The following is a 576,716-nucleotide window of genomic DNA, read 5'->3' on the forward strand; positions in this document are numbered from 1 at the left end:
AAAGGGACGCTAAACTTAAATCAAACCAACTCAAAATCAATATAAACTGCTATCTCTAAAATTTGCCTGCTATTTTCAGTGTTTTATTTTTATTACAATTGCTAGTCATTAATGACAAATGATGTTTTATAAAGCTACGTGTCGTAGCACTTGTTTCTTGTAGTCCTGAAATAAAGTGGAACAATGGACCGCATTAATAAAATGGAGTCATATGCTTCAAAGCATGAGAATGAAGTAAAAACATGTGCTTCGAAGTAAAAGTTCCAAGCATAAACATTTGGTTCCATCTGTATGAATAAACTTTACCTTTTCCTTAGTACATTTCCCGTTATCTAAACACATCATTCAATGTCTGTGTCGCGTGACTACATACTGCAAGCCTCTTACTTAGTATTAGAAATGCTAAGACTCAAAAATAACTTTTTTTTTTTTTTTTTTTTTTTTAGATGAACAAGTTTCATCCGCGTCATTTTTGCCTGGAAAATTTTGGACTTTTTTTTTTTTTACAATATTTGTATTTTAATAAAAAGATAACAGTACATTTCACCTTTGTTTCCCCATTAATTAAAACACGGGAAGAAAAACATTTATATTGTTGCATTCTCAAGAGAAAATGCTGAAAATTTGCAAGAATCAAAGAAAATTAGTCATTCGATAGGAAAGGAAATGCGGAAATCAGTATATGCAGTTAGTTTTCTAGTTCCGACGAATTGTTTAAAGAACTAATAGATTAACGTTCAACGACAAGACTGTTTTTAGTAAAAAGTTAGCAATAGCTTTTCTGAAAATTTAGTAAATTTGGTGGAACAAAATTATTATTTAAAATTGATGCATAAACTAGAACTAAAATTTATGCATAAATCCATTGTTCCCATACGTGATCCCTTACTAGCATCCAACCTTAAAATTCCGGAAGCATTTGCTGCTCGTTTAGGCTATTTACTTTCCTTTCTTCATATCACGGTCGGAGTATATGCTTGCACGTAATAGCACCTGTTTCACTCCCAATTATTGAAAGCATTTGCTCGAATTTTTATTTTCACTTTGCAGTATTTGCTTCAAAAACTTGAAAAATAAGAATTTGTCTTTTTATATTCATTCGGCCCAATGTACTTAGTTATAGAAAAAAGAATGTGTATACGCTTCAAGTAAATATTTGGTTCTAGTAAATGACTTCATTTAATATAGGGATGCACGGGAGACGAGACGAGACGAGAAATGGAAAAGTCTCGTCTCGTCTCGCAGCCTCAAATGTTAGTCTCGTCTCGCGTCTCGTCTCGTCTTGCAAATGTGAAATCTCGTCTCGCATAAAATTTTGAGTCTCATCTCGCGTCTCGCGCGAGACTTTCTCGCATGGTCTCTCAGTCTCGCATATATTCTGTGTCAAAATTTTGCAATGTGTTATTCTATGGCTGTTAATGAATTATAATGTGATATTCTGTCCGAAGGCAGGTATTTGACCTAAAAGTTCCTTGGCAAGGTGAATCCATGGTGGTTTGCTATTGCTTTCCATGGGATGAATGTTCATAACATCCTAAGGGGACGGAACCTAGAGTTCAGCATGGTATCCGAACTTGTGTCTCCTCCGCTCCAAATTAAAAGAAATTGATTGCTGGACCATTAATTTTCGTCAAATTAATAGCATAATTTACAGGAAAACCAGCACAAATAGTTGCTGGATCCAACATTGTTTACCAGCTTAGAGGTCTCCAGCAATATTTGGCTCTTCTAAAATATCGTCGCCACTATCAACATTTACACGTTTTGATCGTTTCCTTGAAGAGTGATTTTCCATTATAAAGATGTTTTTATACCATCAAAAGTGCTTGTAGACAACAAAAGAACTCCTCACAACACAATACGACCCAATTCCTTAGGTTCATTCGCACTTGTAGCAATGTTGCATTATCGCATTTTATCAACTTTCGCTTTCAACTTATATAGTGTTGCCAGATCTAGAAAATAAAATTACTGACAGATATAGGGCCATTCCTACCATCTCCCACCAAACTTATAGGGCCATCCTACCAAACCAGTGTTTGAATTAAACTTCCGAACTAGAGGGGGATGTTTTTGATAAATATATAGAAAGAAAATATTCCATGTAAAAATATCATGTTATGTCTGCGAGCCGAGCCGGGGATAAACTTTGACGAGAGGGGATTTCCCCGCCATCCCTAACATTAATCGCTAGTAGTAATGTGAAAAAGACAGAAACAACAAAAATATCACATTTCGCAGCAATAGGGAGTCTTATTCGCTTTTAAGACCAAAAACAGAAGTTCATGTATTCGTGCGCGCCCGCGTTTATGTGTTTGTGTCGCAAAATAAAATCCTAAATCGATGCTGAAATTTCCAATTTACAAAGCTACACTTGGTCAAAAAAGTGTAAAACGCTTTTTCAGGCCAGCCACCCTGAATGTGGTTTTCCTAGGTTTTCCTCATTCACGCCAGGCAAATGCCGGGGTAGTACCTAACTTATAGGTCCCAGGCCGCTTCCTTCCTTCCCCCATCCTTTCTTCCTTCCCTTTCCCCGGATTGTGTGCTCGCCGAGGGAAGGTCATCCCTCAAACGTGACGGGCTAAATGGCCTTAGATGCCGAAAGCCCAGAAATCTAAATCCTAACTCCTAAATCCAATTTACAAAGCTTTTCTTTTATAATGATGTTTAGAAACTAAAGAAGGCTTTAATTCTGAATATCAACCTTGAATAATAATAAATTTCATAAAATGTCTATTGCCCCAAACATTTTTTTTTCCTGGAGGCATTAACGCTCAACTTAGAAGACTCAATAAATGTAAAATCACTAAATATACAATTAAATGTAATTCATAAATGTTGCGAGACTGCGAGAAGTCTCGCGAGACTTCTCGTGCAAGACTTAACCGAGTCTCGTCTAGCGTCTCGTCTCGCGTCTCGCATAAAATTTTCACCCTCGCCTCGTGTCTCGTCTCGCAAATGCGAGACGAGACGAGACTTCTCGCGTCTCGCGTGCATCCCTAATTTAATATATATTATCAAACTGTTTGCTTGTTCAGTTTTGACGAGCAATGACACATAAGCAAATACGTGCAGTATAGTATGTAAGATTCAGAAAAGAAAACCTATTCCAAATAAATAATTACTCATTTATCTTAATATGTCTCCCCACCGTAGCATGCACCTAACTGTTCATCCTATGCCGATATATTCATCCAGGCAGAACTTGGTTTCGTATGAAGTGAAAAAATGAAAAAGAAGAAGAAGAGGTTATTCTATGTTTTTTTTTAAGAGGACAAATATTGGCGAACGCGAACGCATGACGACAAAATACACCTCACGTCGCTGGTGCTCACTCACGACTGGCTCGTATTGACATTTTACGCGCTGCGCGATAGTCAGTTGTTCGGCGTTCACCATGACAGCCTCGTCTAGACCACATAGTGGCTATGTTTTCAAACGCTTCTAGTAGTACGGAAGAAGTGTCAGGTATGTGCATTAGGTTCTAAGTAGTCTCTCCGTATAGTAGAAGTACTCTTTGCACCTGTCAGACGCTAATATTATCGTGCTATTGGTGAAACGAACAACTTGCTTTTTATCAGATGAAAGAGTTGTATTGTGTGGAGCCTGAAATCAATACTGCCCGAGCAATTTGAAAATTTTGCTGAATACTGGACTTAGAAAGTAAACGCTTTGATATTATTGTTTACAATATTCATCTTTGTTTATGTTGACATGTTTTGTTTCGAACACGGATTTTTTTTTACAAGCGATGCTAGTTATTCATCTCCTTTTCAATGACTATTTCAAAAATATTTTAACATATCATTTTAGCTTTAAAAATAAGAAAAAAGTAAAATCGTTTTTTATTGCCACTTTTATGCAGCATTTTACGACTTGTGCTACATGTGTTGCGTGCGAATGTTAACTTTTAATAGTTCTTCTGATGCAAACCAAGTGCAATTTAACGCGGAACAACAATTTGTTGCGCTGTTGCAAAGCAAAGAACTTTGAATTTTATTTTTATGTTTATTTAATATTAGACACCTATAAAAGTTAGGTTGAATTTTAAAGAAAGTTAATCAATCAACAAGTTATGTCATAGGAACAACTCGATACAACGTAAGAAAATATAATTTCAATTCAAGGTTGTGATTGCTTTGTTAGCTTGAATAATTCCCTCAACTAGGCCCTGGGTATTGATTTTTGCCGAAAAACTTAACACAAGCAAGTCAAAGGTCAATAGGTCAGTCGGCACGCGTAGACGAGCGGTATAGATGCACCCAGACGGTCCTTCAAGTTTGTGCATTGTCAAATTATAGTATAGCGCGCTCAAAATAAATCTGTGTATCCAAATGTCTGCTCAAACTGACTAGCATGTTTCTTTGATGTTATTTGTGTGTTTGATGTTGTAAATATTTCGTGTTCTAGATGTTGTGTCATAATTTTAACTGAATGTTCTTTACTGCTATAGCTTGTTTTTTTTTTTTTTTTTTTTTTTTTTTTTTTTTTTTTTTTTTTAAAGAATTCATTAGATGAAATGTTTCCAATTAACATTCCATCAAGATAATATTAAAATAAAATTTCCACAGTTTTTATGAAGTAGACACAGAAGTGTACAGTGACTTCTAATTATATAGAAGCCACCGACTAATGTTGACTAGACAATACTCCGAGTTGCGGCCTGGTATTTGATGTAAAACACTTAGTAATATAGACAATGTTTGCCATAACTTGTTTCTTGAACACAGTTTAAATATTTCGTAAAACTATGACTAAAGTCCTATTGTTTTGATTTAAAATTTTAAGAAGACATATTAATTTGGAATTTCAACACATTAAAGTTGGAGAGTGTTACCAAACATTATATATATATATATATATATATATATATATATATATATATATATATATATATATATATATATATATATATATATATAGAGAGAGAGAGAGAGAGAGAGAGAGAGAGTAAATTTACCGTCTAGTCTGTTCTAAGGGGCATCATAACTAATGATAAATTCATTGAAATATCAATAGAATTTGAGGTTTCTCTTCGGCTTGGTTACTTTCACTACAGTTTTGGTATTTTCTTCGAGAAACACTAGGCGAATGTTCGATAATATATTAAGTAGATAATTGCAGTCAATTCCCTAACTGTTTCTTTAACACAAACATTATTAGGGAGAGTTGAACGTACATTTACCATTAAGGATAAACATAGAAAGTAAGATGAACTCTGAAATAAAGAATATTACTGTTTACCTAGGTAGATGTATTCGAGGTTTTTAGTCTTTTTTTCGTCGGACACTTCATTAGCACGTGTAAATCCATTCAATCTTCCCTAAAATACTTATTATTAATTCGTTTATTTTTGTAGTTCTTTTTCGATCTATTCATCGCTGCGTAGTGCAATAGGCAATAGTATAAATTAATTGAAATAAATTGGGTAGACTAGACCCTTCATTTCCAACTTCTATAAAAGTTGTTTTCCGATTTTATGCAACGTGAACTTATAGTTTGGATCGAAAAAAAATATTAAAATTTGCTTTCACAATACTCTAATACATAAAAAAAATTAAATACTGTATATTTTCAAATTTTAAGTGTCAAATTAGAATAATTTTGAACAAAAATATTTCATAAGTGATACTTTTTTTTGTCCCTTTATGCTTTTGAGTTGCTCACTGTAAACTAACATTCTTGAAATTAGGATTTAGATTTCTGGGCTTTCGGCATCTAACAAGTAAACCTTACGTTTGGGTGAATTGAGTTGCTGACTGAGACACATATGAGAAAGTAGTACTAAATGTGGCCAGTATTTCAGTGAAGTTGTAGGTGCGAAGCTCCAGGGGTTTAGGAGATACAGCTACCCGAACATCACAAGGAAGTACAGAATAGTCTTCATACAGTTGGAGGTAAAAGCCCTGTAAGGCATCTTGTAACGACAAAAGGTGAATAACAAATATATGGGTACATATTAGGACTAGAGGGAAGTCATATAGTAAGGGTATACCTGACGGCGGCCACGTTGAAATCCGCCATTTTGAATTAAGGTTAAGTTTTTAAAATAGGAATAGGGTCATGTGATACATGATTTAAGGCGCAAATTTAATCAGAAGAACAATGGTGACATTAATTTTGATTTACGCGAAATTGGTAAAAAGTTACAGGGAATTTAAATATTGTTGCAGCATATGTATTAGTCCTTTACCCACCTTGTAAATTTTGTGTTAATGATAATAATTAAATAAAAAGCAGGTGGATAAATATTAGGTCTATGGTAAGAGTTACCTTGATGGCAGCCATGTTCAAATCCGCCATTTTGAATCAGACAAACGTTTTAAACAAAACGCATAACAGTGAAACCTTATTAATAGCAAATTTTACCATAAATCCAACGGTATAACCATTTTTGCTTTATCATTAACCAGCACAAAATTAAATGGGAATAGAGTAATGCAATAGATGACTTCGGGCTAGAAGTTAATCAGAAATACAATGGTGGCGTTAAAATGTTAGTTGTTTGATGCTGTATTTGCACGCCATTTCGTTGTTTTTCCTGGATCCTGTTCACATCTATTTCTCGGTCGCTCTTGTCCGTTGCTATTAATAAGGTGTCAATGTTATGTGTTTTGTTTAAACCTTTTGTCTGATTCAAAATGGCGGATTTGAACATGGCCGCCATCAAGGTAACTCTTACCATAGACCTAATATTTATCCACCTGCTTTTTATTTAATTATTATCATTAACACAAAATTTACAAGGTGGGTAAAGGACTAATACATATGCTGCAACAATATTTAATTTCCCATTAACTTTTTACCAATTGCGCGTAAATCAAAATTAACGTCACCATTGTTCTTCTGATTAAATTTGCGCCTTAAATCATGTATCACATGACCCTATTCCTATTTTAAAAACTTAACCTTAATTCAAAATGGCGGATTTCAACATGGCCGCCGTCAGGTATACCCTTACTATATGACTTCCCCCTAGTCCTAATATATACCCATATATTTGTTATTCACCTCTTGTCGTTACAAGATGCCTTACAGGGCTTTTACCTCCAACTGTATGAAGACTATTCTGTACTTCCATGTGATGTTCTAGTAGCTGTATCTCCTAAACCCCTGGAGCTTCGCACCTACAACTTCACTGAAATACTGACCACATTTAGTACTACTTTCTCATATGCGTCTCAGTCAGCAACTCGATTCACCCAAACGTAAGGTTTACTTGTAAGGTTATTTAGCCCTTCACGTTTTAAGGGATGACGTCCCTCGGCGAGCACACAATCCGGGAAAAGGGAAGGAAGAAAGGGTGGGGGAAGGAAGGAAGCGGTCTGGGACCTATAAGTTAGGTACCACCCCGGCATTTGCCTGGTGTGAATGAGGAAAACCCAGGAAAACCTCATTCAGGGTGGCTGGCCTGAAAAAGCGTTTATACATTTTTTCGAGCGAGTGCCCCCACCGGGAATCGAACCCGGTACCGCTATTCTTGAAATAGTTTTTAAATAGCTACATATGTTCGATCTCAAGAAATTACAGTCAATATTACATCCGCTTCCAGAGTTTTTAGAAGCTAAGACAAAATTTGAAACCTATGAGCAAATGGTTGATTGGATTTCAGTTCATTACATCTTTCAGCGGCATGGCTAAGTGAGACATGAACGTATAGCCTAGCGTGGGATCCAAACCATGTGAATTCTCGCCAAGAATCGATCCCAGGTCTCCTGCACCAAAGGCAAGTACTCTAACCATATAGCCATGAGGGAGCTTTTATTATGAATAAATGGATTAAGGTATATTTTTCAAGATCCACTTTCTTACCTTCGCCAATGCAAGCACGCTTCACTAATTTCCGGATTTGTAAACAGGCACATTAACGGCAAGTGCGCTAATTAGTGGCTACTGGGAATCTACAAGAGTACTCAATATTAATTACGATTCTCATTCACTATTAGAAATAAGTGCTATCCCTTATCATATACCATAGTGTTACTGCACAAGCACTACTCGAGGAACACATGAAAAATATAAATTTGAGTCCATCAACTGGATAATTCTTCGGACTGTGAAACGTTCTAGTAGCTATCATGTGAATTTTCTGTTTGCCAACCCCAAAGCTCTCCCTACTGTTCCAGTGGCGTCTGATGCACAACCTTTAGTGCACGGAGTTCCGGGTTCGATTTTGGGGTGAAAGAATCTTGAAACTTGAACCCGTTACGGTGGTTCGGATTTCAATTTTAAACTGTAAGTTCACGCCCCATATACCCTTGGTGCTGAAAAGAACGCCAAATTCCAACTAAGCGAGTTATATTCTCGATGGAGATTATCACAGTGATTCTTATATTAAACTGTAAGTCTCGACTTTCATTGCTTGAAAGCATGCAAGTAGCCAGGATTTCGTAATAGGGGAGTTCCGTGACGAAGTACTATGGTTATTAGGGACTCGATCGCTCATTTACTGGCAACATATATTGGTCCGTTTAACGAGAATTTCGTAATTGGGAGGGGGGGCATGACATGAAATACTATAGTTACACACCAGGGGCTCAATCAGTCTAAACTATTTTACTGGCAATGGTTTGTCAAGACAATAAAATAAGGATATGTTAGTAAGTATTTTAATAACTATAAAGAAATCTTGAGTAAAAGAATAAAAAAAATATTGAAAAAGATATATAGTCTTCCGAAGTTATTCGCACTCGGTTCTTCTTGTTCTCTTTCTTCTTCTCTTTCTTATCTTCGTTTAATGCCGTCAAGAGTAGCAACGAGATCTCTTTCGGCAGGAAAGGTATCCTGTAAAATGGATTAGTGTTGCCACGAATTTGAGAATATCTTTAAGAAGTGTAACTAGAACCTATGTTGCCAGGTTCATATTATTAGTAATTGTGGGCATTTCTTAAGTTTTACCTGAGAGTGTATCTGATCGAACCGGTTTATCGAACCAGTAGTCCATAGGATTAGCATGGAGATAGAATCGAATGCGGAATGCTTCGTTACAATAATGTCCATTTTAAACTTGACCCACCCGTTCGTTTCCTCCATACAAAACTCCTCATAAGAGAGAGTAACGAAAAACTTGCTGTAGGTTTTTTTAAATTTTTAACGCTGATTTTTTCTTTTTCTCGTTTCTTTTTGTTTCATCGCTCCTTAATATTTTTACATTTCTGGTTTCGAAGGGGGTCCGGACTCCCCGGACCCACCCCTTCGCTACGTGCCTGCTTGAAAGTAACAAATTAAAGCGATTAGAGAGTAGGAAGTTCTGATCACTTTCGTAATGAATATTTTTACTTTCGAACGACGATAGAAGAGAAGAAAGTCTGGAGATCATATATAAAATCGAAGTAGAAATTTCAACAGATTTATACGTTTTCCATGGTCCTTGCGTGCCGAAAGAGGGGATTTTGATGTTTGTTCATTCTTTCGCTCGTCTTAAGAATATACAGTGTAAATTATACACTCATTTAGAGGCTAAATCCTTCAACGTTTCGAGATCAAATTTTAAACTTAAGGTTTTTGTAACATAATCTATAGGAGATTTTCAAATTTTCTTACTATTAAAGTTTATAGGGCGGTTTACTGAATGGTAAAAAAGAAAAAATTAATTAAAATTCGGAATTTTCTCGAAAACGATTTTGTTCATATTGCATAAAACAATTTTCATTTCATTTAGGAATTGGTCCTTTCTGGGTAAGTCGCTCAGGGTATTTTGTTCATATTTCATTAATAAACAGCTCTTAACAACAGTGTCATATGGATTATGTCACTTGAGAAAAAGAAATCACAAGGCTTAGTTAGTTCTCGGGTGACTTGTTTTCGGAAGATTTTTCAAAAACATTTCAGGCGCTTTTCTTCATATTTCATAAACGTACATTTTTATTAATAACACTACACTGTAGCGTAAGTGGTTTCTCATTTTAAAATTCATAAATGGTAGTTTATTCTTGGGGAATAAGTTATATTTTTTTTTTTCAATAGTCACTACTGATTGTTTTTCAACAACTTTTTATGTTATCTGTAATCTTATCAGTGCGAGAGCTTGAATGTGATAAGGAAATTATAACACAATTATTACACTTTTATTGTTCTCAGTTCCGGAATAACTAATTTGTCTCCTCTGATTTGGAATTTTTCTACAATTAAAGCACTCAACCGAGTAACGCTGCATGGCACAGTTTGGAATTTACTGAATTATTAGTGGAATCATGCTCTGCAAAACATGACTATCATATACTGAAAGACTTGTGTTCCATTGTCCAAGATATGGCACGACTATACTGGCAAACTCTCCACGAAGCATTACTGTATATTCAAGCATACTAAATTTTTCTTGGTTTCTCTTGGTTTCGATGAAATGTGTCATACAGCATTATTCGGAGGAACCCTTCAATTCTTAAAATAGAAGACAAGCTAAAAATTGAAGGGTTATAGTGGTTTAGAAAATAGATAATTCAACAAAATATGTAGTGATAATGTTTGAAAGGTCATTTATTGCTGTTTAATTTGACCGGGTACTTTCTCAACTCTTACTGCTATGAACCTGAGACCTTTTGTTTTTCAGCTATCTTAAACATTGTGGAGCATACGAATCTACAGGCATTTCCTCTTAATCGTTCACTTTAATTTTTCGTAATTTCAAACACTTCTGTAATCAATGTTATATATTAGCTAGACCTTCCTCGCAAGATAATAGTTTTGTTCTTTAATACAGGGTTTTCATAAAGTCTGGACGGATTTAATTTGCTTATAATTTTCATAAAAATGCTCATAATGAAATCAAATAAAGTGCAAACGGTAGCGGAAGGATTAAATTTTTACCTGTAATCTGCACCAGCTCAGTTCATTCACCGCCACACCTCCAACTGGGCGCCATTTACGTCCACACATTCGCGTAGGCGGCGCTGGAATCCACTCACAGCGTTCCTCCGTGTTTGATCCGAAATGCCAGCCACAGACGCCCTAATTTTGTCCTTTAAGTTCTCCAAACCACTTGGCTTCTTTGCATAAACTTCCGTTTTCACATGACCCCAAAGCCAGAAGTCGCAGGGGGTAAGGTCGGGTGATCTTGGCGGCCAAGCGGTCGGGCCTACGCGAATGTGTGGACGTAAATGGCGCCTAGTTGGAGGTGTGGCGGTAAATGAACTGAGCTGGTGCAGATTACAGGTAAAAATTTAATCCTTCCGCTACCGTTTGCATTTTATTTGATTTCATTATGAGCATTTTTATGAAAATTATAAGCAAATTAAATCCGTCCAGACTTTATGTAAACCCTGTATAGGAGACACAGGTTCGATCCCCAGCGAAACTAATTGCAAAAGAATCATATCATATAAGTTTCTAGACTTGCCTGCAACTTAGTATGTCTGGAGCGCTCATTTGCAGTGCTCCTATTTGCAGATTTAAACATTTTCTTGAGCGCAAAACCTCAGACAAAACTCAACTAGTTTCCACCTCAACTTTAATATCAGGAGCATCATAATCTTTGTATTATGCAGAGACGTAAAGCAAAGACTAAAGTAGAATTTCTATCTTTAATTTAACCTTCGTACTAAAAATGATTTTTCAATAACCAAACTTATAGAAATATTTGTAGATGATGGATCAAACTTATGCTGCTCATGTGTTTGAGAATTTATATTTTTACCTTGTATGCATCTTTAGATATTTTAGAAGCAAATTAACAATTTAAATTTCGAAACTATCTGATTCAATAATACAATAAATGGATTTTCTAGCTTTAAGTCCCATGATTGTGCACCGGGCTAAGGGAGACGGAGATTAAGGAAATAGTGGAATGAAGAAAAGGGGTGGGGGAACGGGAGAACCCCGAGAAAACTCACGCACATGGTGCTTGTCTGTCACAAAGCCCACTTGGAGCATGTTGGTATCGAACCAGGAATCGCATGCACCACAAATGACTACTCTACCACTGAGCCACCTTGGCCCCCATAATAATATAAATGGATATGTATATTAGAACTGGATTCTTCATTGATAAATTATGTAATAAAAGCTTGTAGTTCCTAAAGAAATTTTCATATTGTCTTGCTTTAGTCTTATTTAGCTATTCATTTTTGCTTGCGTCCAATGCTATTTATTAGCAGTTCTTATATGGGAAAGAATAGTGAGGAAGAGAAAATGTTAGGGGTAGAAGGGTCATGTGTTAAAAAGGTCTATTATTATTATTATTATTATTATTATTATTATTATTATTATTATTATTATTATTATTATTATTATTATTATTATTATTATTATTATTATTATTATTATTATATTAAGTAACAGAGAAATCTCATAAATAATATGGTATGAAAGTAGTAAAAACTCAAAAGATGACAATTATTGTGATAATCAAGGGGGTTCAGTCACTAATCTCATATCCTTTCAGAGCACGCGTGATTTTCGTAGATACATCTTAATATAGTTAATTTTTATTTTTCCGTAACATCTTGTTTAAGGGCTGTTAAAATCCCGAAATCCTCCTTGTATATGCCACTGGTGATATCTATAGAAGTTATGAGAATGAAAGTTGAATAACTTTTCAGTTTCGGATAGTTAAAAGAAAGACTGAATTGTGAAGGAGAAATAAAACCATATAGCAAATGAAACATTTTTAGGAAGAGGAAAAGCTTATTTTTGTGGATCACAGACCAAGGAGCTATTTTGACTTAAGACGGTAATGTATGGTAATTGTTGCAAGTGACGTGCGAGTAATGCCATCATGAAAATTGCAACGCCAAGAAAGACATGTGTCAGTGGAATGCAATTTAAACTATAGATTCGTTACATGACTATATAGATATTAGTACAATCTCTGAATTCCACAACACATCCAACTTTGCAGGATAAAGCCTCACAGAGCCTCTATACATCTGGCACCGAACCAAACAGGCAAGTGGCTTGAATGCGAATCCGCACGACATCCGTACTGTTTTCCGGAGGACGATGACAAACAAATTACGGTTCAACTATGTCAAGCAACTGTGCAGGCCTAAGGAGCAGCAATATCCGTCGCTCCTCGAACAAGGTTTGCGCTTTTGGCCACACATCGTCCTGCTGAAATTTGTCTTCCAGAGTTGTCTGAAGGATGAGTATTACCTTGATCTCTAGAACTTCTCTAATACGGCAGGTGTTGGTAAGGTTTCCCTAAATGAGTAGAATCCGGATCGTATGTTGTAAGCGTAGAGCCGAACACAATCACACCTACCATTCGGCCGCACAATGTTTGACATTTTCTACTGACAGACTGTGTTAAATACAATTGCGTATAAGGCATGTAAAGGTAATCATCGTAGAACAGGTTGAAGTAAGGCCCCTCCGGAGGCACAAACGCTTTTTACTCAGCACATCAGCTCAGTGTTGTCAAAATGCTAACATAAAACGTCGCTAAATGAAAGATGAAAATACTCCAATTTTGGGTGAAAAGTTGCTAATAATTATTCACGAAGTTTCTTATGTAAATGCACTATTTTAAACTTTCAGACGTGATTTATTAGCATATTTTCTCAATAAGGTCAAAGTTTTCTGTTACCACCACCACTACTGTTATTATGCACAAACAAACAATATGCTCTAATTACGTGATTGGCTACAAGATGCAACCAATCCTGGATTTCGGGATCACGTCCCATTGTTTTCTGCACTTTTGTTCACATTTTGAGCCAATACAGTCATTTTACGTTTTACTGGAAGCAGGATGGGAGGACTTCACCAATATAAGTAGACTTTTGCATTTATCATTAAATTATTGTACTAACATACACTTTACTTTAACATGCCGGTGGAGGCACTCGGTCGAAAAGGTGTAACTGCTTTCTCAGGTCAGTCATCCTGTATGGTATTTTTCCTGGTTTTTTCTCATTAACACTGGACAAATGCCGGGATGGTACCTTACAGGTCCCAGGCCGCTTCCTTTCTTCCCTATTCCCTTCTTTCTTTGGGGGCGCGGTAGCTCAGTGGTAGATTGTTCACCTCTAGTCCTTGGGGTCCTTGGTTCGATTCCAGCTCGCACCGTGTGGACTTTGTGGTGGATAAACACCGTGCTCGTGGGTTTTCTCAGGTTGCTCCCGTTTCCTCCCACTTTCTTCATTCCACCATTTCATTCATTTCTCATCATCACCGTCTCTTTTAGTCTAACCGGCATAACCGTGGGACGTAAAACTTAAAGATTTCATTTCATTTTCCTTCTTTCTTCCTCCTTCCCCGGATAGCGTGCTCCCCGAGGGATGTCATCTCTCGTACGTGGCAGGTACAGGGCCATAGATACCCGTAATATCCAGAAATATGTTTCAATGTATCAATCAACTTTAACTCACACGTGCACCATTAAGCGGCTTGATATCATTAATGCTATATCACTTAAGTCTCTCGAGGGAATGTTGGCAAATTAAAGGACACTGAAGGTTCAAATTGTTCTTCTTTAGAGGGCAAAGGGTAATAGAAAACAAAAATGGGATTGTGGAGGGGTGGTCAAGTTGTGTATATTTGCCCATCTTTTCGTCAGTTCCTCTGATTGTAAGAAACAAAAGTAAAGAAATGAAACACATTAAAACTGCTCGGAACTAATAATGGTTGATTACAGAAGGACAAATTCTTAATACTCATTTTAAAAATCTCCAATTGAAAAAAAAAAGTCGCTATTTTGAAAGTCGGATCCCCTAGATTTAGCGACTTTTCGCTCAAATTGGTAACACTGCACCAGCTCTCGTGTTCAACGTGACGCTTTTATGATTCGAAGCGAATGGATTGGACTAGAAAACGTGTATCACCAACGTTCAGCGGACAGCGTCGAACCGTCGACGTAAATGATTCCATACCCATTACCGTACTCAAATGTCGACTTATGTTTTGGATGACCCTGTATAGTCCGTCACGGTCAGGAAGACAAGGTATCTTATCCTTTGATGTAGTTACGTTGCGCATCCCGCTGTGCAAGCGTCGTTGAGTACGGCATTCTTTTCTCCATTTCTCCAGTACTGCTGTATTGGCATGTGATATACAACGAGAGGACGCTTGGCCGTAAGATGACAATGTAAACTCGTTCGAACACAATCGTTTGTGTAATTTCCGCCTTTTAATGTCGATGAGTCATAGTGACGTTTGTCCACACGTTTCATATTCGCGTGGTCACATTTCACTACTTGAGTGATGCATATGATGCATAAATCACCTTCAGTCCGTAGTACTATACGCACCGACTGCATACGTTATATAACTTAAGTTCTAATCGTCTGCCGACAAAACCTATAAGTTTAGATATGTTCTCGTTGTTTCTTTTTTCTCACAGACAGCAGTATGCTGTGATGCTGCTGCTATGAGAACGGAAACTTCAGCTGAAATTAAGTTGTGAACTATTCCAATATGTCTTCTTGCCAGAAATCCTATCATAAACTACGTATATTTTAGGTACTTAAACAATTGAAATTCTTTCAAAGTTTGTGACAAAGTTGAAAAATGAAGTTAGTTTCCAATCATATGTTCTCATAATTGAAATATTAGTTCGAATTTATCTTTATTCACACGTCAATCTTGTTGCTTCATGCTTTTAGGGAAGAGTACGGGTTTGATATTATAATGCTGCCAAAATGTCTTGAGCCGTGGCAAAAATGTGAACTAAAGCTCACATCTGCTACACACTCATGCGTTGAACCAATAAGAGTTCAGCTGTTGCTAAGCGAGAGAGCCTTAGCGAAAGGGAGTTGAATTCCTTCAGCCGATAGCAGCGCTTGGAATAGAAGACTTAGGTATCAAGTCAGTGCGGTATATCTTTAACAATACATTTCGTAACATTATATAGTAAAGTACAGTAGAGTTCCTAAAACTTGGCACTCGATATCCCGACTGAGTCCTGATAACTCGGCCACACTCTGCCAGGGCGAAAAAACTCTCGCAGTCACGTTCAAAGTCATTGCCGGATGTTTTTCTGAGGTCTGTCTTATCAGGTAAATTACTGTACAGTGTGTATTCATGAATTTTCATTTTCATGTATAGTAAAGGCTCTATGCCTATGGCTCTATTCTCTGTTGTATTCTCAAGCGAAAAATATATACAAGTACAGAACTGTATTTTCTGAGGAAATACTCATACTTATTCTTTTTTAACCCGATTCCCGATAACCCGGCATCTTCATAAACTCTGCCACCCTTCGGTCCACATTAGCCCGTTTTTAGGTCTCTAGTGTATAAGACAAACCTACGTATATTTTAATGGAACTTAATAGGTCCCATTGTTCATAACCTCGATGTTGCATTAGGTCGAAAAACACAAAAACGCACATCTCAATAGTTATTGTTGCTTTTAAATAGGATACAAAAGCATATCTGTGGCTTCACTCAATTATTATTCATTTCGAAAACAGCCTAAAGACTGCTTTGCACTAGAAACAGAAGCAACGAATCAGCTTTACGAAGAACTCATCCTGAATATGTTAAACACCACCTGGAAACTCAATGAGGGTGCCTAGCGGAGTTTGTATCCCGAACCTTTTTATTCAAGAGCGAAAAGTCTGCGTTCACCTATGTCGATTTGGTACATTGTTGTATCAGCAAAATCTTGTTGTTCAATTAAGTTTGGCTTTAATCAACATCCAATTGATGACAACACAATTCTAATACTAGGTGTTAGTCCAGCAGAAATGTCGATTAAGTCTCTGTGTCTCATAGGATTTGAATAATGCTCGCAACAGCGAAGCAAATTGTTTCCGTAAATCCTACGAACTGATTGCCAGATGCTATCTTAATATTATCTTGGATCACTGTTTATATTTCAATTACACATATAAGTGGACTAATTAATTACATACTCGTGTATATGGGACTAGCCAATTGGAAACATTGCTCAATTCAGCTTGTAACGTACAATTGTGTGTTTAATACAGTATATACTAATGTTTACAGACAGCGTGTTTTTACGACGTTCAGAGAGTTCTGCCGTTAAGCAACAAGATCAGGAGCGTCACTTGAGATCAGGGGAAGCAACTGCCCCATGAGTTTGAGATATACAAGGGCGTACTGAAAAGTCCCTGGCTTTGCTTCCCTCCCGTCTGCATAAAACCTTGAAAGTAGATTCTGTGGAAACTTAGTATCTTAGCGTGTAATGGGGAAATATAAGTTTCTTGTCATTAATGAAACTATTTTTTATGACATGACGCAACAATGATTCGAGTTTCACAGCTTTGGAGTTCGATTCAGATGGTCATGAATTTTTGTTTCTCCAAAGTATACAAAAGGTATTTACTCTGAGATATCACATACATTGAAGTAGCAGTGTCCTTCCTACAGTACCATCAAAACCAGGACAGCTTGTTTGAGGATTGGTCACTTCGTCGTTAAAGATGAGTCCCGCAGTAAGCGCCCACAAATCTCAATGGACCGCAGCAAGTGAAGCTGTCCATAAACTGATTCTTGATGACAGGGAAATATCAGCTATAAATGAGCTCAGATAATAAACGTCTTACGGATTCCTTTTGGGTTTATTATCAGCAGTATACTGGGCATGAGGAAGCCTTCAGCAAAAATGAATGCAGAAGTGTTTGATTAGTGATCAGAAGAAGGAACGAGTTGAAGCATCCAAGGCAGTTTCGACCAGCTTGGGAACTACTTTGATTTTTTTCGGGGGTAATAGTGACTGAGGATGAAACCTCGCTGTGTATCTATAATTTTGAGAAAAATGATCAGTCATTACCGTGGTAAAGCTCCAGGCATCCGTGGCCAAAGAAATTCCGCGCCCAGAAATCAGCAAAGGCGGTATTTTGTTGTTGGACGACTTGTGCCGGAACTCTAGTACCATTGGCAAATATTATGCTGATCTATTGGACCAACTGACGGGACAATTAAGACAAAACGCCGTGAAAAGTTGTCCAAACGGATTCGTATTTTGCACGACAATTGCCTAGGTGCCCATATTGTAACTTCCAAATTGAACACTCTGGTATTACAATTCATCCACTATCCACAATGTTCACCTCGCCTGGCTTCGTGTGATTATCATTTGTTCCCAAACTTGACAAAACATCTCAAGGGAGACTTTTTTTTTTTTTTTTTTTTTTTTTTTTTACTATTTAATACATGCGTAACGTCCAACATGCTATGGAAACCTGGTTTCGGGCGCAACCAAATGAATTTTATTTGTAAGAACTACAAATACTGCTACTTTGCTGTACAAGTGCGTCATTCTAAAGGGAAAATATAGTATATAATTGTGTAATTTCATCTCTCTAGCTCTAATCTTTCTAAGTAAAGCCAGGAGTTTCTCAGCACCTCCTCGTACCGTATATATAGTTAAGTAATAGACTAATGGAAAATGTGCTTATATTAGAGATTCTATTCGCCACATTTCCAAGCAAAACATGAAATGACTCGACTGAACCACAACTTCTGTTTCTCAATTCAGCGGTTAATTAAAATCGAGGATGTGGCTCGTATCTTATATTGACATTTACAATTGACCTTTCCCACTGTTAGATAGTCGCGAAGTAAGTGTATTGTTTTCTGAAGTAATGAAGGAAATGCGTTGAGTTCCAGAACAGTAATTTTTCACACTCAATATATCGCGCTTACCTCTCACGTATTTGTGCGGCAGTTTTAAATCTAAGTACATTATTCACTGCGCGAAAAGGAACCCTACAAAGCAACTTACTTTGTGTGGGTGGGAAAAGATCGAGGTTAAAACATACTGAGTATAGATTTTTTTTGGAGGGGGGCATTGACCACTGGAGTTATTCGCTAGTCAACCTTGATAGCCATTATTATCTGTTTCTGATATACTAGCTAGAGATGCAAAAAAGCCGGCTTTTTTGAATCGATGTTTTTTTTTTACATAAAAAGCCGGCTTTTTTGGGAAGAAAACGAGAATTTTGGAAATTTTGGCTTTTTTTCATTTTCATGATTTTTCTGTCTAAATAGCTTTCTATAATTAGATAAGAATTCCATGACCTAAATGTCATATTTCGCTCTGAAATTCACCATCAAGATGGATGGAGCACATGTTTTACGAATTAAAGCTAACATGAAGAATGTAGTATTTGAGGGCAATTTTAGAGGCTATTTAACTTTATTTTAACTTTTGAGTTATCGACATTTTTTCCTTCTCTAGATCATTTTAGTTTGTCATCCGTGTTTAATTTCTAAGAGCTTGCTACTCTAGCTTCTAGCGCAAAAGTTAGACTTATGTTTTTCTATATATCCGTCAAAGCGTACGTTTTTCAATATATCCGTCAAACCATACTTCCACATTTCTGTTATACTGTAGCTGTGCAATGATTTAGCAATAATTTTCCGGATACAACCTTCAATACCAATTTATACAAATAATCAGTAGCGGATTTAGAAAAGTACTTTGGGAGGGGTTTCTCTGATTGTTTCGTTTTCTAAAAAGTCCTAATTTATTTGGGAGGTGCTTGAAGTTTATGAGTACAGGCATAACTAATATTTCGTTTCGTTTATATGTTTAGCAATAATCTTCCGGATACAACCTTGAAGATCATTTTATACTGAGAATCAGTGGCGGATTTAGAAAAGTATTTTGGGAGGGGTTTTTCTTACTACTGTTTAGTTTTTCTAAACATTCGTAATTTTTGTTTGACGGGAGCTTAAAGTTTATGAGTAAAAGCATAACTAATAGATATTTCGTTTGTTTTAGACATTCCGTAAATTTGGGGAACAGGCTTCAATCAGAAAGACCGCCCCCTAACCTTCTCAAAACCGTCACTGCTGGTAATTAGTAATAATAACGATTTATAAACAATAAGAAAGGAAGTCGGCCAACTCACAGTACACGCATTATTTCTACATTGTCAGGATGGTCAAATGCTGGATTGAATCCCGGATTTCCCAATAGCGCAAAAGCTAACCACTCAGTCGCGTTTGTTGTGCAGTTGTATTTAGCTTAACTTAAATATATTCCGTATTCCTTTTCTTTGGGGGGAGTGGGGGAGTTCCTTAATGATATGTTGAATCCCTCTTGTTAAAAATTCAGAAAACTTGAGGATGGGGTAAACCGTGATGGTGGTTATATAAAACTTAACTGTAGATTTTCAAGAATATACAGAACCAAAAGCTCTAGATATGCAGCCTTTAAATGTATCATATAAATCTAAGTATTTCTCTTATGTTTTATTTTAATTTTATTTTGTTTCAAAAAGAGGGTATGAAATATTTTGAAGTAAAAGTACTACATACAATTTTGCTAGTTATTTGTGTATTTTTTTAAAGAAGTGTTTACTTTTAGGATTGGCTGGTTTACACCAGCTGTTTCTCTTTCTTTTTTTTTTTAAATAACTGGTTTAAACCAAAAAAAATAAAAAGAACGAAAAATGCGAATCGTGTGAACTTCATGGTGACGTTTCCACATATCAAACAATCTGCATTAATTTTATTTCCTTTTCATCTTTTAATTAAGGTGTTCCATGTTCAGTTCTCACTCGAACCACAACCTTCTTTCATACGTAAGCCAAGTAGCGGTTCGGGTGTCACTTTAAGCGAAAGTCTTCTCCTTGAACATCGGTATTACGTAAGGATGTTGAAACTAAAGTGTATATTTCTGCTTGCCTGAATGCGTGTTTTATAAAGAAGCCAGGGTTGCTTAAATATATTGATAGAAATTGGCAAAATTTATCGACTGCCTACGTAGCTTCCAACATTAGCTTGGATTGGATTTTCAATGATATCTACACATTAAATTTGTAATTTAATACCTCAGTTTTAGCGTACTGATTATGATACATTGGCCTTAAATTTTACACGCAAATCAATAACAGGATTTTTCCGTTATTGTTTTACATTTAAAGTAATGACGGAATTTTCCCGATGGCTAGGGCGGGAGTTTCTCAATTTAAGAAATTTACTGACCGGACTTCTTTAAGCTTATAGGACCTCTTCTAGCATAACCACGTTGTTGCATAATAACACCAAGACGAAACAAACTTATTTCTGTGAATATGTAATATAAATACACAAAGCAAAATATCTAAATCAAAAAACCTGGTTTAAACTTCCACCAAAAAACGGGTTTTTGGCATTTTCAAAAACAACCATGGTTCTTGCCAACCCTGCTTACTTTTGCATATAAGAGGTTAAGAAAATTCTTATTATATACATAGGTTAATCCTTTGGAATTCATAATGTAAATATGTTGAAGTAAAATTGTTTGAAATATCTTTTCGAAATTCATGTTTTATTTTCGAAGTTTTATATTATTATCAGCATCAGCCACTAATTAAATGACTTTTTGTGTTATAGAGAAGCGAAACAAAGTCTGCTTTATCAATTTAAAGCAGAATTTTGAAAAAAGCCCAAAATTTCCCAAGCAAAAAAGCGAAGCAGAAAAAACCGAGTTTTTCCCAAAAAGTCGTTTTTTTTCCGAGCCCTTGCATCTCTAATACTAGCACAACTAAATGAATAAATATACTTATTTTAGTATGTATTTTTTCTAAGGTATGATCATTGATGTTTATTAGTATGTATTTCCTTTCTATTGTAAATGTTTTTATTTTTTCAGTTCTTTTTTTGAATATTCTTGTCTTACTTCGATATAATGTTATTTCTTTCTTTTGTATTTTTCTTGTTGTTTATTAGCTGTAAGCACCCGTCGTTGTTAAATCTTAATTGAAAACATCAGTGGCGTATTTAAGATCTTGTTTCGAGGGGAGGGGGCTTGACAACCAGTAAGAAGCATTTGTACTTATAATGCGAAAAAATAACAATCAAATTATTTCAGAAAGGGCTTGATCCAGATAGCCACCCCCTAAATAGGCCAATGGAGAACATAGATTAAAAGGGAGATAATAAACGTTGTTACCTCATTCTTCAGTGTTTATCCTATGGTGTTATGTATTAATAAGCCCGCATAATCATGAAGTAATTGGGTTTCATACACGCAAGGCGTTCTTAGAAACCGCAAGAAATATACGTACATTTTTACTGCCCTTAAGTCCTACTCTCTGAGCTAAAAATCATAAAAAGAGCTTCGTACAAAATTAGATCTGGTAAAAGTGGTGACTCCAGGTCACTCCTTTTTATGCGAAAACCTGATGACACAGGCATACGCAGGCACACACATTATTTTATATAGAAGTATACATAGATTGTAAACGATGTATCCGTATTTGATCGAGCGGAAGATAAGGCAAAAGCCTTAACTCAGTTAAGTAAATCGGCATTGACATGATAATTCTGCAAACATAATTACTTGTATTACAGTACATTATAGCAGAGCTGTCATGAGATATCTGTGCACGTTTCATTTAAATCACCCAGGCTGGAAGTTACTGAAATTCATTCCTGGCGGTAATTAATTTATAATAAATACAGACAAAACAATAACTGATATCAATATCAGTAGCATCTTTTAACAGCATTGTGGGCTCCTGGGCAAGCCAGTGCACTGGGCACTTTACAAAAAATTTTTACACGTAACACATTTAATTCTGCTCGTAGGGCCCTCGAACAACTGAACAGCAGGCCCATGTACACGAATATTACAGTTTCGAGGGTTTCATATCTCAACCTTCTATAAACTCCCGTACTTAAGGTTAGAGGGTGCTTTTGATATTTTTTTCTGTGTCAACAGGAAAACACTTTTCCCAGATGAAGTAATTTATGTTTAAGCAGAGAACAATCCAAAACATTCCATGTCAAAAACAAGCGAAATTGCGAACGACTCCAAAATAAAATAAAATAAAATAAAATAAAATAAAATATAAAAAATAAAAATTAAAATAATACTAATATAGTCGAATTCTTCAGCCAAGGAAAGCTGTAATGTCGATTCTGTCACATTCTTGAAATAAATTTTATCATTGTGAAATTATTTTAAGAACTTGACCAATTGTTACAACAGATCATAACTTTCCTTGGCTATAATGTAACCAGTTAGCCAAGTTCTTCAAATAATTTTAGAATGAAGAAATACATTTCAAGAACTTGGCGGAATCGATATCATAACTTACTTTGGCTGTATTTATGACATAGGCCTAACTGTTGGATAACTTCTTACAATACTTTTAGAATGAAGAAATTTATTTAAAGAACTTGGCAGAGTGGATATATAGCTTTTCGTGGCTGAAGAATTTGGCTGTATTGGTAACTGTACTTTTTTGTAGTCGTTCAGAACTTGGTTCCCTTTTGACACGGAATGTTTTGGATTGAGATACCACAATTCTTTGTAGATTTAATTTGACTAGTTGATGCACTCCATATAGCCTACTCTAGTATTATTTGCAGTAAATCGTTTAAGATAAGGTAAGATTCCAAGAAACCAACATCAGATTCGCGTTCAGCATGATACTCCCTGTAATTTGATATTCCACACAATATTTTTATGTTTTTTTTTTAAATGTTAGTACCATTTCTTCAAGATGGCATTCGAAAAATATATTTCAGATGACTATATTTATGTATATTTTTAATATGTTGCTTGGAAGAGTATTAGGTTTACTTTAAAACAAAAGTCGTTTTTGTGGGAATTAATTCCATCTTTTTTTTCTATTTCGACTCTGTTACGAGGGATTTAAATCTCAATCTCCTATGAACTCCCGCAATTACGGTTGAGTTGTTTTGAAGAACATGCCATTACTAATTAGGAGAGGTGCCACGGGGACTCACTGGTAGAGTGCTTACTTCTCGTACGTGAGGTCTCCTATTCAATCCTGGCTCGTGCCAATTGAGCTTTGTGGTGGACAAACACTGTGTACGTGGAGTTTCAAAACATGATTTCAATAACTTTTAAAAAAATATTCTCTTCGGCCCCGCCTTAGTTACGGCCCTACAGCGATTGCTTTGACCTTTAATATGAGCATGCCAGAAACTGTAATTTGGCATTCTGACCTAATTAGTTATGGTCGGCAGTCGTGTCTTCTTCAATTGTTGAAAATGATTACTTTGGCTTATACAAGGGATAATCTAGAGGGTTGATAGCGCTATTTAGCCTCCTTAGTTGTGGCACCCAAAATGTTGGAATTTTCCGAAGATACATATGTTACTACGTATCAATGTGTAAAATTTTGTATTTCTTACGTATATTTATGTTAATGAGTGAGTCAGAGAGCGCGTGAGTCAGCTATGAAAGTGCAGTTTGTGCGGTTCATATCTCAACTCCCCCCACACTTAAGAATTGATACTTTCCTTCAACATGTGATTACTAGCAATTGGGTATAATTTGACGTTACAGACATTATTAGTTACTCAGCAGTGATGTCTTGAAAATGGCCATTTCGGTGTATGAAGTTCGTGTAAAGATAGCTTGCAGCGCGGACGGAATATGGCAGTCTGCGCTACTGCATACGCTGATAATATTAAAGAAGTTTTCATAGGAGTTCAGTCATGTTCAAAAATTTTTTTACCATGGAGATTTCAGTGACTGGCCCAATCAATTGAATTCTTAAGAACTGAGACTGAGATAGTAACTAAAAGATCAAGAGCAGAACATTTTCAAACACGTTTGGATTCCAATGAAAGCTTCTATTGTTTCTTCGGCTGAGTTATATATTGAACTTTTATAGTCCACAAATTCAAGCCTGATTACATATTCCTGACAAGCCATATGTGGAAGAAAAAGTTTATGGAAGTTGAAGAATTGAAAACCAAATCGACTTCGCAGATACTTGCTTCTGGTAATTATATTTATTTTCAGTCTAATCTTCCTCTTTGTGCTTCGCAGAAATCGATATTTTATATATTTTTTGTTGAATGTTTAATAAATGATATTCTTTTGTTTGGACTTGTAGTCATAGTGACAATGTTGCCAGAAGCAAGGATTTGTTTTTTTTTTTTTTTTTTTTTTTAAAAGTTGATTTTAGTATTATTTCATCATCTATCGTACTTATCTGTTTTATAAGCGCGTGAGAAAAACACATGTAACACATATTTTTATATTTATTGGTGATGAGGATTATTTCAATGTGAGAATTCCGAGGTGTAGTCATCATTACATAATTAATCTACTACCACTGGTAAGGGTACAAGTCGCTACTAAGGAGTCGTCCTTTGTAATGAAGGAAATATTGCTCTTTTTAATATTGTTCATTAATTATATCCTTGTTCTTTGTCTCTTTTCTTTACTTTCTACGAAATATTTTATATTGAGAAACACGGTAGCTGGGGGTAGAGCACTCCTCTCTAGTTCCATCGCAGACCAAATGTATTTGTGGTGGACAACATCGGGTTTGTGGTGGTATCGAGGTACTCCCGTTTCCTTCCACATTTTCAATCTACCAATTTGTTTTATAATAATTCATTTTTGTTTTTCATCACTCTCCATTAGTTTAAAGAGCATAATCGTGGGACATAAAACAAAAATTTCATTTTACTTCATTTTTAATATTTTATTAGCCGGAACAATACGTTATTAAATTCATTTTTTCAAGGAACATTACAATCCACGAGTATCCGGGACGTACGCAGGAATTTATTTCGGGAGGGGTCTAAAGCGTTTTGGGGGGGGAGTCCAAATACAATTTGAGGCTAAATTATATGAACATTTCTAAAATTGCCCCTAAAAGTAGACTACATTTACAAAAAAGTCGGGATTTCGGGGGGGGGGGGTCCAGACCTCCAGGACCCACCCCCTGCGTACGCCCCTGACAAGTATATCCACAAGTATATCTTATAATTTAAACTTACACAAAACAAACTTTTGGGAAGCACAGTGGCTCAATACTACAGCGCTTACCTCTACTGCGTGGGGTCCCCTGGTTCAATTCCCGGCCAAGTAAGTTTGTGGTGGACAACATCGTGTCCGTGGGTTTTCTCGGGGTACTCCCGTTCCCTCTCTCAATCTTACTGCATCAATTCTTCCATTATCATTCACATACCTTAATCATCGTCTCCGTTAGCCTAAAGGGCATAATCATGGGACGTTAAACTGAAAAATTTCTTTTCTCAATAAAGTTTTTTTTTTTAATACATCTTTCAGTTTAACATCTCACAATCATGCCCTTCAGGCTAAGGGAGAGGCATGCTTAGGACAAGTAGATGGTGATGGAAGGATCGGTGAAATGAAAATGTGGGAGAGAACGGAAGCACCCCAAGAAAACTCATGGACACGATTTGTGCACCAGAAACTTTCTTGGCCGGGGATCGAACTAGGGACTCACCACAAGAGGTAAGCGCTCTGCCACTGAGCCAACTGTTCTCAGCTTAAAAAGAAAAAGTAAAATACAAAAAGAAAGAAAATACCACCAAACGACAAGTTTTAGAATGTAAATCTGAAGACTGCAACTTGGTATAATTGTCCTTGGAATACTAACAATTACAGATACCAAAACATCGAAGATTAAAAACATCATGACAGTCTACAGTCAAAGCTTCTGAATCTCCCTTTTCCTAATGTTAACTGTAAACTAAATGTTATGGTATTAATTCACATGCGTAAGATTCATTTAAGCATTCTTCCTTAGGTATTAGTCAATTATCTTATTAATACTCAAGTATACTAAGTAGTTCTGACAACAGTTAGTTATTTCAAGTATTTCTATTTTATCCTCAATTGTCGCTAGCGACATCTTTTGTCGTTAAGTAGGAGGCAGCGCAATTAGTGACAACTTTTAGAAATTAGTGAACTATTAGGAATTAGTGTTTCAGACAGAGTAAAGATCTTGCTTTTATAATAAGAGGCGTCTATAAGTTTATGCAACCCGTAATTCTTAAATGTTTTGCAGTTTGCACATTAACGTTACTTACGGACTGAGATGGTTTTGTATTATAAGTTAGATTACAGCGATACATTCCTATTATAATTAATCTGTACCCATTTTACCAACACTGATCAGAGGCGCAATAATTAAGCATATAGCTTAGATGTAATTAAAAGAAAGAACGCTGTTATTGACAGGACATGTTGTCATGGGAAAAGACTATGACAAAAACTATCAGTTTGTTATTGACAAGATTATTAGTTGTTATGGGAAAGATTATTACTGGGTTATACACACGAAATTGGAAGATATGTACAAAAGCTATGGTTGCTGTTGATATTTCATGTACGTATAAAACAGAAGAATAAATCGACGATATCTGGACACAATTCATGTTTATGGTTAGTAATTAGTAGTTGATATATTTATTATAATAACGTAGTGATTTAAAGGTACATAAACGAATCAGGGCTAAAGCGAAGTGTTTTTATAATATATTTCGTTTTATCTGGTGCCGAAGACACGGGACTATACTATACTATTTAGTTCCGAAGAATAGTAAGAACTGAGTTTATGTGTATACGTATTTTATGAGTTTCACTACTTTGAGAAGTGGGAAGAGAATCCAAAGAATTAGCAATATGCAGGATTCCGAGATTGAAGAAGTACCCAGTATTTCAAATGAAACCATATCTGGAAATGCCGTAACTGTGTCTGAACATTTCTATTCTAATCTTGTTGATACGATTAGTCAATTACTAGATGCTAAATTTGATCAACAACAAAAATTGTACGAAGAAAAGCTAGATAAAAAGCTAGAACAGATACTAGATGCTAAATTCGAACAATACAATAAAAAGCTAGAACAGATACTAGATGCTAAATTCGAACAACACAATGAAAAGCTAAAACAGAAATTTGATCGACAACAAAAATTGTACGATGAAAAGCTAGATGAAAAGCTAGATGAAGATGGACGAAACGAAAATAGTGAAGAACAAGATGGTAATGAAACCATAGAACCTGTGACGAATGATGATACGGAAGATGCTACAATTGAAGAAGAACCGTCATCTCCGGTCAAGAAAACCTTCACTACTACTACAGGCGTATTCAAAATTGAAGTGAAAGGTCTGCCGAGATTATACCGGTTAGGGAAATTGAAGAAATTGTTGACTGATAATTTGAAGTTGGGAAGCCATACTATTAAGTCGCCGAAAAGAGCGAGTTCTTGGATTTATTTGATCTTCAAAACTGAAGAAGACCAACAGATGGCAGTAAAGATTTTGAATGGATACAGTTGGAAGAAGCGAGTTCTTTCAGCCGAAGTTGTCGAAGCTGATCAACGTAAGCGAAAATTGGAAAACTCTGTTGATAAGGATTATAAAAAGGCGAAAGTTCAGTTATCCGTAGAAGACAGAATAAAACAGGCTACAATACCTTTGTGGGATGTTAATTATAGAGAACAGTTGAAGAAGAATACTGAAGAAATAAAATCTTCACTCACGCGACTAATGGATTTGTTGCCGAGAAGGAATTTAGATTTAACAAATTGGGCAGAAGAAAGAAAAGAGAAGAATGAAGGACTTGCTGACTTTCTGAAGCATTCGTCTATAGAGAAGATTACGGATGATTTGAAAGATTATGTCCAAAACAGAGAAAGAAACTGCTTGAACGTAACATCGCTCTATTTCCAGATCTTCAATGAAAAGGAAGAAGGTGAGAAACCTCCACCACTACAGCTGTTGTCCAAGAAAGAATATGTGAAAGAAACTATATGTGACATGAATTTTCGAGTATCTCCAGATTATTATTTTCAAGTGAATACTTTGATGCTGTATACTTCCATCGCAGAAATGGTTGAAGTTGACGAAGAAACTTCCTTGGTAGATGTGTGTTGTGCCATTGGAGGAATTGGATTTATTTTTGCTAAGAGTTGTGCTCAAATTCTTAGCATAGATGTAGTTGAAGATGGCTGTATTCCCGTTTGTGACTTATCGTTTAGCTTGATTGAATCTTTTGGCCATGTAACTTAGATTTGAGTTACGGATGGATAACAATTCTTAATTTATTCTCTCAGATGTTATGAGTTGTGTTATGAATACTTCATTTGGACTTTATATTTGAGCAACATGTTATGATGTGATTAATTTATCTTATCTGTGTATTAACTTTGAATGTTATGTTTACCTTTATTTTACTTTACATGTTCAAAAGAGATTTGATTGTGTTAACTTGAAATCCATGACAGTGAACTTAAATTGAAGCTTTTAAATGTAATTATTACCTTCTGATCTTGTTGTTGACGTGTGATATGATGACAATCTTAATTGTAAATAATGTTGTTTGTATATGAATGTTATCGCTCAATGTAAAAGAGGAACAATTAACTAGTAACTCTGTGTAAGTCATCAGTTACTTATAATTTTGAATAGACCCACAAATAATATTTTTTAATGAATCGACGCTTTATGATATGTGATTAGTAATAAAAGAAAAATGTTGTTATAAATGAATTGATATATATATGGAGAAAGAAGAGAAGAGAAAACTACTTATATTGATGTAATAATAATAATTAATAGGAGAGTTGATTTAGTAATAATTAGTACGAGGGCTATTCAAAAAGTGAATGTTTTGAAAATATACAGGGTTCTTTCCTTCACTATAATACTGTTACGGAATTCCCGTTCTGGGCGACATTCATACAGCGATACATTCCTATTATAATTAATCTGTACCCATTTTACCAACACTGATCAGAGGCGCAATAATTAAGCATATAGCTTAGATGTAATTAAAAGAAAGAACGCTGTTATTGACAGGACATGTTGTCATGGGAAAAGACTATGACAAAAACTATCAGTTTGTTATTGACAAGATTATTAGTTGTTATGGGAAAGATTATTACTGGGTTATACACACGAAATTGGAAGATATGTACAAAAGCTATGGTTGCTGTTGATATTTCATGTACGTATAAAACAGAAGAATAAATCGACGATATCTGGACACAATTCATGTTTATGGTTAGTAATTAGTAGTTGATATATTTATTATAATAACGTAGTGATTTAAAGGTACATAAACGAATCAGGGCTAAAGCGAAGTGTTTTTATAATATATTTCGTTTTAAGATTAACAATTTCCCTATCACTCTCGCCAAATATCATTTCCCCGATACGACATGCCCCTCTCTTAGATCCAAATATATATATATTATACATTGTAAAGGTCTGCTTATGCAGTATAGATACAGCATAGATAGAGCTAAATTATACACGGGAACGTTTCTCTCACTACCGTATTTTATTATAATTTATTAAATTATAAATAGTGTAATACAAAACTACTGTCTAATATAAATAGTTCACTAATACTGGATAAAGAGAGATATCCCAAGGCCCAAGCAAGCTAGGGAGAGATCTTCACTGAGCTCCAAGCAAGCTAGGTCGAGTGGATTAGGATCCCAATGCTCCACGCAAGCGGATGGGGCTTTAATGTTACAAAACCCTACGCAAGCTGGGTGGCTAAGGTTAGGAATCCCACAGAGTTCTGAGTAAACTAAGTAGGCAGAAAAGGAGGCCTAAAGCTCCGAGCAAGTTAAAAGCTTTAGGTTAGATATAATAATATGGAATATTTTGCCTTTAGAACCAAAGCACTAAATATATTAACAACACTTCTGTAACAGTTTCGATAATGTAACATTGCCTTTATCAGACACGCTATGGAAGATTAATCTAAGAGTAAGGGGGCGCGGTGGCTCAGTGGTAGAGCGTTCACCTCTGGTGCTTGGGGTCCCGGGTTCGATCCCAGCCCCAGCCAAGTGAAGTTTGTGGTGGACGAACACCGTGCTCGTGGGTTTTCTCGGGGTTCTCCCGTTTCCTCCCACTTTCTTCATTCCACCATTTTCACTCATCTCTCATAATCACCGTCTCCTTTAGCCTAACCGGCATAACCGTGGGACGTAAAACTCACAGATTTCATTTCAATCTAAGAGTAACATCTTAAATATAAACAGAAAGTAAAAGGAGGTCACGCTCATCTCCTAGAGCCAATCAGGATTTTCGTTTCACTTCTTACATCCATCTGCACAAATTTAATTTTTAATTGGATGCTTATTACATACTTTCCCCGATCATTTTGCACACTTGATCTGGATTTTAGGTACCTTCTGCACACGTTTTCAGTTCGTTCCTTTAAACTCTTTCTATTCTATTTTGTCCATGATTGTACTTCGTAACTCATGAATTATAAACCCGCTTGTCCAATTTATCAAGTACGTTCTTCCCGTGTTTCTTAATCCATTGACCTTCTTTTCACTTACGTATCATATTTCTCTTTTCCCCTATATTCTTTTCCAATCTGCTTCGTGTTCTATTTCTTTAACGTGCTTATATACTGCGTTGTTCTCTTTTCTTAATATTAATTCGTCTTTATGTTGCCTTATTCTTCTAATTTCTTTCTTTTATCTTCTGTGTTTCATGTTATAATCTTCACAATTGATTCTATACATATATATTACTCCATCCTCTTCTGCTTTTATTTCTTTTTCTTTCCTGTTTTCCTTCTCTATAATTAAGTCTAAAATCCTATTCTCTATTTTTCTACAGTATATGTTCTGACTTCTTTCCTCAACAGCATCTTAGAAACCTTTGTCTTATCGCCTAGCTCTTAATTCCAAATCACTTTCTTCTTTCTTCTTCTGTTTTTCTTCGTTCCTATTTCTTCTCTCCTGAAATCTCTTCTGTATCTATTTCCTGTTAGGTTCCGTGAAATTTTTTATATCTTGTCTGTTCTTCTTCCGTCACCACTAGTTATAATTTCTATTCTTCTCTGTGGAATCCGTAGTTTTTAGGATCCCTGAGATGAACAGTGTTCCTTATAAAGTTCCTTTTGGTCCCTACATCCACGTCACTCCTCCTATGGCAGTATATCCTCGCAGAAAATTATTTTCTGTGCCATCTAGCTCTGGGCTTTATACCATTGTTATTCTTAGATTGGTCTTGCGTAACGTGTCTGATAACGGAGATATTACATTGCTGAATTGCTACACAAGTATTATTATTAGATTTAGTGCTTTGCTCACTTTTGTGTTGGTAATATATGTTGAATATTTCCCAAGCTATGATAAAGTATATACAATTTGGGAACTAACATTGTATCGGTAAATGATTTTTCCACTTTTTGTTTTCTACGATTTTTGGAAAAAAATAGTATGGTAAAGGATTGGCTAGGAGTAAGTAACACGGCTATGTTTTACCATATTTAAGTTCATTACTCATTACTTGCTCCCTGACAATTTATTTTATACTCATTGGTATATTCATATCGCAGACGAGAATAATTTGATCCCACAACTTTCTTAAAGAAATGAAATGAAATTAAGTCTTTCAGTTTTATGTCCAACCATTATGTCCTCTAGATTAAAGGAAACGGTGATGATGAGAAATGAATGAAATGGTGGAATGAAGAAAATGGGAGGAAACAGGACAACTCCGAGAAAACCCAGGTACAAGGTATTTGTTCAACTCAAAGTCCACTTGGGATCGAACCAATGATCCCACACACCAGAGGTGAATGCGGTACCACAGGGCCATCACTGCCCCCACCTTCTTTAAGAGAACTGAAGCAATATTATTTAATTTACATATTATACGTATATATCAAGTAATATAACATTACAAAATTCTCTCAGAAAATCCAGTAAAGGTGTTTCTTTTTCTAAAAGGAGTGAATTTCGATCTCAAGATTTTATAAATATAAAAAAACTGTAACATTATTCATATTTCAGAAATAAATCTATCACTAGCGACAATACAAGATTGTAGGTATATCATTCATTCATTTTTTTTATTTTATTTTATTTTTTTTTTTTTTTTGCAAAATTATAAGAAACAATAAGTACAGATGAAATGTTTTAAAGGTATATCATTATGATTTGTAATTATTCATTTCCAAAATATAGTAATCGGACTCTATAGGTTTGAATAGTAAGAGTTTGATCTAGACCTGCGGTCTCAGTGATAAGATGAACCGGAAATAAAATACTTAAACCAGATTGGACTTATAGTAGATAAGTACACATTACATTATCTTAATATGCATAGCATTTTTAGTTAATAGTCTAAGTGTGCGCGATGGGACCTTTCAAGTAAGGCTTCGTGTAATATTACTGAAAAATGTGGCGGGTATGAAAAAGCTAATTGCTTTTCTTAACAATAACACAAATCTAAAATTACCCAAATGGGAAGCGAAGTGGTCTTAATATTCAGTACTATTTTATCGACTAATAGAGCCTAGATTACTTACGTGTGAGTCCTTGTTAACGACGAAAAATGTAGTCTGTGTGAAACTACAGCCACCGTGAAGCCACAAACACTGAATTGATGTTGAGCTGCTGCAATTCGAGTCTCGGCGAGAACAGACGGTAAATATTTTTTGAAATGCTTGTTTTACTATAAAATATCTTTAACTAAGGTTGTGTGGGTCGTTGTATGGTTTATCTTTTATAATCTGTGAGTTCACGATATTTTCTTAAAACCGGAGAAGATGGTAGTCCATTGTGTCTACTATCAGAATTGAACACAAAACTGTTTTTTTTCCTTTTACTGTACTACATAAACGAATCTTTACTCAGAGGAAGTTAGTTTTTAATATATGAGTTAAATGTACGCAAAATAGATTATTCCGTTGATCTTGTCTGTCTGAGGTTTCTTTCAGAAAAATCTTTCTGGGGTGTATTTTCAGATGCGGGTGGGTAATGATCGGAATTACTCTCAGACATATTTACAAAGCCCTATAGTGCTGGAGATCTTCCCCCCAGAAAAACAAGCCAAACTTTTTTCTATTCAATGTGTGATACTTGTAAATACATACTGTTAAAATAAAATCAGGTTTATTGCTATTTTGAATTTATTCATCATCGCCGAAACAAAATCTTAAATACACCAATGGTAAACTGAAGTTAACGGGACAATTTTATTCTACCAATACTTTATAAGATGATACAAGATAGAAAAATTACATTTTTACTGTTTTGTTTTCCATTACCTTAAAAAAGGATGAAAACAAATGTGTAAGTAGTAGATAATAAATTTTATTATAATGCAAACACACGTAAGCTAAGCTTATATTTACCATGACTTTAAAACTACACTCTTTTTCTTAATTCACGCGAGATTTCTCTAAATGAATAATAGACATTAAAGAAATCTTAGTTTAAACTGGGCCTAAAATGATTTCTATAAGGTATTTTTTACACTTCCTTACAGAAATTCGAATTTGAGTAATTAATCACGGAACTATTATATATGGAACTTATATGATTATCTACGTTTTATTGAAAGTGTCTAATCATGCTAAATTCAATATCAGACGATTTATATACCAGAAAACTAAGTGTAGTAAAAAAAATATTTATTATTCCGCAGGAAATATCAACAGTACATTGGGTCCGGAAGGCGAGTAAACGCAAGAACGTGAAAGCATTTTTTAAAACCCTTTTTGAAATGAACATAGCAGAAAAATGAAATGAAATCTGTCAGTTGACGTCACACGGTTATGCCAGTTAGGCTAAAGGAAACGGTGATGATGAGAAATGAATGAAATGGTGGAATGAAGAAAGTGGTAGGAAAGGGAGAAGCCCGAGAAAACCCACGAGCACGGTGTTTGCCCACCACAAAGTCCACACGGCGCGAGCTGTGCTCGAACCAGGGACCCCAAGCATCGTAGGTGAACACTCTACCACTGAGCCACCACACATAGCAGAAAAAATGTTCCCAAATAAATGTATAGGAACAATTACTATATCAGATCCAAACACAAATGTGCAGTTACAGATTTCAGAATTTATATGCAAATTATTCACTTTTACTTTGGAACGTATACATACTTCTATCCTAGGCTTTAACAATTTTCTAGTAATGGGTAAATCTCGATGTCTTGTAAGAGTAATACCTTCCCGGCCATCCCTCTAAAAGAAACACTGATCTGTCTATAGCAGCCTGAAGTTATAGATCTATTGCATCCGATTTCAATATTGAGTATGCATAGTTTGGTGGTAATTTCACAAAATGAAACGAAACTCACTATAGAAGCTATGACGTTTAAGTTCTTCAGGCCGAGAGGCAAAAAAAAAAAAAAAAAAAATCTTAAGAACTAATTGATGATTCATCACCAAATTTGGTCAGAATAATAGAGAGTAAAAGTTAGGAACCAAGTTCTTTAACGGAGACGGTGTCAAAACCGGAAGTGGTACTGGTTTTTACCTTGACCACTATAAAACAAAAACGGTAATCAAAAGCGAGAAACTGTTTTCCGCAATTGATAAAGGGTCCCAAGAATACTTTTCATGTCTCTCTAGTAAAACCGGGAGTGTGTGAGAAATCTACCATTTCCGGTTTTAACGTTGATCGTTATAAAGTAAAATGGTATTTCTTTTAAAACCGGAACGGGTAGAAAATCAATAACTTCCGGTTTTAATTATGATCACCATAGATTAAAAACCGTAATAGGTAGCGAGAAGAGGTTTCTCCGTAATCAATTAAGTCACAAGAATATATTGCATTTCCACTCTAATCTTCTATTAAAACCGGAATTTACTGCCAGTTCCGGTTACAGTATTAATTAAGAAACTATTATAACACACAAACCAAATTGTTTCACGTAGTGTATACTATGTGAATAGTGTACTGTGTGAATTAAGTGTATAGTGTGACACTGCTACTTCTTTTGTAAATATACTTATAAAAAGCTTTTTTTTTTTTTTTTTTTTTTTTTTAAAGTAATATATAGTGATTCTTACAGTAGCGTTTAGCTTGATCTCCTTGAAGTTGAGTAACCCCTGATCTAGCCCAATATACTATACGTGTTGCTGGTATTGAACGTTATGCGAGCAGTAGGTTATTTGCTTGAAGAAAAGTTCAACTTCCTGAATTCGATCGCTACAGGTGGTACACTGAGTATTTCTAGTGTAACGGAAATAGCACAAAAAGAGGAAGAACAGAGAGAACAAGAGTCTTCTTCATTTGTCAAGGTCGGACGAGTTCCTTGCAGCTGAATCGTCACATCGATTTGTTAATTTTCTTTAAAGATCATTAATTTTCATTGAATAAGCAATGTGTACTGAGTTGTGACACATTTTCTTTTCATTATTTAGATGCCCCAGAAACTTCTGTTATATATAAAAAAAATCCATGACGTGTAATAACAATAGCAAGAGATACATGATGTACGGGTAACTTGAATTGGGAATTATGGGAATTGGAAAATCATTACAATGGATGAATGAAAAAGAACGTAGAACAATAGATAGTATACCAATATTGAACTAACAAAAGGATCAGGAACAAATACAATACTAACTATGTACATTCCTAAATGAAATTTACATGACAGGAAAAGTCCCAACATATTTTAAGACGAACATCATAATCTCAAATCCAAAGATGCGAATCCCATAAAGCGATATGTTTACTATTACATGCGCAAAAATATTTATTCACAGTGTTTGAAGTGGAAAAAGGCAGAGACGGTATGTTTTATTACGATTTTGACTCGATATACCGTCTATCTAAATGTTGAAATACAGTGAAGGTATGTGGCCTAAAATATTGCATTTCTGTTTACATAATGACTGAAAACCACTGGAGAGCTTTTCTATAGATATGAGGGGGGGGGGGGGCATAGAGAGACTTTGATCCGTCGGCAACAGCTTTCTGAAAAAAGTTAAAGTATCTTCTTATGTTGTATTGTAGAGAAATATACACGAAAATGCTCAAAGCCGAGTTTTTATATTAACAATTTCCTGCGGGGAAGTCTCCGGACCCTCACTCGATTAAGAGGTATTCCAAACTCCCGGATGAATCGTCCCCACACCAGACAAATCCGCTCATGCTCAAAACACGACATTTATATGAATTAAGACAAGAAGACCACACACATACATACGAAAGAAACAATTCAATATGGCACATCAAAATATAAACTAAATTAACTTCTTTGAAGACACCTCATTTTAAAAACAAAAGGTAGGAAAAAGATAACAAAAATGTCGGTGTTGTCAACTTAGAAGTTATTTCTACATAAGAAATAAAATCCTTTTACGTGCAAAGTTATTTGTCAATTACTGTGTATAAAAATGGATTTATTATAGGTATTTAGCATCTACTCTCCCGTAACGCTATGTCTTGGTCACTAAAAACCAGAGGCGGTATGCCTTAATCACTGAAAAACCAGAGGCGGTATGGCATACCACCGCATACCGTCTCACTTCCATCACTGTTTATTCATAGTTATAGACAAGTTTAAGGAAAATTAGGCTGGACCTGTCAGAGAGTTCAGTATATGGCTATTCGAGGATGGGTTACCCCTCGCAGCGAACGCGACCTAGGTGGCTATTCGGTAATTTTACTTTCGCCAGAGTTATAAATCATACTGTAAGCTAGTCAGGGTTTCCAGGCCTTACTGCCGTACCCTTATTCTCATTCATACGAATCACGAGAAATAACCCTATTGTATTACATAGATAGCTAATTTTTCGGAATTTCCTTGTATTTTTGTGAATTTTCTTTTGTTATACTCTTACATACTTTATAATAGCAGAGTTCCAATACTCTGCACAAAGCATCTTCCAAGCAGTTGTTTCTTGCTAAAATCCCCTTGTGTGGCAACGCGTCTTTCATTTCTTCCTTTCTTTACACATCTTTTACTGATTCCGAAGCAGCAGGCGATCTATTGTTCCGAAACACACCAAATCGCTCGAGCCAACGTATTCTGCGCGTCTCTATTGCTTTCGCATTTGCAGCGCATTGTGATTAGCCATCCACATTTAAATACATGGTCAGTGTATTCCAAGCGTACTCATGAGTCATAAAAACGCGTTGTGAATACATCGATTAGCCGTGTACTTAACTGAATTCAGAAGACAAATATGAGAGACAATTCTAAGTCTACGATTGCTTTATAAAGAAACTTGCATTAATAAAGATATAATAGTTTTCATAGATTAGAAAAAATATTAGTCAATAAGCAGAAAGATAATGACACGAGCCTGAGGGTCAATAACAGAGACAAAAGAATGATATAAGAACTGTGCAAAAACCAAGCAAATCAAGAGGTATCGAGTATAGGAAAAATGTTAGACAAGGAATTTAACTTTCACACTTGTTTAAGATTTAGGTTTCTAAGCTTTCGGCATCTATGGTCCTTTAGTCCATCACGTTTGAAGGATAACGTCCCTCGGCAAGCAACTTTTCGAGGAAAGGGAAAAAGGAAGCAACCTGGTAGCTATAAGTTAGGTACTACACTGGCATTTGCCTGGCGTGAATGAGGAAAACCCAGGTAAACCTCATTCAGGGTGGCTGGTCTGAGAAAGCGTTTTACACTTTTTTGACCGAGCGCTCCCACCAGGAAACGAACCCGGGACTGCTCGCACCGAAGGCGAGAGTGTTAGCGAATACACTACTTTCACACTTATGTTCTTGAAGACAGAAACATAAAGAAATAAAATTGTGAGTAAAATAAAATTTGTACAGCAGATTTGTTATGTAACTATACAGAAATTAATACAATTTCAAAGCTGTTCAACACATCAAACTTTGCAAATTCGGTATGTCTTCAAGCCTTCACACACTACAATCAAAGTCTCTATACGTCACTGTATCTTTTCAAACACACAAGCTGGCTTTGGATATGTGTCTAAGGAATCATCTACTATGCTATTTGTGTGCAGGTCCACAAGATGTTGATACTGTTTGCTGAAGACGAGCAAGGTGCAGATTAACCATTCAATACACTTTTGACGATTCGTTAGGTGACTGTATACGTCAGTGAAGCAGTGGTATTCGACATTCATCGAGGAATGCTTATACGTTCTTGGGACATGTGACCGGACATTGTGCTCCTGAAACATGGAGTCCTGAGTTGTCAGAAGCTATGACCTCGATTTTTAGAACTGACCTTGTGTAGTGATCACTAAAGAGGTTATCTTCGATACGTAGTGACCGAAAGCAGGTGTTGTATCTAATTGTTCTCAACACCATCTCACCCGACGTTCACAGTGCATGCTAGCAAATTGTGTACTATTGTGTTCGGTCAGTGTCAACAATTAGACTTTGGTGAAGGTCATTTATTTAAGGTTCACTTAATGCATTCTGTGAAATTTACAAATTCTTGGTATGCATATCATCTAGTTAAATGGCTTGTTATCAATATAGTTTGTCGAATCGAAAAAAATCATTTTGACCACGAAATCTGGCGTTTTTCGTGTAATTGACTAATTTTCTTCGAATTTCATTAATATAGACAGAAAAGTTTCCATAAATAACTATAGATATACTCTTAGCCATGAATGCTTTCTTAGGACTTCAATTTTTCTTTATAGAAAAAAAATCACTAACATCGGATTACCTTTTCTTCTCGTTAGTGTGTGTGTGCCCTTTGGACGTCTAGTGATTCTAGATGTATTTATGACTGGTCAGCAATGAATTTACGAACATTATTTTCATTCTTTTCACGTTTCATTGGCTTTCTCACATATATTTTTAAATATAAGTTCGAAAATCAATCGAGGAGAAACAATCTTATCAATAAATTGCCTGTTTAATAAAACTTCCTTCTAGAGTCTTTTGTTTTCGTTTCGAACTTTACTTAACTCAATAACCACACTTTGCTCTTACTTAAGGAAGTCATCGTTCGCTGTGCACAGCTCCGTTATTATCTTTCCAATCTGTTCTAGTTTCACAAAATCATTATCCACGGACCGCGGACCAGGATTCAGTTCCACATCTCCTATCACAAGCATTATGGATACAACATATCCAAAGAAAAACAACTGTAACTTCGAGTTTGTAACTTCAGATAAAACTTTGTAACACTAAACACAGGGGCGGGCATTTAATAGACCGATTCATGTCCTCAAACTTCAACGGAGACACATGATTTGTGGTTCACTGAATTCACGGCACACAAAAAAATACACGTAAATCTACAGCTTAACATGGGATCTGATTCGCATGAGCTTCAATCGGGAATCAAACCTGGATTTCCCAGTCCGAAAGCGCATTTGCTATCCATTTAACCACGAGGAAGCTCACATCAGTCTAGATGGGCAAGCACCATGTTGTTTATTTGTAATTCAGTTATTCACCTGTTTCTTTTTATAAACAATTAATGCACAAATTACTTTACTGAACGTAATTGGTTTATAATGAACAAACTCCATGGCTCTGGATAAGTAGAGTAACAAATAAAACACAGTTCTGACCAGAGCAGAATGAAATATATTAAAAGCTATACTTACAATGTTACAGTTTCAAGGACCTAACGTCCTCTTCATCAGACATCTTTTCTCAGTGTTTGTGTCTGATGAAGAGGACGTTAGGTCCTTGAAACTGTAACATTGTAAGTATAGCTTTTAATATATTTCATTCTGCTCTGGTCAGAACTGTGTTTTATTTGTAATTGGTTTACTTTTGAAGTTTAACATCCGTTTCCATCGTCGAGACTATTTTGAGAAATGAACCATAATTTAACTCCTCAGCCGAGTTATCTACGTGATAGGACCTCTTATTTCGATCTACTTACATGACATCTCCATCTTCAAATGCTTCCCATCTACCTACGTAGTAGTGACCTTCCCTTCTTCACATACTTCTGACCCACCTGGTGGTAATGGTCTCCCCTTCCTCACATGTTTCTGACCTACCTGCGTGGTAATGGCCTCCTCTTCTTCACCTACTTCTGATCTACCTACATTGTAGTGATCTTTCTTTCTTCACATATATCCGATGTATCTACCTATAAAGATAACCAAGAAAGTTCTGTCGCTTTTCCCCCACCACCTTCGAACATCGATGTCACCTGAGACGGTACCTGGAAGATAAAAACTATTCCCCATCAGCATCGACAACCTTCTGCCAGCGTTTTGGAAGGCCATGAATTTCATCGCGGTAGAACTTGGTGGGCCGTGAAGTGAAGAAGTATTAAGTGCATTTTGCACCTTTACTAGGCGTCCTAAGGTAATTGTCCAAGGAATGGAACAGGTGATAATCGGACGGTGTAATGTCCGGGAGTATGGCGGATGCAATAATGCTTCTGATCCAAGGCGTAGAATGGTGTTCCGAATATCCTAGCTATGTGGGGCTTAGCGTTGTCCTGTAACAGAAGGACCCTTTGTGATTCAGAAGTGCTGGTTCCAGAGTTTTGAGTTTTTCTTGAACACAGCTCAGATGGTGACAGTACACAGTTGCATTGATTCTCTAACCAGCTGGTAGCAGTTCCTGATGAACGATGCCGCGAGCAGTCCACCAAACACACAGGAGGATCTTCTTCTGGTGCAGTGCTGGTTTCGACTTTTTGGAACCGGTTCATGAGATGCCGTGGAGCATCGTACAGGACCCACTTCTCACATGTCAACATCCTGTCCAGAAATGGATCCTTCTTATGACGAAAGAGAAAAGAAACGCAGGTGCTCGCGTTGGCTTCTGGCCCGGAGTCAAATCCTGTGGGACCCATCTATCCAACTTGTAGTGTTTCCCATGTGGATGGAGATGCTACCGAATGGTTTCTCCACTCACTCTGAATTGTAGTCTCAGTTCTTCACATGTCTGTCCACTGTTCGTCTCAATAGCTGCCTGAAGATCTTCATTTTGTACATGTGTTGGTCTTCTGGCACGTGATACGTCTTCGAGTGTTTCATCACCGTTCTCTAAACTTCTTAAACCATCGCTGCACTGTCTGCGTAGTCACAACACCCTCACCAAATGCTTGGCATATCTTCCGCCCCGCTACCGCTCTGTTTGACCCCAATTTGAGCTCGTACAGCATACACACCATTATGACGCTCTGTGGAGGTCCCATGTTCACTCTATTCTTACGCAAGTTTACGTTGCAACTGAACTGCCACAACCAGGTAGTATGTTGGATATACTCACACTGACAAATGGCCTTCGCCGTATCTCCATACACATTCAATTCACGGAGTGAGAGCCGATTGAACACATATCTTCACAAGAAGCAATAGAGCTTCCTTGGTTACCTTTATAGTAGTGGCCACAATGAAAAGTAAGGAGTTCTTTGCCAATTATTTTAATAATTCGTGAAAAATACTATTACATATGTAATGAACTGTATTGAATACACAAACTGTATTGATACTGGAACAAAACCAAATGCTTTCCAGAATGTCCTAAATCTCAAAAACACAAAACAATGAATAAATAAATGTTGAATGTTCAGGTGTATGAATCCAACTACAATCATTTTGCACTGCATATTGTCTTCGTTCTCTTTTTCTACTAGTGTTGCCATTCTTCAAATGTTTACAGTCGTTGCACAATTAAAGAAACAAATTCCCAGCACTCCTTCCTCACATGCTTCTGACCTACCTTCGTGGTAGTGATTTTTCCTTCTTTGCATATTTCCGACCTACCTACAGAGTCTTATCTTTAAAGTTCTTATCTTCGCATATTTCTTATCTACTTACAGGTAGAGATGTAAATGAGCGAACTTTTCAGGCGAACTTTCATTTTCGAAAGTTCGTTTCCGAACTTTTCATAAGCAACTTTTCTCGAACTTTCGCTTCTTTTATTTACTAATTAGCGACACTCATTTTTATAGTAACTTATTTTGAACATAGTGTGATGACTGTGAGCTAGCTATGTGTTATACAGTATAGTTATTTGCACCATAAGATACAAGATGGATTGACACACATTGACATTATATATGATATGGATAAACACGTAAAGCACATTACTGTAGGGAAATTAGTGCTTTCCACAAAGAAAAAAAATATTAAATAAAATGATTAATTTTCTATTGGTAATGCTGATGTAAACTTGTTTGTGCAAGTCAAATTTAAGTTTTCGGTTGTCAGCATCATGTAAAATTAAAGGTTTCTGCCGAAAACATGCTGTTTTTATGATATAGGCTTGGAATTTGAAATACATGCTTGTAACGCTCCGTAACGTCTTTTGAAAAACTGTGAAAATTATGTATTATTAGAAAGAGAAAAAAACTAAAATAAATTTACTTCGATTTTTAATATAGCCATGTTATATACCAAAATGTTTGTAATTTTACAGGGATTATTAATGGACATTTTTTTAAAAATGAGCCGAGCTTTCAACGAACTTTCGCGCGAACTTTTCATGTTTAAACTTTTCATGAAATTTTCCAACACTACTTACGGAGTAATGACTTTCCATTCTTCGCATACTTCCAATATTCCTTGATTTTGCAGTGCAATGTTTGAAAGAACATAACTTCTACATTATTTAGCACATTTGGGTCCGGGTTTCTCCATGTTAAAGATGGTGTTTTGAGAATGTGAATTAAGGGTAGAAAATTAAACCTTCTGTTCGTACTGTCAAGTGACGATTTAAACCCTTGCATTACTGAGGGTTAACATTGAATCCAATTTACAATATTGCCAGCTAAAATTAAACTCGGGTCTTCTGTGTAACGCTGATAGAAGATGGGAAACTATAAGTATAGTTACACGAAATTAATTACCAACGTTATTAATAGAGTAGATATCTTGGATGGCGTTATTTTCTCTAAACTTAGTTGTAGAAACGGCAATGTTACGTTACTACGGCGTAATGGTGTATCTTACCTGTTTTTAGTGATTTTCTGGTCACATTGTCGAATTTAAGGCCTGGATACAATAAGTCAATACTTCTATACCAATGCTTATGTTGACGTTTTGTCTGTTACTAACTGTTCCCTTATGGATAACTGTTGTTGGTAGGTACATAATATTACCTCTTCCCCTAAAAATAGGAATGAAAATGAAATATCTAATTTTATGTCGCACGATTATGTCCTATAGGCTAGAGAAGACAAATGGAAGTTATCTTCATGAAATCACTTGTGGAATGATAATGTGGGAGGAAATAGAACTTCGAGAAAATCAACGGACTTGATGTTGCTCATCACAAACTCATGTGGCCGGGGGTCGAATCAGGGACCCTTGTACGAGAGATGAACATTCTACCAATAAGTTACCATGCTCCTCCGAGAATAGAAAGTGGCTTATTTTTAGAAATTGTAATTTATTTTCTGAATTGTATTATAGACTTCTGAAAAGAAAAAACTGTTTCGATTTTTATTTTCGAAAGAAAAATAAGTAATGAGTTAAACTATATTCATTAGTCACGTATAAAAGCAAGCTAACTCTATGGGCTATGAAACCCGAAGTTCAATACAGCATTCACAAACACTCTCCATTTGAATTCTTGACAAACACCGTGTGCGTGGGTTTTCTCGGGGTTCTCCCGTTTCCTCCCACTTTCTTCATTCCACCATTTTCATTCATTACTCATCATCACCGTCTCCTTTAGCCTAACCGGCATAACCGTGGGACGTAAAACATAAAGATTTCATTTCATTTTTCCATTTGAATTCTGTCCTTAGCCTTTTGGGATCCAATTTCTACTTTGTATTCTTATTTCTGCGAGATACATCTTAATACTGTCTTGGTCTTCCCATCTGCGTCTAGGTCTCACTAATAGTCCTTTTTTCGATTGAGTTTCCAAATAAAATATTGAAAGCATTTCTACTCTCTTCCATTCTGGCTACATGAGCTGCCCACATGAGCCTTCTAGACTTGATAACTCTATCAATGTTTGGTAAACGGTACAAATTATGCAGTTGCTCGTTATGAAGTTCCTGCTATTCCCACTTTTGGGTCCGAATACTCGCTTTAGGATTTTATATTGAAACACTTTCACTCTACGTTCTATCCTTAAAGTAAGCGACCGTCTTTTGCAACCATACACAAGGCATAATTATCGTTTTATATATTTTAAGCCTCAAATTCTTTGACAAATCTTGAAGACAAAAGAGTTTGGTCTGAATGATAACACGAATTCCATGCTTTCAGTTGACATTTAATTTCTTCATGGATGCGGTTTTGGACTGTAATATTGATCCTAGACATGGCATATTTACGATTTTGTTTCGCGGGGGAGGCTTTGCTAACTTTCGGGGAAGGCTTTACCTGAAAATGTGAAAATTCTGCAAGATATTTAATATACTTTACTATAATAAGTAAGATTTCGGGGGGGGGGGGCTTAAGCCCGGAAGCCCCCCTAAATGCGCCACTGATCCTAGGGTATTTGTCAAAAGCATTATTTATTATTTTAAATTATCCATAATTTGCATTATTATGGCCAGAGCGAATTTTCGTATATTCAGTTTTTTCTGCATTTACTTGTAAACCAATACGTCTACAGACGTGTAATAAAAGCTCTGCACTTTTCACCGTATTATCTTCTATTATATTTATATCATCAGCATACACCATTACCTGTTTGTTTTTTTCCTATAGCATATTGCAGAACAAAATTGAATAATAATAGTGACAACGCATCTCCTTGTTTCAGGCCACTCTGGACATGAAAGTTGGTGGACAGGTATTTTACTAGTTGAATTTCGCTTTGGAATTCACTTAAACATATCTTAATACTAACTTGCTTACTCGGTATACCAAATTTGGTAGAAAAGTTGTACAATGTTTTTCTCCTAATAGGGCTTTTTGAAATCCATAAATAATTGATATACCATGGTATTTCATTCCCATGTCTTTTCGAGTATTTGAGGAATGGGAAATATCTTGTCGATAGTTGATCGATTTCACCGAAATTAGCACTGGTTGTCTTCAGTAATTTCAACTGTGCATTGAATCAATCTTCCAAACATTATATTTTATAAAAAGCTGACAATAGAGAGATACCTTGGTAATTATTACAATAAGTTTTTCGCCTTTCTTATGAATTGAAACGTTGATTACTTCCTTCCAATTTTGTGTCAATTCTTCATTGTATCAGATGATTAGAATGAGTTTGTAAATCTCGCTCTACAGTTTTATCCCTCCTGCTAAAATTAACTCAGCAGAAATTTGTATACACTCAGAGATTTCTGTTTTTTTTTTTTTTTAATTTCTTTATAGCAATTTTAGTTCTTATTTGCTTTGCCCTGGAATATGCGGTTGTGCTGTATGTATTTCACTTTCTCCACGAAGATTAGTTTTCGGTTGCGTGTTAACCAAATTGTTAAAGAAATCTTTCTATCAGCGCCGTAACTTAGAATTTTTTCTGGGAGGCAAGCATTAATACTCGTATTTGGGGTCCTAGAAAAAGTTGTTTTTCTAACTCTTGGGCCCCCTAGAAAAAGTTGCTTTTCTAATTCTTGGGCCCCCTCTTTCCATCTTTCTCTTACTCTTGATGAGCCCACGGAGCTTGTGGGCTCTCCCGCACGGCAAGGTCTGCGGGGCCGTTAGTTACGCCCCTGGGTCCTTTCTACACATGACAAATTAATTAAGGGGACAACATTGACAAATCTCAAAGCCATACGAACAAATATTATTTCTAGAGTTCCTAATAGTAGACATTTTTTACTGAAATGAGCCCACGACTCATTTTTGTTTTATTTACCTTTTGTGTGCTATTTTGTTTATGTAATGATTTGAACATATTTGATGCTTCATTTATAATTTCATATTCGTATCGTATATGGAGTAAGAAAATTTTGTCTCAAAATGGGCCTCCTCGAACAGCGGGGAGCTTCTCTAGGGGCAGTTGCTCCGTGGCTCCCACAAGTTACGGCCCTGCTTTCTATATATTCAAAATCCTATCCGCACCCGTGAGAATTGTTTCGTCCGCTTCCTTTAATATACAGGTACAAGGTAACTTTTTTGAAACTTGAGACTGAAAAATATCTGGAGAAATAAACATCGGTCGAAAAAATATTTTGGAAACAAAAAGTTGTCGTTTTGGAGGGAGAAATTCATTTGTGATGAAATTAGCTCTCCCTCATAGGGGCAGGGTGTGGGTTCCACTTTCAAAATGTACATGGATGCTACGATTTCTTATTGCAGATGTGGATTCTACAGGAAAAAATAAGTAAATTTCATTCCAAACATTGGAAGGAAACGCGGTGGCTTCCAGTTGAAGAGACCCTAGTGAAATTTGTTTGCACTGATTACAACGCCATCTATCATGAATCGAAAAAAGTGTTTCCAACAAAATTTACTTAATTTCCTCCGTAGAATACGAATCTTCAATAACACGTAGATGCCCCTGTTTAAGGTTTAAAAGTTAGCTCTCACTCCACCTCCCAGAGGGCAGGCCGAGTTTATTACAGCTGAATGTATTCCTTGAAAGTAATAACTTTTCATTTCGAACAATTTTTTTGCGGCAGATGGTTTATTTCTACTTGAGATTGATTTCCTTTGTTTAATTGTTGATACCCTTATTCATGTCTTTAATGTTTTTGATTTTACTATTATCTTCAAATTCAGTGATTTTAGCTTTCAAAAAGTCACTTTTCTTTGTTCTGAAAATTTTAAGAGTTTTCCACCTGATGTCAACAAACTGTGCAGTTACTCGTTCGAAAACTGGTATGAGAGTAGGAACAGAGCGTATGGCCTAGATGTTGAAGTAAATTAATGAACCATACGAAGAAAATAAAGGATTTAATATTCTTCACGACGAGATTGAAATAGCTGTATCCGAGAAATAAACGCAAAATGAAGATAATAAACGCAGAAAAATCGTACGAGAAGATGAAGACGTTAGTTGAAGATAGTAGAGCATGGAAGTTTCTCTGTTGCAGCAGGTAACCTTCTCATAAGAGAATACCTTTGATTGTGATATGATATCATTCGGCTTTTGTAGGAAACGCAGTTTTGGCAATTTCTCTTTCATAGTAATTTAGTGCATATCTGGATGAACCATGATCTGTGGCTATGTATTTCCACGTACCAAAATTTGTCTATTCCTGAAGTTTTCACGTAAGTATCTTCAAAAATGCATTCGGAAGCTTCTGAAACCGACACTCTATTAGGCACTTCAATTTATTTATATTTCCCTCTCACATGACTCTCCTCTAATTTCTGTAAGTTAAACTTATCCGTTTTTAGCGATAATCTGTCTCTTTTTGTATAATCGTTCCTACCAGGTGGTGGTCAGTATCATTTTAAGCTTATCTAAACAGTATGCTAGACTTTCTTCTTCTATCTACTGAAACGTGATCAATTTGGTTATGTATTTTTCCATCTATTGAGTTCCAAGTATATTTATGAATTTCGATATGTGAGAATTTTGTACTTTTCATTATAAGCTTGTAGATGTTGTAAAGTACACAATCTAATGCCATTGCCTTTACTTTCCGTATACAGACTTTCGTTCCCTACAATCGGTTTGAAGATACTCTCTCGTTCTATCCTCGAATTGGAATTTCTTAATCGAATTTTCTTATGGTGTCGCACAAGTTGAGCAAATACACGTTCTACTTCTTAAAAACTAACTTTTATATCGTCATTATTATTGTCCACAGTGTCGTTCCGTGGAAAATCAACGCCCAGGGCGAAAGTATACGGTGGCGCCCCCGTGCATAATTTTTCCTCTCTTTTCTTTCCTTTTTTCTTTTTCCTCTTGAATTTTGCGCCCCCTTACTTCGGCGCCCAAGGCCGTCGCCCCGCTCGACCCCCTCACGGCACGGTACTGATTGTCTATTGGGACATGTACATTTAGAACAATAATATCGCACCACCAACTCTTAAGAATAATTAAAGAAAATCTATCGTTAACAAATTCAACAAGTTTAATTACTGATATTACTCGTTCCTGTTCCTAATTGGTGATTTTTATTTCCTTCCCGATAAAAAACTCCTACTTTCCTTCCCATCTAACTTCCTGAACTCCTAGCAGGTCCATCTTATATTTCTCTAATTCACTTGTTATGAATTTTATTACACATGTCCTATAAATACTTCTTATATTCCATGTTCCAATCATATTTCCATTTTACTTCGCTGAGGTTATGCCAAGTTAATAGTCCTGGTCAGAGGCTTCTGTGAATTTTTCTGAACAAATGCCGTTTTCACAGGATAATGATGTTAGCCTCGCAGCAGACCACCAAGCTGCAGGATCATCCTTTGTCATCTGTCCGCGACTGCTTATTCAACATATTCGCAGCTAACCTCTATATCTAAAGGCCTTCTCCTCGATCCGCAACCTGAGGACGCGCTACCCTGTGGTGACAGTAATCCATGTTACATGGATTAGCCCCTTTGAAATGGAAATAAACTTTGTACACTGAGTCCCGGATTTGATTCCCGGTGGGAGATCATTGAATTTTTTAAAAATTATTGCAGTGTCTCTAATTCCACCTTAAATCGTATGTTCGCGTTTTACAAGTTTGTTACTGAAAAGGGACGCTAAAACTTCAACAAACAAACAAACAAAAATAAATTTTCACTCAAACAAAAATCCTCAAAAGTAATTTATTTGTTTATTTTTTAAATAGAAGCAGGTTTGATCAATGGGATACAGTAACTCAGTGGTAGAGCGCTTATCTAGTGCTAGAGACCCCTGGTTCAATTCAGACGAAGTGATTTTATGGTGTACAACTTCGTGTCAATGGGTTTTCTTGGGATTCTCCCATATTCTCATAACACCAATTCTTTCTGTGTCATTTGTTCCCATTAATCGTCCATCTTTCTTAGTCGAAAGGGCATAACCGTGCGACGTAAACTTAAGGATTTGTTCCCACAACAGCAGAAGGAAAATATTTTCTCACAATTTCAGTTATACGATATTTGCTTGTGTATGAAATGCTTGTGATATGTCCAATAGTGAACTGAAATCCACACTGAAACGAAACACATTTAATTTATTTCTACTCCACTACAATATTTTAAGATGACAGATGTCTGAATTAGTAACAAAATGGTATCAAATGTTTATCGTTGCACAAATAATCGGTCTGATAAGCCAAGTTGAAATTGCTGCTCGTGTTGATGCTTCAGCACTCTCACTCACTACTGTTTGTCACTGTTGCCAGATCATTCACTACTGTTTAACATTGTTGCCAGATCAATGTAAAAAAATATTAACTGAAATTGCAAAAATCCCCAACAGTATTAGTATTATAATGTGCAATTACTCATCTGAAAAACAAGGAAACAAATAATTTGTAATTCAGTTCTTTGCTTAAACATATCTTTTTTTCTTTCTAAAAAGCAAACACCTTTGAATATTTCATAACATTCGAGAACACACTTTCATTGAATTTACACTTCAGTGAACTCGGATTAGAATGTCACCGTAGCGAATGCATTCAGTGTAACAAAACATGATTAGCTTAGAAATTTTTGCTTGTGCATGATGTATATACGTACGTATAATTCAAAGCTTTCTGGCTTGCGAGCTTTTAACCAACGATAAAAGCTGTCTACCCTTGCTGACATCCACTAACAAAGAAGCTTCAGGCAGAAATATTTTTTGTTTCACTTCAAGAGCAGAAAGCAAGTGAAAGATTGTGTCGCTTTAATGTTGTGAATTTTCAGAGAATCTGTGATCTTGGTTTTTCAACAGAATAGGAGAAACAACTTTCAGTTAGTCAGTTCCTTTTGTCGTGTTTTTGTAAAGGTTTTTATCTCGAAAATACTTGTTTGTTTACAGACTTTACTCATGGTCATAAAGAGAAGTTTTCATTTAGAGTATTAAAGTACCTTAGTTCATAATTGTATATGTATAACATAATATAATATTTATTGACATTGCACAAACACATGACGAGGATTGTTACAAAATTTCTAACTATGAAAGCTCTGTAGTAGTTATGTATAGTGTTGTTTTTTTCAATACAGTTTGACAATTCAAAGCACTTTGTGTATCGAAGTGCAAGTGCGTTTATGCTGCTGATAACACATGTCGACATCGTCGAAATGGAAATGAATATCTTCCAACTATTTTTTAAAGTTTTGGAACAGATTAGAAACAAACAAATGCCAAATCGGGCCAATAAGATGGATGTGGACAATTTCGTAGCCGCTTCGTGAATTACTGCAATGGAAACGACCGGCTTGTGGATGGGGCATTGTAGTGATAGAAAGAGATGATTTTTCTTACTTTCCTATTATGCCTGGGTCGAATATAATCACGAACCTTCTGTAGAAGGTTTCTATGCTAATCCTCAGTAATTATTTTGTCACTTTGGAAGATAATCTACCATCACCACCCGCTCCAAATCCCAGCAAACAATAGTCACTACTCTTCCACCGAGGGCATTGTCTTAGCCTTGTTTGAAAGGGAATGAATGGTATTACACTGATATCACTTGTGTTGGTAATAGTGGAATCACATCTCATCTGCTGTTATGAATTGAGTCAAAAAGAATCTGGACTCTGCTTTCGTTTCTCTAGCATTGAAGGAGAAACCTGATCACTAGAGCAACCCACATTATGCTTTATTTTTTTGTTTAATTATGCTTTATTTTTTCCAAATTATGCTTTATTGTTAATTGCAATCATTGTTTTATATTAATCGTGTATAATGTATAATATTTACTATACATTAAATATTCTAAATATCTTGATCTATTTATTAATATTTTATGCAACCAATTTATTTCATATTTAATGAACTTTCTAGTTAATGCACTTTAAAGAGAGGCTTTACTCGAGTCAGTTTATTTTAATCACTTGTGTGCGCCTTAGAAGTGTATATATACAGAAAGGGAAAGTAAAAGATGCCACCAAAAGGTACAGATAGTGCTCAAGTTCAAGAGTTACACATAACAATAAAGTGTGGAGTTCTTGTATGCTATTCATTGTTGGCGGAAAGTTTTCTTCTTTTACTTTTTTTCCTCCACATCAAAGAATTACACCGAAAAGAAGTTTACAGGAGTAAAAATAAGCTTTCCATTGTTGCATCGTTATGTTCTCAATGATTTTGCGTTGTAAATATTGATTTTAAAAAATATTAATACAGTATGTTAAACTTGCAGTTAAACAGAATTTTTCAAGAATTGTGCTATATATTTTAAATTATGCTTTTATTTTCTAAAATTAGGTTTTATTATGCTTTTAAAATTAGTTTCTTCTGGACCCTTAGACAATCACAACCATGTTTAAGGTACCAACCATATGTGTAAATTGCTTAATGCTCTTTATGCTTTTTATGCTTTTGGGTTGCTCTACTGATCACGATATTCTTCCAAATGGACAGAAATTGGAATGGTAACGCCTAGTAGTTTATGCAACCCACTTTACTATCGTGGAGAATGGGTGGTTTCATTACTGCATTGGAACCACAATATCTGGGAAACTGAAAAGAGTCAGTTATCGAGCATAAAAATATTTCCTCCAGTACACTTATAAATAAATAAATAAATAAAAAGAAAGAGATTGTGTTTTGCAGTCTACAATCATGGTTTCTTTACGTGTAACAACTTTTTGCTAGTTCTGAAATACAGCCATTTTTGTTTGTTATGATCTTCGATAGAATTAACAAAAATGTATTGTTGTTACTATCGCCTTATAACCGCACGGTACGGTTCTATTATTATCATTCGAATTGTGAGAAAGAATGCTTAGGCTCATAAGAAATGCAACGTCTGGATTTTTCCTAGCTGCAAACAAACGCACCCAGTTTGTAAAATGCCGGAAAAGTGCAGGTTAACAGAGCGATATCTTTTTTTTTTTTAAATTTTTTTTTAGACAAATGATAAAGACCTACTTACTAAAATAACAACTAGAAGCATAATTGGCGCCACTGTCTATGTGATTTCACCTACTAGCGCGTTGCAAATTGAGTAGTTATTTGTTTTCCAGTTTTATGACAAAGCAGCTACCTGTTATTTGATTCAATGTGTAAGCAATGTTATCAAGTGAAGATCCAAACAAAATTTCTGACCAGAATTCAGCTAAAATGTCTCAATTATTTAAAAATGCATGGATTAAAAGAGCATCATATTTTCGGAGCGTGAAATAATGCAGTATTTTTATTGTTTTTAAAATTCACTTGGACAGTTATCTGAAAGTGAAGTAAGAAAGGCTATGTACATAAACACAGAGTACTAATAATATAAGGGAATAAATATTTCAGGATCTGTACACTTCGTACGATACACGTTGCTACCTATGAAATAATTAAATAAAATACGTACTTCTATTAAACAAGAGAGAAATATCTATTAAAGAAGCAACATTTATCATATGTTTTAACTGTCTGTAATGTTTAGAATACTGTATTCTAAGCTTAATGTGCAAATTACCAGGAGAATGAGTCGTAATCTCCCTTTATAATTAATAATAATGATTCCTATTATTCTGTAGGCTACAGTATAGTTCCCAATAGAGTTATACAAATTAACAATGTTTTCGATCCTAAATAGAAAATGAGTTACATCGTTGAAATAAGCGGAAGTAACATATAAATATCTTAATGTACTTACTAGTAATTAAATTATTACGGATATCGAGGAGAATATCCTGATCTTAACCAAATCAAATCAATATTTTAGTATATGGGCTGTCGTAAAAAATGAAGTTGAGACGAGAGTTCATGAAGGATTAACCGAGGAAGGCTCTTCCGGTTTGATTGATTGGAAGGATTAATGACAAATTTGATTAGGAAATATGAATGATCCTTAACTACAAGTTTGATTCATGAATATACATGGTTTTCAGGAAACACTATCAACTGTATCGTTATTTAGAGTACAAAAATGAGATGTTTCTCAAAATATTCCACTAATTTGAACTTCAAATTCTTGATCGGAGGAGAATTACAATATAATTTGCCTGTTTTTCTTTCTTTAGTATATGGATTTAAAGATGTTTTCAGAAGGTTTGAGCCGGAGAGGAACTTGAAATAAGCAATGGATGAACCTAGTACTGCAAAGTTCAGCCTGAACTGAGAAATACCCTGGAAAATGTCTTTGCTCCGTGTGCAAAATTTACCTCGAGGTCAACTTCTGAAATCATCACTGTTTAGGATTATTCCTTTATACGAAATAGTTGCAATAAAATGAGTGATTCGTAATCGTAATTGTACATTAGGTTCCAAAGTTACACTTTCATTTGAAGGAAAATTAATGTCGAGATAAATATTGTTAATAGAATCTAACCCATTTATAAATAGACTTTTGATTTTAGTGGTAGATGACTTAAGTAAAATCAAGAATTAATATCCTGTAAATGTTTGACAAGATGTAGCAACGCATTAAAGCACTCATGATGTATAGATATATTTAACTTATATTTGATCCAGACCCCCAGAATCTTCCCGTGCTTAAATCCCTGACTCACTAATCCTCAGTAGACCTCTCCTCATATATGACTATAAACCTCTCCTCATAGATGATTAAAATAATACGAATTTAGCTTTTAAGACAATTGAGCAAAATCACTGCAGTTCGAGGAACAAGTAAGGAGGCCATGACAATAGCCTAGATTTTATACATTAAAATACCTTTGCACATAAATCATTTCCCGATATCTAAGGATATATGTAACTTAAGTGCAAAACGGTGTATTATTTTCTCCTTTAAGTTTCTATGTACAGTAATAACCCATACAAGAAATTTGATATTTTCTCCCTCGAAACACACGTCATTCATAGCACACAATACCATAGAAGCGCTCTTTTGCCACACAGCAGTGTTGTTGAAAGGGTAACGCGTTTGCAGCGCCAATTGTGCCTCTAGTGGTTGTTTGAGCAACTGTATGGTTTCACTACATTTTGAAACCTATGGCTTTATATTGACGAAAATTAGACTGCATGTTGTTAGTTTTCTATACCTGTAATTATCAAAGGAGTTTCCTGTAACCTTAACTTCGCGTCCCTCGAAATCAACCTAGCAGGGTTTTTTTCCCGAATCGAGGGTCTCTTGACATTCTCTGCTAATTCATCTACTTTACAAAAGAGAAAAATAAATAAATAAAAGGATGAAAAAACTATAAAATAAAATTCAAAGGAAAAGTGTTGACAAATGCAAGGTTTTTTTTAAAAAAGACTGAATTTAGAGGTAACATTGACTGATTGATTATTTTGTATTTATACCAGGCACGTAGCCAGGATTTCGTAAAGGAGAGGGGTCCGTACATGAAATACTGTGCTCATCAGACCAGGGGATACGTGCCTGTTTATACCCTTTGTCACTAGCAAGGCTATATATACGAGGAGAACTACAATTTAAAGTAGGAACTGAACCAATCAACTGTAGTATTTTTGATGATCTCCAACCAGGAGTGAACCCGCGACCTCATGCATCAAAGAAAGGCACACACGCTAGCCACTAGGTGAGAGGTAAATAACTTTGAACACATTCGTCATTAGAAATAACTTGACAGCCTATAATGACAAAGTCTGTATTAATTCTGCATCACTCACTGTGAATATCACTCATCAGAAATGGCAGTACTCAAATACGAGAACATAATAGATAATTTTACTCTCTCCCACAATCTAGTAGCTATTGCGCACGCCTTTGGTGCACGGGATCTCTGATTCAATTCCTGTTGAATCATGTAGTGTTACGGTAGTTCGAATTCCACCTTAAACTGTAAACTTACGTCTTATATAACATTGTTGCTGAAAACGGAAGCAAAACTTCAGCAAACAAATAAATAGTCAAGCTAAAGGAGTTTATGATAAGGAGGAGTTGGAATTTTAAAAAGTGACCAGAAATAGACATTTTCACAAAGGTATTGGACTTCACCCCACTTGTATTTATGGTGAGAATTAGTTAGATTGATGTGTCAATTTAGGTTATCTGAGATTGATATTGACTGAAATTCATGACCTATAAATGCTAAGGCATTTAAGGGACATGCTAAAGAGGATTTAAATGGAAAGATTTATAGGCAGTACAAGGCTACGGCATCAAGCACAGCGTACGATTAATATTAAAGCGACCATATGTGGTATTAACTTGAGATTTAAAAATGTCAGAGGAAACGACAGCCTTTGGAAATTTTGTTTTATTTCTGCACAATAACTTTAAGAGATAAAGAACGAGGTCATAAATAAAAGTAAATGACAATGGACATACACAGTATACATCAGTGGTGTCCAATTATAATGAGCCTGAGGGCCATAACCGTCTTTACTAGTAAGGTGGAAGGCGACAAATAATAATAATAATAATAATAATAATAATAATAATAATAATAATAATAATAATAATAATAATAATAATAATAATAATAATAATATTATTATTATTATTATTATTATTATTATTATTATTATTATTATTATTATTATTATTATTATTATTATTATTATTATTATTATTATTATTATAGGCACAGAGACACAATCTGCATGTAGGCCCGTATCCACACGGGCTAGGGGGCCGCTCTCCCCCCAAAATGTTTGGTACAATTCTTTTTTTGTCATATCAGGGGCGAAATTGACGCCTCTTTCCTGTAACCAACGCTGCATATCTTTTTTCAATGAATCTTGAGTAGGGGCAGGATTTATTTTAGCGTTATGATATGATGCATTGTCAAGAACGATCACATGAAATTCTCCGTCCCCTCCAATCTCGCTCCGGTTTGCTTGCTAGCCTGGTGTTACTCTGGTTGTGACACAGTCAGGCGAACTTCATCCGAAGATAATTTGAAATTTTGTTGACTGCATACTTAGCATACTCACAAGCAAATTCCTTGAGAATGGAGGTGGTTTCAAAAAGGAAAGTAGGTATAAAAAAGAAAATAGGAGAGGGGAAAAGATTACACTAGCAGAATCTAATAGTAAATTATAAAGAGAGGTAGAAAGCAAGAAAGATGGAGAAAAAAGGGGGAAAAGATGAAGGAAAGCGAGGAAGATTAGGATAAGGCATGAAGGAAAGGATAGTTGGAGGGGAAGGGAAAGATCCCTGAAAGTACGTCGAAATCTTTAAACTTACATTTACTTGCTTAATTACTGAATATGTAGTTTTCGGCCACCTTAAAGAGTCTTGTTCACTCTCTAACTTGAGAGAACGTTATTTACTATGTCGATATTAATTATTTCTTACTAGCATTTTATCTTTTGTATCAACATCACATCTGTCGTCAATTATTTATAAACACACATGTTCGAGGTTACTTTAATAAAAAGAACAATTATCATTTACGCAAACGTGTACGATTGAGAAAATAAATATCATTTCTTCAAATATACCTGAAAATAATGTTATATTATTATCTTATGTTTACGTAATTACATGAAGTTTTATTCTCTAAGCTTATTCTGTTGATTCTTAACCTTATATTAGAAAATATTCATATATGTACCCTTATTCTAATTATAATTTTTTTTAAAAATTCAATGAGATACGAATTAAATACATGAATACCATCTTTCCTTTTATTTCTATTATAAGCATACTACGCTACTGTATTCCAATACAAAAAATGTATATAAACAAAAAATTCTTGAAGTCGATATATATTTGCAATATCACAACACAATAATAGAATATGCGTATATTTGAATATCGCAGCAAAAATTCAAATTATTCACAGTTCGTACTAATATATTGATCAGTATTAGCTTTGTCTGCGAACGCAGTTGTTCAAACCTTTTTTTATCATTCAGTTATATATTATTACATATGCACAAGTTATAATATGAGAGAATAAAAATCTTCTGTATTCAGTCTTGAGTGGTATGAATATTGAGTATGGTGAAATATATATGTAACTTCTTGACATGGTTACAAATATTACGATAAACAATAGTAAAAGTAGCATCATTTATGTTACACGCTAGATATTAGATATTTGAGTAGTTATGGAATATAAAGCACTTGACACACCAGACACCATGTTTAGAATGCTTAATGATTCATGGTTATAATTTATACTAATGTATAGACAATATAGAACAGTCTTTAAATGAACAATTATTTAGGTCCGAGTCTAGTATTTAAAAAGGTGAAAACAAAAATAAGAAAAAAAATTAAATTTCAATAAATGCACATAACATGAATGTTAGTCTTTGATATTAGCTCGTGTAATATCACAGTCATTTAGTACCTCACGAAGAATCTTTCCAGTTCGTTAGTCAATATTGTACCCAATATATCTATGTGCAGTAATACTGGTTAGTTATTATTTGTACCTGAAGAAATTAATCCACATTAAGTTTTTCCTTTGTGAATTACTTCGATGTGAAGTAATATTTCTTCGAAACTAATTGTTTGCACAGTTTAAATCTCCTTATCATAAATCGGTCAAATGATTGTAGTTAGATTGAGTTACTATCCTTTGAATCGGGGAACAAACACCGTTAGCTGAATAGTTCGGGTTCTTAAATGTATTGATGTTTTGATGAACATGGTTGTTCGATGAATATAATGCATTATTTGTAAATAATCTTATGAGCTGCTGTTACACATTAGTCGATATAAAGACCTACGTGGCAGAAGGCGGTTTAACACGCACTTGCACTAAATTCATAAGGTAGACCTGATTTAATAAATTCATTGATAAATTTACTATTTGGTACTGGATTCACTTGCACTTGGATTCAGCTTGCACTCAATGCTAACAGAACTGACGGTTTACAGATCTTTACTATGCACTGATATTAAATTAACGAGGATTGCCTGACGACTCGTATTACATCTCACCAATAATATAACTTTTAATAACAATTATAATACAATTTATGGCAACAAACAAAATTTGTCGAACAAACAGTTCACATTATTTTTATTTATCATAGATGGCAGTTACGACGACGCATCGAAGTTCCATGTATGGAAGTTAATGATAACTTTCATTTATTTCCTTTAAATACTCGAGCGCATCCGGATACAAGTGAAAATTAGTATATTTTAAACACGTTGGTAAATGAGGCAACTTTAATCAGAGGCAACGAACTCTCCTCGATTTACTTGAATGACTAAATTGTTTTACATTGAAACATGTCTCACTGTAGAATATAGTATAATAAGCAAATATATATATATATATATTTATGTACATAAAAATTCAGGCATAATCATTTGCAGTTTAACTAAGGGTCTGAATCTTTCATCTCAGAGATACTAATTGTTCATAAAGATTGAATAAAACATGTCGGTTACTCAATTCTAAGCAATACGTCACGTAGTAACAAGTACTCTAATCTACGTTAGGTTACGTTGATAAATACGTGCATTAGAGTTAGTATTCACGAGGTTCCATACGATCAAACATACGGGATAGCACTTAAAAAAAATCCCGACAAGGAAGATTAAGTAAAAGAAATATGCCTCATAAACTAAAATGCTGGTAGTAAACCGCAAAAGTGGTGAAAATTGATGAAAGTTTCATTAAGAAACTTTTTATATCAAACAATATATATATTCAAAAGAGCAAAATAACACTGAAATTATTATCTGGATAAGTTACACTAACTCTTCAGCAGAAGTAGTCCGGCTTCAAGCCCAATGATTATTATATAACTAGTTTTACAAATATCAATAAAATCGTTAAAGAAAAAAAAGATTTATCCGGCTTATCTGATCATTTACCTTAATAAGTGAACTGAGAACTATTATCAATATTATCGGTTGGATTACATAAGCTGATGGCAACTTATGGTCAATAATACCGAGCATTCACCATCGTTACTTCACTTGTACAGTTTCATCTCTTAATATTATTAGAAAGGACTCAAAGATTATTGACTTTGGTGAAAAATTTCTATTCGATTTACTATTTGCTTTTGTCAATTTACTGTCATTATTTTCCAAGTGGGCAGTTTGATACTGGCATTCAATGAAAATTATCGGCTATTTATACAAAGGACGAAGATACATTATGTCTCAACTTTAAATAACAAAATCCTACATAAATATGCGAACTAAAATCTTGAGTTATGATAACTTACTAGTGGCAACAATGTAACATGTTTCGTATGTTCTGGGCTTACGAAACTAGTACTATCTTAAAGTATTCAATGTTTCTATAATTTAAACAGGGATCTCATTCCTAAATAGTCATACAGACTTACAAAACTACCAATCTCAAGTGGGCAAGAGGATAGCTGCACTGCACTTCCCGAAAATAACCTTGAATTTTAAGATTGCCCTCTTCAATGAGCGCAGAAATCAAAAATAGCTACTAAATAGCGAAATATCTTAAAACTTTATTCACACTCACGCAGTATAAATGAAATATTATGAATATATAACATTAATCCTTCAATTGTTACTCAACTGTCCCTAACACGAAGGCGGAAAAAAAATGGGTTCAACTACAACTGTAGACATTAATTTTGTTTTCATAAACGGCTCATGAGAAATAAGTTACTTCATATGTATTTAGCGTATAAACTATTTTGGACCACTAACGTTGTTAGTTTCTAAAACTTCTGTTGTATTGATAGGACTTATCAAATGTCAAGCAAGCAAATCACTATAATTTCTACTATCTAATATGCACTCGACTTCTGACCAGTTACGGATTTTTTTTTTTTTTTTTTTTTTTGGACAAATATATGGAGGCAAAATGTTGAAATCCAGAGGAAGTATAGTTACGTAGCCTATCTATTTGAAAAGATGGCCTATCACTCGCTAAGACATACTCAGCAGATATTACATGACACATTTATTTCATTTTAGATAGACTACCCCTTGATATGAATTTATTTGAGCCTATCTCAATTATTTAGATGAAAATCAACCTGTCAGATCATATACTCTTACGATGTATACTCTCATGATGGTATTGAGTGAAGCATATAAAAAAAACAAGGCACCATATCCAAATAAACCATAAAATTCTGTATTCCTTGCATCTTTGAAGCGAAGAGCCCCAAACTCAATATATTTTAAACGAAGTACTTCACAATTACCATGAATTATAACAAAGAGGCGCATACAGCTGCGCTCTAACTCACTCAGGGACCAAACATCATATACAAGATTCGTAGTATTTCTAATACGTCGACGTAAACTTACAATGGGGCTACACAAACAAAGTAACAGTCACAACGTAAATAAAGGGAGTAACTGGTGCCTACACATAAAAAGCTTATTTCACTCAATTATTAAACCACACTGTCCTTTATTAGAGAACACTCACTACTATCATTTGAACCCATGCATAATTATACTAGCAACTTACCTATCCATCATTCTAAAAAGGCTTTTTTTTTGGGGGGGTAGGGATAGCTACACTTCAATATGCTTAACTAGCGTAAAGTAAATAATGGCATATACATTACAAGATTGGCACAACAAATTTTACTTTCTCTGCATAGCCATTGGCTAGTGTTTATTGAGGACGCCAAAATTTGATGTAATATCATTAATAACAGCTAACAGGAATGCTGGTTCTGATCAATGAAGGTTGAAACATTTCCACTGTAATTATTAGTATCGGCGATGAAACAGTAAACTCGAAGCGACAAGGATTGTACTTCACATTTCAATTGTTAGGTGTCTATATTATTATCCTATATTTCAATTTATAAGGTGTTATTGGCAGGTCTTACCACGTCATTACTTTATTACTCTAAGACAACACAACTATCTGTTCTCTAAGGAAAACAAAATTTCTAGAACAGCTCTCTCTTAGGGGAAGGGAATGTGAGTCGAATATCTTGTGAAGAGAGTATAACTGCGCATTAATTATCGGTCAATATAGTATAACATCTGATTTCAGATATGGGATACATTTCAGAATATAAACATGAGAATTTACTAAATAAACACGATAACACAAGAAGAAATGACACTTATATACTAACTTAACACATGCATATAAATATTGAAGACACTCAAATGGCGTTGGTTACTATTTAATTCAGCTTAGAGAACAAAACTTAATTTTTATGATTTCGGAATTCTACTTACAAGAGCGCATTGTTGACATATCGTGGGAGCACTAGAGGCAATTCAAGATGTTAAGGCATTTTGATTAATTTTGGTTTCCCTATCAAGGAGCGACCCCTGACAGCAACTTCCTACATGACTAGCAGTTCGGCAATTAAACTTACTCGCACATGGTAACACTTATCATTACGCCTATTAATATAAACAATATAACTGCCATGTTTCAATACGTAAAATCTGCAAAACACGAATTCTTAACTTACATTATTAATTTGTTGTCAGGCATTTATACGATATATATATATATCTTTGTGATATGGTGCATTGATATGTCAATTGAAGATAAATCAGATATGTACAATTCCTAGCTGTTTCACCGATTCACAAAATAAATGACAATCCCGTCATGGCCTACCTGGACTGATTTTCACAAACATGCACTAGACCAGATGAAGAATGGATGCACTAGACCAGATCTAGTTCACATCGATCATGTAGATCAACATTGGTAACTTCTTGACAATAATCCTGTATACAACCTTTTTTATATACGTTTCAGAGGCATGGAACGTCTAATTTTATTTTATATTTGCTTAAAATTGAACAGTTGGAGAAAAGCACCTCCACTTATAAAAACCAGTTGTTCAGTACAAAGAGGATGGTGCGTTATTTTCACCTTTTCGAGAAAATTACGAAAAACACAATTCGCTTCCCCACGTTTTTAATAAAAAAAAAACAAAAAACAAAAAAACAAATGCATAGCTTACAACCCACTCTCTATTGCTTCATGCAGCGATTGAGCAACCCTAAAGAAAGAGACTAGAGAAATTAGAAGGCCCGCAAAAGTTAAACCGAACGCAAAAAAAATTAAATATAGAATTTCTATTAAAGTTTATGAATGCAAAAAAGAAACGGCGGGGTATAGATTTCTCGCTAATATGTGACGGTACGTCACACACAGAACTCGGGAGGAGATTTGGAATTAATTTTTCGCGAAGTCATTTCATAAAATTATTTGTGTTCATTTCATCATGATAGTCTCCCGATTTGGTGCTAGATTTGAACATGAGCAAAGCGTTTGGAACGAAACCATCCTTGTTTCCTGCATGCACTATTATAACACACCGTCCTTTAGACAAAGGCATTCGAAGACCTTTCCCGAAATCGTCCGACCAAGAATACGTCGCGGTGTCGCTACTATGCAAATAAGTTTCGTCAATATATATTATTGGTCATTTTTTTGCCTATAATGAAATATTTGTCTTAAAAATCTAGTTCTTTAAAGACGGATATCTTGCCTCTCTGTTAAAAGTGTTCTATTATTCTCAGTTTTCCTCCACCTAAATCCAATGTTTCGTAGTAACCGTCGTAGACTAGCTTTACTTTCGGCAAAATGTATCTCTTCCTGCAATTTTGCATGCAGTTTCTTCAGTGTAGGCACTTGTTTTTCTTGTAGAGCATAATCATATATACACCTACGGATAACATTTTCATCGAAACTGTCTACTGTTGATTTAGTCGTTGGTCTTGGTCTTTTCTTTCCAGGAGTAGCGAATGATGTGGAAGGTTCTTCTGATGATTCGAGAACGTGTCTTTCTTTCACTATTGCTCTAATTGTTCGTTCTGAAACTCCCGTCGCGGCTGCCGCTCTTTTCCTGAAGTTTTTGATTGGAATTCCCACCCCACTACTAACTTCATTCTTCATAAATTCGTGTACATTACTTAATATTTCTCTATCTTGACTGTGCAAGGTTTTTGTTTTTAGTTTAGGTAGTACCGGTGGCATTATGAAATTTACACTAACTACGCTCTAACTACAATCACACACGCAATAATTACTCTCACACAAACACACACGTACACAATATAAAACAGATTCCGCAGTTAGCACAAGTATAGATATCCTGAGAAAAATGCGATGTATCCAGAAGACAGCTTGTTCACTTTTGAACCTTATTAGCAGCTCTTACGTGAAGCAACAGAAAAAGTTGTCAGCTTCATAACACGGGGTTTTGTTTAGGTTCCAGCAAGAATTATCACGTTAGTGCTAAAAGGTTAGACAGTTGTCTACTTCAGCGAACATAGAAAGGCAAACATGAAAGCTGTTTTTTTTTTTTCAGTTTCTGGCATTCGAAGGGTTCATATTCTGTGCTTTCGTGGATTATAAATATTCCCTGTTCTCTCTCTGTCTCTGTCTCTCTCTCTTACGAGGGAACCTATCCAAGTGTAACTTTGACTTCGAGTTGAAACTATGGCCATTGGATACCGTGTCCCAAAAGAACATAACACGAAAAGGGATACATCCTCGATCGCAACCGTTTCGGAGATATAAGCGTGAAAAGTTAGAAATTGAGCTCCATACTATACATTACAAAGTCAGATTTCGGATCAGAATTTTCGGAAACTGTCAGGTCAAGGAAACTCAGCGAATACATATCAAATTAATGTGGGGAGCACAGCACCTTTTGAATGAAAACATTGATCCCCGTGGCACCCGCAGAATCCCAGGCGGGGTCCAACTCAAAATTTGCAAATAGAACCGGGGTCAAGTAGCATATTGTATGAAAGCTATTGTTAAATAAAAGAAGATAGAATAAATCTCAAATCTCAACTCCCTACGATAACCCTGTGCAAACGGGCAACTGGTCAAAATGTTAATACAACCTACATCAGAAATTCTACAGCCACCCTTCTAAATCCGTTAATTTGCGACAATAACAAAACAAAAAAACACGTTTGAAAGTGCAAGGTATTGAAGTAAAGCAAATTGCTGCAGAGTTTCTCTCTCTCAAAAGCACCCTCCGATATATTTTATTTCTGCACCATTATTCCAGTTTTCTCCAACCCCACTCCTCTGCAAGTTGCCTCACAGTTTCAAGATTACTCCTTTTCGTCTTTACCATCATGTTTCTCGTTCAGCAAGTCCCCCGATAGAAATTTCACAGTGCAATCTGTGAATTTGGGGTCTCGATGCGCGAAGCATATATCGTTGCCTTTTGACCTTCTCACTCTCCACGACGATTGCGATTGACAATGTATCCTTTCTCTTCTAAGACACGAAATCCAATGTTCATGGTTATTCTATGGTCCATTGGTCATTCGAAGTCACACTTATACTTGGATAAGATCCGTTGTGCGACTCTGTGAGAAACTCTGAAGCAATTTGCTTTACTTCAATACCTTGCACTTTCAAACGTGTTTTTCTGTTTTGTTATTATCGTAAATTAACGGATTTAGAAGCGTGGCCATAGAATTTCTGATGTAGGTTGTATTGACATTTTGACCAGTTTGCCCGTTTGCACAGGGTTATCGTAGAGAGTTGAGATTTGAGATTTATTCTATCTTCTTTTATTTAACAATAACTTTCATACAATATGCTACTTGACCTCCGGTTCTATTTGTAAATTTTGAGTTGGACCCCGCCTGGGACCCTGCGGGTGCCCCGGGGACACAATTTTTTCATTCAAAAGGTGCTGTGCTTCCCACATTAATTTGATATGTATTTGCTGAGTTTTCTTACTCGACCGTTTCCGAAAAATCTGACCCGGAATCTGACTTTGTAATGTATAGTATGGAGCTCAATTTCTAACTTTTCACGCTTATATCTCCGCAACGGTTGCGATCGAGGATGTATCACTTTTGTGTTATGTTCTTTTGGGACACGGTATCCAACGGCCATAGTTTCAACTCGAAATCAGAGTTACACTTGGATAGGTTCCCTCGTTAGAGAGAGAGAGAGAGAGATGCATATGTATGTGTATATATGTGCTCCATAGGTCCCGGAGCGATGTATCAACTGCACTCCTCTCTTCTTGGGTCTATATATATATATAATATATAGGGCCGGATCCAGGATTTTCTGACGGGGCTGCACCAGTGCTACCTCCTCATTTTATATAGTCTATATTTACTAGTCTATATTTACAATAGAGGAAGGCGCACCAACGACTACCAGTACATTTGAATGACTAGAAGTACTACATCCTCATTATATCTAGTGTATATTCCCAACAGAGGGAGGTGCATATGAACCGGTGCACCCCCTGGATCGTATATGGCTAGCGTGTTTGCCTGCGGGATGTTTGATCTTGGTTCGATTCCGTGTCAGAGAGCATTGAACGAATTACAGTAGTTCAGGAAGCCTCGTTGCTGAAACGGGACGTTAACTCCAAACTAGCTAGCCTTATTGCGTCTAGTATGAATTGAAATTAAGAAATTTTAATATAAGACAATATAATATTCAAAAAACAACTTTATAAACTTTTGAAATGTTTCAACATGTGTCATTTTGTCAACCATTTTTAGTTTTATAATTTAAAAATTCATCACTAATAACATTTATCAATATAAAAATATTACTGTTATAGGAAATATATCTATAGGTTATTGTTAATTGTCATAAGAATTGAATTATGTGTTCTAAAATTTCAATTTGTACATTCTGTTATATGTAATTATTTGTAATGAGTAATAGTTTTGATATATTTTTAATACTGAAAATGTTTGACTGAGTAAGGACAAAGATATTGAGTAGATACGTTTCCAAAGTTTATACATATATTTTTAAGTAACTTGCCTTTTCTCAAAAGGTTTTTAGCTTTATATTAAACTTGATTGGCACTTATATTGAAAATGGAATTGTCACCTCCCTTTCCCCGTATTGGATATAGTAATTTGTGCTTTAAGTTGGCAACAACATCTTAACAATCACAATGTTCATTGGAGATTGTGACACAATCATTCCACGAGTCCTGCTACGTTGCCACAACTATATGCATGTGACTGTGGGCGCGAGAGTGCTGTGGCTGTCACTCTGCATATTTAAACTATGATTTCACCAGCGTGTCGCGGATTCAAATGAATATTGTGGCAACAGGAGAAAAGAGGCCAGAACAGAGAAGTGCGGGAGGCTAGAAATATTAAAAAAAGAGGCGTGACAAAACAAAATCTGTTCTCTACAGCGCGGCAGAGACTCGCGAAACGGGCTCTACATTACCGATTCCAGTGTTGTCGTGGATGCCCGCGCTTCTTTTTTGTACAAAAGCGCTAAATGGATGCCTTATTTCGAAAGAAGAGTGGAGACATTCAAAGAACGAATAAATAAGTATAAATGGAAATATTATCAGTAATAACAATCATAAATCGTGAGAGTTTTGTGGGTGCAGATGCCAACTCTGAATAATAATAATAATAATAATAATAATAATAATAATAATAATAATAATAATAATAATAATAATAATAATAATAATAATAATAATAATAATAATAAACGGCACCCCATCAAAATTCCCTATGATAAAGTTCTAGGCGTGAAATATCTCTGTTCGGACCCATCCATCGGAAGGAAATGTATTATCGTGAACAAAAGTGCATTAGCACCTGTATTCTGCATATCCTTAGTACATTCACTAATAAGCCTAAGATATACAATGTGCTATAAATGAGAAATTGAAATCGGCATTGATCATTTTATGGTATTTACCGGTAACTGCCACTTGGTCAATCCATCTGAAGTGGTCCAAAGATGGGGAAAATGGTTGCTCGACCATCTCCGAAAATTATATAAATTGGAGTGTGATGAACCTTGTGTCAGAGAAGGTCAATAACACTATCCACGTTGTCGTATGTACAAGTGTTCCTGAATGGTGGCCATCTTTATTGTCGATGGAGTGCCAATTTTTGCATTTGCAAGCGTTTACGAAAACTACAGTTGCCGAGGACGTACGAATCGGATGAACACCAAACAAAAACGAATGTTTAGAGGAGAGACTGAGGTACACGGAGAATATATAATCTTGCTTCTAAATAAATATGCAGTGTTGCAAACCAATACATGAAATTACTAGAAGAAGTACAGAAAATTACAATTTTAAAGGAGCTTTAATTTCAAATGGCATAAAGTGGGGGGTTCATAAGTTTTGTGCTGAACATTATTGACTGTAAACAATCTGCAAAAATATCCACACCTGTGATATTACTGGTACTGTAGATTTATGGGGGTCCGAAAATTAAAGTTTGTGATTTTGATGCTATGTTTGGGGCGTAATATCTCAGGAGGGCAAACTGCTAAAAATTGCTGCTTAGGCCACAAAGTAATTCTGTATGTGAATAAACTATTGCAAAAAAATCATGACTGATATTACATGTAGAAAATGTAAGGACATGGTAAAAACGCGAAGAAAGCACGCGCGTGACAATGGTCGTAGCCAGGAAAAATTTAAATGTTTCGATATCTTTCATGCTAGATCTCAAAAACTACGCATGGTTCAGCAATTAGGTCCATTTTGTTTGTGTTTAGTTGTGCAAAGGCTTGCGAGTGGCCTTTGTTCCGTCTTTCTAGTTCCATGTGCCTTTGTTCATCATTACCACGTCCATGTGGTAAGGGGGTTAGCTCCCCCTTGCACCCACGACATCCATCGTCACAGCAGCAAAGTATCATTGAAATCCAATCCCAGTTACGGAAGTTCTGGGATTCACAAGATTGCGTTACACCTATCTATCCTATCCTGCTGAAAATGGCGTACTTGTGGAAAATATTTAAAATGATTGTTCTTTCCCTTATAGCATTACAACAATAACTTTTAGTAGCTGTAATTATAAGAGGTTCTCGCAATTACGCGATTTAAGCAGTGCTGCAAACTTCAGCAATGTTTATCATATCTCCGAAATGGTTTGAGATATCGAAGTGTTGTAAACGTCAAAATAATTTACACATCCATTACAAACCATACAAGTAACTAGATATGATACTTATCTCAGCATTTTTTCGAAATAAAGGCAATCAAAAAATAATATTGTCAAGCCCTGGTAACTTTGTTCCTATTCATTCGAAACAAATCATAACATGATCATGGTATCCAACATTAAAGTACTTTCAATGTGCATTATTCTGTGTATCTCCGTTATGCTGTATTTGCGTTACAGGCTTCCAAACTTTAGATGTTTGTGATACTATAACATCCTTAGTTTGCAACACTGAATAATAAAAGTAATATTTTAAGTTTACGTTTGACACGTTGATTTGAAATATGTAATAATCTGACGTTGTGTCATTTGAAAAAAATATAACTTTACATTAGGTTGGCAGCACTGTTTGTTGTATCTGTTTAATACATACATAGATGTCCCCCTCCTTATACTTGGTTCGTGCAAAGGTGCGGTTTTTTCTCTCTTTTGGTTTGTCCGTTATAGTGAATGGCCAAGATAAATTGTCCATTCTATAGACATGGCAATGATCATGGAGCTAGAAAGATGGAACAAAGGCCACTCGCAACTGAACACAAATAAAAGCGGGCCTATTTGGTGAAACATTCGTAGTTTTTGAGACCTAGTATCAAACATATCAAAACATTTAACTTTTGCCTAGCTACGACCATTGTCACGCACGTGCTTTCTTCGCATTTTTACCATGTCCTTACATTTTTTCCATGTAATATCAGTCATGATGTTTTTTGCAATAGTTTATTCACATACGGAATTACTTTGTGCCTAAGCAGCAATTTTTAGCACTTTGCCCTCCTGAGATATTACACCCCATAAATGGTAACAAAATCACTAACTTCAACTTACGGAACCCCATAAATCTACAGTACCAATAGTATCATAGGTGTGGATATTTCTGCAGGCTCTTTACATGCAATAATGTTCAGCACAAAACTTATGAACCTCCCACTTTATGCCATTCCAAAATACAGCCCCTTTAAAAGTGTAATTTTCTGTACTTTTTCTAGTGATTTGGTTTGCAACCCTGTATATTTATTTAGAAGCAAGATTATATATTCTCCGTGTACCTCAGTCTCTCCTCTAAACATTCGTTTTTGTTTGGTATTCGTCTCATACGTACGTCCTGAGCAACTGTAGTTTTCGTAAACGCTTGTAAATGCAAAAATTGGCACTCCACCGACAATAAAGATGGCCACCATTCAGGAACACTTGTACATACAACAACGTAAATAGTATTTTTCACCTTCTCATACACAAGGTTCGTCACACTCGTATTTTGATAATTTTCGGAGATGGTCGAGCAACTACCTCTGGACCACTTCGTATGGATTGACCTCACCTATTTAAAATTATCGAAACAGATGAACAAAAGTATATTAATCTTTACGTGACAATTTTGGATTTGGATTTATTCTTTATTCTTTACGTGACAATTTTGGATTTATTCTTTAAACTTACGAGGTGTGATTGGAAAGTTTTAAGACTGGGTTTGTAATTTAAAATAGGCAGTACTTATAGCCTGTGTAATAGATCTCCTTCAAAGTAGTCCCCTGCTGAATGAACACATCGATTACAACGGTGTTTCCACTTCTGGAAGCATTCCTAAAAATTATTTTCCGTGATGGTGTGAGCAGTCTCTCCGTATTTGCTTGAATGTCCTCAATTAAGTGAAATCTCTTCCCTTTCAATGACAATTTTAATTTACGAAACAAGTAGAAGTCGGCTGGGGGCAAATCTGGGGAATACAGGAGTTGTAGAAGCACAGGAAAGTTGAATTTAGCCAAAAATTCCTGGATCGAGAACGCACAATGCGCTGGTGCATTGTCGTGGTAGAGAATCCAATTCTTTTCTTTGCAGAGGACAGGCCTTTACCGCCGCATATTTTCGCGCAGACGCTGAAGGACACTTTTGTAGTATTCCTGGTTGACTGTCTGCCTCCTAGGGGCAAATCCATGATGCAGGATACCCTTAGAATCGAAGAAAACCACCAACATTGTCTTCACATTTGACCGATTTTGTCGTGCTTTCTTTGGTCTTGGTGAATCTGGGCTCTTCCAATGAGAAGATTGGGCCTTTGTTTTTGCGTCATACCCACAAACCCATGATTAATCACCTGTTATTACCCTATTCCAGAAATCTGAGTCAATTTCGGCTCGATTAAACAGTTCTTGGGACACTTCAAGTCTGTGTTGTTTCTGCTCGTGTGACAAAACTTTTGGAATGAATTTCGGAATGACACTCGACGCATGTTCAAATCATCAGTTAAAATTGACTGAACCGCACAGAAACTTAAATTCAGGTCTTCAGTCATCTCCCTAATTGTAAGTCTACGCTTTGAGCGCACTAAATCGCCAACTTTCACAATGTGTTCGTTAGTTTTTGATGTTGAAGTCCGGTCAGACCGGGAGTCATCCTCTACTGACTCGCGGCCATCTTTGAATCTGTGAAACCAGATAAACACGTTTGACTGGCTCAGACATTTGTCTCCAAAAGCTGTTTTTAAGAGTTCGTAAGTCTCCGAAGCAGATTTCCAAGCTTTAAAACAATCGCGTTGTTCCAATTTTTCATCCATTTTGCGCACTTAAAAATCCGCCAAGACGTACACACACACGCCCGCACTCAACTGGTTGCTACGCCGTACTGAATAAAGATATCTCGGTGTATGTTTCAATATGTCTCAAGGACACACCAAGCCACTGCTTCCATGCTAACGGGCGATTATATCTACTCCTCCTGAGTAGTGTTGCCAACTGTCTTTAAACTTTCCAATGACACCACGTATAGTTCAACTGCAGGAAATTGCTTTAAGAAGTCCTTTTTCACTCTCAATAAATGTATAAAATTACTTACAAGTAACTTCCAAATTTTCCCTGATACAGTCCCTGCTATCTCTTTAAAATTTTATAAACAGATGTACAAAATATATTAATCGTTGATAGATCGTGAAAGGTGACAGTTTTAGATTTACAGAATGAAAGTTACATTTAAAATCTACCTGGTATATTCGAACTAGATGAAATTACTTCAAACTAGATACAAATTGGGTTAACTGCTGTATCGCCGGACCAAAATTAGAAAATTTACCAGATGAATTGGAGAATTTATTTTGGTTTGTGAAGAAGAGTGAGTGAAAGTCAGGTGAGGAGAATAGTTGAAGTTACGAAAATACTTGTTGTTAGTTGTTTCTGATGTTGTAAGCTCCACTATATATGGAGGTGGAAGGGACTATGGTAGTGAGGTACACGTATTATGTTTTATGAGAAAGGCATCGTGGAAATGGTGCATAAATGACAAGATATCGTGTTTGATTTTTATCGAGTTATACAAAAGTATGGATTATTAAGGGCGATCGATGAAAAATTTATAGAAAAAAGGGAAAGAGGTGTATGTTGTATTTATTGATCTAGAATGCTTTTGACCTCGTGAACTGGAAGTTGTTGTTAGGAGTTCTAAAGAAGATAAGGTTGGAATGGAAAGATTGAAGATTCATAAGAAACTTATACCGTACATGAACTAACAAGTAAGTGTTAGGATAGGGGAAGAACTGACGGAAGAGAGTGCAATTGGAAGGAGAGTTCGACAAGGATGCTGCCTCTCGCCAACACTATTTAATGTCTTCTAGAATAGATAGTAAAAAAGAGTTTACATGATGATGAAGGCATTTTGGTAGGAGGTAGAATGCTTAGATGCATACAATTTGCAGACGACATGGCGTTTGTTGCAGAATCTGAAAAGGAAATCAATAACATGTTAGAAAACCTGAAGATGGGGTTTGAAAAAAATGGGATAAAAATAAATGTTAGAAAGACAAAAGCCATAGTGATTGGAACGAAAACGGTCTGTGTCAAATATAAAAGTGGGAGGAAAGAAAATAGATCAAGTGGATAGTTTTCGATATCTGGGTAGTATTCTTAGTAATGACATGAAGTGCGAAAGTGAAATAAAATCAAGGATAGGAATGGCGAAAGAAGCCTTTAGGAGGAAGAAAAGTCTATTTTGTGAGACCTTGAATAAAGAGTTGAGAAAAAGAATCATAAAATGTTTCGTGTGGAATGTTGTACGTATGGGGCGGAAACGTTGACATTACGTAAAGGTGATGAAAATCGACTGGAAGCCTTCGAAATGTGGGTGTGGAGAAGAATGGAAAGAATTAGTTGGGTTGAGCGGAAAACGAATGAGCGGGTGTTAGAAATGGTGGGGGAGAAAAGAACACTTTTAGATATTATTAGGAAGAGGAAGAGAAACTGGTTGGGACATTGCCTAAGAAGAAATTGTATTATGAGGGACGTCCTAGAGGGTATGGTGGCGGAAAAGAGAGGGAGGGGGCGAAAGAGACTACAATTACTGAGTGATATAGATATAGAAACAGAAAGATCATACGTGAAGACGAAGAGATTAGCGGAGGACTGTGGAGCCTGAAAGTTTCTCAGCTGCGACAAGTTACCTGCCAATCATGGCAGAATACCTATGTGTGAAAGGCATGAACTCCTAAACAAGAGAATAGTTTATCGTAAGTGTGGAAACGTATTAAAACTACAGGAAAGAAGAGTAAACTCTAACTGAACCTAATCGAATCTAACCTAATTTAACACATTTTGGTACTTTTTAGGATGGCATTTAGTATCTCCTCAAAGCTATGCAACATATAAGCCATGCTCTTCATAACATGTAGTGTTTTTCCACTATCCTTGTGTACAGGGCCGCCCACAAGGGGGATGTATGGCGCAAGCTGCGCCATTGAGAAAAATTTTGGGGGTGATTTTACTCTACTTTCGAACTAGCAATTTTACTGTCGGAATAGCATTAAAACACGATTTTGGGAAGCTAATTTTAAAAAAATTTCCGGGGTGAACCCCCGTACCCCCTGCTTCGATACTCGACGAATGAAATACCGCGCAAGTAGCCGTATGAAAGGAAAGGTTGGTTCGTTTTAAGAGAGAAGGGCCGCCCACAGGAGGGATGAATGGCGCAAGTTGTGCCATCGAGAAAAAAATTTGGGGGGAATAAAAAAATTGGGAAAGAATTTCCTCTAATGTCGAATAAGTAATTTTGCTGTCGTCAGAATAACATTGGAACACGATGCGATTTTTTTTTTAATCTCGAGAATGAATCCCCCTACCCCCTGCTTAGAAACTCTATGAATGAAGTACCACGCAAGTTGCTATATGAAAGAATGGCGCCAAGTTGTGGTGAACAACAGTTACAAACACTCAAGGAATCACTTTCAAATTTAGATTTGAAACTTGCCTATGTTGTCTGTTGAAAGTTATAAAGTAGTTTGACATAATTGTGAGCTAGTGGTAACCATACAGACAACAGCAAGTTTCAAATCTAAATTTGAAGTGAGCCAGTGAGTGTTTGTAACTGTTGTCCAACAGAACTTGGCGCCTATTTTTGTGATTTCAATTCTTTTTAAGGCCACTCGTACTTGACTCTTTTACAAGAATGTTTTTTGTTCGATATCACTTCTTTTTGTAGGCTAATTTCGAGGATAACATTTTCTTTTGGTATCAAACTCAATAACTTGTAACTTGCGTCTTACTTTTCATGCACAAGGGAATTATATCAATATTTTATAAAGAAAAAAATAATACTACTAATTGTAAAAAAAGAATACCTGTGCCATACACAGTGTGTAGAAGTTTTTATACCCTTCAATATCCTTATAGAACATATTTAGTATTGTACACTACCAAGACTACTAATAAAAGTAATGCCATTTTTATAATTACTACTGCCCCTACTACTACTACAAGCATACTATAATACTACTACAAGAAATAAAAACAACAATTACTAGTACTATAAAAACTACTGCTACACTGGGCAATTGTTTTTAGAGGACTTGAGTTTTGAGGAGGGAAGAGATTATTAGTTTTGGGGGGGAGTGCGCCATCAGCTTTGGGGGGATGGGCACCCCTGCTTGTGTATGCGTATATCCACCGGCGCTGACGCTCCTGCTCATTACGGAAGCACCCTCTTTCTGCCCTGCTCTGCCACCTGCTGCGCCCAGGCCCTGACTCGGTTAGATAGCATTAGTGCCCTTTAGTGGGCACTAGCACAAGTTGGTTCGTGTCATACGTGCATACTGTATTTCGAACAATAATCACTACCAAGTGAGCCAGGGTAGCAGTATTACGGAGAAGAAAATAAATAATGTTCCTAGTATTTTGCAGTAGAAAATAAATAATGTTCCTTCTTTTTTATTTTCGTGTGGTTCGTTATGCCTACACATTTGTAAAAACTGGCTATAAAGGGGCTGGTAAGAAGTTTGTACCGGGCATCGGCTTTAATCAAAATAACAGCAATATTTCCGGCCAGGCCGGTGAAAAACCGGCCAGTTGGCAACTCTATTTGTGAGCTGCAGAGAATGATTTGGAGGCCGCCATTTGGACAGCTCTGGTATACATCATGAGGTGACAGTGGGTCCGATTACTATAGTTTGCCCGAAAACATACTGATTTAATATTCATTTGACCCTAATTGCATATAATCCATCAAAATATCATATTCTTCCGTTTACAAACAGCATTTCCCCCAAATCATCGTGAAAATTTAAGAGTATAGGCTACACACGATATATTGAAATATCCAGCAATGCGTGCATTACTAAGCTACGCGTCATTATTGTTGGGTTTACATTATTTCATTCAATTAAAGGGCAATCGGTTAGATTAGGTACGATTCGTTGTACAGTAGAGCGTCGATTATCCGAACGTCGGTCAACCGAACGACCGCTTAACCGAACTGTGTACTCGCTCGCACCTGTTACTCTCCCACCCTACCGTCCATCATCCCCCTCACTCCCAAACCAAGTTTCCCACAGTAGTCGCCGCACTGAGCCACCGCTGGCGGAACATTGCTTCTAATTGGGTCTTCATAAGGCGCTGCTGACCGGCCAAGCCGCCAGTCGCTGTGTTTCAACAATCAGCACACTTCTTTTTATGAATAAATTTACTGTACAGTACTTCTTTTTGGCAAATAAACATGTACAGTTCGATTATCCGAACAAACCAGTTTTCCGAACACCCATGTACCCCAATTACTTCGGATAATCGACGCTCTACTGTATTTTTAAGAAGAACCCATTTGTATTTAAAATGAAGTTCTGTGTAAGAATAGAAGTGAAACTTCAATTTCACTCTGAGCTTTAACTGCTAAATACCCTCAATCCTAGATACGTCTGTTTTGAATATTGGGCATCTTATTTCTGAGAAAATTACACCGATGATGGTAGAAGCTATATCAACAATTATCTGGAAAATATTGTCAACCGTTCATAGCTTATCTTTTAATGGCTCACAAAACGGATATTTGTAACTGAATAGTCTTCGTCTCAGCTGTTTTATCAGAGTCAACACAAAATTATGAGTAAAAATGTTTACTCAAGCTACTGCGTTGAACATTTAGTAAGAGTTAAGATAACGAATAATATGACGAGAAGCATTCTTACAAGCAGGTGTGCCGAAGTACATCAAAGAAACAAGTTAAATTGGAAGAAGACAGCAACAATTCTATTTGAAGATTACCTATGTATTTGTAAATGCACAACATTCATTCCTTATATCGGTATCCCTCTTATACACATAGAGGTATGGCATTTGTTTTTGTTTGTTGCAGATTAGAACTTCATTTTTCAGCTCTGAGACTATAGGAGACGTGGACCTACTACGTATAATTTAAGGTGGAATCTGAACCTTCCATCGGAAGTCGAACTGGAAGCCCTGTACACCAAAAGGCACATGCACTAGCTCTAGACTAGTGGTGATGACTCATATGCCATTTGCTTTAATGTGAAAAATATTTCAAACACCTATATTTTGTCACATTGTATTGCAGTACTTACAGGTAGTAGTGTCAACAACAAAAATGTATTCCAGTTGAACATAAACCATCAACAAATGACTATACTTTTAGTACTATAGAAACGCATTTTACTCAATTTTCTCGATACCTACACATGGAGAAGAATCTCCACATGACTTCAGGCTTCGACGAAGTGTTACAGTGCAACTGTCTTATTTAGTACAAGTTTTACTTTGGATTCATTTTATTTTGTACTACTTGTTTCTAATAATGTGTGGACATACCTCGCATCAACATATCTATTGTTTTTGTTAATTTACCTTGTAACAATTTATCCATTAAATGTAATCGGGTTCGGACATACATATGTCCGCGCCATTTGGACGGCAGTTTAAGCTGTAACTTTTTTAAAAAAATGTTATTTAGTATAATATAATTTAATACAAACTTCAACTTTACACTAAATTTACTGCAATAGTCGTAAAATTTTCCATTGTAAAAGCTTTGGTTTTTATAGACTTACACTTGATTTAAACAACTCGCTGAACAAAACAACACGTTTATTGTAATATATATATTAATGTGTAATAGTTTCGCCAACTGATGAAGCTAAGTTGATATTTGGCGAAACTGTTGTTACACCTTAATAATTTTTATAATAAGCATATTGTTTTGTTCAGCGAGTAGTTTAAATCAAATTTAAATGCAATAGTCGACTTGGCTCAAATGCTGCGAACAATACTTATTGTTGACGAATAAACTAGAACCTATGTACGGTATTTCTATCCTGAAGCATTCTATTTTGTTAAGTTTGATGAGACCTATCGACTGATACAATATTTATCTTTGGACAGCATTTTATAATAGTTCAATTAAAATCCAAGTTTAAGCTTTAATTATTATACTTTGGAGTATTTATGTCAATAATCATGATCTACTGTTGTCTTGCTAGTGTCACAATGAAGAGATTGATATTTTACGTTTATAGTGGTTCCTATACAACATTAATTTTTAGGTTTACTAAAAGTCGTTTATCTCGATTTTTCGAACACTACACATGAGACTATGTACTGATATATATCATTATGTCTAATTCAATTATATTTATTGGTTCGTTTATGACTTGGCTTTTTCCGGCTAATATTATAGAATTACTGATTCGGATGTACTAGCAACAAGCCCATTTTCCAAAAGATTTTAAACTATTTTAATTGTGCTAGAAGTGATTCTGTTGTGCGACACCCTATATTCGTTTTCCAGTGTAAATTGGATTTGCACTAAAGTATTTTATTTATTTTATATCTATCTGAAACATTACGTTGCATTGTTTTTGAATTACAGCCCTCTGAAGTTCATTTTCCCACGCTTTCGGCACCTTATATTGCCGAAACTATCCCTCACTGACCAAAGTTCCAAAGAAATGTTTTGCTGGTTTCGGTGTCGGGAATCAGCTCCCGAAGTTTTTTTACCATCCTGTATATATATATATATATATATATATATATATATATATATATATATATATATATATATATATATATATATATATATATATATATATATATATACATGAAAGTGACTATGTGACTTAATAACTCTTGAACCACCCAACCAATCTCGATAAAATTTTTATCGTGGATGAGGTTTGAAACTGAGATGGCTTTTTATCATTTCACATTGACGGTGCAACTTAGGAGAAAGGGAGCGGAGGATATGTAAAAATGATCGAAAATTACCGTTATTGTGTTGAATCCATAGTTTTCAGGGTCGCTGAGACGGACAGTGACACTTCCGATGTAGTTTAAATACAAATTCAGCCCCGCACTTTGAGAAGTGGGGTATATATATGATCGAAAATGACCGATATTAGTTTACCGAAAAAAAAATGTCTAAAAATGACCATGTACTATTTGATAGATTTTCTTAAGCTGAGCAAAATTATATGGGCTAGTTTAAATCCTGATGTGTAGTTTGTGAGAAAATCGAGAAAAACGATTTTGTCCCTAAATATATAGATTGGACGATAAGCACAGCACCTATATGATAAAACTATTCGGGAAGTTCTGTATATCCTCATTAAGGTCTCAATCATGACATTAACAAGATAATGATACGTAATATGACTAATGACATATTGCCCAAATTATGATTAACTTTAAAACTTTAAAAAATTTTGTTAACTGTAATATTGTCAAAAGATGAGTCAGAGATTAATCGATAGATAACATCAAGCTGATCAATATGAAGTACTTGAAGTTAAATTCTTATGCGTAATTTTCGAGATAAACGAGAGAAACGAATGTTTCAATAAAACTAGTATTTTTCTATCCTTCCGGTCGTTTTTTTTGAAAACTAAACATATTGTTAAATAGTAGATTGTGTCTATTCTTGTGTGTCTTCTATTAAAGGGTGTTACACATGGTCGTAACAGTGATGTAAATATTCCTTGTAACAATTATGGGGAACAGTTCCCTCGTCTTGACGAAAGAAGGCAACCGCAACCAGAGTTGGTCAACTCCGGTACATGGTACTTAATACATTTTCCAGGAGGGAGTTGTTTCCATCGTTTGTAAACATGCAACATAAATATCAATCAACTCGACTTGATAAAAGAGACTATTCGGTATCGGAACACCTCAACCTTGAAAAATGTAGTAAGTACCGTGTGCCGGATATGGTTGACTGGTACCCAGATCCAAAACTGCGCGTTTTCTTTCCTCAAAACGAGTTGATATAATGTATGAATAATTTCATGATTTTTTTTTTTAAATTGAAATATTTCGTTGAAGGCCTGGCATATCTTCCGTCGCGCTGCAGCGGCGTTTGACCCCAGTTTGAACTCGTACAGCATACACACCCTTATGACACTCTGTAGAAGTTCCATGTTCACTCTGTCCTTATGCAAGTTCACGGTATAACTGAACTACCACAACCAGATAGTATGTTAGATATACCCACACCAACAACTAGGGATGCGCACGAGACAAGATTTGAGGCTGTTTCATCTCGAAAATGTGCTGTAAAAGTGATGTCTCGACTCGAAAAATGTATATTTCTATATTGGAAGAGACGTGTCTCGACTCGAATGTTGTCAGGAAAATCCTATCTCGACTCGTCTCGTGCGCATCCCTACCAACAACTGACCTTCGCCTTATCTCCATTCGCATTCAACTCACGGCGTAAGGGTCAATTGAACACAGACCTCTAGAAAAAACGATAGAACTTTTTTGGTTGCCTTTATAGGTACGGTGTACTAGAAGTGACCAATTCCGGTACCGGTCACTTTGTTTCGTGAAGAGGAGTTGATTACTATATATGTATGATGCAATCACTTGAAATACTCCAGCTCTGGAAACTGTATTATTCCCAATTATGGCATTCGTTATCAAATTTACGATGAATAGTTAATTAGAGGTGTCTGTTAATTAGAGGTTTGTGAGAAAATTGAGGCACGTCACTCAGAAAATAAACACGTGAGGGCTGCATAGAGTGTTAGCTGGAAGTCTTTCCAGAAAAAAAGATCTTTTGAATGGGCCAAGGTGAGAATGAAAGAATAATAAAATTAGACCTTACGAGAGTAAGAATTAATAGATCTGATTGAATTGTTTCATTTTACGATAAGATCAGATCATGAGGAATTGGACAATGATAATCTGATTATTTTTTCAGCTTCTGAGTTTATTTGTAATTAGTATACGTAGACGTATACTTTTTAAGAACGTTAATAACGTACTTTTTAATCACAACGGAAAACACACTATGTAGTACAGTACTATGTGAATTCGTAATGTCAATATTAAATAGATGAAAGCTTCTTCCCTCAGTAATCTTTCCTCTTATGTTCATAAAAGGATAACATACAGATGTTGACAGTACGAGAAACATTCTCTCTAAACGAACAGGGAACATAATTATATAGGAGAAGCAGAACATACGTTCCTGTGTATATAATTACCTGCTTCTCATTTTCTTTAGGTGCCATATGCATATGACATCTAAATAAAATGCATATGCTAATCTACACAGTCACAAAGGAGAACAGCTTTGAATTTTTGGTAAGCATGCAACGGAAACAACTACTTACGTTGCAAGGTTATGGTTATAGACTTCACTGAGGAAAACTGTATATGTGCAAATTAAAACAAATTTTATGTTCTCGTCATCAAATTGAAAAGGAGGAAGTTATGATTGAATTAAAACAGATACGCTGAAGTGAAAATCAATATATTCTATTTGCATCGTTAGATTCAATGGGAAGTCCTCTAGTTTGCGTTCCTCTTTCTACAGAATTCGTCTAAACTCTAATATGTATAGAATTCGTCTAAACTCTAATACGTATAGAATTCTTCTAAACTTTAATACGTATAGAATTCGTCTAAACTCTAATACGTATAGAATTCTTCTAAACTTTAATACGTATAGAATTCGTCTAAACTCTAATACGTATAGAATTCGTCTAAACTCTAATACGTATAGAATTCGTCTAAACTCTAACACGTATACAATTCGTCTAAACTCTAATGAGTATTGAATTCGTATACTCGAACGAAATTCGAGTATCTCATATGCGCATCTTAGGGAACGACCCTAACTTTTTTTTTTTTTTTTAATGTAAGTCAAGTACCAAAAAAGCTAAAATACACTTCTAATTTATTCAAATGAGAATTCCAAATATCAAATTTCATAGTCTCTAACCTTAAGAGATTTCGAGATATGGATATCATATTATAATAATTGTAACTCTCATCTTATCTTTCCATGTTAAATTACCAAAAATGGATAGTTGTAGCTCACGTTACAAATCCGATGTACTGTCTAAATTTTAAGTTTCTAGCCTTAAGCAGTTTAGCCTAGACTTTTATTTAGTCAGTCAGTTCTTTTATGTATAGAGATTTTGTAAAGGAATAGGAAAAAGACGTTTAAATCCAATTTGAAAAGTTGATCTGTAGATTATTTCTATCTATATCTATCTATTTTTAGATAATTTGGAAGAATCCAACATTATTAAGTTGGCAAAGCTTAATTTTAAGACACTGAATTTTTATATCAAGAATTCTGAAGAACTCGTTTCCAGTTATTTTCTTAAATTTTGTTATTATATAACAAAAATATGTATATTTCGAAAATGCTGTTAATTAATACAAATCTTTCTTTAAGAATTCAATGAAGATAATGAAAATGATTTTTTTTAATGAGATATGACAAATTCTTCAGCAATGTTATGTATTTATTTATTGAAGTTTTGCGTCTCTTTTCAATGCCGAGGCTATGTAAGACATGGACCTATTGTACAGTTTAATGTGTAACCTGAGTCGCCGAAATAAATTCAATGTTATCCCTTTGGGAATCGAAGCCAGACACAGTGGCGCTTAGTTGAGCGCTTACCCGTGGCGCTACGCATCCCTCATTCGACCCTATTTTATGTCTATACTGGACAACATTGTGTCCGTAGGTTCTTTCAGGGTTGTCCCGTTTATTCCCACATTCTCATTTAGCAATTATTTTCATAATTATTCAGATTCATTAAGCATCTGTCTTCTTTAGCCTACAAGGTATAATCGTGAGACATAAGCTAGAAATATCATTTCATTTTCCACTTTTGATTTCAGCTGAGACCAAAAAATATTCAATTTTGCTTACCAGAATTAAACTTATTGTATTTTTTGTAAAAAGTAATTGTTGATTGCTATTATTTAATTAATAAATAGTTTGAGCAATTATATTGGTCAAACTATCTTCTATATACAGACTGTTCCATAATTCGTGTTATTTTCTACAGCGCTGGGAGAAGATGAAGTTTATACACTATTAATGTAAAATTTGGCACTCTTATTGAGAAATATCTGAATTTTTCGAATTTCTAAAGAAAATAAGAGAAAATTGCTGTTTAGGTCCCCTTTTAGGGGTGTAAACACGAAAGTTCATTTTCCTTATGGGAGATTCAATGTTAAATTTTAGAAGCAGTTTCCTCCAATAATTATTCGTGAAGATTTTGGAGCAAATGAGTTGTATTTGTTGCAAAATGCAAAAACACTCATTCACAAAGCTAGTAAAGCCGTCTCAAACATTATTTTGTGAAGGTCCCCCTTTTGGGGGGGCAAGGGGCGTAAAAAGGTGGTGGGTGATATGTTACCAAAATCCCAAAATTTATTTTCGGAATGCCAGTAAGCGTGAGATTAATCACAAATGTCACAGAATTAATGCTCCAATGTCCTTACATGTAAGAGGGACTGATAATGGGGCTACAGCCCCCTTTCAAAAATAAAAAAAAATCACCATAAATATCCTTAGTAGGGACATACGAGAAGATGGTATTTTTGTTTAATTAATGTGAAATTTGGCGTCATTGTATCAAATGAGTATGCGTTTTTCAAATCTGGAATGTTATTTTGATAACGCACCGCCTTAGGGGGACACAGGGGGCGAAGCACTCAATGATGGATATTTATAAAAATTCAAAATTTTGTTCCGGAAATACCAGTGAGCGTCATATTTTTCACCACTGTCACAGAATTAATATTCTAATGCTCCTTGCATGTGCCAGTGACTTATATGGGGCTATAGCCCCCTCTCAAAAAAAATCACCATAAATATCCTTAGTAGTAACATACGAAAAGAAGGTACTTTTTGTCAATTAATGTGTAATTTGGCGTCGTTGTAGCACAAAGGTATGAGTTTTTCACATCTGAAATGTTATTTTAGTAACCACTGCCTTAGGAGTGCACAGGGGGCGAAGCATCAGATGATAGACCTTTATGAAAATTCCAAATTTTATTCCGGAAATGCCAGTGAGGGTCAGATTAATCACGAATGTCACAGAATTAATATTCCATGCTCCTTGCATGTGTCAGTGACTGATATGGGGCTACAGCCTCCCTTCCAAAAATCATATTAAAAATTCACCATAAATATCCTTAGCAGGAACATACCGGAAGAAACTATTTTTTTAAAATCAATTAAGTTAAATTTAGTGTTATTGTGCTAAAAAGGTATGGGTCTTTTAATATGGGGTGTTACTTTGGTACCGCACCTTAGAGGGCACAGGGGGCGAAACATAAAATGATGGATGTTTATAAAAATTCCAAATTTTATTTTGGAAATGCCAGCGAGCATCAGATTAATCATAAATTTCGCAGAATTAATATTCCGATGTTTTTTGCATGTGCCAGTGACTGATATGGGGCTACAGCCCCCTTCCAAAAAATAACATAAAAAATTAGCCATAAATATTTTAGCAGGGACATCCGAGAAACCATTATTTCTTGTCAAATTAATGTTAGTAAAAAGGTACCGGTACGCGTTTTTGAAATATAGAATGTTATTTTGGTGACACCGGATTAGGAGGGCACAGGGCGCGCAGCATAAGCATTTGAATCTTTATTTTAAAAAAATCCAAATTTTGTTCTGGAAGTGTGAATGAGTATCAGATTAATCACAAATGACACAGAATTAAGATTCCGATGCTCCTTGCATGTGCCAGTGATTGATGTGGGGCTACAGCCCCCTTCCACAAATCACGATAAATGTCCTTAACAGGGGCACACCAAAAGAAGCTATTTTTTAAAATCAAGTAATGTGAAATTTGGTGCTGGCGTTCTTTTTTTTTTTTTTTCAATTCGGTATAATTTTGATAACGCACCACCTTTAGCGGCAAAGGGGGCGATGCATAAGATTTTGGATCTTTATGAAAATTCCAAATTTTATTTTGAAAATGCTAATGAGCGTGAGATTAGTCACAAATGTCACATAATTAATATTCCGATGCTGTTTGCATGTCCCAGTGACTTCTATGAACTACAACCCCCTTCCAAAAATCACAAAAATTCAAAATAAATATGTCATAATTAATATGTAAGTTGTCATTATTGCAAAAGAAAAAAATATATATACAATAAACCTGGAAATTACTGTAAATGAATAACTTCTGTCAGTGTAACTGATTATGCATATAGCTTTGTTGTTATGGTGTCACTGGAATAAGAATTTTATATTTTTAAAAATCAATTAGGGCTCTTATTATAGCAGAAAATCTCACACACAAATCACCTACGTATTTTCTACACACTTAAGCAGAACCATCTAGAAATAGAACACAAAATGACAATGGAAAACGTAGCAGGAACCAAAAAAAAGAAAGAAAAATCTTAATGAAAAGTAAGATCTTAAAAATTAAAAGTGAGCTTTAAGTTTCAATATTGTTTGCTTTATTCGTAAAAAGAAAAAGCATGTATTTTCATTACTTCTTACACAATAACCGTATTATCCAACTTTCCATATAACAACTTACTCGTATGTACTGCAGACATAATACACACGGACACACGGTTGTAATAGAAACAAATGTTTCCCGAGAAATAAGAACCAGTTGCTGGAAATTATCCTTTGTTAAAAACTACTCTTTTTGGCTCTACTATCACTAATTGTTTAAAAAGATCATTAACCTAAGTGTAAAACCCATAAAATCAACTTACTTTTATTCGGCATGCCCTCCTGAACGAGCAAGACATAAATTAATGCGATTTACTAAAAGAACTGTGAACACCTTCTCCAACATATCTGGAGTGATCATCTCTATACTGTGGACAATCCTCTGTTTCAAGTCCTCTACACTGTTACATGATTTTTGGTAGACAATTTGTTTTAGGAATCCCCATAAGAAAAAATCGCATGGTGTAAGATCCGGACTTCTTGGTGGCCATTCGACACTTGACCCCATAGAAATAATCCTAAGCCTAAGCTTCGACGAGCAAGGGATTTCCACGGTGAACTAGTAACAGATAACGACACCTGTCTTTTTGTTTCTTCTGTAGATACACTTGGAGATCTTCCTGCACTTTTTCTAGATGCAAGATGGGCAGTGTGAAAACAATTGCTGCGGAACTGTTTGTACAAACGGTGAATTTGCATATCGTGTACTTTTAATCAGAGTTCTTTAACTATACGGGATCTTGTTGCTCTTGCAGATTTTTCTGATAAAATGTACCATTCAATTACATTAGCACGCTGATCCTGAGTTAAAGACTGCATGATCGAAGGACACTACAGTATGACTGCACTCTTAAAGTATACTGAAAACGACAAGTAATTATCAAATGATTAAGCCAGTCTATCCCCGAGATTCACCTACTATGTAATGTCCATTTCCGAAGAAGTCAATCTAACCAAGGTGTTGATTACAGACACGAAATCCTATTGAACTGTCAACACGTTAACTCGTAAATCGTTGGTGTATTGCGATAAGAAAAGGTCTGAAACTGTTGTCAGCACACATGAAGAAGAATTTGAGTCAGGAATTAGAGGGTGTTGTATAAACAAAAGTTTGTTGACATTGCTTAAAATCAGCTTACAGTGGGACGCCAACAAATGATTCGGACGTGTTCCAGTGCTTCTTAAACACACATCTCTTAGCATGCATTCTGAATAGGCCAGAGAGAAGCATGGAAGATAATAAAACAAAGTGGTGTGGTTCTTTAAATGATTTTGGGACTGGGAAGGGGGAATTGAATCACTAAAGTGGTCGCTGGCACATGGAGGTAGCTTCTAAGCGTTAATTTTGGTATATTTCCAAATATTTTGACTCTCACGGGAAATAACGAAAAGTTTGAATTTTTCTTACTGCCTATTTTCCCCAATTTGGAAGTTTGGCGTAATGAAATTAGAAACGCATGTACCATCATAGATGAAAGGGGAGGAAGAAGAGGAATGATATCGTATTTTCTACCTAAAACTGCTAATTTACAGCAAAATTCGTATAAATATAGAGCAAACTGCTTTCCGCATTTTACATTGAAACTCCAGTTAGGCCAATCAAATTTTGAGTTGACACCATTAAAAGAGATCAACCCATGACCATTATCATATTGTCGCTTTAGCTCTTTTTCTAAACAAACATTTTTCAACAATAATGCCAAATTTCACTTTAATAATGAAAAATATTTACCTTCTGCCAGTAGGTCCTTGCATATAAGGACATTCATCATGAATTTCTATTGTTTTATGAAAGGGGATTGTAACCTAATATCAGTCACTGGTACAGTACATGGAAATAGCATAGGAGCATTAATTCTGTGCGCCTTGCAATTAATTTCATGCTCATTGGCACTTCCAAAATAAAATTTGGAATTTTTATACTTCGGCCCCTGTGCCCTCCAAAGCCAAAAATTACCAATCCCTTTGTCCCCTGTTACCAAAATAACATTTCAGATTTGGAAAATACATAACTTTTTATTACAATAACGCCAAATTTCACATTAATCGACCAATAGAAAAAAAAAGCTTCTTCTGGTATGTCCCTCTTAAGGATATTTATCGTGATTTTTGGTGATTTGTGGAAGGTGGCACATGGAAGGAGCATCGGAATATTAATTCTGTGTCATTTGTGATTAATCTAATACTCATTCACACTTCCAGAATAAAATTTGGAATTTTTATAAACATCCATCATTTTATGTTTCGCCCCCTGTGCCCCCCTAAGGCGGTGCGTTATCAAAATAACATTCCAGATTTGAAAAACGCATACTCTTTTGATACAATGACCCTAATTTTACATTAATTAAAGAAAATACCTTCTTCTAGTATGTCCCTACTAGGGATATTTATGGTGATTTTTTTTATTTTTGAAAGGGGGCTATAGCCCCATATAAGTCACTGGCACATGCAAGGAGCATCGGAATATTAATTCTGTGTCATTTGTGATTAATCTAATACTCATTCACACTTCCAGAATAAAATTTCGAATTTTTATAAACATCCATCATTTTATGTTTCGCCCCCTGTGTCCCCCTAAGGCGGTGCGTTATCAAAATAACATTCCAGATTTGAAAAACGCATACTCTTTTGATACAATGACCCTAATTTTACATTAACTAAAGAAAATACCTTCTTCTAGTATGTCCCTACTAGGGATATTTATGGTGATTTTTTTATTTTTGAAAGGGGGCTATAGCCCCATATAAGTCTCTGGCACATGCAAGGAGCATCGGAATATTAATTCTGTGTCGTTTGTGATTAATCTAATACTCATTCACACTTCCAGAATAAAATTTCGAATTTTTATAAACATCCATCATTTTATGTTTCACCCCCAGTGTCCCCCTAAGGCGGTGCGTTATCAAAATAACATTCCAGATTTGAAAAACGCATACTCATTTGATACAATGACGCCAAATTTCACATTAATTAAACAAAAATACCTTCTTCTCGTATGTCCCTACTAAGGATATTTATGGTGTTTTTTTTTATTTTTGAAAGGGGGCTGTAGCCCCATTATCAGTCCCTCTTACATGTAAGAACATTGGAGCATTAATTCTGTGACATTTGTGATTAATCTCACCCTTACTGGCATTCCGAAAATAAATTTTGGGATTTTGGTAACATATCACCCACCACCTTTTTACGCCCCTTGCCCCCCCAAAAGGGGGACCTTCACAAAATAATGTTTGAGACGGCTTTACTAGCTTTGTGAATGAGTGTTTTTGCATTTTGCAACAAATACAACTCATTTGCTCCAAAATCTTCACGAATAATTATTGGAGGAAACTGCTTCTAAAATTTAACATTGAATCTCCCATAAGGAAAATGAACTTTCGTGTTTACACCCCTGAAAGGGGGGCTAAACAGCAATTTTCTCTTATTTTCTTTAGAAATTCGAAAAATTCAGATATTTCTCAATAAGAGTGCCAAATTTTACATTAATAGTGTATAAACTTCATCTTCTCCCAGCGCTGTAGAAAATAACACGAATTATGGAACAGTCTGTATATTAAAATGAAAGTCGTTTAAATCCAATACCTCTTGAACCACGACACCTATTTCGATCTAAGTTTCAACATAGATGGAGTTCGGGCCTATGATGGATTTTGTCATTTTACTTTGACGGTGAAACTTAGGGGAGGCAAAGATATATATATATATATATATATATATATATATATATATATATATATATATATATATATATATATATATATGTGTGTGTGTGTGTGTGTGTGTGTGTGTGTGTGTATGTGTGTGTGTAATCGAAAATGACCGATATTAATGTCGAATCCACAGTTTTCGGAGTCGCTGAGATGTACAGTGACATTTCCGATGCCGCTTAATTCCAAATTCAGGCCACAATAGTAATATTTAATTTTTGTTTATATTGATTACTTATTTTCTGAGTTTTTATTATATTTTCTTTGTTTCTATCTTTTGAGAGCGCTTTAGTAATAGTAAAAAATGACTGACTAACAGAATATAGAATATATTACTAATATTTCTAATTCTAACCCAGCGAAGAAGGTAATTAACGCAAGAAATATTTAAATTCGATAATCCTAATTAAATAACAAAATATACTACAACAAGATCGAATTACTTTACAACAAGTATCACCTTGCAAGCAATGTATCATTAATTGCAGTGACAAATTTTGTTAACAATCTAGATAAAATCATGAAAAATTTATACCAGTAGAAAATGTATCATTTCTGTTAGCGCATATTACTTTACGTATAATTTGAAAAGTTACTTCCTTTGACCAATTCACACACACAAATTCACCTACATCGATTTTACACATATAAGAATGAAGCCAAAACGAATGTGTCAATGTATTTGCTTTACTCAGTAAAGTATATCATATCTATAAAGCATATAAATACGTACTTGAAGGGTTAGTTCCGATTATTATTTATTAGACATAATAATTTTGGAAGAAAAATAAATAAATTAAATGAATATTTCGCAAATTTTACACTCTGCTTTTCTTTGAATCCGGTCCTAATATTATGTTCTTAAGTAATGACCACATTTGGAGTAGATACTAATCAAAAGTTTCTTAATTACGATTAGAATTTACATAGCTTTTAGCAGGTACGTGTGCAGGGGCTGGTCCTGGAAGTCCGGCACCCCAAAATTCTCCGATTTTCAAAAATTTAATCTAATTTTAGTTACGATTTAACAAATTTTAATATAATTTATCCTCATATTGAATTTGAACCCCCTTTAAAGCTTTGATCCCCTCCCGAAATAAATTTCTGCATATATGTCTGACTATTAGAAGTATATCTGTAACTGCTACCAGTACGTGTGCCACTGTTAGAACAATGTAGATCACTATTAAGTGTGTGTGCGTGTTCACAGAAGAAGATAATTAACAATACATACAAATCTGCTACTTACTTAACAATGTATTTGCACATTCACAGTAAATAAAGAAGCAATATATTCTTGAAGAAAGGATACTATTAACTATATTTAGCAATGAATGACATACTTCTTGGCACCACACAATTAGTTTTCTCAGAATTTACCTTGAAGCATTATGTCATTTTGTTCAGTCCGATATGATCTATCAAAATGTGATAGATTGATCATCATGAGAACAATCTTACAAAACACTGACAACAATTGAAATTTTAGGAGTTAATCATAATTTTAGACAAGATCTCATTAACTACTCTGACCACTGTAAAATAGATTTGTCACAGTAAAAAAAATCTTATTAAAAGTATACTTCTGTATGAGTTTCATGTAGATTGATTGCTTGGATATCTTATAGGATTAATTTTTAGATTCACAAAAAGCTATAATTTTCTCGACTTTTTCGGAAACTGCAGATGAGGATTTACAACAGGGGTGCACTCACAGAGGGATCCACCTGGTCTGAACAAAACTCCTCAAAACTTCCTAACTCAATATACTCGTACATTTCTACACTTTCTCAATAAAACTATACTCGGTCAACAGGGAAATGATTGATGTAGCATGGACATTTGATTTTACACTTCATCTGTACTCTTTCTTTTATAAAAACGATCTAGTTCTATCATTTTTGTCTGAAAATATAGGTGGAAGTATTTTACAATTCCTTATTGTCTTTTCGAATACAAAATAATACCCGTTCAATATAGACGTAGTGGCTTCTAGTATTGGACCTCCCCCCTTCCCCGAAAGCTTGGATTCCTCCCAACAACAACAACAACAACAACAAAAATCTGGGTGCGGGTCTCCGGATGAGGACTTACACTCACATACATAAATTTCTTTAGCTCAACTGAGATTTATGTTTGGTATAGTCTCATCTTTGAATATATATATATATACTGTATACACTACATTTACAATATATATATATATACTGTATATATTTGTCAAACGGTAATATTATTGCAGAATATCTATACCTATAGCATTCAAAACCACTAGAAGACAGCAAATGACTCTGTTTTGCCCTTAAGTTGGAAAAGAAAGTATTCTTTCATTGAAATCCTAAAGGTACTTAGAATCTCATACGTAATAGCCCCAGGTGTAACTCTAGTGGTAATTCTGTTGGTAATCCTAGACTGTATTTATCTTTTTTCCCTCATGCTCTCTGCTTATGTAAAGTGTTCCTATTTTATATTCGTGCTTCATAATTTTGTTCATGGTTGGAGTCCTCGCCTTTTGTACATTAACCATGTGTTTTTATTATTAATGGAAGTTTATGCAGTTCAGATGCATAAAGTCTAATACAGTTTTGGTGCTGGAAAGTTACTTTGACACCATATAATTAAATACATTTATATATAAAAAATTAAAGTCCTGCTTTTATCAACGCCTAGAGCAAACTGCTGAAGCTAGAAATTTGAAATCAGGACAGTATTTGTAACGGAAGTTACTACTAAAAAGAGTATTTTTTTTTCTTTTGGAAATTCGACGTGGAAAGCAGCAAATCGATATGCTCATATCTAGGAATTTCTTAAGGCTAGATATGACATTTGGTATTTGAATTTTTCACTTAAAATAATTAAACACGTGTTTCAGCTTTTCTTTGACACCCACAAAGGAAACAAAGAGGCAGGAAGAAAAAGAATTGGAATTGCAATTATTATATTAAGATATCCATATCTCGTAAACCCTTAAGTTTACGGTCATGCAATTCGGTATTGATTCTTTTCATGTAAAATTATTAAAAACTTATTTAAGATTTTTTAAATATTTGACGAAGAGGGAAAAAACAAGTGGGAAGAAAATGGAATGGGGTTCGAATCCCTGGTTGCAATTATTATAATAATATGTTCATATCTTCGAATCCCTTAAGGTATTAAAAATTAAAGTTTTACAATATGACTTTCATTTAAAATAATTAACACTTATTTCAGGTTTTTCTTTAATATTTGACCTAGAACCGTATTCCAGGTCCATAACCTTTGCAAAAATTACGGAGCACAACGCAATGCAAAACACGTAAAAATCTATTATAACTTCTATGCCGATTATTGCAAATGAAAACGAAAAATTTTGCATTGCATTCACGCAAGCCGTGATGGAATGGACCCCTAGAAGGGAAGAAAAAAGAATTGAAATGATTTACTAAAATATGCATCCAAGATGTTTGAAATGCATATTTTTTTTAAAAAACGCTCGAGCCTAGCCATAAGAGCTAAATATGCATTTCTGATTGGTTGAAGCTATCCGTTTCTCGCCACGTAGCATACATATAGTAGAAATCAAACGTCTGCTGCTGTTGGCCCTTGTGATCGAGTGTGCTAGTAATAATAATAATAATAATAATAATAATAATAATAATAATAATAATAATAATAATAATAATAATAATAATAATAATAATAGTAATAGTAGTAGTACGAACGGGTTAGAAGCCCTGCAGGGCTCGTTTTGTTCCACCTTGACCCTATGATATAACTTTAACCTCAGCTGCTTCTTTAATTCCAACAAAGTGACAATTTTCTTCTATTATTATAATACACAATACATGCACTAGAAGGTTTGGACAATCGCAAACTACAACCAATCAGAAACGTATTTAGTGCCTATGGCTAGAGCGGAGCGTGATAAAAATATGCGTTTGAAATTCGTGCAAAACTTAGAGCTTAGACAAATTCTGTATGGAAGACACAGAAGAAGCGAAATTTATCCTGAGGAATTTGCCAGTTTCTGACAAGGATCTTATAAAATAGAGGATCTGCCCTAACAACAAAATCTTGAAGCCATACGTCACAGTTTCGCCACCCCTACTCTGTCCACTCCGCCCAATAGAATCACAATGTTTTGAGCCAACAATCATGGCGGAAACGAAAGTAGCCAATGAGACGATGGCAGAAACGAGAGTAGCCAATCAGATGCTCGGTTATTTTTTGGCTTCATCTATTTAATAGGATGAAGATACATATGGGGAGATCCTCTATTTATAACATCCTTGGTTTCTGATCATTTCCCTTGAGTCAGTGTTTACTATTTTAGTGACCAATAGAAGAATAAAGGAACTTGGCAGACTTCGGAAACGGAAAATGTTTGTAGTATTACAGCCAAGGATGTGAAATAGCAGTTAATGGTTACATAAGGATAACAATATAATTTATATCATTTTTCGTGGAAACGTTTTCTAAAAAATACAGGAAAAGGAAACATTTTATGTCAGAGATAATTATGTTGTTTCCTCCTTTGAGAAAATATTTTAGTAAATTTAAGAAAACAATTAGAAGTTTCCTTACTGGAAATCCAAGCAAAGGTTTTTATGCTCAGCTTGTTTGTGATCATTAAAAAGGTTTTACGATACAATTTCTTCTAATGTGGGTGAGGATTAAATTCTTACTAAGAAGCTGCTTTGGATTGAGAAGATAAAAAACCAACAGAAAGCATTTTAGATTAATAAAAGTGTATATAGATTTTATGTTATTTGTAGGAAACAGTAAAATTGTGTATAAAATAGAGAAATGTCAGTGTAAAAAGTGGAATCCTATTCTTACATTTTATTTTCTTTGGCTTTGTTAATAACTAGCAAAATGTTTAAACGAAACATGAGTAAACTAAAGTTTTCCTATTATTCTTCAACAAACAAAGTCGAATTTAGGTTTGGTGGGACCCTAAGCTATTGAAGGTAATAGAGCTCTTTAAGTATCAAGATGAACGTAGGCACCCTATATACAGAAATGAAGGAACGTGATGCTTTAGGAAGCAGGCTAGCACAAGGGGCCCTTATATCATATGAGTCTACAAAACACGAAGCACTGTTGCTATATTTAGATTTTATTTTATTTATTATTTTTGTTATATTTTGGAAATGTATAGCCAGTTGTTTCCTTTAATTTTTGGGGCCGCCAATAGATCGGGGCCCTAAGCTATATCTTGTTTAGCTTATACGTAAATCCGACACTGTCAACAAAACACCAAGCAAAATGGGATCTCATGTGGTTTGGATCCCTCGTTAACATGTAGGTCCACGTCTCATAATAGCCCCGCTGCTGAAAGGGATGCTAAACTCTAATCGGATCCAAAAACACTAAGGAAGGTTACTTTACAGACAAAGTTGGGCGGTGGTGTTTGGAGATGGGCAGCAGAGTCACAATTTGGACAATAGCTCAAGAGAAACAAATTCTTCTTATACAATTGTTTTTTTTTTTTTTTAATTCTCACTGTCATTCTAAAACATCTCTTATCGAAGCCAGCAAAATAAATTCAAGGGTACACCAGAGACAGACAGATGATAACCAATAGCACAATACTAGGTTTCATAACAAGTAAGCACAGTAGAAGCCCTTTTTCTTAACCTTGTTAAACCGAAATCATTAGAGTTAGAATGGCTGATATCTGCAAAGATTTCAACGATTCTTGCGATAGTAAATGATTGAAGTTTTATGATTTTTTCTATTCTTTAGTACTGTTCCTTCATGTATGGATAAATATCTAGTGTATACTGGTTTTAAATTGTCCCATTGCATCAAGTATGCCATCACTACCGAGTCATTTCTCCAAATATCTCCCTGCCAGCTTGTTTCAGTGAGAAAGAAGTTCTCAAACTTTGGCACACGTTCCTTTCAAACGGGCAATTCACTGATTTCTTTCAAGCACGTTCTCTACAGGAGATATGACGTTACTTTCTTCTTTAATTTTGAAAAATGAAATTATTTATAGATATAAAATACTATTATTATTGTTATTTATCAAACATAATTATGTTTTTATTTTTCTGCAATTTAACGTAAAAGCATATTGAAAATACAGAAACTATATTCTCCTAATTTGAAACGATAGTAATGTTTGAATGTCTCATTGAATAATAATAAAAATATTGAAGGTGTTTAAGTCCTTTTGACCATAAGTTCTATTTCGTTTTCGTGATGTAGAACAAGATCATTCCCAAAGTAGATTCCTGGTGATGCCACTGATATAGATGTCAAATCTTTGGAAAAGGTTGAATAAATGGACGGTGTTGATTCCGAACCAGAAGAAAATTTTACAATAGCTTTTCGTTCTTGAGGTACAGGACATTACAGTTATTGCAAGTTTCGATTTAACGTTTCAATGATATCAGATATAACAAATATAGAACCGACTTCTTCCTTGTGGAGTCTTTAAAAAATACAATTTATTTGGTAACTCATTATTACCAACTTTTCTAAATATTGACAACGCTGAAATTAATTTCGTACTGTATCGTATCTAAGGTTACAAACGTTACCTTTGTAACACTTTTTTACTTGGTCCGTATATGAAATGTAGAAAAAAAAAGAAATTCTAATTCGTAAAGAGTTAAAATTTCCACATGTTATTTATTTGATCTTGAGTGAATGTTCCATTATGTAGGATTTCTTTTTTCATCTAAGGTTAAAACATTTCTTTCTGCAATATTGTTCTCAAATATTTTCTGGCCCTTAGTAAGGGTAACATTACAATGCAATTAGTTCCATTTACGATTAGAAATTAGCGTCTGTGTAGGTTCGTTAGTTTTGTTTTTATAAAACTCAAAACCTGAATCAGTTACACCAGTGACTGTCAAATTCATAACGCAGTACGGTCCCGGGCAAAATAAAGATCATACTCGGAGTCCATTTCCAATTCTTCTATCTCTCCTGAGGCAACGGTTCGCTAAATTGGTGTAAATCGTATATTTACTGAATCTTTGTTTAATTCTGGATACTTCTTCTTGTTCCACATGTTTTTGGCCAAATAAGGCCTTAGCTACAAACATATTAAGATAAATGTATGAAATCTGATTTACCTGAAAATGGTCGAGGAATCAACGTGTTGTCTTGGTAACCGAAAATATTTTTACAAATTAAAAATTCTATCTTCATTTCAGGTATATTATGATGGCCAGCTAAACTCTCTCCTATTATGGATGGAATTTTGAAAAGGGACAAATTATACACTTTTTTTCATTTTTATTGATAATTCGGATGAAACATTTTCTCGGGCCGCAATTTCGCCATCACTGGATTACACCGAAATCTCAACTTAGCTGTTATTTTACTTTAACATAAGGTTTCTTCACCAAACAGTAAGAAAAGAACTTGTAGCTATTTATGCTATTTTTTTCAAATATAGTGTTGTAAACTATTTTATTGGATTGAGGAAGAAACAGGAACACTCCCAATAAAGCTGGGTTGATGGTGTTAGATCTTCTGTTCCCGAGATGGGTCAGGTATCACACACTGGTTGATGATGATGATGGAAAAATTTTGAGGTTTTATGTTGATCTGCTTCTCGAGATCCGAATTCGATTACCGGTCGAAGCTCACATGATTCCGATTTCATGCTTACGTCTCATATAGTCTCGGTATTGAAAAGAAACACGAAACTCCGAATCAACCAAGTAACAAGTAAGCTGCCTCCTCGTTTTTTCAATTTATGAAAATTCTTCCCTTTTACCTTATGTTGATTGGAATGTGTTTAGTTACTTCAGAATGTTTATATTCTCCATATCATTACTTTAGACTGTAGAGATTTAACCATTATGTTAAGCAATTTGTTACGCATTCTACCTAGCGAACGACCTGTATACTTGTACGTTGTTTCATATCTCCTTGATTTGTCAGATGGGCGATAGAATGAACATTTTGTTTGATCAGGATGTACGCTCTGACCAAATTCACCTGATTGTGGTTCCTGTAGTTACTGACGATTTTGTACTCAGCTAAGACTATCAGAGGTAGCGAAATGAAGAAGAAAATGCTAGAATAGTTTCAGAAGTTTCTTTTTTTATTTTCAGCTGAGCCAAGTATTTCGCGGTATATTTCAAATTTATACATTCTAAAGAACAACGTATTCTCCGTAATCTTTCACGAAAATAGTTCTATGAGCATATAAATTTCCTAACATTTATATTAGCGAAAGTGTGGCCATATGTTTTCGATCTAATTATACTTGCTCTTGCTGTATTTAAATTTGTAAAGACTCTTCAAAATGGGGCTAAGCAAAGTACATTTGTCACTGTATTTGACTACTTTGCTGATCATTTTCCGCGCTGTTGCCAAACATCAACATTAGAGTGCACGAAGTTTCTTCTGTATTTCTTTCCTGAATCTACTTATAAATAATTCATCCTACACAGTTTATTATACCTCATATTAGTCCTTTTTCATTCAATAAGAAAGAAAATGTTTTTGTAAACATACGGGAGTTGTTTGATAGCTGTACACAACAAAACTAATGGTGTGCTACTAAAATGTCTCCATATTACCAATTACCATGTCAGGTAGTTGATTGATCCAGTATCATTTTAACAATTTGCTCCGAAAATCGATGGAGTTGAAGTAGCACCAGGTATGTGTGAAAATTTGGAAGGACTGGGTGACTCGTGAACCATTGTGTTAAATTAATTAGCTTTTTTTTTTCGTGTGGTTCTTAATCTGTCCTGCTCCATAGTGAATTATAAGTTGAGCATAACTTCTACACGATCGGATTTAGTAAATTGCTACGTATTTGCCTTGAAGTGATCTTATTATATTTGGAAGATAGTGAAAATATGCAGCCATCTATGTCTAGTGCATTCTTTTACATTCGTCTTAACACCAATAGTGTGAAACAATTGTGCGATATTATTTCAAAATTGCTCTTTTGAATGCAGTATATAATGTTTAAAAGGCCAGAACTGAAAGAAACGAAAGCGTTATATCATAAATATCTGCTCGTTGAATTTACACGTAACCGCGTCGTGAGAGTTATGTTGTGCTGTCTGTAATAAAATGAAATTAGTCCATCCTTTAGCTCGTTCTCCACACACACACACACACATGCACACAGTGCCTTCATCACGATCTGTGACAATTCGCAAGGCAAACATTTACTGTTGGTGGGATGTGTTTGACATATTGACACTGAATAAACTCTCTGACCCATGGTTGGTTTAATCTTGCATGGCGTGTTTACACAATGAGCCTTTTAAAATTGTTTTAATCATCTGTCTATATTTTTTTCTAAAAGGAGGAAAAATGTTTCATTAAGCAGGTGCAGACCTATGTCTCTTTGACACAATGGTTAGTGACAGTGTTACGAGGAAATAATGAACATGGTTATTAAAAAATGAGTAGAAGAATTTGTGTTTAAAATTCAATTTGCAATGTCAACATTTTCTTATCTTAGACTTTTCCTTCTATTTATGTTTCAAAGAGACTGATCGTAATCTTGAAGTGTAATATTAGAGGCGCCCATGAGGGAGAAGAGTGTTTACGGTGGTGCTTGAGCCTTCTTACTTTTACGCTGAAAGAAACTAACCTTGTTCAGTTTTTAAATTTAAAGTGAACATACTTAAATAATTTGGATATTTATTTACTTACTGTCGAAAAGTACTACATACAGGGTGGATATAAAGTCTCTCCCTGATAACAAACATTAATAACAAGAAAACAAAGAATGATAGAACCGTGCGACCTGAAAACATTGCTTGTATGATACTTCAAGATTATGCCACAGCCTGTGCTGCCATCTACTGCAGCTGACCGTAGCGCGACAGTCGTTTGTTTAAAAATGGCGTCAGCACAGCAGAAAGCGAAGAGAGAGAGGATGGACAACAGCTACCAGATGTTAAGAGCATAAAGGAATGGTATAGTAATTTTATTGCAACAGGAAGTGTTTTAGATCGTGACAGAAGCGGTAGACCGAGTGTTAGTGAGGAACGTGTGGAAGCTGTTCGTGTTGCTTCAACCCGAAGTCCACTGAAATTCTTGGTTGCGAACTTCTTCCTGTGGGGTTACGTTAAAGACAAGGTTTACGCAACAGTTGTCCGTAATTTTGCAACACTCAGAAACAGGATAAGGGTCGCAATAGACACATTGACTCCTGAAATGTTGAGTAACACATGGATGGAAGTTGAATATCACATGGATGTCCTGAAGACAACTAATGGAGCAAATGTGCAAATTCTCTAAATCAGGTTAAAAAAAAAAAAACTTTTTGAGTTTTCCTATTATTTGCCCTAAACTACATGCTTTTATCATTCTTAGATTTCTTGTTATTAATCTTTGTTCTCGGGGAGAGAATTTATGTCCACCCTGGATAAGCTACAGACCAATTTACTTTTAATAATCTGTATCATCTAAATACGTATAGTTTGTACTCAAATTTATTATACAGGCAAATAACATATCATGTAAAAGAATACTCTTTAATATAGACGATCTATATGCAATCAGGGTTCAAACATTTGCCGTATTGGACACCAATTTATTTATTTTAGTTTGTTTTAGTGTATTATATGAGAACAAACTTTCATGCCTTTCCGGTTTTGAATGAAAAACTTTAAAATTGATTTTTCTTTACAAATCACAACACTAAATTTTGTTTACTACATTAGGTACCTTTCAAAAATAAGGAATCTTTAAATTTCGGCATTATAGTTTATATTTGTGATATATTTTAGCAGTATATACAGCAAGATCTTTAAAGGTTAGTTTACAATAACTGTTTTTTTTAATTCTTTTACTTTCCATTATAAAATGTTTTCAGATTCAATTAGAAGATGGTTATGGTAGATATCCTAATTAATAAACCTTAGTTATTCGTTTTCCGATCTTCTTTTTAGAGTCTAGCTTCTCTTTATTCGATTTAGGCATTTTTCATTATAAAATGTTTTCAGATTCAATTAGAAGATGGTTATGGTAGATATCCTAATTAATAAACCTTAGTTATTCTTTTTCCGATCTTCTTTTTAGAGTCTAGCTTCTCTTTATTGGATTTAGGCGTTTTTCATTATAAAATGTTTTCAGATTCAATTAGAAGATGGTTATGGTAGATATCCTAATTAATAAACCTTAGTTACTCGTTTTCCGATCTTCTTTTTAGAGTCTAGCTTCTCTTTATTGGATTTAGGCGTTTTTCATTATAAAATGTTTTCAGATTCAATTAGAAGATGGTTATGGTAGATATCCTAATTAATAAACCTTAGTTATTCGTTTTCCGATCTTCTTTTTAGAGTCTAGCTTCTCTTTATTCGATTTAGGCGTTTTTCATTATAAAATGTTTTCAGATTCAATTAGATGGTTATGGTAGATATCCTAATTAATAAACCTTAGTTATTCGTTTTCCGATCTTCTTTTTAGAGTCTAGCTTCTCTTTATTCGATTTAGGCGTTTTTCATTATAAAATGTTTTCAGATTCAATTAGAAGATGGTTATGGTAGATATCCTAATTAATAAACCTTAGTTATTCGTTTTCCGATCTTCTTTTTAGAGTCTAGCTTCTCTTTATTGGATTTAGGCGTTTTTCATTATAAAATGTTTTCAGATTCAATTAGAAGATGGTTATGGTAGATATCCTAATTAATAAACCTTAGTTATTCGTTTTCCGATCTTCTTTTTAGAGTCTAGCTTCTCTTTATTCGATTTAGGCGTTTTTCATTATAAAATGTTTTCAGATTCAATTAGAAGATGGTTATGGTAGATATCCTAATTAATAAACCTTAGTTATTCGTTTTCCGATCTTCTTTTTAGAGCCTAGCTTCTTTTTATTCGATTTAGGCGTTCGTTTATGTAGATACTCCTCCGAGATGTTTGAACTGTTCTTAACGAAATTTGACACGGTAATTTAAGAAGGTACGCTGAGTGTCGTAATGAGTTGCATGCCCCGATCGAACATACCATTGAGGAATAAGCATTGGAAAAGCATTTGGCACACGAATTCTCATTGTAAACAACGGAAGATAGAAATTTCATCGTTAGAAATAGGGCGAATCCCTTTTCGTTTTGTTCTGCGAACGCAATTTTTCAAAGACATTATGCTTTTCGCTAATATGTCAAATTCAACTATCTGCATGTCGTGTTTGTTTACGAAAATAATTGATGCGCTAAAAAAATTCTATGAATAATCAATAAAAATCGATCGCTTTGTCCCAAAATTGCAATTAATGCATACCTAGTTTTAATTAGTACTTGTGGAAAGCAACAGACTTTTCCCTCTTATCACGGAAAGAGATTTTAACGATCTTATTTAGTAAATCTCTTACGAATGCTCAGACTTGTTGATTTGAAGACAGCAGAACATCCAATCCTTATACAACCAACCAAACCTCTGCCAGGGTTTGGATTGTATAAGCAACAAGTGCACAATAATCGTTTCTAAATAATTTATTTTACAGTAAAACGATAAAACTACAACAAAAACTATCTAAAGATGTTGTATTGTCATCTGGTTTACCTATTTGCACCAACTTTCAGAACTCTACTTAGCATGAAAGGGTGTGAAATTTAAGTTCGAACATTTGACTCTAACAAACGAACAGACAGAAAAGTAACCCGATAAAAGTATTCTACAGGGTGGCCCAATGATGTTTGACTGACTGTAGTATATGTAATTCTGGATAAAAAGTTTCGATATGGCAATTCTGTGTAGCCTGAGAATTGGAAAAACAGTCACTGGACTTAGAACCGTTAGTGTGCCATACCAATGCGAGAGTGGCTGAACGAAACATCACCGAACCACTGGATAGGTCGATGTGCGTCTGTGAAATGGCCAGATCGATCTCCCGATTTGAAACCACCTGACTCTTTCCTATGGGATGTTTTAGAGGACAAAGTGAATCAACATCTCTTACGCAATTTGACAGAACTATAGGAAGCTATCACAGAAGAGTTCCAAAGGGTACCAGTACAGCCCATGAAACTGCTTGTGACAACGATCCTCTTCGTCTCTAGGCATGCATCGATTTGGATGGTGCATTAATGGACCAGTTATACAGAACTGACATTAAAATTCTTGTAAATAAAGGTATGAGAGTAATGTATTTAAAATGTTCAATTTTATGTTAAAGTTATGTTGCTACTTTATTACCGGAGTCTTTAAAACATCATATACACAATTATGAGCCACCTTAGACAAAAGAAATTGAAAAAAAAAATCATTCATTCGTTAACTCATATACACTGCCAATGTTATCTTCATTGGAGCAAAATAAGAAGAGAATTTAAAAAGGGTAGGGGAGGGCGGGCCCTAAATCTGTTTGGGTAATAGTATACATGAGAACGTCGTGATCTGCGTTCCTTCTGTGTTCTATTACCACTTCTACATGAAATACCATAAATTTTCTACGTAGTGCAATAGTAAGAAGTATCCATGTGCACAAGACATGCGATATGCGTTAAATTCCCTCCCCCCCACGCACACACATAGTCATAGATAAAGTACAAGGGCACTACACATGCAGATATAAAGTACAGGTACGTTCCTTTTTATTTTCGTATCAGTCGATAAGTAAATCAAAGTCACTTTGTTACCCCCTTGGTAAGTTCGTATACACTCAATGAATAATCCCTAAAAGTATGAGCGTCCAGCTCCTTCGGGAACTGACGCGGCTTTACGTATACTATATCCTCTGTTTGTTCCAACTAGAGCAGGCCTAGTGGTGACAATTTTTACTTACAACCTTGTAACTTCTTAACAAAATTAATTTCTAAAATAGTAACACTGCTTACTAAAGCTTAGAACTTCCGGTATCCTGCAAACATAAAACTCGCGATTGACATAGTCGTTTTACAGTAAATTATTTTCATACACAACCATATAATTTTGCACAATATGCCCCCTCTATGGGACAGGTAGTGACACACCTGGGGCAGGTAGTGACAACATTTATAAAACATTGTCATTAGTGCATATCACTATTTATTGAAAGAAAATCTGTTTGTTCCAAATAACAATGTAAACCAATGAATACTTTCCAAAGAACACCCCAACAAAGTAGATCTTACAGTGTAAACTGACTATTCTTCAAAAGTTGAATATTAACTTTTCAAAGAAAAACTTAATTCAACCACAATTTAGTATACAAGTTAAAATGCAGAATTTATAACAACTCGAGGACATTATTATGAAACCTTACCTTTCAAAAATTCCAAATATACAGGCCGATTTTAGAGGCTAATGAAAACTTAATCTTGATTTAAGCATCAGATAGGCAATTAAGGCAAACTGTAATAGGGATTGTTATTTGTGCAGTTCACATGAGCCTACTTTTTATAATCCAAGCATTGAACCCATTCATCTCCATGTGCTGATTAGCTGAAGGGTTTAAAACACACTAAGTAGGAACAATCATCATCTTCAGAAGACTTGGAGTCATCTAATACAGGATTTCTTCTGCGTTGTTCTTTTCTAGTGCCCGTGGCTTCAAACAGTCTTTTAAAACCTTACTTTAAATTATTTTTTCTTTATTTAATTGCTCTTGTCTAAACTTCTTAGTTTTCGAGAACCAATCCCATAAATTATCTTGGAAGCTGACAGTGCATAATCGCACAGCTCTTTTTCTTTAGATTCTGAGAAAACCATACGTATCCCATAGTGACAGCATCATTTCGGTTCTTCTTCTTCTTCTTCATATATCTAAGCAGGAACATTCTATTCACATGGAAGATTTATTGTTCTTTATGTAAGCTGCATGCACCTGATTCCACTTCCTTCACAGCTTTTCATAATCCTCTGCAGTTGATTTAGCTTTCTTTGTTTTCTGTTTATAATTACGAACCATATCTAAAAATGAAACAAAAAGAGGACATAAGTTCACAGGTGGGGCAAGTTGTGACATGTAACAACATGCCCCATGTCACGTGTTACAACTAGCCCCAATCTTGCCTTTCTTTGTTTCACAGCGTGACGAACTAAACCAACAATGTTTTGCTTCCAACACATCATATGAATTAATATAGGAAACACTATTGCCTAAAGATATAATAACTATTTTTACTTACCTCCCCATAAGCTTCAACTGACATTGTTCCAAAGGATTCTCTAAATTTTACTTTGGTGCACTAAAAACACTAAATTTACTGTAGTGTCAACGCGCGACGATGTGATGCCTCGATTACTGCGCACCAAACTGAAACTTGCAGTGGCGTCACAAACCGTTGCCACCTCATAGAAGAGAATATATCTGCTTTGTCAATACTAGTCCCGCCCTCCCCTATATTTTATGAACAAGAAAGTTGAAGTATTATACAAAGGATAATTAATAACGCTATTACTAAACTTGCAAGATATCAGTCAAGAAATGAATTTATTTCAAAATAACTCCATTCAATCTTTCTTTTAATTGGAAAATAAAGCTTTGACAGATAACAAACAAATTGAAATTTTTAATATCGTTATAGTTTTGGCAGAAGTCACTAACTCCCTGTGTTTGAGTATTCATAATTTAATACCGAAAACTGAAAAGTACCAAAAAAAAAAAAATGTGAAATTAAATGTAGGAGTAAGTACTAACATAGGACTAATATAAGTGTTTGAGTTGGGGAGACAACATGGCGCTGCACCAACATATATCGAAACAATTTCGTTTTTAAAATCAATTTTTACTTAGAAACATTTAGCATTTTGAATCATTTAATTTTGAAGTGATTTTATTTTAGATGTGCTTTTCTATCATGAAATTCAGCACCAGAATATTAGTGTACTAACAATTATTTAGTGAATTGATTACAATTATTTAGAAACTGGTAATTTCAGATTCAGCTTCGCCATTTTGTGATTGAGTGAAACTGCAACTCCTGCAACTTGTATAAACAATTCAATATTTAAAAACAAATGTTGCTGAATAACAATTTCTAGTGATTTGGTCGATAAATCCATAGTGTGGCGACCGTAGTTAGTATTAATTCCTTAAAGTTTTGGAGGTCAGAAACAGACTAGTAAGCAGGGGGGCGCCGCAAACTGAGATTACGAACTATGCCGAACACCGTGTGACGTCATGAGGTAATTAATTCGTAATGCCTTAAAAATTGTTTCTCAGGGTAGGAGTTGCATCACTGTTGCCACACTTGGTACAATTGTACCAAATTCAGCCCTTTTTGTCATTCATTGGCCCGTTGGTACCACGCTGGCATTTTCAGCCCCATTTGTGAAAAAGTTGGTACTATTCTACCCAATTCAACACCATTTAACAAATACCTGTCACATTTTCAAAAGTGTCAATAAGACTTTCCCAACATCTCTTTCTTTTGATGTCTTTCAGGGATGGTTCTAGGACCCTATACGACGGACCGCGGACACCCGTTAGTGACGGTGGGTAACCTGCTTGGAATTCCCATCCGTCGTACCTGGACCGGTTTTACTTTTTTTTTTTTTTTTAACAAATGGCAGTTTACTCACCTTATATTCTTCTTACATTCTATTATTCACCTTCGGTCGTGAAATGAGCAAGAATGAGAAATAATTTATATTTTAATATTTTATTATAACGTACTATTCACACACAAATTCGAAAAAAAAATGTAGGTGGCGTACTTAAAAGGCCAAGTTACATGCGTAGTTTTTAGATTCCTGTAGTTTTTAGATTTAACGTACAGCAGACGTGTAACTGAAAACGTATGTTTTATAATACTTTCCGTATAAATGTTCCATCTATACGTATTTTCCATATGAAATAATATAGGCGGTCAGGATCTCACATACAAGTGGACATATATAACATGTAGCTGGGGAATGTGACATAATTATATGCATGTGATATACGAAAAATTGTTAGATGCCAGGCATCCTGTAACGGCATGATGTAGCATCTAAGGGCAGTGCGTATGTAGCATATGGATAACGTATGCTCCATACTGATTTCGATAGTAAGCGAGAGGATTCCGTATATTTGTACAATACGGAGAATGGATTTTTGTCAGTGTATATGACCATAATACTTTTTTGGTTTATTGGTCTCTTCGAAATAGAGGAGCGTTTGATTTCCTTGCAATACACACCGAAGATGATAACTGTTTTCCCTTTTAATTTGCGGCCTCTGTTAAACTTTCTACGTGCGATGAAAGTTTCATCTACTTCCACTATTGTTCGGGTTACTCCTATTTGGATGTTTTTAAGAAGTAATTTTTAAAAAAGAGTACTTCCTTGGTTTGCACTCTTGAAAGAGGTGGGTGGGAGTGTTCTAGAACTTCACCTCTTTTAGTTTCGTGTTACAGAGCCATGTATTACGCTGGTATAAAATAATGAATTCCGCCCTTTTTCTTTTAATTTGGTACTATTTTTCAGCCCTTTCCAGATATAGTACTGTGGCAACACTGAGTTGCATTCATGAGTGCAGATTTACTTTACGAGGATTTTCTTTAAGGGTCTTCACTTCAGCGAAATTAAACTACCGCTAATTTTAGTTTTTCTATAAGATCTTCAAAACTAATAAAAATATTCGAAAAGCAATGTAGTGAACTAGACAATACAATTGTGCATGTGATACTTTTACTACAATTCTCTATCTGTTTTAGGTATGCCGCTATTTACATAGCCCACAAAAACTGTTAAATCTATCTGCAGTTGCAAATCGAAAGCCGATTGATGAGTTGTGATAACGGTATCACACACAAAATCGTATTGTTTAGTTTACTAAGTTTCTACTTTTCGGGTATTTTTTATTTATTTTGAGGATATTACAGAAAAACTCTAAAATTAGCGGTAGTTTAATTACGCAGTAGTGAAGACCTTTAAGGTGTAACTACGCATCGAACGAATATCATTTAAAAAGAGACTGCAGGAAAAGCATCTTACGATAGGTGGCCATTAAAAGCGAGGATGATATTTAACCGATTCAGAGCAGGAGCACAGCATGGGACCCAGAAGTTAGCACAGGGTTTTGTTCGCAAGAGGCAGAGGCATCAATAGCTGAAGGTGAGAGCCAAAATGAGGGTAGCGAAAAACAGTTGATGTTGCATAAAATCAAAATAGGTTAGAGTGCGTAATATTTTCGCATTTCTAAATATAAATTAGAAGTTTCCTACACTGAAAAATTCCTCGAGAATTTAATATCCTACAGAACCCTCGTTAATATGTACTCTCTCATTTTAACTGTAAAACCTAACATTTGATAACTGTTTAGTGATGGGGGGCCAACACTAATGAAAACAATGTGCCCTGCGAGACACTAACCCGCCTTTACTCGCTAACGCTTGCTCGGAAATACTGTGTGAATTAAATTTTATTAACCTAATCTAACCGAATGTTAATAGAAAATCGCAAAAAAGTCAATTAAAAACCTGCTCCCCCCAAAGCTAAACAATAGCCAAACATTTTTATGACGGACTATTTATTCTTAATCAGTGTCCCAAAGTTACAAAAGTTACTCGAATATTAACTGAATTAGAAGAAATTTAAGCATCGGACTAATAAATGGAATGTAGATTGATACGTATTTACTGAACAAGAAAGGAACCATGAAAATAAGATTTATTTGGGAATAGCAATAAAGGAGGGAAATGAGACAGAAGTAACTGTGAATAGCCATTCCATTCATTTCTACAATCTTATTCATTATAGTTACACCAGCAGGTGCTACCATAAAACTCACATATACGTTCATGTGGCCTAACAACTGAATCAAGAAATATAAACAACTGAGCAATGATATTCACCTTTATATTTGATCGTTTATAATGGGTGCGAAAGTTTTACCCAACTTATTTGACCAAATTATCGTCAAAGAAAAGTTTGATACAATATTTGATGGAAAAGTTTGAAGATGTATAATGGTCTTTAGGTGTAAGACCCTTAACACAGCTCTTTTGTGATACAAATGAACCTCAAAAATACAAAAAGACTTGAAAAATCAAGTTAATGTAAAGCAATTCCAAAATACCCTGCTTTTCGCTGCTTTTTTGGTGATGGAACAGGCAATGTGCTGCAACACAAAAATCGTTAGGTCAAAACAACTGAATTAATTCTGGCTTTCTTGAACATAGCATTCTCTTCCAAACCATACAGAACATCATAGTGTTCGTTACAAAAAAGTGTACACAGTATTTTTTTTAAATTTGTTTTTTTTACCTTATCATGCATAACTATGAATAATACCTTTTTATACTACGAGAATGAATTCCATTGTACATCATAGTCAGTCTAAAGCGGTATTTTTAAAAATTGTTTACTACTAGATGAAAACTATATCTATTTAGGTTAGCGGGAAATTTTGTATCACATCGGGAAATTTTGTGGCTTTGGACGGGAATTTTGCTGTTAAAAGACTGGCATCACTGAGCCAAGAAAATACTCGCGTCTGCTTACCCGATGACGTCACACATCCAACGATTGGGCTGGCGCAACCTGTAGTGTATATACGAACCTTGCTAGTAAGAATATAAAACATGTATTGCCACTTATTAATATTGCAAAATCGTTTTGGAAATGGCTTCAAACCATAAACGGCTGTATCTCAAAACTAACATTTTGGACTTACAAGTTAGTCTCCCAGAACGACAACGATATTTCGTAGCAAGTTATAACTACAATTCGGATGGGAAACGTTTGTGATTAGCTTTCTTATGAATTTGTACTGAAGGATTGATGTATACAACTGAATCAGCAATTATAACCGGATTAAGGTCAGAGGTAAAAATGAGGGGGAACGCGGAGGGACACCTTTCCCCGCTTCCAAAAGTATATACGGCGTCCTTCTACTTCCTAAAAACTTTCAATGGGCAAAGATAAGCATGGGGGCTGCGTGACGTCATGCGTCCCCTAGCTTTTCAGATCCACTTTTACGTCTGATTAAGGTAATAGCGTACCTCACTAAATGTACCACAAATAATAATTAATTTCTCATTTTTAACAAAACTAGGGAGACAGGTATTATAATATTCACTCTATGACAGGTACAGTAAGTCATTCTGTCTCATTGGTAAGTCGACTAACTATTTCTACTATTTTAAACAAGGCAACTTACGAGGATTGTTATCCTAAACCCAGTTAAGTAAAGTTTGACAAAGTTTAGAGGAGAAAAAATAATCAAAATTGCTCAGGGACAGAATAATATTCCTAGACAACAATAATATTGATAAATAAGTTATAAGAGAATTATTAAATGTCACTTTTGTATGTCGTTTGAACTTCAGAGATCTGAGAAAATCGATATATTACGTTGAACTTAAATGTTTTAGCATAGCAATAACCTTTAAAAAAATAAAATTTCTTTACAAATAAACATTTCTCGCTTGTTAACGTTGTGTTTGTTGATGTTATTTTTAAGATACAGTAAATTGGATTTATAAACTGAATCGTGCAGTTACGTAATTCCCTCATCAGCCTCAAAATTAACCCAACAACCCATGAATCAATACTTAATTAATATGAAAATTTAGAAAATGATTTAGAAAACACACAAAATATATAGCGAAAGAGTCCTAGAATGGTTGGAAATTTCTTCCCTGCTTACCCAAGTGTGAAAAACTTTCAAATAATAAGTAATTTTCCCTGGGTCTCTTATTACATTTAAACTATTTACAAATTCACAATTGAAGATTGTGGTATTTGATTTATTAACAAATTTCCCGCTTTACAATGAAGTCAGGAAATTATGCTCATAAGCAGTGATATTGACCTCGAAGGATGATATGAAGAAGAAATTATTTGAAACTTTAAGAATATCACGACTTTAATCCCAAAAAGGAACATTTAAGTTTTTTATATATAGTGCAATCGATGAAGTAAGAATTTCTTTCTCCTTTCTTTCCACATAACCATTGATCTCTGTTTTCTGAAATTTTCACTCAGCTTTTCCACTACCTTAAATATTTATTATACTAGGACGCAATTTCACTAAATCAAATTGGGGGAGGGGGGAGCACGGTGACTCAGTGGAAGAACGCTTACATCTGTTTCATGGGATTCCTGGTTCGATCCTGGCCAAGCAAGTTTATGGTGGACACCATGGTGTTCTGGGTTTTCTGAAGGTATTCTCGTTTTCTCTCCAACTCTCATTTCACTAGTTCTTCCATTATTACTCACTTGCCGTAACAGGTTGACTGCCATGAGCATCATATGTGGTGCTCACTTTATTTTTCTGTAGGGCCATGAGCACCATATATGATGCTCATGCTCGAAATCACAAATTACTAACCTATTCAGGTTCTTGAGCATCATATATGATGCTAATTGTCACAAATTACTGTGAGACCATGAGCATGACATATGGTGCTCGGCTCCCATTGGTACATTTTCGGGAGAAGCAAAATATCGCGACAAAAATGTGACATGACTATCCATAATTGAGCCAAAGGTAAGAAGAAATTTATGGTCTCCTGGGAGCAGTACCCTCAAATCACCTTGGCAGCCAACCTTTAATCATCCGTCTCCCTTAACTTAAAGGGAATAATCATGAGACGGTAAACTGCAGATTTCATTTCATTTTTTTTTTTTTTTTTTTTTTTACTAAATCAAATTTATATCGAGGATTAAAGCAAGATCCCCCTTCATACATGGCTATAAGACGATGAATCTCTTGTGGTGAGGGATTTCAAAACTTGAAACATCACATCTCCAACACTTTTCAGAAAAGAAAAGAATCGGCACAAAACGTGCTTCAATTTTATTCTTTTTTAAAGCAAAAACTTACAATGTTTTTATTGTTCTCAGACTTACAATATTCAAAAAACAGACTTAAATAACAGACTTACAATATTTGGTCGGAGGCGAAGCTAGGTTAAAATGCTTGTTAAGAAGAGAATTAACTACAGACTTAACGAAGTTTAACATAATTGGACAACTTTGACCTATTTTCACCTGTATCAAATTGGTGTTAGATGATAACGTTTTAAACCTAGACAGTAGGCACCTCAGAGTTTATTTTAATGACCAAAAGCATCTTCAAAGAATAATGGACCTAACGAGGTTTAGCATAATAGTCTCATGTCGAACAAGCATAAATAGATACATGCATGAAATATGAAACATTTTCATTGTAGGTGGTGTTTCATTACGAGATACAAACATTCGCAAAAACAGCGAGTTTCTCTCAGAAGTCTCTGCTATTCCAGTCACCGTAATCTGGACTATTGTTACCATGTTTCTCGTTCCCCTAGTTATCAACCCGGAGAAACATATGTTTTAGAATCCGTGGCGTAGTTAATTACTGTTAGACATGAAATTTGAACATTGTAATACAGGTTACTAGCAGCGATTCCGCTTTAATGACTGTAAATAAAATACCAATTTCGCTCACAAAGTGAATTATACGTAGGTTTTCCATTTAGGACGGATATTACATGCGTGTTTTAAGAGGGATCAGGTGTTGATACAGCTCGTATGGATTAAAAGCGTCTATTTAACCTGGACCATAAACATTCTTTCTCGTGTCTATGGAGTTTTTTCTTTTAATAGTACAATACCTCAATGTAAAGGTCAGATAGGTTAATGCAGCTGTACAGATGGGAGCTTCATTGTCATAACAAAGATTGTAATAAAATAATTTATTTTATTATGAAGTTTTCGATTTTTATTAATATTATATGCTTTATTATTTCCATGAAGCTTCCATTGGTACAGATGCCTTTACATTGAACTATTGAGCCATTTTGAAGAAAAGCTTCATAGATTCGAGATATACACTGACCATAGAACATTATGACCAGTTACCTAATATCTCGTCATGTCCGTCTTTGTCTCGCAGGATAGCAGAAATTAGGTTTAGTATGGAAGCAATAAAGCCTTGGTAGGAGGCTGAAGGCATTACGCATCACACTACACGTAATTCACTTTTAAGTCCAGTAAATCGCGGAGGAGGAGGATGAGTTCGTATCTGATTTTCAATGACATCACAAAAGTGTTCAACTGGGTTACGATCAGTTGAGTTTGTTGTTCATTGCAGCAAATCAAATCCACCACTGTGTTCCTCGAACCACTGCACACAGTGTTGACCTTGTGACAAGGAGCATGGGCAACAATTTTTATAGAGGTAGTAGGTGAGTACTTCAAATTCCATGCCCGTAGCCAAACTCCCTCTATAAAAATTGTTGCGTGAGTACTTTAGGATCTGAAACACGGATTTTTGGATAGTGCACATATTAGGTTTTAAGTGAAGTCTTGACCCGACTACGGTAGGTCTCATGGTTTTGGAGCTATAGACCTTTAAAGTTCAATTTTTTCATGTTTTCAGTAGCCTATAACTCCAAAAGGAAGCATTTGTGCACCCAGGTTGGTCTACACTTTTTATCTTATCTTGGTGTCAGGAATCACCTCCCAAACGTTGTCGGTGTTGTTTTCAAACAGTAAAGTGTCTCTTATATAAAGTAATTTCTTGTTACGATACGCACACCGGCGAAATGTACTCTATGAGACCGTAAACACGCATTAATGAAATAACTGCTCCTTACGAGAACGTTAACCCGTGCCGACTTGTCTACAAAGGCATCAAATGACGTTTCCTCATTATGATATAATTTAGAATGTCCAACCATGATAACGGAGAAACCAAAAGAGACAAAGAAACGAAACTTTGCACGAAGCAACTAGAGAAACGAAGATACCAGCTCGTGTAATGATGAACATCACCGAAGGAACAGTGTTGCCAACCCAAGAAAAAGTTATGTTATATATATCATCTTTGGAATGTTTTTTTCCTTTAAACGCTAAATATAATTGCATGAGGAGTGATCAGAAAATAAGGTTACAAAGCCTGCAGGAAACATGTATATATTATGTCATACACCCAATACAGCCAACAGATATTATTTATACATGCATTAGGTTATTTCTCGACATAGTATCCATATCGGTTGTGGAAGTTATCACATCGTGGGATGAGTTTGAAGCTTCCTTCCTGGTAAAAATCCTGTTATTGCGTGTTCAGCCATGTTGTCACGAAGTGCTTTACCTCCTCGTCTGAAGCGAAGCGACAGCCTCCTAGGTGCTCCTTGAACGCGGGAACAGGTGAATGTCGCTTGGAGTGAGGTCCGGGATGTAGGGAGGGTACTCGATGATGTCCCAGCGAAACTGTTTTAACAGCGTGGTAGTCTTCTGGGCTGTATGAAGTGACATTTTCTCTACGAGATGCAAATATTCGACATCATTCTGCTACACGCTAACGAGACATTACAATCTCTCCGTAAACGTCTACCAGCTGTCGTGAATTTCAGACGCGGTTACATGTTTCGCGCACAGAAATCGAATAACTGAGCGAATTTTTTCGCGAGCCTAGTTTTCCAAACGAGTCATCATTTGTGTTTACCTACAAATAACACCGTAGGTGGCAGATGGCTGAAACTCTGCACAGTTGCCAACTCCATGTATTAAAATTACCACACACTCTTCATTCCTCTATAACAGATGAAAGTCCAGAAATATCAGCCTTGTAATCTTAATTTCGTATCCTTCTTCGTAGAATTTTATTTACTTTCAAGAAGGACCTAGTGCAAACAAATAAAAAAGTTATAACTAATTGTGTGAGTTCGCAGTTGAAACTTTCTACTTCTTTTTTTGTAAGTTTAGAAATTGTTTCCAAAATAACTGAATTGAAATACTAACCTTTTGGATTTTAGTTTGGAATACCATGGGGAAGACCTAATTAAAAAAATAAGTAGAGTATTTAATTTAGCACTGAAAGCTTTATATAAGGTTCATCTTTGTGAGAAAGTTCAGTAATCTGAAGAACTTAAAAGGAAAGCTTCCTTCGGACAAGTTGATATATACACGTATATAAAAGAAAATTGAATAAAATTGGAAGAAAGAGAAAAACAAATAAAGTTTTTTTGATTTCTTCTCTATTTTTAGAGAAACAAATAAAAGTCAAAGTTTGTTAAAAAGGTAAAAACAGCATTCCTTTGCTTAGATTGGAATTTCCTTTGCTTCTCTATTGAATCAACTTGGTGAGCCTTCCATCTTTATATGGATGAAAAGCATCGCTGACGTCATACTCGTTCGAGTTTTCTCCCTTTATTTTACTATCTTTCTCTCTATATGAACTCTGTGTGGTAAAGTCTTGAGTGTTTTAGAAACAGCAGGATTTAAGTTTGTAAAAGACTTCTTTTAAAAATGTTTAGAATGTTTTTGACAAGTTAGTTTTAACTATTGACTTTGTGAGTTCTTGTGTGTAAAGATTTACCAATCTCATCATATACTTTTAGATTTTCAAAGAAAACAAGTATTACGCAATGCAAATAATATAATTTAACACTGTGAGTAGACACAATTTCATGAATTTGCACAGTACAAAATTTTGATCACATTAACGCAGCATGGAAACATGAGTTTAGTCCTTTCCTACAGCCGAAAGTTGGTACAATGCTGATACAACAATTCGGAGAATGTTCGATTTAAGAGGTAGCCTACCCTTATTTACAGGGTGAACTGAAAGTCCCATTGTCTTTTATGTTTCTATCGAATATGAATATTATGAATCTGAAGTGATATGAATCTAATAACAGTAGATACATGTTCCGTGAGAAGACTACAGACAACACTTTATTGTAGAGCACTGGTTCTTGACTTCTTTTGGTCATGACGCACCATCTTTCGCTGAGTGTACGCGCGATACACCAATATATGATACATGTTGGCAACACTGCGGCAAATTCTCATTAATAACTAGTGTCGAGTTTCTTCGTGGCTAAGCGGTTAGCGTGGGAGACTCGAGTTCAAATTTCGGTGGAAGCTTATGTGGTTCATATTCCACGTTAATCAGTAGGTCCACGTCTCATTTAGCCTTGCTGCTGAAGGATGACAATATCTACAACGTATCACAGTTTCTGTCATTTCGACCGAAATCCAGAATATCACTATCTTCGGTTCGGCTGCTTTCAAAAAAGTGGCCTCGTAGTGGACAAACTGTCAGTGAGTGGTAGTTGTGCCCATCAAGACTTTTTCTCAGGGTCACAATATCTAAAACATATCACGGTTTCAAGCAATTCCACCGAAAACGAAAATACCGTTATCTTCTGTTCTCAAGAATGCGAACCTGTAGCGGCCGAACGGTCAGTGATTGGTGGTTGTGCCTATTGATACTTTTACTCAGGATCACAACATCTAAAATATATCACAGTTTCAGTCATTTTCATCGAAATCCAGAATATCACTATCTTCGGCTGCTTTCAAAAAAGTGGCCCTGTAGTGGCCAAACGATCAGTGATTGGTGGTTATGCCCGTTAAGACTTTTTCTCAGGATCATAATATCTACAACATATCACGGTTTTAGTCAGTTTTATCGAAATCCAGAATGTCGTTGTCTTCGGCTGTTCTCAAAAAAGTGGCCCTTAATGGCCAAACGGTCAGTGATTTGTGGTTGTACCCATTGAGACTTTTTCTTAGGAACACAATATCAACAACATATCATGGTTTCAAGTAATTCCACCGAAATTCAATTTCCTTTGTCATTTCGAAGGGGGTGTTTGCCCCCTCTTTTTTCGCGAAAACGACAAATCCCGTATTTCCTACTTTGAAGTCATCTTTGCATCGACAGAATTTCGTTTCTTTAAAGTAGCCCTTTTAATCAAGGGGACCCTTCTTTAAAAAGGGGTCCTTTGCCCCACCCTTAACCTATTTTCCGAAGAAACAAAATATACGTGTCGATTTATTTTCGATCTAGTATATGTATGCCAAGTTTGAAGAAAATCGGATGAAGAGAAACCCTTGTGAAGCTATCTCCTTTACACTTTCACTTTTTGGACAGGTTTTTGCCCCAAAGTCTTCAATTGTTTTTCTTTTATTTACTCCTCACTTTCATTGTCACATAACCTCAGAAATTCCACTCATACGCCGAATCTCGCGGCACACTGGTTGAGAATTATTATTGTTCATTGTAGTACACTGCCATCTTCATTTCAGAGAATTATTCGCTTCCAGGTACGGTGTGAAAGTTTCTGTAGCATGGCTTGAGTAATCGTAGCAAATGTATTTACAGAATGTTCTTTAAGCATATCAGCTGTATGATAATGAGTGTTGACAGCTTTCTCTTGATATACCACACAATGAATTACTACACAAAGAGTGGCCCCGCGTAGCGTAGTCGCTAACACTCTCGCCTTCGGTGCGAGAGGTTCCGCGTTCGATTCTCGATAGGGGCACTCGGTCGAACAAATGTAAAAAGCTTTTTCAGTCCAGCCATCCTGAATGAGATTTTCCTGGGTTTTTCTCATTCACGGGGAGGTACCTAACTTACAGGTCCCAGGCTCTTCCCCAATCCTTTCTTTTTCCCTGGATAGTGTGCTCACCGAGGGACGTCATCCCTCATACGTGACGGGTTAAATGGTCATAGATGCCGAAAGCCCAGAAATCTAAATCCTAAATTCTCCTAAACTACACGAAAACATTTGAACTTCTGGTAACTGTGGAGAACCTCACTCAATCCATCTCTTGGGAAGTATTTGATCGAAATATTCTCTCACGGCAAGCCAATAATACATCAGAACTCCATTTTGCTAAATCATACTCAATTGATAAGTTCTTGAATTTAGGGACAAACCAGTCTTGTAAAATACTTAATTAAGTTTGGTTAACACCGTATCATCAAAGAAATATGGACCACACAGGGATGTTGCAAACATTGCTGAGCAAATCATCACATAAGATATTTTCGTTCTAACTTTTTAGAAGTAGGAATTTTCTCTACTCTGTAGTTAAATGTTTCTTGGTTTTGTACTGTAATGGATTGTGCAAAGGTACTTTTCCACATGGCACCAAATACATCTGGAATATATTGAATAATCACTTTCGCGTGGTGTGTAGTTTCATTATGTCGTCATTGCTTAATTCATTTACAAACGATAGTTCTAGCGCTTTCGAACCTCTCGTCTCAGGTGCATTCGTAATGTGTGTAATGTGTGGCAATCCCATTTCCTACGATCGCTTTCGGTCAGATTTTGTGGGTGATCGTTGAACGGACGCAGCAGCCACATGGTAAGTTCCTTCTCTCGTTGATGATATTCCTGAGCGAGGTCTGTCTTTGATGCATCCTGTTTCAAAAAAAGCTTCTGTTCGCATCGCAACGTCGTTTAGGTGGGAGAGGCTCGTTAAATCTTGCAGAAAAATCCTATTAGATGTCCGTCATTGATTTGGCTGTGTGAGATCGCTCATGAGCCCATATGCTCATTACAGAAGTCAATCAACACCCCCCTCACAGATAAACCACCTACTTATCATTTGGTGATGGTGGGGGGTTGTGACTGATTGTGTGGGTGGTGTTTTGATATTCCCTGAGTGTGAAGGTTTTGGCTGTGGGGGTTATGACCGTTCTTGCAATTGACAGCTATATCCATTTGTCTGAGGCTATGACTGTTTTCATGGGCGTCTTTACATTTATTAAATGTAATAGTTAATGTTGCGGAGATTGACCAAGACCTTCATTACATTCTTATCATCCGCACTACGGTTCCCACTATTTGTAATTTATCTGTACTCATCCATACTAATATAACAAAATAATGTGTGTGTGTGTGTGTGTGTTGTTGAGTTGATTTTAGTTTATCGTCCCTTTCAGCAGCGAGGCTATATGAGTCGTGGACCTACTGATTAACATGGAATCCGAACCACATGAGCTCCCGCCGGGAATCGAACCCGGGTCTCTCACGCCAAAGGCGCGTACGCTAACCGCTTAGCCACGAGGGAGCTACGTGTGTGCGTGTGTATGAATATGTCTGTCTTCCGTCACCAGCTTTTCACACAGAAAAAAGTAATCTATAGCCACCAAATTTGGTACGCGAATAGATATTCACCAGATCTAATTCTGTACGGAGCCATTTTCTCGAATTTCGGGTGGGAAAATAATTGGAAGATCAGATTATATGCATAAAGGCAGGTGACAGACGCCCGGGATGATGGGTATTCGTGTCAAATTCAAAGATTTCAGGGTTACTGAGATGAATAGGAACTCTTCCAATGCCGTCGAAGTCCAACTTTAGCCCCCATCGTCCTGAGGGGGGGGTTGAAGTGTTAAAAATATCATGTTGAAAAAGACAGGTACTAGGGTCAAATTCATAGTTTTCGGCGTCGCTGAGATGGATGGTAACACTCTCGATACCGTTCAACTCTGCCCCTATGATCATGGAGATTGGGGGGATTAAATATAATTGTTCAAAATTACCGATATTAGTGTGGAATCGGTTTTCGGGATCGCAAAGCTGAATGGTGACATTTTCAATGACATTTTAGCCCAAACTTAGGCAAGAAGAGACATGGCATCCTGTCCGGGAACTGACAGAGGTAACGTCTATTTTTACCTTCAATACTGATATATTGCATAAACCTTTTCCTTTCTGTGCGTAGAACGGGCACTTCAGCTAGTATATAAAATAATGTATGAATATGTGTGTATGTGGACAGAATTTCACAAAGAAAGGAGCCTCTAAATTTGTTACACAGGTAGACCTTTATCAGATCTAATCGTGTACGAACCTGTTTTTTTGATCTTCGATTCGGAGGAAGGGTCGGAAGGTCAAAAGTCATACATGTTTCTTTTCGGGTTATTTTTAAAACGTCTTGGATGTATGGAACCCACACTACTTCTTTGATTTGCGGGTTTACATATGAACAGAGGATAACTACCAGGCAATGTTCCTCTTTTTTAATCCAGGTTCTATATTATAACAAGAGCACTCGAAAGCACCCATTGTTGGCAGATACTTCAGAATCTGGATATGGATATCTATAGTCGCTTTTGGCCTATAAGGATCAGTATTGAAATAGCAAACTGTTTAATGATTTCAGTAGAGAGTTAAGAACTGAGCTGACATCTGTTCTTGAAATATTGAAACCACATGTACTGTATGTATATACAAATCGATTTTTGCTATTTCGTATTGTGTTTTATCTATAGCGATCAGTGTTCAAACCGAAGTTCCTAGATTTCTACTAGGTCTAGTTACAGAATAGAGGGATTAGAGCCGAAACTCAATCTATTTGTGGAACACTGATTTTGTATCCTTTTAAAAATCCGTTTCTCGCTATTTTTAAGGAATTTGCTTTACAAAAACTCCATTATACTGTGTATTTATTCTGTCCGTGTGTCCGGCCGTAATTTCAAGAACTAGTTGGTGCATTCCCACCAACTTTGGCCAGGATGTAGATAGTGAAAAGTTAGGAATCGACTTAATGGATACAGGTGATATTAAAACCGGAAGTGCCACAAATAAATTATTTCTGGTTTTGACGTTGATCAATATAGAGTAGAAACGGTCAATTAATAGATAACTTGAAAAGCGAGTTCTTGCAATCGATTAAGCTTCCCAAGTATATTTCATTTCTGCTAAAACTGAAAGTAATAGAAATTCACTAATACATCCGGGACCAATTAATCTACATAGAACAAAACGATAAGAGTTAGAAAGAAAGGTTAAAGAAAACGATTTAGAATTCTAAGAAAAGGTACCATCTTCTCTCTCGAGACTCTATTGAAACAGAAAATGTCAAATATCAACCACTTCCGGTTTTAAAGTTGATCACCATAGAGCAGAAAAGATAATAGATAACAAGACGCAGTTTCCTCTGCAATCAAATTAAGCGTCCCAAGAATATATTCCATGTGCACTCTAATCTCTCTAATAAAACTGGAAACTATAGAAATCTATGACTATTTCTGGTTTCATTATCAATTGAGAGTATATCGTTCTATACAAACTAAACTTCTTCACGTGCTGTACACGTGACATTACTTCTTGTTTAGTACTGCTTTTGCTCCGTAAGGATTAATATGGAAACCGGAAGCTGGTGTGAATTTCAACCACTTTTAATTTTAGTGGTGTTATAATGGCTTAAAACTTGTCTGTATTTGATATGCTGAATCCATTCCAAGAAACTGTTTCTAGCTATCCTTTATCGTTTTTGCTCAATTTCGATTAATATTAAAGCCGAAGTGCTAAGGAAGGAGAAAATCTATTCCTGGGACGCTGAATTCATAATCCAAAACCGTTTCTCCCAATCTAATTGTCGCTTTTGTTTTGATACATGTTAACAGACAGACACACATAGCCTTGTATAGCAAGTCCCAATATTCATTCATTATATAGTTTGGAAGTTTAAAAAAATCATAAATTGAACCAAACAAATTACTTAACATCTCTAGAAAAATTCAATCATTTAATTTGTTCATTCTTGTTATTGATAGGTCGTAAGCTTCGAATCTAAAACTACTCTGAGATTTTTCCTCTGAACAGCAGTAAATCCAAAGATACTCATGAAAATAAATCTCAAGTTCACTGCAGATATCTAAATCTATTATAAGTGAGGGATAATATTAGTAAAATAATATATAAAAGAATAGAGTCTTAAGTTTCAGAGTCGAGATTGAAGCATTTGGTATTGGAAAACGATCGCATATACTTGGAAGAATATGTAAGAAATAGTCTTTTTTTATTATTTTTGATAAAAAACAGGGGAATAGAATCGGAATTCAAATTATGAATTTCTGTTGAGTTCCTTTAGTTTCTTTGGTAGGTAAAACACAATTATCCCTCGTTGAACTGGTCTTAGGAATTTGGAGGAATTCATTATTTTTAGCCTATAGAAAATAATTTAGGAGTGTAAAAATCAAAATAGAATGAAAACAACACGTGATTTTTATTTAGATAATTTGGAAATGAGACAGGTACAGAAACAACTAAATTATCTTATTTCTTCATGTAAGTTTTTAGATATATATTTCAATTTGATTCCGGGAATACGTGCTTAAAACAGTCACTTGGAAATATGTATATAACCACAGTCAAAACATTTTCCTTGTTTACGTATAAACTAATCTGTATTGTATTACAATTTCTGGAAAATGGTCTGCAACCATATTTTCCTTGAATTCCATTTTCATTTTACTCTTGTTATCAACTATGTGAAAAAGAATACTTTGCCTCTCTATAACAGTTTGGAAAGTTGAGAAATACTCAGGATTAAGTCAGGGGAATATGATAATCAATTTCGATAATCTTTTAAAGCAAACTATCACACGATGAATGTACTGGTTTGCAGCCGATATACAAACTTTGCACAAACTTCCTCATAACTAATATTTCTGTCAAAACTAGCCTGTTAGTTTCTCAATTCATTGCAGTTCGTGAGTCTTAATTCATTTACTTAACCATCTATCAGATCATTACCAAACATTTATTATTTTTATCAGTGGCGTAGCGTGTCTTTCCACTGAGAGAAAACTGTAATTTTAATACATTATTCTGAATATGCAATACTTTAGACTTCCAAACTACCTATGCACAAGGATCGAAAGTCTTATAGAACAGCTATGTCCGTCTGTCTGTTTATCAACAGGTATCAGAGAAAAAATGATGATAAAAATATATCGATCGAGGAGCGGCTTTTGGGAATTGATTCAGGGTTTCAAGAATAGATGCCATTTCAACCGTTAAATCTCGATTCAAACCGGAAGTAATAGATATTAACTATTTCCGGTTTCAAAGTTGATCGCCATAGAACAAAAACTATAAGATAACAAGCAGTTTTCTGGAATGGATTCAGGGTTTTCAAGAAAGGATACTATCTTCATCCGCATCTACAAAGTTAAAAACAAAAGCACTACCATGTCCTCCAAACACACTTAAAGTAAAATAAAACATTATTGCATAGTTGAATAGAGGAGAATTAAACGAGACCCGGAACATTTTAAACACCATGTTTTTTTTCTCAACCATTTATTGTACTTTTAGTTCCCATTCTTCCATCACGTACCCACAAGGGATAAAGAAGAGCTGAGTGAAGCGCTTTAAGTCGAGAGATTCGTAACTATTATAAAAGCAAACTGGCAATTCTCACACTACTTCTCGACAACACGAGAAGATAGAAGTGTTGTAGGTATAAATATGCTATTCCAGATTTAAAAACGAGAAACTTCTTGCCATATGCTTAATGATACTGGATGTAGTAGCAGTGCTCATTTAACTATAACACTAAATCTATATCTTTCTTTCACGTTATTTCATATGAAGTTTTAAAAGATGCATCAATATTGTCTTGTCTTGAAGAAAAAAAGCTTTGTTTTTAATTCAAATACTACTCTAAAAGGAAAGCTCCAGACGCAATAGCTCTTCAGGGGTAAGAGCCTAATGTTAGTTTGAGGGACTCATGCCTTTTGGGATGATGTATGGTCTACTCATCGGCTTCCTTTGCGGTTAATTCTGTTTTCTAGACCGAAGTTCGCTACTTCTGTCCTTCAAGTATTCCCCAATTTTCCTCACGACCCTGGGTGAATGCCTCAATGACTCAGACCATACCCGTCATTGTTTGACTTTGCTGATCACATGAGTAGCGATATTTCAGTGTGGCTAGAGATTTAGCTCAAATATTAACACTTTTAAGGCTAAAAAGTAGGTGGTTGCGTGACCATGCAACCTAAGATAACATTCACGTCTAGTGTACAGTGTAGTACTTACGCTAATATTTTCGCAGAAAAGTAAATCGAAAGATGAAAGAACAAAATATGCACTCGTATTTCCTGCAGAGATTTAAGAGAAAGCTGGATGCTCAACCATTTTTCGTGTATGACTATATAAATTTGTACTTGTGTATTTGTATTTGTAATGTACTTGTGTTGCAAGTAAATACATTAATTGATATTTGTGTGATAAAAATAGTACAAAATTAATAATTTAATTAAAGGTAAAGATCTTTCTTCCTGTATTTTTGTACGCGTTTATACGTGTTCTTAATCACTGGAATCTCTTAATCAATAGGAAGAATTTTAAAAAAAGAGAGAGATAGAGAGAGAATTAATGAATACCTACTTTTTTAGCTTTTCATCTTTCACAAATCCGATTATATATTGCTGAAACAAAGCGTGGAAGCAGAAAATGAACAGGGAAAAACGTAATGCTGTAGATAATGTAACATTCCAATTAGGCAATCACTAATCAGATTACATAATAACATTTTTAAATACAGTAATTACTATAATTTTTTAATTTGAATATTGTTTCTTTGTATTTATAACACAAAAGGGATCGGCAAAATAATGGAATTCTGCATTATAGAATATAATCCAGTATATACGTAATGAAGATCTTGTTTTGTGCAGATAAAATGTCACGTTTTCACTGCGGTTTTTTTAAACGGAGATCCACCTGTTTCTGAAGTAAAAGTGTTTTATACGTACAGTCGTGTTCAAAATATCTAGCCACCCATTTCTCTTTTAAGATAATATTCTTGCTGGCAATGTTAGAGACGAAATTTTACTTTTGCTTGAAATCAAAATCCTTCATTGAGGAAAATCAGAGCGACGTGGCTCAGTGGTTGAGTCTTAGCCTCTGTCGCAAAAGATTTCTGGTTCGGTCCCATCCTATATAAGTTTGCGGTGAACAACGTAGTGTCCGTGGGATTTCTTGAGGTTCTCCCGTTTCCTTCAGCATTCTCATTCCGCCAATTCTTTCATTTTCATTGATTATTCATTTCCACTAGTCGACAGGGCATAGCCGTGGAGTGTAAAACTAGAGAACATATTTATGTCTATTTCAATTTATGAATTATGAATACGGGACCTCTTATAGTGGGAGTTAGACGGCGTGGAATAGTTGAGCGGTCTGTAGGATGTGATGGTGAGGGAAACTAATCGGAGGTTTGGGATCTTGTGAAGAGCATGGCCGTTTTTAACTATCCTGTATGTCTCTGTATCTGTTCGACCCTGGTAGTAATCTAAAGTTTAAGAGGAAATGAGGGTAAGAAAAAGTGCTAGAACCTCATCTCTGGTACCTGATTCGATCCCAGACCAGGTGAATTTCTGGTGGATAATATTATATCTATGGGTTTTTGTTGAGATTGTCACGTTTCCTTCCACTCTTTCATTTCACCAATTATATTGGAATTATCCGTCTCCTTTAGTCTAAAGGACATAATCGTCAGACGTTAAAATAAAGTTAATTATTTTCAGTGCTTTTCAAAGAACGTTGAAGAAAAAAAAAACAAAGGAGGATTTATATTAGAGCAAATGATAAGTAAAATAAGAATAAGACAAATCTGTAAAATGTCTTAAATTTATTGGAAAATGTACAGTCACTGCCAAAATCCTACACTTTCTTTGATCAGCAACTTCAGGACAAATCAACCATCTTCAACTTATTTTTAGCTTCAGAAAACGTAATTCTCTGTCAATACTTAAAACTGAGTTTTAATTGATTAGTTTCCTCAGAAGTTCTTGAAGGAACAACATGTAGGATGTTTATACCTATTTTTTGAGTGTGACTGTGAAGATTTGAATGCACTTACACGTGATGATTATACTAAGAGTATATTGTGACACATCACGCAGAAATTGTGTTGAGAGGGATGCGAAAATTGTCCTCTAGATTGAGTGGGATGGAAGGTCTATGGAATATATAAATTACGTTGATAATCGAAGCTTAAATTTTTGAATTGTCATACGGCACTATGAAACTCGGTCACTTAATTTTCGTTGTTTAGTTTCCTATCGCAAATTCTATGCCAAATACATGCACTGATACAGATACTTTCGAAAACATACCTAATGGAAATATTCAACTACTTCAACACTTACTATTTGAGTGTTTGCAACACTGAACATTCCTGTAATGTAACTGTGATATGTTAGTGCTGTGTTGGATAATAGGTAGTACGCGAGACAATGTAATAAGGATTGGTATGTGTGTGCAGGCGCTGATGGTAAATTTTAATATATTTTCCGTTGAGTATTTCATACGTTCAAGTGACTATACTAGATTATACAATGGAAATGTAATGAAATGAAATCTGAGTTTTTCGTGCCACGGTTATGCCGGTTAGGCTAAAGGAGACGGTGATGATGAGAAATGAATGAAGTGAAGAAAGTGGGAGGAAACGGGAGAACCCCGGGAAAACCCACGAGCACGGTGTTTGTCCACCACAAAGTCCACACGGCGCGAGCCGGGATCGAACCACGGACCCCAAGCACCGGAGGTGAACGGGCTACCACTAGATTATACAATGGAGTATTAAGCTCTATGAAATACATAGTTGATTTCAATAGCATCCGCCAAATATTAGGAGAACTGAAGAACTTTAATGAATTACGTGTATGCCAAAATACGTATATATTTTAAAATAAAAATGGATTTTCAGCATACACTTTGTTACTTACGGAATAGTAGGATTGAGATAAACACATGCCTTTGATAAGCATGAATTGACAATCTTCCTTCTTAATTTTGACACCTTGGGAGTTAGCTCATTCAGATTTTTCAGGCTTTTTTTTTTAAAAAAAAAAAAGGACACGATGGCTCAAGTTTACAGCGCTTATCTCTGATATATGGAATCCCTAGTTCGATCTCCGGCCAAGTAAGTGTGTGGTGGACAACATCGTATCCGTGGGTTTTCTCGGGATATTTCCGTTTCCTTCCACATTCTCATTCCAGCATTTTTTCCTTCCAGCATTCGCATTCCAGCATCATTTGTCTCCTTTAGCCTAACGAGCATAATTTTGTGACGTTAAACTGAAAGGCGTCACTTCATTTAATTTCTTTTCGAAGTAATTAGAAACAGTCTCATCTCAAGAGTCCCTATCACTGCGAAATTAAAATACCGCTAAATTTACAGTAATTATGTGATATCTTCAAATAGATAAAACATAATCGAAACTTGGATCAAGACCTCCCTAGACGATGTTATTTTGTATGAGGTACCGTTATCACGAGTCACCTAGTAGCTTTCCGTTTGCAGTTATTTAGAAACGCGAAAATAAATGCCGATTTTCTAAATGGCTGGAAATCGAAAGCAGATAAATGAGTTATGATAACGGTATCTCACGCAAAATAATATTGTCTAGGGAGGTCTTGTTCCACTTTTCGATTATCTTTTATCTATTTGAAGATATCACATAATTGCTGTAAAATTAGCGGTAGTTTAATTTCGCAGTGCTGAGGCCTCTTAATAGGTGGCATGGAAATTGTAAAGCAACAATTTTGATGTAAACAAAAAAAATATATAATTTTTTCTCTCACTTTTGTCGAAAAGTACCTGTGAGGATTTAAACTCATGCACATCAATTCGACCAGCACAATCAGTGCAATCCATTGGCACATATTTTATTTTTGGACATTTTCCTCCGTTATAGCTAATACCATTGTGAAATCATTGGAGCATATTGAAATAAAAAAAAAAATGCTGTTCGAGCTCTTAAGGTCTCTTCGATAGCACTTTGTCGCCATGGAGTCTTCAACAAGATTCCTCTTAACCCTGCTTCATTTCTCAATTTCATTTATTAGTTCAAGTTAGGAAAACGTGACATCAAATTTTCCAAAAGAAGTTGGTAAGTTCCAAAAAGTTCCCTTTGTTCTGCTCATTTACAACAACAACAACAACAAAAACAATATTTTTCTATATCATATTTCATAACTGCGTTCTTCTACGTAAATTTGTTACCGCACATTAAATGGAATGCCAATTCATTACGATATTGAAGTTTTGTTTTCTTTTTACTTATTTTTGAGAATTCATTTCTTTAATGGAATTGGAAAAAGAAAAGTTAAGAGCATAAGAGTCTGTTGTGGAGTTCTAAATCAAAGTGCTCAACAAAATTTGTCTCCTTTTCTAAAGTTTCGTGCGTGACTACTTTCTCAACTCATTGATTTCAATTTAGATGTAGTTATGTGATTATATCATTGACGGTGGACAAAACTTTTATTTTTGTTTTACTTTGTTTCTTGGGAACAAAAACCGAACGAAAACAAATGAGGATAAACGGCGAAAGAGAGAGAGAGCAAAAATAAATGAAACAACCCAAATGAGCTGTATGTATTATCTAAGCAATAAAGTTTTAACGAATTTTTCATTAAAACTAAACTCACGTAACTTATCCAGCACCGTCATTTTTAGGTGGGAGGAAGAGAGCGAGGTGCTTTTGTAGAATAGTCTTCGTACATTGCATTTTAAAGCGTTTTTGAATTAAAACCCAAACAAAAACATTTAAAATTTTGTGTGTTATTTTTACCTTTGATAATCTACTATTTTTTTAACGTGGTACTAACACACATTTTGAGGTTTGTTTGTTTATTTAAACAGTAAAATTCAACCTTGTTTTACAGTCTTACTTAAATGATACCAATATAATGACAAAAACAAAATAATAATAGAATGTAGTGTGAAGTGAATACTGAAACATATATATATATATATATATATATATATATATATATATATATATATATATATATATATATATAGTAGATAAGTTTCAGGCAGATTTTTTTAATAGCTAAACTAAACTCGCTTTGCTATTTGCTGTCTAAACAAAAACAGTTTGTTACTATACAGTTTGCTTTCATAGAGCTAAAAACTGCCTGCCTCTTTTTTACGATTGGAAACAAACTTTTGTGCAACTATTTTCATGCTCACTTTGTCTAACATTGTTTTGTGAACGTAGCAAACTACTACATGATTGAGTCCCTTATGGGTCATAGTTGTCCTAGGGTACTTGAAATATTGGGGGAGTGACGAAAATCTTTTTGCAGATATTGGGGGAGACACGTCCTCGGTGGGATTGACGTGGGAGGCATCTATTTAGTCTTACCCAGGAGATGAGATTCGAGGCAAGAAGTACATTTTCAAATTCGACACATGACGAGAAATTTCTCGATTCTCGTGAGCAACACAAATTCACCCTAGTTTTAGATCTCAAGCACTGTTTTAGTGATTCATAGTGTAAAAAAAAAAAAACTGCGTGTATAAAATTATAACGTGATTGTACGAACATAATGAAGAGCATTTATGAAAGCGTAAAGATACGCAAGTTCTTATAAGATATACTCCAATAATAAATATGATTTAAATATAGTTATAGCACCTTTCGTGACTCGGAAGGAAACATCAAAGCATAAATTTTGTGCACAAATATACAAATAGAGACGAGAAAGAATTTTCGAAAACCAAGACAAGACGAGAGCTCTACAAAATATTGTGAAACAAGACAAGAAATTTATAATCTTGTTCGCAACACTACTCTGCCTTAGGTCATTTTACCATTCATTTTCTTTACTTTTGGGCATCGAAACTTGTTGGATGAATATGTATGACCATATTTCACACCAGACATTATCCGTTCGGTGTATTAAAAGCTCTTTCTTGACGCACTAGTCAAATTCTAGTGTCGATAGATGGATTTCAATTTTCTCGCTACATGTTTACAGATACAGATTTGCCACTTTATTGCAGTGAACAGTGAGAATAACAACATGAACATATTTCGTTAAATGTCTGTTGTAAAATGTGCAACAAGCATTGTACCAGACGTTATATTGCCTATGTTACTGGACGCATATCGTCCAACAGTATGGCAGGAAGGTGCGTACTAATCAATCCGACTCAGACACTGGATAGCTAAATACATTTAACGCAACATGTTCAGTTGCCATTGTCATAAGTTTGTCAGGTTTATCTGGAACTGAACAGCAGTTACAATTTTCTCTATGTAAACAAAAATACAATCTGTCAGTTTAACGTCCCTGATTATGCTCTTTAGGCTAAGGGAGACGCATGATTAAAGCAATTGAATGGTGATGAAATAATTGGTGGAATGAAAATGTGAGAGGAACCGGAAGTACTCCAAGAAAACCAGTGGACATGGTATTATCCACTATGAACTTTCTTCGCCGGAATCGAACTAAGGATCTCACACAGAGTTAAGCTCTCTACTAGTGAGTCATCGTGTCCCCCAGAACCCTAAACAGATGAATCATCTAATTTTACGTTCTTTCAGCTGTCAGAAAATCATACATCATAGAGATCAGTCTCACATATCCATTGGAGAAAAATTGTATATATATATTCATCATGGTTATATAGCCGCCACATTCATGATGTTATTTTAGGTCATTGCCTAAATTATATTTTCAGCAAGTTTTTAAAAAGAGTGTCAGGTTGTCCGGAAAAAAATATTAAAATACAAATTAGCTTGCTTTGCAAAAGTTTTTACCGCTTTAAGTTGTCAAAATTCAACACTTTGTGCTACACAAAATGGACTGGGTCCCTCAGTTTTTACGATAAAAAAAAAATAATATTGATATTCGTAGAAAGGTTAGACTCTATACTATAATATCTACTTCGAGGTGTTGTTCCATATACCTGGTAATTTCATAATAATATGTTATGAAAGAGTTATAATAAAACGGAGAAGACTAATTTTTAAGATAATCGTCTCAATATTTAAAGTAGTGGCAACGTATAACACCGTTATTAACTCAAAGTATTATCCTCAATTTGACACCATAACGAAATTTTTATCTCAGTTTTGTGATGAGATATTTCCATTTAAGCATAAATGAACGTTGTCGCGTCGACGCCATATTGATGACGTCATCTCAGATAGTTGCTCAGCTACCATGTTGAGGATTTTTCTCAACAGTCTCTGGGAATTCCAAAGAATGTGCTAAAACAAAAATTAGCTTTCTAGAAGTCTTTTACTTCTCGAGCATCTTAAGGCTTCATTTTCCTGTGCTATATGGGTTTCGTAAAGTGCTGGGCCCCTTTGTCCGAGGTCCCCGACGAACTGCTCCGCTTGCATTGCCGATTGTTAACGTTATGTTCGTAACATTATTCTTTGTGTTTTAAGAAACTGAATAAGAGCCAAGAGAGTGATATCTGAATAGTAACAATGTACATGGAGTTACACCGGATATCTATCACAAAATGTGAAGTTGCTACTTTCGAAAACATTTTTGTTTCTTGTTGGACAGGAGGGGCAGAGAAAACAATGTAAGAGGAGAAACGGAAAGAGGGAGAAAAAGAAGAGAGAATTTCAGAGAAAGGAAACCGGAATACAGGATGTTGTTCCCAGAAACTTCATCTTGAAAAGGAGAGCGAAATGGATTCTCTTTCTCCGAATAGTTGAATTATTTACTGAGATTCAAAGGCTTCTATATTTCCATCACCTGACAGGGTGACAGGTTTTAGGAAAGGAAGAGAACCGTAGGAGGAGTAGGAAATAAGAAGCCTTTCATCCGATCATTTCCTGCTTGAATTATTCTCCTCTCGTCTTAACATTTTCTTTAAGTTCTCTCAGAGCCAGTTACGAAGTGACAAGATCCAGCCGCTTATTAAATTGCTCAAATAAAGTGGTTGAATTGGAGATAACAGAACTTCAACCATCTTGTCGCTTTATTTTGCGTTTAAGACATGTTCGTTTGCTTCAAGTTTAGTGCTGAATTCAGGGTAATTTCATACAAATATCATATTTATAGGGAGGACTATAACGTTATTAAATTTGAAAATCTCCTTATGGATTTAAAAATATATACGATTTAGTTTCATTTATAGCATTATAATTATTCATCAATTTCCTTTGCGTAGAAATAGATTTTCTTTCTCAACACAGTAAATGGTAATTGTAGATAGAAGCGTGGCTACATTTTGTCAATACAAGATTAAACCCACTAATGTGCTTATATCAAATCTCCGAATTAGAAACTTGAAATATTGAATAAAAGGCCCATTCAATTAATAATCGGAAAAAAATATTAAAAAAAAAAACTTCGACAAAGTTTGTGTTCCTTTGTCATTTTTGTTGGTGACCTAGAACTATTATCAGATGGGCCTGGCATGCCTGCCTCGCGAACGGGATGCTGGAAATCAGTGAAACAAGATGGCGGTACCCTAGTGAAGTTCCACCAAAGTGAAGCACCGGAATGTCATTAGATTTCTGTTAGCTGAAGGGTTGAAATGAATCGAAATTTACCGTTGGATGGCAGTGCAATATAGTGGAAGTTGTTTGAGTTGAACAGAAGTGTATAACACGCCTGTTTTTCAGTATCAACTCTCGCAATGTTGTTCTCCGTGACTACACAACCAGAGCGTCCTGGCCGTAGCGAACCTTCAACACTTCTTACACCCCTTTTGAACTTATCTCCCCACTTGTATACTTGTGTTCGACTCAAACAACTTTCACTATATTGCACTGCCATCCGACGATGAATTTCGATTGGTTTCAACTCTTCAGCTAACAGAATCCTAATGACACTCCGCTACTCCCCGTTGGTGCAACCTGTAAGGGTACAGCCATCTTGTTATACTGATTCCCAGTGTCCTGTTCGCGAAGCAGGCCCGCCAGGCTCATCTGATAGTAGTTTTAGGACACCACTAAAAATAACCAAGAAGCACAAACTTTGCCAAAGTTTTGTCATTTTTATACAACTTTTCCGGTTAGTTATTGAATGAATCTTCAATATTTTTCTTAAATCATAGGTTTTGTGAGACGGGCCTTGAAAAGTTTGATCTCTAAGGCAAGAATGACAGCGATTAAATAATATCTTTCTTTTTTAAAAGATATATATCAACTGACCAACAAAAGCGCGAAGAAATAAAATACAATAAAAGTGCTTTAAAAAGTAGAAAATAATAAGAGAGCTAAAAACCAGAAACTATTATTTATAAAAAAAAATTTGAATTGTGCCAAGTTAAATAAATTAATGTCTCATGAAATTATCATTGAAACTAATTTTATATTAGATCTTAATTTGTTTGGCTTGACACCTTGACACAAACTTCGAATTATCAGTAATAGTAATAGTAATCATAATAGTAATCAGTAATAGTAATGAATTATTTTTTGCTTGTTAGCTCTTATTATTTTCTACTTTTTTAAAGCGCTTTTATTGTATTGAAGTCACTTAGTATTGTTTTTGTTTTTAAAATATTTTATTTTCTGGTTGTTGGTGCGATTTTAGTACGTTATTTTATTTTTAAGTTTGTTTAACTTTTCTACCTTTTCCTTACTCCAGTAGTTTAGTTAGGTATCTAAACTAATTCAGTTAAATACTAAACTCGGGCTCGATTCTCGGTTGGAGGTTTGGGAATCCCACGTTAAGCCGAGGTTCACGACTCATATAGCCTCAGTGCTGAAAACGACACTGAACTCTAATACAACCAAGTTATTATTATTGTTTGTATAGCAACAGTAACATCACCACCAATGCTGTTATTCTTGGTTTGTATAACAGTGGTGGCTCAGTGGTAGAGCGTTCACCTCTGGTGCTTGGGGTCCCGGGTTCGATCCCAGCCCCCGCCAAATGAACTTTGTGGTGGACAAACACCGTGTGCGTGGGTTTTCTCGGGGTTCTCCCACTTTCTTCATTCCACCATTTCACTCATCATCTTCTTTAGCCTTACCTATTTCATTTCTATAACGAATCTTTAAGAAATTAGATTTACTAAAACTCTTTCATACATTTATTCCGTTGATCAGTGTGTCCGTCTATCCAGAAGGCAAAAAATCTGAAGACATAGTTGATGGATCACCATCTATTTTGACTATAATATACGTAGAAGATCAAAAGTTAGAAGGTGATGTTCAAACCAGAAGTGGTAAAAATAAACAATTTCCAGTTTTAAATGTTTATTAGTATGGAGGATAAAACAAACAAACAAACAAAAAAAAAAAAACATTACTAGATAATGAGAAACGGTTTCTTCTAATGGATTAAGCATCCTAAGAACACATTTCATCTCCATCCTTAACTCTCTACTGAAACAAAAAGTGATACAGTCCCATCTTCCGTTTTCAATATTAATATACATAGAGCAAAAATGATAAGAGATTTCGAGAATTGTTTTTATAAAATCGATTTACTGTGTTAAGAATAGGAACATCTTCTCTCTTAGCACAATATTGAAAGAGAAATCACCCGCTTCCGGTTTCAACGTTGATCGCTCTAGAGTTAAAAAAAAATCGATAGCGAGAAGCAGTTTTCTGCAATTGAAATGAAATTAAATGAAATGAAATTTTTGAGTTTTACGTTCCATGGTTATGCCGGTTAGGCTAAAGGAGACGGTGATGATGAGTAATGAATGAAATGGTGGAATAAAGAAAGTGGGAGGAAACGGGAGAACCCCGAGAAAACCCACGCACACGGTGTTTGTCCACCACAAAGTTCACTTGGCAGGAGCAGGGATTGAACCCGAGACCCCTAGCACCAGAGGTGAACGCTCTACCACTGAGCCACCGCGGCCCCCTTTTCTGCAATTGATTAGGCATACCAATTATATATATATATATATATATATATATATATATATATATATATATATATATATATATATATATCCACTTGAATCTCTACTAAAACCAGAAATGATATTCGATTTCAATAATAATGGAGAAAATTGTACATCATACAAATCAAACTCTCACACGTGGTGTACACATGATACTGTTACTTGTTTCTTTCTCTAGAGAAAACGTGCCAGTACTTAGCATTATTAGTTAGTTATAACAACAACTTCCATTTTTTTTTTAGCGTACTCGTATATTTCGATAGATGCTTCTTGCTTTCTAGTGTCAACTACCCACGGAGCAGTCGTTGGCTTATGTATTTGCTAGCATTAAACTATGTGTGAGGCCATCCTACTAAGGTTCTGAGATTATCCGCACAAGTAAAGATGACCTAGACGAAGTGACTGTAAGGTTCATTTGAAAAAAAAAAAAATCTTTCCGGGATTTTTACTTTCTTGAAGATACTCACGGAGACCACAAACTGATTCACTTCCACTTAAATGGAATTTTGCGCCTTAACTTTCTAATTTAGATTTCACAAAATGTCAGCCCATGGTTTTCTTGCCATATCTTGGAACATCAGATCTTATCATATGGATGTGCGTGACCCTCAAGCATACTCTTTCAAGAGGTTTTTTCATACTTCCATGATAATTTTTTTTTTAAAAAAAAAGAGCAGAAATAGCTTTTTTTCTTTCTGAAAACTTTAAAAGAAATACACTCGTGCTGCATATCATTGCAAACCGCTACATAAAGGTTCGGTTTATCTCTATACACTCTTATATATTCCATTTTCTCTTTATTAGAAATCATTTTATTCAACTCCCTAACTTCCCACCACTTCAGTTTTCAGTATTCACTGGCCTTGCATTATCAAGTCTGCTCTTAACTAAGTTCCCCAATTCCTTATCGATGCCATTGAACAACCTCGTAAAGACGGGAAGATAACGGTGCATTTTCCCCCCTAACCTATTCCCATGTGTTATCTTCGTCGGAGTAAATTTTTACTATTACCTTCCATTTCACTTACCCTTTCACATTTTTCTTATTTTATCATATCATAGGTTACATAAAAATTTGTAGTTTGTAATCGAATAATAAATAATTAACAATTACTTCTATCATTCTCCCCTCTTTTAGTATCCCGTCTTTAATATGTAATTCCATTTCCAAATAAATAGCGCATCTTTCTACTGGCTTCTATCTATACCAACTTCTGTATTTATATATTATTTCTTAGGGGAAAAAAGAAGTAACCATTGACTATTTTATTCAAAAAATAAAATGAAATAAAATCTTCGAGTTTTACGTCCTACGTTTATACCATGTCGGCTAAAGGAGACAGTGATGATGAGAAATGAATGAAATAATGGAATGAAGAAAGTGTATTGATACGGTGATTCTTAATTATTAAGAAAATATAGAGAGATGTAATACAGAAGAACGAAAATGACAAACTTTGGTCTATAAAGGTAAAAAAGAAAGTTTTGTTCCTTTTTGTGGATATCTGTGTTCAATTGGCCCTCACACCGTGAGTTGAATGCAAATGGAGATAAGGCGAAGGTCAGTTGTTAGTGTGGGAACATCCAATATACTACCTGATTAGGGCAGTTCAGTTACAACGTGAACTTGCATAAGGACAGAGTGGACATGGGACCTCCACAGAGCGTCATAAGGGCGTGTATGCTGTATGAGTTCAAACTGGGGTCAAACACCGTTGCAGCGGGATGGAGGATATGCCAGGCCTTTGACGAGGGTGTCCTGACTACGCGGACAGTGCAGCGGTGATTTAACAAGTTTAAGGACGGTGACGAAACACTTAAAGACACACCACGTTCGGGAAGACCAACACATGTACAAACTGAAGATCTTCAGACAGCAATTGAGGCGAACAGTGGACAGACATGTGAGACCTAGGACTACAATTCAGCGTGAGTGGAGAAACCATTCGGCAGCACCTCCATCAACCTGGAAAGCACTACAAGTTGGGTTGATGTGTCCCACATGATTTGGCTCCGGTCCAGAAGGCAACGTGAGCAGACACTTGTGTTTCTTTGCTATCTCATCTGAGGAAGGAGCCATTTCTGGACAGGATGCTGACTTGTGATGAGAAGAGGGTTTTGTACGAAGCTCCACGGTGCCGTCATCATTGGTTAGCATCCTATGAACCGGTTCCAAAACAACCGAAACCAGCACTGCACCAGAAGAAGGTCCTCCTGTGTGATTTGTGATGGTGGGATTTGTTTGTCTCCGATGATCTTGCACCTATCTTGATCGTGTGTCGAATACCCCTTGTTGTTGTGTCCCTCGTAGTTTTGTTCAACTCAAGAATGATGACCTAAGAGTCCAATGAATCGGGAAGTACCAGGCTATGCTTGAAGGTATGCGGAAAGGAAAGAAAGAAGCTAGTCGAGTTTATTAACAAAAATGTGTTTACAACAGGTGTCTGAGATTGTACAATCCTGATCAAAGTTTTCTTCCAATGAGTTTTCAAAAGTTCATGATTCTTTCGTTAATAGTGTAATTTAATAAAATAATAGAATTTAGTGAATTAAATTAGAGTTTATACAATTATCTCATCGTCACTTCATATTCAATACACAGTTACTTCACAATAGTTTTTGTTCTGCTGGAATAAACTATTTATTTATGTAATTATATGAAAAAAAAATATATACTACTAAGTATCACACTGATCTAATACTGCTTGTGGTTGTAAGTAAAATTATTATTAAATATACAATCCATTTAAAATAGACGAATACAGCCCGGTATAAATCAATGAAAGAAAAACGACCACCCCGGTATTCAACCACCATACCTTCCTTGGTTTAGGTTTATGGACGCTGCCATTACATTGTTCTTTACGTGTTTGTAAGTGGAAACACTTTTAATTGACTGCTTTACACAAATGACAAGAATAATTTAAGTGTAATAGTGAGACCAATACAAAATTGGTTAAGTAGCTAGAGTTTGATTATGCAATCACTCTATGCAATGAAACAGAACAAAGAATTGGTTGGTGATTATACTATTATTCAATAAAGATCAAGTACAATAATTGATTGTAAATTTCCTTTTAAAAATATTAATGTAGTCTGTTTGAAAGTTATGCGTATTAACCATTTATCGAACCCAGACAAAAGCTTATCTACTAATGCATTTTAAAAATATTTTTTGTTGTTATTATTAGTGAAGGCTACATCACTTTAAATCTTTTGAACTAAAAGCATATTACTTTCAGGCTTTCAACGATAACTCACCAACCTCGGTCGACGTCCGGAATATGAAACCGAATATAACTCTCTTACGTTTATGGAAACCCATTTTCTTCTGCATTATCTTTTCACTTAATGTATTAGGTCATATTCTGCACTCAATCCAATTTGATATCTTTTTTTTTTTTTTTTCAAAACACATTTCTTTTTCTTTGTCTCCGAACTTGAGAAACAGTACTGTTGGGCATTATAGACCATTCTTCAGATTCTCTTCGGAGTTTATTCTTTTCTTCTGTCTCCAAGTTGTTTACTCAGTGGAATTTTTCTATTATGTTATGTATTTAATACAGTGATGACTCCAGAGGAGAGATGGGGGCGACCCGTCCGGTAGTAATGCCTTTCGACCGACTGCTCTCCTAGACTTGTTTTATTGTAATGTAGGCCAAATAATATAAAATTATCCTTTTCGGTATACAGAACAATTGATGCCCTCCTAAAATTTCACTATCCTTCCGCCACAAAAAAATTAAGCTGGTGTACTTGCTGATTTCATATCGATGTCGGCTAAATTTACTACTATTTGCAACTCAGTAAATTAACTCAAATAATTCTGTGACTAACAACTTAATGATACAACTAAATCTATTTATGGTTAAGCTTGACAATGTAAAATTTCCGAAAATTCGGTGTCTCTTTGCTGTCTCGTTGTCCAATAGAACTTCTAATAAACAATGTAAATATGAACTTAATTTACTTTCAAACTACATAGTGAATGAGTATGGCCGCATAGAACGGATATGTGCGTCCTTCCGTCAGTCAAAACAGTTGCTTCTATACTTTGGAAAGTTAGTTAGAACCTTCCTCAACGTTTTTCTTACCCAATAACCCTAACAGGCAATTAGGTTAAAGACGAAACGTTTTAAGTGTATTGTGTTCCGATTAATAAAAAGTTAATACTTCTATGAGATTTTTACATTTCTTACAATGAGAAGTTGATTCTTCCAGGGTTTGGAAGTCAACCCTAGTGTCACACTGTGAAACGAAACTCACTTGTTTATATGGTTTTGTCATGGAAATTGTACAGGAGGCTAAATTGCTTGGCATTTTTGTCTTTATACCTGACCTGAGTTCGATTTTCAGTAGAGTACATGATTAAATCAGACATTAACTTAAAAGTCTGCTACTCATATTGCCTCGATAATGAAAAGGGGCATTAATTCTATGCAACAATGCACTGATAATTAGAAAATTTAATTGCAAATTCTTGGTCACTTGCGTAAAATCGAAATCTACTAGATCATCCAGTGCATGTTTCTCATTCTTTTTCAATTTTGGCACACTAACTTTATAATTTAAAATCCTACAGCACACTGTTTTGTTCAGTATAGCTAATGCCAAATCACTTTGTATTTTAATCATCTACACTGAGAAAAAAAAATTGTAGGTGGTGTACTTAGAAAGGTAGTATTTTCCATAAGTAGAAGCTTTGATTTGTATATACTTAAACACAAACAAAACTATTTGCTGAGCAAAACAATATATTCACATAAAAAACTATATACGTGTTACAGTTTCGCCAACTAACATTTTGGCTTCATCAGACACTATCTTGTTAGTTGGCGAAACTGTAACACATATGTAGTTTTTTATGTGAATATATTGTTTTGCTCAGCAAACAGTTTGTTTGTGTTTAGAAAGGTAGGTTACATGCGTAATTCCTGTAGTTTTTGGACTTAACGTATAACAGACGTATAACTGAAAACGCATGTTTTATAATACTTTCTGTATAAGTGTTCCATCTATACGTACTTTCTGTATGAAACAATGTAGGTTGTCAGGATCTCACATACAAATGGACGTATATAACATATAGCCGACGAAGGTAACATAAGTATATGCATGTCATCTACGGAAAACTGTTAGATGTTAGACATCCTGCAAACGGCATGATGTAACATCTAAGGGCAGTGCCTATGTAGCATACGGATAACGTATGCTCCGTACTGATTTCTATAGTAAGCAAGAGGATACCGTATATTTGTACAATATACCGCTGTTCGGAGAACGGATTTTTCTCTGTGTATTCCGTGCCTGTCTGATGCAAACAGATGTTGCTACCTGCACTATCGCTTGCCTGTCTTACGTTAGTAGATGCATCTACCTCCTATATCTTTTGCCTGTCTGACACAAATAGATGTTGCTACCAGCACTACTGCTTGCCTATCAGACGCTAATGGATGCATCTATCTGCTCGATCCCTTGTCTATCTGACGCAAATAGATGTTCCTACCTGCACTATCGCTTGCCTGACTAACGCTAATAGATGTATCTACCACCTCTATCTCTTGCCTGTCTAACGTTAATAGGTGCATCTAGCTCCTCAATTCCTTGCCTGTCTGATGCTGATAGGTGCATCTACTCCTCTATCCCTTGTCTGTCTAACGGAAAAAGATGTTTCTATCTACACTATCGCTTGCCTGTCTGACGCTAATAGATGCATCTACCTCCTCTATCCCTTGTCTGTCTAACGCAAATAGATGTATCTACTTGCACTATCGTTTGCCTGTTTGACGTTAATAGATGCATCTACCTCTATTCCTTGCTTGTCTGACGCTAATAGATTTATCTACCTGCACTATCGTTTGCCTGTTTGACGTTAATAGATGCATCTACCTCCTCTATTCCTTACTTGCCTGACGCTGATAGATTTATCTACCTGCACTGTCGTTTGCCTGACTGATGCTAATAGATGTATCTATCTCCTTTATCCCTGGCGACCGGAAATTTTGCGCCCTGTAGTAATAGACATGGAGTTTAGGGTAGTTGACGAGCGAACTCAAGAAAGTAAATTTGTTAAATGTAAAGAACTTTAACTTTTGTAACTTTTAATTAAGTAGGTAGCTTTTATTGAATTAAACACGAGTTTAAGCTATGATGTACACTGGGCCCAAGGTTCAGTCGGAAAAACTAGAAGAAACATTACCTATGTATTTGCAACTGCCTGACTATCAAATATTGATAAATAATTATTGTGAGACTTTAGACAGATAGAAATCATAAACTTTCCTATGAAGCGTTAAACTTTCCCCCGACTCACCAATAATTCTATTAAGGCGCACTGTTTGGAAATGGATTATTTATTGTATAAATGCTTAATTAACATTATTTTCTAGTTTGAATAAGCAAAGTTGTTTAATTAAGAATATACTAGAGTTTATTTCCGAAACAAAATAATTACTTACAATATGAATAAGATGCAATTAATTTTGTTGGGTCTGGTCAAAGCTTTGACCTTGTCAACTTTCTGCTACCTGCTAGTGTTAATGCTATCAAAGAACAGGATGGCTGAAAGAATAAAAGAGGAATTGACCGAACGTGTTGACCAAGTTCAGTTTCTTGCTGAACACTTATTCTCGATACATAAAAGCAGCAAACCTCGGAACAGTCAGCCCTTCATAGATCGTTTGAAGGCTTTGTGCTCGAGATCGAGTAGAAGAGAGAGAAAATGTCTTGATGGTGCTAATTATCAACGTCAAATAGATTGACGTCAAAAGTCCTCTGAGAATTTAATCAAAGGACCCCTTTCTAATACATCGGATGATTAACATTCAAAGGATTAATATGAGCGCTTGTACGTTCACAATATTCCCAACGTACTTGCATTAACACACAAAAGAAGGAAAATTGAAATACATAAAACGAAAGTCAAGTATTTCAAACTTAAGAAGCAGGTTCCTTGGAGATACTGAAAGGTAAAATCAAATTAAATAAGTTTTGGAAAGTTAACTTTCTGCTTTTCATGTATGTCATGTTAATAAATATGATTGTATACTGTACCGTACTGAAATAATTCGATAAAAAAAAGTGTTAGCCAACATTTAGGCTGGGAAAATTTATTTGCGTGAACATAATAATGATATCGTTGGTCAATAATTTCCAAGAGGTGAACTAGCTAAACATTTCTTTTTATTTTTAAAAAATCAGAAAATAGTTCTGTACAGATTAACTTGGATAAATCTTTCGAAGAAATTATTTGCTTCGTATCACCATAGAAGGAATGATTGAGGAAAAGCGAGAAGTAGGAAGAAGAAGAATACAACTGATCGATAATTTGAAAAAAAAAGAGAGAGAAAAATGTTGGTAACTAAAAGAGGAAGCTGAAGATTTAGAAACGTGGAAGAAACGTTTCCAGGCCAAAATCTAAGAAGAAATTTCATTAGTTCCAGGATCCGCAAACTGGCAGAATACGTAGTAGTAATAATAATACAGATTAATAAACGTGTGAATATGGAAAGTTATTGGGTAGGTGCGATTAAAATGTCCGAGGGGAGAATGTCAGTTTCAAAGGCTAAAATCTTAAAACAACACGATCTGGTTAGTCAAAGTATTCTCCAACTGCAGCCACACACTGTTGCTATCGCTCAATATATTGTATTCTATGAATCGGGGTAAAAGTGGATTGAAAAGGTAGGGGGACGCATGTGCCTATCTTTGCCCCTTGTCTTTTTTTTTTTTTTTTTTTTTTTTGGAAAGTGGGGGAATGCCACGGATATGTTTTGGAAGCGGGAGGACGGGTTCCCCCGTGTTCTTCTTCACTTTTATCCCTGCTATAAATGGAAAAAGTCTGCAATCTGTAATGTAAAGAAGCCCTAAACATCCGTTTCATCGCTCAGTCATCAAGGAAGTTCTTCCTTGCCAAGAAATAATCGAGATACGATAAAAGCTAGTAGTCGATGCAAGAGATGTTAGAAGAACATGGCGCATTAAGAAGGGTTTCATAGTGTAGTTCGTGGAGAGCCTTGACCGTTCTTTGAGTACTATATGACCGTGTATTGTCGTGCATCATGAAAACATCATATCTATTGTTCATTGCTGGATGCTTGCGGACAAGTTCGTAGAGTGCTGTATCAATACAATCTCGGCAATGGTTTCTTTTCGACGGACAAAAACATGATGGAGCACACAGAATAAACAACCATCCAGCTACAATAGTTTCTGTGGGTAGAGAAGTAGTTTTGGAAACCATTCTGGTTGTTGATAATGATTTAGCCACTATCCTGACCATTTTCGATTGTAGTGGCAGAAGCGATAATCCGAAGCAGAAAAAATTCCCGATTATTTCTTACACTCAGGGAACTGTACACCTCCAGACGACCATTCTTGTTGGTCAACTTGAGTGGCACCATAAGTCCTGCTTCTTCACTTTACAGATAGCTCGGAGTGGCCGAACGTCATTGATACGGCATATGCCTAACTTGTATATAGTTGTTTGAACGTTTTCCCAAGGGTCCGCTACCACGGTGTTCCTGAGTAATTCATTCGAACATGTTGTTGATCAGTGACTTCGAAGCTAATTGTTTAAAGTTGTGTCACTGGTGAAATTTCACAAACTAACAGTGTACATTCACCTCCTGACTGAAATGCAGTGCTGACAATTTTGCAGAATGTCCCAGTTTGAACTCGTAAAGGAAATCTGAGGATTCAATGTTGTCCAACACACTCACGTGGCCTCTATTTCTCCGTGGTGCATCTTCAGACGATTCTGTTCTTCAGGAGACTGATTCATGTCTAAGTACTCGAGTGTGTTTCCTGAATAGAGTTTTTGACGTTTCATACCTGACCTCTGTCTATCCATTGGTGGAGTTGAAGAAGTTGGTTTCGCATCAGACATAAAATTGGATACATCAATCATTCCAACCAATGATATACAACACATGTAGCATCATGTGATATATGCGTGCTTCTCAATATGTGCTCGCGATCACTTTTCATTAAGTCGATTTATCTGAGAGAGGCGAGATACATTGCTAGCAAGTAATAAGACATAGATACATATATTTAGTTGGAAAGTCTATGAAAAAAGTAGTTTTGGGTATCGATGTTTTAAGAGTATCAATAACTAGTGACGGAGTTAACTAATAAATTGTAGGATATCACGCTATACTACTTTCCAATTTACTTAGTTTTCTTAATAGTACCTCGCAGGGGTACATAATCTATATTATAAAATTGAAACAGACCGATCTTCATCAAAACTTCAACATTCATGAGATTCGCGTTGACGGTAGAACTTAGGGGAGGAGTAATTATAAATATATAGATAAAACTTAGTAACTCTTGAACCAAAACAACCAATCTCGAAAAAATTTTCAACGTCTATGAGGTTCAGACTGGGATGTTTTCTATCATTACTCTTTGACGGAGCAACGTAGGGGAAGGGGAGAAGGAGGAGATATAAATCTCTCTCTCTCTCTTTCTATCTATCTATCTATATATCTATATCTATCTATCTATCTATCTATCTATATATATATATATATATATATATATATATATATATATATATATATATATATATATATATATATATATATATATATATATATATAACGTAACTGTGTTTATGAGTTAATAACTCGTGAACCATTCGTTCGATCTCAATGAAATTTTTAACATAGATGAGGTTCGGGCCTGAGATGTTTTTTGTCATATCACTCTGACGGCGTAACTTAAGGGAGGGGGAGGGCAGAAACATTTTAAAATGATCGAAAATGACCGATATTAGTTTCGAATCTATAGTTTTCGGGATCGCAGAGATGAACAATGACACTTCCGATGCCGCGCCCCGCAACATGAGGAGAGAAGTGAAATATATAAAAATAATCGAAAATGACCGATGTCAAAGAGCGCTTTAGTAATAGTAAAAAGTGACTGACTAACGAAACGTATTATTATTATTATTATTATTATTATTATTATTATTATTATTATTATTATTATTATTATTATTATTATTATTATTTTGAATTTAACCCAGCGAAGGGGTAATTGATGCTAGTTGCTTATAAAGTGTGAAGAGATAGAAGTACAACACCAGGAAAGATTTTGAAAGCAAGCTCTGTGAAGATTTTCCTGCCTCGGTCAATTTTGCATGTTCTAGGTGTGCCTGTAAATTTGTACTAAATATGCTTGCGTTTTTATATTCTTCTTCTTAAATTTGCAAGAAGTTACAAGTATATTGTTGCAAAATTACACTTCTGCTGACTCATCAAAATTAAAGAGGAGGAGGCACTATGACTCAGTGATAGAGCGTTTCACTCTTCTGAGGAGGTTGCATGGTTTGACCGCAGCTCGGATTTTTTTTTTTTGGGGGGGGGGGAAGACAATATCTAATACCAGGGTTTTCGCGAGGCTCTTTCGTTTCTTCTTACTATTTTCACTCCATCAATTGTCAATCTTTCTGTATCTTGGTAATGTAAACTTTTTGTTACTGTTAACACTACAGAAGTGTTACTGTTATAGACACAGGCAGACCTTAAATGTCCACTCTATATCACGCTTTGTGACAAAATCCTGCCTTAAATTTTGATCGCAATCGCATTAGATGTGACATGTCGCTTTATCTTGCTGGGTTCTTTTACGAAAGCGCTACGGAGCCAGAAGTGACATATAAATGTGTCAAATAGCAGAAAAATATCATTTTTAATAATGAAGTGAATAATTACAATTCAGTATTTTATATTTAAAACTCCAAGTAAGTGAATTTAATAGTTTTGTCAATTATTAGAAGACTTTTCATTTTTCAACTGATTGCTTTCAATCTCAATTCCAAGGACCGTATATATATATACACTGCCGGAAAATAAATTGCAACACCACGAAATTGTTTTCCACTCTGAAACACATTTATTCCATATACTGTACATGGTACGAATATGAGATGATTGCAATATTAGCTCCTTCAGTACATTATTTTGTGAACGGCACGTTTATCATCACACTACCGCCACCACTTTAGTATCGTGTATACCCTCCACGAACTGCAATACAGGCACGGATTCTGCATGCATTCGATCATAGAGATGACGGATACAGTCTTGCGGTACATTCTGCCATGCGTGCTCGATCTGGTCGCGCAAATCAGCAACAGATTAGGTGGACGTGGAACAGTTGTCAGTTGTCGACCCATAATGTCCCATACATTCTCGATAGGAGACAAATCTGGGGAGCGAGTTCGCCAGGGAAGTCGGGACACACCTTGCAGAGCACGGGCAGTATGTGGCCGGGCATTGTCTTGCTGCTGAAAGGATACAGAACCCTCCTGTCTCAAGAAAGGTAGTAAAACCGGTTCTACCACCTGTTGCACGTAAGAGGTGCTTATCAATGTCCCATTCACAAACACTAAAGGTGAACGAGAGTTCGCGCCTCACACCATTATACCTGGGGTGGGACCACTGTGTCTTGAACGCACGCTCTGTGGGAGCAGACGCTTTCAGGTCGACGTCGCACTCGTAGTCTACCATAACTTGCATAGAGAGAGAAAATCGGCTTTCATCGCTGAACACAACGGAACGCCATTCCCTTCTCCAGGTGCTCCTTTGCTGACACCAGGCCAACCATGTACGGCGATGATGTGGCATCAGGACAGACGGGTAGTTGGTGTGTATATCCGTAGTCCTGTCGCTAGCAATCTGTTCCCAATAGTTCGTGTGGAAACTTCAGGGACCACAATGTATGGAGCACGATTGCGTCGTCGTGGCATGTTGTCTTGCTTGTGTTTACTGTGTGAGTTACTTTCATGCACCTGCTAATCTTCGGCCTCTTCTAATTCACAACACAGACTCGGCACAGGTGGCGTTAATGTCTCTCTGTGGCGCTGCCATCTGTTCGTCGAAACTGTTACACAGTTAATCATCTAATTCACTATCACCAAAGAATCCAATACTGGAACCACATCAATCTCCCTCACGTTTTACAGGGTGTTGCAATTTTATTTTCCGGTAGTATATATATAAGTTGTTTCAAAACAACACCAAGATAAGATCAAAAGTATAGACTAACCTGGATGCACAAATGCGTTCTTTCGGAGTTATAGGCTGCCGAGAACATTAAAAAAAAAAAAAAAAAACTTTAAAGGTCCATAGCCCCAATACTATGAGACCTACCGTAGTCGGGTCAAGACTTCACTTAGAAACTAATATGTGAACTATCCAAAAATACATGTTTCAGAATCCAGGACACAACATTTTTTTATAGAGAGATTTTGGCTATGGGCATATAATTTGAAGTGCTAACCAACTACCTCTATAAAAATTGTTGCGGAAGTACCGCAGGATTCTGAAACATGGATATTTGGGTAGAGGATATAGTAGTTCCTAAGTGAAGTCTTGACCCGACTACAGTGGTCCCATATATAACATACGAAATCTACGGAACTTATCTTTTCTTGACTAATCTTAACATAGTGGTAGACGCTTGACTTGCCTTGCTTAATAGAATATTAAAATATCTCTAACCATTTTGTGTCAATGTACTTAAAACTTTGAGCAGTATTTATGATACGACTATGTATATATTGTTAAGTTCCGCGTTGTGTAGTTTTTAAATTCATTATTATTATCAGTGTCTACCTTATTCTCGGACCATCGTGTAACGATAAACTCAAACAAAATTTAGCCTTACTCATTTCAGAGAACCCAATTTATGTTTTAAAATTCAGCTGAGGTGACGACGACTAATCTTTCTAACAGTAAGTAGTGTTGTAAATAAGTTAAGAGCAAGAATTTTAGGAACCAAAATAAATGGATCAAAAGATTGCGATCTTGTCCAATAATTATAGTTTTTGGATCAGACGCCAACATTTTTGAACGGCCCCTAAATCAAGTTTTTGTGTTTTCTACGGAAGAAGGACATCATACTGAGTTAACTGATAGTTTTGGTTTGGCTACATCATATGTAGTTCTCCAGATATACGGTCTACAAGAAAATTTTTGATTGAAACATATTGGATCTTTTGACCCGAAAATAAATCGTTTTTGTGCTTTTCCCGTGTATTCTTTGAGTTTATTTTCTTCTTTGCACCGAAAATCCTTTTTAAAAAAATCTGGTAAGAAAAATGGACTTTATATTTGTTTTTTTTTTTTTTTTTTTTTTTAGCAGAAGCTAAATTTTATTAATTTTTCGAATTTAGTAAGTACCATCCTGAACTTTTCCTTTTGAGTGAAATATACTAAATATACGAGTATATAAGAGTAGAGCTTTGTGTGTGTATATATATATACGACTAATACAATGTATATATACGACTAATGATGCTTTTGCGAAGTTTAATTTTTCATAAAAGTATGTATTTTATGCAGTTAAGCTGTAAAAATGGGAATCACAGGCCTGGGAGGTACAAATATATCAATAAAACTAATTATGTAAGTTTAGAAATCTAGCTTTATAATTTAAGTCTAAATATAAACTTCTTTTTATATAAATATTTCTGATAACACTAGTTAACAAAGGTTTTGTTACATAAAAGGAAATACCTGTTCTTAAAGGAACTTTTTGCGCTGAATTCGAATATGCACTCGGTTTTTCTCCATCACGTACGATTTTCCCGTAACAGAGGGATTTTCGGGAAAATCCCTCAAAAATTTCCCTTTTCGTTTATTTTACACCCCAAGATCTTGCCCCCTTGCATATACTAACATAGAAATTATTCCTAAGTATACTTTGATTCATATTTAACAAACCCTCCACGTTTCGTAATAATCGCTTTATTCTTTCTAGAGAAATAAATATGTTTGTATGTATACTGTGTGTACTGTTTATTGCACCTTATAGTAATGCTTTCAGATCTCTTGAGGTAAAACGTTTTGCTTTATTACCACAAACACATATATAAAATATAATACAATATAATTTACAAGTGTGACAATTTACAATAAACAATAATACAAATGTACCAAAAGGTCATGAAAAGACAATCAAAACTATCACAATATATGAAACTTCCATTGGGTTACAGAAACGTACACTACTTCCTTTTTTTGTAAGAAATGTTGCATTCTCTAACAAGACCCCAACAATAGTCCCCCATCATTGAAGGATCCCATCGTCCCTGGTACCTTTTCTCCATTGCCATTATATCTTGGTGGAATCTTTCCCCCTGTTCGTCGCTGAGAGCACCTAGATTAGCAGGAAAGAAGCTGAGGTGGGAGTGCAAAAAGTGGATTTTTAAAGACATCCTACAACCCAACTCTTTGTATTTCTGTATCATGTCCTGTACGATTTCTGTGTAACTCTCAGCTTTGTTATTGCCCAGAAAGTTGCGCACAAAACACTTAAATGCTGTCCAGGCAGCTAGCTCAGCACTGTTTAACTTGCTGTCAAAGCTATCATCAAGCATTAATTTCCTAATTTGGGGACCAATAAACACTCCCGCTGAAATCTTAGCATCACTCAGGTTAGGGAACTAACTAACTAACTAACTCTATGGCCTATGGAACCCGGAGGTTCAGTGCCGCGTTCACAAAAGCTCTCCACTGACTTCTATCCTTAGCTAATTGGATCCAGTTTCTACTTTGTATTCCTATCTCTGCGAGATCCATCTTAATATTATCCTCCCATCTGCGCCTAGGTCTTCCTAATGGTCGTTTTCCTATGGGTCTACCAGTCAAGACTTTGAAAGCGTTTCTACTTTCTTCCATTCTAGCTACATGACCTGCCCACCTAAGCCTCCTAGACTTGACGACCCTAACAATGTTGGGTAAACCGTATAAACTATGTAGTTCCTCGTTATGAAGCTTCCGCCATTCCCCATTCTCGTTCCTCTTGGGTCCGAATATTCTTCTCAGGATCCTGTTCTCAAATACTTTCAGTCTATTTTCTTCCCTCAGAGTAAGCGACCATGTTTCGCAACCATACAGAACCACAGGCATGATTATCGTTTTATATATTTTAAGCTTCAAATTCCTCGACAGAATTCGCGACGACAAGAGATTTTGAACCGAATAGTAACACGAATTCCCTGCTTTTAGTCGACATTTAATTTCTTCGTGAATATGATTTTCGTCTGTTAATATTGATCCTAAATATTTGAAAGTATCCACTTTATCAAAAGTATTATTTAATATTTTAACGCATCCACAATTTGCCGTATTACGGTCCCGACGCACTTCCATGTATTTAGTTTTCTCTGCATTTACTTGTAAACCCATGTCCCTGCAAGCGTTTAATAATATCTCTGCATTTATTTCTACTGTTCTCCTATTCCTACTTTTATTCCTACTGTTCTCCTCCTGTATCATCCCCTATTAAATTTACATCATCAGCATATGCCATAACCTGGTGAATGCCGTTCAACTCTAGGCCCTGGTTGCTATCTTTGATTTTCCTTATGGCGTATTCCAGCACAAAGTTAAATAATAATGGCGACAACGCATCTCCTTGTTTCAGGCCATTTTCGACGTGGAAGCTCGTGGACAAAAATTTTCCTACCCGGACTTTACTTTGGGATTCACTTAAACATATCTTAATTAATCTAATTAGCTTTCTCGGTATTCCAAGCTCTGTAAGGACGTTGTATAATGTTTCTCTCCTAACCGAGTCGTAAGCCTTTCTAAAATCAATAAATAGTTGATGTACCGGGGTATTGTATTCCCACTTCTTTTCGAGTATTTGGCGAATGGTAAATATTTGGTCGATAGTTGATCGATTTCGTCTAAATCCGCACTGATAATCTCCAATAATTTCATCTGCGTATGGGGTCAATCTTGCTAACAGAATATTTGAAAGGATTTTATAGGATGTTGACAGAAGAGAAATGCCTCGATAATTATTACAGTCAGTTTTGTCGCCTTTCTTGTGAATTGGAACAATGATTGACTCTTTCCACTCTTGTGGCAATTCTTCCTTGTTCCAGATAAGGAGAATGAGTTTGTGTATCTTGTTCCACAATTTTTCGCCTCCAGCTAAAATTAACTCAGCCGGAATTTCATCTACACCCGGAGATTTGTGTTTCTTTAATTTTTTTATAGCGGCTTCCACTTCTATTCGATTGGGTTCTGGAATATACGGTTCTGCGGTGTGTATCTCCTTTTCTCCACGCACATTAGTTTTTGGCTGCGTGTTCAGCAAATCGTCAAAGAAATCTTTCCATCTATTTAAGAGGCTATCCGTATCAGTGAGAACTGTTCCGTCAGATTTCTTTAATATATAAGCACGAGGTTGATAGCCTTTCTTAAATTCGCTGATCCCCTTATACATGTCCCGAATATTTTTATTTTTACTATTATCTTCAAGTTCCTTAATTTTAGCTTTCAAAAAATCCCGTTTCTTTGTTCTAAAAGTTTTGGAAGTTTCCCGCCTGATATCTGCGAAATTTTGTGTAGTTGTTTCATTCGGATTTTGTAGCCACCGTAATTTTGATTGTTTTCTCTTCTCTACAAGTTTAATGCATTCTTGGTCGAACCATGGTTTGTTCCTACGTATTTCCGCGTGTCCCAATTTTTCTATTGCTGAACTTTTAATGCTATCTCTAATTTCAATCCAAGTATCCTCAACACTAGTGCACTCCGAGTCTTCTAAACTATTCGAAACTTCAATCTGGTATTCCTCTCTTACCTTGCTCTCTTCTAATTTCTTTAAATTAAATCTCTCCGTTTTCGGACATTGAGGATTACATTTATTCAACGATAATCTCTCCCGTATTATCGCTGCTACCAGGTAGTGATCAGTGTCACAATCAGCCCCTCTAAACGACCGGACGTCAATCATGCTAGATTGTCTTCTTCTATCTACTAAAACGTGATCAATTTGATTATGTGTTTTTCCGTCTGGTGATGTCCAAGTGTATTTATGAACGTCGCGATGTGGGAATTTTGTACTCTTCACGATTAGATTTTTGGATGTTGCAAAGTTCACGAGTCTAACACCGTTGTCATTACTTTCCTTATGCAAACTTTCGTTCCCTATAATCGGTTTGAAAATATCCTCTCGTCCTACCTTCGCATTGAAATCCCCTAATAGAATCTTCATATGGTATCGCGGGAGTTGGTCAAATATCCGTTCAACTTCTTCGTAAAAACTATCTTTTATATCGTCACCCTTATCTTCAGTTGGAGCATGTACATTTAAAACAATAATATCACACCACCGTCCCTTAAGAGTAATAAAAGAAAGTCTGTCAGTAACAAATTCAACCCGTTTAATTGCTGGTAATATTCGTTTGTGAACGAAAAACCCTGTTCCTAACTGGTGATTTTTATTTCCTTCCCCGTAAAAGAACGTAAAATTTCCGGAATTCTCAGATCCATTTCCTTCCCACCTAACTTCCTGAACTCCTACTAAGTCCATCCTGTATTTCTCTAACTCACTAGTTACAGATTTTAACGCGCCTGCCCTATAAAGACTTCTAATATTCCATGTTCCAAATCTCATGTCCATTTTCTTTTGCTGATGTCGTGCCAAGTTATCAGTCCTTGTCCGAGGCTTTTGTGAATGTTTCTGAACAAGTACCTTTTTTTACAGGATGAGGGTGTTAGCCTTACCCAAACCCCCAAGCTGGAGGACCACTCCTAGTCGTCTGTCCGCGACTGCTTATTCAGTATATTCGCAGCTAACCTCTATATCTAGAGGCCTTCTCCTCGATCCGCAACCTGAGGACGCGCCATGCCGTGGTGACAAGAACCCACGTTACAGGTTAGGGAACTTATCTCGCAAATACTTGAAACCTTCACCAGATGTGTCCATGGCTTTGACAAAGTTTTTCATAAGTCCTAACTTGATATGAAGTGGCGGTAGTAATATCTTATTAGGATCTACCAAAGGAGCGTATTTGACGTTGCATTCTCCAGGTACGTAATTCACTCTAGGTTCCCATTCCTTCACTTCATAATGTTTGTCATCAGCTCGGCTATCCCATAAACATAAAAAACATTGGTGCTTCGTGTAACCGCACTGCAGTCCTAATAAAATACCAACTACCTTGAGATCACAACATATTTGCCAACAATGGTCCTTGTTATTTATAAGATTTAGCAAAGTTGACATGGTGTCATAGGATTCCTTAATCTTCACTGAGTGCGCAAATGGTATAGAAGGTTTTTTATTTCCATTATGTAAAAGGACAGCTTTAAGGCTGACCCTTGACGCGTCGATAAATAACCTCCATTCTTCTGGAACGTAAGGAATTCCTAGCTCCGCCATCAACCCAATGCATCCGCCATATCCGTACATACGCACACATTATCTTGCATTGAGAAATAGCTTGAAAATTGAACATGCCTTTTCCTGTACACTGATATGTTCGTTTCTGCATCCAATAAGTTCCACTGCTGGAGCCTTGATCCCAGAAGTTCTGTATATACAGTTCTTAATATACAGTATATGTATATATACGTTGGAAGTACGTTCTATTTTTATACACGTTTCTAATTTACAGAGAGCAATACAAGTGTGTTGTTGACTATTGTAAATATTCATTTTTATGTCTGTGTTTGTAGTAATAAAGCAAATCGTTTTTACCCCAACTCAGGAGATCTGAAAGCATTACTATCAGGTGCAATAAACAGTGCACACAGTATACATACAAATATATTTATTTCTCTAGAAAGAACAAAGCTATTTTTACGAAACTTTTAGGGTTTATTAAATATAAATCAAGGTATACTTAGGTATAATTTCTATGTTACTATATGTAAGGGGACAGGAGCTAGGGGAATAAAATATCTGAAAAAGGGAAATTTTTGAGGGAATTTCCCGAAAATCCCTCTGTTACGGGAAAACTATACGTGATGGAGAGAAACCGAGTGCATATTCGAATTCAGCGCAAAAAGTTCCTTTAAGATCAGGTGATTTTTCTCATGTAACAAACAAAAAGTTTAAATTTGTTAACTAGTGTAATAAGTATGTTGCTCGCTTCTTAAGTCACCCCAGATAAATGCGTATTCATGATATTATCGTCAAATATTTGTGTATTATGACCGGAATAGGTCAACCCATAGTTAAAAACTTTAAAGCAATTTCTACTACTGGTCTAATTTTGTGCAGCCTTTCATTACCTGTTCTTGATTGAAATTTTCTTTCTTTCCTATCTTAACCGCACAAACGTACAAGCTGTTCCCACGGAAACAGTTACTGCCGTTGAAAATCACTCCTTTATGTTTCTGACCCACAGCTAACAACATAACATAAATTGTGTCTATAAAGGACCCAATAACAATAATTTTCTTATAGTATTGATTAAGAAATTCTCTGTAGATTTTATTAGGCATTGTTGAACAACTAACACTATTAGCAAAACACCTAGCCAGACACTTCCCATAAATAACAAAATAAGAAAGACATAGCATTATTGCTTTGATTTGTCTTTTTTATTTGTGTAGGTTATTCAGTTTTGTGAAATCCTGGAGAGATCATCATTTTTGCTTTACGAAAGACACTTGAAATCGCAGCAATAAAAGATATCGAATCATTGTTGTTTACTGTTCAATTCGAATTGAGTAATCTTCTCTTTTCAGAAGAATTCCATTCCTCTTGCCATTTAAACATTTAGTAAAAAAAGAAAAAAAAAGCGATAATAATAACAATCCGACGCGACGATCTTAAAAGAGTTGGTAGTCACATTTTATTAAGTACCGTACATTCCAAAAACTGTATGTATTCTTCTCACTGTGAAACATAAATTTTCAATTTTATTTCTGTTTATTTCTCTTTCATCATAAAAAAAGTTTTTCTTGAAATTCTCTGTTATTCTTGTCTTTTATTGTTAAATCTTTCCATTTATTATCAAATGTAAGAGATCTTTAAACCTACATTCATTAAGATTTCATTTGATTACGTTCTGCAATTGAGATTTAATTGCTCGCGTTGCTTCCAATTCTTGGCATTTGATATTTCTTTCTATTCGTTGAGCATCATTTTTTTTTTTTTACAGTGAAATAAATTCTATAGTGAATTATTGCTTTTCCTTTACCTTTTAATTACCACAGAAGATGCTTTTGTATTGTTAGTTACAAAATTATATAAGATTGAGTTTATATATCATTGTCACTGACTGGTGTGTTGATCTATGTTCCGTAGTGGTCTCTCGACATGAATTCTCCCAATGTTATTTAGAGATATGATTGGGGGTACATTTGATTAGTGAAATTTTTGATTCCTCATAGCGGCAGAACGAGGCCCCGTTTTCCTTCGCTTCCTTCTCACTAGTCAGTCAATATCTCAGCCAGTTTCTCTTAGTCTTTTCAATATTATCTAAAATTGCTATTTTCTTCGTCGCTATTTCTAACACTCTTTCAATGGTTTTCCACTCGTCCGAACCAATTATTTCCACTCTTCTCCATACCCATACGAAGGACAAGACCAACTAATAATTTGTGCTCCGGATTACGAGTGAGGCTTAAATCTGCTGCAGTTGGCGGGTACGTAGACCATGATACAAAATCAACCATCGCAACCTAGAGGCTGCAGTTGCCGATGAGGCTGTCTCGTCTCGAAAAGACTAGGGTTACCCATGAAAGTGATGTCTCATCTCCTATGTCATTACTCGAAATTCTCTTTCGTCTCATCTAACCTTAGTATACGTAGTACCTTACTATACCATCTAGCAGCCCTTCGTCCTGATCTAGTGGCTGGCACGTCCGTCTTTGGTGCACGATATCCCCGTGGGAGAACCCTCACATTGTGGTTCGAATTTGCCTCAGATAGCCTCGGCGTTGAAAAGAAACACTAAACTCCAACTAACTACACTATCTAGCCTCCAAGAGAGCTTGATTTTAGGACCACGGCACTGGTCAGCGAATTGTACGGAAAGGGGCAAAACATGTTAAGTAGTATAGAAATAGATAAATCTTGTAATGACTTCTCCTGCTGACTCAATCAAGTCAAATAAACATCGCACCATGATAAATACATTGTAAATCTTAGTTACAAACTCAGAAAATTGATTGATTGATTTGAATCTTTGCCCTTTATCACCAGACGACACCCACAATTTAAATTGGGATCTGGATCACTTTAGTATGTTGGATATTCTGTTACCGGGAATCCAACCAGTGACGTGGAGCACCCAAAGCACGTGCTCTAACTAGCAGTGGATCTAGAAGGTAAAAAGTGTGTGTGTGAGGGGGAGAGGGGTAGCCAGACCCCAGGCTATGGTAGATATATCGTGAGTTTACTACACTTTCAAAAACATATAAGTAATAGGTTAAATTATTTGTTACTCAAAAACTGGGGGCCCCAGGCTAGAATCGAAGCTGGTTCTAACCCTAAGACTTCTTTCTTTATCTCTCTGTATGCATTTACCTTAGAGTAACCATTGCAATTAACATGAAATAATAAAATCATTATTGTCGTAACTGAGGTTTCAGAGAGTTTTTCTCGAAGTTATTCCGTTTCCTCCCACTTTTTCATATCACCATTATCGCCCATCTCATTATCACTGTCTTCTTTAGTCTCGGTGCATAATCGTGAGACGTTAAATTCAAAAAATGAAAAAGAAAGAATGGGAATTGTAGTAAAGTTTCCCCTTCTAAAAATTTATTTGAATTGCCTTCCTTCTTTTAGATACAGTCTGTAAAAATATTAGACCCACTAAGCCGGCACCGAGGCTGTATGAGACGAAGACCTACAATTTGAATCAGAAGTATCGTAATGTGTTAACATTTCAAGGTTCTTCCATTGCGAATCGAATCCGGGATCCCGTGCTACAAAGGCCTGCTCCTTTGTAGTAATGTGAACTCTCAATTTATCTCCATTTGTGTCTTTGAAGCCGCGCTAGTGCTTCGAGTTTTTCTGCCTAACTTTTAAACTAACGCTTTTTTATATGTAAAAATCGATAGAGCTCAAGTTGGAAGAAAAACAAGCAGGAAGAAGCTGCGTGAAACACGGTGAAGTTAAGATCGAGTTCCCAGGAGTCAAATTCAGCGTCATAATTAATTCAAAGCTCCTTGTTGGTGGGTGAAATTTGGTTTTCCACTAAGGTGTCTTCAGAAAAGAACTTTCATTGTGAGATACCGTATAACTAACTGGATGTGCTTAACAATCAAAGAGCTAGTTCAGCTTACCAGATTAAGGTTTCTAATCCTAATTTCTTTTCATGATTAAAGACGTGAATTCAGTTAAAGCAGTGGCTGTAGATGTTGAAAAGGTAAAACACAGTATTTGGCCAGCCTTCTGGTACAGTTTAAAATTTTAAGAATGTTTGCACTACTTCAAACTCTAAAATCTATATACAGTGGACAATTTATTTTCTCTTAATCGCCCTCTGTGTAAGTGCTCTTCAGCTTAACCGCTCATCTTCCAAGAAACGTCATTTCCGTTATTCGCCGCGGTTGGTGCTCTACAATAATATTGAAATGTTTTGTAGGTAGAGTCAAATAATGGACCAAGATTTAGCCCTTCACCTATTTTATTATAAAATGATACTTTTTGTATCTACAAAAGTTCTTATAACAGAGTTTTTATTATGACCAAGGTTGAAGGTTATATCGTCTTGTGCTGGGAACCCTTTCGCTTCATAGCAGTCACCAGGATTATTCAAGGATACGGTTCTAGGAGACCTCAGCTCATAGCAGCCTTCTTGAGGTACGGTATTATTAGAGGAAAACCCCTTTATTTCATAGTAGTCTCCAGGGTTTAATTGTGGTTAGGAAAACCCCTTCACTTCATAGCAGCCTCCAGGGTTATTAGGATAGGTTTACGATCAGCGGTCAACTGATGCTTGGTTTCTTCGTGGTCCCTCTTTTATGTGTCCTCTGCAGGTGGCTTGTCTTCTTTCGGTTTCCTTCGTGTGGTCCTTCTCCTTTCGGTTTCCTTCATGTTTTCCTCTTTAGTGTATCGTCTGCTTGTTTGTAAATATCAGCACGTGGCGTTATGAGTATGTGCTTGTGTTGTGATGTGGGGATACTTACAATATACATCAAGCGCAAATGTGTTTTTCCTCGTGTAGTAGTCCCAATTGTATTTTTTCAGTTTCGTGTTTTTCTTCAATCAATATGCAAACACTGTAAATAAGTTTGCGTTCTGTATAGTAGTCTTCTGTTCTTTATTCAATATTAACTATTTCGTTTAGCTGAGTGTCACTGGAGCAGCTTGTTGTCGAAACTTCTGTTTTTGGTAAGCTAAATTGTTGCATTATACAGAGTGGGCCAAAAGTCACGAAAATGTTATAAGAGAGAATTACTTTTTTTAAATTTATCATTAGTTTGCATTGGTATTTCACAAACCTAAAGACCAAGGATGGAAGATTGGTTACACTTGTATGTGCTGAAGTTCCTGTATCTTTATCAACAATGTCTGTCGTTGTATATTGTCCTCTGAATGGGCCAACTTTTGTCTTCCACGTCATGGTAAGTCTCTCACTGAACCCTGTTGTCTGATGCGTTGAATCAAGCGACAGATTATGGATTCCGATGGTCCGGTCCTGACTTTAAAATGGTGTCGATATCCTCGTTGTGCAAAAATACGGGCACTCGAACCAAAAATACGGGCACTGAACCTCGTCATGAATCATGTGCTACACATTACCAGTATCTGAGAGGCTCGTAGTGGCGGACACCTACCTGAGATTATATTCCACACATACTGTAAGTGTAAACAATATCCCACTCTTGGTCTTTAACTTTGTGAAATATCAATGGAAACTAATGACAAATAAAAACGTTATTTACAGTTATAATCATTTCGTGACTCTTGGCCCATCCTGTACAATGCTATAAGCTTTTTCTTAACCATTACGGTGATTCTACATGACCATTTAGGGGTTATTATGAAATGATGATTTTCGTTTTAACCAAACTTTCTCATTATTCAGCCAGGACCCGGAATATATATATATATATATATATATATATATATATATATATATATATATATATATATGACAAGAATTTTAGAAATGATCCAAATGAAATGGATCAATAGGTTGCGATCTTGGCCAATAATAAATAGTTTTTAAATCAGGGGCCACTAAATTTTTGAACGGCCACTAAATCGAGTTTTTTTTTGTATTTTCTACGAAATAAACACATCATACTGAGTTAAATGATAGTTTAGGTTTGGCTACACTATATGCAGTAATCCAGATATAAGGCCTACAAGAAAATTTTTGCTTGAAATAAATTGGATCTTTTGATCCAAAAATAAAAGTGACTATATTTGTGACTTAATAACTCTTGAACCACCGGTCCGATCTCGATCGAATTTTCAACATAAATGAAATTCGAATCTAGGATGGGTTTTATTATTTCACTTTGACGGTGCTCCTTAGGGGAGGGGAGGAGGAGATATATACCGGGTGAGGCATTTAAAACTGTTTTTGGAAATATCTGGAAAACCACAAATCTGATTTTAAAAAAGTTGTAACAAAAGTTGTTCGTCTCGAAGGGGGACATCCAATGATACCACACTCGACCCCCTACCCCCATCCCCCGGGGGCGGGAGGGGGGTCAACTTTGAAATCTTAAATAGGAACCACCATTTTTTATTGCATATTCTGATTCTCCGTGAAAAATTACGTAACTTTTGTTTCGAACATTTTTTTCGTTGCGTGATAGATGGCGCTGTAATCGACAAAAATCAAAATGGCTTACAAACACGAAAAATGAGGCATTTAAAACTGTTTTTCAGAATATCAGGAAAACTACAAATCGAAGTTTAAAAAAGTTGTAATAAAAGTTGTTCGTCTCAAAGGGGGACATCCAATGATACCACACTCGACCCCCTACCCCACCCCCCGGGAGCGGGAGGGGGGTCAACTTTGAAATCTTAAATAGGAACCATCATTTTTTATTGCATATTCTCATTCTCCGTGGAAAAATACGTAACTTTTGTATTGAACATTTTTTTCGTTGCGTGATAGATGGCGCTGTAATCGACAAAAATCAAAATGGCTTACAAACGAAAAATGAGGCATTTAAAACTGTTTTTCAGAATATCAGGAAAACTACAAATCGAAGTTTAAAAAAGTTGTAATAAAAGTTGTTCGTCTCAAAGGGGGACATCCAATGATACCACACTCGACCCCCTACCCCAAGCCCTGGGGGCGGGAGGGGGTCAACTTTGAAATGTTAAATAATAACTCCGTTTTTTATTCCTGATTCCCATTCTCCATGTAAAAAAAAACATAACTTTTGTTTTTCTTTTAAAATTCTTTTCCTTGCGTGATAGATAGCGTAGTGATCTTCAAAACATCAAAATTGGTAAAATCTGTTAGGGATGGGCCAAGTCGAACTATGAGTTTTGAGCTAAGTCATTGTTTATGAACCCGAGTTCCGAGTCGAATCGGGTTTGATAAATAGCTCACTCATTCAGCTCGTTTTAACTGGCCATATGAGACTACAAAGTGAAAGTCATGTAAGATGTAAGCAGTAATGTGGAATACTTTTTGTGCTGCTCACGAGAGGGGACACTGGTCGCTTCTAGTCTCGTCTCGATAACAAGACGACAAGCGATTTTTAAAACGACCTTAGTTCGCCTCGGCTCAACTGAGCCGATGTCTCGATCCAGCTCGCTTGAGGTGAGCCATCGGCTCGGTTGGGATGAGCCATTTCCTCTGTTTTGTTGAATTGAGTCTAGAACTCGAGCAGGGTCGGTTGGGTGAACTGTTAGCTTGGCTTATTGTTCAGGTCGGCTCGTTAGTGAATGAGATGTGAGCCGAGCTGTTTGAGCGGTTGATAGGCCTAAGCCCGGTCCGAGCAGTTTTGAACTTGTTTAGCCGGCGCCTTATAACTTTTAAGTTTTTGGCTCGAGCTTTAATACTTCCTCTTCTGAATCTCAAACCCCGATGTCCTTGCTTCCTAAGCTTCACGACTACCGAGGTCGGAAGACAACTAGTTTCTAGTATTGAGATACAAACCGCCTTTCATATTTATATACGGTGTTGTAATAATAATAATAATAATAATAATAATAATAATAATAATAATAATAATAATAATAATAATAATAATAATAATAATAATTATTATTATTATTATTATTATTATTATTATTATTATTATTATTATTATTATTATTATTATTATTATTATTATTATTATTATTATTATTATTATATGCAATAGTATTATTGATAATTATATTGTCTATGTATGATACTTGAAGAGAGTACTTGAAACTACTCACAGGATTTGGCTCGTTTTGTGTCGACTCGACTCGAAACTCGACCCGAATTCGAGTGGAATTGGAGGGAATTTTTCTAGTCGAGCTCAAATATGTTTGTTTCGAGTAGAGCTCAAAGAAATCTATTTCTAATCGAGTTGAGTTTCAGAGAAGACTCTCTCGAACTTGCTCATGCCCATCCCTAAACGCCGTTGACAAGTGATAAGAAAATGTTCGAAATGGTGACTATTTTCTGCGATACATTATTTATCATTCAAATTACAGTCTATGAAGCAAAGACTGCGATCGTACGTCGCAATCCATGGTCAGACTCTCGCTGTACATGTAACACTTGCAATGTGTGTTGCAGAAAACGGGCACCACTTCGAACATTTGTTTCAGTAAACAATGGAGATATGTGAGAAACAAGGAGACTCTCCTAAAACAAGCACCACGATGGTGAGAGGCAAGAGGACTCGCCTTGAAACAAGCACCTCGATGGTCAGGGTCCATGACATTTGGGGGCGAGACGTTTAAATGCGGCCGCTTGGGCGCGAAATGTTTGGACACAAAACCTTTTATATAAATAGGTTTCCTACCTACATATACTGTATTTCATAACTAGAATCCGGATGTTTAGGAACTAAAATATGAAAATAAGCACTGGAAAATTCAAAAAAGAACTTCCACAACAATTTTGCAAAAACTAAAAATAACATCTTGAACACAGCAAAGTTCCTGCACGTCATGCACAACTTATCTGTATCAGTAAAAAATAAATAAATAAATAAATAAATAAATAAATAAATGCAGCAGATTCTCGACTATCCGCATCTCTAGTATCAGATCTCCGTACCAGGCCCGTATTCAGGGGTCTAGAGGATTGGTTTCTCCGTAAATTTTTCCTGCCCCACTAAAATTTTCACGGCAGGCTTGCAAATGAACTATAATATGGTTGGATCGGGTCCCTTCTAACTTCAGCCGGGTTCCCCTACATTTCTGGGCTGGCTACCGGCCTGCTCCGTAGTATGCGATTTAGTTTTAGAAGAAATAAATTAAGATATATGTAATAAGGACATGTAATTTGTGTTAAAAAAAAAAAAAAACATTTTTTTCTTAACGTTTAGTTATTTTAAAAATGTGACTTAAAATGTATACAACACTGCACATATTTTCATTTTTGCATTTTCTTTTCCCATAATTTATATATATAAAAGAGAACGTACAAAATCCTTTGTCCGCTCATCACGCTAATACGGCTGAACCAATTTCTTTCATTTTTGGGGGGTTATTAGGATTTGGACCCTAGATGGTTTTTATCATATCACTTTAATTTTTAATTACCAGTGTCTTGAGATAATTGACCATTCAAGTGTCCATAACGTACAAATCCTTTGTTATTAGTTCATCATAGGTAAAAATAAACGTATTTATATGCAACCCGCATGACCGTGTCACTCGGCGGGTTAACATAAATGACAGGCGATATACAGCGGAAAATAGCTTGAATCTTCTGTTTAAAATTTTTTAATTGATTTGCTTATTTTTACAGACACTTTTACAATATGCCAGCACCGGGATGACCGCAGCGAAGCGGGGCGGGTTAACATAAATGACAGGCGATATAATGTTAAGATTTACTGCAATCTTCTATGGTTTTTATCATATCACTTGAAAGCGAAAAAGTAAAAATTATCTAAGTAACAAAGTTTATTGCGTTCCGGGGTGACCGCAGCGAAGCGGGGTGAACGCTGCTAGTAAATTATTAAAACGAATGTTACAAAACATAGGAAATGTTTATTAAGTAATGAATAAGAGCTGTTTTTGGAATAAAAATTAAGTTTTTAATGCTATGGATGGGTGTTTCAGAAAGTGAGTATTTATTGAATGCTTTTTTGTTATTCGATCTGCCCATAGGCCGGATAGTTGAGACTATTGTATTAACAGAAAGTTATTTCAGATTTCATAAAAATAGGCACTAGGTATTCATTGGAATAGGAGGAGTGGTCCAAATAAAATATACTGTAGGCAGCCTGTGACACCCCAAACTAAACTTCTGTCGTTTATAATATATCTAACATAAAGGAACGATATTGATCGAGTTGACAGTTTATTGATGCACTTCGAAGGACAGAAAAAAGCAGAACTTAGTGTACGAGGCAATGCTTCGAGAAGAAACCCTCCCATGGAAAGAAGAAAATATATTCGGGCAGATGAAAAATTCGTACTGTTGTACAGAAATTTTGAAACTGTTGATATTGTAGAATACCGTAAGATACTTTGCACATCAGGGGTTACTTTGCACAAAATATGAAGAGTTTCACAATCCTCTGTCGGCAAAAAAAAAAAAAAAAAAAAAAAAAAAAAAAAAAAGAACAGAAAACAGAAAACAGAAAGTTTCAACTCGTACCGTAAGATAGAACATCTAACTGTATTTTGGCTATAATGTTGGCGGTTAACATCAGTTCCAATTACCGAGAGGGTTCATTGTTGTAGAGGTATGGAAAGCAGTCACTGTAAAGGCCGCCAAAATTTGAAAGATATCACGTACAAGATTTTCCGTCAAAGTTAAGTCAGTTTCGTAGAATATACCTACTACTGTGTATAATGGAACTTTGATGCAATAGTTGAAATTGAAATGTGAAACGTTTTAAAGTCATAAAAAAAGTAAAACTGGGAGAAGGAAGTTTGTCTGTACTCGGGGTTACTTTGCACCGGTCCAAAATACTGCTTAGATAGGAAATTATTACTACTGGAACCTCCTGCATTCTAAATTTAGATAAATTTCCTATTTAGGAAGATGCTGGAATGAATTTCTTGTTGGAAAATAAATTATAAACAATGGCGGATCCAGAAAAGTAGTTTGAGAGAGGCTTTACTCACAAATACTTCGGTTTTTTTTTTTTTTTTAATGACTAGGATTTCAGCTTATACGCATAGGAATGACTAACATTAGATTTTTAAAATAAGAAATCGTGCAATTTGGGTGGGTTTCAACCTGAAAGTCCCAAATCCCGTAAATCTCCCACTAGTTTTCTTTAAAATGGCTTAAATCTTGTGCAAAGCAACCCCGTCTTACGGTACTTGCTGGGTTTGGCCCATAATTCCGTCATGCAATGATAATGTCATGGTAAATGTAACATAAGATTTTTTTTCCTTCTGCATTAGGCATATACAACAATTTACTAGAACAAAACTAGGCCTAAGCATTTAATGAAACTAAGACTGTTTACCATAGGGCATACTGTAATAGAGTAACGAAAATAATTTTTGAAGATTTGCTTTTTTAGAAAATTGATGTCAAATTTCATCTTGCTGAATTTCTTAAGTTGTGCAGTTATTTTTTATGACAGAGTATTTGTGATATTAGTATCTATTTTCAATGCTTTTAGTGCGAAAACATCCGGGTTCTCGTTATGAAATACATTATAATTATAACCCATGTAAGTAGATTAACCTATTTAGATATACTGCTTTGAGCCAAAACACCTTGCGCCGAAACGGCCTTACGCCCAAACGTCCTGCTCCGGATGGTGAGAGGCAAGGGAACCCATATTAAAAAAGCATCCCGAAAGGAACAAATTATTACTACATCCACGTCGTTGTTCCTGAGAAACGCTAAAACTAGATTTTAATACTGTACATTGATAAAAACAAATCTTAAGTGTTTCCAAATGCTCTCTCTTTAAGTGACATCTGTGACAGAAATTACACAAACAATGTGGACATAGTAATGTATTAAGTTCTGGAGAATCAAGTGTTTTTGCTATAAAACACCGGTTTATCATTACAGATTTTTGAATAACTGCCTTTCTAATATGATATTGTAGAGGGAGAATCAACTATGGTGAAATTTGGTAGTATTTCAGAAAATATCACAAGTGTTAACTTTTCTAATCTGATGTGTATTTTGTAACTTACTTTAATTTTGCCGAGTGTTTGTAACCCATCATTATTTTGTACATTAGAGCGCCATCTATCACGCAACGAAAAAAAATGTTCAATACAAAAGTTACGTATATTTTCACGGAGAATCAGAATATGCAATAAAAAATGGTGGTTCCTATTTAAGATTTCAAAGTTGACCCCCCTCCCGCCCCCGGGGATGGGGGTAGGGGGTCGAGTGTGGTATCATTGGATGTCCCCCTTTGAGACGAACAACTTTTATTTCAACTTTTTTAAAACCCGATTTGTAGTTTTCCTGATATTCTGAAAAACAGTTTTAAATGCCTGTTTTTGTGTGTAAGCCATTTTGAATTTTGTCGATTACAGCGCCATCTATCACGCAACGACAAAAATGTTCAAAACAAAAGTTGCGTATTTTTTCACAGAGAATTAGAATATGCAATAAAAAATGGTAGTTCCTATTCAAGATTTCAAAGTTGACCCCCCTCCCGCCCCCGGGGGTGGGGGTAGGGGATCGAATGTGGTATCATTGGATGTCCCCCTTTGAGACGAACAACTTTTATTACAACTTTTTTAAAATCCGATTTGTAGTTTTCCTGATATTCTGAAAAACAGTTTTAAATGCCTCATTTTTCGTTTGTAAGCCATTTTGATTTTTGTCGATTACAGCGCCATCTATCACGCAACGAAAAAAATGTTCGAAACAAAAGTTACGTATTTTTTTACGGAGAATCAGAATATGCAATAAAAAATGGTGGTTCCTATTTAAGATTTCAAAGTTGACCCCCCTCCCGCCCCCGGGGGGTGGGGGTAGGGGGTCGAGTGTGGTATCATTGGATGTCCCCCTTTGAGACGAACAACTTTTATTACAATATTTTTAAACTCCGATTTGTAGTTTTCCAGATATTTCCAAAAACAGTTTTAAATGCCTCACCCGGTATATAAAAAATGATCAAAAATGACCGATATTAGTGTCGGATTCATAGTTTTCGGAATCGCTGAGACGAAAAGTGACACTTTTGATGTCGTTTAAATCTAAATTCAGCTCCGCAACTTGGGGAAGGGGGAAATATATAAAAATGGTCAAAAATGACTTATATGTGTCGAATCTATAGTTTTCGGGGTCGCTGATATGAACAGTGACACTTCCGATGCGATTTAAATCCAAATTATTCCCTTTATGTCCAAAATAATATTCTCCCCGTACGAAGAACGAGTATTCTGCTAGTACACAGTACAACAGTATATTCGAGATGTAAATTCTACAAAATTATTAGCGTTTAGCCAAAACAAAATGTCCAAAGATTAGGTAAAAGTATATCAATAATTAGGTTACATCAAGCGGAACAAAATGATGTGAGTGATGGTAAATCCTCATGCGCGTTTTTCGAGAAGTTTGAAGAAAACAATTTTTGTAGACCTGAAAATTGACGTTTTATGATAACCACGCCGCTTACTAGGTTGAAATAATATTGAATACATCCTCCTCAACCTTTTCACTATGATACTAGCAAATCAACAGTACACTATATGATGGGCCGCGGTGGCTCAGTGGTAGAGCATTCACCTCTGGTGCTTGGGGTCCTGGGTTCAAACCCTGCTCCCGCCAAGTGAACTTTGTGGTGGACAAACACCATATGCGTGGGTTTCTCGGGGTTCTCTCGTTTCCTCCCATTTTCTTCATTCCACCATTTCATTCATTTCTCATAATCACCGTCTCCTTTAGCCTAACCGGCATAACCGTGGGACGTAAATCTTAAAGATTTCATTTCATTTTTACACTATATGATCTAGGAGATACCAGAAAGCCTAAAACTTTGATTAATTCTTGTTTAAATACAATATTGTACGAAGATAATTAATCGATAGATCTACATCGAGCTGACAGAAATCAGATACCCGAGGGTAAATTTCCATGCGTAGTTTTCGAGAATACTCAAGGAAAAGGAATTCTTATTACGCTAAATACTAGATAGTATTCCGTTTGTTGCCATTAATCAGTGGCGTATTTAAGGGGGATTTCCGGGCTTAAGCCCCCCACTCCCGAAATTGTATTTACTATATTAAAGTAAATGAAATATCTTGCAGAATTTTCACATTTCCAAGGAACAAAATTAGTCAAGCCCCCCCCCCCGAAACAAAATCATAAATACGCCACTACCAGTAATAATTGAAATTTCTTATTGTACTGAATCAGCTTGTTTATTTATTTAGTTACTGTAATGTGAGAATATATATATTAGCAGATTTATTTATTGTTTAATTTTCTTAAGACCAGGGTCGTCGACAAGGAGGGTAAATCCCGAGAAATGCGGGGGACCAGAGAATTTGGAGACCCGTGAAAAAGTGTCCTTTTGAAAGTTTTTTCATTTAAATGTTTTTTTTTTCTTTTACAAATTGAAATTCCTGCCAAAAATTTGCCATTAAATCTATGGACGGGTCTTCTGACAGTGACACACATACTACTTGTAATTGTAATTGAGTAATTTTCCTAAGTACTTGTAATTAATTGAGTAGTTTGATATCATAATTGTATCTTCTCCTCCTCTCTTTAATATTTAGAATCGTAGACATTATTACTTTTGAAAATTCTCTCCTTTGTTTAATATAAAAGTTTGATTTCTTGGTGTGATCTCCGTCTTGATATTCCATTCTTACTCTAATTGACGTCCTTCTACTCCCATCCTCGCTTACGCTTTCTGGATGAGCATTAATATATTTCAAATGTCTTATTAGATGGGTCATCATAGAGTTTCATGTCTTTTCTTTGGTCCTTAGAATCTGCCTTTTCTTCATTTATTCATATCAAACTTTCGTTAAATCCTGTTCTTTTGCCCAGAATAAACGCAGCATTCTAGGCCAACACATCTCAAAAGCCTCCTATCCCTAACAATTCATTTTCTATTTTTGACCAACGTAATGCAACGCTCCAAATTGTACAATAATGTACCGGGTATCCGTAAAAGAATGTACTCTTTTAAAAAAATATATATTCTCGGCCCCCCTAATGTGATATCAGAATTCTTTATATACTAAAAGCAAGGTAATATATAATTTTTTTATCTACCTTACAGAGATTCAATATGGATAATGCTGACTCACGGCTCAATTTCCGAACTGATTTTGTGGGGCTGCATTAGCACAATTGCCCAACTCTATCCACTATCTGCTATCTGAATTCGAAGGATGACCGGCGCTTTTGGCTTCGCATATACAACCTATTTCCATGAATTAATGCTTAATTAACTTCTTGTTGGGTGGATTGACCCCAAACTGTCGCCGAAAGTTGCTTTGAACTATGATAACGGATGTTGCCGTTGCGCATTTCACAGCACAAAATGGCTCTCGTTGTTGTCTGGGCGCCATCTTGAAAAAAATGTGAGAACGGTGTGTATTTCAATCAAAACTTGGAGTATCTCATAAAAATCCTTGTTACTGACGCCTCTTTCCACACACACTTCACACCTAGAAGAAAATAAAGAAAAGGATACAGTATATTTCGGATACCATATATTATTAGCGTTTGACAGGGAATAAAATGTCCAAAGATGAGACATATATATGTACAAATACGGAAATATCATTGAGCTGAACGAAATCATATGGGTGAATGTAAATGTTCTTGTGCAGTTTTCGAGAAAATAAAAGAAAATAGTTTTCTAAACTTACAAATGTATGTTGTGCGATAACCATGCCACCTCTTAAGGTAAAACTGAAACTGAAGTACACAGTAATCAAGTTATTCATTATTGCACAAGTAATAGGCCTACAACAGTGTTCAGTTTGATTTAATGAAATATTAGCCTAAAATTATGAAATTAGCCCTTAAGCTTTAATCTTTCTTTAATTACTGTCTAATATTGTCTAAAGATAAAACGCATATCATTTGATTGATTAAATCGAACTGTACAAAATCACATGGTTGAGGCTAAATTCTGATGCCTAGTTTTCGACAAAACGAATCATTCGTTGGCAATCTGATGCAGTTCATAGTTTACTTATTATATTATATTTATTATATTATATTATATTATATTATATTACATTATATTATATTATATTATATTTATAAGAATAGATCCAGTTACGGCATGTTAGCTATTTTACGCTGAAACAGGTAACCAAAGTCCTGCCTACGTATAGAGGGTGAACGGGCATGGCTTGCGATGAGTGAAAACGGACTCTCTCAACCGCAGTTTTTCAACACTGTTCTTGCTCTAAATAGTGAACGGTATGTGAAGTTCTGTCTGCCGAAAGTTAAACAGTTTATCAGCATGTATTACCGTGGAGACAATGTGGTGTTTTGGCCAGATTTAGCTAGCTGCCACTACGCTACAGCAAGTCTTGCAGCCATGGCACATTACGGTATACGCTACATACCCAAAGATCAAAATTCTCCTGATGTTCCTAAACTTCGACCTATTGAGGATTTTTGGACAAATTTAAACAGACAATTGTGGCATGCGTAAATGTGTTTGCATATTAAAGTTCAGATGTCATTCGTACTTTTCAATCAAAGAACACAATAAAAATGAGGATGTTCAGTGTGGCAAACGGATTGTAGTTTTTGTGAGTTTTTTTCACCATATGTTATATGCTGTTAACAAGCAGATTGTGCGATTGTTGTTTAATTTCTTCCGAAAGTGATACACTTACTCCTAATAGTGACAAGTACCTCCAACAGGGACGTATATTATCCTATCAGTGACACACTTAGAAGGTGTCGCCTACTACTTATAAAGGACAGGTTGAAGCTTATCTTTTTTCCACTTCGTCGAAATGTTTATGGAAATTCCTTGCTGCCAACACCAAGACGAAAATATTAGCTGAAAACCGTAATACACTGAAACTTTCTAGAGTTTCAGATAGCAATCTACCAATGATGGCAAAATACAAGGAATATCCTTTTTTTAAACTTCCTTTTAACCATAAGATTAGAATCACGTGAGATGACGAAATGGGGACAAGAGACAGCTGTTCAATGGACATCGCCCACACTTTATAGAGCTCGACAGACTCCGGCGCTCAATCGCTCAGAAGTAGCTATAGTTTTAAAACACATCGAACACAATTGTAGCGGATGCCAAGTATAATTTGATTTCTTCAGGCGCTGATCTTGAAATTTCAGGGAACTCAGCAAACAGTTCAGATAACGTAATTTAACGTTTTACGAACCACATGATTTATGCGTTCAGCAAGGCCATCTGCCGCCGAAGATTTCCACTCTTGACAACTTCGTCATGTACATCGGTAAAATCCTTCTTTAAACTCTCCACAGTACTTGTACACACAGTAATCACTTACAAAGTTTCCTCCGTAATCCTTACTCATTCGAAAATGAATTACGGCTGTATTATGCTCGTCTGCCTGTGGAAATAGAATTTCATCACATATTGAGCTTCTATTCCACTTGTGATGGTTTCAAGCTCGTTACTCTACAATAAATAAACTGCAGACAGGCGCACACCCAGAAAATTTTTTTGGAGGTCCAAGCTTTGGAGGAAGTCCAATACTACAAGCCACTACGTCTACGTAGTGTTGAACGGGTATTAAATTTATTCAGCATTCGAAAAGAGGATAAGTAATTGTAAAATACTTCTACTTACATTTTCAGAAAAAAAAAAGAACTAGATTGTTTTCATGAGAAAGAGTACAGATGAAGTGTAAGATCAAATTTTCATGCTACATGAGACATTACTCTGATAAACAAGTGTAGATTTATCGAGAAAGTGTACAAATGTATGTTGAGTTAGTTTTTTTTTTGGGGGGGGGGGGTTCGGACCCGGTAGACCTTCCATGGGTGCGTTCCTGACTGCAGAGTTTGTTTATCGGTGTGCGGCAGTGTCGGATTTACGTATAAGCTAAACAAGCTATATCTTAGGGTTCCTGGGAGCCTCAAAAATTAAGAAAAAAACTTAATATACATTTCCAAAATATAAGAAAAGCAATAAATAAAATAAAATTTATATATGGCAACAGTGATTCCAATTGTGTGGGCCCCTATGATGTAAGTTTTCGTGCTTCTTCTGCTAGTTTCTTTATTTCTGTATACAGTGTGCCTACGTTCATCTGGACACATAAAGGGCCCCGTTACCTTTAATAGCTTAGAGCCGCGCCAAACCTAAATCCGGCTCTGGTGTGCGGGATGGCCAAAGCTCAATGAATAGCTTTCTCTTACCCCAGTTTCGTGATTTCACGTTCGTTCTCTAGTGTTGAAAGAATAGCAGCCCTCGTACATATAGTTATGATGATGATACAAGTAACGGGTTACTATTTTGTGTACAGCTTCTTTTGACTCATCGCAGTGTTTGAAAAGGCTTTCAGTCCAGCTGAAAACTTGACCTCTTTTTAAACCGCAATGTTTTCGGTGAATCGTTAATCCCTGCAGTCTAATGTGAAAGAAGAAAAAAATAAAAAAAGTACAGTTAATAAAATGGTTATATTTTGAATCTATCGGAATAAGTAGAAAGTATTTTTCATTGAATGGAAAATCGTATATGTACAGAAAGTGTGTGTGTATATAGTGCTAAATCAATGAGAATGTTTCAATAATAATAATAAAAGTGAGATATTTTGTTTTCTTTGTAGAGGTGACTCACACTAGGCAACAGCCTGGTGTGAAATATGGGAGATAGGAACCTTTGGTTGAGAATTGCAACGGGAGATGCAGGCGTGGCACACAGCAATAAAAGAGCCGAGTGGCAGAGAGAGTTATGAGGTGAGTGTGACACACTTTCTCTTCTTTCTATGTGTCATTGTGCCCTTTATTTCTCTTCTCTTTTTCTCTCTCTTGCTTGTTTTCAGACTCCATTTATTTCTTTGCCCTATCCATTATGAAGTGTGAAGTAGTGAGTTGGATAAACCCATGTTGTTTTTGATGAGGATTTATGTACGAACTTACGATAAAAGAAAATAAATCTGCAAAAGCATTCTCTAGTGGTTAAAACACTATCAGAGTATTTATAATCTGGTTGCGTGAAAAGAACAAGAATGTGTTTCGGAGAAAAGAGCTTAAAAAGGATTTTTAAGCTAAGTTAATGGATATAGTTCTGTTGGATGGAGATAATCTACCTGTCTTATATTCGTATCTTACATTTCGATCCAATTTTATTTCTATTCTCCAAGTCAAAAGTGTTTTAAAATCACCTAATCACCTTGCAGAGTATGTGACCACGACTTACGTATAGGAAAGGCAGGTTGCATAGGGATCTCTGATGTAATTTTTATTTTGACTATAGAATTAAGGAGTCAGATTAGGCTCAGATTCACAGTATCAGTTCAATATAATTTCCGAAAAGATTCGGATTGATCGTTTCTCGATTTCTTGTCTGCTCCGTTAAGGCAAGTACTACATATGTATCAGTGACTAGATAGATATTTTAATTTTGAAAATGAGACTCGGCAGTCTATTTGTCGGAACATCATTCTCTAGAGATGACGTATAGATGTGAGAAATAAAGAGATATAACTCCTATAATATCTATTGGATTTACTAAACACCTGTACTCGATTTACAAATAAGAGAGAGCAGTATTGGCGTCTCTAGCATGTAAATTTTTTTTTGGGGGGGGGGACATCAAAGAAAGTGATATAATGGTAGTACCAAGCCCAACCCTTTGATTATATTCGATTCCATTTATCATTTTTCTGCTTATCTCCACGGATCCCCTGAGATATGTCAAGAACGTTATAATCGTTTCACAACCTAAATGTTATATTCCACAAATAAATATAATTACGTCGTTAGTAAATAAATTAAATTAGAATAGAATTAGAATATTTGTACTTTAAAATATTGGGGTGATGCGTCCCCCTCGTCCCTCCCGCCAGAGATGCCCGTGGAGAGCAGAGATCTAAAAATCTGAACTTTTTTAAAAACTTCGTAGAGAGGCGCAAATATGATTCAAGTTAGTAATATATTTTTCTCTGTTCTTAGTTTTAGTATACTTACCTTAATGTTAGTATTCTCGAGGATCCTAACGTCTTCATTTATAATTACGAGATAAAGAGAACATTCCTTGTTCAAGATTTAAGTTAGAAAATAATGCTGTGCTTCCCGACGAGGAATTGAATCCGCAACCCTTGTCATTATGAATCCAACACTCTACAGCTCTGCTAAATACAACTCCTTTGCCTCACTTCAAAAAATAATATTTCTGGAACGTGTAATGCTTGCGTGTCAGATTTCATGTAATTACCTATAAGATATTAAAAGACTGTCCGTTAACAGTTGAGTTCTCCTATGATTGAACATCGATTATTGTTACTTATATCGCTTTATAGTATATATATTACTTAAATCACTCTATACTTTCGCTGCATTACTTAGGGGAGAGGTAGATAAAATGATCTCCTTAAGATAAATTGGCCTCCAGATCTTAGCTCTAATGATCTATATTGTGGTAATTGTGTCGGTAGGATAAGGTGTTATTTCAGGTTTCTAACGTGTAATTTTGAACATTGCCAATGAACATCTTCGATATTGTTTTGCAACAAATTTGAAACTATTGCGAAATGATCATTTTGCCTTAGGGGGTGGGTAAAATGATTCCTCCATTGAAAATAATGGGAAACTCTTGTGAACTTACAAAAATAAAAAATGGGGTACAGGGTGTAGTAATACTTTGTTAAAGTAGTATGTTAGTAATACGCGTAATAGAATATATAGTTTGTTAAAGTACGCTAATATATTGTTCAATGTAGAAAACGGTTTTTGAACACTTAGTTCTGTTATGCCTTTTTAAAATTAGCTTTCTTGTAGCCTAAGTGGCAGAACATATGTCACACACAAAGAAATCTTCATCTTCATCAACACCAGCACCTGATCGTGGGCTCATTCTTGGAACTGCTGACGCATTATCCAACTCTCACTTCCAGCAAACTTTGAATATAAGTCATGACAATAGATACACTCGGTATCTCTCATGGATTCGTCGTCAAAACGGATGATACTTGATATTTCTTTTTTGCTCCTTGCAACTTCTTAGTTTTAGAAATTATTGCCTTCATTTTATATTTCTTTAATTTTGGAATAGCAGCTTTCAGAACAGCAGACGTAGAATGGTTAATGTGTTTCGCTGGACACCACTTAAAGTAGGCCTATCTCCAAGAATTTCATTATCATGCTCATCTGGATTACCTTGAGTCAAATAAACAAAAACGGCAAAATGATCTCTAAGAAAATGGAATAATCCTAAGGTAAAATGATCCCGGGATCGTTTTCCTTTTCATATGGCTTCCATTAAATACGTTCTTGTGTGAGAAAACATAGAGAAGATTTCCACCTGCATGCTAAGTGTATAGAGTTAAGCACTAACTTTTCAACTAATAGTGTCTCATTTATATTTAATATAGGAAAATTAGGCCCAAATTGGGCAAAGTGCGGAAAAATAGTATAACAAGCTGAAAATTGGTGGATGTGTTCTTTGGATACCCCTGATTAACATACTCAAAATCCCAAAAAATCCCACCTGGGCAACATGCCGCCATCTTGGAAAATGGCCGCCATTGAATTTTTTTTTACTTACGTTCCTTTTGAAGGCCATAACATCGGACACAAGAGAGATATTGATGTGCGGTTTGCGCGAGGTTATCGCAGACACTCCAGACTATTCACTGAAAATAAGATTTAAATCTTTAATTGGAAATCTATGTAAACAAAGTATATAAAAATTACAACTGCGAAAATTTTTCGATACATATTTTCAATACAACTCGATTTTCGCTCTTTTCCGTCCGTTTTATCAAAAAAAGTAATGAAGCATATGTTTTAGAGCACACAAAAATACACAAGAATATATCCTAGTTTTGTCCAAAAACTCAAGTCTGAATGATTTAATAGAGCGCGCAGTAAACGCGGCACCATGTGTAGTGCAGTATTTTTTTCTCCGGTTGTTATGTGCAGTTTTCATTTATATGAAAAACAATCAAAATATTTGCACTTGAAAGTACAAAACTATATCTTCACAAATTATAAGTTCGTTAGTTTCTTACGTACGAGAAAACCAAGTATGTGAGTATATTTATTTTCCCAAATATGGAAAAGAAAATTTGATAAGCTAGGTTCTTTAATAGTGCATACCTGGCAACGCGTAAATTTGGCAACAGCGTTAACACATGTTAGCGTTGTTGTATCTACAACGGTTTGAAGTTTTTGTTTGTAACTCTGTCTTTATATGCAGTTTCGACAGCGTTTAAAAAAGAAAAAGAAAAAAAACTTGACTAGTGAACAGTGTTTGGTGGGATCAGTGGTTTTGGCTTGAAAATGAGTACCAAACTGTTCTAATTTTCGTGTTGAATAGGGTTTACAATGGATATGATGGAGAGTGTTGTATGTGTTATATGCAAAGACCCGATATCCGAAAATGAGGCTGTGATCGTGACTAGAGGTGAAACTATTCGCTCCATAAGCTTAATTCGAGGAGATGACTTGCATAAGAGTTTAGTGGACAAAGAAAAAGTGACAGTGCATAATAAATGTAGGAAAGACTACACACGTCGAATTAAGAAAGTTACAGATAAGGGACAAGATTTTAGCATAAACCTACGTAAAAGTGTCGATGCGTTTGATTTCAAGGCACACTGCTTGCTGTGTGGAAAACCAACCCAGTTTGCCGAATCGAGAAAACATCCCGAACGTTTTCCCGCAGTTAGTTGTGTTACTACATTGCCATTTAAAGAAACTATCATTGCACAGGCAAAAAGAAGAAATGACGAATGGGGAAGCGAAGTTCTTCTACGGGTCTGCTCTGTGATTGACCTTGTTGCAGTTGAAGCTAAGTATCACCGAAAATGTTTTTCTACGTTTGCAGCGAAGAATCAAAATCGTCCATCTGTGGGTTATCACAGCAGGGGGCGTGAGTTGGAAAAGGATACAGCGTTTGCAAAACTGTGTGAATTCATGGAAAATGATGATGAGTGCCAATATCGTTTAGCCGATCTTCATCGGGTAATGAGTGAGTTGTCTCCTGGTGTAGAACTGTACAGTGAAAGGCGCCTTAAAGAAAGACTGCAGCAACATTTTGGCCCAAGAGTAATTTTCGCACACATCAAAGGCAAATCGGGTATCGTAGTGTCATTTAGAAGTGTAGTGAGCCGTGTACTAACGGACGAATGGTTTAAAAAAGTGGAAATCAATCTTTCGAATGAAAAGAAGAGAATAGTGCAAATGGCAGCAGAGATTATCAAAGAAGATATTTGTTCTGTTGTATACACGACTGATACATATCCATCAGCTGAAGACATTCGAAAAGGGGGTGCTGACATGGTTCCAGAAAATTTAAAACTGTTTTTGGAAACAGTAGCAAAGAAGAAACATTACTGCAAATCACAAACAACACTGACCATAGCCCATGCAATTATATCAGCAGTACGGCCAAGATCATTCGTGTCACCAATTCAATTGGGTGTATCAGTTTATTTGCATAGAAGGTTTCGGTGCCGCTCAATTATCGACCTTTTCCATGCCATGGGATTGTGTTCATCTTACAGTGAAGCGATTAAGTATGAATCTTCAGTAACGGAACATGCCCCGACATTAATAGACGACAGAGCTTTCGTTCAGTATGTGTTCGATAACATAGATCACAACGTTAGCAGTGTTGACGGATATGGTAATTTTCATGTAATGGGTGGAATCGTCTGTGCAACGCCAGCTTCTTTCGTGAAAGTTGAAAATGAGGTTCTTCGTCCAGCGTCAGTGCCTTCTTCCAACAATATCGGAAGGTTTGGTTACACAAAGATCAGGACGTATAACAAGCACTACAAAAGTGGACTCAAGCATTTTTCTATGGAGGATGTTAGCATACTTAACATTAAGCCACAGAATGCTGAATTCGCTAGAAATATCGACTTGTTATGGATGTCTGGACCAAGTTGTAAAGTGTCAAATTTTGTAGGATGGAGCGGATTCATGGAAACAATAATGCAATCCGAGGAGTGTGTGGAAATATCTGATGTACTACCACTTCCAATAGTGAACCTCGAACCCAGTAACATGTCGACTATATACTCCTGTTGGAGTTTGCATCGGAGCAGTGCAAGAAACAAAATCAGTCTTCATGTATCGTAACACTTGACCAGCCACTTTACGTTAAAGCTGTGGACATCGTTTTAGCAGCAAATGTTGACAGCCCGCTCTCAAAAGTGATTGTACGTCTTGGAGGATTCCATTTGTTAATGTCGTTCATGGGTGCCGTTGGAAAAATTATGGAAGGCAGTGGCTTACAAGAGCTTTGGCAGCAACTATTTGCGAAAAACTCTGTAGTACATATGTTGACAGGACATTCTTACGCTAGAGCACTACGAGCTCACTTCTTAACTCAAAATGCTCTCTGCTTATTGCTTGTGACCAAAATCATTAACGATGAAGTGCTGTGTGAAGAACGACTGAAAGAAATTAAAGAAGATTATGAACTTTTATTCCAGGGGAAGAAGAAAGTAGATGATATTCTACGCACCGATGCAGTGAGAAAGCTTATTTCATCGATTAAAACAGTTTTAGAAGTAGAAGTTCTGAAAAGCAGGACAGGCAAACTATGGGTTCAGTACTTTGAGCAGGTAGAAATCATGCGTAATTTTGTTAGAGCAGAACGCACAGGGGATTGGGCACTGCACTTATTCAGCGTACAAAAAATGCTTCCCTATTTGCATGCCGGTGGCCATATTAATTATGCGAAATCTGCTCACATGTAAGCTGAAATCATATTTGTCATCTTCCGACTATGAAGAATTCGTGAAGAAGGAATTTTGCACTGTACGACGGAAATCGAAATTCTGGAGCGGAGTTTGGTCAGACTTGACCATTGAGCAGGTTTTGATGAAGAATATAAAGACTACCGGAGGTTTAACTCGTGGTCATGATATATCCGACTCTGTTCTCGCACGCTGGATACATTCTATGCCGGCATCAATGAAGGTACTGGATGCTTTGGAAGATTTCGCAGGTGTAGCTATCGCAATATCACAACAGCATGTAGAACTTGGACAAGTCTGCCAAAAAAGGGACTTAAAACACATAGAAATATTCGCAATGTGGTTACGAACGCATTCTCCTTTTGAGAAACCTCCCGATCTTCTAGTTTCTTTGCACAGTGGTGTTATAGCAGACGAAACAGTGAACTGTGATTCAGCTTACGAGCTGGGAATTAAGACCTTAAAGAAGCTTGATGGGAAATCTTTTGCGGACATCAAGCTTCAACGGAAGGACAAGGTAGTCACTCTTGCAGCAATGACGAATGCCATGGTTGTTCGGGGTGAATTGATTCCTGTGAATCCTAACCAGCTGTTCCATCGAATGGCATGCATTGTTCGAAGTGAAGAGGAACTGGAAGGTTGTATGAACTACGAACTGGCATCGATGCCACCAGCACTCTTCGACGCAACTATGCTTAGGAAAGGCACAAAGTCAACTTTAAGAGGTGTTATGGAGAAAATATGCCCCCCATCTGAAACCTTTCCTGAAACTTCAAGCTTTGTTCTAGACGGAGGAGATTTACTGCATCGAGTTCACTGGCCAAGACCAGGGACTTTCCGTGATGTATGTCAGAGCTATGTTTCATTCATCAAAGCAAATTATAAAGGACAGGTTACGATAGTTTTTGATGGTTATACGGAATGTACAACAAAAGCTACAGAGCGCATGCGACGAAGATCACAACTTTCGTCTTCAGAAGTGCTGGTAGAGCTGCAAACTGAAGCAAGTACTTCACAGCATCAATTTTTAGGAAATGAGGCGAACAAGGCAAGCTTCATAGCGCTTCTAGGATCACAATTAAAAGAAAATGGAATTACTGTGATCAACGCTTCGGGTGATGCTGACCGTCTCATAGTAGTTACTGCTATCGAACTGGGAAAAAGTGAGGAGAACCCTGTCATTGTGGGCACAGACACCGACTTGCTAGTACTTCTTACGGCACTTGCACCAACAAATAATAACATTCGGTTGCTTATACCGGGCTCGTCTTAAGTCGCATCCCCCAAAATTGTTCGAGTCTACGAAATTGCAGCTGGCCATGGATGACATGTATAATCATATGCTTTTCCTTCACGCAATATCTGGCTGTGACACCACATCGGCACCTTTCAAAAGAGGAAAAATACTCGCCTTTAAGACACTGGAAGCATCTCCAAACCTTCGCAAGAAAGTGGACATTTTTAATAAGGAGAATGCAGCAGTTGATGAGATCGTGACGGCTGGTGAAGAATTTCTTGTCGGTATGTACGGTGGAAAAATTTCCGATGGGCTTAACAAAACTCGATATAAGTGCTACGTCAGGACTGTTGCTAAACAGAAAATAGGTGCAACATTCGATTTAGCAACCCTTCCTCCAACATTAGCAGCAGCGAAGCAACATTGCTTAAGAGTGTATCATCAGGTTCAGGAATGGCGTGGTGTGTCCCTTCCTCCAGTCAAATGGGGTTGGAAGAAAAACAGTAATGGTGAGTTAATACCTGTACCTAGCACTCAACCCCCAGCTCCAGATATGCTGATGAACCTTGTAAGCTGCAATTGCCACGTAGGGTGTGAAAAATATTGTGGTTGTTGGAAAGATGGACTTCGATGCTCACCATTTTGCAGCAACTGTGCAATTGAGGGATGTACAAATCAAGAGGATACTGCAGATTCAATGATCTATGAAGAAGAACATGAAGACCTGACCGATAACGAAATGCCGAACCTGATATCAACCGCAAGCAAGCGACGTGGATGCTCTAAATCCGTAAGTTCCTTCAAAAGAAAATGCTCGAAGTAAAATATTTGGAAGTATTGCCCATCTGGAAGTTGTTTTGTTACATTCTTGTGCAGCAACTAACTAAGGCTAAGCAAGTGACACTGCGTTTACTGCGCGCTCTATTAAACCATTCAGACTTGAGTTTTTGGACAAAACTAGGATATATTCTTGTGTATTTTTGTGTGCTCTACAACATTTGCTTCATTACTTTTTTTGATAAAACGGACGGAAAAGAGCGAAAATCGAGTTGTATTGAAAATATGTATCGAAAAATTTTCGCAGTTGTAATTTTTATATACTTTGTTTACATAGATTTCCAATTAAAGGTTTAAATGTTATTTTCAGTGAATAGCCTGGAGTGTCTGCGATAACCTCGCGCAAACCGCACATCAATATCTCTCTTGTGTCCGATGTTATGGCCTTCAAAAGGAACGTAAGTAAAAAAAAAAATTCAATGGCGGCCATTTTCCAAGATGGCGGCATGTTGCCCAGGTGGGATTTTTTGGGATTTTGAGTATGTTAATCAGGGGTATCCAAAGAACACATCCACCAATTTTCAGCTTGTTATACTATTTTTCCGCACTTCGAACTAATTTTCCTATACTAATTCTAATTCATGCATTTGTACAAATACAGCAAACAGTAGCACTTACCTTACAAACAATGTTACGGAAATGTTATTTTTCCGTCTGAAAGAATAACAAAACGTTTCTCATCCAAAGAATACTGATGAAAAAGGACAACTTATTTTGTGTGACGTAGTAACCACGTGATACGACAGGCAGCGCCACTAGTTTCTGCTGTAAGGGGTAGGGGATCATTTTACCTGTAAGGATTATTTTACCCACCTCTCCTCTATATTGCTTCCACTTATATTGGAGACTTTACCCTCATCTCTTTCCCAAGAAAGGGCTTACCGTTTTGAAGGGTTAACAATAATAATAATAATAATAATAATAATAATAATAATAATAATAATAATAAAACATATTCTTGGCTACAAATTATTGATAGGTTCCAAACTTTCGCCATGAAATTGGAAATCAATGTTAAAACCAAAATAAGTAAACTTATACCATTTCTGGTTATAACGTAGATTTTTAGCACTTCCGACTTGAATAGAGAGATAAAGACAGAGATTGAACTTATTGTTGGGACACTGAATCCGTATAAGAAAACTATTACCCACTATTCTATTCCATTTTTGCTCTATGGTTGTCAATATTGAAACAGGAAGTAGTGGCATATTTCTACTACTTCTAGTTGCAATAGAGAAATAAAGTCGGAGACAGTTTCTATTCCCACGATATTGATTCCATATTAGAAAACCGTTTTTCTCTGTTTATTAGCATTTTGTATGACTGCTATTAGTGTTGAAATCGAAAGTCTATTACTACTACTTCTGGTTGACATACAAGGATAAAGGTCGCAATGGAAGTTTGTTTTGAGACACTTAATTGATGCCAAAAGACCACTTCTCGATATCTCTTGCCGTCTTTGCTCTATGGAGACCAACATTTAAACAAGTAGTAAATTTCTACCATTTCCTTTGTTTGTAGAGAGATGTAAGAGAACGTGGAATAAACTAAAGAAAAGACATTTGATGTTATCTATTACCACTTTTGCTCTATGGTCATCAACGTTGAACAAATGACATCTAACAAACATATGACCAGTACAATGACGGATATACTGTAAAACAATCGCACAATATGTTCATCATTTTATCAGACTTTCCAACTACGCTATGCATAAGTATCGGAAGTCTTGTAGGCCGGAAGTACTTGTTCATCTGTCTATCTGTTGACAAGTATTAGAGTAAAAACGGTAATGGATATCCAGAAGTAGTTTCTGTAATCGATTGAGTGTCCTAGAATAGGTTCTCTCTTCTACATTCTATTGAAACCGGAAGTGGTAGAAATCAACCGTTTCCGTATCACGATTGATCATCATAGAACAAAAATGTAAAGGATAATGACAGGTAGTTTTTGGAATCGATTCAACATCTCAAGTAAAGATACAATCTCCACCCGTATCATCTCACTAAGTAGTAAAAATTTCCCAGTACTATCTGCTTTGCTTTCTCAAAGTACTGGAGAGGTTTGAGAAAAGCCTTCGGGTCTCATCCTAAACGAAGGGAAAATCTCAACCTACTTCTCGCGGGAGAAAGCGGGCAACGTCTTTGGCGGCTAACGTAGGTGGGGACCGACCGACTCTCGGGATGAGGAGTCAGTTTCTACCAAGTGCCAACGGCCTTCTCGGAGGGTGGAGGTCATGGCACCTTCTTGTCCTTAGAAGAGGAAACTGTTCTAAAAGGCAGATGAACCACTAGATGGTCAACGACATGGAGCTGTGGAAAGGAATGGGAATACTACCACATTATCTTTTTCCCAGAAGGGACGAAGGAGGAGAATAAGTAAATATGATGGTTCTTCCTGAGGTAAAAAATTCCTGAGGTAAAATAGTCCCCCGTTCGGATCTCCGGGTGGGGACTACTCCGGAAAGAATCATCAGAGGAGAAAATAATAACTTTCATTTCAGCATGGGAACCTGGAACGTACGAACTCTACGACGTGAGTGAAAGCTTGAAAATTTAAAAGTGCAAATGGACAAATGTAAAGTAGATATAGTGGGCTTGAGTGCAGTAAGATGGCCAGGGAAAGATAAGATATTATCGGGAAATTACAGAATATACTATTCGGGTGGTGATAAGGCCGAGAATGGTGTCGCGATAGCAATGAAGAACGAAGTAGCAAGAAGTGTAACCAAAGTGGAATACTGCAGTGACCGCTTGATGTTTGTAAAACTACATGCAAAACCGGTAGATATTGTGATAATAAAAGTGTATATGCCAACAATAGACCATGATGATAATGAAGCAGAAGTAATGTATGATCAAATCAGTGACATTGCATCAAGAAGGAAGAGGTAAGGTCAACGTCATAATAATAGGAGGCTTCAACAGCGTAGTAAGAGAAGGAACTGCGAATAAGGTAATGGGCCATTTGGACTAGGTAGAAGAAACGAACGAGGTCAAATGCTTATCGATTTCTGTAGGCAACATGATCTGGTGGGGATGAACACGTGGTTTAAGAAAATAAAAACCAAGCTGTACACGTGGAAAAGTCCAGGAGATAAGAAACGCTACCAAATCGATTACATTCTTGTGAAGCAACGTTTCAGGAATAGTGTGCAAGACGTAAAGACACTGCCAGTAGCGGACATTGATTTGGATCACAATCTCCTAGTGTCGGAAGTGCAAACCTGGTTAAAGTTGATCAAGAAAATCGGGAGGAGAAATCGAAAATGGAACTTAGAGCGACTAAGAAATATCGACGATTATGTGAAAGAAGAGATTGAAGATAAAATCTGTACAGTCCACAGCAAAAAACCTGCAACATGAGCATGTAAGTTTATTGTGAAACGACGAAGTCTTTTGCTCCGAAATAAGTGTGCACGAGAGGACGCCGAGGTTTCTCCTGGCGTGATTCGTGTCACTTAGACGTTATGTTGATTCCCTGGGGTGTTAGCTGTAGTTTCACAATAAACTTACATGCTCGTGTTGCAGGGTTTTTTGCTGCGGACTGTACAATTGGCGATGTGGTTGACAATATAGAGATTAGTTGGGGAAAAGTTAAACAAATTCTACTTGACACACTCCACAATAACATTGGTAGGATAGAAAGAGCACCGAGAAAACCATGGATAACTGAAGCAATGCTTAAGAAGATGGAGGAACGCAGAAGGGCAAGAAACACGGACATCAATGAATACAGAAGACTGAATAATGAATTGAGAAGAGAAACGGAAAAAAACTAAGAAATGTACATGGAGCAGATATGTGAAGAAATAATGGAACTTCAACGGCGCGGCAGATATGATCTGATGTACCAGAAAGCTCAAGAATTAGGAGGGAGGGCTAACAAAAGTATACGAACATTCGCATCGAAGATCAACAAGGTAATGTAACCATTGACCATCAAAGAATCCTTAGAATTTGGGAGGAGTACATAAAAGATCTGTATGATCAGAAGATCCACCCCAAAGATATTGCGATCGAAGTAGAGGAAGAGGTGTATGATGAAAAAGGATCCAGTATATTGAAAAGTGAAGTAGTACAAGCAATCAAAGACATGCGAAGGAGAAAGGCCACTGGAGACGACGACATACCAGTAGATTTGCTCAAGGGATTAGGAGACAACGCAATGAAAGTACTGACTTCACTTATTAACAAGATCTACCTGAGTGGAGAATAGTGAAAGGATTTTCTTGATGTTACAATGATTGCATTGCTCAAGAAAAATCAAGCAAAGAAGTGTAGCGATCACAGAATCATTAGCCTGATTTCCCACACTGGAAAGATCATTGCACGCATACTAAATAGGCGGCTGGAAAGTAAGATAGAAGAGAGGTTAGAAGATCAATTGGATTCCGGAAAGGAAAAGGGACCAGAGATGCTATTGGATTGATGAGAATTATATCAGAAAGAATTCTTGATGTAAGGGAAGAGTTGTGTTTGTGCGTCATCGACTGGCGAAAAGCTTTCGACCGAGTCAATTGGACGAAACTTCTGAAAATACTTTAAGAAATCGGAGTCAACTGGAGAGATCGACGACTCATTCAAAATCTGTACATAGGACAACGAGTGTAGTTGCGCTTGAATGAAGGAGAAACCAATAGTGTGGAGATTGGAAGAGGAGTCAGACAAGGATGTAGTTTGTCACCCCAATTATTTAACATTTACAGTTAATGTTTAATGAAGGAAGCATTACTGGGAACTGGAGATTTCAAGATTGGAGGGCAGATCATTAACAAGATCAGATATGTAGATGATATGGTTATAATAGCTAAAATCGAAGGAGGGCTACAGGAGATGATTGACAAAATAATTGACACTGGAAAACTGTATGGAATGGAAATTAACATCGAAAAGTCGAAAGTCATGAGAATGTCCCGTGGAAACGCGCCCTTACGGATCAGAGTAGAACAAGGAGAACTTGAAGAGGTCGATTATTTCAAGTATCTGGACGCTTACTGCACGAAAGAGATGAGGTCAAGAATTGTCATAGCTAAAGAAGCATTCAAGAAGAAAAGATCACTCTTAACTAGCAGGCTCAATATTGGACTTAAGAAGAAGTTGGTCAAGTGCTATATATGGAACATTGGACTGTATGGTTCAGAGACTTGGACATTACGGAAGTTAGAGAAGAAATATTTATAGAGCTTCGAAATGTGGTGCTGGAGGAAGGAAAAAAAGATAAAATGGATAGAGAGAGCAACAAACTTGTCTGTCAGCTCAGCACTGGAAATTTGTTGTCTGTCAGCTCAGTTGCAAATTGCCTGCACGCTTGCGACGTCTCTGTGTTAAGTATAAAGCAACCCAATTAGCTGATTGTGACTACTAGGAGTTGACTAACTGACTAGAGCATCTTCTTTTTATGATAAATATTCCATGTAGACTTTTATTCGCCTAGTGAATAGAATACATTTTAAGAAAGTTTTCTGATTTACTAGGTACAAGGTTATCGTTGTGCGCTACACCTAGAATTATGTTGCAAATAAGTCAATTTACAATATGAAATATGTACCGTTAACATCTTAAGTGCATACGTTAAGAGTTCAAGCTGGGACCCATGGCAACATGCAGTAATTCAGATTACTTTGATTAAAATTAAACTAAATCTGTAGATTTACAATCCATACTTAGCAGGTCCTGTAGGCTAAAGGAGGCAGGTTCGTGATCATGACAGAATTGATGGAATGAGAATAAGGGAGGTAATGGGAGAATCCCGAGAAAAGCTCACGAACACAATGTTGTCCGTCTTAAACTCACATTGCTTGGTGTTGAAGCGCTTCCTCTTCGCAAAAAATGTGGGCGTGTTACCACTGAGCCACTCTATTCCCATATCTCTTGGAGTGACTGTGGTGAAAAATGACCTGGTCTCTAGTAGATGCTTTTCGAAGATTGTCTTTGAACCTGATAACTGCACCGAATTTGAGTTCCGGCATAGTTGAGAGCCACATACATAAGAGATCCCGTTATTCATATTCGAAGTGTAGAATTACAAAGTAAAGAAATCTCAACCAATCGATCAATCAATTGACCACCCAATATTGTCTATAATATGCAATCTGTACGACCGTATCGGTTATCAAATCTCCTGAAATTTGCAGTCAAATATTACAATTCTTCCTTATCTATAGAAAAAAAACTTCGTAATACATTTGATAATTACAATGGGGAATAGATTATTTTTTTGTTATGAAGAAAATTGAAAACTCGGAACTGTAACTAAGTGTACTTAAATATATATTTCAAATTAATCGAATATGATCATTTAAGAAAAAACGAAGAGAAAACGAATATAATCATTTAATTTGTCAATGTTGCGTATGAATGTATAGAGGAACGACAAATTCCTGTTACTGTTCCGATTGTCACACACTGTTATAAATGGGTAAATATTGTAACGGAAGAACTGTTTCCGAAACACTACAAGACAGTTTTTTTTTTTTAAATGAGTTTACTTTTATAAATGATAGTGAAGTTAAATTAGATTTACAGTTTTATGTTCCTAGTTTTTGCCCTGTAGGCGAAAGGAGGCGGATGCTTAATCAAAATAGGTAATTATGAAAGAATTGGTAGACTGAGAATGTGGAAGGAAACGGGAGAATTTAAAGAAAACCATATTATCTACCACACATTTACATGGTCTGGAATCATATCATGGACCCCTCACCAGAGGTGAGCGCTCCACCATTTATCTACCACCCGTCCATATACGAGGTGTCCAAAAAGTATTGAACAGTTGGCAAAAGTACATTTATTGATTTGGAAGTTCGAAACAGTAAGCCTCTTGAAAGTAGTCTTCTTGGTAATGCACACACTTCTTCCAGCGCTCTCGGCATTGTTGGAAACACTTCTGGAACGCAGTTTTTGGAATGGTGAACAACTGTCCCGTCGCATTCCGCATGATGCCTTCTTTTGTCTCAAATCGGATCCATTTTAATGGCATTTTCAGTTTGTGAAATAACCAAAAGTCACAAGAAGCTATGTAAGGTAAGTAGAAAGCCTGACGACATGCAGAGATGTTGTGTTTGGCGATGAAAGCCCGAATCAAATTTCGCGGACACTCCCCTCATGCCCAAATTATCTTTCAAAATTGAATGTACCAATCCGATTGAATGGTTTCCGGTTGGGTATCACCAAACTTTTGGCAAAATTTGATGCAATATCTCTGCTCAAGTTTTTCTGTCGTTTTACAAAAAAAACTGAAATCCGACGACCGTCACTACACGTCTTCACTTATTGGCCGACTTCCAGCGAATGGCGGTTTCTGCAGGCTGGAAAAAAATTCACGAAACGCATGAGTGACCTCTCTACATCTATACTGATGAAAGTCTCCCGCGCTTCATTGGTTTACGTGCGGAAAAAAAAATAAGGTTCGATAATTTTTGAACACACCTCGTAAATAGTAGTGTTAAAATTATAACAAATAGCTCAAAATTGAATGATAGCTTCTTTCCACAGTCAGAATGAAGCGTCAAACTACACAAATGTATAGTGTTTTCAGTTTAAAACTACTTTTAGTTATAAAGTAAAGAACTGTGGAAAAAGTCATTGGAACAACTTAAGGGGCTCTATCACTGCGAAATTAAAATACCGCTAATTTTACAGTAATTGTGTGATATCTTCCAATAGATTAAAGATAATTGAAAAGTGGAACAAGACCTCCCTAGACAATGTTATTTTGCATGAGTTATCGTTATCACGAGTTACCTAGTAGCTTTCCGTTTGCAGTTATTTAGAAACGCGAAAATAAATGCCGATTTTCTAAATGGTTGGAAATCGAAAGCAGATAAGTGAGTCGTGATAACGGTATCTCACCTATCATAATATTGTCTAGGGAGGTCTTGTTCCACTTTTCGATTATCTTTAATCTATTGGAAGATATCACACAATTACTGTAAAATTAGCGGTATTTTAATTTCGCAGTGATAGGGCCTCTTAAAGGGTGCTCAACCTCCCCCAAGAGCCATTTTATGTTCTTTCTCCTACAATTTGAAGAATTTATATTTGAGATCCTGTTCAATTCCTCATGTAACATTAATATGTATAGTTAAAAATAATAAGATCCCAATTTATTCATACTTAGCTAGAACATGAACACGTTTATTTGTACTTGAACACAGGAGCAAACTCGCACCCTCTGCCTCCTACTCACATGTAGAAAAAAATGAGAGACAGACAGGAAAGGGGGAGAAAAAGAGCGGAATTAACCACAACGTGATTTGTTTTAATTCGAATTCGCGGTTCTTACATTTTGAATTTAGATTGGCATCCACGTAATAAGAGGGAGGAACATTGCTGTCATGTGAGAAAATGGTGTCCGCTAACGCGCTATTTTTAATTAAAACCTGGCCAGCGGGACCCAATAATTTTAACGATTCGAATGGTCAAATTTGTAATTAGTGGAACAGTTAAGTTGACATAACCAGGACTGCTGTTTAATCAAGTTTTTTTTCTTTTTTCTCTCCTCTATCATTAAAAGAAATAATGATCTTATATGCCTAAATTTAGAATAAAGTATTAGACTAAGTGTTAGCTATCTTAAAATTAAAGTTACTTCAGTAGTTACGAAAAGACCTTTTCCTTCAGTTCCTTAAATTATTAATTTTATACAGGGCGTTTCGAGACTAACTCAACCAAATTTGCAGATATAATATGTTAGTCAGAAGGTCTTCTTACGAGAAGGAACGTACAGTAACACCGAAGTTTTCATGTTACCTGTATTCGAAGTCAGACGTTTATGCCGTTTCCCCCTCTGTCTCTCATAACAAGCGCCCTAGTGTTACTTTGGTTTTGCTCGAAATGTTCTTCGTTGAGACTAATTGAAAACGTGCTTCATAATTTTCAGAGCTTAAGCTGCCTTGGAATTATAGGAGTGGCAATAAAGCTTTATGCACCCTGACTTTGATTTGCCATTGTCGATAGGTCGTCAATGAGCGACTTAAAAATTGTGCTACATTATTTATTTCCTTAAGGTTTTTCAAATGATACACAATATTTCTCGCCCGCATTTCCCATTTAAAATATTTGAGTTGGTTTCGCTTACTCTTCCGACAACGCCACTCGTAAATCCAATTAGGTAAAAATATCCAACTCTTAAAATAATGGAAAATATTTGGCGTTATTTGCAAATTTCAACTGTTTCGGAATTATAACAGCGATAATTGATTTTATAGACATCATATACATATCCTTATCAATGTAATGGAAGCACCTGAGTGTAACTTAGCAGATTAATTGGACCACCATTCTCCATCAAGAACAGCTGTATGCGACATAAAGTGGAGTCATAGAGGTCGTGAAGGGTGAATGATAGGAAGTGGAATATTACAGCATTCAACGTGCAGTGTGTATCATTCAGACTCTTGAAAAAGGATGGAGGCAGAATTCTGCAACGGACTCATGTTTCCAAGACGGACCACACCTTCAACTATGTTCCGGTCTGGTTCTTGGGCACGCCTGGAGAGATGTTTAATTTCATTCCGATGTACCGCAACAGCTCCAGCTGTATAAATAGGAGCATTGCCATCCTGAAATATGATGCAATTGCCTAGAAACATGTGGATCATAGGATGCGCATGGTCACCTAAAACGGTGACATAATCAGCGGTAAGCTGTCAGCACAGAACCCACTGAAAACCAGTATTTCTCGGCTCACCATGTTTCACGTTTGGGCTGAAACACTACTGATTATATGCTTGTTTGGGCTTCTTCTAACATAAACAAAACGTGTGCTTTCACATGAGATGAACGATGGCTTATCCGACCATATTATACTTTTCCAGTAATTCACGTTGAATTTTTGCGGCCCCATTGGCTGCTAAGGCTTTACGATCTCTTATCAGCAGTTTCACCCGTGGATCCGACCTTGTTATGTCATGCACTTTGCGGAGAACTGTGATTGTTGGCACAGGCTGTGGGGGACGCCGCTTGAATTCCTCCATCACTTGCACTGCAGTCGCACGATGGTTCTGAGTGATAATCCGCTTTCATGCTCGGCGCAACCTATCACTGAGGGCTTTCTTCCGACCACTGGTCCTCTTCACTAGTATGGGCCAGGAAAATTATACCCGCATATGTACATTTTAAATTCATATTCGGGAAATTTATGCCCTCGGGGTGACAATTTTCTTGGGAAAATTAACATCCCGGGGTGATAGTTTCCCTGGGAAAAGTATCACCCCGTGTAAAGATGATTCCTTTGGTATGCTTTTCCTGCTACACCGTCATAATCGTGGAACGTAAAACTGAAAGATTTCATTTCATTTCCGTCCGTTCAGGAGACAAAAATCTCTTCTACTGCTTGATCAATCATCACCAAATTTAGACAGGAAGTAGAGGGTAAAAAATTAGGAACTGAGTTCACTTTTGGATCCGATACTCAAAACGGAAGTGGTAGGAATTAACAATTTATGGTTTAATGTAGATCGCTGTAGACTAAAATCAGTAAGAAATAGGGAGAGATACGGGTTTCTGCAATCAATTAAGCGTCCCAACTGTTCCATCCTTAACTCTTTACTAAAACTGGAGAACTCTACTCCAACTCTACTAGTCATGTCAATATATACATTAACCCGGAAAAAAATCATAAAAGCTGAAAATTTTGTACATACCTTTGGAAAAATGTGTATAACATCATACTGAAAGTCCGGAAATATCCGGTGACGGGTTTGGCCGCCACATTGAAAAATGGCCGACAAAGAGGTTTTTCAACATAATTACTGATTCTCACTTTAATAGCTATAACTCACGTTGTATTTCCACTATTGATGTTATTTTTACTTCATTCGAATAACAAAGGACTACGCTTATAGACCACGTATTACACTTACCAATTTACTACATATGTGGGAAGTAACCGAGGGATTTATTTTAAAAGATCACAAAAATTTCCCTTCTTCCGATAAGTTTTCTTATACATTAACCCGAAAAAAATCATAACATGCTGAAATTTTGTACATACCTTTGGGATGGTGTATATAACAACATACTAAAAGTCCGGAAATATCCGATGAAGGGTTTGGCCACCATATTGGAAAATGGCCGATGAATAGTGGTTTTTAAAGGTAATAACTGTTTCTGACTTTAATAGCTATAACTCATGTAGTATTTTCATTATTGATGTTATTTTTACTTCATTCGAATAACAAAGGTCCACGCTTACAGACCACGTATTACTCTTACCAGTTTACTCGACACGCGGGTAGTAACGGAGGGGTTTCTTTTCAAATATCACCAAAATTTCCCTTCTGAATAGAATATTAGTTTTCTTATACATTAACCCAGAAAAAATCATATCAAGGTGAAATTTCGCACGTACCTTTGGGAAGGTGTGTATAACAACATACTAAAAGTCTTGAAATATCCGGTAAGAATTTGGCCGCCACATTGGAAAATCGCCGACAAATAGTGCTTTTTAAAGGTAATAACAGGTTCTAACTTTAATGGCTATAACTCACATTGCATTTGCACTAATGGTGTTACTTTTAGTTCAATCGAATAACAAAGGACTACGGTTACAGTCTACTACACACATGAGGGAAATTACGGAGATTTTTTTTTAAATCCCTAAACTTTTTTTTTCAGATTCCTTTTTCTTAATCAGTTAACAATCTCGTAGTAGCAATTAATCTCACATTACATACACCATAATACACACAAAATAACATCTAAGTTTCATTCAAACCATAGTGATAGAATCGGAATAAGTTAAGTACTATTCCTTGTCTACGCATAAAGCGAATAAGGCATTCTGTCAAGCTATATTCCCCAATTGTTATGTTTAGTTCTTCAACGCTAGCTGTCACATCTCCAGAGCAGTTCTTTGTAAATCTGAAGAGCAAATCTAGATTTATTGGAATATTTCCTAATCATCTTACGGCTGCTGGCACCAATGTTCTTCAAGCCTCTGGAGATATACATACCCAGATTTGCGTACAGCAATAGAACTCTCTCTCAAACAGCCACATCCAGTATTAATTATTGGGGAAGATATTGATCTGCTTGTACTTTTGACCTCATTAGTAAGTGAGGAAATATAAAGGTAACCAAGAAAGTTCTGTAGCTTTTTGTGAATGTCTGTGTTCAATTGGCCCTCACACCGTGAGTTGAATGTGAATGGAGATAAGGCCAAGGTCAGTTGTTGGTGTGGATATATCTAACATACTACCTGGTTGTGGAAGTTCAGTTACACCGTGAACTTGCATAAGGACAGAGTGAACATGAGACCTCCACAGCGCGTCATAAGCTTGTAAGGGTCTCTCCTGGTTCGTTTTTGGTAATCTTCAAAATAATTCAAACGTTTTAACACTTTCTTAGCTGGTTTTTAATACTTAACCATGAGAAGCGTACATAATCAACTTTCTGCATATACAACAAGATGTCTACATCTTTATACACACACTTATTTTCTCGACAAGATGTCTACGTACATGTCCACTTATTTACTCAACAAGATGTCTACTTACATGTGCATTTATTTACGACGTTGCTATAGTAACCACTCTCTTATTTTAGTTACCGATTACAAAAAATAATGTCTCGAAATCTCTATATGTCTTTCTTTTCTTTATACATAATACTGCTCAAATAATTCGCCTCTGATCCCTTTCTGTAAATTGGCACAGATTGTTAATATTACATACAACGTTATCGTTGTAGATTTCGTTCGGACGGGACTTCCATAATAGTTCTACTATGAAGGAAAGAACCCTGGGTTAAATATCATGAAACATTTACCCTTTGAATAGCCCTCGTATATTTAATACCAACTTTAATACACATATTCTACTTTTCCATTCATATATATAATATATTATAACATAACACATTTTTTTTATATTTGTCAATATATCTCAATATTAATAACGACGAATTACAATTATCATGAATAAGGCTATTCAAAAATTAAACCTAACTGATAGTTTCCTTCTAGGGTACAAATTAACTATTCCTTCATATACAAACAACATTATTTACAAACAAAGTTCTTCGTAATATTAAATATTAGCAGGGTCAGAAGGCAACAAAATTAGAACATATAAACACATTGAAGACTATCATTTAATACATTAATAAACTTTGAAAAATTAAGAGATTCGATATTCATTATTCTTATTCTTTCCATATAATAAGTTGCATTTATCTTATATAAGTATGTCATTACCTTCATACGTTTACATTAAAATTATGATCTTTTATCTTTAAATATTTATAATATTCGCATGAGATTCGAATAGAACAAAAACACGAAAACAAGAATAGCTTAAATATATGTTTCTTGGAGAAAATATAAATTGTCAAACTCAGTATATCCTTGTATTACAATAAAGCTTTTAGATAATTTCTTATCATGAAACACAAATTAACATTTCCTCAATTAATACTATAAAAGGAAATTGCAACAAAACTATAAGGAACAAATTCAATAATATTTTCAGTTAACTACCATAAATTAACTTCATCAAAATTCCGTAAATGATTTGCTTTCTACATATTTAACAAGATATTTTATAATTGTATATGCTTTCAACGTACATTTTAATAATAAATAGACTGAAGAACATATTAACCATAGACGTAAGCAAAGGTCAATTTAATACAAATCCATCGGACGCCTTTTGAGATAGTTCAAGTTATACGTTCGAAGGGCTCATTTAAGCAACATTGTATAGCACAATCTTGTGTACATTTTTGTCTTTCATAGGATGATACCATATTTTGATTCCTATTTACAAAATTCCTGCCATCTGCAAATTGATTTTGTGAAGATCGGCGGTAACTATTACTCTTACTGAAATTCCTGTTGTTATTTCTAAAATTCCTAGCTCCATTTCTATAATTAGGTTGCGTTTGATTTCCGGTACCATTATAACTATTCGTTCTATTATTGAAACTACGAACATTAGAATCATTTTCATGTTGTATATTTACATTACGAACAGGAACATATTGTGTCTGATTACGTGCATAATTACCCTGACCTCTATCCTGCATTTTATTGTTATTCTGAATTGCAGACTGACTCTCATAGCTCTGAATGAGCATAATTAAATGGTTGAAGTTAATGCACTGTGCCGACATTAACAACTGTAGTAGTCTAAATGGCAATAAGATCCTAATGGAAGCTATAATTCGGGATTCCGGATGGTTTGGATTTAATGATCTTATCTCATGATATGTAGATACTACAAATTCAGTAATACTCCGGTGTAATTTTGGATTGTAATGCTTTGTTCGCAAAACAGCATCTCTATTCGCTACCATAAAATCGTTTTCATAATTTGATAGAAGAGCATTCTTAAAATCTGAATATGTATGAAGACTACCTCTAATAGCTTTAAACCATGTTAAGCAGGGTGGTAACAAGATGTGCGGCAATAATTTTAAAAACTGAGACTCATCTACACCCATGAGCTCACATTCATCCTGAAATTTTTCGAGAAATGCCCTAGCGGGTATATCTTCTGGCACGCCACTAAATTTTGTAAGCGACTTAACTTCGCTAAATCGCAATTGTTTACCTGTGTTCATCTTCATGCCTCTACTGGAGATGTGTTTGCGCCTGGATGTTTGCCTCACTCTTCCTTCCCTTTCAGTACTCTCTGCACCACTCGAAGATCCATCAAGTTCCAGAGTTGGTCTAGGAGGACGATCAGGTACCCAACCTGTAGATGTTGGATGACTCATGCATCCGTTATCCTGAAATGGAGTTTCGGGAATACACCTTTCCTTGATGAAATTTACTTCGTCTTGCAGTAATTTAATATGATTTTCATGGGCATTAATTGTTGATTCTAGAACATCCATGGATTCTTGAATTTCCATGCTCCTTTGTACTACTTTTTCCATTTTCTCATTATACTTCTCAAATTTATCCACTACATGTTGGTTCATCTGGTTTAATTGATGTTGAACACGATCCCATCTGTTTTCATTGCATTGATTTAACTTCGCTATTTTTTTTATCAAAATCATTTGCTAGTTGCGTTATCTTCTGGTCTAATTTTTCATCAAACTGTTGAATTTGCTCTGACTGGTTCCTTATTTGTTCAGACTGGTTTCTTATTTGTTGGGCTAACTCATCACCTTTTCGTACTTGATCCTTAATTTGCTCAGACTGGTTTCTTATTTGTTGGACCAAGTCTTTTCAAATATCAGTCAAATTTTCACTAGGATTTATTTCTGGACACACACTCTGATCACCAATTATATTATTACTTGTTGTACTCATATCTATATTTCGATGAATTACTTTTCCACTTCTCAATACGGTAATACTAAGGTCGCGCTGAAAGCTTGCCGTTTTTACTATTCTTCAAAACGACACTTATATAACTCCCGGTGGTGAGGCACCAATTTGTAAGGGTCTGCCCTGGTTCGTTTTTAGTAATCTTCAAAATAATTCAAACGTTTTAACACTTTCTTAGCTGGTTTTTAATACTTAACCATGAGAAGCGTACATAATCAACTTTCTGCATATACAACAAGATGTCTACACCTTTATACACACACTTATTTTCTCGACAAGATGTCTACGTACATGTCCACTTATTTACTCAACAAGATGTCTACTTACATGTACATTTATTTACGACGTTGCTATAGTAACCACTCTCTTATTTTAGTTACCGATTACAAAAAATAATGTCTCGAAATCTCTATATGTCTTTCTTTTCTTTATACATAATACTGCTCAAATAATTCGCCTCTGATCCCTTTCTGTAAATTGGCACAGATTGTTAATATTACATACAACGTTATCGTTGTAAGCTCGTGGATGCTATCCGAGTAGAAACTGGGGTCAAATGTCGCTGCAGCGGGGCGGAAGACATCCTAGGCCTTTGGTAAGTGTATCTTGACTACGCAAATAGTGTAGCGTTAGTTTAACAAGTTCAAGCACGGTAACGAAACACTCGAAGACGCACCACGTGCCGAAATACCAACACGGGCGAGTGGGCGAGTGGTTATTTGCATCCCTGCTTTAACCTAATCTGTTTTATCCTGGCCTAACATTTCCTAGCAATCAAACATTTCGTATCTGTTATGGGCAATATCAGTAACTGATATTTGTTCACGCAATTTTTCTGACGCAATTAATAGATAGCACAAACTTGTAGGAAAGTAAGGGATTGTCCATTAAATGAAACGCCCTATTTTTAACATTTTTTAACCCAATTTGTTGCACAGTTACCTTCAATGGCGGATTTACGCCGGGGGAAAAGGCTGAACTCCTCCAAAATTTTAGGATTTCTATAGAAAACGAATCAAATGTTCCTCATAGCCTTCAAACTCCTTCTGTTAAAATTTAAAATTTATAAACACAAAGTATTTCTAAAGAGAAGCCCCTACTAAAATATTTTTCTAAATTTGTCGCTTTTTACCTCTGTGCCCATCCCCCTGTTTTCCCTTATACTCAGATATTAGAATCTCTAATACTCAGATTATAGTCACTGTCCATTTCTTAAATATTGTCAAAAACTTTTCCTTTTCTTTGATAATTTTACGATCAGTGAGATGCTACAAAATGATTGAACGTTTGTGACAGTTAAATTGTTAAAAAGAATCCCTTTTGCCACAAAGCGTAACAAATTGTAAACCTTTCTCATGCTCTGTAGCGTTACATAATTATTAGACTGTTCTAATAGTATCTAATGCCGAAATCTCCAATACACCGCATGCATTCTATTTTCATAGGAAAAGCAGGGATACATACAATGTACCGGTATTGATGGCGATGTGTTGATCGGAAATAAAACAGTTAGCAGAAGTCTGACAAATGCGTCATTTTGTATATCATTATTTCAAAAGTGTACATTATACAAAAAGGCACTTTAAAAACTCTGCCATGCGTCTCAAGGGCTCTTTTGTGCCTGCATACCCAGTAGCGATTTCTTAAAAAATGCACTGACCTGGATGTTGATCAGTTAGTCAGTCAGTTAAGACTTCTTCTTATATGTATACGTACAGACTAACCTTCGGCTAGCTGGGGACTTCTCCCGCAGTCTCTTGTTTTTGTTCGGCCTACGGCCACGCAATTTTATGTCTCTAATTTTAAAGAATTTCGAGATATGGACATCTTATTATAACTATTGCAACCCCGCTCCCTTTCCTTCCCGCCTTTTTTGTTCCTTCTAAGGGAAACATAAAAAGACAACATTGAAACACGTCTTTAATTATTTTAAATTAAAAGCCTGAATACGAACTTTAGTGTCTCTGACATTAAATAGATATGGCCATTTTATTTTAACAATTCCAATCCCCATTTTTTTCTACCTACCTTTTTTCTTCCATTGTAGGAGAAACATCCGAAAACGCTGAATTATTTTAAATGGAAAGTCTAAGTACCATGTTTCATGTCTAAGCTTAAAGGATTTCGAGATATGAGTATCCCGTTTTATAACAACTGTAACCTCATCCTTTTTTCTTTCCACGTTTTCCTCTCCTATTAGGGGATATATCAAAGAACGGTAAAATACATGTCAAATTATTTGAAATGGAATATTCATGTAACAAATTTCATGTCTCTACCCTTCAAAGATTCGGAGATCCGGATATTTTACTATAATAACTTCCACCCCTATTTCTCCCCTTCGTCGAATTTCCTAAAGTCCTTCTTTGGTGGTACCTTATATTACAAATTCTGTCTCTGTCAAAATTTCAAGTTTCTACCTTAAGTGGTTTGGCCTGGGAATTGATCAATCATTCAGGACTTCATCTTTTATATAAGGAGTCTATGTTTAAGCTAATTGGGGATTTCGCCCCCCCCCCTAGACTCTGGAATTTGCTTGACCTACGGCTTCGCACTTCTAATATCCCTAATATATATCTAATGTTAAGAGATTTCGAGATATATCCATCTTATTATAGCAAATACAAAACCCCCTTTTTCTTTCTTTCTAACGTAAGGAACACATTAAAAAAGCTGAAACACGTCTTTAATAAATATGTCTGTACTGCTAAGAGATTTCGAGATATGGCCATCAATCAGGACTTCTTCTTGATATATACTCGTATAATGCAAATGCACTGTTAACCAGCACAATGTCTGCATGTCTTTTCCTAAGGGTGACAGACATACTGTTAATGCAGCAGAATCTACTTGTAAATAAATGAAGTAAATACGTACTTGATTCGTTTCATCTGTTGCTTCTGACATAACGGATACAAAGTAATTCGATTTAGCAAGAATTTACCGAGTCTGTTTTGTGCTTTGACTGTGAAATACTGTGAACTTATGTATAGAGTTTGGCATGTAAAGTGCTTTTACAGTTGATAATTTCGAGCAACTAGGAATTAAGTCGTTCCCACGTGACAGATACAAAGGTAGCTCCTACATAAATAATTCCTACTTCTACGTCAGATGCGCATGAACTCTTTGGTTTTCGAGTCTGTTTGGAAAAGATAGTTTACACAGATGCGATTACACTTGGGTTCACTTACAACATAATAAATTACTCCTTAGTTTTCAGGAACATTTTCATGTATCCAAGTGGGCTTTATCCACAAAGTTATGCCTAGTAGCGTGTCTTTATTATTTCCTTAAACTAATTATCTATTCGAATTACCTACGTTTGTAAGTTTCTGCTTAAATGGAAAGTTAAAACGTGAAGAAAGTTACTCCATCGTACTAGTAATTTAGTAAAAAAAATATTTTTTAAAAAAATAAATGTGAGTCTATTTTTATTTCTTTAATGTGGTTTTGAAATTGAAATTTCTTTTAACTTTTTCTGACTACGTATTGGATCTTGAGAATAAGGTCTTTCATCTTCACGTCCTACGATTGTGCTCTGTAGGGTAAAGGAGACGGATGATAATAAAGGGAATTGATGAAAGGGAAACATAAGAGGAAAAGGGAAAACTTTTTTAAAAAAACGACAGATACACCACTATCTTACATGGTTTGGGATCGAATCACTGACCCGTCACGCCAGAAGTGAGAGCTATACAACTTAGTCATCGTGTCCTCTGAATAGTTATTTTTTTCCTTTTAGAAGAGGAGATCCTTGTTCAAATCAAGATGGATATATTTACAATATTGTATGTCATATTAAACACAGATCTACGTATCAGTTAACCTCACTATTGATGAGGGATATTAAATAACTATCAGTTTATTATGAGTTGTAGTGTTTTCAAGTAGGCGAGTACTTTACATTCGTATTTTGTACAAGTAATTGTAGAATTTGGTTGCAGTGACATATTCCTCGGAAAACAAAAAAAACTTAACGAAGTATCAGATTTTAAAGATTTTGGTTAGTTTCTCAAGATAAAATATCATAAACATATATCATATGTTTTGTGCTATGATCAAGTATGCAGATATGGTTGGCATATAATTCTACTTAATAGTGATAATTTTGTTGCACAGAGAAGTGTACTTTTATAGAAAAATAAACGAGAGGTTTCAGTATTGATCTTAGTGGCACTCTTATTAAAGTATAAAATAAATTAAGTAGAAGATAAGCAACCATTCTCACTTAATCACAAAACTTTTGCTGGAAACGAAAAGATTACAAAAGAGATTTATTTTTTTTTAGAAATTTAGATTTTTATGTCAAAGTTGAAAATTAGAATAATGTATAACTATTTATAATAAATATATCATTCAAAATAAATTCCCCCGAATATTTTTGGATAACTTTCGAACTAATAGTACAGTACAATTTCTATAAACATTCTTGTTTACCCAAAGAAATATAATTTAAAATGCAAGGAAAAGTCGTAAGTCTTGCAATATTTCCACAACCCAAACAGCAGGTAGATGTATGCGTCGTGACCGACCATAGGTACAAGGTCAAACTGGTCCATCAGGTAGTATGGCCAGCGGACTATTTAACATGGAGGCCACCACTCCGTCAGTATCTTCAGTCAGTGTTTAGTGCCAGTGACGATGAGTGCTCAGAAACATCTGATGCTTGAACAGTTACTGTATAAGTTCGAACTTGGACATAAAATTGCGGTAGCAACCTAAAATCTTTGTCATACAAAACGGAAAGATGCAGTGGACCACAGCACAGCAACTGCTTGGTTCCAGATATTTCGTTCACATAGTTCCAGAAATACCAGAAAATCCATCATACTTTAAGTAAAGTAAGTGATGTGTTGCTTGGATTAGCCTTTAGCGTCCTTTCCAGCACTGAGGTTATATGGCACCTACAGCTTCATATGGAATCCAAAAAAATTGAGCTCAGCCAGGAGTCGATCCGAGGTATCCCCTTAAATAATAGAAATTACAATAAAATTTTAAAATACTTGGAATTAACATTAATATTTACAACAACAACAACAACAAAAATACACAGCGCATTTGATCTCAAAATTCGTTTCGTTTCTCGACTCTTAAATTAAGAAAATAAAGAAAATTAAATACGGAATTAAAAGTTGAATATCCATGGAAGAAAGAGGATGGAGACGACCACATAATTAGGATGGCTCACAAGGCGATACGAGATAGAATTTTTAATGATGAGGTATGAGACGTGCTTTTCCAATGGAAATGTACGTTTTCGAGACGATACATCATATTCACGACATAGTTTTGAGACGAAACAGCCTCAACTCTTACCTCGTGGGGAATCTAGACATAACCTTAATTCCTCTTGAATTACAAAGACTCTCGCTACAACTCTGGATAGCTGATTTAGATGTTAATTTTATTATGCCGACATTTGTCTGCTGCTACTGGCGGAAAGTTACTAATTCTATAGTCTGTGGAACTGGGAGGTTCAATGCCGCATTCACAAAAATTCTCCATTGGCTTTTTTTTGTCTTTAGCCAACTGGATCCAATGGACTGGTTTCTACTTTGTTTTCCCATTTCTGCGAGATCCATCTTAATATTGTCCTCCCATCTACGCCTGGAACTTTCTAATGGTCGTTCTCTGATTTTAAACGACCAATCCAGTTAAAATTTTGACAGCGTTCCTGATTTCTTTCATTCTGACTACATGATCGGACCACGTGAGCCTTCTAGACTTGATGACTATAACAATGTTAGGTAAACGGTATAAATTATGCATTTCCCTATTATGAAGTTTCCGCTTGTTAGCATTCCCGTCCCTCTTGTGTCCGAATATTTGACTCAGGATTCTGTTCTCAAATGCTTTCAGTCTGCGTTCTTCCCTCACAGTAAGCAACCATGTTTCGCACAGCACAACAGTCATGATTGTCTCTTATATATTTTAAGAGAAGAAATAATAAATAAAATGTCTGACTCCTGATTTCGAAGCAATATATATATATATATATATATATATATATATATATATATATATATATATATATATATATATATATATATATATATTCGCTTGAGTTGATTTAAATTACTTGATTTACATTTTCTCTTGAGACTACTCAATTTCCTTGACTTACTTGACCTTGAAAGGAGAGGAATACGTTGCACAAAATACAGTTGAAACACTTACGTCAAAAATAAGACTCAGACTCTCAGCAGTCTTATCTCACTCTAAGCCTACACTTCCGATCCCTCGGTTTTAGCCATTTCCATCATTGATTTCTTCAGGATTGATTTCCGGATTATCTACTAATAATGCTTTTCTTAACTTAAACTATTAAAATATAATTTTACCAGTAACCACAGTGGAGTTGAACCACCATCCTCCCCAGCAGAATTAACTAAAGTTTCTCTCCCCTGTTGATTTTTAGCATATCTCTATTATAAACACACATTGTATTTAGAACATACAAATCTTTATGAATTTAATGGAAAGATCTGAATAAAACTGCAATTTATCAGATTAATATGCCATTAGGCCATCTGTCGCCCTCAGAACAGCAACAATGCGACATGTAATGGGATCATAGATGCCGTGAAACGTAGCAAATTGAATATTACACCTTTCCGCGTGCATTGCATCGTTCAGTTCCGCGAGAAAGAATGGAAGCGGAAATCTGTCTCCAAAACAGACAACAGGTGTTCAATTAAGTTCCGGAAATTGAGTGGGCCAGGGAAGGTGTTGAACTTCATTTCGATGTTCCTCAATCTACATCACAACAGCTCCAGATATATGAATAGACGCATTATCATCGTGGAATATGGCATCAATTTCACATGGTCTTTTAAAATGGCAACATAACAACGGGCAGTGACGCAATCGATAAGCTTTAGACTAGAGCCCGCTGAAAATCAGGATATCGCCCTCCACAACGTCACAGAGTCGCCAACATATTTCACGGTTAGCTGAAGACACTGCGAATCATACGCTTTTTTAGGAGTCCGCCACACATCCTGTAGTTTCAAATAAGATGAACGTCTTATTGAAATAGGGTGAATTATTACTGTCTAACCATATTACACACTTTCAGTTTTCAGCGGTCCTGTTTCATGTTCGTGACACCATTGGATCGTACTAAACTGTTATGGTCCTTCATTAGCGGTTTCACCTCTGTAAACCGACCATCTATATCCTTGTCATGTAACTCGCGGTGGACTCTGATTGTCGATACTGGCTGTGGGAGATTCTGCTTAAGTTTCACCGTCACTGGCATCAGGCCCGTATCCAGGGGAGTCTAGGGGGCCGCCCCCCTAAATTTTGCTGGCCCCCTCTAAAATTTTCACGGTAGGCTTGCAAATTAACTATAATATAGTGATGAATTATAATATGGTTGGATCGGCCCCCCCTAACTTCAGCCGGCCCCCCCTACATTTTTGGGCTGGCTACCGGCCTGACTGGCATCGCACTTGCACGACGGTTTAATCCGCTTCGGTGGAATTTCTCACCCAGGGCTGTCTTCCAACCATTGTTCCTCTTCATAGATGTGGTTTTACGGTGAGTTTTGTAGGCCATCATCATCTTGACACTTTCTCATGTAACACATTAAAAGTGCTGGCCAATTTCGTCATACTCGCACCACATAACCGAGCGCCAACAATTTCTCCTCTTTGGAAATCGCGGAGATCATCAATTTTACACTATCACCATCTGCTCAGTTTACCGCACACTGTCGTTCTACTATTTCTCTCGTAGTACGAAGCTTCCTCTAACACACTATCAACGACAACGCAACACTGCGGTCACCGACTGACCGTAGCGAACTCAGACATCTGACATGTTTCCAGCTCCAGATCTTTCCATTAATTTGATAAGTATCAATAGCTAAGCAATCATTTCATTATTAACTTTCTTAAGGGTCAAATTAACATTAAACAGCTTTGTTTCATGTATTGTTATAAACAGCAAATTGAAATGTGTATCTTTAAAATCTGACTAAATTAAAACTCCAACTTACATGGCTCAAAACTCGGAACCAAAGGTCTGCAGAGGAGTATTTCACACGAATACCAAGAAGATCTACGCCTGCCGCTACTATGCTAAGTATGATGAGTTCTCCTTTGGCGTAAGATATACAAATGTTCGTGAAGGATGAAAATAAGCCTCCTTATTTAACTACGCTAGTTTGTGAGTAGCTAAAAAGAAGAAGAAGCCGTACACATTCTACAGTACAAAACTATAGAAAAATGAAATGAAATTTTTGAGTTTTACGTCCCACGGTTACGCCGGTTAGGCTAAAGGAGACGGTGAAGATGAGAGATGAATGAAATGGTGGAATGAAGAAAGTGGGAGGAAACGGAAGAACCCCGAGAAAACCCACGCACACGGTGTTTGTCCACCACAAAGTTCACTTGGCGGGAGCAGGGTTTACAAAACTATAGAGCAAACGGATCTCTGTACATGGCTAAAAATCTTATCCAAATTTGTTCATTTGTATTTCATTTGAAATTTCCATTTATTTATTTATTTATTTATTTTGTAGTGAAATGGAGACCATAGAAAACACATAAATGTGCGTAAATTTCAGTTAGGCTGTTTAAAAAGTATTTAGCCTCTGGAGGTCAAAATAGATAACATTTATTGTGATTTGAAAATAACATTATGAAACCCACATTTGCACCATTGTATTCGAAGACCTTACGTCATTTTCCCGGCAACACCACTATTTTCACGTCACTATAGAACTTCTGATCAAAAAATTATGACCGTGATTTTCACAGGGCATTCTTAAAACTGGCTTAACGCAATTCAGAGAGTTCTGCAAAGACCGAAACAATGACACTCTGACGGTGCCAGGTTTGAGGTATACTATGAATGCATTAAAACCTCCCAGTTCTCTTAATTCTGACAGGTCATTAAAGATGTATGCGTTTGGCGTTGACAGCGTGGTATACCACTTCTGTTGACTAATTTCGTTTTTCTTTTCATTGCTAGGTGCATTCATGTTAATTGTCGACGGTACAGGTCCGAGTCTATCGTCCGGCCTGACAATAGTAGCTTCTGATACATGCACAATACCCTTCCAATCCCACCAATTGTAAAGCATAACTTTCCGGGGTGCCAATGTAGGTTTTTCACAGACTGTGGAGCTTCTACTCGCTTCGAGCACGATCCTCTTCGCACATTGTTGTAAGTTATCCACCTTTCATCATTCGTGATCAAAAACTTCAGAAATGGTTCGAGTTCACTATGTTTGACTAGAGATTTGTAGTTAGAAATTCGATCGAATAGATGTTTTTGAGTCAGATTATAGTGCCCAAACATTGAGTCTCCTTTTGTAACCTGCTTTCTCCAAATGCTTTTTTTACTGTTTGGTTATGGATGTTTGCCGAGTCATGACTTCTTACATGGTCTTGCTTGAATTTACCAGAATATCGTCCATGTTTGTTGTGATTGGTCTTCCACTTGCAAGGAACATCATTGATATGGAAATTCCAAGGCCAAAAGCGACTGAACCATCTTTTGGCTGGCTTTTGATAACGTATCTTGCTCATAAGCAGCACGAATTTCTTCATGACCTGGGCACCATTTGCACCTTTATCGGTATAAAATTGTCAAATGATGCACAATTTTTCGAATAGTTCACTCCTCTTCACCAAGCAATACTTTACGTTTGATTACGTTGTATATGAATTCCAACATTTTTTTGCCTCAACCGCCAGCTCCCAAAATGGCGTCAGTCTTGACCAGTTGTGACTTATACTGAGATTTGGTACACTAACACCATCTTGTGTGCTAAAGGCTCAATAATTTTTGGACTACCTAACATTAAACTCACGTTTGAACAAATTGATATGATGCTGGTGATTGTGAGTCGTGTAACTTCAAGTGTCGATTATATATGTGAAATTATGTAATTACCACTGTTATTTACCCATATTAATGAAGTTCGACATTAATACTTCCGTAGATGGTATGCGTCAATGATTCCATATTGTTTGGGAGTAAGAAACTTCTGATTTTGTAGGATAAGTTAAGTATAGTATAATTGGATAATATCGAACTCAAAATAAATGGAGATATTTTCTATTTGCATTTTTGGCCAATCTAAAATTTATACATAAATGAAAATGTCAAGAACAGAAAGTGCGTACTTAACAGAGGGAAAAAGAAAATTTTTCATTGTTGTTTTTCCCAGTCAGCGTAGAATCTGGGAGCTGAGAGTCTCTTTTTATGAACAAAATTACCTTCTTGTTTCAACAACAGAAGAGTTAATTACACTGTCTTTGTACATATAAGCATGGAGAATTTGAAACTTTAGCAAACAACGGCGGAAACGAATTTTCCTCGTGGATATATTAAAAAAAAGCGGCTAAACTTTTTTCCTTCTTAATGTTCCTAACTTAAATGAGAAGTCCTCGTCAGTTACCCACCTAAAAGAGAAAAGGCTTGTTTTTGTTTACTGATAATATAGTCCTTGCTTCTTTTGCAATATCACTTCATTGGAACAGGAAAGAATGTTGTATCAGTAGCATATATAAAGATTCACTTTAATTTAAGCTATTCTGATGCATTTATTTTTTTATCTCTATTTTCCCCTAGTATGTTCGTTTCAAAATGGTAACATTTTGTGTGTATTTAGTACAATTTATTAGAAGAAATACGAGCTCCCTTGGTTTTAAACGGTTAGTGCACATGCCTTTGGCGTGGGAGACCTGGGTTCAATTTTTAGCAGGAACACTAAACTAAAAATCAAATCAAATCAAATTAGAAAACATACTTGTATCAACTTTAAAATATTTCGTTATGAAAACACAAAGTCACAATCACTTTAATATTTGATCAGCATATTCAGTCTGTTGGAAAAAATAAAACCTCTGCCAAAGAAAATAAACTATTACTAAATATCCATGAGGTGTCTGAAACCTTTGTTTTCTCCGAATTTCCATAGATTCTACCTTCTTAATATTTGTCATCTATTTCTAATTTATGTGTCTCCTCACGGTTTCCTTTGTAAAATTCTTCCCTTGCCCTGTTTGTTTTCCTTTGTAGTTCGTTGTTTAACTTTCTGTATTTTTTTAAAAAAAACTTTCCTTGTATTCACCTGTATCCATGCCTTTCTGTCCCTCATTTTCTGTTATATTTGTTGCGTAACTCGCGGTTTCTTAGTCATTTTCTGTTTGAGGTACCGGTATCCTAGTACCTCTTTTGCAGTCTAATGCATGGGAAGATTGATATGCTTCTACTGTTCGCTAGTACCGCATTTATCGTTTCTATAATTTAATATTTTTTCTTCGAGTTTTCGTCCAAAGCGATCTCTTACTTCTTCATTTTTCAAATTTTTGGTATCCAACGTCTTGCATTTCTAACTTTCCTTTTGGCTGTATTTTTCAATTGGATAACCACTTCATCCGGTATAGAATTATTTATATAATCACAGAAAATATCTGGGGAGAATCTTTCCGCTCTTTAAGCCATTCTCACATACTTTATGACTAGTAACACATTTTGTTTGATATCTTTGGCCATTTCTTGAGGATATTTGTGTATACCTTGTCCTATTGTACTGGTTGAATCAAATGTTCTCAACTCCTCAATGCCTCACAGTGTTCATTTTAAAAGCTTGTGTATGATCACGCATAACTTCGACACAAGTGCAACATTTTAATAATTCTATTCTCTTTAAAAGAGCACACTTTCCCGGTAGTCCCATAATATTTTGTGAGAATGTAATGATAATCTTTAGAGGTAGACCATGAAACCTCTCAATGCTTTACAGTGTTCATTCCATAATTGTGTGTATGTTCACGTATACTTCAACATAGATGTACCAATTTTTATCATTATTTTTTTTTAATTTCAAAGATTATACTTTCTCACAGGTTCTATGTAAAGTTTTTCATGAATTAATGAAAGTCTTTGTCAGTAAAAAGTAGACCATGAAATTCCTCAACAGATGATAATATTAATAACGTGTGTATGTTCACCTATATTTTTGTATATATAATCAGCGTATACACAGAGCACACAGAGGAGAACAAGCGGTAGAGAAAATGTTGGCAAGTACACAGAAACTATTGCAAGACACTGACATTGGAAGTTTTGTAACTGTTGCTATACCAAAGATCGACCGTGGGTGTCTAGATATGAGTCTATTACAGGAGAAATGTATTTCTGAAACGATGTTTACAGGGCTGGCACTACTGTAGGAACAATTAAAAACTGGTTTTCTCGAAGTCCAACTGCAACTATATAATTCTATATTCCCAGTGCTATGTCCGAAAGAAGTGTTTCGCTGAGAGAGGTGGTCTCCGACCTCTCGCCGTTCGGAGATCCGGAAAATGTTCTTGCAAGCCTGCAAAATCTCAACGCCGAACAAGTAGATGTATCTGTTATAAAAACAAAAGTCTGTGACACTCCATATCACTCAAGTTTATCTTGTGCAAACAAATAATTTCACAATGTTGGTTATTTTTCATGTTTCGAAAGGAAACAGAAATTACATAATAAATAACGTGAAAAGTTTGAGAATTCTCAATATCATCATCAAATAGTAAATGAAACAAGTAGGTTAACAGAAGGAGATACCAAACATTAACAAGAATGGATACTTGTTCGAATATAGGATTAATAAAAGGAATAAAGTAATGACTAGCAAATGTATGAAAAACTGAATGAAAACCATTTGAATTTTGGAGTATGTAAATGTTACTTTAATAAATAATAAAGAATTTTAACAGTACAGGGTGGTCAGAAGGTCCCTTTACACCTGCATTTATTTCATTCCTACATTAATAATACTTATAATTATTTATTCAAAACGTCTGTATGTGCACCTCCATTACCCCTGCACAGCTTGATATGCTTCCATGTCCTCCTACATATCACTTTTAGCAGCTGCGGCGACACAATTTAGAAGGCTTCAAGCATCCTTGTCCGCAGAGGTTCGTTGTCCATGTACCGCTTCTTCCTTACGAGTGATTTGATGATACTCCACAGGACATTGTCTTGTGTCGTAAGGTCCGGACTTCGAGTTGACCATGATATAAGAAGCTTCTTTATTTTGAGACTCACGTCCCGTCTCTGGTCAGGGAAAAGTTATTCAGGCAAGTTCAAAGTTTGCGGAGCATTATCGTCTTGGTAAACAACCATGTTGTTGATACCCAGATTCTGCAGCTGTGGAAAAAGCCAATTATTCAACATCTCCAAATTGCATCACTCACCTCAAAGAAGTACAGACCAAAGATCTGCTATTCAGTCATTCCCATCCAAAGCGTGACGTACGGAGAATTATTTTCTTTGTTGATAAAAAATATTGGTTTTCCTTTGCACATATGAAGATGTTCCTGTCAAACGAACTCCTATAAATATCATATTCATCAAGAAAAGAACGCACTTCCAAGCGGGAATGTGGGGAAGGTCTCCAACAAGATCCTGCATGCTTCTTGGCGGCAGTTTAAGTCAACGTCGGTTTGTTCATTGATTACCATTGGTCGGATTGCGTGCGCGCCTAAATTCATTTTTGTATGGGGGCTGCATTGTGCACCTTTCAATTCTAAGTTCTGTAGAACGCTTTCTGGTCGACTTGTAGGGTGAACACATCACTGGCGCACTAGCTTCTGCACACACTTCCTTTCGGGTTGATAAAAGACCAGAACGAGGGGTATTCATAACAATCCCCAGGCGAAAAGCTTTCTCCTCCCACGTGATCAAAATCTGACGACTTGGTGGCTACTTACCGAACCGTTCACAAATTCTATCCATCATCGGGGGAATATTTTTATTTCTGTATTTCCTTTCATGGACCAACGCACTTGCCACTAACCGCTCCTCCAAAGTGAAGTCACTAGCATTTGCCATTGTTTACCAAGTACGGAAAGAAGAGACAATGAAGGGGTTAACACACAGACTTTATTCTCCTCCCTCCGTGAGCAGTCGCATGGCAGTTACACGGCAATTACGTAGCAAATCACGTGCGGATCACTATTGCCGTATCAATGATTAAGATGAAAGGTTAAAATCTTAAATATCTTAACGTCTTACAGTGTTACACGCATTTAGTTCGGCTGTAAAAGGACTTTCTGGCCACTCCGTACTTTAATAATAAATAGTAAGGAAATACAGTATAACCTCGTTAACACGAACTCGCTTAAGCCGAACACACGGTTAGGACGAACAAAATTTCGGTCCCGGCATCGCTGTACGTTATCTTATAGGAAGTTTTATCGGTTAACACGAATTTCGGTTAGCACGAATCACGAACTAATTTTTAGTCCCTTGAGTCAGTAAAGGTTTTCATTTAACAGGAACTTTCAATCCTTTGTTTTTTTTAGATCATTTTTTTTTTATTTCAGATTTCACTCCAGATCAGTTTTTGTCATACAGTATTTATACAGACGAAAATTGCCTTGTAAATGAGAGAAAAACCAGAAACCGGTATCTTTCCTCTCTTATGAGGTGTTGATTCTGTCCTCCGTCAAGCGCTGAACATGCAGGTGCTTGGCAGACGAGCTGCTGGTGACAGCTCGAGACAAAACATCTTCTCTCCGAACTGGGGACAGCAGTCATAAATATCTTTCCCTTACTAGCGGTACCCAACCTGCTAGCGGAGTTATCAATTTTATAACTTGACCTGGATCTTCTGCGTGGAAACTTTTTTTTTTAATCTTCCAAGATAGGATAATAAGCTTACTGTAGTGTTTTCACTTTTCAGAGGACGGTACCGAGACCGAAACTCTCAATCTCGTCTCGATACAATTCTGTGGATGGTATCAAGACGGAGAATAGTCTTGGTCTCGTCTCGAATTTAGAACCGAGACGAGACCGAGACTACCCAGTCTCGTCTCGATACCATCTCTAGTGTTTTTTATGACATACATAATATACTGTAGTGGTATATATTGTCTGTATGCTGTAGTGCGTATATATGAAGAAAATCTATTCGAATAATAAAATTTGGGTCCCCGGTTAACACGAATTCTTTTAACACGAACTCCTGATTTTTCAGTCCCTTGGAATTCGTGTTAACGAGGGTTTACTGTAATAAAACAATATTTGATGTCAATTTCTAATGAGGCGTATACTTTCAGGTAGTTTACAAAGAGTCTGATAATCTCGCCAGTACTTTTGTGAAGCATGATGCTTCTTTACAAATGCGGTAAAACCTATCAGTCTTAATACAAACAAGTTGATGTGAACTAGGCTGATTGAAAATTGCGTCCATTATTTTACAAACGGGCGGCGTTAGGATTTTCTTGCAAAAAAAAAAAAAATGAATTTACAAAAAGCCTGCTACATATATTTAGAAGGCCAACCCATTTTATAAGAAGATTGTTGTCTACCTTTAGGTAACTAACTAAACTACTAAACTTAGGTATCTAACTAAACTACTGTAGTAACGAAAACTGGAAAACTTACATAAGCTTAAAACAAAAATAGCCGACTTCAAAAACGCCGACTTCAAAAATAGCCGACTACAAGACAGATAATAATAACTTTTTAAAGCACAGCATTAACCGACTTCAACCAAGGCAGTAGACAACTAGAGCTCTAATTTCATTAGAGTACGCAATCCTTCTCATCTGAAATGTAAGTGACTTCGGAAAGGTGCTCTGTTAATGAAGTTTCTGCTTCACGGAGATCCAGATTGGAAAACGAGAAGTTGTTAAGTCTAGCACTCACGGTTTCGACAGAGGGATAAAGGCGGAATTAGAACCTTTTTTGGAGGTTAAATCCATGCCCAAAAATATTTCTCTCTATTTTTTTTAACCGGTTTTGCTCTGTAAATATCCCATGTTGAAACCAGAAGTTGTTAAATGTACCACTCCTGTTGTCAATAGAAGAAAATGGGCTTATATTGAACTTGAATGTATTCTTAGAATGCTGAATCCACATTTAAATGGCCCTTTTCCTCTATCTTTGATCCCTTTAGCTCATAGTTGTCTACAGACAGGCGGAAGGATGAAGAGAGAGCCGTTCAATTAAGGTTCTCCATGCTTTTGCATAGTAATAGCATAGTTAAGTTTGAAATCCGGAGAAATTCAAGAAAGAAACTACAACTGCCACGCAAACAAAATTAATAATTTTATATAGAAAGGATCAACAATCTAGAAGAGTGAACTTAGAACCAATATGCTGAATAGTTCTACAACCAGGGAATAACCATAACAACAAATAATAGAGAGACCAATATTCTGTTCTATTGTATTTTGTCCGCTTTTGTGTTTTTTTCCCCTTGTCTTATACCATACTTATTGTTCTATACAAATATTAAAACTAATATCAAACTAAATAAATAATAACACCAACAGTCAAAGCTAAAGGCATGGATTGAATGTCAAGCTAAAAATAATATTTGTTTCAACTTCAGTCTCTTACGGAAGGGTGAAAGGTGTATTGAGAGAGAGAAAAAAATATATATTAAAACAAAACAAAACCGGTTCTTGGAATTTGTCTGAGGCTGATGTAAGTCGTGGAGATTACGCAAAAGCAGGAGTATGGGGAGGGATTTACCAAGAAAAAAATATATTCTATAATAAGGATTCAATAAACTAGAAATATGCACCTCTCGTTTTTCAGTTTCCCCGAGATCAAATGGTATATGACGTGTGAAGGGCAGACTGCCTCCATGAGAAAGACGGAGGTACAGATATTGGGAGGGGACCAATCCGATTGATCTGAGACAATGGGTATTGTCGTTTGTGCCTATAACCACGTATGATTTTAAGAACAACATAAGACATAATTTTAAAATAAAGATTCTTCCTGTTTTAATGTGATGTTTGATTATTTATAGGAAACAGCCGCGGTGCTCTGACAACGGTAGCGTCATTTCAGGTTTTGCTAAGAGGGTTGAGATTGCTCACTCACAGAGGTGAACTGTCAAAACGCTCAATGTCGAAATGTTCACTGACTAAAATGTTGCCTAGTTCGTGCCAGAACGCCCACTCACAAACAGCCGATATCATCCCTTGATAATTACACTCATCTGAAGTGCCAGAACGCCCACTCACAAATGACTGATATCATCGCTTGATAATTACACAGACCTGAAGTGCCAGAACGCCCACTCACAAGCAGCCGATATCATCTCTTGGTAATTACAGTCACCTGAAGTGCCAGAACGCCCACTCACAAACAGCCGATATCATCTTTTGGTAATTACAGTCACCTGAAGTGCCAGAACGCCCATTCACATATAACAGTAGCCTACGCGTAGTCACACAGAGTACGGGTAATTTTTCTCTTATTCTATTTCATAAATTGTTTCTCAAAAATAAAAAAAAGCCTTACTATTAAACACGAAGTATATACAATCTTTCGAAACCTCCGCACTTTTTTCACTGCAATAATACATTTTGATTTCAGTGTTACTCTTCCAAATTTTCTTTTGTTACGAAAATATCTGTTTAACTTATTAATTCGTTACATCATTAGATGGAAATATCAGAAGCTTGAATACAAAGAAGCAACCAAGCAAAGTAAAGTTAAAACAAATTAGGTTAAAGTAAGGTTAAAGAACAACAAGTAAAGTATCGCATGTACACCACGTGAAGGAGTTTGGTTTGAGGCTTCAAATTAATATTCTACCACTTCCGATTTTAGTAGAAAAATCAGAGTGGAGAGGGAATATTTTCTCCGAATGCTTAATTGATCCCAGAAATCCGCTTCTCGCTATATATACCGTTTTTACTATATTGTGACCATCGCTAAAACTGTATATGATTGACTTTTGCCACTTTCGATTTGATAAGGGTTCAAGAGAGACGGTACCTATTCGTAGGACGCTAAATGGATTCCAAAAACAGTGGTTCCCACTGTCTGTGATTATTTCTGCTCTATATAGATCAATATTAGATCCGGAAGTTGTAGTAGATTTTTATCACTTCCGGTTTTATTAGAGAGTTCATATTCTTTGGACGCTTAATCGATTACAGAAAACCACTTTTCGCTGTCTATTATCATTTTTTGCTGCATAGTGTTCAGCGTTAAAACCAGAAATGGTTGATTTCTATCATTTCCAACTGGAATATCACCTCTACCAATAAACTTGGTTCCTAACCTTTAATCCTCTACATTCTGGTCAAAATTAATGGTCATCCATCATATAGTTGTTCAGATTTTGGGTCTCCAGAAGATACATGGACAGACAAGGTGAGTATATATATTTACGGTTTGGTATAACAAACTGCTTAAATATATGTCATAGAATTTAATTATCATACAGCAAGGGACATAGACTTAAACGGCAATTAAATAAAAATTAAGTGGATTTAAATATACAATTAAATAAAAATTAAATAGACTTAAATGGATAATTAAATAAAAATTAAATAAACTTATATGAAATAGACATATTATTATAGAAAATAAAAATAAAATAGACTTCAATAGAAATTAATTAAAAATTAAATAAACTTAAATAGGCAATTAAATAAAAATAAATAAACTTAAATAGAGATTAAATAGACTTAAATAAACAATTAAATAAAAATGAAATAGATTTAAACAGAAAATTAAAAAATAAATAGACTTAAATAGATAATTTAATAGAAATTAAATAGATTTAAATATAATTAAAAATTAAATAGACTTAAATAGAAAATAAAAATAAAATAGACACACATAAATTAAATTAACTTAAATAAACAATTAAATAAAAATTAAATTAATTAAATAGAAATTAAATAAAAATTAAATAGACAAATAGACAATAAAAATAAAATAAACACACATAAATTAAATTAACTTAAATAAACAATTAAATAAAAATTAAATTAATTAAATAGAAATTAAATAAAAATTAAATAGACAAATATAAAATAGGCTTAAATAGATAATTATTTAAAATTCTAGTTCATTTCACAGGAAATATAAAAATACTTCTCCATATAAATCAATTGATTACAAAACAAGGTGCCTTAGAGACTCAACACTGGCAAAATACTTTCCCACAAATGATTTTACTTTACTTACATCTTTTCGAAAAAATAAAGAAATAAAAATAATAAAAGAAAGATAGAAAAGAAAAGAAAGAAATTGAAGAAACGGGAACTTTTCAACAATATCTTACTTGTCAGTGTATCAGTTGGTTCCAAATACCTAGTTAGGAGTTAGTTGAAAATGAAAAGTGATAGAGGGCACTCCCGTCCTGGGCTGATGACCCACAATATATGTAATATGTTTTCTCATGGCCCACATACAGCTTCATCTGCCAAGGATCAGGTAGTAGTCACGATACGTTAGTTCCCAGCTTCTAGCACTTGCGAGAGGCTGTCTACCAGGTTTATGGAAGAAAGAAAGATGAAAAAAAGACGATTAATATTATAGCATTAGTAAAGTTGGAAGAGTATAGATGGATTTACAATTAAAAAAAAAATCACCCCACATCTAGATTCTGAGATCTGGAAAAACTGCGACGCCCAGCTGAAACCTTTATAACGAAAGGCAGAAAACCAGAATGAGTTTTGTTAAATTTTCCTTTATTACGCCTTGAAATTTATCTCCTAAAATTTACCTTTTATCTTATGTAAAAGTGAAACTTCTCCCAAATTACGAATGCTGCGGTTGGGTTGCGTTAGGTGGAGATATATTTTTTAAGTGCTTTGTATAATTTCCTGACAGGTAAAACGCGTTGTAAATGCACGTTCCAATAAAACTTGTTTATTGATAAGCGCACCTTTTCTTCACTTGTCGTGTCGCTGTCGTTGAAAATACCGTTATCATCTTTGTGTGCAAAGGCAAACAATAGAGAGACAACTAGAATAATACATTGGATGCCATTGTTTTGCTGACAACTAAGTAGACAATAGCTGTTGCTGTAGATACTCAGAACTAAAATGTTATTTAGATAAATGGGTTTCCAAGCAGAAGGTAATGTAACATGAATAATGCGAAGAAGACAGTTTCGTCACATTAATTGCATTGATCTCACTGAAAGAATAATTTCTTTTAAGATGAGCAAAATAATAATATCTACAAGAAGATATCAATCAGAACATATGTTCGTCCTTTATTTGATTTTTCTAAAAATGGAAGTATATATGTATCACATGCTATTGATTAAATTCATTGATGAAAGGCAGTGCTAGGCTTTAACGAGCCTACTTCCAAACATCCTGATGAGGTCACAAAAATATTTAAAAAATAAGTACTTATACGAGGGCGGATCAGAAACATCAGAAACGGAGTTTCATCTCTTATAGAAGAATGAGAAGTGTACGGTAATTTTAATACATGGAATTGGCAAACTCTGCAGAGTTTCAGCCACTTACGGCGCTAGTTCTAGGTAAACACAAATAGCGAGTGTTTTGGAAAACTGGGGTCCCGGATTCGATCTCAGCCCCCGCCATGTGAACCTTGTGGTGGACAAACACCGTAGCTTTGCTTGAGACAAGGAGATGAAACACTTCGTGACAATGTTGCTGAACACGCAACGACATGATTTTTACCAGAAGGGAATCTTCGAACTCATCTCAGATGCGGCAAATGCCTCAACCGATCTGAAGACTATGTTGAAAAATAACCTAATGTATGTAGTATATGTTGGCAGTATTAGTTGTATGACATAATATATACATGTTGCACTGTAGGCTTTGTAACCTTACTTTCTGATCACTTCTCGTATATATATATATATATATATATATATATATATATATATATATATATATATATATATATATATATATATATATATATATATATATATATGGCAAAATATTAGACTTTAAGAGGCATATACTGTAACAGCCTCTAATTAAAGAAGAAAAACGACTTAAGTACATCTCATTTAAATTGAAATTAAAGTGGCTTTTTTTTAGTATAAGTTTAGTTTGAACTGTTCCAGCAAGAGAAAAGTAACAGGAAGAAATCTTCGAATTTTCAAACAAAGAAAAAAATGCATTTCCTGATTTTATTCGTTAGTAACTTGGCAACACTGTCTTGGAGACAAACTTTTTCTACTATTACGGCCTGGTGTAATATATTTTTTAAAAGATTTTCTGTAAATGCTGTGATTATTATTCCAATACTATTCCAGAAAGAACACACTATGTGTTCACTTATAATTAAAAAATATACTCTTTTAACCGAAATTCTACCATCTCCTATTAAGATTTCATCTTCATTGGTGAAATCTTTACTTTTTTTTTCTTCTCCTAAATATTTATTAGATAAGTTGGTGTAAGTCAACATCTTTGTCGAAGTTCCTTTCCAATTTTATTTCCATTTGTAATTTCATATTTCTTTCATTCCAGCCCAACTTTCTTTAACATATCCATCATCCAGTTCATCACGTGAATACCATATTCTCATAATAAAAGAAAACCTACATATTTTTCCTTTTTCTCTCAAAACCTCTCTCGCCGATTACTCGAAGTGAACCAATTACTTCTCTAGTGCCTTTCCACTCGTTAAATCCTGTTGTTGTTCAACTTTTTCTTTTCTTTTCTTTTTTCTTTTTCTTTTTTCTTTTCTTTTTCTTTTTTTTTTTTTTTAGACCAGACTGCAAAGTACATTTAGTATTACTGGTTCTTATTTGTTGAAATTTGTTGAAGTTTATCGTTTGTGTCGACTCGAGATGGAAAATATTGAAAGATAGTTCTGTAGAAAACACGTTTTATTTCTAAAGGGTTACGGTACCTCAGCTACAGAACGCTTACTTCTGGTGCTAGATGTCTCTGCTTCTATGCCAGACCATACCATGGGCGGATCCAGGACCGATTTCTAAGGGGGCGGTGGGTTGTCATACTGTCAGTTAGAGCTACTTTTAAGAGCTCCAAACTCTGAGATGGGTTTTATCTATATATATAAAATTTAAAAAGCTTCCTCTTCTGGCGGGGCGATCGCTCCGATCGGCCCCCCCTCGATTCGCCCATGGGCCACAAAGAATTTCTCGTAGTTTCCACGTTTCCCCCACATTCCCATTCCTACAATTATTTCATAACCATTGTCTTTAATTAACCGTTAGGCCTAATAACCGTTATTATAACCGTTAATAACTGTTTTTTACCGTTAATACTTGCTCTAGCCTAAAGCGTAAGTATGAGAACATTAATCTAGAAATTTCCTACAATAGAAATTTATACAATAGAAATATAAGCACAATATAACTTATACGTGGAATGTAGTAATTTATATTGCTAAATAGATAGCGAATCTTGCGTTTTATTTGTATAAATTACATGGCAATAATTGCTACAAAAGAGAATATTAAATTTCCTTTAAAAAACTGATTATCCTAAGTCAGAATACTTCATTTCTATAACTCTTGGTAAGCCCTCTTTTAAAGTAGTAAATGCTGATCCTTGTATTTCCAGATAAAGACCTTATTCCGAGAGAAAAGTTATTTCAAAATAATCTTTACAGACATTACTTTTACATTTTCTTGAGACGAGACGAGACGAAAACTATGTGCAACGTCTCGTCTCGGAGAAACGAGACGAAAAGTGACCTAGTTTCATCTCGTCTCTAAATTTTCAAAAGTATTTCTACATTAATGGGCAATCATATTAGTTAAAATCCTACTTTATATTAGTCTATATTAGTCTTTTCTCTTCTTCTTGGCCTGCCGACAAGTCTCTTTCCCAGTTTTTTTAAAACTAAAATCATATTCCTATGGAAATAATAATCTTATACGGAGGATGAAATAAAAAGGAAAACAAATTTCAAAGCTAGGTCTTAATAATAATAATAATAATAATAATAATAATAATAATAATAATAATAATAATAATAATAATAATAATAATAATAATAATAATAAACCTTTGATTATTGAAGATGTAAATTGTTAAACACACTTTTGGTACAGTTTTATTCAACGACAATAGAAAACCGAAGTTTATAGATACTATCTGGTGGATCTCATATATGTTATAAGTGCATACACAAGCATCGATTATCTTGCAACTGAGCAGCTCGACCGAAATATGTGTTGCATTCAGAGGCTAACAAGTTACAGAATCGTTATCTTGATCTAAATGCTTTTGTATCCTCACGGGCAAGCTACCTGTGTGCCAAGCTCCAGGGTCACACACGAATGACGTCAGCGGCACGTTCTCAGGGGTTCCAGGGTGTGGCTGTTGAGCCCAGTTAGCATTTTAAAAGATTCTACGATCGAAGAGAGCCTTCATTGAATTACGTGCGACACGGAATGCTTTTAGCTTCATCGTGCTTGTTAGGCTATGGGCTGGAGAATTGAGTTCCATGGAAAATGCCGTATATTGTTATATTCATCAATTATTGTTGACGTGAAGAAAAAGAGAATATACCTTCTCTATATCTATGCAATCTGAAATGCAATGCGTTCTGTGAATCATTTCAGCGTAGCAGGATGTTAAGTATTAATGTTGTTAGAAATGTATTTGTTGAAGTGAACTAATTAACAAGGGAACGTTGTTGGACTGCTGCATTCGAATCAGGCGTTAATTTTGTGTAGCAGTACAGAGGGATGTCTCGAACACATGATTAGTGTGATATACATTGTTCATTTATGTTTATTCAATCAGATCGAATTTTATTTTGCTTTATTTAGTTCACATCACTAACTTATAGATTTGTTATAAGTTAACTCGCAGAAATACCCGTTTGTTCGCACGAGAACAATGTTTATGCAAAGTCTTTGAAAGTGAAGAAATACGTGAAAAATATATAAGCAATACCTTCTCTGTCGATTCATAGTCCAGCTGGTATGTCCGTTCTTCATAGCGCAATTTAAAAATATTTCAAATGAATTCAAAGATGAAACCGGTATGCAACCTGGACCACAGCAAAAGTGTTGGGTTGCCTATTTCAGAGTTACTGTGGTTTCACTGTGTAATTTTTGCATACTTTTGACTCCTCCCAAACTTCCTCGAGTCAAAAATCGAAAAAAACAGTTCATACGTGATTAGATCTGGTAAATATCTATCAGTGTTCAAAATTTGTTTCCTGTAGGTGACCTTTTATGTAGAAATTTGATATATATATATATAAAATTCTATCCGAGAATATTTTTTTCTTTTCAAATACTATATAATATATCATGGATATGAGTTAAATAAATTGATAAAGATGATATATAAAAAGAAAACAAGCAGACGTGAACCGAACTTCGGCGTTCAAAGCTTTGGACACAGCCTCTATTGTCGAGCCAAGCCTCTCTCTGGCCGAGCTTGGGGCACGGTGGCTTAATGGTACAGTACTTACCTCTGCTGCGTGAGGGCCCAGTTCGATCCACGGCCAGGTAAGTTTGTGGTGGACAACATCGTGTCCGTGGATTTTCTCGGGATGATTCCGTTTCGTCCCACAATATAATTCCATCAATTATTACATCATCATTAACTTGTCTTGATCATCTGTCTCCCTTAGGCTAACGGGCATAACGTGGGACGTTAAACCAAAAGATTTCATTTAATTTCATTTTCTGTGGCCGAGCTCGGCCATTAAATTTAGCGATCTTTATTCCTTAGTCGATAAGCTAGTTGCCTACCAAATTTCGTACATACACACATATACGCATTGAGCGAAATTATAAGCTGCTGTGCAGTGCTTAAAGTGACATCAGATGAGGTGGCGGTATGGAGCAAATATGACTATATATATATATATATATATATATATATATATATATATATATATATATATATATATATATATATATATATATATAGAGAGAGAGAGAGAGAGAGAGAGAGAGAGAACTAATATGTAAATGTTTTACGCTCCACTATCATCAGTGGCGTATATACTGGTTTGCTGGCTTGGGTTACCACTAACTCTTTATAACACCTGTACATGCATAATAATAACAATAATAATAGCTCTTCCTCTTTGGAATAATGAGTACTTGCTAGGGAGCCTAGTTTCCTTCCAGTTACACCTATGCTTTGGATAAGTTGTAACACTACTCACCAGAGTAAATGGGAGTTGTGCTAGCAATGAAGAACGTTCAAAGAGACGATTAGCCAATGAAGGAGGCTCAGTCTGTAAGACCTTTGCATCGTAACGCAAATAATGAAACAAGTAATTATAAAGCTCTGCCAATTCTCGCAAAATACCGTCAAACACAAAATTTGAGTTGCGTTTAAGCAAACCATTATGGAACGAGGCTCCAGGGATCCCAAAATGCGCTGTCATTACTCGTATAACTTTCTTTTACTCTTTGCTCATGCCCAAGAAACCGATTTCTCTAGAGGCAACTGGTCCTACCTGGCAGGCCGTTCGTACTCTGCGGATGTGGATGGAGCGAAGGGGAATGCGCTCATTAGCTACACGATTCTTGCTGCAGAGAGGAAAATTTGTAAAACATACTTTGACCCCACCCCCGCCATCCCTCTTATGGAGGAAAACTTCCCTTTGGTTTGGGGAAAGAAGTGAATTTCTTCGGCTGTGTCTCCAATTTGTCATTCAGCCGTGTGGTCTTGGCGAGTGAAGATCGTAGACTACGTAGAATGGTTAACCAGTCGGTGCATAGCGAAGCCCGTGAAATAATTAAATGTAGCAATCCTGTCCGCATCCAACAAATGAAGAGTCTCGGATACATCAGCATATCTCTCCTCTTTCGAAGGAGATACGGGAAAGCACATACTATTGACAGCAACACCATAAGGTTCACACTCGAAATTAAAAGGCTCTAGTTCCGGCAAGGAACTGAATTTCCCTTCTCTAAACTGAATGAACTTAAAAACTTTTTAATATCAAAATATAAAAGTGTAAAAGGTAGGCCTAAACGGCTTGCAAGCCTTAGGCTTTCTATTGTTGAATTAGCCTTTAGACTTCTGGCTCCAAACCGATTGTTGAGCAATAGTGATTACGAAGTGAGGAAAGAAGCAGAGGCGGTATGCTTTCGTAAAAATTTTGCTTGACCATATCGGTGATCTAAATGTGGAAGAACACGGATGGTACGTTTACTTAAACATCGTATTTACAATAACATAGTGATCCAACGCGACCTTTAAGTGAAGGCTTTGTAGGCAATCTCGTCTCGTCTCTAGTATCTAATTCTTAATGATTCTTTCCAATTTCATTTCCATTTTCAAAAACTTCTTCTGGTCTGGTCTCGTCTCGTTCTCAACACTAATTTTCTTCACAGAACTCGACAAAATGAAAAGAATAATTTTGAATTTAAAAAAGAGTCCTGTCAATACCAGAGACGGATCCCGGTCAAACATTTTAGGCGGGCAGTACGGTAGTTAGAATTGTTTGAGGGGGGGATGGAATCGCCCTCACAAATGTTGAAAAAAAAATCAAGAGCACAAATTCTGCCATTGAATAGGGTGATGGGGAACTATTATTAACTTTTCAAAGCAGCAACAACGAAATCTTTGATAGTACAAACATAGTTGTTGACTCAATGCTAACATCGTGCTATGTGTAAAATCTTTTTCGTTTCTACATGCAAATTACAATTTAAACATGTTATTTTTACCGGTATGTCATACCGGCCGATTTTCTAACTTTCGGATGCATAACCGGCTCATACCGGCTCACTTTAAGCACTGCTCCTGTGAGGTTACGCCGAGAGCTAAAAATTAGGCTGTATACGAACAGAATACGCAATCGAATCTGCAACAGTATATTGCAGCTAAGTCGTGTGGATTTTTCTAACATTTCAGGGGTTTACGCGTTTCACCCTATTCATATGATAATCATTTTAAGGTGGATCACTAGGTGTTCTCGGTGCTATGCTAAACGCTTCTTGAATAGTGCCGCGTTGCCAGATAGTGTCGAGTGTTTACTGATGCCAGATAATAAGGGAAGTAATCATGGAATTATGCCTGGATACGTACTGGAGAAATTAGTTTACGATACTTACGGCAATTCACAGGTAAGTTCCACTTCTCGAACTGCAACGCTAGAATCTAGAAATTTTCTTATTATATCTACCACAGTAAACTTACAAATTTGGCAACGGCGCATTATGGCGTTCTGCGCAAGTTCCTTTTCAAAATCTATTTCCTTAAATATAGATTAATATTCAAGTAAAATGGGAAATACAACACGAAAAATGGTCAAACAATATATCGGTTTCATAATGAGATCGTTACTTTAAAATACTTTACATATACAAACAAACATTTCATAAAACTGAGCAGTTCTAGTAATATCTAACAGTAAGTGCCATCTTGTGTGCCATTTGTAAAACGAATCAAATATTTTCTTTTATTTGTTACCTTTTTCGATATCACAATACACAACCAAATGAATCAGTGTCTTGTGTTGTAGCTGAAACATAACTCTATCTTATAGTACAATATTTATAATATGTAACGTTTCATTACGCAGTAGTTGAGGGAACGAGCTAAAATATGTACTGACTTCCGGGTGGTGATCCACCTTAACTTGTGGATACTTGATTATAAAAGTGAAGTTATAAAAATCTTGCCCAATTCAAGTATTAACTGTGTTGAAAATTTCATTTCAAACAGTTCAGTCGGATTTCCATGTAAAAGCGAAATTGGACATCGAGTTCATTATTATACAGTATAAAGATTCGAAATGGAATATTTATTTCAGTGCTCTGTTCAACGAACTCGTTAAACATTTTTTCCCTAGAAAATTTGAAAGATGTCATTCCTACTATATTGAAGTAAACTTGCAAATTGTAGTGAACATTGTCAACCAAACTGCAGCTCGAGATAGATAATGATACACCTTTACCCACCATTAAAGTTGAATACATTGATTAGTTTGTAAATGGACTGAATCCTGATAACAAAGATTTGCTAAAAATCAGTGATGGACAGTTATTTCCCGCGCCCGGGAACTCACTAGTCTCTATAGGCTAAACAACTGACCGGTTGTAGTCCAGCGTACGTTTTCAAGACGAGAGCATATATGAGACAACAGACGTACAGTCTAAGTGAAATCCAAACCACCGTGATGCAATACAAATTTCAAGACCATCAGACTGAAAATTGAACCTGGGATTCCTTGCACGAAAGATGCGCACTGCGTTCACTAAAACAGCGAGAAGGGCAAAGTAGGTTAAAGAAGACGACTGATAAATGTAGGTAAATTTATAGAAAGGATTGGAAGGACGGGATTATGACAGAGAGTAAACGGGAGAATCTCATGAACTCGCGAACGTGACGTTGTCCACCACAAACTCACCTCTCCTCAGATCGACCCACTATCCCCCGCACCAAAAAGATGGGTGTTCTACCACTGATCTACAATAACCCCTTCCCCAATTCACAGTTATAATGGTACATTTATGTTCTTTAGTCTGGAAGTCAAGTTCACGTTAATACAACAAGGTTTTCGTTTCTTCGCAACCTAAATGTCGTGTTGTTTACTTGTCCTACGTGCAAATCTCAATGGACTGCTCTTATAATGCAGTAAATTGTATGTAAGGGAGAATGTGGTACCTCTTAAGCCTATCATAATAAATTTATTTTTAATCATACATAATTTATTTATAATGGTGTTTCACGCTAACGCTCTCGCCTTCGGTGTGAGTGGTCACGGATTCGATTCCCGGCGGAGCACTCGGTCGAAAAAATGTACAAAACTTTTGCAGGCCAGCTATCCTGAATGAGATTTTCCTGGATTTTCCTCGTTTACACCAGGAAAATGTCGGATTGGTACCTAACGTATACGTCCCAGGCCGCTTCCTTCCTTCCTTCCTTCGTTCTTTTTTTCCCGGATAGTGTGCCCGCCGATTGACGTCATAACTCATACGTGACAGGCTACATTTCCATAGATGCTAAAAGCCCAGAAATCTAAATCCTAAATCCTAATTTCCAGCTTCTGACAATTGCATCATTTTATTCAACCAAGTAATTTTTAGTGAAGGGGAATTTTCTTCCAAAAATATTAAGCTGGGGGATTTTCTGCTCATTCACCCAGGATTTCACACCCTGCTCTACATGAACAACTTTTCCCTCAATAATTGTTCGTTTTCGACGATGTTTTAAACGATATATCAAATGATACAATTTCCTGCTTAAAATTTTCCGTTGACTTCAGAAATCCCCTTACTACGAACCACGATTAAAATGAAAATTAACTGGGAAAAAATAATCTATATTTTCCACATTGTTTAATATATATATATATATATGTATATATGTATGTATAATTCATTGTACAGATCATAAAAATATAACTAAAAATAATTTTCTGATTGCATAAACAATTCGCTCTTCAATAAATTTAACAAATCTTTATCGTATAACTACAGATTGCTTTACTTAATCTTTAAATTAACGTTTAATAAAGTTTGGGTTTCATGTATTGTTTCCTAAGTGCTTATTCTAAATAGCAATTACAGTGATTTTTAACAAAAAATTTACTATGTTCGAACACCAACTTTAATTTCAAATAACACGGAAACCAACGGTATGCCAAAAATATGTTTCACATGAATACCCAGATTGTCATGGAACATACAGAACAATTAAATAATCGTTTAGTTACTCTTATAATAATTAATTAATGCATAGTTCATAAAATTAAAGAACTATTCAGAATAGCTGTCTCTAACTTGTACATACTTGTTAAATTGTTTCGAAACTTTCCTACATAGTTCAAAGAAAACTATTCGAATTTCTGAAGTTCTTACTCTTCGTAGAGTGTACTTCAGTTTTTAAGACGCTTTACAAGAACAAAACACATCTATTGATGCATCATATGCTGTATATTATTCTGTTTACTGTATATTGTCTCTATCTACTCCTATGGAAGCAAATTATATGCACCATTTCTTAATTAAGTCACAAGGCTGCGCAAACAGTGCAACGAGAAGGAGACAGAGATTTCGTGGGTCAATGAAAATCTGACCCAAGATTTACCGTGACCCGCCACCCACCATGACCCACTCCAGTCCACCACCCACCACGAACCACTCTGACCCACTGTGACCTACTCCGACCCACCAAAACCTATCACAATCAACTCTGACTCATGATCCACGCCCTCCTCCCCACTGACTAAAGAGTTTACACTTTAATGAAACAAGGCTATAAAATTATCACTATTCGGAGTTCGAATTTCTACGGTCAATCACTTAAGCACCGCTCTGCTACAATAACGGTGGATCTGACCTTTACGATATAAAATGGTAAAGTGTTTGTTATGAGCCAAATTATAATGAATTTCAAATTCATTACCATGTATAATTATTCCCTTGTTGAATTACAGATACTTTTCAGTGGAAAATGTGGTAGAATGAAATCTTCAAAGTCTTAAATCAAGATACAGTAGACCAACGTAAAGGAAAAAGGTATAAAATTTCCATATAAATAAGCGTACCGTACGAGACTTAAAGTTACTATGTATCATAATTAAGCCTAAAGTACAAATTTTATGTCTATTTTCTCACAACTTTATGGCTTGATTGCCTTGTGCTCTAAACGGCTCCATATAATAAACACAAGCTTCAGCAATTATTATAATAGAAAGCAGTAGATGTATAATGCGAAGCACTGTATTTCTTGTTTCTCAATTAATAGTTGTTTCTCAATTTGTTTCTCAACTAATATCGATCGTTTTCGATTCTTTTCACAAATCAATTCACTACAAATTTCCCATTCAGAGAAAGTATCCCCCATAAAAGAGATTTAAAAAAAATGCTAGGACATGTTCTGTTTCTTTTTTAATCGTGTTAAGATACTGAATTTCAGCTCCTTAAGTTGAACGGCTGCTGGTGAGATACTGAATGTTTCACAAAAATTCGTACTCCCATTCCCCTTTAATAAATGTATTATAATGAAAGCACTATGATAACATTCCAGTTGGGGTCAAACTATATACCAAAAGTTATTTCATTTGCTTTTGCCATTTGGCCGTGATGATCAGGCACACATAGTTACATTCAATTTTTATATTATAATTCATATAGCCTATTACAGGTAATTGAAAAATATTTTTTTTTCAGTAGTTAGCTCCTCTAAAAACTTACAGGCTGTATCTCGAAAGCCAAGTAGTAAATCTTTTTGCTGTTATTACAGTTACAAATATAATATCAAAAGTGTCTGACGTTCTTTTTTTACTTACGGTCAGGTAAATAAACAGAAACAAAGAAAAAGGAAAATAAATGGAGACTTTGAAAGTAAAATGTAAAAAATTCACCAGTGTTCAGAAGATGCTGTCTACAATGCAATGAGCAGAGTAGGTCTTTAGGCCCGAGTGAGTCGGTAGGTCGGAGTGGGTCAGTGGATCAGAGTGGGTGTCGGTGGGTCACAGTGGGTCACGCCATGTCAATCCACGACCCACTCACAATTCTTAACCAACCGACCCACTAACCCACTCCTCTTTGCAACGAGAGCAATACAAAAATTCCCATCTGAACTACACGGACAGAAAAGAAACGTTTTACCAGTAGATTTTGTGTAATTCTCTTTAAGATTTATTTTTAAAACGATACGGGTTGTCTAACTGAAACAAAGTGTCGTGTAATAGTGGTTTAAACATTCTAACTGGTGAGATGCTTGCTGGCACAGTGGTTGAATAGTAGAGCCCTCACCTTTGGTGCGTAGGGTTCCTTGTTCGATCACAGCTGAATGACATCATGTCCATAGGTTATCTCGAAATTCTCCCACTTCCTTTCACTTTCTTGTTCGTCCAGTTCTTTCGTAAGCATTTACTTTCATTGCCCATTACCTCCACCAAACAGAATGAAACTGTGGAATGTTAATTTCATTTTCATTTCTATAAATAAATAAATAAATTAATTTAAAATAGTCATTTAAATACTTTTAAGGAAGTACACGGAGAAAGATGCATAATCCAGTCGGCATGTAAATGCTGTTTTTACCAGGTTACGCGCGTCACCACATTAAGTAATGTTGTTTCACCCGTAGTACGATCTGCACCACCGTCCAGCGAAAATTTTGTATTGTGGGATTACCATTTCAAATCTAGAATTAACGCCATACCCATTCCGACGGTGGTAACTTACGTATATAATGTTGTTACCACCTTCCTACGACTGTCCCCTCTTGGTTATTTCTAAATCTGTGACTCCTTACCTTACGAGAGTAATAGTTTTTAACACGAAATCAATCATGTGAATAAAATTATCCAATCACAGCGAGTCTAGTTCGACGCCGAACTCCAGACTTGGCATGGTGTTCCCACCTGCTGTACTTTTATACATGAAATTACATTACTTAAGCCCCTGCGTAAATACGACGTATCCACATTGAAATCCTAGTCCTTTTTTTCTCAGTGTACAAGATGTGATTAAAATGTGCAGTGAATGTAGTTACGCAGTGCCATCTATCGAGGTTGTATTCATTTCAACTAGTAAGGCCGGTAGCCTAAACCTTTGGTACAGTCAGTGTCGAGTTTCAACAAGTTATGACATGTTAGTTGGCTTCCAGAGGCAGAAGAGTGAGGACGTGTTAAGAGTGTCTGTCGCACGCCAACATTAAGCTTTGTTCTAAACTGCAAAAAAGTGCCGAAGAAGCTCATGAAATGTCAAAATTAGTGTGTGGCAATGAAGCGGTGACATTGAAGAAGCGGCAAGGAGTCGGTTGAAAATGAGTAACAATTGAGACGTCGTCAAAAACAGATGAAAATATGCAAAAAGTAGCTCAAATGGTTTGTTCAAGCAGGCAAATGACTATTCGAGAGCTTTCCGAAGAGCTAAACACCTCGTGTGGGTCCGAGAAAAGCATTTTAACCGCCAAGTAAATGGACAAATAGCTTTCTTCTTCACAATGAAAACGTACCGTGTGACACCTTGGTTTTGATCCGCGAGTTTTGGTCCCAAAAAATATTCCTGTCTGTTCACATTCATTGTGTTCTCCAGATATTTTACCATGTACGTATCTTCTGGCTCTTCCCAAAAGTTAAAACCGTGCTTAAAGGAAAACGTTTTAATATCATTCCTGATATTGAGAGTGTCACAACAGAGCAGCTGACTCCCTTTCAAAAGAAACCTTCCAGAAACGCTTCCAGTCATGGATTCAACGTTGGGTTAAGTGCATTCCTAGCCAAGGACATTACCTTGAAGGAGATTAAATCAAATTCCATGTAAGCTTATTACTTCGTTTCTAATGAAATTATTCATTGTATTTTTCATCACACCTCGTACATTGTGATTTTCCCAGTGTTGTTCTAAACCAAGAGGAAATAGTTTCAGACCAGCAAAATTTGTAATTAATGCACGAAAGCTGCGTTTCCTCTTTGTACTTCAGTCATTTATGTGTCCCTGCTTAATAGTCCTTTTGCTTTTTCTTTTTCATTAATTTTGCAATGTCCATATCTCTAGCTCAAATTTATCATAATAAGTATTAAAATATCTGAAACATAAAGTACATTGTTGCTGGCATTATAGGGTAATTAAATTGCAAACTTTTTTTTTTTTTTTTTTTTTTTTTTTTTTTTTTTAGGAATATATGAAAATTTCCATGTCGTACTTAGTATCTCAGGAATGTAAAAGTTAGAAAGCGTGGATGGTACTTCTCTCATTTTGATAAACAAATGGGAATTGTAAGGAAGCAACAACATAAAAGAAAAATAAAACATTTTGCTTAACAAGTTCCTTTATTTACGTCAACAGAGCAGAAAGTTTTACTTTGACAAATTAACGAGGAGAACGCTTAATTAAATGGAAACCATAGATATTTGAGCTCATAAATTTCTGGGTCTTTCATATTTTCTTTTCTCTCTAAACTACAACAAAGTGGTAAAGTTTTGCCTATTATTCGCCTCAACGATGAAACATTTATTATTATTATTATTATTATTATTATTATTATTATTATTACCATTGTTGTTTCATGCACGTATGTATATACCAGAGACCTTTTCGCTATAATGGCCTGCTAATGTCATATTCACTTAACTGGTATATTGTTCTAGATCATTAATTAGCAAACGAGGAAAACTTCCTTTTATTTATTCTGATTGACGAATGAACAATGTCTAAATTGGAATTTTGTGTAATTATGTTGCCATTGGAAATAATAAATGATTGTTATGGAACAAAGCATTCTTTTTTTTTTTCTTAATAAAATAAACTTCGTAATTCATTGTAGGATAGCTGTAGGTAATTTCCATTATTTTTCCCGATAATTTATTTTATATTAATTGCTTACCTAAAGTATCAATTTTTCCAGTCAGTAGTGAGTTTGAATTTTCACGAAAAAAAAAGTTTTTTTTATCCTTTTATTCGAAATGAAAAATAAATATAATTTACGTTATTTTGTAATAAAAAAGGTCTATCTCTATCCAAATGGATAACGCACGTGTCTTCGATGAACATTATTTCGTATTCGATTCCTTAGGGAATGCATACATAATGTGCACGTTTGATCCCACAACACCACTTGGCATAACAGCCTGAGCCACTCCAACGCCATCTGTTAGCGATTGGCTGAACTAAGTCCAGTCTAGTGACGAGCACGTTGTTAGTGCGCTGCGTCGCCCAGTCACTAACCGACGTATCTCGTCTTTCATTCATGTGACTCCCCAGTTTTCCTCACGACACTGGGTGAACGCCGAAAATTGGGAAGCACTGGCCGGGAATTGAACCCGGGACGAGTCGAACGCTCTTACCACTAGACTACGAGTCCCCTCGTTTGGAAAGCTACTTGAAGTAAAAGGTGTGAATTCCGTTCTATGAGGTTAATACACTAAAAAAAAATGAGGTGTTGCAACAACGCAAAATGACTACCACTTTAGCGTGGTAGGCCTACTTGTGTGTTAATTCAGCACCAACCACATCGCTTTGACTTAGTTGATAGAAGAGCCACCTGGCTCTGACCCCCTTTCCTCCCTTCTCAGTTCCCGAATGGTGAAATTAGTGATTCGTTTGGTATATATATGGTTGTGTGATAATATGGATTAATATGTCTAGTGATATGTGTTAGTATGTGTAACTTTCTTAGTTGATGTGTAATATGAATAATTTAGTATTTTGTTAGTAGCCGTGATGTGTGTGTGTGTATGTGTACATGTAAAATTAATCTATTTAAGGACAGTGTATTGTTGCTTATTATTAATTATTCATCTCTTTTGGTCCGTCGTAATAAGTATAGTGATTCATAAGTATAGTATAGTATAGTGATAGTATAAGTATAGTGCAAACTTACAGTGATTTCGTACCGTTATCTCATGGTATAGAACGCATAGTTAGCTTTCACTACAGTACAAAGCGTGTTTAGTAGTACAAAGTTTGTTTTCATACTGCAACACCATCTAGCGTTAGGTGAAGAACAATTCGCCGTTAGTGTTTTGTTCCTCCAAAACTTTAAAATCTAGTTAACTCAAAAATTACCCTTTTTTCGTGATTATTGAGGCATATATAGTAGTTCTGGTCCATACAAATAGATAAATAAACGAATGACGTTACCAGCTAACTGTTCTGAAAATCACAATACGTTATATAGTCTAGTAATTAAATAATTGATAAAAGGTAACATTACATTTGTTCTTAAACCGAAGTTTGCTTACATAGCACTATTCTGTCGTCAAACTGCAATTTCAAATTTTCTCTCTTCGTTACGCTCTGTGATCAATCGCATTGTTGTTGTTTTCAAAATATAATTACATTTAGTTAAGAGTACAGTCAATGATATTAAATTTTCATTACATACTGTATATAGATAATTTGGAGCCGTGCAGTGTTTTGGTTTATGCGGGTTCTCATGTATTGATCAGTGTACGATAGTTCATGTGGTGGCTTGTTGATTTTAATATATATAGAATGAGATTGCTTTGAACAGTCTTGGACATAATAACGGAATAGGGTGTCTGTAAAGGAATTTATGTTATAAAATGAGAATAAATATAAATGGATAAGGATAGTGATGATACATATTATAGTAAGTGTGATTAAATAAAAGGACACTTGTGAATATATGAGCCCAGTCGTAGTTTTTGCCACAAGATATTGACTATTTATACAGATATAATTGTTTCGAGCACTGATCATGACGCTAGGATTTCGTGTGAAAATGATGGAACATGTTTTCACTTCGTGGCTTGGCGTTCACTAGTAACTGTGCATACTAACTGTTTATTCTGATCGGATTACATGAGTAGTGTTCATGTAGCAAATGATTTCGAATAATTTCTATGTAACTACAGAACAGAATAACCGTTTTTATAATTAGTACAGTTTAAATATACGCGTTCAGCCTTACAATTGTAATATTACTTTGTGACGGAATTTTTTTCACGTCACCTGATTAAGCCTAGTTCATCACTGCTCGCAGAGGCGACGAGATGGATAGCAATGAATAACATAGCTAATTTATTGCAGTAGAGTTTCACATTTCCGTACGAAGGTGCCGATCCCCCCCCCCCCCCAAATATTTTCATTTTCCTTGGTTTTAAATTATGTAGTGATTGAAATTAATTGACACTTCAAGATTGGCGCCCTTGCAAATTTGGGAGCTACTAGTAAAAATTTGGGAAATAACTTGCTAGTACAAACTTTATTTTATTTATTTATTTTTTTTTAATTTTGGCAAATCCCAGTTAGAATTTTCTTTTTCTTTATTTTATCGACTTTATTCTAGTTTTCCATACTTTACTCGGAACTTCTCTCAGTTTCTGAGGGGTCGGATACTTTTTTTTATTTAGAAATCTTAAATTAAGAAACACACTGACCTTCCAGTAGGGCCGGAGTCTCCAAGATCTCGGCCGGACACAGCCCGTAGTAGGATTTTCATAAAGGTCTTTGTGGAAATCTTGCTTAGGACAGACTAGCTCGTGAGCTTGGAGATATATTTATTTTAGGCTACATATTTAGTAATCCAACTGTTTCGGCATATGAAGATATAATTGGCTCTGAAGTTGATGATTGTCATATATAAAATTCGACCACTTACCTTTGTAGTTTTAGTGTTCTAGTTTATTTCTTTTGGCGCGTCGCTGTGTTTCTTCTCTAGCTATCCTTCTATTTTCTCTTCTCTAAGATTTTTTTAAAATTTTCAACCTTTCCCCACCCCAAGTTTTAACTTGACAAATTCGTTATCCTTTAACATACATCATTTGAACCTGAATTTCCAACTGATATGTTGCGAGATACGATTCCTGGAGGTATTCATTTATATCAAATATCGAGTGAATGTTTCCACCGCATTTTGACCCACCGCAATAGCGAATGATAGTCCCGTGTACAATCCAACTTTTGTTTTCGTTTTCCTTTCATCATTATCCATTTGAAATTCTCCGTTGTACTATTCGTTATTTGCACTTTTGTTTATATTGATCACCATAGAGATGAATGCTGTGTAGATCTTTGGGCCTATAATTCATATTAACATTTTTGAAATTTTATTATCTGGATAGTAAATTGTAATATATATATATATATATATATATATATATATATATATATATATATAGAGAGAGAGAGAGAGAGAGAGAGAGAGAGAGTTTCTGTGTTTACGTGCCTCCTTGCACTTTAAATATCCACTCTTCTAAATTTCTTTGTCGTTGTGCGCGGTTAACCAGTAGTTATTATATAGTCGGATTTTTCTTATGTGAAGTCTTCCAACCTAAGAATTTCATTAAGCGGGGTCGTTGACTTGAAGGATTAAATGATAATTGTATATATGTATGTTGAAACATAAACCGAAAACTGTTTTTGAGAATTTCCAAAAACCGGTTTTCACCGAAGCTGGTTTTCGGTTTTCTTCGAAACCGGTTCGGTATTCACCGAAATCGGTTTGGTTTTCTCCAAAACTGATTCGGTTTTTCACCGAATCCCAGTTTCGGTTTTCTTCAAAACCGGTTCCGATTTTTTCCAAAATTGGTTCTATTTCTGACCAGAATAGGGTTTCGTTGTACTCCAGAAACGATTCCGTTTCCACAGAAATAGTTCTATGTGTTTTCCAAGTTTTCACCGAAACCAGTTTCGGTGAAAACCAAACCGGTTTTGGAGAAAACCTAAACCGGTTTCGGTGAAAAACCGAATCGGTTTTGGACGAAAATGAAACCTGTTTCGGTGAAAAAACCGAACCGGTTTTTTCAGAAAACTGAAATGTAGGTTTTTCGCATTTTGGTTTTTCTAGAAACCGGTTTCCGGTTTTTATAAAAACTGGTTTTGCCCATCCCAACTTAAAATACGTAGACTTACAGTAGTTATCACTGCCCATCATTACTCTGTAAAGCAATCTAGCCTTCTCTGCGATAATGTTGCGACTTAGCATGTTATTTTTGGCCTTCTGCTGCACTATCCATGTGAAAAATGCTTGTTCAACATCCACATTTTCAACTGTTCTGAAAGTTTGTCGCTTTCCCAGGCCACATTTCGTACGAGAACACTGAAAGGTTGTCTCCTCTGTCTTACTTTTAATGTCAAACACTGTCGATTTTCCAACACTGTATTCTAAACCAAGTTTTCTTAAACTTTCTCCATTGTCCAGACGCTTGATAGTCTTGCACTTGACTTCCATAGTTAGAGTAACATGTTTTCTTTTCGATGACACCTTGGCAACTCGACTACAGTCAATGTTCGTAGATTTCCGTAAGCAAATTTCCCTCAACTGACCCAAAACCTTCCCTTTTCTTATTAAATTTTCCCTAGTTTGTTATGTGTCCAATTCGGATGGCAGAAGTTATGTGATACTTGTAAGATTAATTTTGCCATTTGTTATATTCATTTGCTTTCTCCTATTTTTTTTATTTTTTCCTTTGTTTTGTTTTAACAAAATAATACACAAACATACCTAGGAAACAATGGGTACAAATTGTGCTACATTGAACACACACACACACTCACACACACACACACACACACACACACACACACACACACACACACACACACACACACATGAGCTATTGGTATTGTTTTGGTTTATTATTGAAGAACAAAGAAAAATTTAAGCATTTATATTGGTTAATCAATCAGCGCGAAAATTTCCCAAAATTTTCAGGTGTTTATCGAAAAATTCCCTTTTTGCTAAATTTACCTACGAAATTTCCCTAGATTAGGGAAATTTCCCTCAAACTACAGACACTGACTACAGTACGTATTAAACTACATACTGTACACCCCCTGAAAATGGACTGATCTGACCAATCTCGACAGCTTTGTTTACATTTGTTTACGGTTGCATTGTTGTGACATGAAAATCTAAAAATACAGTACGTATATAAGACGACGACTAATGGCTGTTCGGACTAGCATGGCGTTCAGATCATCGTGCGTGCAGATTAACGAGTTTTTACTGTATAACAGAAGGTTTGACAGAACAAGTGTCCTTATTATGTAGCTATTAGGCATGTTTCGGTTTAAGTGTTAAATCTGTGCCAGAACGTCACTTCCCTTTTTTGTCCAAGACAATTGCCCCATTCTGTACACAAAAGTCGGTTGGGGATAAGGAAAAAGGTCCCGCGAGATTTTAACTGATTCTTGTAGTACTCGACGAGAGAATTCGATTAGTGAAAGAATTTTCAAAATCGGCACAGGCAAACATGGAGAAAATCGCATTTTCATGTACCGGTTCAAAATGGAGAAGGAAAAAGGCCCGCGAGTTTTTCCTTCCTCATTTCGAACCGATACATGAAAATGTGATTTCCTTCCCCATTTTGAACCGGTACATGAAAATGCGATTTTCTCCATGTTTGCCTGCGCCGATTTTGAAAATTCGTTCACTAATCGAATTCTCTTGTCGAGTACCACAAGAACCAGTAAAAAATCTCGCGGGCCCTTTTTTCTTCCCCATTTTGAACCGGAACATGAAAATCCGATTTTCTCTATGTTTGCCTTCACCGATTTTGAAAATTCTTTCACTAATCGATTTCTCTCGTCGAGTACTATAAGAATCAGTTAAAATCTCGCGGGCCTTTTTTTCTTCCCCCTAACCCAAAAATCAAAAACTTTTGCACCCTGTCCCTCATCAAGTTTGAACTCATATTAATAACAATTTACTGCTGACTCAAATTACTAATTTCACCAAGATTTGATACATATACTTAACAAAAAATAAGTCAATACCTTGCCCTAATACTAAAGATATTTATTCAAGGTTAGTGCTCCTTTTCAGCTCCGAGGGTATATGAGATGTGGACCTACAGTTTAAAGTGGAATCCAAACCACCGTAATGCGTTTAAATTATCTTTTACCTGGAGTCGGATCCGGCCCCTGCATTATAAATGAGCATTGTAAATCACTAGAGCATCGTGAGGGCCTAATACTAAAGACGCATGTCTTGTCTGGAAAACAGCAATGGGTTGAAAATTATATATAATAAGGGTCTACCGTAATCTGTTACTTGTTATTACATACTAACCATGTTATTCATTTAAAACAAAACACACTCAACAAATAAGGATGCTATATGGATCTCTGATGGATCATCACTATCTAGCATGTACATGAAAGAATTTTTGTGAATCGGAAAGTTTTATTGCTCTGTAGGTGAACATTTTCCGATCTATAAATATTCCTTTCACTTGTTTCTACAGAGCAATACAACTTTCCGATTCACAAAAAAAAAAAAAAAAAAAAAAAGTTGTTTTACTTTTTGCTTCAAAATGATGAAAATTTTCCGACTCATAAATAGTTCTTCAATTTTTCCATAGAAGACAGAAAATATTTCGATTCATGAAAGATTGTTTCGCTTGTTCCTACATAGTACTGAAAATTGTTTGAACCATGAAAATTTTTAGATTCTTTAAACGACCTTTCACTTTTTAACATTTCTGTACATGAATTCAATCAATTTTATGATTACTGAGGAATTGTTACTTGATTACTGATATTTTTTTAAAAAACGGAAAATTTTCCGGAAAAATGTAGCGGAAAATTTCACATCACTAACTGAGAGGCTACATTTTCATGTTTTGCCGCCCGGTTTTTTGTGTATCGATTCAAGTGCTATTCGTGAACACACTGTTTTCAATTTTGGGTAAAATCACTGTCACTTTTTCTGGAGAATCCAAATGTGCAATTAAAAATGGGGGTTTCCATTTAAATTTTTAAAGTTACCTTCCATACCCCCGAAGGAAATGGGGATAGAGGGTTGCGTTTGGTATCATTGGATAACTTTTTCAAAACTATTTAACACGTGTTAGTTTTGTTTTGCTGATCTGTATATTTTGCGAGATATTGAGCCGTTCCGGGACTTGTCGAATGTCAAAAAATGTCTTACACACGCACAAACTATTCAAAAGAGCAACTTCAAAAAGAAAGTATAGTGTTGGTTGTCTGCACCGTAATTACCAAGTAAGTAGGCAGTTTTTATCATTTTAAAACTGGAAAGTTATGATTTTAAACTGTATTATCTTAACTGTTCGTTAAATCTGTACTATACACAGATCTGGCCCAAAATTTGTGTATTGCTATTAATCTTAACATGGCACCTGTAGAGATTTCTAATCTGTTATATATGTTGTTCAAAAAATTAGCAGCCACATCAACAGCTGTTCGGGCATATAGCCGGTTGCACAATCTGAGGTATTGTATTCCACGCTCGCTATAGATTTTTGCTTAGCCTGACGATGGACGTTGTCAGAGCGCGGCTGTTGGTCACTCCCAGACCCGGACTGTGGCTTAGGTCCGAAAACTTATCTGAGCAGATAGAAACTATACCGAGTGTATCGCGTTAGTGTTGAGGTCTGAAGGCAAGATAACGACGCCAAGAATGTACGATCCATTAGTTATACTTCCTTGAATAAAACGTGGTGACAAGCAGGATATGTTGGTTTCCCCTTTTCACTGTAAGTGTCAAGTGTACGTAGGTTCCGGATGACGAATGCTAATACGCTGGATTTTTCAGTTCACCTGCACGATTACGGACATCTACGGATATACACACAGCTGACACTTTGAATATGACAGAAACCATTATCATCACTCGATTAGCCTTTCATTCGATTAGCCCAGCGTTTCCCAACCTTTTTCAACTTGCGGCACACTACGGGGCTAACTTGAATTCTCGCGGCACACTCATAGATATTATTATTATTATTATTATTATTATTATTATTATTATTATTATTATTATTATTATTTGCAAATATAAAATACCATAGTATTTTTTTTCTGTGATAACTGATCTCCTTCTCACAAAGATTAAAGCTCGATCACTGGCTTTCTCCTATGCTAATTCATTATACTTATTTTTTATTCTAATTTTAAAATAGAAAACAATTGCAATGAAATATAGGACTCGGATTTTTTTAAAAAAATACGCTTTCTTTTTCGAAAATTGTATCCAACCTTTCACTAAGAACGAAGATCACTAAATAACGAGCGAACAAACAAATGTCTTGTACTTTTAACTTTGCTGTTTTAACCAAAACCGGTGCATATTATTGCAATCACACAGCTTGCGATGCGTCGAAGTCAAAACACATCTGTTGAACAAAGTGTTGTTCTGTCATTCACGTGCGAATGAGTGTTCTACGAACGTTCACTTGACGCGTACCGTACAGGTGCTTCCATTTCTCGGTGTTAGTATGGCTCTCAATTGAAGCGTAACATAGCAGCCAACCGTGGAAATGTGTACGAGCCGAAATATTGTCTGCTACACAGTAATAGATGTAGAATAATATATTACAATTACAGTAATTTTTCTATGGTAGAAATTCATAGTAATGTGAAATACAAAAATATACATTTTTTCCTGTCTTGCAATTTGCTTGCTATAGAATTAATAGTTTTGTTTCGATTTCCTCGCAGCACACCAGCGGTCCATTCGCGGCACACCAGTTGGGAAACGCTGAATTATCCACTGCAGTTGATTCTCTAGACAACACTGACGGCTTACTCGGCGATGAATTTATTTTCCAGGTAGTCGTGCGAGATGAATGCGAGAGCGCAAATTCGCCTCCAACAACCGATTTAATGTTTTTGTTATCATATGTGGAAGTGGAGGTTCTGTTTGCAGTGATATATTCGCGAACTTATGCCATATTCACGCTTAGTGGTGGTCACATTCAGTGCCGTGCCGTGGGGGGAGCGAGCGAGGCTAGCCCGGGCGCCGAAGTAAGGAGGCGCAAAATTCGGGAAAGAAAAGAAAAGAAAAGGAAAAAGTAATAAAAGTTCTCAAAATCAAGGAAAAGCAGGATTTATTTTTGAAAATTTTCTTACGATCCGCGCCAACCATGGTGACGCTTCGGGGCTGGTCTAGCGACCCCACTCATATGTACGGGGGCGTCGTCGTATGCTCTAGCCCCGGGCGCTGATTTTCCACGGCACGGAACTGGCCACATTTCAATAGTATTGTTGTTCACGTGGGAAAATATCTTTGCAAAGTGAATAAGGAAGAAGGAATAACGTTGATATTTTCTTTCCTGAAAACTTTGCAATATATGCTAGTTTGAATGTGTTTAAACTACTGAAATGTCTAAAAAGTGTGTCCTCGTTTCCATTTTTCTTTTTAATGTGGATATCCAATTATAATCACAACTGTAGTGTACAGATAATTTTCACTTTGTGTATTGTTTATTGATAAGAACATTGAAATCGTGTTCTGGTAACACTGGCTGGATTGGTGTCATTAAACTGCTAAAACGTGCTATCGTTTGTGTAAAATTAGCATAGAAATATGCATAATTCAACAATGTATAGAAATTATTCTAATTTACGATCAAAATGCAAGGGAACCGGACATGTTCTGTTGAAAAATGATGATGTGAGCTAGTCCCTAGTCCAAATCATGTAATTCCTCCCTTGTGAATTGTTTTCTATGGAAATAAGATAATCATAGTCCGTGAACTGAACGGGAACATTGAATATATAAATTGCATTTTTATCGCGCAATGTTTGCGAAAGGGATGCACGATTAAAACCTCAGAATCCATTCCACCCACCGATAAAGAGGAAAACATTTGAAGGACAATATGTTCCAAATATAATGCCATTTATTGGTTTTAACAATGAAACAAAAACAAGTTCTCCAAGTTTTATTTTTAAAGTTCTAATGTTTTTATTATTATTATTATTATTGGTAAACCCCATGGAACTAAGCACATTAAATATTTTCGAAATTACTTTTGCAAACTTCGTGTATAAGAATTTCTGTAAAAGCAGTAGCATCGATTTCTGTACAATTGGGGGGGGGGGGGGGCTTCAAGTACAAGTGTGGTTCGGTGCAGATATCAAACCAAAAATCCGAGTAAAGATACCCCAATTCTAAGGAGACCAAACAAACTTTGGGGGTTCAGGACTCCTCGCCCCCCAGCCTCAGCACCCGTGCGTGAAAGCAACATCCGGGAGTCTTTGTGTTTGAAACGATTACCTAATTACAAAATGATTCGCACAATATACAAATATATATTTTTAAAAAGCAAATGCATGACCAGAATAATATAAAACTTTGTTGATAGAGCTTGCAGAATGTATAGTATTAGCAATATTGATTGAAACTGCAAGGTTGAGTGAACAATTTGCAATTGTTAACAAGATAATCCGGTGATTTGTTTTCAGTGTTCTCTATTTAGGCCAGCATAATCAACTGAATGGAACGTATGGATGCACTTGAAAATACATGGTGGACGCCACTCAATCACTTGACGAGAGTCCATTGCTGCGGTTTTCTCAGTTTGCAAGCTAATGGGTTACAAACAGTAGCCTTTTATTTGTCACGCGGCTTTTGTTCCCCGGTATCCAAACATCAGAATATTCATTGACCTTTTAGCAGATCAATGAAACAGTGAAAAATAGCGTTCCAACGTGTACCTTCTCTGCGTTGTCAATTTCATTAATCATGATCAAAAGCCAAGGTCTTGGGGAAGAGAAATTCAACACATTTCATTAGGAATAAAACTCATTCAATTTAGAATCTACAAACTTTCGTCCTTCAAGGAAGATTTTTCCCTCCATGGTACTACCGCATTAAAAGATATGGATTGTCCCATATCCTGAACCCCACCAACGAGGGATATCCATATATTACTCCGAGACAAAATATATTACTCATTTTTCAACAAAGTGCTCTTTCACGTCTAGGCTATGCAATTTTAACCAATATCCATGCACTACTCTAATTTCCGTCTCGTAAAAATTTTTGTAATTTTTTTAGTTAATAATTTACATCGATAATGACTTCATCATCACCTGGAATATAAATAATAACCACGTGGTGCAAGTTCGGGTGAATATAGATAGAGTAGCTACAGTGGAGGTCTTGCTATGAAGTCTAGGCACTCTCTTGAGAAGTTTGAATTTCAACGCATTTCGTTATTTCTTCAGTAAAGGAGCATAATACTATTCAGTAATGGTTTGGCTCTTTGAGGGGTCTGTGCATCCAAGAAAATTATCACAATTGCGTTCTTAGCTGTGAGATGGATTTCATTTTCTTTGAAAAGCTCACTGCTTTCACTGTTTGGTCTAGTGTTTTGTTTTAGGCATGTAATTTGGTTTAATTTTAGTTTAGCATTCCTTTCAGCAACAAAGCTATATGAGACATGGACCTACAGCTTAATATAGAATCCGAACCACATGAGCTCCTATCGGGAATTGAATGCGGTCTCCCGCGTCTTTTTAGCCATATAGTAATGAGTCAACGCGTCATTAACGGTCAAGAATCATTTTCGCAAATTCGCTGAGACTGGCTTCATTAGTTACATTAGGGCTATGTATACCAGAATTTTATAAAATATCTGAAGCCTGTGCATATCACTATTTATCTGAATTAGGAGAAGTGGGGGCATAATGACCCTCCGGGGCAAGATGGTCATTCCTGTATGTAATGGTGTTCCTCTGGTGACAGAGAATTGGTACTACTGCACAAGCCGTTGTTAGTGTGACAAGAAGTGTTTTGAAAGGGAGACGTCGCTACCTTCAATAGCGTGTGAAATAAGCGGAGAAAACCATTTTCATGATATGTCGATATAAGGTATATAGTGAATATTCTACCTGCTGCTGAAAAAAGTAATTAGTTGAATAAAACGTGGTATACACATAAATAGTGAGAAAGGTTTGGCCATCAAACAATCATGCATGATTTTGTTGTGGAAGATGGTGGATAGCAGATAAAGAGTTTTTGGAAGTTATATCGGGATTGAGGCAATATGGTCCCTTAAAATTGTGCAATGGACCAAAATATCCCGTGTCTAATTGAGCAGGGTAATATATTACCCTGTGAATAGTATGAAGTCAGTGCTTCCTGTGATCGAGCGTGTGTCCTTGTTTTGTTATCTGTTGGCATGTTAGAGACTTAGTCTCGAAATTTTTTGATAGCCCCTCTATTCCATTTCGTATTTTCTTTTTCATTTAGTCTTATTTTAGTATCATTTTCGTTTTTATAGTTTTCCGCTCATTGTTGTATAGTTGCCCAACTAATTGTTTCATTAACATTTTCAATGCATAAGGAAAGTAGCATTTTCTTATCGAAAGAGAACATAATTTTCGTTATTATATATATGGTCCAAGGATTGGGCCATTTTACCCAGGGGGTTGGGGTAAAGCGGTCATTCACAATAGGTCCATTTATTTGCACATACAACTTGTTTTGTAAAACTTTCACGCTTTCCACATATTTATATATGTAGAAGAAAGAATAAAGAATATTGTACTGCAAAATCATCCACATTCCATTCATAGCAACGTTGCTATTTCAATTTCAATCTTAAGGTGTCCATTATGCCCCCACTTCCTCTATATGTGATCGAACACAAAATGATAATTCTTTTTCGTTATTACTTTCATGAACGCTATCTAGTCTAAAATGTCCAGTCATTACCTTTCATGCAATTTTGTCTACATATTGAGAAATTCACGGGAAGGTGGTATGGTTCTGTAATCTATCTCGTTTAGAGGCAATATATTGTGGTGAGGAACGACAATACTGTGAGGATTGATCGTGCATAATTGTCTATGGATGCGTATGGTTACCATACGTCCCGCTACTAGCGGAACAATCACCATTTGAAGGTTCTTGTCCTGGTACCCAACTGGTTTATATTTTGCCCTCGTTTCCAGTTGTAACAATTTTTTCAACCCTTTTTTGTGTACTGATCCTGATTGGAATTCTCTAAAAATTTTATATTTGGTATAACTTTTTTTTTTACGTTAACACTAAATATGTAGTTCTAACTTAGGATACGCTTGAATATTGGCAGAGGGTGCCATATCACAGTATACAGTTCAAATGTAAGTTTTGGATCTAAGATACTTGATGCTGTCTAACCATCATTACTTTTGCATCGAACAGGAATGGAATAAGAATAACTCTCTTCCTAAGTGCGTTCTACCGACAAAAGAAATGAAAGACTGTCAAAATAGCCCGCTCTAGAAGAGCGAAAATATGGTAATCCTTTCTATGTACACACAAACTACTCTGGATTTACTGTAAGCCCTGGTCATGATCCAGTTTGATTTGATTTGATTTGAGTTTGAATTTAGCGTACATTTTAGCAGCGAGGCTATATGAGACATGGACCTACAGCTTAACATGAGATCCAAACCACATGAGCTCCCGTTGGGGTCAACGCGGGTCTCCCATGCCAAAGGCGCGTACACTAACCGCTTACCCACGAGGGAGCTCTTGCCATGGTTCAGAACCTACATTAATAGTACAGTGTTCTTCATCCTCGTCGCTTATAGTACAATGTTGCATACACTAGCGTCTTTTCAGTTTTTTTTTTGGGGGGGGGAGATATTCATAGAGTGTCACGTTTTCCGTTAGTATATTATTGTACTATTGATTTAAATATATATATTTTAATATTTTCACTCAGGGGAGCAATCGCCCCCTAGCCTCCTCAAATAACGCACTTGGTTGCATTAGGACACGAAACACAGAAATTCAAAACTCAGAGAGTTAAATTAAACAATCATTACTGAACTATGTTTCCATTACTGCTTATCTTTTAAACATTACTGAATACAATCAAACTTAACAAAGTATAACCTTTATTTGATTCAGGCCGGTAGCCAGCCCAAAAATGTAGTGGGGCCAAAAGTGTAGTGTTACAAGTTTGGGGGGAGGACAACGTAACCATATTATAGTTCATCACCCTATTATATTTCATTTGTAAGCCTACTGTGAAAAGTTTAAGGGGGCCAGCAAAAATTTAGGGGGCCCGGCCCCCTAGACCCCCGTGGATATGGGCCTGATTTGATTATGCAGTGAAACTTCTATATAGCAAACACCACTGGGGAACTTAAAAGTGTCCGTTATTGAGAAGTGATCGCTATTCGAAGAAAAGCTTAGGATGCTACGCAATATGAATAAATGTGACTATAAACACTATAATGTGGCTATTGACACAAATTAGGACGGCAACATCTTTGTTTATTTTAATAATAGAATCATGTACAGTACTTACGTTTTTTTTTTTTTGTTTTTTTTTGTGTATGTGTGTGTGTGTATTTGTTGAAAACACAAACTTGTTTCTACAGTACTAATACAGTATGAGCTTTTGAAAACTGTCTTTTATAGCGTATAGTTCTTTCATCGAACTACTTTAGGGCAGATCCAGATGGTTCAAAAAAATCTTCTATCTTTCTTTGAACTACATTATCCTTTGCAATTGTCTTCTCAATTTGTGATTCAAGTGCAAATGTTAAACTGATCCCCGCTTCATCTTTTTTGTTTAAAAAATAATGTTTTAGTCTTCTTACTTCTTCAAGAGCTTGTTTACTTGTAAGAGGAGAATAGTTCGGTTTGACGTCATCTTCATCTTCTTCTCCGTTCTTGACCTCATCATCTGAAAAACTGAAGTCCTGCTGAAGATCTTGTAGCAGTTCAGCGATGTCAGTTGAAACATCTTCAGTGTAAAGTGCAGCATCAAAAGTACCATAGTCTTCACATTCAGCAAATGGCTCTAACAAACGACAAAGTTCACGTTTATTTAGATCATGTTTCTCGACATTGTCATCAATAACTGAACCGTGGTCATCCTTGTAAACAAATCCTGCATTTTGGAAATAGTTTCTCAGAGTAGTAGAGGATACTTCCTTCAAGGTCGCAGATATCCACAGAATTGCATCCAACTCACTGATACATTTTGCCAGCTCATATGCAGATTCAACACTGTCCATACGAGACAAAATATGTCTCAACACTTTTTGTATATGAAGAACTTTAAAATTGTAAATAATCCTTTGATCTAGGGGCTGGCAACACGAAGTTGTGTCCGTCCGGTGGGAGAAAGACTAGTTTTACATATCTTAAAGTAGCGTTGCAATGGGAATTGGCATTATCCAAGAACAAAATTACTTTCCTCTTTTCCCTTCACATTTTTCTATCATATGCTTGCAACCAATTAGTCATGATTTCCCTTGTCATCCAGGACCGTCTATTTGAATACCACGGTACGTTCAATTTACTTAAATCTATTCCCTTGAAACGCCTAGGTTTTTCAGCTTTACCAATAATAAGAGGCTTTTCAAATTCACCTTCCATGCTGACACACAATAGGACAGTGTCTTTTTTTTTTTTTTTTTTTAATTTTTCATTCTGCACATTTTTCACCCCTCAAACATATTGTTTTACTGGGAAGAGCTCTGAAAAAGAGTCCAGTCTCGTCACAATTGAAAATGTTTTTCTCTTTATAACCTTCATAGATTTCGGATATCTTTTTGCGCCACACGGACACCATGTTTTCGTCAACTGAACTTGATTCACCGCGCACGTTTCGAAAAGAGATATTGTGTCTAATTCTAAATTTGTCAAGCCATCCTACGGATGCTTTGAAATACTGAAATCCTAATCGTTTGGCCATTTCCAGTGCTTTTTCACGGATAAGAGGTCTACTCACTGGTATACTGTTGCTACGAGCACGACAAAACCATTCAAAAGTTAAGTGGTCAACTTTCAATCCAGGCGTGTTTGGAAAAGAGCGTTTTCCAGTAAGGTTTTCGTTACCAGTCCACTGAACTGAAAAATTTCCTTTTTATTTCTTAAAATATCACCGATCTGTGTCTTTCCAATTTGAAACCGGCGACCCATGTTTCGCACACTAAGTTTCTCTTTTTCATAGACATTTATGATCTCGACTTTCTCACTCAATGTTAATCGTTTCCGTTTCTGTGACATTTTGACACATGCGTTTCAAACATCAGAAGACACTCATAACCTTTTTTTGCACACTCTGTGGCTCGTCTTTCAAAATACTTAGTTAACTTGCAGTCAGACGAAGTGAGATACACGAGACGTAATTCTATTATCCGAACAATGCCGATGAGGGCTCCCAAACAATATGTACTAAGAATAAACATTTACGTTATACTAGCCCATTGTTGCTTGAAATATATAAAGTGGAAGATTTTTTTCTAGGCTGTCTGTTATTCGGAAGTTCTACATAGGTGCTGGAGAATAGATTTCAGTGTCCGCGTCCGTTATTGAGAATGTCCGCCATTCAGAAGTAAACTTTCCATTATTGTGTAATGTATTTCTGCCAGGGAATTAAAAGTGTCCGTTATTTAGAGGTGTCCGCTATTTAGAGGTGTCCGTTAGGAGAAGTTTCACTGTATTATAATTGGAAGCCATTATTAGTAATTTTATTTCAGAAATAAAAGAACAATTTCGGAAGTGAATTTGAAGACATACGAATATAAATTACTATGTCAGTTTGTACAGTTGAAACTTTCTAAACGAGTTTGTATCACACCATTTGTTTCACAAATGATAATGACGAATTCTATTCACGTTTAGCTAATTAGCAACAGAGACTGAAAACAGAATCCATTTGCCGTATTAATCTTTTAAACAATGGCGTTATCAAGTTGTTCTAATTTTCAAAGAGAAAATTGGAGTTATAGAATTAAATTATCTCTCAGTTTTCAACGAATCTTCATATTACATTGTTCGACATAAGTAAAATAATTTTTGAAAAAGAAATAACGAATATCAGTATTGATTGAAGAGATTCGCTATTCAAATGGAAATTAGTTCCAAAAAGTTGTCTTGGAAATTTCCAAAGCAAAATGTAGACGCTTGATTTCATTGTTTGAATAGCACAAAAGCGTCATGTTGATGAATGTGGTCACAATAGAATGACCTGGTTTTACAAATCAAAGAGAAAAGATATTATTAAATCTGCAGAACTGGATATTGTTAAATCTTCAGTATTACAACCAACGAAGGAGGAAATAAAGTCAGACTCCGTTTTATTTTTGTTCTTGTTTTCTGTTGTAAATCTTTTGTAGTTATTCTTAAGCTGACATCTTTGATTATAAATTGAGGTTTCTATTTGGACATAAAAATTAAAATAAAACTAACAATAAACTTGAAATTTTCCCTAGGATATTGCATAAAAATCGGTGACAAATATTAGGATAGACTCAAAAGTTAATAACACATATAGGTTTACTATGTCAATACGTATTACAAATTCTTTTACACATTTACGAGTAGAATGAAAAGAATGCTTCAAACATGAAATAGTAGTAGTACTGTAGCTTATCTTGATCTGTCTCCCCACCCCATCCCAAAATATGTATATGCTCGTAAAAATGATGCGTTACTTCAATGTTTTCAGATTAAAGCAGGCCCATATCCACGGGGGGCTAGGGGGCCGGCCCCCCCTAAACTTTGGCTGGCCCCTAAAAGTTTCATGGTAGGTTTGCAAATGAACTATAATATGATGAAGAAGTATAATATGATTGGGTCGGCCCCCCCCCTAAATTCTACCGGCCCCCCCTAATTTTTTCGGCTGGCTACGGGCCTGGATTAAAGCATATGTCTCGTACACACCGAACAGCCAAAACATTATGACCCCTACCTATTATCTATAATATCCACCTTTGGCTTGTAGGACAGTGAGGTTTGGCATAGAAAGAATGAGACTGGTACGTGGCTGGAGGCATGGTGCATGGAGGCACTTGCACACACAAATGACTAAATTCCTGTAAATTCTCCGGAGGGGATGATGAACTCAGATCTGGTGTTCAATGATATCCCAAAACTATTTAATTGGATTAAGATTGGGTGAGTTTGTAGATTATTCCAGCAATTAAAATTCACCATTGTGCTCCTCGAACTACTACAGCATAGCGTTCGCCTTGTGACAAGGACTTTTGTCCTTATGGGAGATGCGATTCCCAGCTAGAAATACGGCCCATATGAATAGGTGAACATCATCAGGAATGACCAACCGATCACTAGCAGCTTTCATGGTGCCCTCCATATACACTACTGGCCTCATAAATGCCCACGTGAGGTTCCCTAAATCATTATGGAGTCACAGACAGTCTGTGGTCGTTCTACTCTGCACGTCTCGAGTAGCAGTTCCTCTGGAAAATGCAGAATTCTGATCCAGCTATTGATTAATGAAGACAGTATCGGACCATGTAACGTTGCATAATTGTTCTGAGATACAATGATGATGAGCACTTGCCCATTCCACTCGTAATCGACAATGCTGTGGGCACATAGTGTAATCGACGATATTACAACACGTACAGGATGTCGGCAGCGGAGGCGCATTAACAGTGAGCTGTGTACTCAGACACACTTGTGATTTATCCAGTATTGAAGTCTGTTAATTATGGCAGAGTTTTCACTCTATCCTGTTGTACCAATGTCGATAGTCAACGACGTACGACAGTTTTAATGAGGTATGGCCTCCCCATGTCTTCTGGTTTCGTGTTTTGTTTCACCGTCACTTTTTCAACTTTCGAAGACACTAATCACAGCAACTCACGAACATCTGACAAGTCGCACTGTTTCCGAGATTCTTGTTCTCAGCCATATGGTTAGCACAATCTGCCATAAATTAAACTTTTGATATATCAGCAGTATTACCCATTCTACGTACAAGCATGACACTAATTGACCGAGTTAAATCCTTGTCGTCGTCTAATGAGTGAATCTGTTGTGCCTCGTGCCTCTTACGTCAGCCCAACGATTTCGTTCAAAAAGTAGCGGGTGGTCATTGGTGTTGTCTGACGAGTGTCTTTTATTAACCTTTGGCTAAAAAGATTTAGGAGTGCTTCCAACTAAATTATATTTACATATTTAGTTAACTAAATAAACATAAGAAATATTTTGTTGTTGTTGTTGTTTCTCTTCTCCAACCACTTTTAAATACAGGGTAAGCCACAAATGACTTGACATAAAAGCATTTGAAATGATTATTTATCTACCACACAGCAAAAAATGAGGTGTTGAAGTAACACAAAATGACTACCACTTTAGCGTGTTACTTGTGTGTCAATTCAACACCAGCCATTTTTTAAAGGGTTAAGCTGGTCAAAGGGTTACGCCCTTTCTTCGGGACGAGGATTATAGGTATGGGGAATTTTCTTTATTTATAGCGGGCATTGAGGGTTTGGGGCATTATTTTATTTTAGTTTAGTTTAGTTTGGGGCATTATATTTATTCTTAGTTGTGGGCATCATTTTTTAAATTAATATATCCTTGGAGACATCAATTTGCAGTAGGTAGGTGACATGTAGTATTCACTATTGCGATAACTGGAGGCCGGACTATTGATATGTTATGAGAGATGAGATGAAGTGCAGATGGACGTCACAAACACAAGGGTAACACCAGCCACATCGCCTTCAGAGCATATCGGAAGTACCTATTTACCAGCTGTAAGTATTTGCATTCTTTTTTAATGTTTGGTATGAGCAAAGCTTTGCAAAATATCTTATGCCAAGTAACTAATAACATTCTATGTTTTCTGTAATCGGTCACAATAATATTGTAATAAACCTGTGAATCACCTGACAACAGTTACACAGATAGCTGTGCTTCCATCTGCTTTCTTTATTTGTTATTTTTGTGTTTTACCATATATGAACATAAGACGACAGAAATATTGCCTATGTAACTGTTGTCAGACGATTCACAGGTTTACAACAATATTATTGTGACCGATTACAGAAAACATAGAACATTATTCGTTACATGACATAAGTGCCAAAGATATTTTGCAAAGCTTTGCTCATATTAAACGATAAATACCAATGTAAATTCTCTCAGGTAGTAACAAGTTATTTCTGATATGCTCGGAACACGATGTCTTGGTGCTGAATTAACACACAAGTAACACGCTAAAGTGGTAGTCATTTTGTGTTGCTTCAACACCTCATTTTTTGCAGTGCACGAAAGTACTATATTATTTCAAGTTGTATTATAACATTAAATTAGGTTAATGAGTCAAGTGTTCGAATGTCCTCTGTCATTTTCAATGCACAAAGAAGGATATATTACATTACTACTGTTATCAAATAATAATTTATCAAATTCAGAAATAATACGCTCATGCTCTAGATCGGTATTTTTTCACATGAAATTGAGTGTTCCGATTTGATTTGACTTTGAGTTTAACGTCCCTTTTAAGCTATATGAGACGTGGAGCTACATCTTAAAGTGAGATCTGAATCATATGAGCTCCTGCCGGGAATCAAACCCGGATCTTGGACATCAAAGACACGTACGCTAACCGCTTAGCCACAGTGTAACTCTCGAGTGTTCGGAAAACGCTGTACAAATAATGCTTTAATATCATTTAATCGCTGTAGTCATGTACACGAACGCACATTCATCCTGTAGTCATGTACGAACACACATTCATCCTGTTCAGGTGGTAAAACAGGGAAAGAAAAAGTCCCCATGTTATTTAAATGGACTTCTTCTTTGAACTTAAACATTTTTCATGTTTTAGGTTACTAGAATTGGAATAAAAACTTCAAATTCGGCATGATTATAGGTTTTTGATAGCGTTATCCAAATAAATCACCAAAAATAAAAAATAAAATCCAACTTTAGTAAGATTTTATGTGGAATTGAAAAATCGTCCCCATATTATTTAAATTGACGCCTTCTGCACCCTATAATTATTAGGAACTTCCGGTAGAACTTCAGTCCTTAATTTTACATGTTTGTAGTCTCCTGGGACTAACATACTGAAAAATTGCCAAAAGTGAATATTTTTAGTTTCTAGGGACTCTAAGGGAAGAAGAAAATCTCCTCATGTTATTTAATTGGGGTTATTTTTCAACGAAAAACTTAAAAGTTTAGATTCTTTTTAATTGGAATAGAAACTCAAGGAAGGAAGTTACAAATCTCTTATGTTTTCAAACGGCCACCATTATGAATTAAGATGGCAGATGTAACTGACCAACAAATAAAACCAAGTACTCTACCAAACAAATGCACATGCTACGTGTATGCATCATCTTCGTACGATCAAAATTGCGAACGCTATCATGTCAAAAACATTCGTTATTCCCATGTATACCGTTATATATAATAGGGTGTCCCTTATATAAGGTAATTCCGTGTTACGATACGCAATCCGCGAAATGTGTTCTATGTGGCCGTAAACACGCATTAGTGAAATAGCAGCCTCCTTCGAGAACGTTAACCCGTGCCGACTTGACGACAAAGTCATGAAATGACGTTTTCCCATTGTAATATAATTTAGAATGTCCAACCTTGATAACGGAGAAACCAAAAGAGACAGAGAAACGAAATTTTGCACGAATCAACTAGAGAAAGGGAGACACCTGTCCGTGTATTGACAAACATCACCGGATGAACAGTGTGGCCAACCCAAGAGAAAGTTATATTTTTGTAAATGGAACGACCTAAATTGGATACGTCATTTCATGACTTTGTCGTCAAGTCGGCACGAGTCAACGTTCTTGTTGGGAGCTGCTATTTCACTAAAGCGTGTTTACGGCCATATAGAACACATTTGTCCGGTGTGTGTATTGTAACACGAAATTATCTTATATAAGGTAAACCCTAACATATATATATCACTACCCCCTTATATACCAAAAACCCAACATGTCGGATCTTGCCTGTTGGTTACATCGCACATAAAGAAACCTAAAAAAAAAAATGTCAAGATCCTGCAGATGTTGGAAACATCTGAACATTTCCAGGTGTTGAAGCAGTCTTATTTAAATTCAGTTGGATGGATAGACTAGAAAACTATTAACTTTTTAAACTCCAAATCCTAACTTTGCGCAGATTGACATGTCCAGGTCTGTGGGAAGTAGTCTCATCGGAGAATATTAGGCTTGATAGAACGCTTCCTTTCACAGTTATAAAATCCAGGATGATAATTTGTAAATGTTTCTCATTTTGGTCTGCCGTTTGATTTGATTTCATTTAAAAAATCTGATTTTTTAAGCAATGAGGTGTAACCGTCAATGAAGAACTTTGTGGAGATTAACTTTTGTATAATAAGTTGTCGAGTTCTGTTGTTGATTACCGGGGGAATTCTTCCCTATTACCTCTGAACATTTTTGACAATTTCATCTGAGATGCCGAGATTACCACTATCGTATCTCTAGACCACCTTTTAATCGACAAAAAATGATCGCGTTATTTCTTGAGTGTTTAAAATGTTCCCGATTGAAGACACGGCGAATATTTCATTGCACTTGAATGACCGATTTTATTTTTCCATATTACCAAACTACTCGATCTCCATTTTAGATAGTATTCACCATGGTCCAACGTCAGTTCGGATTACCAACTACTCATTAGAATACGTAATGCCCAACCTCTTGAGAGTTTGCTTCCTTTTTGTTCAGGAAATATTCAAATAAGAAAATTTTATTGACTCTGGAAATGAAATCTTTAAGTCCCACGATTATGCCAGCTAGGCTAAAGGAGACGATGATAGTGAGAAATGAATAAAACCGTGGAATGAAGAAACTGAGACAAAACTGGAGAACCCAGAGGAAACCCACGAACACGGTGTTTGTCCACCACAAAATTCACTTGGTGCGGGCTGGGATCGAACCAACACCAGAGGTGAATGCTCCACCACTGAACCAGCGCGGCCCTTTATTATTGATTTTGGGTCTCATGAGTATAGTACATACATACAAATATCTTATCCAGTTCCCTTGTAGCTATGTGGATAGCGTACACACCTTTAGCGCGGAAGAGCCGGGGTCGATACGCTGCGAGAGCTCATGTGGTTCGGATTCCACGTTAAGCTGTAGGTCTCATATAGCCTTGCTGCTGTAAGAAGGCGCTAATCTCAATTCGAATCAATCAACATTCTTAGAAAGAACACACTCGTGGTATATTAGAAGCACAAACTCCCTTTGGGTAAAATATTTTCATACAATTTCAAGTTTTTAAAAAAAAATATTCCTTATTTTTTTAAAAGATAAATTTCCACTTCCTTTTTCCAAGTAGGGTCTTTTTTATTTGTTAAGTGATATCTAGGTTAATTCATAATTTTGATGTAATAATACCAAACTACAGTTCTTGCATATCATTACATTAAAAAAAAATATAAACTGCTATTTTCTCACAGTTGAAGCCAAGTATGTTGATCAAGTTATTTCTATTGGTTTAATTAATCTACGTCACTATTTATATATGGATATGTAATTCCGGAATTCTAGTTATGAATATTTTTTCTTGGTACCGAATAACATATGAATGAAATCCAAATCCTAATAATAATACCAGACGTCTCAGTTCGTACGTCACGCTAATATACGCTGCTACCTCCAGTATAGCCTTGTTGTATAACGAAGTCTCTTGAATGGTTGCTAAAATCTACGGTGAAGAGGCGAAATGGCGAACTCAGAAACGCAATTTTCAGTTATGACCACAATCCATACTTATGTAACCTATTCTCTTAACCAAAACATTTCATAGCCGAATTCTTTAGATGAATGGAGATACGTATGAACTTTTCTTGAAAATGCCGTATCTTGAAATAAATTACACGGTTTACGTTAAACGAGACATTTTAATTAACTCTCCTGTAAAATTATGAAAATGATTTTTTTTTTTTTTTTGAAAATACCGTATCTTGGAATAAATTGCATGGTATAACGTTAAACGAGATATTTTAAATCTCTCTCCTGTAAAATTATGAAAATGAACTTTTTTTTTTTTTTTTTGTTGAAAATGCCGTATCTTGAAATAAACTACACAGTTTACGTTAAACGAGACATTTTAATTAACTCTCCTGTAAAATTATGAAAATAAAGATCCTCCACTTAGCACTTTCACCGCCGATGTATGGTATGGATTTTGAGGTGGTTGATGACCAAGCACAAAAAATATTTTTGTTAATGTAACCAAATAGAGATTTGAATTAATTATAATTTCCACCTATATAGTGTACAGCGAGCCGAAGACTTGGATGGGACAACTAATATTAATTAAAAGAACAACAAGTTAGAGACTTAGTGAGCATATACTCTGTGAGATTTAATAAGATACAGTTTGGAATCTATGCTATACAGTCCGATCAGCTGATATGAAGTGACCTAATACAAGCGGAAAATGTCTTTTTATTAGCTGACAAGGAAACTGTTTCATATGGAAATTGCAAATGGAGTATCATTCAGTGTGCAATGGGCCCTGCCTGTCTTTGTGTATAATTGTCACAATATCGGTGACTGTGAAATTGTGTTAGCGACACTTAACTTCCCAAATTATAATTGTTACCAAACACATTCCATTATATATGTAAAAAAACGAACTTTAATTTTCTACTTAAAAGATCGATTATGTAGATCATGCCATTGATATTCTGTCTCCTTTAAGCTCTCGAGCCAAAATCTCTTTATCTCTTTATTCTCTTTATTCGTGAAACAATCTTCATTTTTTGAACAGTACTTTAAATGATTTAGTTAAAAATGATCCTTTTGTTCAAATAGTTGAATACTTTAGTTGAAATATTCTTGTTCAAATTGCACGGTAATCTTAATAACAAACGATAAACCTTTCAGGATGTGCGTCTCACTAGTTCATAATAATAAAAAATCAAGCTAATAGACGTCGCCCTCTGCACTATCACTTACCTGTCTCATTAATAGATGTCGTCATCTGCAGTTTCACTGGCCTGTCTGATTAATAGATGTCACCTGCTCTATCAGTTGCCTGCTTGATTAATAAGGTACTTGGAGCAAATAAGGCCAGGATGGAAATAAGGCCCAGTGAAAAAATTTCTATGTTAGAATCACTGTAGGAGAAATTTGGCAATGTCGCAAGTAGTGTTTACTCACACAATCCCTGCTTGCGAGAGCTCGTCTTCCTGTCCCTGGTTAGACGGAACGCTGGCAGTATTGAATCATCGCTAAGTCAGTTTCCATGTGTTGGCGTAATTTACGGAGGCAAGATAAATTAATCTTTTGTGTGTAGAATGAAGCTAACGCGAAATATCTTGTATATTTGTGATGATCATAGTGTTTAGTATTTGGGATAGTAGTTACTTCGTTTTAGTCCGAAACATGTTTGTAAATAATGATTTATAAAATGACGAATACATGATCGGTAAATAAGTCTCACCAAAAATCTACTGGCCCTCATTACCCTATAAAATATGTATACGTTGTTAAATACTTAGAAACTGGCAACTTGAATGTATGTTAGTTTGTTATTCTTTCTTGGCCAATGCGAGCCTCTGTAGGGCGGTCTATCATGTTCGAGCGTAGTTTTTAACTATGGGGTTCGCAGGATAGAGTTCTACATTGGTGTCTTTCATAATGTAAATCTCTAATTATAATGCATGCGAATGGCTGATACCACTGTTTTTGGGTATATTCTAAGCACATTTTCGTGCGGTTTTGAGCATTCGAGATATCATGATATCGTACATAATGCGTCAAAGAATAGATCGGTGACATGTGAAGCTGTAAACGGTGCGGTATATGGGTACATGGCGAATGCATTGTCTTGGTCGACGCCGATGATGAGGAATTCATTTGCTACAAGTGTTATCAAGTGTAAATATTGTTGAAAGTTAGTGTGAAATCTGTTTTCAATCGTGACTTGTTTATTATATGCCCAAAGTTATTCTTTAAATTTCAGTTAGTTGCAACGACTTATTAACGACTGCATAACACATAGAAGATAACCTATATTCTTATTATTTCATATCTATATTTTTACTGAATGTCCTTTTATTAGTAGTATTTAAAGTGCTGCAAAAATATTAGGTGTTAATTGAGTTTCAGTGGTCTCTCAGGTCGTAAAATTTTACTTTTCAAATAGTGGGCCTTATTTACCTACCGTGCGGGTAATAAGGCCCTTTTGTATGTTTCTCTTTCAATACGTTTTTCATACAGTTAGTTCAATGTTTAAGTTAAAGTAAATATACCATAAGATAGATAAACATTGAGAAATAAAATGCATATCAATTTATCTCTATTAAATTATAAGTATTTACGTAATGAAACAATTTTTCTTAGGTGGGCCTTATTTGGCGCAAGTGCCTTAGATGTCTTCATCTGCACTATCAATTGCCTGCCTGATTATTAGATGTCGTCATCTGCAGTATCACTGGCCTGCCTGATTAATAGATGTTGTCATCTGTACTTTCACTGGCCTGCCTAATTAATAGATGTCGTCATCTGCACTTTCACTGGCTTGCCTGATTAATACATGTTGTCATATGCACTATCACTTGCCTGCCTGATTAATAGATGTCTTCATCTACACTATCACTTGCCTGCCTGATTAATAGATGCCATCATCTGCACTTTCACTTGCCTACCTGATTAATGGATGTCGTCATCTGCAGTATCGCTGGCCTGCCTGATTAATAGATGTCGTCATCTGCACTTTCACTTACCTGCCTGATTAATAGATGCCATCATCTGCACTTTCACTGGCCTGCCTGATTAATGGATGTCGTCATCTGCAGTATCACTGGCCTGCCTGATTAATAGATGTCGTCATCCTCACTTTCACTTGCCTGCCTGATTAATCGATGCCATCATCTGCACTTTCACTGGCCTGCCTGCTTAATGGATGTCGTCATCTGCAGTATCACTGGCCTGCCTGATTAATAGATGCCATCATCTGCACTATCACTTGCCTGCCTGATTAATAGATGTCGTCATCTGCACTTTCACTTGCCTGCCTGATTAATAGATGTCATCATCTGCACTCTCACTTGCCTACCTGATTAATGGATGTCGTCATCTGCAGTATCACTGGTCTGCCTGATTAATAGATGTCTTCATCTACACTATCACTTGCCTGCCTGATTAATAGATGCCATCATCTGCACTTTCACTTGCCTACCTGATTAATGGATGTCGTCATCTGCAGTATCGCTGGCCTGCCTGATTAATAGATGTCGTCATCCTCACTTTCACTTGCCTGCCTGATTAATCGATGCCATCATCTGCACTTTCACTGGCCTGCCTGCTTAATGGATGTCGTCATCTGCAGTATCACTGGCCTGCCTGATTAATAGATGTCTTCATCTGCACTATCATTTGTCTGCCTGATTAATAGATGCCATCATCTGCACTATCACTTGCCTGCCTGATTAATAGATGTCGTCATCTGCACTTTCACTTGCCTGCCTGATTAATAGATGCCATCATCTGCACTCTCACTGGCCTGCCTGCTTAATGGATGTCGTCATCTGCAGTATCACTGGTCTGCCTGATTAATAGATGTCTTCATCTGCACTATCACTTGCCTGCCTGATTAATAGATGCCACTATCTGCACTTTCACTAGCCTGCCTGATTAATGGATGTCTTCATCTGCACTGTCAGTTGTCTGCCTGATTAATAGATGTCTTCATCTGCACTATCAGTTGCCTGCCTGCTTAACAGATGTCAAAAACAGTTAATGAAATAGCGTGAAATGTTATATATCGTGCAATTAGTGCAATTGCTGAATTGTGTAACACGTTTCCCAAGTCTCTATAAACTAATAATACGAATAAAATGCAATATAATGTTGGCAGATAAAAATATTCCCAATGAGGAAGCAGTGGAATGCTTTAAAATAATAATAATAATAATAATAATAATAATAATAATAATAATAATAATAACTGGCTTAGTATAACATTGACACTGTTTTCATATATGCCACCTTACTTATTTTTACACTATTTTTTGTAAAAAAAGAAATCCATTAATTTGTTCATATTTTATACAGGAGATTACAATTAAGGACAATCACTGAAGATTGAAGATTTGTTTATGGCTAGCATAATCGGTGATGTTGCAGATAGCCTGTACATATCCATGTAGTAAAATAATGGTATTTCGTGATTGCTAATTTAGTTAGAGGGCCGCTGAAAGAATATACGAAAATCAAGAGGTCCTGAATGCAACTTAAGTGTCGAGAAAAGAATTGCTAATAAAATTCTGTCAAATCTAAATAGAATTCTTTCTGCGAAGATTAGGGAGAACGGGAATTCCTCGTCCTACCTAAAGATAACATTCATCGGCGCAAATCTGTCTTCAACATTGGGGGGGACGGGTAAGACCGTTCCCATATATATATATATATAAGCGATGTTCAAAATATTTATGAAGTTGAAAAACAATGCTGTGGAGGATCAGGGGAGCAGAATTGTCTTCAGTGGCGTATTCAGGGGGTTATCGGACTGGGCTCAAGCTCCAACCGAAATAAATTTGTTTGTTTTTCGCATTCCACTCACAACAATAATCCTTCTTACCATTTCTAAGAATGTCATTGACTTTCCATTTTCTTATGCTCTTTGTTCAGAAATAATACTGTATTTGTCAAATGTCATTCCATTTAAGAACTGCGTCCTTTTATTCTTTCTTTCGTCCTTTCTACTTTTCCTTTTCTTTTTCTTGATGTTACATTCTTTCATTTCGCTTATCATACTTTATCGACCGTAGTCAGTTGTGAGTCAAGTCGGCCGTCATCAGTAACACCAAAACTAAGAGGGGTTGATAAGCGAAACTGGTGTTCCACACAAACTTGCGCGGATATCAACACGACAGGATTTTGGTTATTATAACAAAGGAAAAATTATATCGGTTAGTTATTTTTAAAAGAAGGAAATGTTTGAATCAAAGACAATCAAAACGGGGGAATAATTAGCCCGGGAAATTAGGAAGGCCAAGAGGATGCTTCCTTTTTCTTGTATAAATAGAATAAAGGGTTAGATTCACTCCTAAATTTTTGTATCATATCATATAGGATTTATCGGTCTGCAATTCTTGCCATTATAACTTCAATTTATACATAAATTAAAATATATTTAATTCTCAAACTCAGGTGGGCAATGCCCACTTCCTTCCTTGTGTTGGACACAGCCCCTCGAAACATAATCCTAAATACGCCATTCGTTGTCTTCAACATTGGGTGGTGGGCAATTCGAGGCTTATTCTAGAGAAGGGATATGAAACTCATATTACGGTAGATGAATCTGATTTCTGAGGTGAACCTGTTGTAAAGTATATTATATATTCGGCGGTGTAGATGAAGTAGTAGTACTTATCAGTATTACATGTCACTGCCGTGAACTAGAGACCTGCACGGGCCGGGCTTGGGCGGGCCGACTCCGTTATTTCTTTGGGCCGGGCCGGGCTTGGGCTGGCCGACACTGATTTCTCTTCAGGTCGGGCCGGGCTGGGGTCGATCAATTGCAATTCTTTAATAATTATTGACTTTCGTTAAAGGATAATTGGAATAAAGCCAAATGTTGAAGAAGAGTGTCCGTGAAAAATGTTACAAAGAATGCAATAGCTATTTAGAATTTGTGTTGCTTAGCGGCTCCACTTTCACTATAGAGGATTGCTGGCATTATGCGGTAAATTGAGCTCTGACCTTGATCTTCACTGAACTCAAAATATAACAAGAAGGGGTGGGAATGTTTTGCCTGTCACTAAACAATATTGCCATCTTCACTTTATGCTAAAAATTAATTTAGATTTTTGTTACAGGGAATGGAGCTTTTGTTTTCTCGATGACAGGCAAAGATCTAGGAGGCAATGATACCATTCGGGAGGCAAGCGTCAGGTTGTGAACCAGAGTTTAGAAAATGTTTCTGAGGGTTAAGTCAAATTTAGTACTAAATTTTGAGAAAAATTCGGGTTCAAGCTAATTTAAAAAAAATATATCGGGCTGGGGTCGGGCCAAAAATTTTAAAATTTATCGGGCCCGGGCTGGGCTGGGCCTAGGTACGTTCGGGCTGGATTGGGCTCTACCGTGAACACATTCTGAAATCTGAATACATGCATATTTATAATTGGTATGTTTCTAATTAGGCATCCACAAATATCACCGTTAAAATTGTTTTATAATAATATAACAATATAAATAATGACTTCTCCAAAACTATGAAGAAAGAATATCAATTATGTATGACGCAACAATACTCGTATTTGAGCAAAATGATGATAATCTCAATAACATTACAGGAATCGTTACAGGAAACTGACGCATGTCATATACTCTTTAGTTAACAGATGTAACCTTAAGATTATGGAGAAAAATATTCCAGCAATTGAATTCTTTTCTTTGCTTACGAAGCATCCTCTCTCAAAAGAAAAATTGGGACACGCGAAAATACGTAGGAACAAACCATGGTTCGAACTAGCAGAGAAGAGAAAACAGGCAAAATTACGTTGGCTACAAAATCCAAATGAAATAACTACAAAAAATTTCATAGACATCAGGCGGGAAACTTCCAAAACTTATAGAACAAAGAAACGCGATTTTTTGAAAGCTAAAATTAAGGAACTTGAAGATAATAGTAAAAATAGAAACATTCAGGACATGTATAAAGGGATCAACGAATTTAAGAAAGGCTATCAATCTCGTGCTTATATTAAAGGGCTGATTTAACATTTCTCACTGATAAAGATAGCATTTTAAATATATGGAAAGATTCTTTGACGATTTGCATAACACGCACCCAAAAACTAATGGCGCACAGTGCGTCGAGCATATGAGAGTAATGGACAAATATATAACAAATCATAATGAAGCTTTTATCCCATGTTTATAGTGTGCAAGGCGCGATTTGTCTATTTAGACTGAAACAAACGTGGTTGAAGTTGTCGAACCTGACAAGTGTACTTACAGAAAATAATATCACGTCCAGAAACGTAAAAAAAGAAAAGAAAATCTACTGTTCACGGCACTCGTAAATACGAACCCAAACGACACAAAACTACAAAACAGTAAGATATAATGAAAAGCAATGCATGAAGTGAGTGCAACAGTTCCAGAGTTTTGCAGAGCAGTCATCACCAACACTGTCTGTTATCAAATTCGATAGCAACAGACTTACGGTGCTGAACAGCATCGCCAGCATCAGTTTTGAAATAACTTTCCGGATCCGGATCTCTCCTCGTTTTCTTGTTTTCTTTGTGTAAATCTGTATCTTAGGGGTCAGATAGAATAAACATATGCGACATCAGGTCTAAACAAGTATTGGAGCGAGAAGTTTTCCGTATATGATGTTGCCTAGTATGACGGAAGACTTTGTAGATTGCTTCTTTCGATAACTCTCCCACAGGTAATTCAAAACACTGTAATATATCTGAAAATATCACTGTAAAACATCAACCAATTGAAAAGGGACAAAGACAATCAAAAACATGTATTCATCTGGATATTTGACATCCTGATCATTAAATTTCTGTTTCTAGATACTGTGACCTATCAAATTCCCATTTACAGACTAATTTTGCAGTTACATCCTCTTCTAACATCAACGATTTCGAAATACTTTCAACAGTAAAAGTTCTTATAAGTGTATCTTTGCAGATATTTCGGTAACTGTAATAGATTGGGACAAAAGTTCTTTCTTTGCTTCCCAAACACTATGTAGCCGAGGGAAACGATTTTCATGAATGCTGTTGACAACCAACCGCAACGTGTTGTATTGCCTTTCGGAAAGACCGAGATCCACAAATAAAGATAAGGCCTGCATAACTGATAGGTTTTGGATTGTTCGCCATTTCTTGATGTATTATCTTTCGCTGCTGCTTGTTTGCCGATTTAGTCGCTACAAGATGACCTATGCGCCTTTTCTTTGTTTTCACCGAATACTCTGCGAAATATTTACTGGGTCTACCGCGACTAGAGCAAGCTCCATCGTTCTTCATGTTGATGTGATACCGAGCAGTTATCACTGTTGATACATAGTCCGGAAGCACACTCGCATGATCAAGCCACATTTTTTTAACTAGGAAAACCGGACGAACTCTGTGCCACATCCACCATTTTTGGTCAAGGTCACATGTAGTAACTTACTAAATTTCTTTAAACTGCTGTACACATCTTCTGTGGTGTCTTCAAGTTTATAATCGCTACAAATAGCTTGCAAAATACCGCTTTCTTCTGACTAGCGGTGGTGGTTACTATCCATCTTTCAAAAATATCCTTGTTTTTCATGGTGTCTTCTTCTGCAATTTCAGTAATTACAGTCACAATTGCGGGCACTTGCACACACACTATTGCTGAATCCAATGAGAATCATTAAAAGAAGATATTGCTGCAGAGATCTCGAGACATGTTTAGGCTTTTTTGAGATATTCCAAATATACCAGCAGCAAAATGCTTACTAAACTTTCGTCGTAAAGAGAGAACGTACCTGTGATATAACTGCCCACTAGTGACAAGAAATCTTACCCTTCGCTTTGGTCTCAGACACCAGTGCGAGCACTCTGGAGATAACGACTCAGGTCGGTCTAATATAGTAGTTGTCCATGCGAATTGATACCTGCAAGAGTTGTCATCTCGACTCGGGTCCGTCTAATGTGGTAACTTTCCGCATGATCTCTGTAGACTGACGGGGTGTCATCAGTTTCTGGCTATTGATTTCTGTCTTGTGAACCATTTGTGCTTCACTCCGTGCGATTTCCAAGTCTTAAGAAAATTGTTTCTTTTCTCATTTTTGTCCATTGGTCGACGCACTGTGTGGCGTGGAGAAAGGGAGATACACATAGCACAACCGTATATTCCAGAACCCAACCGAATAGAAGTAGAAATCGCTATAAAGAAATTAAAGAAACACAAATCTTCGGATGTAAACGAAATTCCGGCTGAGTTAATTTTATCTGGAGGCGAAAAATTGTGGAACAAGATAAACAAACTCATTCTTCTTATCTGGAACAAGGAAGAATTGCCACAAGAGTGGAAAGAATCAATCATTGTTCCAATACACAAGAAAGGCAACAAAACTGACTGTAATAATTATCGAGGCATCTCTCTTCTGTCAACATCCTATAAAATCCTTTCAAACATTCTATTAGCAAGATAAACACCATACGCAGATGAAATTATCGGAGATTATCAGTGTGGATTGAGACGAAATCGATCAACTATCGACCAAATATTTACCATTCGCCAAATACTCGAAAAGAAGTGGGAATACAGTAGCCCGGTACATCAACTATTTATTGATTTTAGAAAGGCTTACGACTCGGTTAGGAGAGAAATATTGTACAACGTTCTTACAGAATTTGGAATACCGAAAAAGCTAATTAGATTAATTAAGGCATGTTTAAATGAATCCCAAAGTAAAGTCCGGGTAGGAAAATTTTTGTCCACGAGCTTTCACGTCGAGAATGGTCTGAAACAAGGAGATGCGTTGTCGCCATTATTATTCAACTTTGCCCTGGAATACGCTATAGGAAAATCAAAGATAGCAACCAGGGCCTAGAGTTGAACGGAGTTCACCAGGTTATGCGTACGCTGATGATGTAAATTTAATAGGGGATGATATGAGAACAATAGAAAGAAATGCAGAGAAAACTAAATACATGGAATTGCGTCGGGACCGTAACACTGAAAATTATGAATGCGTTAAAATATTAAATAATACTTTTGATAAAGTGGATACTTTCAAATATCTAGGAACAATATCATATTCACGAAGAAATTAAATATCGACTAAAAACAGGAATTCGTGTTATTATTCAGTTCAAAATCTCTTGTCGTCACGAATTCTGTCGAGGAATTTTAAGCTTAAAATATATAAAATCATGGCTGTTCTGTATGGTTTCGAAACATGGTAGCTTACTCTGAGGGAAGAACATAGACTGAAAGTATTTAAGAACAAAATCCTCAGACGAATATTCGGATCCAAGAGGAACGGGAATGGGGAATGGCTTACCAAACATTGTTAGAGACATCAAGTCTAGGAGGCTTAAGTGGGCAGGACATATAGCCAGGATGGAAGAAAGTATGGGCGCTTTCAAAGTGTTAGCGGTAAGACCAATCGGAAAACGACCATTAGGAAGACGTAGGCGCAGATGGGAAGACAATATTAAGATGGATCTAGCAAAAATGGGAATGCAAAGTAGAGTCTGAATGCAGTTGGCTAAGGATAGAAGCCAATTGAGAGCTTTTGTGAACGCGGCATTGAACCTTCGGGTTCCATAGGCCATAGAGTTGGCTTAGGAAGCATGAGTAGATGCCTAGGCTGATAGTACAAATAGATGAAATGCTGAAAAGTTGGGTTCTACTGATATTGGGTAGTCTATATACTCTTCGTGTTCTAGGACCTAGGGGAGAGGAGGAGATAAGATTTCACATCAGGTTATGTCAGACACAGTGGCACACGTTCATTTTCATTAAAAATGGAAAAACCAAGGGAAACCAATTTCATCTCACTTTCCTTTGTCGCAGTCGGACACAAATCATCACACTTATCTCCAAAAATCACTTTTCAAATCGGATTATTGGGAGAGCCTCCAGTTCCAATGTTGGGGGGGGGCATGACTCCCCATTTCCCCGGAATTTGTGCCCGTACTTACAGCTGAGACAACTTTCCAGCATGAGGAGAGGGGCATATCCTCCTCTGGCATTTATTGCAATTTGTGCCCAAGTAGCGGAAGTGGAATTAATACATATTGATGAGACTACTAAATGCACTACAGCACGAAGTTCAGTTTGAAATACTACAGAATACAATTCTTTTAAAAAGAAATGGTAAAGCCAAGAGAAATCAATTTCATCTGACATTCCTTTGTGGCAGTCGACACAAATCATCACACTTATCCCAAAAAGCACTTTTCAAGTCAGATTATTGGGGGGGACAGTCCCCCCCAGGTCCAAGATTGGAGGGGACATGTCCCCCTCGTCCCCCCTGGGATTTGCGCCAGTGAACATTAGATGAAACAATAACCTATGGAGAAGTTCATCAAGACGGCAGGTTCAGGCTCTTCAATTCATATTATTTGAGATATTTGCGTACATATTTTAATATGGTAAATGTTTATTTTTGTTTAATATCTTGTTCAAGTGGGTTAAAACCTCCCTTGGGTGCGCCACATAGATAGGGTTGCCAACTGACCGGTATTTTACCGGACGTTTCTGTTTTTTGACCTCTTTGTCCAGTGTCCGGTAGGACCTCAAAACCGGACTATAATGTACGGTAATTTTTCCTCTTACTAGTTCTATTCTCTGTTCCATTTACAGTATTTTGGAGTAACGAAAGGAATAGTTTGTCGATGAACATGGTTAAAGCAGAGCTTATGATTTTTGCTTTGATATCGACCTGTCGTACGCGGAACTTGCTTAAGAGTTGAAGGCAGGAAAATTTAATAAACTTATTAAAACTGCTAAAGGTAAACAAAAGTACTGCTTGGTTAGCACTGCTTCATCCTCAGCTAGTGTTTCTTCCAGACATGTTTTTTTGGGGGCACTGCCCCCGAGCTCTGAGAATGCCCCCCGGAGGAGACCAAAAGAATACGTCTTTAATATAATAATAAATAGAATAGTACCAGCAGTGCCCCCCGGAATAGTAAGTGTGCCCCCCGGAACAAAGTTTCTGAAAGAACGACTGTCCTCAGCTACATCTTCCAATTAAAGAATGCATCCTGATCCAGTGAAAGCATGTAGGCATTATGAGAGATTAGCAGTTCCAGTGCAGCGAAGCTGGTAATACTTATTTTTCAAGTATGCTTTATGCATGTCTTAATTACATTGTCAATTATATTTGCTTTCCTGTTTTAAATACGATGTATTATTGATGATAGACATAAAAAATAACATGTACCGACTCAGCCAAAACTGGAATAAGTAAGTTTAACAAATGCTTCAAAAGTAACTAAAGTTATTAAAATGCTTCAAAAGTAACTAAAGTTATTAAAATGATTCAAAAGTAACTAAAGTTATTAAAATGATTCAAAAGTAACTAAAGTTATTAAAATGATTCAAAAGTAACTAAAGTTATTAAAATGATTCAAAAGTAACTAAAGTTATTAAAATGATTCAAAAGTAACTAAAGTTATTAAAATGATTCAAAAGTAACTAAAGTTATTAAAATGCTTCAAAAGTAAGTAAAGTTATTAAAATGCTTCAAAAGTAACTAAAGTTATTAAAATGATTCAAAAGTAACTAAAGTTATTAAATTCGAACTCCCAATCACTCAATTTTAAATGAAGTAACCACTTTCAGGGTGTTCATAATTTTGACGAACGATGATGTCACAACCTTAAGAGTATACGAATTCCAAGAGGGTGTCCGGTATTTCCATTTTCAAAAATTGGCAACCCTACACTTAGACAAAAAATGTTTTAAAAAAGTGCTGGGGTGTCATTAGCCAAAACGGCAAGACATCCTTGAACACAGCCCTAGCTAACTTACTTTCATTTTAATAATTGTTATTGTTAATTGTTAATTATTCTAGTGCAAGTTAGCGTTGAATGCTATATCTGAAAGTATGTTACATAAATTTGAAAAACTTACGTGTATATGGTGTGTTTCCATTCTTCTTTAAATAAATTTCTGTATTTTCATCAACATCTTAGGCGCCCTCTTTCCTACCACTTGTGACTGTGAAACAAGTACAATACAGAACAGGTTTCGTCCTGATTTTCTCCAAATAGATTTCATAGTGCACAAACACAAATTACGTTTGAATGGTATAATCAACAATTTGTTGTTGCACAATGGCAATCAATGGTTACGTGTTGCAGAATCATAGTAACCTTGTCTTTTCAAATAAGAATTTATTTTTCACTTAACTGTTCAATAACCACAATGAAGTGATTTCTTAATTTTAAAATTTAGAAGAAGAAAAAAACAGTTGAGAATACTCCCAGAGGATTGCCAGAACGGACTATAAAAGAATTATTTTTTCTAATTAACCTCTATAGGCTTTATACCAATTGCCCTATGTACTTTATTATTATACTCATTAAATATATCTCCCATTTATAATTTCCTTGAGTACTGAATATTTTCCACATGTTTTGTTTAAGAGTTCTGTTAAAACGTTTTGTTTTACGAAGACACATGCTCAAAAATGGAAGGCTCAAAATTGAAAAATTCGCAAAATATCTCCTTTCTATGACTGACGGTTCCTGAGGTATGGCGCCTTAAATCTCCCGAAATCCGAATTTGTTTGGCCAATATCTGGGGAGTGGTGATCAGTTGGCCAGTGGCCACCGGTACCATTTGGTACCAAAATGTTTACCATCGTCTTAGATATTGATTAACATCAATATGATCTCCCTATGACTTTACAGTTCCCGAGATATGACTTGTTAAATCCCTCGAAATCGGAACTTTTTTTTTTGGCCAATATCTCGGGAACAGTAAGAGTGACGCGAAAAATTCCATCACTTTCTCTGATAGTTTTCGATGCTCTATCGAATACAGGGTTCAAAATTGAAAAATTAACAACTGACACAAACACACACAGATACAGAGTTCAGTAAGGAGGTTTTTAAGTTCGTTGAATATCATTAGAGCAGCGCACATAAAGTACCGCAGCTTTGGGCACGCAAGCATTATCTCTCACTGTACTGTGGGGGGGAAAAAAGAGAAAAACTCCGTAACTACTCACTATATACGTACAAAAGCAATATGAAATAATCGCTGCATTAACAAAGTGAAATTACATTATGTATTCGAACTAAACTTCAATTTAGCTCTTACATCATTACAATTTATGTCTCTTCGGGATATGCCTCTACGCAAGTTTTATTATTATCCAGATTAACGCGTCACCAGAGACTCATATATGTCCTGCATGTGAGAGGATATGTACATTTTCTCTGTTAAGAGCATTCATAAAATACGTACAGTATGTGTTATCGTAAAATGAGATGAAATCGCTTTATAGGCTCTTTCGGTCATTTGAGCGATTATAGCTCCCCGTATTGGTGGATGAGGTTTTAGGGAATTGGAAACAATTTATAATGTGACATTTCTCTACACAGTAAGAGGAAGATTGGAATTCAATTTCAAGCAAGTCCAGCTCTCAGTTTTCACTGCCTTTCATCATTGTTCAAGAGCAGTGGCGTACATAGAATTTAATCAAAAGAAGAAATTCAAGATCTCAAGTTTATGTCAATTCAGGATTTTTGTATATATACAGGGTGTCCAAGGAGAAAGTGACAATACTTTGAGATGTGATAATATGGAATAATCTAAACAAAAAATAAACTTCATGTCTTGGAAGTGCATAATTTATTGACATAGTATGAGCTACGTAGTAGCTAGTAGATAAACCAATACTGAGCAATAGTTTCGACACTCATTTTTGTTACAATGATTGTCGATTAAGACTGCTTCATACTGAGTCCATTCTTGCTGGCGCCATTATATTCAGGAACACATGAATACGGAGCTGTACTTTTACATGTTACAAAATGATTTGACAGGCTAGTTAGGAAATGTTCGTTTGAACACAAGATGGAACCTCATCTTGCAGCTTGGCGGAGTACTAGTTCATGCCAATCGGTTGTCATTGCCAATCGGTTCATGATCATCTGAATGTCACCTACCCTAGTTGATGGATTGGTCGTTGTAGTCTGGTTACTCGGCCACATGGTTCTCCTGGCCTCACCCCTTTTAATTTCTGTTTATGGGGGAGTGAGACAGGAAATTTACTGGGAAAGGCTGAATAAAGGATGAACTGCGAGTTCGCATTACGCTGCTGAGTTCCGGAAGCTTCGTACTGCAGCACATGATATCCGCCGCACTCGAAAATGTATTGATATTAGTAGTGGCATTTTTGGGAATTTGCTGTGGCCTGCTATTTTCCCTTTTCATCACCTTACAATCATTCATGTCACTACTGACCAGCACGTGTTAACCAGGTATTTTTCACCATTAATTGCTTGATTACTTGATTATCATGAATTAATTACAGCTTCATCACAAATCAATGTTATAAACAATTAGTATCAGCATGTCCGTTTTAATATTTACTTACACAAGTACACTGTAAAAAATCGTTGTTATTTCAACGACATGCCTATGTGTTAACACGGTTAACACGGTAAAATATAACACAAACTGGTGGTTAGAACAACTCACCCTCCATTTGGAGTTGTGTGTCAAATGCAGGTAGTTGAAATAACTCACAGCCTGTGTGTTAAATTAACACAAGTGTAGAATTTTCGGTGTTGTTTCTGCGTGATTGCCAAATATGTTGGACATCTCATTATAAAGGCTTATGAATTGAAGCTGCAAACAAACCCCGTAAAAAGAAATACTTAAACAAATCCAGGGATACGCAAAATTTCAGCATACAAACCGCGCGATGTGTTTTCAATTGTTTTACATATTTTTTTCTGAAGAAATATGTCAACAGCGAGAAACAACACCATATTACTATGTCACTTCTACACTGCACTAGAGCTCACCAGTAACACCGCGGACTGTGCTTTAAAAATGGTGGGAAACAAGTAGAATCACGATTAAGAGGCAAACATATAAGGATATAGGTAAGAGTTTCCTACCATTCTTGCACAAGATGGTGAAGGTTGTATTTCGCACAATAAATGTTGGGGAGGACGACAAAAAGTTTTATGAGCATTTTCTATACGAAGTGATATGTAGTTTACTATTCTTATTTTAAAATTAGAATCTTCGGTAGCGTAAGCATGCACACCACATGGTTTTCCAACACAGTTCGACTCCACGTCTGTGTTACTACGACACCTATTTTGGTGTTGAAATAACTCCGTGTGTAGTGTTGATGTAATCATTTTTCTAACAGCAAAAACGGTGCTAATCTGGTGGTCTGATCTTGAATTTTAATACAGGGAGTGTTGCATTAACACCAAAACAGTGTTAGTTACACGGCTTTGACCTTGAATTATGACACAGATTGTAGTTGAAATAATGAGAAGATGATGTTGAAGTAACACAGGGACTGTTTTATATTGATACTTGACATGATGTAATATTAACACAAAATAATTAACACACTACACAATGTGTTAAGTTTCTTGGTGTTGATGCAACACCGCCACAAGTAACCCTCAACATTTTCTCCACACTACAGATCCTAACATGGTGTCAAATCAACACCGAAAATACTAACATAGATCCGAATTTAACACCGCCCAACACCGGTTGTGTGTTACAACGTAACACCCCCCTGTATTAAACATCAACACCATGGGGTCTGTGTTGAACTAACATCGCATAGTGGTAGTCACGCTGGAACCACTGTCCTGTGTTAAAATTGAGTTGAATTAACACAACCAATTTCTACTGTGTACCCTTACATTTCCATGTTTTACATGTTACAAATTTTGTTCACATTTTCTACTTCATTTTTATTTCTGTTCATATCCCAGTTATCGTTCAAAATCGATCCATCTTTGTAACTTTAAATCCAATGAAAAAAAAACTGAAGTTTTGCATAATGGAGATATCGGCAGAGGTACTCGTTCGACATACTCTCCAATACATTAGATTAACAATGTTGCCAGCCTAATATAAAGTTGTATTTTTTAAAATTTCATTACATCAGGTTAATACATATTTCAAATCTAAACTTACAATTCTACACTTATGGTAAGGACGGGGCAGATGGACGGTGGGGGCAGACGGTCAGGAGTTAAGAAATATAGTAATAGGAAATATGCTAACCTGGCAACAGTGAGTTGAGTCGTGTGTGGTGTTTGGTTATAGTTCGTGCTTCACATCGCACTAGTAGAATTCACTGAATATCGTATGTGTACAGCACTATTGCGAAGAAATCGGCAACAATTGCACAGAAGTGAGTGTCCCAAAACGTGATTTATAAAAACTCAACTTCAAAAGTTAAATATTTGACAAGGAAGGAAAATTGCTAAACATTCGCGGGAAGAGCAGCAGCCAATAGATGGATAGTCACACGCATCACTAGAGTAAATGAATGTTGTGTGCCATCTATTGAGTAGGATCACAAATATTTGAAACTAATGTGTGTGCGGGGCAGACGGACACGCAATTAGCGGGGCAAACGGACAGTGACATAAATGGTTAGTATGAAGTAGAAAAACAATATTTCTGTGTATGTATATTACTTAAGAAGTTTGTTATTAGTACTACCATTTCTTCCAAAGATGGTACGTTATCGATCTCGCACAATACACAGATGCAAATAGGAAAATGAGTCCATAGCCGCTGCTGTTAGAGCCGTACGTGAAGACAAGATGCCTCTATCAACTGTATCGACAACTTTCAATGTCCCTCTAATATACTACGACGACGCGTTATGTCATCGCACAGAATCCGAAAGTTTGGAAATCATACAACATTCTCAGCACAGCAGAAAATGAATTAGAAAGCATCTACTTGCCTTGGACGAAATGGGATTTGGGTTAACTCTACGCGAATTACAAAGTTGTCGTACAACTTTGCTGTTGAGGACAAATACAAACACACATTCAATAATGATGCAAAAATGGTTGGTAAAGATTGGGAGCATGGTTTCGTACAACGTTACAAAATACTTAGTGCGCGTGTAGCGTAATCATTGTCCTATGCTGCAGCTAGAAGTTTAACTCGTTCAAACGATATCTCGAGGGAGAAGATTGGGTAATGTGTACAGGTTGTTTTTTCTGGTTCCATGTATAATGTGATCCAAATGGTCGTGATGCACACTTTGTACGCATTCATTGTAACAGTGTTAGTAGTTTATAAACTGTAACTGTAACTGTCCATTTGCCCCACCCCATGGGGCATACGGACATCTTGCACCCTTGTATACTAATTGTTCAATATATCATTGACTAATTGACAAACTGATTTCTTTGCTATACTTTTACTTTGTACAAAGCTTACTGGTTTGTAAGAAATATCTTGAATTCTCTTCGATCATTCGTATTCATACAAGCAACAGAAAACTGCTTAGCTTGTCCGTTTGCCCCTTTTTACCATATTATGCAATGTTACAAACTGAGGGCGCAATAGTATCACGGACATCGAAATACAACCTAATTTGGAGTGTTCTATAACAGTAATAACACAAATGACACTTATAGGGTAACGAAAATCTGAAGTACCTTAGTCTTATCAAATATTACAGTCTCATACAGTGGCGGCGTTTGGACGTTGAAAGTGGGGGGGCAAGATATTATCTGAATATGTGTATATCAATGTTACTGTTCCTGGTTGTTTCTAACACTTTGTTTGACGAAAGGTTGTATAACTAATAGGATACTATCTTTTTCAGTTAAAATACCGTATATCGTGTTTCATATTTAATTAGGTAAATTGACAAGAGCAACGCACATAGGTACTAACCCTTGATTCCTTGCTCATGAACATCTTAAAATTCTGTCAGGAAAATTGTGTGATCAAATTATTTAATAACATATTTGTACAACAAATAAATAGAAAGGATATTATTAATCATACTAATGAATAATGAGGCTTGTTTTGTAGCAGTTATATTAAAACTGGGGATTAATGAAAAACTTACATTTTTAATTCCTCACTTGCCATTAAATGTATGTTATTATTCTTAGAAAATGAAAGACAGTAAATACTACAAGCATATGCTACGACGCAATTGTAATATTAATTCCTTTGAATTGGAATTAAAACGCAATTCCTGTAGCTGTCTTAACTCCACGGGAAGACAAATAACCAATACACACTTACGCAACGACAAATATTATATGGTACCATTTTTTTCTATGAACCAGTAATATATGCAAAAACTTTACATTTCCAAATGAAACTATATACATTAACTTTTTAAATTATGGCTTTTTCAAGGTAAATTATTGAATTTCAGTCAATCAGCTACAGCATCATCCCTATTTATCCTAGCACCATGGTTAGTACCTTATTTTCTTCAGAATAGAACAACTTTCAAACGGTTCCATTTACTTTTTCCTATCGTGTCCCTAAGAAGGGGAAATTTTGAGGGAAATTTGGATTTTTTTCAAACTTTTATCCCCTCTGGACCCCCTTTGTTAACGCACAGATCTCAAAATCAACTGAAAAATACGAAGGGGTGTACTAAATTGTATAAAAAATTTCAAGCTTCTATCTTGAAAACTAAGTGCGGGAAAATGTTTACCAATGAGCTAAGAACATTCCCACAATGCCCCACATGACCCGGATGTAATATAAAATTTTCCTGAAACATTCCTATTTGTCCTATGATCATTGTTCGTTCATCATTCCCTTTAGAATAGAAAATACTTTCAAACGGCACCACTTACATGCCTCCATCGTGTACCTGAGGTGGGAAAATCATGAAAAATTGGATTATTTGTTTAAAAAATATTCCTTCTTTGTACTTTTTTGTCCCTCTGTACCCCCTGTTTTAACGCAGAGATCTTAAACAAATCTGAAAAACACTAAAGGGTGCACTAAATGTGTGTGAAAACTTCAATCTTCTAGGTGCAAAAGTAATCCCGCCAAAAATAATCTCTACAATACTCCAGATTCCTGTATAAAAAAGGATCTCAGGTAAAAATTCCTTGGGACATCCCTATTTATAAGATATCCTGTTTTCTTTTTGCTCCTCTGGACCCCTTGTTTTATCGCAGAAATCTGAAAAGAAACTGGAAAATATTAAGGGGTGCACTGAATGTGTGGGCAAAATTTCAATCTTCTAGGTACAAAAGTAAGCCCTGCAAAAAGTAATAAAAAAGTCATAACAAAAAATATATCACACGTCATCACACTACGTTTAGACGCAGAAAGGCGTGAAAGCATATGTAACGTGTTCTACAATGCCTCCAGACTTGAGAAAAAATAAGTAAAAAGCTTTTTGGTATTTTTTTTTAAAACGAATAATGAAGATTCTAGCCTATCACCGAAAAATAGATGATATAATTTAAAAGAGTTAAGTGGTCACTTCAAAAAAGTGGGGGGGCAACTGCCCCCTCTTGCCCCCCCTAATCGCCGCCCATGGTATCATATGACGTATATTTCTAACAAGCAGAAACCAAGTTACGGGAAATTGAAAATTTGACATTTTTCAAAGGATTTTGTTTCGAAAAATCACTACTACATTAGTGACACATTTAGTGGATGGTAAATTGATTTTGATGCGTATATTGCATTCTTTACGAATCATTTCGCCATTAAAATTGAACTTGCCATTGGTCAGCCCTATATTACATATGGTTGACCACACTGGAAACTAAATGTGCAGATTTTACAGCAAGAAAATTTCCTTGTTCGATTTGGTGCGCAGTGGAAAGAGTGGTGTAAGCCCAAATGTCATTTTACCTCCACCTTGCATTCGTGGGAAACATATGTTAAAAAGTAACGTAAACATTGATTGTTTAGTGGCAGAATTATGCTTACGAGTATTTCCCATTATCAAATCAGAATTTACACAGTTGGTAAATGAGATGCTTCTAGGCCAAGTCACGACCAATACATGTAGTACTGGGCTGATCATTCTTCTTCCGAAAACATTATGTCTCTTGTCATATATATATATATATATATATATATATATATATATATATATATATATATATATATATATATATATATATATATATATATATATTGTAATGTTTTTGGTAGAGTCAATAATGGTCCGAGATTTTATCCCTTCACCAATTTTATTATAAAATTTGATAAATACAAAACGTCTTTGATTACAAAGAGAATAATGCTGTTTCCTCGTTAATGTCCAAGTAGAGGAGTATAGGTGTTTTGCACGGTGCCCCTTCTCTCAAGGCAGTCTCCAAGGCACCTGCCGGTTCGATGGGTTTGGAAGGATAGCCCCCTCAGCTCAAGGCAGCTTCGCAAGGCTTTGTTGTTGAAAGGATCCCTAGTCCAGTGCGACCTCGGGAAGGATGGGTGTCCCCTAGTCCAGTGCGACCTCAGGGCGGTGTAGGTGATTTGATCAGTTGGACGACTGATGCTGGGTCCCTCGGTGTTCCTCCTTTTATTTGTCCTCCTCGGGTCTTTCCGTGAGGTCTGTCTGCTTTCGGCGTTCCTCGGTGTCCTTCCGCGTTGGCTTGCTGTCTGCTATGTTGTTTATAAATAATAGCACGTGTTGAGTTGACACATGCGTCTGTTGTGATGTAGGGATCCTTGCAATATATATATTAGCAAATGTCTCACTAATCGACTCATGAAAGTCATCCTCCAGATTTCGAACAATAGTCACAATCGAATTCTTAATGTACAACAACGCTCTGTATGGTATAGTGTAATCCATAAACTTATCACTACCGACAGCAGACTCCATAGAATTATACTTTGTGCCTCTCCCTTATATGGAACTTGTAAAAAATTAGATGACACAGACAATTACTTGTCCGAAAGTATCCCCTATCTGGAAGTTTGTGGTTAGTGTGTTTCCCATTCTTTGTCACTACAGTTTGGTTTCACTACCATCAAGCTTCTATCCTTCCCGGATTTCACTAACAAACACACAACGCTGTGATCAACTTGCTTACTGTTGTATGGCTAATGGGTGCACTATCTGGATCATGGTTAAAGCAACGACCCTTGTGCTTCGCTCTCCTGAATGCAATCATCGCATTCATCTTTAGGGATTGTAATGAAGATGAATGCGATGTCTGCATTCGAAAACCCGGATGCCAATACCTTCACTTGGCTGATAGCCCGAGAAGACTTACTAAAATGTCTTAATGCGATGTCTGCATTCGAAAACTCGGATGCCAATACCTTCACTTGGCTGATAGCCCGAGAAGACTTACTAAAATGTCTTAATGCGATGTCTGCATTCGAAAACCCGGATGCCAATACCTTCACTTGGCTGATAGCCCGAGAAGACTTACTAAAATGTCTTAATGCGATGTCTGCATTCGAAAACCCGGATGCCAATACCTTCACTTGGCTGATAGCCCGAGAAGACTTACTAAAATGTCTTAATGCGATGTCTGCATTCGAAAACTCGGATGCCAATACCTTCACTTGGCTGATAGCCCGAGAAGACTTACTAAAATGTCTTAATGCGATGTCTGCATTCGAAAACTCGGATACCAATACCTTCACTTGGCTGATAGCCCGAGAAGACTTACTAAAATGTCTTAATGCGATGTCTGCATTCGAAAACTCGGATGCCAATACCTTCACTTGGCTGATAGCCCGAGAAGACTTACTAAAATGTCTTAATGCGATGTCTGCATTCGAAAACCCGGATGCCAATACCTTCACTTGGCTGATAGCCCGAGAAGACTTACTAAAATGTCTTAATGCGATGTCTGCATTCGAAAACTCGGATGCCAATACCTTCACTTGGCTGATAGCCCGAGAAGACTTACTAAAATGTCTTAATGCGATGTCTGCATTCGAAAACTCGGATGCCAATACCTTCACTTGGCTGATAGCCCGAGAAGACTTACTAAAATGTCTTAATGCGATGTCTGCATTCGAAAACTCGGATACCAATACCTTCACTTGGCTGATAGCCCGAGAAGACTTACTAAAATGTCTTAATGCGATGTCTGCATTCGAAAACCCGGATGCCAATACCTTCACTTGGCTGATAGCCCGAGAAGACTTACTAAAATGTCTTAATGCGATGTCTGCATTCGAAAACTCGGATGCCAATACCTTCACTTGGCTGATAGCCCGAGAAGACTTACTAAAATGTCTTAATGCGATGTCTGCATTCGAAAACTCGGATGCCAATACCTTCACTTGGCTGATAGCCCGAGAAGACTTACTAAAATGTCTTAATGCGATGTCTGCATTCGAAAACCCGGATGCCAATACCTTCACTTGGCTGATAGCCCGAGAAGACTTACTAAAATGTCTTAATGCGATGTCTGCATTCGAAAACTCGGATGCCAATACCTTCACTTGGCTGATAGCCCGAGAAGACTTACTAAAATGTCTTAATGCGATGTCTGCATTCGAAAACCCGGATGCCAATACCTTCACTTGGCTGATAGCCCGAGAAGACTTACTAAAATGTCTTAATGCGATGTCTGCATTCGAAAACTCGGATGCCAATACCTTCACTTGGCTGATAGCCCGAGAAGACTTACTAAAATGTCTTAATGCGATGTCTGCATTCGAAAACTCGGATGCCAATACCTTCACTTGGCTGATAGCCCTAGAAGACTTACTAAAATGTCTTAATGCGATGTCTGCATTCGAAAACCCGGATGCCAATACCTTCACTTGGCTGATAGCCCGAGAAGACTTACTAAAATGTCTTAATGCGATGTCTGCATTCGAAAACTCGGATACCAATACCTTCACTTGGCTGATAGCCCGAGAAGACTTACTAAAATGTCTTAATGCGATGTCTGCATTCGAAAACTCGGATGCCAATACCTTCACTTGGCTGATAGCCCGAGAAGACTTACTAAAATGTCTTAACTATGTTCAAAAGTCATTTCTGAAAGTATACTGATTAGACACTGTACATCAAAACTTTAGGTACATTTTGAACACTCTTAGGGCAATTCCAATTAAACACTGTTCAAATTCATTTTAGAAATATTTTGTTAACACTTGTTGATATATTAACCTCTGTTTAAAAGTAGTTTCTAAAAAGTGTTTTAAAAAACTAGTTAAAACACCATTAATTTTTGCAGTAAATGATTATAAGAAACTGGTGGAATTATAATGTGAGAGGAAACGGGTGAATCCCAAGAAAACCCATGAACACAATGTTATCCACCACAAAGTCACGTGGCCCGAGATCGAACCAGAATCCTCTCGCACTAGCGGTAAACTCTCTACCACGGTTAACGTGCACCTTTTTAGAAAATAATTAAGCGTCACAGAGAACAACCTTCCCGCCCTACAAATAAAAAAAGAAAGAAATCCGTGTGTCAAACCGGGTCACTCTGCGTTATGGGTCTGTCCAGTCACAGGCTCATACCAGATTACTGACTGGGCCATGGATCTGACTGCCTCTTGGTCTTCGGGGTTACTTATCTTTCCAGACCACCAGGTTACTCCGAATCATAGGTCTTTCCATGTCAGACCGGGTCACAGTCTCAGACCAGGTCACTCCTGATCACCAACTGAGCCATGGCTGTGACTGCCTCTAGGTCTTCCGGCTCACATGTCCCTAAGGTCGTGACCCATTCCATCACTGATGCTCCATTGAGCAAATTATAAATCTTCTGACTTAGCTGGAAATGGAAATTAAACATTAACTCTGTATCAAAAATAATTTGGATAAATACTTGAAGAAACCACTAATCTCATTTAGTGTAATGGATTGTTTGCAAGATTGATTTTTTTTGTTTTCTTTTAATTTTGATGGAGAGATGGGTGGGTGTGGTTTATTATTATTTTCTTCCGTAACTTGAGACTATAACTCTTGACTAGTGCCTCGTGTCACTCTTCGTTTTGGAGTGTTTTCCCTTGTTATACTGATCTTAAGCTCCTCTAGTTTATCAAATTTCAGTCTTCGCTGCTTGTGTATGTCTATTTTTTCTTTTTTCAATAAAAACTTTTATCTTAAGGAAATCGATATTGGAGAGTAATATTAGATGAAGTGAAGAGGCCTCTCAAATATTTCACTCTCCCCTTACTCCGTCCATCCGCGCTAAAGAAACTTCCTACCGTTCGTCATATACCTAGTCCTTTTTCACTTGAAACCAGTGTTGCCAAACTTTCAATCTGGAATATTCGCAATAAGAATAAAATTGTCCCTATTTTGGATGATACTCCGCTTACATGAACACATATAATAAAATAATGTCTTTACTTGATTATTACTAATAATGTTCTTAATAATAATATACAACTAGACGTGTAGCTTGTATACTTTATTTTAACGATTTTTTTTAAAATAAGTATCATATATTTTACTCAAATCATCTTTTTTCGTTAAAAATCAGAAAATGAGATTAAATCTGTAGTTATATGTCCCTCACATAAAAGTGACCTGCAGGCTAAAGGAAATATGATTAATAAGAGTAAATGACGATAAAATAATTGGTGTAATGAAAATGTGGGAGAAAATGGTTGAATCCCAAGAAAGTCCACTATCAGAGATACATCCAGACCGCCCCTCAAAACTTCCTAACTCAACATATATTTGTACACTTTCTTAATAAAATTATACTTGTTTAACAGAGGAATGAATGAAAAGTTCATATTACACTTCATTTGTACTCTTTCTCTCATAAAAACAACTTACAAAAAGAAAGCACACTTTGGTAAATGAACTTCGGGGCCATTCTTTGCAAGGTAATAGTGTACATTTAAAGTGTTCATATTACGAACTGGGAGAGCGCCATGGGCTAATATAACAGAGAAAAGGCGTCTTATAGCTTTCGACTCGCCGCATATGTCATACGTTGCGCAAATTTATCGAGTGACGGCATGGCAGAATCAGTGCCGGTGGCAACGTTCGGCTTCGGATCATGAGGCGCAATCCACTGGGGGTTCGAATCCCTCTGAAGAGCAAGGTCGGAATTTTAACTGTCCCGGATATGAATGTGTTTGTGTCCCTGTCGAGTATGGTAAAGGTCAAAAGAGGCCTTGTATACGAGTAAACTCAGGTTGCTCAGGAAACTGAGGTATGATCGGTTGATCTTTTTTAAAAAGTAGCTTCTGTGAGTCACATGCTAAGGGTCACGGGTTCGATTCCTGCTGGAGCCAACATTTTTGGTTTTTTGCTTTTGCTTTTGACTTGTAGTTGACATGGCTACTTTATTGGTTAAAGCAAAAAACAAAAAGAAATGTTAATTCCTGCGAGAATCGATCCCGTGACCCTTGGCACGTGAGTCAAAAATGCTACTGATTCTGCCACACTGCCACTTGATAAATTTGCGCAACGTATGACATATGCGGCGAGTCGAAAACTATAAGACGCTTTTTCTCTGCTATATTAGGCCATTGTGCTCTCCCAGTTTGTAATATGAACACTTTAAATGTGTACTATCACCTTGCAAAAAATGGCCCCGAAGTTCATTTACCAAAATTTGCTTTCTCCTTGTTAGTTGTGTATTTTTTTCTCAGGAAATATAGGCGCAACTATTTTACGATTACTTATCGTCTTTTTGGGCGCCCATTCAGTACATCATGGACGTAGTGGCTTGTAGTATTGTGGAACCCTCCCAACAAAAAAATTCTGGTTGCGCGCCTGTTCACTGTCAGCCATAAACTCATATTCCTGAGATAGAACCCGAGATCCTTCGCAAAAGAGTTGAGCACTCTATAAATCTCTCTTTCGTTCCCATACAAGTATAAAATCAACAACGCAGAATATGTGGTTAAAACAGTTCATATTTCACTATTATCACTTACTACCAAAAATATCTTTGCGTGTGACCGCGACACTATATTTTTCACATAGACCCTTCCCTCTATTCTTCCATCTTGAATTCGTGCAAATGAATGACAGACCGTTATTCTCAAAAGAAAAAAAAAATACCTTCAAATACCAAAATTTGCTCCGATGTTCAGCGATTCCGTACAAACGAGTAAGAATGGCTAAATATCTCCTTTCCACGTCTCTTTGGGACGAAAGTTTCAAAATTCATGCAAGAGAAACATTTGTATGTAGATTCTCATCTCATAAAAGTGATTTTAATTGTTGCTAACCTTACTTTGTTTCATAAGTGTACGTTTCTACTCTTAGAAAATTTCCTATCGATTGTAAAAAAAAAAAAAAAAAAAAAGGAATGGCTTATTTAGTTTTATGATAATTGTACTATCAATAATTTCAAGTGGCGTAGCGTGGTTTTCTAAGGGAAGCTGTATTATTCTTAATATTCTGCAATAATCATAAATCATTATTGCATTATTCTGTTTATTCAGTGAAAGCGGTGCTTCTACATTTTCCACAGATGCTACGGTTCTGATAATTTTCAAATCCATCTAATTTTACGTCAAAAAGTCCTAATTTATTCTGTCGTTTTGCTGAGATAATGCGACACATGGAAAGACGTTCCTTTATATGTTTAAATTTGAAATTGTTTATGATTTATAATTTATATCTAGTTTAGAAAAATAATTTAATTCGAGTAATGCACTTTTGCAACACATTGTAAACTATACAGTGATTTCTATTTTTAACTTTCCAAGTACTGTTTTTACTTATCATAGGTTGATTGAGATGGTTTACATTTCTGGCCACAGACCTTGAATGTTATTAATTTACTACGTTAGTTCTGCTGGATATCAAATATATCAAAAGAAAGTTTTCTAGTCTTAGAAAACAGTCTTTAATTTTGACTGAGTCACTAGCGAATCTAGAAGGTTCGTTTGTAGGGGAAAGATACCTCCTGGACCATTAATACAGAGATTTATATCAAATCAGAATAAATTAATGGATTATTATATATAAATCTATTATGGCGTATAGTCGCCCCAATCGCCACCCCACAGGATCCGCCAGTGAATTGAGTCAGGTAAATAAGTAATGTATTCTACTTCGATTTTATTTATGCCAAGCAACTGTTGGCGACCATTTCGTAATTAAATGAACATACCCTTAAGTCTAAAGTTATAAATAGTATGTCCTAAAGGTATAAATTGCTCTAATTATATGTTCACCTGTGTTGACTTCAAACTATGTATATCAAATGTCAGTGGCGGCCGGTGGATTGTGGTTTCGAGTGTTGCAGTACGAACGATAAGAGACAGAAGATATAAAGCTGACTCATTGACTAATCAGCATAACTTTAGATGTAAATGCTATGTGACATGTTAAATTAAATAAAAAATTCTGTTTTTAAAAAATAAAAAAATGCAGAACATTTTATCCGATTAATCACCTTAATTAATTAGTAAGTTCATTCTCCTCTCTTTGATTGGAGCAAATCTGTCTAATACATGCTGGTTGAACTCTGGTATTCTTATTGTCAGGTCTTTTTTGATGGAAAGCATAACCAATGGCGATAACCTTTCTTGGGACATTCAATTCCTTGAAAGTGTCAATTCTTTCTCATGTGGAAATAAAATATTCGTCTTTTGCTGACGCCATAGGTACTGTTAATATTAATTTCAAAGCTTTGTAGATTAACTAAATATTTTTTCTAGATTATTGCGAACGATTCATTCTAGCAAACTCAGTCCCTGACAGTGATCCGAATTCCTCTTCAGCGTTGACGGAAGAGAGTTCGTAGCAGAGATTAGTGTTATAAAAAAATGTACATTGAACATACTTTATTCACAGTTTATCCAGGAAAATTTAAAATAAATTGAGGAAATGTATCTGGTGCAAACAACACTACTGCATAAGATATCTGTAAATTTAAACTGGATTTTTTTTTTCGAACACTCTCCTGAATTGCCCTTTACTTGTTTTGTCTAAGCCTTAATTGCAAATTTTTCCTCAGTTGAAAGCTGGTCAATGTTTTTTGTAAGTTATTTACAGAAGTCATGGTATACAATTCATTCAGAATTTGTAGGTTATTTACAGAATTAAAGCACACACAATAAAATTAAACCTAATAATTAAAAACCAAAACAGCTGATACAAAATAGGTACTGGTAGGCCTATATGAATTCCGAATGTCACATATTCATACATCAACACACACACATGGGTGTAGAAGAAAAAACTACATTCCTAATCATTCGTCTTGCTTGTTACGCAATGCACGATGAACACAATATACTTCCACATGAGGCGAAACAATGCCTACCAATGTGATATGTTCTGGAAAGGAAACCTCGAAACCCGCCATATGAAGGATCAGCATGTAACAGAAGCCAAAAAAATCAAAGAACATCAAAACAAACAGCACTACCAGTTCTACACCCAGAAATGTTAACTGGGAGGGGTCCAAAGTATTTGAGGGAGGTGCAATACGTCTACATAATATGGAACCTGTCTTATACTGCACCCGAAAAGACGATAAGTAATTCTTACTTACTGTCACCTATATTTTTAGAAAAAATGATAGAACGATTATTTTTGTAAGAAAAGAAGAGTACATGATGAGGCGTAAAATAAAATATTTAGCCTGCATCAATCGTTTCTGTGTTAGAAAAGTATAGTTTATTAAGAAAGTCTACAAATGTTAGTCAAGTTTCGAAATTTTTGGGAGGTCCGGACCCGGTGGACCCCCTCGTGGCTACGCCCCTGAGCATTGCTAATTAGTCCCAAATTCAATGTGGCGTTCCCCATCATACAGTTTTATGTGGAAATTACCAAGAGTATAAAATATACTTATTTTATAAAAGAAATATGTTTATACTAAAATACTATCCACAGGGGGGAGGAGCGATTCTACATACTGACTTATTAATATTTGATTCACAAATTACTGTAGAAGAAGTCTTCATTATCAATATAAGCTAAGAATTAACTTGTAAATGTGGGTCTACTTTCATTTGTTTTCTCCTCTACTAGATATTTTCTTTCTTATTTTGTAATTTTGCTATCACTTTTTTTAATTGTCATTATATTGATTTGCTTCAGTATGGTCCCGTAATTTAAAAATATGAATGCATAAAAACAAATGCCATTTGTTAATTGCTAGTGAAAGAAAATTCAGAAATCTTATTTAGCGTGAAAAACCTTCTCGTCACTGGAAATCGTGTTGTGTTGCAAAAGCACTGCAACGACCAGTCCCTTTAACTTCTGAGATAGGGGAAAGGAGACTTAACACTTGCTCCAATTCCCGCGCTGAAGGAATCTGGTCGTTGCATGCTCGCTGCAACACAATGTAAATTAGAGACTCTGTGACGGATTATTTTTCGCTTTTTAAAATGGATTAACGGAACGGACAGTTACAGAAGTAAAAAATATGTTATTTAAAGTGTATATATGCAAGTATTAAAAAGTATTTGTTCTTTACTACTATTGATAATAATATTTTTTTCTTGAAATACTTTGGTCGTTGCGCAACGCTGCAACACTAACATTAGCCGCCACTGTCAAATGTGTTGAACCAGAAAAGAGGCGGCAAGAATTTTACTCAGTGTTTTGTTGCACTATATACGTATCAATGAAAACTAGGAGAGCTATTGTTTTTTCTACTCTATACTCAGTTCAGATTGTTCTTTAGATAGTGAGCAATTATGGGTACCGCTACTTGAGTATCATGGAATTTGAGTCAACTGCATTAGAAATAGTTTCTCCATCGGGCAACTTCATTAGAACTCGTAGGATAAAGTCACGACTGAACGCTTACCTTTGTTTAAAATAATGGATCGCACAGATATGCCATTTTTAAAACAATACCATAGTTTAAAAATTAAAATAAAAAGAATTACTTCAAACGAATTACACAAAATGAAAGTCGAAATATAAAACGAACTATCTGAAGCCAGATCGAACTTTTTTGTGCAGAGGAATATTGGCCATTATAGAAACAGTGAGTAATTGACACGAACTGCTGTAATTGTGAAATAAGCTTCATGTCACTGTTGCGTTATTTTTTTACACTTTTTTCTGGTGTAAAATTCGATTTGAAATAAGCGAAACTGATAGGATTTCATACATAAACTTAGAAATCAACAAAAATGTAGTTAGTTGACTCTGGCTTCAGACAACTCAAATATTAATAGTATCATTCAGTGTAGATATTATTTGTAATCCTGTTTTACGTGGATATGAAATAAGAAAGTAATTCACTTTTATACAGGGTAGGCCAAAAGTCAGTTGACAGACCTGTAACTGAAAAATATGTTGCGCGAGAGGTCCACATTAGCCATAAATGATGAGTGGGGGGTAACAAACACACGTGACCATCAAGACCACTACCTTAAAGTCCGCCATTTTGAATATTCCTTTTAACTTTTTAAATTCGAAGGTAGGCATGCAGCACATATTTTAAGATTGATTTTTGATCAGGAATGCAGTGCTGCTGTCCATTTTGTAATATCACTAACCGTCTATGAATTATGGCCTGTTTTATCCCTTTTAAACCATCATAAAACACGCTCGAAATGACCACCCTGTGCAACAATCGTGTGTGCCACACACCTCTTCCACTCTTCATGCAGAGCCAGCAATGCATGTGGACGCACAGAACCATATGCATCCTCAATTCACTGCACGAGATGTTGTGAATTCCAGATCTTGACGGCGTATACAATGGACTTAAGGTGGTCCCACAAGTAGAAATCGAGAGGCTGACCACTCCACCGGCCCTCTACGTCCAATGCACCTTCCAGGGAACTGTTGATCCAAGTATTCCCGCACGCCAAGTCCGTAACGGGGAGAAGCTCCATCCTGCTGGAAGAACGTTGAAATATGAACCGTCCTCCGACAACACTGACGGCCGGATATCCTCGTCCAGCAGGAGTAGGTATTAGTTCGTGGATATCCTCGTACCAAAAATAACACACCATACACACCATAACTTTCTGACCACCATCCCTGATGTATCCATCCAATGAGGGTTATTGTCACTGCAGTAGCGGTGGTTTTGTTTGTTTACTTCTCCGTTAACGTAAAAATTCGCATCGTTGGAGAACAGCATTGCCATTTGTGCTATTGCCCATTCTGCAAACTGCACCCGACGGTTAGGATCGTTCTCTGTGAGATGCTGGTGAAGCTGGATCTTGTATGCGTACCACTTGTTAGTGGAAAGTATCATCTAAATGGGCGCTCGGCTAACTCCATATTTCTGGGATAAACGCAGTGTGCTACGTTGGGGGCTTTTACTGAAGGATGCGAGGACAGCGACTGTGATTTCCTCATCTGTAGACGTTTTCGGATGAAGACTAAGATGTCTGTCGTCCACAGAACCCATCTCCTAGAATCTGCTGGTGAATGGGATATGGGCTCCCTTTCGGAATGTGGCTCATTAACCTCCGTAGCCACTACACGCAAGCTGCGATTTTCACACATCAGGATGATCTCAATACGTTCCTGCGTCGTCAGCACAATTGTTCAGTCACTGGAATCTGCAATGATAAAACAGGCCATAATGCATAAACGGTTAGCGATATGACAAAATGGATAGTAGCATTGTATTCCTGATCAAAAACAGTCTTAAAACTTGTGCAGCATGTTCATTAAAAAAATGAAGTGATATTCAAAATGGCGGAATTGAAGATGGCGGTCGTGGTGTTCATGTGTGTTTGTTAGGTTCTTCCAGCCCTACTCATCATCTATGGTCAATGTGGATCTCTAGCCCAACAGAGTTTCTGTTATAGGACTGTCACCTGACTTTTGACCTACTCTCTCTCTCTCTCTCTCTCTCTCTCTCTCTCTCTCTCTCTCTCTATATATATATATATATATATATATATATATATATATATATATATATATATATATATATATATATATATATATATATGGTTTTGGGAAAAGAGTGTGCCAAGTTGCCACTGTTTCCACAAGGGCTAATTTCCCTCAGCTCGAAAATGTCGCTAGCTTGGTTTGGTTTCAGACGGTCTATATAATTATCGACAACCACAACAAAATAATAACACACAATAGTAACGGACCAAAAAAATTACATATGGATAAGAGTTGTATTAGGTAATAAATGTTCAAGCTTGTTATTCAACTCAAGTCGTGGTAACTTTAGTAAAGTGAAATAAAATGAACCCGTTAATATCATACAATTATACCCTTCAAGGCTAAAGGAGATGGATAATAAATAAAAATTGAATGCTCATAAAATAATTGGTGGAATTAGATTGTGGGAGGAAATGCTACAACCCCCCCAAAAAAAACAGCAAACACGATGTTGTTCATCACGAACTCACATGCCCTGGAATTGAATCAGAGACTTCTTGCCTCAGCGGTGAGAGCTCCGTCACTGAGCTACTGTGTCCGCTCGATAGCTTCAGTATTTCATACGATAGGTTCTGTTAGGTAATGAAGAGGTGTTCAAGTTCGTGGTTCAAATTAAATCGCGATAGCTTTAGTTGTTCCTATGATATATGTATACCGGTGCTCTACTCAAGTCACGATTAGTTTTAATAGTTTGTACGATGTATAAAATTATCATAGTCTGGAAACACTGCCAAAAACTTACATTTTCCTTTCTTCTCTTTCTCTTGCACACGTGACTTCCATACCAAAACTTTTTGGCCTAGAAACTGTGCGTATGTATTTGTTGCTCTTGTTTCTCTTGTATTAACCCTCGAAGAGGAGAAGAAAGTTAAAGAAGAAGTTGTTGTGAAGTTTAACTTCTTGTGCTAACAAGAAGCTGAATGTCTGTCGTTTGAGATCGAACAATAATTTTCTCTTGTGATGTCAAATAACAATAACAACAAATGAGGTTCAGAAAAGTTTCCTCTACTCTATAAATGGAGTGAGTGTCAAGTTTCTGAGCTTACCAAAGGAAAATCTCGGTAGCCTTGAAAAATAAGAAAGAGAAACTGCTGCATTTAATTCCTGTGCTTTATAATTTGAATCAGTCTTCAAATTCTAAAAGAAAAGAAACAGTCTGTAAGTTATTTGACTCTCTGACACAATGGCGGTGCCAGAATTAGTAACTTCGAAGAACGGAGGAAGAACTGAAAGAACTGTAAGTGCTAAAATATCGACATTTTTCAATCTATATTTTAACAATAAAATATCTGTTCTTTGATCGAAAAAATATGAGAGATATATGGAAATATTTGACAGATATATACGATTATTTTCTTCTGTTATTCAAGACACTTGTTTCTCCAGGTTTGATTTTACGTGGAGTTATATGAAGCCTCACAAATCACTCCTTCTCCTCACTCCTTTCCCTCTTAACACTGAAACACGTATTCAGATATTTTAAAGAACGAGTTTATGTGCCGAGTTTGATCTTCTCAACTTTAGAAGCTTGTGAGATTAATACTCTATTTTGTTTTATTTTACTAAAAAGTAAATAATGAATCCCTCTTTTCCCCCGTAGGATATCAAAATGAAACAATAAAAAATTAGCTCCACTTGTGCTAACTCGGTTCAAGAACTCATTCCAAACGGTTCAGCCGTTTTCTCGTAAAAAGGCGATATACAACGTCAATTTATTAAGGAGTTGGTTTACCAAAAGTCCTTTATCCTACCCAGGTGCTCACCCAGAATTTTTTTTGTTGGGAGTGGTCAAATACTACAAGCCACTACGTATATGTAGTATTGAATGGGTGTTATTCGGCATAAGTAATTGTAAAATACTTTCATCTATATCTTCTTTAGAACTAGATTATTTTTATTTTAAGAGAAAAATCAAATTTTCATGCTACATCAATCAGTTCCCTGTTAAACAAGTATAGTTTTATTGTGGAAGTATACAAATGTTTATTGAGTTAGGAAGTTTTAGGGGTAGGGGTCCGGACCCGGTGGACCCAAGGGCGCCGATCCTGGGGGGCCAAGGGGGGCCGGACCTCCCCCCAAAGCTCATTTGGACCCTGTATTGTATTTATGAATATACAATATTTGGCATAATTTGAGTGCAATTTGTCTTAAAATCTTCATATATATACCTTCTGCATCTGAATGCCCCCCCCCCCAAATTTACTGAGAAATCGACGTCCTTGGGTGGACCTTCCTCCTGGATGCACCCCTAGTCCTGTCCGTCCAGGAGGCAAGTGTTATTTAAACTGGAAGAAGAATGTATTACTTCTGGTTTTATCGTTGATCACTATAAAATAAAAACGGTATTAAATAGCGAGAGCGGTTTCCTGTAGTCAATTAAATGTTCCAAGATTACATTTCATATCCTTTGTTAATTCTTCACTAAAACCGAAAGTGATAGAAATTCACTACAACTTCCAATTTTAATTTTGATCTAAATAGATCAAAAACGATAAGAGAAAGTGAAAGGTGTTTTTTTTTCAGTCAATTTACTATTTTAAGAATAGCACCTGTACCATCTTCTCTTTTACCTTTTTGGGATTTTAGGATTTTTAAGGTAAATTTTAGACTTTCAGTCAGCAGCTACTGCATCATCACTATTTACCCTAGGATTTTGGTTCATACCTCGTTCTCTTTAGAATAAAGCAAGTTTCCAAACCACTCCCATGTCAGTATCATACATCTTAAAAGAATAAGTCGTGGAAAATAGGTATCTTTTCTAAAAAGATCCCTTTTTTAAGAAAAGTTTAGGCCTCTTTGGACCGACCCTGTGATAGTAAACAATGATGACTATATTGTAGAGAGGGTAGGATATATATACGTGTTCTTGGATCCCTTAAAACCTTTTAGACAGCATTTGCGAGAGAACAAAATAAGCTTTTTGCGTTGTACTCTTGAAACCCAAACAGATGACGTCATGACTCCCAACAACTTGATGAGCTCCTATTCAAACATATGTGACCTGTTTTGCTTAAAGGAAAGTCACATTAATGAAAATTTATATTTTATGGTTACTAGTTAAGAGAAGAAAGTTTACTTAATGTACTAATTGTTGAATACAGCTTTATAGCTGCCCTTAGCATGCAGCTATAAAATTTATTTATTTATTTATTTATTTACGTCGATGGGACTTCTCTCAAGAACCGCTACTGATATTATGAAACTAAATGTTTAAAAAAATGAACACGGGTGGTAAATAACATTTTAAGAAAACATCAATAATTTCATGAAGAGTAAGAGAGGAAATAAGGAAGGTTTTCCTCCCTTCAAACGTACAATCTACGGAGGTTGAATAGAAAGTGGGTGTTTTCAGGTCAGAAGGCTATGTTTCAGCATACAAAAGTTCCGTAGGCGATAAGGGAATATGAGGTGAGGAAATGTGGCGAATGGTAACGACTGTGTGTTATTCAGTTAAAAACAGCAATGGCGTAAAGTGGAAGAAAAAAGTGAAGCGCCAAAACAATATCCATAAAGACGAACAACGTGCGTGGATCAAGATCGCGTGTCCGTAGTGCACAATAATGTTTTCAGGCATTTCACCAAAATGAAGGAAAAACTTCTCGGAAAGCGCTACGACACAACATTATCCATCATCAGTACCATATGGCGACCCCTGCAGGACATTGACAAAGATGACAAAAGTAATAACAAGACAATGACGGTGAATGACACTCTTTCAAACGTGTGGCAGAAAGTGATAGAAATGTGGGGCTATTAGATTGAAGTAATGTAACAGTTGTTTTTCTGTGCATAAAGCCGGATACAAATTATAATTATGTTGCCATTACATTTTATCTTTCAAACTTGATTTTGCTCTAGATTACTGTGGCAATACCAACAACCAACAGCAGCAGAGTTCCTCTAATTTTGCAATGTACTTTAGGAAGCAATATCATTCACAATAACTAGTGAAATTCAAGACATTAATGTTTGAACACTTTCTCTAAAGACGAATTGAGTCAGTAATTTGAGATCAATCCATACACTTTGTAATTATGTTGTTTCATTTGTTGTTGAAAGCACTATATTTTACGTCCGAGTAATATGGTTCCAGTAAAACCCTCTCAATGTTCAAGGAAACAAAATTTTGAAAAAAGTACATGGATTATCCTCTGCCCTAATAGCACAGACAGTAGACGCAACACGGTAGGCCAATCAAATGCCAACGTTAACCCTCAACTCAATTGCCAAAATAACCCCCTACGAAGGAAATAAAATTGCGATTAGGACTTTTTGGTTGGATTATAGTTTAGCGTTCCTTTCAGTAACGAAGTTCTATGAAACGTGAATCTACAGCTCAATGCGGAATCCAAACCACATGAGTTCGCAACAGGAATCAAACTGGGTGTAGTGGTTACAAGTGTGAAATTGAAACTGTTAGATAAATGACGATCAATTGTTGGTTTACCAGTTATCAACAATATCGAACATCAGCCTACGTAGGGCTTATCAGGTGGGCTGCTGGAGTGATGATTGATTTATTTATTTTTTTTTTTTTGTTAAAGTTTTGAATACTTGTCTTTTAAATGTTACATTATTGTGATTTTTGTCCTTTTGTACGTCATTCCTTAGGAAAATAAGGGAAATGTGCTGTTATCTACTAGAATTCTCATTTTTTTCATTCAGCTTAAAATTGTAATGATAATACTACGAAACGTCTCTCAACGATCACCGTGCTCAATAGAATTTTCTATCCAAGAACTGATATGAAAGTCCTGTGACGTTAATGTATGGTAAATCTCTATTCAACGAATGTCCTTCATTCTGACCACCAGAGACTGTAGATAGAGACATACCTCTCTTAAGAGGCCACTTCAAGGTTTTCATCTATGAAACAACCACTTGGCAACATCAGATAATTCCACATAGAATAAAGGTATTCTATGATGTTGTAGTCGTTGCTACATTTCATTATGAATTGAACCATTAGAGCACTCTATAACCTTTTGTTTCTTGCTCTGAGAAACCATCAAGCAGTGCAGGTAAAAGAGAGGTCAATTAAGGCTTCTCAATATCATTCCAAGAAGAATCAATGGCAACGCTTCAAGAACATATAGAAAAAAATCATGGATCTTGCCCAAATTAGCTACACAGGAAGTTGATGGTGCGGAGCAATTATTCTAAATGTGTGCCTGTGGGACATTCCAAACATACTATATAGGGTATTTAAAAACATCCATAATTCACCATAATAGCAAGTTTAATTATTCCAAGTGGTTACAAATGCCGCTGTTCGAACCAGTTGGTGGTCGTACTGATTTTAAATGTCTGTTTCGAGTTGAACGCTAGAGCAGAATGTCGTTCAAGCCCGGCTGGCAGTTACGCACAATACCACCATGCCACACACTTACACTAGGCTGGATCGAAAAAAAAAACTTTTTTCGAAATCGATAACGGCTCACACGGGAAAAGTTGCCCACCCATAACAATGGTTCACTGAATTTTTTTCACATTTTTCGGATGTCTTCCGGTGTCGCAATCGGCCTAAAATTTTGGAAAAGTCAACAAAGGCAACACGCATTACACTGTATGTAGACAGTTTGTTTTATCTTTCAATACGGTTCGGAAGTATCATATTTCTCTAGATAATTGTTCTTCAACTTTATGTGCATTTATTAACGTCGAAGCTGCGGAAAGAATAGGAACGACGAATGGAAGCCAGATTCCATTGTTGCGCGACTACAAGTAACACCGGTAAACATATTCGTAGCCTTGTCAGTATCGAAAAACGACTTCGAAGGGAAATTCAGTGTTAGTATGTCTTCTTCATTGTAACGAGCTTTCACTGTACCACTTATTTCAACATTTGGATGGAGACACCACTGGTCCAAGGGCTTACTTAGGTCCAATAGGACAGAAACTCAACTCGTGCGAGAGTAAGCCAGCCAATAAGATCTTATTAGGCAGTACCGCTTGATTGGCTGGACGATTATGACGAAGTAAAAGATGATCTTAGTATTGACCAAAATTACTTGAAACTGTGCAGATCTCTATCGACGGGAATTTGGTCACCACGTATACTTGACCTGAAGCCCGGCCTTGTGAATCATTCCCGGTGGCTGACGTCGGCATGCCGCATCCTGCGGCTTTAGGTAAGCGAAGAGTCACATAGTTCTTCTTTAGTTTGGCTTGTCAAATTCATTGTAAAGGCCTACGCATCTATGTGGTTCGCGATTCGACAGCATCCTTCTTGCATTGACGGGGCGCGACATCTGTGTAAGATGGGCCAGCTTTCGTCAGCAATTTTATCGGATAAGCTGAAGAAAATATCCTTTTCGGTGCTCCAAACAAATGGCTTTTTAGCACATCCTGAAAATGTGTTGCTGGCGATAATCACCGACTCTTCTCCAGCTTTTCGAACTCTTAGATGGACACGAATAAAAAAAGGCCAGCGCCATGGCACCCAAGAAATCCATTCGACAGTTTGTCGTGCTTTACATTAACTTTCAAACTGAAAACTATTATGATATGATAAGCTGGTCTTCCACCAAAGTCACCGAACCGCCCTTGACTAAAGCACCTACATCGCAAGAAGTAGAATAAAACATCGAAAGTGCAGCAGTCGTAGTTGATAACGGAATTTCCATCCCATACCCAGGCTGTGGAAAGGATGGTACGAGAAGTTACTGTAGCGTCCGAGAAGAAATGGGGATTTGAAGAAAGAGACGGCTTCATTCGAACAAGACTGCTGTCCAGAGAAAATATTTCCACTTTTGAGTCGAAACAAGACTTCGTCATCTAAAGTTTAGACCTTAACAACATGTCTATTGTCTACTGGGTGGATGGGTAGGAGGAGTTCGAGATGCAGTCACCTTCTCGTGGTGAGCTCTGAGTTATTTTAAGTCATTTTGTGATTAAAATAAGCAAAGAACTGCTGCACATATTGGTGATACCAGTACAACACATAAAGTTGAAGAACGATCATGTAGAGAAAAATGCTACTTCCGAAACCGTATTGGAAGATAAAACAGACTGTCTACATACTGTGTAATGCATGTTGCCTGTGTTGACTTTTCCAAAACTTTAAACCGATTGCGGCACCGGAAGGCATTGTCCGATAAATGTGAAAGAAATTAAGTGAACTACCGTTATGGGTGGGAAACTTTTCCCGTGTGAGCCGTTATCGATTTCGAAAAAAAAGCTTTTTTCGATCCACCCTAATGTACACGATGCGCCTTGAGTCCATAGACCTAGCAGGTAAAGGTAGAAGATGTATACAAAGTAGATTGGATCATATTGGGTACCTTGGTGAATGGGGTATATACATTATCCTATTGCAAGATGGAGTCTCACAACAGGCCCTGATAAGATCGGAAGACATGATTGGTGACATCACGAATAAGCGATGTATGCTTTTCCATACTTCCCTGAAAGAAGACAAAGGCAAAGAAGAGTATAGCTGATTGCCCTATACCAGAATATCAGTTCCTGTATGGCGAGAGTGGACACATGCTGCATTTCATTTACTTGCCTGTCTATGAACACGCTAGGGGCCATCTTTATGCCCGAGGCAGACACGACTCTCATCGCTGAATATCACTACCTTTCATTAGTCTCACTATTGCAGTTTCTTTGGAACACATACTCAAGGGCTAACGTGCGAGAGTAACGAAGGATCGTTGATTCATCTATTACAGCCGATTGTTAGATATTCATGCGCTCACATGAGAATTTCGGTGGCTATGATTGCACTAGCTATTGCCATCCTGTCAGTTATGGTGGTCAGAACGATCGTTTTGTCCACACACTCTCTGGTGCTTTGCAGGGCATTGGAAAGACGTCTGCTGTGGAAGCTCTCTGCCTCCCATTGCGTATACCATCGATGGATCACCTACCTTTCACCTCCACCCATCGGCGCAATCACAATCGGGAATCCTCCGGAAGAACCACCTGGTTCTCCATCAGCTTCACTATAAACATACAGAAAAGGCTTGCGTATAAGATATGTTGGCACGCAGATACAAACTGTGATCTCCACTCAACGGATTCGCTCACTGTACTCGACGGGTTTCCCGATTACCTTCAAACTATTTGCAACATGCCCTCTACACTATGATTAGCCTGCTGTCAGTGGTGGCCGACCGAGTTTACAGTTGATTAGCTGGATAACTAACTTCCCGTTAGACATTTCCAACTTAAGAGATTTTCCGAATTTCACTGGTCATTTTTTATTAAGCTCTCTAGTCGAACTTGAAATTTATTTTAGTATATTGAATAGTTATTTAACCCTCGCACTACAAACGGGGGGTATTTTGTGCCCACCACATTATGTTTCTTGTAATTACTATTTTGATTATTACTTTAAAATTGTGGAAAAATAAGTTATTGTCGAGCATGTTTAGCTAAAGCATATAGCTTGCGTTGGTGAAAATTGAGCGTTAGTTTGTCTCATAAATTTGTTGTTTAATGTTGGTGGGCACAAAGTACCCCCCCGTTGGTAGTAGGCGTGACTCATATTTAGAACTGTCATGTACAGATGGCAGTATAATAAATAGCCGTTTTCTGCCTTTTCTGAATTTGGCGGTCAGTCTTATCGCGTGTACTGTTCACTTAGTCGCTGTTGATTATTGTGAGAGTTTCTGTACGTTGTTAGAAGTAATTATTTAGCTTCTAAGATTTTTTTGGCAAAATGCCTTCTAAAAAGTTACAGAGATATGAAATAGAAGAAGAATTGAGGAAGCTATCATCTGATTCTGCACCAGAGTATGATGATAATGGTTCAGCAGTGAGTGAAGATGAAGATTTCGTCCTGAATCGTGAAGATATCGGTGGAGAAAGTTCCGACACTGAGTGTTTCAGTGACTTAGATGACACATTGTGTGACGAGCATAGAAAAGGCCGTTTACATGGTGACATACTCATTGCTAAATCTGGCCGGACATACATGTCTGAGCTTCCACGCAAACGAGACATGTATGTGGGTCAAAATATTGTGAGAGAACATCAGGGTCTAAGAACTGACGGTAAAGTGCAAACAGTTCGTGAATCATTCGAATGTTTTTTTACAAAGCGCATTCTTACAGCAAGCATACAAACGAGGAAGCAAGAAGACTGCACATTCCTGAAACGAATGAAAAAGAGATAATGGCATACATAGGTCTTGTCATTCACATGGGAGCAAATGGTGATACCCGATTTGATGTAGCTGATTTGTGGTCTAGTGCCTCTGGGAGATTTCTTTATATAGCTACTCTGAGCAGAGACAGATTTCAGCAGCTATGTAGAATTATTCGATTTGACGACAGGAATACAGAGGTTGGAAGAGCAAAGGACAAAGTTGCTGCTATTTGCGAAGTGTTCGACGCTATGAACGAAACGTTTCAGCATTATTTCTCTCCTGGTATGCACACAGTTATTGATGAAATGTTATCTTTGTTATTGATGAAATGTTATATCTGTCTTTCTTTCATAAATACTTTGTTCTTTCAAAGTATTTATGAAAGTGTAACCAGGAAAATACGGCATCCTTATTCGTATGCTTACTGATTCAGAGACAAAGTATATTCTAAATATGGAGCCCTGTGCTGGAAAGAACTGCGAACAATCAAATTCTTCGGCAGATGTTCTAAAACGCTTAGTTGCTCCAATAAACAACTCGAGGCGGAAAGTTACAACAGACCGCTCCTACACATCAGCAGACTTGGCCGAAGAATTGTGGAACAACCACGGCCTTACCCTCGTGGGAACGCTTTAGTCTAATAGAAAACACATTCCTCAAGAATTGAAGTCAGTAACCTCTAGGGAGCTCTATTCCAGTAAGTTTGCTTTCACGGATCCATCTACTGGAAATCCTCCAGTAACATTACAGTCGTACATTCCACGCGAGAAACCAAAAAAGGTACTTCTTTTCTTGTCTACCCAACATTCAGATGCAACAATTGCCTCTGTTAGTGATCCCAAGAAGAAATCCGTGATCAATCTTTATTACAATGAAACGAAGGGAGGTGTGGATGTAATTGACCAAATGGTAAGGAAATATTCAGTAAAACGTTCAACTAGAAGATGGCCTATGTCCATATTCTACACGTTGGTCGATATAGCAGGAGTGAATGGTTTCACTATACTTCGTCTCAATTTTCCATCTTGGAATGAGAAGAAATCCAACAAGAGACGGCTGTACCTTCAAGAGCTTGCGAAGGAACTCACAATGCCATCCATTGAAGAGAGATCAAATAATGCTACAGGTCTTCAGAAAAGGGTAATTGTTGCCATGGAGGAAATCGTAGATGGGAAGGTGGCACAAGTTGCTCAAAGCTAGGAAGTGTGTGGTGTTAGGGGAAGGTGCCAAATGTGCGCTCGAGAAGCACATACGAAGAAGATGAAGTACAACAAAGTCAGCAAAACAACAATTATTTGCAGTCTGTGTAAAAGACACACTTGTGGAAAACACAGTAAGAAAACAGTGATCTGTAACAACTGTGAACAAAACACGCAATCTGAAGACAGTGATGTGTAGAACCGTGAGGAAAACTCGCAGTCGAAAAACAGCTATACAATAAGTATATACTACTTTAGAATGTTTATTATGCCACATATTTCTTGCTTGTTTTTTTTTTTTCACAGTTATGAAGTATTTATGTACTATATGTTTAGTAATTGTGTATTACGAATGTAAGTCCAAAAATAAAGATGTTTTTAAAGTCTATAATGAGATAAACTTAATCTTAAAAGGTGGGCACAAAATACCCCGCTCCCTTGGTAGTCCGCGTTCCAAAAAATACCTTCGTAGTGCGAGGGTTAAACAATGAAGCTTTTCAATAAACTAGTCCTAATAGAAATTGACTTCTTTACTGAATTTAGTGTCTCATCAACGCAATTGGCTGCGATTATATACTATATTACATTTTTCATTTCATGAAACTTTCTGAGCTCTATCGCATACGTCGATTATATGTTTAGAACTTAGGAGGTCACTCGGTATTTTTCCTGGTAAATTATAAAACGCTAAGTGCGATAACTAATGATATAACTATCCTTGATGAATGATAAACGCAGTAAAAGTGGCGGATAAATTTAAAGGGAAATGTTCTGCACTCAATAAGCTTTAGTGTAGCGAGAAAATGTCTTCTTTAAAAAATCGTGATATAAGGTTGGTTCACAATATGCAGGGTTATTATAGAATGTTTAAAGTGGAAAGATAACAACAGCAAGATTCATGTCAGTCCTTAGAAGTCAGTGAGGTTCGCACCATCAAAATAGGTATCCCAGAAGCACTTGCAGTAAATTTCGAGAACAATAACTTTCGTACGTATTCATTTAAGACGTTGTATTGTCTTACAGATAATATAGGTCGGGTGCAAATATAGGTTGTTGTAGCTCCAAATCGAAAGAAAACGGTTCCTTTTGCTTAGAGTGATATTCTCTGACGAACAAACAGAATTTCTGGTAGTGGTCAAACATGAACAAACCCTGACATTTCCACCGAAACGTCTGCAAAATGCCTTAAAATTTTTCGTGTGGCATTGTTTGTGGAACGTAAATATTGTTGCTTATTCTTCTTACAAGTAACACTTCACATCGTTGCTGCCGGTCTGACGCTAAACTATACATTTTCGGAAAGCACTAGTCCTAAATAGGATAACTACACAGTGCGACGGTCAGACGTTGCCGCGTTCAGGACTTATGGAGCGTCAAACATTAACATGGGGTTTATGAGAGTAACCATAGCAGTCGTATTATTTCATGCTAATTCGTCTTGCATTTGAACTCTGTGCTAACATGTGTGTTGTAGCAGTCGTATTATTTCATGCTAATTCGTCTTGCATTTGTACTCTGTGCTAACATTTGTGTTGTTTTTGTGTTTTTTAGGTATGCGTTGTAAGATGGATCCGAAAGTGGTCGTTTGGGCTCTGGTGGCCGAGATCGGGACAAATGAGCGCAATCCAAATTTGGAAGAGCAAAGGATGGTGGCACACATCAAGTCTCTTTTGACCAGCGGGATGGAAGTCGTTGAAGAGATTCGTACGCTCGGCTTCGGTGACAGTGATGGTGACCAGGGGGACGGAGACATGGATTTTGGAGACGAGGAAGACCAAGAGCAGGAGGATGCAGAGATGCCTTCGTCATCGCAGCAGTCTCATACGTCTTCCGCATCTGGCTCATCAGCGTCAGAATACCTGCCCTCTCCTGTGAAGAAGCCGAAGTTCCAGGATCAGCCTCCAGAAGACTCCAAAATGACACCAGAGCAGTGGCGCGAGTACAAGGCAAAAGCCTATGCCTACTGGACGGTAAATCCAAAAACAGGTAGGCCTTGGAACACAAAGTCCGGTCGTGCTACCCACTCGACTCTGCAGAATCAGTTCAGGTATATTCGGAACATTGGCGTCCAACATGAACAGGGACGACCTTAAGGACTTCTACGAGCAAGTGTTCTGGCCAAGCATGCCTGATGATCGGAAGAAGATCGTTTTGCTATTGGACTCGTGGACTCTGAACAAGGACGACAATCTATCGAACGCACTGAAGCCTGCCGACGTTGCGTTGCACAAGAGACTGATTCCTGGTGGTTGCACTGGAAAGATTCAGCCTTTAGATGTGCATTTCTTCCGTCAGTACAAGTCCTTTGTACGCTTTGTGACCGACACACTGGCCATGGACAGTGTCATGGATATCTGGCATCGCGATCGATTCCTGGCACTACAGTCGTTTTCACTCTACCAGTTCAGCGCACCCCGATTCAAGAACCTGATCCGGTACGCTTTCCACAAGGCTGGCTATCTGGACGAGGAGCCGGGAATGTGGATCTCTCCGCACGAGTACTGCTTTGACTCCCTCGACGAAGGTGACGTGTGCTTCACGTGCGGCGAACTACCGTTCGTCAAGTGTGCACACTGTGAGCGCACTCTTTGCATCTCTCATGCTCTGTTCGACGATTTGCACATTGATTGTACCCTTTAACTTACGCAAACAAGTGCTCAATCAGACAACGTCGATTCAAACGTCACAAACCTTGTGTTCTTCTTCGTTTCCTGTAACTCTCATAAACCCCATGTTAATGTTTGACGCTCCATAAGTCCTGAACGCGGCAACGTCTGACCGTCGCACTGTGTAGTTATCCTATTTAGGACTAGTGCTTTCCGAAAATGTATAGTTTAGCGTCAAACCGGCAGCAACGATGTGAAGTGTTACTTGTTAGAGTCAATAATGTGATCAGAAAATTACGTCCGTACGTTGGATTGACGAAGTGGTACCAGCACTTGATGTGACTTACAGTCAACGTGAATGGTTTGTGAATCACAAGGTTCCACCTAATTACGTAAAAATTTATCCTGCGTTTCAATATGAGGATTTCATAACATATGTACGTCTGCTACAATTTTATAGAAGAGCAAATATAAAAATTATGTTGTTAAATTAGGTACTTTCAGATAAATCGTTTTCTTTTTCCAGCATATAGATCTCTGAGTAAACCACTACCACTTTGGTATGAGCGATCCCATATACGGTTTCCGGTGGGGACACGTGGTTGAAAAGATGTAAAAGCCTTTTCAGACCACTTATCCTCAGTGAAGTTTTTACTGAATTTTTCCTTTTCACACTTAGCAAATGACGGTATGGTATCTAACATAAAGGTCTAAGACAACTTCTTTTTCCACACTTCCACGAGTAGTGTGATCGCCGAGTTAACATACATGGCGGGCTAAATGACCATAAATGCCGAAAGCCCAGCGATATAGTTCCTAACCCTAATTCCTAAGGAACTAAATACCGGAACAAAAAAAAATGTTATGCCATGTTTTTTTTTTATTTATTTACCATCTTCGAATAGATCTTAACGTATTTTTCATAGTTGTTTTATAGTTTCTAGTCTTTATATGTTCCCTGTAGGTAGTATCATCTTATCTCAGTAGAAATGTTATGCTATTGACTAACTGGAACAAGATGGCGAAGGATAAATCAGAAGATAATAGAATAGCAGAATTTAGATTGGTTAATCGTTTATGTAAAATGAAAATTTATCTTGTTACGACGGTTGTGCGGAACTCAAAATGGCCAATTACAGATCTGCTCTTATTACTGCTGCTGAGGTAACAGCAGATATTATAATTTGGAATAATTTCATAAAAGAGCTGGCTAATAGGAGAAACGTGTCATAGACACACGCTATTATCATTTTCACGACATTGGACAAAGTTAGTGAGTTCCCAGGAGAACCACAAACTGACACATCTAACTAGCTCATTTCTGGGAATAATTCCATTTTAATACCTACCCACCATTTCGTTGTAACTGCATCGTCATTGCAACGCAGTTACATTTTTATGCTACGTCGCGATTCTTACAAAGTATCTTCACAATAAAAATACATTGATTTTTTTTATAGCTTCGGATGTTTGTACAGTGTGACAAAATGTAACAAACAATTGTTGCAGAATGGTCCTGAAGAAGTGAATATTGTGAAAAACTGCATAAACAGTGAAGTGCTATCGCCATTTACGAAACGAGAACAAGCATCCATGATGCTTGTTAAATCGCTTGAAGAATTGCGTGTAGGTTTCTTCAAGGAAAGAAGTACTTGCTGAAAGAAAAAAAAATCTGACAGAAGTAGAAAATACGATATCCAAAGTAGACTTTAGAACAACAGTCTTGGTAAATAACATATATTACGTTACTATTTAAATAATAATAATACGTTGATTTGATTGAGTTGATTTTGAGTTTAACGTCTCTTTCAGCAGCGAGGCTAATCCGAACGTGGAATCCGAACCACATGAGCTCCCGCCGGGCGGGATAGTGGATTACGAAATATTTGAACGAACTATAGCGGGTAACCAGCTAATTTTACGAAGTAACTCCTGTTACTTACAGCGCTCACCTCTGGTGCGTAGGGTACCTGGTTTGATTTCCAACCAAGTAAGTTTGTGGTGGACAACACCGTGTCCATCGGATTTTTTCGGGGTACTCCCATTTCCTTCCATGTTCTCATTTCACTAATTCTTTCATTATCATTCACTTGCCTTAATAATTCGTCTTCTTTAGCCTAAAGGACATGATCGTGCGAAGTTAAACTGAAATTTCTGGTACTTTCAGCATTGCTTTCTCAAATAACAAATGTAAAGAATTAGGACGAGGCATGCATTCAATTATATTATTATTGTTATTATTATTATTATTATTGTTATTATTATTATTATTATTAATAATAATAATAATAATAATAATAATAATAATAATAATAATACATTATAAACAATTTCAAAGTCATGAAGTCATGATTATATTCAATTGCATATGCATACTTAACTTAAAAGTAATATGTGTCTTACCGTTTGAAAAAGACACAATAAATAGGGTCTACAATCTGCTAATTAGCTGCATTTTTAATATAGACTACAGTACATAAATAAATTAAGAATGTATTACAAAATAATAAAAAAATCGATCTTTATTGGCAATGAATGTAAATACTCATACTTTTTCGTTCCTTAAGATCAGAGTTGGCTACTTCATTTTTTCAATTAGCTCCGTAATTATTCTCACGACACTGGTTGGACGCCGTAATGTCAACACCATCTGGTGAGTTCGAACGGTCACCTATCTTTCCTGTGACCTGGTCCGGCACTGCTTGACTTCACTAATCTCACGAGAAATGGTATCCCAGTGCGGCTGTCATTATTTAAAACTAAGTTTTCTTATTAATAGTGATCTTCAAGTGACCATCTGTGCTTAATGAGGCAAAAAAGAAATGTTGCCTGTGAGAAAATAATTGAAATATATTTAAAAATACGATTATTCATATCACATATAACATCATCGAATAGTTCGCGATGATCACGATTTCGCGGTGTAAAGTTTAAATACTACTGTTATAACCTATACTTAGAGGTCTCCGCGGATGCGGATCACTTTTTCGCCAATAACACCTACTGCGTTTTCCTACGCACACGCCATTTTTGCTCACTAGTGTTGCTAGATCAAACTCTCATTTAAACTATTTATTGCTTCTTTCTAATCAAACACATTTCGAAAATAGCCACTATGCCATTTTACCCAGGTATGTCATTTTGGTCCGGTCTCCCCTAAATACTGTATTTAAAGAAAACGCACCATTCACTTCACCAGTTCACTTAACTGTAAACTTCCTCTTTTTTTTATTTCTTGAAGAAAAAGAAAGTAAGTTTATTTGCACTCTGATCTTTTGGTACTGTACATTTTCAAATCATTTTATAGCTATATATTCATTAAAGTACGAACCCATGGTTTATATTGTGGAGCACAAATGGAAAAGCAAAAAAGTGTAGACTATGCCTATATTTACTAAGTACTTCAATAGTAGTCATACATTATTGATATATTGACAATTTTTGTGCAATCTTAAAATCAGTCATTTAAAAAACAAACAAATTAACCATTAAGATCCATCTCTATTCAGTTCCAACTATGTTTCCCATATGCTATCTTTCTAATAGGTATATGCGTGTTTGTGTGTGTGTGTGTGTGTGTGAAACATAGAAGGGAATTGCCCCCTCTTGCCCCCTAAATGACGCTCCTGGTATGTATGTATAACTTCAACTAAACGTGTCTTTATAGCTTCAGCTAAACGTGTCTGTCTATTTTCCTTTGAGCAGCAAGCTCCAACAACAATGTTCTGAAACTTTTTTTGTACGGTTACCAAAACACACTACAAGAAACACTTATAATTATGAAAAATCTAACACTCGAAACCTATATTACATATAACCCAATACAACCAGAAATACATACAGTATGTCAACTTACTTAAGTTTCCCTACCTCTAAGCTGTATAAGACGTGGAACTACAACTTAACGTGAGATCTGAACCACATCAGTTTTTCAGCGGAAATCGAACCCATGTCTCTCGCAGTGGAAGCAAAGTTGGTATCTTAGACCGCTACGCTTCATTAGCCATGACTCATGAGAGTGACGTCCTTCAAGGATATAAAAGAGAAATGATATATATAATTTATTTTAAGTTTTTGTTTTGTTCTATAAGATAGCATAGCAGTATTTTTTTTTTTTAAGTTAACGTAGTAACAAATTACATTTTGAAGGTTACTCACCACTGCCTTAGAAGTTGTTTACCTATACGGGAATCATGTTCGTGCGGATGCCACTTGTTACCACATTTTGTTCTTCCTGTTCTGATATTTGTTGTTCCTCTTTAATGTCTTTTTTTTCTAAAACAAAAATAAAATAAAATGAAGGTCAAGGCTTTATAAGAGGTCGCTAAATTGACAGCATCTCTCGTTCTATAATGGTATTATATCTGAAAGAGCCCACTTGCTCCCCCACCCCACCCGGTCAATATATTGTGACGTTAGTATCACTTTCTGTATGACGTACAGACTAGACCTATTACCTGGTGACGTCAACAACTAGATAGAACACAATAGATCTAAGCTGTTCCGTTAAAAAGTTAATGCATCTTGAAAATTAGTTTCAATTATGTATATTAAATTTCCATGTAAAATAAGCTCTTCGGCTCTGAAAGTGGCGTAACCATTCCGACCGAGTGTTATTAAATTTCAAAGGGACGTAAAACTTAAAGATTTCATTTCATTTTTTTTATTTAATAAATTTCAACGTGCATAAGGTTTCTGATAAAAAATTAGTATGATAAGAGTTTCTTGATATGTTTTATAAAAAAATAAAGCTTCGGATCAGAATCAGCTCTTATTTAGTTTTGGGCTGCACAGTGATTTTATTTTATAAGTAGTTACTACTATTAGTATTTATCTAGCAAGTTTGGCCACACGATAGGTTTACTAGGTTTTCTATTAATCAGTTAAAACTTAACTATCATATTAATCAAACTTAACGATAAAGTTTTTTTTAATTTTTTGTTTAGTGAATTAAATTTTGCAGGAATTAATTCTTCATTGAGAATTGTTTAATAAAATCGTAACTATTAAAAACATTAAACTTTAATTTTTTTCCCTCAGAAAACGTGTGAAACAGATATTCTGCAACAACTATTTTGTGCATATATTTCAAAATCTATACCTCGTAAACTACAAATGCATAAAAACTATATTTAAAAATATATAAAAGTTTCATTAGTTGTCTATTTTACGACTTTTTAATTTTCTATTAAGTATCAGTTTTGTTTGGAAACAATAACTTTTCATATAGTAGATTAATTTTCACATGCATTTAATTTTATCCATTAACTTCTGTGACTCAAAACAACTCTCATTGCAACTAATAGTAAAAACTGTAATATTTAATTTTAATTTTTCATTAATTTTGAAATTAACTTTAACTATATTATTTTTTTCTGACCGTTAATTTTTAATTGAGTCAATTATTTTTTCTTTGCCTTAATTTTTAATAGTAATGTGTTAAATTTTTCATTAATTTTTCCAACTATTCGTACAGTCGTAATGTAAAAATATAGGGTGATCCATTTATTAGGTTGGTGCAAATATAATGCCTGTCCCAGGAGCATAATTTCTAACACACATACACACCCACATGTATATATATATGTATACAGGGTGCATCATCTATAATATCCAACCGTGATAATGGAAAAGAAGGAGGATAGCGAAACTTTGCACGGAGCAGCTATACGGAGGGGAACACCTTTGCACGTATTAATCAGAAACACCCAACAAACAGTGTTGCCAACCCAATATAAAGTTATGTTTTTTCAAATAGCACTACATCAGATTATTACATATTTCAAATTTACATGCCGAAAAAACTTAAAATACCATATTGTGTTATTCAGTGTTGCAAACTAAGGATGTTATAGTAGCACAAACATCCAAAATTTGGAAGCTTCTATCACACATACAGCACAATGGGGATGAACAGGACAATGCACATCGGAAGTACCTTAGCATTGGATACCATGGTTATGGTATGGCTTATTTTGAATGAATACCAACGAAGTTACAAGGGTTTGAAAATTTAAATGAATATATATATATATATATATATATATATATATATATATATATATATATATATATATATATATATATATATATACGAAGATGGATCAGAAACTAAGGTTACGAGACCGATATTTCTGGAGTTTCGTCTGTTATAGAGGAATAAACAGTGTGCGATAATACATGGAGTTGGCAACTGTGGAGAGTTTTGGCCACCCTCCAACTACGGCGCTCATTGTAAGTAAACAGAAATGGCGACTCGTTTGGAAACTGGTCTCGCGAAGAAGTCCGGTTAGTTATTCGATTTCTATGGACAAAACATGCAACCGCGGCTGAAATTCACCGGCGGCTGGTAAAGGTTTTCAGAGACACTGTATTGTCTCGTCAGCATGTCGCAGAATGATGTCGGCTGGTTTAGAAAACGTCACGAGGAGCGCAGTGGCCGTCTCTGCACGGCATCAACAGATTTGAACACGGTTCGCGAGGAGGAGCTGATTCAAGATAACAGGGAGACCACGTTACTGCACCTTCACGTGTTTCACGTTACTTGAAGGAGCACCTAGGAGGCTGTCGCTTTGCTTCTGACGAGAAGGTGAAACACTTCATGACAACGTGGACAGGATTTTCACCAGGAGGGAATCTTCAAACTCATCCCACGATGGGACTAGTGGTTCAACCGATATGGTGACTATTTGGAAAAATAACCTAATGTGTGTACTACCTGTTGGCTGTATGAAATAATATATACGATTTCACTGTAGGCTTTGTATTTTACTTTCTGATCACTCCTCATATATATCTGGTTAATCAAAATGGTCGTAGTCGCCGTCTGCAACCACACACGTTTGCTATCGCTCAGCCATTGGATTCCGTGGTGAAAGAAATCTAGAGTTTGCGATGCGAAGAAATCCTCAACTACACTTTACCCCACCCGATCATCATCTTCCTTCAAAAGATTATCAAGGCGCCGAAAAATATGAGTCAGTGGGAGAAATATCCGGGGAATACGGTGGGCGAGGAGAAGTTTCATACTACAACTTATAGATAGTCTTGATTGTTCTTTGGGTAACACGTGGGAGTGGAGCATTGTCCTCCCAGTGTAAGGTCACCATGTCTGCTGACCATTCCTGGATATTTGTGGACAAGTTTGAGGTGCATTTTATAGACTACAGCACTGTAACGATTTACATTGATGGTTTCACCTAGTCTGAGAAAGACATAATGGCTCACTCCCACCAGACATAATACCAGCAATAACATCTTGTTTGAACGGAGAGCTGGTTTTGGAAACAGTTTTCGATGTTGATCACGATCCATTTATTGTTCCGACTTTTATGATTCTCATGATAGTTCCATTTTTTTAAAAAAAATCTGAAATGACAATCCGATGTAGGAAACTTTCTTGTTTATTGCTTATAGTCAGAGAACTGTACACCTCTAGACGTCGATTCTTGTTGGTCGGAATGAACTCATCTGCCACCTACTATGAGTCCAACTTCTTCATCTTTCCGATGCACGGAGGCGTCGAACAGTAGTATGGTGTATCCCTAACTCGTCTACAATGGCATGAACATTGTTTCGAGAGTCTGCTTCCACGATGCTCCTGAGGAGCTCTTTCGAACATGATGTTGGTTGGTGCACACTAATCTCATTTTGCAATGCTGTTATATCGGAACGAAATTTTACAAAACCAACGACAACTGGTGTGTTCATTCGCTATTTCTGGCCGGAATGATTTGTTAATATTTGTGTGGGCGTATGTGGCTTTCTATGCAGAATGTCCCAGTTTGAAGTTGTACAAGACAATCATTCGCAATTATGTGTTCTCCATTTTGCACTTTAATACAACCGTATTTGACAAGGCACTGTCTAAGTATTCAAGCCTGTTTGCACTCCGTGTACAGAGTTTGTGACGTTAGATGCGTGACATTAGTCCATCCCTGTATTGTATTGCTGAGGTGGGTTTCCCACCAGACGTCGTAGTGGACATTACGTGCACAACAACTTTATAGATATGTATGGGTTCTCGTCATTCTTCTTGGCGGTGTTTAGTATCAACCAGTTATCATGATGACTCAGCATCAGCAGTATGACCGCTAAGTGAAATGTAGTACATCAAGAACTCTTATTACATATATTTAAAGTTTAACTCATTGACACTTAACACAATTTTTGAAACTAGTACTCTTCCTGTTTACTCATTCTTATTGATGCACCAATGTCCGTGGATTCATGTCTTACAGGTGTTGAAAACAACAATAGTTATAATACAAAATATCGCAATGTTTCCTTGCAAACAGCAAAATATTTAATGAAGGTTCCCTGAAAACTATATGCCTCAAGAATGTACTTAAGTTCTATGTAAAACTTCTATTTTTTTTAGAACATAGGTAAAAACGCACTTTTAATAAAACTCCCTGTATATACAGTTCCATTCGAATGAATTTCGCTTCACAGAATGTGTATGTGCGTAGAGGACATGCTGATCTTGGGTTAAATTTCCCAGCACAGCGAACATGATAGAGGGCAAATTGATCTTAGTGTCTGTAGAGGACACACTGCAAGTAGTTCGAAGGTCATTACACAACACAATGAATCTAGTTACTTGCGCATTGTATATAAATTACAGAATTTATTTACAATGCCAGGACGACTAAAGTGCAAGTAAATTACTTTAACCGTGGCCGTACAGTAAAACTGCAGGGCATCGGGTAATCTTTATGAAGAATTCCTGCTTCCATGGGATCTGACATGGTGGGAGGCAGAGGATTTCCACAACAGATGTGCACTCACAACACAGAAGGATTGTTCGGGTCGCCCTACTCCTAGAGTACAGGACAGCGACGGTCAGTACTAACAGTTATTCATGTGAGCGTAGAAACAATAGTTGGAAACGGGTTTTTGTTTCTGCGTTTCCTTTCCTACGATTACTGCTTAAACCTGTTTACCACCCAGAACGTCTTCGCTGGTGTCAGTAGTAACAGCAGTAACTTGGTGAAAGATGGCAGTGATCATTTCTATGTCGGACTCCGTGACAGCATTGTGTATGTCCGTAGACGTGCAGGGGAATGGAAAACCCCAGCATTGTCTGCATAGGCAATATATTTCTCCGCAATTAACCCTCTAGTATAGGGCAATTAATATTGGCCAAGAGACGAGAGCTGTTTTTTAAATTAGGGATGAGACAAGAAAAATGATAGTTCTCGTCTCGTTTTCAAGACCATACGAAAATTTTCTCGAGTAAGGTAGGCAACACTGGTTCAGCCAAGTCTTAGATCTCAAATACTTTTTCAGTGTTACATGGTTCATAATATAAACAACTATAAATTGATAAAGTGATTGTACGAACATAATTATGAGTATTTATCAACGTTTAAAGATATGCAAGTCATTACACAATATACTTACACATTACACAATAAATGTGGTTTGCATGTTGTTATATCGCACCCTTCGTGTACTTGTGACGCGGAGAAATTCTGACCACTTCGGATGAAAAAAAAAATCAGGAGTTAATTCTGTAAATAAATTTACAAAATGGAACGGGAGAAATTTCGATACGAGGAGAGAAAATCTTTTAGGGAATCGAGACGAGACAATACTTCTGCAAACTTCACGAGACGGCTCTGGTCTTCATTCAGAGATGTATAATTACTGCGTCGTGCATTCGTAGTGTCGTTCGACCGTACCTGGACAATTTGCATATTGCATCTACAGTGAGGATAATGCGCTTTCCGATACAACATTCCACATGGTAATCAAGCGTGTTGTAGACGTGAGAGACTCGGCTTTGATTCTCGGCGGGAGATCATGTGGTTCAGATTCCACGTTAATCAATAGTTCCATGTCTCATATAGCCTCGCTGCTGAACGGGAGTTAAAATTAAATGAACTCAACTCGAGCAATATACGTTTTGTTCTTGCCTGTTAGATTTCCATATCTAGGGACTTTCGAATAACTGAAATATTGTGAGACCGCCAGACGGTCTCCGGCAACAATCATCGCTTGCTACACCAAGCTTTACAGCGAGCGTGTTATGCCTATCACAGATAGGCATTCATTGTCTGTACGATCGACTCTTTGTCCTAATAACTACCTATGCGGTTCTAGAGGGTAATTAAGTTCCACTATACATACTGGGCCTTACGGAGAGTCATTTTGACGTTAGATTAGCGTCATACTAAAGGCCTGACTACTGCAGGAAACATATGTTAGTCGAACTGTTCGGTATTGCAATAATCACGCGTCAGAACGACTCTGCATAAGGCCCACTGTGTTTTTCAGGATTTTTTTTTTTAAAGAAGTGACTCTGGTAACATGTATAATTTTATTTTGAAAACAGCCCAAACAATTGTTCTATTCTTTGAGTCCGTGTACGCCACTTGCTGTACTTAAAGACTTTCGGGTTGTTCTTTCAGGAAGTTGCAGGGAGGAAGTCCTATTTCACCAGCCTCAGTATTCTGAATATTTCTTAAAAGATAAGGCAGCATCGAACAATGACTTTGGATAAATAATAAAACTTATTTTGATTGACTATAAGAATGTTTACAGTAATGTGTATAAGTTTTATCTCAAAAACAGTTCCAATGAACCGTATTTGTGAGCGACAAAGATCTCATTTTTGAGAAAGACAAATTAGATCCAATTTTGGAGGTAATTCTCAAATAACAAAGTCTGAACTACGAAACTTAGAAAACATTAATGGACCGAAGTTCACAAGAAAGTATTCGATTGTTCAAAACCTCTGACTTGATTTAAAGCGAGTATAGAGTAGAGAATGTTTGATGATAATATATTTGTACAGGAAATGATACTTAAATTTTAACATTCTATTTCCTTTCTTGCAGGCTGGAGCAGAGCGTACCTTAATCAACGGGGACCACACATGGCACGATGCATTCCACGCCAGGCCTACGTATTGCAACGTATGTCGAGAGGCCTTATCAGGTAATTCAACTGCATATTCAATACTCTTAGTCATTATTTCATTTTAACAATTAAAGCAAATTAGTAAAATAGTCTCAATAACATAAATATTTTTATCAGCCATTTCCAGCTGGCCGATGTATGACAGAGGAGCGTGCTTTTACAATGGGAGCACTCAGTCTCAATACTAGATCATATAGATGAGTCATTTCGAACTGGGTGGCATTCACTCACTGATTCTTACTGTCAGTTTGAATCCCTCCCGGAATATGTCAAGGATTGGTATTATCATTAAAAGCTCGTTCGTTTTTGTAGTCCCCCTCCGACGTTTGAAATGCCAGTATTTTTGGCATATAAGTACATCGTACGCCATAGCTGCTAGTTTGCCAAATGTGGCCATGCAAGTCATGGTGTGGAACCCTATACGACGGCTAAGTTATTTTGTGTCAACTTCGGCTTGGTCTAGGGATTGTCAAGCTTTTCAGAGAGACAAAGAGAGAGAGAAACGTATCCAAGAACTAATGGTCGCCGAGAAGATATCTTCTATCTAAGGTAAGTGACACAAAAAAATAACGTGTTCTAACTTTTGTTCCTATTCATTTGCCATTGTATCCGCTAACTCTCGGAAGTCCGTTGCAATCCATATCTCTTATACTGTATTTTAATCCAGATTGAACTTGTTACTGAAATGCGTCCTGAATGAAAACACCACGAATCTCCCCAAACCCAACTTGTTTTTGTTAGTGGTGGGTTTCGGCGAATTCTGTTTCATCTTTGCCTCTTTCATCACTGGCCTAAAACTTAGCCAGCATATATTCGATGATTGAATGATCATGTTCTCTCTCAGAAACAAAATAGAAGTTTTGAGAAACGGACACAACAAAGAGTACAATCACTTTCAACAATTATTGAGGGTCTGGTATTATAAAGAAGGTATCCAAATACACAATACGTCATTCTGAAAAATGTTGCTTCAATATTGGCTATTTATGCAAATTATTGAATTGTTCATATATATATATATATATATATATATATATATATGGGAAAAGGGGGTTATGACACGCTTTTTTTTTAATTGCTCAGAGCAGCAATGAGAGAGCACCATAGATTCTAATGAATAGTGCTGTACATACCTACGTATGTTTACTATGAAATAACTCGGAACTATTGCGTAATTACTCTCCGTTATGAGATAGCAGACGGAAATTTGAAACCTTACACTGCGTCAGTTGAGGGCTATAGCACGCAACAGTTGAGTTCTTAGTTAAATTCATTTTTAAACTTCCATATGATGATATTCCCTAAACATATTTGCTTTCTTTGCACTTTTTATTGCAAAAGAGCCTTACGACGCATTGCTGTTAGAATTTCTGAGCTTTGGTGCTTTCCCTTCCGCTTCGCTGACGATGGTTTTTGGCTAGGAATTGGAGAAATAGCCGTTAGTGGAACTATTGCGGAGAATTTTTTGGAATTAGTGACTTCTCTTGATGGTCCAGCGAGTGACAGTTTAAAAACGTCACTAAATTTTTGTTTCGTTGAGTCATTGCATCATGAGAATTGTCTGCTTCCATATTCTCTTTAGTCTGACTACAACACTGATCACTTGCAGCAAAATCAGCATCTATAAAAACTTCTGGCTTCATGGGGAACGTTCCACACTTTTCAAAGCCTGATGAGACATTTTTAATCACACACGCCCTTGTGTTCATGCATCCTATTACCCCAAATCAGGCCATCTTGATTTTTTTTGTTCTTGACTGGCATGCGTAAATATTATAACGAAATACTTACCCTATGTTTATTCTAAATTGACTATTCATACATATTGACTACAAAAATACCGTACCCCAGAAGTAAGTTTGAACTTAACCACTAAAATAAACTGGTGAATATTTTGAAGAAAACCAAAGATTTGCAATATATGGTCATACTCCTCAGTACGTCCCCTGCAGCTTTCTCCCACTCAAGTGAGGTTCGTTGGGCATGTTATTGGTGGGGTGGTGCACCACGTAGGCATTCTCCTTCTTCTGCTTTTTTGTAAACAGGGATGCGTGTAATTACCCCGTTTTCCCATATATATAGTTATATCATAAATACTGTCACAGAGTTTGGAGTGGCGCTGTAGGCATCCGGAGTGGCACAGTGCTGCCATCTGTGTATAAAGTGGAAGATGCATATAGTGTGTGTTTGACTGTTCATGACATACGTTGATGTACTGAGTTCTGATGGAGTGGGGCGATTACGAAAATCATGTAGCAGTAATTGCACTACACAAGGTCGAAAAGACAGCAGGTGAGATTTTCAACCTCCTGAAACCCCTACAAATCAGCAAGAGATTCGGGTATCGCGCCATACAGCGATACACCGGGACAGGAACGGCAGCGGACCGCGCAAGGAATGGCAGATCATGAACGTTACGAACTCAGCAGGTCCAGAAAGCAGTCGCAGCAAGAATTCGAAGAAATCTGTTCGAACACAAAGTGTGATGGCTGCTGAGATGAACATCAGTAAAAATTCCATGTCTCGTGTGCTCAGGAGTGATCTACATCTACGGCCGTAGAAGAGGCGGACTGGTCACTTTCTGACCCAAACATTAATGTCGCAGAGAGTCCTTAAATCAAAGAGACTGTTGCGGCGTTACACCAACAATCTGCACAGAAAGATTCTGTTCACTGACGAAAAGGTGTTCACAATTGAGCAGGCCTACAACGCCCAAAATGACCGTGTGTATGCCACGTCATCTACTGCAGCTGCTGAGGCAGTTCCAAGGGTTCAGAGGGCAGATCATCCTGCCTCAGAGATGGTTTGGTGGGGAGTGAGCTACTCAGGCACATCCCAGTTGCATTTTTGCGAACAAGGTATTAAAAATCTGCCAAGGTATACCAGGACATAGTGCTAACACCTATAGTGAAACCACTGTCTGCTACCATGTTCCCTGGAGAAAGGTGGACCTTCCAGTAGGATTCCGCTCCAGGCCACAAAGCGGAAACAACCCAGGACTGGCTGGCACGGAACGTCTCCGACTTCATTTCTACCGCTGATTGGCCTTCTAGAAGCCCGAACCTTAACCCGTTGGACTACAAACTTTAAGCAGTCCTTCACGGAAAGGTCTGCCATAAACGGCATCCATCTGTCGACAGTCTGTAACAATCCTTGACCCGAGCAGTGAACAATTTTCCCATGGACGTGGTGCGTAATGCCATTGACCAGTGGCCGGACAGATTTCCTGCCTGTATCAAAGCCAAGGGGGGACATTTCGAAAAATGATTCGTGGGTCAGGTGTACAACATATCAATGTAAAACATGACCAAAATAAATTGCCTTGGTGTTAATACTTTCTGTGTTATTCACATTCAAACTTGTGACAATATTTATCATATAACTTAGGTATATGTAGTGTTGTAAAAAAACGGTTTTTTTTCTGTGAAGTTTTTTTTCAATAAAAAACATCGTTCTTTTTCATGTTTTTTTTCAAAAGTCTGTTTTTTTTCTGGCAACTATTATTTATTGATTTATGTTGCAGATTATTGAAATAATCAACAGAACTTGAGTCGAAGCCCTCGTATACGAGCAAAATTGTGTGATTATTCTTTCGGCCCAAGGTCATTTTTGGCGTTTTCCTACATTTCCAGTTAGTCACTTATTGCTCAAAAACTATTCATTCCATTGATATGGTTAAAGCCTTGTTTTTAAGAAAATGGATGTGGCTATTTTTTGGTGTAAGTTGTATTACAGTGTTGCCAACGGGTGGGAAATTATTGAGGGAAATGTAGGGGTGAAAATTTACAAAAAATCCCTAACCGAATTTCAAAATTTTTTTGTATCTAGTACCACTGCTGCTATATGGGTTCAAGTCACCTAAACAAATCTTTGGTGTGTTGACAAGGTACAGTGAAATCCTGAAGTCGCTGGCTTCCATTCAAAGAGGGAAAGAAAAAATTCTGTCATACACATGAAATTTTGACACTTTTTACGCCTCAGAAGCAAAAATCAAATATGCCGGGGTACAGCTTCTCTAATTATCCTATTGAAACTTTTTATGGTGCGTTCTATAGGGCAAAGAGGAAGCTTTCAGGTAGTGGTACGTTTGTTTCAATGTAGCCAGTAAGAAGGTAATAATAGAGGGGAAAAGGGAAATTTTCCGAATTTTTCACCTAATAGCGGGAATTGTTTTGGTTGGAAACGCTGCCATCAGACAGACGAAAACTATCTGAAAATAAACCGCGGTGCTCCAAGAATATATCCTACAAGTATCATGGCAATATATAACAAAGTAAGCATGAAATTAAAAAAAAATCTCATTCTACCTCAGAAATTCACCATTTTCTTACCATTTGCAGAACATGTTTTATTATAAACCTCAACTGTACTTTCCCTAATTATCCTAGTAAAACTTTTTATGGTATGCTGGGTAGGCTAAGGATAAGGCTGTTACACACTGGTACATTTGTTTGAATGTAGCCAACAAGAAGGAGATAATAGAAATAAAAAAGGGAATTTTTCCCAAAATTTGCCCCTAAAATCTGGAATTAAAATTTGTTGTAGTTAGCAACACTATTATCAGACACACACAAACTATCTTAAAACAAGCTTTGGTATCCCTCTAATATATCCTACAAGTATTGTGACGATATCTAATAAAGTAAGCATGTCAATTAAAAATATCTCATTCTACCTTTAAAAAAATCACAGTTATCTTTCCAATTAGAGGACAAGGTCCACTGTAAACCTCAACCGTACTTCCCCTAATTATTCTATTGAAACATTCTATAGTGCATTGTGTAGAGCAAAGACGAGACTTCCAGACACTGGTACGTTTGTTCCGATATAGCCAACAAAAGGGAAATAATAGAGACAAAACATATAATTTTTTCCAAAATTTCCCCCTAAAATCTGGAATTAAAATATTCTGTAGCTGGCAACACTGCTACCAAACAGACGCAAACTATCTTAAATCAAACATTGGTATACCACTAATATATCCTACAAGTATTATGGTGATATTTAAGGAACAAAGCTTCTAATTACCAAAAATATATTACGGTAAACAGAAAAGTAAGGGAAAACTAGAAAAATCAAGGGCTAGAACCTAAATACGAATTTTACGTGCGCCCCCTAATTACCCCATTGTAACGATCTGTACTTTCGTTTGTTAAGTAAGGACAAATGTTCGATTGGCGTAAGTTGACTTGCACTCGGACATACAGGTACGGATTTATAAACAAAAATTTCTAATTTTTTGCCCAAATATAGGAGAATTTTAATTTTCCTAAATGGCAACACTGCGCGCAGGCCCGTCCAATTGATGTCAACAGTTAGGTATCCACCCGAGGTATCTACCTGGCAAGTCTTAAGGATGTCTTTCTACAACGAAGGAAGCTACAGGAAAAAAAAGTAAAGGAAATTCGAAATTAGAAAATTCTCGAATTTTTGACTGGGGTGAAATTTGAGAAAGAAATTCGACACCAGAAGAAAAAGAAATTAATATGATAAACTATAAACCAACTACATTTTGCAAGAATAATATCCCGATATCTTAATCAGTGTCCATACTTGAGCGGATTAAACAAGTGACACACCTGTGTGTGCCACTTTGGCCACCTGGGCCACCAAGTATACATTTGATTACATTTTTTGACTACTAACTCGTGTTGTTGTTGTAGTGATAGTCTCGACTAATAATAATATCGTTGTAAACAATAACTTTATAAGGAAAATTTTCTCTCCTTTTTACATCTTAGTTCCAACACTGTTGGTGAGAAATGTAGGGTGTTTCAAAATAAATTTTGGGGTTTTAAGTCTTCGTAGTACTTATTACATTTTACGTACAATTATAAGCAATGCATCAAGTAAAAGAGCACCTCAAACAGTTTTTGCTACAAGTGTTCAATGTGAGATTCATTCGTCACACGGCACACATCTAGTCGATAGGCGAGAAAGGCCCATAAACTTTCCGCCATATGGCACAAAACACATTCAATTTAGGGGAGTTTCGTTTCAATTGTACCATCTCCTGAGGATTTGCTGACGGTCAGATGCAAACATTATCAGTGTTCACATTAGCTCTTAGGTGAAAAGTCGATTTATCACTGAAGACGACACGATCCAGAAAATCTTCATTGTTATGCAATAATATTTCACTTGCAAAATTGGCACGTAAACCGTAGTCTGTAGGCTTTAGACCTGTAGCAACTGCAAACAATAAAGACGTAGTTGCAAGCGTCTCCTTAATATTCTTCACACAGACGGTTGCACTGTACAGGTTCTGTCTTTATTAAAACAAAAAGCTTTTTGCTCTCTAGTCTCCATCTTTGCTACTTGCTCTTTCTAACGGCAGACAGAAGAAACAACGCATGTACATGCGTGCGTACAAAACTGTTTGAGTTGCTCTTTCATTTGATATAATATTTATAATTGTAAGTTAATTGTAATAGATACTACAAAGTTTCAAAACCCTAATATTAATTTTGAAACACCCTGCATTACTTCAAATTGAGTCATCCTATATTCAGGTCCTAGTCAATTTGTCGCCTCGTGCAATGGCATAATTTGTCCCCTCCCCCTTTCTCCAGAAAGAACAAATCTTAGAAGTCATGATTTTAAGTATGCTACTCCAGCATGAACAACAAAGGTGAGGGTAAGTGCAGTCGCGCTCAGAAAGGCTTAAATACTTACTAAAAATGCAATTCCGTTGTGTCTGTTTTTTTTCTTTAAATGTTAATCTATTATGATAGTGAAAGATAAAGCAAACACACCTGCAGAGGAAAGATGGTAATCCTTTTTATAGAATTCACTATCGAGCTTCAATCTCGATGTATCAGTTTGCAATTGCAGTGCAACTAGCTCTTTTATCTTTATTTCTTGATTTTTCTTCTACATCTTCTAACATTTTTTTAAAAGAAAAAACTTGTTTCTATCTTCAATGATAAGGAACTTGCTTTTGACAAAAACAAGATTACTTTCATATCAAAACTGTGATAACTTACTAAATGGAACAGATATTCACTAATATTCGAGAATTGAATTCTTGCATTTGACAACAATCAAGCAATTTGTGCTAGGATTTATTCGGCCATTTGCTTTAGCATTGTCCATGTGGCCTTAAACTAATGCAACCTAAACATAATTTGTGAACGTTGTATTCAAACAAAAAGGTCAGCTTAGTAAATGTAACTATCATCATCATGAAGTCTGTTTCCAACAAGAAATATTTAATTTAAATAATATACTTATAACAGACTTTGTCGGACCATCCAAGCTTGCCGTTCCACGCAAATGCACGTGTTGCATATATACAGTGGCGTATTTAGGGGGGCTTCCGGGCTTAAGCCCCCCCGAAATCTTACTATAGTAAAGTATATGAAATATCTTGCAGAATTTTCACATTTTCAGGCAAATGCCCCCGAAAGTTAGCAAAGCCTCTCCCGAAACAAAATCGTAAATACGCCACTGCATATGTGGTAGAGCCGGCTCTGCATATCATATATATCTAGTCGACAAATTATTTATATATGACATTTAGAAAAATACTATTAGGCAAATTAGTATTAGTTTTTATCTTTAGTCAAATTATTGGAATTTTATACTGTTCGTGACATTATTTTCGTACTTATTAAAGGCCTGCATTCACGAAAAAACAAAATTCCATTTCTACTTTTATTTCTTAGTTGATATTGATGAAAACTACTGAAACCCGAATTGTTAATAGGTATGGTATTCATGTAAATTGTAAAATATTTGTAGCGTATCAGTATCTAGCGTTTATGTTGCATTTTACGGTGATTACACCTACATAAAAATATTTCATACTTAAATAGACGTAAGATGCATTACAAATGACTATTTGAAAAAAAACGAAATTTAGAAAAAAAACGAGAGGCAATGTTTTTTTTTTAAAAAAACGTACATTTCTGAAAAAATACGAACCGTTTTTTTTCTATTTACAACACTAGGTATATGTTATAACGACTCTATAGAAAAGCGTCGTCAACCTGGTTCGTCTTTTAAAATATAAGTTACGAAGCGATAATTACTTTTCTTTATGCAAAAATCAACTCAGACATTCAAAGATAATTAGTCTCACCTTTATTGCTTGTTATGACTTAAATATTCTCCTTTTAAAACCGTGAAATACATAAATTCACTTGACTAGGTCAACACATAACATGTACATAGTCACAACTATCCCATAATAATCCCCTACATATATTAAAAACATTCTTCTTTTCTGTTAATTTAAAATGAACATTCTACTAAGTATATTACATATTTATGAGCACTTTTTGCCCACGGTACAGGTAAATATTATACAAACTAAAGTATTTCGTTATAGAAAATGTCGCCCGATAAAGGGACTGAATATAAAAGTCATGAGTGGGCTTGGCTTTTATATTCAAGAACCGCTGGTCTGATTACATTAATGTTCTTTATATCACCTATGTTCTTTATATTTTGATCACACCTCGTATATATCTTCATTACATTTTGGTTAACCCTCATATATATATATTATTTATTATCATTCACATAAATACATTCACAATAAATCTTTGATTTCATTAATATTTATCTTTTATTACATTATTATTTATTCTTTATTATTAAAAACATCGTTGCTTATAAATATAACTAACGAGGGTGAAACACAAATTATGAAGATTAATAGTTTCGATCATCATTATAAAACGGTGATGTGACAAATAATATTTGTTCTTTTCGGGCGCAATGAATAACAAATAAGTTAGATGTTGCAATTGTAATGTATACATAGTAGCACTAAGATGTCATAAATAAAGAAGAATTTCATTCAAGGTAGTTATTGAATAATTGATTTTATAGAATGGATCTTATTCTTAACATAATCTTTGACAATTAAACACAAATCAATCTAATATAAATAATCTTTGCCTTTAACTAATTATAAATTGAATTATGATTCTTCACATTAATAAGAAAGAATAAAAATTAAACATAACCTACGTTGGAATAATCAAATAGAAGTAAATAAATTTATTTTACAGAAACAAAAGACACCCTTTTGTTATTATATAAACACATTTTTCATTATTATTATTATTTTTCATTCTTATTTATTTGATCAAGAATGTTGGGTGCTACTAACTCTTTAACTAGATGCATTTCAAATATTTATAACAATCGTTTTCATTATTAATATTAACACAAACTTTAAAACGAAAATTCACAAGAATCTATAACCAACATGGGTTTAATCTAATTTCGTTAACGGTAATCATGTTACATTCGCACTGGCATATGAATCCAATAAAGTGCACTGTACAGCACAATCGTGATTAGGTTCTACATTAGGTTGTACATGTCTTGCATCGTGATTTGCATTTGGATACGAAGTACCATCTCGTGAACAATGATTATGTCTATACATAGGATTGGTAGCATCTCTAGGATTTCGACATGTATTTCTATTAATTTTGTGTCTACTTTGGTTGATTAGGTTAGGCGGATTCCCTACATAGCCTTGTCTATTTTGTTCATTTTGATTGCTAGAGTATACTCGTCTTAGGTTCGGTTCAGTATTATTCACACTTCTGATATCCAAATTCCGAACAGGGACCAAATGATCTGAAGTATTCTTATTTTTACCCATTCCTGGTTGTGTTAGATTCATAGCATGATATTGAGTTTCGTAGCATTGCACAAGCATTAATAAATGACTGAAACTCATACACTGGGTGGAAAATAAGATCTGCTGTAATTTAAATGGAAGCAAATTGCGAATCGATGCAATTATTCTTGATTCCGATTGCAAGGGATTAACAACCTTTAATTCATTATAGACATTTACAACAAACTCTACAATAGATTTGTGCAATCGAGGATTGAAATGTTGATTTCTAAGAGTGGCATCTCTGTTTGCCAGCAAAAAGTCATTTTCGTAATTCGCGATCAATGCCGCTTTAAATTCCTCATATGTACTAATGTGATCACGTATTGCCTTAAACCATAAGGAACAAGGTGGGAGTAATACATGGGGTATTAATTTCATGTATTGTGATCGGTCGATAGACATTATATTGCATTCGTCTTGGAATTTCTCTAAGAAAGAACTAGCATTTTCATTGCACTTACCACTAAATTTACTCATGGCTTTGATTTCGCTCATCTTGACACTTAACTTTACCTTTCTTTTCTCATTCCTTGTTACTGTGGTGTGATTGTTCCGGTCCGTGTCGTGTTGTGTCATGATACCATCAATATTTCGTTCATCAGTGATCTTCGGACAATTTTCCTCTAATATAATATCCTCCTCAGATTCCGGCGAAGGCGTATTTATATCCGGTGATTGGGGAAACTCGAAGCGATCACTGCCCAGATTATTGCGATAAATGTTGTCTCTAGCCTGTAACGTTTTAATTTCTTCCTGCATAGTAGCCAACTGGATCTTTTGCTGTTTAACGGAAGATTCTATTAACGTTAAATCTTTTTTTACAGCACAGATTTCATGATTTTGATGATCGTGCTTTTCTTGACACTCATCGGCTATCCTTTTTAATTTCTCTTCAAACTGTGAGGATATGTCGTTCATCACCTGGACGATTGTTTGTTTCGTATCGTCTGATTTCAGTTCTATCCGTTCTATCCGTCTACTTAATTCTTCATACTGCTTGCTAGCTTCGTTGAATTTCAGTTCTATCTTCTGTTCCATAGTCTGGCTAACTTCGTTGAATTTCAGTTCCATGGTCTGGTTAGATTCGTTTAACTTCTGTTCCATGGTCTTGCTAGCTTCATAGAACTTCTGTTCCATGGTTTGGTTAGATTCGTCTAACTTCTGTTCCATGGTCTTGTTAGCTTCATAGAACTTCTGTTCCATGGTTTGGTTAGATTCGTCTAACTTCTGTTCCATGGTCTGGTTAGATTCGTTTAACTTCTGTTCCATGGTCTTGCTAGCTTCATAGAACTTCTGTTCCATGTTTGTGTTAGATTCATTGAGCTTCTGTTCCATGGTTTGTTTTATCTCGGTCGTCATTTGCATAATTTGTCGCTGCACAGCTAACAAAAGTCGATCCTCAGATGACAAACTTGGTGTTGCACTACTTTCACCTTGATTACTGGTATTTGATTCCTGTTGCACAATTTCACTATCCATTTTTCTTATGATGATCTTACCGCTTCGTAATACGGTTAAGTTCGTATTCATAAATGGTAATATCCAAGTAAATTCAGCCCTACTTTCCTTCTTCGGGAACTGAATTTTCAAAAGTCCCGGGTTTGGTAAACCAAATTTTTATAACGACTCTATAGAAAAGCGTCGTCAACCTGGTTCGTCTTTTAAAATATAAGTTACGAAGCGATAATTACTTTTCTTTATGCAAAAATCAACTCAGACATTCAAAGATAATTAGTCTCACCTTTATTGCTTGTTATGACTTAAATATTCTCCTTTTAAAACCGTGAAATACATAAATTCACTTGACTAGGTCAACACATAACATGTACATAGTCACAACTATCCCATAATAATCCCCTACATATATTAAAAACATTCTTCTTTTCTGTTAATTTAAAATGAACATTCTACTAAGTATATTACATATTTATGAGCACTTTTTGCCCACGGTACAGGTAAATATTATACAAACTAAAGTATTTCGTTATAATATATAGATTTAGCGCCTCAAGAATAGCGTTCATTCCCGTCCTTAATGTCTATTGAAGCCAAAAGCGTAGATGTAACCACTTCTTGGTTTAACATTGGTTTCCTATAAGCTAAAGCAGTAAGAGATAAGAAGTGTTTTTTTCTTAATAGATTCAGGAGCATCGGACTATGCTCCATGTCCACCCTTAAATCCCCATAACTTGAATTCGAAACTCTTCATACTTTACAAACCCGAGTTAACTATGCAGATTAAATAGGGCCTAATCCAGTGACATCGCAATGGGATCAAGTAGGGATGGGCACGATATAAGTTTGAGTATATCTCGTCTCGAAAAATATATATACACATTTCTATTGAAATAGCTCTGTCTCGTCTTGTGCTCAGCCCAATAGGTCAGTACAAACTTTCTATGCAAAATATAAATAGTTCAAAAGACTGACGTTCTGTATATTGAACTTACCCCTTTAAAATTGAATCTAATGCGCTTCTATTAACGTTTCTCTTATCACCATGGTTGTCTTCCTGTTGATTTTTGATTGAAATTTTAATATTCTTAAGTTTAGAAAATGGGAAGATGTTTTTATTAAGCAAATAAACAAGTTTTATTAAGTCTTTATTACAAGAAATCTTTCTTGCTAAGACAATAAAACAGCTTTTCTCTTACTCTGTTTTACTATATATATGCAAATTTTTTGCTCTTTCGCAAGCCTTCCTCCTCGACATGGGAAAGCTAGTTTCCATAGCAACCATTTGAGTCTGTTTCTGTAGACGACTCTTTCAATACAACCGTTTATATACACACTCACGATTTGGTGAGATTTATCCACGTGCGCTTTTAATAAGTATTGATAATCCATAACAACCAAACGATAAAAATAATTTTGAATTGTACTGCATACGTTGTAGTACGAAGGGAGTCTCACTTTAGAACAGAACTTTTCAACTTGTGTGTCACGTGGTACCATCAAGATCGTTTTATTATACATTTAGAATATTAAACTATTGCAGAACTCATAATAATACTAAATCATTCAGCGTATTAACTACGTGATCGAGATGTTGATTTCCACAATTTGGTGCGACTAACTTTTAATATTAGCACTAGATATCTCTTTTCTTCATGTTAGAACACAAAAGTGAGGCTGTCTGATGAGAAATTCCTAAAATTGAGTTTCCCATGATTTAGCGATGAAGTATGTTTTAAATATCGGAGTGTTTGATATTTGCAGGAAAACGAGTGAATGGATGTCGTGTAATACTAATTGGGTTTCACTATGAGGAAAAGGTTGAAAGGACTGTCTTAGAGTTATATATCAGTTTTCAAAAAATATTTCTTTTATTTATTTATTTTTTTTTTAAAGTGTTTTTAGAGTGCTCATAAATTACCATACAAGTTCCGAAGTCAAAGTTTAGTCAGGACATGATACCTAGCGCAAAACGATCAACTTCAACCATCAGTAGACCGTATATCTATATCTATCTATCTATATATCTATCTACACACACACACACACACACACACACACATATATATATATATATATATATATATATATATATATATATATATATATATATATATATATATATATATATATATATATATATATATATATATATAGATAGATAGATAGATAGATAGATATAGTGCATCCACATGAGACCTTCCTGATTACGAATATTAATTGCATGGAAACTATTAGTGCCATAGAATAACGGTTTACAGCATTTTGAAGAGCAACTCAAACAGTTTTTTTTTTTTTTTTTTGTTCTATATATGCACTTCTATATGGATCTTGTTAGTAACCCTCAGAATGTCCAGTCGATATTCAATCTCCCGCCTGTGTTGTGTAGCATGTGCGGTATGATCGAGTTGATGCTTTCTTCTATTTTGTGATGAAGATAGGAATATCACGTACAGGTGTGGCGTAGACTCTATCTTTGACATAGCCTCATAGGAAGAAATCTATGGGGGTTACGTCTGGAGATCGCGGTGGCCAAAGAGTGGGTCCATCGTGTCCAATACATCGTTGTGGAAACGTTCGGCCTAAAGCCCTACGAACATCTAAACACCAGTGAGGTGGGGCACCATCCTGTTGGAATATCACGTTTGGTTTCCTCGCGGTTCTCCCATTATATAGCATATTTTCATTTCCCCAACTCTTTCCATATTTCTTTAATTATCCGCTTTCGTTACCCTAAGAGGCAACACTGTGGAATATTAATTTGTTTCAAACAAGTCTGAAAAGATAAGTTACTAACTCTTATCGAGATATTTATCTTCTTAATATGACTTTTCCCTCTTTTTGTTACATAACCAGTATTGTTGTTTATATGTGTCATCAGGTCCCATACGATGGAAACAATCTGTTGTTCGCTATGTGGGAGGGGGAAAAGGGGTACATGTAACTCAGTGTTAGTATGCACCTATATGGCAAGGAGTTCCACTTTAGGTCTACGACCAAGTGAGTTTGTGATGAAGAACATTTTATCTATTCTTCTTATTTTCGTTTTTTGGGGGAAGTTACTCCCATTTTCTCGCAAATCCTCATTGGATTATTTTTTCCAAAATAATTACGTATTAATAATGTTTGTCTCCTTTAGTACACAGGTCATGACTGAGGCTCATGAACCTGAATATGTAATGATTTTATTTAATTTCCTTTAATCCATACCATTCAGCCCTAACTCTAGTTGTTATGCAACTACGCTCAACACACAAAAAAATCCTTCGCCATCTTGATTTTGTTCCAACTATTGACGGTCTCTCAACGATTTTTTGTTATTTGGTGGTACGTTAATCTATCTATCATGAATCGGACCCATCTGTCTTAACGAAATAGCCGGGACCCCGACTTCCTGTGGAAGGACTCCTTGCGCCGCCACTGAACGATTCAGAATCATGCATTTTTGGGTATAGCAGATTACAAGTCTAAGACAATAATATGCCATCTTAGCTCAATAGCCAATAGTTTTGGAGATATTTGCCCTCAAAGTTAACTTTCCCATGGTTTTGGACAGTCCTAGTTCTGAAACGAAATCTTTGAGTTTTACGTCCCACGGTTATGCCGGTTAGACTAAAGGAGACGATGAAAGAAATGGTGGAATGAAGAAAGTGGGAGGAAACGGGAAAATCCCGAGAAAACCCACGGACACGGTGTTTGTTCACCAAAAGTTCACTTGGCGGAGGCTGGAATCGAACCCGGGATCCCAAGCACCAGAGGTGAACGCTCTACCACTGAGCCACCGTAGCCCCAGTCCTAGTTCTGAAACTATGCACTTTTGACTACGGGTCCATATCAATTTTTTTTTTTACTTATTTTGCTGTGAGGAATCACCTGTTTCAGTTTGGCAGTCTAGTTCATTAACATCCCGTATGGGGTGTAACAAATATGTGTCACAATATTTTGGGAACAGATTTCTCACGTCGAAATAAGAAAAAAAGTTCATATGGACCTGTGCTCCAAAATGGACAGTTTCAGTGTTATAGGGTGCCGAAAACGTGAAACAAGTGAACTTTAAAAGTTCCTAATTGCAGTGCTATGGAACCTATCATCATCAGGTCAAGACATCACTGAGGAACTGGTATGTGAACTATGCAGAGATCTATGTTTAAGAATGCTCCAGCACTTGCACGCTAATTTTTAGAGAGGTAGGTGGGAAGTGATCAGGTACTACCAAAGAGCCTCTCTAAAAATAATTGTGCAAGTACCAGAGGTTCCAGTTTACATACTAGTTCCTCAGTGGTCTCTTGACCTGACTACGATCGGCCCTATAGTAGCAGAAGTATAGACCTTTAAAGTTCATTTTTTACGTTTTCGGTACCCTATAACTATGAAACTATGCACTTCTGACTATTTTTGCACCAACATCTATATATATAAATGTATGCAGTGGTGTGTATTTTTCTATACTATTGAATGTTTTTAGCTATTTTATGAAATGAATAAATATAATGCCAAAAATAATTTGCAATTAATTTTATTTGGGGCATAAAATGCAAGTGTCAATATTTAGGATTTTGATTTAAAAGAAAAAGGATGTTAGCTCAGGAGCACAATCATGGGGATGTCCGCACTTTGACAAAACTCCACTAAAATTTCCCAACTCAACATACATTTTGTACACTTTCTCAATAAAATTATACTTGTTTAACAGAGAAATGATTGATGTAGCATGAAAATTTAATCTTGCACATTACTTGAAATCTTTGAGTTTTACGTCCCATGCTTATGCCGGTTAGGCTAAAGGAGACGGTGATGATGAGTAATGAATGAAATGGTAGGAAACGGGAGAACCCCGAGAAAATCCACGCACACAGTGTTTGTCCACCACAAAGTTCACTTGGCAGGGGCTGGAATCGAACCCGGGACCCCAAGCAACAGAAGTGAACGCTCTACCACTGAGCCACCGCGGCCCCAGCACTTTACTTGAGTTTAAATAATGTTGCATGTTTGTTACTGGGGTTCTGAAACTGTGGAAAACGAGATTTATTGGAGCGAAGTTCCTCTTTACTTAACTTAGGCGGAGGACTTTATTTGTCCGGGTATTCCTCCGATATGCCTGAAAAGTTCTTAAACAAATTTGACATAGTGATTCGAGAGTTGAGTTGAGTTGACTTTGAGTTTAACGTCCCGTTCAGCAACGAAGCTATATGAGACATGGACCTACTGATTAACGTGGAATCCGAACCACATGAGCTCCCGCCGGGAATATAGTGATTCGAGACGCGCGCTGTGTCTAAAGGATCTGCATGTCCCGATCGAACACACCATTGAGGAATAATTACCAAAAACGGAATGCCATAGATTTAACATGAGAAAAGCAGTTGGTATGCGAATTCTCATAGTTAACAATGGAATATAGAATTTTCAGCATTAGAAATAGCGAGAAGCGCGAACACAATTGTTCAAAGCCATTATTCTTTTCACAGATATACCAAATTCAACTGTTATGTTTGTTGACGTAAACAATTGATGCACCAAAAATTCTATGATTAATCAATAAATATCGCTTCGTTCCAAATTTGCAATTATTTCATACCTAGTTTTATGTACATGACCGCGCACCGGGATTCGAACCCGGACCGTCCATGCCGACTACAAATGCGTGAGACACTAGACCAGCAGGCACAGAGAAAAAATCCGTTCTCCGGACAGCGGTATATTGTAGAAATATACGGTATCCTCTTGCTTACTATAGAAATATGTACGGAGCATACGTTATCCGTATGCTACATAGGCACTGCCGTTAGATGTTACATCATGCCGTTGCAGGATGTCTGACATCTAACAGTTTTCCGTATATCACATGCATATACTTATGTTACATTCGTCAGCTATATGTTATGTACGTCCATTTGTATGTGAGATCCTGACCGCCTACATTGTTTCATACGGAAAGTACGTATAGATGGAACACTTATACAGAAAGTATTATAAAACATGCGTTTTCAGTTATACGTCTGCTGTTCGTGAAGTTCAAAAACTACTGGAATTACGCATGTAACCTATCTTTTTAAGTACGCCACCTACATTTTTTTCTCAGTGGGAGATAGTATGAAACTGTACAGAAAGAAGAATTAGTACTTTGATTAACCAAACTATATTAAAGTGACACAAAGATTGTGACGTTACTTTATGTTATTCGTTTTATTTAAGAATAATAGTAAGTGCAATATCTATGTATCACTTTTTGTGTTTGTGAAACCGTTTAAGTTTGTATAACATTTTTTCGTCTTGATCATTTCGTTACTGCATTCACTATATTTTCTAAAATGGTAATTTGGAGACATAAGTCTTAGATATAAATCTATGTAAAATAAGATTGGTAACTTGTGCCTGTTTCAGAAATCGTTAGCAGTAAATTTGTTCTCAAAAAGATATTCTTGGCATTATAAGTCGTAGTGATTTAGTTCTGTGGAAGTAACTAGCAGAAGTAACAGCTCTTCGCACAAAACAGTATGCAACCTGGCACACAGTATATTAGTTTGAGTAGTCTGATTTGAGCAGGATCTGGCACACACTAGTTTGGACAAAACAGTATGCAATTTGCCACACAATATATTAGTTTGGGTTGTGTAACTTCAGGAGGATCTGACACACTAGTTTTGACAGACCAGTATGAAACCTGCCATACAGTATATTAGTTTGTGTTAGAGCTACTTCGTGGCTAAACAGTTAGTGTACGTGCCTTAGGCCTGGCAGACCCGAGTTCGATTCCAGGCCGGAGCTTATGTGGTTCTGATTCCATGTTAATCAGTAGGTCCATGTCTCATATAATCTCGCCGGTGAACAGGACGTTAAAATCAAATCATTAGTTTGTGTTGGCTAACTTGAGGATGCATATGACACACACTAGCTTTGACAGATTAGTATCCAACCTGCCATACAGTATATTTGTTTGGGTTGGCTAACTTTAGGATGCATCTGACACACACTAGTTTTAAAACTACTATACGTATTTTATTATTATTATTATTATTATTATTATTTACTTTTAAGGTGTTAGGATACGCACTGGTTATAACATTTTTATTATTAATATTATTATCGCAAGTCATATTTAAACATTTTATTATTATTGTTGTTTAATTGTTATTAGTAGAAGTAATACTTTGTGTTCTAAATAATAATATATTATTATATAAGTAATGATATTACGTAAAAGGAAGAAAATTAGAAGAATGGTTATGTTTTAAATGAAAATTGAATACAAATATAAGTGATCATGTAGGTATATGCGTGAGGCCTTTTTTAAAATATTTTTCCACAGAAAAAGGATTTGTTTTCTGAATATGTTTGTTTGACTGTAATTAATGAAACTGTATAATTGTTCGCTTTTATATATATATATATATATATATATATATATATATATATATATATATATATATATATATATATATATATATATATATATATATATATATATATATATATAAGGAATACATGCACATAAGTTATGATGCAATTTTATGGAAAACGAAACACATTTATATTGTAATAATCATTTGAGATAGCTACAGAATGGTGTACAGTACTTAATTATCTACCAGAAACTCAACTGAGTAACTGGACATCCAAACGTGTTTAATTGCTTGCTGCCTTTGCTTTGGGTGGAATATATGGATAAGGAAATAAATGAAAAGGTCTAGTAAACAACGTAGTTTGATAGGAAGAAAAGAACGTTAACCTTAATATTACAGGAAAAAATGAAGAAAATTGTATACACCTTACCTTGGTCAACCTTGATCAACTATAATTATTTGTAATACTCAAACATCCTAACTATATACTACGAGGAGGCCCCAAAGTAGGTATACAGTACCATACTGATCAGCTCATTGCAGTTTGTCATTTCTTATTGTTATCCTTCAGGTAGACTTAGTTTCTTTATTATTATTTGTTCTTAATGTGTTATCTTAAGCTCGGAACAGCCGAAGCAAATAAACCTATAAAGTAGAATGTTATACTTGATGAATGCAGGGGTGTATACCTATTTTTGGGCCACTCTGTATATAAATCTACATGAATTCACTCGCTCACTAACATAGGCCCTAAATAACGGGCACTTACGGTTGATGTTTAAAGTTGAAATTTGGCACCTTTGTAGCTTTCCGGGACTAACCCACAAGAAAATTGCCAAAAGTTAATATTTTCAACTTTTAGGGTGTCTAAAGGAGGGATGAAGAAATTCCCCATGTTATTTAAATGGCTCTTTTTTTTATGGACGTACAATCTCATGTTTTAGGTACTTGGAATTGGATTAAATCTTGAAATTCGGTATGCTTGTACGATTCCGTTAGTGTTACCTAAATATATCACTAAAAATAAAAAATTCCAACTGTAGTGGTGTTTTAGGGCAATTGAAAAATCTTCCCCATGTTATTTATATTGCACACCTGTTACACTCCAAAATTATTGGGCACTTCCTGTAAGTCTACAATGATTTAATTTGGTAAGATTGTAGCCTTCCGGGACTAAACCTTTAAAAAAATGCCAAAAGTGAATATTATTAATTGTAGGGGATATAAAGGGGAATGGAGAAATTCCCCATGTTAATAAATGGGCATTTTGTTGGGATACAAAATCGTATCATTTAGGTAATTGAAAAGCAAAAGAAACTTGAAATTCGGTAGAATTTTGGGTTTAAGATATGTGAGGCTGTAGGCCGGGTTAAAATGGATATAGCTGTACGTCTTCTTAACAGTTGTTTTGTATCATAAAGTAAGTCTATACATTGTAAATGACAAAACAAAAGCTACTGTAAAAATAAATTGCGAGTGATTAAGCAATTAAAAAGTAAAGGCTGATACATTATGAGATGCGAGGTCATAGGCCAACCAAACGCGGGGATCTGGGGTCGAAGTCACCAGTTTGCCAAAGGCTAGTTTACTTATATTGTGGAATAATTTCTTATTTATCATTCCTAGTGATATAATTTTTTTTAGCTTTTCACCCTTTATGACCACTTTAATTTTTGACTGTGTTTGAGAGCTTGGAGAACAATGCTTGAGAAGTTGGGAGGAGCTGATGTAGTTGAACGTATATTGTTTTTAATGTTTTTTTCTTATCAGTTTCCTTTTTATCATTTCTCAGAACTTCGGGTTTTGATGTCCTTTTAATATATCGGACGTTGTTTTGTTTATTTGTTTTAATGTTGTTAGACAAGACAAGGTGGTTTCTTCTCTCATTTGTTTTTTCTTTTATCATAATTGTTAGCGCAGGAAATGAAAAAATGATATGAACAGGAAACAATTCTTATTTAAAGAGGAATGGATTTCAAAACGGAGAATGACATCAACACGGAATGACTTTCTTTGAAAGCTTCTGGATTTTAAACGAAGAATAACATTAACATCTAGTTCAGTGGTTCTCAACCTTTTTAGAATGACGGCACGCTTTACTGAACATCAGGACATCGCGACATACTTTGTTTGATATTTTTATTATAAATAATAATAATAATAATAATAATAATAATAATAATAATAATAATAATAATAATAATAATAATAATAATAATAATAATAATAATAATTATTATTATTATTATTATTATTATTATTATTATTATTATTATTATTATTATTATTATTATTATTATTATTATTTACCACTTTTGGATCAATATCTCACAACTTAAAAAGATTTAATGGTAGGAAATAGAGCTCAAGTAACTGGAAATGTATGCCTTATAGATTACAGCAAATGAAAAGCATTCACTTAACGCATCCTGGGCTGGATTTGAACCCGGAATCACATGCACTGAAAGGACACGTTATTACAGCAATAAGAAAGGACTGAAAAAAATAATAGATGTTAAGTTTGCCCTTCCTATTGTAATATCACAAGTATTAATGATTTTCGGCCAATTAGTATTTTACCTGCTCTTTTAAAGGCATTAAAATACATTGTTAGTGATCAAATTCGAACCCATCGAACCCATTTGTAGTATTTTTTATCCGTTTCAATCAGGCTTCAGAAAGTACCACAGTACTGCTACAGCTGTTACTTATGTCACTGACGACATTAGACTAGCAATGGAAAGAAAGCAGGTAACTGTTCTTACTCTACTAGATTTCTCTAAAGCTTTTCAATCAATTATACATAAGATTCTCTTCCATAAATTGGCGACGAAATTTAACTTCTCCAATGGTGCTGTGAAATGGGACAAAAATTATCTACAGGGACGGAAGCAATTTGTAACCGTAGCCGATACTTCTTCTGCACTGCGGAATCTCACTCACGGCGTCCCTCAATGAAGTGTCCTTGGCCCTCTCTTATTCTGTGTGTACATTAACGACCTTCCTTCCGTCTTACAAAACTGTAAGTATCATCTATACGCAGATGATTTTCAAATAAATATCTCAGATCAACTCGAAAATTTGGACAATTCAATTCAACAAATGAATGACAATTTGCACCGCATTTACTTGTGGTCAAATGAAAATGGGTTAACCATAAATCCACTTAAATCGAAGTGCATTTGTGTCTCCTCTAAACGACTTACACAAATGCACCGTTCAAATATACCAACAGTAGAGATAATAAAACAATTATTCCATTTTCTGAAACTGTTACAAATCTTGGTGTAGTAACAGATCAATTCCTTGAGTGGAAACCTCACATTAATGTTGTATGTAAGAAAGCTTTCTGGTCTTTGCATTCACTCACCAGACTAAAGAAAATTCTACCCATTGAAAGAAAGCTACTACTTGTAAAATCTCTAACCTTGAATATTGTGTTGTAGCTCTATCAGACTTAAATTAAGAATTAGCGTACCGTTTGCAACTTATCCAAAATGCCTGTATACGGTTTGCATATAATCTCAAACGATCAAATCATTTAACCCCATACTACAGAAAGCTGGGCCTATTGAAACTTGCCGATAGACGTGATTTGCATCGACTCACACTTCTCTTTAAGACTTTGCGCTTTCAGCAACCTTCCTACTTATTTCAACGTTTGCAACCACTAAATGCTCACCACGATCACCAAGATCAGGTGTAAATAAACTACTTTCTCTTACCCCACATTCGTCAAAATTCTACTCGAATGCGTTCTGTGCATCCACTATCCGTGCGTGGAATGACCTTCCATCCAACACAAGACAATCTCAGTCAATCACACTATTTAAGAAGTCGATTGAGCATATCCTCCATAAGTCTACTAAGCAGAGGCTTACTAATATCTTTTTTTAAAAATGCTGGTTTTTATATTTCCTACCTTTTATTTCTTTTGTTCACTAAATGTATGTGACTATATTATGTAGTTATTTGTAGTAATCTAAGTAATCTACGTGTGCATGTGATATCATACGCAGGAACGAGATCTAATTATTTTCGCCTAGAGTATTAATGCAATCCATAACTCGTAAATGTTTTGAAGTTGTATAATAGTCTTATTCAGAGATCGATATTTTGGTATTTATAGCTAAAGAATCTTAATGATGAAATAATGGAAACTGAAGGATATTGTCTTATTATTATTCATAGAGGCAAGATTGTTAGTTTCGCTATTTTAAGGAATATTATATATTTTCAACGAACTTAAAAAGTTCGTTACTGAATTCTCTATGTCTGTGTGTGTGTGTCTGTTATTTGCGATTTTTTTTTTTTTCAATTTTGACCCCTCCTTTCGGTAGAGCATCAAAAACTATCCGAAAGAAGTGATGGAATTTTTCGTGTCACTCTTACCGTTTCCAAGAGATTGGCCAAAGAAGTTCCGATTTCGGGAGATTTAAGAAGCCTTATCTCGGGAACCGTAAGTCATAGAGAAATGATATAGGCGCTTGATCAATACCAGTATTGAATTCAATACCAATACCAAGCAACTGCAAACTTGCTAATAAGTGATTAGTTGTTGACTTATGCGTTATTAGTTATTGATTCAATAATTATTGCGGCATTAGTTATTGATTGAAAATTAATTCTTTTTAAGTTCGTTCTGGCAATGTTCTCTCAACTGGTTTAGGTATGAAATATGTTCAGTTGTTTCTGGTTGTGAATAAAGAGGCATATAATATAAGTTGGAAAGCAGAATAGCAGTTTAGTTGTATAGAATAGCATTCGATATGATATGTATGGCATTTGTCAAAGATCCTGTTATTACGAATGGAGAAAAATCAACTGTATAGTATAATTATTATTGAAACTATTTATAGATGACTATGACATAATTTATATGAGTGTCTTAGTTTCCGCATGAAAGTTAAAATGAGTGAATGGCATATACTTATTGGAAATAACAGTACGATTTATGAAGTAAAAAGTTCAATACTAGAAAATCATTTAATGTTGGACCTACAATTTTCATTTCTGCTTTCAAAAATGACTATTTTATTAAAATTTAAGTGTGTGTTTGTATGTACGTATGTATTCACGGGTGAGTTACAATTAATTCATGTAAAAATACTCATACTAAACAAAACAATTACTGATTAATAGACTTCGGATTTTTGCATATTTGCATGTTTTATTCCTGATGTGATAATGGTATGCTCTTTAAACAGAAATTTGTTTCAGCTGTTTTGGGGCAAAATAGCAGTTTTATAGTGCATATATTTGCATATTTCGGAGGTTAGTGCATGTTTGTATCGTTATTGCATATAAATGCATATTTCAAAGAATGACCAAATTGATAATTTTTAACGTCCAACACTTTCCTTATAAATTGAATTTCAAGTTTCTAAAATAAATAGACTCAAGATATTTAAATGGTTCAGTGTTGTAGGTTTAGAATATCCTCCAAGGTCATGTGAAAGGAGAATAACAAAAGGGTGGGTAATTCATTCTCCCGGCAATGATGCATGAATGTCAGCTTTTTGGAAGAAGATATAAATAACGATGTCAAATCACCTACAACAAAATTTCTACGTCACTCGTCTCGGCAGTTACATTTGTGTGTGTGTGTGTGGATTTGAAATTGTGTGATCTTGTGGCAGCATAGGAATACCAAAAGAAAAATCTGGGTCCATTTAGTTGTAGTGTGACATCTTCAAATTCGAATTTTAACTAGCTCAGAATTTTGTCGACTTTTTCTCCATTTTTGTCTACCCAAGAAAAATTTCGTACCATTCAAATTAAGAAAGGAGGGCCATTCCAAAATTTCAGCCACTTCGATCACCTGTAGTGCAACATCTTCAAATTCAAATTTTAACTTCCTCAGAATTTTGTTCAATTTTTGTCCATTTTTGTCCACCCAAGAGAAAAATTTGTACCATTCAAATAAACGAGGGATGACCATTCCAAAATTTATCCACATCGATCACATCTTATCCAATTTTTGTCCATAAAAAAATGTACCATTCAAATAAACGAGGGAGAGCCATTTCAATAAATTCGGCCACTTTGTTCACCTGTAGCGCGACAGTTTCAAATTAGAATTTTAATTAGCTCAGAATTGTATTGAATTTTTGAACACCTTTGTATCACGAAGAATAAATTCTGTACTATTGAAATAAACCATGGACGGTCATTTAAAAATTTGGCCACTTGAATTGCCTGTAGTGAGACATTTTCAAATTCGAATTTCAACTATCTTGGTGGTACAAAAACCTACAAAAAATAAGGAAAATTCTAAGCTAGTTAGAATTCGAATTTAAAGATATCACACTACTGGTGATCAAAGTGGCAAAAGTTTTGAACTGTCCCTCCTTTGTTAATTTGAATGGCACAAATTTTTTGATGGTACAAAAATGTACAGAAATGGGGCAAATTCTGAGATAATTTTAATTCGAATTTGAAGATGTCACACTACAGGTAATCGAAGTGGCCAATTTTTGAAATGACCCTTTCTCGTTTATTTTCATGGTACACAATGTTTTGTTGACAAAAATTTAATATTTTAAGCTTGTTAAAATTCGAATTTAAAGATGTCGCACTACAGGTGATTGATGTGGCGAAATTTTGAAATGGCCTTCCGTAATTTATTTGAATAGTACAATTTTTTCTAGGGTGGACGAAAATGGACAAGAATTGGGTAAAATTCTGAGATAGTTAAAATTCAAATTTGAAGGTGTCGCACTACAGGTGATAGAAGTGACCAAAATTTGGAAGTCCCTCCTTTGTTAACTTGAATGGTACAAAATTTGTTCTTGGGTAGACAAAAATGGACAAAATTTCGAGCTAGTGAAAATTCGCATTTGAAGATTTCGCTCTACAGGTGATTGAAGTGCCCGAAAATTTGAAATGACCCTCCTTTGTTAATTTGAATGTTCAAATATTTTTCTTGAGTGGACAAAAGTGTACAAAATCCTGAGCTGATTAAAGTTCAAATTTGAAAATGTCACACTACAGGTGATCAAAGTTGCCGAAATTTTGAAATGGCCAGGGCCGTAACTTGTGGGGGCCAGGAGGGGGCAACTGCACCCTCCAGGAACTCTCCGCCTTTCAAGGGGGCCCACTTTAAGACAAAATTTTCTTACTCCATATACGATAAGAACATGAAATGAAGCACCAAATAGGTTCACCACATTACATAAACACAACAGCACACGAAAGGTAAATAAAATAAAAATGAATCATGGACCAATTTTAGTAAAAATGTCTACTATTAGGGGCCCTAGAAATAATATTTATTCGTATGGCATTGAGATTTGTCAATATTGTCCCCTTAACTAATTTTTCATGTATGGAACAGGCCCAGGAGCGTGCGGTAAGGCCCACAGGCTCCGGGATTCCACAAAAAGTAAAAAAGATAGAAAGAAGGGGCCTATTTTTGAATTTTGCGGGAGGGCCGAAAACAACTTTTACTAGGGGGCCCAAGTGTTAATGCTTGCCCCTCCAGAAAAAATCCAAATTACGGCGCTGGAAACGGCCCTCCTTTGCCCCTCCTGCCCCCACAAGTTACGGCCCTGATCATTTCAAAATTTCGGCCACTTCAATCACCTGTAGTGCGACATTTTCAAATTTGAATTTTAACCAGCTCAGGATTTTGTCCACTTTTGTCCACTCAAGAAAAAGATTTGTACCATTCAAATTAACAAAGGAGAGCCATTTCCAGCACCTGAATGGTACATATTTTTTTTTCTTCGGTGGACAAAAATTGGACAAAGGTGTCGCACTACAACTAAATGGGCCCGAAATATCTTCCGAAACAGTGGATTTAAGTTGAGAGACGTTAACAATTCAGGAAGAAAATATATTATGCAAAGTGTATGCTAAACAAGTAATATTTTCGAAGTTAGCAAGCTTGATTTCAGAAGAGGACATTTCTATTATTTTCGACAGCAAAAGCTCAAACGTCAGCAACGCTCAATTGTTTGGCCTTCTTATATTTTTATAGCAGCTTCAGGCCTAATAATGAGTTTATGCAAATGTGAAACAACTCAGATGTGACTTTTTTTTTTTGCATACTCGACAGTTCACCCCCCCCCCTTCCAAAAAAAAGAACCGTTGAAGAATGTATTTCGGGAAGAAATGAACAACCCTTTGGAAATGAGCTCTAAATTAATTAAAATATTTGCTTTACAAAATCTAAAACTTGTCACAGCCGTTACTTTCTGAGATAAGGAGATAAGTTCCCAAGTTTTCCTTTATAGAGTTTTTGAGAACATTTAAATATAAGCTTCTGTTGCTTTGATAGGTACCTTGGTTTCTCAAAACGTAACTCTTCTACTAACGAGGAAGGTTCATAAACCGTAAGAGTTGAATTTTGATGAAAATTAGTGACAAGATTCAATTCCAGATGCTAAGTAACGTTGTAATAGTCACTCGATGCGCAAATGCTTCGTTGAGCTGCTACACCGACGTCATCTTGAAATCCAATAGGCAATGTCCAAGAATATCCTTTTGCCACAAAAATGAAAAAGCTTTTGGTAGATCTGACTTCAACATTGTAAACCGAGATAGGGCATCTATATGTGGGAGTACTTCCAGTGCATGATCGCCATCTTGAAAGGCGCCATATTAAATCGCGTTCAAATATGATAAATGGCAAGGGGGTCATGTGGGGTATCAAATATCACTGGAATTTACTCCTGATTCCATTTCCGTAACCACAGTTTACATATCTGTTTTCACTTCAGAGTTAAGAGCTCTCACCCACAGAAACATATAAAAACTGTGCGAGTTAGATTTGTGTTACGAAACACGGTCGTGCGAGCAAATGCAGAGTTTTAACTAATGCAGTAGTAGTCACTTGATCTACAATAGTCACTATACCTATCAGATCTTGAGCCTAATAAGAGAAATCATTAATTAAATTGAAATGCCTGTAGTGAAAAATGAAATAGCAGCACTGTAACAAATTATACCTACTACGAAGTGCGTTATATATATGAGTCTGTGTGTGTTGTGATTATGCATAGCATTTAAATGTTATAATATAAGTTATGTGCAACGGCACATATAACTTTACAAGGATATGTCTTGAAGTTATTAGAAAATTAATAGATAAACAATAGAAAAATTATCAGAAAAATAATATAAACTGGTGCATATAAGCAAATATTAACCTACTAACCTTTTGCTCTTCAATTGTGATGGTGGAGATCCATAACGAAGTGATTAGCACACAGCATCATGGAGTAGTACAAACACTTAACAAATTCATTTTCGTCACAATCTTCATGACCACAGACACTATTTTCTACTTGCAACATAGTCTCCAGAATATTTGTGAATGAACCAACTATTACCCACATTTCTGCCATGCATATGTAAGCGTGTCCTTTAGGACTGGCGCACAAAATTGATGATACAACAGAATGCATTTTCATTATAAAAATTCTGTCATATAACTTGTGCCACAACCAATGAATTTATGTGGAAAATAATCCTCAAGTCTCCGAATTACCAGCTTATATTGCCGAAAAAAAGTATACATCAAGAGGCTGAATAAATTTGGTGGTATAACTTCAGCACGAATGCTTTCCCCATGCAACAATTCTCGCATGTCTGCACTCGTCTGTCCACTCCACAAGTCAAACAACAGCAAGGAATTCTCTTTCACATCAGGAATAAACACGTCTTTTAGCCACCATTTGACGTGTTCGCGAGTGAGTTAGCTGATTTGCTCACATCAATAATAATGTTGAAAGGTGTCTCTCTAGCTAACTGTTGTTTCACTTTTGGTCCGAACACGCCTTTAGGCTCCTGGAAACACATGTGTATGTGTGTGCCTAGCCGTACTGGGGAAATGTGAATTTGAATGGTATATGCGTGGTACAGTGAGGCTAAAGACTGAACGAATGCTGTAGTATGTTTCTCACCTATTTCTGATAGAGTTCTGCCAGAGGTCATTTCGTACTCAAACCTAGACTGATCGTTATTAAAGATGCATTCACTGTTCTACGGTTTCTCATGTATTATTTTATTAATTTTAATTACAAAATTTTGAGCATTATCAAGTAAATTACCTTCATTTTCAACATCTTTCCTCGTTACAAATTGAGTAATCGTTCGTGAGCGAATCCTGTGCTCTTTTTCAAATTTGTTAATGAAACCACGAAAAGCACGGAATGGATAGTTCAATTTCCTTGTCAGTAACCTCCACGCTTTTAAATGATAGTCATGTACCCTAAGTCTTTTAGTGCGATAAATGTTGAACGTCTTTAGTACTTCGTATTTTAGTAGTGACATGACATGAGAGCGAGGAGGTTTGTTATAGAATTTCAAAGTCTTATACACAAATGTCGTATTGCATTTGAATTTCTTCAGCTGCAACAGTGTTACGTTTCCCATTCTTTTTCAATAATGCAACGTGCTCCTGAATTTGTATTTGTTAACGACAGCTTCTGTTACACGTAGCCCTACAGATTTCGTCCGACTTGGAGATCACATCTCAAACTCGCTCGTAGAAGGCTCACTGTCACTAATTGATGGACTAGTTACCTGTTCCAAATCCATTTCGTTTGTCGAATCTTCATGCTCACTCTGTGTCAATGTCTACATCTAATGTGTCACTACGTTACCATCATATTTGCTTGCTATCATTACAAGCAATGTTCCTGCAAATGTCTTATCTTCTACCCCATTCTCACTCACGACACTATATTTTTCCACCAGTGCTTGATTTAAAATGTTGACTACGTTTAACGGATTAATTGTTCACATTTTATGCACGGAACGAATGTTTCACTGGTCCAACAAATACGTTCGTACCGAACGTCACACGCCTGCCAGCACCAAAATTGCTGTACTACTACCGTTTGTTATTCGGAGACAGACACCATACACCTCACAGCACATCCATGTTGCAATTACCTGTAGGAAAACACTCTAAATTCTGCGTGCTATGTCTTAAAACCCTAAACAATAGTCTAAAGTCAAGAGAACTAATAAGTCTACTACTTTGTTAGTTTTTAATAATACGGAGTACAATATTGGGGGAATTCACCACAGTCCCATAGGGTATTTCAAATACAAAAAAGAGCCATATATATCATTGTGAGTGTTAAAGCACATGAAAACAAGTCCCAAACTGAATTTCTTGAGTTGTCAAGTACGTGATTTACATAATAAATAAATCCTTGGAACACCTGCTACAATTAGTTATTTATCACAGTTTTGATATAGAAACTAGTCTTGCCCTTATTATAAGCGAGTGTTGTGTCGTTAAAGGTGGGAAGATGCAGATATTTAATTATTTAATATTAAAGGAGAAAAAAAGAAAGAGGCTTGATTTATGGATTGCAACTTGATATTAAATCTTGTAATAATCTTTATTGCCATCTCTTCTTAGCAGGTGTGTATGCATTCTCTTATCACTAATAGCAGAACAGACAAAAGAAAAAGAGAATTCTAAGTTTCCAGGTGTATATTCTAAGAATAGGCTGTGAACTGATAATTTAAATCCCCTTAATTGTTCAATGCGTCAGCGATAAATCGATTGTATTTAGACAAACTGGCAATAAATACATTAAAGTATTTTAACTTCGTAATATACACGGTAAATTATAGGTTGTGAAGTATGAGTATTGGAAAAGAACGCAATATTCTGCAACAATGAGGATCTTTGCGTAAGGTTTCAAGATTGGAGAAAAAAACTTAATACAATATAATGGGCCATGTAAAGTTGCCTAAAGTAGATTTTTGGTTTGATTCAGTTCGACGTCCCACACTTATGCCTCCTACGCTACAGAAGACGTAAACCTACTGATTATAGTGGATTTTCTCATATATATTCGAACAATCCCTTTGGTATTCTCTGCTCGTAAGTACTATTAAACATGTGTTTCATCGACCACCAGTCTATTCCATCACACTTTGAAATAGGTATAATTTGTTACAGTGCTGCTATTCCATTTCTCACTACAGGCATTTCAATTTAATTAATGATTTCTCTCATTAGGCTCAAGACTTGTTTGGTATAGTTTCTATTGTAGATCAAGTGACTACTTCTGCAACTGCTCGCACGACCGCATTTCATAACACAAATCTAACTCACACAGTTTTTATATGTTCCTGTGGGTGAGAGCTCTTAACTCTGAAGTGAAAACAGATATGTAAACTGTGGTTACGGAAATGGATTCAGGAGTAAATTCCAGTGATATTTGATACCCCACATGACCCCCTTGCCATTTATCATATTTGACCGCGATTCAATATAGCGCCTTTCAGGATGGCGATCATGCACTGGAAATACTCCCACATATAGATGCCCTATCACGGTTTACAATATTGAAGTCAGATCTACCAAAAGCTTTTTCATTTTTGTGGCAAAAGGATATTCTTGGACATTGCCTATTTGATTTCAAGATGGCGTCGGTGTAGCAGCTCAACGAAGCATTTGCGCATCGAGTGACTATTACTACGTTACTTAGCATCTCGAACTGAATCTTGTCACTAATTTTAATCAAAATTCAACTCTCACGGTTTATGGACCTTCCTCGTAAGTCTTCTGTTATGTTTTCGATAACTTTACCTTCTTCCCATTAATGCTCCATGTCTCGCTCAAATCACTTTATTCCATTTTAAAGTATCAATATTATACATTGTAAATTATTACTGTTTACGTTAACGGACGGAAAATGTTTACGTTAGAAGGAAATATTTTAGGATTTACATATAATTGGACACAAAAAGTAATTTCAAGTGGATTTATTTTCTTTTAAACAAGCACATAAGGTTTTTTGAATACAGGCTTTTAATACAGTAAGAACTGCCTTCAACAGATCTCTTATTAAACGGAAATTTATTTTAAACGGAAATATTTTACGGTCCGATGAATTTAAAGGTAAAAGAACATGGTTAAATTCTCTTGATTAGGCGGAATCTATGTTGCGAAGAACAGATGTTAAAATATGTTTTTAATGGAAATTTTCAAGTTCCGGAATATAGCCGGAATTTTCAAGCATTTAGAAAATTTATCGACATTTTGTAAAAGATTAAATATATGAACTACGTTGTCTGTAAAGTTCTTCGTTTATTTGTTTCCCTACATATTTAACCTTTAGTCCACCACCATGTAAGGCCCTAGGTACCGTGCGACTTTTTGAACGAAGTGCAATCCACATAGTAATTACCAAATACCAATAACTCGTTCTCTAGTTGGTTTAGAGACATGGGACAAGGAACGTAATAGTTCAACAGGGAGTCAACAGTAGAGGGAGGAGCGCTGAAAAGGGTATACCATCTACTTTTTATCTTGGCCTTCGAAACCGTAGGTAGATTTTTTTTTGGTTCACTGTAATTTTTATGTGTATTAATTCGTATCACAAATAAATACTGTAATTGAATACGGTAAGTGTATAGATAACATTTTATTTTATCTCGCTATGTCCATTATATGTATGTATATTACTTATTTTTTTAAAACTTACATCTATCCTCGTTAACTTTAAAACTTTTAACAGCAATTTTTGGGAGTCCTGTTCAATTTCCCTAGGTAGGTTTTATTATATGCTTATGCTAGAAATGTTCATTTACTTCTCTGGGTATATTTATTCTGTATTGACAGATACTTGGAGCATTTTTTATTTGTAAATTTATACATACATATATATATATATATATATATATATATATATATATATATATATATATATATATATATATATATATATCTGTGTGTGTGTGTGTGTGTGTGTATGTGTGTATGTATGTATGTTATATAAGTAGATGTATATTTTGATTTCACATACACATACTGACTGTGAGCTGTTTGAACCCGAAGAAACCAAATAGGCCCTATATTCAAGAAGCCTTGGATGCTTGCGGAGCTAAAAGCATTGAAAGCGACCTTGCGTTTATCAATAATCATTTCAGTTCAATTTCAAAGATCATAACGAGATTACAAGAGCGATGATTAGGACTTTGCATTTGAGCAGTTTTATTCAATAAAGAAACAGACGCCACGAAGACCAATCGGACAAACATTTCTTCGAAACGCAGTCAATAGACGTGAAAAATCTTGGCATAAAATTCTTGTCTAATGTAAATAAAGTATTTCTGGGAACAACGACGCACGAATTTCAGATTTATCGGCAAGTAACATTGCTTCTTTGAAATACTGTCTCTTAACGACCCGTGACACGGAAGGAACATTTTCCGCGTACAATAATGGTATGACTGATAAATGCATGTTTTCGCCAGAAAACACCGAAAACTACGTAGTTGTGTATTGTAGCATGAATGCATCATAGTTATACACCAAGTATATGTAGTTCATGTAATACACTATTTTTCTCTACAGATAATAAAATTCCTCATTTAACTTTAGCTTTCGAATAGTGCATATTTACCGTTTTTAGTGCATATTTGCATATTTTCATAGCATATTTTCGTCATTTTTAGCGCATATTTGTATGCATATTTTGCCGGTTTTTAAGTGCATATCGATCCGAAGTCTACTGATTAAAAAAGCGAACAGTCAGGCTAAGAGATTTAGGCTATTACCATTGTCATAGGTATGCGAGAGTTTTTTTTTTTTTTTTTTTAGTTTTTCTTTTCCACACACTGTCTGAAAATTGGGCAATCCTATCCAATTGCAAAATCCAGGCTTCTGTATCCTAAGTTAATTAAACAATAATAGAAAATGTTTACCTAGTCATAGTTTTTAACAGAAGAAGGTGCATTTCTTTTTTCTTTTTTTTCTTTTTCTTTTTTCTTTTTTTTCTTTTTCTTTTTTTTTTTTACTTTGAATAGTCTGTTTTGTTATGCTGGATGTGCAGTTTGTGAGTGTGGTTTCTATCCTATCCTTTCTTAATTAATTTTACAGTTGTCCAGAATATGTTTCGAAAATCAAGGGAATACCCACCTGTAACAAAACATACGTAAAGAAACATGATCATAGGTGAATCATACAACATTATGTTTCTTTGAGATATTGATGGAAAGTGACGGCACAGTTGAATTAAAAAAAAAAAAAAAAGAAAAAGAAAAAGAAACAGAAAGGGAACCAAAAGTTCAATACTGTATTCACGAAAGCTCTACATTGTCTTCAGTTAACTGGATCCGATTTCCCAATTTTCTTTATATTTTTATTTCTATGGAAAACACCTTAATACCGTCTTCTCTTTTACCCCTAGATCTTCGTAATGGTCTTTCTTTTATTACTGGATGTTCTGTTAAAAGTTTGAAAGCGTTCGAATTTTCTTCCATTGGTTATATGATCTGGGCATCTGAGATTCCTAGACTTAATGAATCTAACAATGTTTGGTAAACAGTACAAATTATACAGTTTCCGCCATGAAGTTTCCGGCATTACACATTCCCGTCCCTCTTGGGTCTGAATATGCGCCACATGATTTTTATTTTCAAACACTTTCAACCTTCGTTCTTCCTTCAAAATATGCGACCATGTTTCGTAAACATACAGCAGAGCAGGCATAATTATCGTTATATACGAGATATGTTCAAAAAGTACCAAACCTTCGGTTGGCAAAAATACATTTATTAATTTGAAAATCCCAAACACTAATCATCTTCAAAGTAGTCTTCTTGGTAATGCACACAATTCTTCCAGCGCTCCCGCCATTCCTGGAAACACTTCTGGAATACAATTTCTTTTTTTTTGGAATGGTGAGTAACCGTTCCGTTGCATTCCGCATGATGTCTTCTCTTGACTCAAAGAAGTTGTGTTGCTGTTTTGTTGTTGTGATACTGTAGAATTACTGTTGTATAAAGAATTACTGTTTGTGATACTGTAGTGTTCTTAGTTTGCAACACTGCATAACAAGTGTGAAATTATAAGTTTTCGTTTTATATTTATATGTATTTACATCTATATATATATGTTTTACATCTATATTGATGTAATAACCTGACGAATGCTATTTAAAAGAAAAGTAACTTTATATTGAATTAGCAACACTATTTGTCTGGTGGTACTGAAAAAGTATGTCAAACCATATCCCACTGTCGACAATCTGCATGGTACTAAATTTCAGCGTTTTGTGTATATCAGTTTTTGTATCTATTAAGGTTTTGTACACGGGCGTATTAAGATAAATGGTACATTCTGTATACAATGTGGTATCGCAGGGTATGCCAGACAATGACTCTCTGACGAAATTTGCATGGTAGAAAAATTACAACATCTTCCCTTTATTGGTTTAAAAGTTGCAAGGATATGTGAAGATTAATGATACACCCTCCCTATATATATAATATAATACAATATATATAATATGTATATATATAAAAAATTAAACAAGCAGAAATAGTACTGGAATGATACAGAGTTGCCAGAATAAAAACAAAAACATACAAAAATGTAACTTCCTAATTAATGGCATACAATAGTAGTAGTTCGTTCCAGCTATTAGCGATCCGCGGGGTAGATTCTACAGATTCTACGTACAACACGTGGTTCTTTGTTATGCTACATATATTATTAAAATATATATATATATATATATATATATATATATATATATATATATATATATATATATATATATATATATACTAATTTAAATAACATTAGAAGTATTTCTGAAAAAGAAAGAAGAAATTATTTAAATGAAACAACACATTTCCATTAATGACGTATTTTGTCGCATAATCCCTTGAGGACAATAGGCAATTGAAATAATCCTGCTTCCCACAGGGATGAAAGCTACATTTCGCATGCATAGCTACAAGAGAATGCACTCTGGAAGCAATGTGATGCGGGTTTTTAAAGTTGAGCTTCTCTTATTTTCAACTTTGTAAGACGAAATGAATTCGTGTTCAGAAAATTAAGAACATGATAAGAGAGAGAGAGATGAGGTAGGAGAAAGAGAGAGAGAGAGAGAGAAATGAATGACGGTAGTAGCTGTAAACATTCAAGTTAGAGATCGATATATGTTTAAAACATGAGTACTTTTACATTTAGAAAGGAGATTTCTTTTTTAGAATGAAATGTCTAGAATATTGAGCTGTGCTACTACGAAGTGCTAAGTGATTAACTCATTCTTTATTTTGGCGTTATGACTCTTGACTTCAGGATTACACTTTTCCGAGCAAAGAGTTATGAAAAAATTAAATGAATTATTTAAGTCTTACGTCCCACGGGTATACCGGCTAGGCTAAAGGAGATAGTGATGATAAGAAATGAAGGAAATGGTGAAATGAAGAAAGTGGGCGGAAACGGTGTTTGTCCACCACAGAGTTCACTAGCACGAGCTGAGATCAAACCAAAGACCCCATGAACCAAAGGTGAAACGCTCTGCCATTGAGGCACCGCGGCCCCAGAATGAGTTATGAGTTGTGAGTTCATTAATAAGTTATCTCTCATTATAGGCCTACTTGTGTAACTTTCTTGCCTTTTTAAAGTAGCTACAGATTGTTTATTGTTTTCTGTCGTATTGTTTACCAGAAAGTTCTTTTTAAAGGTACATATAGGAAAGTTCCTTTTAAAACTCAAAAATCATGCCACATACGTAACAAGTTCTGCACAATGGCTATATCCATCCGTTCGTCAGTTAACACATACTACAGCAAAGATGGTAACAGAGTTATGAATGGACATCTGGTATTCGCCTTTATCTCTTTTTTGTAACCAGAAGTGGTAGCAATCTATCATTTTTTGGTTTCTATGTTGATCACCAGGACACAAAAGCAGTGTGAAATATGGAGGAACGTTAGATATCTACTGGAACATGGATTTATTATCCCACAAACACATTCTATCTTTGCCTCTATCTTCTTCTTGCAACCAGAAGTAGTGACAATCTATCATTTTTTTTTATTTCTATATTGATTTCCAGGACGCAAAATTAGTATGAGATATGGAAGAACGTAATGTTTCTACCGCAATTTATGATTTCAGTACTGATATAGCATAAGCGGTAACATTAGGTTTGTGTGAAGGAAATGTCCTCTTTGATGTTTGTTGTACAACTCATCTCAGAAACAGAACACAGGGAGGGACTATGGTCATGCATCTAACGCCAAGAACTATGTACACGTCCAGCAAACAGGCTGGAGTACCCAGACAGTCAGGACGCAATGTGTTGTTGAACATGCCCAACACGGTCTTATAAAAATGCACCATGGAGAACACATAATTGAGAGTTGTTTTTCTTTACGAATTCAAACTGAAACATTCTACACAGCAAGCCGGAAATGTATTAACAGTCAACTTGGGCCAGGAATAACGAATTAACGTGCCATTCACCTTTAGTTTCTCAAATTTTGTTCCGTTGAAACAGCATTGCAAATTGACTTCCATGGGCACAGACTAACGTCATGGTGGAATGAACACCATAGGAGACCTCACAAACATGTTCTTGTCATTGCTGACGAATTAGGTATAAACCATACTACTGCCATTCGGCGGCTCTGTGCAATTAATAAGGTGAAAAAAGTGTGATTCATGAGTTACGCATGACTTGACACAAGGCAACGATCGCAGAGCCGCCAATTGGTCTTTGTGGTGGACAAACACCGTGTGCATGGGTTTTCTCGGGGCTCTCCGACTTTCTCCCACTTTCTTCATTCCGCCATTTCCATCTATCTCATTAACATTGACTCGCTTAACCTCGGTGCATAACATGGAACGTTAAACTAAGACAAAAAGAATCACCATCTAGAGTTGTACAATTTGTAGAGTGTAAGGAATAACCAGGAAATTTTATTGCTTCGGATTGTGTCTTCAGATGAAAAATGAGTCCGCGATACTAATCGTCACGGTCAGGCTCAGGACAATGCTTGAATCGTGATCAAAGTCCAAGAGGGTTCCCTAAAAAACCTTTTCACCTCATAAGGGTTATTGCTGGAATGTCTTTTTCCGTCAAGGTGAAACTTTCAGTGCAGATAGTTACATTGCTGAACTCCATTAAATGCACCTCAAACTTGCATCCCGCAACAGTTTAGAAGAAATTGTGTTCTTATGATGCACGACCAAGCTCGCCCACATGTCACGCAAAGGACAGTGCAAGTTCTAATCAAGCCTTTCCTCACCCACCTAGCCAGTATTTCCCTGATATCTCTCCGACTGACTACAACTTCTTCGAGCATCTCGATCACTTCTTTGCAGGGAAGATCTTCCCTGATTTTCTGATGGTTCAATGTGCTTTTGAGGATTTATTCGCATAGCAGACTCCAGACCACTTTCGCTACGAGTCCAGTCATTGCCTGAGGAATGGAAAAAATGTATGCGGTTGCAGACTGCGACCATTTTGATTGAGCAGGTGTTGCACTTTTCATAGTTTTGGCATTTGGAAATGATGCACCGGAGTGGACACTTTATTCACACCGACCTGATAGATAGCGAAAAACGTATATGTATATGTAGTCAATCATTTTCAATCCCTGCTGGATGAAAGCCTCTTCAGCTCTCGAACTGTTGTCAATAGGCAACTATCTTGGGCACTTCTCTTCAACTTAGTCCTCAGTGATTCTTGATTTCGTTACATCATCTTGTATTAGAACATCGCTTCTTGTCTCTTGGTGTCCACTCGAAAATATGTTTGCCTATCGATCCTCATATTTACAGCCCATCATTACTTCAGTGCCTTGATTTTCATGAGAATATCCGTCCTTCTGACATCAGCATATGCGAGTGTCCCACGAATAACTTCAATCTCCGCCCTAATCGCTCCATTGTAAACCCAGTGCAGATAGTTGCATTGGAAACCTATAGAAAAATACTATTTCCAGTTTCAATATTGATCGCATTAGAGAAAGAAATCGGTTAGAGTTTGAACTTGGATAATAAAGTGATCGCAAAGGTTTCGAATTTAAAGCTGTCTTTGTTTTCGACTAATTCCAAATGATTAACTTCCCCTTTATCTATTCTGTGTATTCCAGGTGTAACATCTCACGGACTCAGCTGCGAGGTATGCAAGTTCAAAGCTCACAAACGATGTGCTCCGAAGGCTATAAACAATTGCAAATGGACTACCTTAGCTAGCATTGGAAAAGATATAATCGAAGACGATGAGGGGGTAAGTAGTATAATATCTTATTAATTGAAATGTTCTGTAACTATCGCATCAAAAATAAACTATTATTGCAGTTAATAACAGAGTAATAAAAACTAACTAATTCTATGGCCTATGGAGCCGAAGACTCAATGCTGTATTCACAAAGCTCTCCACTGAATTCTGTTCTTAGCCAACTGGATCCAGTTTCTACTTTGTATTCTTGTTCCACCATCTACGCATAGGTCTTCCTAATGATATTTTTCCGATTGAGTTTCCTGTTCAAATTTTGAATACGTTAATACTTTCTTGAATTCTAGCTACATGACTAGCCCACTGTACCGTCTAGACTAATTCTGTTTAACAATGTGAGTTAAACGATATAAATTAGGCAGTTCCTTATGAGATTTACGCCATTTTCCATTCTCATCTCGTTTGAGTCCGAATATTTGCCTCATAACTTTATTTTCAGGTACTTACAGTCTGTGTTCCTTCCTTAAAGTTAGCTACCATATTTCGCAACCATACAGCACTATAGGTATAATTATTATTTTATGTCTTTTTAGCTTCAAACTCTTTGACAGCATTTGCGAAGACAAAAGAAGATTTTGTTCTGAATAACAACACGAATTTTCTGTTCTCAGTCGATATTTGACTTCATTGTGGATATGGTTTTGCTCTGTTAATATTAATCCTAGATGTGAAAAAGTGTCGGAAGTATTACTTGAAATTTTAACGTATCTACAATTTGCATTATTTCGATCATGATTAATTTTCATATATTTAGTTTTTTCTGCATTTTCTTCTGAATCCATACTTCTGGCTGGTGTTTAATAAAACAATTGAATTTCTTTCTATTGTCCTCACATCATCTCCTATCAGATTGGCAACAGAATAATAAGTTTGTTTGTTATTATTTATTATTTTACTACTTCTTATGATATATCTTGAAACAGACACGTCCATGATATAAGTTACACCATATTTTCCTAAACACTTATTGCAGAATTAGTTCTTCAGTGAGTCTCAATTCTACATTAGCGGGAAATGGCAACAGAACACCACCAGTTCAATTGGACTAAATGCTAGTGTATTACGTAGAGTAAAATTGCCCTGGGGGTAAAGTAGCAGTTCTTTCTGTCAGGTTGGCGGAAAGCGTGGTGATCGGTACAGTAACATTGCAGGAGAGATCAGTGGATGGGAATACACAATTAGGAACAAAATAAAAATATGAAGACGAAAGATGCTAAAGGCAGAAAGATGTGAAGATCTAACATAATCTTAAAATTCCATATATATATATATATATATATATATATATATATATATATATATATATATATATATATATAACATTGCAAGAACATGGAAATACGACACAAATTACAAAATGTATCGCAAGTTGCGATGCATCTTTGCATCTTTCATTATTATCACAGAAGCTAAAATAAGGAGCAAGCTGAAAAATATTACTATTCTTTTGGGTAGCGGGGGCTCGGTGGCTCAGTGGTAGAGCGTTCACCTCCGGTGCTTGGGGTCCCTGGTTCGATCCCAGCTCGCGCCGTGTGGACTTTGTGGTGGACAAACATCGTGCTCGTAGGTTTTCTCGGGGTTCTCCCGTTTCCTCCCACTTTCTTCATTCCACCATTTCATTTGTATCTCATCATCACCGTCTCCTTTAGCCTAACCGGCATAAGCGTGGGACGTAAAACTTAAAGATTTCATTTCATTTCATTTTTCTTTTGGGTAGCATGAATGGGGCTTGGATATGGTTAGTGCGTTTTACCTTCCGTGTTTATTAAGCTTGTAATGAGCCGACCAACGCTTTGGATTTACCAAAATTCTTTATTTTTGTTTCTGCGTAACTATAGATAATAATAATAATAATAATAATAATAATAATAATAATAATAATAATAATAATAATAATAATAATAATAATAATAATAATAATAATAATAAATCAATGAAAGAAATCCAATAAATACGAAAGTAATTCACAATTCTATTCATAATGAATGTACCTGTGAAGTACTTTCGTATTTATTGGATTTCTTTTATGAATCTATAATTATGAATCTTTTATGAAAATACGATACGAATTTTACAAATTGCTATACAAATTGAAATTTAAATCGCAATTTCCTATATGAAATGTAAATTATATAAAAAACGCTGTGATATATATCTCAAACAGCTGTTCTCAGTAATTACATTATTTGAATATCTAAAATGTATTTATTCTAATTATAACAGCATTAGTCTGTTCTATGAGATACTTAATAAAATAAACTTTATTCGTCATTTATACCTTGCTTAAAGTTATGAGGTACCATTTGCTTATATTTCGTATCCTTGTTTGTAAAGGATAAAAGTTATAGGTTTGTCAGGGGGAAATTAAATAAGTATTGTTAAGATCCAATTCCTGTGCGAATGAGTTTGTTTATTATTTTCTAATCTTTTCCAATATTATTTAGAATTCTAATCGCTAAACCTAGAAGAGACTCAATGATAGAAAGCATCAAATCTGTTCATACTATACAGGGTGATGCAAAAGTCTGAATACGCTCCTATAAAAGTTAAACGGTGTGAGGAATCATAATGCCGTTTGGTATGGGGTGTCTGTAGGTGGGAGCGCAACTTATAGGAGGTAAGGCGACAGCGGCGACCATCTTAAAATCCACCATCTTCGATTTGAGTTACGTTTTTCAAATGGGAAGGGGTTCATGTCGCATATCATTTTACACTGCCTTTCTCTGAGGAATACACTTGTACAATCCGTTTTGCAATATCTTTGTGTGGGAGTTATAAACTGTTCAATTTTAAAATTGCAAAGCGGTGATCAATTTTCTTTATCGTTTCAGGTGACCCCCTTCCCATTTAAAAAACGTAACCCAAATCCAAGATGGCGGATTTCAAGATGGCTGTCGCTGTCGCCTTAGCTCCTATAAGTTACACCCTCAATATAGACACTCCATACCAAATTATATTATAATTCCTCACCCCGTTCGACTTTTATAGTGGTGTATCCAGACTTTTTCCTCACCCTATAGTCAAAACTAGTCAAGAAGAATAGTTTCCTCCAACAACCTGTATAATCAGGAATCTATGTACAGGCGGTACGCAAGTAAAAATATAAAAGCGATCCAATCACTGTACTCAATAAAATCTTTAACACCAATATACTCTTCATTGTAAAATATAGATCATTATTTTAATTGCAGAACATCACGATGCCTCACCAGTGGATGGAAGGAAACCTTCCTGTATCCGCTAAATGTGCTGTATGTGGGAAAACATGCGGATCTGTCTTAAGGTGAGTATCTGAGTAGTACTTAAGTTCCTAGCTAAAATTTCAAATCACATTATCCAAAGATATAACATTATCAAAAGTAGAATGAACATTGACTATTGCGAGATCTAATAGCTTCTCAAGTACTAGATACCACCAAAGACTATATATTATTCTACCGGTATTTTATGTATGTAAACGAGAACTTAATCCAATGTATCGAATGTGATATTTACTCGTACATATGTATAAATGTGCAAACGCACATGACTTTGGACTGGAAATATATCTGAATACTTCATACAGTATTAGCTGAAATATCTGTTCTTCGCACGGGAGGAATAGATTTGTAGAAACTATTTGAACCGTTTTTTCCTCTCCCTTAGGATTCACAATGAAAATGTGGTGATAAGAATCCGTAATGGTACACAAATTTAAACTTCCACCCCTCGCTCTGTTAGCGATGGGGGATGAATTTGTATTTAAACGCATCGGAAATGTCAATATCCATCTCAGCGACCGTCAAAATTACGGATTAGGCACTAATATCGGTCATTTTGTATTATCTTTAAATGCTAACCCATATGTCGATGCGAATCTAAACGGCATGACATAGGTAATGTCACGATTATCTCAGCGCTACAACAAAAATTATGGATTGAACAATATTGGTCGATTTTCGATTATTTTTACATGTCCCTCTTTCCATCCCCGCCCCTCACTCCAATGCCGAGAATGTGATAAAAAAAACTTAAGCTAGGCCATGGTGTGCTCATGCAACAAAAAATCATTAAATTCGATCCAGTGGTCTTGGAGGAATTGGTCGTGAAATATTTTTACATTTCATTTTTGTTTATGTTTGAAATGCCCCCCTTCTTTCCCCCTTAAAATGGAAATTTCACAAACTCTGGAACTTGTTTCTCTTTATATATATATATATTTTTTTTTTTTTTTAAACGAGGAATTGATATACCGAGTTTCATCTTCCTAAAATAATGGGCTCGTAAGATACTCAATTTTTCGCATAAATTATGACCCGCTCTTCCTTCAGGATATATATTTTAATCAAAGTAATATGATAGAAACCCAGTTCGGATTTTTTTTTTAAAATTTGATCCTGTTTCTCTATCGGCTCAAACGCAACATTGTGCCTATCTAGGGTCTTTTATGGCCCCACGCTAAAATAATATATTCCTTGCAGGATACTTGTCTAATTTTGGAGGACAGGTATCATATTTGTGAAGCCTATTTTCTACTTTGTGAGAAAATGCCAATTCCCTTCGTAATCACTAGAATTTAAGAACTATTTCCCATGCTTATTTCGTCCGGTAAATTTATTTCAATATCGATGTGGTCACACCATTACCATCACTTGCATCACTTCCCAGCGATACTATCATCGTCACCAGGTTAACTGTCTTCTAGATCAGGCAAAAGCTCTTTTTTAAAAGCTCTTTATGACTGTAGAGGTAGTTAAATCTTTTATTCGGAAGAAATGACTACATAAACACCATGACGTAGATAAAACTAGCGTTGCCCTCGAGACAAAAGATGAAAAATAAGGTTTTCTCGTCTTGTCTTGTAAATTTTATATAAATCTTGTCTCGTCTCGATTCTAGCAGAAATTCTTTCGTCTCGTCTCAATTCTCACAAAGCTTTTTCTCATCTCATCCTGTTTTGTAAATTTATGTTCAAAATATGTGCCCTGATATTTTCTTAATTTCGTTTACAACTGGTAGTGATCACAATCCTTCTGCGTCACGGGCTCTTTCGTAGCTAAGCGGTTAGCGTACGCGTCTTTGGCGTGGAAGACCCAGGTTTGATTCTCGGCGGGAGCTCATGTGGTTCGGATTCAACGTTAACCAGTAGGTCCACGTCTGATATAGCCTCGTTGCTGAAATTTACGCTTAACTTAAAATCAACTCAACTCTTCCTGCGTCACGAGAGGTCCTCGAAGAGAGTGATATAACAACATTTAAAATATATTTATTATAGTAGTATATTATGTAATGACTTGCATATCTTTAAACCAGCAGCATCACTTCACATTTTACCTGAGATGGCAAGATTTTCCACTTATACAAAAATTTAATTTTTTTTTATGAGTGTACTAGTACAATTGATTAAAACATGTGTAAATCAAATTCAGGATGAAGCAATTGCCCTCCTCTGCCTCTCCTAAATGACGACCCTGGTTTTAACGTTAATATCTCCTCTTCATTGTTTACGTACATTCACTTCATTAATTAACATTGTTGAATCATGTGACACTGAAAAACAGTGCCTGAGATCTAAGACTTAGAAGAACTAGTGCGAGACTTGTGAGATTGCTTGCGAGACTTGTGAAATTTCTCGTCTCGTCTCGTCTCGAATTCAAAAAGGTCCTTTTCGTTTCATTCTTGATTTCTCGTCACGTGGGAAACACTAAATATTTTGACACAACAAATACGTATTTACAATATCTGAATAACGCAAGCTTACATTGCTTTATAAACATGTATGTACATAATTAAATTCTGGCGCTAGAGTCAAAAAGAAAATTATTTTTTTATACTGTTGAATGGGGATTCGAGTTCCCATTCTGAAATTAGATCAATAAACTCGTAACTTGGTATTTCAACATATATGGAACGGCAATCTACTTCACTGAAGCAAACCCAATTATGATTTTACAAACTAATACGCATTGTGTTCATATTAGAACAAAGCTATATTTAAATTACTTTTTGTCGGGTAATGTGTGTTTTTGACGTTAATTTAAGCAAACAATGAACACACCCATTGTCAGTTGAATTTCAATAGAAAAATAAACTTTTATATTTTTAACCGAAGTAACGCTTTCTGGTGTTGATTATGTTTACCTTTCACTGAAAGCGCTATTCGTGTTTTTAGGTCGTGACGTATTTAGCTTCAAATTTATTAAATAAATTGATTTTTGTTCAAATTGGTATTGTCAATTTCATGGTCTAAAAAAATAAAAGCTTTGTTCCACGTTGTGAAACTACAGTGGACTTTCAAGCTATGCGAACTCAATACTGAAATAAACCATAGTAGATCTATAACTTTCAGTTGTAATAAGGAGATAAGGTCAGAATTGGAACTTATCCTTGGGACTCTGGAGCCATATCAAAAAGCCACTTCTTGCTCCGTCGCACCAATTTTTCTATATGAAGGCTAATATTCAAACCGCAGATGATAGTTCAATTTCTACAACTTTCGGTTGCACTAGATCAGTGTTTCTCAACCTGGGGGTCGCGAAGATAAGCGGAAGAGATAAATGTAATTAGAATCTAATACCAGAAAAATATTTTTAAATATTATTTTTGAATTTTGTTCTTTGGTATATTTTTACTTTTATACATACTGTTAAGAACAACGTCTAGTAAACATTTTCAACATGTACAGAGTTGTTTAAAAATCAATTTGAATGAAAGAGGTACAATATGAAACTAATGAGAACTGCATATTGAAATACCAGAAAAATACAAATGCAACTGTGATCTAAAATACAAATGAAACAGTATGACGGATCGGATTCGATTTTTGTAATGTGACCGAACTAACCACATTTGGTTTTAATATATTCGCTTTTAGAGAAGTTACTGTATCCACTATATTCAAGAAATGGATTCTGCTATTATAAAAGTAGATGGATATCATGAGATCTCCGCAATAGGCAGTTTAAAAATCCCACACAAACTTATTACAAACCAGAAATTATAAGGGGGTCGCTGCCAAGAAGATGTAATAAAATGGGGATTGAGATAGGAATTAGGTTCAGAACCACGCACTAGATGAATAAGGGCAGAGAGCGAACATGTTCTTGCGGTACTGAATCTATAGCAACTGCTTCTCATTATCCATTGCCGTTTTTACTATATGGGAATCAACGTTAAAGCCGGAAATGGTTGATCAACAAGATCCGTTGCATGGGCCGTTAGCGGGGGTCGGGAAGACGCGTCTCCCCAGATTTTAGTCAAGTGTATTTAAAGAAACTATACTACTCTGCATACATATATAACTTCTGAAGGAAAGAGGATTTTGATTTTGATTCATCTGACCCCTCCAGATGCCAGTGGCTATTGGGACAGTTAATTTTTTTTTTCAAAAAAGAAAAGAAGAAAAAAAAGCTTCTCGCCATTTGTTACCGTTTTTGCTATATGGAAATAAATGTTAGCCCTCAAGTAGTACTACATTTCTACTATTTTCTGTTTAAATAGAGAGAATAAAGTGGAAATGGAAATATTCTTGCGACGCTTAATCATTTGCAGAAATCTACAGAATACGGCTGTTTCGGTGTAGGACGTTTTGCTGTAGGGCGTTTCGTTGTATGGGTATCTCGGTGTAAGGACGTTTAGGTGTAAGGCTGGTTCGGTATAACAGTTCCAACATTTACACCGAAACGTCCACTCTTCAAAATGAAAATTATTCGTTAGGGAGAAATAGTTAGAAAGAACGCGTCCTATACAAGTAATTGGCCAACGAATGATTAGAATTTCAGCGGGATGACGCGTTTATGAGCCTAGCAGTTCCCTCGGTTCTGCATGTGAAGTAGTATCCTGTAAGAATAGTTTATGCCAGTAGTTCCGAATCTGTGTATCGCGACACACTGATTGATTGAGTTGATTTGTAGTTTAGCGTCCCTTTCAGCAGCGGGGGAGGCTATATGAGACGGGACCTACTGATTAACGTGGAATCCGAACCACATGAGCTCCCGCCGGGAATCGAACTCGGGTCTTCCACGCCAAAGGCGTGTATGCTAACCGCTTAGCCATAAAGGAGCTCTCGCGACACACTGGTATACATAGTCGCATAGGGCGTGTCGCGAAATTTTAGAATTAAAAATCACGAAGCATTTAATAATTACTTAAAATCAGCTTTGAGACAGACTGTATCAGTCAACGCCTCCAGCTTCAGCAATAACACAAAATACTTAATCTTATACTTCAACTTAATCTTATACTTAATCTTATCTTACAACTTAGTCTTATACTGCTACAATTTATATCATTATTAATAAAAACATCAAGAAAGTGTGCCGCGAAGTTGTGGGTGTTGAGTAAAGTGTGCCGTCAATCAAAAAAAGGTTGGAAACTGATGGTGTATGCACCACTTTAGTAGTAGAACGTGAACAAAACAGAAATCATGCGAGCAAGTATCACTATGGCCTCATCGACGTAAAATGGAGCAATATGAACAATCGAAAGTAATGTCTACTACAACACTTCTTTTCCCGTTTTGGCATAGGTGACGCCCTGGTTCAAGACCGATGCCTCAAAGTTTGAACCGGTATATGTTTGCAGCGGCTTTTCAGTAATTGCTCGTTCAAAAGTGCATGCCACAAACACCTAAAACCGAAATCACGAATAGGGTAATGAGATGCCCATTAGCACAATGGACAGAAGCCAATTTCTCACTTATACCTATTAGTAGGAGGAAGTCCTCTAGTGACATCTCTAATGTCGGTGCCGGAACGTGAAGGTAAGCCCCCGTGCCGAAACACCTTCAGGTAACAAATTTCATGGTATGACCACAACCCAGAAGAGTCTAACCCATTTCTGGAAACCTCTGGAAACCAGGGAGCTATAATCACTGCTGTGCCCATCTCGAGCTGCGTTCGATTTGCGTACTGAGTTACCAAGTACACTACCGGACCCAATGGCACGTATTAGTCGGACATTTGGGAGATGGAACAAGCCTCTCCTTCCCCGGTAGAGCAATATCAGCAGACGATACCGTTGGAAAGAGGTCACATGGTCGACCTATTTGTATATAGGAAGACGGTTTCTTGTACCAGGAGATTAGTGTATGCATGGATAGCCATCAAGATAATGGTGCTGCGTGGAAGCAATAGATGAAAGAGACCTGGTCACAACGAGATTGGACAATGGACCACTTAATGTGAACAGTAGATTCAACTTATTTAGAGGACACTTAGTCCACATTAAAAATCACTTTTTTGCTCTTTATTAGTGCTTTTGCTCCATGAGGATTAATGTTGAAGTTGCAGTAGATTTGCAACCACTTCTAGTGTTAGTAGGGTTATAAGAGCAGAGATGTCTATTCCTAAGGTACTTAATCCATATCAATAACCCGTTTCTTCCTATCCTTTACCGTTTCTAGTTTATTTCGATTAACATTAAAACCGGAAATGGTAGAATTGTATCACTTCCGGTTTAAACAGAGAGATAAGGCCGGGAGGGAACTTATTCTTGGGACTTATATTAAATTCATATCAGAAAACCTTTTCTTTCTCGCTCTCTATCACCGTTTCTGCTTTGATACCTGTCAACAGACAGATGGGCATAGTCGTTCTATAGAACTTCCTATTATTATGTATATGTAGCTTTGTGTGGAAGTTAAAGGAAAAACATGCAATAATGAAACTACTTAATAAATAACTCATAACAAGATCCATCTGAAAGTCGGTATTTTTGTAAGTCGTATAAAACCCACATAAATGAACATTACTTCTTACCCAATACAAGTACGAGCATGAAGGTTATCTGAATGGAAGATGAGTCGGGCATGCAACTGTAAACCTTTCGTCTTATATTTTTAAAATCAGAACTTCACTTTGATTTCTTAAAGAGGTTACAGGTGCAATTCTACGGAAAGTGACTTTTCAGATAGTTGAAGGTCGGTCATCGAGAAATAAGAGGAAGCAAAAAATCCTTGTTCCTTTTCTTTTAATTAAAAAAAGGGAAAAAAGTTAAAACAGGGAGAAAAAGATAATGAAATGGAAGAAATCGATGAAAAAAAAGATTCTTACAAGTGCTTTTGAAGATGCTCTCGAGAAGAAAGAGAAAAAGAAAATGAAAGAGTGTATTGGTTCTTGATTCTAAGATCGAACGTTGGCTGCTTTCCAGAAAAGGATGTCACACAAATGAAGGCATCTTGTCGACTTCCTTATTCCCAAATCAGAGGGGAAATTGAGTTTTCTCAAAACTAGCAATACGATGAGGAAATACAGTTACTCGCTCATCTAGACGACTGCTATTTCTAGTGCTGAATCCTTCCTTTACAGAAGATGTATATTCATATGAGTATATTCTGAATGTCAAGGTCTTAGTCTTCATTTCGCACACAAACCATTTTTTGTCTGTTCAGCTTTTCAGTGCGCCAGAAGAGCTTTGTTTCTAAATATTTATGTAACATGATAGTGATGACGCTAAATGGAGGGCAAGGGGTTTCGAGTCCACAGTGGCATTGCCGCTCCTGACTGACCATGATATGTTGTATTGTAAGATACATCAAGTTATAGAAAATCATTATTTTCAATATACACCAAAACTGCCTCTACAAAAATGTATCTTTCCCTCCACTTACTCCCTCCAAGAAATTAAGAGTATGGCCGTTACTGTTTGCAAATCCTAAACTTTCATTTCCATCCTTCCTTTGATTTTTCTTGTTAAAAAATCACAAGGAGATCAATTAATCTTATCCGGTCTTAACCAGCTTGAATGGCGGGCTTGTGGTGGGTCACTTGGATCACGACTTTTGTCCGAATCACTTGGATCACGACTTTTGTCCCCATCACATTAATCATGACTTTTGTCCGGATCGATTGGATGACGGCTATTGTTGGGTCACTAGAATCACGGTTTTTGTCCGGATCACTGGGATCAAGACCTTTGTCCGGATCACTTTGGTCACGACTTTTGTCCGGATCACTTGGGTCATGATTTTTTCCGGATCACTTGAGTCACGACTTTTGTCTGGGTCCCTTAGGTCACGACTTTTGTCCGGATCACTTGAATCACGACTTTTGTCCGTACCACTTGGATCATGGCTTTTGTCCGGATCACTTGGATCACGACTTTTGTCCGGTCACTTGGTTCTTGACTTTTGTCCGGATCACTTGGGTCACAACGTTTGTCCGGGTCAACCGGTCTGGGTCTCGCATCTCAGCTGCAGTGGCCAGAATAAAGCCGATGTGCCGGAAGCAGACGAAATGTCTGCTGTACAGCATTTCTGCAGAATTTTAAACTGGACTAAGGATATCCACTACTCGTGCTGGAATATCCGCGAGTTTCATCCTCGGTTCACCATTTCTTAATCCAGGTGCCATGTCTTGACTATTTTAAAAATAATTTCATGTCTATTGGTTTTACCGTACTGAAAAATAATGCAGGGATTTTGAACAAATACTAAAGGAAAAAGACGCAATGTAACACTATGGCCTCAGCGGCATCTCTTATATTCTACACGACAAATTGTATAGATTCGCTTGACAATTCCACACAAGAAAAACACGTTCCTTTTCTTTTCTGTAATTCTAATCCGTTTATACTCTGATAGATCTTGATTTAAAGAAAAATGTGAATTGTGTGATAGTGTAGTTATCTTTCATTGCAATGCTTTGAAAGAGACAGACGCACGCAACAAAAGAGAGAGAAAATTATAGATTTAGTGAGAAGAGAGAAACTGAGAGAGAAGAGAATCATGTTTATTGTAATTACATTAGTAGCCTTGTACATACTTTCAATCATTGTGTAAGGCAGTTTTCGTCGTCTCCGGGTCACTTCAGATCACAGATCTGAATCTGACTGCTTCCGGGTCACAGTCGTGACCAGAGGCGACGTTAGGTGCGCGCGGGTCCTAGTGCCAATAATGATCCCTCTGGGCCAGAGTACTTTGCGACATGAAATACTTCCGAAATGAATTTAAAAAATGACAAATTTAGTTACGCAGGAATACACCCATGCCAGGACCTTAAAAATGTATGTAAACAAGTGCCTCATGGGCCCCTTCATAGGACCCCAGGGGCCAACTTCAAGATTTTAAATTAAAAAAACTATGTTTATCGCAGATTCTGATTCTGCGATCAATACTAAGTAACTTTTACTTGAAGCACTTTTTCATTATTCTAATTGATGGCGCTGTAATCGCAATAAAATGAATATCATCTTACGTACGTCCCCTAATTTTTGCGACCTGAAATACTTCTTAAATAATAAAAAATGTGACAAATCTAGTTACGTAAGAATGTACACATGTCAGGGGCCTATAAAATTCTGTAAACAACAAGTGCCTCCAGGGTTCCCATCATAGGGCCCCAGGGGCCCACTTGAAAGTTTTGAAATGGGAATTCCCTATTTTTGTTGCAGATTCGAATTTTGTGATTGAAAATACGCAAATTTTATTTGAAGTACTTTTCGTTATCCGCCTAGATGGCGCTGTAATCACAAAAAGAAATATCATCGTGCGCTACCTGGAATAGATAATAAACTAAATGTCTCGAGAAAAACACATGCAATTAAAAAACACTAAATACGTGGCCAATATTTTAAAAAGGCTTAGCATAAAACAAAATTGCTTTCATTTACATTTCAATGCGACCATGGTAGACTATTACGATATGGGAAGAAAAGTTTTTGTGTTTTACAACAAGAAACGTCTTCCCTAGAATTGTAAAGGTAAAGTAGACCAATATGTTTATTAAATATCACGTGACATGGACAGATTAAATAAAATCATTTCGCACTAGTATGTAAAAGCACAAATGTCAAAGTAGATTTCACAGGAAAACAAATTTACAAAACCTGGATAAAGCGCAAAGAAACTTTATTGGTGTACAGGGCTATTGTAAATGATCTTCCCCATTTTAAAGGTTAATAACTCACGTTTGTTTAGTCACAATGACATACAGCTTATGTTAAATGAGAGAAAACTCAAAATTATTTTTTTATAAACACATGCGTGTTATGTTTCTTGTCAAAGTTGCTCAAGATGAATTCAACATATATCAGTTTGATAGTCTAATTCTTGGCACACTCTTTTTTACATCCGAGAGTCAGGAGATCCATCTGCTTTTTAGATGCTTTCTCAAAGTTCAGTTTTTAGATAAACCCAGAAAAAGTAGTCTAGTGGCGATAAATCAGGGGAACAGAGAACGGTCCACCCAATCTTACATTCTGCCAATCCGTTATTCAGGAAATTCCGTGTTAAGAAATCGACGCATATCTACACTGTTGTGCAGTCCTGTACATCTTGCTGAAACCGTTTGTGAGCAAAATTGTCTTCTGCAGTGTCTCTCATTGCTGAAACTACTTGATTTCGAAGCACCTCCTCACACAGTTCAGGAAGTCAAATTGTTATTAATAAAAAAAGGGACCAATTATTATTTATTTAGCACTGCCGCCCAAATATTCAACTTTTCAGGATGTAGAGTGTGTAAATGTGAAAGGCTGTTTCTACCATTTGTCGTAGTCTGTATGGAGGAAGGTTCAAGCATTAGATTCACGAACTTTATACAAGGAAGATAAATCAGTGCGTACATGTAGTGGAATGATTTGTGCTTAGCATTTCTAGCAGTGAGCCAAGTTGAAAGTGGCCTGAGATATACGTAATGTAGAACATATTGCAGAGCGTACTGAAGAATGGGGAACGAATAACGTAATCACAAAAAGCCAGAAGTGTAACAAGGAGCAGAATTCAAAAAGCACTTCAGATGAAGGGAAACATAGGTTAGCATTCATATATTATATTTATAAAACAATGGGGAAGGGGGAGGCACTGTGGGTCAGTGGTAGAGCGCTCGCTTCTGATGCTAGGGGTCTTTGGTTCGAACCCAAGCCAAGTGAATTTGGTGTGAACAACATCGTGTCGACATGTCCGTGGGTTTCTCCGTGGTTCTTCCGTGTCTATCCACATTGTTCACTTTCATTAAACATCATCTGTCTCCTTTAGCCTAAAAAGTATGACCGTGGGAAGTAAAACTGAACGATTTCTTTCCATTTTTTCATAACATATCTAATAGAATAAGTTGCTTACTAAATAAATGTCAAAGATCAGTTTACAGCCACGTTAAAAGATCAGACAAATGCTATGCTCTGTGACTCTGTGAATGTCTCAAATATTTATTCAACCACACGTCAATGTGATTTAAGGTAGATCACTAGGTGTTCTCGGTGCTATGCTAAACCTGCTTGAATAGTGCGTAATGATGGAATTCTGTTTGGATACTTACTGGAGAAATTAGTTTTCGACTCTTACTGCAATTCAGAGCTAAGTTCCGCTTCTCAAACTGCAACGCTAGAGTGCAGCAGGGGCGGATCCAGTACGGACTTCTGGGGGGGCGGTGGGTTGTAATACTGCTACTTAGAGCTAATTTTAAGAGCTCCAAACTCTGGAATGGGTTTTATATATATATATATATATATATATATATATATATATATATATATATATATATATAATAAGAAAGTTTCCTCTTCTGCCCCGATCGCCCCCACTGGATCCGCCCCTGGAATGCAGAATTTTGTTATTGTGACTACCACAGTAAACGTACAAATTGGCAACAACACATTATGGCGTTCTGCGCAAGTTTCTTCTCAAAATCTATTTCCTCACATGTAAATTAATATTTAAATAAACTGTGAAACATAACACGAAAAACGGTCAAACAATACATCTATTTCGTAATAAGATCGTTACTTTAAAATACTTTACACATAAAAACAAACATTTCATAAAACTGAGCACTTGTAGTAAGAACTAACAGCAAGTGCCATCTTATGTGCTCCTTGTAAAACGAATCAAATATTTTCTTTTATTTGTTACCTTTTACGATATCAGAAGGCACAACCAAATGAATCAGTGTCTTGTAGCTGAAACATAATTTTATCTTATACTTCAATATCTATAATATGTAACGTTTCATTGCGCAGTAATTAAGGGAATGAGTTAAAATATGTATTGACTTCCGAGTGGTGATCCACCTTAAAGAGGTACAATTAAGATCACGTAAGAAACGTAAAATGTATACGGTATACGGTTAAACCAATCAGAAAAATCAGAATTGGCAACACATGTACTAGAAGAAAATCAAAATTTTGCTTGACAACACGTCAGTTGTTAGTAAAATCACGGTTGGATATACGAGGAGGTATCAGAAAGTTGGTGCAATCACCTAAAAGAAATCCACTCTGGAGAACTCTGACTCTCTACGTAGTCACCGTGTCTAGCTACATTTCTGCCAGCGGTTTTTCAGTTTCCGTAAGCCTGTTTTGTAAAAGTCTGCAGTTTGGCTCAGAATCCACAGTTCAACCTTAGAAACTACTAGGCTGTCATCTTTACTGTCAAAATGGCGTTCTCTGAGTGGACGCTTTATTTCTGGGAAGAGAAACAAGTCACTTGGTGCTAAGTTCGGTAAGTATGGGGCTATATTTCATATCTAATTCCTCTGCTTTCGTCATGGATGCATGGGTGGAATGAGCTGGTGCATTGTTTGCCAAAAGCATCAGTCCTTTTGTGACCATTTCACGACGTTTCTTCTTCAGTTCCTTTCGTACCTTAGTCAGGAGATGGGAATAATAGATACTAGGAATAGTTTGGCCCTGTGGTAGGTAATCTCTCATGATGACCCTTTCACAGTCCCAGAAAACGGAAAGCATCGTCTTGTCGGCAGACTTCTGCACTTGTGTCTTTTATGGGTGACGAGGAGGAGTGTTTCATTGTTTGGTCATTTTTTTTTCTGGGTCATCAAGATAAACCCAACTTTCATCCATTGTCACTAGCCTACTGAAAAATTCCCCTTCAACCTCCTCATAGCGATGCAGCATTTCTCCTGAAGCGTCCTCACGATTTCTCTTCTGTAAGGGTATGAGCAGTTGTGGTACGCACCGTGGTGACACTTTCTCAAGATGCAGCTAATTGTGAATTATATTCCAGACAAAATCATAACTCATACCTATCACACACGTAACACCAATGGTTATGTGTGTTATGTATTTGTGGATCTGCTTTCCTGAAGATGGAGGACTTAATGACGCTTCATACCTCAAGTTTGTCAATGATCGCACCTTTACTGGTTTATTGAAAAAAAAAAAAAGAAAGAAAAAAGAAAGAAAGAGTTGATCTAACGAGTCCAGAAAATGAAATTAAATCTTTAAGTTTTATGTCCCACGATTATGACGGCTAGGCCAAAGAGACGGTGATGATAAGAAATGAATGAAATGGTGGAATGAAGAAAGTGGGAGGAAACTGGAGAATCCCGAGAAAACCCAGGAGCACGGTGTTTGTCCACCACAAAGTCCACACGGCACGAGCTGTGTTTGCCTGGTTAACATATAAGGACCTAACTATAAAATGCATGTCCAAGTTGGTTGGTAGTTCGTCACCTTCTAGATGATTGCACAAACATTTTGATATCTTCTCGTGAAAGGTTGTTAAAGGGACGCAATAAAAGTAGGGGGACAAAACATGAATAGAGAAGTTTTAACTTAGCTGAAATTTGGAACATTTTATTACAATAATATCAAGAAAAAAGTAACGGAAAAGAAATAATAACGATAGTATAATAATCAGAAAGCAGTTAAAATTATAAGTAAATAAATAATAAACTTCAACTGAAAGTTTTAAGAATATTTGATAGTTAACATTGAAGAAAATTAACTTTTTTTTGTTTATTTGTCTTTTTTAAAGCTTTTCATAGGTCTTAACGTCTTTTTTTGCATTTCATCTTTCGACAATAAATTTACTGGCCATTAATTAGAATCACCACCACCTCTTAAACATGTTTTCTTTAGTAAAGAAAATTCAAAAGATAAGACCTCCTTCAACGACTGGCCTGATAAGACCAGATCTGCACACACACATATACGTCAGATAAGGAGGCGTAACAATGTCCTCCAGCAAGAGGATGTGAGGGTGGGGAAGTTCTCTTATTTTAGTTTGTACTGCACTTCAGTTTCTGGAAAGATAGACCGTTAACCTACCAGAAACTTGAATTTCTTGAGCATTATATTAATTAAATATTTAATTGTAATTAAAATGGGTCTTATTTTTACGTCCTTTTTTCCAGTTTTTAGGTCACTTTTTAGATATTTTTAGGTCTTTTTATAGGTCCTTTTTAAACAATTTTTAGGTCTTCAACTTCCAAGCCCTAGTAATAATCCTAATAACAGTTCTCTGTTGCTTCCAAAATGTCATTCTTAAACATAATTCAAATGATAACTAAATCTTCCTTTCATCAATTGCTGTTGCAAATCATTATAGAGCGTATTTGTATTAAAAGTGTCGTCTTATTGTTACAACACACCGTTATCATAAGTTTTCGGCTTATTGGTGGCAGGTCACTTTGCACGCGAAGATTGAAAAATTTTGCACGTCTTCAAATCCCCTCTCCCTCATTTACTAACTTTCGTCGTAAATAATAATAATAAAAATTAGTTCCATGAAGAAAAATAATCCTTAATTTGTTTCTTTTATTTATAAATTATGTACTCTCTACTCTATGCTGGACCTTCTGTATTGATGAATCGAATCAAATTTAGCGCGAAGATGAAACGAAAGAGAGAGAAGAAAAAGAAATGAAGAAGAGAATATTGAATACATTTTTGATTAATGTAAAGGAGTCCTTGTTGTAAGCGACAAATGATACACACTTTGTTCGTTTATTTATTCACATATTTTATCAAAAAGAGACTTTCAGTATGAAGGAAGAGTTTTAGAAAAATAATAAAAATAGGAGCATTATGCATCAATCCTTAAACTCCATTGAAACTAACAAGTTCTATATAAAGTGGAATATCAAGGTATATTTAACTCCGAAATATTTTAACCCTTTAGTGCGCAACTTTGCATATATGCAAAGTCTACTTTGAAATTGTATTGCACTATCTAGTTTCTAGTTCGGACATAGAAAAGCAGCTTTGCGTATCACCTAAGATGCCCTCTCACTAATGAAGTTCTGAATTTCTCCCTAGATGTCATAGTAAGCCAGCGTTGGACTTGTTTCACCTGTTGCACGCGGAGTTACGCCATATTGCCATTTTTGAGCTTTCTTTGCGCGTTTAGATGGAGAGTTTTGAACGGTTGAGTTTTCCTGTTATAGACAGAAGTGTAATGAGTACAAAAGTGCAAATACGCTGACATTCATTTCGTTTTATTGGTCCTACCTGGTTTTAGTCGACTTTGCAGATGTCGACGCGCAACTTTGCATAGACTTTATGCAAATACCATAAAATATCTCATAGACCCCATATTATTTACATTAATGTTTTCTTTTTAAAAATCCCGTGTTTCCTACACCGAAACCACTCCAAATTTTTAAAAAATCAGTCGGATCGGAAAAATGGTGCGTTAGAGAGTTAAAATAAGATTAGAATTTTTTTTCGTAAAGGAAAGAAATTCTTAACTTTTAAAAAGCCATTCCTGAGTAAATAAAAATAAAACTTTAAATGAATTTATCAATCAGCAAACTTAATCAGTTTATTAGTTATGAACTCTTCTACATATATATAACCTAAGTTTGTTGTACAGGGTGGTCCGAAAGAGTAAAAACATATTACAAAGTTGTAATGCTGCAAAATATAACCAAAGTAACAATATAGGTGGGGAACAGGTACGAGGGGAAAGTGTTTGAGGGTACATGACAATGATGTCCGCCATCTTCATGTCTACCATCTTGAATTTTACATAATTATCTTAAATAGAAACCATAGCATGTGACATATCATTTTAATAGCATTTTTTTGTAAAAATAGAATTTCATTGTTATTTTTGCTCTAGTACTAACCATTACAGTTATGACTGTTTTCTTGTTGTATCCCAACAAAAGAGGTTAATCATACAGCAAAGACGCGTTGTCTTCCCCTTTCCGGTTGATCGTCAGATGCATTCTGAGTTTCCAGTCCTGCAAAACCTTGTGCAAAGTATCGGCTGTAATGTTGGGGCATGCGTCTACAATTCGCTCTTTGAGATGCTGAATATCCTTAATTTTTACAGCAAACCCAACAAACTTCACCTGGCTCCACAGCTTATAGTCCAGTAATGTCAGCTTACGAAAACGAGAAACCATCACACAGCACCTCTCCAACCAACCTACGCGTTAGAAAACTGCTGATCGAGGTATTCGCGGATACAGGTGCCGTAGTGTGATCGTGCTGCGAAACTTTATTGAATGACCCATCCTCCTACAGCAGTGATGGCAATATGTCTTCTAACATTTGCCGATAACCTATTGTCGTTAGCGTTCCTTCGAAGAAAAATGGATCCACAACGTGATTCCGCCACACCACCACCTTGCCGGGAAGACTTGCGGATGAATTAAACCAATGCAGATTACTATCCGACCAGAAGCACGTTCTGTTTGTTAACCTCATCTGACACGTAATAGTTTGCCTCATCAGCAAACAATAGGTCAGAGGGATTATGGGGTTTCGTCGTAGCTGCTATGTGGCCTATTAAGCAAATTTCAGAAGTTACAGAATACTGTTTTTAGTTTCACATGTTAGTAAAATGACCAATAATAAAATTAAAGTTTTCTTTCAAATAACCATATGAAAATATATTATAATTCTTGCGTATTTGTTCTCCTTCCTTCTTAGATTACAAGACTGGAGGTGTTTATGGTGCCGTGGAACTGTTCATACTGCTTGTCAACCGCTTCACTCACGACGGTGCCTGTTAGGTCCATGCAGGGTCAGCGTTGTTCCTCCAACAGCATTACACGTCATCGGTAAGTAGTTGAGAATTATTATATGAGTATTTGAGTTTTATATACAGTATATGAACAGCATCTAGCTGCGCATCTCAGGAAAAAGAGGGAAAATTTGTAAAGAAATGTGTGTGAACCCGAACAGAGATATGGGTGCCGCATTTCATAGCTATTTTCGTCAGCGCAAGCCAAAATATGCATTTTATTTTCCATACTGGTAGCAATTATAATTACTTGTTGTGCAGGGTGGATTCTTCGGGTTTGAAAGGTTTGTATTATAAATGTATAACTCATACAATAACGAATGATACATGAAATTATATACAGAAACTGTCCAAATTTTGGAGATACAGTTACAAATATTTGATATGGCATCATTTCGTCACACGAGACATCTATGCGATAGTTCAGTTCGCCCCACACTAGCTCAAGTATATACCTACTACTGGTCAGTAAAGCAGCTGTAGTGATATCCTGGGATTCAGTCAAAATTATTGATAGTGGAGGCATATACACTATCTTTCACAAGTCCACAAAGGAAAAAGATCACAAACTGTTATATCGGGAGATCTAGGGCATGAGAAAAGTGCTAATTCATCTTCAGCACATCCCCAATCCTACGACGTGGGAGTTCGTTCAGGTAGCACATGTGCGGCGTATTTTCATGTATCATTCGGTAGATTTTCATGTCGTTATTGTATACGTTACACTTTTTTTAAAAATACAGCCATTTCAAACCCATCGAATCTTTTATAATCACCATGTATTATTTGTGTTGTGTTTCGATCCGCAAGTTGTGCGAATACCGTTACAGAATGAGGCCCATAGACTATTTGGTTTTAATATTAATCTCCCACTTGCTTTGGAGTAGTAATCATGATAGTCTTATCGAATCTTTACGTCACACAAATGCATAGCGTGCTTGATTCACGAAGCACTGAGCCGCCCTGCAAACCTACACACCATAAGTTACTGAATTTGAATATAAGAAAAATCATGAAGATAATCCATATATAGGCCAAGAAGAATGTGTTAAGTGTTCAAGAAAGAAAACACAACCAACAATCCTCGACACCAAATAATTTTGGGTCATTAGCCATGGAAAAATAGAGAACCCATATGGAAATCACACTTAACAGTATTCCACCTCCGGAGCCGGTATATACATATAAACAAACAGCACCTAATCAGGAATAGATGACGCATCCATAGCAACAATATAAGACAGAAGAATCGCAACAATAACTACACTGCCAAAGCCGTTCTCGTGGAATTTGAAGGAGAGGAGAATTGATCATAACACCACACAAAATATTAAACAAACGAAGTAAGAAAGACTCGAACACTTAACACTATCTTCCCTGTCTTGCTTTGTGGCTCGTTTTTAAATCTGCAACCCGAATAAACAAGCTTTATTTTCCAATATATATATATATATATACATATATCGATCTGAAACTAATATAAAATTTGAATAATCATGTATAATAGTATTTGTATATACGATGCGTGAAACTAGAAATGTTTAAAAAAAGAAAAAGAATAGGGAAATAGAATGTATCCTAATTCGAAACTTTAGCACTTTGTTATATAATAACAGGAATGAATTTTTGTAGAGAGGATTTAATTTCTCATTAGTCTTCCACAGACGGTTACGCTGTTTCTTAAGTAGTAAACATTTTTGTTATGCATTTTAATCACTGCATGGATCTACGTGAAGTTTTAAGCATTAATGTTGCTAAACATAAACCATGAAGTAATACAAACAATGGTAAACAGTATAATAGTGTGTAAGCATATAAAAGGATAGAAAACGTGTGAAAATTTACAAAGGAATCACTTAAAATACAAGAAAAAATGAAATGAAATCTTTCAGTTTAACGTCCCATGATTTTGCCCGTTAGGCTAAGGGAGATGATGATTAAGGCAAGTGAATGATGATGGAAGAATTGGTGGAATGAGAATGTGGAAGCAAACGGGAGTACCCCGAACACGACGTTGTCCACCACTAACTTGATCAGGAATCGAACCAGGAACCTCACGGATCAGAGGTAAACGCTCTACCACTTTTCTTTTTTTTTAATTAACCCCAACCAGGATATTGTTCGCCATGGACATCAAACGTATTTTCAATGTACTTCAAACATGACAGGAACACGAACACAGAAATATCGAGGATGCTGTTCAGACGGATTCGAACACTCAATCGGCTTCAACTCACAATCGTCAGCCTAACGCCTTAGATCACTCGGCTACACCTACCGACTTAGCACTAAGCCACCATACCTCCTTAAAATATGAGAAATAGTACCTGGGAAATTATCCCTGTTTCTGGGAAACATGGAAGAAATAATCAAATCCCTAAATGCATAAAGATGCTTATGGACATAACGGGATATTTTTTTAAAAAAATCCACTTCTCTGATACAACATAGGACTAGCACTGATTCGTCATGGAATAGAGACAATAAATCATAAATAGTTTCCAGAGGAATACTTGATAATTCCTGATGTAGTATAATACTCAGTTAGGTCCAGAACTCCCTACAGGCGTTTAATAACATTGAGGTCTGAGGATGGGATATGCCAGGGGAGCTGTTTTATTTCATTCCATTGTTCACCAATCAACGACTCAACACTTCCAGCAGTTTGAATTGGCGCATTGTCATCGTGGAAAATCGCGTTATAAACCGGGAATCATATCCACATCACTTACATGGTTGCATTCTGTGAAAATAATCACAAGATTCACTATACACCAGGAAGTTCCGTCCCACAGTATTATATATAATTGCTGCCATGTTTCACGATAGAGAAGAGACAATTCGAATCATAAGCTTCTTTGGACGTTCATCATGCATGAATACGGCATGTTGTCGGAAATAAGGTGAAAGAGAACACATCGAAGCATACTGTTCTAAAAGAATGGACCAACTCATTCATGCCTAAACAAGTGAAAGAAACCTAGTATCATGTTTCTGTGGTTAGAGATTTAGAAAACTAAATCGAGAAAACTCAACTTAGCTTGAACAAAGCTGCGAAATAATGAAAACTTATTTCCAAAGTGAATGTTGTGTTGCTAAAACAGTGCAAAATTTCAAAAGAAAGTTCGTCGAAATAATGTAACAACCGTGCCTGCTGTACGCAACTTTGTGTACAAACTTTAACCATATTGAAAGGTGTATTTCTTTGCTACTATTTGTTTAAAAAAAAAAAGAAACCAGTCGACGGCCCACCCTTTATGTGTTTACCGGTGATCAAAGGTTTAGAAAATTGGAACCTCTACCGCGGATGTTCATATTACGCAACTCTCATTGGGCGGTCGCAACAATCTTTCCAGACGCTGATTAAGTTCTGCGGTCACTGTTGCCGCCGCTTTCGCTCTACTGTCCTTGATTATATCCCTCTTCAGTGCTCTGCGATCCCTGTCATTGAGGCTTCCCTTCCGTCTACTATTATTCATCCCCGATTTGTTTTGCCATAAGTTCTGTAGGCCGTTATAATCTTGGAAAATTGTTCTCATGTCACACCTAAGACTCTAGGCACCTCAGATACACTTTCGCCAATAACTGCCCACTCACTTCTCTCTTCGAAGCTCAGAAAGATTTCACATTTTGAATTTATACTCTCTACCTCATCAACACATGCCTCTGTCCTACCCCGCCTGACGTACTAGATATTATGACCTAAAACACTTTTAACAATGGCCAGACTCTATATACATATTCTTATTGTTACCATCTGACATCTTACATGTATTTTCATTATTTTTATGACTATCTGTAGATGATTCAATATATATTGTTAAATAACACTACGGTACTTGCATTTTTAAAAGATCGAAAACTAAAAGTACATCTACAATAATCCTTCTAAAATATTGTAGCGATCCCAAATCCGTCTCATTTTTTTCTTTTCTTGCATTTCTTGCTGTCTTTTTTATTTTTTGCAAACGTATTCAACCGAATTCAATTTATGATTGATAAAGATACCCTTTTTCTAACGAGGAGATATCTGTATTTCTAACAAGCCAATGTCTATAACATGTAAACATGTATCCATATATTATTATTATTAGTGGTAGAATATTGTTAAGAAGTCTGTTATCTTTATATTTTTTTCTTCTTGCTTTTCAAACCAGATAAAGAAGTTCTTTACTCAATATATAGATATTACGTATTTTTTAACAATGTGTTCTTTTATGTAAAGGGTGCCCAATATTACAAATATGTAAAACCTTATTGTATTAATTAACTATAATAGTGCTATGTATAATTATTGTATTATCAATGTAATAGTACTATCCAGATCCTTGAGTAACTCACACACATTTACAAGGACACTTTGCCCTTCAACCACAGACATGCATGTGCTTAACAGAACTCTTCTCTACTCAGCTCCGTTCAGGTTATCCGACTGTACTTATCTTTTCTGACGTGTACTAATCAATGTATGTTCTTGCTTATTTCATATGACGTCTTCCAATCAACGTATTTCGGTTGCACCCAAAGGAGATTTTCTCAACACTACTTTGACTTCTGTGCCTTGCGCATACCAATCAACCTTCTTTTCAGAATGGTAACAACTATTTCGTTCCTCCGCAGAGAACTTTCTGGTTACCACGCGTGCCCAATCTTTAACCTTATGCAACTAGTACAACTTCTGTGCCCGTTATATTTTTCCGCACGTTGCCTGCGTTAGTTTCGAGCGCAAAGCTTTTTGAGCGTTTTATAAACTGATGTTTTGCACTCCATCGGCACTCTGTGCCCAAGGATTCACTCTTGGATATCGTGCCCTAGGTAGGAGTTTGCAATCGCCTTGGTACGACTGACCCCATTTGACATTCTCCTTTCTCTTGGGTCTCTGAAGGTCGTACTATCTAAACGCAGTGTCTTAGGTATGGCCTAACCCAGAGCTCCGAGCCCGACTGCTGGTAAATCCTTGCAGTCACTCTGCCTGACTTCCTAGCGAAGCCATCCTATCTCATCCTCTTGGCTAACTTGATTCTGAAAATTTGGCTTCAGCTCGGGTTCGCCCTATAAACTGCTGGCCTACTTAGGAAACTGATGGTCAAAGTCTGATTCCTTTCGAACTTGGAACTGCTTTTGAAAGCTTGACTTCAGACCGGATTCGCCACAGAAACTGCTGGCCTTCTTAGGAAGCTGACCGCCGAAGATGACTATTCCTTTATTTGCTGTGAGTTCGAATAGACTCTAGGTTGAAGAAATCCTGAAAAGAGTAGCTAGCTAGCTCGTAGCTCACCAGTAGACCAAATAGATATTCCTGTCTACCTAAAATCTGACCCAAGTACTAGGACTTGACTCGAGCTCTCCCAGTCTAGTGAAAATATTTGTCATTGTTTATGCACGCTTGATTGGAGATCGCTCATCACATCACGTAAGTTGTAATTTCACTATTGCTATAGACAATTTTCACACACCATACCCAGCTTGTGGACTTTTTATGTGTGGGACTATAAATGCAGCCACTCTGCAAAAAAAAAAAAAAAAAAAAAAAAAAAACTCTTCGATTGTTGTTTAGTTCAGATATCCACTAAGCTTGGTGACTATCAAGTCGTAATCAGGAAATGAACACCTGTTTTTAGAACTTTAGTCTTGGCCGCGGCCAGCGCTACTAAGTAAACCAAGATCTTCCAGATGGGTTTGTAGCTGAGTTCCTGTTCCAGATTGTAACTTTGCCACTCGAGTTATAATTTATGGTTTGCAGAAACTTTGCTGATCAATTTTGGTTCGTTACTAAACTCTTTTGTGTGGGTGCCGATCTACACAAACGCGTACCGCCAGCCCACCACAATATTCTTAAATCTTTTGAAAACAAGATCCTCTTCGGCCTTCGGCGTTTGATTTGGTTTCTGATTATGACATCCCTTGAAAAAATGAAATATAGAATTGAGAGTCTAACATTCCATGGATTAGATATTATCTATCCAAGTACACTGTCTTCTCTAAATAAAAGGTAAAGATACCATATATACACAAAACGAATCTATCTTAAACATTTGTCTGAATATGTACCTAAAGGCATCTTTCATTCCCTCATTAAGTTTGACCACGCCATTTATTACATTTCTAATAAGAACTTTTCTCAAATATTAATTTTAACCTTCTTAATTAACACGTTCTATTTCTTTGGAATCAGGTTTTGTTAATTCTTTCAAATTGGTTTTATGTTTCATATAACTAGTTTTATACTTCTCCTATCCATACTTCGAAAGCTTGCACTTGTTTTTAATTAGTCTTTCGTAATGCTCACGTTCTGCTTCGTATAGCACAATACTCCACCTAACATTTGCTGTGTCTTTTTCAAAACTTTTAGTTCAAGCATCCACAAAATACTTTTTTCATAGGTTTAAATAGTCTACTTATTTCAACATTCCTATTCTTACTTTTATTTCGCGTTCATATTTCAAATATTCATTAATAGTACTACTTAGGTAACAGAAATGTTTGCTGTAATTCCAATTTCTATGGTTGGCATGTTTTTCTTTGGTTTAATAACCACTGTTTTCGTCCTGCGGCATTTATTTTGATTCTATATTGGTGGTGAGTGTCTGTCTTGGGTATTGTTTTTCACACACACTGCAATTCTTAGCTAAAGATTGACGTTGTCGGAAACCGGCTTGCAACCAATAGCATCTCCCCTTTCCCCACATTTATTCCTAGAATTTAGGTCCATAGACCTAGCAGGCTAGGCTAGAAACCGAATACGAGTAGAGTATTCTGGGTTCCCTGGGAGCATAGACACTTGTATTATCTTGATAGAAGTTAAATTTCCACAAAGTGTCCACACAAATTCGGAGAACTGGGTTACGACGTAATGAATGTATAACTCATTAGAAATACACTCCTGAACGAAAATCAGAGGCGAGTGGAGTGTGTCGCTTATTTTCCCCATATCAGAATGCCAGGTGTGGTCCCTATGTGGCGAGTATGAACGTATGTTGGATTTTTCCGCTCATCTGCTCGTCTATGACACGCACACGCGATGATGTTCTCGACGATTGGCTATTTCTGATTTATATGATAGCTTATCGGGTAGAATATATGAAAAACATACTGGAAATAAAAGAAATACATGAATTACATATCAGTTACACATCAGCATTGCTGGCTCAAGGAAGTCAGTAAATTGTGAATATCGTGACCGAAAGCCGGCACTGGTTGACTATGGAATCAGTTCTTATCGTACCTCAGCATCTTTGGCGAAGCGGAAGCCATTCAAAGATTTTTTTAATAATTATTATTATTCATTGACCTTTCAACATGATAATCAGGGGGTAAATATAGAGCTGTGCGTAGGTGAGTTGTCTGACCGAAAGGTGCTTAGCATGTCTTGGAAAGCGTCAGTCGTTGACAGTCGGTCAACGAGTGAAGACGTGTAGTGGGCGGTCGTCGGATTTTAGTGGTTTGTAAAATGACTGTAAAACTTGAGCAGCGATATTGCATCAAATTTTGCAAAAAGCTTGGCAATGCCCAAGTATAAATCATTCAATCGGATCGGTGAATTCAATTTTGAACGATAATTTGGGCATGAGAAGAGTGTATCTGAAATTTGATTCAGGCTTTCAACACCAAAAGGAACATTTCTGTGTGTCGTCATGCTTCCTACGCACCAGATATGGCTCCGTGTAACTTTTGGTTATTTCCCAAGCTGAAAATGCCACTAAAAGGGACCTGATTTTAGTCAAGAGAAGACATCATGCGGAATGTGACGGTGCAAGTGCTCACCATTCCAAAAGCTCCAGAAGTGTTTCTAACAATAGCGGGAGAACTGGGAGAAATGTGTGCATTCCCAAGGAAACTACTTTGAAGGGAATTAGTGTTTCGGATTTTCAAATCAATGTATTTTTGCTAACCAAAGATTCGATACTTGTTGATCACACTTCGTATAAACAAATATGTAGTTACAATAACACAAAGGAACTTGAAAAATTAAAAAACACGAAAATTATAGTTTATACAATGTCTAGAATTTGCTAGTTAGCAAGTTGTGTCTGTGTGTGTAAATAAATGAATGTTACTGTAAGGTTTACGTGCGTAAGCTTAGGAGTATCCCTAGGATAATATATTGTAGGCGTATCAGTTTACTGTATTTTTTGTGAGTGATTCTCAACGTATTATCTTGCATAGTGTATTATCTATATTATATTTCGTATTGTTCTCTCCTAATCAAGTTATTACTCTAACTGGCCGTTAGAATACAATAAAAGTCTAATCCAATTTAACAAATACCAAGTTTTCTTGTTTTTGTTTTGTAATATGTATGTGTCTGCCTACTTCTCTAAGATTGTTACTAACGGTTTAGTTTAATTGAACGGAACTAATTAGGTTTATCAATTTGTTTCAGGAAGTGACGAGGCATGGGATGCAGTTAGGCCTCAGGGTTGTTCTCCTCTTTTAGTCTTCGTTAATTCGAAGTCAGGTGACAATCAGGGAGTTAAATTTCTTAGACGCTTTAAACAACTCCTTAATCCTGCCCAAGTGTTCGATCTGATCGAGAATGGGCCTGGTTTGGGGTGAGTATTGTTAATGGGCATTATCGCAATAAGAGTACTTAAAATGTATTTAAAGCTAATATTGGATTTTTTTAATATTATAAGAAGTGAGATCATCTTTTATCTATCAGAGGAATATTAATTGATATGTGCAATTTAACATTTGTATAAAAGAAACTACTCATGCTCTGGCATTCCAAATTCTAATCTTTAATCTATCTATCTATCTATCTATCTATTAAAATGCTACAATAGTAATTAAAAGCGCCTGAGCTCCAACCTATAACTCTAGCTTTCAAATTTTTCATTTACGGTTATGTGTGATTTCACATTTAACAGAGACAAAGGTTTTAAGTATTTGTACTTTAAATAGTCTAAATTAGTTAACTATATCTTTTTCATAAAGTTTATCATATAAAATTATTGTTCAAAGCCTTTGTATTTTAATAGGCCTTCTCTAAAATCAATGCACGTGAATTGAGCTTCCATCTTCCGAGTTCTTTTAAACTATATGTTGAAGGCGTTTATATGTTTGTGGTCAATCCTTTCGACAATGAGATCTCGGAAAGTACAGGCTCTAGAAAGATGATGTTTTCACTGATCGATTGGAAATTTTGCGTAGATTGTCCAGTTCTAATTGAATATTTAAAAAAAAAACATGGACATTATTTCTTTATTACATTTTTTAGGGTACACTGGAAGCGTTGAAATTCTAAAAAACTAAAGCATCATATCCTATGCGCTATACATTCCAAAACCACAATGTTGTATATTGGGGCTGTATATGTCTCAGGCATTTGTTTCATGGCTAAATAATAATGAAAAAGGAAGGATAACCATTTCTCGAGTCTAAGATAAATCTTTATTTTTTGAGTGTTTTGCCCAATGAACACCATATATAACTGACATTATAAATAATTGTATATGTAATATATTTGCTTTACATACTGCATGCAAGAAGAAAGAAAACACTGGTCATACATGAATTAGAAACTCCAACCGGAAGTAGGCTCAAATCTTGCAAACGGTGCGAGATATTGAGAAAAAATAATCGAAAAAATCTCCCCTTTATGATACCCCTTGCCGATTTTTTTTATCAATACGTCTTTCACTTGTGTCTGTAAAGGGAAAATGAAATGAAATCTTTGAGTTTTACGTCCCACGGTTATGCCGGTTAGGCTAAAGGAGACGATGATGATGAGTAATGAATGAAATGGTGGAATGAAGAAAGTGGGAGGAAACGGGAGAACCCCGAGAAAACCCACGCACACGGTGTTTGTTCACCACAAAGTTCACTTGGCGGGGGCTGGGATCAAACCCGGGACCCCTAGCACCAGAGGTGAACACTCTTCCACTGAGCCACCGCGGCCTCAAGTCTGTAAAGGGACATGTACAGATGTTGTGAGGAATGAGAAGGAGATTTATGCTCATATGCGAATGATGCGCTGTGTAGAGAGCGCAGGTTTAGCTAGTCTATATATTAAAATGCTAGGTTTATATGTTTGTGGACGTTTATATGTTTGTGGCCAATTCTTTCGACAATGATGTCTCAGAAACCACAAGCTCTAAAAAGATGCCGGTTTCACTGATCAATTGCAAATTTTGTGTAGATTGTTCAGTTCTAATTGAATATTTTTTTTTAAAATGGCCGTTATTTCTTTATTACATTTTTATGGGTACACTAGAAGTATTGAAATTTTTGAAAATAAAGCACCATATCCTACGAGTTATATGTTCCACCACCACACATTTGTATAGGAATGAGTATATCTCTCCGGCGTTAGTTTCATGGTCAAATGGTAATGAAAAACAAAAGGATATTATTCCTCCAACCTAAGGTGAATCTTTCATGCTGTGACCACTGATCTGTGTTACAATTGAGCTGTATTAACACCATCACATTTTGCTGTATATACAGAAACTATTTTAAAAATCTTTCTCTTTACCTCTCTTTCTTTCTTTCTGTCTTTCTTTCTCTCTCTCTGTTCCTTAATGTTCTAGGATGTATTTAAAATTATTTTCCTTGTACATTTTCGCGACATCTTCCAAAACAGTTATTAAATCCATTCCATTGTTTACTCAATAGAAAATTAAACTGTAAAACTCAACAGAAAATTGACTATTTGACTTAATTACAGGCTTAGCATCCCTTTTAGCAGCGAGGGTATACGAGACGTGAACCTATAGCTCAACGTGGAATCTGAATCACATAAGCACCGGTGGGAATTGAACCCGAGTCTCCCACGCCAAAGGCACTTATACTAACCTCTTAGCCACGAGGAAGCTTTAAAAAAAATTGACTGTAAAGTGTAAGTTATACTTTGGACTTACTTTTTAAGTACCACAACAATTTTCATCAACGTTGTTCTTGCACTACTGTTTTAAATGGCGTTATAGTCTCTTTCTTGCTTTGTCCTCAACCTCATTTAGGCTTTAGGTTTCAGTGCAGACAGACGCGCGCCGAGGAATTTTCGTTGAAACTCGAAACTCGAAAGATTGGAAGGGATCTGTATCGTGTGAACACTCCATGAGTGCACACGTGGTAAAGATGTTATTTAGAAAGAGTTACGAAGGGTTTTTTTGGGGAAGGGTTTGGATTCGGTGAACCTTTGAGTGGGTGCCCCTAGTTGCAGATCTTAGTCCAAGTCACCTATGCTGCTTGTGTTGTTATAAATGAATGTTACTACCAGAAGATCTATGGTTCATATGTCTGTAAATGCTACTTGTTCCAATTTTTTTTCTTTATCATCATCTTGACGATTGTATTAATATTATGCTTTCATTAGAGTTAGTTATTTCTTTGTAAGTGACTTTAATAAAATAGTTCGTGTTCTTTATATTTAAATATTGATTCTAATTTGAGTTTTTTTTTTTTCATTTGTTAAAAATTCCTCTATATAATGTAAGATTTCTATTATCAGCATTGTTAGTTTATACATTACGAAAATACATTTAAATGTGCTTTTTAATAATTAAAATTCCACATATTATATTCCTATTTCACGTGTATATAAACTACCCTTACTATATAAGCTCTTAATTATGATAGGGTCTATTGTATATTTTAACAATTCAAAAACAATAACAAAAGTGAGGCAAGACAAAAGGAATTGTTCCCAAAAAAATCGGAGACAATCATGAATAACACCTGATTCTCCACGAAACGACTTCATAGTAATCATATCATCACCCTATAATAAAAGCTAGTGGTGCATGATTTGAAAGCTGAATGAAAGTTTCCGGGCGTTATTCTTGACCGGTTTTCATCAATTTTCATGAAAATAGGATTTTCTTCTACGGAAGTTATTGGAAAACTTTAAAAAAAGACAGATTAGGATTAGTTATTTTAATTAAAGACTTCTAAGAAAACGCACTCCATGTTTAATCAACATAGGACTTTTTTAACGATAATTATCGAAAATCCGATCTTATCTTCTTATGTCTTGGCTTATGTGCATACTTTCAAGTTATGGTTTCATTGACTTCTTTTACTATCGTTTCTTTCACAGATTTCAACCTAAGAAATAGTCCTGATTAGGAAACATCAAGGTGAACACATACATATACGAGTACATACATCACAAATAGATGTTATATTGAATTGTAGAAGGACGTTTTATCTAGCTTAGTTATTATGAATTTTGTTAATATTTCAGATTACGCTTGTTTCGACACTTCGATCCTTTTCGGATACTCGTCTGTGGTGGTGATGGATCAGTTGGATGGGTGTTATCGGAGATTGATAGACTGAACATGCAAGTAAGTAAAAGGAAATGATTTTAGGATCAATGACTTTCACTTTATCTGTACATGAGTGTTTATCTGTTATATATATATATATACAGAGCCGGATCCAGAAATTCTTGAAGGAGGTGCACCAATAACTACCACTACATTTGATTTTTTTTTTTTAAATTTTTAAATGCCTTTAGGTATCTGTGGTGTGAATGAGGAATGTCACTTTGTTCAGTGAATCCTTTTCCTTCAACCTTCAGAAAATTGATTTAAACTATTGCTTTTGCAAGACTAAGCTTTCTTTTAAGCCTCAAACGGACACATGACAGCAGAAAGTTTCGGAAAAAGTTGCTTTTTCACTGTTAGGTCTCATTTTAGATAGTGTATATTTACAGTGAAGGGGAGTGCATATGCTCCGGTGCACCCTCCTAAATCCGGCCCTGTATATATATGTACATGTAGAGAGGGAGGGAGATGTCTCCTTATCTCTCCCTGTGATAATTGATATGATCCTTAAATCGTAGTTTCTAAACGCAGAATCTATAGCTGAACATGTAAAAACGAGTGCGCTGACACAGCAGCGAAGCATGCCCCGATAGCACTCTCTGCTATATTTCTTCGATCTTCTAACTGATGCTCTATTACTGCGAATCAGATTGGAATCAGGTTAACGAAAACAAATTGCATTCTATTAAACCTATTTTGGGCTAATGACAGACATTGTTGCGTAGTAATTGGGGAGATGAAATAAACCACTTGTCTACACTCATATCTTACAAGCCCTTATTTAGCGTGTGACATCAACTGTCCATATCGTGAAAATTGTATCGTCTCGATGAGTGCTCAGTACATTGAAGTGAATGTCCAGAGTACTTACTCAGACCTCAGATAATGTTTAGGATTAATTAATAATCTTTGACGGGTTTTGAAGATAATACTGTTTTAATTACCTTATTCTCGCCTTTATTACTGTGATTGAATTAATGAATAATCTTTGACGGGTTTTCGAAGATAAGACTGTCTTTAGTGACCGTATTCTCACATTTATTAGTGTGATTTAATTAATTAATATCTTTAACGGGTTTCTGAAGATAACACTGTCTTTAGTGACAGTATTCTCTCTTTCATTAGTATGATTGAATTAATTAATATAATCTTGGATGGATTTTCGAAGATAAGACTATCTTTAGTGACCGTATTCTCACTTTTTTGTGTGATTGAAGTAATTAGTAACCTTTGACGGGTTTTCGAAGATAACACTATCTTTAGTGACCGTACTCTCATTTTTATTAAGTAAGAATGAATTAGTCAACGTTCTCTGAAGCTTTTGCATTTTTCCTTTACTATTTTGTTTATTATTGTTATTATTTATTATAGTTATTGTTCTTGTCACTTGTTCTTTATTGTTTCAGACTTTTCATGACCACTATTTTGTTTTATATATTTGTTTAGTTTTATATATATATTTGTTATATTATATTTGTTTTGTTATGTTTGTTATATTAAGGTATGTTTGTTTTGTTTCTGACGGACTTGTTTTGTTTTCATTTATTAAGTTTCATTACTTTTTCTCTGTTTTTAGAAATCATACTTTTGTTCCTTGTTTTTATTTTGGAAGTTCTTTTACGAGCGGTATGTGTCGGCCATTGGTTTCTTCGTGACGGGGACACAAACTCGCCACTGACATTACATTAAACCTCAACTTACAAACCAAACAACGATGAATCTTTAGTTCGATAAAACTGTTGTTCCTAACATGCCAGGTAAGAAATATTTCGAATTCAGTTATCAAAAAATCTTCTAATTAGTAAATGTTTTGAATTTCTACATGGAAATTAAGTCTTGTTTAGAAAAAAATCGATAAATACGTGTAGCAATTATTATTATTACAAGTTACTAGCTGCTTATACAAGATAAATCTAGACAGTAAAAAAAGGTTGTGTGAATTCAAGACTATGGCTCTGTTTGTTACCCGATTTCTATTGAATTTGGCAAACCCCTGATGCTACTTTAACTTCATCACACTTTGATAGTGGTAAAATCTATTTACCTAACATAATGAGCCTATCACACCATTGGTGTTGTTTTGTATTTATATACAGTTGTTAAAGAACTACTTTTACAAAAACATTTCCTTTCTTATTTAACGGACATGATTCTTATAAAGACTAATGAACTGTGGCATAAATTATTTATAAGTGATTACGAGGAATGAAATGTACTCGGTGAAGAAGAGAAACAACAGATGGCAGCATTTCTATTCACGTATAGGTGGGAACATTCATACGTTCAAGAAACTATTTTTGTGAAAGATTACAGGAAATAAAACAAGTTAATAGTTACTTGGTGTGAATGTAGAATATATCACATAAAACTCTACTCATAAAAATAAAAACTAAATTCTCATTATTCGTTGCTAGATATTTATTTTATTCTTGGAAGGCAATGTGCACTTTTAAAATTACAGTATAAGTGTGTCTATCTGATACACAAGATTGTGAGGCGACTTTGATACCTTTTCTGAGTCATTGTCGGAAAGGTTTAGTTGATCAATAATGAATAATCCGATTATTAATATTAGTTAATTTAATATCCTGTGTTCACCATACTAGGTTAGGTGTTACTTACTAACAATACATGATGTGGATAGAAAGATCACCATGGTACTGTTCCTATTCCCATGCTCCTTTATTCATTCAACTTGTTCTGTCACACCATTGCGGTGTTATTTTCACACCGTTAAAACACTGTCTCTGTGTCAAATCGGTAACACCATACCTGTTTTACCAGCGACACCGGGCCCTTAGTGTTGAAATAACATGTTAAAGTGGTAGTCACGCTGAGACCAATGACTTGTGCTAAAATTGAGTTGTTTTAACATCATCATTATTTATTTATTTATTGCTGTGTGAATTTCTTCTTAATAATTCAATGACAAAAAATCTTATCACTTAAAAATAAAATCAAAATTGACACAAGTAGAGAAACGTGTATTTTTATCTGTGAAGTCTCGGAAAACAGTTTACAAAGAGACTACGTCACTAACTATGTGACCCCTCAGAAAAGAAATTTGATAAGTAAGACAGAAACTGGTATATACTTTATCAGTTACTATCCTTTTTACTTGTATTTCAGAATTGCGAGAAATCTGCAAAAGGAACCCATGTATTATCCTTCTCTTTGTGAAAAATTCAACTTTAAGAAAGACATACATGAGTGTAATAAAATTTACACAACAAATTCGTTACAGAACTATACCGAAATAATTATAGTTCCTGAACAAAACAGTAATTTTCATATCCTTCTCCAAAGGTTACGCTTTGTGCTATTTCAACTATGAAGCCGATCCGTGGATTAGAAGTGGATTCATGAAAGAACGCAACTTATGCTCTTTTGTTACAGGAAAATGAAAGCTATTTATTTCTTAGAAATTTGTTGTTGATAAGATACAGATCTGATTTGTTAAAGAAAAGGACCGAAATCCAGGCCTAATCCTCTATTGATAGAAAAATGGAATATTTTTACTTGTAAGAAATTTTCCGTTTCTAAAAATTTTCTGTCAATTTTCACCATTAAATACTTCTGTTCAACATTAATTTACCACTCAAATCACAACAACCGGTTTGACTCTTTGGTTGTTTTGGAGTTTAGCGTCCCGATCAGCACCGAGGCTATATGAGACGTAGACTTTCAATTTTTAACATGGGATCCAAACCACTTCAGTTCCCACCAGGAATCAAAACCGAATATTCCTCGTCAAAGGCGCGTGCGCTAACCATGTCGTCACAAGGAAGTTCAATTAGAGAACACGCAAATATCCTACCGTACGAGACAGGAAGCTGGTAGTAAAGAAATTTGTATTACCAACGTTCACTCAAAATATTTACTAATTTATTGTACCGTATTCCTACTTTGCACCAGATTTAAGGAATTTTAAAGAAAATCGCTTGTAACTTACAAACTTAATGATTTAGAACACTATATTTTAAAGGAAAACATTCGCGCAATTGCATTAGTAAACATTCACTATGACCATGGTTATTGGAATATAAACTTCGGTGCAAAATAATCCCATACTTTGCACCACATACAAAAAAGTATGTTACTGCATACATCTACAAATATTGATATTAGGATGATGGTACCGGTGTCAGTGCTTAGTATGAACTATCAATATTTTTAAAGAAAATTATGTATTTTCTGGTACCGACACAGGAATCACATTCTGATAGTTTAGCATATGCCCCACAAAAATGTAAACTCAGGAATAGAAAAAAAATCCCCGTGAACTAATTTACTTTGGTTGTTCTTTATGTCCAAGAATATCATCCCAACCGTAACTAGTGGAAGATTTACGGGATTTGGGGTTTTCAGGCTGAAGCACACCCAAATTTCATGATTTTTTTCTTTTATCTAATGTTAGTCATTCATATGCGTATAAACTTCAAGCAATCCCAAAAAAGTTTAGCGATTTCTAGAAAAAAGAAGTATTTCTGAGTGAAGCCCCTCTCAAACTGTTTTTCTGTATCCGTCACTCTTCGTAATTTATTGTCCAACAAGAAATCTATTCGGGGATTTACCTAAATAGGAAGTTTATCTAAAATTAGAAAGCAGGAGCTACCAGCAGTAATAACATCCTTTCTAAGGGGTTACTTCGGAGCGGTGCAAAGTAACCCCGATTAGAGGCTGAAACCTCCTCCCAGTTTTATTTTTTTGACTAAAACGTTTCACACTTCAATTTCAACTATTGCTTCAAAGTCTCATTATACACAGTAATATTCTACGAAACTGTCTTAACTCTGACGGAAATTCTTGTAGGTGATATCTTTTCAATTGTGTCGGCCTTTACAACGACTGCTTTCCATACCTCTAAAGAACAAACCCTTCGGGTAATTAGAACTAACGTTAACAGCCGACATTATAGCCAACATACAGTTAGATATTCTATCTTACGGTAGGAGTTGAAACTTTCTCTTTACAGTTTATGGTTTTACCCACAGAGAACTGTGCAGTTCTTTTCGTATTTTATGCAAAGTTACCCCTGAAGCAACCCCGTCTTACAGTATGCTTAGTTTACTTAGTTTGCTTAGTTTACTTATTTTTTTAAAATGTCCTTTATAAACTAGGGGTAACAGACATCCCGCTTTAAATGAAATGGAATTTTACGTCCCGCGGTTATGCCTCCTAGGCTAAAGGAGACGGTGATGATGAGAAATGAATGAAATGTTGGAATGAAGAAAGTGGAAGAAAACGGGAGAACCCCGAGAAAAACCTACGCACACGATTTTTGTCCACCACAAAGCTCAATTGGCGCGAGCTGGGATCGAACCAAGAACCCCATGCACCAGAGGTGAACGCTGTACCACTGAGTCACCGCGGCCTCCACGTCTTGCTTTAGCCAGAACAGTCCTGCTTTTACATCTTCGCTTTCTTATCCCCCCCCCCCAAAGAAAAAACTATTGAAAATTCCAAGTGTCCTATTTTTTTCTCTAAAACTCAAATTAATATCATTTGTACGATATTTAAAAACTACCTCGTTTATTAGTCATCCTTATTGAACTAACAGGAATGAATAACTACCTTCTGTCACTTACTTTTGGTGGATGATGATTTGTCATTTAATTAACTCTGATATTTTAGCAGAAAGCAAGTATACAACTATGAGTATACTGTAAATTTTCATTGAATAGTCCCTTTTAAGTCTGAAAATCTGGGAGCCCTATTACGAATATAAACAATAGACACTGCAATATTAATGTATGAATTTTGTTCCAGAAACAATGCCAGGTTGGAGTGCTGCCTTTAGGAACAGGAAACGACTTAGCCAGAGTTCTTGGATGGGGCAGCGTCTGCGACGATGATGCTCAAGTACCCCAACTACTCGAAAGATACGAAAAAGCTTCAACGAAAATCCTGGACAGGTTTGTACTTTTTAGAAGAACTTTCATAAAAGTTTATAAAGATTGAATTGTTTACCAAACTATATTCAACGCGGAAGTAAGTCTGAATTGTACTCAGTCATTATAGAGAAAGGACTCATAAATACTAAAAAGGTTATAAATATGTGAACACTTCAAGGTCGTATATATGGAAACCTATTTGCCTCAGATCGCGTGATATAAGTTATATGGAAGATGTAAAAATGAATAGAAATCATTTAGTTTAACGTCCCACGATTATGCCCTTTAGGCTAAGGGAATGATTAAAGCAAGTGAACGATGATGGAAGAATATTGGTTGAATGAGAAAGTGGGAGGAAGTGGAAGTACCCCCAAGAAAACCCACGGACACGATGTTATCCACCTCAAACTTACTTGGCTGGGTATCGAACCAGGGACCCCATGCACCAGAGGTAAGCTCTTTACCACTGAGCCACCGTGACTCTTTATATGTGTCAGATGTATATGTGAAATAGTGTGATTTGGAAGCCGGGGTCACTTGGGACATACATCTTTCATGTTCTAGGTACGTCCTTTAGGTGTATACTTTTTCAGATATTTATGACACATAATTGATATCTGCAGCGACGCACAAATGACAGTCAGCTGTTTGCATTTGCTTATGCGCATATAATATGCAACGGCTTCTCACGCTTTCTTCTCCACTCCCTGTTCCTGTTTCAAATGGCAAGCGATAATACATATCTGTGTGTTATTGTGAAGTAAAAGTAATAAGCCTATTACTATAAAGTGGTTGATGCCTATGAAAAAATCGTTCTTGCCTAAGACGAGGTTGGTAGGTAAAGAGTCATTATACCTGATAATGACATACCTGCTTTATTTTTGCAGTGTCAAACTACTCTTGCACTCAGGTACGCAATTTCTACAAACATCTCAAACACTCGAACCCCTTCCCTTACATAAGCAATACCCTTGGTGAAATTGATAATTTTGAGTACGTTCTTATTCTTTATCCCTAACATACATAAATAATTAATTGATCACACATGTATGAAAGATTCATCTTAATTTTTATTCGTCAGTTATATGATCTTCTTCTAAATTCATCTCCCAAATTTGATGTATTTGTTGCTTCATTTTCTAAGCGATTGTGTACCAGAAGCGACAAATGCATCAAATTTGAGAGGTAAATTTAGAAAAAATATATGACATAATTGATGAATAAAAATTAAGATGAATCTTTCATACATATGTGATCAGTTAATTATTTACGTATGTTAGGGATAATGAATAAGAACGTACTCAAAATTATCAATTTCACCAAGGGAACTGCTTATTTAAGAGGGTACATTTTACAAGTGCCAGGTATATTCCTTTGAGGTACTTGAAGTACATAAGGTACATGCCAGGTACATGCATAGCACGTATTAAACAGCCCAAACATGCTCTCTACATGACTGGAATGCACCTAAGGTGCTGTGAACGATATTCGCTTCTGTCAAGAACATACCTAGAATATACTACGCATGTTCCCCAGGTATATGTCAGGCATGTGCCTAGGGGCGGACGTAGACTGTGACTATCACTTACCAATCATGTGATTTCTCTCTCATAGGTACATAAGGCACATACTGGGCACATTCCCATGTACTAGAGGGAAAAGGATAGGCATGTGTCTGCTATGTAATTGTGTTGTTAGGGCTCCAAATAACAGTTTCACATTTTTATTAGAATATTACTATGCATTGATCAAAATACAGGGTGAATATAAATGGTTCATCAGGTTTTAAAGTGGAATACTTGTATGTCAAAAACTATTAATACAATACGTTTGTACTAATAATTATGTATTTCAAAGTTAATTCATAATCTTGGATTGTGGCGACAGATTGAAGCACAAGCCTAGTTTCCTAACTGAGGTCTATACCGTATAAAGCGTTCTGTATTTTGTAATATGAGAACTGTTATGAGAAGGATTGTTACTGTACCGTATGCATTCTGTAGACAGTTTGCAAAAGCATTGCCAGGTCACTAAACTTTCCTGAAGTGATATCGACAGTTTAAGGACACTGGTTTCCTGTGTAAAAATAGACTGAAGTGTGCCAATAGCTAAACGAATAACTCCCACCGTGTTCGATTGGATGATGTGCCGAAGATGACTCACTGTTAACACTTTTCTCGTGACCGCCTAGATATCTCAATCTGATAGTTTTTGAATTTTTCCTGTGGTGGCATCTGGCATGTAAAAGATACAGTGTATGTGCCTCCACTATCATCAACTTTGCATGAGCTCAAGGATCACATTACAGCGGCATTTACTACTATTAGTAGGGATATGCTAGAGCGCGAGTGACAGCGAACCAAACTGTCGCATACCTGTGTGTGGCGAAAGGAAGCTACATCGCACATTTATAACAGTATGTATGAAATTTAGACAGATTTTGTATGTTTTTCTTTATCATTTGTTATTGTATGTGATACTCTTTTAAATATAGCACTTTTAGACCCGATGAACCATTTTTAATAACCTTGTATATGTGCTTTTCAAACTCAAGGCGTGTGTTCCCTGCCTTCCAAATGACGCGCCAGGTTGAGAAACACCGTGTGGCTATAGTTTATTCAAGGAACGTTCAGTACCTCATGTAAACAGATACACGTGGTAATTGCTTCACTTTATTGGTTCAAGAGCCTTGGAACATCCATGGGGCAGAAGAAAATAGTCCATTGTCAAATAAGCTGTTTTTCAATGTTTTTGTTGCTTGTAAGGCTCATTACCAGAAATGCAATTTCCTTACAGTTATATAACAGAAACAACACGGTGTCTAAGAACTAAATTGAATTAATGCAATAAAAGAGAATGCACATGCGCAGAAAGTGGCTTTGACCCACCTTACGCGCGAATCACGGTTTACAGTATGGCTGCGTGCGAGGAATACGTAAAACGCCGACAGGGTACAAGCACATACTTCTCGAAAGAAGCGCTGACCGATAGCCAATCATCCGATGACTGGCGGAGTAATACCATTCTGTAATGTTTACATCAGGATCAGAAGGTTCATTGAATGAACTTTAGATCAAACTGTGTCGGTGATTTCTCAGCTTCGTCAATGTGTTAATTCCACACAAAACCAGTAGTGTCAGCTACAGCGTGATCCATTTTTGGGTGTGGTTTAGTTGGTGTTACACAGTCCGGAGCAAGTGCGCTGCATATCGTCACAGTATGACATTCAGAGTGGAGCATTTAACACCGAATCCATGTTCATGGTAGTGTTTCACCATACCGGAGCAACTGAAATGTCCACTGGAAGAAATTTAAAAAAAAAAAAGAAAGAAAGAAACTAACTTTTAAATACATCTAGTGACTAACAGTAATTGCTAGTGCTAAAACCGCATTTTCAGTATGCTCCTTCTGTTCTGGTGCTTTGCCTTTCCCTCCCTTTGTTTCTAAGACATGCGACACCGACACTATACAGAATCCCAAGCAAACATAATGTTACATACCAGTAGATCAACGTAATAAACAAGGTCACTGAACTACAAAATGTTTCGTCGTTAAATTAACAGATATCACAATCGATATTTTAATTTATAGTTTAATATTTAATATTTAGTTTTAAATATTACTGAAATACTGATTTCTTCATAAGAACATTACATACACAAACTAAAGTCAAAGCATTTACAAATCGGGAAAGTGTAGAATGGAGAATATTTTTCATTATTAACGAAATTACTGCAGTTTTGAGGGAGTCCAGATTCAATATGAGGATAAATTATACTAAAATTTGAAAATTTACCTCTAAAATTATATTAAATGTATAAAAAAAGTCCGGATCTCGTGGATTCCGTACCCCCATAAGCCACTCCCCTCTGCGTATATCCCTGTCCTCAGGTATATCTTGATCAATATATACTAAATTTGTGAAGCCATTTAAGTAGGATATTAATTACTTTTGTGTCAATTTTGTTGCAAATTGGTCAGGCCTGATGAGAAATAAAATCGTACAGATGGACGATATGAAATAGTACAATAATAGCTCGCCACGAAAGACACTAAAAAGTGTTTGAATACGCCGGATGAATCAAAGATACCATTAGGTTGTACTGTAGCTGTCCTAGAACAATAGGTAAAAAATGTTTAATATAATATTTATTATTTTCAGGTGGAGTATAATGGTATTTCGAAAACCTATGCATATAGCTCGAAAATCTTTAATTCAGCAATACACTGGAATGTCTGTATATGAAGAATCCCTTTTCACTCATTTAACAGAAATCATCCAATCTGATCAGCATTCGGTTGTTCTCTCCTCTGCAAAGTAAGTATAAACTATATTTAGTTAGTTAGATGATTGCATATATAGTTTATTTTTGCAACAAATGTTAATATATGTTGCGTACAAACAAAATTATTTCCTTCCTCTAGAGTCAGTCAGTCTCCCTTGTGCCTCATGATAACAGTAGAAAGGAGCTAATCCTTTGTAACAGTGGCAAGATGGCTGATACCGAATTGATTCCGAAACGGACGAGTTGATTCCCATTAGCTGACAGTGGATTTGCCCCTAGCGTACGAGTTGATTCCCATCTGCTGAGTGCGTATTTACCCTTAGCGTACGAGTTGATTCCCATACCGTGAGATTCTGATTTCCGATACCGTACTGATTCACGTGTACCAACCACATCTTGGCTGCTTGTGAAGTTGTAGTTAAGCAAACTATCCTAAATAATTCCAACTTTCAACTTTTGAATAACTCACTTAACAGATGCAAGTTGCAATATAAATTTGAGAAATTTTATACAGTGAACAAACTACAGAAAAAGAAGAAAATTACTTTTGACTCAGCATTTCCGCTACTTGGGAGATGCTGGAGCGTTGAATTTTTCTCCACCATGACTAACCGAGATGGAATCTGCAGCCCTTTATAGTCGTTTGGGGCCAAACGTAAGCAATTGCTTGGTGGATTGCTGTCTCAAAGTCAACGTATATGATGTTTCGATTGGTGATATTTTTAATTAAGCACAAAGCTTTCTAGTATGTCTCAGAGGTTTTGTTTTGGGAGCAAAAAATTACCAACGGGAAATAGTTTTTTCTGATTTACACCGTGAATTATAAATATTTGGTGGAACAGCTTAGGACAGCTCTTGAAAGTCCCATTTACATATAAAATATTCGAATTCTTAAGAAAATCCAAATTACTTTCACACGAAAAACTAATAATATTCTTTTCTGAGTCGTTCAGAAACAAAAAGTTTTCGCCCCTATTTGTAGGGCTTGGTGCAGTTCTTTTAAGTTATTAGGTAAGGAAACTTGCGTGAGCGAGCAGAATTAATATTTTTCCTAATTCGAACTAAATCACGTGTTGTGAGTGTGTCGATATCACTATTAGTTAACTCGATACGTGTGAGTTTCGACGGGCGCTCACACAAATTTTCTACAAAACACTTACATTTTCTTCTTGTACCTTTATATCTTTCAACCCCACCGACGAGACACTTATGGAAACAACATTTGTAACCATCTATCACCAACAGTTGCATGCCCTTTTCACTTGGCATCACTTCAAACTCCATCGCTGGCAAACAATGAACTGGTTTCTCGCAAGTGAGTAGCGACACCTGCAGGAACTGTGTGAAAGCAGCCCGGGAATCAACACGGACAGTAAAGGTTCGTAGTGTTGGGAATCAACTCGGCTCGTATCGTTAGACAAACTTGTCGAATACGGGAATCAATTCGTACACTACCAAAACCCCAAGGGACGAAAATGGCAGCAGCGGGCAAGATTGAACTATGATAGGTGTTATTTATACACTGAGAAAAATGATTGGGTTGAAACGTGACCACGCGATGTGGTTAAAAAGTGACAATTTAGTACTCTTTATTTAGTCGAAATTGTACAGAGTTATAACTTGACAGACCACGATTACTATAGCAACATTAGCTCCGGCCCAAGCGGAAGGCTACACACGAAGAAAATAGCACCGAAAAGAAAAAAAAAACACAATGCATGAACAGCAGTGCTGTCATCTTTTTTTCTTATCTGTTAATCTTATGTCCTAGCACATAAGAACAACAGATGGCACGACTGTTACCTGTGAAACTGTTGTCAGATTATTCACAAGTTTAAAAAACTATTATTGAGACCAATTACAGTAAACATAGAACGTTATATGCCAAATATACTGCGAAAAGATTTGAAATACTATTTACTGGCTGTGAGCAATGCAAATACTCAAATCCAGTAAATAATTATATGTGATATGCTCGGAAGGCGATATCTCTGGTGTTGAATAAAAACCCAAGTAACACGCTCAAGGGGTAGTCACCTTTGGGTCACCTTTAATGTTGGGTCATCTTTGTAACCAACTGGCGGTTTAACATCAACCACATGTATTAAATTCCGTAACGTGAATGTTACCCTGACTTTTTAGCCAATTATTTCGTCATGTTTTAACTCCACCGTGGTCAATTTTCCCTCATTATTGGGTTATTTGCACTCCTTCCCTTCTCCAAGCGACCCCACAATGTGGTCATTTCTTACTTCACGCTTGTTCAGTTTTAACTACACGTTTGGTCAAACGCATAACCGGGTTAATGGAATTTACACTTTGTTAGGTCATGTTGTACACCAAGTTGGCTTAAACGTATTAACCGGTTATGCGATTTCATACCAATTGGTTCGTTGGGTTGGACTCCTACATTTAACTACACGTTGGGTTTGAACTTATTTCAACCCAATTTAACTAAACACTTTGACCCTATTTGGGTCGGAGCAGTTTTAGCCACTTGTTTGGGTTAAAATATGCACCAATAGGGTCAATTTCAACCCAATCATTTTTCTCAGTGTAGGAAGAGCCAATCAGTCTCCGTTATGCAGCCTGGTAATAGTGAATAAAAGTTAATCCTTTGTAAAGTTGGCAAAATTGAACTCTGACATTATTCATAGGAAGAGCCAATCAGTCTTCCTTGTGTCTCCTGATAACAGTGAATAGAAGAATACTTGTAACTTAGGCAATATTGGGCTCTAAGAGTCCACATGCAGCCGCTAATGCCTTTTTTTTAATTTCTGATAAAGGAATCAGTTCAGTTTATAATTTCATTTGTTTTGGTATTTTATCTTTAATGTAAAATTGAACACAAAATCTGTAATTGTTATTTTACCTAACATGTAAAAAACTTAATAAGTGCATGAAAAAGTGCTAGTTTTTAAAAGAAATTTAAGCAAACTGATTATGGAATTACAAAACTACGAAAATCGCATGAAAATTTAGATGTTACATATGCGCGGTCTATTGAAGCGGTTGGCCAGGGAAAATGCTGTTACTATCCTGGTGATCAGGAACCGTAATGCCCTTCGAAACACTCTTGCACACATTTTCCCCACACCAGTCCAGCCATTGCTGGAAGTCTTCAGTAGGGACTAAGGTACTTCTAACTATCGCACTCTGCATAATGTCTTCTATGACTGCAATAAAGTGTTTGATCCAAAAATGTTGCATAAGAATTACTTATACATTGGTAGGCTATAAAGAGAAAATACTTTGAGTTAAGCAATATTCTATAAGGATATAATATGTATTTACTTATGTACGTATATCTAACTATGTAACAAAACGCCCAGCGCTGCTGCATCTAACTTCTTTCGTTCTTTTCATGTAAGTCATATTTTTGTATATACAAGAGTTCTCATTCCTTGCTGTCTTGATTGTTTTAAGTTAAAATCTAGTACTTAGCTTCTTGGTGCGGTGAGGTTCAAAAGAGAGATAGGTGAATTACAACTTAGCTGGATTTCATTAAAATCAGTTTCTTTTTCTTAAGGCCAACTAGCCATTCCAGCCAGGAATCTTGAATGATAGCAACTTAGTCTCTCTTTCTGTGTAAGTTGAGAATGATCAACTTCACAGTCTTCATTCTTTAAAGGACAACCTAAATGATGGCTCAGCTCGAATGTGAATTAAGATAGGAATCTTCTACCTAGAATAGTGATAGTCAGAATAATGGCTAGAGTTTGAATGAGAACTCAGAATAGTAATTTAGAATGGGTAGTTAATGTCAGAATGATGGCTAATGGTTCGAATGAAAACTGAAATTTCTTCAATAGGAACAGCAAGAGTGGTAACTGAATCTCAAATAAGTGCTAGCATCAGGAAAAAAAAAAAGTAGAGGTACTGAAAGTGATGTCTACAATTTCGAATGAAAACTAGTTTCCCTTATACTAATCAGGGAATTCCAGAATGATAAAATTACAGAATAATTATACTTTTTATACCTTTTAAAAAAAGACAAATATAATTACAAATTAGATGTAGATTAGAAATTCCTGATTACAATGATGTGATATTAATTTTGCAGCTATTTCTATATATTTATTCGATTCAACGTAAGATTTGAAGTAGTAATGCCAGTTACTTATTAGTCCAATAATAATAAAAATTAAAAAATTAATAATCCAAAGTGGACATATATTTTTCTATTAAAATATTGAAAGGTCTAGACGTTATCTATCTACTTGAGTTTCGGTATGTATTCTAGTTATATTCTAAAATACATTTTCTATTCTTTCCAGAGCTATTTGCGAAACAGTCCGAGACTTTATTTCACATGTAGCGCAATTGAACAAAAGTAAAGAAGAAAATTTACTTGCCAAGAAATGTCAAGTATTAGATGAAAAATTGGATTTGCTTCTTCAAACTTTGCGTGAGAGTGCAGATCAAGCAGCGCGAAATGAGGAAAGTGAACGAGCAGATGCCAGGAAAGAAGAGGTATAACTATAGAAGAGTAGATATTTTTAATAGAATGTCAAGTATATTTTAAAACTCTGATTAAAAACTGTAAAGAAAATCACATGAAACGTGCATTTATTTCTATATTTATTTCGTCCGGTAGATATTAAACACTGGAGATGTTCACTGCTACCTAACTTTAGGATGTGTAACTTATTACATTCTTGAATAATACTATTTCCAGTGTTCGTAGTTTAACGGAAATTTCCCTAATGAAGGAAATTTCGTAGGTAAATTTAGCAAAAAGGAAAAAAGGAATTTTTCGGTAAAACATGAAAATTCAGGGAAATTCTCTCACTCACTGATTTACCAACATCAATATATTTTTTTTCTTTTTTCTTCAGAAATAAAGCGGTACAATAGGGATAGTTTGTGTGTGTGGTTGTTCAAAAAACAAATTGGCACCCATTTGTTGGTTCAGTATTTGTGTGCATTTTTTTTTTTTTTTTTGTAAAAAAAAGAAAAAAATAGAAGCAAAAAGGAAATGAATAAAACAAATGTGGTTGGCACTTCCTTTAAAATAAATAAATTAACCTTCTCACATAACTTCTGTCATAGGAATCGGACACTCAACAAATTAGGGAAAAATTTATAACAAACAGGAAAATTGTGAACCATCTGAGGGAAATTTTCTTCAGGAAACCTACGAATACTGCGCCTTTGTTCCAATACTAATAAACGAGATATGGATATTCACCATTACCTATATGTAACAGATTGACTCCAATGACGAACTTAACTGACATTATCTACCGAAAAATAACAATGAAAAATTAGACAATGAAAAATAACAATCGCTTTCGTTGAAGACTTATCGTGTCAAGTAACGGATAGAAGTTATTTGTTAAGTTGTTAACGGATTGATTTCATTAACGACCTCGTCCTAGATAATCACTCTAGTTATCTATTGCGAAAAACATAATTCTAAAATTCCCTTTTGCTCAACAGTTATCGTATGGAGTAATTGACGGAACTCTTCTTACACGTGAAGATGTAGACGAATTAAATCCCTTAACGAACTCAACCGAAGTAATTGTTCTAGCTATCTATTACCAAAAAAAAATCGCTTTCGTGGAAGAGTTATCGTGTGGAGAAACGGATGAACGTTAAGTTACCGTTACTCCTGAAGTTGTTAACGGATTGATTTCATTAACGAACTCGTCTAAGATAATCTCTCTAGTTATCTATTGCAAGGAAAAGAATTTTAAAATTCCCTTTTGTTCAACAGTTATCATGTGGCGTGATTGATGGACGTAAAGCCACTGTCATCCGTAAAGACACTGACGAGTTGACTCCATTAACGAACTCGTTAAGATAATCACTTTAGTTAACTATTTAAAAAAAAAAAGTTTCCAAAAATTCGATTTTGTTCAAGAATTATCGTAAGGAGCGACGAAACAACAGACGTGCTAAAATTGGTATCTTGTAAATTCCACTTGCCTAATACTAATAAATTTTAGAAAGTATAAAATTATATAGTCAAACTGCATGTGAATATATATTAATGAGCTCTACTTGCGCGCATACTGAAACTACCTGGCCAATTTTAATAAAAATTTTCACGGAAATGTTCAAAATAGATATTGCAAATTCTGGAATTTTTACTTTCCAGAGTTTGGAGAGTAAGATCGGAAAAATGGCGAATTTCGAGAAAATCCGGAATTAGGAAAAATTCCGGAATTTAGAAAAATCTGATTTTAGGAAAAATTCCAGAATTTAGAAAATTCCGGAATTTGGAAAAATCCATAATTTAGAAAATTCCGGAATTCAAAACAATTCCAGGATTTTTCCGAATTCCGGAATTTTTCTGAATTCTGGATTTTTCCCGAAACAGAAAGTGAAATTTCCGGTTCTGGAAAATAAATTTTCCGGAACCCGATTCCAGAAAATTTTGACCATCCCTAGTTCAGAACAGCACCAATTAGCTTTCGAGATTGAATGATTAATTGAAGTTTAACATTTCGTTCTAGCACAGAGATTGTGTCTAGTCATCCGAGACAATTATCCGCACCGGAAAGTGAACTCGGGACAGCGCTTACAAAAAAAAAAAAAAAAAAGTCACTTGTAATCGAATGAGCAGAATTTTAGGCTTAATATAGACCTACTAACTTAATAATGTTAATACTAGCATAATTTAGTAGCTTCTAGTTTCGAACTTTAGTGATATTTAAATGAAAATCATTGTGTTATCTTGTTTCAATTTTTGAACCAGATAAAAAGAAAGTAATTTTGAAATATGTAAAAGTTAAACCCTTAAGAAAAAAGAACGAGAAAATTTAAAAATGGAACTTTCTTCAAATTAACCTTTTAATGGCTGATTTGTGTTCCTAGAATAATTTTGAGTTGAGATTTGGATATGTCATTAATATAGACATATGTTGAACCATATCTGAAGTAGATCATCAACAGTACACCAGAAAGTACATTTTAAGGATGTTCCATCAATGGAACCGTGGCGTGCTTTAGTACCTTTTTGTACTGAAAACTGTTCCCAGAATCACTATGCCTATTTTATTTATTTATAACTGTGTAATAACTTGACCAAGTATTGATAATACTCGTATTTAGAAATACATTGTAAGTATATTTGTTTGATTTCTAACACATTATGCAGTTTATTTTTACAATATGTGTTTATATAAAGCTTCATGACATTTTGAAAGTAAATAAATTTTATTGAATTGAAACATTACGACACTTTTGTTTTCCCTTTGTAAACTGTGATTAAGTGTATGTAATAATGTAAAACAATAGAGTGTAAAACCAACTTTTCTTTTGCACACCACTACAAAAAGAAGCAGTTTCGATGTGATCTCTTTCTACATACTGCAAAATTTCTTGCGTTCTTTAGATTAGAATTCTTGTCGCTTTTCGGAAATGTACTCTTGATCTTACTATTGACAAATCTCTGAGTTTCTGATGAATCATATCCCCTGTAGAACAGAAGCTGTATCATCTTATTGTAATCTCATCGTTATTTCATTCAACAAAGCAACTACTTGTCACTACTAAGATGTTTAGAACATTTGCAAACAAGTTCCACCACCGTCTTTTTACTTCTCAATTTAGTTATATTGTAATGATTTGGTAGAGTCAATAATGGACCGAAATTTATCCCCTTCAATTTATTATAAAATTTGTTAAATACAGCTGTCTTTGATTACAGAGACTAAAATAGTGTCTATCTTGTTATTGACCAGATGAAAGGAAATAGGTGTTTTGCACTGTGCCCCTTCTCTCAAGGCAGTCTCCAAGGAACCTGTTGGTTCTGGTTAGTCTTGAAGGATAGCCCCCTCAGCTTAAGGCAGCTTCTCGAGGTTTGGTTGTATTAAGGATTCCTAGTCTGATACGACCTTGGGTAAGGATAGGTGTACCCCTTGTCCAGTGCGACCTCAGGGCTGGTGTAGGTTATTTGATCAGTTGGTCGACTGATGCTGGATCCCTCGGTAGTTGGGCTTTTATCTGTCCTCTTCGGGTCCTTCCGTGAGGTTCCGTCTTCTTTCGGCGTTCCTTGGTGTCTTTCGTGTCGGCTTCTTGTCTGCTAGGCTGTTTACAATCAATAGCACGTGTTGTGTTGACTTGTGCTTTTGTCGTGATGTGGGGATCCTTACAATATATATGAAGCAAGGAGTCAAATCTAGTTATGCAGTGTACTTCTTTAGAACACCACGTTTTACTCTTATTTATAGGTGATTTTCAATATAAATGATATTTCTGGTTAATTCTAAGCTTTCTTGTCACCCTTGATTTTCATCAAAAGTGCTTGTTGCAGAGATTATAACGATATTTTCTTCGATATTCCTAATTACAAATACATATAATCACTGAAGTACATCTGTTGGAATTCCTTCTAACAGAAACCCATCTTCATAGATAAGGTTTCCTCTCGATCTATAAGATTCCCTTCTTTCTCAGAGACGGTGAACATCAGACTGCTCGTCATCCGAAAGTTTTCAAATAACTAACCGTCTTACTATAGGAAACCTCGACTTTCCGGTAAACCTATATAGACAAATTAGATTACATATAACTCCGATAAAGTATGAATGTCAGTAAAAGAGGTATTTGCTCATTTTGGATTTAGATAATTAGTTGCAAGTTATATATGCCTGGACATGATATGAAATACACAAATCACATATAAAAAGCATAATGCATTAAAATCATAATTTTGAATAATAAATTGTGAAACCAAACATACATAGAACGTGCTCTGAAAAGTTAGAAAACCTTATTTCACTTAGAGAGATTTGAGTGTATCATCAAGTATGATTATTGTAAATAAATTAACACACACATATACATACACTTACACACATTTACTCGTATATACCACATTCAGGTATATAGTGTAAGCAGTGGCGTATTTACGATTTTGTTTCGGGGGGGCTTTGCCTGAAAATGCGAAAATTCTGCAATTTCATATACTTTACTATGATAAGTAAAATTTCGGGGTGGGCTTAAGCCCGGAAGCCCCCGTCTAAATACGCCACTGAGTGTAAGGGTTTTAGCAGCATTTTGACCTACTTGTCATTGGAGAAGTTTACACTTGAAAGTACTACGTAGCATGGATTATAGGTAAAGGTGACGGATACATTACAAATTAACTTTTACTTTTCATTTACATTGATGCAAGATTGTAGCCGAATGGTAGAGGAATTGTCTTTAATCCTCCCTTTCCTTCAGTTCGATCTCAAACTGTGTGATCTTTAGGGTTGCTAGATTTTTGAGAGAAAAAAGAAAAATCTTACGATTTTTAGTGAAGAAAAAGGAAGATAGAATTTACATATAACAAACACGTATGGTTTCACATAGTGGCATAGAACAATTATACTTGGAAACAGGCAATTTCATTGAAAACAATTGCTGCACGTAAAACACAAAAAGTATATTACAGTTCCAGGATAGTTCGGACCCACTTTAAGTTGTTGGTCGTTCTCTCAGATAGCCTGAATACTAAAGTGACGCTAAATTCAAATTCAACCAAACAATTATATTCCATAAATCATTGTTGCCTTTTAATAATACAGTAAAAGCTCTTTATTCGCGGGGTATATGTTCCATAAATTTGCCGCGAATACAGAAACCGTGAATACGGAATGGTAATTTATATAGGATTATAGGGGATACGTTCCTAGGTGACAAAATAAAAAAAACAAATACATATAAAACAAATCAATTTACTGTAATTGAAGTTTTTGACCATATTGATTAATTATTATCTTCAGGCTTAGGCAATGGTTTGAAGAATTTTGTAATTTTTTCTTGCTTGGCAGTTTTTAAAATCATCTTCAATTCAGACTGATATTCAGCAGTGGCATTAGCAATTTGGCTCTTAAAAATAAGACTTCGTTCCATAGACGGATCAATTTTCATAAAGAAATCACAAAGCTCATTTGCCATTCTTAAACCTTCACTAAGAGTTTTCAAATTAAATGTCACGTTTCCAGTGCTTGTTGAAGCCTCTTCTTCAATGGGCTGTGAATTTAACATTTCCTCCAAGTCGGTTTCAATGAAATCTTCATCTTGCGATTCAAGCAATTCCTGAATGTCACTTGATTCTATCTGTTCGAACTTATCTCGTCCTATTCCATTCGCCATTTCGGCTATGTTTGCAAAGTTTGAATTTGCACACATTCTTCGTCATTTTCAGCAGTCAGAGCAGGCCACAGGTTTTTCAAGCACGACTTCAATGTGTGTGGCTTCAGTTCTTCCAACGATTCTTTTATGTTTACGATGCATTTTCCTATGTCAAATATCTTCCAGCATTCCATAACATTCATATCAGGATTACATTCCATATTATCCAATACGATTTTGAAGGTTCGATTAATGTAATAGAGCTTAAAGGCTTGGATTAATCCTTGGTCCATAGGTTGAAGCAAAGCCGTCGTGTTGGGAGGTAAAAATGTCACTTTTATATTTGGATGCATAGTTTGAAGTTCGCGAGGATGACCTGGTGCATTGTCCAAAACTAGAACTGCTTTAAAGTCTAAATTCTGTTTCTTAAAATAAGTTTCAACTTCAGAAACAAAACAATTCCGGAACCAGTCACAAAAAATAGCGCTTGTAACCCACGCTTTCTTATTAGCACGCCAAAACACTGGCAGGTCGTCCTTGTTTGGATTCTTTAAAATCCAAGGATTTAACGATCTGTAAAGCATCAGTGGTTTAAAGACACAATCTCCAGATGCATTAGAACATAGCAGCAGTGTAACTCTATCCTTTGCTCCCTTAAATCCAGGAGCAGACTTTACGCTTTTAGAAATGAATGTTTTGTTTGGCATTATCTTCCAAAACAGTGCAGTTTCGTCTGCATTAAATACTTGCTCAGGTTTGTATCCTCCATCAGCTACTAAGTTTGCAAATTCTTCTGGATATCGTTCTGCTGCAGCAGTGTCTGCAGATGCAGCTTCTCCAACGATTTTAATGTTATGCAATGATTCTCTCACCTTAAATTTATTGAACCAACCTTCCGATGCTTGAAATCCTACATCTGTACATTCACCACTACAACTACCATCAGGTTCTTTAAAATGAGCGTAAAGACGCTTTGCCTTCTCCCGAACCATTGGACCACTCAGGGGCACCCTTTTTTGGTTGCGGTCTTCGATCCATAATGACAACACCACTTCCATTTTTTTTTCTATTGCTGGATCACGAACAATTTTCGCTGACAGTGAAGTTGAAGCTACAGACGACCTTATTTTATCTTCGGATTTTTTTATCGATCGTACAGTTGATTCGTTGACAATGAATGAGCGTGATATGGATGCAAACGACTCTCCAAGGCGTGAACGATTAAGCATTTCTATTTTCACTTCAAGAGGTAACACAGATTTTTTTCGTGTCGAAACTCGTTTCTTATTTTTTTAGTTGACATTACTGTATAAATTAGGAAGACAGCGGTAGAGACGTGTTACTCGATCACAATTTTTATAACGAATGGAAAGATGAAACAATAAAACACGCAAAGCGCTTCTTACCAAAGGACGGAACGTCTAATAATGTGGTGGCATTTAAAAATATACTTTATTCATTGAGTAATAAGGTTGCTTTCATTCTGTTTTTTTACATTCTCAAAAACACCGATCGCGGCGAAGGCGGCTTATGTCAAAGTCCGAACCAATACAGCGGCGATATCATTTCACAACATATTTTAGGCAAAGTTGTAATAAGGACTATTTTACATTTTATTAGTCCATTTGACGGCGTTTACAAAGGATATTGGGTTGGATACCTATTGGAATCCTTTTTATTATTACGTATGTATGTACGTACTGATTAGATCCGCGAATAAAGAAATCTTTAGCCGCGAATATAGGAATTGGGTCGTATTTTTTTAATCCGCGAATAGTGAAAACGCGAATGAAGGAAGCGCGAATAAGGAGCTTTTACTGTATTTTAATGAAGATTATATTTCTTAAGTCTCACAGCCTTTTTTATATCTTCCAAATAGTTCTTGTTAACAACCACTTAAAGTTCTGCTTTTGTTACTTCACAGTAGCTTCTGTTCCTGACATCAGTATATCACTATCGATTGAATCTACAATATGATCGAGACGATGTTGATAATATTAAATATAAGGTGGGATGCCGGTAAAATAGGAGCTAAAATGCATCCTATTGTATTTTCTTTATGACTTAAATTGTTAAGTGTGTGTGAGTAGTCAATTCCTCTAAAGAAAAAATAGTTTTCTTTCGCATTAACTTATAAAAATATTTTAAAAATGTCCAGGACTATCAGTTGTTTTATTTATTTAAAAAACGAAAAAATCGCTTTCCTGGGAAATAAAATTGTATAACGTGTTAGAAAAACAAAATTTACAGGAAAACGTAGGATCTGGCAATTCTAATGATGATGTGGTCGACGGTATTGTCTTTTCATGAAGTTCTCTAATCTCCTCCCGCACTTTTATTTTACTATAGTTTTTTCTATTATTTATTTGAATTTATCTCCTTTAACAATGTTATAAAGGTAAACAAGAAAATTTAGTTGCTTTTTCACCCACTACCTTCGAACATCGATATGTTACCTAAGACGTACCTAGAAGTTCCAAAATAGTCCCCATCAGCAATAACGATCTTATGCTGACGTTTTGGAATACCATGAATTCCATCGCCGTAGAACTTGGTGGGCCGTGAAGCGAAGAAAGTATCAAGTGCATTTTACACTTCTACTAGGAATTTGAACTGGCGTCCTTTAAGGTGATTGTCCAAGGAATGGAACAGGTGATAATCAGATGGTGCAATGTCCGGGGAGTGTGGCGGATGCAATAGTGTTTCCCGTCCAAGGCGTAGAATGGTGTCCCGGGTCATTTTAATCACGTGAGGCTTAGCGTTGTTCTGTAACAGGAAGACCCCTTTACGATTCAGAAATGCTGGTTCCAGAGTTTTGAGTTTTTCTTGAACACGGCTCAACTGCTGACAGTACACAGTTGTATTGATGTTCTGACCAGCTGGTAGTATTTCCCGATGCACGATGCCACGAGCAGTCCACCAAACACACAGGAGGACCTTCTTGTGGTGCAGTGCTGGTTTCGGCTGTTTTGGAACCGGTTCATAGGATGCTAACCAATGGTAGCGGTGCCGTGAAGCTTCGTACAGGACCCACTTTTTCTCATCACATGTCAACATCCTGTTCAGAAATGGCTTCTTCCTCAAACGAGACAGCAAAGAAACCCAGGTATCTGTTCGCGTTGCCTTCTGGCCCGGAGTCAAATCATGTGGGACCCATTGATCCAACTTGTAGTGCTTTCCAACTTGATGGGGGTGCTGCCGAATGGTTTCTCTACTCACACTGAGTTGTAGTCTCACAAGTAAACCTTACGTTTGGGTGAATCGAGTTGCTGACTGAGACACATATGAGAAAGTAGTACTAAATGTGGTCAGTATTTCAGTGAAGTTGTAGGTGCGAAGCTCCAGAGGTTTAGGAGATACAGCTATCAGAACATCATATGGAAGCACAGAATAGTCTTCATACAGTTGGAGGTAAAAGCTCTGTAAGACCTCTTGTAACGACAAAAGGTGAATAACAAATATATGGGTACATATTAGGACTAGGGGGAAGTCATATAGTAAGGGTATACCTGACGGCGGCCATCTTGAAATCCGCCATTTTGAATTAAGGTTAAGTTTTTAAAATAGGAATAGGGTCATGTGATACATGATTTAAGGCGCAAATTTAATCAGAAGAACAACGGTGATGTTAATTTTGGTTTACGCGCAATTGGTAAAAAGTTACAGGGAAATTAAATATTGTTTGGGCATATGTATTAGTCCTTTACTCCACCTTGTAAATTTTCTGTTAATGATAATAATTAAATAAAAAGCAGGTGAATAAATATTAGGTCTATGGGAAGAGTTGCCTTGATGGTGGCCATGTTCAAATCCGTCATTTTGAATCAGACAAAAGTTTTAAACAAAACGCATAACATTGACACCTTACTAATAGCAAATTTTACCATAAATCCAACGGTATAACCATTTTTGCTTTATCATTAACCAGCATTTGTTATCGCATAAACAAGTTGCTAATTTAAAGAAAAATGACCAAAGTGGAATTGAGTCATAATTGAACTTGGGTCTTTCTTCCAGAAAAGTCCTCAATTAGTACAATCAATATGTAGTTCAGAAAAGAGTGCATGACTTGCACAAATGCTCTGCTCACAGTGAGCACACCTGACAAAGGCAATCGATTACATTTGACACATTTGTCGTTAACAATTCCGTCAAAGCAGTAGTCGTAAGGAGCGATCCAACGTCCAGGTTCTTCATTCAAATATCCAGCCTGATTGAAAGCGAATCGAATCATATTGCGAAAACGAGGAGCACTGAACTGGTAAATTGTAAACGACTGAAGTTGTATGAACCTATCACGATGCCATATGTTCACGTCACTGATGTCTGATTCAAAATGGCGAATTTGAACATGGCCGCCATCAAGGCAACTCTTACCATAGACCTATTATTTATCCACCTGCTTTTTATTTAATTATTATCATTAACACAAAATTTACAAGGTGGAGTAAAGGACTAATACATATGCCCAAACAATATTTAATTTCCCTGTAACTTTTTACCAATTGCGCTAAATCAAAATTAACGTCACCATTGTTCTTCTGATTAAATTTGCGCCTTAAATCATATATCACATGACCCTATTCCTATTTTAAAAACTTAACCTTAATTCAAAATGGCGGATTTCAAGATGGCCGCCGTCAGGTATACCCTTACTATATGACTTCCCCCTAGTCCTAATATGTACCCATATATTTGTTATTCACCTTTTGTCATCACAAGAGGTCTTACAGAGCTTTTACCTCCAACTGTATGAAGACTATTCTGTGCTTCCATATGATGTTCTGATAGCTGTATCTCCTAAACCTCTGGAGCTTCGCACCTACAACTTCACTGAAATACTGACCACATTTAGTACTACTTTCTCATATGTGTCTCAGTCAGCAACTCGATTCACCAAACGTAAGGTTTACTTGTCAGTTCCTCACATGTATGGCCACTGTTCGCCTCAATTGCTGCCTGAAGATCTTCATTTTGTGCATATATTGGTCTTCCGGCATGTGGTGCATCTTCGAGTGTTTCGTCACAGTCCTTAAACTTGTTAAACGTTCCGCATGGTCACGACACCCTCACCAAAGGCCTGGTATATCTTCCGCCCCGCTGCAGAGGAATTTGACTCCAGTTTGAATTTACATAACATACACGCCCTTATGACGCTCTGTGGAGGTTCCATGTTCAGTCTGTCCTTAAGCACGTTCACGGTGTAACTGAACCGCCACAATCAGATAGTTTGTTGAATGTACCCACACCAACAACTGACATTCGCCTTATCTCCATTCACATTCAATTTACGGTATGAGGGCCAATTGAACACAGACCTGCACAAAAAGCAACAGAACTTTCTTGGTTACCTTTATACATTAAATTGATGATTTAATTTCAACTTTAACTTTCATTGTACTTAACTGAAGATTGAAAAAGATAAGTAGTGAATTAGGTTTCAAAATTAATTTTTATTATATCAATAGAAAACAACTGAAAAAGATAAGTAGTGAATTAGGTTTCAAAATTAATTTTTATTATATCAATAGAAAACAACACATTTTAGAATAATGATATAAGGAAATTCTTATATTATTATTGTATTGCATTTTTTCTTTCTTTCTTCGCAGGCAGAAACAGCGTTATTAGAAGGCCGAGAGAAAGGTGAAGTTGAAAAATTAGAAAAAGAAATCTCAAATCTCAAGGAAAAGAGCAGTGACAAAATGGAGGTATGAAAGTTTATGTTATTCAGATTGAGTTAAAACGTTAGTTAGTTAATTATATATATATATATATCAACTTAAGGTTTTACAATATAGTGAACATAAATGTAAGTGAACGTATCGTGATTCATTAACCAGAAAAAAAAATTGAGAGATTTTCTTATCGCAAAAATAGAAAAAAAACTCCACTTATAACCGTAGTAAATACATGGTTCAGAAGCTACAGATTTCCGGAAACGTGCAGGGATGAATTTGAAAGCAGTGAAAGCGTATCTTGTTGCAAAATTTGGCATTATTTACACGCACTTAGTATATGTCGTCTGGATTTTAGCGGCTGGGTGAAATCTAACTTAATTTCATTCATTGCTCAGGAAGACATTAAAAAACACGTAAAACCATCATCGTCAGTTAAGATTCCTTTTCGATGACAGAAGTAACACAAGTCCTTTAAATGCCTGTGACTCTTTTTTACTAGTACTGTTTTTGGATTACTACTGTTCTTGGATTTAGGTAACAGTGCGGTGTTACTGAATAATCCTTAATGATTATTACCTTATTTGACATATCTCCTTGTCAAGACGCAGCTATTGCTTTGTGGTTGTAATTTTTTGATACATACATCTCATTTGGAACTACCTTTATTTCATGGAGTGACCGAGAATCTTTCACTCGGTTTTGGAAATCACATGAGCCACAACTGCAATTCTGGATTATGCAATTTAAAGAGAGCTGGTTAAGAGGCTTTGATTACATTGGTTCTATAGCTGATATAATTTGACAATATTCAGCTCTAATGCTCATTTCTTTTCGCTTTTACAAGCCTATAACTCATAAGGTATGGTTTCTCGGATATATAGATAATGATTTTTTTGTCATGTTCGGTTTTTTTTTTCTAGTTAGTCAATCGCTCTACTCATATAACCTATATGTGAAACATAGGAATGGGAGATAAAACAATTACGTTCACTTTATACTAAATAATTTATGAGACATTTGATTTATTAATACCATATATATTTTTCCACCCCCATCCTATCTTCATTGTTATCTTTGTCACATAAGCATATCTAAATAATAAATCATGACATATACGCTATATGAAGCAGATATGAGGGAAATTAGTGGTCAACCCATGTACAGCATGTTTTGTCTAATATATAATCGAATTATTGTTATTATTGGTTCGAGATTTAGTTATAGGCCTACTTGCTGCACCACCAAACCCTTGTAGAGTAAATAAATAAAAAAAACTCATTACTGTAAAAAGCAAAATGTTAGTTTCAGTTTAGTGTTTCTTTTAAGCAGCGAGGTTCCGAGATATGAACTTACTTCTTCACTTGGATTCGAACTACATGAGTTAAAGTTGGGTAGATAGGAGTTACTATGTATGCTTTATTATGTTGAAATTATGTTTTAAAAATATGTTTTAAAACATATATTATGTATATATTATGTTTTAAAAATAAATTTCACTCAAGCTTCACGCATAGAAAATAGAAACTGTTACTATTTGGCCTCTTGGAAGATTTTCTTAAGAAGAGAAGAAGAAATGTACACTGTGTACATACTCGTAAGAGAGAATGTTGCATGTAAGAATACTTACTCCAAAGAGATTAGGAGAAGTGCACGGTGGCTCAATGGTTGAGAGCTCAGCTCTTATGTGAGAAGTCCGTGGTTCGATTTCACGCCTTGTGACTTTATGTTGATTGAAATCATGTTCGTGAGTTTCCTCGAGGTTCTTTTGTTTCCTTTCACATTCTCATTCCATCAATTCTTTTACATTTAATCACTTTCGTTAATCATCCATCTCCTTTATCCTAAAGGAAATAACGGCGAGATGTTAAATTAGAAATTTCATTCAACTGAATTCCAAAGAAATAAACAGTCAGTATGATAAGAAAATATTTTGTTGCCTAATATGACGCGTGGCGCTTTATTTAAAGTGGTGCTACATGAATTTGATCGAGAAACTAATATTGAGTATTTTGTAAATAAATAAATAAATAAAAACAAAGGAAAATTTATTATGGTAATTTAATATTCTATATTCAAGATCAGTATCATTATAATTTAATATTTTGCACTCAAATACTAGTATCATTATAATTTAACATTATGTATTCAAGTATCATATATAGACACTGTAATAGGGCACTGTAATTGTACTTTCATTGATAGTTTGTTGGAACATCGCTTATGAATATAATTGTATAAAAGTGTTCTGTAACGTAACATTCAGGAAGCCTTCAGAGTCCGTGATACGAGGAGACCCAAGCCATCAGTGGGAGCCTATATCTTAAAGTGACACATCTTGATGATTATACAACCAGATACAAGCATATATCTAGACTCAACACTGACTATTCTTTCTGTCAAGCAATATAACGGGATCCTCTTCATGGTGTCTGCAAAAGAGTCATTTACAACAGTACAAACGAATACTTGCATCTGTAGTATATAGAATAAATTTCTAAAAGTAATTTTTAAAATTGTTCGAGCTATCTAAGATAGATCTAATATATAAAACTGAAAGTGATCTTGTGTGAGATCGAATTATTATCATCTCACTGTGATTAAGATCCACATCCTAAGAGAACAGGGGGTCAAAATTTATGTGAAAAAGATGGAGTAGCTAACAAAGATGTCGAGTTAGGACGATTAAAGTCGATATATAAATCTGTCTATATATAAAAATAAAAATGACTATGTTTATGACTTAATAACTTTTGAGCCACCCGACCGATCTCGACCAAATTTTCAGCATAGATGAGGTTCGGGCTTGGGATTTTTTTTTTTTTTCATTTCACTTTGTCGGTGCAACCTAGAGGAGGAGAAGGAGGAATATATATATATTGAGTTGATTTTAGTTTAGCGTCCCTTTCAGCAGTGAGGCTATATGAGACGTGGACCTACTGATTAACGTGGAATCCGAACCACATGAGCTCCCGCCGGGGATATATATATGATCGAAAATTATCCATATTAATGTAAAATCTATAGTTTTTGTTGTCGCTGAGATAAAAAGTTATACTTCCGATGCCGTTTAAATCCAAATTCAATCCTCATTAGTACTCCTAACAGGGGAGGTGACATGTAAACATAATTGAAAATGACCGATATTAGTGTTGAATTCATAATTTGTGGAGTCCCTAAGTTGATTGGTGATAGTTTTGGTGTATTTTGTGTCCAAAATTAAACGTATTCTCCCCATAAAAAAAACGGGTATTCTGCTAGTTCCTCATAAAAATAAGCTGATACGTCCCACCATTTTTGAAAATTTCCGTTTTAAGGGGAAAGAAGGTATTTCGTATATTGTTCGTCACATTGAACCAATTGTCTGTCCATCCCACCAATTCTTTGAAAGCGACATTGTGTGTTGTTTGTTTGTGATTATACCACGAGAAAATGGTTGACCCGTTTGAAATTAATTTAGGAATGTGTTAGTTCCTACCTCAAGCTGCCGGACCTTAAGGGGATAGGGAGATTCAAAATGTATCTAAAAAATAAAGCATCTTACGGGTTTTTATTGCTAAATTTTCATTGAAATGAGTAAACGAAGAGAAGAAAGGACTTGAAATATTTTCCATAAACATTTTCTGCCCGCGCGAGGAACGCACATTTAAGCTAATCGAATATAAAATTGAAACAGTCCATGGATAAGGTTGATTTTTCTTAACAAAAAGGACCAAATTTAAATAATTTTCCTTCTCACTTTCCATAACTTAAAAACATTTTATTAATTTTAGTTGTCACTAAAATCCTAGCAATATCAAAACTGAAAGATAATTTATTTATTTTCTTAAACAGGCTGCCCGTGCGAAGAAAGACACCTTGATGGAGCGAGTGAATAGCTTGAAGAAAGCAATCCGCCAAGTGTTAGATCATACAGAACTAGAGCCTGATGAAGAAGCACGTGAAATGTCCAACCTTGATTCAGAGACTGAGAGAGATAGTAGTAAAATGTCAGAAACTGGCCTCGATGTCAAGCAATACGAACTTAGTGAAGAGGAATCTCGTAGGCCTAGTGTTCCAGGATTGAAGACAATGTGTACTTTGGATGTAAGTGTTTTCGTTTAGAATTAAACATTTATTTACAAATTACACTCGTCTATATCATTTTATGCAGCTTGATCAACTATATTGACTGGTTATATGTCATTTTTGGACCTTGTTTTCGTTAAACGCTAATAATTTTGAAGCATTAATTTTACACCCGATATAATTATTTAATTTCTTATCTTGATTAATCTAATCGTACAGATTATTGCAAAGACTGAATAGACTCAAAATACGCATACGAATAACACAACAAGTTGCATATAACAAAATTAGACATAAAATTCCAGTTGCAGTATATATACACAGGGGTCTTACAAGTCCCCTGACATAGGATAACTCTATTATTATTATCAGAGTTACAACAAAATGTAAGGGAAACTGTCTCCAAATACGATATTTTCAATCTAAAGCAAACAATTTTTTTAATCGGACGAGCCGTTTGGGCTGTACACTCTTTATGCGCCCAATATTAAATGAAAATGCAACGTTGCCATTTACCGGGAGGTGGATAAATTTTGTAAGAGTATGCTGAATGGGGCCATGTTTGAAATGGGGGCTGGCGATTGACACGTTAGCATAAAAGACAGTAATTTCTTCACTTATGTTGTAGGTTCAGTTAAATGGCAACGTTGCATGTTCATTTAACGTTGGGCACATAAAGAGTGTACAGCGTAAACGGCTTGTCCGATTTTAAAAAAATCTTTCATTTTTGATTGAAAACATCATATTTGGAGACGGTTTCCCATCTTACAGTTTGTTGTAACTCTGATAATAACAGAATCCCCCTATGTCAGGGGACCTTTGAGACACCCTATATATATGCACTTTTGGAGTGTGTATGCCTGGCTTCCTTTACGCTGATAAGGACCACCATCCACAGTCTCTCGAATTCGAAATAGAGCCTCTTGAAATTTGGCTTTTTCGCGATTTTGGACAGCCCTATCTCTGAAACTATGCACTTTTTGCCATAGGTCCATATGAACTTTCTCTTTTGTTTTGATGTGAGGAATCACCTCTTAAGGTTTGTCGGTATAGTTCATTAACTCCCTGTATATATAATGATTTAACATTATTGTAACACAACCACAAAACTATCTACGGGAAAATTTTCTAGTAAATAAAGACACTCTACCATATTTAATAAAGAACTTGAAACTTTCGTAAATGGTTTGAGGTCTTGATGATCTTGAATTATGTATTATCTAATTATTATAATTTACGTTCACAATGGCCTCGCAATGTATAACAATATTATATATCAAAATGTACTCTAAAATGGTGTTAGTGGCGTTTAAAATCAAAAAGAATATGTAAATAGAAAACCAAAAGTATTATTTCATATGGTCATTTCATTCTATTTGGTCATTTAGTCATTTCAGAGAGAATTAACTGTTATTGAATACTTGATTTACATTGTTTATATTCTGTGATTTTCCACTGTTATATTATTATAGATAGCACTTTCTCAAAATATTAATAGCCATGTAAATAAATTTGCACTAGAAAGGATCATTATAAACATTATGAAAAAAGGCTTATAGTATATTTCATTTGCATTTTGTATTTATTATATATTTACTGTAATCTGAAACTTTCATCTAATTTTGTTTGTTGCTTGTAACTTGTATGTGTCATTTCATATACATATTTTGATGTTATTCACTTTTGTAATACAGTGCAACTTACAAATTAAACCAACTTTTCTTATCAGCAATAAAACCGTCGAAAATGTAATTAGCGGCCACACTTGGAATGTCAGTGAGTCGAATGTTTTCAGAACTGTCGCCAGGAGGCACAAGGGAAACTTATCAGGTTTTCCTTTGAGTAATATTACACTTACCTTGAGAAAAAGGATTATTTCACTGATATTTTGCAACGTGTTGTTATGCCAACTGCATCATCTAAATTTGTCCCAGCTCTTTCTGGAGTTCCCCATTGTAGTGTTTAGGACCACTGCTATTTCTTCTTTACATGAATGATCTCCCTTCCTTCCTGTCTCTACCATCTATGAACATTCTTTTCTTTGCTGACTATTGTAAAATTTTCCATAAAATCTCTACCATAGATGATGCCCTACGACTTCAACAAATTCTTGCTAAATTTACTGACTGGTGTGCGACTTGGAATTTAAAATTAAACCCTCGAAAATGTTGTACTCATAGTATTTTTTGAAGAAAAATACAATTTATCACAGATATTGTATTAATAATAATCGTATCGAAAGAGTAGTTTCATTTGCTGATCACATCACCCTTACTGTTAAGAGCGCTATGAGAATTGGGTATTCTTTACAGATTTATTGAAATTCGCGATCTGAAATCATTTAGTATTTTTTCAAAGCTTTTGTATCTCCTAAAATTGAATATTGCTCACCAATATGGAATATGGCCTGTGTTTTAAACTTAACCCATTTTGATTCTGTCCTTAACTTTCTCTTGCCATTATCAAAAAAAAAAAAAAAAAAAAAAAAAAAAAAAAAAAAAAAAGATTCCTTCAGTGCGTAATCTTAATAAAACATAGCTCCGAAATAACCTCAATATTCAGACTCCACTTACTCGATGTATGGTGACGGACTTGCTGTCTGTCCATAAAACCATCAATGGGGAAATAAACTTCGAATTTTTGGTCTCCGTTCTTAATTTTCAAGTACCTTCTCGCCTTACTCACAGTCATACACTACTTACATACGTAACACCCAAATTATAAATTACAGAACGTTCCTTATACTTCAGGCTGGCATCATTGTATAATAGTTTATTGTCAGATGATATTTTTGACTCTGACATTTTAAAAACAAGTTAAAGTCTCTATAAATATGATACGCATATATTCTATTTTTTGTTATTTTTGTATCTATAAATATATTTTTGTTATTTTTTATTTTTTAAAATTTTTCTTTCGTTTTTGTTATTTGTTACATTGTTTCAGTGTAAAATGGACATGCCTCTGTATCTGAAACATTTATAAATAAATAAAGAAAAGTTGGTTTTGTTTGTGCGTAAACTATAATTCATTTGCTACTCATTTTTCAATACGTCTAAAATCATAACTTTCAAAACTGTTCTAGTGGCTAGTTTAATTACGTTCATTTATTCTTCTCATAGTAAATAGTTCTTTATTTATGTACATATTTGTTTGTTTGTTTTAAATAATTATTATCAGAAACAAAGAGATTAAAACTAAATATTATAAACAAGTAAAAAGGAGATACATAACGATGTTTCATATCGTTTCGTGCCTTAATATTTCTGATAATGAAACACGAACAGACTCAAAAATGGTTAATGTTACTGGAAAAGGAAGTAAGATAAGTTGTTATCAAAACTTCCCTTTATAAATGTGTGTAGTATACAAACCAAAAGAATAGAGGTAATTCCACTAGGAGTAGAAAAGTGTACTAATAAAAATAGTCTCTATTTTAATATGGCAAAATTAGCGTCTGAACCGCAATACTTGAAGATTGCATGTAAGTTTAATAAACAATTTTGTAGACCATTAAACTAAATAACTGAAGTACTATTATTTACTTATATAGCCAGCAAAGTACATTTTCTTATTATTAAATTAACTTAGCTAAATTTGTATCCTATCCTTTAAATTTTATCAATGGAATCAAATGGACTAAGATAAGAATAACAACAACTAAAACGGTTAATTCATTCAGAAGAAAATATTTATTTTGACTTTCCTTATATTAATAAACTCTATTTTAATTGTTACATAAAGTTCGTTATAAGATATAAAGCCAACAAATTGACATCCTTGTTCGTAATTTCTACCTGTTGAAATAGCAGTTATTGTCGTTTACTTCGACTTCCTAAATGCTTTAATACCTTAAAAAAAAGAATATCCCATTATCAAGAATTATACTTGGAATCCAAAGATAAGGCATACTATGCAATGTATGACGGTAGATCAATTAAGTAGGCATGGAGTAATTTACTGCTCGTTGATGCAGTGATAGTGAGCAGGTGGTACTCGACTCACTCAACACTGCATGTTTGTGCTACAGTCACTTGTTTAGTAGCTATGATAATAAAGGAAAAGAAGGTAATGGTGTCTAAAGAAGTTTCTGGAACGCGAAAAGTTAAACCAGAAGAAATTTTGTCCAGATTCCGTGCACACTTAGGCAATGATACTCTGCCAAAGTCTGAAGTGTACAAGTTGCATAACTTCGTTTGTCGAGGTCTGTTAGATGCTCACAACCTGGCCTCGAAACAAGATCAAGCCTGGCCTGCTGATCAAAACAAAGCGACCTTTATGTCATAGAATATTTAAATATTTAGTAAGTTTAAGATTCTATTCACCCCGGCTAATAAGTATGTGAAATTTTTGCAGCAACTGGGATAAATTTTGAAAATGTGTAAACAATCATTATCAAGAATTTTTAATTCTCGGAAATCATTGCTGGTTGGAAGGTGAAAAGTTTTTCAATGATGAAGAGATTCTAGACTTTATGTACAATAGGGAGCACATAGTGCAAGCAAGTTTGTTTTTAACGAATTTAAAAACAGCTAGTAAGATGGCAAAAGTTATTTACGGTTTACGAGGCCTATGTTATAAAAAAAAGAGTTTGGTATTCTTTCTTTAAATAATATTGTTTTAATAAAGAATTATAAGAAAGTTTAATTTATATTTGATTCATTTTCATGGCCCAAAAGTAGGTATACACCCCTGCATTGATCAAGTATAATATTCTAATTTATGAGTTTATTTGTTTCGGCTCTTCCGAGCTCAATATGTAAGTAAAATACATTAAGAACAAATGATAAAGAAACTAAGGATGGATAACAATAGGAAATGATACTATAAAATGCAATGAGCTGATCAGTACGGTACTGTATACCTACTTTTGGGCCACCCTGTATAATATTTTATGAAATAAATACTGCAGGTACTTCTAATTCTATTCATATTATTCTGTCTTTCTGTGTATATAGTCAAACAGTGCAGTATTTATAAATAGAAAAACATCAAACGTAAATATCATAGTCTTCGAATATATTTAAAAGTAAGTAATCCAGTTAAATTATAGAAATCATTATTCTATTTTCTTTTTCCGTAGGTTCCTCCAGGCCTAGAAGCAATTTCTTTTGAATCTCCGCCACCTTCATTACCCTCTCCAACAACAACGCTTTTAACTCCGTCTCTGACAACAAATTTCCCTCTACCTCCATCACCATTCTCAGGTTCACCACTTCTAAAAAGACGCTTATCCCCCGTGTATCTTGCTCTGTCGGAGGGAGAGCAAGAAGAAAGTGAAAGTATAGCAATAAGCCATTTACAAGCCATATCCCCTTTCCCGGACGAGCGCAGAGAATCCAATATTTCTATAGACCTTCCAATCTCTCTTCCTGTTCCTAAAGAATTTGCAGATGAGTCTAGAAGAGCATCTGCTGTGACTGTGATTGAACCAACAATAGAAGAATCTGAAGAAGAACTTGAGGGTGATGTAAGCGAAGTTGACAATCAAAAGGACAAACTAGAATGTAAAGAAGTACTAGTGGAAGATATTAAAATACAGAACATTGAAACTAAAAGTATCGGGAAAGAAGAAGAAGAAGAAGAAAACAAAGAAAAACAAGAGGGAGAAAAAGAATTTTTTCCTCCGCCGAATGTAAGTGTTATCATAAGTGCCCCTTCTCCCGAAGAATCCGACAAGGAAGAGGAACGAGAAGAAAAAGTTTTGTATAGGCGAAGATTAAGTGACTTTTCTGAGTGCAGTAAGAATGTGTTTTTTATATTCGTAACTTAAATCATAATAAGTAGTTATAAGGCATTCATACAATTTCGAAGAGTCTTTTATTTGACTTATGTTTATAACTATATGATGTGTGAGTTGTAAGCTCCAGATAAAGGTAGATTATAATTTTAAAAATAATATTAAAAAATAGAATTCAGTGAAGAATCGAATAGATTAGATTTTATTCATGTACAATGCATCATTTAACTATAAAACTTGTCATAAAATTGTATCAAAGTAAACACAACAACATAGCATAATAGATAAGAATATAACTAAACGCTAGAATAATATTTTCAATGTTTTTATATCCACTAATTACTAAGAAATTTATATAGTATTGTTTTAATTTATTAACTGACTGTGCTGCCGTCATATGAGAAGTTATCAAGTTTAACTTCAGTGTCAATTTGTAATTTTCAAAACACGCTATCCTATGAGTAATTGCTACCAAAAAGTTTTTGCTTCTTATGGGACTATGAAAATAAAAATCTTTTAGGAACTTTAATTTATAATCATTAACTTTAACAATCATTTCATTTAAATACATGGAAGGAAGAGTTAACAAATGTTGAGCAGATGAAGTGCACTCCTACAATGGAGCGTGATAAAGAAAACGTTACCGATCATAATATTTCTTTCTTTTTGTCTGATATCTAAATCATAACCAGTAGGAAAAGATGTATTACAATAATTATGATATCTTAAAGGTAAAACAAAAACTAAAATTATATATAATTTTAATTTGAATTATTTTTCTAATTCTTTCCTATACATTCACCGTCGAAACTGAATACATCCCTTCCAACAGTTAAATTACTTCATCCTTAATGTCAGTAATTAGCTAATCATATTATTTATTTTTTTTTTTCCTTTACAAGTCAAAAGATATCGATTTTCGCTTCCGTCTTTTTATACATCTCTCTTAATTCTCTTTTTCTGCTTAAAATACTCATAGTTTTCTTTTCCAATAAATACAGTTCCAGTTTACTTCTTTTTGTTTCTCGAAGTTTTCATATTACTGATTCGCACAGACCCATTCATACTACAAAATTTTTACTGAATCATTTTTTTACTTCTATCGATACATTCTATGTAATTTTAGTGCCCAGTTTGCTTGAGAAAAAAATTATCATACTTCATAGTCTTTTTCACTTCTCTTATTTATAAAGTTCTATCCTTAATACCAAATTATAAATATCAATTTATAATATTAATATAAAAATGTTAAGTGGTATGTATACTAGTTGTTCTTAATCTGAACTAATCTAGCCAACAATTGTTCCATAAGATAAAGCAGTTGCCTTGAAGTCGTAACTTTTCGACAGACACATGGTTATCTCGGTAAAATTATATGTGTACCAAGACAAGAAATGTGTTCTCTTTTCTTGTAATGTTTAGTCATAAATTTAGTATTTCAAAGTTTCATGAAGGGTGATTCCGAAAGATATGTAATGCTAGATTTATGTATAAGTAGTGAAAGGGAGAAAGAACTCTAGTAAAATTATTGCGCCTTCACTCAAGAAAAATGAGCATTTATTTTGCTTTTATAAACTAATCTTTTGCCTCTAGTGAAAATATCTTCATATAGGTTTGTGATAGACTTCAAACAACTTTTGATAAATCCAGACGAAAATATTCGTAAGAATTATCTTCGTCTAATTAATGCTGCTTTTTCTCTGGAGTGATAAAGTATATACCCCTGCTTAAGAACGTATGTTACCCTTGGATAAATTAATGGCCTGATAGAAACAATTATTTGCGATAATATTTTATGAAATAATAAAATGTAGAGTGAATGCATGTATTCTAGTTTTAAATTAAAATATAAAATGCGTAGAAAAAGATTAATAGTATCATATTCCTACGCGGGATCAATAAACTATTCATGAAAATACGAATATGGTTCAAGTAAGATACAGTTTCATATCTCTTTAGTGGAATTCTCTCTACTGGCAATTCTTTTTAGAAAATCATGGCCAAGAAAATACCTAAATGAGATCCCGATCTTTGCCTTGTTTACTATATGTTTCGACTAAGGAAATGTAAGAAAAGCAAGCAATATCGATTTGTTCGATTAATTAAACGAAATACATTCAAAGGTAGTTTTCAAATTAAAAATATAAATCTTGTACTGTGACACTGAAGAGGTCCTTTGGAACTCATTAACACAAACCGCACGAAATATCTATTCCTAATCCCTTTTCAGTTTTAGTGAGCTCAAATTACGAATCCAAAATCCATGCGATACGTCTAGGTCTTACCAACAAGGGGGTTCTGAATCACATTTCAAAAACAAAATTTGCTGTCGGAGTATGCACGTATGAATATAGAGAACCAAATAATATATATATATATATATATATATATATATATATATATATATATATATATATATATATATATATATATATATATATATATATATTGTAGTCTGTTGAGAATGCTTTAGCATGTCAAACAGAAAATTTAAATTTAAAAAATGTTTTCGAGAAAGTAATTCATATACAGTATTATTGTACGTATCGCTCCGAGAATGGGAGTCTTGTCAACCAGTTAATACATTGTAAACAAAAGGTACAGACTTTATCATAGAAATGCAAGCACAGAAACGGAAAAGAATAACTCATCTTGCATATTTGTAGAACAAAAATAACCTGAGGCCTAAAGGCAAAATTGCTATACAGTTAACTACTTTTTTTTAAAATGTATTTATTATATTTATTTATTTTATTTTATTTTTTGTTGCTTCTTTGTAATAAGGGTGCAAGGATAATTTCCTAACTGTAAATCTAGAATTGGTTAACTTGCAGTTTGTTTCCGAAAATTAGTAAATCTCTGCAATATGATTTTCAGTTATATTAGACAACTTAGTGTTAGTGAACCCCCTTAATGCTGTGACTTATTTTGTATAAACATTTTGAAAAGTAACAAACAGATTTTGATGTCGTGTTTCGTAAATTTCTTATACGTTGTTCTATTCTCAAATAAATACTATGTATCGTTTGTTCAACATATTATTTCTCACACGAGTAAGTCGTAATCTTGTCTGGCGTCTTCTTTGCAGAAATACTCGTATTAATAATCACGTCATTAATTTTAAAGCTGATGATATGTCATAATTGCGAAACACTGAAAAAAACAACTCTGGTTAATTTTCTAGAGCGTATTATAAGATCCAATTTTGATCTCCATGTTGGTTATGACTTTACTAACCTTACCTACTTTAATCTGATAGTACTATCTCATCAATTTAATTTCAATGAACCGTTTCTCTCCTTAGGTCAACTATTTGTTTAATTTTAGTTTCGAGCAGACTTAAAGCTAGAACATAAAATTAGTGATTTTTTTTAAGAAATCCTTACATACATCGACTCTTTGTGCAAACGTCTGGTTTAATGTAAATTGATGTACAACTTTCCGGCGTTAAGTTTTCTATACAATGAAATTTTAGACTCATTAGTCCTTTTTATGTGGTCTACAAAATTCATATATTCTTCATAAAGTTTATTTTTTTGTTTGTGTTTTTTTTTCTCAAGTTTTCTTCTAGCCGGTTGAGTTCAGTGTAATATTCCTCAAATTTCCAATATTAAAGATTGAGTTTAGTGTAAAGGTCCTTAATCGTTATACAATGTATATCACTAGAATGTCCTCAACAAATCTTCTGTAGAATATATTCTGGAATTGCAGTTTGTTTAGTAGCTTTGTTTTGAAGTGGTTTGCAATTATCTGGAAAAGTTACGTAATAATTACTTGTTTATTCTAATCCAGACTTTCGTTAAAAAAAAAATAGTTGAAGGCAGTGGCGGCTGGTACTATATGTTGCATGGTTGTGCAACCGGATATTTTTTTTAATACTAAAAATATTTTTAAGTGTTAAAGTAGTGTATCAGTAAAAAATAAACCTTTGCTCTTGAGCGCAAAACAGTATTGATGCATTTCTGAAAAAAGTCAATTAAAAAAACGGAAAGAAAGAGAGAGATTTACCTTTCCGGTGGCAGCGAACGTTGCCACTGGAAGCAGTAACATTGAGCATATGGCAGCGAGCTCCTATCTCTTAACATGGGGAAGTGGATTTATTCTTGCAACGCTCCTATCTTCCCGTATTGGTCCCTTGCGGTTGCAATTTCTGCCACAACTGGTCAGCTTCTGTAATAGTTACGAATTCCTCCGCTTAGCAGCGCTTGACTCAATTGATAGGGTGAGAATGATACAGATGCGTGGAAGAAAGAAGTTATTCACAAAACATAAACTCGCAAAGAACAAATATAAGTGTGGTGGTAGCAGGAACGGATCCAGGCTGAAAGTTTGGGGGGCGGTCGTTCGAAGTCAATAGATTTTATTTAACATTTATAATACATAGGTGAAAATTCTTGGGATAAGATTTATTTTTTAAAAAATCCTATTCTGGGGGGGGGGGCGTCAATCGAGTCTTCAAGAAGAAAATGTCTTACTACTGGTCTAATTCCTAGCTCTGTGTCTTTCGTGCACATGATTCCGTGTTCGATTTCCGGCGGAGAGCATAAATTAATATCAAATCATTCACTTCCAATACTCATCTGTCTTCTTTAGCCTAATTTGCTGGAATGTTAAACTATTTTTTTTTTTTTCATTTTCAAAGGAAAACATCTTAGATTTCATGCTTCTTTACAGACAAAATATACGTGGTTCCTGAAAATGGACTTTTTGTTCCGTATATTTATACAAAGAAATGTTAACAAAATGCATATTGTCGGAGGAGAGAGGTGTTTCTGGACTCTAAAGAAAATAAAGCGGAAAATATTTGCGGTAGCGATGCTTTCTATTCAGAGAAACTTGGCGAGCAGCATTTCAGATTTCAATAAGGTAATAGAAAAATTTGAAGCCCGAAAGATCGAAGAAAGACCTTCCATTCTAAAATAATGCATAGTTTATATAATTAAATAATTTTGTTTAACTGCGTGCATGCAATTTTCTTACCTTTTTTTTTCTGCTTTTCGGATTAACGCCATCATTCATGGCTTATATTCGATTTATCTCGTGTTCAATAACATGAGTGTAGAGGTTTCGTATATAAATAGTGTATAAACATACATTGATAGTAGATGTTTGAAAAAAAGGAAATAGCTTATATATTAAATTAATATTAGAGAAATAATTTAATCAATAATATACAAATAGAGCTTAAAAGATTTTCCTCTTCATATTTCCTGAATATTTCTTGGATAAGACTCAAGAATGCTGGGGGATGGGAACACTTGCGCGTACCTACATACCTTTGATATTACAACATTGCAACCGGTGCTTGTACAGACTACGAGCCGCTACTGGTTGAAGGACAGAAAAAACCTGTATTAATGCATAGTTTTATTAACGTTTAAATTTCGCTTGTATCCTTGAGAAGATGATTTTCTTCTTCATTATCCACTGAAAATCTCAAAGCTAGGTCGGCTAATATGTTATTGTACATATCGATTATTTCAGACAAGATAAATTTCAGTTTCTTTCTTTCATATTAGCCGACCTAGCTATGTCATGTGCTTGACTAATATGAAAGCACGGCTATACCTTTCCTATTAGCCGATCTAGCTATGTCATGTGCTCGGCTAATATGAAAGCTCGGCTATACCTTTCTTTCATATTAGCCGACTAGGTCGGCTAATATGTTATTGTACATATCAATTATTTCAGACAAGATAAATTTCAGTTAATTCAGCAGTATTTTAAATTGTAAGCTGTTGTTCATTCAAGTTCATGATTTGGAAACACTTTAACAAACAACTTCGTGTTTGTACGATTATCTGCTTCAAAAGCATTTTATCTTCTCTCCCTCTCTGGCATTATTATATATATATATATTTTTAATATTATTATTGGGTTCTCCAAGTTGTCATTACTGTACATTTTACAAATTATCTTTGGCGATTTTTTATACAGGTTGCTGTTTAGTTTTTCACTCATTTCCCAGACACGTAAATTTTTATTTTTATTCACACCTACACTAGTGATACTTTAAATAATACAATTCTTTGGAGTTTAACCACCTTGTAAATTCCTGAATAATTTGGCTGTATTGCTGGTGCACTTACTTTTACTTATTTTAAGTTTATTTGATATTTTAAGTGCTGTAAGAAAATTATCGTGCATTTATTCAGAACATGTTTTCATTGTGGCTTTGTTCTTTGGCAAGTTGGAAGCACAAGTTCCTTTGCGTACCGTTAAAAAGTTTATACATGTCTCAACAACGACTGTAAGACCTAACATTGAATTTAGTAGTTTGTCGTGGATTTCAGCTACCCTTTTTGGAGTGTGACATGGAAGTTCACGATGTAAGAGAAATTTCACAATATAGAGGATAGAATTATTTAAAAAATCTTCCGTTATATATAAATTAGTTTATTGGAAAATGTAAACACAGAAATGGGGAAATGGAAACACAAAAGATACGATGTCAATGTCACCTGACAAGGTTTAATGAATTCTTCGTAAATAGTACTAAGTTTGTAGATGACAATTAGAAAAAATATCTGAAAGTCAGTAGAAAATCATGTTACAGATTTTTAAAATTGCAGTAGAAACCAAAACAATAACTTGACATTCAAATGGACAGAAGTAAACCTAATGTAATTTTGTCAATGGTATAGTATATAGGTTACAAACATCTTTTGAAGAGGTTATCATGATTTTACTAATACCACAATAAAAAATAGACACAACTGTTGAATCCCTTCTATATCTAATTAATTGGATATTAACAGAACAAGTGTTTCCAGATTGCTTTAAAATCACTGTAACAATCCCGATATATAAAATAGGTTATAAAACCTTTCCATATATTTACCAATATCATTTGTACCAGATATAGGCCCATTGGCAGCGATTAGGGGGACAAGAGGGGGCAGTTGTCCCCCCACTTTTTTGAAGTGGAGACCTAATTTATATAGTTTCATTTGGAAATGTAAAAGGGTGTCCACACAATTTGGAGAAAAGATCTCTGACTTTTCCTTGACTTTCCATGACGAAAGTTCCAGATTTACCTGATCCCTGAAAAACTTAAAAATATAGAATAAAAAAAGAAGCCCAGCCTCCACACTCCCCATAGTTGGCCTTGTTCTCTTCCGCTTCTCTTTGTTTCTTTTTTCAATTTTCTTTTCAAAGGAATGTAAATTTACAAACACGTGCATTAGACCGATATTGATTAGGCCTACATATTACACAAAATGTAAAGTTACAAACGAAAGTGTGCAGCATACAGAGTACTTAAGATATGAAAAAAATTACACATTATAATACCAAATACACAGCATTATAATATTGCCTATAGTAATAAACAGTTCATACATGATTTTACTGATTATTAAAAAAAAACACACACACATTACATTATGTAACACACACACATTACTTTTGCTGGTGCAGTTGTTATATGTAATCCATTTACAAATTTGTTTTCATACTTTCTCGCATAGTTTTCTTCTCATTGATCTGAATATCCTTCTTGCCGTCTCCGCAGTTTAATTTTCTTCTCTTCTTCCTTCAGTTCCTTTAGTTGTTGCTGTATCTTCCGTTTCTATCTCCTCTTCTCGTCTCCAGCATTTATTTCTCTTTTCTTTTACAAATACACCTGATATTGTCTCATTGAACTTCTCACTGAATTTATCATACTTCTTGTAATTATTAATCCTGATGATCCACTTATTATCATCACAGAATCATATATGATCTGTTGAGCAACCAGAGATTCTTCTTGTAAGTTTTCAACAATGAGAATTTTATTTATTGTTAGACTACTTTAAAAAAATGCGTTTCCATGAAAGAAGATAAAACACAATTTCATAACTAATCATAAGTCAACGAATTCTTCCCATTTCCTAAGTAAAAAATTCACCAAGTCCAATACCATCTCTGTCATTGGCTATGAATTCATTCCAGTGTTCCTTAAATTCTTCAGTCTGAGCTTTCACTGTGAGCTGGAGATATTATTTCTTTGAGTTCTCAGCCACTTGTCCAGATATCCTCTTGGCACCATTCAATTCTTCTAGAACAGCGTCTACCCTTTTGAGCAAATATGCCAGGATGCAGTTAGATGTGTTTCTCGCAGAAAATTAGTTTCAACAACTATATCAGAGAACACTGACTCCCTCAACATCATCATTGAGAACACTACATTTTGCATCCAATAACAGTAAAGAAATCAACCCTATTTCATAAATTCAGTAATTGAACAATGGACCTAAATAGATTTTTTCCTGACTTTCCCTGACCAATCTGCCATTTCCCTGACTTCACCTGATACATTTTTACTTCCTTGACCTTTCCCTGACTTTCACTTATTTTCCAGAATGCGGACACCCTGGTAAAGGTTTTGTATGTATTACTGTTTCATAGAAAAAATGGTGCCATATGATATTTGCCGTTGCGTGAGTATGCATTGGTTATTTGTCTTCCCATGGAGTTAAGAAAGCTACAGGAATTCCGTTTTAATAGCAATTCATTCAAAGCAATTAATATTGTAATTGCATATTTCTTTAAATGTCATAGCATATGCTTGCAGTACTTACTGTATTTTATTTTCTAAGAGAAAAAACATTCCTTTAATGACATGTGTGGAATAAAAAGTATACGTTGTTCATTAATCCCCAGTTTGAATATAACTTCTACAAAACAAGCCTCATTATTCATTACTATGATTAATATTATCCTTTCTATTGATTTGTTTTGCGAATTTATTATTGAATAATCTGATCAAACAGTTTTCCAGACATAATTTTAAGATGTTCATGAGCAAGATCTCAAATCTCTTCTTACACTTTCGATGTTTAAGAGTATAAAGGGCTAGTACCTACCTGTATTGCTCTTATGAATTTACTTAAAATAGAAATACGATATAGGGCATTTTAAGTGAAAAAATATAGTATCCTATTAGTTATACAACCTTTCATCAAACAGTGTTAGAAAGAACCAGGAAATCTAACATTGATATACAATTGTTCAGATCATATCTTGCCCCCCCCCCCCCCACCCACTTTTAACGTCCAACCGTCGCCACTGTATAGGCCTATAAAAATATTGAACATTGTATGAAAGAATATCTAGTCCTTAATAAATCAAACTTTGAAAATAATAAATCTCAATAATGAATTTTGAAAATAATAAATCAAATTATTGTACACAATACGAGTTTCAGAAAGGTATGTTCACAATGAGGTCCATAATAGGAAATACCATGGGGCAAATCGACTGTGATGTCGCGGTGCCACCCAGGGCCGCCCTTCATGGGCGCCCAGGGCTCAACTTCAAAATTGTATATGGAAACATATTGTGAGTGATACCTCGTTCGACATATCTTTAAAAACTAAAGAGCGATATTGCAGAAGATTGTTTATATGAGCCACCGTTTTCAAAATGACCACCAAGACAATCAGTTAGTTGTTAAAGATATGCTATGTTTCCACATACAATTTGAAGTTGGGTCCTCGGCGCCCATGAAGGCTGTCCCTAGGAGCCACCAGGTCAATACCAATCGATGTGCCAAATGACATTTTCTATTAGAGTTTTTGTTCGGTTCATTTATGCTGAACCGTTTTCATATTAGGGTACTGGACGTTTTATCTGATACAGGCACCATGTCTTGGCGGCCATCTTGAATACGGTGACTGATATAAAAAATCTTTTGTCACAACGCTTTTTAGTTTTTAAAGATCTATCAAACGAGGTATACTCGCTTTATGTTTTCATTTAAAATTTTAAAGCTGGGCCCTGGGCCCCATGAAGGGTGGCTCTGGGAGGCACAACGATAGCACCATTCGGTGTGCCCCATGGCATTCCCTGTTTGAGTTTTTGTTCGGTTAATTTATGTTCGACCGTTTTCGAGATATTTCCGTGGAAAGAATAAAATGGGCCACCCTGTATATATTCGTATATATTCTCAGGGCCGTACTGCAACCCATGGTCCCACCAGGAAGGTATTTTCTAGGGGTCTCACTCACATGTACGTACTGACCCCTCTTCGACAATGAAAGGGAATCTGGGAATGCCACTTGGATCAAGTATGCTGAAAAATCTTAAAATTCATATTTAAAACTTTTTCAAGCAGTAATTTCTCCCTCGACATTGACTGATTTGACGTAATGTTCAATCCCCCATTCTTCTCTTGCAACTTTATAATAATCTGCACAAGCTCCATTACTTCACATTTCCCGTTAAAATAATAAGGGCGAACCTGTGCCATGAATCCGCATAGGCGCCCCTGGTGCATTACAAACACATGTATGAAGCATTAGAAGTAGTTTATTATTTATACAAATGTAACTCTACTCCATTGTCTTGTATTAACAGCAGATTCCTGACTTTGTAAAAATGATACGACGAATGATATTCTGATGTTGTTCTATCATCTCCAGAAGCAACACAACCTGAAACTATGCACCTAGTATGAATCCTTGCAGAGGATATGTCTCTCCCCAACTTTCACACTATTTTCACATAAGTGAGGAGGAATTGTTGTGAACACAAACCTTGGGAAAGATAGCTCCATTAAACTGCTGTCTACAAAGTATCAACATATTAAAATAATGATCCAGGGCTCCGTGAGCAAGGGGTCCCCAAAATTTTTTAAAAGTTTCTGAGAACATTTTCACCATAAAAGAACATGACATGATTCATTCCTATATAATCCATGGACCCTTTTGAACATGTTGAGAGAGGGCCAATCATTAAAGTTTTAGATGGGGTCCCCCTTGTATTTTCCTGCTCCAGGGCCCCTCAATGATCTTAATCTGGCCCTGTATATTTTCTATACGGAAAACAACGATGCTGTAAAATGTAAATTATTATGTAGCTTCAAGTTATGGCATCATTTGAGATTTCAATTTAGCTGAATACTTCAATATTAGCAAAATTATAAGGCAGAGTGGGAAATTAGGAATCTGTCAAGGGTTGAATTGTGAAAAATGTGAAAGGCTGTTTTCGCAACATCATGGGCTAGCAATGCTGGTCTGGGATTAGCTGACTGTGTTGTCGGTACTCGACGTGTTATCATCCTCCGTTCCGTTTACTCCAGTATAGAAGAAATGAGGGACGTGTGGCTTTTTTTTTTTTTTTTTTTTTTTTTTTTTTACATATACTGCTACTAATGATACGAGGCAGATGGCTCATAAAAAATTTCACCGTCCAAGGCCCACCGGGAAATTTCCCGGTTTTCCACCTGGCCAGTACGGCCCTGTATATACTGATTCAATCTTCTATTGCAAATTAAATCATATTTTACAGAATTGTGAATTATCAAAAGAAATGCAAAATATGATGTTTATTTACAATACTGACAAGTTCCACTTCGAGTAACATTGATAAGAGAAGTAATAAATTGGATACAAGTGAAGAAGAGGCAGAATAAAAAGCCATTAATTACTAAGGAAAGTGTAGTTTTAAAAAATTAATAGTAAGATAGCGGTAATTCATTGATAGTCACTGCTAGTGCTGGAATCATAGGTTCAATCACTAGCCGTAATATTTAGTACTTATCTTTCGCAATCGCCCTTCGATTTCATAATCAAGAATGGGATTATTACACGTAATGTATTTTTGATAGAATTATTTATCTTATTTCTTTCTACAGCGTTTTCTCCACATCTTCTAGTTCCTACTTTCCCAGGTTCAGGCTACTCCCCTACAGCCACGAGAAGAATATCGACAGGAAGTCTGTTTAAAGGTTCTGATATGTACTCGGCTTTTTCAAGTCCTGAGAAGAGAGAGGAGAAGCGCAAGAAAGAAGAAAAGAGGAAACAGTTGCCTATAATCAACCCTTTGGTGCAATCTCCTATGTGGCCGAGTAAGTATTTATTTATTTTCAATCAGTGATGCACTTAAAATACAAATAAGATTTATTTTTTAATCGTTAATAATAATAATAATAATAATAATAATAATAATAATAATAATAATAATAATAATAATAATAATAACGACTTGCTTGTTTGGTAACGGCCCACGCTTAAAAGTTTTTTTTTTTCTGTAGTAATAAAAATTAAGACGAGTTTCATGTTTTACATATACTACTTACTCCCCCCACAAGCCTTCGGCTTGTCTATAAAGAATATTTAAATATTTCACCTAGATGTTTATGCAATCCGTAACTTCAATGTTTTGCAGTTTGCATAACATTGTAGGAATTAGCATGACAGACAGATAAAAATATTTTTACGTTGTTTGGCCTATACGATTTAAAGGAGAAAGAATTGAAAGTTGAACTTTGTGAAATGAGCATACACAATAAAACTGGTGAGCACAGAAATCTACTTGACAGCACTTTTCTCCTAAACTAAAGGCAAAAGCAATGGTCTATCGTTACTTTGGAAATCTAAGAACTGGTGCAGTTGAAGTTCCAGATATCCCATTTCATTCTAAACCAAATTTGTCCATATAGTTTCAAATTGTTTGTACAGTGCTGTGTTTGTCAGCATGGGCGTAGAGTCCAATAAGAGATCGAATCACTGTCCACTCTTTCAAATTAAGAGAATATATTTTCTTTTTATTAATAGGCATCGATTTCTTAAATTTAGTTTTTGAAAGTTGGATAAGACAAGTTATCAAACAACCTAGCACGTCTTAATGCGACCGAAGATCACCCGCTTGAAAGCGACGCATCCACGTAGCTTAGTGGAGTAGTTTGTTGAAACAAGCTGTCAGAGAGACATGTCGAAAAGTGCTTCAACAGTGATACTATACTTGGAACAATTATATTGCTTGTAGCATGAATTGAGGTCTCTCTTCTAGACGTTTCAAGCTATATTATTAAGGTATAGGAGAAAAAATTCAATCATTTACTACCTTAAAATCGCGAAAGATTTCTACCAATCACTGATGTCTATGCAAACATTGGGAGCATTGGACTGTATGGTACAGATACTTCGAGATTACGAAAGTTAGAGAAGAAATATTTAGAGAACTTCGAAATGTGGTGTTGGAAGAAGATGGAGAAGATAAAATGGACAGAGAGAGAGAGTAACAAATGAAGGTGGTTTGAAACGGATAGGGGACAAGAGGATGCTTTTAGCTAGTATTCTTCGCAGAAATGCCAGTTGGGTTGGACACATCTTGCGATGAAATTGTCTTCTTCATATCGCTGTATAATAAGAAAGATGGAAGGAAAGCGACGAATAGGAAAAAGAGGAACACAAGTGATCGATGATTTGATAAATAGAAGAAAACATTGGAAGTTAAAAGAGGAAGCTGAAGAGAGAGAAACGTGGAAGAAACATTTCCAGACCCAAATCTAAAATTAAAATAATAATATAAAGGTAATCAAGAAAGTTATGTCGCTTTTTCACCCACCACCTTCGAACATCGATATGTAACATAAGACGTGCCTGGAGGATTAAACATAGTCCCCATCAGCATCGACGACCTTCTGCCAACGTCCTGGAAGGCCGTAAATTCTCTTGCAGTAGAACTTGATGGGCCGTGAAGCGAAGAAGATATCAAGTGCATTTTGCACATCTACTAGGGATTTGAACTGGCGTCCTCTAAGGTGATTGTCCAAGGAATGGAACAGGTGATAATCGGATGGTGTAACGTCCGAGGAATATGGCGGATGCAATAGTGTTTCCCATCCAAGGCGCAGAATGTGTCTCGGGTCATCCTAGCCACGTGGGCCTTAGAGTTGTCCTGTAACAAGAGAACGCCTTTGCAATTCAGAAGTGCTGGTTCCAGAGTTTTGAGTTTTTCCTGAACACGGCTGAACTGCTGACAATACACAGCTGCATTGATGCTCTGACCAGCTGGTACCAGTTCCCGATGCACAATGCCGCGATAAGTCCACCAAAAACACAGGAGGACCTTCTTCTGGTGCAGTGCTGGTTTCGGCTGTTTTGGAACCGGTTCATGGAATGCTAACCAATGATGATCGCGCCATGGAGCTTCGTACAGGGCCCACTTTTTCTCATCACATGTCAACATCATGTTCAGAAATGGCTCCTTCCTCAGACGAGGCAGCAAAGAAACATAGCCTGTCGGATGCCTTCTGGCCTGGAGTCAAATCATCCCATCAACCCAACTTGTAGTGCTTCTCAAGTTGATGGAAATGCTGCCGAATGGTTTCTCTACTCACACTGAATTTTAGTCCCAGTTCCTCATTTGTCAGGCCACTGTTCACCTCAATTGATGCCTGAAGATCTTCGTTTTGTACGTGTGTTTATCTTCCGCACGTTGTGCGTCTTTGAGTGTTTCGTCACCGTCCTTAAACTTGTTAAACCACCGCTGCACTGTCCGCGTAGTCATGACACCGTCATCAAAGGCCTGGCATATCTTGCGCTCCCTTGCAGCGGCGTTTGACCCCAGTTTGAACTCTTACAGCATACACGCGCTTATGACGCTCTGAATAGGTCTCATGTTCACTTTGTCCTTACGCAAGTTCACAGTGTAACTGAATTGCCACAACCAGGTAGTATGTTGGATATACCCACACCAACAACTGACCTTCGCCTTATCTCCATTCGCATTTAACCCACGATGTGAGGGACAATTGAATACTGACCTCCACAAAAATCGACAGAACTTTCTTGGTTACCTTTATAATAATAATAAAAACCTCATTAGTCCCAGGACCCGCCAAAAAAAAAAAAAAAAAAAAAAACTAATAATAAGAATTGGGCTAAATCTTTCGCTTAATCATAATGCGAGAGTATAACAATACTGGTTCCAAAATGTATAAAAGAAAGGAGAGCACTAGAAATTTAACAGTCAGCTTTTTTATTATTTTAAATATTGTTAGTTGAATATGCATATATTTGGCTGTGCGTGTTTATGTATTGTGTAGGAATGAAATGATTAGATATATTGAAAAAGATGTTATTAAACTATCTGCCCAAACTGTTGTATATAAATTTATATTAAGTTAATACAGTTGGCTACGCTGAAATATTATTGAGTTCGACAGTTTAAAAGTAATGGTCATGGAAGTGTTGTAGAGGAATTGTGCAGTTTGAAATTAAACGCCATATTGGTATTGTGTATTTTTACATAAAGACAGGCAAAATTAAAGAGATTAAAAAACATTTGCGCTTTGCGGCGAAATACCCTGGTATCACAATTCAGGATCTGTGAGAAATGGAGGACTACAGAAATAGAACGTATTTCTCAGAACATGTTATTACGAACGCAGCGATTCTTGGATGTTGGTGGATGGCACTTCCAGCATTTGTTATAACCCGGAAAGTTTTACATAGAAAGGTTACATAAGATGTAATAATATAATGTTATATGCTTTATAAGTCTTTAACTTGAGATATTTACATATGAAATAATGTAAAATGTATTTTGCGTGAAAACCAGATAGACAGTGAGCCGTATCGGTTTTATATGGGATACTCTTTACTATATATTGAACTCAAATTCTAATAGGAGCTCTCTCGTGGCTATATGGTTATCGTACACGTTTTCAGCACGGGAGACTCAGGTTCGATTAACGGCGAGAGCTCGTGTCGTTTAGATCTCACGTCAAGCTGTAGGTTCACGTCTCATATAGCCTTGCAGCTAAAAGGAATGCTAAACTATAATCCATCCATCTAATTCTAATAATTTTGATTTATTATGAGTGAAAGTGCTTGTAGTGCGTCTATCTTTTACGAAACTTAACGTTTCGGTATTGTTTGTCAGAAAGAAAGAACAATGAGATGTTATTCATTCACTATGCAAATATTTCTTTCAAATCGTAGTAAAGAGCTAATTAAATTGACTTTGTTCAGTGAGGAAAATCAAATACTAGAGTTTTTCACTTAGCTGATGACGTATTTCCAATGAGTATGCACTGAATAAATGGCGAATCAAAGTAAAATTATACCTTTTGTTAATAAAAGTTACAATATTTTCGGATATATTATTTTCTTTAGACTTTGAATAATAGGTCATCTAACTACAAATATTTTCAAAAGAAAATGGCCTTTGAGTATTTTACAGTTCTCTCCATAATATACTTATTAAATTTTCGCTTACACTTTAAATCATTGTTTAAGGTATTATACAATAAATATAATATGTCTTTTAGATATCACTCGTGGAACAGCCGGTGGTCTGATTAGCAAAGTTCTTTTAGCAAATGCAGATGCCTTATGTGCAGCCGTATCACCACTGATGGACCTTGATGAAAGCGTTTTGTAAGTATAACATTTTGCTATTTTACTCCTATCAAATGGAATATATCACAGATCGCTCAACGAATCTAGATTTTAAAGAGAGCATTTATTATAAGTAAGATTAGGTAGCAGTTAGTTTCAATAGTAGATTTATGACATTAGAACCTCAGGAACATTATTACGACATGTGAAGAAGTTCTTGATGTCACATGAAGCTCAAAACTTTAGATTAAATGACACATTATTTGTGATACCGTTATTTTTTGTCTTAACCAGGAACTCAATAAAACTTTGTCACAGACTTAAAACACAAAAACTACGGAATTTAGAGAAGTAGCTAAGTTTTATTATTTATGTATTAGCCTAGTGTCTGGTTCTAGGATGCAGAAGGCAGTTCTGAGTTCAGTCATAGCTATGCAAGCTGATAAAGATCAAGATACAAACCATAATAAAGGAACATGTTCGCGATTCATAAGGATCTTCAAGTACTTCGAGTCTTTTAAATCATTTAAATGATTCCAACCACAACATTTAGAAAATGATATTGGTTCTAAAACAAGCCTTGGTATAAGCACTCTTGAAATATTCTTTATTAATATAAAATAGTCAATCCTCAATCTTGTTCAATCATTTTATGTATCAGATCTACAGATTTGTTTGCCGGTTATCTTGCTGAAAATACCATAGCATTTCGTAGTTTGAGACTATTCGTTTTCCCAGTACATTGTTGTTCCTTCAGTCATTTCTTTCATGTTGGACAATATTGTAGGAATTTGTCATTTTTTTATAATTTATACAGAGTTTCGGCTGTTTCTTTTATGTGTTACTGTTTGTATAACTTTCATGTGATTTTGCTTTCTTTTTTAAGCCTTCTTAGAAAAGGCAAAAGCTGTTGCTAGAAATGTATAGATATATTTTGTTCTGTTTGCCGATAAAGCTATTTTTGGAAAGCTTATAAGGTAAGCCTACTACAGTTAGTTCGATGGGTCATGCGTTACGTAGGTGTTGCTAGCAATATTCGTGAAAAATTAACAGCGAATGATTGCTTCACTGTACACTCGATCAATAGTAATGCCAGATTTTTTCCTTTGGAGCAATCCTAGAAACGATGATAGTAAATATATAAACTCTTCTTTAGTAATGCTAAAAAAAAAAAAAAAATACTGCAAATTAATGACTCTTGTCTTCCCATATCCTCCTTGCCTAAAATTATGTACACAGGTAGCGCATAATTCTGTGATTCAACTAAAAAATACTAGTGCGTTTCAAATCGAGTCTCGCATGTAAAGCTATTATGATTTGAAGATAATGAGTTAAAGAGATATGAGACATTTCTTGAAGATTAACTTTTGATGTTTCATATCTCTCTACGTATGCACTTACAGACCAGGTAATTGACTTTTATCTTTTTTGTTTTCTTTTCTTTTCTTTTTTTTAATACTTACACTTACAAACTATGCTGTGCATAAGTCTTATAGAAAGGGTATGTCCGTCCGTCTGTAGAGTGGTGTCAAGAACGGTAAGAGATATTGAAATGCGGCTTTTGTAATCGACTCAGCGTCCCAAGAAAAGGTTCTACCTCATCTGTTAACCTTTATTCAAACCGAAAGTGGTTGAAAGCACCCATTCCTTGTTTCAACGTTTCACCGTTTTTTGCAATCGATATAGCATCTCGAGGAAACATATCGTTACCATTCGCAACATTATGCCAAACTGGAAATGGTTGAAATTTACTACTACTTCCGGTTTCAGTACTGATTTCCATACAACGAAAGCAGTAAAAGATCGAGAAGCGAGATTTCCTAATCGATTTAGCGTCCCATGAGTAGATTTCGTATCCTAAGCTAACCCTCTATTCAAACCAAAAATGGTAGAAATCAACGATTTTCGATTTATCAGTATAGAACTGAAACGGTAATAGATAGCGGCAAGCAGATTTCAGCAGTCGATTCAGATCTCAAGAGAACACACCATCATCTGCAATACTACGAAAACCAGAAGTGGTTAAAGGTTACTAGTACTTCAGGTTTCAATACGTTTTTACATAGAGAAAAAACGATAAGTTATATCGAAAGGTGGTTTTTTGACACAGATTCAGCGACCAAGAATGAGTTTTGTCTAGACTTTTATCTATCTGTTGAAACCGGAAGTGGTGAAAATCTACGTTTATTTGATTACAGCACTGATCCCATAATGGATAAATCGTAAATAGTCAGCGACAAGCAGACTTTTGGTATGGATTCAGTATTAAGAAAATGTTTCTTCTCTGATTGTATTCCTTTTATTTGCAACCGGAAGTAATAGACATCAATTACCACTTCCGGTTTTACTGTTAATCCCCATGGAGTAAAAACAGTAAGAGATAACTAGTAATTGCTTTCTGATATAGATTCAGCGTCCAAGGGACATAACCTATTTTGATCTTATTCTTCCATTGCAGTCTGTAGTTACATACGTACTACTTCAAGTTTGAGTGTTGAATCTGGAAGTCTGCCGTAGTTTCACACTGTGACACGAAACTCACTAGTTACTTATTTACTTATTTTTATTAAACGCAAACTTAAATGAAAGAGAAAAAAGAATGATCATTCTATAATCATTATACTGAAGAGAAAACAATACTGTTTCATACTAAACATATTTAGGTAAAAATGGTCTATTCTGTCTTCTCCTGTACTTAAAATAATGACAGAAGGACAGAAGGAAACTTCAGTGTTTGGTGAAAATATTCCATATTTCAAAAAGAGAATTTTAGGTAACTTTGTAAATAAACTTCGATTTCTGATAAAGAACTTTGCTGAAAGAAATTAAGATCATTAAAAAATATAATTATCAAATAAACAACTAATACGTAGCGATGATTTTACGTAACATTTTTCTACTAATTTTATTATGTTATTCTTACGTAGCGCTCTCTTGGTTAATTTTACATTAAATTTCTTAATAATACATTTTTTTTCTAATTTCATTCATTTCAGAGAAGGTTTCTTCGAACATTGTGTGATGAACAATTATTTTGGAATTGGCATCGATGCCAAAATAACGTTTGATTTTCATCAAAAAAGGGAAGAACATCCAGAGAAATGCAGCTCAAGGGCAAGAAATTATATGTGGTACGGCGTGCTTGGAAGCAAAGAATGGTTACAGGTATATAACTTAATACATGATTTTCTTCAACTTACAATAGTTCGTTTAATCGAGTCTTCAAAAATTCTAATCTGTAAACCAGAAAACAAATTATATGACCATATTTATATAGATAACAGATATAGATAGACAAATGTAGATAGCAGTTTTATGCATTTTCATATTTCAATATTGACTAAAGTTGATAAATTTCATCCCTCATTTAAGTTTGAGCGGAAAATTGTAACAATAACAAATATAGTCCCGTTTATCAATTTTAAATAAACAAGCAAGATGTTTAAAATGGCATTAGGAAAATTAACATAATAAATTATTGTAAATTATTGTTCTAACAATGTCACCGAAGCTACTGACTATTTATGTAATTCAATATATTCTGTATTAAACGAACACGTACCTAAGTAGTCAACTAGCGATAAACCAAATTATAAGAATCCATGGATTATGAAAGAATTGAAAGCACTAAAAAAAAGCCAAGAGAACAAATGATGTATGATATCAAAGATACTCAAATCTTTAAAAAAAAAAAACTGTTAAAAAGAAACATAATGAGGCAAGAAAATCTTACTACTATTAAATAGTATCTATAAGAACAGCTCATGTTTTTCGAACAATCTTAAAAAGTCTGTCGGTAAATACATCCTTAGGCAAATAAATTATAATAATATGCTAATTAAAGACACTATCAAGATTGCTGATGCATTAAAGAATGTGTTTTATGAAGCTTCTAACTTGTAATTAGATCAAGATATATTACCTTAAAATATTATTAATAACAGTGTCCTAATTGGAATCCCTACCGTTACTGATTTAGATGTAATCGAAGCCATTGAAATAATTAAACCAAACACCACTCCAGGTCCAGATAATATTTTGTACTCTGTAATAAAAGCTTGTGCAACTGAACTTTCTACTAGTTTGGTAAATATATTTAACTCTTCATTACATGTATTCTTCAATATAGAAGCAAGTGCATGTTGTACCGATACATAAATCAGATTATAGACAAAATGCCAGCAACTAAGGCCAATAATTCTTGCAAACGTTTTCTCGAAGATATTTGAACTAATCATATAATTCATATATTTTAATGTAAGAAATACCTATGAGTCTCAACATGGTTTTTATAAGGACAAGTCCATTGTAACCAATCTAATCCATTTTACATACTTTACCTACCACGCACTCAAGAATAAATTGCGAATCGATGCAATATACTAGATATTTCAAAAGCTTTTGATTCTGTCAGTCACAAATATTTTATTAGCAAGTTATAGAATATTAGTTTATCACCCTTGTACATTCGCTGATTTGTAAGTTGTCAAACATAGAAGTTAAAATTTGGCCTGTACATTCTCGTGTAGGCTATGTAAAAAATAGGATAACGTAAAGATCACCCTTGGGGCCCATCCTTTTTCCTTTCTTTTTTCTTCTTTCCAATCAAATACTCTAACATTCTGTTATATGCTGAGGATATGAAGTTATTCAAATTAGTGAACAATGAATAATTATTTACTACAGCAAGATTTAGATGCAGTAAATACATGATGTAGAAATAATTTACTAAAATTAATGGTAAGAAAATAAAATTTGTGACATATACAAATAAAACGCAACATCGTGTCATTAATAATAATAATAATAATAATAATAATAATAATAATAATAATAATAATAATAATAATAATAAGAAGAAGAAGAAGAAGAAGAAGAAGAAGAAGAAATCGGAAGGAAAACTAATATAAAACACAAAGTAGATAAAAGTCAATTAAGCAAAAATAATTCCTTGTCAATGTCAAATTGTCAAGCTCTCAATCTATCTAAAATAAGCAAAGAAAATCTAAGAACAACAGTCTTAAAATTACATTTTAGATTAATGTTGCTAAAGTCATTCCTTAAAAACAATCAATATTTTTTTTCTCAATACAGTGAGTCTAAATTTGTATTCTTAAAGAATATATCATCTCACATTTCCAATATTATGCTATGAATTGATACTTTGAAACCTATGTTTCGTAAACAGTATTCACTGATATATAGATTATCTAATATATTTTGCACACAAATAAAGAAAATAAAGATCCAGATATTACATTTGACAGTCAATTAAAGTTTTGTTATCACATAAATTCTATTGTAAGGTACCAGAAGAGTAGTAAGTTTTATTTTTTAAAAAATAGCTTGTAGTTCAAGCATATAAAACAGGCATATTTATACGAGAGGCGTATTACTTACAAGACCAAAACTAGTAACATGGAAAAACTAGTAACATTTTGATCAGTAACATGGAAAAGCGTTTGTAGAACTTTGACAAACAAAATAGAATTTGTGCAAAAATGTTTTGTTTGACTGTGATTTTAAATGAAAATGATCTACTATTCACATAGATATGAATGTTGAAATGATTACTGTGATTTGAAGAGTCTTACGAATAGAAGAAAAGATTTTGACAAAGGTAATACATGCAAACGGTATTAGATAATCTATATATCAGTGAATACTGTTTACGAAATATAGGTTTTAAAGTATAATATTGGAAATGTGAAATGATAGATTCTTTAAGAATATACATTTAGACTTACTGCATTGAAAAAAAATATTGATTTTTAAGCAATGGCTTTAGCAACATTAATCTAAAATGTAATTTTAAGACTGTTGTTCTTAGAATTTCTTTGCTTGTTTTAGATAGGTAGAGAGCTTGACAATTTTTACAGCATTGACAAGGAATTATTTTTGCTTAATTGACTTTTATCTACATTGTGTTTTATTATAGTTTTCCTACCGATTTATTATTTCTTTTTCTTTTTCTTCTTCTTCTTCTTTATTATTATTATTATTATTATTATTATTATTATTATTATTATTATTATTATTATTATTATTATTATTATTATTATTGCATCATTGGAGGTCTAAGACACACACACACTCATATATATATATATATATTAAAACAACAACATACTGAGCAAGGCTATGCGATAATATGTAAAAAAAAAACACACAATCACGTAACAGTTTCAACACAATAACTGTGTCTTCATCAGACTTCCACTCCTTCTCTGAGTGGAAGAAAGAGTGGAAGTCTGATGAAGCCACAGTTATTATGTTGAAACTGTTACGTGATTGTCTTTTTTTTTTCATATTATCGCATAACCTTGCTCAGTGTGTTGTGTTTTAGTACAAAATGGAAACAAGGCCTGATAGAATAGTTATATATATATATATGAAAAAGTATTCCTGAACTTTGTGTACCCAGGGCTCACTGAAACAATTTTAGCAAAATTATGAAGCTTCTCTTATTCAGGTGCAATCATGCGTACTCAACTAAGTTTTTGTTGACATTTTCGTAATTTGTAGTTCCAGATGAGGACGATAGTAAACGAAATTCATTTCTTATTCTTTTTTTCTTTACCTTATTAGGTTCTCGTACACGTGTAAGAAGTGCAAAATTACCAATTTATATATTTTTGTTATCTTAATGACTTGACGCACAATTAATACTTTCTTGGTATAGTTTATGTTTTAATGGCGTAAAATTTCTTTGAAATTATCTTAACTAAATTCATATTTACTATAAATTTGGGCTATGCTTAACCGTTTCTGTTGTGTTAAAATGATATCCTGTGTTCAAACTGGTTTTAATTTATTTTTACAGAAAACTTACAAAAATCTGGAGCAAAGAGTTCAACTTGAATGCGATGGTAAACGTATCCCACTGCCTTCTCTACAAGGAATAGTCGTGTTAAACATTCCTAGGTAGGTATACTGCAAACTTATGCCCTTCTGACGTTTGGAAACTATGTTTCTTGTGACGTTTCAGTTTTCTTTTGTATCTGTTGGTTCATATATGTGTATTAAAACAAAGTTTAACAAATAAGACAAGTCGATTGCCCGATTAAGTTCAGATAATGTTCTTTCTATTTTTAAGTTAGAAGTAAATTATCTAACAGAAACAGGTATAGTGAAAAAATTATTTGAAAGATTTAAACACATTTTTCAAACTGTTATCCTCCAGATCTACCCTTGTGATCCTCTTATATTAAACATTAGTCCAGTTATCTGTAGTTCAGGGCGTATAACTTTAACTTTCTGAATCTTGATTACATTCCTATCTGATATTTCACCTGGTAAGGCAAACTAATACTACTTCCTCAGATTGTTTTTCTTGGTGTTTGCTCTCATTTCTTGCTCACATCTAATATATTACAGAAAAGAGAGACTAATATTAAAAATTATCTGTATAATTATTTAGTATTTAGGTATTATGACTTAGTGAAATAATTTGTGTTGTCAATATGTTTCCATTTGTCAAAGAATAAGACTTAGAATCAACTAGATCACAATACTTGAACACAGATAAAGTCTGGCATATTTTTTGTTAAGATTAACAATTACTAAGCTTTTTTATGTGCTTTGAAATTCCTAATTTATTGATTACTTTCTTGGTATAGTTTCTACAACCAATCTTGTGCCATCGATAGCCAGAAACTAATTGAAGAATGTCGACTTGATGAAAATTTTTGCATGTTCTTTCGAGAGAAAACATTAATATCAATAAACACGACTTTAACTATTAGTGATCATTTACACAGTCTAGTTCAAAATTTGGAGATAACAGTTATTCCAAAATAAAACAGTCTTAGACGAAACTATTCACACACGTTATTTACAATTTAAAATATTTCACTTCATTTGATCCGGGACCCTGGTAGAGTAAGCTACAACAATGAAATGAACTGTTTCAAATTGTTAATACGAGTAGCATAGTAAATTAGTTGCTATAAGATTGTTTTATGTATGTATAAGTCTTGAAGTAGTGTTTGTAAGTAAATACCAGGTTATCATTATATGTTATTAGTTTTACGACCCACGATTATGTTTTGTAGGCTAAAGGAGACTGTAATGATGAAAATGAATGAAATAGTGTAGAAAGGGGAGGAAACTGGACACTCTCAAGAAAACCCACTCACATGGTATTTGTTCACCAGAAAGCCCACTTGGGGTGACCTGGGATCGAACCAGGGACCTCACATACTAGGGGTGAAGGCTGTATCACTGAACCACCGCGACCCCACAAGCTAAGAGAAGAAAGTTTATCTATCGTATTAATTATTGTAGCTTGTAGTGATAAAATATAAATATTTATCGATATGAATTCTCTCAGTATCAGTCACTGGGAAATACCAATAGTTAAAAGTTTCTGTTGATATTAGTGTTTCCTTTGAAAAGAATTTGTGAAAATTTTCATGAAGCCTACATTCTTCAGTTAGTCTGGACTGACGTTGGCAGTAGATTGATTGTCGAAATTTCACCAAAGGAATTAAATATTCAATTACTATTTCCAGGGCACCACGACGTATTGGGTAAGAACGAAGTCAATCTTTAAAACACTAATTACTTTATTCCGTAGTATGTTTATAAATAATGTTAGAAAGTTTTAGTATTATTCTTTTATTTCTTCAGTATTAAAAAAAAAGAAAGAAATTAATGGGAGCTGGACTAATGAACAGCTTTAAAAGAACGATATAAGACCTTCAGGAAAAATATAGTTTAAAAAAACTTAAATAAACAAAAGCCTAAACAACATGCAACTTACCATATCGAATTTTAATCGTTACTTCGTTTTCCTATATACCAATTCGAGACACTAATGACATAATAAATCTCCACCTAAGCAAATTAATAAATTAACTTGTGTACAATTACAGTAAACCACATATTACACTAATAGCAATAAAATCATTCAGCCGGTCAACACCAATTTGTTAAAATTGATTTTCCATCTGTATGAAAAAACAATTCCTTAGTACTATTTTTGAGAATCTTACGTATTCCATATATTTCTCCTCATCATTTAAGGAGACAATTACGACATTCTGCAGTTAAGACAAAGCGCTCCACTACTGTATCTAGTACTTCAAGGAAAATTTTAATTTCCAGACGCAGTTCGTTTCGGATGTTGAGTTTTCTGTCAGAAACGCAAATTTTTGCGTTGAGCTAGTAGAAACCGATACGAAATGGGACTCATGATATTATTGTGCTTTACAACAACAATAATAATAATAATAATGTTCAAATACATCATAATATTATCTTATAATACTAAATTAACTTACTATAGCCTATTTTTCATAGAACCAGTTGATAAGTAACTTGAATGACATCATTGTCCAGTGGTCTCGAAATCCTTTCGTAGTACACAAATTTGATTACTTTTTGTAGCATATATACTATATATATATATATATATATATATATATAGTGTGTGTGTGTGTGTGATAATAACGAAAAATAAATGTTACTGATATTTCTTTTAATTGTATTTGTATTTTTCTCTCTCGCAGTTTCATGGGAGGTATTAACTTTTGGGGTGGAAGCAAAGAAGATGACTGTTTCTTAGCGCCGAGTTTCGACGATCGTATTTTAGAAGTAGTGGCTGTGTTTGATTCCATGCAAATGGCAGCATCTCGTCTCATTAATCTTCAACATCATCGAATCGCACAGTGCCAGTCTGTTCAAATTACAATCTTAGGTATTGATTTTATTTTATCATTATTTTACTTCCAGTTCAGAGCCAAAAACCTGTTTCCTAATACTGAATAAGGAAATCTAGATAAAGACTGGGATGATTTTAACAATGTTATTAACAAAAATTGATTATCAAATTTATCTTATTTGATTTGATTTTCAGTTTAGCGTCCCTTTCAGCAACGAGGCTATATGAGACGTATACCTACATCTTAATGTGGAATACGAATCACATGAGCTGCCGCCGGGAATCGAACCCAGGTCTCCAACACCAAAGGCGCGTGCGCTAACCGCCTAGCCACGAGGAAGCTCGATTTTCAAATTTATAAAAGATATTTTTTATATAGCAACATCTTGCAATTCTGTACAATAAAGTTGATATAAATTATTATATATTTCTCTACATTACATTATAGAATTCTGAATATTACAGATTTCACCATTAGGGACATAAATATTAAGGCTAAGGACATAAGGACATTAGAAAAGGAATTTCATTACAAAGAAGACATAAAAACGTGCATACGAAGATTTTTTTTTTTTTTTTAAATCTTCAAACTGCATACAAACTCGTTATGACAACAGTGACCTTCCAAGACGATATCGTGCTTAAATGCACAAAATTTTCATCTACTATCATGTGGATGAGGAGGATGTGGCTTGTGGCAAATTTTTCGATTTGCTGGTAAAGTTAACCTGCTAATAGAAAGTATATTGGCTTAAACAGTACACTTTAAAGACATTTATTTATAGGATATAGAAATATTGTACATAAAATATTCTCATAGAGATTTTTTTTTCGTTTTTTGTTAAAATACTAGCATATATAGATTCTTACTATAGCCACTGAAGTGTATACACTAGTATGTAAATAGCCAAACATCTACACAAATCAACTTGATGAAAGACAACCGAGTATCTTACCAGAAAAATAAATGACAAAACAAAGAACCCATTATTATCACGGGCACACATCCAGATTAGTATTGGTTAAATTTCGCTAAAGTTGATCACTAAACAGTTGGGAATAGTTTTAAAACTAGGAAGAATGATAGTCATGATTTGAACAGTGAATAATAGGTATCATCAAAAAATTGAAATTGTACATGAGGCTAGAGTAGAAGTCTAAATATTGTAGCGCAAGTCTCGAGAACATGGCTATTGGATAAGTAACAGTTTCAAACTCACTTCTAATACTCTTTTACTTTTTGATACACTTTATTTTCTTGAATAATTTTTATTTTAAGTAAATGTTTATCATATGTAGATCAATTAGAATATATTCATCGCCGTAATAACAAATACTTTGATACAACTTGAACTTTAATACAGGTTGCTTGGACTTATGTCTGCGGTCATATAGTTGCATCTGTTGGCGTAACTATTGTAGCGCCCGTAGTAACATAAATCAAAGACAAATAACTTGTTTTTAATTCTTTTTTTCTTTTTTAGTAAGAAGAGTATTTATCAAAATCCTTTGAAGTATAAAAAAGTGCATAACGATTATGCATACTTATCATTGCTGCCATCTAAAACAATTGCATACAAAGGTGTGCAACTTTTTAATTCATTGCCCAATCAAATTAAGTCTCTTACCAAACATGAAAGTTTCAAAACATCAGTACGTACTCTGTTGCTGAATCACTGGTTTTACAGTGTGGATGAATACTTGCAAACTGGTCTAGGTTCTGCTATGTCTTAAATGTAATTTTTGTGCATATTATATTTGTCTATTTTGAAAAAAAAAAAATATATATATATATATATATACCTTCTGTATAAGGAAACCACAATATTTTATATTATTTTTATATCATCTAGCATCTAGGAAATATTGTAAAAGTAGTTATGTTTTTAATTTAATTTGAATATATATTTGTATAATTACATCATTAACCATTGATATGTTCTGCACCTATGGCAATCAGCCAATGTAAATGGTCATTGAACGCAATAAAATAAAATAAAATAAAATTCAATGTGCAGTACGAATGGACTAGGAAATCTCAAAACTGCGTCAATTCTGTGGCAAATTCCTCTTTGGAGCAGGTTGCCAAGGGTTTAGGTCAGATTGCTCGAATCCCTAAATATGTTTTCCTGTTCTTTTGTTGAAATTTAAGGAAAATAAGATCTTATAAGACTGTAATTTATATGTGTAGAGGTTCTAACAGATAAGAAAATAAACTCTAAACTAAAACTTAGAGGAAAGGTTAAATTTGTTTACGAACCCTAAAAAGTTTGTTTTGATTTAGTTTTCATGCAGTAAGTTAATGTGAGACTTAAAAATACATTTTAAATAAGACAAAGGTACAGCAAAGATTCAAATAATTCCTCCAGAAACTCAAATAGTCTCGTGTTTCCTGAAAGTATCCTTTTCTACTATTTTCACTTTAATATTTTTATTTGTTTATCGGGTTTATAATAGGACTTTATTTCTTTAGTGCATCATACGATCATAGTTTATTAATATTGGGACGTTATAAGTTGTTATTCATAATGTTATTTTAAAGAAAAATTCGTTTTTCTCTTACTACACTCAAATAGTTCCAGTCTCCCTATATACCTTTTTTCTTCTTCCCTTCAAAATTGTTTAAATTTTCTCCATTCCAACCAGTCAGCTTAAGCCCTTCGTATAGGGAGAAAATTTTAGTTTACAAGCAGTCTCAAGGAAAACACATACAAGCTCGGTTGGTTGTATGATGTGTACTTATCAGGTGACGTCGCACTCATTCAGTAAAGTTCACTTGCTTTCATATCTCACTTTGTGAGGCCTGCTGCTTGAATGAGTCTGCTTTTGGGCATTCTGACCGTTTCTGTAAGCGATTTGACAGTTTTGAAAGTTAGCCATTTTGACCGTATTTGTGAGCGAGTTGATCTTTTTAAAAGTTGATCGTTTGTCTGTTTCTGTAGGCAATTTGACCATTTTAAAAGTTTGCCGTTTTTATCGTTTTTGTGGGTGATTTGACCGTTTTGAAAGTTAATTGTTTTAGCTGTTTTTGTGGGTGATTTGATCGTTTAGAAAGTATGCTGCTTTGACCGTTTTGTGGGCGATTTGACTGTTTTGAAAGTTGACTGTTTTCACCATTTTTGTGGGAGATTTTACGTTTTGAATGTTGGATATTCTGACCAGTCGGCGATCTAACTGTGTCACATTGCGAATATCGCCGCCATTTTACACTACTACATTGTGCTTCTGTAATCTTTTAACTTAGTGATGCCATCTGACAATCTTGAAGCAATGGCTACAATTTTTCGAAACTCTCACGATATTTTCACGATATTTCGAAACTTCAACGCAATTTTATTATTTGATATAAAAATTGTTATTTCTTAACTTTAGCGCAAAAGTATTAAGTTGTTTTATTTTCTTTCGCTCTCTGTGAAGCATTTACATGTTGTTCGGTTCTTTGCCAGACTCTTAGCCTCTGTCCAAGTAGTTCCCTGTTGCAATAACTTCCGCTTAACTTTCCTTCTCAATGTTCTTCTTGGACATTCTGTCTTTCATGTACCTTGGGATTCTAATTCAACATTTTTCTCTGTTGAGCCACCCGTTTCCTTAAAGTGTGTCCCAATCCAACTGCCATTTCCTGTTCTTTATTTGTTCTATGATTGGTTGCTGGTTAGTTACGCTTCAGAGTTTCCCGTTTGTGATTTTGTCAGAACACTTTGTCAGCATGATCTTCCTTAAGTACCTATTTACAAATGTTTTTAGCTGATGTATTTAATATTTTGTTTCACATCCATATAATAAGATCGATTTGACGTTACTTGAAAGATAGTTAATTTTGTTTTTAGTCTAAGTTGTTTCCTTTTTCAATTGGATACAATTGACTGAATATAGTATTAGCCTTTTCTGAGTCAATTTTTTATATCTTTTCAGCTGTTTCAGTTTTAGTTAGTACTGCTCCGAGATATTGGAATTTACTTACTTATTGGACCGTTGTATTTCCTGTTTCTAGTTGCTGTTTCTTTTAGGTGTCTACTCTTATTTCTGCAAAAGTATTAAAACATTGCGCTGTATCATTCTCCTTTAACAAAAAAAAAAAAAAAAAAAAAAAAAAAAAAAAAAAAAGGCAAATACGAACATGATCGCAGTAGGAGAACACTTGAAACTAACAGTAATAAAAAAGACATAGTGATAAATGTAATAAGTTCAATACAAGAACGCGTATACAGGAATTCCTTCAATAGCACGGTTAATTCGTTTCAAGACACGTCCACTCCAGTAGCGAGATGCGTTTTTACTTGGTGTAAGCGGTAAGGTAAGACTTCGTATTATGGTCCTCATTTCTTACCTTAAGCGCATTAAAAGCTTGGCTCCTGTTAAGCATTAAGAACTCAGCTACTGTTAGCATACATTTTCAAGTTTCAATCCATTTCCTTAAAATAATAAACTGTAGATCAATGTAATTGTTGATAGTTTGTAATTCATTTCTTCAAACTTTCTTTTGTTAAAGGCGTTGTGGAGTACTCTATAAGGCGTCCACTTACCAACCGGTGCGGCTCGATTTATTCTCTCACGAAATCTTCATATAAATAAGCAATCGGAAATTTACTTCAGCAGTCGAGGAAAATAACAAAATTATCTATTAAGTTTCTCAAACAGGTAAAATTATGTTCAGGGAATGAGGACGAAATGTGAGCAAACTTTTTTGTTTTCAAGTAGGTCTGTAAGAATTTTTCATATCTTCAGACACATTTTCAATTCTTATTTTTTCTTGCAGTGGCAAGGCCTTCATTCATAGTTTTCTTAGTATGTAAACAAGTTGTATCAAAACGAAAGCCCTTCTAATTACAAAAAATCAGTCAACAAAAGTCGTCAACACGGCACGTTCAAAAATCCTGTTTTGAACCTCTGGAGACCGCAGTTTCTTTTCTCCGCTACTCTTATGTACTACACTCAGAGTAGCCCATCTCGTGCGCAGCCCAGTTGTTAACATGGTGTAATCGTGGAAGGCATATAAGCAAGGGGAAAGTGTGCTGTAATATTTAAGGTAAACTTCTGGTGAAAAATATGTTACAGGATAGAAAAAAAGAAAAGGTAACAAAGCAACGACACGATAATATAATATTTTAAATATTATTATATATATTAAGGAACAGCAAACAACGCAAAATATTTATTGTTTGACGCAATCTTGTGAACTGGATAAGACTACGCCACTGGTATAACTACTTGAATAGAGGAATAAGATTAAAGATAATACCTGTTCCTCGGACACTGAATCCATATCAAGAAGACATTACTTGCTCTCTTACTGCTTTTGCTTATGGACAATAATATTGAAACCGGCAGTGCTAATTGATGTCTATCTCTGTCGGTTGCATTAGAAGAGTAAACTCAAAGTTGAAATATGTGCTTGTGGTACTCAATCCGTATCAAAAAAAAAAAAAGTCTTGTCGTTAAATATTTTCGTTTTATCCATTATGCGATAGGTTTGAATCTCTTTCGGCTTGAATAGATACCGGGAGATAAAAGTAGAAACATAATCCATTCTTGGATCTGTGAAAAAAAAAAAAAAAAAATTGATATATCTGACCGTTCAATGAAAATAAATATTGAAATTGGAGCTACTTGTAAATTTCAACCACTTTCAATTTTGGCAGACTATAATGAATAATTGGATTGTAGTATGTTCTCTTGAGATTCTAAATCGATTGCCCAAAAAAGAAAAAGAAAAAAAAAAGAGAAACACTCGCTATCTATTATAGTTTTTGTGCTATGCAGATTAATGTTGAAACAGAAAACATTTGACTCCTATCCTTCTGGTTTGAATAAAGGGTAAACGGAGGAGATGGACGCTATTCTTGGGACCCTAAGTCGATTGTATTTATTAAACCAACGCTTCTCGTTATCTTTTTCCGTTTTTGCTCTATGGAAATTAATATTGAAACCGAAAGTACTAGTAAATTTCAAACCACTTCTGGTTTTGGTAAAGTATTATGGGTGGCAATGATATGTTTTCTTGAGACGTTGAATCGATTTTTATAAAACGCTTCTCCGTTCTATGGCGACCAACATTGAAACCGGAAACAATTGATTTCTACCACCTTGCTTTATATAGAGGGTTAACGGAGGAGATGAAACCTATTCTTGACATCCTAAACTGTTTGATTAAATAAATAAATAAATAAATAAAAAAGTTTCTCGATACCTTTTTCATTTTTGCTCTACTCTCGCTATCTGTTACCGTTTTACCGTTCTCGCTCTATTGTATGGAAGTCAGAATTGAAACCGGAAGTAATAGTGAATTTGGGTCTCCTCCGGTTTTGGTAGAGTGTTACGGATTGTCATGATATGTTGTCTTGAGACGCTAAACAGTTTACAACAAACCGCTTCTTGCTATCTGTTTTCATTTTCGTTCAATGTTGATAAATTTTGAAACCAGAAATAGCTAATTTTAACGAGTTCTAGTTTGAATAGGAGGTTAACGGAGTAGATAGAACCTATTGTTGGGTCGCTAAATCAATTAAAAGAAAAAACGCTTCTCAATATCTCTTATCGTTTCTGCTCCAACACCTGTCAAACAGATGGACGGTGTCGCGTTATTCAAGGTATTCCTTTATATGGTGCAATATATGGATATGATTGTTATAATACTGTCTCTAAAATGATTTGGATTCAAAGGAATCTTTTAAATACATAAGAATAATTGTTGTTTGTTCCGTAGGTAACGAAGGTGTGCCTGTTCAAGTGGATGGTGAAGCTTGGATACAACCTCCTGGGATCATACGAATAATTCACAAAAACAGAATGCAAATGTTATGTAGAAACAGGGTGAGGAATTTAGTTTTATTTCTATTTGAATTTCGTCATACGTCATTGGTGATCAAAGTTCTCGTTTATCATTTTCGACGTTTACCGTAAATTACGATACTTCGGAGAGAGTTAGAGCAGAAAATGGCCGATTTTTATGAGTTAAACAATAAACAATAAAACCAACAACATTGTCTGCAAAGTGCTACAATACAGACAGACTTGAAATATCTATTAGATGGTCACATAATTAATCTATTATTTCACAATGTTTGTTCAAATTTTGGAAGAAATTTGATTAAAATCTCGTAAGAGTTTACTAAAAACATTTCCAAAATTCGAAGTAAACAATGTGATTTTTTTTTTTGGAAAAAAATTTTGCTAAAATTTCATAAAAAATTATTTAAAAGAAATGTACGCTTTTAAGTTTTTGAAAAAAAAATGTTAAAATTCTATAAGAATTTACTCAAAAGATTTCCAAAATTTGAAGCAAACAATGTGCATTTTAAATTTTTGAAAAAAATTTTGTTAAAACCTCATAAAAATTTACTCAAAAGATTTCCAGAATTTGAAGTAAATAGTACATTTATAATCAAAGATTTAGCGATTTGTTATAAATAGTCGAAATGTTTCAACAAATGGCTTCAATTTTTTTTTATCAGCGACGGTGTAGAAACTTCAAGCTGCAATCACGTCACATCTTGTAGTATATATTTAAAGAAGAAAGAAGAAAGGAAAGAAAAAAGAAAAAAAGAAAATTTCATTTTGTATGAATGAAAAACAAAAAATTAAATCAATAAGAAAAAAGAATTTCAAAAGTGGAAAAACGTGACAATTATTGTCTCTCGTATTCGAATTTGGCTATTCAGTTACACTGATGTACTTTTGTTGCTGCGTTACTAGTTTAGTAACTTTTCTAAAAGATTGCTATTATTGTCTTCAAATAATTAATAGTCGAGTATATTGTGTTTTATGTCAACTTACACAGACATTTTTTTAAAAAAATATACCATATTAATTCTTCGAAGTGGAAACTGCTGTTGAATCAGTTTGGAGTTAAAATTAACAGCTATTATTTCAATAAGTGCATACTTTTGGAATTCTTCTTCTTATGGACTTATTAATTTATTGATTCGCGCAATGTAATATCTATATATATATCTATATCTATATCTATATCTATATCTATATATATACGTACACATCGGTTTAAGTTTATACTATAGAATGTAATGTAATTGCAACAAATGTTTATCTATCGAAACAGTACGGTTATTTACAAAATATTGACGCTTTGAAGGTAAGTCTTTGATTATAATTTAATAATGCGTCCATTAATCTCTTAAGGCAAATGTGTATTTAGAGATTAATCATGTTACCAGCTAATAAATATGTCTCAAGTATAGAATTTTATAAAAAAATATTCTTTGTTTCATAGTGGTCAATGAAAAAGAAAAATCTAATTCCGTGTTAAGAATTAACCTTTTCCTGCTGTAATTGTCACCGAAGTATCGTGGACTCTTTCATGTAGTATTGAAATATTTATGATATCAAGTGTTCAGTATCAATGATGGGAGAAAATTAGCAATGTAATTCAGGAGAAAAAGGTGTATCTATCAATGTTGAGATTTTGTATATGGACTTTAGTTCAAATCACATAAAGCGTAAGTTTCTCACTAAATTTCTTTCTTGCTCCATACACATAAATACATAATGAAACGATATTGTGTTATACGGTATATTACGTGTAAGAAACAAATACGTAACGTTGAAAATTTTAAATATTTTCACCCAGTTGGTGTTTCGTATTGTTATTTGTTGAATATCATATTTTGCTTGTTACACTTCTGAAATTCGCAACACAGTAGCAATAGTTGCATGCCGTAAAGAAACCATTTCCAATAAAATACAATGGTAAATTAATCTAAAATCTTTATAAGTTATTTATTATTTCTATTTTAAATTTTAAAATGTCTTTAGAAGTTTCGCTATACTTAATCAACAATCCTAACAGCTTCTAAGGGAAGTGCAGTTAGAACCATTATATTCAGTGATATCGACCTACTGTTAGAAATTTATCAAAGCAGAATTCTATTAATTTTCTCAAAGAAATGGCGGGAGGGGCACGGTGGCTCAGTCGTAGAGCGCTTACCTCTGGTGCATAGGGTCCTAAGTTTGATTAAGTTTTTGGTGGCCCAACATCGTGTCCAATGGTTTTCGAGGTACTCCCGTTTCCTTCCACATTTTCATTCCACCAATTTTTGCATTATCAATCACTTGCTTCAATTATCGTCTCCCTTAGCCTAAAGAGTATATCCGTGGGACGTTCAACTAAAAGATTTCATTTCATTTTTTCTCAAAGAAATGGATATACTGTAAAAACTCAATCTGTTATGAGATTAAAATATTATTATTTCAACATAAAATAGGCAATTAAATATTTCTTACAGTTACTTTAATGTAAGAAAGAAACGTGATTTGGTATGTTCTCTACCATAATGTAAAAGAGAAGTAAAATGCGTTCCAACACATTGTTTCGAAATTTTACTGCTGTCTTCATCTGGAACACAAAAATGGAAGAAAAATATGTCCAGATTCAACTCATAGCTACAAGCACTTCTCCATAAATCGCTGACTGTAAGGCTTGATCTAAAGCCTCCTTCTTACCATCGCTTTCATGCTAATTCTCTCGTATGAAGATGCTTCTTGTTTTGAGAAAACTAGAAAACCTTTCTTAAATCAAGAAGAGGGGAACTTTCGGACAACACGAATCGATAATTTCATTGATTTTGTTAATAGTTTCACACATGTTTAAATACATGAAATTTCAGGGATTTAACCACTCTGTAATCACTTCAGAAGGCGATAAGAAATGAAGAAAGCAGTAAGCTTTCCATATTTTCATTATATAGATAGAGATCTAGGAAAAAGAATTTTCAAATTTGAGTTCTATCTCAATACGTGTTTTCGTTCCTATTTTCTGTAACTTTTACCTTTTCTCTCTATTTCTATTTTATTTTATTCATAGATGCCAGTCGAACGACAAAGACAATACAAAAATAGTACGAAATTGTACGAATTTGTATAATTGTACGTCATGTTTTGTGCTATTTTACTTAAAACTATTTGATTTTTCATACACAATATTGAATTAAATTAAAAGAAATGTATTCAAAGAAACAAGATAATAATGAATTTTCTCATTTTGTCAATTTAATACTATCATTTTATCAATCAAAATAGTGATCTTTTTTTTATAGTAATTTTGATCATATTCATGTTATAGGAATTGGAAAATTCACTACGAGCATGGGAAGAAAAGCAAAAATTACAACATTCGAGCAGCTCGTTCACTGAAGAAGAAAATCAATCTCTTCTAACATTTATAGAAGCAGCCAGCGCATTAGTAAAGTAAGTAATGTTATTTTATAATCTGAAAATGGCCCATTGCTTTTCCATTTCTTTAATGAGTTTCTGCAATACATGAAATAAGATGGTGACAAAATTGTCAAGATATATTTACTGTTTCACAAATTTATTCACTATTTAAGCGAGAACGAGGTCCAATGACTGGAATTGTGCCTGATCCAGTACCTTTTTTTTTTTTTTTAATGAAGATCAAGTTTAGCATTGAATATTAGCATATGAATAATAAAATAAATTGAAAGTTACATTAAAGTTGTTGTCAATGTTTTTTAAGTATCAAAGATATGCGATAACTATGAACAGTACATGTTCCTTTTTACGCTTTTTTTTAACTTATGATATTTCTCAAATTCTGAAATTTCCATTTTGTGCTATATTAACCTAATTCTCTAGAGCTTATAACTTAAGAATTGAATATGTTATCAGTTTTTAAAGACTATCATGTGTTTTTTGTTTATTGTTGTATACGTATAACTTTTCCACTGAGAGTAAAGAAAAAAATATATATTTATATATTTTGAAAATGAATAAATACATAAATATAAGGAACATCGAGATTTGCTAGTAAAGCAGAACAAAATTTTATTTTTCTTCAGTCATTTCGAAATGAATTTACCCAAAGTTGACATACGATTAGTTAAATCTATTTCTAAAACCAGTATATTTCATAAAAATCGTTGCGTCCGTTTTCAGTATAAAATTTTATAACAAACATCCAACAATGATTCACTTTAAAGTATTTTATATCCACAATTTCTGATGTCTCATTTTCTTTTTTATACTTACAATGATATATATCGATCGTTGCAAACCGATAGTAATATCTTGAACGGAAATAGTTTTCACGTTCTCCAAAGAGATTTTTAAATTATCTTCAGCAACAACAACGGAAAAAACTTCAATTTTACAATCATTATTATTATTATTCATGTTTCTACTGTATATGGACAGGAATGATTTCAATATTATCTACTTTTTATAGAGTTCTGAAATCAAGTCGTTCCGATATGCGTTAGTTATATCTATAATAAAAGCGCAAGCTAACATCCAAAGAAAAAACAAACTTATTGCCAGAATTAAAGTCAAAATTAATTGTTGTAACATTGCCATAAAGTTTGTTTTCGTATGTAGCCAAATATAATGATCATATAGTATAGTGAATGTAGTTTTTGTTTAAAATCTGAGAAATTTCAGTCTATATGAATTATAAATATGAGCATACAAATATAACGACTTAAAAAATTATTAATGTTAAAAGAATTTAGGATTTATTCATATCATTAATAATAACTTTTGAATTATTTCTCTGTTAGTTCTGTGAAGTTATTATCAATTGGACACCCTTCCATTGCAATGAAGCTCTACAGCTTGGCTGCTCAAACCTCTTCTCTTTTGGAGAAAATTCATCCAGGAGGAAAAATACTCGAAGGTGTAAGTACCATTCATATGTACTATTTCTTTTTTGCTGCGTTTTACTCTGTCTTATCAGATTCATATCAAGTAATTAAGTATCTCGCATTTATGGACAGTATATTAAATTTATTTCATTATAATACTCAAATAAATATTTTGTGTTTGAAGAAATAACATTATTATTTATCAAATCACACGTTTCTGGAACTAGAGATTTAAAATATTGTGATATCCTTCATTTCATGGTCAAGATATTGTTGTTCTCCTTAGATTAGACACTAAGCAATAATAATTTATATTGTTTGTTAAAAGTAATGATAACCATTATCGAAATACTGTGTTTGTTATTCAGTTGAATGTATCTTTTACTCAGAAAACGAAACAAAATACTTTAGGTATATATATATATATATATATATATATATATATATATATGTTAACAATATAAGAAGAACCAGTAGAACGAGGGGCTGCAGTGGCTCAGTGGTAGAGCGTTCACCTCTGGTGCTTGGGGTCCCGGGTTCGATCCCAGCCCCCGCAAAGTGAACTTTGTAGTGGACAAACACCGTGTGCGTGGGTTTTCTCGGGGTTCTCCCGTTTCCTCCCACTTTCTTCATTCCACCATTTCATTCATTACTCATCATCACCGTCTCCTTTAGCCTAACCGGCATAACCGTGGGACGTAAAACTCAAAGATTTCATTTCATTTTCATTTCATTTTCCAGTAGAACGATTACATATATATATGTTTATAATATTTTACTAGTTCTTCTCATATTGTTAACAAAATACAGAATATTTGCTATTTTGAGCAAACAAGGTGACATTAATGTCAACTATGATGCCCGTATAATGTCAAACACCTCTATCTCAGTGTTACTCACGCATTTTATTTCCTATAAACTTTCTTCTCCTGGTTTTGCTGCAAACAGATAAACCAGGTGAAATCTTTAGATGACTAAAACGAAATGAAGTCTGGTCGTGATCTGTCATGTTGTGATGGACGTACTTATTATACTTCACTTTCATATAGTAACATGGAAAATATATTTTCTTTCTAAAACAAAATGTCGCATTTAGTATTCATCTAATATCCTGAGATAAAAAAGAGAAAAATAATTTCTTTATGAACACACATTGATAAAATTTTCTCACGTTCACACCAATATGCTTCTACTTGACGCCTGTGATGAGAGTTTGGTATGAAAATGGCATGTATTTCATGAGAAATACTTCATCTGGTAAATTGAAAATACTCAGGTTTAAGGTATAAGATTAAAAATTATCTTTGCTTAAAACTTACGTACTGGTATTTATTTATTTCATCGTTTCTATATTTACCTAATATTATTTTGCAAAACGAAACAATAATATTTGTAAGATAAGTTTAAGAAAAATATATATATATTCTGAGGTAGTTACAAATTTATAAACGGAAAGTACATATTTCAAAAATATAAAGCCATTTATTGACGTATATGAGTAACACATACAAATAAACTGTCCTATCTTATTCGATTATATATTATTCAATGTTATTTCCAGCCTAATCTAAGGCCTCAAGTAACAGAACTTGTCGCCAGTGTGCGAGTATTATACAATGAATCATGTTCATATTTTGGAGAAGAAACAGAAGATCCGGTAAGTAAGGTTACATATTTATTACATAATTGAATTTAGTTCAGTGTTTTATTCTCAAATTCAAATTTAATACACATATAATATAAGCTTTATACTTGTAATATGCATATAATCAAACTATTCAAATTAAAAATTACATAAAATGTGCAACAAGAGTGCTCTTATTGTTTCGATGTTATGAAATACCAATAAACAAACACAATAACCTTTCATTTCTAAAGACTGGATGTTTAGGCCCGAGAAGCATGGGTAATAGGCACATAATTCAAAAGAAAAAAATGCAAAAATGCACTAAAAGTGAACTTGAAATATTGAAGATAAACTTTTGTTGACACTTAAAAGCATAAAATTAAGTCATAAATAGTGTTTAAACTATCTAGAACAATCTTTATTCATTGAGAATATCTTCTTTCGTTAAAATAAACATAAAATTATATATATATATATATATATATATATATATATATATATATATATATATATATATATATATATAATAAGTAAATTACTTACAGTATATTATTACTACACACACTATTTCAAACAAATAAAATACTGGTTACTTTTTAAATATTAGATAAGCTATTAAATTTAATTTTAATTTAATACATTTTCACATGATAACAAGATATATTTTCTTTGGTATCTTGAGAAAAAAAATCATTCCTTTTTTTGGTTTAAAGTTCATATACAATCGTTCAGAAGAACACTAAACTAAAATGAATCTTTGAAGAATTTATGTTATTTTCTTGGTCTATTCGTGAAACTAAATGCAGCTACAAACAAGAAGAAATAGTAGAAAGGAATTAAAATGAAATTAGAACTGAACATAAATTAATCCTATTTTAAATACCTTGGAAACGACAGAAATCTTTCTTAAATCAAGAGTTTTTTGTTGTTACCTAAGGAAGTATTGATTTCAAGAAAATGTGATAGATGCAAAATATTCTTAATTTTGGGGAATAACATAAGCAATCTACAGAAAAATGGGCAAAATAGGCAAAGAAAGTTTGCTGAAGTTGAACCAATGATTCCCCAAATGAACTTCAAAATCAAGACTCAGTTTTATCGTACCTTAATAATAATTAAAGTTAATTAATAGATATTTGTCTAACGCCTGGTCTCTATTCATTTCATGCTACTTGTAAAAGTAGACTATATGGAAAAAATTGTATCGAAAATTTGACTGAATAGAAATGTTTGTGCTGTGTTGTACTTTTGTTCCAAAAGAAAATAATATACTTTACTTAGTTAATGATAAATATTTTCACTAACAGTTTTTCTATGTTCTGTTTCTGTCATTAAATTATTTTTCAGGAAATGAGAGAAGATTTAAAGGATAAATTGACGACTTCACTTAAAAAGATTGAATTAGAGCTTGGAAAATGTACAACTGAAGGTGACCTAATCCACTTTCAAAGCGGTGAAGACTCGGTGAGTATGATATTTAATTAGGAAGTGTCAAGGCATAAGTGTAGAAATACACTTATGAACTAAATTATTACAATTATTCTGTTGTAGTTAGTGGGTGAGTTTTTCAAGGTGATGAACACAAAATATATATACTTGGAAATAGAATTTCTCATTAATGTGATCTTTACTTACATGTTACAATGGAAATTGCACATGTATTCCTGTCAAGTTCAACTGTAGTAAAAATATAAAATGTCTTTAGATTCTCTAATTCTAAAATTCTAAATTATGAGCGATGCTAGAAAGTGCGATGGGTATTTGAGTGCCAATTAAATATTTATCTTTTCTTTCCGCACCATCATGCAAAATTGATTTTGAAATTAAACTGCTGAAACTTGAATACCTTAATACTCCATCTTTTACTTACTAATACTAGAAACATGCCCTAAATGTCTGAAACATATCATATTGAATTAAAAATATTATTTTTACTATGAGTGGCATTGTAAGACAAGCCATTGATCGTAAAGACATATTAAGATATTACAACAAATGAATTTCTTGATGGGAGAAATATGTCTACATATTTCTCTTAATTAATTCAAACTTGAAATCTTCAATATCCATTCGGCACCTTTGTATTATTACTGTTGGTGCTAATAAATAGTGAATCTCCTTAGCTGAATGGCTATTGTAGGTCCAATCAATTCTTGTATCGTTCTAAGTTCGATTAATTATGAGAGCATAAAGCCTAAGATATAACCCTCGAATAGTGGTTTGTATTCCATTTTAAACTACAGTTTCCTTCTACATACCTTTACTGCTGTAAAGCAAACAAAATTAAATCAAATAAAAAAAGTAATAAATATGAGATACTACAAGAAAAGTGAGATGCTTTCAGTATCCGTATAACTGTCCTGTTTTGAGTCAGCAATTGGAGTATGCTAATAATGTGCAGAAGTGAGATAATTTTATTTATTTATTTATTTATTTTAAGTTAAAGATTTCGTCATTTTTGCCTCCGTCATTCTAATCTCAACCAACAAAAGTAATTCTTAAGTTTTAAAAAAGCACTCTCATTGTTCATGAAAATAATTTGTTTTATTGTTTATTTTTTTATGTTTTTAATAACAAAAGTTATCTTGAAACATGTTCTTAAAAACTGGGATGAATTATGCCACATTTGGAAGCCTGAAAGTAAGCATATGCTATGATTAATAAAAATCTGGTATATTTTAGATAAATGATTTTTAACATGCTATCATAAATTGGGTGAATTCACTGTTCTCCTTTAAACCAAAAATATAGGACAATCCCCAACTTCAATCTCTATAATAGGAATAAATCTTTAATCTTAAAGAAACCACTCACTGCGTTTCATAAAAATCGGAGATATCTTTACGAAATTTCCATTGATGTATTTTCTTTAAAATCGTTTATCCATGCTAAATTCACTCCATTAGTATTGATCAATTTTAACTTCGAATAATGGGGATGATTGTAGAGCCTCAGATGAAATATATACAATATATGAAAGATATTGTATCAAAATTGAAACGCAAATTATCGTAAAATATATATTTTACATCCAGGGAAGGCAAATTCACCCCTCATTTTTGTCTGATTTCAATCCTAAGCAGATAGAATTTAAGATCTCAAAGTACAAATACCCCGTTTTACGTAAAAATCGCGTGATTTTTACGAAAATTATCATGGAACGTATTCTTTAATAGAAGACCTGAAACAAATCATCTTTGTTTGGAGAGGGAGTAAATTCATTACTCACTCTTGACTGATTTTAACTTCAAGCAATGACAATTCTGGTAGTACCTCAAAAACGTATGCACCATCGTTTATCAAAATCGAACAATTTAAATAAATATTAAGTATAGATGTCATATGCTACATTTTAACATAATTAAACGTAATGTGCTTTTTCTTTTTTTTTGGGGGGGGGGGGAGGGGCAGGGTTATTTTACAGTTCTATAAAGTATCTTAGCTTCAGAAATCTTCCAAAAGTGAAAACAAGAAAATTCCTTTGGGTTCTATAACATTTTTAAGAAATGAGTTAACTCAGAAAAAAAAACACACTCTTCTTTTTCGGCTTGGGGCTACTGTAGCAAATGCCGTTGTAGACCCAGGCTCCCATTTGCTACAACCTCGTTATTTACTATCATTCTCGCTACATTCGGAAATTCGGTCTACTTTTCTTTTTACCTACTTTGCATCGTCTTCTTTGCTGGCCGAACAAGACAATTTTTTTTTCTCGTCGAGATAACTCAGTATGTGCATTTTAACCTTCAACACACTTACCTTATGAACTTTTATCTCGGTGTCAGACATTTCTCTTTTGTAAATTCCATCTAATTTCTTAATCAGGTTTTGAATATCATTTAATATGGGTTCCATATATTAATAACTTTAAATACACTTGTCTCTGAGCTCTGAATCTGTTTCATGTCTTTTCCCGCCACATTTGCGTGTGGAGAGTGTTTTTATACTCTGTTTATATCGAAGTCTAATCCAGTAGAATATACTTTGATAACTTATTCGTCTGTGCAGGCGTCTGTGTTGATGTATCACTACTGATGCTTACCAATATAGACCTGTTGCTAGTTGATATGTAAAACTGGAAAAAACACCTTTGGTTCCTGTCGTGAGAGACTGCTGTGGTACTACTGCTTGCATGTGTGTACAATCTCTATTTTATCAGTGCTTTCCTGCGAGGGGCTAGCCTTAAAACACACCCTTCTTTTTCGGCTTGGGGCTACTGTAGCAAATGCCGTTGTAGACCCAGGCTCCCATTTGCTACAATCTCGTTATTTACTATCATTCTCGATACATTCGGAAATTCGGTTTACTTTTCTTTTTACCTACTTTGCATCGTCTTCTTTGCTGGCCGAACAAGGCAGGTTTTGATTTACTAGGATGAAAAAAACATTACTTCGCGTTACATATTCATGAAGGATGCGGGATTATGGAGTCTTCCAGCAGATGTATTTGACTGGACTATTATGTTGTTACAGTAGTAATTTGTATTATTTTCATCCTAGCTTATTATTTCCTTTGAGGTTCGACCTTCGTGTGGGATTGTATGCCAAAACAAACACAAGAGCCTATGAATACTGATAATAGTTGAGAGCGTTCCTAGACTAGTTTCCTGGTATTAATGTGTTCTACACAGACTGTTCCAAAGATAAAAATTCTCTTGGATGAGCTTTCGCTACTAACAAGACAGTCTTCATACAATGTTTCTGTCCACAATATTATGAGTGTGTATGGTAAGATACAACTAACCGATTTATGTAGGAAAGTTACCTTCGAATACAAATTCAAGAGGAAACTATTTGTTTCTAATTTGGAGGCTAATAATTACAAAAAATAAATAAATAAATAAATAAATAAATAAATAAATAAATAAATAAAATAAAATAAATAAAAATAAATAAAATAAAAAAATGAGGGTCTTTGATCTGCGTAACGATTGTATTTTTTCCTTCAAAATACTCAATTATTCATTTATTGAGGAAAATTTTAGATCAATTATTCTTCGACTTTAATATTTATTTTATCTATCCATTATACATGTTTTGAAAGGTAAGCACAAAGGTTCAGTCTTATGAGTAGTTTATCTTTAAGTAAGAAAATATTAGCAGTTCGAGTTATTTTTTAATGCAAAAACTTTATAAAATTGATGATATACTCTAAATTAGATTATTATTGTTACCACCTTTATCTTAAGTTACTTTTCCCTAATATGTTTAGTGTGTAACATAAGAAGCAACTGTACTTCCTTTTACAGCTAAAATAGGCAGTTAAACTAACTCTATGGCCTATAGAACCCGGAGATTCAATGCCGCGTTTACAAAAGCTTTCCACTGATTTCTGTCCTTAGCCAACTGGATCCAGTTTCACTTTGTACTCCTATTTCTGTGAAATCCATCTTAATATTGTCCTCCCATCTGCGGCTAGGTCTTCCAAATGGTTGTTTACCGATTGGTCTTCCAGTTAAGACTTTGAAATCGTTCCTACTTTCTTCCATTTTTCCACATTATCTGCCCACCTGAGCCACCTAGACTAATAATGTTTGGTAAACCGTATACATTATGTAGTTCCTTGTTATGACGTTTCCGCCATCCAATATTCCCATTCCTCTTGGATCCGAATACTCGTCTCAGGACATTGTTCTCAAGTACTTTCAGTCTATGTTCTTCCCTCAGAGTAAGCGACCATGTTTCGCAACCCATACAGAACAACAGGTATGAATAGGCAGTTATGATTTTTTTTTTTTTTTGTCTTCCGACAAATTCTCAGTTTTGAACAAAATAATAATGAGTTATTCTTAAATATTTTTTTAAAGTGTTATATAATAAGTATAATAAAATTTTAAATACTTTTTTAGTTGTCTGATTCTTCCCCTACATTTAAAGTCATTTAATAAAATGTCATTTTCTTTTTTGTGTAATTTCAGGGTTCTGACAGAAAATCTCGAATTGGAAAAGCAATGTTCCGATTTAAATTCAGAAAAGATGGACGAACCAGGGCAAAAGAAAACTTAGCACTACAAGATATAAAGACCTGGGGAACCGCAGAAGTTGTTGCGTGGTTAGACTCTCTTCAGCTGTCAGAATATAAGGAAAATTTTATTCAACATGATATTCAGGGTCAAGAATTGCTCAGCTTAAGTCGGCGTGATCTCCGTGATCTTGGAATAACAAAAGTTGGTCACATTAAGCGTATTCTTCAAGCTGTTCAAGAAATACAACAAGGAGGATCCTCATAGAATGTTTGTTTAAAAAAGAAGAAAAAAAAAACAAGAACACATATACACACATATACATATATATTACATTCCAATAAGATAGGATTCATCAATTTTGATCTGCCTTATAAATGCAGTGATCTCATAAATAAAACTCAATGAAGAGAAATCTTTTAGTCCTCCAATGTAAATTTTATTTAAATTTGTTGATGAATGGATTTTTAATCTAATACATTGCTGCATTTTGCACAAAGTATGTGTTAGCAACAGGAGCATTAGCTAAATAATAGTGTTGATTTACTGTGATAATAATGACAAAGAATATGCTAATTCTTTTTAAAATTTCTTTTTAAGCTTTTATATACTGATGTAAAAATAGTTGTGATAGTACTTTGATCGTAATAATGTTTAGTTATATTTTTCATACAGATAATTATCAAATTCTAGGTAGTAATAATAAGAAAATGCAAATTTCTTGTCTAAAATTTCTACCTCCATTTTATACGTTTTTCATATTGTTTACTGGTCTATATTTTGATGTCTTCCAATTTGTTATGTATGAATGTATTTTATTGGATTCAAAAAGTAATATAAACTTCTGTTATAGTGTAATTTAAGTTTGTTATTGAAAATATAAATTGCCCCTTCTTGTTCCGGGCAATTTTTATTTCAAATACTACAATTTAAAATAAAAGTATAAAAAGGGAAAAGAAACACACAATTAGATTGAGAAACTTCTCTCATATATTTATTTGAAAAAAGCCGCAAATAAATTCCTACTCCACTGGTAACGAATTTAATTTCAATTTTGTAACATGTATACTTTTTCAAGCTAAGATAAAAGTTGTACAAAATATGAGAACACGTGGAAATCAATGCCACAAACAATAATATACGATGTTTTATGATTATGCTCCGATGTGTAGAAATTGGTAGTTTAATGCTAGTTGTCTTGTTTAAAGTTTTCTGTATCGCCAGTTATTTTCAGGATAGACATTATTTGCTCGGTCTTTCTATTCTATTTCTGGGCAAGGTGGAATATTTAGTATGTGTGTAATAACACGTATATATTTGTCTTCTACTTTACTTTTACCACACCCCAAACAAGTTATCTTCTAATATAATGTCTTTGTTAGTAATTTCCGTCTTAAATAATAATTTAGTCAGTTTCTTTTCCTCTTGCTATGTATTTCCTGTACTGTTTTTCTCTCTCCAATTTTTGCCAAAATTTCCTTATTTGTTTCCGTTCTATTCAGTTAATATATTTAATTCCTCTTCATACGCATACTTTCATTCTTCCATTCATTTTTCATTTCTCTTTCTTTGGTGTCCGCGTTTCAGGTTCACACAGTACAATTGAGCTCTAATAGCTATATAGTAATCGTAAGCGCTCTTGGTGCGGGAGACTCAGATTCGAGTCTACTGGGAAGTTTATGTGGTTCCAATTCCACGCTAAGCTGTAGACGCACGTCTTACATAGTCCTGGCGCTGAAATGGAAGGTAAAAATCCAAATCGATCTCTACAGTACAATGTTCCACATGAAACATTAGTGGGTCTTTTTCATAGCAATCTACTCACGTAATGACCCACGCAACACGCTTTTCTTTCCTTCTTTCTAAAGGCTCATTTTGTCGGTTTTATCCTTGCTTTTATTTGCCACCTACAATTCAAAACTTCATCAACAATATTGTCCAGGTACACACATAAAACAGTCATATAGTAAAATGTTAAATCTCGAACGCATTATCAACTTGTATTAACAAAAGAAGAAACACAGTAGCTTCCCTTAGTTTCCTGATCAACATTATTTTTACAACTTAAATCCCAAATTTCTTCTCTGTAGATTAATAGAAGCATTAATCAACAGAAATCTCTCTGAACAATGTACGAGAAAAGTGTACATACTAAATGTTCAGCTACTACTAAATGTTTAATATAGATCTTACATGTATACTCATGTCCAAAATGATTGTCGCATATCTATAACTGTCTTCTTGTAAGAATATAATTTGATAATGATTTTGCAGGGTACTTTTAATACTGATACTATGTGTATAGTCGGGAAATTCATATTTGTGGTAAATTTCATAGGAAAAAAATATAAATAGGAAAATTAGAATGAGTAAAACAAAATGTTGCTAAATTAACAAGAAAGTTTTATTTCGTTTAATTGTTCTTATTTTTTTCTCTTTTGACATGAAATTTGCCACATATATGTCTTTGCCGATTATACACATATTAACATAATAAGAAATACCGGGTGAATTTGTTATCAAATTATATTCCTGCAGCAACACATTTATAGACATGCGACAATAATTTTGGACATGAGTGTATATTTTTAGCTATCAGTCTTTACCAGAAAGTTATTAATCAGAAAGTACGGGAAAAGATCCAGTCTTATGAGTTATCTTTGTTTTAGTGAGAAAAATATTAGTAATTTGCATTGTTTTAATATGAAAAATTAATATGTTTTAAATTAGCTTATTATTATTATTTTAAATTACTAAATTCTTACTGATGTAAAATAAATCAGTAATATACATTAATAATTTAAGTAAAAACACATACACATTATGATTTAACATAAGTATAGCTTCAAACTTTTGTTTTGTATGTATGTAAAAATTATTATACGCTAAACATAAAGTCATTAACATTTCGTAAAAATAAAGGAACTTCCATGTCAGTGTATTACGAGTAAGAACAAATATGAAATACGTAAATATACTTCTTTTTCCTAGCTTCATAATACTAAATTTACTTTTGTATTTGTATTTGTTAAATATTATCTTGTTAGCAAAAATACAGTTTTCTGAATGACAGGTATTTTGCTTGGACTATTTAAAACTTTTTAATAGTTGTATTACATTCTATTCTTAAGAAGAGTAAAGATGTTTATTTCTCAACTATGAGTAAGTGTAGCTTAAAAAATTATGAGATCACTGCTTTTATATAGAACGTACAATATTTGATAAACATAACTGAAAATTTAGAAATGGTACCATGTTATCAATGCATTGATTTAATAATGTTTGTATGTTTCCCTATTCATATGCATATCCCTTTTATTAGCACTTAAATACTGCATATATATGACTAAAAATGGCAGTAATAATATAAATAATTAAAACATCTAAGCGTAATGTAGGATAGTTTTTCGCAATAAATGAACTTATAATATTTGGTAGTTTAAATGTAAACTATAACATTTGTGTAAGAAAAATATTAGTTTAGCTTCAACTCATAGTAGAGATGTCATCACAGTATGATAATCTATCTATCTATCTATATATATATCGCTGAATCATTTGAAATCATTCAAGTTTATTATTATATTGTAAATAACATTCAATGACTTCACTTGCGTAAATATTATTTTATACTTGTATTTTTCTCTCTCTCTGTACGTGTGTTTCCCTCACTTTCCAAATCGAATAACAGTGTTCTTTTCTAATTTTGAAATTTATATTATGAAAATCTATAGATATATTTTGTATACTTTTCTTACTCTTTATCTGTCGATCTTGCCAAATACTTCCCTATAAATTTCAATGGTAAAAAAAAAATGTGATAAAAGAAGATTTTAAAAAATGTAACATTCCAGAGCTAGTTTACTATTCTGATCACTGAATAGTTCCGTTAGAGAAAATAATGATCAAGAAATTAAATCATTTGTTTTATTCCAAAACAGTGCTCAAGACACATATTCACGTAACTCAAGTTGATAACGTACTTTGTCACTCTAGAACATGTTTATTGTAAATGCTGCAAATAGTTTCTGTGTAACTATATAAATAATTACATTTTGTATTCATTATAATAAATACTTCCAGAAAATAATTATGTAGACAAACCATAATGTAATCAGGCCCATAATTACATCTCTGATTCATCAATATTACTAGTGCAGTGTTTTGAAGCAAGCAATATCGATTTTATAATCCCAAAGTTGTATGGGTGTTGAAAGTAAATGTTAGGTAATGTAGATATAGACTTCAAGCTTGCTGTTGATTTTCAACAATTTCTGTTATATGTATTGTGTTAGCATATTAAGCTAAGAGTGTGCTGGGATTGCGTTGTATAAAAATTAGATATCTATTGTATGCGAAAAATACTTTTAGTTACTGCGTATGTATTTCCAATCCTAACACAATACACCTCTGTTTAAGATCTGGATATTTGGCCAGAAGTTATCAGAGAGGCTTATATCGGTGACATATTAACTAAAACATTCAAATGAATGTATGAATTAAATTATTACTTAGCTGTTGTGCCTGCATATGGTTTCTTTAATCATAATTTTCAATTTATCTCTTCATTTTTTCATACATATTTTTTTTTCACATAAAATCCATCTCGTACAATGCCATAATCAGTTAATATATTACTATACTTAAAGCCATACAAACTCTCATCTTACTGTTGACAATTCAAAGATTTCTTACCCAAAAATTTGCCCACCAGAACTTCATGCACACCATTTTCTTTTTTTTTTAAATAATTACAAGTTACAGTTACAGTTACAGTTTTAAATAATTACAGTTACAAGTTGTATAAGTTACAGTTAATATTCACCAGTACCCAAGGTGAAAATAAAAAATCCAGATATTGATCACTTACAGTATGAATAACAGAGCATAAGAAAACCTTTCGCTGTAGTATTCTTCAGAGTGCTAAAAAAAGAACAGCTCAAAACAATTCATTTACAGGAATGTATAGTTTCATTATTAAATTAGAAAAAAACATTGACTACGGGAAAGCATCAATGTCTCAATAATGCAGAAAAAATCACCTTAAATAGCTATAAATAATTTGTATGAATTTAAATCGTGGAAATTATAAAGTAAACTTATGTAATGTATTTAGGTCTTCCCATCCATATGATGTTTCGACTCCTTGAATTTCCAATGTCACCTGTAATAATGTATTTCTAATTATTAGTTACTTAACATCCATAATTCTTTTCGAAAACCTTAATAATTCTTTTCATGTATTATTGAGAAAAGAAAAATTAATTTCATACTAAAGAAAATTCTTTGTCAAGGATGGCAGTTATATTTCTTGTATTCATTTGCTTAAAGGAGAAAGTGATCTTAACTTTATTGAATCAATACTACAAAATATTGTAAAGAACAACGTATCTAGAAACGTTTAAATAAATACAATTAATCTTAATATATAAGATAATACAATTGCATTATCCAAGTACATTCTTAGTGTATTCAGGTATGATTTTTTGTATGTTATTTATTGTAAAATACTCAATACAACATGTGCTTCTCTAATTGTGATGCATTTAGGAAGTTAAAGCTGAATTCTGCTACAGAATTGTGTTTATATAATATTCTTAAAAAAGAAAGTCCCGATAAATCCGATATTATTCAAAACTAAGATTAAATCGCTGTTTTAGTACAAGACTGCTTCACTGTGATATTAGTAAACCTGTACAGAAATTTTTAAAAAATGAGGACCATAACCTTTAGAAATTGTTTTGCCTACCAACTTTGTGCTGGGAAGTATGCTTCATTACTATGAATTTTCGTTTGTTACTATAATTAAAACTGAGTTTTCTATATGTAAATTAAAGCGCGAAAGAAAGCAATATATACATATATTTTATGTCAAGAAAACAAAATTTTGCTAAACATCAACATCTCTTCCAAATGATTTTAACTCTATTTTTTATTAAGTACTCAGATCGTGTATTAAAGAAAATGGCGACAAAATACTATCTTTTCTACATGCTTTTTTAAAATTAGAAATAAGATGATTTTAATTTTTTTACAGAAAAATCTCTTTAACAAGCATCTTCAAAATAAATATTATGTTGTTCAAGCAATATACATACACACATATATATAAATACATACACATATATATATTCATAAATATATATATATTAATTTCGTAATGTGTTCAATCTAATTGTTATGTATTTTCTACTATAACTTTTCATACCTCTGACATAAATGTTTTTTTACGACTCTTCTGATACTGTTGAACTTTGAGAAATGAAAGCTTGTTGTTACTACTGTTAAATATAAATATATTTATATATATACTCTTATGTGTTTGTGTATGACTGATATAGTAGTTAACTATAGAAAAGTATTCAAACAATTTGGTAAGAATTGGATAAGTCCAAACTATTTCAAGATTAGAAAAGTATTCACCCAATTGTATTTCAATATTCTTTTCTTCAAATGAATAAAGTTTTACTGAAAAAAAATTAAGCTAATCCATCATTTTATTAATCTTTATCAACCAGATCACAAACCCATTTTAACTTTAATTACAGCTACTACTTTAGACTTATTCTTTTCTTACCAAAAAGAAGTTTTGTGTCATTAATATCTAAGACAAATATGTCTTAGCAAGTAATTTCTTTAGATTGTAGAGAATTGTAGACGCTGGTTCGAAATTCTAAGTTAACGTGTCATTGTTAAAATAATAGTTGTTGTAATTGTTAATATTGTTCAGCTTTTAAATAAAACAACACTGATATGTATTGTATAAAAATAAGTTCAGTTGTAAGCGAAGTTACTTTCCAGTGATATTGAATGCTTCACTTTTAGTGAAAAATGGAAAAAGGAACTAGTACAAAAATATGGTATTTATGTTAGATCACAAATGGAGCAACCTTATTCTGATTTTTATCCTAGTTTGAAACATTTTATTCCGGAAGTCAAAACTTGTTCTTGATCTTTAATATTAATCAAAATGTTTTGGTTCGTCTCTTCTGTAATGAACAAGTTGGTGTTTTAGTTCACGGCCTACTTTTTTTAGTTTAAGGTCCCACGATTATGCGGATTAAGAGACGGTGATGATGAATTGGTTAATAATGGTGGGATGACAAAAGTGGGGAGAAACGGGAGAACCCCGAGAAAACCTATGCCCACAGTGTTTGTCCACCACAAATCCATTTCATAGGAGCTGGGATTGATCCAGGAACCCATGCTCTCGGCCTACTCCAAGAAAACGGATATTAAGAGGTTTTAGTAAAGTAGAAGTGTCCACATCGTTTGTCGTGACGCTAAATGCATAATTAAAATTTTAGGAATCGAGTTAAATAAAAGTTTAAAGTTTAAGTGACTAACTAAACAAAAATGTATATCAAATATGCAGTGGAAAACACGATTCATCAAGGTCATTTCCCAGGGTGTATTGATGGACGGAGCAATTGAATAAATTTAAAAGAGACGATGATTTACCCCCCAAAAGTTTTAAAATTCACTTCCGTTCAAGAGTTATTGTGAGGAATAATGAATGTACCAGCATTACAATACTATAAGCGTCACTTGCATGATCCTGATAAAGTTCTACAAGATATTGCCTTACAGCTTTCCTCTTCCAATGTTAATAAAGAAATTCAAGTTTCCATGAGTAAATGACCATGAGTTCATGTTTTCACGAAATAAAAATTCGTGAAGCATAGGACTCGTCAAAAACTTATATAAATCATATTTCGACTTCAAAAATGATAATAGACGTGGGAAGATACCGTAAAGCAGAATTACATGCAACATTCAAAGTACGTTTGTTAAAATTCCTTGTGTAGTTCAAATATTTTCGGCAATCGAACTGATTACATCGTTGGGGAGGGAGTGGTTATATAAAATAAACGCGAAAGAAAGATGAATGTTATACAAAAGAAAATAAGAAAACATAGAAGAACATTTTACACTTATTGATGATGTTTCATATAATACTTATATATTAACGACTATTTTCTTTCTAAACAATGAACAAATATCTGTGGTTTAGAAAAGGAAAATGTGCACATAGGTAAATGTTTTCCTCTCTTTCTTTATTTCTATAAATTCCCCGTCCTTTCACGTTTTCCTTAAGTAATCATCCCGCACCCGATTGTGTCAGTAGTTTGAATGATGAAAACGTTACAGCTACAAAAGAAGAAAAACTTAACGTAACCCACCTAAAAGTTCATCGAATTTTATTATGTTTGTTATAAAATCATCATGAGATAGTCTCTTCGTTTTCTTGATCGAATGACACTATAGAATTTCCTGACAAGTAACATTTTTTGTCGAGTGTCTGGATTCATTTTGTGTGTGTGTTTGTTTTTTAGTAGAATTTGGTTCATCAACTTGTCTTTCTGATAATAGTTTCTCTTTTAATTTATTTTTTAAAGTTGTAAATTCTGTGTGTGGGTTTCCTTTACGGGAGTAGGCACATACCATTTCCATGAATATAGTTGATAATTATGTAAACATTTGGAAATAATACACTCAAAGATACTCACTTTTGCTTCTCTAAATTATTATAGGTCATTTACAAAATTATATTAAGCATCGTCAGGATCACCAAGACTTAAGTAAGGAACGGTCTTTGGTAAGGAAAGGGTAGATGAAAATTAAATGTTTTCACTCATAAATAAAAATATTTAGTTAATTCATGTGTGTAAACATTCAATTTTCATAGACCCAATCCCTACCAAAACAATGTTCCTTACATAAATCTTGGTAATGCAATTAGCGAAAATTCGAAGTTGAATATAATATTTTAAACAAATAACCTAAAAAAGAATTTTGAAGAGAAAAAAAATGAGTGTGGAAGCCCAAGTAATATGAAAGTTTTACAGGTTGTTCTATGTTATTGAGTTTATTGATAGGATTGCTTTTCAAGTGTTTTTCTTTCTCCCGTTACATTGTACAAAAGCTCCTTTTTCTCCTTAAACGTTGCTCTCATTTCCGAAGTATTTAATATCAGGGATAGTTAACGTTTTCCTTGATATGTAGAATATTTTCTGTAGTTTTGTGTATAGATATGTATACTGACATTAAAAAATTACTAAAATAATGTTATTGTTACCAATGAAACGATTGTAGATCCTGTGTTCATGTAGTATTGCTCAGAAGTAATAATATTAACTGAGAAATTAAGATTATTCATAAAGAAGGAGTCGAAATGTATCTCTACATTTTCTGTTCCATTTCGAATATTATAAGCTGATTTTTTAGTCTATTTAAAAGTGCTTGATTTTTAATTAAATAAAGAAAAACTAACCTTATGAGCGTTTACTGTAATACTTTTCACCCAATATTTCGCTTTCGTTTAATGCTGAATGTTTTCTTCAGGGTCGAATACACTAAGAGAAAAATCTTGAATGTTCTCTTGCATTACATTATAGTTTAATTATTCTTCGTTCGGATAAGCAAGTGTTGAAGTCGTTGTCTTAAACTTGATGATAAAAACTGATAAAAAGAAAATCGATGATAAAAACTATGTAAAAACATCACTCAAAATAATAATAATAATAATAATAATAATAATAATAATAATAATAATAAACCAAATAGCCGTATAGAATTCCTGCTAATTTTCTGCATTCAATACTTATTATGAGTTGAATGCTTAAGAATTAAACTGCAATCTCACGTAATATCTAGGCTTTTTCTTAGGAAATGCGACAACAGCAAATGAAAGCTAAATATTGGAAGAGAGAGAACACAAAACATACATAAGGTTAGTCTTTATTTATTTCATTATAAAATAAGTGCGTAAAACATGAAATCTATAACGTTCCTCGATTTTAGTGAAGGAATTATATAAAAAATTATTTCTGTTCTCTGTTCACTAACATAGTAGCTATTCTTATCAGCAGATTCACCCTGATTGTGTCTTTAAAAAGATAATTATCAGCTGTCAGTTACAACAATGTTGTTAAACGTTAAGACTATGCGTACCGCGCAAGTGAAAGAATCACGGCTAAGAACGCCACTACCGATGGAGTACATATAACATCCACTCTTACCGGGGTGATACGTCTATTTATAATTACGATAATTTTTAACGACTGTATATTCCTCGAAGAGCCGAAGTTTATTTAAATGTAATAGAAAATAAAATCTTGCCGAATTTCTTATTTACGTTTTACGACTGTAATCATTATCAAACAATGTTTTTGATGTTTTATTCGTATATTTACAAAACTAGTAGACAAACTCAGTACAGTATTGAAGTAACGCAGAAAAAATATTATTGCTAGACTGACGAGTACTCAATCAATCTTCTGCTTACCGAGCGACAAAAGATTAAGAGTTGAATATCAGCTAGTCCAGGTATCAGATTCCCTCTGTATTTTTCTAACATGCTTCCGTACATATTTTTTTAAAGAGATATTGCTTTTACCATTATTGTTTTCCAATGAGAAACAAAATATCTTCGATCAATATATTTTGGGTAAACATCTATATCCAGGATATAGGACTCTTGTCACTAATTTATCATATTTCCTGTACCTTGCTTATTCGATGTGCTTTAACCTTTGTTTATGTCAGGATTTCTAACGTATTTTAACCTTTCTTTGTCAGGATTACCCACGTATTTTAACTTCTGCTTATGTAGGGATTCCTTATGTGTTTTAACCATTGTTTATGTCATGATTCCTCATGTATTTTAACCTTTGTTTATTTCAGAGTTCACCATGTAGTTTAACCTTTATTTATGTCAGGATTCCTTATGTGTTTTAACCGTTGTTTCTGTCAATCTCTGTACCTTGTTTTCACGATGAGTGCAGAAATTTACTTGAAATACATTGAGTATTAATATTTTGTTAATAATTTGTAAGCAATAACGTGAAAATAATATAGAAATATGGAAGAAATTTTATCTACAAGGAATTTTCCTGTGTTTAAATCATAAATGTTATGTAATTTGTAAGTTCAATGCACTTTGCTCTGTCAGAAAGAGAGAGACAGAAAGAAATTACTGGAATTCTCTGTACTTACTGAAAACTGTGCTTAGAGTTCATTCTGAAGTAACTGACAAACAAACGTACATAGGGTAAGCACTTTCTTCTTCTTTCTGACAGCTTAACATGATGTATAGAGACGAAACATTTTCGCAACAATTTGTATATTTTGTGGCATTAATTATTACAATTTTCGCATTTATGTCGTATTTATTTTTCTAAATGTAGCACAAGTTTTTATTTTATTTTTTTAATATGGAACTTGTAAACAGTATATTTTTGGTAGTGAATTGTATATCTAATACAAAAATGAGGATATACCTCGATTAGGTACACATTCTAATTGATGTACTCACTGAAATATAGAAATTAATGCAAAAATTTAAACACTTCCTCTAACGTCATCCTTAGTTAAAGGATAACATGCAGAAAGACATTACCAGTTCTTGTTTTAAGTTTGTTCTCCTGTCAGTAACAATCATATTATACTTGGAAAATAATCTTTCGGCATCAACACTTGAGATGGCAACCATATTGAACATAACTAGCTGGCAGCAAAAGACCTGTGGTTAACTTTAAAACTGTTTAACAATGATACAAAATCAACTTCCTTATCCTCCCTGTTGAGAACTTCAATAACCTTACTTTTAAATTCACGGTAAGCAACCAGCACATCATTTTCACCATAAAACAGAGTCAATGCTATCTAGATCAAATAACTTTCAGAGCTTTTTCGTAAATGAAACATTTTTTAAGTTAAATAATATTGGAAATGTGCCTTTCAATTATTATTGGCAATAATTAAAAAGAATTCCACTTTTCGTTTTTATTCGCATTTATCGCAAGTAATGCCGAATTTCGCAAAAATTCGCTATAATATAAACGTAATTTCTGGCTCGGAAACGAAAAGTTTAAATTTCCTAAAACATATACGTATTTTTAACGTTTCGCAGATATCACATTAGCAAATAAGTTTCATCTCTAATGATGTAAATATTCGAAGACTGAAAATGTGATATCCTTATTACAACTACGATGACAAGTCGATTAGTACGTTGCTGAAATCTGATATGATCAAATCATCTATTAGACTCATTGTGCCTAATCATTAGGATTCACAAAATTAAACTATATTGATATGTAATTATATTGTAGTATATTTACATATTTTAAAGTGTTTTAAACGTCTGTAAATAGACTTATCTCAACAGCATTCAATGATTAGAAGATTTTACTATCTCATTTCTAATTCGAAATAATTGTCCCTTGAGATCTTGTATTATGTATAGTCGAGCTATGTTTATTGAATAAACTACGAAGCAAACTTTGGACAAACAATTCGTTTATGTTTTAAGTTTTAATTTATGTTTTACTATGGTTTAGATATTAAAGAAAAAGAAACTTATACCATTTTTGTAAATAACTTAAGTTCAACGCAATATCTCATGTCCTCCGTTCTTCTTCTTATTATTATTACAAACGCTAGTCTCATCGAAATTACGTGAGTTTCATGATTGTATTCAAATATTTCCTTACTTTTTACAATAACTTTTTTGATTTAATACTTCTGCCATTGAAATAGATTGAAGGTTCATTTGAGAGCTAGTATAGAGAAAGAATAAGCAACAAGTAAGTCACATTGTGATGTTATTAATATTGGAAAAATTTGTTTTGAAAAGGAATTTCATTTCATCTCCGAATATGTATTTGTCTCATATTTAAGAGAAAAAATTACTTTGTTTCTGGTCCATGATTACTCGGAGGGAAAGGAAATCCTATATGGGTCCTGGGTTCATGTCCTAGAGTTGGATGATTTACTCATATAGTCTTGTCTTATAAGATAACAACATCTAGATTTCTCTAAAGTGATCGTGATAATGAAACTAAACTGATGAGAAATATCTGCAAAATATTGTTAGTGATTCGTGATACTAAATATGATTGCTAAGCATTATGTATGATTTAAGATGATATATGTGAACTTATGAAACAGTGGAATTTACATGTCTTATAGTGCGCTACTGCATTTACGGTTAATTGATTCATTCACTCTTTGTTCTAACAAACCGTCTGTATCCATAATATGATGAAGTCATTATTTTAAATCTGTATACTGTAACAATAATTTGAAATAAGTCACAAAGTTTTGAAGTAATGTAATATACAATTATTCAAAAATTACAAAATACGACAGAAGACACTATTCTTTTTTAAATGCGCTGAAATTGATATCTAGCCGGTAAGGATAAAAGTTATGAAGCATTAGTGTATTGGTGAAAGTTATTCATAAAATTATATATGCTAAACTAATATTGTATCAAGTTTCATGTTCCATTCGTCGTTTGTTTGGAGGAATCTAATTAGTTGAATAATCTGGGATATTTTACTGTAATATATATTCTAGCTCTACCCAGGGAAATATGCTTAAGAATACTTCTTTCGCATTTCAGTTATAGTGTGTTCGAGAAAATGCACCGAGGAAGAGGATGATATAAATTTATTAGAGTATTTTAAATTATAAAGGTACAGTGTATTTTTAAAAGTGAAACGCCGAAATTTATTACATTTACTGTAACTCAGTATAGCACACTTTACATTCTTCAGATATCAAGCTGATAATCCACTTTAATTCAGATATTCAGGTGGTAGAATAAATGAACGTTTTCCTTGAAGTTCCATATTTTTATGTGGTAGTTCCTCAGGAAAAAGCAATTGAATCAAAGGAAACTTCATGACGATCAAGTAATGAAAATTACTCTTCCTATCGGTTGTTAAGCTCTGCCCACTTGGCCAAAATAGCTATGCGAGTTGGTGCTATCTCCTGAGGAGTGTATGAACTAAAATACTTGATGGTAGTCGCTTGACGTTTACGCTCAAAATGCAACTGTATACTGCAAGAAGAGGGTAACATTCATTTTTGAAACTGTTGGTTCTCTCTCGGTTATCATACATTTCATGCTTCGAAAATAAAATATACACATTGTTTAACACAATTTTCAACGCATTCAAATTTTTAGATAAAATATAAATTGAGTTAGTGAAAAATGAATAGATATATTATTTTTTAGTTTCGCCAGAGAATAAAAAAAACATGCTGTACTTTCATTTCTTTAAAATGAACGAATCCATTGAAAGATGCTTCTTCTATTATCTGCTATTTATGTAGAATGAATTCAGAAGCAACATCTATGATCTTTTTTATGAATGAATAGTTGATACAAATTATTAACGTTCATTTCATCTATGAAATGTAACCTTACATTTGCTATTAGTAGAAGTATGGAAGATTAAAATTAAATTGAAACATTTGACCTACACAGAGATTTTGAGGAAAGAAGTCATTTTTATACATTAAAACTAAATATGCTACTCTTTGAGCTAGTGGAAATAAAATATCCCAGTGAAGGAAAAAATGTAGAATTATCAAGAAGTTTTAGCCACAATGCTCAAATTGCGCTAGGAAAATGAAATTTCTAGTTAAATGTCCTACAAATATGTACCGAGGCTAAAGGAGACGATGATGATGATAATGAATGAAAGAGTGGAATGAAAACAAGTATGAGGAAACTGGAAATCTTCATAAACTCGAGACATGGAAAATGGTTTATGGTCCATGTTAAATCCAAGCTCTTAATTCATGTTAAATGAATTCACGGTCCTGGTTCTTCTTAAGTCTGAGTTCAGCTACACGCATAATATTGTAGAGTCACCCAATAACTTTGAACATGTAAAACGGCAGACTAACATTTTTGCCGTAGGTGCCTTTGTTTATTTTTCTCAGATGACATAAAGTTATGTATATGGGTGATGAGAAATATAAAATATAAAGGAGATATTCATCATGCGAGCACATGGCCATCTCCTTAACAGAACATTCAGAAGAATTTATAGATATCAGATTGATTCACTGAACATTATTAGACTATACTCCTATTTTTGTTTTTATTACGAACAGTTACGATTGTGAAGTAAATATACTATAGCTTTCTATTATTAAAACTTAGTTACTAATGAGCAATGCTACATGGAATACAGTTTGTCTCTATCTACGTACTTGTAGACTAAATTGGTATATTTTTGTGCTTAATGTTATTAATAAAATGTAAAGCTAAAATGGCAATATTTTATTTAGTCAAACACATATTCTACTGTAATATTACAATTGTATTGCAAATAATGTATACCGTACTGGTATTTTTTCTAATTTATTGTTGTAGTGTAAAAATGAATCAGATGTAAAAAAGAAAAAAAACCTGATCTGTACAATAAATATCAAGAGCAATGTTCAAGATGTATTCTTTGTTAAAATACAATCAACATAATACGAAATTGTATACTAAGTTTGGTAATAAGGTGGTCGAAAATTGTTTGGGAAACCAACTCAATACTTATATTGCCCCACTTAAAAATGAATGCATTTCAGAAACGAAAGTTTCACGAATTTAAAGGACTAGATTTTCCTTTTTAACATCTTAAGCTTGTGTTCTATAGAAAATGTGTCAGTTGGTGAGTAATCTTTAATAATCAGGTATTCTCATATTATATATCCTGTTCCGAGATTTGTCTTTATAAGTGCATCATTTATCGTTTTGAATATTGCAGTGAGCCAGCTTGTCCTACATTGAATCACTCGAGATATTTCCAAACAGTATATCTTATTATTATTAGAATCGATTACAGAAAACCGCTAGTCGCTATCTACCGCAATACCATATTTGATCTATGATGATAAATGTTGAAACCGGAAATGGTTAATTTGAACTATTTCTGGTTTGAATAAAGGCTTAAAGTAGAAGATGGAACATAATCTTGGGAAGCTGAATCGTTTTTTTAAAAAAAAAAACTCGTCTTGATTTACTCTGAGGAAATCAATGTTCAAATCGGAAGTACTAGCAAATTTCAACCACTTCCAGTTTTAATAGTGTTGCGGGTTGTGATGACGTGTTCTCCGACACCTTGAGTCGATTACGGCAAACCTCTTGTCACGATCTACATGTATTACCGTTTTTGATCTATGGCGATAAAAAGTTGAAACCAGAATTGGTTAATTCGAACTACTTTCGCTTTGAATAGAGGGTTAAGAGAGAAGAAGAATTTATTGTTGGAAATCTGAATTGATTGCAAAAACTCGCATTTCTCGATATTTCTTGCCATTTTCGTTCTATGGAAATCAGATTGAAACAGAAATACTACTAAATTTCAACACCTTCCGGTTTTGGTAGAGTGTTGCTGTATTGATGGTATGTTTTCTCAAGGCTCTGGATTGATTACAGAAAACTGCTTGTCGATATCTAATACCATTGCGATTCTATGGCGATAAATGTTGAAACCATATATGGATAATTTGAACAACTTCTGGTTTGAATAGGAGGTTAACGTAGGAGATACAACATATTCTTGGAACACTGAATCGATTACAGAAAACCACATTTCAATATCTCTTAACAGTTTTGCTCTGATCTTGTCGACAGACGGACGGACATTGTCGTTCTATAAACTTACGACATTATATAATTATTCATAGCATAATTTGGAAGTCTAAAATATGGCCAATGTAGCCTTATATTACGCAACTCTGACTGTCAATTTGATGCTGATGTTAGGTTTCCTCTTATTTTGATGGCTCTGTATAATAGTGTGGAAACAATTGCAATACTACTATTACTACTACTACTACTACTACTACTATTATTATTATTATTATTATTATTATTATTATTATTATTATTATTATTATTATTATTATTATTATTATTATTATTATTACTGCTACTACTACGAATAAAAAATAATAATAATAATAATAATAATAATAATAATAATAATAATAATAATAATAATAATAGTCATTAACTTCATCAATAACATAAAAATCAGGACATTTTAAAGTCTCGACAAATCCACTTCAGAATTTGTGATATGTTCTACGAAATCAGAAATGTCTCGACAAAATCGGGATGGGCAGTAACCTTATAGTTAATCTTACATATACACAGAGAAATATATAAGAACACAATTGCAAGTACGTTATGATGCACATATTATTGATCATGTCCTATCATATTTTAATACACTAGTGGGAAATTGATGGATCTGCAGACATGTTATATATATATATAAGAAATACCTCTAAGAAAACAAATCAAAATTATACAGCATTAGTCAATTTGAAACAATATCCGCAACAACAGGCACAAGAATGTGAATGACAAAAAACAAGATGATTCCCTACTGTCTTTTTTTACGCAAATTATCTCCTAATTCCTTACAAACTTTTTAAATTAGTATCTTTCCACATTTATTAGGATATAGGGGTAGGCGCTACTTGATAGCATTGCCATCTAAAATATATTGGGAAAACTACTACAAGGTCAGTAGGCAGTGCGTACGCAAAATTTCGTCAAGAGTGGTTCAAGTTCCCATATTCGTATCATTCTAGGTATTCGCATACACATTTTAAGATGATGAATGTTTGTTTTTGCATATCTTGCTCAAGGGAGTGGGTTACAGCGACGTACTCAATGGTGAGGGGGGGGAATCGGGATTTAAACTTCACTTCAGCAAGATATGCAAAAATAAACATTTTCATATTACAATATGTATACGAACACCTGAAATGATGTGACCTTGGGATCTAAAGCCCCATTGACGAAAATTCTACATACGCTAGTGGGTGCTTAAAACTTGTAACCCCTTGGGTACGCCATTGTCAGTACGTGTTCATATTATATCCCTTACAGAAGATTATGATATAGAAGCTTTACGATATTCGTGAAATATCCACTGTTTTACTTTAGTCGAAGACACGTCATCTGGTAAAAGTTACTAAGACATCGATCCTTTTTTGCAGTGTAATTAATATACTTACACGTAAATTTATCAGACTTTGGTTCCGATACTGCTCATTTTTTCAGCAAAAAGAGAACCTAACACGTAAGAGAAACATACTATTAAGAGAAACGGTTGTATATTATGCTTCCACTTTTAGTTACTGGGAATTTCACAATTATTTGAAATTGGAGCATTATATGGTAAAGAGGCAATAATATCGAGTATTATTTAAAATTCTTCGGCAACGTATAGATTTTGAAATTTGTCAAATTTTTCATGATAACTTAAAATGTTTATGAACAACATGAAGAAGTTGAGAAACACATCGTCAACATGTATGTGCACGAAACTGGTCATGAACATGCCGTAGCTTGTACTCATCCTAATATTTTAGGCCTATATGTAGGTGGAGCAATTTCCCCCTGGATATACAGGGTGAGTTTTTTAACTTGAGACAGCAAAATATCTGGATAAATAAGCATCGGACGCGAAAAATGTTCGAAATGCAAATATAGTATTTTGAGAGCTGAAATTCATCTGTGATAAAATTCACCCTTCCTCCTCCCCCTTGGGGTTGGAGAAGACAACTTTCAAAACTCAAATGAGGACCCTCATTTTCTTTATTGTAGATTGGGGTTCTATGCGAAAAAATAAGAATTTTATTCGAAACTTTTTTTTATTCGTGGTATGTGACGCTGTAATCACTGAAAACTAGTTTCACTAATGCTTCTTCAATTGGGATCTCCCACGTTTCGTTTCAGAATAAATTTGCGATAAAACAAAACAGTTCCTACTAATCTTCTGTCTTAAACGTTTTCTCAACTCGTCATAGGTAGTGTAGAAGATTGCTCTGTATTCAACATGAATTAGATAATTCATGTAGTGGTAATCGTAGTTGGCTCCTAAGCGTTTCATCAGTTGCATCACTAAGTGATCTACACCTACGGTACCTTAGAGGTTATCCGATATTGTTATTATATTTCATACTCACTTCTTTCATTCATAAAGATGTGTTGTCTAATTGTTAAACAATAAATTTGTCAGTCGCTTCATTCGTTTATTTTGTGTTACTTTTGAAGTATATTTTATTTCACATTTTAGGCACTACTGAACAGGCGCAACCCAGGAATTTTTGTTGGGGGGATTTCGAACTTTGATAAACCTAGGTAAAATAATAAAAATGATAAAACTAGATAAGAGAATATATTTTTATAAGAGCATGAGTACAGATGAAATGTAGGAGCAAATTTTCATACTACATCAATCACTTCTGTGTTGAACAATTATAGTTTTTATTGAAAAAGGATACTTATGTATGTTGAGTTTGGAAATCTTGGAGGAAGTCCGGACATGGTGGACCCCCTTTCTGGGTGCCCTCCTGCTACTGACAACACATTCAATTGGATAATTTTTACTACATTCTTTTGCCACTTTATTTATTTTCAACTCCATTTATTTCTTGTTTTTGAACGATTTTTGCCCAGTTTCATGACAACGGACACAACTTGTTGCGTAAAACAATGAAGAATAGAACAGTTATATGAAATTCCTTGCTTAGAATCACTCAAAGTACACACCTGTTCACAAAAAACTGGAAACTCTTTCAGAAACTAAGTCCGAAAAAGTGAACCTAGATCCGTCACAATTCCCGCAGATCTATACACAGAGAATTGCATGTTCCCGCCGTTCTTTATATAGACACTAGCTGCAAACCGTACTGTCATCCGAGCGATGTGGAAATGTAAAAACAAAATCAAACTACTTATTTCTGAGATTAATATTGATTGCACACCTAATGCTCAGTTCCAATATGCAAAATCAACCATTATCTTAAGTAGAAATTGCTGAAAACGACAGGAAATGGATATTTAAACCTCCAAGTAGGAAGCTGTGCTTGGAGCGCTTCTATAACACAATCTGTTGTAAGTTGCGTCTGTGGTCAAGCGGGTTTGGTACTGCTATTGACATTTCTGAAACGAATGGCGACGGTTCGATCCTCCGTGCAGAAAGTTAAATTTTTCTTCTTTTTTTTAATATATGAAAACTTTTTTATAAATATAAATTTCTACTGTGAACTGATTGGAAACACATTATCCGACAAACTGTCACTTTTCAAATCCCTGTCCTATTTACTAGCCCGCCATGTCTATAATTCATATACGAAAACGCTAAAATGAGAAATGTGAACACAGTTGAATATCTAAAACCACACGTCCAACATGAAAATTATTCATATATATATTTCGGGGGGCTTTGCTAGCTTCATTCTTGGAAATGCGAACATTCTACAAGATATTTAATTCATTTTACAATATTTTATTTGAATATTCATAAAATTTCGGAGGGGGGAATCAAGCCCGGAAGTCCACTAAAATACATATACATACACACACACACACACACACACACGCACACACACACATATATATATATATATATATATATATATATATATATATATATATATATATATATATATATATATATATATATATATATACTTGTATTTTTTTTGCGTTACAAAAACTTAGGGTACCTCATAATCTGGATTCTTATAAAGCAATTTGAACAATTATTTAGAAAATATGTATTGCTTAAAATCGGATTAAATAGCAATGCCAGTAATCTGTAATATCTTACATTTTTATTTATTTACATTGAATGTGTACTTGTTTTATACTGTATAGCATGAATATTAGCTGCTACATAAGAAACAATTATCTATAATTGAATTTAAGTAGGAAATCGATATAGTTATTATAAGAAGCTTGTGAAAATGAAGTGTATAATAATGGTTGTATCTGAAATAGATGTTGCGTAATGGTGTAGTTGGTTACCCTGCCAGCTTTGGAATACTGGGCTCTTCAAACTGTCCATCCTTAGGGATGCGCAGAGTCGAGTCGAGACAGAATTTTCCTGACAAAATTCGAGTCGAGACACAGTTCTTCCAATAGAAAAATATACATTTGTCGAGTCGAGACATCACTTTTACAGCATATTGTCGGGCTTTGAAGAATATGGGGTGAAAGTAAATATTAGAAAGACAAAAGCCATGGTGATTGGAACGAAGCAGTCTGTGTCAAATATAAAAGTGAGACAAGGAAAAATAGAGCAAGTGAATAGTTTTCGATATTTGGGTAGTATTCTTAGTAATTTCATGAAGTACAAACATGAAATAAAAGCAAGGATAGGAGTGGAAAAAGAAGCCTTTAAGAGGAAGAAAAGTCTGTTTTGTGGGACCTTAAATAAAGAGTTGAGAAAAAAACCTATAAAATTCTTCGTGTGGAGTGTAGTACTATATGGGGCGGAAACATGGACATTACGTAAAAGTGATAGAAAACGACTGGAAGCCTTCAAAATGTTGGTGTGGAGAAGAATGGAAAGAATTAGTTGGGTCGAGTGGAAAACATAATGAGATAGTGTTAGAAATGGTGGGAAAGAAAAGAACACTTTTAGATATTATTGAGAAGTGAAAGAAAAACTGGTTGAGACATTGTCTAAGAAGAAATTGTATCATAAGGGACGTCCTAGAGGGTATGGTGGTGGGAAGGAGAGGGAGGGGGCGAAGGAGACTACAATTAATGGATTATATAAAAACAGAAAGATCATACCTGAAGACGAAGAGGTTAGCGGAAGACCATGGTTCATTGAGGCTTTTCAACTGCGGCAATGACCTGCCAATAATTGCAGAATACCTATGATGATGTTGATTATGAAATACTACAATTGGAAGCGTATAATGTTTCTATTGACCGCAGTGTACATGGCAAGTGGTCCTTAATTTTAATGTGTGTCCCATCTACATTGCGTAATACACCTATATATGGTTGGTACATATCTTCAATAAATTCTGCATTGCTGTTAATCGCTGAAACCGTTGTTCCAATGTCTCTAAGGAGTCTGCCATCACATAGCAATGAAATCAATTCTACAGTAGTATTCTACTTTGAGACATGATGTAATACCAAATCGAGGTACACCTTTCTTTAACTACGCCAATTATGTTAAGATCACTTTTCATTATAAATAAAATAATGCCCTTTTACATAATCTATTCTTTACTTTAAAACCAACATATTGTAGCAGTCATATACATTTGCTAACAATATTAATTCGCAATCTATTAGGGGACTCTCGATTCAGCCTTTCTGCTTTCTTTTTTCCCATAATACTTTGCGGACGGTGACGTCACATGAAGGTATCGGCAAGGATGTTATAAAATAGAGGATCTGCCCATACCACAAAATTGTGAAGCCATACGTTACAGCCATACATATCCTTTGCTTGATGATTGTTTTACCTGTGAAAGGTTGTTTCGGATAATTTGTTCTCACTCCTATTAGTACACCCATACGTGCAGCATACATAGGCCTACACCCATACGTGCAGCATACGTATACACATACGTATAATATAAATCTGAAGCAACGAGTTAAATGAAAATAAATAACAGACACACTACATGTCTACACACGAAGATCGCAATGTTTTGAGATAACTTATATGACGGTCGTTCAGTTATCTAATAGGATGAAAATACATATGAGCAGATCCTCTATTTTATGACATCCTTGGGTATCGCGAGTTATCGTTCAAGAGAACAATTGACATACTGCATACGCAATTACGCTAGTTGGTAGCCTGTTTCAAGATGAGCAAAAGTTCCTTCACAAGGCGTCACGGACAGGGAGCCAATCAGAACGCTAAACGCGAACTGGGGCTGCCTGTTATTTTGTATACTTTGACAATCTATTACATTTTTTAAACTTATTACAAACCTAAAATCGTATACGTTTTTAACCAAGGATGTTATAAAATAGAGGATCTGCCCATAAACAAAATCGTGAAGAAATACGTCACAGCTTCGCCACACCTACTCTGCCCACTCCGCGCCACTAAGATCGCAATGCTTCGAGCCAACAATCATGGTGGAAACGAGAATAGCCAGTCAGACGTGCCGACTCAGACGATGCTCGCTTGTTTTTTGGCTTCATTGAGTTCATATAATGAAGATACGTATGGGCAGATCCTCTATTTAATAACATCCTTGTTTTTAACAATAAAATTGTAATGAAATTATTTAACTACTCTTACTTACTACAGTACAATTATCTGCACCTATAACTCTTACAAAGCACTTTTTGTCCAATAGATCGTCTGGAAATAAATTATATGGAATTAAAAATGTATATAAATAGTATAATCTTACAGACTCTAATTTCCTCTTTGTTTTTTCACTTCAATATCATATGCTGCGTACTTATACGTAGCTAATAAAAAAAACGTCCCTTCCTTGTTTTCTGTGCCCTTTGCTACTGTTGCAGCTACCTCTTGTAAATTTGTGGTAACCCAGACGTCCGATGTTTCCACCCAAACAGATTCGGTGGAATCTGTTTGGCAACGATCATCCTTCAGGCCTTGAGGACAACTTACTGAAGGAATTCAAGCTCATTAAGGTCATCTTCCTTCTTTCCAACACCACTCCACTACTCCAGCCAATGGATCAGCAGACCATTTCGCATTTCAAGAAGCTCACATTAAAACACTATTTCAGCAATGATTCAAAGTGACAGAAGGACCTTACCCTCCGAGAGTTCTGGAAAAATCACTTCCATATCGTGAACTGCTTACAGATCATCGGTAAAGACTGGGATGGAATTGCCAAAAGAACCTTCACTTCTGGTTGGAGAAAACTGTGGTCTGGCTACGTTCCTGGAAATGATGTTGAGGGTGTTACTCATTTCGAGGAGCTGCCAGTTGTCGGTGACGTTCGGTCCTTAGGGAAGATTTTGGCACTGGAAGTGAATGAGGCTGATATTCAAGAACTAATAGAGGAACATGAGCAGGAGCTGACTACCAACGAACTGATGGAATTGCGTCATGAATAACAGCAGGAGATTATAGAAGAAATCTCGCTTGAGGAGAAAAAGGGCAAGAAACAGACAGATCTCTAACTTCAAATGAGATTAGGAAGATGTGCAAAATATGGGAAACAATGCAAACTTTTGAAGATGATAAAAGCAAAGAATGTTTTCAATGAAAATGAAATATCACATTTCCGTGAAATCCTGAAAAGGAGGCAAAAGCAATAGTCATTGCCTAGGTTTACAGTTAAAATGGCACGAAAAGACCCCAGTGAGCCAACAGGGATTCCAGTGATTCCGTTACTACTAGATATTAAACCCTTCTCTGCGTCTAATCCCTACCGTGTCCCTTCACTTTACGTACAGGTACAACTAAGTATATCTATATATTTACTATGTACAAGACATAGAGTATTTGGTGTTAATCATTCTATATGAATACAGTGGATAGTTTTGTGTTGTGAACGAATCATTTGCATTTCAATTATTTCTTATGGGAAAATTAACTTTGATATACGAGTGTTTTGGATTACCTACAAGCACATTTCTAGAACGGATTATAATCACAATTCAGTTCTACTGTATATGAAATATTAGTGCACATACTTAAATCAATGAATATAAAAGTAGAATTTGAAGGGACTTCTCTGTGTATATTTTCTAAATATTATTTGAATAAGACTCAATAACATGTGGGAGGGGAACACTCGCGCATTTGTACATATGACTGAAACTGCTGCTTCTGAAAACCAGAAAATCTACTGGTAATGTCTATAGTAAAGGAGTTGAAAGTTTTAGTACAGGTGTAGTAATATAAATTATTTCCTCCTTCTCTTACACCACTTGAGAAATACCATCCTGAAACAAACGTAGTTCCCCCTCAACTTTACTCTTTGCTCGAGATGCTCTAATATATACTAACATGTAAGCTTATGTTTTATCAAAATCGTTTTTGATAGTTTATACCGTAAAATTATTTTGTATTTATATGTGTAAACTTGCAATATGGGGATTGTGTTAACCCCTTTTACATCTTTATTCTTGATGGATTGCAACTCCAAATAATGTTAACTCGTAAACTTGGAAGAAAACTACAAAAATCAGGTTAAATCGGATATATTTTACGAAAGTTAACTTGGAACAGATACGGAAATACACGCAAATTCCTATCGAGTCAAGTCTCATATAGCCACGCTGCTGAACGGGACGTTAAAGTAACTCAACTCAACTCGAATGTTATAGTCAATCGATTTTTTATTTCTTTGAATCTAATACCAATTACAAGGTTCATTGAAAAATATTAGATTATTTAGCCAAACAGCAACAATGAATACTTGAAAGTAATTTAAAAGAATAAAAATGTCACTATGCAACATTAGCGTTCCTAGTGAATTAAGCGAAAAGTAGGCTAAGAAGTATTGTCGTTTATACTTTTAAAAAAAAGAAAAAGAAAAGAAAAGAATACGTATCTTGCACGTTCAACCAGCTCCGTTTGATTCCAAATTTTGATACCAATCAGTGTGCATTTACATCTCCTGTTATAATAATTAGATTTCTATTGTAATTAACAAGAATAATGACATGCCATTCCAAAATTTCTATTAGAGAAGTGTTCCATTTCCCTTAACGTTTATGTAGTTACATATGGATCATTAGCCTACTTGAGTATCTGAATTAATTTTCAACAAATAACGCATTGAAGACAGCAGTCCGTCCAATATTTGCCAATACTGGATTTCTGTTAACATTTTCGCTGTTTGTTCGTGGAACACAGTCTGGACCGAATTTGGAAGACTGCGGTTGTGTTTCAAAGTATATTCCCATTATTTTGTAAAGCCTACGAAGCTATTTTGAAGCTAATAATCGATTGCTCGTCGGATCTTTATTTCTGGACATATAAATGTGAGAAGTCTTTGTCGAAGTTGCAGTTAGTGCAGTTGGGACGTTTCTTTTGAGCATCTAACCTAAATTCACAAATAATCTTATAGATACCAAGGAGCAACATCCCATTTTGACTAACATGGAATTTTCACCTGTTGTGGACTGTTTCCTGGATTTTTGTGTAGGTAAGATGATGTCACCATATCAACTAAAAGTAAATGAAAGTAAGTTCTATGTGTTTTTGGATAATGATTTCTAAATTCTTTGAATTAATATTTTGTTATGGGAATTACTATAAAAGCCGTTAACTTGGCCTTATTTAAAGAAAACGGCACGTTTTCATAAGGTATATACTACTTATTGCTCTATAATTCGAAAAAATGTGAATCTTCGAACTTGGCTGGATTAAACCAAGTCGATTCTTATATCTGAAATATTAAAATGACCTGTTTATCTTGGTCAAACAAATCATCATATTGTTCTTATTCTCTCACATTGCTATATGGGAGGCAGATATGCTGAAGTTCTTAACGTGAGCTCCAAAGCATCCTTTCCCACGATGTTACACTATTATCCTGCGAAGTCACTGATCAAAATGCCTTGGAAGAGTGGAGGAGGAAGTCAATTGGAAGGGTTAGGTAAGGAGTAGCTATAGAGGAGAAAGAATATACAGGAACATGAGTACATGGCCCAAAAAGTGTCAAGATCGTACTAATTTCATCCCAAATTACGGTTATAGTTCATAGGATCCAAAGAATAAACCATCTCTAGTAAATTAAAACCATTCATTCTGTTTTGTTAACAAGAAAAGCCTGCTGGAGAAAGATTGCACTTTTTCTGATGGTCTTACATCCATGAAAGTTAGCCTTATTGACAATGGTAGCAGAACTTTCCTGGGAGATTAGAGTTCAGTTCTTGATAAAGGCAGAACATTTAGAAATTCGTATGTGAAATAAACCACTCTTTATTGATCCACCACAGATTTGTTTGTTGATTTTTGAAGTTAATATATCCCAAAAGCAGAATTTTTAAAAAATAAAAGTTAAAGTATTGTACACATGACATTTTCCTTCAAATTTGAACCAGGCGGCATGCTAAAACGATTAACATACCGTAATAATAGAAGATTCACTATGAAACATTTCATCATTATATTCACTCGTTTAGCCGTTTCCAACTCTGTAACCCCATGGATCATATCACACCATCTGCTACTGTTCTGTGACACTTCTCGAAGTTTTTCCATATTCATGTTCGTTGATTCCTCAGTCTTATCAATCCATTTCATTTTTTGTTAAAACAACAATGTAACACACATTTAATTATTTTAGATGAATGGCTCAAAAACTAGATGTAATGTATTTAACATAAAGGCCCAAAGGGGTATTCCCAGAGTTGGTAAAAATTTAAGCACCTTGGGAACCATTTTGACCTCCTCTTATCTTTATTCAGTTTTAAAAACCAATACATACAGTTAAACTAACACACATTATACGTATATACACAAACAATAGTAAAATGCAATGGTACTTCGTAAAAGAAATCTGTATAGTAATAGGTTTATGTATAGTTCCATTTAGTTCCCCTTCTCCCTCTTTCTACCTTCTTTTTGACTGTTACTTCTAATACAACACATATCATACAAACTTTTAATACCCATAGTTGTGTAACCCTAAATAAAATACAAAGTTTTCATAATCCAATAATACCATAATACATCTTCCCAAACAGACAAGTCAATAGGTAACAAACATTATCAAGCACACCACAGACCAAGTTATGAAAGATAAAACATAAATAATAATAATTAAAAAAGAACTATCTAAAACAGTAATAAATGTTGTTGAATACATTTTCCCAAAACATGGGCCATAGACTCAATCGGTTCCTTACAAATTCTACATTCAACATTTAGATTTGGCTGAGCTCTAGCCAGAGCTACCCTAACGCCATAAGTGTTAGTACGCATCTTCAGTGCGTCTATAAACCTGTTGTGCGGAAGAACCTCATTGTCAAAAAGGAAACAATTAGAGATAGGGTCATTATGAAAATAGTGAATACCATTCCCTTGACTTTGCTTTCCCTTCCATGTTTCAAAACATTTATCTTTTAACTTTGACTTCATTTTATTTAACATTACTAAATTATATGGTCTTTCGATATCTAGTTTCTTTATAATCTTATCTTCAATTTTATTTAAATTCGATATCTTTACCATCTCAATCAAAAAGTTATCATAAAATAAGATTTCCAGGGATCTTAATGTATAAATAAACTTGGCCTGGGCGAGCAATATAATATTGTGAATATTGGGGAACCCTAGTCCGCCGTCTCTTTTCTTTAAATAGAATACACTGTGTACAGTTGAGTTTACCAAATGCAACCAAAAAAAAAACTTTCTAATTAAGTCATCAACAGAGTTCAAAAATGAAGGCTCGCTAAAACACGCAATCCAGGCGTAAAAAAACTTTGGAAGCAAACATGTTTGAATCAAATAAATTTTCTGGCGTATCTTTAAAAAAAATTATCTACCACACTCAGTATTCTACCTAATTCCACAGCGGTGGCTCAGTGGTATAGCGTTCACCTCCGGTGCTTGGGGTCCCTGGTTTGATCCTAGGTCGCGCCGTGTGGATTTTGTGGTGGACAAACACCGTGCTCGTGGGTTTTCTCGTGGTTCTCCCGTTTCTCTCCACTTTCTTGATTCTACCATTTCTCTCATCACCGTCTCTTTTAGCCTAACCGGAATAATCGTGGGACGTAAAACTTAAATATTTCATTTCATTTTCTAACTTCTTGGAAAGTAATAGATTGCTTTAGTTTGTCTTTTTCCTCGTCGGTTAACTCAACCATTGTTAACCTGCTCCTGCCTGATTTGCCCCATAAATCATGATATAGTTTACGAACTTCTTCTGACTCTAAAATAACATTTTCCTGTTCAAATATATCTGTATCGTCAAACACAAATTTAGCCATTTTACCAGGATCTTTACTGTACATGTTTTGTAAATTAGCATACTTATGCTGAGTATTATACTTATATGTTTTACCTTTATTTCTTTTTTCCTTTTTATTTTCCTCATTTCCCACCATTTCTTTTTCCATATATGCATTTAACCGTTTCAAAACCTCTTCAATTTGCTCCACAAAATCAGCTCCTGTCTTATCCCAGGTACTAGCAATAATTCTATTTGTCTCCTGAATTTCCTTATTACAGACATTAATATACAATGAGTGTCACAATATTCCCTAATACTCAGTAAATCTTTGTCATCCAATCTTACTACCTCATTAATAACAGCAACTTGTCTTTCTTTATTATCTCCACATTCATTCATTCACAACCTTTTCTAGTTGTTATGTTAAAATTAGGCTGTCATTAGAAACTCCTTCACATAAATTATCATTCCCTACAATTTCTTTATCTAAAGATAAAGTTACTTCTGTCAGTGTTGCAACGCTATTGTAATCTTTATCTTCAGCTATTTTTTGATCGTTAATTTTATTTTCTAATTGTTGACCCTTTTTTGGAAAAATATTATTTGATCTTTCAATTCCAACAACGATTTAGTACACTTTATATTTCATTTTCGTTCTCTTTAACTATCTCTGTAATTCTTTTTTGATAGTTATTGTCAATACCAACCCTTTTTTGTTCAAGTCCGATAATCCTGCTTTTTAGTTTTTGGTTGCTAATTTTAATTATAGAATTTTTTAAACTTTAGTTTCTATCTCCTTTTGATCAGACTCATTTACTGCACACATTCTATTAATCCATGCTTTCTCTTTGTCAATCATCATATCCTTTTTAATAATTTCCTTTGCATATTTTCGACCTCAATTTCTAACAATTCAATTTGATATTCTAATATTTCTATTTTGTTCTCTTTCTCATTTTCAAGATCACTTAGTTGTTTATAACATCATTTACAGTTTTCTCCCTTAATAAATTTTCAGTATTAATCATAATCTGCTGTAATAAGCTAACCAGGAGACTATGGAAAGAAATGTTATCATCTGCAATAGGACTACCCGTCAAACTTTCAAGTTGTTTAATTAATTTTGCCTTAGTTAAATCATAGTCATGATCAAACCACCTATCCGTGTTAACACCAATCTCACACATTTCTTTCCTGCTCAAAGCGACTACATGTACGTCTTAATTATCTATAAATACATTGTCATTTTGAGAATAAGTTAATTTTAATTCTCCATATGTTTCAAAACCCAATTCTGTATAAGTGAAATAATTTCCCTCGGCAGCTTTCCTTGCATTACTAACCTATACTCTTTGTTTCTAATATCCTCTAGGGTTCTCAATGGAAAATAAGTATGAATTATTTCATTGATGTCTTGTGTCCCCATATTTTCTCGAGCAGTTTTCACAAATTGATCAATCTCTTTGACACTCCTGTTTCTACGTTTTGAATTAAGACTTTTTAACCCTCCTTTTTCAAAGTTTTGTTTCTGCCACTCATTTGGATGTTTCTTGACCTTTTTCGTTGCAAGGCCACGTAACTGTCGAATGTTTGCTCACACCACGGGCATGCATGATCTCCTATAGGTTTGGGATCTGTACATTTAGGTCGATGACAATCTGCTGAGTGTGTCTTAAGGAACATAGCTTTACATGATTTACACTGTAGCGCAAATTCATTAGTATGCATTTCTTCCAAATGTTTATGGAAATTCTTTTTTTTTTCGTAAAAAGCTTCTCTGGGATGTAGCTCACACTCAAAAGTATCAACAGAAAAGGCAATCCACATTTTATATTTTTGCGACTTTGCCAATCTATCATTATTACTACTACTAGTCATCATAATCATAGAAATAATAATATACCAATATTCCTTACACTTCATAATAACCCACTATTTCACTATATCCACCAAACCAATAATAGAAAAAATGAAATTGAAACAATTAACAATGCAGCCAGTTAACAAATAACCATTTGCACACCACTATATCAAAATAACATACATATCAAAGTAAAACCACTGGGCACACCTTACATAAACAAGCAACTCAATCGGAGTTCAAAATTTCTATTGTCGACTATTTATCTTATTTTATTAATTCTTCTTGTCCTTGAGTAGGCGTATTATTTGATATCTACTGGGTATTCCACAACAATCCACTATCTATATAACAAAACCTTCAGCACACTTATTTGCATTCCAATATTTATATTGTTCAATATTTCGCAAATATCCCCAGTATCTCCACAGAATGTTCTACATACTTACTGAATGCCCTCAAGTCAGTATGGAAACTCTCAGCAGAAATGATGTGGCAACCTTGTATAGAAACTTGCAACGTTTACCCATAAGGTCTCATTCCCATGATCCTTTGCCACCCGCACGTGCTTAGATGGAAAAGAATACACTGATGCTGTTTATTTCTTAATCTAACAGAATCTTGTTTCTCTTAAATAATCCTTATATTTAACTCATTTTAAACTAGCATATTTAGTCGGCTAAAATGTCACAGTTTATTAATCTACTGAGTTCCTATTTAAGCAGAGCAGTTCGTATTGTTTATTTATAATTATTTCCAGACCAATGGCTGTCGTTTATGTACATAGAACGACGTCATATGGAAAAAGTAACTTTAATGTTTATTGCCAAATTAGTAACACTAGAACTTACGTGATAACGTATTATGCACTATTATCACTTTAATTACGTTTTGAATATAGACAGCACTAATACACACTAATATTCATTTTATCCTCTAAATAAACTTTGTTTCTCTGTGTTCACTCACAAACCACCATGGTGCAACATTTGCTTTTATATACGAAATGCACTACATGTATTGTTTAAATAGTATATCATCATCAAACCAATTATGAACCATAAATACAGCTGGGTCGACATAAATCCAGTATGTATCTTCTATATATCCATTCCACCTTCCACAATCACTAGCCGTTAACATAGCAAAGTCCAGAGCTCCGAACCGATACGTCCGTCCAATCCAAGAACTACACAAGAACTTCCGAAAGATTTCGAAATATGGACATCTTATCACAGTAATTCCAGCCCTCAATCTTCTTTCTTCCAACAACAACAATCATCAAAAATGACTTGATAAATTACTTTGTTTTAAAAAATCCAAATTTCATATCTTTAACATAACGGGATTCCGAGATGTAGCCATCGTATTTCGTGTAGTGAGGACATATAATAATTGTAATTTCACACCTTTTTCCTGTCCACTTCATTTTCTTCTCTTGTAGATCAACTATTAAAAAACGCTGAAACATGTTTCTAATTATTTTGAATCATGAGTCTAAATACCAAATCCTACGTCTCTAAACACATGTCAAATTAATTGAAAAGAGAAGTCCGTATACGAAATTCTACGTCTCTACCCAGCAGAGATTCAAAGATATGAACATTTTAATATCATACAGAAGGTTGTTCGCTGTATATCCGATCATTTTCGATTCGGTGCTGCAACCTGGCGTATCATGCTGGAAATATGAGCTTGCTGACGGGAGCAGTGTTGTGTCTGATCTTGTAGGTGCCTGAGTGTTGGTAGTGACTGTTATCAAATGACGCCAAAACTTAACCGGTACTGCGAGAGTTACGTAATGAACTTTTCCATACTAAGTTTTCGTACGTACGCATTGTAAGAATGTCGGAAGAATGGGTTAACACTCGGGGTGACTACTACGAAAACTACTGTGGCTCGTTATACAACATGCTCCTCTTCCGGTTATGTTTGGTGAGAGCAGCTTCTTGAATAAACGAATCATATACTCTGGTACTCCTATCTCTTGCTATCTCTTGAAGAGCTTACTACATGTTATACAATTAATGAAATTTATCTTTGAAATACCCTACTTATATATAGGTGGAACTAAATTAAACAAATTCGAATCTTCCTTGTGGAATTAAAATTATCATCTCGGGAGGAAGATTTAAAATTTTCTGTGCGCGCTTACGAAAATACCACCTTTCGAAAGCAAGTGGGTGGCCACTTTTTAAAACAAGACTGTACATTATATTTCATATCATAAAGTTTTGACTGGTTATCGTTTTCTCATTTAATGACCCATGATCCTATGATTGATCCCTTCTGAGAGCCACGTCTCAGAACATAAATATGCTACTAAAACTACATTAAACATTTATTTTACGCCAATCACACGGACATCACAAGCAGTGGCGGCTCCAAGTTCTACAAGAGGGAAGTCATATCGGTGCTAGCGAGAAAACCGGCTTTGTAACTCTCTGTCCACAAAATTAACTCCTAACTTTCGGGCCACTCTAAATTTTTCAGGATTTAATCACTTTTGAGCAACTTATTATACAAAATAAATATTTCTTGTATTAAGAGATATATAAAAAAATCATATATGTCCTGGAAAGATATGAGATTGAGTTTTCGAACTATGCCTTGATGAAGTATTGAGTTCGTCACTCAATGTGAGGTGCTAATATCACAGGAAAATTAAGCAACGAATTTGCCATTGCACAATCATATACCCAGTATAACTCCTACTTAGAGAATTATTCAAGTTAATTTTACATAGTACAAAGAATTCAAACCATTCAAGAAGTGGAAATATACAACTTAGCGTGTGATTTGAACAACGTGACTTTCTGAACCCATTTCTTCTACGCTGAAGTCGCACACGTTAACCATATTGCCACGAGGAAGTTCTAGCACCAAGAGGTACAGCCACTCACAAAAGTATGCCCCCCTAAGCGCTCTAATTCCATTACTTGGAATCCAGATCATTTGAAATTGTGAGAACGCCAAGAAAGATGCAACCCAACTTACACGTAACTTTTCTCAGCACTGACAGCAGTTGGTAGCACTGAGTCAAGTCTTTATGCAAGTAAAATTGTGAGTAGATGACGCACAAAACATTTTTCCATTCTGAGATCAATCTCTCTGGTTCAGAGTGTGTTGTCCAATGAACATCATATGTTAATCTCAATATTGCTGTGTATGTAATGTATTGTTTCATTATATACTGTAATTCAAAAAAAAAAAAACACTGATCACACATGAATCATAAAATGCTTGAAAGTAGACGAAAATATCAAATCTAGAACAACTGCTGGAAATAAGTTTGTAAATCACTGTCTCCACTGACAGACATTCACCAATTCTCCTTATTCCAACATCTTTTTATTTCTAGGGAAGAGAAGATCTTGCTTATCACACTGAGTATCCATTGAAATTGAAATTGAAACTGAAACAAGAACACTTGAAAAGTTTCAGCCTGATCGGGATTCGGACCCGGGTCTACCGAATAGAAGTTCAATGTGCTAACCACTCACCTACCGCGCCACTTAACCTTCCACCAAAACTAATACATAGTTAAATCGTTTCATGGAAAAATATAAACAAAATACTCAAAAAAACAAACTAATATAAACAAAATATAAATAAAAAATATAAATAAGAAAACATAAGCAACTTGTGTGAGTGTCTTAATGACTTACTCGAGATCTCCTTGTTTAACTCAAAAACAAGTTATATAGACGTTGCTCAATGAGGAAAATATCGCGAAATGTTCTTCAAATTGAGGATACGTCATCGGCAGAACCGTAACTTGTGGGGGGCAACTGCCACCCCAGAGAAACTCCCGCCGTTGGAGGGGACCCATTTTGAAACAAAACTTTCTTACCTCATATACGATACGAACATAAAATTAGAAATGAAGCATCAAATAGGGTCGCTACATTACATAAACAAAACAGCACGCAAAAGGCAAATAGAACAAAAATGAGTCGTGGACACATTTCAGCAAAAAAAAAAAAAAAAAAAAATCTACTATTAGGAGCACTAGAAATAATATATATTCGTATATTATTGTCAGATTTGTCAATATTGTCCTCTTAATTGTCGTGTATGGAACGGGCCCAGAGGCGTTACTAACGACCCCGCAGATCTTGGTGTGCGGGAGATTCCAAAAATTTCAGATATCCTCTGATCTTATTGGCCGATACAGATAGACATCAAGTCATGACTTACATAGAGCAGAAGTTAAGGGCAACTGCTGTCGGCGCTCGTGGCTGAGCGTTCTAGGGGCAACGTTCTAGTGATGAAAATAGTTTTTGGTGTGGGTTCAAACCTTGCCCAAGGATTTTTTAAATTTTCATAACACTTTTTTCATTAAAACAAGCTTCCAGGTTTACTATACGGATCCATAGTAAAAGTAATAATAATAATAATAGGAACGGGTTAGAAATCCCGCAGGGGTTGGTTAGGTTCTGTTCTCTTGCTCAAATCTTTCAACTCCGCCTCCGCATTGAATTTTCTCCGTTTTTAACCTATTTTCTGCTTACTGTTATTTTATAATTATTTACTCGAATTGCATGTGTAAAACTTACATGCTGTTTGTCGCTTCTTATATTTGCTTTTAGAAGTAAATCAATTCACAATGTAGTTTCCAAAATGCTAGCAAACAAAAGTTGACGTGTATAAGATATCAAATTTCAAAACATAGTTTCTTTTTCTTCAATAGAATCTCCCGGGACTAAAATCACGTTTACAAGCCGATAGAGCAGCGCTAAGGGCGAGCTGGCCAACTATTTTCATAATATTTTCTTACTTCGAAATTTCTAAACCAAATTCTATTTCATCCCTAGGTGTTCTAAATTATTTTTTTAAAAAATAGTAGATATGTTGTTCTATCTTTTTTTTTTAAAAAAAAAAAAGTACTTCTGTAAATGTCTTATTCTTTAATGCTAACTGTAGAAAAAGTTATGAGAAAAAAACGGCTTGCCATTATATGTAAAAGCATAGAAGAGATCTGCCGTAAAGATTAAAGCAGTAATTGTCAGTCTCCCGCGTTGAGAAAAATCAAAGTTACGAGGAATTATTTAATAATATCCTTTTTGGTGGGATCACCATGCCAAGACTGGCGTTTCGGCGTTCTCGAACGATAGTGTCGATCATACTGCGGGTGAAACACCTGTGTTTAGTATAGTAACGCCTAATAGTAGGTGCCATTGCGCGTCTCTATATTAAGTCAGGTCGTATATTTCACTCATATTACGATCGACACCATCGTCCGAGAATGCCAAAACCCGTCTTAGCTTGATGTTCCTACTAAAAAGTATGTTATCTAAGAATTCCTCGTAAATCCGGATCTGGAATGATTTTTCTTAAGACATGAACAACGATACAACTAGCATCCTTTCTTGGTCTCCTCCTCACCTCACGACTACATTATGTAGATAAGGAAAATGTTTCTCCATTCAGTCTAGAGTAAGTGGCTAGCTAACTTCACCGGTGAAAAGAGCTGACTCGGTCCTAAAACTGTATCTTGTGCATCCCGTAATTTTTCTTAAGGATTGTGTTATAAACAGATCAGCCAAACCATAAGTATTAGTACGGTATGTGTTACAGACATGACATTGGGCACTCTCGTTTCTAAAAGAATTCATTGTGACTGTGACAATGAGGAAACACTCGTATATCCAGCATTAGGCCTTCACCTCCAACTTCATGTTACCATTCAGGCAAAAGAATATCTAATGAAATATTTTCTGAAATGGCGTCATAGTATATAACTTCAATGCCTCGATGGTGGTTTACGACAGACAGATATCAGACATTGTAGAGTTTGGGACTTAAGTTTACAACTTGTTCTGTAGTTTTTGTTCTGTGTGTATTTAAAATAATGCCTTTTTAATGCTTTCCATTATATTTTACGTATTGTTGAAATCGCATCTTGAGTTTTCTATCACACGGTACAACGTATTCGGGTAATGTTTTCAGTCACTCACCTGGGTTATACAGTGTTTCAGATCTAGGAGCTTTGCAGCCTTTCGTTTGTCCATAATCTCTTTCAAATGACCTCAAACGAAAACAAAAGTCAAGAGAATCAATATCTGAAATATGGAGGCCAAATCGTAAATTTCAAATCGGGAAATTGCATGTCCCGGAAACAACAGAAATGCTTACACGAACTGTGTGGGCTGCAGATTCGTCTTCCTGGATACCACTTCATTTATTTCTCATCATCACCATCTCCTCTAGCCTAGCCGGCATAACCGCGGGACGTAAAAAAAAAAAGATTTCATTTAATTTTTTTCGTCCTCCTGGACTCATAGACTTATCCTGTTAAGAAACAGCTCTGATTCACGGAGTAAGGAAATTGTTGAGCACAGCTACGTAACGTTCGTCGGTTACTGTCAGCATATTCTCGTTATTGCCTCCCTCCACCTTCAAAACAATATTCCCAATAAAATTAGGGTGACACAATACACCACGCAGTAATCTTCTATGTAAAGAGCCCTCAGGAACCTCACGTGGAATATGAATGGCTAGGTACCAGAGCTAACTGCCCCGTTCAAACAAAAATACCTTACATCCGAAAATAAAATCTGATCCAACATTGTGTGGTTTTCTAACAACAAATAGAGCAGTGAACTTCATCTTCGCACTCTTTGTTCTATATCCCTATCTGTTAGTGCCTGTTATCAACTAAAGTTCTTAGAAATGAAAATTTAAATCCTTGGGAATCCTGGAAACACTTCGCCCTGACATATTTAGAGTTGCAATATGCCTCTTAACTGGAATTCGTGGGGTGCCTGGGACTGAATTCAGTCTACTAAGGTAGCGTTTAAACTTCTAAAGAGGGTTGCTTTCACTCTGCTACTAGACACTGCACTAGCTAAGTCTCCATAACTACTAAACTCCGAGAACGCAGTTTCCACGTAGTATAAATTTCAGGCACTGCGTTCTACAATTGCATCATAATGATTAGGTGTTTTGTTGAATCCTAATTCATTCATAAATCATTTTATGTAGTTTATTGTTAAAATACATGAGAATTTCCTTTTAATATAAAACGATTATTTTTTCAGGTATTACCCAAATCAAATGTTTCGAAACGTAGGTGGTGATAGCTCTGACGCAAATACAATACAAGTAAAAGTAAGTTGATTATAAACTTACACACAGCTAAAAGAGCAAATTAATTTGTTTTTTTCTTTAATTTTAATAACAATAGTAATAATAATTTAATAATATTGTTAAAGTTACTGTATCAATCATGCACAACATTCCTAAGCTATACCTGCATTTAGAATAAGGGCTGACGCCACCTACAATACTATCTAAAGATGGCTCCTGTGTGCTCTCATGATTAAGTTCCTGTTTTCTTTGAACCTATTCTCACATTCAGTGACGTGCGTACAGGGTGGGTCCTGAGGGTTAGAACTTCCCCTCCCCGAAATCTCGACACTTCTGTACATTTAATCTAATTTTAGGGGTGATTTTTACAAATGTTAACGTAATTTATCCTCATATCGAAGTTGAAATTTTCCAAAAATAAATTCATGCGTACGTATCGGTGAAAGGTCGAGTAGAGATTTGAGTCTTACTTTAGTATCGAGTTTCGTCCTTCCTTGCATATGTGTTCCATAAGGCTATGACGTAAAATAAAGAAATCACTTAAGAACACGTTTGAATATTAACATTATAAATCAAGGGTACTTTTGGGTTTTAAGTATTTGATTCGAATTAGAAGAAAGTCTTCATCGCGTCGAAATTTTGTTCATTCTTTATCATTTTCTTCATGTTCTTCCTCACATCGCACATGTTCATCCCATATCAAATTTGTTGTGTAATCTCGTAAGTGTGACGAAATATTCAGCCTAGTCCACAGCAATCCTCTTTCTACCTCACATACATTTTCTAATAGCGACGAAACTTACTTAGTAGCAAAGTAAACAAAAAATTTTGCCTCTTTTCCTTGTGTGCAAGTACTTTAGTGCTTGCTGGCTGGAGGACTGTGACTAAAAATAATAAACCGCCTTATGCAGAGTCGTTTTGACGTATGATTAATGTCATACTAAAAACCTGACTAATGCAGGAAACATGTTAGCCGAGCTCTTTAGTAGGGCACTAATCATGCGTCAAAACGACTCTGCATAAGGCCCAAAATGTCTACACACCTTTAAATAAATGCATTCAACGTAGACATTGAAGCTTCATATGTATTCGCTGTTGTTCAAGGACGTAACCACTCATTTGAAGAACACTGCATGCATTACAACAACTACTTACTGCTCGATTAGAGGTATAACGGTCGAAATAAAACTCATCCTGGAAACGCTGAATTCACTAAAAACAAATTTTGCTTACTCTTACCGTTTTTGGTGACAGACATAGCCGACCTACGCGGGTTGCCATATTTTAAAATTAGAAAAGCAGGGGATTCTAAATTGTAAGTACTGATGTGAACCTTTCTATTACAAACACTGAACTGGGATCCTTCGGATTTTTCTTGTGTGTGTGATTTCTTTGTTAAGGGACTCTTCCAATGTAATTTTCTAACGAAACAAAACGAAAGCAAATTTATTTTTTGCCTTTAATGTTTTATTAAGTTCGAATCTCGAATTGTAAGTAAGTATTAAATAAGTATTACAGTAAGTTTTCTGTAATTGTAAGGATATCTGTAAGGCAAGTCCCCTCCCCCCAAAGCAAGCGATATATAGCAGATATTGTTTATACAGTTTTTCTCTCTAAGAAACACAAAATAATCTGCGCACACGCACTGGGCAAATAGCTCACAGCCTGAGCCTGAGCGCGAGTCCAAATTTAACTCAATCACGATTGAGATTGACACAGAGATGAAGCGGTTTACGTTGAATATAACAACGCTTTTTCAATAAAGTCATCTTAGATTTTTCTCCAATCCAAAAAAGCGGGTGGTTTTCCGTAAATAAGAGATGATTAAGCAGGGACGAATTATAGGACCTGAAAATCGGGTGGTACCCGCTAAAATCGGGTAATTTGGCAACCCTACCTACGCACGACACGGATTTAAAAATGTAGCACTAATACTACTACTAATGATGATAATAAAGACATTTTTTTCAATTCTAGTCATCAGAGAAATATTTAACATTTTATTAAATTAAGTTTAACAAGTTTTTGAGGTTCTATTTCCCGTGTAAACCCAAAAAGTTCGGTTCTCACGAGGAACAGAAAAGGATAAAAAATGCTACAAAAAGTACTGTTTGTGAAATTTCTCTATGATTCATCGACATTTAAGTAAACATTTGCTCAATTGCCTTGGTATGTATAATAATTCTTTTTATCTAAATTCTGTAAATGTTCGCATGATATTGTTAAGAATTATGCATTAAAGTTTAGATAGATCAAGGCTTAGATTTAAGTAGATTAAGGTTTCGTGCTGCAGAAACCTCCTCAAAAAGTAAAGTTTGTTATAGTAGGTAAGAAATATGTCAACAGATGCACCCATATCTTTTAAAGTGGAGAAATTATTTTGAAATGATCAGCGGCCAGCGTTTAATCTCCAGAAGGGAATTAAAGTTTTTAACTTGGTTTTCTTTTGAAAGTGAAGATTTATGACTATTATTTCTCTGCTTTTTACTTAATCAGAGAGTATTTGTAGAATAACAACAAGGAAACAAAAAATTGTGGTGAAAAGCGGAATTACGTAGTTGCGTCATCTCATATGAAACTTTGAAACTAAAATCCTTTAATTAAAATTGTATTTCCATACGTAGACATATAGTAACCGTCCAAAGTAAGCAAATATCACACAAGGTATGTAAATACAAATGCAAGCTTCGATTCATATTACAGTTGAAGATTCGTATCTTACCGATATACACTCTTTTTCTTGATAGATGGAATAGGTATGAGGGAAAATCGTGTATTGGGATTCCGTCTATCAATACAAAACTTGGTATATACGTTTCTTATCCCTATACTATTTTTTGAGATACATTTGGAATATCGTTTTACCCGGGGCACTCTAGAGGAGTCCAAAGTTGATGGGAGGGACTTCTGGAGGGAATTTTCTTACATTCTTCCAGTTTTCCCTGTCAAGTACGTCAGGGGCCCCAACATATAGCACCTCTGAGAAGCTTGTTTTATGCTGAAGAGATTGGACTAGAAAACATGACTTTCCAATGAACAGTGTTGATGCAATACCTATTTCACTGCGAGGCTACGATTTTCTTTATGGTAACAGGTTCAATGAGCCCCCGGGACTTACTCCATTGTCCATGGTACCTAATTTTTTGTGCATGAACATATCTTTGTTATGTTTATCGAAAGGACTAGGTTTGATTAGAAATCCCGTTGACAGGTTTATGTCCTTTCCTTGTTAGTTTCGTATCTTTAAATTGAGGGGCTTCTGAAATACTCTATATTTGGCATAAAGTTTTAACCGCTACGCCCTTACGAATTCATCGTTCTCCATTTAGGATAATGGGAGGGTAATGATTGTTCAGTTGTAGAGAGCTTATGTCTGGTGCGTAGGTCCCTGGTACATTCCCGAGCATATAAGTTTATGGTGAAAAACTTCATGTCCGTTCTTTTTTTCCGGGCACTTCAGTTTCCTCCATGGGCGGAGTTAGGAATTGTCTCCTGGGGGGCAGACATTTTGTCTGCTAGGGGGCCAGGGTAAATACAAATGAGAATTGAAAGATCTTATAGATGGCATTTATATTTTTTTGTCAAAAAGTTGGGGGAGCAATGCTCCCCTATGACCCCCCCATAGCTCTGCCTATGGTTTATTCCCATATTTTAATTTCTTTCATCATCATTCACTTGTTTTAACTATCTGTCTCCATCCTACAGAGCATGATCCTGGAATGTTAAATTGAAAGATTTAATTTCACTTCAATAAAATATCCATTTAGGATAGGCATAAAAAGATTTTAAATTGCCTACACATTTAGAATATTACATATTTTGTATTGTTAAATAGTAACTGAAAACTACCTAACATTCCTGTAATTATTAACTTAAATTTAAAATAATATTGTATCTTGTTTCCTAATTAAATAGAAAACAAAGTAATTTGTTCGTATACTGTGAGTTTTTTTTTTTCTTTTAGGACCTGAAGTTTGATTGGTGGGCGGAGATTATTAATTTTGATAGCAATGTGGAAAAGTCCAGAAAATGGTCTAACGCAGAAAATAAGTCCAAGAAGAAATTAAGTTGATTCAGGTAAATAATTAACATATTCTAATTGTATACAAGAGCTGATCATTTAATTCCCGGGCTGATGCTGTAAATAGTCTTAATGACGACTTACTACCTATTCGTGGGTGTCCTTTTCAAGGCACTATGGTGTTGGATCTACTACTTAAGAAAGCGATATACTTTGTATACAGTATTTCTGTAGCTAACTTAAGTTACCCTGATAAAACGTTGTTAATCTACATTCATTATTTATAAAAGTGTAATACTTACGCCATTTTCTTATATGTGCAACGATGTAGCTTAAATTCTGTTTCATGAATGTGAACATAGGGACCGGAACCTGGGGGCTCAGACCCCATTTACCCCCCAATAATACAGTTGATGTAGGTTAGCCTCCCCACCAATATCTCAGTTCTGTTTTCGTATACTTATTTTTACGAAATACTTTAGATTTAAAAAATGACTACTCAGGTACATTTCCATTTTCAGAATATAGTATTTAGTTTTCTTATATGGCGAGGTACGAGCTATACAAATTCGTAAATGGGGTGAAATACGTTTCTCTGTAAACAAGATAACTTTTTTCCTATAACAGCTAGGGGACTCAAATTTGGTGTATAGGTATCTTAGGTCAAGGGTCACTCTCAAGGTTAAAAGATCATATTGAAGACTTTGGGACAAAAACCCGTCATGTCCAAAAAGTGAAAGTATAAATGAGATAGCTTCACAAGGGTTTCTCGTCATCCGATTTTCTTCAAACTTGGCACATATATACTAGACCGAAAATAAATTGACACGTATTTTTTTTTTTTTTTTGTTTTTTGTTTTTTCGGAAAATAGGTTATGGGTGCAAAGGGTCTCTTTTCAAAAGAGGGTCCTCGTGATTAAAAGGGCCACTTTCAAGAAACAAAACTCTGCCGATGCAAAGATGACTTCAAAATAGGAAATACGGGTTTTGTCGATATTGCGAGAAAAGGGTTGCAGGGGACAATGGTCCGCTTCGAAATGCCAATTACTCCGCACAATCCTTAAGGAAATTGGATTTAATTGCAATAGTTTCAAATCATGATATGTTGTAGATATGGTGTTCGGAAGAAAAAGTCTCAACGGGCACAACCACAAATTACTGACGTTTGACCACTACGAAGCCAGTTTTTTTGAAGGCAAACCGAAGATAGTGATGTTCTGTATTTCGGTGAAAATGACTGAAACTGTGATATGTTGTAAATGTGATCCTGAGAAAAAGTGTTAATAGACATACCACCAATCACTGATCGTTTGGCCACAACAGGGTCGCTTTTTTCGGAAACAGTAGTTAACGATATTCTGGATGTTGGTAGAATTGCTTGAAACCATGATATGGTGTAAATATTGTGACCTTCAGAAAAAGTCTTAATGGGCACAACTACCACTCACTGACCGTTTGGCCACTACGACGCATTTTTTAAAAAGCAACCGAAGATAGTGATGTTTTGTATTTCGGTGAAAATGACTGAAACTGTGATATTATAGATATTGTTATCCTGAGAAAAAGCCTCCATGGACACAATAACAAATCACTTATCCTTTGGTCACTACAGGGCTATTTTCTTGAAAACAGCTGAATATAACAATGTTCTGGATTTCGGTAAGGTTTAGTAAAACTGAGATATGTTGAAGATCTTATCATGAGGAAAAGTCTTAATGGACACAACCATTGTATTATGATCGTTTGGCCATAGGACTGCCAACTCTGAATAATAATATTAATAATAATAATAATAATAATAATAATAAGAAGAAGAAGAAGAAGAAGAAGAAGAACCCTTAAAATTCCCTATGGTATAGGTCTGAGTGTAAAATATCTGTGTTCGGACCCATTCATGGGAAGGAAATGTACTATTGTAAACAAAAGTGCCCTAACACCTGTATTCTGCATATCCTTAGTACAATCACTAATAAGCTAAATAGATATATTATGCTATAAATGAGAAACTGAAATCGCATTGATCATTTTATTGTATTTAACAGTAACTACCACTTCTTTAAAGTCATTGAGACAGATTAATTCTTACGTGATAATTTTGCATTTGGAAAATGAAATTTATTCTGTAAACTTATACTTCAACTACAGGAAATTGCTTTAAGAAATCCTTTTCTACTCTCAATAAATATATAAAATTCAAATTCAAGCAAATTTCAAAATTTCCCTGAAATGTCCCTGTCTTCTTTAAAATTATCCAAACACATGAACAAAATACAGTATATTAATCATTTATAGATGGGAAAAGGTGACAGTTTTGAATTTACAGAATGAAAGTTAATTTTTAAATCTATACTTCGAACTACATAGAAATTTGAGGGAAAAAAGGTCATAAAAGGGTTGGTAAGAAGTTTGTATCAATCACCGGCTTTAATCAAAATAACAGCAATATTTCCGGCCAGGCCGGTCAAAAACCAGCCAGTTGGCAATCCTATTTGGCCACTACAGGTTCATTAGAAAAAACAGCGATACGACTAGTATCCTTTCTTGGTCTCCTCCTCACCTCACGACTACATTATGTAGAAAAAGATAAATGTTTCTCCATTCAGTCTAGAGTAAGTGGCTAGCTAACTTCACCGGTGAAAAGAGCTGACTCGGTCCTAAAACTATATCTTGTGCATCCCGTAATTTTTCTTAAGGATTGCGTAATAAACACATCAGCCTAACCATAAGTATTACTATGGTATGTGTTGTAGACATGGCATTGGGCACTTTCGTTTCTAAAAGGATTCATTGTGACTGTGACAATGAGGAAACACTCGTACATCCAGCATTAGGCCTTCACCTCCAACTTCATGTTACCATTCAGAAAAAAGATTATCTAATGAAATGTTTTCTGAAATGGCGTCATAGTATATAACTTCAATGCCTCGATGGTGGTTTACGACAGACAGATATCAGACATTGTAGAGTTTGGGACTTAAGTGTACAACTTATTCTGTAGTTTTTGTTCTGCGTGTATTTAAAATAATGCCTTTCTAATGCTTTCCATTATATTTTAAGTATTGTTGAAATCGCATCTTGAGTTTTCTATGACACAGTACAACGTATTCGGGTAATGTTTTTAGTCACTCACCTGGGTTATACAGTGTTTCAGATCTAGGAGCTTTGCAGCCTTTCGTTTGTTCATAATCTCTTTCAAATGACCTCAAACGAAAACAAAAGTCAAGAGAATCAATATCTGAAATATGGAGGCCAAATCGTAAATTTCAAGTCGAGAAATTGCATGTCCAGGCAACAACAGAAATGCTTACACGAACTGTGTGGGCTGCAGATTCGTCTTTCTGGACACCACTTCATTCATTTCTCATCATCACCTTCTCCTTTAGCCTAGCCGGCATAACCGCGGGACGTAAATAAAATATTTCATTTCATTTTTTTCGTCTTCCTGGACCCATAGATTTATCCTGTTAAGAAACAGCTCTGATTCACGGAGTAAGGAAATTGTTGAGCAAAAATTAGGGTGACACAATACACCACGCAGTAATCTTCTATGTAAAGAGCCCTCAGGAACCTTACGTGTAATATCAATGGCTAGGTACCAGCTAACTGCCCCGTTCAAACAAAAATACCTTACATCCGAAAACAAAATCTGATCCAACATTGTGTGGTTTTCTAACAACAAATAGAGCAGTGAGCTTCATCTTGGCACTCGTTGTTCTATATCCCTATCTGTTAGTGCCTGTTATCAACTAAAGTTCTTAGAAATGAAAATTTAAATCCTTGGGAATCCTGGTAACACTTCGCCCTGACATATTTAGAGTTGCAATATGCCTCTTAACTGGTATTTGTGGGGTGCTTGGAACTGAATTCAGTCTATTAAGGTAGCGTTTAAAGTTCTAAAGACGGTTACCTTCACCCTGCTACTCGACACTGCACTAGCTAAGTCTCCATAACTACTAAACTCCGAGAACGCAGTTTCCACGTATTATAAATTTCAGGCACTGTGTTCTACACTTGCATCATAATTAGGTGTTTTGTTGAATCCTAATTCATTCATAAATCATTTTATGTAGTTTATTGTTAAAATACATGAGAATTTCTGTTTAATATAAAACGATTTTTTTTTTCAGGTATTATCCAAATCAAATGTTTCGAAACGAAGGTGGTGATAGCTCTGACGCAAATACAATACAAGTAAAAGTAAGTTGATTATAAACTTACACACAGCTAAAAGAGCAAATTAATTTGTTTTTTTCTTTAATTTTAATAACAATAGTAATAATAATTTAATAATATTGTTAAAGTTACTGTATCAATCATGCACAACATTCCTAAGCTATACCTGCATTTAGAATAAGGGCTGACGCCACCTACAATACTATCTAAAGATGGCTCCTGTGTGCTCTCATGATTAAGTTCCTGTTTTCTTTGAACCTATTCTCACATTCAGTGACGTGCGTACAGGGTGGGTCCTGAGGGTTAGAACTTCCCCTCCCCGAAATCTCGACACTTCTGTACATTTAATCTAATTTTAGGGGTGATTTTTACAAATGTTAACGTAATTTATCCTCATATCGAAGTTGAAATTTTCCAAAAATAAATTCATGCGTACGTATCGGTGAAAGGTCGAGTAGAGATTTGAGTCTTACTTTAGTATCGAGTTTCGTCCTTCCTTGCATATGTGTTGCATAAGGCTATGACGTAAAATAAAGAAATCACTTAAGAACACGTTTGAATATTAACATTATAAATCAAGGATACTTTTGTGTTTTAAGTATTTGATTCGAATTAGAAGAAAGTCTTCATCGCGTCGAAATTTTGTTCATTCTCTATCATTTTCTTCATGTTCTTCCTCACATCGCACATGTTCATCCCATATCAAATTTGTTGTGTAATCTCGTAAGTGTGACGAAATATTCAGGCCAGTCCAAAACAGTCCCATTCAGTCCCAGTCTTTCTACCTCACATACATTTTCCAACAGCGACGAAATTGACTTAGTAGCAAAGCAAACAAAAAATTTTGCCTCTTTTCCCTGTGTGCAAGTACTTTAGTGCTTGCTGGCTGGAGGACTGTGACGGAACTAAAAATAATAAACCGCCTTATGCAGAGTCGTTTTGACGCATGATTAGTGTCGTACTAAAAACCTGACTACTGCAGGAAACATGTGTTAGCCGAGCTCTTTAGTAGGGCACTAATCATGCGTCAAAACGACTCTGCATAAGGCCCAAAATGTCTACACACCTTTAAATAAATGCATTCAACGTAGACATTGAAGCTTCATATGTATTCGCTGTTGTTCAAAGACGTAAGCACTCATTTGAAGAACACCGTATGCAGTACAAGAATTACTTACTGCTTGATTAGAGGGATGACGGTCAAAATAAAACTCATTCTGAAAACGCTGAATTCATTAAAAACAAATTTTGCTATCTCTTACCGTTGTTGGTGACAGGCATGCAGACAAAGCCGACCTACGCAAAGGGTTGCCATATTTTAAAGTTAGAAAAGCGGGGGATTCTAAACTGTAAGTACTGATGTGAACCTTTGTATTACAAACACTGACCTGGGATCCTTCGTTTTTTTTTTTTTTTTTTTGTGTGTGTGTGTGTGTGATTTCTTTGTTAAGGGACTCTTCCAATGTACTTTTCTAACGAAACAAAACTAAAGCAAATTTATTTTTTGCCTTTAATGTTTTATTAAGTAAGATTTCTGTAATTGTAAGTATATCTGTAAGGCAATTCCCCCTTCCTCCCAAAGCAAGCGATATATAGCAGATATTGTTTATACAGTTTTTCTCTCTAAGAAACACAAAATAATCTGCGCACACGCACTGGGCAAATAGCTCACAGCCTGAGCCTGAGCGCGAGTCCAAATTTAACTCAATCACGATTGAGATTGACACAGAGATGAAGCGGTTTACGTTGAATATAACAACGCTTTATCAATAAAGTCATCTTAGATTTTCTCCAATCCAAAAAAGCGGGTGGTTTCCCGTAAATAAGAGATGATTAAGCAGGGACGAATTATAGGACCTGAAAATCGGGTGGTACCCGCTAAAATCGGGTAATATGGCAACCTTACCCCTGCACGACACGGATTTGAAAATGTAGTACTAATACTACTACTAATGATGATAATAAAGACATTTTTTCAATTCTAGTCATCAGAGAAATATTTAACATTTTATTAAATTAAGTTTAACAAGTTTTTGCGGTTCTATTTCCCGTGTAAACCCAAAAAGTACGGTTCTCACGAGGAACAGAAAAGGATAAAAAGTGCTACAAAAAGTACTGTTTGTGAAATTTCTCTATGATTCATCGACATTTAAGTAAACATTTTCTCAATTGCCTTGGTATATATAATAATTCTTTATATCTAATTTCTGTAAATGTTCGCATGATATTGTTAAGAATTATGCATTAAAATTTTGATAGAACAAGGCTTAGATTTAAGTAGATTAAGGTTTCGTGCTGCAGAAACCTCCTCAAAAAGTAAAGTTTGTTATAGTAGGTAAGAAATATGTCAACAGAGCAGAGAGCAGAGCAGAGATTTCTTGGCGGTTTTTGTGGTTGATTTAAGTACCGGGCTTGGGCCCTTGCCTTCCATTTGTGTTGTTGACTGTCGTTTGTTTTGCGTGCGTATTTGTTGTGAGAGAGGACGCAACTGTCGCGCTCCTCTTTTGCTGTTCCTATGTCAGTTTAGTGGTTGTGCGTTTTAGGGGTGCGGCATCTTGTAAGTTCGTCTTCTTGGGTTGGCCGTTCCTATGGTGGCTATGTGTTGGTGTGGCGAGGCTCTGATTGTCCTCCAGAAGTTGGCTGATCTGTGAATTCTGTAGTCATGTAGAAATGGGAGTTCCAAATCTTCATGTATTTGCTCGAGGCGAGTGTCTCTCGAGTGTCCAGTGATAGCCCTGGCTACTCTGTTCTGGATGACTTGTAGTTGGCTGAGGTGCGTTTTTGCTGCGTGTTGCCATGCAGGGTGGGCATACATCAGGATGGGACGAATGCTCATCTGATATATATGGCGTTTGGTTTTCAGGGTGAGGGATGGGGAGAGGAGTAGCGGTAGCAAGGCTTGATGGCGTTGACTGGCTTTCTTGGCGATGGAATGTATGTGGTGAGCAAATGTAAGTTTCCTGTCCAGTATTATTCCGAGGTATTTGGCATCATCTCGGTTCTGGAGGGGTGTTCCAGCCATGGTGATCCTGACGTGAACCCTTCTTCTGTTTCTTGTGAAGTTTACTACTGAGGTCTTCTGTTCGCTGACTTTGATCTTCCACTCTTCAGACCATCGGTGGAGAAGTTCGGCGTGTCGTCTGAGGTATAGTTCAGCGTATCTGATGTTTCCATGGCTGGCAAAGATTGCCGTGTCGTCTGCGAATGTTGCTACCGCTGTGTTGGGGGTTGTGGGAATGTCCGCCGTGTACATGGCGTAGAGGGTCGGGGATAGGCAGGATCCTTGGGGGACTCTTGCTAGAATAGGTCTGGAGGGTGTTAGGTGTCCTGCATGGGCAACACGAAAGGTTCTTCCTTGAAGAAAGGATTTGATGATTCTCAGAAGGTAGTGCGGAGTGCCCTGGAGCATCATCTTGTGAAAGAGGCCTTCGTGCCACACCTTGTCGAATGCTTTTTCTATGTCGAGAAAAAGCCCCAAGGTGTGGCCTCCCTCGTTGAATCTGTCACATATCTTCTCTACCACCCGTACCAGCTGCTGATCCGCGCAGTGTCCTTTCCTGAAGCCGAACTGGTGGTCCGGGATGATGTCATGATCTTCTATGAATTGCTGAAGTCTGCTCTGCAGTACTCTTTCAAACACCTTGCTGGTATGCGAGAGCAGGCTGACAGGGCGGTAGTTGGCCGGGTTTGATCTTTTCTTTCCTGGTTTGGCCAGCATTATGACTTTTGCTTCTTTCCAGGCTTCTGGGTAGTGTCCGGTTCTCATAATGGCGTTGCACAACTTACAGAGTAGGACCAGGGCCTTTCTCGGGAGGTGCTTCAGTGCTTGCGGCGTCACTCGGTCTTGACCTGGAGCCCGGTGTGCATTGATCCTCTTGATGATTGCTTGTATCTCCCGCGGTGTTGTGAGGGCTTCTGGAGGAGGTGGGTCTTCTATTCGGGAGAGGTGGTAGGATCTATGTACTGCTGCAGTGGTGGTTGCTGGCGTGTTGGTAGCGTTGATCTGGAAGGTGGTTTCCAGGGTCTGGGCGAAAAGTTCTGCCTGTTCTTCCGGTTCGTGTATTGTTCCTTGTGGAGTTTGAAGTGTGAGTGTTCTGGAGTTTGCTTCTGGTCTTGTGATGTTTTTCACTAACTTCCAGAATTGCCTGCTGGGTGCATCTAGCTCCTGGAGGTGGAGGTTCCAGTTTCTGATTTTGATTCGAAGGAGCCTTTTCCTGACTCTGGATACTAGGTGGTTCCAAAGTGTTTTGAACTGGGGAATTCTGGTACGTTGCCACTGCTTCCGGGCCCAACGATTCAAGTGGATCAAGGCTGAGGTGCGTCGTTCTTCTGGAGTGGTCTGGTGTGATGGATGAGTCGTTGTTGAGGTGGTTGAGGCGATGGCTATGGCTGAGTTGATGGCTGCGGTCAGGGACGCAGTGGTGGCGTCTATGTCTTCCGTTGTTTCAATTATCCGGCGTGGATCTAACATGTCGCTGAGCAAGGATCTGTAGTGGTCCCAGTCTGTTGTGCGCAGAGTTGGAAGGGTTCGAGTTGTGAAGTGGTAGCTGATTGCGATCGTTTGTAGAACGGGTAGATGATCCGAGTCGAGGCCGTGGATAACCTGAGGTACACCTAGGATTGCCAGGTTCGCTGTCAGTACCATGTCCAGTACATCAGGCATCCCGCCGTTTCTTGGATAATGCGTGGGTTCCGTTGGAGCCGTGGGAGTGAAGTCTATGGTGGTGAGAGCGTGGTGGAGGATCCTTCCGTTTGCGTTTGACACATTGGAGTTCCACGCCGGATGTTTACTGTTGAGGTCTCCCCCTAGTAGAATCCGGTGTCCTAGCTGTCGCAGGGCTTGCAGATCTGTTGTGTTGAGGTTGTTGTTGTGAGGCTTGTAGGCTGCTATTATTATTATCGGTCCATTAGCTGAGTGGAGGGTGATCCCTGTAGCTTCCAGGGATTGTAGAGGTGGTAGAGGGAGAGGGTCGTACGGGATACTGTCTTTGATTAGAATTGCTGTTCCTCCAAGGGGTCGGTCGGGACGGTCGGTACGGATGGTGGAGTAGTTGCGGATTTTTAGGGTAAGGTGTGGTTTTAGGTGGGTCTCTGACAATAGGGCTATGTCCACTTCTTCTCTGCGGAGAAAGTCCTCCAGGTTGTTCTTCTTCTTTTGGATTCCTTCTGCGTTCCAGTGCAGCACTTTGACTTGTCTGTTGATTCTTCTTTTAGTCGGTGCCATCGTCAAGGATGGACGCGACTACCTCAAACATGATGGTGATTTTGCTTAGTGGGTCTGTCGTTTCTTTCACCTTCCGGAGTCCTACTCGCAGCTTTTCTAGCATTGAACGGAGATTGAGGCCCGAGAAGAGTTCTCGGATCTCTTTGAATGTGTCTGCCAATGATGGTTCAGTGCGTTTGTCCTCGGTGTCTTCTTCTCTGGATTGGGAGTTGTCCTGGGTTGTTTGATTTTGCTTTGTTTCTTGGTTGGGGGGCCTCCTGGTTTTCTGGTTGGTGTTGTTCTTGTCTTCCGGCGTGACTGCTCCTGCGTAAGATGTAGCGTTGTTTCTTCTGCGGCTGGTATCAGATTTTGAGGGAGGGTCCGACTTAGCTGGTGGTTGGGTTGGCTGTTTCCTCTTGGCTTTGGCCGCCTTGAGCGTGGGACAGCCCATGTAGTTGGCGGGGTGTTCGCCTCCGCAGTTACAACATTTTGCCGGAGTGTCCCTCGTTTTCTTCGGACATTCCGTGGAGAGATGGGATTCTTCGCATTTGATGCAGCGAGGGGTCGCCCTGCATGTTTGCGTGGTGTGCCCTACTCGTTGGCATCGGTAGCATTGGAGAATTGACTGACCCTTGTAGGGTTCCACTGCCACTCTGTAACTAAGAAGGTGCTTGAGATCGTAAATCTTGTTGTTCGTTGGGTCCTTGGGTAAAGTAACAAGGAATAGCGGAAACAGGGGCCTGTTGCCAGACGGGTCACTGCGTCCCCGCATCTGGACCACATTGGTTGGGGTGAACCCCTGGTCCTTCAAGTCCTTTAGTATATCAGCCGTTGGAGTGTCGAGTGGCATCTTCCGGATGACTACTTTGATTGGGCGTGTTTGTTTCGGAAGTTCTGTGGCAAATGATTGTCCGGTCTGGATGCAGAAGGCTTCCATCATTTCAAAGTCGCGCCAGGTGGTGCAGTGGATTTTTATGTATGCACTCGGTTGCAGAATTTTGTAGGGATCCTTGCAGTTTGCGGTTAGCGTTTTTATGAAAGTATGTCTTTTCTCGACGTCATATATGAAGAGGGGGGTATCTTCCTGCTGCGGACGGTGTCCTCCGGATTTTCTTCTTCATATTCGGTGGGTGTTTGACCACCCCCAGTTTGGATGGGTCGTTGGTGGTGTCCAGCGCCGAGAAAGAGTTCCGGAATTCAACAGGTGGCGTAATGCTACTTTCTGGTCTTCTTTTCGCTTTCTTCTTGGGGTGTTGGAACTCTCCTGCGCTATCGGTAGGGTCGTATTCTTCATCACTGGACCCTGCCATCTCGATGGACTGATCTTGGATCTGGGGGGCATCCGCGTGGACGGTTGCACTGTCAGCTGTTTCGTTCATGTGAGGGGTAGAAGTGGTTTGGGCCGTGAGGGCGTGGAGTTCCTCGAGACTCATAGGAACCAATTTAGCCTGACGGGTTGTTCTGCGGCGTTGAACAGAGCCTAAGTTACTAAAACTCATAGCTTTTAGTTGTTTCGCAAGGCTTGTTTCCGGTCCTGCGGGTGGTTTCCTGACGGGAGGCACTTGGTTGGTATGTGGATCACTGCTTCTTGGGGGGGGGGCGACCTGTGTTTTGCTTCATTTCTTGGCTGACGTCTAAACGCTGTCTAGGAACGTATTGGACGAGCTCATAGCGGCCAGTTTTTCTTTTAGCCAGATTGCTGGGATCTTTTATTATTTATGTGAACAGGACCTAATTTTTATTTTTCCCCAGACTATGAGCCGGGCTCCCGCTCCAGCGGGCAACTGAGCTAGTTGACGATGGTCCTGCTCTTTTATGTGTGCTGCTAGCGAATGCTGGCTTCTGATTGGCTCTCGCACCTGCGTCTCTCCGACCAATCAGAAGCAGGTTCTTGGTTTCTGTCGTCTCGGGGCCACGCAACTTGCTGAACAAAACTGTTCTTGTTCGTCGAAATGGCGGTTATAGTGCTGCCGTGCTTTGTTGCTAACTACCAACTCTACTGCTAGCTACGCATGCAACATGCACACTGCACCGCACTTTCACAGTCACTAGAGTTCGTCACAGCACTTAAATGTTCGCAAACACTGTAATAAATGTTTATTTCAATGTTTATTTAAGGTGTGGGGAATAACAGTTTATATTTTCACGAAAACACGAACAGATGTCAGGAGCACAGGCACTCGCGTGACGCGCACTTCAGCTTCGTATCTCAGTATGTCAACAGATGCACCCATATCTTTTAAAGTAGAGAAGTTACTTTAAAATGATCAGCGGCCAGTATTTAATCTCCAGAAGGGAATTAAAGTTTTTAACTTGGTTTTCTTCTGAAAGTGAAGATTTATGACTATTATTTCTCTGCTTTTTACTTAATCAGAGAGTATTTGTAGAATAATAACAAGGAAACAAAAAAAATTGTGGTGAAAAGCGGAATTACGTAGTTGCGTCATCTCATATGAAACTTTGAAACTAAAATCCTTTAATTAAAATTGTATTTCCATACGTAGATATATATTCACCGTCCAAAGTAAATAAATATCACACAAGATACGTAAATATAAATGCAAGCTTCGATTCATATTACAGTCGAAGATTCATATCTCCTTGATATACATTCCCTTTCCAAAGATGTTTATTTACGTATCGGGTAGCGACCATTGTTTACTACAGATACATATCTAGTTAAGTTAGAAACAGTTTAAAACTATAAGGCAGCGGAACTATTATTCCTCTATCCGAAATTAGTTTGAATGAAGAATCCCAGAAATCAGTCAGGAGAATTTGGTAACTATTCGTTACCACACTCCTAGCTCTGAAGTGGGCTGAAAAATAGTATCTACCAAATTGAAACAAAAAGGCTGAATTCATTATTTTATACTAGTGTAATACATAGCTATAAAACACGAAACTAGAAGAGGTAAAGTTCTAGAATACAGCTGGCCCCCCCCCCCTCTTCCAAGAGTTCCAATCAAGTAAGTGCTCTTTTTAAAAAATATTTTTTTCAAACATTCAAATATTAGGGCCCCGAACAACCGTGGAAGTAGATGAAAATTTTCTAACAAAGGCCTGAAATTAAAACGCAAAACAGTCATCATCTTTAGTATGTTTCGTAAGGAAACCAAACGCGCCTCAATTTTAAAGTAACCAGAATCCAGAATATCAAACACTTAATTCAACGTTTCTTTTTTTTTCAAGCTAAAATGTCCACCACACTGCTTCTTTCTCGTCTGCTTCATGCACCCATCTAGCTTCACTTGTTTCCCGATAGACTTCGAATTACGAATTTTCCACACAAAGTTCATAGTATTATGTGTACAGCGTCAAAGAGTGAATGTTCAACAGCATTTTTTTAAGAATCCAACACGGGATATGAGTAACGTGAGATGTAGGAAAAGTCTTACTGACACTTTTGAAAATGTGACAAGTATTTGTTAAATGGTGCTGAATTGAGTAGAATTGTACCAATTTTTCCACAAAAGAGGCTGAAAATGCCAGCGTGATACCAACGGGCCGAAGAATGACCAAAAGGGCTGAATTTGGTACAATTGTACCAGGTGTGGCAACATTGCTAGGTGTTCTCGGTACCATGCTAAACGCTGCTTGAACAGTGCGGCGTTGCCAGATAGTGTCGAGTGTTTACTGATGTCAGATAATAAAGGAAGTAATCATGGAGCTCTGTTTAGATACTTACTGGAGAAATTAGTTTTCGACCCTTACCACAGGCCCACATGTCCAATCTGTGGAATTACAAACCTAGTCCGAGGTAGGCACTAACAATGTTTCAAAATTCATAGTAGTCGGTTCAACCTTGTAGATTTGTATTGCAAACACACACTCAAACAAAAGTCTATCATAGAAATTTCTTTCTCCTGTTCCTATTTCTTCCTACTTAAAAGCGAAATTTTAGAAATGCTTGGACAAGTGTCAAATTATTTTTAATAAGGAGTTTTATACCGAATTTCATATCCTTAAATTGAGGGGCTTCAGAGATACTTTATTTTTGTCATAAACTTTCGACCGCTTCTCCCCCTCGAATACATCGTCATCCATTAGAATAGGGGGAGGGTAACGGTTGCTCTGTAGTAGAGCGCTTAACTCTGATGCGTGGGGGCACCGCCGTTTCATTCCATATTCTCATTTTTCCCTCATCTTTCACTTGTCTTAATCATCCGTCTCTCTTAGCCTACAGGGCATAATCCTGGAATGTTAAGCTGAATGATTCCATTTCATTGTAATAAATTATCCAGTTAGAATACGATTAAGAAGGTTCTAAATCGTCTACACATCTTAATATTACATATTTGTATTGTTAAATAGTTATTGAAAACTGACTAACGTTACAATAATTCTTAACTTAGTTTTTAAAATAATGTTGTACCTTATATTCTAATTAAATAGGAAACAAAATAATTTGTTCATATACTGTGAGTTTTTTTTTTTTTTAGGTGCTGGAGTTTGATTGGTAGTAGAGATTGAGAATTATTAATTTGAATATTAATTTCGGATAACTAACTGTTCTTTAAGTTACTAATGCAGGAAAAAAGCCCAAGGAGGACTGAAGTTTATTCAGGTAAATTAACATATTGTAATTGTATGCAAGAACTTTTCATTTAATTCCCGAGCAGATGCTGTAAATTGTCATAAAGATGACTTACCACCTATTCGTGCGTGTCCACTTCAAAGTACTATAGTGTTGGATTTACATATTTATTTATTTATTTATTGGACACCTATTACAGGAAAAGAATATTCCCATTTACAATAGGCTTACATAATTACAAGCTTTATAAATATTGAAACACACAACAAAAAGAAAAAAGAAAATAAACATGCAATTAACATCACGAACATGAGAAAACACAAGTAAGAGATATATTTGTATTAATTCCTTCAATAAGAAATGCAAATATACAAATAGAACCTAGTAAAGACTATGAAATCAGCCCTTCGTGACAAAAATGGATGAAATACAAACAGAACAGAGCAAAAATATAAATATCCAAAATATAAATGTTGAAATAAGATTTCTGTCTAGAAGCAGAAATGTTTTCATTTAATAGAAATACTCTTTTAATTTCAAAATACCATAACCAATGTCGGGTTCGAATTGAAAATCTCTCTTAATCAAAAATTATATTTAAGAGTCTTTACATAGACTGAATAAGGCATAGCAAAATCTAAGTCGACATTCTCCCGTATCAGCTTGTTGTATAATCGACAAATTCTCGTAATAGGTGAGTTTAAATGTGCCATAGTTTGAGACCTGTCGCAGATAAAAGGTAATCGATTTCTTAATTTTTTAGATTTTATATTAAAATTCAATAGCTTTAGGCACTCTGAACTGTCGACATTTCCGTTCACTAATTTGTAGAGGAAAATTAGCTGAGAGCACTCATGTCTAGTTGCCAATGAGCTACAACCAAAAATACTGAGAAGAGATTTGTACGATACCTTTGCTTCATAAGAATTAATATTAAAAGCCTTATAATACAGATATCTCAAAAATTTATTTTGGATACGTTCAACCTTGTTAATATAGTTTTTGTAATAAGGAGCCCAGACTATAGAAGCGTAATCAAGTCTACTTCTAACAAGGGTATTAAATATAGTTATTAAAGCATCCACATTGTGGAAGTCTCTGGTGTTCCTCATTACAAATCCCAAAAGCTTAAAAGCCTCATTACATACTTTCTCAATATGTACATTAAAAGACATCCTATTATTGATTATAATTCCCAAATCATTTACCTCTTGGCATCTTTTGATATTTAAGTTATTAATCTTATAATCAAAATAAGTGGGATTATTTTTTCTTGAAAAGGTTATTGCAGTACATTTATTGATATTGAAATGCAGTTTATTTTTAAGACTCCAGTTATAACAGCTATTTAAATCATCTTGAAGCTTCCAAACATCATTAGGTTCTCTTATTTGTCTATACAGTTTCATATCATCTGCGTACAATAAGCAATTTGAATTTTTGAGAACAGACGGCAAATCATTGATAAATAATACAAAAAATAAAGGTCCTAAGTTAGATCCTTATGGCACACCTGAGTAAACATTAAATAAAGTAGATCTTTGATTATTGAACACCACATATTATTTTCTGTCTTTTAGGTAAGATGAAATCAATAGAAGCAATTGTTCTGAAAATCCAAAACTAGACAACTTCATAATTAATATATCGTGATCCAATTTGTCGAAAGCTTTTGAAAAATCTGTATAAATTGTATCAACTGAATGATTATTATTGAGGGAATCTGATATATACTGAACGAAAGTAACAAGATTTGTAACTGTTGATCTCCTGGGATAAAAACCATGTTGACAAATTGATATATATGCTTTAACATGATTAAAAATTTTATTATAAAGGAGGTGTTCAAAAACTTTAGCTATTGTAGAAATTAATGAGATTGGTCTATAATTTTCTATTGCTGTGGGATTTCCCTTTTTAATATAGGACGGACTTTGCTAATTTTCCAAACATCAGAGAGAAGTTTTTAATATGAGATTATAGATGTGACATAGAGGTATCTTCAGAACTTCCCCACATCCCTTAACAATGTACGAAGGAATTAAATCAGGACCAGAGGATTTAGACGATTTTAACTTTTTAATGGCATTCACATAATCTTGTTCAGTAATGGAATTGATCACAAGACAGTTATTAACATTTAGGATGGGAGAATAATACCCATTATAATTTGGACGACATGGAGAGTAAACGCTTTTGAAATATTGAGCAAAATTATTGGCAGAAGTAAGTATTTGATTGTTATATACCATATGACTGACTTCTAAATTATTACTCTTTTTGCTCTTAAGGTAATTCCAAAAGCATTTAGGGTTTCTCCTTAAGCCATTTTCTGATTTCCTTATATAAAGTTCGTAAGCCTTATTAATAAGAGTTTTAGCTTGTTTTCGTAGCTCCTTTAATTTATTCAAATTATAAACTGAAACATGCATATGTTTTCTATAGTAATTTTTTTCTTTAAGTATACTAACAATTTCCTGCGTAAACCAGCAGGGGTGACGGTGCCTTTTGAATATTTTCTTCTTGGACACATTACTATCGATAATAACATTTAAAATATTATAAAAGTAATTCACTGCTAGATTAACATCCTTTATAGCAAGTAACTCTGACCAGTCTTGTTGCCTTAAAGAACTATATAAATTAAGGAAATTAGCTTTACTAAAATTATATGCAATACTGGTAGTATGTTTGATACGCGAAATGGTGTTATTAAGGTACAGTTGACAATGTAATGAGGGATGATGTTTATCTTCTTCTAATAAGGGATACATATTTCTAGATACGTTAACTTCCAACTCAACACTAGAGAGAACTAAGTCAAGAGTTTTACCATACGCATTCTTTACTGAGTTCATTGATCTTAAATTATGAAATGAGATAAAGTTTGCCAAGGACTTACAGATAACGTCACCATCTAACAAATCAAACGAGCAGTCTATAATTGAAGGAATATTAAAATCACCAACTATAACAATATTATGAAATTGTATATCAACTATTTGTTCAATTTTTTCAAAGAATTCAAGATATTTTTCCACTTTAGTAATCGGTGGAAAGTATACAACAATGACATAAATATATTTAGTTGCTATTTTAACTTTTATACATGATGCTTCAACATAATTTATAACAATTGGAATTTCAGTAACACTATAGTTCTTTAAAATTGCTATAAGTGCACCTCCTCCATATTGGTTGTAAGGTTGTCTGAATCGCTGGAAGCATTCTTGAAACACCTATCGTGGGATGTGCTGGGGTTTCCATGTTGTATTATTCTGGATGTCCTGGATACTGTCAAAATGTTTTTTTCTTTTAAGATAGTTTTCGGTCTAGGGTACAATCAAAAGATACACAGAGCCAGATCCAGCGAATAGGAAAATGTTTCATGACGGGATGTTGGTTTTGGCCATGCAAAGACCATGCCAAGACTGGAGTTTCGGAGTTCTCGGACAATGATGTCGAGCGTACTATGAGTGAAACATCTGTACTTAATATAGTGACGCACAATAGCAGGTGAAAGGAATACTGCTATTGTGCGTCACTATAATAAATACAGGTGTTTCACCCGCAGTATGATCGACACTATCGTCCGGGAACGCCGAAATCCAAGTCTTGGCATGGTACTCCCACCAAAAAGCATGTTATCTGAGAATTTTTCGTAACTGGATCTGGAATAATTTTTCTTAAGGCATGAACAATGATACGACTGGCATCCTTTATTGGTCTCCTTCTCACCTCAAGATTACGTCATGTGTTTCTCCATTCAGTCTGGAGTAAGTGGCTAGGCTAAAAAAATATTTAAAAAAGCTGACTAGGTCCTAAAAGTGTATCTATTGTACCCTGTTACTTTTCACTAGGACTAACCACTGCCTTCTAAACAGATGAGTCTAACCAAAAGTATTATTCCGGTATATGTTGTAGACATGACATTGGGCACTCTCGTTTCTATTTTTTTTTTTTTAAAAAAAAGAAGTTTCATTGTGACTGACAATGAGGAACACTTGTATATCCAGCTAATCTTCATGTTGCTTTTCAATGCAACAGGTTATCTAATGAAATACTTTCTGAAACTGTGTCATAGTATATGACTTCAATGTCTCGATGGTTTACGGCAGACAGATATCAGATATAGTAGAGTTTGGGACATAAATGAGCAACTTATTCTGTAGCTTTTGTTCTCATGGGCAGAGTTAGGAATTGTCTCCTGGGGGGGAAGACCTTTTGTTTGCTGGAGGGCACGGTAAATTCAAATGAGAATTGAGGGATCTTATAGATGGTATTTTTATTACTTGTCAAAACGTTTGGGGACAATGCCCCCCCTATGCCCCCATAGCTCCGGCTATATTTGTTCGGCGTGTATTTAAGAAAATGTCTTTCTAATGGGTTCCGTTATATTTTATGTATTGTTAAAGTCGCATCTTAAGTTTTCTACAACATGCTACGACGTATTCGGTGGATATAGGGTTATAAAGTGTTTCAGATCTAGGAGCTTCGCGATCTTTCGTTTGTGCACAATCTCTTTCAAATGACCTCAAGCAAAAGAAAGTCAAGAGGAGCAATATCTGAAATATGGGGGCCAAATTGTAAATTTAAATCTAGAAATCATGTGTCCAGGAAACAACAGAAATGCTTACACGAACTCTGTGGGCTGCAACTTCGTCTTGCTGGACCCACAGATTTATCCTGTTAAGGAATATCTCTTATTCTCAGAGTAAGGAAATTGTTGAGCACTGATACGTAACGTTCGTCGGTTACTGTCAGTGCATTCTCGTTATATTGTCCCTTTCCCTAGGCTCGATAAGGGGAGGATAACACAATGCACCACACAGTAATCTTATCTTACAGTTATCTAACGAGCCTCAGGAACCTCACCTGGAATATCAATGACTAGGTGCCAGCCATTTTCTTCTCTAACTGCACCGTTCAAACAAAAATAATTTACATCCGAAAACAACATCTGATCCAACATTGTATGGCTTTCTCTCAACAAATAGAGCAGTGAGCTTTATCTTCGCACTCTTTGTTCTATATCCCTATCTGTTAGTGCCTGCTATCAACTCAAGTTCTTAGAAATGAAACTTTGAATCCTTGGGAATCCAGGAAACACTTCGCCCTGACATATTTAGAGTTGCAATATACTTCTTAATTGACATCCGTGGGGTGTCCATAACTGCATTCAGTCTGTTAAGGTTGCGTTTATACTTCTAAAGAGGCTTTGTTAAAGGGTTGCCTTCACTCTGCTACTTGGCACTGCTCTAGCTAAGTCTCCATAACCACTAAACTCCAAGAACGCGGTTTCACGTAGTAAAAATTTCAGTCACTGCGTTCTACAATTGCATCATAATGATTAGGTGTTTTGTTGAATCCTAATTCATTCATAAATCATTTTGTGTAGTTTATTGTTGAAATACATGAGAATTTCTGTTTAATATAAAACGATTTTTTTTTCAGCTATTACCCAAATCAAATGTTTCGAAACGAACGTGGTGACAGATCTGACGCAACTACAAGTAAAAGTAAGTTGATTATAAACTTACACACAGGTAAAAGAGCAAATTAATTTGTTTTTTCTTTAATTTTAATAACAATAGTAATAATAACTTAATAATATTGTTAAAGTTACTGTATCAATCATGCACAACATTCCTAAGCTATACCTGCATTTAGAATAAAGGCTGACGCCACCTGCAATACTATCTAAAGATGGCTCCTGTGTGCTCTCATGATGAAGTTCCTGTTTTCTTTGAACCTATTTTCATATTCAGTGACGTGCATAGAGGGTTAGAACCTCGCGTCCCCGAAATCTCGACACTTCTATACATTTAATCTAATTTTACAAATGTTAACGTAATTTATCCTCATATCCAAGTTGAAATTTTCCAGAAATAAATTCATGCGTACGTATCGGTAAAAGGTCGAGTAGAGATTCGAATCTTACTTTAGTATTGAGTTTCGTCCTTCCTAGCATATGTGTTGCATAAGGCTATGACGTAAAATAAAGAAATCACTTAAGAACACGTTTGAATATTAACATTATAAATCAAGGGTAATTTTGGGTTTTAAGTATTTGATACGAATTTGAGGAAAGTCTTCATCGTGTTGAAATTTTGTTCATTCTTTATCATTTTCTTCATGTTCTTCCTCACATCGCAAATCGTTCATCTCATGTCAATTTTGTTGTATAACATCGTAACTGTGACGAAATATCCAGTCCAGTCCACAGCAATCCTCTTTCTACCTCACGCACATTTTCCAATAACGACGAAATCAACTTAGTAGCAAAGCAAACAAAAAATTTTGCCTGTTTTCCTTGTGTGCAAGTACTTTAGTGCTTGCTGGCTGGAGGACTCTGACGGAACTAAAAATAATAAAATGTCTACACACCTTTAATTAAATACATTCAACGTAAACATTGAAGCTTCAAATGTATTCGTTGTTGTTCAAGGACGTAATCACTCATTTGAAGAACACTGCATCAGTATAACTACTTACTATTTGATTAGAGGGATAAAAGTCGAAATAAAACTCATCCTGGAAACGCTGAATTCACTAAAAACAAATTTTGCTATCTCTTACCGTTTTTGGTGACAGGCATGCAGACATAGCCGACCTACGCATAGGGTTGCTATATTTTAAAATTAGAAAAGCGGGGGATTCTAAACTGTAAGTACTGATGTGAACCTTTCTATTACAAACGCTGATCTGGGATCCTTCAAGTTTTTTTTTTTTTTTTGGTGATTTCTTTGTTAAGGGACTCTTCGAATGTACATTTCTAACGAAACAAAAGTAAAGCAACTTTATTTTTTACCTTTAATGTTTTATTAAGTTCAACAATTGTAAATCTCGAATTGTAAAGTAAGTATTACAGTAATATTTCTGTGATTGTAAGGATACCTGTAAGGCAAGTTTTCACAAAAAAAAAAAAAAGCAAGCAATATATGGCAGATATTGTTCATACGGTTTTTCTCTCTAAGAAACAGAAAATAATCTGCGAAAGTGGTTTTCAAGGATGGAAAAGTGTGAACTAGTACTAATACCACTACTAATGATGATAATAAAGACAAATTTTTCAATTCATGTCATCACTGAAATATTTAACATTTCATTAAATTAAGTTTAACAAGTTTTTGATTCTCTATTTCCGGTGAAAACTCAAAAGTTCGGTTCTCACGAAAAACAGAAAAGGATAAAATGTGCTACAAAAAGTACTGTTTGTGAAATTTCTCTATGATTCATCGACATTTAAGTAAACATTTTCTCAATTGCCTTGGTATATATAATAATTCTTTATATCTACATTCTCTGATTGTTCGCATGATAATATTAAGAATTATGCATTAAAATTTTGATAGAACAAGGCTTAGATTTAAGTAGCTTAAGGTTTCGTGCTGCAGAAACCTCCTCAAAAAGTAAAGTTTGTTATAGTAGGTAAGAAATATGTCAACAGATGCACCCATATCTTTTAAAGTAGAGAAGTTACTTTGACATGATCAGCGGCCAGTATTTAATCTCCAGAAGGGAATTAAAGTTTTTAACTTGGTTTTCTTCTGAAAGTGAAGATTTATGACTATTATTTCTCTGCTTTTTACTTAGAGATTATTTGTAGAATAATAACAAGGAAACAAAAAATTGTGGTGAAAAGCTGAATTAAGTATTTGCGTCATATCATATGAAACTTTGAAACTAAAATCCTTTAATTAAAATTGTATTTCCATACGTAGATATATATTCACCGTCCAAAGTAAATAAATATCACACAAGATACGTAAATATAAATGCAAGCTTCGATTCATATTACAGTCGAAGATTCATATCTCCTTGATATACATTCCCTTTCCAAAGATGTTTATTTACGTATCGGGTAGCGACCATTGTTTACTACAGATAAATATCTAGTTAAGTTAGAAACAGTTTAAAACTATAAGGCAGCGGAACTATTATTCCTCTATCCGAAATTAGTTTGAATGAAGAATCCCAGAAATCAGTCAGGAGAATTTGGTAACTATTCGTTATCACACTCCTAGCTCTGAAGTGGGCTGAAAAATAGTATCTACCAAATTGAAACAAAAAGGCTGAATTCATTATTTTATACTAGTGTAATACATAGCTATAAAACACGAAACTAGAAGAGGTAAAGTTCTAGAATACAGCTGCCCCCCCCCTCTTCCAAGAGTTCCAATCAAGTAAGTGCTCTTTTTAAAAAATATTTTTTTCAAACATTCAAATATTAGGGCCCCGAACAACCGTGGAAGTAGATGAAAATTTTCTAACAAAGGCCTGAAATTAAAACGCAAAACAGTCATCATCTTTAGTATGTTTCGTAAGGAAACCAAACGCGCCTCAATTTTAAAGTAACCAGAATCCAGAATATCAAACACTTAATTCAACGTTTCTTTTTTTTTCAAGCTAAAATGTCCACCACACTGCTTCTTTCTCGTCTGCTTCATGCACCCATCTAGCTTCACTTGTTTCCCGATAGACTTCGAATTACGAATTTTCCACACAAAGTTCATAGTATTATGTGTACAGCGTCACAGAGTGAATGTTCAACAGCATTTTTTTAAGAATCCAACATTGGATATGAGTAACGTGAGATGTAGGAAAAGTCTTACTGACACTTTTGAAAATGTGACAAGTATTTGTTAAATGGTGCTGAATTGAGTAGAATTGTACCAATTTTTCCACAAAAGAGGCTGAAAATACCAGCGTGATACCAACGGGCCGAAGAATGACAAAAAGGGCTGAATTTGGTACAATTCTACCAGGTGTGGCAACATTGCTAGGTGCTCTCGGTACCATGCTAAACGCTGCTTGAACAGTGCGGCGTTGCCAGATAGTGTCGAGTGTTTACTGATGTCAGATAATAAAGGAAGTAATCATGGAGCTCTGTTTAGATACTTACTGGAGAAATTAGTTTTCGACCCTTACCGCAGGCCCACATGTCCAATCTGTGGAATTACAAACCTAGTCCGAGGTAGGCACTAACAATGTTTCAAAATTCATATCAGTCGGTTCAACCGTGTAGGTTTGTATTGCAGACACACACTCAAACAAAAGTCTATCATAGAAATTTCTTCGTCCTGTTCATATTTCTTCCTTCTTAAAAGCGAAATTTTAGAAATGCTTGGACACGTGTCAAATTATTTTTAATGAGGAGTTTTATACCGAATTTCATATCCTTAAATTGAGGGGCTTCAGACATAGTTTATTTTTGTCATAAACTTTCAACCGCTTCTTCCCCTCAAATACATTGTCATCCATTAGAATAGGGAAAGGGTAACGGTTGCTCTGTAGTAGAGCGCTTAACTCTGATGCATGAGGGCACCGCCGTTTCATTCCATATTCTCATTTTTCCTCGTCTTTCACTTGTCTTAATCATCCGTCTCTCTTAGCCTGCAGGGCATAATCCTGGAATGTTAAACTGAATAATTCCATTTAATTTCAATAAATTATCCAGTTAGAATACGATTAAAAAGGTTCTAAATCGTCTACACATTTTAATATTGCATGTTTGTATTGTTAAATAGTTATTGAAAACTGACTAACGTTACAATAATTCTTAACTTAGTTTTTAAAATAATGTTTTACCTCATATTCTAATTAAATAGGAAACAAAATAATTTGTTGATATACTGTGAGGTATTTTTTTTTAAGGTGCTGGAGTTTGATTGGTAGTAGAGATTGAGAATTATTAATTTGAATACCTATTTGGATAACTGACTGTTCTTTAAGTTACTAATGCAAGGAAAAAGCCCAAGGAGGACTGAAGTTTATTCAGGTAACTTAACATATTCTAATTGTATGCAAGAACTTTTCATTTAATTCCCGAGCAGATGCTGTAAATTGTCATAAAGATGACTTATCACCTATTCGTGCGTGTCCACTTCAAAGTACTATAGTGTTGGATCTACACATCGGTTCTAAGGTTGTCTGTTTCGCTGGAAGCATTCTTGGAACACCTGTCATGGGATATGCTGGGGTTTCCACGTTGTATTATTCTGAATGTCCTGGATACTGTCAAAATGTTTTTCTTTTAAGATGGTTTTCGGTCTAGGGACAATTAAAAGACACATAGTGCTAGATCCAGCGAATAGGAAAATGTTGCATGACGGGATGTTGGTTTTGGCCAAGAATTCTACCATTCCTGAAGCGTGACACGGAGTATTATTATGGTGTAAACGCTACTATCGAGATTCCCACTTGTCCAGCCGTTTACGGCGTATGAAATCCTGCAACCGATGTAACACAACTATGTAGACCTCCTTATTGACAGTTTGATCACATGGAACAAACTTACGATGCACGATGAAGAAGATGGAAAGAAATATGATCAGTAGGACTTCAGAAGAAAAAAGATCAGCGAAGATTCGCATCCGCTATTTAAGAGAGCGACATACTTTGAATAGGTTTTCTGTAGCTAACGTAAGTTATTCTGATAAAATATTGTTAATCTACATTCATCATCTATAAAAGTGTTCTACTTACGCCATTGTCTTATACGTGCAACGACGCAGCGTAAATCCCGTTTTATGAATCAATAATACAGTTGGGGAGGCTAAAACCCTCCCTCCAATATCTCAGTTCAGTTTTCGTATTCTTACTTTTACAAAATACTTTAGTTTTAAAAAATGACAACTCGGGCACATCTTCATTTTCAGAATATAGTATTTAGTTTTCTTCAGTATAAAGGTAACAAAGAAAGTTCTGTTGCTCGCTTTTTGTGAAGGTATGTGCTCAATTAACCCTCACACCGTGAGTTGAATACGAATGGAGATAAGGAGAAGGTCAGGTGTTGGTGTGAATATATCCAACATACTACCTGGTTGTGGCAGTTCAGTTACACCGTGAACGTGTGTAAGGACACAGTGAACATGAGAGATCCACAGAGAGTCACAAGAGCGTATATGCTGTACGACTTCAAAGTGGGTTCAAACGCCGCTTTAGTTGGACAGAAGATATACCAGGCCTTTGATGAGGGTGTCGTGACTACGCGGACAGTGCAGCGGTAGTTTAACAACTTGAACGACGGTGACAAAACACTCGAAGAAGCACCACGTGACGGAAGACCAATACATGTACAAAATGGAGATTTTCAGATAGAAATTAGGCGAACAATGGCCAGACATGTGAGAACTGGGGTTACAATTCAGTGTGAGTGGAAAAAACATTTTTCAGCACCTCCATCAACTCAGTAAGCACTACAAGTTGGGTCAGTGGGTCCCACATGATTTGGCTCTGGGCCAGAAGGCAAAGCGAACAAACACCTGTGTTTCTTTGCTGTCTCGTCTGAGGAAGGAGCTATTTCTGGACAGGGTGTTGACATGTGATGAGAAGTGGGTTCTGTACAAAGCTCCACGGCGCCGTCATCATTGCTTAGCATCCCATGAACCGGTCCCAAAACAACCTAAACTAGCACTGCAGCAGAAGAAGGTCCTCCTGTATGTTTGGTGGACTGCTCGCGGCATCGTGCATCATGAACTGCTGCCAGATGCTCAGAGCATCAATGCAACTTTGTACTGTCAGAAGTTGAGCTGGGTTCAAGAAAACTCAAAACTCTAGAGACAGCACTTCTGTATCGCAAAGGGGTCCTCCTGTTACAGGACAACGCTAAACCTCAAGTGGCTAGAATGACCCTCGACACCATTCTAGGCCTTGAATGGGAGACACTATTTCATCCGCCATACTCCTCGGACTATCCACCGTCCGATTATCACCTGGCGCCAGTTCAAATCCCTAATAGAGGTGCAAAATGCACTTGATATCTTCTTCTCCTCACGGCCCAGCAAGTTGTATAGCGATGGAATCCGTAGCCTTCCAGAACGTTGGCAGGACGTCGTCGATGCAGATTTATACTATTTTTGGTATTCCAGGTACGTCTTAGGTGACATCGATGTTCGAAGGTGGTGGGGGAAAAGTGACAAAACTTTCTTGTTTACTTTTATAAAATTAATGGCTTCAAACAACATTTTTAAATATCAAAAATTTTATTGAAGGAAAAAATGAAATGAAATCTTAAAGTTTTACGTCCCACAGTTATGCCGGCTAGACTAAAGGAGACATTGATGATGAGAAATGAGTGAAATGAAGAAAGTGGGGGGAAACGGGAGAACCCCGAGAAAAGCTAAGGATACGGTATTTGTCCACCACAAAGTTCACTTGGTGCGAGCTGTGATCGAACCAAAACCCGCAGGTACCAGAGGCGAACGCTCTACCACTGAGCCACGGCGGCCTCTTTTATTGAAAGGAGGAAAGAAATTATGTTGCTGAAACGGTCCCAGCTGCAGTTCTTTGTTGGTATCTGGCGAGCATTGTCGTCCTATATCATCAAAAGAGAGAAAATTGTTGTAATTTTATTGCTATATGAGATAAATGACACTATGATGTAAAGGACAAGTATGGCGGGCCTTTTTTTTAGGAGTTCTGGAAGTCCTCTGAACTTTCCCCTACTATCCCTCACCACACATGATATTTTATGTAGGGGTTTATGATCCCTGATTACAGAAAATGAACGCTGCCTCCTGTTCTATCTTCTCATTTTCTTTCTTTCTATATTTTGCACATAATTGGGTTTTGGTCATTTTGTGCTAAAAACGCGGTGAGTAACAATGTATACTTCTATACTTCCTTGTTCATTGCTCCAAAGATTTCATGTCGTTTCGGTGTTTAAGTTTATCTGTAGTGTTGACAGAAGAAAGAAAACGTTATTGTGGTAAGTTCTGAAGAAACAGAATGTGAGTTTTAGTGAAGTGTTTTAGTTTTATTTCTTTATTTACTTATTAATTCATTTACTATTCATTCACTTTTTGCGGGTAAATAGTGTTAATTGCACATTTGAAAAATTAATCATTTTGTAGTGAGAACGAAAAAGAAAAGTACAGAATGATTCTTCTGTATCCGTGATTGACAATAGAGAAACATATTCTGTTACTATGTTCGATATTGATAGTAATGCTTCTATTACTAAGGCAAAAGAGAAATGAAATTTCAATGCGATCTTCATCTACAAATAGATCTATATCAAATAAAAGAACCTTTCAGGTACACTCATGTCCAAAATGATTGTCGCATATCTACGTCTTGTTGTCTTGTTGTGCGAATATAATTGGATAATTATATCGCAGGGTACTTTTAACACTGTTACTATGTGTATAATCTGGAAATGTATATTTGTGGTAAATTTCATAGAAAAAAATTATAAATATGAAAATTACAATGAGTGTAGCAAAATGTTGCTAAATGGACAAGAGAAGTGTTTTTCGTTATATTGTTCTTATTTAAAGCTCTTTTGACATGAAACTTATCACATACATATCTCTGCCGATTATACACATAATAAGATTGTTAAAAGTACAATTCGATATCATTATCGCTTATATTCGCAAAACAAAACTGTTATAGATATGCGACAATCATTACGTACATCTCTTAAAGAATGAGTCAGATAAAACTTGGCCAGTAACTTTGACCAAAAACGTAGGTAAAAAAATGAAAAGAAGAAAGATCGTTGTAATACTTTAGTTTAATATAAAGTAAAAAAAAAAAAATAAACACACAAAAGATATCATAAAGAACTAATTATGGAAAAATGCTCGTACATTACTTTTAATCCGCTTCATAAGAGTTCGCACATCTTCTTCTGTTATTTAATTGGCAGCTGCAGTCCACTTGCGACGAAAAGTTTTCAAGTCAGCCGCCTTCCCTTTTGATGTTTTCAATGTTCTTTTAATGTGGGCCCAATATTTTTCAATTGGCCTAAGTTCAGGGCAATTTGGTGGATTTGCCTCTCTTCGAACTGCGACGATACCCCTTTCTTTATAACAATCAGTGGCTGCTTTAGAGTAGTGAGAGGTAACAAGATCTGGCCAAAAGAAAACAGAGTTACTGTATGACATCACAAATGGATACAAGCGTTTTTGTAAACACTCCTTCGTATAAATTTCGCCGTTAATTGTCCCTGTTGTGATGAACGTCTTGCTTTTTTTTTTACCGCATGAACAAATAGCTTGCCAAATCAAATATTTTTTGGAATATTTGGATGCCTTCCGTTGTTTAAATTTATCCTGCATATCTCCCCTTTTCAGTGCCACGTAGTACTCCTTTCCGGGAATTTGACTGAAATCAGCGACACAAAAGGTTTCGTCGTCCATAATGCAACATTCATATTGAGTAAGGTACTGATCATAGAGTTTTCTTGCTCTGGATTTTGCCGTCAGTTGTTGCTTTTCGTCTCGGTTAGGTAGCTTTTGCACTTTGAAAGATCGTAAACTTTTCCTTGCTTTAATTCTGTGCACTGTAGATTGGGACGCTTTGACCACAGCAGCAACTGCTCTTTCCGATAAATTCGGATTCTGACGCAGCAATGCAGTAACCCTTTTCTCCATCTTCGGTTGGTAGTCCCCGGTTTTCTACCTGAGCCAGGTTTTCTTTCAACAGTTAAATCTTGTGTGTACTTTTTAATTACATTTTGCACAGTAGACCGAGGGTACTTTACGAGTTTGCTTAATTTATTTAAGGACATACCTGGATTTTCGAGGTATTTGTTCACAATTAGTTTTCGTTTTTCTAACTGACTCATCGTTCTTCACCACACAACGCGCACTTCACAACTGACAATCTATTCGTGAGTAAGATCGGGAGTCTGTCCTTGCTTATGCACAGTGCTGCCAATGTTCATCTTTTATACTAGAAAATATGGTGGGAGGAAAGCGGCCAAGTTTTTTCTGACTCATCCTTTATTTACGAACAAATAGTCATATCTTATTGATGTTCGTTATTGAGAGGTTTTATCATATTTGGAGAAATTAACTGAAACTATTATGCAATAAAAGGCTAAACAGTTTATTAGTAATAGTGAATTTTTAGCCAATGTCGTTTCTGATTTGTTGCAATTGTGTTGTTGAGTTGAGTTGATTGTCATTTAGAATATCTTTTCAGTAGCTAGGAGATATGAGACGTGAACGTATAATTTAAGGTGGAATCCGACCCACTATTGTTCAATGCGCTTCCCATCGGGAATCGAACCCGGGACTCTGTGCACCAAAGGCACGCGCGCTAGCCACCAGACAAGTGGGGAGGTCACAACTGCATTGTGACGAGCTTTCAGTAGTTCATTATTGGCGCACAAAAAAGGGGAGCGTAAATACGTAAAGAACGAATGGAAGTGTTAAAAAGAATGGGAGGTATCCATCCTGCAAGGTATCTAAATCCACCACTGATTAAAACCAATTGGTTTTCAACTAACTAACCCTACATCTAACAAATCCCTTGTTCCTGTTTACAGTACTTGCCCCACCACGACCACCACCAATGTTTTCTTCATGTCGGTACGTATGAATGTGAACGCAGATGCCAACATCAATTTTTCAATATTGTGCAGGTAAAAAACAAGCGTATGTTGTCTAGAAGCATTTCTCATACAACATTTCGTACAGGTAATAAATACTACGATAAATATGACGACGATCTCAGTAGCTACGGAAAATACACTTCGTTCTTTCCTTTTCCGATTTATAAGAGCTTGTAACTTTAGTCTTTTTACGTAATGCTCTCAGAAAGGCAAGATTTATTCCAATTTATTGAAAATAAAATATACAACGGCTAATGTCCGTTAATATATTTATGAAAATGTTTCTATTTTAATCTTATCATGTGTGATTATTCTGTTTGTAGCACTGTGTTTGCTAAGTGCTCCTACTGAGCCACTGCTGCCCCGCTGATGGTTTTGAAGTGTGTGTTGTGTGTTGAATAGTATGTTCTGTGTATGTACTCCCATGCGCAAAAAAATTGCGCGTATACTGTAACTCACGATTTTCCGTATTTATTCCTTTTTCCTTACGTTTATGGGTAAAATTGAGTTATTAGTATGTGGAGATAATAGAGAGCAATCCATCTAAGGAGATATTTCCAAAAAATATAATAAAATAATAAAAATATAAACAAAAAACAAAATTATGCTCGGTTTTGTGTATACTGGCAACGATGTTTTCTAGGGATTTTTTCAGTAGTACAGCACGATTGCGGAGGGAATTCAGTAGGGAAGTCGAGGAGATGGATCAAGGAACTGGATACTGAACTAAAATGTTGCATTTATTGGTTAAAACCTAGTGTGTAGATTGCCTGCCAAATATAAATTAGCTTCTGTAACTAAGATGTCGTACGAAAATATAGAATTAAACAGAAAAACTCTTATGTTAAGGTTCGAAGCGATACGCACCATGGTTATGAAGATTATTTCTTAAGAAAAAAGAACAAACACAACGTAGCCTCTGTGGTTAGGTGGATAGAGTGGCGGACTCGTGGATATTTTACTATTTTGACACTACATCGAATCCCATTCTATCCCATCCCATTTTTTTTAACAAAACATTATTGGAAGTGTATAACTTTGATGTTAATAAGAACCGAAACAATATAATAAGGAAATAACTTATTGATAGTATCCTTTAATCGACGTATTTATTCAGTATTAGAATACGTGTACTATTGCAAACAGTTATTGTTTTCAGTTTATGGTCTTGTATGTTACCTGCCCGTTCTTGAACAGCAGACAACTCACTTCGGATTTGTGTGTCAAGAACAGGAAAATAACATACGCGACCTTGACAGTCTTCCCAAGTTTACCCCTTGTTATATCGACATGACGTTACATCGAATGATGCTTGTTGTCGTGAAAAAAAGGAAGAAAGGAAAAAGCTGATGTCAAATTATTGTTTGTCTGTGTGTGTGTGTGTGTGTGCTTGTGTTTTTTTTCTTTTTAGAGTATTGACTTTCTCCCTCTCTCTCTTTTTTCATATCCACAATTGCAAGAAATTATGACCGACCTTTGTGGGTTTATTGGGAATAGGACGATTTATTTTGGATTGCTAACAGACGACATTTTTAACCATTTGCTTTAAACTTTGGCTTTGTGGCTCTTAGCACCCACGAAAGGTCATTATAAACTATATAAGCAGTTCCCGTTTTCACCGGCCGCTGAAAAGATATTGGGGAAGAGAAAAGTGCTTGCCGTAAAGATAATGAATAAAAAAATTAAAACAAATAATTTATAAATCTTTATAATACGCTGTAAAGTTACAAGCGATTACGGCTAAGAATTTAACGTGAGATTAAAATTACGAGTATTATGTATTATGATTAAACAAATAATATACAATAAGTAAACTACAAGCAAATTATATATTTAACAACCTGAGTGCTTAAAAACAATTACTTTATTTTTAATTTTTATTTTTTTAAAATTATTTACTTTTATTAGATGGCCTTTTTGATTTATAGGAATGATTTTTTTCTTCCTATACAATGTTGGGTAAACCGTATAAATTATGTAGTTCCTCGTTATGAAGTTTCCGCCATTCCCCATTCTCGTTCCTCTTGGGTCCGAATATTCGTCACAGGATCTTGTTCTCAAATACTTTCAGTCTATGTTCTTCCCTCACAGTAAAGGAACATGTTTCGCAACCATACAGAACAACAGGCATAATAATCGTTTTGTATATTTTAAGCTTCAAATTCCTCGACAGAATTCGCAACAACAAGAGATTTTGAACAGAATAGTAACACGAATTCCCTGCTTTGAGTCGACATTTAATTTCTTCGTGAATATGATTTCCCTCTCTTAATATTGATCCTAGATATTTGAAACTATCCACTTTACCAAAAGTATTATTTAATATTTTAACGCATCCATAATTTGCTGTATTCCGGTCCCGACGCACTTCCATGTATTTAGTTTTCTCTGCATTTACTTCTAAACCCATGTCCCTGCAAGAGTTTAATAAGATCTCTGCATTTCTTTCTATTGTTCTCCTATCATCCCCTATTAAATTTACATCATCAGCATATGCCATAACCTGGTCAATACCGTTCAACTCTAGGCCCTGGTTGCTATCTTTGATTTTCCTTATAGCGTATTCCAGAACGAAGTTAAATAATAATGGCGACAACGCATCTGCTTGTTTCAGGCCATTTTCGACGTGAAAGCTCGTGGACAAAAATTTTCCTACCCGGACTTTACTTTGGGATTCATTTAAAAATATCTTAATTAATCTAATTAGCTTTCTCGGTATTCCAAGTTCTGTAAGGACGTTGTATAATGTTTCTCTCCTAACCGAGTCGTACGCCTTTCTAAAATCAATAAATAGTTGATGTACCGGGGTATTGTATTCCCACTTTTTTTCGAGTATTTGGCGAATGGTAAATATTTGGTCGATAGTTGATCGATTTCGTCTAAATCCGCACTGATAATCTCCAATAATTTCATCTGCGTATGGGGTCAGTCTTGCTAACAGAATATTTGAAAGGATTTTATAGGATGTTGATAGAAGAGAAATGCCTCGATAATTATTACAGTTTTGTCGCCTTTCTAGTAAATTGGAACAATGATTGATTCTTTCCACTCTTGTGGCAATTCTTCCTTGTTCCATATAAAGAGAATGAGTTTGTGTATCTTGTTCCACAATTTTTCGCCCCCAGCTAAAATTAACTCAGCCGGAATTTCATCTACACCCGGAGATTTGTGTTCATAACACTATCGTTTCGAATTCTATATAATCCGACACCTAAAAATAAGGGTAGTGTACTGAAGGATGAAAATTTAAAATCATTAAATTGTCTCAAAAACGGCTGTAAAGATTTTGTTTGTATTTTTACAAATATAGTATGAATCATTGCTCTGAAAAAAATACGTAAGGTGTAATGTACTGTATGGGATGCTTTTCTTTGAACAATTTTCTCAATCACATTTTATAAAATAAATAAATGTATCATTAATAACCTGACAATATGACACAACTCGTTCGTCCTGTAAACATTCAGAAGAGGTAGTTTAGCCTACTCTTCGACGATTTTCCCATTAACGCCTGACCCAATTTTGTTCATATTTCATAAATAAATGTTACATAAATAACCTAACGATATGGTATAATTCCATCATCCTAAAAAGCTAGAAGTGGTATATTACTTTTCGGAGCAAGTTTTACCCTACGATTTTGTCGATAATTACTCTGGCAATTTTGTTCGTATTTCATAAATAGCATAACTCGTTTGTCCTGAAAAGATATACAAGGGATATTTTATTCTTGGGGATGACTTTTTTAACGATTTTCTCAGAAAGTACTCAGATGCTTTTGCTCATAGTTCACATACAATTATCTGCTTAATAATTCTAATGTATGGCATAAGTTATTTCTAACAGAAATATGACGAATGGGTACTTTATTTTGGACGTAAGTTGCTTCGAACAAAGTTTTCTAAAACACATTATTTTATTCGCATTTCCCAAATAAATTTTTCAGTAATAGCTGCAGCCTAACACGAGTCAGTTTAAGAAATTCGAGCGAGAAAATTCAGTGCGTTTCATCCATACCCATTCTTAAATATATTTTTAAATGTTACACCCAATCACAATTTTCCTAAGAAAATCGAAACTTCTTTTTAAATGTGCCTTGCTGTGGCCAAATGGTTCAAGTGCACTGGTTCTGGATTTGATTCCCGGTGAGAGCTAGTGTATTTTTATCCAACGTTAAGGAATAGGTGCAAAGAGAAAAGTGTTTAAACAAGTCTAACCAAGCTAATGAATAATACAAAGAAATAATACAATATTACGAAATTCTAGAAGAAATGTTGTTAATATTAGATATTTGCGTGTAAAAGTCCAACCCATGACTGTCAACTCCAAAGGTAAGAAAGTGAAACATCCAATACCAGGTTAATCAGTGGTGTCTAGTTAAAGCTATCCTACTAGGAAGTGATTGAGATACCAAAAAATATTGTAATCGCTGGGAGACATGTTAGGAGAATACATTGGGTGAGAGAGTTTAATACTGGAACTCATGAATAGTCTCTGCACCTTCGTTTAGTATTGAAGTGCGTAGGTCTATATAGGTTTGCTTTGAAATGAGCATTAATGCACAACATCTGTTGAACATTACGGGGGGCTTGCGGACAGGTTTGCAGTACATTTTACGGGGTTCGATATTGTAACGATCCTAGTAAACTCCTCAGCCTTTCCGCACTGTACTCTATAAGTTAAATTCGTGCTTAATTAAAACTATGTGTTTAAATTAACACTGTTAACCATTAATACCTGTGCACAACGGGCAACAATCCTCCAGTAATTCTTTATTTTTGCCCTTTGTTTTAGCGACATAAATGTCTTTGTTCATAAATTTCTTTGTCTATGGTTTTGCATATACGTAGCGTGGACATTAAATTTTGACTTATACGCCATATGCATCTAATTACAAACACACCTATAGATAGAACGAACACAACAAACTTGGAATATATAGTTTATGTATGGAAAATCATACACGAGGCGCTGCACAGGAGAGCAGTGTGCATACATATGGCAGTCAACTTCCTAAGAAATTTATAATAATAATAATAATAATAATAATAATAATAATAATAATAATAATAATAATAATAATAATAAACAGAAAAAGAAACAGTTATTTACATAATGTATTTATTTAAGCATGGAAGTGCAATAGACTTAAGTTATTTCTCTCTCTCTCTCTTTGAAGGCAACAACCTTTAGGGTGCCAAGACGTAGAAAAGGACTTGTGGCACTCATGACTATAGAGTGGTGTGTGTTTGGCACATCGGGTTCCTTCGTTGTTAGCCCCAGCTTTCTAGACCAGATGCAGTTATTCCCGGTAGAAAATACAAGAAAATATACCTTTCTATTACTATTAAAGTAAATAATTACACTCATTCCCTCAACGTGATACTTGTTTGTTTAACTGTATCCAGACAGCTGATCCATGGGAGAATCGTTGATAATAAGAAATAAAATAAACTCGACAAATATTCTTGTAATTTGCTGGGCACGCCAGTGTGCCTGTTATCCGGTTGTGGCACACTGGAATATACGGTATGGCTTTCTAATTTTTCCCCAATAAGAGTGAATTGAGTCTTCTTACCCTTCGATTTAGAAATAAGGTCCGCTAGAATTGTATATTTAAAAAAATAATAATACTGTACTCAGAATTTTATAGAGTAGTTTGTTTTATTCGAAATGACATACTTCCTGCAACTGTTTGGGTTGGAATTATTTGAGATCAAATCTTTAAGTTTTACGACCCATGGTTATACCGACTAGGCTAAAGGACACGGTGATGATGAGAAATGAATGAAATGGTGGAATGAAGAAAGTGGGAGAAAACGGGAGAACCCCGAGAAAACCCATGCACATGGTGTTTGTCCACCACAAAATTCACTTGGTGCGAGCTGGGGTCGAACCAAGGATCCCATGCACCAAAGGTGAACGCTTTATCACTGAGCCACCGCGGCCCCTCTGAAATTATTTATAGGAGAGAGTGACTACTTTATGAAAACTTGATATCGAACACATTTGTTTAAAAATACCAGCTTTTTGTGAAATATTGCTTAATATTCAGGAAAACCTAAGTCAATAAAATAATAATAATAATAATAATAATAATAATAATAATAATAATAATAATAATAATAATAATAATAATAATAATAATAATAATAATAATAATAATCTTAAATTAAAAACTCTCTGGACCTAGTGCATTGGCACAATTCCACGAATTAAAAAGAGTTTGTTTACTTCTCATGTAAGTGTAGAAGGACTTAATCCCTGTTGCTTTCAATATACGAAGAAAGTGTCCAACTGTCAAATGATATGCTACATAAAATGCCCTATGCAACATAATGTAATATAGAGTCATCATTTCAGGTAGTCTAAAGAACACTTTCGTTTTAGCAAGAAAGGAAGAAAATAGAAAATACTCACAAGTAAACCTTACGTTTGGGTGAATCGAGTTGCTGACTGAGACACATATGAGAAAGTAGTACTAAATATGGTCAGTATTGCAGTGAAGTTTTAGGTGCGAAGCTCCAGGGGTTTAGGAGATACAGCTACCAGAACATCACATGGAAGTACAGAATAGTCTTCATTCAGTTGGAGGTAAACGCTCTGTAAGACCTCTAATAACGACAAAAGATGAATAACAAATATATGGGTACATATTAGGACTAGGGAGAAGTCAAATAGTAAGGGTATACCTGACGGCGGCCATCTTGAAATCCGCCATTTTGAATTAAGGTTAAGTTTTTAAAATAGGAATAGGGTCATGTGATACATGATTTAAGGCGCAAATTTAATCAGAAGAACAATGGTGACGTTAATTTTGATTTACGCGCAATTGGTAAAAAGTTACAGGGAAATTAAATATTGTTGCTGCATATGTATTAGTCCTTTACCTCACCTTGTAAATTTCGTGTTAATGATAATAATTAAATAAAAAGCAGATGGATAAATTTTAGGTCTATGGTAAGAGTTGCCTTGATGGCGGCCCTGTTCAAATCCGCCATTTTGAATCAGACAAAAGTTTTAAACAAAACGCATAACAGTGACAGCTTATTAATAGCAATTTTTACCATAAATCCAACGGTATAATCATTTTTGCTTTATCATTAACCAGCACTTGTTATCGCATAAACAAGTTGTTAATTTAAGGAAAAATGACCAAAGTGGAATTGAGTCATAATTGAACTTGGATCTTTCTTCCAGAAAAGTCCTCAACTAGTACAATCAATATGTAGTTCAGAAAAGAGTGCATGACTTGCACAAATGCTCTGCTCACAGTGAGCACACCTGACAAAGGCAATCGAGTTACACTTGATACATTTGTCGTTAACAATTCCGTCAAAGCAGTAGTCGTAAGGAGCGATCCATTTAATTTTGTGCTGGTTAATGATAAAGCAAAAATGGTTGTACCGTTGGAGTTATGGTAAAATTTGCTATTAATAAGGTGTCACTGTTATGCGTTTTGTTTAATACTTTGTCTGATTCAAAATGGCGAATTTGAACATGGCCGCCATCAAGGCAACTCTTACCATAGACCTAATATTTATCCATCTGCTTTTTATTTAATTATTATCATTAACACAAAATTTACAAGGTGGGGTAAAGGACTAATACATATGCTGCAACAATATTTAATTTCCCTGTAACTTTTTACCAATTGCGCGTAAATCAAAATTAACGTCACCATTGTTTTTCTGATTAAATTTGCGCGTTAAATCATATATCACATGACCCTATTCCTATTTTAAAAACTTAACCTTAATTCAAAATGGCGGATTTCAAGATGGCCATCGTCAGGTATACCCTTACTATATGACTTCCCCCTAGTCCTAATATGTATCCATATATTTGTTATTCATCTTTTGTCGTTAGAAGAGGTCTTACAGAGCTTTTACCTCCAACTGTATGAAGACTATTCTGCACTTCCATGTGATGTTCTGGTAGCTGTATCTCCTAAACCCCTGGAGCTTCGCACCTAAAACTTCACTGAAATACTAAACACATTTAGTACTACTTTTTCATATGTGTCTCAGTCAGCAACTCGATTCACCCAAACGTAAGGTTTACTTGTCAGTTTTAACCTAGTAGAAAGTTTGCAGATTTAAGAGAAAATGTACAGAGTTGTTGGATATTAAATGTAGTTCGGATTAATGGAGTAAGACACTGTTGTTCATTGTATGAAATTAATATACTGGGAGTGACCAAGCCATTGCCTATGGAAATATCGAAAGAGATACGTTAATGGTGTTAGTTGCCAACTGTTGTAGAAATGAAAAATTTAAGGAAATCTCTAAAACTCTAAAATCACAGATCCAAATTGACTAACTGCTAAGTAAAACTGCTAAATCTGACTAAAGCAAAAAAAAAAGTCCTAATGACCTGTGTTACAGTTTCAGACACATCATTCTCATATCAAAACTACGATAGAAGTAAATTATGAATACAGTTGAATTTGCAGTTCTAGAATACCAACAAATGATTTTGCTAGATGTAAATTTTGGGAAAACATTTTTATAAGGTTTTAGATTTATTTATTGGTTTGTTTGTTTATTAGCTTCTCCATGCCGTAAACGTCGCCAACACCTAGTGGCCCACTTGCTGGTAAATGGCGATCGTCAATATAGCGACGCGTCGAAGGATTGCCGCTAGTGTGCCACTAGTGGTAGGGATTCGTCGAGTCGAAGCAGATATCTAGAATCGGGGATATTGAAGTTACCACCACGTAACAGCGAGGACTTCATTTTGATCCTCGCTCTTTTGATTTGTCACGGAGAATCGCAAAGGGACCAACACGAACTATCCCAGTCATGTGCATGCGGTTATTATTATATATTACTTTTCCCTGACGAATTGTTATTATAAGGACAATACTTGAGCTCCGGGGGTCAAGAGTGACTCCTACCTTTACATCATGAAGTGAAAAATCTTGAGATGGGTGCGTATAATTGTATGAATTTAGTTGGCAACTGTCGCCGATCACTAGCAAGTGAATATGGGAGAACTATGAAAAAAGTAAATAGACGCTTGCCATTTTGTTATAAAATTACATGACGAGTGCATTTGATCTGATTCCAAACAGTTATCGTCAAATATACACGGTTAATGGAGCACTCTGATTAGAAATATTAAAAATACTTCAACGATTTATCACTCTGCAAGCTGTGTCTTCACAATCGCCTCCGTGGCGAATTCGGAAGAACATGCACCTAATAACCCTAAGGTTGGTGGTTCACGCCCAGCTAAGGACACTTTATTTTTACTTTTTTTAAAAATGTTTGTAGACTCACCTTAATGCAAAGGCGATTTAACGTATTTTAGGGGAACAATTTTGTGGTTCGTTGGCGTTCCGTCGCTTCTCTGCCAGTGGTGGTATAGTTTTCAAAGCGGAAGTGGGACCAATTTTTGGCTGCGGGACCACCAATTTTTGGGGACATGTCGCTAGTTGCCTATCGGTAGTCCACCGACGCTTACGGCATGGGGTTGTCCCCTCACAAGTGAGGCAGATTGTAATCGACCAAGAGTGTTTGGGAAAAATGGGAAACATCTTCCGACTTCGACTTCTGAATAATCCGTTTAGGATCAAGTCGAATCAAGGCTGAGTCACGGGAAGGTAGAACAAGTGAGGCAATCTTTCCAAGCACTACGCTGAAGAGCCTCTGTCTCATTCAAGACTTAGACTCTTCAGGAAAAGTAACAAGTTTATTACTTGTAATTTATTCTTTGAGTCAAAGTATTTTGCAATAAACCATCGTTTTGTAAGATATTTTTACGATTGTATACTATTAATTTCGAAAATTGTACACATAATATAATTTCCCATCATGGATTTGAAAAAATCAAAGTTCGAACAAAGAAAGATCTTCGATCCACATGTCTCTTTCATTATTGACCCTTAATTTATTTTAGTCCTAGGCAAAGCGAATCGACGGGATGGCTCTAAGTGAAAACATTCATTTAGATGGTTAAGTAATCTGGAAATTCCTGCTGTTATTTCACGAAACACAACAAATCTTGAGAAACAAAAACAATTTTGCTTACCAGGGGAAGGGAATAAATCATCTGCTTACGTTTGCTTAACTAGGAAGAAGGCAAGGGCGCCGATCCTAGGGGGCCGGGCCCCCCAAAGCTCATGTAGGCCCCCTTTGTATTTATGAATATACAATATTTGGCATAATTTGAATGCAATTTGCCTTAAAATCCTAATATATATCGTCTGCATTTGAATGCCCTCCCAGAAAAAAAATTCACAGAGAAATCGGCGCCCTTGGAAGAAGGTCTAGTGAAAGGAATAAAAATGTGATAACGTAATGCTTGAACAACTCTATCTAATGGAGAAAAGTAAATTAGTATTCAACACTTCTTTCAATTTTAAGCATTTCAAAGATTCTCGTAATTTAGTAGCGTCCCGGATTTGCATTTTTGAAGTACGGGTACTCTATCTATACCTTAACGTTTCAGACCACGCACTTAAGCCGCTTTGCCACAAGAGGCACATAGGAGTTTTTCTTTCGATTTCCTTAGGAATATTGAGAATGGTATGACTTTTAAAACTATGTTTAAAAAAAGAATACATATCGACACAATAAGATGATAATCTAATACCTAGGAAATATATTGAATTGTTTTTAATTTGTTCTCACGCTTGCAAAACAGTATTTTTTTTATTCCAGCCTTTTAATATAAGCATTTCACACTATTGTCTGTTCTAGGACAATACAATTCTAGTTCATGTATATGCTAGCTTTGGAAATACAGTAGAATTTCGCTTATCCGACATAAACAGGCAGGCAGAACGCTGGATAATATGGATGTGTTAAGAAAAGTCCTGTTAAAAGTAAAACTTATGATATAATTTTACATATTACACATCTAATAATAATGTTTTATAACAAATAACTGCACTGCACTGAATCAGGGACGTATCCAGCGTGAGGGCCTGAGGGCTGTCCCCCTCCGAAACTCAAGCACTTTTTAATAAACATGCTTTTACCCTTTTGAGATTCTTTTATATCAGTTTACTAATAGTCAGTGTCCAAACTTTGGGCAATGTGCTGTTGTCTTGTTATAATTCTAAGAACATACATTAATGCTATTATACCATTTGGAATTAAAGAACAGGAATTAAATAGGATTAACATTTTTTTTCCGTTCTGTTTTTAACTTTAATATATTAGAACGATACACTCAATGTCTTCTTGCTATTTTTGTTATGTGATATACGTAGCAGACAGTTTTCTTTAGTTACATTTCTCTCGAAAATATGTTTCATTTTGTTTGTGCTATAATGCGGTTTCCAAAGTAAACCGGTTTATAAATGAAAAGTAGGAAAAAGTTTAAGAGAAATACAGAACTGTTGCATTATTATTATTATTATTATTATTATTATTATTATTATTATTATTATTATTATTATTATTATTATTATTATTATTATTATTATTATTATTATATTATTATTATTATTATTATTATTATTATTATTATTATTATTATTGATATTGATATTTTTAAAACATTAGAATTACGTGCTTACGAGGATTCGTGTTGGGCCCCCTCCGAATAGAAAACCTGGATACGTGTCTGCACTGAATGATAGATGTATGAGTCAACGTGTAGACGGGCGCGCTAGGCGATATACTCCAGAGCATGAAAAATAGATTAAGACCACAACTTGCAGTTCTTCTTGCCGATTGGTGCTTTCTGCAATGATATATCGGATCATACAGTATGTGTAACAAAGGATGGTCGGATAAGCGAGACCATGGTGTATTGGTCTTTCACGCACCTAAACCTGTAAAATGTTTGTATAAACGATTATCTTTCACTCCCTAGCTAAATTTGTGGGTATGATCACACACCTTGCCTCATAAAGTATAGTCTTATAAAGAAAAAAAATTTTTTTTTTTAGCTAAAAGCTAAAGGGTAGTCAACTTCAGTAATTTACTTTATTTTTTATTTTTTATTTTTTTTAAATAATGGCAAACTAGTTCATTTCATCACGATAAATCACGTTTGATATTAAGATGTCTTTTTCTGTCCGTATATATCCTTTACATTTTGTTGGAGACAAAATTGTTATTTTCCCAAGAAAACAGAGTGAGAGAAGCTATACAACAACATGAACTGAAAACAATAGCTATTACCAATAATACTGTAATCCTGGATATCAATAAGTTGTCCTTAGTATATTGCTTCGGTTCTTATTAACATGAAAATTATAATGTTTTGTAAAAAAAAAAAAAAAAAAATGGGATAGGATGGGATTCGATGTGGTGTCAAAGTAATAAAATAACCACGAGTCCGCCACTCTATCCACCTAACCACAGAGGCTACGATGTGTTTGTTCTTTTTTCTTAAGAAATAATCTTCATAAGCATGGTGCGTATCGCTTCGAACCTTAACATAAGAGTTTTTCTGTTTAATTCTATATTTTCGTACGACATCTTAGTTACAGAAGCTAATTTATATTTGGCAGGCAATCTACACACTAGGTTTTAACCAATAAATGCAACATTCTAGTTCAGTATCCAGTTCCTTGATCCATTTCCTCGACTTCCCTACTGAATTCCCTCCGCAATCGTGCTGTACTACTGAAAAAATCCCTAGAAATCATCGTTGCCAGTATACACAAAACCGAGCATAATTTTGTTTTTTGTTTATATTTTTATTATTTTATTATGTTTTTTGGAAATATCTCCTTAGATGGATTGCTCTCTATTATCTCCACATACTAATAACTCAATTTTACCCATAAACGTAAGGAAAAAGGAATAAATACGGAAAATCGTGAGTTACAGTATACGCGCAATTTTTTTTGCGCATGGGAGTACTTTCTGCCTTAAAGTAATCGTGTTTTTTTGTTCGAATGTTTAAAAAGTTGAGGACAAGGCAACTATCAAAGAGTTTACTTAAAATACAAAATTACTACTTTAATCAGGTTGTTTATTATACATATTTAAAAGCTAACCACTTTTCAAAATTCCGCAGTGCACAAGAAATTGATTTGTCGAAGGAGACAATCATTGTATCAGTAATCTCTTTGGGGCTGCAAAATGATAGAAAACATGTACCGGTCTAGTATGAAAAAATATTGCCTGTTTCAAAAAAAAATCCTCGTAAACCACCTTTGAATTAGAATAATCAAATAAATTAGTATGGTAAAGAAAAGAACAGTAAACTCAGAGATTGTACAAGCACAATTTTCTTCTTCAGCGTTTCTCCGCTTGGCTCTCTTGCTTTCTAGTCTTTTCCTACTTACAGCATCTGCAGATCCACACCTCCGAGAATGACTAGCGTAAGAAATTATCTGAAATACAAAAGCAGAAAAAAAGAATTAGAAGTGATGCTTACCTATACTCCGATAAATTATTTTACTTTATTTTTGTATAAAAAATGAATTCTTTCAGTTTTACGTCCCATAGTTTTGTAGAGTATGCTAAATAGCCCAGTAAAAATAGTTGGACGAGCTGAAAAAATCTTAAAAAGAAGTTAAAAATTTTCAGGATTTGCTCTTTGTTTCAAATACAATAAATCCTCGAAAGTCCCAAAATATCCCATGTGAGATTCATCCTCAAAATGGCGGCCAAAGATGGCCGTAATGTCATACTCGCCTGTTTATTTTTTTATTATTATTATTTCAGCCTGTATCTGGCAAACCAATAACGATATTTCAATTTAGAGGACACTATTTTAATCTGGAGAAACTGGACTTTAATTTGGTATATTATATATTTAAATAAAATCACACCCAAAACGGTTATTCGTAATCAAAGTTGATAATTTTGGCATTTCAGGAAGACAATGGGTGATATCAATAAAAATAAGTAACTACTTCTGAGAAGTCCTCCTCGAGAATCGGAGTAACTACACCTGGAGTAATCTCCTCCCTCAATTTTGTATCAATAAAACAAGCCACTACTCAGGTCTAGTCTGCTCCAGATTTATGAACGTTTACTCGCGCTCCCTCTGCACGTAGCACTGAGTCGTATCAATAAAAGAAGTAGTTATTCATTTCTCCCATCTGTTGGGCGGTCATTTCGTTGTGGGTAACTTCTGGCGCAGTATCCTAAACGCCATGGAAGGGACAAGTAGCAACGACAGTTTCAATTAAATGCATTTGTGGATATTATAAAAGTTCCAGTGATACTTTCAAAGTCACAGTTACCAGAAAGTAAACGAAGGAAAGCCGAAGCTTTGAAGGCAATTACAGTGAAATGCAACGAAATATCAAATACATCTACAAATGAGACACAAATCCAACTAATTTGAAAAAGAAAACGGGAAACAAGAAAGTAACACTGAAACCACGGGAAAGAACCTCTTGGAACTGATGGATGTTGATTGGAATCCAGCAATATCAAGATTAGCACGACAAGTGCATTAGAGTAGTTAGCACAACATTTTTTAGGAGAATCAACGGAAATTTGGGGTGATGCACTACGTAATGATGAAAAGATGCGGGTTTTCGTGCTTTACGTGAGTGATCCGGGATTCCAGGTTTGAATCCCAGGGGATTATGTTGTGGCTGAAAGTACTGTGTCTATGACTACTACAAGTGTAATGAATGCGATTATTGCGAAATCTGAAAATTGATTGTTTCCGGAGGTGTGTGTAATATTCAAACAGCAAAGGCAGAGTGGCAAGAACAATATACATTTCCGGGTGCTATCGGAGCACTTGACTATAAACACGTGGCAATAAAGAAACCTAGTATTTTGGAGACGAATACGCTAATAGGAAGAGCTCTTTCGTGGCTAAGCGGATAGCGTACATACCTTTGGCATGAGAGACCCGCGTTCGATTCCCGGCGGGAGCTCATATGGTTCGGATTCCAAGTTAATCAGTGGGTCCCGTCTCATATAGCCTCGCTACTGAAAAGGACATTAAACTCAAAATCAACTCAACTCAACGCTGATAGGAAAGGTGTATACATGAGAATGTATATTTTTTATGCCAAGGTGAAAGGGGACACGTACGGTGTGGAAAACGCACTCAGATGGACGTGCTTTACGACGTGACTGGCTGGACTATTTAAAAAAAAAAAGGAAACAAAGGGACCAAGTGTCTGATATCGTTCTTAAAGTCAAACAATCTTGGACAAGACCTTGGACAACACGTGATAATATCATATGAATAAAAACTAACACGTGATACATGAATAAAAACTAATAACTTTTGAACCACCCAACCAATCTCGATCAAATTTTCAACATGTATGAGGGTCGGGCCTTGGGTGCTTTTTATCGTTTCACTATGACGAGCAAGTATAGAGGAGGGGAAGGGGGAGATATATGTAAAAAAGATAAAAATGATTGTCTTTGTGACTTCATCACTCTTGAACCACCCGACCAATCTCAATCAAATTTTCAACATGCATAAGGTTCGGATGTGGAAACATTTCTGTAATTTCACTTTAACGGTAGATCCTAGGGAAGGGGGTGGGGAGGGGGACATGAATAAAAACTAATAACTTTTGAACCACCCAACCAATCTCGATCAAATTTTCAACATGTATGAGGGTCGGGCCTTGGGTGCTTTTTATCGTTTCACTATGACGAGCAAGTATAGAGGAGGGGAAGGGGGAGATATATGTAAAAAAAAAAAATGATTGTCTTTGTGACTTCATCACTCTTGAACCACCCGACCAATCTAAATCAAATTTTCAACATGCATAAGGTTCGGATGTGGAAACATTTCTGTAATTTCACTTTAACGGTAGATCCTAGGGAAGGGGGTGGGGAGGGGGACATGAATAAAAACTAATAACTTTTGAACCACCCAACCAATCTCGATCAAATTTTCAACATGTATGAGGGTCGGGCCTTGGGTGCTTTTTATCGTTTCACTATGACGAGCAAGTATAGAGGAGGGGAAGGGGGAGATATATGTAAAAAAAAATAAAAATGATTGTCTTTGTGACTTCATCACTCTTGAACCATCCGACCGATCTCAATCAAATTTTCAACATACATGAGTTTTCGGGCAGGGATTAAGGCTACTCACTTTGACGATGCAACATAGGGGAGGGGGAAGGAGGAGAAATTTAAAAATGATCAAAATGACCAATATTAGTGTTGAATCCATAGTTTTCGGGATCGATGAGAGAAACAGTGACACTTCTGATGCTGTAACAATCCAAGTTCAGCCCTGATAGTTGAGGAGGGGGAAGTTGCAACGTAGGGGAGGGGAATAAACATTAAAAATGATCGGAAATGGCTAATATTAGTGTCGAATCCATAGTTTTAGGATTTGCTGAGATTAACAGTGACAATTTTGACGCCGTGTGCCGCAGCACGGTTGAAGGGAGGAGGAGTTGTATATAATAATGATTGAAAATGACCAATATTAGTGTCTAATCCATAGTTTTCGGGATCATTATGATGAACAGAGACATTTCCGATCCGGTTTAAATCCAAAATCAGCTCCACAAGTTGAAGAAGGGGGAGAAAGAGATATATTAAAAATGGTCGAATATGTCCACTGTCAGTAGAATTTATAGTTTTCTGGGTCGCTTAGATGAGCAGTGATTCTTTCGATCCCGTTTAAATTCAGATTCAAACCTTCAACTTGGTTGAGGGGGAGTAAAACGTTTAAAAATGGTCGAAAATGACAGATATTAGTGCTCAATCCACATTTTTGGGGTCGCTCAGATGGACAGTGATACTTCCGATGACATAGGCCGCAACAAGGGGGAGGGGGATATAATGATTCGAAATTAGTGTTGAATCTATAGTTTCTGGGATCGCCGAGATGAACAATGACACTTCGTATGGTGTTAATTCCAAATTCAGCCGCGCGTCTTCTGAGAGGGGGAGAGGGAAATAAAAAATAACCCATATTAGTGTCGAATCCATAGTTTCCTGGGTCACTGAGATGACCGGTAACACATCCAATGCCGTGCCGCACAACATGAAAGAAGAGGAGGGGGATATATAAATGTTCAAAATTATCCGACACTAGTGTCTGATCCGTAGTTTTTAGGGTCGCTGAGATGAAGAATGACACTTCCGATCCCGTTTGAAACCAAACTCAGCCCCGTAGCTTGGGAGATTATGAAATGATCGAAAATGATTAATATTAGCGTCGAATACGTGGTATTCGGGATCGCCGAGGTGATCAATAATCTTTCCGATGCCGTTTAATTCGATGCCATTAAAAACGAAAACAGCATATTTCACGGGTACAGAACACATGAGACACGGAATTGTGCATTTAAATTTTCATTTCACCCAGCGAAGCGGGTATATACTAGTAAAACCTCATAACTTTGGAATCACCAAACCGATCTCATTCAAATTTTCAACATGGATGAAGTTCGGACCTGGGATGACTTTTATCATTTTAGTTTGACGGTCCAATGTAGGGAGGGGAAGAGGGTGTATCAGACCACCAGTCTTAGACATTTTTCTTAGCTTCTAGTGCACGTAGACGCTGGAAACAAAAATGAATGACCAAATGGTACATGAAGAATCAAATGGTGATACTTCCATATCCAGTGGCGTAGCGGGAATACACCAAGGGGGTCAACACCAAACTTTTTAATGGAAAATGGTATCAATTTCGATTTTTTAGAAGTAATATTGAAAAAGAATTAACTTTTACGGGAAACACTTTTCGTTAAATTCTACGGTTTCGGATCTACGTCTATTATTTGTTGTATTGCTACTATCAGACAACCCGGTAAACTCATTTTTCTGTTCATAGAGCACGGAGACACTTCAAACAGAAAATGAATGACTAAATCGTATCTGAAGAATAAAATGGTGATACTCCCATATCCAGTGGCGTAGCGGGAATGCATCAAAAGGATTAACTCCAAAATTTGTAATGGAAATTGGTATCAATTTCGACTTCTTTGAAAGTATTACTGATAAAGAAACAACTTTTACGGGAAACACTTTTCGTCATATTCTACGGTTTGATATCTACTTATGTTATTTGTTGAATTGCCACTTCAGACCAATTGCCATCTCAGTCATTTTCCTCTGTTCGTAGTACACGCAGACACTTCAAACAACAACAAAAAACTGAATGACCAACTCGTACGTGAAGAATCAATGGTGATGCTTCTATATCAATTGGCGTAGCGGGGATACATCCACGGTGGTCAACTCCAAAATTTCAAATGGAAATTGGTATCAATTTCGATTTCTTTGGAAGTATTATTGAAATAGAAACAACTTTAACGGGAAACACTTATCGTTAAATTCTGCGGTTTGGGATCTACGTCTGTTATTTGAAGTTGAATTGCTACTATCAGTCCACCGGCACAGGCATTTTTCTCTGTTCGTAGTGCACGTAGACACTTCAAAAAAAAGGATTCAAACTGGACCAGTAGTGTGCGTTGTGTATGCTGACATCTCCATTACTCTTGAAGGTTGCTACATCCGTCCACAGAATGTCCCGGTGGAAACATGGGTTTCCTGGCACTCATCCACTGACAAAACTAGACGGATATGTAAATCTTGTTCTCGGAGTTCCTGATTCAGATGAACATGGTCAAAATGGAGCACGTTGTTGAGCAGAATCCTCCAAACCGTCATGTTGCTTATCGCAGCATCCCTGGTGAATCGTGTTTTCGAGATTTGGGGAACCACATGGACTGCAGCAAGGATGCTGGGAGACCGTTTATCCTAAACACGGCGCCTGATCTGCTGACGTCTTTTGTGTTGAGAAGGGCCATGCCCAGTCCTCTGCACACCAAGTGCAAGACGAAACGCTTTCCTCGACTGCCCAGCACGATTGAGAAACCGTTGATCATATAGCCGCGCAGCCTCGCGATAATTCTCCCGACTTCACTCAATACTATTAACATATCAAAAGCTACGATATTCGAAAACATCGTTTGAGTTCCCTCAAGCACACGAAATAATAGGCAATAGGAGCCGAAATCAACAAACATTCAACACTTTATCTTTCAACTACAAACAACAAATATTCAACTGTTTTATATCAGAACTTTTTTTTCGTTTTCTTCTCTTCTACTTTGTCAGATGGCACTTCATTAATGTATTTTTCGCTACTAATAACCATCATACAAAAATTTCTCCCTTTTCACTCCTTTTTGCAGCTTCTTTCCCTCTTAACCCCTGTCTTCACCTGTATCTCATTCTTATGTGCAGGTGTAGCTTTGGCGCACGACACTTTGAACTATTTACATGTAAAATTCAATTCTTTGTATTGATAGGCATGTTTATAAAGAACAAATGGCGACAGAATGAAATACAAAGTAATACTCTGTATTATAGGTTTACAAGTGTAGTGTTCTAGTATAAAATGATCACAAGTAATTTACGCCGGATATAATAAGTGAGTGTATATAAAAGATGGCACTATTAGATGTTATTTTCCACTGGCAGCATATTTTTGCACAATGTAAAAAACCTGTATTTTATATGTTCAAGTGCAACGTTACTGGAAAAAAAATTACAAGTGCTATTGAAATTCGTACCATTGACAAAACCCATTCCTTTTCATCTTGGCTTGCGCACATATCCCAGACTGCTGACAGACTTGTTCCTTTCGGACGCACACCCGCGCTAGCGTACGGACCCACCAGCTTTATTCTTCCTTGACCCGAGTGGATAGCATTCGTGTTTTAATGGCCACCTAAGGCAGGTTGGTTTGAGTTTTTGCACTATAATATTTAATTATTCATCCCTGTATTTTATCTATGCCAAGTGAGACATTTTCATGTCGCCAAGGGAAACCTTTTAGGGGATAATAAGAAGGAAATTAGTAAAAGAATTATAAGTTTTAACAATTGTTTCTAGTGGTGCGCCAAAAGTAAACTTGTACGCATTCCTTTTCTCTCTGACTCTCTTTTTCACCTGTGTCTCAACGGTTTGCTTTAATTCTTCAGACTTCCATCCATCATCTTTTTGTATCATTTCTTTATACTTATCCTCTACATCATTTTTCTTGACTAATCCCTTTATATCTTCGCCTTCTCTTTTATTTTTACACATTCTTATTATTTTACTATCTACATTTCTGTATTGTTTTCTTCTGTTTCTTTCTTTCGTAACTTTATTTTCTGTTCTCACCTGTTTACCATATTTGTTTTGGACTTCTATTATTTGTATTCTTTCCTTCTATTATTGTTGACCTTGTACGTATTCCCTGACTCATACTAAGGTATTCCATTTCTACTACCTGTTTGTCGGTGTGTCGGTGTGTCTACAGACCTGATTCCTCTGTTATCGATTTTCTGGTTCAAGATTCTCGTGTTTAACCTCTGAATTTTGTTTTACCAATTAATTACTAGTGAACATATTTTCTTCTCTGTATTGGCTACCTGAATGGAGCTTAACATAAAATCTCCACTGAACTAAAATTTCGTTCATCTTCTACATTCGTATTTGCTTCTGTCATCTAATTCTTCTGTAATTCAGTAAGGATGAAGATCTTGTCTTCCTTCTGAATATCTTCATCAGGCAACTCATTGATTCTTCTTATGTACCTATTTGTATACCTTTTGGACAATAGTGTGCAAAATGATTATATTCGTTGCAATCCCTACATTGTGCGCTCCTAGCTGAACATTGATATCTAAAATGTTTTCCACATGCTAAACAACCATATTGATAACATCCATATTTTCCTGTGATTGTTTCAGAACGAAATCTATTGATTTTATATAGTTTGTCCTGGTTGATATTTGTATCTTTGGTTGGTCTTTTGCGACATTCACTTGTAGCGAGAAAAAATGCTTTTGTACACTGATTTAACAATGCACATCGCATAGATATAGCAAATCATGTAGCAATACTGCAAAGGGAAGTAACCATGTTTTGTGAATTTTATTCAAGAGTGGAAGAAGTGAATCTAGCTGCTCTCACTGTATTATTGATCTTCATTTGGGCCTAATTATCTGTTCTATACTAGCAACCTGTGCTGAATGGAAATGAAATGAAATTTTGAGTTTTACGTCCCACGATTATGCCGGTTAGGCTAAAGGAGACGGTGATAATGAGTAATGAATGAAATGGTGGAATGAAGAAAGTGGGAGGAAACGGGAGAACCCCGAGAAAACCCACGCACACGGTGTTTGTCCACCACAAAGTTCACTTGGCGGGAGCAGGGTTTGAACCCGAGACTGTGCTGAATGGATACAAAATCATTGAAAACATGGTCGTCCCTGCATCAGGATTCATAAAACTCGTAGTGCCGTAACAAGGCGGAAGGGTGGTGTAAGGGAGCACTGCCTCCGCCAATTTCAGGAGGGGACTTGACTGGTGTCCAACTTTTTGTTTTGCACAAATTAGTACCTAACTCAAGAGTGCTAAGCATTTTCCGAAAGTAAACCTGGAAATATAAACATGTGAATATTAGTTCACATCTTTAGGGGAAAGGAGGTAGCCCCGGACATTTTAAAACATTGAACTGCCTCTTGGTAAAAAGATGTAAAATTACCTCGAAATAAACCTGAAATATGGAATGTGAACTTTATTAACAAACTGAACATATTGACATAAATGCTAAAATAATGAAATAAACAAATGGCAATACAGATTGCTAAATTTCACATATTTGGAATATTTGCGAGCACTAACGAATACGTAAGATGTTTGAAAAACATGATATTTACACCTAGAAGGAACAACAAGAAATCCTACCCACGAAGCTAACAGTGGTAACATGTGTAATGGATATCCGTTGATTCAATTGAGGTGGTTTCATGAACCCAGCCATCGCAGGATTCACACTACACCCAGCATTCATTGAACGTTTCACCACAAATTATACATTTAATGGGGCTTTGCTGTTAATATTTTCTGGTTGTCCGTGTGGTGGTTCATTAGCTTCTTGTTACTTCGCTATTTCGTTTGCTGAAGTCACTTTTTCTTTCAATTTGCCTCTTATATGGTATCGAACTCTACCCAGGCCGAACGCTAAACGCCACTTACGATTTTCTGTCAATGATGATAGCTGTTCACTAATGGAGAGCTCTTTACTAGTTAATGGACGAAAAGATTCTGATTTCTCGGTCATATGTGGAGAACATGGATTCGCTGCAGACGACAAACAAGAAGTATCCCCCTTTTCCTTCACCCCTAATGAAGTTGAACATTGTGGGTCTTCACAGGTAGGTCTAGTGTATCATCTTGCAACACGAATCAAGTTTGCGGACAGATAGTCGGATTTGTAAATATCTGATGGTTCAGTGAATATATTCCGGTGCACGCAAATCTATTGAGAGCAGTATCCATGTGACACCCGTTTCAATATGCCTCTGGAACAAGTTTAAAGCCGTAAGTTAGTTTGAAATAAATAATTGTTAGCTTATTTTCAGATCGGTGTTATGGTTGCAACGACAGTAGCAACTAGAGATGCAAAAAAGCCGACTTTTTTGAATCTATGGTTTTTTCACATAAACAGCCGGCTTTTTCGGGAAAAAACGAGAATTTTGGAAATTTTGGCTTTTTTCATTTTTATGATTTTTCTATCTAAATAGCTTTCTTATAGTATATTCTATAGTTAGATAAGAATTCCATGACCTAAATGCCATATTTCGCTCTGAAATTCACCATCAAGATGGATGGAGCACGTGTTTTACGAATTAAAGCTAACATGAAGAATGTAGTATTTGAGGGCAATTTTATAGGCTATTTAACTTTATTTTAACTTTTGAGTTATCAACTTATTTTTCTTCTCTAAATCATTTTAGTTTGTCATCCGTGTTTCATTTCTAAGAGCTTAGTACTCTAGCTTCTAGCGCAAAAGTTAAACTTATGTTTTTCCATATATCCATCAAAGCGTACGTTTTTCAATATATCCGTCAAACCGTACTTCCACATTTCTGTTATACTGTAGCTGTGCAACGATTTAGCAATAATTTTCCGAATACAATCTTGAATACTAATTTATACAAATAATCAGTAGCGGATTGAGAAAAGTACTTTGGGAGGGGGTTTCTCTGATTGTTTCGTTTTCTAAAATGTTCTAATTTTATTTGGGAGGAGCTTGAAGTTTATGAGTACAGGCATAATATTTCGTTTCGTTGATATATTTAGCGATAATCTTCCGAATACAACCTTGAAAATCATTTTATACTGAGAATCAGTGGCGGATTTGGAAGAGTATTTTGGGAGGGGATTTTCTTACTAATGTTTAGTGTTTCTAAACATTCGTAATTTTTATTTGACGGGAGCTTAAAGTTTATGAGTAAAGGCATAACTAATAGATATTTCCTTTGTTTTAGACATTCCGTAATTTTGGGGAACAGGCTTCAGTCCGAAAGAACACCCCTCTAACCTTCGCAAAACAGTCACTGCTTGTAATTAGTAATAATAACGCAAGGAAGTCGGCCAGCTCACAGTACACGCACTATTTCTACTTCACAGATAGAATGAAGAAAAGCTTTGTCAGAATGCTCGAATGCTGGGTTGAATCCCGAACTTCCCGATAGAAGCGCAAAAGCTCCACTCGGTAATGTTTGTTGTGCAGTTGTATTTATCTTAACTTAAATATATTCCATAGTCCTTTTTTTTTTGTGGTGGTAGGGTGGGGAGAGTTCCGTCATGATATGAAGGGTAACCAACCATGGTAACCAACCAATTTTCAATTGCTGAGTTATGCAACGCATACCGCTTCGTTCAGTCTTTCATGTATAGTATTATGTGAAAAATCAGCTTTCCGACTTTAAAAATGCATTGTGCAGCAGAAAATCTCTTATTTCTTAAAATAGTAAAATTGTGGGTTACCATGTTTTTGCCTCACACCCTTCATATGTTGAATCACTCTTGTTAAAAATTCAAAAAAACTTGAGGACTGAGTAAACCGTAATGGTGGTTATAGAAAACTATAGCATTTCAAGAATATACAGAACCAAAAGCTCTAGCTGTGCAGCCTTTAAGTGTAGGCCCTATCATATAAATCTAAGTATTTCTCTTATGTTTTATTTTAATTTTATTTTGTTCCAAAAAAGAGGGTATGGAATATTTTGAAGTAAAATACTACATAGAATTTTGCTAGTTGTTTGTGTATTTTTTAAAAAGAAGTATTTACTTTTAGGGTTGGCTGGTTTACACCAGGTGTTTTTTTCTTTTTCTTAAATAAACAACTGGTTTAAACCAAAAAATAAAAAGAATGAAAAATGCGAATCGTGTGAACTTCATGGTGATGTTTCCACACATCAAACAATCTGCATTAGTTTTATTTCCTTTTCACCTTTTAATCAAGGTGTCCCATGTTCAATTCTCGGTTGAACCACAACCCTTCTTTCATGCGTAAACAAAGTAGCGGTTCGGATGTAACTTTAAGCGAGTTTTCTCCTTGATAATCTCGGTATTATGTAAGGATGTTAAGCCTGAACATACGAAACGAAACCAAATTGTATATTTCTGCATGCCAGAATGCCTGTTATTTTACAAAGAAGCCAAGGTTGCTTAAATATATTGATAGAAATTGGCATAATTTATCGATTGCCTACGTAGCTTCCAACATTAGCTTGGATTGGACTTTCAATGATATGTACGTACTAAATTTGTCATTTAATACCTCAGTTTTAGCGTATTTATTATGATACGTTGACCTTTAAATTTTACATGCAAAGCAATAACAGGATTTTTCCATTATTGTTTTTCATTTAGAGTAATGACGGGATTTTCCCGATGGCTAGGGCGGGAGTTTCCCAATTTAAGGAATTTAGTGACCGGACTTCTTTAAGCTTATGGGACCTCTTCCAGCATAATCCTGTTGTTGCATAATAACACCAAGGCGAAACAAACTTATTTCCGTCAATATGTAAGATAAATACATAAAGCAAAATATCTAAACCCAAAAAACCTGATTTAAGCCAAAAAAGCCCAGTTTAAACTTCCCCCCCAAAACGGATTTTTGGCATTTTCAAAAACAACCATGGTTCTTCCCAACCCTGCTTACTTTTATATATAGGAGGTTTAAAAAATTCTTATTTATACATTGGTTAATCCTTTGGAATTCATAATGTAAATATGTTGAGAAGTAAAATTGTTTGAAATATCTTTTCGAAATTCATGGTTTATTTTCGAGGTTTTATATTATTATCGGCATCAGCCACTAATGAAATGACTTTTTGTGTTATAGAGAAGCGAAACAAAATCTGCTTTATCAATTTAAAGCAGAATTTTGAAAAAAGCCCAAAATTTCCCAAGCAAAAAAGCGAAGCAGAAAACAACGAGTTTTTTCAAAAAAAAAAAAAAAAGCGCGGTTTTTTCCGAGACCTTGCATCTCTATATTATAATAATAATTATTATTAATGAATAGGATGTTGCAATTAGGTTTTGTACCATGAAGTTGGGAAGTCAACTACAAAATCTCATAGGTAGTTATATAATGCTTATATGAATCATTTAGTAGCATTTGAGTTTCGCAATAGTTCGTAAGGGCAGTGAGTCTTTGAAGCAAGCCGGTAGGACAGAAAACCGAGAGAACAATGGTGCATATGTAGAAGCCAGGGATCAAGTTTTGTTGGTCACTAATTTTGGATTCCAATGGTCTCGACGTTCTCTCATTAAATTAACAGTTGAACCCCTTGGGAGCAAATATATGGATTTCATGGAGAGACCGAAGTAAAAAAAAAAAAAAAAAAAATGTAAGAGTACTGTAAATATGTGATGACAGACGGATAACAAAAAGTAGTCAGAAAAGTGAATGCACAGACTATTGCTAACCATTCGCATTAAAATTGAAAACATTGCGTATTAGAATAAGCTATGGTTTGTTTCATAGTTACTACGGATAAAATAGTAATATAGATAAATTGATTCGATTAGACAAATAAATTATAATATTCCAGAGCAACAGAAGTTTTAAGTGATGCAAGATTACGACGTTCAATAGTATATTAGTCATATTATATGAACTAATAGTATATTAGTTCAATAGTATAATAGTATATTTGTGTGTTGTTGCTAAGTGTTAATGCAAGTAACATGATGTCTTAACGTTTTAAAATCCCTCACTTGTCAATTTTAAACTTACTGCCTGTTTCGTTTTAGTGTTTTATATTATATCTTGTTTTGCAGTATTCTTGCCGTTTAGTACTTCATTTTCGACGTTATAACAAAAATATTAAATTCGATGGTACGAATAGTTGAGTTAAGTTGATTTTGTGTTTAACGTCCCTTTCAGCAGTGAGGCTATATGAGACGGGACCTTCTGATTAAAATGGAATCCGAATCACTTGAGCTCCCGCCGGGAACCCGGGTCTCCCACCTGGTATGAATAATGTATCTTGTTTCGGTGTTTCTTGTAGGCATATAATATTGTTCTCCCGCTGGCTTTGTAGCTGACACGTGTCTCTTTGGTCACATTGTCTCATGGAAGCAATTATAAAATCTGAACTATTATAGTGGTTCGGATTCCACCTTGAACTATAGGTCTCCCTCTCATACAGCCTCGGTGCAGAAAGAAACAATAACCTTCATTAAACACACAAACAGATATAACCCTACTTTAGTCTCGCCATTCCATTTCAAAATGAAATAAAATCTTACAGTTTAACGTCCCACGATTATGCCCGTTAGGTTACGGGAGGCGATGACTAAGGCAAGTGAACGGTGATGGAATAATTAGTGGAATGAGAATGTGGAAGGAAATGGGAGTACTCCGAGAAAACCCATGGAAACGATGTTGTCCACCACAAACTAACTTCCCCGGGGGATTGAATCAATGCGCTATTCCATTCGAAATAAAATGAAATGAAATTTCTAGTTTTACATCCCTTGGTTATACTCTATAGCTTATAATAGACGTGTGATTAATGAGAGTGAATGATTATGAAATAATTGGTGCAAAGGAAATGTGGAAGGAAATTGGAGGACCCAAGAAAGTCAACAGCATTAATCCATGTGTTTCATTTGTTACAAAGTTAACTAGTGTTTAAAGCAATTGCTCTAATTGCATTGCTCAAATTTACTCACTGAACTCGCATTTTACACATTTTACACACAATATCTTTGTTTGTTTGTTAGTGTCTTCGTTTGTTACATTTACTCGTTTTGCAAATGCCCAGTTGGTTTGGGTGCTCACTTGTACGTACCCGGTCAAGGACGAGATACTGCATTCTGGTGCTTCTGGAAATGTAGCTTTATCGATGACGCAACTTTTGGGAGCGTATCAGGAAAATAGCTCCATTAATAAAGCAGATATGAATGCATACTCGGTTTTCCTATGGCCCAGCTCGCATACGCCTTTTGTAGGGTAGACAAACAGGGGTGTGTGTGTGTGTGGTCACCTCAGTGGCGACTACGAAGGTGGGGAGAGCAGTGTGGACGGCAAAAGGTAGGACCCATCCAAATTATTTTTTGTTGATGCTAAAAGGGAAATTTTCGGCATTGAATAAAATGCAAGACGTTCGCAGTATAAAAGTTAAAGTCGGAACTATTTGAAAACTTTAAACGCATTTTCATGGCATGGAGAATAGATTTTCCAATTCGAACTATAATTACTAAACATTAGAATTCTTTTTATCTTTCTTTTTGAGCACGGCTTATTGAAAATAGAGAGACACTTTTACAATGGTACTTATATATATTCTGTGACATCAGTGACCATGTCGTTGTTTTTATTGAAGAGATAGTAGTTTATGTAATTATTCTATTTGTCACTTAGGATTTATAAATAATCTATAAAGAAAGTTAAATTAAATGTAGATCAAATAACAGGTTGTAGATCTTTAGCGACTCGAACTGTGAAATTTGTCATGAAAGAAGTATTTACCTTACCATAGTGAAGTTTGTAGGAAGCGAAAGTGCATCATCTGCGCTATCGACATGCAATATTCGAAATGTAAGATAATTTAGAACAAGGCGTGATATGTATTCCTAGAAATATATTCAGTGTATTGCTCCAATCGTCCAAAGATTATTGTGTTTGTAAAGTCATTTTGCATAGAAGTTAACGGATTAAATGAATATATTTCGATCTATATGCTAATAAATAATACCGTAATGTCTCAACAAAAGTATGTTATGTAAGAGAGCTAAAATATTAATTAGTGATTATAATATATGCGACTAGTTTCACAATTAATCATTTTCTTGGTTAAAAATACGGAATCCGTAAATAAAGCGGAACCGACATTATTTCAGTCAGGTATAATACAGATGGAAAAACACGAAGTAAGCTAAGTAAAACCGCTATTATTACGTCATTCTGATCCTCTAAACAATAGAGCGATCAGAATTCTATGCGCATAGACTATACAAATAAATGAAAGTGTACGGCCATATACCGATCTTATTGATGATACAGAGAGAAAATCACGAAAACTCGATACATTTATGTTAAAATCTCGAGAGACGTCTTTGCATTTACTATTAATATTTAAATAATATTTGGTTTTTATATATGTATGCATGTCTTTACTTATGATTTATATATATCTATATGTTTGTGTCTACTGATTTTCTGCTTGGGCCAATATGTATATATATATAGCTTTTATGCATAAATCAAATAGTAATGCTACGCTCATTGATTTTATGTATATAATGGTGTATTCTTGTTAGTTAGGTCAATGTCGAATTGCATATCTAGTGTACTTATACCCTATTCTCAGTCAATAATTTCAATAATTAGAAATGGTTAGCAGTCAGGCAGTAGGTTTACTTAACTCCTTTAGATCATTCTATGTTTCTTTCATACTTCCCACGAATCTCAAATCAAAGTCATGACTTGTTTTTCGACTTATTTTTATTTATTTATTTCGATTTACTTCAACTCATTTTCACTTACTTTGACTCGTTTCAACTTATTTTAAATCATCCCAATATTTAGTGTTCACCCAAATAAGATGTAGGTAGTTATAATCAAATTCCGTCAAGCAATATAATATCTTAATTTCGTAATCTTGGAAAGGTCATAGTCAGGACATATCAGCTGATCAACGTAAACTATATGCTTATACTATGTTAAATGAATAGGTATTTTGCAATGCAAGAGTGTAATCTAACCAGTTGGGTATGATATATATATATATATATATATATATATATATATATATATATATATATATATATATATATATATATATATATATATATATATATATATATGTGTGTGTGTGTGTGTGTGTGTAATTATGCAAGCTCTATATAAAAGATAAACAATGCAAAATTGCATCTAGCACTGGTTATAAACATCAATTCCATATTTTGTTTATGTGTGTCAGGTTAATGATAACAATTCATTCACTACATAGGTCAAGAAAGAAAACCAAGATGTAATTTACTTAAATTGATTTCTTTTTGTATTAAGGCCTTATGCCTTATTCTCAATATTTGTTGTGATAAAACCCAAAATTCAGTGTTAATTTTCGGCCTACTTAACTTTTTTTAAAAACTTTTGTTGTTGTTGTTGTTGTTTTCGTTTGCTCATTAAAACTTTTATTACATTGTTAACCCCAAATTCGTAAGCTTTTTCTTTCATAAACAAGTTGTATCCCTAACCTTAAGCATAACATTGATTTCCAAAGGATCTGTTAGGCTAATGAGGCAATATAAGCAATTTCTCGATTCTAGTGGGGATTAGACTGATTTTCAGAACTTTCAATTATTTTTTTTTTATTCTAGATATTCGTTTATTTTCTGGCACTATTATTATTATCTTTCAGTCCACTTGGAAAGTGAAAGTCAGTCTAGTTCATCCAAACAAACCAAAGATTAGAACGAATTTCTCTTTCAGCGTTGCAACATGTGAATACAGGATACGTATGCGAATAAAATCAATTTTCCTTTGCTTACACGGTTTTAGAGGGATCTTGTTTCCCTAAAGCCCTGGGACACCGCGGGGAGATAGGCTTTCCAAACCGTGAAACCAGTCCTTATCGAGTCACAAAACCATTTTAGTTCGGGGAACGGAGACTTTAACGGTGGTGCACAGGGGATAAATAGTGACAGACGGAATGTGAACCCGAAACCCGCCATCTAATTTTTTTATTTTTATTATTACAAAATCTGGCGCTACAAACGATCACCACCGGGATCTCTCTCTTCATTTTTCAAATTTTACATACGTATGCACAAAAATTATCCTGGCGATACAACTGATGGTGAAATCATCCCAATAAATTCCTTTAAATTGGAAGCATTTCATGTCAATGAAATAAAAAAAAAAAAATCACTGATAGTAATCAGTTTTTGAAAAAGACGAAATTCGTTAAGTTTTGACCCCTTAAGTCCGTATTCTATCGCTGCTTCAAGTTCGAAAATATTATTATTTCCCTTGTTTACTTTCATTTTTAAAATTCTCGTGCAAACAGCAGCTTGCGGCCTTCTATATCACATCGTCATTAACAAATCACATGTAACAAGTTTCTTTAAGTAGCAAGTAAAAGCTTGTTGGGACTTATTGAAACGTTTGGGTTGCGTGCGAAGCGAGGAATTGAAAAAAATCTATTCCTTTGCAATCCCATAACATTATTGAATTAATAGGGCGCCTATAGTTTTTCGGGGCGGCGCGTCGTTTTTCTTGTTCGTACGACACCCTCTTGCCATCCGCGCTCGGGTCCACGGCCTCTCTCGTCCACCCCCTAGCTACGATTTTGCTAATACAGGACAATCGAGAAGTGTCGCATTTGTATAAATTATAAATTACTTCTGATGCTTCATATATGTATTTGAATACGAACTAGGGAGGCCTATGAAAAATTTATGGCACAGGTGCGACATTGTTATTTTAGGAGGAGATATGAAATAATCAAGCTTGTGCAGATGATAGTACAGTTGCAAGAGAACAATGGCGGATTGGGCATTACGTCAGATCAGGCAGTGTCAGGGGAAATTACTGCCTTAAAAAGTTTTAAATTTACATTTTAAGACTTTTCAGCATACTTGATCCGAGTAACACTCCCAGATTCCTTTTATTGTTGGGGAGGTGGGAGTACGTACATGTGAGTGGGCCCCCTAGAAAGTACTTTCCCGGTGGGCCCGTGGGTTGCAGTACAACCCTGCTTAAAAGCTCCTAAACCATTTACAAATCTTGAAAATATGTTAATATATTTTCGATTATGTGTTTTATAAGCTGTATTTTAAAGAAAAGATAATCAAATTCGGATCATAACTTTTCGAGATATTTACTCTTTTATGAGCCTAGCTGTTAGCAGTGCTTTAAAAGAAAAGCACTAACTGGTGGTTAAATATCATTGTTTTAATATTTAGTTCTCCCGGTGTTCGCTATCACCTCCTCCTCATCAGATTCCTTATTCGGTTGTGGGTTTGTGCAAGAAATTACCTCATAGACGCATCAAAACTTGGAGCAATTAAGATTAGCACGCTTACGTTCACAGGTTTCAACAACACATGCTTTGTTAGGGGTTATTTTGCACTGGCAGGCAAATTAAATACTTCAGGAGCTGATGGAAATCTCGTTGGAATAGGAGAGTCTGCGTTCTTTCACGCACCTTCTCATTCAGTTGGGTTCATGTTGCTTCCCAACAGCGTTGCCAGATCTAGCATAATGATGCTAGATCTAGCATAATTTGCATGTCTTTAGCATCTAGCATCTTGCTTTTAGCATCCTGCCCAAATCTAGCATAATTTCAGCAAATTTATCAAAAAGCCGTAAAACCTGGAGATGAGAAAGAAGTTGGTCGTGGGAAGAAAAAGAACGACAGAAATGTTTCTCTTCCATTGATTTATACAGTCGGTAAACCATACAGGCAGTTTTATTTTCCGAACTAAGTTAGAAACGGCTAATTTTTTTTTTTTTTTTTTTTTTTTGTGGCTCCACCCAGTGTTTTCTAATCCTTTAACTGCGAGGCATGGGCGGAGCTATGGGGGCCATTCTCCCCCCAACTTTTTGACAACTTCACCATCTTTATTTCTGACTTCATGACCACCTTTATTCCTGAAATGAAAGGTCCGAGTAGAGATGCAAAAATGCCGGCTTTTTTCAATCGATGGTTTTTTTCACATAAAAAGCCGGCTTTTTTGGGAAAAAAACGAGAATTTTGGAAATTTTGGCTTTTTTCATTTTCATGATTTTTCTATCTAAATAGCTTTCTTATAGTATATTCGATAGTTAGATAAGAATTCCATAACCTAAATGCCATATTTCGCTCTAAAATTCACCATCAAGATGGATGGAGCACGTGTTTTACGAATTAAAGCTAACATGAAGAATGTAGTATTTGAGGGCAATTTTAGAGGCTATTTAACTTTATTTTAACTTTTGAGCTTTCGACATTTTTTTCTTCTCTAGATCATTTCACTTTGTCATCCGTGTTTCATTTCTAAGAACTTAGTACTCTAGCTTCTAGCGGAAAAGTTAAACTTGCGTTTTTCTATATATTCGTCAAAGCGTACGTTTTCAATATATACGTCAAACCGTACTTCCACATTTCTGTTATAATGTAGCTGTGCAGTGATTTAGCAATAATTTTCCAGGCACAACCTTGAATACCAATTTATACAAATAATCAGTAGCGGATTTAGAAAAGTACTTTAGGAGGGGTTTCTCTGATTGTTTCGTTTAAAAAAAAAAAAGGCCGCGGTGGCTCAGTGGTAGAGCGTTCACCTCTGGTGCATGGGGTCCCGGGTTCAAACCCTGCTCCCGCCAAGTGAACTTTGTGGTGGACAAACACCGCGTGCGTGGGTTTTCTCGGGGTTCTCCCGTTTCCTCCCACTGTCTTCATTCCACCATTTCATTCATTTCTCATACTCACCGTCTCCTTTAGCCTAACCGGCATAACCGTGGGACGTAAAACTCAAATATTTCATTTCATTTCATTTTCGTTTTCTAAAAAGTCCTAATTTTATTTGGGAGGTGCTTGAAGTTTATGAGTACAGGCATAACTAATATTTCGTTTAATTTATATGTTTAGCAATAATCTTCCGAATCATTTTATACTGAGAATCAGTGGCTGATTTAGAAAAGTATTTTGGGAGGGGCTTTTCTTACTAATTTTTAGTTTTTCTAAACATTCGTAATTTTTATTTGACGGGAGCTTAAAGTTTATGAGTAAAGGCATAACTAATAAATATTTCGTTTGTTGCAGACATTCCGAAACTTTGGGGAACAGGCTTCAGTCCAAAAGACCGCCCCCCTAACCTTCGCAAAACCGTCACTGCTGGTAATTAGTAATAATAACGATTTGAAAACAATAAGAAAGGAAGTCGGCCAACTCACAGTACACGCACTATTTCTACATTCACAGATGGAATGAAGAAAAGCTTTGTCAGAATGGCCGAATGCTGGGTTGAATCCCGGACTTCCCGATAGAAGCGCAAAAGCTAACCACTCAGTCATGTTTGTTCTGCAGTTGTATTTAGCTTAACTTAAATATATTCCGTAGTCCTTTTTTTTTTGGGGGGGGGGAGTTCCGTAATGATATGTTGAATCCCTCTTGTTAAAAATTAAGAAAACTTGAGGATTGGGTAAACCGTGATGGTGGTTATATAAAACTTAACTGTAGAATTTCAAGAATATACAGAATCAAACGCTCTAGATGTGCAGCCTAATATTTCTCTTATGTTTTATTTTAATTTTATTTTGTTTCAAAAAGAGGGTATGGAATATTTTGAAGTAAAAATACTACATACAATTTTCAGGGTGTCTAGCAGTCGAGAAAATCGGGAAAGTCGTGAATTTGTCTTAAATTTAAAAAATAGTCGGGAATTCGGGGATTTGTCTGGAATTTGCGAAAAAAAGTCGGGAAAGATGGAATTAAATCCCACATGTTGGAAATGATGCTGACGCTTGTCGAAGCGACTCCGATAAACCTCGCGTTCCTAAATGCATAGCGATGTAGTGCGTCTACGTCGTATTTTTTTAAAAGTGTTTCTGAATACATCGCGATCCATCTCAACCGTTTTTCTACTTTCTACGTAGAAGCGGTCACGTGGTACGCGTTGCATCTCGTACACCGTGGATTTTCTACGATTTATGTGAGTCTTCATTAAATGTAGATCAACGTGCCACCAACACTGGTCCTGTTCCATGCTCATCCAGCGAAACATGCTTTCCCACTCGTAGGTCTACTTCGACCTTGGACAAATATAAACTAAAAGATATAAACTAAACTAAACTAAAACTAAACTAAACTAAACTAAAACTAACTAAAAGAATCACACAGGCGGAGATTTTGTGGTGTATAAACGAGGTGATGAATCACAACTCTTTACGCAGTGCTGAAAGTAGTGTTCTTCTTTTCACTAGGATATTTCCAGACAGTGCAATTGCTAGTGAGATGAAATCGCACAAGGATAAAGTGTCATATAGCATCGTGTACGGATTGTGTCCACACTTTCAACGTGAACTTAGATCCGTATTACAAGAGTGCGAACATTATGTCATTGGATTTGATGAAAGTTTAAATAGTGTTGCGCAAAGAACTCAAATGGATGTAAATGTACGCTTCTGGGACGATTACACGAACAGAATCAGAACACGGTATTTGAATTCTGTTTTTATGGATCATAGTACAGCTACAGACCTACTACAAGGTTTGCAGAATGTATTCCAATCGCTTGATCCATTTAAGCTTTTGCAAGTTTCAATGGATGGGCCAAATGTAAATTGGGCGCTTTTACGGCTAATGAAAGAGGAACGTTGTGCCTCCCTTGGTACAGACGCTCCACAGCTCCTTGAACTTGGCTCGTGTGGTTTTCACGCTGTTCACGGTGGTTTTAAGACTGGCATACAAAAAAACTGGATGGGATTTGATTTCTTTTCTTTAGCCTTGTATAACTTGTACGAAATGGTACCAGCAAGGCGTGCCCAGCATTCTGAAATAACAGGTTCGTCATTTTTACCACTTCCATTTTGCCATATTCTTTGGGTAGAAAATGCGAAGGTAGCCAAGCGAAGCCAAGAAATATTACCGCATGTGAGAAAGTATGTTGAACCTGTTAAGGGAACAGACAAAGAACCCAGCTGCAACAGTTTCGGAATAGTAGCTAGAAATTTGAACGACAAGTTGCTCTTTCAAGGCAAAATAGTAAAGATATGCCTAATTCTTTCCCACGGTAATGCAGCATTAGAAAGGGTTTTTTTTCGGTAAACAGGGAAATAGTAGTTGAAAATTTGTCAGAGGATTCTTTAGTGGCGCAGCGTGTAGTGTATGATGCTGTCAATGAGGCTGGTGGCATACAAGCCCTTCCTATCCCAAAGCAGATGATTCTATCAATGAGAAACGCATACGCGAGATTCAAGGAAGCCGAAGAACACCGCAGAAAAGTGATGTCAGAAAAAGATCGCAGGGCCGCTGAAAAAAGAAGAGCAGAACAGAGACGAAAGGAACTTGAAGCAAAGAAACAGAAAATCGTAAATAGGAGATCAAAAAATTGCATGATTAGATTGTTTCTTACATATATGAAGAAGGAGACATTTTATGATCAGGTAAGAACTTGTACACTTTTTTATTACATTCAACCTTTCCTAATTTTACGAAAACATTTTTTTTTTTTTTTTTTTTAGAATGAGTCGGGAAAAATTTGGAAATGGTCGGAGAAAGTCTGGAAAAAGTCGGGAAATTGCTGAGAGAAATTTGCTAGACACCATGAATTTTGCTAGTTATTTATGTATTTTTTTTAAAGAAGTAACTTTTAGGGTTGGCTGGTTTACACCAACTTTTTTTTAATAACTGGTTTAAACCAAAAAATAAAAAGAATGCAAAATGCGAATCGTGTGAACTTCATGGTGACGTTTCCACATATCAAACCACCTGCATTAGTTTTATTTCCCTTTCACCTTTTAATCAAGGTGTCCCATGTTCAATTCTCGGTCGAACCACAACCCTTCTTTCATGCGTAAACCAAGTAGCGGTTCGGATGTCACTTTAAGCGAAAGTCTTCTTCTTGATAACCTCGGTATTACGTAAGGATGTTAAGCCTAAATATACGAAACGAAACCAAATTGTATATTTCTGCATGCCTAAATGCCTGTTGTTTTATAAAGAAGCCAAGATTGCTTAAATATACTGATAGACAGAGCCGCCCACAGGGGGGATGTATGGCGCAAGCTGCGCCATTGAGAAAAATTTTGGGGGGGATTTTAGTCTACTTTCGAACTAGCAATTTTACTGTCGGAATAGCATTAAAACACGCTTTTGAGAAGCTAATTTTCAAAAATTTTCCGGGGTGAACCCCCGTACCCCCTGCTTCGATACTCGATGAATGAAGTACCGCGCAAGTAGCCGTATGAAAGGATGTGCTGGTCGGTTTATCGCTTTGTGTTGGTAATTTACCCATTTTCTACTGGGAGCATTTATTTATTTCTTATTTGTACCATGTACGAAACTTAATAAGTAATGCTGTTCAATTACTACATGATGTATAATAAATGAATTAGTGATAATATTTTGTATAGTTTTTTGTTTGTGTGATTACATTTTCCACTTAATTAAAAAGAAGTGAAATCACAAAAATGAGCGCCAAGTTCTGGTGAACAACAGTTACAAACACTCAAGGAATCACTTTCAAATTTAGATTTGAAACTTGCCTATGTTGTCTGTTGAAAATTATAAAATAGTTTGACATAATTGTGAGCTAGTGGTAACCATACATACAACATACATGTTCAAATACATGTATAAATCTGAAGTGAGCCAGTGAGTGTTTGTAACTGTTGTCCACCAGAACTTGGCGCCTATTTTTGTGATTTCAATTCTTTTTAAGGCCACTCGTACTTGGCTCTTTTACACGAATGTTTTTTGTTGGATATCACTTCTTTTTGTAGGCTAATTTCGAGGATAACATTTTCTTTTGATATCAAACTTAATAACTTGTAACTTGCGTCTTACTTTTCATGTACACCTTGTCTCAAAAAGGTTGAGCGCATTCTTTACTGGTGTTTTGAGGCAATAATTTTCTAAGTCCAGCTTCGGGTATCTTCGGGAAAAAGTAAGCCAGGTTCGAACCTCCAAGCCAGCCTTTGCAATCGGGAAAAAGTTTGCAGATGTGTTTTTCTTCTTTTAAATATAATAAGACTTGTTACCAAGTGTTTAAAAAAGCAACATTGATTGAAATACTTAATGATACAGTATTTCGAAACCTTTTTTTTTCAATGTCAGCACATGCTTGTTTGTCATTTAGCTCTCCATACGTAATGGAACATTTAAATACGTTAAAGAATCTTTCCATATGTAAAAGAATGCTCAAAGTTAAGAAATAAAACATAATTATCGCCTGAGTACTAAAATAAAAGTCAAAGTAGAACAGAATCGGCGTTTGTAATGGATATGAATGTCACAATTATCTTGAGATCCGTTATACATACATCGCTAGAAGGTTGTGTTAGCTCATTGGTAAGCTGTCGGATTTCAAATCGTAAGGTTGAGGGTTCGAATCCCGTCTGGGCTAATCCTTTTTTTAAAATTATATTTTCCGCAATGCATGAAAAATTATATAAAATAATTACATTAGAATACATAAGTTGTGTATATATAACATAATCATTGCAGAACATAGTAATTATTATGTTTAAAATATAACATCTGAGATAATTTTCACAGTAGGTATTATATATGAGGATGTAAATACAAGTTAGGAAAATCATTTAATAGCAATAAATAAGTTATGTAGTGTATTTATTTGCATCTATTTGTCATACAGATGTAACTTCTCAATATTCTCATTACAGCATGTCATTTACATTCGTGAAATACAATATATTCCTACGGATATAGAAAGTGTATAAACAGAGTATCCAAAGTCGTATCCTGCTTCAAGACACATAACTTTTCCCGATCCCCTTAACGTCACGGGAAGAAACACAAATTCTCTTTAGAACGGAATATCGTTGCTTAGAGTCTCATTCGAATACGTTGAATATGCTTTTGTATATTCATCTCTCTCTCTCTCTCTCTCTCTCTTTCGCTTTGTTTATGTGTGTGTGTGTGTGTGTTGCGGAATATCCCAAGTTGAATACAACATTTGCCAAGTATATGAGCATCATTGTCATCGAATACCAGAAATTGAAAATCGTGTTTCTTCAGATTGGGTTTGCGTGTTCATGTTAGCTCACTGGCAGAGTACGGACTTGCCAATAAAGAGGTCTTGAGTTCAAAGCCTACAGCTAATTATCATTCTTTTGTTGGTAGGATTGCACAGAAATCGGATACAAGGAGTGGTTTACTTCTAGAAATATTTTCAGAAGCGTTTAGGTAGCCCTACTGAAATATGTGGTTTTCGGGAGTTAAGGCGGGGACATTAATATTGTGTCCAAGACCCTTCTGAATTTATTACACGCTCCATTCTTCTGGGCATGGAATCTATTACATGGGTAACAAATCTATCTCCTTCCCCTACCTCCAGCCATGCTTCGGAAACAAGATGCCACAGGTCATCCTGAGTTCTTGGTGGATCTGCCTCAGGCCAACTTTCCCTTAGAGTACGCTTCACTTCTGCCCACATATTTTCCATGAGATTGAGGTCTGCTCCACGAGCGGCCAGTCGATTTAATCAATCTCAGGGTGCCCTGCGAACCATTCCTGAATCACACGGGAAGTATGTATTGGCGACTGGTATTGCTGGAACTGAATTACACCATCAGGCTGAAATACTCGTACAGATAGCACCATGATATTACTGATAATGTCTAAGTACTGAGCATTGTCCAGATGTCCTTCAATTCTATGAAGCTGTCCTGCTCCGCGACTGGAAATCCAACCCCAACATAAAATAGATACATGGCCACTGCGATTGCAAGCATCCACATATCCATGGTCATATCGGGTGCCTCTCGGACGATACACAAAACGGCGTCCCTCCTTTGATGTTGTGAATATGGATTCATCTGAGAAAACTACGTTTTCCCAATTGAGACCCACATTCGCCTGTGCAAACGCGAGACGGTAAATTTTGTGGTCGCCTGAGAGTTTTTCCTTCACGGCAGCAACACGGCCATGTAACCCAGCATGACGAAGCCTTCGCAGAGCTGTATGCTTACTACCAGGAAAGAGAGAAACTTCCCTTAGCTGTCTAGACGTCCTTAGTGGGTCTAACCGGGCTTCGTTTACTAATCTCGCATCTTGGGCTTCGGTTGACACATGCGGACGACCAGGAGATCGTAAATTATCAGTCTGACCTGTAGCACCATATTTCCGAATCCATCGCCTTCCTGTAGAGGCCGGGACACCTACTCGCCTGCTAGCTGCAGTTGCAGAATAACCTTCCAACTCCCATAAAGTAATTACTGCTGTACGTCTATCCATGAGCTCCTTCGTGGCTAAGTGGTTAGCGTCCGCGCCTTTGACGTGGGAGGTCCGGGTTCGATTCCCGGCGGGAGCTCATGTGGTTCGGATTCCACGTTAATCAGTAGGTCCACGTCTCATATAGCCTCGCTGCTGAAAGGGACGCTAAACTAAAATCAACTCAACTCAACGTCTATCCATAGTTACCAATGTTCTGAGCTGTGAGAAGGAAGCAATAGGTAAAAGCTAGTACCTGACGTGTGATTGGTTACTTGCACGACACGCCTATTGTGGGGAACAGCGTTGCCAGATCTAGCGTAATGATGCTAGATCTAGCATAATTTGCATGTATCTAGCATCTTGCTTTTAGCATCCTGCCCAAATCTAGCACAATTTCAGCAAGTTTATCAAAAAGCCGTAAAACCTGGAGATGAGAAAGAAGTTGGTCGTGGGAAGAAAAAGAACGGCAGAAATATATCCTCTTCCATTGATTCATACAGTCGGTAAACCATACAGGCAGTCTTATTTTTCGAAGTAAGTTCGAAACGTCTTTGGGCTTTTTTGTGGCTCCACCCAGGGTTTTCTAATCCTTTAACTCCGACGCATGGGCGGAGCTATGGGGGCCATTCTCCCCCCAACTTTTTGACAACTTCACCATCTTTATTTCTGACTTTATGATCATATTTATTCCTGAAATGACAGTTCCGAGACCGACCAAAAATCTCCCCCCCCCCAGCAGACGATTCCCAACTCCGCTTATGCTGCGAAGTAATTTTCTTTCAAAATATGTAAACAAAAACTTTGCATTCATTTATACGACATATACGCCATTGAATCTGGCAACGACTGCATTAATTTAGTTGAGTTAAAATTTTGGTGCGTGAAGTATTGAGTTCTATCCATGCATTCTTGCTCTCTGTGTATTTTAAGTTACGTTATCGTATCTCAACTTCGTTTTTTTAAACTCCTGAATTAGTAATTATGAGGATCTAGCATAATTTGACCGAATCTAGCATAAGTTCGATCAGGTTTTGGAATAATTCCGAGCTGTGAGTCTGGCAACGCTGGTGGGGAACGACTTGGTCAACGACTCGCGAAAGAAATCTGAAAATGGTGCGCCGTAATAATAATATTAAAAACAGTTTTTATAAAGGAATATTAATACATACGAAAAGCTGTTTAAAGAATGAACTGTTATACTGACTTTACACGTATAAAAACATATACCATATACCAAGCAGATTGAGCGATATGATGATAGCTGTTTTGAGACAAACACTTTCGAAGTCCAACTTCGGGTATCTTCGGAAAACAGTAAACTAAAGCTGCTGGTTCGAACCTCCAAAGCCAACCTTAGTAATCGGGAAACGATGTACAGATATGTTTTTCCTTCTGTTAAATATAATAAGACATGTTGAAATGGTATTAAGTGTAGAAAAAAGTAACATTGAAATACTTAATGATACAATATTTCGAGACTATGTATTCACACTCTCGTTTCGTCATTGTGATTTCCATACGGAAAAGAGCATTTACGTATGAGCTCAGTTATATTTCAGAAGCAGCTTCCGAAATGCGGTCATATTAGCTCAGTGGTACACCACCGAGCGCTTAAATCGTGAGTTCGATACCCGTTCAGGTGAAATTCTTTTATGATATTTTACTTTCCTCAATGCATGAAAATTATGTAAAATAGTTACATTACAATTCATCAGTTGTATATATCAGTTGAGTATATATATTCATATCATCAGTTGTATATATCAGTTGAATATATATATTCATATCATTTCACGACATAAGTAATTCTTATCTTTAAAATATAACATCTGAGGTATTGACAGAACGTCGGTGTGTTATGTGTGAATATTGAATACAAATTTAAAAAATCGTGTAATAGCAATAAATAAGTTATGTAATGTATTTATTTGCAGCTACTTTCATCGCAGATAACTTCTCAATATTCGCATTACAGCATTTGGGTAGAGCATATCGAAAATCGGATCGTGGTCCAAGACAAAAAACTAGCTAGCCCCAAACTGTCACGCAAGAAATTCGCGAATCGCAAAAGTAAAGTGAAGGGATTGAGAGCGGCAATTCCTTAATCGCTCTCTCTCAACTCTCTCTTATCTGCATTTATACACATAAAAGTGTATGTATGTATGTTCCAACATAACTCATGTATGCCTAGAGCAGGGTTTCTCAACCTGGGAGTCACGGCCCCTAGGGGATCGCGAAGATAGGCGGAAGAGATAAATATAGTTAGAATCTAATACCAGAAATTATTTTTAAATATTATTTTTAATTTTGTTCTGATAAGCATACTTTTATTTTTTATACACACTGTAAAGAACAATAAAAAATAAGTCTACTGAACATTTTCAAAGGGTGTAGAATTCGTGTTACTATTCGGTTCAAAGTCTCTTGTCGTCGCGAATTCTGTCGAGAAATTTGAAGCTTAAAATATACAAAACGATAATCATGCCTGTTGTTCTGTATGGTTGCGAAACATGGTCGCTTACTCTGAGGGAAGAACATAGACTGAAAGTATTTGAGAACAAGATCCTTAGACGAATATTCGGACCCAAGAGGAACGGGAATGGGGAATGGCGGAAACTTCATAACGAGGAACTACATAATTTATACGGTTTACCCAACATTGTTAGGGTCGTCAAGTCTAGAAGGCTTAGGTGGGCAGGTCATGTAGCTAGAATGGAAGAAAGTAGAAACGCTTTCAAAATCTTGACTGGAAGACCAATCGGAAAACGACCATTAGGAAGACCTAGGCGCAGATGGGAGGACAATATTAAGATGGATCTCGCTGAGATAAGAATACAAAGTAGAAACTGGATCCAATTGGCTAAGGATAGAAGTCAGTGTAGAGCTTTTGTGAACGCGGCATTGAACCTCCGGGTTCCATAGGCCATAGAGTTAGTTAGTTAGTAGAGTTGTTTAAAAATGAATTTAAATCAAAGAGGTATGATATAAAACTAATGAGAACTGTATATAGAAATACTAGAAAAATACACATGCAACAAAACCTCCACATTGAAATACAATTAAAATTAAAACCTAATGAGATACCTAAGCATGGTGTAATTTCACTAGTGCAGCAATGTCCGGTTCAATCTTCATGACGAACATTATCAAACCATTTTCAACTGATAAGCGATTTCTTATCTTTGTTTTAATGTTTACCATAAAAAAAAACACTTTCGCACAAGTACGATATAGCAAATGGAATTATTACTTTTAAAGCAGCAATCCCCAGACCAGGATATTCTTCTCTCCTCATCAGGCAGAACTTGTCCAAGTCTTCGTTACAAAAAAACAGTTGCAAAGACTTGTCGCATGATCATTCTATTATTTGGTCAAGAAGTTGTGGGCTTAGATCGGATACGTTAATGGCCTCTTCAATGAAGGAGTTTAACATCCATCTTGAACCAGCACCTCCGTCGTTGGGAATATAGATATTACAGTTACTGTATCCACTGTCAGTGCTGGGCGCCGAAAAAAGGGGCCACACATTTCGGAGGAAGTGTGTTACTCATGTTAGGAAAGTACATGTGCACATGTGTAAAATAGAAGGAAAAACGTAATAAAATGTGCTCAAAATTAAGGAAAGGTAGGGTTTATTTTGAAAATGTTATTGAGCTTCGTGCCAACCATGGTGGCGCTTCGTAGCTAGTCTGTCGACGTCACTCATATATACGGTGACATCGTACTATACTCTCGCCCCGGGCACTGATTTTCCATGGCACTGTTCACTATAAACAAAAAAATGGATTCTACTATTATAGAAATAGGTATGTTAAAAATCTCACACAAGCTTATTATAAAACAAATTATAAAAGGGTCGCTGGCAAGAGCGTGTGATAAAAGGGGATCGTGATAGGAATTAGATTGAGAACCACTGGTCTAGAGTAATTTTAACCACATTTCTTATAGTTTCAAAAAGAGTGCTGTCGGGTTACCTATGGTGAATGGGAGGGGGATACATATAAAAGATTGCTAGAAAATGGTCGATATTAGATTCATAGTTTTCGGGGTCGCTTAGATAAATAGTGAGACTTTCAATTTCGCCTAACTCCGATTAAGCTCTCATTAGTAGGGATGGGCACGAACGACTTTTCTTTGAAACTCGACTCGACTCGAAACAGACATCTTTGAGGTCTACTCTTGGACTCGGCGCGAAAAATATCTTCCAACTCGACTCGGATTAGAGTCAAGTCGAACCAAAACGAGCCAAATCCTGTGTGTAGTCCTACCTAGACAATACATAGACAATAATTATTCTATCATCAATTATACTACTATTACTAAAAAATAATAATAATAATAATAATAATTATTATTATTATTATTATTATTATTATTATTATTATTATTATTATTATTATTATTATTATTATTATTATTATTATTATGACAACACCGTGTACAAACATGAACAATAGATGGTTAGTAAAGGAATACTAAAGGCTAGTTGACTGCCGACGTCGGTAGTCATGAACTCTACAAGGCAAAGACATCGTTCATTACTCTAAGCTGTAAGCGTCGGTGGACTACAGATGGTCAACTATTGACCTCTCGCCAGAAATTGGTGGCCCCGCAGCGACGATCCGTGGTGGCCCAAGTTCCATTTTGAAAACTTTACCACCAGCAGCAGAGACGCGATGAAACGCCAACGAACCACAAAATTACTCTCCCAAAATATGTCAAAATGCCTATATGTGTGATTTGTTTATATTTAGGTGAATCAAAAAAACACAAAACAAATACCCGGGGTGGACGCAAACTATCAATATTACGATTACTAGGCACGTGTTCTCCTGACTTCCCCACGGAAACGATCATAAAAAGCTTGGTTGTTGAAGGATAAATCATTGACGTCTTAATTTAGCCAATCAGACAAACCCCTACATCTCGAGTTCTAGAAGGTGATACCGTGAACCGTTTCAGATTTATTGCTTCCTGGTGGAGTACTATCCATGAGCAAAATTTGAGCATAATAGCCGACATGCATCTTCGGTGTCTCTTATCTTTAGTACAATTTTAACCAGAGATGGTGTGGGTCAATGAAAATTTGATCCACGACCCACCATGACCCACTATCACCCACCACCCAAATGCCCCATTGGCCCACTCTGACCCTTCAACCATCGTGATCCACTCTGACCCACCACCAACTATGAACCACTCTGAACCATTGCGACCAACTCCGACCCACCAAAACCCATCGACATCAACTCTGACCGATGGCCCACGTTCTCCTCTCCATTGACTAAAGAGGTTACACTTGTAATAAAACAAGACTGTGAAATTATCACTTATCGGAGTTTGAATTTCTACCGTCAATGGCTCAAGCACCTCTCTGTTACAATACTGGTGGGTCTGACCTTTACGATATATAATGGCAAAGTGTTTCGCATCTTCCAAATTAAAATGAATTTAAATTTATCATATATAATTATTTCTTTGTTGCCTTACAGACACATTTCAGTAGAAAATAGGGTGAAATTTGAAAGTTTCAAATCAAGGAAAAGTAGACCAACGTAAAAAAAAAAAAAAAAAAAAAAAAAAAAAGAGAGAGAGAGAGAAACTAATTTTCTGTATAATTAAGCATGCCGTACTAATTGAAAATGCCCATGTAATTAAGTTTAGAATACAAATTTTATGGCCATTTTTCTCTAACTTTATGGCTTGATTGCCTTATGCTCGGAACGCTCCATACATTAAACACCAGCTTCAGCAATTATAAATAGAAAGCAGTGGGTATAAAATTCAAAAAGAACTTTAGTTTGCATTACTCAATTTGCTTCTCAACTAATATCAATCGTTTTCGATTATTTTTACAAATCAACCCACTACCAATTTCCAATATATAGAAAATGCACCCCCGTCCCCCCGCTCATAAAAGATAATTTTAAAAAATGCCAGAACATATTTTCTTTATTTTTAATAAAGAGTTATATGTTGAATTTCAGCTCTCAGTTGAACGGCTTGTAAGATACTAAATTTTTCGCAAAAATTCGGACTCCTACTCCCCCTAAGGATATGTATTATAATGAAAGTGACACGCGTATGGTAACTTCCCAGTTGGTAATGGAGCCTGATTATATACCAAACGTCAATTCATTTGACTTTGCAATTTGACCGTGATGATTACGCAGACATAGTTACTTTCAATTTTTTATGATACATATCCTTATTTCATATGTTACAGATGATTCAAAAATATTTTTTCAAGCAGTTAGCTCCTCTAGAATCTCACAGGCTGCATCCCAAAATCCAACTCCTACTATCCTATGACAATCCAAAAGTGACTGAACTTTTTTTATTAGGAACAAATGACAAAAGAAAAATGGAGATCTTGAAAGTAAAATGTAGAAAAGCTCGGTGCCCCCAATAACTACATATTTCTCCACCCCTTCATCCCGAACTTAAAAATAAAACTTAATTCGAATATGGTTAATTAGTGAATTTATTACAGTTAAATTCCACTCACTACATGCTACAGCTACAACTATGTAACAAAAAATAACAAATGTGAAACATGTTCTGAATTACTATTAGATTTCTTACGCTATTATTAAACATATTAGAATAGTAAAAGAGGATTGTTCGTGAAATAGTATATTTGCTCTTGATTTATAACTTTTTCATACGGAAAAATTTAAAATATTATTCAAGTTTTAAACTTTGCACTCTGCAAATATGTTGCCCTCTAGGCAATGGGACTAATGTGAAATGTGGACTAATGTGGACTAATGGGAAATGCTGCACTGTTAGCGGCGCTGAAAACTTACGATTCGATTCTAATATCGAATGATTTCGATATCTTTATGTCGCTACGTAACCACCCTGGGTGCTAATGGAAGCTTAATTGGACTTGAATTGAAAGTAGAACTATTCATCTAAGCGACCACGAAACTATAGATTCGATACTAATATCGACCCGTTTCTAGCATTTTTGATATGTATCCCGACAGTACTCTTTTTCCAGACTGTAAGAAATATAGTTAAAATTGCTCTAGATATATCAGAATTAGGTTGAAATACACACATAAATCCACTTTTATATTCTGTATAAATAGAGAGTGAGCGAGCGAGCGAGCGAGAGAGGGCGACTCAAGGCATCACCACCTCTACATTGCAAAAGCATATATCAGGAATTGAATTGAAAATCTATGTAAAGACTTTCTGCTGTGGCATGCTTCATAAGGACAATTCCAGTCTGCTCACGTGACCTTTGGGGTTCATGAATTTTTTTTTGCGAGCGTTCCGACTTTGGATTCTCTGTTTATACCTTCTGTTTATGCATCGAATAACTTTTCAAGAACATAAATGACATTCTGTATTATGAATGCTGAGAATTACCCTCTATATGACAAATAGTTGCAAATAAATACACTACATGATTTATTTATTGCTATTGAACGAGTTTCTTAACTTGTATTTACATCCTCATATATAATACCGACCTACTGTGAAAATTATCTCAGATGTTATATTTTAAACATAATAATTACTATGTTCTGCAATGATTATGTTATATATACACAACTTATGTATTCTAATGTAATTATTTTATATAATTTTTCATGCATTGCGGAAAATATAATTTTAAAAAAAGGATTAGCCCAGACGGGATTCGAACCCTCAACCTTATGATTTGAAAGCCGACAGCTTACCAATGAGCTAACACAACCTTCTAGCGATGTATGTATAACGGATCTCAAGATAATTGTGACATTCATATCCATTACAAACGCCGATTCTGTTCTACTTTGACTTTTATTTTAGTACTCAGGCGATAATTATGTTTTATTTCTTAACTTTGAGCATTCTTTTACATATGGAAAGATTCTTTAACGTATTTAAATGTTCCATTACGTATGGAGAGCTAAATGACAAACAAGCATGTGCTGACATTGAAAAAAAAAGGTTTCGAAATATTGTATCATTAAGTATTTCAATCAATGTTACTTTTTTAAACACTTGGTAACAAGTCTTATTATATTTAAAAGAAGAAAAACACATCTGCAAACTTTTTCCCGATTGCAAAGGCTGGCTTGGAGGTTCGAACCTGGCTTACTTTTTCCCGAAGATACCCGAAGCTGGACTTAGAAAATTATTGCCTCAAAACACCAGTAAAGAATGCGCTCAACCTTTTTGAGACAAGGTGTACAATGGAATTATATCAATATTTTGCAAAGAAAAAAAATAATACTACTAATTTAAAAAAAAAGAATACCTATGCCACACACAGTGTGTAGAAGTTTTTATACCCTTCAATATCCTTATAGAACATATTTAGTATTGTACACTACCAAGACTACTAATAAAAGTAATGCCATTTTTATAATTACTACTGCCCCTATTACTACTACAAACATTCTATAATACTACTACAGGAAATAAAAACAACAACAAAAATAACAATTACTAGTACTATAAAAACTACTGCTACACTGGGCAATTGTTTTTAGAGGACTTGAGTTTTGAGGAGGAAAGAGATTATTAGTTTTTGGGTGGAGTGCGCCATCAGCTTTGGGGGGGATGGGCACCCATGCTGATAGAAATTGGTAAAATTTATCGATTGTCCACGTAGCTTCCAACATTAGCTTGGATTGGACTTTCAATGATATCTACGTACTACATTTGTAAGTTAATACCTCAGTTTTAGCGTATTGATTATGATACGTTGACTTTTAAATTTTACATGCAAAGCAAGAACAAGATTTTTTTGTTATTGTTTTACATTTCAAGTAATGACGGGATTTTCCCGATGGCTAGGGCGGGAGCTTCTCAATTTAAGACATTTACTGACCGGACTTCTTTAAGCTTATGGGACTTCTTCCAGCGTAACCCCGCTGTTGCATAACAACACCAAGGCGAAACAAACTTATTTCTGTGAATATGTAATATAAACCATAAAGCAAAATATCTAAATAAAAAACCTGGTTTAAACCAAAAAAGCCTAGTTAAAACATCCCCCCCAAAACGGGTTTATGGCATTTTCAAAAACAACCATGGTTCTTGCCAACTCTGCTTACTTTTGTATATAGGAAGTTAAAAACTTCTTATTATATACATTGGTTAATCCTGTGGAATTCATAATGTAAATATGTTGAAGTAAAATTGTTTGAAATATATTTTCGAAATTCATGGTTTATTTTCGAGGTTTTATATTATTATCAGCATCAACCACTAATTAAATGACTTTTTGTGTTATAGAGAAGCGAAACAAAGTCTGTTTTATCAATTTAGAGCAGAATTTTGAAAAAAGCCCAAAATTTCCCAAGCAAAAAAGCGAAGCAGAAAAAACCGAGTTTTTTCCCAAAAAAGCCAGTTTTTTTCCAAGCCCTTGCATCTCTAGGTCCGAGACCGACCAAAAATCTCCCCCCCCCCCCCAGCAGACAATTCCCAACTCCGCTTATGCTGCGAGGTAATTTTCTTTCAAAATATGTTATCAAATACTTTGCATTCATTTATACGATATATACGCCATTGAGTCTGGCAACGACTGCACTAGTTTAGTTGAGTTAAAGCTTTGGTGCGTGAAGTATTGAGTTCTATCCACGCATGCTTGCGCTCTGCGTATTTTAAGTTACGTTATCCTATCTCAACTTCGTTTTTTTTTCTTTCTTTCTTTCTTTTAAAACACCTGAATTAGTAATTATGAGGATCTAGCATAATTTGACCGAATATAGCATAATTTCGATCAGGTTTTGGCATAATTCCGAGCTGTGAGTCTGGGAACGCTGCTTCCCAATCACTGTTGCACTTGCAGATAAACCCGAAGGAAAGTGGAAAGGCAGCCGCACAGGTTGGTGGTAAATTTGCTTGTTGAATATTAGAAGAAAGCTTTTTCCCTATTTCTCTGAGTGTCTAGTGAGGATGCTTTACCACCTCCATAAAGTCGTAGCAAGACATGTTCTCGAATTTCAGTAACACTCTGTGGTTTCATTGAAGACCAAAACACAAGATCGGAGCACACTATCCTTCTGAAGTAGCTTAAAGCCTGTTTTCTTTTCTTTTCTAAAGATCGCTGATGTTGCATCACCTCCAGTGGTCAAATGAAGAAAAAGGAAGCACTCTTTCAGTAATTCAAGAGTGTTTTGTATTTCGCCAAGTGATAGAATTTTTCTTCAATGTTGCCCATTTTCAGCTTTACAAAAATAATGATGTTCCAGGATCTCTACGAGCTACTAAAATGGCTAGAAAGTCTAAGTCAGTCACTACAACTGCAACAGAACTATGATTTCGTCTTGAATTTATTTCCGTTTTGCAAATTAGAGTATCTGCATCTCCATCTGCTAGGTACACTGTTATCCTATTCTTACTAAAATATGACTTCACCATATTAATCGGTCAT

The 576,716-nt window shown here is 35.5% G+C and overlaps 1 protein-coding gene and 1 pseudogene across 1 annotated transcript; one reads left to right on the top strand and one right to left on the bottom strand.

The window, feature by feature from the left end:
• Positions 1-3,330: 3,330 nt before the first annotated feature.
• Positions 3,331-466,060, top strand: LOC145693445 (diacylglycerol kinase eta). The gene is made up of 25 exons (XM_081769445.1): positions 3,331-3,468; positions 168,257-168,386; positions 305,289-305,388; positions 343,690-343,826; positions 347,027-347,118; positions 363,429-363,559; positions 371,906-372,074; positions 375,710-375,812; positions 381,564-381,709; positions 385,851-386,006; positions 390,252-390,447; positions 401,661-401,759; positions 405,561-405,812; positions 410,878-411,535; positions 423,152-423,364; positions 427,577-427,685; positions 430,643-430,811; positions 434,470-434,570; positions 437,159-437,346; positions 444,014-444,120; positions 447,386-447,510; positions 448,839-448,956; positions 450,484-450,579; positions 451,897-452,013; positions 456,464-466,060. The coding sequence occupies exons 2-25, from the start codon at positions 168,333-168,335 to the stop codon at positions 456,773-456,775; spliced, it is 3,948 nt and encodes a 1,315-aa protein (XP_081625571.1). The 5' UTR covers positions 3,331-3,468; positions 168,257-168,332; the 3' UTR covers positions 456,776-466,060.
• On the bottom strand, positions 70,083-70,535 carry LOC145692467 (protein GVQW3 pseudogene; annotated as a pseudogene).
• Positions 466,061-576,716: the final 110,656 nt, after the last annotated feature.

The sequence above is a fragment of the Thermobia domestica genome, chromosome 8, assembly GCF_964235325.1.
Source record: "Thermobia domestica chromosome 8, izTheDome1.hap1.1, whole genome shotgun sequence".
NCBI classification, from domain to species: domain Eukaryota; kingdom Metazoa; phylum Arthropoda; class Insecta; order Zygentoma; family Lepismatidae; genus Thermobia; species Thermobia domestica.

Bases quoted from the DNA above. Each gene is read 5' to 3' on its own strand.
- LOC145693445 (XM_081769445.1), top strand. From the start codon at position 168,333: ATGCAGGCGTGGCACACAGCAATAAAAGAGCCGAGTGGCAGAGAGAGT. The intron at 305,389-343,689 runs GTAATTCAACTG...TGTGTATTCCAG, and splicing joins ATGTCGAGAGGCCTTATCAG to GTGTAACATCTCACGGACTC. The intron at 401,760-405,560 runs GTATGAAAGTTT...TTTCTTAAACAG, and splicing joins AGAGCAGTGACAAAATGGAG to GCTGCCCGTGCGAAGAAAGA.